The following is a 484,033-nucleotide window of genomic DNA, read 5'->3' as shown; positions in this document are numbered from 1 at the left end:
TCGAACGAATAGCTCTCTACGCTACGAATAAGAAGAAGAAGAAGAAGAGGCAGTCTACTCTGTCCTATACGCGCACCTCCTCGAAATCCGAATCGAAATCGTATATCCCTTCTCTAGTAGAGACGTTGTTGCCCTCGAAAGGAAGTATACATGCACTTTAAAGAGCTGGAACTCGGTGGAATCCACAACTCTGCGATTAACCTACGTAGCTATATGCGTTTAGAAGCGTTATACAGTTCTACAAAGGCATATTAAGGACAAGAGAAGACAGCGAGTTAGACAGCTGCTTTTGCACTACTTTTGCAAATTTGCAGCGTGTGTGCGAAGCGGAAGGATCCGCTAAAAATTCTGCAAAGCTTAGCGCGAAAATTCTGCAGCCTTAGGCTGCAACACTCGTTTAATTTCCTTTGTCTCGCATTTGTTTAAAGTCCTTTAGCATTGCCTTAGGCACGGGGTCTCCCCTAAGGTTAAAGAATACCGAAAAATCTGATTGTAACTAGATCTACTGCTTTGCCTTTATAGCAAAGCCGTCCTATATAGTCTTAGACTCCGAAAGGACGTAAATGGAACAAACAAACAAAACAAACAAACAAACAAACGTAAGGGGAGTAGTAAGAAATTAATTTTACTTAATATTACACCTAATGTTATAGCTAACCTTATTACTAGCATCGAATCCGAGTTTCTAGTTAAGGCGAAGGCAGAGATAGAGAGTACAAGAAGGGTAGAGATCGTAGCTACTCGTCTAAGGTTATTGCTAAGACTAAGGGTAATATTATCTATAACCTTACCGCCGACTATTTCCTAACCTTATCGCCTAGCCTAATACCGCTAGATCTTTAAAGCTATAGAGAAGGCTAGCGGCAAGCCTAGTAATCTTGTTAGTATAGTATATAATACCTAATCCTACGCCTAATATTATTGCTAACCTTATTATAGCTCTACTGCTCCGAAGAAACGCGGCCGGGAGGAAGATATTAATAAAACGCCGGTTATTCTAATAGGAGAGCAGACTGTCGGGCAGTATGTTATCTATAAGCTTATAGGTAATCTTATAGCTAACATTATTATAGAGCTAAAAACCCCTTTAGACATCCGAGAACTAGTAGCAAATTAGCGCGTACGCTAGCGGAAATTGCAGGATCTAAGTATATTACACCTAACACTACGGATAATATTATAGCTAACCTTATAATAGGCCTAGATTCCCTATATATAAGGGTAATATTAAGTCGAAGAAGAAGAGGGGCAACAAAGGAGGAGAGGTTATTTATAGGAAGGGAGACGTAAGTTTATTACTAATATTACTAGTAATATTATTACTAACCTTATTAAAGGTAAAATACTCCGAGGCTATAGCGCACTATAAGACTATCTAGAATAAAGCCTTCCCGTACGCGATCTATAAGGATCTTAGGAATAGTAAAGTTATTTATATTATCCTCCGTAATATTATCGCTAACCTTATTACAGCCGAATGCTTCGAAATTAAGGAGTGCCTAGGCTAGGACTTGTTCTTAGATAGTCCGAAGCTAAGGGACTAGATTAATTAGGGTGTCTAATAAGGTTAAGCATAACCTTACGAATAACCTTATAAGCGAGCGTATAGCGTAGGAGGAGTCTATAGTTTTATTATACCCCGGCACGTAGCGCCCGAATCTAATTATACGATAAGATCGTCTATAACCTTACTCCTAATGTTAAGTAATTAACTTATCTCTGTCTTTATCTTCGAAGGTTAGTTTATAATAAATATAGATCCGTAGTATTAGCGATAATGTTAGCTATAGGGTCGCGAATAACATTATGTTGTCCTTCTTCTTATAATCGCTCGACATATATAACTAATAGCTCTTAGACCGCGATATATACTAGAATAGCGTTTATATATATGCTCTATACGCGTTAATTATCTATATCTATTTTATATATATAGATAATAGTTATTAAACTATGCTCGTAGCCTAATATATACTAGAATAGTGTTTATATATATACTACTATATGCGGGTTAATCTAGTATGTCTATCTTATAGACGAGAGATACTTATTAAGCTAGCTCGTAGCCTATTATATATTAGGGTCGCGTGTATACATATAGTTATATACGCGTTAGTCTAGTATATCTATCTCGTAGACGATAAATAGTCTTAAAACTAAGCGTATAGCCTAACATATTATATATACTAGGATAGCGTTTATATATAACGGTATATAGTCCCTAAACTACGCTCGTAGCCTAATATATACTAGGATAGTGATTAAAGTCCTTCGATACTAGCTGGCTACTATCCCAGGCACGGGTCTTTCCCTAAGGTCAAGAGATACGAGAGAACAACGATTGTACATAGATAGACTGCTGTCGCAAGACAGCCGTCCTACATAGTCATAGACTCCTATAGGACGTAAATGGAACAAACAAACAAACAAACAAACAAACAAACTAGGATAGTGCTTATATATATACTATATACGCGTTAATCTAGTATATCTATCTCGTAGACGTTAAATAATGCTTAAACTACGCTTATAGCCTAATCTATTATTATATATACTAGAGTAGCGTTTATATACTATACAGCTATTAATATACTAGATATATCGCTCGACATATATAATAAATAGCTCTTATACTACAATATTAACTAGAATAGCGTTTTTATCCCTAATAACCCTAACCCTATTAGTCGACATAGGAAAGGGGAACCGGACTAAGGAGTCTAACATCGCGGGTAATCTTAACGATAATGTTATCTATGTTGCTATAGATAACATTATAGACGTAGTAGTCCTAGATCTAGCCCTCCTTCTAGAAGTACCCGAATCCGCGATTTATTTACCGCATTGCGTGCACGCTTATAAGCTAGTATGTTGTCCCTATATTCGGTGTCTACAGAAGTACTAGAGACCTAATGTTAGCTATAGTAATATCCGTAATATTACTGGTAATAACATACCTTAGTTAGGGAGGATTAGGGCCGATAGAGGTAGGAGTCTGCCTTATAGAAGCCAAAGGAATCGATGCTAATGTCCGACTAGACCGTAGTATCGACTATAGTGTCCGTAATAAGCTCGCGCTCGATGCTTTCCCTCGTCTACGACCCCGCGAACGACCCCGTCTACGGCCCTCTTTATAGACTCGCGAACTGTTTTAAACATTCTCTAACTACCTTATAGCTACATTATTAGGATTAGGGGGTAGGGGGTTATCTATATTATTACCGCTGTTATTATCGCTAATATTATCTAGATGTCTAACTTTAGGGTTGTCTCTTCGTCGTTGCGCCCGCGTACGTTATTGTTCTGCACGGTCGTCCGTATTATCGCCGCTGTCGTTATCGTCGTTATTACTACCGTTCCTCTGTACGGCGTTTCGAAGGCGACGACGTTCGGCCTACTCTTGTTCCTACTTCTTTTCGCGTTTTAACGCTAGCTATATTAGCGATGTTGTTACCCTTAACATTAGCGATAACCTTACTAAGACGTTGTAGGTTTTTCTCTACCCGCTTCTGTGCCGAGGGATCCTTTTAGTACGTCTATTGTCTATACTTAGCTCGCCCTCCCTATTAGCTAACAGCCCGAGCATTAATTAACTTCCTATTCTCATAAGCAAGGACGAGGTTACATCCTAGGAAGGAGTTAGTATAAGATTACGCATGTTATTACCGCTAACATTAGGCATAACGTTACCTTTCCCTAAGGACTAGCCTACCTACCCCGATTGCTTATTAGAGTTCGTATTAGGGCGTTCGCTAAGCTATACCTCCCTCGGAATACGGGTAAAGTAGCTAGAGATACTATACGCAACGTACTTATTGTCCTTATTCTGTGCCTAATTTGCGACTTTAGGATCCGGGTGTGCTGCTTAATATTAGCTACGAGGTTATCGGTAAGGCTATTAGTAACGTTACCTACCCCGCAAAGTATGTACTAATCCCTAATACTGTTAGGATTGCCTCGTAATAAGGCAGGGAAAGACTAAAGTAGGGAAGTATCGAACAATAGGTTTCAGAATGTAACGACTCGATTCGTTAAAGGAGGGAATGGAGGAGGAGAGCCTCCTTCGCTATATATACAGCTACTACTAGGTTCTATTCCCCTATCCTTCACTTCTCTCGTTATAAGCGGGATCGTCTGTCCCTTCGTAGCCCTTCGATCCTTATCGTTAGGCATTAAGAGGCAAGCTAGATCGGACTGCCTTAATCCGTACGCTGTTGCGCTCTTCGTAACTAGGATAGCTCGTTGTTATGTTCTTCGAAACTAGGTTAGCCTAGCTTAGGGGAGATAAGGCTAGACTGCGCTTACGTAAGGGGATCCTTACATTGCCCCCCTCCCCCTAGTGTAACTGACCTTAGTTGCGTACGCGAATCTTTAGCAGCGTTTAGCTGCAGGTTTAATTTACTAACTGCTAACGTTACTAGGCTAGCTGCTCGGTGTCCCGATTAGGAAATAAAAGTAGGTCCCTCGCGTATATACTATTCTTTCTCGCCCTCGAATTCTTCTCTTCTTACAAACACCTACTAAAAGTAAGTACTAGCAGCTAGCTCTAGAACGGTCTAGATTAGCGCTAGATTAGCTAACATTGCGACTAGACTAACATAATATCCGGCGCACTCTACTATCTTCGCGATAAGTACTATAAGAAAGTCCGAGCTAGTAGATAGAACGAGAATCCGTGCTCGTTATGCCTCTCTAGCGTTAAGGAGGGCTAGGACCTGTCTAAGATCTGCTAGATTGCGGCAGAGAAGCCCTTACCCGGCAATATCTTAGCTAAGTGTTCCGGATGCCTAACTAGTAAGAATGCGGACTATCTTTAGGTAGGTCGGTTTAGTTAATTCTAGTGTGTTCTGTTGCTAACTGTCCTACTTAGATGCCGGTCGACTAGGAGCCCGCCTAGAAGGCTATTAAGTAGGATATCGACACTATCTATAGCCGTACTACCTAGTCTAAGGCTAAGAAGGAAGACTTACTAAATCGTATTCTATGTTTTACGGGCTCTATAGAGGCGTAAGTGTCCCTTTCTGGCGTGTTCTAGACTAGCAGCTAATTAGGATAGTTAAACAGGAAGTTAGATAGTAGTTTCTATAGCGAGGACGGTCTCTCCTAGTACCCTAGCACTACTACCTAGGAGGATACTAAACAGAAGGTACCTAAGAGGGACCGCTCGGCTAGTACGATCTTAGCGAAGGCTGTATGTACTATCCCTAGCTTAATCTAGCCCTTACTAACATTCTTTATAGCAGTCTAGTAGCACCCCTAGCAAGAAGCGCTGCTTAATAGACGTGCGCGGCCGTAAGTCGGACTATAAGCGTACTAAGGAGGCCAAGGATCGCCTAATCGCGGTTAGCACTGCCTTAGAGGCGTTTAACCACATTATTATAAGCGACTAGGCTCTAAAGAAGGGACAGTTACGCAAGATAGTCTTTCCGACGACCGCTAAGGACTATAGTAAGGTAGAGGACCCGAACTAGGGCGACTCCGACTTTAATTAAGCTATTCTAGACTAGAATAGCGGGCGTAGGTCTTCCGGGACTAGGGGTATAACAGATAACGTCGATATAGCATATTAAGACTATAGCGGGGCCTAGATAGTTGTTAAATAGCGCAGAGTTAGTTAACTTAGACTAGATTAGACTAGAATAAAGCCGATTCCGCCCTTTGAATTTTTAAATTTAAATAATTTTGTCTAAGTCCCTTAGAAATCCTCGGGATTTTTCTTATATCTTCCTACACCTTTTTAGCTCCTTCTAGCCTATCTTGCGGCAGAATGCTCTTATTACCGCCGGGCTTATATTATATCTAGGCTCCTAGGAGTTCTCGTGCTTCCCGAAGCCCTTCTACTTAATTAGGTAACTAAAGTTATGTAGGTCGTCCTCTTTTTTATCTAAGATGTCTTCTACCTCCTATTTGTCCTTATCCCCTACGTCGTATTGCTTTATTTTGTCCTATTTGCGGCTAGAGTAGTCCGGGATAGACTTCTTAAGGAGCGAGACGTAGAAGGTAGGGTAGATACTTAGCGAGCTAGGGAGGTCGAGTATATATATTACGCAGTTAACTATTGCCTTAACCTTATATAGTCCGATGTACTTGTAGTCGAGCTTAGGTAACGGCCGTATAGACTTAATATTCTTCGTGTTTAGGTAGACTTCGTTACCTACGTTAAAGGAGACGTCCTTCCTATATTTGTTCGCCTACTTAGCTATCTATTTCTTCGTCTTAGCTAGTCTTTCGCGCATCTTCTTCTAGTTAGTAATTATCTACTCTACGAGTTAGACAGCCTTTAGCGCCTTGCTATCTTCCTAGCGCATTCTAGGCTAGTAGGACCTTCGTAGGTCCCTTGTTGTATATACTTAGAACGGCGTTAGCCCGGTTGCCGTATATATACTGTTATTATAGGCGAATTCCGCTGTCGATAGCAGAGAGGCCTAGTTATCCTGCTTATAGTTACAGTACGTCCGTAAATACTACTCTAGTATCTAGTTCTACCTTTCCGTCTAACTATCTGTCTACGGATAGAACGCCGTACTTAGCTTCCGGCGTACCCCGAGGCAGTAGTAGAAGGTATTCTAGAATTTAGAGGTAAGGATTAGCCCGCGGTCGGACGTAATCGTAGCTAGCTAGCTATAGAGGCGGACAACCTCTCTTATTATAAGTTTAGCGAGGTTAGCTAACGTAATCGTTTTCCGGCATAGCACGTAATAGACTATCTTAGTATAGCGGTCTACTACTACTAGTATGCAGTCGTAAGACTAGCTTAGGAACTTGCTCGGCAGGAGGTTAGTAATAAAATCTAGCGTAATGTCGGCCTAGGGAGTTAGCGAGGGGGGTTCGGGGTGTAGTAGGCTGTGCGGTTTGTGCCTTCGTAGCTTCGCTCTTTCGTACGCCTAGCAGGTCCTTACGAACTCCTTAATATACTTCCGCATCCTAGGCTAGTAGAAACTACGCTAAAGCAACTCTAGGGTCCTTATAAAGCCGAAATATCCGGAGAGGGGGTCGTCGTAGTATTCCTAAAGTAGCTAGAGCCTTATAGCGCCTTCTAGTATATATACCTTGCTATTTATATACGTAACGCCCTCTTCTAGGGACTACCTCTCCGCCTAGAAGGCAGGCTCGGCGACAGCCTTCTCCTAGACTATCCTCTTATAAGTAGGGTCCTTATTAAGGGCTTTCTTAAGCCGCTCTAGAAGGTTCGGGGCCCTTACCGCTGCCCCGACGTACTAGACTAGGCTATCCTGCCCTATCGGCGGTGCAAATACCTTTCGGAAGAGGCGGACGCTAGCGTCTGCTTCCTCCTCGGTAGCCTATCGGCCTAAATGCGACTCCTTAGTAAGGTCTAGTCTCCTACTAAGTGCGTCGGCGGCGCTATTCGCCTTACCTAGCCTATACGTAGTCCTAAAATCGATCTGCGATAGCTATTTAGCCTATCTAACTTGCCTCCTCGAGAGGGTCTTCGTCGTTATAAGGGTCTAAAGGTTCGCATAGTCGGTTAGCAACTCTACTTAGTAGCGGGCGCCCTCGAGGTAGTGCCTAAAGTATTTAAAGGAGTCTACTATAGCAAGGAGCTCGCTATCTTCTGTTCCGTAGTTCCTCTCTGCTGCAATTATCTTCCTTAAGAAGTAGGCAACTAGGAACTACTACAGTTTGCCCCCCTCGTTATAAGGCTAGGATAGGATGCCCGATATTACTTCCCCTAATGCGTTAGTCTCTACCCGATAGGGGAGCTCTAAGTTATAGTAGCGCAGAACGGGCTCTTCTACGAACTTGCGGCGTAGCTTATAGAAGGACTAGATCGCCCTATCGTCTAATTCGAGATAAGTACGCTCTCTTCGGCGCTAGTTCGCCGCCTTCTTGCCTTTAGTATAGCGGTTTAGGGCGGCCGCTAGCCGCGAGAAGCCCTTAATAAAGCGTCGGTAGTAGTTAGCAAAACTAATAAAGACCCTTATGTCGTAGATAGACGTAGGGACTAGCTACTCCTAGACCGATTTAATGCGTTCTAGGTCGATCCGCAGCCTATCCTAGGTAACTACGTAGCCTAGGTATTCGACCTAGCTTTTGTAGAACTCGCATTTAGCTAGGTTAGCGTACAGCTTGTGCCGTCGCAGCCGTTCTAAGACCTGCTAGACGTAATCCTTATGCTCTTTAAGCGTTCTAGAGTAAATTAGGATGTCGTTAAGGTATACAACGTAGAAGACATTAACTAGTCCTACTAGGACGCTATTAATAAAGTTCTGGAACACTGCCGGGGTATTATAAAGCCTAAATAGCATTACCGTATATTCAAAATAGCCGTACCTAGTCCGGAATGCCGTCTTCTACTTGTCGCCTTCCCTAATACGTACCTAATAGTACGTATAGCGTAGGTCGACCTTGGTAAAGTACCTAGCACTAGCTAGCTAGTCGAGGGACTTGCTAATAAGAGGTAGACCCCCCCTGTTCTTAACTGTTACCGCGTTCAGACTGCGGTAGTCGACATATAGGCGGAGGGTACTATCCTTCTTCCGTGCGAAGAGGACTAGAGCGCTAGCCGACGACGTCGACCGCTTAATAAACCCGTTCTTCAGGTGTTCGGGTAGCTAGGTCCGTATAGCCTCTATCTCTGCCTCGGATAGGGCGTATATTAGACTAAAGGGGACCTTTCCTCCTTCTACTAGCTCGATCTTTAGATTATATAGACCGTAGGGAGCTAACTCGCCTGCGAGTTCCTCTAAGAAGACATCCGCGAAGTTAGAGTAGGCGCTCGGAACGCCCCCCTAACCCGGACTAGCTTCTTCCGACGCGTCCTAGATCGTTATAATATAAAGTGCCGCGTTTACTTCGCTAAGGTACTCCCTGTAGAACCTCTCTAGCCTAACGACGGCTATCGCCTGTCGTTTTCGGGGCTTCGTTCTCTAGTTAACCCTTTTTAGGGTAAAATCTATATTTAGATTGTATTTCTCGAGCTAAGGTATCCCTAAGACGACCTTATAGCTATAGATGCGCCCTACTCTAAAGGTGTCGACGCATCCGTATATTCGTCCTAAGTCGTCCCGGGCCTTATATAAGCTCTGCGTTTCGCTAAGGACCTAAAGGCTTTGCCCGTTTAGCGTCTTGTACGCAACCCTAGCAGGCGGCTCCTAGATAACCTAGTCTATATCCTTTGCTAATAAGGAGTTATAGAAGTTATCCTACGCGCCGCTATCGATTAGTCCCGCAACTGTTCTAGTCCTCCCTGGACTATTTAAGGTTAGCGTAACTTCGATAAGGCGCCTACGCTTATAGCGGCGCCGACCCGGCTCCGCTATCCTACGCTACTCCTTAGTATAGAGAACCTAGCCTACTAAGATAGCAGCGTCTACTTAGGGGGCGCCTCTTTTTCCGAGTCCTTCTAGAGGGAAGGGTTAGGGTAATCGCGCTTAATATGCCTAACCTAGCGGCAACTGTAGTAAGTAGCCTTAGATAGGCTCCTCTAGTCCGATCCGTCCTCCGACTTAGACTTCTTAGAGTCCTAGTTGTCGACACTATTGCTTCTGCGTCTCTTTTAGTTGCCCTTGCCTCTTCTACAGCCCGGGTTGTCCCTTAACTCCTGCTTCTAACTCTCGATAATCCTATAGGTTTTATTAACCCTCTCTTAGGCCTTAATAAGCGTAGTAGCTAGAGCTAGGTAGTTAGAGAGGCGGGAGCGGTAGTTCTATAGTAAGGAGGCCTTAAAGTTAAGGATCTTGCGCCCCTCGTTCTCTTCTTCTAACTCCTTCTAAAGGATCTTTAGCTCTTCGAGGAGCTAGTCGGGGATGCGGTCTCCGAGGAAGGCCTTCCGCAATTGTTCGTAGGCCTTCTCGCGGCGTTCCGCCTTTGTCCCTATAGAGTTAAGCATAACTCCCTTTATTATAGTCTAGGTTAGCGTAGTCTAGCTGTCGAGCTAATCTACGTAGCGCTCCTAGTAGTCTTGCTAGAGCTTGCCTATATAGTCGGTAGCGTAGTCGACCTTTCGGTCCTCCCGGTTAGAAAATCTATAGTATCTGCGGAAGTTACGTTCTACCGCGCGGAGCTAGTCTTTATAATTAGTATAGGTCTTCCCTTCGAATACGGGTAGTTCCTTAGACTTAGGGAGGCTGTCCTTATTCTTATCGAAATAGTCCGTTTCTACGAAGAGTTTAGTAAGTTTCTCCCTCCTTAGGGTAATTAGGCTATATAAGGCTAGTTCGCTCCGGAGCTCCTTAATCTTTTGCTAGAGTTCGAGGAATTCGTATTCCGCCTAGGCTTCCTAGTTCCGTTTCTTACGGGTTAGTACGTCCCCTTAAACTAGGTTAGCCTAAGTAGTCGAGTCGGTGCCTTCCTAGGTCGTTCCGGCATCGTCTACGGTTTCCGCGATAGAGGTAGCGCTTAGCTAGCGGGCGGCAGCGTCCGCGTCGGACTTAGCGGCTAGTATAGCACCCTACTAGCGAGCAGAGGTGTCGGAAGGAGATTCCTCGCGTCTGCGAGTAGCCTTAGGTACTATATCGATCGGGGGTTCGATACCGTAGTACGTAAGTTTAAACGAATCGCGTATTAGGATTACCTCGTAATAAGGTAGGGAAAGACTAAAGTAGGGAAGTATCGAACAATAGGTTTTAGAATGTAAAGACTCGATTCGTTAAAGGAGGGAATAGAGGAGGAGAGCCTCCTTCGCTATATACATAGCTACTACTAGGTTCTATTCCCCTATCCTTTACTTCTCTCGTTATAAGCAGGATCGTCTGTCCCTTCGTAGCCCTTCGATCCTTATCGTTAGGCATTAAGAGGCAAGCTAGATCGGACTGCCTTAATCCGTACGCTATTACGCTCTTCGTAACCAGGATAGCTCGTTGTTGTGTTCTTCGAAACCAGGTTAGCCTAGCTTAGGGGAGATGAGGCCAGACTGCGCTCACGTGAGGGGATCCTCACAAATACTCTTCCTATGTTACTACTGTCGTAAGTAACTTTATCTAGCTAATAGCTTCCCGAAGGGCTAGGTTCTTACCGAACTTCTCGTCGATATTGCGAAAGAAGTAAATACGGCATATTATAAGAACATCTTGTAGATGTTCTCGCTAGTCTCTAGTAAGGTTTTAACTAGGGAGTTTAATATCCTCGAGGTATTAACTAAGTCCTACTATTATATTAGGACGGTACTAAAGGATAAGCTTACGGCTAAGGTTATAGATAGGATTATAGAAAGGATTATTAGCGAGGGTATCCTTAATATTACCTACCTAAATGTTGCTCTCCGGACTAGTCGCTCTTAATATACGCAAAGCCCCGGCCGTAGATATGCTGCTAATAAATCCGCTCCTTACTAAGGACCCGGGTAAGTATATCGAAGACATAATAGAATAGCCGTCGCTAGAATTAGTCCCTACGGAAGTTTCTATATACGCGACAAAGAGGGAAAACTAGAAAAGAATTAGTAACCTTACGAGTAACATTATTACCGAGGTTATGCATAAGGCTATAGGTTATCTTACTATAGTTGCTTTCGCCTTCGTATATAAAGAGCACCTCGTTATCTTAGGTAATACGATGTTCGAGACGTTTAAACGTTATATCGATCTCGAAAGCGGTTAAACTAGCCTAGATCTAAGCTTAATCGTCGAACATGCACATAACGATCTATTACTCGAGGTTATCGCTATACTAGATGTTGCGGAGGTATTGCTAAGGTTACCCGTAAGCTAGGCGATAAGGTTATGCATAATATTACGGTTAATCTTACCTTATCGGCTAGCTTTTCCTACTCTGCTATTTAAACCTAGTATAGGGTTTGCACCGACTAGCTACCCGGCTATATAAGGACCTTTATCTTACGGATTATGCTACCTACGATATTATTGTAGTTTAAAGCATTATAAACATCCTCTAGTGTTTCGACATTATATAACTTAATCTACGCCTTTACGAGAGGGTTAACTCTAAATTTGTCTAATAATATTAGCTATAATGCTATACATAATCTCGCCGATAATGCTATACTTGTTGTTAAGGTTAGGTCCCTTGTCCTAAGCAAAACGTTCTAGATCTCGTTCCGGATCTACGTAGGCAGCTTGTTTAGGCTATTTAAAGGATAGTTATATATCCCTTCCGCAACGAGAACTATCGTTAGAGTTCTATTAAAGTCGAGTAGCACTAGCTATATAAATTTTGCTTAATATAGCACTCGTTATTAAACAAATTAGCTAACACCGGTAGGATAATACTTTCCTATAATCTTATTAGCGAGGTCGCTACTAAGGTCGGCGGTATTATTATAAGTAACGCTATTAGTAATAACAGCGATGTTCTTACACATAATGTAATCGATAACCTAGTTAATAAGCTTACCGCATATAAATCTCCGGCACTAGTTGCCCTTATAGGTATAGCACTCGTCTACCGGTAGTATAACGGCATAAGGATTATTAAAGAGCTCGTCGAATCGATTAAGACTAAAGTAACTATTCGGCGTAAACTACTTATACATATATAGAGGTGCTGTATAGTAGTCGTAGTAGATACACTAGATAGAAGCGCTAAAGTAGTTAAGAACGTTCTATAATAACATCTAGGTGCTTAGCTATAATATTAGCCGGGACAGTATAGATAATCTTACCGGTATTATATCCTATCGGAAAATTATCGTACAGGTCGCTAGATAAGGCGTACATGCACAGGAGTTTTAAAAACGGTTATAAATCGTAGTAAATTCGATGTTAGTACGTACGCGGTTATCTATAGCCTTATATACGGTAGTACCCTGTTAGTTACGGATAGCTCGGTACTACATCTACTCTTGCTCGTCTACATTCGAGTAGAATCGATTAATAACCTCTAGCACGATATGCTCGTAGTGTTTAATACTACTACACTATTTTATAAGTCGAAGGACACGAGCGTTTCTAAGGAAAGGGCTTGTCGACATATGCGGACCTTTAATCCGCTTGTTCGCATATTAGATCTAGCGATGTTAGTAATAGCATTAACTGTAAGGTTACCCCTAACCCTATTGCTAATCTTATCGATAATGTCTATACCGCGCCCTAGATCTCCTTTAGGATAATCTTGTCTATAGCTAGTCGGATGTCCGGGATTGCTCGTATATCGATAATATAGCCGATGCTATATAGTGCGGTTCTTAGATATTCGGGAATTAGAACGTAATGTTTAATCTTAAAGGTACGTATACGTTCGGAGAGGTAGTATAGGATTCGACGTCCCTATTTATCGAAATTAGCTATAATATCGCGCGTAACCTTATAGATAATGTCTAGAGTAACATTAGCTATAACGTTAAGTTACATTTACGACCCCTTCTACCTACCTGCCGAAGTCTTATAATGCCGCGGCTTGTTGTTACTCGATAACCTAATAGGCCGTAGGGTTCTATAGGTTTCGAGAGACAAGAAATAGATTATAAGGACACTATGCCGCTATATTATAATGTAGGTAATAGAATGTGCGATGTCGGTAATAATGTTAATGTAACAGTAAGGGGGAGGATCTCGGGAAGCTCGGCTTATAGTGAATTTTTTTGCATCCAAGTACGGATGTTACCCGCGTTTAGCGCGGATTTACCGAGATTTTAGCGCTGTGAGGTCAGCTACACCCACCGAGTGCGAGTGGACTGCGTCAGTACTCGATTCCGTCGGCCGCACGCGTCTTAGGGCCAGTCCGGTAGACGAGTGGAGTGAAGATAAGTGAAGTGGACGCTTTGGCCTACGAAAATGCGCTATTGCCTCGCGTGAGTGAACTTTGAATCCTGCTCCGGAGCAGAAGTAAGATTTCGTGAGATCTTACTCGCTTTTCAAGCCCGCTTTACCCAAAACAGAGCGTTAAGCGAGACGGGAGCTAGATAAAACCTAAGTACTTAGCGCAACAGGCCTGTCAAATTTATAGAAAGTTATGCTGCTGTCCGTGCCCGTTACTGCCCGTACGCAGCGCAGAATAGAGACAACCTAGTAGGCCCAAGCGTTCACTTCACTTATCTTCACTCCACTCGTCTACCGGACTGGCCCTTACTGTATGTTCTCGGATCAGCCGGACGGAACTAGTTCTCTCGCCCCAAATACGTGCATCATCATTCTGCATTCTTGTCACCGCGCCGCCTGCTTCAGCTGCTAAAGTTGTCGGGGAATGCGAAAATGTTGAAGTTAATACACTGTGGGACGATGCCCTGACAGTCGCTGTCGGGTATCTCTATTTCCTAAACTCCATCAACGCCCGTATGTCATCATCACTGCACCATATGTTCGATACCACCTTGCTCCCGTAATATGCCACATGTGAATAACACCAGCTCATCGTCCGCCCATACTTGTTAACGCCTGCTCTGACGCGCCGTGTAGTTAACACGCTGCGAAGGGTCATGCGTCACGCCGAAAAGGTATGCCAGCTCTTGCACACCCAGCCGAGCAACGTTTGCTCCAGACTGCTCATCGAGCGCCTCGGAAATCAGAGCGCGCTTCTTCTCTTGCAGTGCGATGATCCGATCCTCCACGGTCTCCTCGATCAAGACTCGATGAACGACGACCTCCCGCAATTGCCCGATGCGGTGCGCACGGTCGATGGCCTGCTCTTCGATGTAGGGATTCCAGAAGGGATCGAGGATGATGACTTGACTGGCGACGTTCAAGTTAAGACCAGCGTTGCCGGCCTTGAGGGAGACGAGCATGATGCGAACGTCCTTCTTGGCGTCTTTGAAGTCGTCGACGGCGTCACCACGCATTGGAGCGCTCATGCTGCCATCGTAGCGACGATAGCCCCAGCCGGCGTCGTCGATCGGAATTTCCAGCAGATCGAGCAGCGAGGTCCACTGGCTGAAAATGAGGACCTTTTCGCCTTCCGGATCATCCATGATTCCCTTGAGGAGTTCCACGGTCTTGTCAATCTTGGCGGAGCCAACATAGCTCTTGCGAAGCTTCTTCAGATACTTCTTCTTGTGCTCCTTGCTGCGCGAAGACAGCTTCTTGAGCTCCGCCAGCGTCTTGGTAGACTTCACCTTCTTCTTCGGCATCTTGCCTTTCCCTTCGCCTTTCCCCTTGTCTCGGCCCTTGCCTTTCTTGCTCTTGTTCCTCTTGCTCTTCGCCTTTCGCCCGGACGCAGTGGAAGGACCGGCGACGCCTTCGCCGCGATCTTCAGCTTTCACTCCGTTACGGTGCATCATATCATCATCGTTCTCGTCATTCTCGTCCTCTTCGTCATCCTCGACATCGTCATTAACGATGAAGCCACCCAGGCTTCCGTCGTCATCACTATCAGACTCGCTCTCCGAGCTGCTGTCATCGCTGTCATCAGAGTCAGAGTCGTTCTGCTCGGTGACAGCATCGCCGTTCGCGGCGTCCTCCGCGGCAATCTCAGGCAGATGAACCTTCTTGAAGCTGTTGTAGTCAGTCAGACGTTTCGGATCGATATTGCCTCGACAATTCGGGCAGCGGACATGCGTCGCTTCTTCGCCGTTTTGGAGTGCGTTGGCAGGGTCGGCGATCCGAGTGAAGCACTCGGAGCAAGTATCGTGCCCGCATGGGATGAAGATCGCCGGGTTTGGAGTCACATCGTAGCACACTGGACATTCGAAATTACCGTTGGTCTCTTTGATGCGTGCCACGACCGCGTCGGAAAGCTCTCTTGCGAATTCGACCATTTGCTCTTCGCTCATGTCAGCCGCGGCCTCGACGCCAAAGTCCTTGATCAGATGGGGATGGCAGCAGGCTTGACGCAAGCGAAGCAGGAGAACCAGGATTGCAGAGTACTGGGTGCCGACTGTGCCCTTTCGCAGGTACTTATTGAACGTAATCTGCGATTGCGTTTCAAGTGCTTGGTAGAAGCCCTTCTCGTCGTCATTAAACTCGGGATTGACGACCTCGGTCTTGCGGTCCGGCAGGACCAGGATCGGTTTGTCTTCGAACGTGCTCTTCTTCGTGCGGCGTAGCATGATGGCTTTGCAAAGCGCTTGCAGTCTCCGCATGGCCTGACCCTTGGTATCTTCCCCGGACGACTTCAGCGGCGTCACAAAGTCGAGGCGAAACTTCTCCCAAGTGCAGTATGGCTTGATGCGGAGGAAGTGCACCAAAGAGAACAACTCTTCCACGTTGTTCATCATTGGTGTGCCGGTGACGCAAAAGCGGTACTTCGCTCGTAGCATACAAGCGCCTTTCGCAGCCTGGGTACCTTTGTTCTTGATGCACTGAACAACTGTTAGCTCGTGAGTCACAAGATGGATGGATCAATGGAGAGCAGGTGCTGAAAAGCAGAGCATCTCACAACGTACCTGAGCCTCATCCAGAACGACTCGATACCAATTCGCATCTGGATCGAGAAAGACGCACTGCTCCTTTGGATATGGGCGCGCGGAAGGATATTGCACCTTTCGCAAGTGGAACTTCTCCATCTTCTTCAGCTCGGAAGCAAGACTACCGTACGTCGTCAACACCACATCGTAAGTCCGAAGCTCTTGAAAACTCTTCGCCTTTTTGGTGCCGTGGTGGGTGAAGACAGTCAGGGCGGCGCGGCCTGGCTTCAGTTTGTCCTGGATCTCTTGTTTCCACTGTCTCATGAGCGCCACCGGCGCAACGATGAGTGTCGTCTTGCAGCGCGGATCCTCTGACTTGTGCGTAACCATGAGAGAAAGCATTTGAATCGTCTTGCCCAAGCCCATGTCATCTGCCAGAATACCACCCTGGTTCGAGCCTTCTTCGCAATTTGTCAACCACGTCAGTCCCATCTCTTGATACTTGTGAAGGTTCACCGACATGTCAGCCGGAGTTTGGACGCGCAAATGTGCTGGCATGTCCTCATCGGGACGAATGTTGTTCAGCAGGGCCTGAATCTCTTCCTTGGATTGAGTCGGATCGTAAGCTGCCAGCTGGTCGTATCGGGTGTTGTACAGGTGTTCATTGCCAGCATAACCACCCATTCCTGGGATCTGTCGGGCGCCACGGAATAACACCTCATCGTCGTCACTGTCGTCAAGAGCCATCGGTCGCGCGGAACTGCCTCCAAGAATGTCTTGAAGCTGGCGCATGTGGCTCCCGATGCCGCTGACGGCACTTTGCAAACCACTCGTGGCCTGGCCGATGAGACCCTGGCTGTATGGCGCACTGTATCCCGCGCGAGGGTTCTGCGAGCCAAAAACATGGTATCCATTGCTGAGAGGATGGTTAGTCCCACTCGAGGAAGGAAATGCGCCTGGCATTTGCATCGTTGGGAGTGGTCTGCCGGACCACTGACTCGCTGGAGCGAAGGACGAGCGCTGTTGTGGGTTGAGAATGTTTTGTCGGACTTCAGCAACGTCCTCATCACTGTCACTACCAGTGAGGTCCACAACAGCGGTCGGCTGGCGAGGTCTTTGAGCAACGTGCTGAGTCTGCAGAATGCCTGGTTCGGGCTTGATGGATTGCGAGGGACTGGGGCGGGCCACGCTTTGGTGACGATACAATGGCTGAGAGGGTTGCCCATAGACGTATTGCGGATCTGGCATCGCAGATGATTCTTGTTTGACAGACGATTCTTGTTTGACAGGACCTGGCCGATGATAACCACCGCCGCCGTGTTTGAGCGTCGTCTGAAACGCAGATCTCGATGATGATGATGAAGGACCAAAGGCCGACGGTTTCGAGGCGCTCAGTTCACGTGAAAGATCAGCAGCCAATTTCGCATCTGCTGCCTCAGCCTCTCGCCGTCTTCTTGCTGCTGCTTCCGCGGCGGCTTGCTGAGCGCGGAACTTGTCGAATTGTGATGCACTTGCGTCTCGTGAAAGATTAAGCTCGGATGAGCCACTTGATGATGCTGGTGTGCCCGCGTTGGACGGGTCTGGAGTGGGTCGCTTCGTGGCGTGCTCTGTGTTCAGATACGACGAATTTGGCATGGGCCTCTTCATCAGATTGGATGGTGTGCCGAATTGAATGCCGTGCGAAGGTGTTGTATGCGAGTTCGAAGCGGCGTTGAAGGAAGTGCCGGCGTTGCCGTCAGCCCGAGATTCCATCGCGGATCGCCACCAATTATCGCGGTCTGGCGGCTGATTGTCGTTGCCGGCCGAGTGAAGTGAAGCTTGGGTGCCGTTCTGACTCTTCGCACTGTGCCCCTCACCAGAACTCTCCACATTCGCCTGCAGACGTTCTATCATTCGCTCGTAGTGCCTCCTGCAGAATTCGTGCTCGCGACGTTTCTCGTCGTAATCGTCGGCGCCGGGGTCCAGACTGTCCTCAAGTACCGAGATGAAGGCGAGTTCTTCGTCGATGTCTTCCAGACTCGCCGAATCCGGCAGCAGTGCTATGGACGTCTCCATCGTGACTGAGCGCAATTAGCACGCAGCCGGGCGGATAGCTGCACGGCGGCTTCGGGTGGCAAACAATTCGACCTCAGCGGTCATGCGCAGCAATCTGCAGCATCGGAGAGTCCGTTTGCTGTTCATGCGGGTGAAGTATTGTCAGGCGAAAGTGGAATTAAGAAGAGAAGCTGGAGCACTTGAAGAGTTGAAGTGAAGTGCACTACACGACCCACGTCAGGCAAACGCGACCGTGTCGGCTTGGCAGCCTTAGTCTACGAGAACTTTAATCACATTTTTGAAGATATGACAGCGATCAGGATGACAATGATGGCAGCCAATGGATTTCATTTGCTACAGCAGCCTCCAGTCTACGCCGACGGTACAGTCAACCCCGCCGATCAGTATCTGCCATGTGGGAGCGCGCACACCAACGGTACTTCCAGCCGAGACGCTTCCTGGCTTTCTGCTACCCATCACAAGTAACAGCCTGATCTGGTAGAAATAGACAAATATGATTAGTGGATGGGCGCGAATGTCGTATCGAACCGTGGCGGGCGAGAACTCACCTCGGTACCATCTACCTGCTTGCCGCGTGCGAGAAGAGGCGAGCCGGCGGTACTCACAGACACAATCGTGGCTCTCAACACGTATTCCTCACCCCGCAGATAGCCAAAGCCTTTTCGACTTTGCATGGCAGCCTGACCGGCCTCGACGACCCATTGCTGAAGAGAGGCCGCCATGCCTCCCGGAACAAATTTCTCTCCACGTCTGTGTGGCGAGAATGCATCAGGCAGTGGTTCCTGCTCGGATGGTGCGACTGATGATCGAAGGAACGCAGGACGACGAATTGCGGTGCCATCTCCAGCTGCCGAGCTAGCTATACTTTGAGGCCGTACAAAGTGAGGGGTGGCAGCAGTCAAGCGAGCTGCGTGAGTTGTTGGGTGCTGAAATGTCGGCCTCCCAGGAGACATGCGTGCTGCTTCACCGGTACTGCGGACCTCGTCCACTCTCCTGCGTTTGGGTGAGAAAGGCAAGTCGAGTCGCTCGTCCGTATCGCGATGGAGAAGTTCGGTAGTAGGAATGGCGAACGCTTGCTCATGATCAAGCATCTCCTCGTCTTCGCCGTTGCGAGCATCGTCGACATCTTCAGCCGGCTTGTTCGAAGTCCGAAGAGCCTGGACGGGATTCAATTTAAGGGGTGACGGTGGTCGCACTCCTTGAGTTGACTGTGGTGTTCTCCCGAACGTGAAGTGTGGCGTGCGAGCGAAATGGTTTGCACTCGGTCCTGGTGTCGACTGCAGCACTGCAGCTGGCCGTGTCGGTGCGATGGGCGGCCGTCGAGGCGTTGAAGGAGGGGCATTTTCACGAGGGACCTGCTTTGGCTGACCCTTCACAAATCGAGGAGCCATGAGGAGCGTGTGTGTTTGTCATCATTGTCGTATTCTCGAGCGCAGTATCAGATCGTGGGTGACGTTGATGCGATGTGTGTATGCAGTGGTAAGTAAAGGTAGGATCAAGAGCAGACTCCATCTCGGTTACTTTCTCGTGTAAATTTCGCGTCGACGCTTGTGACGTCACCTTCAACTTTTGGCCGACGAAAGGTTCCATTCTTGCGTTGTCGATTTCTATGATATATCACTTTCGACGACGAGTTCCAAATCTCTTCTTCCCAAAATTATTGTAGCTCGGCTGATCATTCAGTTCATGAGAGAGCACATCAGTACATCGCGATCGTAGCGTTGTTCCCAAAATCACCCGTCTGAGTCTACACTCACAGTCAGCAAATGTTGTCACCCACCATAGCTGCGATGGCACTGACCGTAAAATCCGAAACCACCGAGAGGTCTTCAATGCGGCCCAGCAGAAACTCGAGCTGTCTATACGCTGCAGATGGAGCGTACTGGGGGACCTGGGAAGGGAACATGGACGTGTCAGCAAAGTCTCGGACGAGGTGTGCTCTTGCAGAGCCCTTTGCCCGCCGGCCAACTTACCATGTGTCCTGAAAGTACCACTGTAGAGAAGGTCAGGCCTCGCTCAGTGTGCCTGGACCATACGTGAGTAACACTGTCGTCCGATCGCAGAACCAACCAAGATGCTTACCACTTTCCAAAATTGCCAGCTCCGGCGAGCGACCCTTGATTCAATTCCCTGCCACAGGTCAGTGCTCGTATTATTCCTGATCAACACCATGTTCAACCTACTCATGGTATGGCACATAAAAGTCCTCCCAGTCACACGGTGGCTTAGAAAATCCCTGAGCGCCATTCCAGGTCATGTTCTGAATTGCCATGATCGTGCCGTTCAAGATCAACTTAAAGTCGAGCTCCGCGTGGACGATGATGCTTCGTTTGTTCTTCTCAATCACTCTCGGAAGCACACTCAGGCCCGACGCAGGGCTGTCGTTGTCGACATCCAGTACGCCATCAATACATTCCTGCCACTCTTGCAAAGGAGCATTGATGACCTTCTGCACGTCTGTCCGGTTGAAGTAGATGTCTGCGCCCTCTGGCTGATAGCCGATTGTACCGGGATAGCCGAGCACGTCCCAGAGAAGGGGACAAGTCGTGGCAACTTGGTACATGTCCCAGCAAGGGTTTACCAGGATGGCGGCGCTATAAATCTCGTTGAATAGTCTGCAGCTGTCATCCTGTCCCAAGTAGTCGGGTGGCGTTGGAAGCGTGCCGTTGGGTGGGAACGTCATGGCCAGGTCCATGAAATCTTTGTAGCCGCAGGACTCGTACTTCTCATGGAGATGGTCCATGAAGGTATTGTTCAGATTGAACAGCTTAGCCCAGTAGTCTACAAATGGCACGGCCGGAATGTCGTTCATCACAACATCGTATGTGATATATGGATCGTAGATCATGATCGAATCGACATTGAAATACGTCGTATTAGTGGCGTTGTGCATGGCGTCCGCGATGTAGGGAACACTAAACAGGTCAGTGAATTGTAGCAGCAAGCACAGCGAGGCAAGCATACTATTGTCCAGCGTAGGACTCTCCAGTAAGAAAGACCTTGCGGTTGTGCAGCTGAAATGTGTCGACGAAATTCTTCCAAAAGCCGAGAAATTGCTCGGCAGCCTCGACCTCGTTCGTAGCGTTCGGCGTATTGCCTCTCGGACTGAACCCAGTGCCTGCAGGTTGCTCGATCCAGACGATGTTGGTCAAGTTCGCCCAGTTGTATGGATTTTCGACCGGCTTGTACGTTCCATACTGCCAGATGAACTTGCCATTCTCTTGAAGCAATCCTTCCAGACTGCTGCAACCCGGTCCACCGTTCAGCCAGATCAAGATTTCGTCGTCCGCTTGTTCGTTGGCCGAAGGATGGAACCAGAAATACAGCTCTCCTGCACCTTCGTCCTGTGATATAGGGAGCAGTCCGGCGTACGTTTCACCAATATCAAAGTCCACGTTCGGGATCGCTGAGCCATTGACCTTGAACTTGTCGGTCTGGGCCGTTTGTGGAATGATGTACGTCGTTTCCGCCGCAGAATTCGAAGTCGACACATCCCTGGGCACTGAGCGTGCTGCCCGTTTCCTCCGTTCCATATTTGGTGAAGTTATCTTGCGTACATGTCTTGCATCTCCGCCTGCGAGAGCAACGTCTGCAAGCGCACAGCTCGCGGCAACGAAAGAGAGAAATCGCATGATTGCGAGTAGCTGCACAAAGCAGAATGCAGGAAGCGAGAGTGCCAGAGAGGGACGCACGCGATCAAGCAATGAGCGAGACCCAAGCTTTTGATCAAGCGACGATAAGAAGCAGAACACCAAGAGATCGGTGCAGCTAGCAAAGCAAACAAAACGGACTTGCCTTTGTGAGATGTCGCGATCATCACGGCGGTCGTGGCTATAATAACCCATCAGCCATGTCGGTGCACAGCCCTCCGGAATTAGTCATGTTCATAGCGTCAACCTTGGCAATGGTGTTGTTGTTGTTGTTCACACGCGTCTTACTATCGCGTTCACACCTTACTGTCGCTTACCCTCGCTGTCGCCGTCGCCGTCGCCGCCGCTGCCGCCGCCGCCCCCCTTAAGCTATAGACGCTTAGGCTATAGATATTACGGATATCGCGCTTCTATAAGAGTTTAACGCTACGTTGCTAGAGCAGCTACTATTGCTAGAGGCTATAATACACGCCGCTCCGCCGCGCACCGGCACTAAGGTAGAGGTTAAGGTTAAGTCTAGTACTAACGAGAACGAGCATATTATACGGCGCCGTCGGCGTATAAAGCGGCGTCTTATTAATAGCGTCGTAGCCGGCTATAGTATATTAGCATTGCCCTCCGGCATAGACGCTAATAGTCTTAGTACTCTACGTCGGTAGTTTATTATACTCGAGGCTCTAATTACTATATCGCTATAGCGATAGTAAGAGACGGAGCTATTTATCGACAACCTTATTATACGTAAGGATTAGCGCTATAAAGAAGACGGAACCCTAGTGCATACGTATAAGTGTAGCTTTACTAATGTATAGCGTACAACGTAGGGTAAGGGTAAGAAGAAGAATCCGAAGAGCATTAAGGCTAGATATAGTTGTCCGGTTCGTATAAAGGCGTCGTTCGAAGAGTACGTCGTCGACGGCGTAACTAGTATTAGTATATACTTCTAACGCACTTAAAGGAATAGCCGTATTAAGCATACCGAGAGCTGTACTATACGCTAATTCGACCTATTCCGGCGGTGCTTAGCGCTTATAAAGTTAGCTAGCTATTAGTGTTGTAAGGGCTATAAACCTACTATAGTATAGAACAGCATTTAAGCATAGAACAATAACGAGGCTCGCGTAGTCTTTAAGGCGGCTAGTAGGCTCTATATAAAGCGGAAGTGCGTCTAGAACGTAGGTGCGATATACCGGAAGATGTTCCCTAATACGTAACTCGGTAGTACTATTACGGACTAGCCGGCGCAATAGTAGGAGCTAAAGGAGTAGTGTTAATAAGGTAAGTTTTTACGGACGAGAAAACGAGAAGTTAAGAAGTTAAAGATTAGTATCGAATCTAGATTACTTAGCACCGGGAGCTCCTAGTAGTGCCCTAATATAGAAGGAGACCTACCTAATTCGGCTATTATAACTCTCGACGTTACCTTACGACTACTAATATTTAAACGCGCTCGAATTCGAGTCGTTTAGAAGAGGATTCCGAGCTTTAATTTTAAAGCTAGCAATTTATAGAAGTTTTAAGGTGTCGCTAAGAGGACCCTAGAATTTCGGCTCGGAGGCGGGCCGCGCGCGGACCGCGAATTTAAGCTAATTATAAAATCGACAATACTCTAGAATTCTACGCTAGTTTACGCTAGTAGAACTTCGACTATTTCTTAAAACTTCCGAGAAATTCGAGCTTTAAATAACATTTACTAACTTCTCTCGCTTCGTAGAGGGTATAAAATGCTCTAAAAGGATAGCCGTTCGCTTAACAGACGGTAATACGGCTTATAGCATCGTATAGGCTCGTCCGGAACGAATACGTCTCCTTATACGCCGTAGATACCTTACCCTTATAGACTCTACGCACAAAACTAACTACTATAGCTAGTTCCTATTTATACTAATAGTTCGCGATAAATTCGGCTACTAGCGACTATACGCTTAGTTCCTTACGAAGTTAGAAGACGGCAACATTATCGCTACGTACTTAAAGCGAATTATCCGATAGTTAGGTAGCCGTAGAGGCTAGCGTCCGCGTTACTTTATAATAGACGATTCTACTACTAAACGCCGAGCCGCAAAGCTAGTATTTAGCGACGAGGACGGGCCTACTAGTAATTCCGAGGACGATAGTAATTATAGCCTCTACGTTGTCGTCTATCTACTCTGCTATGTCTATATATAGCGTACAATTAAGCGGAAGTTTAGCGGTACGGACTATTAGAAGGTGCGTTAATGTCTCTTCTTAGCTATCGTTACTCGAAGGTTAGTTGCCGGCTACCTCTAGTCGCTTTAATAGGCGCTTAACCTCTTGCTAATAGACGACAAGGATAGCCGAGAATACATTAAGAAGGAGCTTAAGGACAATATTAGACTCTAGGCCCTATGCTTCCGTATACATTTACTACTCCTTCTTTAAGTACTATTAACAAACCCCCTTAAGGGCGTATATAACTCCTATAAGGACGGCACTAAGCTCTAAATAGCCGCTAACTTTACACTCGTTAGAGCCGCTATATATTACGAGCAGAAGTACGTTTAATTCGATTAAAGGACTAAGAACGAGCGAGAGCGTAAAGGATACTATATATACCCTATTATAACTAAAGATCCTAAGTACTAGTTAACCGAGTAGCTACCTTAATTTCTATAGCGAATTTAGTAGTAGATTAGTAAACAGATATAGCTCTTAAGGTAGCCTTATTTTAAGCCTTAACCGCTTACGGATAACTTAAGTTGCACCTATAAGATCTACCGTAAGAGCAACCTTCCGTATACCTATATATAGTAGTACTATAAGTAAGTAAACTATATTAAAGTAGAGCATAGAGAGCGGTAGCTATTTATATTTATAAGCGGCGGTAAGTTCGAGGGCATAGCGGCGTTCGACATAGCGATAATATACTATATTGTACGCGATATTAAGTATAACATCGTACCTCCGTTAGCTTACCGCCTTACGGTACGTTTAGCGACCGACGACATTAAGTAGGCTATATATAAGATTAAGGTAGGGCTCGAGCGACGTAACGCTTCTTATAATAAGAAGGAACGTACATAGCAACAATAGATTAAGACGCTTTATCGTATAGCCGGTAATATGCGCTAAGAGGCTATAAGACTCGTAGTATAAGAGCACTTTAATATCGCACTTCCTAATAAACCGCTTCTACTATAGCCCTCGTAATAACTACTCGCTAAGGGCTTCCCCTTAAGCTAGTATTATATTAAATTAGAGCCGGTTAAGGGTAGGCCTTATATTAACCTTACCGTCGAATCTACCGAAGCGATAGTAATACTAGCTCTACTACCGCCGATAACGAAGTAGAAGCGACGATTAAAGAAGTAGAAGGAAGCGGCGGCGGCGGCGGTTACGACAACTATAACTACGACTATAAAGAAGACGACTAAGAAGACGGCGATAGTAGACGGCGTAGTAACCGAGATAATAATAACTACTAAGAACGGTATAGTTATAGTCGAAGAAATAGTAACTATAATAGTCGATCTATACCGACCTCTACCGTCGGCGTAAGGAGGGCAACACAACCCGGAGGCTAGCCCTTCTATAGTAAAGGGCCTACTAAAGAAACGACGGAAGGTAGGAGCAACGGCGGCGACGGCGCCGGCTAGTAAGGGCATTATAGATATACCGTAATAAACAAAACGGACAGTAATGTTAATAAACGAACGATAGTTATAGTCTAAAGGTAGATATTTACTAGTACGCTCTACGTATATCTCTTACTTACGCAAACGACTCGTACGGAAGCTAGAAACACTAAATCCGGTATTAAACGCTCGGCTAATTAGAGCGCTAAGAACTCCTTTAGTTTTAACGCTCTTAGCTATATATAGTATTACTATTTCCTTCCTTTTATTAAGGAGCTACCCTCTTCCGGCGTGTTAGTAAGGTAGTATATAATAGTTACTCCTCTATTTACTAGCCCTTATAGTAACGTTTAGTTCGAGCCCGGCGCGACCTACCTCTTATATAATAGGGGAGGGATAGGTTAGGTTATTAAGGAGGGAGGGGGTGTAGATGTTTTTTTGTAGTTGCCTAATTAGGCAGCTACAACCCTTTTTAGAGTAGAAAACCTCTCGATTAGGCTTAGCGTAAACGTATGGCTAATAAGAGCGCGAGAGACTCCTTCAATTTTGCATCTACTACCCTTAAAACAACAGCGACGGCGACGGCGACGGCGACGGTAAGGTATCCTGTAGTAGGGACGCGACGGAGGGAGCGAGTCGCGATGCACACTAATGATTAGCTAGGGGCACGGACTGGGGCCCTCCGGAGGGTCTTGAGTTAGGGCTGGTGCACACACATGTCTGATGGGTTATTATAGCCATAACCGTCACGGCTGGCGGCGCGGACTTGCCCGGGGTAACAGCGGACCTTGCGACAAGGTTGCGGAATGAAGGCCATGCTTGAGCATGTTGAATGCTGGAAGTAGGTTCGGCCGGCTCGTCATGGAGTGAGGTCGGCAAGCAAATGGGGATCTGACATGCTTCCAGGTTGCTGAGGCAAGCCAATCACACGCCATTGCAGTCTGTAGCTCATCACACATACAAGCTGTCTGTAGTCTGGAAGATAGATCGGTCAAACAACGGAACTTTCCAAGCATCTCTCGCAGTACTGAATAGGAGGTAAGGGCACTGTCGTATAGCTTCTCTTCACGCGACCCAGTATTCCCTCGCTCAAAGCTCAAACACCTCCTGCACTCCACTCCAGTCCGACTTCTCCCGCTTCGCCCAATACCCATCGTCCTTCTTCAATACCCAAACCTCCTCCTCCACCCCAGAAACATCCCCGTCGACCTTTTCAAAGAACTGCGGCGTCCAGCTGTGGCCATGCGTCTCCAATACCTTTCTCCTCGCCCTCTGCCGCTCCTCCAGCCGCGCCTTCAGAGCCTCCGCTTTGTCCGAGTCGCCCATCTCCAGCGCGCGTTGATCCGGACGGAGTCGAGAGTCAGTCGGCGGGAGGTGGTTCTCTTCGACTTCAGTGACTTCGTTTAGAGCGGCGGCGAAAGAGGTCAACCCGTAGACTTTCGCTGCGTCAGGTACCAGCGATCCTACCGTCCAGATTGTCTCGCCAGTATCTGTGCGCTTCAAGCTTTCGGTCCATTTGCCTGCAAGGCCGAGCGGCAGCACAGAAGTCAGAGCGGGACTGCCGAAGAGCTGGACTGAGACTTCCTCGCTACGGCCGGAGAACATGCCTCCTGCTTTGAAGGTAGCGACTGCTCGCATGCCGTTCGTCTCGTTTTGAACAGTCATGGTCTGCACCGGCTCGACATACTTCTCGCCTGCGATGACGTTTCGCAGAAAACATGTCGCCTGACTCCACGAGTAGTGTTCGCCCACTGCGTGCAGCACAGCTCGGGCGCGGCCTTCGTTGTTAACCTCGACTGATTTACCCCAGAACTTTTGTGTAGGCAAAGGAGACTGAGCGTAGCACCAACCGCCATTGTTGAGACTCTCGGCTTGACACGCCATGCGAACCGGGTGATGAGAGACTTTCTCCGCCAAGAATCTGAAACCCAGATCCTCTCTCACGAGTTCGAAAGTCTCCCCCAGCATCGGGTTGAACGGCTTCCGCACTGCGCGTTCTTTGACGCGGCTGTTCGCAAAATATGAAACTGCAAAAGCCGTCACGTACATCAAGCGCTCTTCTTCGGAGCGAGCTGCAGCAGCTTCATCGAGTAGGTTCGCGTATTCCATGGACTCGGCGAGTCGCTGGAGGAGTGAAGTAGGCTCGTTCGCGGTCACTGGCATTGAGACAGTCGACAAGTCTTTGCCGGCGTTCTTTCGCAAGAAGCCGATGATGCTCGGCGGCGCTTGCTTAGGGGGCTTGATGGTGGCACGGCGCTTCACTCCAGGAAGAGGAAGAGGGGTGAGCTTGTCGGGTTTGGCAGGAAATATGGGCGACTTTGCAGATGCCGAGTTCGTTGTAAAGAGGATTGAGTCGGAGGGTGCATCACCACTGTCGCTGCTGCTGTCCGAGTCTGCCTCTCTCGCATCGTCAAACAGTTTCTCTTCCTGTAACTCATCGAATTCGCTCGAACGGCGGATCGATAGCAGCTGCGACAGTCCCCTGCCATCGTCAGCATCGAAGAACTCCTGAGTGTCGATGGAATCCATAGAAAGCCGCGAGCCAGTCGTGAGCTGGGGCGGGTTGCGCCGTGCTTTGCTTTCGGCGATCAGCGTGGAAAAGTCTTGCACCACGCTGTCAAGATCATTCAACAATGCCATGCATCTCTCATGCACTTCGTTCTGCATCAGAGCTTGCGGCGCCTGGCCGCTAGGGCGTCGTCGAAACATCGGATTACCTCCGCTCGAAGGCGAGCTGGGAACGGCAGAGGTTGTCGGAACCGTGAGCTGCGCAGAGACACTTCTGCGGAAGAGACCTGAAGGACTTCTCTCTGCACTTGCAGTCCGCTTCCAGAACGGCCTGCGCTGGCTGCCACGCTCGTCCACGTCGGGGAAATACTGTGATGGCGCTTCGTTCGACGTCGGACTGGGTGTATTGCTACCTCCTTCAGGCAAAGACAAGCCCAGACCCGTACTGAGCGAGCCCTTTCTATCCGTATCTTTGGCCAGTCCACGTACGGCGTCCCTAGTCCCAGATACCTTGCTGACCAGCTGCTCGATTCTCGCCCATTCGTGCTGCTCCTGCGGGCCGACCCAGCTGCCTTGTTGTGTTCTGAAAGCCTGAATGGCAGTCCCCGGGGTGCCAGGCGCAGATGCATTCACCGTAGTAGACGCACGTTCGAACGCTTCTCTCCAGCTCTGGAAGTCCTTCCTGTTGGTTGCTTTCAGATGCCACACCTCTGCCCCAGAGTCGACGGAGAACTCTCGCGTCTTCTCATTCGCGCCGATCGCTGCCAGAGACAGGGGCACGGCGCCTCGCAACGCGGACGAGTGTCGGTTCCGGTAATAGGATAGTGTCGATGACGTGAAATCCAACGAGAAGAATCGCTTTGCAAAACCTTGTCCCTTTTTTCTCCTCTTCTTGTACAAGATCCCAGTGTAGAATGTTGAACCTTCAATGCCCTTACTCTCAACCCCATGACCCCCTTTTGAATGCGGTCGTGGGTCTTCCAACACTCCGCGATGTTGGCCTAAGCTGTGCGGCAAGGACTCGTTCGAGTCCGTTACTGGTTCAAGCGAAGGTGTATACCCAGATCCTACGGCACTGCTAGGATTGCTCGTGAATGCTTGGGCATAGTGGAGGTGGTGTCCAGACTTTGGCGGCGTGTCCGTTGGATGTGTCATCAAGACGAATGTCACATTCTTGGAAATGGTCTTGGAGAACGTGTTGTCGAACACCAGGCCGTAGGTACCTCCTTCGCCCTTCGGAACATCGTATCGACCCATAGCCACTTTGTCCGCTTCACATCTGCCTGTCCATGCGACAGACTTCATGCCAATTCCCTCTAGCTTTTCCACCACTGTGCCAGCGATCACCGAACTCCGTCGCGACTGCAAAGCAGGTCGCGCGACATGATCGAGCGCCGGCGTCGAGGGTATGTGTCCTTGAGTATTCTCAACAGTCTCTTGCGATGGTAGATTTGGCGCGAGGTCGGTCTTCGTCCCTGGGTGTTTGAAGATGCCAAAGTTGATGCCTTTTCTTTTCACCTGCAGTGACCAGCTGATGGAGTGTTGGTCCGGCACCTGGATCCAGCGGACCAGGTAACTCTTGGAGTGAACGATGATTTGTTCAATCCCTGCCATGGTGGGAGTGGTATTGATGCGCAGACGCGTTCAGTGTAGGAAGCTCGGTGGTCCGCTGCGATTCCCTTTTATCGTCCTCGCATCGTCATGCGCTCGGGGTATACGGACACGGCTGGAACGCTGGCCGAGATAATGTTGGTACAGTACAAGTAAGCGGCCAGCGCGTTCCGTCGGAGAATGGACAATTGGAACTTCCGCGTTTGCTGAAATGATGTAATTCGGTCGAACTACCCTGCGAATGGTCTGGACTCCTCACAAAAGGTTATTTGGTAAGGATGCAAGTGTTTGCAGGACAACAGAACAACAGTGTCAAGCTACTTAGGTATAGACAGACTGCCCAGTAGGGCGCGTCAACAATGCAGGTGCTCCGCGTGTCTCAGCTCAGGGACGAGGACTTCTAAGGAGAACTACGTGGCCTCAAAACGGCAAACAGGAGGCCGATCCCAACTCCCCGAATCTCCTGATGAAATGGGCGTACTGGAACAGCACGTAACAAGGGCGTTTGGGAAGGCGTGTGTGCAACTTATGTGGATGGAGTAGAAGGCACGCAGGGAGGCGTATAGATAGATGAGCAGACATGCTATATTGGTCGTACAGGCAATTTTCGCAGATATGCCTGCAAGTTAGCGAGCCGCGACAAGTGAATATCTTACCAGGTCATGCGAGGTAGGCGTGTAGGTAACCGTCGTAGTACCGCGCATGTTATCATCAAAGAAGCAGACCACAGGAGAGAGGCCCTTCGTGGCGCAAGAATGATTGTTGAGACAGGACAGGGGGACACCGGATTTGGCTTCGAATGCCATTGTGAGAGTTCGATGGGTAACATTGATCTCCATAATATATAGTGATACAGACGTTTGAATCTGCTATCGAGCCGCGCAGGCTGCCCTCTCCACGAGGCGCTGGGTATAAAACGTCCTCGCCGGTTGTCGAACTCGCTAACAAAAATACACGAGACATCTTTGCTCTCGTGTCGCTCAAGTAAAATCAAACAGCAAAACTTTTTGATAGGCTCTTCGCCTCCATGCATTCCCAGAAAACAATGACAACGCCATAGCAGGTTCCCAAGAACATGCCGCTTTTCTCCAGAAAATGCAAAAAATGATTATTTTGGTGTCGAATTCACCGCCAGCGCCAACGCTTGGTTTTTGGGGATGCGAGAATCAGGCCAGCTCGCTAATGTTGGAACAAGGAAGCAAATCGCAAAAGGTCGTATAGTCGAACGGGTGCAAGCGCGAGCCGCTCTATGATGAGCGACGGCTGAAGATGCTGAGAACACCGCCGCTCATTTGGCGTGTGAGAACGTTTCGGATGCTCGCGCGCTCGGAGTCGGATGATGCGCCGGAGTCGGTGCTGTCCTTGCGAAGGCTGGAGGTCTTGCGTTCCGAGTAGAAGTTGCCGGCGCCACCACGGCCAACGCGGTAGACGGGTGCTTGCTGAGCGTCGCGGCTCTTCATCATCTCCTCGTCGAATTGGAAGATGCCTTCCTCATGGCGGCTGAACATGTTGCCTGCGCCTCCACGGCCGGACGGAACGTATTTCTTAGGTTGCTTCTGGAGAGGAACGCGGGATGCTGGGCCGGTGGCATCTGAGCCTTGAGTGACTTCTTCGGCCTTGTATCGTCTGAAGTTGCCAGCGCCGCCAATGCCTCCGCTGATGTAGGCTGTCTTGGACACGGATGGGTGTGGCTCGATGACCGAGAAGAGTGACGGCATTGTTGTGGCTGTGTGTGACTTTGTTGGTTAATGAGGTGTTGTCGTGGTGTGTATGAGATGTTGGTCGAGTAATGGCCAGGCAAGGAGGTATATGGAACCGCAGTAGATATGTTGGTAATCGATCGTGGAGTGGCGAGGACAATGGAAAGTTCTTTCTTTGTCGCGTGCTTGATGAAACAGAGAAGGGAAATGGTGGCAAGCCCGCCTACCTTTGTAGTTCACATTGCGGTTGGCATCGGTCTGGTCTGTGCCTTGCAGAGTCTTCTGTCATGAAAATGGAACACATCACGCGGCCCATACTCCTTGGCTGGAAACGTCTGCAAAGACCAAGGGCTCTAACCGTTAACTGCAGGTGAACCCACGCCTTGGTCTTTTTGACTTTGAAATTTTGCACCCCGGCTTAGCAAAGCCCGGCACGATCACCTTTGTCCATCACAAGGCCTCTTCTCACTTTTCATCCAATGTCTGCCACGCTGTATCTCGAGGTCAGGGCGGCATTCTCTGTGATCTGGCGATCATGTTCCAACTGTTTTCACGTTCGTCTCACTTTCTAATGCCTGCCATTGCTCGTTCAAAATCTCGACAGTGTTGGCTGTTCCGTCGCTCGTCTCCGTTGTCCGCTCAAGCCAAGGGCACATGACTTCGACTGGAGCTCGGCACTTGCGGGCCGCTACCCAAAAGCATTTTGAAGGGGTAATGAGAACTCATGCTTTGACACGATTGTTCCTCATTTTGACGCCACGCAACAAGGACTCGTTCATCGTGGTCTGATCGACTCCGCTCGTGACCCAAGCCTCCTGGCCTCGACTGAATAAGACGGCAAGGAACACGTGGGTCGTTTAATGGCGTGCTCCGTATTGTTGAATCATTCATCACATTGCTGGTCGATGGCGTTTACTGTTGATGATATCGTTCGCTGTGTGACTTGTGACTCGTGATGTGTGAATTGTGACCGTCGCAACCAAGATTGAGCCGAATCTGCTGACTGCTGAAACGACGAAGAGAGGCCCGCAGACTTTGCGATCGTCTTCACGAACGGGAGCCCAGATTTACCGTCGGGAACGGTCGCCCCCCCCCGCAAACATCTCGGCGCCGCAGGTACCGCGTGCCCTAATCAATCTAGCGTCTGTCTGGGGTTCATCAGTCTGTCAGTCGAGGAGAAGGACTAGACTTCATAGACCGCCCCTCCGCCCCTTGTCATAGCAGGCACTTCTGGGCAGCACTCCTCCATGCCTTTCGAGCGCAGCTGGTGTTCTGAGTCAACGACTACGATATCGTTTCGAAGAAGTCTCACTGCTGACAAGGTCCGCGGTACCTTGTTGGACACACCCCTTCCGCAAATTACGTACACCCGGCGTCTATTACGAAATCGCATCGTAATGGGTCGTCAGCAAATGCCGCAGAGCGCAGTACAACAGAGGTTTCGAGGGAGTAGACACGAAGCCACTTGGGTGCAGTCCAATATGCTGGAAAAGCCGCTGTGGGGTATCTCTTTCACTCTATGTGAACTTTTGATGGATGATGTCCGGATCTGCAAGTTGTTAGTCACAACCATGTCCATGCCGATCGTCAGACCCATGGGCTTCATCGAATCATCACTTACTCTCGTGCCAATCGTCAATCGTTACATACATCTTCCTGAACGTGCTCAAGCCCGCCAGGATACTGCCGCCAATCCAGGTGCTGTATAATCGCTCAGGGGGAGCGAAGATCTTGATGCGCATATCCTTGACGGCCAGTCGTTGCACTTCGTGCAGCAATCGGTCTCCGAACCCCTTGATCATGGTGGAGCCGCCGGACAGGACAATGTTGCCAAAGAGCGCTTTCCGCAGATCCATGTCGGTTCGATTTATGGAGTCGACGACGATTTGGTGGAGTCCCGGCCATTCCAGTCCGATCAGCTCAGGATCGAAGAGGATCTCTGCCGCTCGGAAGCGCTCAGGCCCAATTTTGAGCTTCCTCCCATCTGGCAAGACGTATTCCGCTACCTTGCTTTCTCCACCTCGGTTGCTCGCACTTTGCCATTCCTTCTCTTCCTTCTTCGGATCCAGAGCCACGTATGAGTGCTTCTCCTTGATCGCTTTCACAATCTCCTTCTCTGCGCTGGTGTGGAAGACACTCCCACTCTTTCGCAGCAGCCGTTGCAGCTCTTCTGTTACATCTCTTCCTGCCACGTCTATCCGCCGGATACTGCTAGGGACTGCGAAGCCCTCGTATACAGGCACCGCGTGTGAGACCCCGTCTCCCGCGTCTAGAACAATTCCGGTTGTGCGTCCAGATGCGTACAAGGAGAGCACTGCTTGGATGGAGGTATAGAGCGCGGGTACGTTGAAGGTTTCGAAGAGAATTTGTGCGGCGGTGTCTCGATTTGTGCGTGGGTTGAGAGGTGCCTCCGTGAGCAGGACCGGGTGCTTCAGCATGTTATCAATTCATGTCCATTGTGACAGCATAGCCATCGGCGACTGACCTCAGCCTCGACATACCTCTTCGCTCAGTGACTTCAACTCGTCGGTGTAGATGTGCTGCCAGATCTTCTCCATGTCATCCCAGTCCGTGACAATGCCGTGTTCGAGAGGGTACCGGATCTTCAGGAGGCCTCGATGCTCTTGCGCGCGGTTTCCGATGAACACGTCGCCTTCTAATCCACCCGCGAGTACACGCATGTGCTTTGGCCGGCCGACATATGAAGGGAAGAAGCATCGCGGTGAGTCCTCGCCTGCGTATCCAGCTCTGATGGTGCCGCTGCCATTGTCGATGACGATCGGAGTGTTGTGAAGATCGCTCATGATTTCGAGCTCCCTATCGCGTCCACGAACGCTCGACTATCGCGTTCTTCGGGACATTCAGGCTGGTCGATCGGTGGAATGGTGCTGTGTTTTGTTGGAGATTGTTGTATCATACGCGGTCTGGGACGGGACCTTAAAGTTCAGGGTTGAATCCGACTGCACTCTCCACGACCCAGTTTGGCCCCCAACAATCAGGTACCACTGCTCAAGCACAAAACATCTGGTCATGAGCAGCCAACACCGCGAGGAAATGTCACCACGAGCTGCTGCGGTGTCTGAAGAGCCAATCTATGCCTTGCGATCCTGATCACTGTACTCTGATCATCTCCAACTACAAAGTACATGTACCTAGCTTCCAAGTCTCGTAACATCTCTGGCCGCCCATTTGCTGGCAGTCTTGATGTCAGATACCATATGCGACCGGGTGTTCGCTCCCTTGCTCCAATCCGCCGGGTGCCGTTTTGCACCATCTGAAAGAAATGCATGAGATTCACAATGTCAGGTCAATAGATCATGTACCAGACTGGGAGGATGCCGGTCGTGGACGAATTTCTTAGGCCGATAGAGCACCTCGGCTGTCTCCCACATCTACAGTCTACAATCTCGAGTCAGCACATCTAGAATACAAAACCCATCAGAGAGAAGACCAAGGAGACAAGAGCAGTCCAAGGTAGTTCACATCGATCACACAGCATGTCGGCCTCCTCCTTGAAGTACGACTTCTTCAACGTCTCCATACCCGTGGAGTACGTTGCCGTCGTCGAAGTGGACCGGGTCAAGAAGCTAAATGCCTTCACGCAACAAATGTTCACGGATCTTGGAGCCATATTCAGAAGACTGTCTGTGGATCCAGATGTCCGCGTGATAATTCTCACCGGAGCTGGAGAGAAAGCATTCACAGCTGGTCTGGACATCACCGCCGCCTCGCAGGGGGCACTTACCGGCGGAGGTATGCCAGGTGCCGAGAAGGACACCGCGAGGAAGGCGTGGGATCTTCGAAGACATATCAAGGAGATCCAGGAACCCGTCTCGGATGTGGAGAAGTGCGAAAAACCCGTCATCTCGGTCATGCATGGGATCAGCTACGGAGCCGCTATCGATATCTCAACATGTTGCGACATCCGAATTTGCTCCAAGGACACCATCTTTTCCGTCCGAGAAGTTGCGATTGGTCTTGCAGCCGATGTTGGAACTTTGACCAGACTTCCGCATACCCAAGTCCCCATGTCATGGATCAAGGACATATGTCTGACGGCGAGAGATTTCGGAGCTCAAGAGGCTTTGACCATGGGCTTTGTGTCTGGCGTATATGACAGCAAGCAAGCGGCGTTGGATCGGGCGATGGTGCTGGCGAAGGACATCGCGGCGGCGAGTCCAATTGCTGTGCAGTCGACCAAGGCGGTGATCAACTATTCTAGGGATCACTCCGTGGCAGACGGTAAGGAAATTGCTCGCGCAACAGACCAGCAGCACGACTGACATCTTCACAGGACTGGACTATGTCGCTGTTTGGAATGCAGCAATGCTACAAACGCAAGACGTGAAGGACGCATTATTCTCGAAGAAAGAGAAGAGGACGCCGAAATTCGCAAAGCTATGATACAGATGTCAAGAATACACACTATCTAAGGTATTTATAGATAGTCAACAACCATGTGCTCGCCCAATGGCAGACGCATTCATCTTTTCCTCCTCATCAGTCCGCCTGCTGGCCGGTGCCACTCCATCCGACCATACTTGTCCTGCGTGACTACCGCGTCAGAGGGAGCAAGAATTCTGTGAGGATCCCATTTTAGCTTTCATTTCGGCAGCAAAGCATATGACATAGACTCACCTTCCATCCCTCTTTCGCTCGATCTCGAAGCCATCGGGATAGATCTTCTCCATCTCCAAACGATGCTTGCTCTTCTTCCTGTCTTCCTTGATCCGAAGCTTCTCAAAGAACACATAGGCCGCGTAGAAGACAATGTTCGTGTTTCCAATGGTTGGTCCACTCAAGGAACGGAAATTCTGCACTTGTCCGAGGGTGATCTTGCGTCCATCGGACTGCTCCATGAGATCTCGACAGAACTGTGCTTGCGATGTGCCAGTCTTGGTGAAATGAGTGCTGATTTTTTTCCTTATCTCGCCGCAAGTATCGTACACGGCTACGCGACGACCCTGCTCCTCTTCCGGAAGGCGGATGTCGCTCAGATCAATCTTTTCGCTTGCCTTGCTTGCTGCATCATTGGACTTCCGCTTCTTCGAGGACACTGTCGGCTCTTTGACGCCGGCCAGCTCGCGTTTCTTGAAGAACTCCCATGCTTGCATGTACGTCTTGCTTCCCGCACCTTTCATGGCTCCATTCTGACCGAGGAACGTGTTGAGGCTGTGGTTGGTGACGCTGATCTTGTCGCAGAACTCTCCGACCTTCTCTCCGCTATCAAGATAGCGGCGAATCTTCTTTCGGACTTGATCGCAACTAGCATCTACGATTGCTCCGTCCAAGTCAATGGCATCGACGTCTACTGCTGCCGGTTCTTCGGCGTCTGGTCCATCGGCGGCAGGGCGCTTTCTTGAAGTCAAGTAGGTACCGGGCTTCTTCTGTTCGACGAGAGCCATCAGCCCTGACATTGGTAGACCTTTGTCGAAGAGAGCAGGCTCGGGCCGTTGATTCGCTCGATTGGCGGCATCAGCGAGCGCTGGACGACTCTGAGACTTGGCGGGCATGGTGTATGGCAGGATGTGTTAGTGTGCAGTCCAATGCGGCACGTATACGTTCGAGAACCGCTCCCGACCAGAGGCTCGTCCGTTTTTCATACGTCTGCCTTCGTCTCACAAGAAAGAATTGATCGACGCAGCGATGATGTCGACGCGTCGGTCTGTTATGAATTGTAAACAGACGTCACAGGGGTCGCGTCGAGAAGCCGCTGCGAACGTGTATTTTCGACAGGTCGCAAAACGATAGAACAGTGACATCATATCAGAAGGAGCATTGCTCTGCGATCACGATCTTCCCGATGATCGTGCAAACAGTGAGAGAAAAGCAGATCGAGATGTCGAGACCTTTGTCTTGGCAAGGATGCTGGAGAGGGGACTGGCATCGACGAATCTTGATAAGGCGTACATGTTTCTGTTGTGGATTATTAGACTAACTATTAGTAAAGTGCACGTAACTAGTGCTAAGGCATTCCTATATATAGATAGCTAAAGTAAGAATCTTATACTTAAGATTCTTTCTGCATAATAATATATACCTGCTAATTAGAGGTCTTCTTCTACTTAGCTTAAGTCTAATTATAATAGGTTATAAGCCCGGCATAACTACTACATACTTAAGGAAGAATTGTCTGTTCTAAGCGCAGCTACTAGAACTTTACTATACACTATTTAGATAGTTAACTAGCGAGCTAAGAAAGAGCTAGTTATAATAATAGCCGTAATACAAGCTAATAAGTTTAAGATTGCGAAGGAGAATAAAGTCCTAAGAAAGGGAAGTAACTTCTTAGACTAGTTAAGAATACTTAAAACAGCCCTTATAAATAAGGAGGTATTAGGCTATATCTTTTATAATATTCCCTAATGCCCTGCCTAACTAAAGCTAGGAATTAAAGTTAGATATCCCTCTCTACTAATTAAGAAGAGTACTACTTTATCCTCCTAGGCTCTAACTCCTTCCTAAAAAGAAGGAGGGGACACTTTAGTAACAGAACCTATTTTAACTAATAGACTAAGACTAACTCCTCTCTAAGTCTAGTATAAGTATAACCTAATTATATATAGGATTATTAGCAAAAGGATTAACTAATCTCTAAGGCTTAACTTTAGGGATATAGAGAAGATAGCTAAGGAACTATATAATACTATTATAGCTACTTACAGGCCTATTATAACTATAAACATTTATAATAGCCTAAGGATTCTTAGAATTAGTAATATTAAGATCTAAGAAATAAATACTTAGAAGTATTATAAGAACTTCTAGAAGTAGTATTATAAGTACATCTCTATAATAGAATAATACTCTAGGTCTAAGAACATTCTAGTCTTAAAGCTTACCTTTAGTAATAAGCAGATTAGGCTATTCTTTATCTAGGGCCTCTACTATCTAAAATACCTAAGAAGCTAGAGACAATCCTATTATATTAAGAATATAACTCTTAAAAAGCTAATTACCTTATTAATTAAGAAACCTCCTTTACAAATATAGAGGACAGCAGGAGGATTTAAAAGTATTATAATAGATAATAATTAGTATACTAAGTATATCTATTATATCTATATAAATACAGATTGCTTTAAGAAGTACCCTAATAAAGCCCTAAAGTCCTAAGTATATAGAGGAAAAGGAGGATTTAATAAGGATAAGAAGAAGTCCTAAGATAAGAGCAAGAGATATAATAAGAAGGAAGGAAAGGGTACTATAGCAATTAAGCCTATCTCCTCTTCTAATATAAGCTTAAGCTCTAATTTAGATAGCTTATTTGCAGGAGTAGTAATTACTACCGCTAAAATATAAAGGAGTAATACTATTATTTAGGATTCTAGTATATTATACTACTTCTTTAATAATAAGTCCTAGTTCTTAGACCTTAAACCCCTAGAAACCCTAATTAGGTTCTCTTAAGCTATTAGACAAAGTATAATTATATACTTAGGAAGTATAAGGATTATAATAAAGTATAAGGGGAATAAGTTAAATATTACCTTATAAGATATGTTATATTCTCCTAACTCTAATTATAACCTTATCTTAGTAGAGACTCTTTAGCTAAAGTACAAGGTCTACCTAGATAAGCTATCTTTATACATTCTAAGGAATAATAAGAAAATAGGCAAGGTTTAGTCTACTTATAATATTCTAATCCTTTAGAATATAACTATCTCTCTCCCTAAAGGGAGTACTAAAGTTACTTTTACAACTAATAGGAATATATCCTATCTAGCCTTTGCTATACCTAAGGCTAATATAATAAGATAGTACTAGAGACTAGGCTATATAGGGAATAAGATTCTTAATATAATAAAGGCTTAAGTCTAAGGACTTAAGTAGATTAATATATCTACACTTAAGTACTATAAGCTATATAAGCTTACAAGGTTATAAAAAGTAGTATTAAGAACTTTAAGACTAATACCTTAATCCTTATTAGATAAGGTCTATATTAATATTATAGGACTAATCTTTCTACTAGATATCTTTAGATATAAGTACATTCTTATAATTACTAATACAAAGTTAAGAAGAAGATAGGCTATCTTTTACAAGCTTAAATTACAAGCTGCACAAATTATTAAGAAATAGACTACTAAGATATTTAACTAGTACAAAAAGATAGTTAAGATCTAGTTCTTAGATAAAGGAGAAGAGTTTAATAATAATAATCTAATTACATTTATAAAGAATAAGGGACTAAGATAGGATTTCTTAGCTCCCTATACTCCTAAGTAGAATAGAATTGCAGAATTATCTAATAAGGTTATCCTTAATAAGGTAAGAGTAATAATAATTAACTTTAGCCTACCTTTCCCTCTCTAGAGTTTTATAGTTATATATATAATCTTCCTTACTAATAGGCTAGTATACTTATTAACTAATAAGATTCCTCTTTAGGAATTTAATTAAGATCTTAATACTAGAACTCTATATATTAATCTAATAAAGGTTAGGAGATTTAGATATAGAGCATATTTGCATAATTAGGGGAGACCTAATTTATAGAAGTTCTATCCTAGAGTAGAGAAATACTAAAATCTAGGATTCTAGGAGAATACTTTAACTAACTATATAATTTAGAAGTTTAAACTATCTGCCCTTATTAGGTTTTAGTATAAGATTATAACCTCTCCTTATATAATATATAATAAGGATAAGGTATATAGTATAATACCTACTACCCTAGACTTCTAGGGGGAGAGTTTCCTATAATTAATATAACTTATTACTATAGAATAGGAAGTCTATACTATTTATATTAAGGATTAAGATTAGGGCTAGGATGCCTAAGGGCAAGATGCCTAACCTCTTACTACTTCTTATCTTTAAGAAGTAGAGAATATATTTAATACTATATAAAGAGAGAGAAACTAAGCCTCCCTTTTAATATCTTAGGGGGAGTAAATATTAGGTTAGGATATATAGTCCTAGGATAACTAATATAAGCAGTCTAAGCCTAATTAGCTAGAGGCTACTAAGTATAAAGAAGCCTCTTAGCTAGCTTAGAGGGAGTATATTTCTAAGGAAATAAGAAGTCCTAAGGGATTCTAAGGAAGTCCTAAGGGATTCTAGGAGTAGGCTAATACCTTATTAATATAGCTATAATATTAAGCATTAATAGAGAATTGCCCTAAAAGGGAAGACCTCTAAGATTATACTATAACTCCCTTCCTAGATATTTATATTATAGGAAAGAGGAAAGTAGGGAGAAGCCTTAAGAGACTTAAGAAATTAGGTAATAAAGTAAGTCTTAAAAGCTTAAGCATATTTAGACTCTTAAGAAGTAGAAGATTAATTATAAAAAAAGACTATAGCAAGATCTAGAAGATAGGACTTAAAATAACAAATTCTAATCTATCTAATCCTAAGATAGTTAAGGAAGCTCTCTCTAGATCTAACTATAAGGAATAGGAGAAAGCTATTATTAAGGAAGCTAAGTTACTTAAGTTTATAAGATACCTTAAATAGAAACTTATTAGTACCCTTCTTAAGGGGAGAGTCCCTCTTATAGGGAAATAGGTCTTTAAGATTAAGGTACTCCTAGATAGAACTATAAAAAAGTATAAGGCTAGATAGACAGCTAAGGGATTTATATAAAGGAAGGGACTTAACTATATTAATACCTTTGCTCCTACCCTAAGAGCTGCAATAGGGAGAATACTTCTGTCCCTCTTAGTTAACTTTAGCTAGAAGAGGAGACAAGTTAATATTAAGACTATATTCCTAAATCTAAACCTAAATAAGCAGATCTTTATTAAGCTACTAGAAGGAGCTTATCTCTTTAAGAAAGATGCCTATAAGTATATTATATATATTAAGAAAGGACTATATAAGCTTAAGTAGGCAGCTACTCTCTAGTACTATAATACTATAGACACTTTCTAAAAGCTTAGTCTAATAAGAACTATTAGCGATACTTGCCTCTTTTAAGGGAAAGGCATCCTTATTCTCCTTTATATAGATAACTTCTAGATCTTTAGATAGTTAGACTATAAGATTAATAAGCTAATTAAGGGATTAGAGCAGAAGTACATAATTAAGGTTATTAATACTAATATCTTTCTTAGACTTTACCTAAAGAAAGAGAAAGATAGCTCTATATCTGTCTCTTAGGAATATTATTCTAGAGACAAACTTTAAGGATATAGTCTTAGTAATGCAAAGAGTGTTAAGTATCCCCTTAACACCCTCCTTAAACCCCTCTAGGATAAGGGAATAAAGGAGGACTATAATCTCTTTAATAAGATTATTAGGGAACTGTAATATCTATTAAACTATATTAGACTAGATATTAGTTTTACTATTAACTACTATATAAGGTTCCTTTAGAACCTAGGACCTTTGCATATTTAAGTAGCTAAACATATCTAAAGATATATTACAGGCACAATTAATAAGTACCTTATATATAGGAAAATTAAGGAGCAAATTTAGATTAAAGCATTCTTAGACTTTAACTTTGCTAGTAATCCTAGTATATTTAGGTCTACTTTAGGAATACTCTTTAAAATTGTAGGAGGCCTAGTTATTTAGAGATCTTAACTATAGAAAGAAGTAGTACTATCTAGTACTAAGGCAGAGTACCTCTCTCTTACTAAGGTAATAAGAGAAGTAAATTAGGTAAGGAATCTTATTAATAAGCTCTAGCCCTTTACCTAGGCTAAAAGCATTTCTACTATCCTTATTAAAGTAGACAATTAATTAGCTATTAGCCTTATAGAAAACTATACTAACTCTAAAAGATTAAGATATATCTCTCTTAGGAATTATTACTACAGAGAATAACATAATAAGGGGAGTATTAAGGTAGAGTTTATAAGGACAGATATGCAGCTTACAGACTGTCTAATAAAACTAAAATCCCTAAATACTATCCTCTAATATATAGATCTATAAATCTAGCAAAAAGATACTTATATATCTATATTAAGCAGCTAATATAGATATATAAGAGAGGCTAATATAGGAATTAAACTTATAACCTTCTAATTTGTAGTTAGAAATTATACTACTAGACTAACTAGCCCTTAATAAGAAGAGGGAAATTACTCTTAAATTTATGCCTTAATACCTATATTCCTACTTAAGAAGGATTCCCTTCCTAAAATTATACTATTTTATTTATTATAAAACTAAGAAGTATAATACTTAGAATACTTATTTTATTCTTATTTATATAAAAGAAAGGAGGCAACTATATACCTCTACAAAAGCATCTAAGAAACTATAAGAAAAACACCTAGCTAAAGAAAAACTTTTTTATAAAAACCTAAAAGTATTAGAGTATATCCTAGAACCTATAGCCTACCCTTTTAAAACTACTACTAAAAGACTAAGCTAATTCCCCTAGAATCTTAACTTAAAGCCTAAGAGAATATTAGTTTTTATTAAGGAAGAAGGGATTTTAAGGAGAACATATATAGGATACTATACTACTAACTACTACTTTATCTTTACCTTATTAGAGCTTAATATTTAGCTAAGAGGAGTCTAATTATAGTATAATACAAATCCCTAAGGATTAGGAGTTGTTAGACTAAGGTAGTTTTCTATTAGGAAGGCCTACTCCCTTAGGTTATATAGCTCCTCTATTACTATATTAATAAGGTCTATAGTAAGGAGATCCTTATTAAGCTTAGCTATAAACCTATTAAAGTAAGCTATAAAAGAGAAGGGACCCTAAGCCCTAATATTTACTTTATTATAGTATCTATTTATCTCTCCTCTAATAAGTTAATATATAGTCTAATATACTACAGAACTATCTTTATAGATCTATAGGAGATCTCTACTACTAATAGCTCTTACTTTATTAATAACTTACTAAAAGGTTTTCCTAAGGATAGAAAAAGCTACTCTTCTTTTAGAAGCTATAACTAGTAATATAGATTATATTATTAATAGCTATAAAGGATAGATAATAGATTAGCTAATAAATTAGCTAAATAGATAAAAGGTATAGATTATAAAGTAGAGGAATAAAAAAGCTAGAAAAAGATGCTTTTTAACAAGCTAAAGCCGAGCATTAGCTACGTAGTAGGTAAATACCTACTATATTTAGGTAATAGACAGCTCGTAATAATATAGCTGCTAATAAGGGAGTGTTATAGATTATTAGACTAACTATTAGTAAAGTGCACGTAATTAGTACTAAGGCATTCCTACATACAGATAGCTAAAGTAAGAATCTTATACTTAAGATTCTCTCTACATAACAATATATACCTGCTAATTAGAGGTCTTCTTCCACTCAGCTTAAGTCCAATTACAATAGTTTCTCCCTGTTGTGGTTTGCTGACTTCCCGGCTGTTGGTCCATAGCATTGTTCGTATTATCAAATGTTGTGTACAAGCCATCTGAGAGGAGTGTCGTTATGAACTCATGCGAAGGGATTGAAGAAGGCCTAGAAAAGGTAGTGCGGTGAGCCTGTTGAAGTTCTTCGAACCGGCCCAAATCATCCTCTTGCCCCATTTCCGCGACGGCGGTTCCTTTCATGCTCATCCTGGCGCCGCATGGGTTCCTGCTCGTGGGTGGGAGATGAGGCGGGTGGGTACTGCGTTGGTTGAGCGGCGACAGCATGTTTGCAACAGTCGTGGTCTGTACGACATCCTTGGTGTGAGTAATGCAGCTTCGTTGGCGTGAGGAAGTCGGGGTAGAACTATCAGCCGACTAGGGTAAAATTTCAGATTTTGGGGAAAAGTGACGGCAAGGTGAGGAAAGGTTTGGGAGCAGAGGGAAGGGAAGATGTAAGCTAATAAGCAGGACACGCTGTAAGAAGAAGGGGTAAATTGTCATCTCTCGTTGATAGAAGGTCTCGCCAGAGTACTGTCCAATTTCTATGGCGGCCGGCTATGCTTCATGTCCGTTTTGCATCCCAGCCAATTTTCGCGACTCGGCTTGCAAGCAGGAAGATGCCACCCAACAGCAAAGATACAGCCGCGAAGAGTTGAGCCCCCAAGTACGGCGATGTCATGTTCCGCGACGTTCGAAAGGAGATCAATGCACCGCCGATGGGAGTCCCGACCAGCGTTGCGAGCCCCATGCATGTGAAGATTCCCCCAGCTCTCAATCCCAATCGCTCGGAGTCCACTGTGTCCTGTCGAATATCACTCTGTGCACCCTCGACGTCGAATCTTCTACTTGTGCGTGTTATGCACAAGGAGTTGATAGCAGCTGCATAGAGCACTTGAACGCCCTATGATAGAGCAGTCAGCGAGATGTCCGAAAGGCTGAGGCATTGTGGCAAGAACTGGCCAGACATGCTGGAGCCATGCCTGCGAGAGCTTCTGCGCTTGGATCGTACTTACCGCACTCATGAAGCCATAATAGACTGCTATGACCGTCAAACTGGCTTTGGTTTGCTCGCTGGCGGCCCAAAGGAAGAGCACGGCGCTGCTGAGGAACAGGCTGGGAATCATCGTATTGAGAGGCCCAATACACTTGTCGCTGATCAAAGCCGGCACGAATCGTCCAGGTAGGTTCGCGGTCAGCATGTATATGAGGAGGTTCGTCGATGCCGTTGGGGAAAGGCGAAGTACTGTGGCTCCGTAAGAAACAATGTAAACGAAGCCGAAGTATACTCCCATGAAGGCGAAGAACATGCCAAATGCGGCGAGCACGTAGGCAGGGTCGGTAAATATAGTCCAGGACATCGGAACCTTTTCGGTCGCTGTCTTGCGCGTGCTGTCACCCTTCTTTGCTTGACCGCGAATTTTGAAGACGAGGTTTGCAGGAATCATCGTTCCCACGACCACAGCTCCAAAGACGCACATTGTCGTCGCAAAGCCACTTGACGCCAACAGGGTTCGAGCAAGAACAACGTACACAATCCCACCAACGCAGCTTCCTGCTGCTGCCAAGGCCATGGCGGACCCCATGGTGGTGTGGTCGAACCAGGTCATCACTGCGATAATGCCTGCGCAGAGCACCATTCCCATGCCCGTGCCAGTGATGAGGCCTTGCGTAAGCCACAGAGTTGCCAGTTGATTGCACCACGCCGTGCTGAAGACGCCAAGCACCATCAGAAAGGTGCCAATCCGGAAGACGGAGTGAAAATAGCCTTTGTCGACAAGCCTCCCTACAGGCAAGCCGAGTCCAAAGACCAGTGCAATCTGAGTACTCCCAATCCATGCAATGGACGAGGGATTGGCGTCTGGAAGAAGAATTTCGTAAAAGTTTTGAAAGATTCCCCAAGAATTTCCTATGCCCCAACAGTTGAAGACAACCAGGAATCCGGTGATTGCATGGAGCCATGCTGTTCGACCGTTGATTGGGTCCTCTTTGTCGATTGATAATTGATCGCCCGGGGAAGGTCCTGTGTCGTTGCTCAGGTCCCGTGGGACAATCGGAACGTTGGTCGGCTGTGCGATCGAGCCATTTGCAGGAGCTTGTGGTGCGTTGTCTGATCTGCGCTTGTTGTGACCCGAGAAAGACAGGTCGTCGGCGAGTCGTAATGATGTCTTGTCGTCTTGTATCCCGTCGAACAGAGCGCTGATCCAAGCCGTACTGTCCTCGTTGGCATTGGGCGAATTACGTTCTGCCATTGTCTTGTATCTGATGATGGCCCAATCGTCTCGTTCGTTGGAGTTGGATCGGCTGTATATTGGTCAACACACCTCGCGCGATGTTCTTTGGGCCAATGCTGAGACAGTGGAAGATGCAGAGATGATGGCTTCACAAGACGAAGCATCTTGTTTTTACAATGTGTGGCTATACCACGAGGACACAGCCATCGCTTGCAAGCCTCCTGGACTAGGTCAGCGGCAGATAACGCATGACTTTGCGAATGTGCATCCGGTCATGCCATGATCGTGGCTCAGCTCAACGAGGGTTGACTCCGATAAAGTTAAGCACCTATCGATCTCCTTCTGTTCATGAAAAGCGTTGTACAGAGACAGGCTTGCTTGGTAGACGTGCATCTATTCGAGGCGGATTGAACCCAATCCTGCGCGATCAGGATGTGAATTCTTCAATGCATTCGAACATCCAAATGGCACACAACGGATGTTAGAGCATATCTGGAGGGTCCTGCCTTGAGCTGGGTCCGGCATTCCCGGTCATTGCTGAATTTTGCACTCGTCGAACGTCGGAGGATTTGCCCAATTAATAGGCCTGCAAGACGGGCAGTGCAATTAGCGGTATACACAGGTCATGTACAACTCTTGTCGCGAGGAAGGAGTAGACGAATGGGAAGAGGAAGAGAAGTGAGATCTACCAGGTATCGTACCTCCGATCCATCGCCATGTCGCCCAAACTGAACGCCGATCGTGATCAATGCTGCGCATAGCCGCACGCGTTATGATAAGGACCGCATGCAGATGCCTCCACGCGCAAACATCAATGTCTGTGACACCTTGGATTTGCTCGCGATGCCTGCGCAGCCTTGCACGGCCTATCAAGGGCCAGTTGCGGCTGCGCAGGCGGTATCAAAGTACAGGTATGCACTCATTGATCACCAAGTCCGCCATCAGACCGACAATTTGACAGCAGCAGCCTCAACAGCGAACGATAATTTATCCTCAGCACTTCTCTCGAGAGCGCGAAATGTTGCTTCAGAACATGCGACTCTTACACAAAAGCTTGCTACCGATTTCGATGCCTCGGCCGCCAAAAGGTTAGGAGAGCTTACACGGACAGCCAATGCAATCCAGGAATACGACAAGGCCAAATCGGCGCTTGAGGAATTGCACGGCTTACTCAAGTCTTCCGATCTGGAGCTGAAAGAGTTGGCGGAGGAAGACATACAGCCGACGCAGGAGAAGATACAGCAGGCTTCCGCAGCGCTCAAGCACAGTCTGATACCTGTGCATCCTTTTGCCCATCTGCCATGTCTGATCGAGATTAGGCCAGGCGCTGGTGGTGATGAAGCCGCATTGTTTGCAGGCGATCTATTGCGGATGTACACGAACTACTGTGCTCGGAACGAGCTGAATACAACTTTGCTCAAGCTTGAAACAGCCGACTACTCTGCCGCCGGCGGAACGAGCTCCAGCGGAAGTACGCACGTCCAAGAAGCGGTGCTGGAAGTGCATACTCCTGGAGCATATGGCATTCTACGATGCGAGGCAGGTGTGCATCGCGTGCAGCGGGTACCAGCAACGGAAAAGCAAGGTCGCACGCACACGTCCGCTGCGAGCGTATTGGTATTGCCGTCGCTAGGAGAGGACCCGGGTGGAGACATGGGCGAGGACAGCTTCAACGATCCCAAGAGCGATTACTACGTGGACCCAAAAGAAGTGAGAATGGATGTCATGCGTGCCAGCGGAGCTGGCGGGCAGCACGTCAATAAGACCGAATCAGCCGTGAGACTCACGCACGAGCCGTCCGGAATCGTGGTTGCGATTCAGGAGACTCGAAGTCAAATCAAAAATAGAGAGAAAGCGTGGCGGCTACTGCGAAGTCGCATCGCACAGATTCGACGGGAAGAGCGCGAAGCAGAGCTAGTCCGACTGCGACGAGGCGCTGGTGCTGGCAAGGTTGGGAGGGAGAATAAAGTACGGACATACAACTGGGGCCAGCAACGTGTGAGCGACCATCGAAGCGGAATCGACTCCCGGCATCTTGACGATGTTATCGAAGGTGGCGAAGCCTTGGAGACCGTCATGGACAGTGTTCGGGCGTGGATGACCGAAGAGGAAGTTCTCGGGCTGATAGCAGAAGAGGAGGCCAGTATGAAGAGCAAGACGAATTGAAGAAAATGTCGTGGAAGTTGAGCAGCATATGTGTGCAATGCGATCTACCAAGCATCGGGACAGAAGGGGCATTTCAATGCTGGACTTCGCATTGGCCGTGGTAGCGCCCTGCCCTGCCCACCCGATCCTTTGCTATCTTGGTCCATCGCTTTTGCCAGGAGTCGCAGCTTTAGTGTCGCAAGGTGACGGTACCCATCGAATCAGGTCTTCGGCGATCTGAGTTGCATCTGTACGAATGCCTCCGTGAGCGTCATAACACCAATGCTTCTGCCTGATATGCATTCAAACATCAAGTTGACCAGTATATGCTCGCCGTGGCCATTGAGCTGGCCAGATGACCTACAGGCACGGCTAAAGTGATGAGTGTCTTCCTGCGAATATCCTGTCCACACTGCCAACAAGGCGTGCAGATAGCTTACTTGCACAGGTATCGAGTCGTCTCGGGAATTCTACCACACAGATAATGACGTGTCCCGGTAACATGCCTGGGTCTCGAGAGCACAGCAAGGGATGCATGAGAAGCAGCTGGCTCCCCACTACCGAGCTCTTGACCTCTGTGCTACGGACTTGGCCATCGACCAACAGTCTTACGCTTTGCTTGCAAGTCAAGCTCCTATTCGACATTGGAGCCACGTCCAGCCGTCACCAAACCTGCGACATGACGACTCAAACGATTTCGCTCAGCATGCCTGCGTCCAATCCTGAAACGCAGGAACACAAGTGGCGTTTTCCGCAAGTGCAACAACACACCGGCTTCAAGGTGGGCTCCTGTAGCAGAGACAAAGGATCGCCTCGAAGTCGATGTTTCCTTCCGTTGCTTCCATTATATCAGACACTAATCCGGCCTGCGATGCAGCTGCTCACTCCACACTGGCTGCTGGCTGTGGCTTTGGCATCATCTTCTCAGATCGGTAAGTACAGAAGCCGCCGTATCCACACAGCGACCAAGGTCTGGCCAGCGCACAAAGAGCTCTACGACTGACAAAGGATGCCACAAATCAGACGTCCTCTGCACCGCCAAGAGCGGAGCAACGCGCGTTCACAGGATCGTGACCCTGTATATTCTGCAAGCCTTCGCCAGCAGACGTACCGAGTCGCAGCCCGAATGAAACTGCTTGTGGTATCTGCTACGAGTACATTTTCCGGCCACTGGTCTTCGCACGAGCCGCCAAGCTTGACTCTTTGAAACATTTCTCAAAGCGTACCTGCATGCACAAAAGACAAATAGCAGCGGAAGCCGACCGTGCATGAACGATTCCGCCGCTTAAACCGTCGGAGGAGAAACGGCCAGGAAAAAGACCTTATCTTGCTTGCCATGCTGCCCGAAGTCCGCAATGCATCATGATCTTCGCATTCTTCAAGACAAGACAAAAAGCTTCGCACAAACGACAACGTGACCGCCTTCGGACCCGTTCCGGCAGCTGAGGAGCCCGCTAACGATAAGCGTTCTCGTGTGAGCGATTTCAAGATTCGACTGCTTTGTCCCGCTCGAGGATGTGCATCGAGTAGTAGATACTGCTGAGAATGACAGTAGACCGGTGGGTGGGACAGTGGGACTTATATGTGATCGCCCTATCCCAGCTCGTCGGTGTACAGTGTCTGTCTTCAGACAGCATTCTCTCTTTCATTTTTCGACCTTTGTTTTCTCTTCTCCCGCTCCATCTGAAATGTCTCACTCTTCCGGGGAGGCTTCTCCCGCTGTACAGGCCGCCGAACATGCCAGAGAAGTGCTCTTTGCAGAATGGCAGATCAAGGATGAAAACACCGCCAAGTTCTTTGGGTTTGCCATGGCTGGGCTTGTTGCCGTCTTCACCATTACACATCAAGTGGATGTCCTTTTCACCAAGGAGTTTGCAAGGTCAAGCGGTTCAAGTACAGTCGCCCGATCCATGAGACGAACCTTGCAGCTCTTCAGCAGAAGTAAGATTGTCGCCGGAGTGGTATTGCTGCCTGGAAAGATCGTCCTTGCGTTACTATATTTTGGCATCAACGCTGGCCTGACCTTTCATGATCGACCTGATCGAGTCGGCTTCAACGTTCTGGCGAAGCGATTTGGCTGGTACGACGGTTCGTCTCCAAGCTCATGAGAGCCACGCTGAACGATTCGTGTAGGCTAGCGCTATGCAATCTATGCCTTGTCATGTTTCTCGGTCTGAAGAACACGCCACTGTCGCCACTTGCAGGCCGGAGCTTCGACCAAGTCAATGTGCTGCACCGCTTCTGCGGCTACACTACGGTTGCCCTATCGATCATACATTCGGTGTACGTCGAATAGCGTCTCTCATTGATCCAATGCTGATTCATAACAGGATGTATGTCGACGGTCTGTCCAAGTACGGAGTCCTTGAACAGATCCTCCAGGAACCGGCGCAATATGCGGGCATTGTGGCCGGTCTGAGTATGTTGATGATCGCTGTCACTGCGATGGGCTTCGTGAGGAGACGGCAGTACGAGGTCTTCTATGCAGCTCACATCGTCCTCGTTGCCATCGTCTTGGTTGCCGGTGAGTGTTTACACATATGTTCAAGGAGAAGTATGACACTAATGACCAATAGTCGGCCTGCACCGCCCAGACATAGGACTCAAGGCACTCATCATCACAATCGTAGCAGCAGCCATGTGGTTCATCGATAAATCTCTACGCCTGTCTCGATGGCTCTACTACGGAGTCGGCAACTACTGTACCCTCACGCCACTCCCAGGCCGAGCGACCAGAATCACAATGCACCGATCAATGCGAGCCCAGCCAGGCTCCATGGCCTTCGTCTGGATCCCAGGAGTTCGAATGTTCCAGCGCCACCCCTTCACACTCGTGTCGACCGAGCCCGCCGAGTTCGTCGTCCAAGCACGAGACGGCTTCACCAAGGAACTCTACCACACAGCCTGCCGCAATCCTGGAGTGAAATTCCGAGCTGCACTCGAAGGGCCCTATGGCGTCGTGCCTAACACCCATGAGTTCGACAAGATCGTGCTGGTGGCGGGAGGTAGCGGTGCTACATTCACCCTGGCTCTGGCTTTGGACTGGGCACGAAGACGACGCACGCCGAAAGATCTCAGCTCGCTGGACTTTATTTGGACCGTCAGGGACAAGACGAGTCTGGATTGGTTAGAGACCGAGATTGCGGAGCTGCATACTCGGTCGAGAGTCAATGTGTTTCTGCATGTCTCTGGAAACGGCGAAAGAGATCGTGGTTCCAGCTCGAACGAGGTGGATCCAAGATTCATCATCGAGGACGAGAAGATCGAAAGATCAAAGACGATCGATGCAGAAAAGAGCACAATAAGACATACGAAGAACTCGAAGTCCACTTCATCATCGATCACTATCAGTTACGATATCGGACGACCAAACCTTGCGAGCGCAGTTCGAATGGCAATGTTCGGTCTGAAAGCAGAAGACAGAGTCTTGGTTGCGGGTGAGTCGAGCTTTCAAACAGCCTCCTCGTAGCGCCATCACTAACAATGTGTCCTAGGCTGCGGTCCAGAAGCTCTGCTGCGTGATACGAGCAAGGCTGCCGACGACTGCCGGGTCACAGGCGCCCCGAGCATAACGACTTACCTCGAGCATTATTCTTTGTAGAAATGATAGATAGCACGACATAACGCATACACATCACTAATTCTGTCGTATGTCGTTGCGCAAACGTTCAGTCGTGGGCACGTTAATTCCTGTGATACATCCCTAGCTGTTCCTGGTATCATGATTCCGACTCTTGAGTTCCCACTTCCAACTCCTGCTGCTGTTGATATTCCGGAGCAGGCAGCGGCTCCTCCTCACCCTTGACCCAAACTTTATTCAGTTCCGTGTCGATTTCCCGCCGCCGCTCTTTCCACGACTCCACCTGTGCTAGCTTCTCCTTGAGTTCCTGGATCTCCTTTTCCACGCTGTCCTTCTCGCTTGCTGTACCGATGCGCACAAATTCATACTCGCTTGCTTCCTCGCCCAAGCCGAGTGTGAGAGTGTATGAGTGATAACGCTTGAGTGAAGCGCGAGTGGAGATGGTTATGAGAGCTGCGATGTATGTTAGCGCGGCCGCTGATGGAACAAACGATAGAACTTACTGATCCCCTTTGCCTTTGCCGTCTCGTACAGGATCCCTTCCACATCTGAACTCACTGCCGACGTTCCCTCGTCGATGAAGGCGTACCGTGGCTCATGATACAGGAGGCGAGCAATGGCCATGCGCTGCTTTTCTCCTCCACTCAGCACATCTTGCCACATCTTCCGCGTGTCCCATCCGCCCTCGCGTTCGGGTATGTAGCCAAGTCGACACTCTTCGAGAATATGCTGGAGGTCGTGCTCACGTCGTCCTGAGTCTCGCATATCCGCCGCGGTGTCCGGGTAAATGACCTGATCTCGGAGCGTGCCAGGGCTGAGATAGACTCGCTGTGGCAGGAACATAATGCCATCTTGACCGGTCTTGCGTGGTCGGGAGGTGAGACCTCTGTATGTGGGCCAGAGACCGGCAACGATTCGTGCGACTGCCGATTTGCCGGCGCCGTTCGGACCTGTGATGAGGAGATGTTCGCCGGGCCCAACGATGAATGAAAGATTGTCGATCAATTCTTCGCCTCCGAGAGGGAAAGGTGAAGGTGCAACGACTGGAACATTCTCTAATCGCACACCGTCGAAGCCTTTGTGAAGTGTCCCGCTAACATCGGCGAGGTTGTACAATTCGTAGTTGGCATTTCGCGGAATGTGGTATGCGTTCGCGTGGACGCGGTGGAGAGTGCTGATGAGCATAAATACTCGACTTGTTTGGCCAGCGAGCTCCGAAAGGTCCTTGATGGAGTACATCATCCGGCTGCCAGCATCGGCCAAATTCAGCATGAGGCGCTTGTTGGTGATAAACTGCTTGGTCCGCGATCCGGTCTGGTCGACGGTTTCGCCGACTCCGAGAAGCGATGGGTCCGATATCTTCGAAGGTTCAGGCTCTGGAACCAGTCCCATGGTTGGTAGGAAAATTGGCAGACTTGTGACAAGGTATCCGAGTGCAGACCATGTGTACTTTAGTACAAAATCCTCAAGCATGTTGTAGCCGACCTTGACTCGGTAAATGCTCTCCATCCATTTCCTCAGCTCCTTGAAGCCTTGATCCAGTAGCACGTGCTCAGTTGGTCCTCCCGCGTAGAATGCAATTTCTTCGGCATTTGCAATCAGTCGAGAGTGCATCCCTCGGAAGTCGCCCTCTTTTCGCCCTTCAGCAGCCTTGAGCTTCGCAAATGGCGGGCTCAGCTTCTTGAGCAGAATAGCAGTCGCGGCGTAGTTGCTGAGAAGGCCGCTCAGTGCCAGCGGCCCTAACGATTTGTAAAGCTGGTAGTTGAATGTGACCAAGTCCACAAGCGGTTTGCCTAGACTTGAGTACAGGTTGGCGGCATTGTCGCAGAACAGCGTCAGATCATGACAGATGAATTGATCAGCGCCGTGCTCGATGCCTCCGTCCAGATCATGCATCTTGTAGTACGCCATGGACGGACTAAGATACAGGTCGTGGATATACCTCGTCAATCGTGTGCGGAACGCGATACTGATCTTGGCCTGGAGAAACTTGATCATAGAGTTCGTGTAGGAGCCAACCACACCAAACGCTAGCCATTTTGTAAGGCCTATGAGGAATGGACGTCCTGCTCCGGCCACAAGATCGCGTACAATCTCACCGTCCAGTCTCGCGACGACGAGAGAGAGATATGTCCGCAGAAGTAGGAAGAACGCATGGGTTGTCAACAGACCGGACTCCTTAGATCCTATCCTTGGAACCGCGATTTGCATCAGAGCCATGAACTGATGTAGGAATGCAACGTTCAGACCAGGCTTGACGTTCGGTGGCGGGACACCCAGCGAGTATTCCTTTCCTGAGCTACGCTGCCTCGTCGGATTGAGGAAAAATCTCCTGTGCGCATCAAAGGTCGTAGGCTTGATGGTATGTATAACAACTTTGCTGATCTGCTCATTGTCCGGCACGAACAGTGTCCGGGTTCCATCCTTGCTCTTGATGCCGCTGTTGCGACGAATGTGATGTCTCCCTACTGCCTGCTCTTTCTTCCGATTCTGATACCGTCGATAGCCTCCATATCCTCCGATGATGGCCAGAGACAAAGCGAGCGTCGCGATGAGCCGGGTCGTTCGAGGGCTGAGCGCACTTCGAGTCCGGATTTTGTCTGCGCGGGCCAGAACTTGGGCATAAAAGCTGTCGAACCACTGCGCGATACGTTCCGCCGGACGCTGGCGGAGCGTTGACTGGGCCGCCATGGTCGGATCTGAGGTTGTGTTCGTCCGCAAGAATCGAATCCAAGGACGTCTACCGACGCATGATCCAGGCCTCGCGCATGCACATTTGCATGGTCCTCTTCGGTCGGACGTATTCTTTGCTCAGCCGTGTTCAGTGTCGGGTATGGCCAGTCGTCCGGGTTGAAGTCTGTGCATATGCTGCAGCAAGCATCGAGGTTGACGTGAAGCTATTGCGGAAGCTTGGACTGGCTTTGTTCTAGCATGTGACGCTGCCTCGGTATAAGCAGTGCATAAATAGTGCACAACAAATGTCTACAGAACATATCGTACGGGCAAGTTATTGCGATGGATCGCCCGATGTTTGAAACAAGTTTGATATATAGGCAAGTCAGAGTGATTGATGCACGAAAATCTTCATAAATCTTCATAAATGCTACAATAGATTGTCATACAATACGGCCGTGAACACTCCTTCTTCCTCTAAGCCTTGTACGAGTGCATAACGTGAGCGTTGCAGTAAGCCTTGAGGCCGTCCTTGCCCCACTCGCCACCGATACCAGACTCCTTGTGACCACCGAAGAAAGCCTGAGGAGTGGGCTTTTCAAACGAGTTGATGAAGACGGAGCCCGACTCCAGACGCTTTCCGATGCGCTCGGCACGCTCGATATCCTTACCCCACACGCAGGCTCCGAGGCCGGCGTTGGAGTTGTTCGCGCGCTTGATGACCTCCTCTTCGTCAGACCAGGGCTGGGTGGGCACGATGGGGCCGAAAGGCTCTTCTTGGATGATGCGGGAGTCGGTGGGCGGGTTGTCGATGATGGTGGGCTGGACGAAGAAGCCCTTGCCAGACTCGACGTCTGGGGCGCCGACTGCGAATTTGTAGCCCTTGTCCTAGATTTTGCGTTAGTTGAAGTTCAGTGTGTAGGGATGTTGGTACTACGAACCTTGCTGTCCTGGAAGTAGGTCTTGACCTTCTCGTACTGCATCTGGTTCTGAATTGGTCCGAGGTGAGAGCCGGTCTTTGGGTCGCCGACAGTCAAAGACTTGGTGAACTCGACCATGGCAGCGAGCATCTCGTCGTAGATGTCCTGGTGGATAAAGATACGCTTTGTGGCGACACAGACCTGAACATCAAAGGGTACAAGGATCAGCGATGTTCGGAAAACACAACGATACAGACTGAGACCTGCAACAGGCCGAAACAGTCTCAGGTGCCGCAAGCCTTGCACCCTTCAGAGACTTACCTGGCCAGTGTTCTGGAATGCACCGAGGACGAGCTCGGGAGCGACCTTCTTGATATCGACATCGGGAAGGACGATCGAGGCATCGTTTCCACCAAGCTCAAGTGTGACACGCTTGAGGGTCTGGGCGCAGGCAGCCATGATCTTCTTGCCGGTGGCGATGGAGCCGGTGAAGGAGATCTTGGCGATGCCGGGGTGAGCGGTGAGCATTGGTCCGAGGTAGTCATCTCCGCCGACGGCCTGAATCACACCAGGGGGGAAGATGTCCTGTGCGATCTCGACCACCTTGAGGGTGGTGTATGGCGTGAATGGAGAGGGCTTGACGATAATGGTGTTGCCCTGGAGCACGTCAGTACATGTTTACCGCTCCTCAGGGGCAGGACGTGGATAAAGCTCGTGCTGATATCGCGTCAACACCTCTTGCTTTTGCAGCAGAACTTACGGTCAAGACAGCAGGGATGATCTTGCCAATGGCGAGGAGGATGGGGAAGTTCCATGGGCAGATGGCACCAATGACACCGAGTGGAGTGTAGCGGGTGGTGATGACCTTCTCGCCGTCGTCCATCTTCTCCTCTGGAATCTCGAGGGAGTTGTGCCAGTCGATCCAGCCGGAAACACCTCCCGTGGTCTCCAGTTCGGCAACGCCTTTCTGCCGACTGTCAGCATGCAGTCATCTTATTAGGATTCCTGTCAGGAGCTCACCGGCTTGCCAGTCTCAGCGCAGAGCAGCTCGGTCATCTCGTCTGACACTGCGAGGAGAGCATCCTTCCACTTGGCGAGGAGCTCCTTGCGGTGCTCCAGTGTGGTCTCGCGGAACGACTCAAAAGCCTTCTGTGCGACCTCGACGGCCTCATCGACTTCCTTCTGGCCGGCGATTGGGACGGCCCATAGCTTCTCGCCGGTGGATGGGTTGGTACCGTAGTGGTGGTCCTTGGAGTCTCGCAGCTGGCCGTTGATGACATTGCTGAACGAGTCCCACTGGAGGGACGACACCTTGCTGGGAGACATGATGTGTGTGAGCGATGTGGAAGAAGGAATGTGGTCGAGAATGGGTAGAAATGTCCTCGGAACAATGTCAGGTGGAAGAGAGAAGGAGAAGGCCTGTGAAAGTAGGCAGGAGCTATGGTCTTATAGCCGATCGCCCTTGGTAATGCAAATATGTGGACGTTCGGGTATCAGAGGCAGGCTTCGAGCTAACAATGCACCATGACCCTTGGAGTGTTATTGAAAGAGATATCACTAGCGAGCACTTTATCACATGTGAGCCCATTCAAGTGGTGCAACCAAGGTGTAGTCTTACCACATGAAGATAACGTGGTTTGTAAGAAACGGACATCAGCCGCATGGTTCCAAGGAGGTACCATTATTTCGAAGCAACCGAACGTGGTGAGGTCAGGGAAAGTCCACTTCAGTGTGAGGTGGGGTCTAGGACTAGAACTCCCGAATTACCCCACTTCACCTTGCTCGGCCATGCGATGCCTGTCTCGTGGTTGGCGTGTCGACGTCTAGGGCTCAAGCTAAGGAACGTGGTACGCGGAGTAGACTTCTGCCAACGGGAGGCAAAGGCGGCAATTCGCCGTGCTCCATTTCCGTGCTGCTGCTCTTCCCTCGATACCACCTGCGAACCCGACAATTGCTGAGCTCCGATTCGACATGGACAAGCCACTGCTTGAGGCTCGAATGTAGACGAACTACCTATCTTAGGGTGTCGAGTGGAGAGCGGCTCCGCAGTGGGTGCTTTAGCGGAACGAGCAGTCAAGCACTGCGGACCTTTTCCTGGAATCATGCCGAAGGGAACATACAGTATCGGTCAATTATCCGCTTATTGATGCAGTACTGGCTTGTAAGGATGAGAATTCAGTTCTTGAATTCTTCGCATAGAGCTCCGAGGTAAGGCGCTGCATAGATATCGAGCGACGATGCATCAAAGGAGAAGTTGTCGTTGTCACGGTACAGCGACACAACGACATAAGCCGGGTGTATCGAAATATTGGTGTCAAGTCGAAAGGCTTCAGACCGGAACAACACTCGGAAAGGGCTCAAAAGCAGCCAACTCCAAAGCACGATCAACTTCGTGCCTCCTATACCCAGGACTCCGACTGAGACAGCGTCCTGTTACGATCAAAGCTGCGGTACTGTCAGTTTCGAGCATACAAAGACTAGCCTGAACCACAGCAGGAAGAACTCACCTTTGACGAACTTGGCGACGTCGATGATCATAGTCTTTTTCTGTCGATCTTTGAGTGGGATGCTGTGCACTCCCATATCCAAAGGCTGGTGCTGTTTCACGACATCCATGTCTGATAAATGCAACGGCGTCCGTGGCTCTGCGTGTGCCCATCCAGACCCAGCCATGTCTAGATCTTCAAGCGACAAGCCGAAAATATCATCTGGTGCCGCGTAGTCGTTGAGATACTTCAATTGCTCGTGATCATACGGCAGCACTGATTCCGATGACCTCGAAAATTCGTCTCCCGGAACAGAAACGGGAGATTCAGATCCGTCCGGCAGCTCGATCACGGCGTACGGCGAGGCTGGGTCAAGGTTGATGCCCTTCTCAGCAAGGTACCCTTCCACATCATACGGATCGAACCACTCTCCTTCGAAACCGGCAATCTCGACGGTCATGTCGACCGAGAGACCACTCTGCGCCGCATCGTCGAGCATCGCAAGGGCCTGTGGACCAACAATTCCCAGGTTCCAGGTCTTCTTCCGAGGTCGCATAGTTCCAAAGCGATCTCTCCGCGGGTAGTGAGTGCCTGCACCACCGACGTGAACCAAAGGCGAATCGTCCGAATCAAGATCATCGAGCGAAGTGCGGGACAAGGCCCGGCGCATTCCTGCCAACAGTCTGTTGCGATCTCGGCTCATCAGGCTGAGTTTGAAGACGCGCTCATACGACGTAGGCCAGCGGTCGGGTTCGAGGAGGAGCTGGTAGCCTTTCTCGATCGCAGCTCGATGGAGGTATCGACCGAAGGTGAGTTCTTTCGTGGCGTATGATCTTGCCGCACGTAGTGATGGCATGATCTGAGGTTCTGGAGGGACTTCTACTCGAAATGTAGTATATGAGTCCGGCATTCGTTGATCCTGGTCACTGGAGTCGTGAGTGGGAGGAAGATCGCTCCGATCTTGCATCTGGTAACCTATCCCGATGTGGTCTGTCGCTTGGGCAGGCTCATATCCGAGCGTGGACTTGTCCAGCCAATACGGGACGTAGCTTCGTTCAGTCAGTCCCATTGAAGACTCTTCGCCGGGCTGTGATCCTGCTGATGAAGCATGACTGGAATCTGTCAGCGCTGGCGGGCTGCCTCCGTCAGATTGCGCATCTGTAGCTCCAACAATGCTATCAAACTGCTGAGCAGTCGCTCGCAGTAACTGCGCTTGATCTCCTCGAAGGCCAGAAAGGGTGAGCTGTTCCCGACATCTGCCAAATGCCTTGTTCAAGAGTGCCAGTTTCGACGTCAAATCGGAGACCTGATTACGGAGCTCGTCCATCGTGGACTCCTTCCGCTGTCGGTACGCCCTCTGTGCCATTCGAATTTGTGTGCGACGACGCTGATTGATTGATCAGTAATCATACGTGTCTGGCACATGTGAACGTACGAACATCAGCTGCCAACCCATCAGGCCTCTCCACTCGTGGTCTTCCTCGCTTCTTGCTCTCATCGCCGCTAACATCTTCTGAATCATCCGACTTCGAGCGTCGTTTTCTCTTGGATGTTACGGCAGGACTCATGGTCGAATGAACGAAGTCCGAGAAGCGTCCAGCCAAATGGAAGGAGACAGAATGCTGTTAAGTGTTGCGATTGATCCAATTCGTGTTGTAGCAACGAATGAGCTGCGGGCAGTGGCGGTTGGTGCGGTCGATACACGGTGAAACAGTGCTTCGCTTGTCAGCTCTTGAACAACGCAAATGGATCTGGGGACGGAGGTGGGGATGTGGAACAGGACGAGGCGAGGTGGGAAGAGTGTTCACTAATCAAGTGAGGAGCTTCGAGTGTTCACTAATCATCGGAAGTCCAGATCGTCGACTCCTCTCCATCAGTAAGCAGCTGTCGGACTAGACCGAAACTGGTCAAATGGCGATGTTAGCTTTCAGGCGCGAACAGATCCCAGCATTTCGAGGTGAATTCGACCACTACAATAGGGTACGTAAATGTTTTATCGTCAGAATCACAATAACGCAGCAATCAATGCTGCCAGTCGTCATGCGTTCAGGAGCTTCCGGTCCACCACTCCAGCGGAGTGCCGAACATGAGCTGTAAAGATATTCCGATGTATCCAACAACGACCTCGTTCACAAAAAGTCTCAGCAGGCTGTAGGGTGTAAATAAGTCCAGTCCCAGTCTCTGCAATCGTGTGTCCCCAATCTTCTTGTCCAAGGATGAGCCGGTTCTCATAAGCATCCTGATCAGCGCCGAATGCCCGTACCCGACGATGAATGCCTCTTCTCTTGGAGCACATGCTGCGCAGGAAACCTCTTCAAAGAAGCATGCTATGCAACCGCGGGAAAGCTGACCTTGTTCCGGCGTTGAGATCAGTATGGTGACAGTTCCACTTCCTGGTCTTCTCAGCTGCTATGGGCACGAACAAGACTCTCCTGCAAGGTCAATGTCAGCTGTGCTCTCTCAATTCGACACCATCGTCAACGTACTCTGATCATCGGATCATCCTGGTCGTCGGTTACTATCGCCGGACTTTCCAAACCGGGCGGTCCATTCTCCGTGTACCCACGATCGACACCCGGTCGTTTCGGGGGCGTGAGCAACCGATTGTGATCTGCAGGAAGACTCGAATTATCAGAAACGGGTTTGTCCTCTTCCATGAGCAAACCGCGCCCATCGTTCCTCCGGTCAAGTAACGCACCGCCTAGGGTCGCACATTTCAGGATCGTCTGAATGAGCTGATTGGGCTTGAGGGGTTTGGAGAGGTACTCGTCCATTTGCGCTTGGATACACTTCTCGCGGTCGCCAAGCATGGCGTGTGCGGTGAGGGCGATAATGGGCGAACGTGCTAGCTCGTGAGTTCGTTCGTATTCGCGAATCTTGGCCGTCGCTTCGAACCCTCCCATGACGGGCATTTGCACGTCCATGAGAACGACATCGAAGCGCTTCTTGCGAATCGCTTCAAAGGCTTCAAGGCCGTTGTTGGCGACTGTCACTGTGTGGTTGTGCTTGGTCAGGATCTTGACGGCGAGTTTTTGATTCACCGCGTTGTCTTCTGCGAGGAGGATATCGAATGTCCGACTGTGGTCGGCTGACATGGGTGCTGCGCGGCCCTCGAGTGCGGGCACCAGAGCATTGCCCAGGTCGATTGGAAGGCATGGCGTAGTCATGTAGCTTGAGATTCCGTTCTCCAACGCGGTCTTGAAGTTCACCGAGATGGCCGGCGCCACCATGACGATGGGAATGTACTTGAAACGTTCCAAGCTGCGCAACTTCTGAGCCGTCTCGCTGTTATCGATGATCACGCAGTCGTACTGGTCGTCTGGGCTGATTTCGGAGTGAGGAACCTTTCCCTTGCCCACCACACAAGGGACCAGATCCAAAGCTCGGATGCCAGCCGCGATCTCCTCCGAACTGTCCGTATTACCGTTGTCGACAAAGAGCACGTTGTGCTTTCGATACTGCTGTAGTTGTGGCATGATTTTTGCAACATCCGGATTGCCCAGCCGTACAACACAGGTGAAGAAGAATGTGCTGCCTGAGCCATAATTTGATTCGACCCACATCTTGCCACGCATCAAAGTCACCAGTCTCCGAGAGATCGACAGGCCCAATCCAGTACCTCCGAACTTCCGTGTGGTCGACCCGTCAGCCTGCTGAAACGTGTCGAAGATCAAATCCAACTTGTTGGAGTGGATGCCAATACCAGTATCGGAGACGGCGAATTTGACGACAACCTCACTATCGGTGCATCGTGTACTGTGGTCAGAGAATATCTTAACACGCACTTCCCCGTGCTCGGTGAATTTGATGGCGTTGCCGGCGAGATTGAGAATGATCTGTCGAAGTCGGAAGGAGTCGCCCACGATGTAGTCGGGCACTGAGCTGTCGGTATCATACACCAAGCTGATGTCCTTCTCGTTGGCTCGGACTGCAAGTGACTTTAAGCTGTTGAAGACGAGACCTCGCAGTGAGAACGGCTCTTCCTCTAGGATCATGCGATTTGCTTCAATCTTGGAAATGTCCAAGATGTCATCAATAATCGTCAGTAAGCTGTTGGCGAGCGAGAAGACGATGTTGAGCATGTCCCGTTGGTTCTGCTCAAGCTCGGTGTCCAAGGTAAGCTGTGTCATTCCGATGATTCCGTTCATAGGTGTTCGAATCTCGTGGGACATGTTTGCCAGGAACTCCGATTTCGTCTTGTTGGCCAACTCGGCGGCCTCTCTTGCTTGATTGTTCTTCTGGATACTTTCGCGCAAGTTGAGGACCATCTTGTTGATCTTGTTCTTCAGCTCGTTCATTTCGCCAGACGCTTCGACATTGATCATCTTGGTGAAATCTCCTTTCATGGCCGCGTGGGTAATGTCGGCAAAAGCTCTCACTTGCGAGGTCAAATTTTGAGCCATAATGTTCACATCGGTCGTGATCTCCTTCCAGCGACCAGTGATGCCTTCGACTTCTGCCTGTCCACCCATCTTGCCGTCGACACCGACGTCACGAGCCACCCGCTTCACCGCGAGTGACCAAGCGTCCAGTCGCGTCACCATGTCGTTGATCGTGTCCTTCAATGTCTGAATCTCTCCCTGAGCGTGCACCTTGATTCGCTGGCTCATGTCACCGCGTGCAATGGCCTGTGTGACGTCTGAAATGCTCCGCACCTGACCAGTCAAGTTGTTGGCCATGGTGTTGACATTGTCGGTAAGATCTTTCCATTTTCCTTCGACATTGGCAACCTCTGCTTGTCCGCCCAAAACTCCTTCGGTTCCGACTTCTCTCGCGACCTTGCTAACCTCGAAAGCAAACGTACCCAGACGGTCAACCATGGAATTGATGGTGCTCTTCAAGGCCAAAATTTCACCCTTGACTTCGGCCTCGACCTTTTTGCTGAGATCTCCTTGCGCGACGGCGGTTGTGACTTCTGCGATCTCGCGCACTTGGGTGGTCAGATTCATGGCCATGCCATTTACGTTCTCCGTCAAGTCTTTCCATGTGCCCTCGACTCCGTGAACTGTTGCTTGTCCACCTAGGCGACCTTCTGTCCCGACCTCACGCGCGATCTTGGTGACTTCATGCGCGAATTGCCGTAGCTGGTGCACCATGGAGTTGATGGTGGTTTTCAAGGCCAGGATCTCCCCCTTACATTGCGCTTTAACCTGCTGCGTGAGGTCGCCTCGGGCCACGGCTGTTGTCACCTCCGCAATATCTCGCACCTGGGCAGTGAGATTGTTTGCCATAGCATTCACGTTCACAGTAAGGTCGCTCCACATGCCCTGTACGCCTTCGATTTGAGCTTGACCTCCAAGAACACCCTCCGTGCCGACATCGCGCGACACTCTCGTAACTTCCGTTGCGAAGGTCCGGAGCTGTCCCACCATGGAGTTGATAGTCTGTTGAAGTTGGAGAATCTCGCCTCTGGCTGGTCGTTGAATCTTGCGGCTCAGATCACCTTGTGCAACGGCGGTGGTTACAACTGCGATTTCTCGCACCTGGTCGGTCAAATTTTGGGCCATGACGTTCACTGCGAAAAGTCAGTATGTCCGTAGTTCCTGTATATCTCGACTTCCACATACCGTTTTGCGTAAGCTCCGCCCAAATACCGTCGACGCCAGGCACGACGGCTTGTCCTCCGAGGCGTCCTTCTGTTCCCACCTCTTTCGCCAAATGTGTTACTTGACTAGCAAACTCTTGCAACTGGTCCACCATCTTGTTGATCGTGTGCTTGAACCTCGCAATCTCCGGATCTTTCTCCGTGGCATGAATGAGCACTTTCTTGCTGAGATCTCCATTGGCGACAGCTGTAATGATGGTGCCGATCTCTCGCAGCACTTTTTGGTATGTAGCATTGATTTGCGCATTTTTCTCAATCTCCCGCTTCAGCTGCTCGATTGACTGCGAGTTGCCCAAGGTATCGAGTGCAGCTTTTGTAGCGGTTTGCTGGTGCGTCAGCTGCGATTTGATACCGTCGATAAATTCCTTCTGAGTCCGAATCTCTTGCGCTTGTTGGTCGATGTGCTCACGTAGAAATGAAAATTGTTCTTCAGTGAGTTGTCGAGGATGAGGCTCGCCCTCGCTCTTAGCCAGGAGGTTGTTGACCCATGACGATGAGCGCTGGCGGTGCTGGTTCGCTGCGGACCTTGGCGACGAGGTGTCCTCCGAGAATGCCGAAGAAAGTGGCTCGTTGGGAGTGATGGGTAACGAACTGGTTCCGCTTGTAGCGCGAGCCTCGAGAAACTGGATCCGCGTCGCAAGGCTAGTCAGCTCGCGCTCTAGAGTACGCTTCTCCACTGAATCATCGCCCGGTAGAGCAATTTTGGTGTTCTTAATTCCATTCGCGATGGCCTTTGCAGGGAATGAATCCGCTTCCAGAGGAGCATACTGCTTGGCGAAGTTGGAGAGGATGCTGGCCACAGCTGCCGAAGTCTCTTCTTGCAGCATCGCGGAGGGTAGGAAGACCGAATCGGATCGCGAGGGCTCAGGCGGGCATGGCAATCGGCTTTGCTGCCCGTCGTCGCGAAAGGGACAATGACGCTTCGTCTTAGCGGAGAGAACGGTGCGACTGGCGAGCTTTTGCTCGGACAGTCTCGGCGAAGCTCAGCGGAGCGGGTCGTAGGTCATGTACAGATCTGCGTCGTAGGGAGAGTCGGGCTAGCGATGTTGGTGGCTGCGGCGGTCGGCGCGAGGGTCGAGGATCGAGGGCGATCGAGGAGAGATTGTGGTGGTGTGGTGGAGGTAGCTGTGAGACCGCCAGAAGGGAAGGAGAGATACCGTAGCGCGATGGGCTCCGGCAGGGAAACGGATCAGCGGCTGACGATCAACCCTGGGCATCCACAGCGACATGTACATTCCCCTCAACCACGTTGTTGCAACTACGGTCGTTGGTCGTTGAATACCGTTATGCTATCGTCCTCTTTACGCGAATGCGGTGCAGCTCGACGACGTGCTTCACGGTCCAGCGCTGTCAGCGAATGCAGGGCCGCCGGCGGATTTCATCAGAGGCTGAACTTTAGGCGATGAAACAAAGGTTAAAATGCCACAGTACGAGTATATAATTATCTCCTCCTCATGGCTGCTTTCCTTTGGCTTCGCAGTTTCTGGTTCCCCTGGTTGGGCTTGTGTCCTAATTACTCTCGCGCCGCCCACGAGCTGTTATAAAACAAGCGAGACAGGAGACCAGACATCCTCACAATAACGTGCTTGTCCCACGTCATACTGGCATGGATTCTTTTCTGCTCTTCAACTCCTCAACGATAGCCAGGATACCTCGCCCACACAAGAGGGGTGGTCGACTGACCGACTCCTGAGAACGATAGCGCATCCTGCGTGCAGCTTGTGCTCCCTCGTTTCATGGATCCGTTGGTTGTCGCTGTGGCGGCGTACCGCCGAGAACTTGTCAAGTACTCCCGTACAGTGCAGTCACAATGACTCCACAATGGACGGACTATCCCCGATCTTCCCACAACGACAGGGCATTCGTACGGTCCGTGAGAGTTCTTTTGATCAGGCGGGATAGATCTACCTGGTCTATTCGTACAGCTAGTCTACGGCATCCCTCGTCGACCGCAATCTTGAGAGCCTTGTTCATCAAATGCACCAGCGTGTCCCCTTCTTTAGGTCAGGGTCTCCCAAGTTCCAACGGCCCGCGTGCATACTTTTGGCGCTCTCCACATGTGCGTACGTCATGCTAATTTGGGCTCGCATCGGGCATCGGGGATTCGGCAGAGCAAATTCCCAATGCAAACACCGGGTTTGCCTCGAACGATAGCCAAGTCTGTACAACAACGACACCAATAAAGTAACCAAGCAGCAAGCTCGACAGATCGACGGACAAGTTCTTCGTCCACACAGCATCGATGACCATATTCGCACGATGGTCGCTGATCCAGCTGTAACGATGCGCACCTCCATTGACCTGCCATCCACGAGACTCTCCGGATACGCCCATCTCCCTGTCTGGATACAAAGGTCTTCCATGCGAAGGCAAGGCCGGCATCGGCCAGCATTGCTCATTCTGCGGCCTTTGTTGCGCTGATAGTGGTGGATGGTTCTTTTCCTGGTGCCCGCTGCTGGTGGCATGTCTAAACTCAGAAATTGTCGGGCTGGGTCTCCTCTGGAAGATATCGGGCTGAAAGTCGCAGAACCACGGTCAACACGCCCAGCAGATGCTTGCTGTTGAGTCGCCCACGCTCATATTCTTGCTGTTTGTTCGCAGTCTCCCGCTCAAGATGTCTAGCCAGACCATCCCGCATAGCCAGACATTGCTTATTCGAGCGTTCTTCCGTATGCGGGCGCACGTCGACACGGAATTGCGCTTCGTCTCCAGAGCAAGACACTCGGAGTTGGTACCAGTCGTTGCTGCACTTCGACATGGTGCCTGATATAACAATGGCCGAAGACATGTAGGACGAATCGCCCCAGGCTTTCGCCCACTTCATTGCGCGGTCAATGTTTCGTCGACAGTGAAAACTGATGACGACTTCTCGATTGCGGTAGAATACTGCCAGCGCCTCCTTGCGTGTGGTTCTTGATAGCTGCGCGATGCTGGGAATGTGTACTCGATTCGGCGTGTTGTTGATGGCGTTGGTTTCGATTGGTGGGAACGGACAGCATGCGTGAAAGTAGACGAGCTCACGCAGTTCAGGCGCCAAGTCCATGAAGCGGAACACTCCATGTTCGCTCGATAGCGCCGGCGGGTTGTCGTCTGTCATTTCTGGTGATTGTAGCATGGTTGCGATCCTGACCTCCAGCAAGCAGCTATGAATTGCGTCGGCGGATGTGGTGTTGGCGATGCTTCTTGTGTCGTTGGACTGCAGCTTTGTCTGACTCGATCTTCAAGAAGTCCAAGAGGGTGAAGAGCTAACGTGTGAGTCGAAAGCTTGGTTTGTTGCGGTGTCTGCGTAAAGGCAGCAGCGAGAGGCTCAAAGGCTGAGCACCTTGCAGCCAGAAAGAAAGTTTGCCCCGCCTCCACTAGCGCGATATTCACATGCATGCGTTGTCTGTTTTAGGGTGGACGAACGTGGTGGGATGCGAAGCAGCCGTGGACTCGTGTAGACAATTCAGGAAGATTGGCAAGACATGCAGGTACCTATTACAGCAGGATATGCTGATCAGGCGAGTAGGCACCGCGTAAGGCATGCTAACTCATCTACTCCAAGACAGCAAGTTGGGCCCTCCCAGGCCAGGCTCAAGCAGGACTGACCACTCGAAATTCGTTCAACACCGCTGTCCCGTTCTGAAGCGCAGCGTATTGCTCAGTTGTGCAAGACGAGCTCACAGCATACAGATTGCAGTCAACACCTGGCGGCTCCGGCAACACGTTCTTCCACCCAAATACGCTCGAAGGTCCGGCCGTAGCATATCGACCACCATCTGAACCAGACGTATCTTGCGTCCCACTCGCAACATCCTGATCCCGCATGACGCGGTCGAAGATTTGGTGAACCAGCTGCGGTTGATAAGCCGCTGCGTCATGACCGGCGTCAAATACTCGCGAGAACGAGAGATTGCCATGTTGGCGAACGACGCCACCACTGTCGCACGAAGTGGTGCGAATAGAAGCATAGCCTGCTCCGCGGAAGATCTCAGCTCCAGTCCAGTTCGCTTGCAAGCTGAGCTGCTCGCCTCCGTTCCAGGGGCAAGTGTAATCGCGATCGCCGTAGATCATGGCCACTTTGACGCCGATTGAGAGGAGATATTCAATGCTTTTCATGCCTGCGGTACGGAAAGGGTCGCCGCTGGCATAGAAGGCGCTGAAAACATTGTTCGCATTGGCGGTGAAGTTGAGCGGCACTCCGAGTTCTCGCTGGACCCAGGCACGATTGAAGAATCCGATGTGATATTGCGAAGGTGAGGGATCAGGCTGGAAGTGGGCAATGTCGTATCGACTTCGACCTGAGTCAATGTAAGGTTGTATGACAGCCGTCGCACAGTAGATCGTGGCTTGGGCACAAACAGCGTTCACCGTGGGGTCGATGGACAGGTGATGCGGATCACTCAGGTCGCCGAGCCCCCGACATTTCAACATGAGGTCGCGGCATCCACCAGGCTTGCTGTAGTCGGACTTTGCAGCGTTGAAGGTGTCCCGAGAGATGGCTTCCAGACCGTATGTGTTGTTGTAAGCCATGTCCGGGAACCACTCCGCTTGGTACAGCATATCGGTACAGCCGTTCGTCCATCCGACAGCATCGATGTCCAACACAGTGCCCTTGAACTCTCCGCTTTGTATCTTCTTATTTTGCCGCGCGAAATGTTCAGCACTGACCGGAGCAGAATAGGCCCCGTATGAATTGCCCCAGATGGAAATGCTTTTGTCTTGTGTTTTGTATTCCGGGAAGGAGGAGAACCAGACTTGTGCAAAGTGCCAAAGCGTGCGAGCTGCGACCGCTGTGGTGGGTGCGGTACGGCTCAGATTCTGACTCGAAAATGTTCCGTATAGGAAGGTCGTACTTTCGGCGGGTACTGGCTCGCTGTCGTAATCCTCGATCGCAATGATTGAGCCCTGTTCTGCGAGGAGGTCCTGAGTGCTGTTGACCAACTTGTCGTAAGAGAATCCAGCTCCGACCGGTTGATCAACGTAGAGGACATTGACGTGTTCGTTCCATGCGTGCGGGTTGTACTTAGTATCATTCGAGTTCGGAAGGACAGTGCAAGGCCCTCCACCAGACGTGGCTCCGTATAGTGACGATTGGCCGGGCCCTCCAGCAAGATAGATGGCTGTCTTCGCATTTTCGGGATGTTGTCGCGCCTCGAAGCTAGTGGGCTGTCAATATCATTCCTTTATGCCGGAGGCCTTCGGAGCAAACTTACTACCAGAAGAACATGGACACATTGTATTGCTCGAGAGGCTGGATCTCACCAAGTGCAGATGCAGGTAGATGCACGTAGCCAGCAAAGCCGCGAGCTTTGGTCTCACATATCGTTGTCTGCCCAAGGTCAGCGATCGTAGTCTAGTGGTCGGACGGAAAACGCACCTGCTTGTAGGAGACGCTGGAGTCACCCGCTTGAATTTTAATCAGATCGTCCGGTGCTGATGGGAAGCCAGCAAGAGCAACAGTGAACAAGCTCCCAATGATATGTAATGACTGTGGCCGCATCTTTGAGCAGGTAGAACGACGCAAACGCGCGATGGAAGAGATACCGAGAAGGGAAATGTTGCCTCATACTTGACAGGAATGATGCCCTACCGGTCGGATATCCTATTGTGGTACACTTTGGGAAGGTATTGCATGCACTGTCTCTGAGACTCACAAGCTGCGGAATCATCCTCTTCTTCTCCGAACATAACTCCTCACGCTTGGGCAGTCTCACGCAACCTCTTTGGAGGGTACAGGTATCAAGGCCATGCTGGTCCTAACGTTCAGAGGCGTTGCGAGACTGGTCCAGGCATCCTTCTCGATTTGGGTCTGAATAGAAATTTTCTTGTCCACGAGATCTAAGAATTCCTTGCTTGCGTTCAGCCTGCCGTCTTGGCTCTTGAAACTGATCTCGCCGATGATCTACGGGTCGATGCTGAGGTAAAGGGGATGTCTTCTCGATCATCAGGGGCGGAGCCTGGTAGCGAACGACTCGCCAGATGACTCCATCAATCTTCGAAGAGTCCCGGAACTAGCATCGTATGATACATGTATCTGCATTGGTAAAAGCCTGCTTGAGAGTCGACACATCATGTTCGCTGGCGTCTCGTCCCATTGCTGACAACGTTCTCGCAGCGCCTTCTCGAATGCCTGATGTCAGCGGAGTAGTTGGTGATGGAATATGGAAAAGATGTGAACATTCCGTTGTCAAAAGACAGATTCTCGCGTCGATGTCCTTGCTCTAGGTTCTATACCGCTGCTGACGTAGTTGCCATAAATAGACGGAACGCGGGCTGCACCAAGCTGTTGGAGCTTCGAAACGCTTGCTCCAGCGATGGGAGAAACGAATTTCACCTTCTCTCCTCTCACCTCCTTCTCGAATACACCCCTTTCTCTTCAACCACGAACAAAGCCTCCACCGACCTCTCCTTGACCTCAATCGTAACATCTTCCCCCTCGACCTCGACAATCCAAACATGGACGCAGTCAAGGGCACCATGAACAAGATGGCTTCCGCGCTCCACATCGGTGGTAATCAGAGCTCGGAGCCAACAGCAGAGCCACCGACAGACTCTGAATACGCCGAGCTCAAGAGCAAGTACGAACAGGCTGGTCAAGGCCAAGTCCTGTCCTTTTGGGATGATCTCAAGCCTGGAGAGAAGGGTGCATTGTATCAACAACTACAGCCAATCGATCCAGAGCACATCAACAAGATTACCGACCGAGCACTGAATCCCCCAAAGGCGGAGAATGAGGACGAGAAGCCGAAGCTTGAAGTGCTGCCCGATACGGTCACCACATCAACCATTGACAGCAACGAGGAGGATCTGAAGAAGTGGTACAGCTCGGGTCTGAAGATGATTGCGGACAACAAAGTCGGTGTCGTACTCATGGCTGGTGGTCAGGGAACAAGACTGGGTAGCTCAGCGCCCAAAGGATGCTACGACATTGAGTTGCCGAGCCATAAATCTCTCTTCCAGCTGCAAGCAGAACGCATCTGGAAACTGCAACACCTCGCCAGCAAGGAGCACAATAAGGAGGAAGTGGTTATTCCGTGGTACATCATGACTTCAGGACCAACTCGCAAGCCTACCCAAGACTTCTTCGAGGAGAACAAATACTTTGGTCTCAGCCGTCACAACGTCATCTTCTTTGAGCAGGGCGTTCTGCCGTGCATTACCATGGAGGGCAAGATTTTGCTCGAGAGCAAGCACAAGGTTGCCGTGGCGCCGGACGGAAATGGAGGGTTGTACTCTGCACTCATTGGCTCGGGCATTGTTGGAGATATGGAGAAGCGCGGCGTTCAGCATATCCACGCCTATTGCGTCGACAACTGCCTCGTGCGTGTCGCGGATCCAACTTTCATTGGCTTTAGTGCTGAGAAGGGCGTCTCCATCGCCACCAAGGTCGTGCGGAAGCGCAACGCAAAGGAGAGCGTCGGTCTGATTGTGCAGAAGAATGGGAAACCTGATGTCGTCGAATACTCGGAGATCGATGAGGAGACCGCCGAGGCCAAAGATGCGAAGAACAGTGAATTGCTCAAATTCCGCGCTGCCAACATTGTCAACCACTACTACAGCTTTGAGTTCCTGAACTCGATCCCAGCGTGGATGCACAAGCTCCCACATCACGTCGCGAAGAAGAAGATCCCTACTGTCGACGAGAAGGGTGCTCCAGTCAAGCCGGAGAAGCCCAATGGTATCAAGCTGGAGCAGTTCGTCTTTGACTGCTTCCCATTCTTGGAGATGGACAAGTTTGCATGCATGGAGGTCAAGCGTGAGGATGAGTTCTCGCCACTCAAGAACGCAAAGGGCACTGGTGAAGACGACCAAGACACATCGCGAAAGGATATCCTCCAGCAAGGTACCCGGTTCTTGAAGGCTGTTGGAGCGATAGTGACCAGCGAGAATCCAGACGAGGGGGTTGAGGTCAGCCCACTTATCAGCTACGGCGGCGAAGGCTTGGAATTCCTCAACGAGAGGACAGTCAAGGCGCCGGCTGTGATTGAGAAGGAGGACTAGGAATGTGAATTGACGACAGATCTGACTTATGATGAAACAACGCGGGCATGTTTTGGAGCATGAAGATATCTAGACACGACAGCATAAACCCAGCAGTGAAGCAAAGCCTTCTACCCCAATGTAGCAAATGCCTCATCAAGGTGGCCAACCGGCGCGTAACACACACCTCACTCGTATCGCGCGACGCTGTCGAGCTTGCCTCTGACAAGACATAAGTGCATCTCTTGGCGCTCGGAAATGCCTTTCCCTTGCGTGTGACAGTACCATCATCTGAAACGTTCCTGCAGGACATCTAGATCGCACGTGATGCATCTACGGACCGCCCAACCGCCCAACCGCGGGGGCAAAGAATTGGAAGTCGTGCATGTCGATCTTCGCACAATCCTCAATCTTCTTTCCATACCACAACAAGACTTTTCTGCTTCCTTTCAAGCATACACAGCTTTAGTCGAGGGCAGAGGAGTTGTGAGAACGGAGTCAGAAAATCGCAGAGGTCAGTCAGCCATTGTGTGCCATGAGATCGCATCGGCGCAACCGACATGCGCATTGTCGGCACGCTGCATCGAAGCCGAGGACAATGCGACATGGTTCGAGATGGAGATGGACGCACATGCTGGAGCATTTGAATCAATTGGAGTTAACGGTTAAATAGCAGGAAGAACAAGACCAGTACTACCTTACTAGGTACGCCATCGACGCATTCACCACCGCCAACCGAACATCCCTTCATCGCTTGAAAAGTCCTTCGACCCATCACAACCGTCCACCATCGCAGCAGAAAAATGGATATGAACATCCCAGTCATGATGCAGGGTCCTGACGAAGGCTCGCGGCAGAATTTCGAAGGAAACAACAGAATGTCGTCCCTTGCGCGCCGTGCCTGCTACAAGTGCGGCAACGTCGGTCACTACGCCGAGGTGTGCTCTAGCAGTGAGCGGTTGTGCTACAACTGCAAGCAGCCGGGTAAGAGCATCGTCGGGACATCGAGGGTCGGATATGGAATATGCGCTGATCGCTTCATACAGGCCATGAGAGCAACAACTGCCCCTTGCCAAGGACAACTGAGAGTAAAGATGGACCCCTCGACCCAGAGATACCAGCCATTTGCTGATCATCCCCAGCCAAGCAATGCTACCATTGCCAGGGCCTCGGCCACGTCCAGGCTGACTGCCCAACGCTCCGTTTGAGCGGTGGTGCTCGTGGCGGAAGCTGCTACTCGTGTGGCCAACCAGGTCACCTTGCGGTATGAATGCAGACTTGTGCGCGACTGCAACTTGACTGACTTTTGCAGCGCAACTGCCCAACTCCAAACGCTGGGGGAGCCCCAATAGGCCGCGGAATCGGTGGACCACCAATGCGTGGCGGATTCGGTGCTGGAATTGGTCGCGGTGGCTTCCCAGGTGCCAACCGTGCGGCCACTTGCTACAAGTGCGGAGGACCAAACCACTTTGCTCGCGATTGTCAGGCTCAGGCCATGAAGTGCTACGCCTGCGGCAAGCTTGGTCACATCTCTCGCGACTGCACTGCTCCCAACGGTGGTCCGTTGAACAGCGCTGGCAAGACTTGCTACCGCTGTGGCGAGCCTGGCCACATCAGCCGTGACTGCGTCCAGGCCGGTCCTGAAGGCGGCTTGATCAACGGTGACGCGAACGGCCTCCCCCCTGTTGGCATGCAGCCAGAGCTTGCGCCGGTCGCCCCGTCCCAGGTCGCTATCTAGGCCTCTTGCAACCGAGAAGCGCGGTTCAGTGGCCGCGAAGCCGTGCAATAGACTCTCCACTTCTGGCCGATCACATTTGGTTTTCTGCGCATTCTAAGCATACAAACAGTCCAGCGTTCAACGATCTCACGACCGGCGGCACAAAAGTTTCCTTAACGACCACAACAACCCAGACACATACCTTGTAACCCAGACCAGACGGAGCGCAGCGGACGATGGACGCCGGTGACGGAGGGCGGAAGCGAGGAGGAAGGTATTCAAGAAAGAATTGGGGGAGGGAGGCGGAGAGCGGAGCGAGCGGTGTCGATGTGAGACCCCAGGACATGCAATCTAACAGGTACTCGATGCCGCACTGGAAGATACTATAGGCATATGCCAACATATGTTTATGGTGATTCTTGCGACAACAGTATCTCATTTGTCTCGAGTGTTGTTCATCTCCCAGTTCCCTCGTTTCCAGAGATGTCACTGATGTAGGTCAAGATCGCGGATCACCTTCACTTCCTCGATGGGATGAGGTTGAGATTTGCCAAGACCTGGCTTCGAGGTCGGAAAGCACGACTGTCGCTCCTGCCTTCTGCACGACAAGATGAGCGGACTTAGCGGACGCGCTTCTTCCCATCGCGAGCATGGCGGCCGCCTTGACGCACGGAGCATGTTCGCTCAGGTCTCTCAACTCTTCTCCCATCTGCTTCATTCCCAACCCGACCTGCTATACCACTCACTTCACCATCTCACAGATTACATTGCTGCACACTCATTGTCGTCCCATCACGCATCCACCACTCCGACGCTCGCACTTTCAACAAGATGCCTGCCTCCGTCGCCAGTTCGGAGCCCGAAGAGGAGCAGCAGAACTTCATCATCGACATTGACACGCTGCAGTCTCACGGTCAGCTTCAGACTGCATCAATGCCACTCCTCAGAGCTCAATGCTGACTTCACCCAGGAATCAATGCCGCCGACATTGCGAAGCTGAAGCTGGCGATGTACTTCACCGTCGGCGTGAGCCTCACCTGCAACGGACACCTCCATGGAGTCTCACCTGCTCACATCCTCGTTCACAGTCCGTCCAGAGTACTCCCACCAAGCGTCTGCTCCTCATCAAAGGCTTCTCCGACATCAAAGTCGAAAAGGTCAAGGAAGCATGCAAGAAATGCCAGGTGAGCATCGTTATAGCAAGAGCACGTTGGGTGACACCTTTGCTGATACATCGATAGGCCGCCGGCTCGAGGTTCATGACAGCTGCCGAACTGCTCCTCAAACGCAAGACCTGCTTCCGCCTGTCGACTGGGAGTGCATCATTCGACAAAATGCTCGGTGGTAATCATAGCACCTCCTCACGTACTTGTACAATGGCTACTGACGTACACTCCAGGTGGCTTCGAGTCACGCAGCGTGAATGAAGTGTTCGGCGAGTTCCGATGCGGCAAGACCCAACTCTCACACACACTGGCGGTCGTCGCTCAGCTACCAGTATCTCGAGGCGGCGGCAACGGTAAGGTGGTCATCCTTGGTACGTCAGCATCTGTCGCTCACCTCCACACCTTCGCTGACGACTAGCATAGACACCGAGGGCACCTTCCGTCCAGAGCGCATCATCCAGATCGCGGAGCGTTTCGACAGTAAGTGCACCTTCCGTGCATCACTTCTACATGCTGACATATTCCAGTTGACCCAGAAGCGGCGAACGAAAATATCATCGTTCATCGCGCGAACAACAGCGAAGATCAGCAGGAAACGCTCTGTGCTCTGGGAGAGCTGTTTGTCGGAGGGGAGTATCGGCTGTTGATCGTCGACAGCATTCTCAACCTCTTCCGCAGCGACTATCAAGGCCGTGGAGAGTTGAACGAGCGCCAGCAGAAACTCAACGTCCACCTCCGCAAGCTGGCCGACTTCGCGGAGGAATTCAACATCTGTGTCTTCATGACCAAGTACGTCTGCACTTGCGACTCGCATGTCGTGGAGGGAGAGATCGCTGACCTTCCCTCCTCCACCATCTAGCCAAGTCCAGTCCGATCCGGGAGCGATGTCCTTCGCCGGTGCCGATGGACGAAAGCCAGTCGGTGGACACGTCCTTGCCCATGCCTCGGCCACGCGAGTTCTGCTTCGAAAAGGTCGTGCCGATGAGCGAGTTGCAAAGCTGATGGATTCACCTGGTTTGTGGATATGACTACCGGTGCCCTAGAGTCTTGACTAACCTCCTCAACAGACTGCCCCGAATCCGAGGCCACCTATGTCATCACCCAAGGCGGCATCAACGACCCTGACAAGGCATGATCAACGCCGTCCGTCTCCTGCCCACCTTTGCCATTGCCAGCGATTTGCTGTGTACGACTTCATGTTCAATATCACTATGCACGTTCGGAGGAGTTGTTTGAGTGTGATACCCCATGGCGGCGACCATTTTACGACATCATTAACGAGCTGCTATTTGGAAGCATTTACAAGGGTGTTCGGTTGTGTTCGGAGGCATATTATGATACTGCATGAGACACACGAGTTATGATTACCAAAAGACATGTACAGCTTTACGATCACAATTCCCTTCTCTCTCGCTCTAACTCTCACTCTCCCTGACGTTGTACCTATCGGATGTAGCCCTCAGGGTCTGGGATATCTGCTGCTGCTGGGCCAAGCGCCGATCTTTTGGTCGATCCTTCTGCTCGAAGACAGAATTGTTCTTGATGACTTCAACAACCACCACGCTCTCATATCGCCGACATGGCTCGCTCACCGCCCACACGAGTCGCCAAAACAGTCAATGATTTCTCTGTCCTCCCGATTCGAATTCCGGCACAACCAGTATTCCCTAAAGAAGCGACTCACTACCTCTATGTCCGCGCAAATGCACCGAAAGTGCCCACGGAGAACACTCCACGAGAAGTCTTTCTCGTCAACGTCCCGATCGATGCGACCGAGAAACACATTCGAAATCTCTTTGCGATTCAACTAGGCGGCGCGCGCGTGGAAAGTGTAGCATTTGAAGGTGCCAGAGTCGGAAAAGCGATCAATGCGCCGGTAGCGCCAGTACAGCAAGGCAAGAAGCGGAAACGTGGAGCAGATGGAGAGGACGGTGCACAACTACCAGAAGAAGTCGGAGCGTTGCCGGAGGTCTGGGATCGAGAATTGCACCGCAGTGGAGGAACGGCCATTGTGACGTTCGTGGACAGAGTCAGCGCGGAAATGGCTTTGAAGGAGGTCAAGAGAGCTATCAAGAACAAGAGCGTTATCGTATGGACAAGTGAGAAAGGTGTTGCGCCATCTCTTGGCTCAGCAAGATACCGCACACATCATACTCTGCGATACCCGGATCATGCGGTTTTGCAGGCATCAGTGGACAACTTCATGGCAGCGTTCACAGCGCAGGAGGAGGCGAAAGCGAAGGCACTGGCGAAATTACGAGCAGAGCCGGACGAAGATGGGTTCATCACTGTTACCCGCGGAGGACGGGTCGGAGCAGGCAGAGAAGACGAGGCGAAAGCGAAAGAGGCAGAGTTGGCGAAGAGGGACAAGAATCGAATCAAGGAGGACTTCTACCGATTCCAGGTGCGAGAGAAGAAGAAAGAGCAGGCGCAGGATCTGGTCAAGGGCTTCCAGGAGGATCAAAGGAGGGTAGAGGAGATGAAGCGGAGAAGAGGGAAGTTCAGGCCGGAGTAAGAATGTATGTTTGGCGACGACGAGATATCCTTCCGCCCCATGCTGGAACGGACCTTGATAGCTATGGCAATGCACGCTCCACGACCCCTTTGTGTCGTGAGTACGGCTCCAACGAAACGAGATGCTCTGTTGAACAGACAAAGAGATTGGGATCTTTTGTCTCCGAATCCGGTCGCGTTTGTCAACTTGGTTCTCTTTGTCGTGTCAGGACAATCAGTGGAGCAGAGACTCGATACGACACCCGACTTTGAGCCGAGAGCAGTACAGCACGTATTCGAATATGACAGCCCAACAGCAGTTCGATCTCTGGGGAGGCCTCGAAGAGGATGCCTGGGAAGCATCCGTTGGCACATCAGGAAGAGTCCGTGTGTAACTCCAAGAAAATCTCTATGCTGACATTTCTAACGCATTGATGGACACAGCTCGAATAAGATTCATGAGACTCTGGGGCTTGATCACCAATGAGGCTAACAGAGATTATATCTGTACCGAGATTGAAAGCTTCAGATCAGCCCAACGTACGAATAGAGACCGCGAACGATTGGGTCAGGAACCAAGCGTTGAGGATACTGCAGCCGTGGTAGCATGGGTAGCACGAGCTGAATCTACTATCGCTGCGAAACAAAACCTGTCCAATTGCGCTGAAAACTTAAGCCTTGCAAGGACGCTCGTCGTCCCGGGCGAGGACAGCGACCGAACAGTGGCCTGGCTAAACGGAATCTCGATATCGGCCATGAATATCGCTCGAGACGTGCAAGGTCGTATCAATGATCTGGAAGGACGAAGAGACTCGCCGGATATGCAAGGCGGTGAAGTATTTGGAGATCGCATGGATATTGACCAAGAGAATGGCCACGCTATGCCCGCGGACGATGCCCATATGATGGAAGACGGCGATTCGAGCAACCTGGAACGTGACAGACGTGACAGGAGCGGCTTGAGTGCAAGATGGTACAAGGCCAAAGTTGATCTTGGAGCAGTCAACGACATTTGGGCGCCCGACCTTTGGGTGAAGCAGAACTCCTCTGGAACCATAACAGATGTAAGGCTCTGACACTGATCAGAATCCGCATGCATTTGCTAATCTGTGCTAGCGAGTCGTGATTAAGCATGAGGTGCTGCCTAAGGTCGTAGGAGCTTCTTACGGCAAACAAAACTACAACAGAACTCGCTTCGATCCAATGACGTCTCCTCCGATGCCTGGCGAGTATGTTAACGGATTCATTGTGCTTGGTGTTCTCGTCCACTTGCTAATGTTTACAGGATTTCGACAATGCTGCGCCTGCGGCCACTGAAGGAATCGAACGTCATCGTGAAGCTCCGAAGCTGGAAACTGAACCACACAGATCCTGCATTGGCAAGGTATACTTTGCTTCTGGAGTACTGCGGTCTCAGCAACCTACGCACATTTGCCGAACGATACAAGTCACACTCGCCGAGGCCTGCTCAACGTGTCGACTGGATCCCTGAACCGTTCGCATGGAGCGTCTTCGAGGATCTTGCCGTGGCCGGACTACTCATGGAACGTGGCGACGTGGACCCTGGAGGCTCGCAGTGGGACACTATTGTGCATCGAGATCTCAAAGGTTCCAACGGTAGGCGCATTTAGGACGTATGCATTACCAGTACTAGACTGATCAGGACATTAGTGTTCTTGAGCGAGGAAAGGAAGACATCCAGATATCGTGGCTATCCTACCGCGAAGGTAGGTCCGACCTTGCAGTTGTGGATGTATGTGGACTAATGCTTCATAGCTCGGAGACTTTGGACTGGCCTGCAGCAAAATTTCCGGACCAGCAGCGGACTTTTGCGGCTGCGGAACGAGGGGATTTCTTGCGCCCGTAGGTTATATCCCTGAAGGGAGACCGACTTGAGCTTACCCTCTGCGCAGGATCAACTCAACCCCAACGTAGGTCGTTTATCAACGAAGACAAATGTAAGTCTACTAATGCTCAGATCATCAGTGAACACAAGAACGCTAACGACTAGCAGGTGTGGGGAGTCGGTGAGTCTCGAGCATTCAGTGATGCTAGTGACTTGCGTTCAACTAACACCGTCAGGAATGGTTATGCAAAGTCTCTTGGCGTCGATCAAAGGTACACGTCTGACCTCAGACGCTGCCAAAGCGGACCCTGTCGAGAGCGGCAAAGCGCCAGAATTCGAAGACGATGTCAAGAGGCAGTACAGTCCGCAGCTCATTGGCTTGATCCAGAAGTGCACCGCCTACCGACCCAGCAAGCGACCAAGTTTCGCAGAAGTCTTGCCTGAAATCCGGCAACTGGTCTCGAATGGGAATCTTGCAAATGGACTTCGAGAAGCCCCAGACAATGGCACGAACTTCGTATTGAACGTTCCTGACAACACTTACGCCTTGGGACTTGCTCTACAAAACATAGCCGGAGAGTCGGCCGCACCAGAACCAATCCCGGATGACGATGACCGATCAGCCTCCGAAGGAACAGACGAGCTCGGAGGTACTGCAGGCGAATATCATAGCGATCACTTCCCTGAGGAGGAAAGCGAAGATGATGTTGCGGGTTGAAATCACGCAGAACATGGTCTTTACCACGTTGTGCGACCATCAATTGCGGGACAAGTGTGGAGGACACTGTGTTTCTACGAACTTTACGTACTAATCTATTTGCAGTCGAACAACTCGTAAAGCCAAAAGTCCATTGTAAGCTGTTCTTCCAGCTCAATGATACAAATGCGCTCTCATTGTTGCCAATCTCGATGTCCAACAAAGGAACTACCGCATGCGGTATGAGTGTCCGGAAGCGCAGCTAGAGCAAGACTTATACAGCCGCCTTGTATGACCTGCGGCTGGTCTCACAGCACTACCTCCATCGCTCTAAGTCCTGCTAGAGTCTACCGATCATGGCCGCAAAGCTCTTCGCAGACTTTGAGGTTTTAGCCCAAGTTGCTGCATCTGACGCGAGAACGAGGAAGTTTGGTGAGCAGATCACACTACCCGATTGGAAGCTGTAATGCTAAAGCAGATGTACAGAGATCAACGCCAGAAAAGTTGCCACGACTGAATGGAACGCAATAGCTCCGGTCGATCAGAATGGACTCCGGCCAAAGCTCACTTTGTTCCATGAATTACATGCACAGATGGAGGCCGAGACCACGACAGTACTCGGCGATGAGCCGCTGTCTAACGTCAGAGACATAACGAACTACATTGAGAAATTGAGAGTCCGTGTGGACCGTCGCGGCGACCACGTCCTCAATATCAATCGTCTCATGGATCTCAGGAGTGCCGGCCCCGAGAGGAACAGGGTGGACGCGCTGGCATACCTGCGGCGACTTCGTATCAAGCAGGGGGAAAGACGCCAGGATGATAGAGCTACCATTACCAAGCTACTTCGCCTATTGGCTGCGGCAGAGCAGAGAAACCTCGAAGGTCGGTTGAACGATCGATGGGTCGGCGTCGGGGGAACGATCGCAGGCGGATTTTCAATTCCGCAAATCTGGGTGAAAAGAAGCACGGCGAATGTGATCACCGATGTAAGCCATGGAGGTTTCGATGAACCGACTCGACCCAGCTAATTTCGCTTAGCGACTGGTGCGCAAGCACATCAATCCTGAACTATCCGACAGCTATCCGAGTATATGGGACGCGGATGACATGCCAATTGAGTAATTGCCAGGTGCCTCAGTGTGCCCTAGGCATGACTGCTAACGATGGCAGGGCGACTGCGATGCTTAAATTGAAGGGCAAAACTGGATCGGATCGAATTGTAAGAAAGTGAAGTGCAGAAGGCCTCATCATCTGAGACAGTCTCGGACGCCGGACCTTCGTCCTTTTCACCCTGTCTACGATATCCGCTGACCTTGTACGCTTTGCTTTGCAGGTCGATCTTCGCAACTGGCGACTCGGACCCGAGGGCCTCTGGGGAGGGGCGATGGTCAGGCATGCATGGCTGTACATGGAATACTGTAAGGCGATCCTGATGGTTCTCAACGGCCGGATAAAAGCGTATACTGACAGCATGATTCTTGAGGTGGCCTTGGAGATCTCATGGGACTGCTCAAGTCACAGCAAAGGAGTAATGAGTGGCACCCAGAAGTACGTGTTGCGTATAAATATTCGCATCATTGGTCGCTGACTTCTCATCTTAGCCGTTCCTATGGAGCATTTTCGAAGATCTCGTGATCGCAGGCCTGCTGTTGGAGAGAGGGAGTCTCGGTCCGGCTGCCCCAGCTCCAGGGTGGGATCTAATCGTGCACAGAGACATCAAGTTGGGGAACAGTGAGTACACTAATGTGACGACTAGCGAAGCGAACGGCGAGTCCTGACACCGTTTTGTCGTAGTCTTCCTGGGCACAAACACCAGCGATACTTTCCAAGGCTACCCAACTGCCAAGGTTAGTGGTTTCTGCCCAATCACGTTTGCGATGCACCATGTTGACAATACCCTCAGCTAGGTGATTTCGGGGCTGCGTGCTTCGTCCCTGCAAACGATCAGAGAAGGTTCGGGGAGTTCGACCATGAGGACTTTGGCACTGAAACCGACAAAGCACCGGTGAGCTGCACGATGAACGATATATTCATTATTCTCTTTGCTAATGCCGGCAGGAACAACTCGACGAAGTGCTGTTCGGTAGACCAAACAGAAGGTACAAGATCGGGACCAAGACCAACGTGAGCAAACTCTGATTCCACCCCCCTCTGGCAACCTTCTACTCCGTTGGAGCTGACAACAGTATAGATCTGGGCCATAGGTAATGCGATGTGGGGATTGGTGAATTACGAAGAGGGAGACGTTCAGTTAGAGGACGGATTTCGCGAGGACTACAAAGTGCCCGCCGCCTTCTCCGACACCCACCGGGGAATGTACAGCTCGACGCTATTGAGATTGATCACACGCTGTATTCAATACCTGCCGGAAAACCGGCCGAATTTGAGCACTATACTGTTCGAAATCCAAAGGGCCACCGGACCTGGGGCCAACGATCGCGCGAATGGCCTACGAAACGCGCCCAAAAACGATCCAGGCTTCATGACTCGTCGTGGACCGCATTTGAAGGCGGAACAGTACAAGCTGAGAACGCTTCTTACCGAATGGACGGAAGAGATATTTCCGCTCCCAGCATCGAGAAAGCGGAAGTCGGAGGACTTCTCTATCGACGACCGCCTTGTTGATACCAGGGATCCCGATGCTGCCTCGATTGCGAGCGACGACGATCTTGGAGGCGAGCAGGGCTCCAATATGGTCCCTACGCAGCAGGACCTGGCTGCTGGGTTGGTCTTTGACAGCGATGGCCGCGAAGACGGAGGTGTTGGGTATGGGCGAGGGACCTGATGATGGCGATGGGGACTGAAGTGGAGAAAGCTAGTGAAAGAACCTGTTCCGTATGGCAGATGCGAAAGGCATTGATGGCCGCGGCGACGAGTGAGATCATCATGAACCCGTGCGGACAATAGTTAATTCAGAAGAAGCATGTACCTCCGGCGGTATAGGCGCAGAATGGGAATGCATTGGGTTTTGTGTCAAAAGTAACACGCTCCAACCGACGGATCCACGGCAAGGGGGCTTGCCCAAAGTGTCTACTGCGCCCTGCCGTATATATCCACCAAGAGCCGATCCATCTGCTCAGAACTCAGAATAAGATCGAATGTCTCCTGAGATCTACTCCAGAATCGTGCCCTTCTCGTCCGCGCAGTAACATTTGCTAAAGATTGTCAGTAAGCTGTTCGAAAACCACACCTTCGATCATACGCACTTATTCGGAGCGCACTGCCCATCCGTGTCGGTGAAAAGCTTGCATTGAGGCGAGCAGAGCGGTGTGCCGAGTAGCGGGCACAAGAGCACGTTGAGTTGTCGGCTCTCGATCGCTTCTGAGGCAGCGATAGGAGATGCTAGTGTGAAGGTGACCAAGGTCAGGAGACTGGCCAGGAGTGTGGTGTATTGCATGTTCGTTGTTGGCTTGAGAACGGATGTAGCTCGAGGTGACTTGTCTCGGTGGCACAGAAGTAAGTCAAGTCGGGAGATGAGGTGGCAGACCATACCTTATACGATCCAGGGGAGAGTGATCGGCATAGTTTGTCCAAAACCGAACTCCTCGTGTCCAAACGACCTTCACCTCGAGTCGACGGAACCTTAATCGTGAGCGAAGGATTCGAGATCGGATGATCTGTACGAGTCCCCATGGGCACATGAGTTTCGTGGAAAGTGGAGATGCACGATCGAATGGCGTGCCATGCCGCGGTTCTTTACGCCGTGCGGTGCAGACAGTCAGAGGTCCTGCCTAGATAGGCAGTATTCGCAAGTCGCGTCGAGTTCGAAAGCGCCCCCAAGCAGCGGCACGACTTCGCACGGAACGATGGAATCATGCATGGCCGCGGCGATGCTGCTCTGAATTATGCTCGACGGCCACGATCTGCTTTCTCAATGGACCAACGAGTGGTGTCTGCCGTGCGTCCTTTCGATTCCCGGTCGGGAATCGCTGTGAGAGCCAATCCGCTTGAGCACGGCACTGGGAGGAAACCACGACCTCATACTGCAAAGAGTGTCGTTTGATCAGGTCTGAAGAACTGTGTCTGGCCTCTGCGACGATTGCTTATGTCAGCTGCGCGGCCATCCAATGCTTTTGTGCAGATCTCACGACCATGGCGCTATGTTCGTGCGGAATCCGTGCACGACCATTCTCCCCACTCGTATTATTATTACCTTTCGTCTCGCTGACGAAGCGACATGAGCAAGAAGTCCACGCTGAGTGAGATCTTGTTAGGTGAGGAGCATCCCGGCCTCCTCCCTCGTGCACTCCACGCGTTCTTGCCGATGGAACCACTGTTTCATCACATCCTTGGGAAAGTTAGCTCTCGACTCGTTTCATTCAACCCTTCCATCAACATTTCCAGTCCTCTCATTTCTCGTCAAGAGGTCCAAATTGATACTGATCATCCCGCCGTGCGACTGATCATCTCAGCATGGCTTCAACGCAGCGCTCAGAGGGAACTGCGATTCCCAATGGCAACAACAACGGCTACAACCCATTGAGCAACCCCTCGCTTCGACGACCCATGGCACAAACCGGCGCCGCGCCACGACCTATGAGCCAGGTATCTTACCGACCATCATATATGAGCCACGTGCCAACAACATCACGAACGGACAGCGTTGCCATTGAGGTCCCAAAATCCTCGCTTCGACCAGAAACACCTGCAAAACATGCGATTACTCCACGTGGACTGCTCCTGGTGCTCGTCGCCGGGTCAATCCCTGCATCGATGATGGACTACTTGGAGATGCTACTCGGCAGACAGAACTTCTCCGGACTCATCATCGCCGCCACCCAAGAGCAAGAAGTATTGGTCAAGAAGTTGAAGATGGACATATATGGCTTGATCGGGAGAATGGAGAAAGAGCTTGGTGTCAGCATACATCTGAAAGATGGCTGGAGTCAGGCTGGTGTGGAAGCCACCTTGCAAGAGATCACAAGAACGGGGGAGAGTGTTCAAGGAGTTCTGTGCTGTCCAGAATTTGGCAAGGCTGAGGGTGCAGATATACTGGACTTGGACGAAGACGACCTGGAGAAGTCTTGGAAGAAGAGCATGGGTTTCTTGCATGCTGCGAGCAGAGCTTCGATAAGACCACTGATCGAACAATGCAAGAAGAGCCGCCAACTACCACAGGAGACTTCCGGACGAGGTCCGCACGGACCGTTCTTTCTGGTCACAGGCTCCGCCACGCACACTGCGGTATCGCAGATCACAAAGTCTGCATGCGACAATCTGTTAAATCAGGTGGCGCGAGCCACAGATTCGGACCATCTCATCGTTGGCTACGCCGAGGATTTACTCCTTCCAGACCCAGTGGAGGTGAATGAACCAGCAGATGAGATCGACCTGCCACGTCGTTCGCGAAATGGGAATGGCATTCACCACAATGCAGACGACGAGCCCTTCATCGCATCGGAGAGTCCAACGAAGCTGTGGAATATGTGGTCAAACATGCAGCACGAGGTTTGAGGAGCGCATTTGGGTATTGTTAGACTTGATAGACGCTAATAATGACAACAATACATTGGCTGCTTGTATGCTTCATCCTTCCCAGCCCCAACGCTTTTTACACGCTTTGATGACATATACCAGCGCTATTAGTACCGGCACCTCGATCAACGGACCGACAGTCGCCGCGAGGGCCTCTTGACTTCCGGCGCCATACCTGTCAGAAACTGTTAGCTAAAGCCCCTTGAGGAAAGATTCGGAGCGTGCTTACACCGCAACCACTACCGCGATTGCAAGTTCGAAGTTGTTGCTTGCGGCAGTGAAAGATTGTACGCAGCTGACCTTGTAGCCAAACCCGAACTTCCACATCATGTAGGCCGTAAACGTAAACACGACCAGGAAGTAGACGACGAGTGGTGCGCAAACTCTCAAGACACTCGTGATCTGAGTCACGACTTGCAAGCCCTGCGAGCCGAAGAGCACGACGATGGTGTACAGCAATCCCTAATGATATTAGTTGATGTCCAAAGCTGATGGTGGGTATGTCAGAAACTCACTATCAGCGACCACGGCGCAATGAACCGGATGAAATAAAACTGGTAGTTGTGCTCTCCCATCAGTCGTCGGAGAATCAATCGTGTCAACACCGCAGCTGCGAGCGGAATACCCAAAAATACTGCAACGGACGTTGCAGCTTTCGAGTACAGATCATCGTCCACAGCCGCACTTCGATCCCTGGACACCACCCGAACGTAGAAGATGGCCATAGGCGCGAACAGCACGATCTGCAGCAGACTGTTGAACGCCACGAGAACAGCACAATAGTCGCCATCTCCTCCCGCTAAGTCCGTCCAGATGAGAACCATGGCAATACATCTCGCCACTCCCACGAAAATAAGTCCATTCCTCAACTCTGTCCGATCAGGCAGGAAAGCCCATGCCAATCCCGTCATGAACAACGGCGCAAGAATCCAGTTCAACACGAATGAAATCGCAATCTGCTTCCAGATCTCCCGCGACTTGAAGAGAAGATGTAAAGTCTCGAATCGCACTTTGCAAAGGATGGGATACATCATGACGAGCAGACCGATGGCGATGGGCACGCTGACGTCGAAGAATGTTCCGCGTTGGAGGGCGGGTCCGGTGGAGGGGACGACGTTGGCGAGGATGATTCCGAGGGCCATGGCGAGGAGGATCCAGAGGACGAGGAACTTGTCGAGGAAGGAGAGGGCTTTGAAGGGGGGTGCTTCGCCTTTTTTGTTGTCCAGGCCGGAGCCGAGGGCTGTGAAGATGAGGTTAGATTGTGGGAACAGGAAATAATGGCTCGACGGCTGGGAATAATGCTTACGTTCTTCTTTTGACCCGGCTTCGATGTCGCTATTGATATCCATCGTGTTCTTGGAGTGCTTTGTTGTTCGATCCGTTACCGAGTCGTCGATATGTCCTAAGCCGGCGTCCCGTCTAGGGTCGTTCGCCACACCCTTCTCGACTGTGTCCATGTCGACGATGTTGGTAATTTGAGAGATACTTCTTGAATGTAAGTTTGGGCCTGGTTGTGCATTGCAAACACATAGGGTGCAAGGCGATGGTTGATATGTCGTTGACCGACTGGTCTCTGAGCCAATCAGAACGCAAGAGTGACAGCAATTCACTCAGCGAGGGCCCTGATGATAAACCTTTCTGATAGTCGTCAAATCTTGGCAATAAGAGGATACTACGCTTGCTCGAATGCCGATAGCCAGTGAGAGTACGGCAATGACAGCTTCACAGAATTGGAGGTCGTTCAAGCGTAGCAAGTTGTCGTCGAGACGAACATTGCCGCCGAGATGATCACGTTCGGACCAATGCTCGTCCTGCTGCATCATCGTAACTCTTCACGTGAAGACTCGCCGCTGTATGCTCACTGCATCGTGGTCTCTTCGCGCATTGTTCGCGATCTGACATCAAAGTAAGGTAAAGGGAAGGAGAGGTTGCCAGCGGAGGTGGAGGCCCGTCGGAGACAGGTCCGCTCTTATCTTAGCGTCAAGCATCTCGATCGAAAAGTTCAAAGTCCCCGGCAGCTTTCACGAAAGCACTTCCTCTCCAATTCACACTCACGTGCGCGATGGATGCGAACGCCTACCTGAAACGCCATGGCTGGCGCGGAGATGGTCACTCCCTGGATACGACAAATCGCGGCATTCGGAAACCACTCCTGGTCAGCAAGAAAATCGATGTCCTCGGCGTCGGCCTCAATAAGCATGCTGCTGTGTCCGACCAGTGGTGGATGCGTGCTTTCGACGAAGGGTTGAAGAATCTGGGAACCGATAAGAAAAGTACTTTGAGCACGGTGAGGGAACATGGCATCCATCTCGGTGGTCTGTACGGACGATTCGTTAAGGGCGAGACCGTGGAAGGCACGATTGGAAGTGGGAGCACCAGTGAGGATGATAAGGTCAAGGCTATGGGTGGGGAGGTGCTGGGACAGAAGAGGAAGCGCGACGATACCATGGAGGAGAAGAGGTCAAAGAGGAAGGTCGACGACTCGTCTGAGAGAGCGAAGAAGCTGAGAAAGGATATCGATCGGAAGATCAAGATCGTGCTCAGAAAGGCGTGCGAATGCGGATTGATCCCGAGTTCTGCCTCGACAAAGAAGTCGTCAAGCAAGTCCTGCACGAATGTTGACGCGGCGACACTGGTCCATATTTTCGAACGAACAGGGTTACCTGCATCGACAATGCCAGAGGAAGAAACCGAGACGAAGTCAAGCAAGAGCCAGAAGTACACACGCGAAAAGTCACAACGTGATCTGAAACGTGCGGCACAAGCATACTTCGAGAGTGAGCTTTCCGAATCGGATCTGACAACGCTGCGGGACGACGATCAGGCGGAAGAGAAGCGTCGAGCAGCGAAAGGGCAGGAGAAGGAAGTGGATAAATACAAGAGGAAAGCAGAGAAGTTAATGGCACGGGCAGCGAAGGCCGAGAAGACGAAGAAGACGAAGACGACAACGAAGCAGGCCAAAAGTGTGGACGAACCGGTGCCTGAGACTGAAAGCCTCGGATTCGTCGTAGACACCACCGGCAATCCGAGCCTTCTCAAATCCGCAGACCTTCCCTCAGCAGGAAAGAAAGGTCTGCACGTCTACGAGCCGGACGGCAGTATTCGTTACACTGTCACTCCAGACGCACCTGTTCCTCTCGATCCCACCATCTGGGAAGGTGTCGATATCAAGACGTTGCCCAAAGCTGTTCGGGAAGCACGGAGGACTTGGATGGCGGAGAAACGAGGAGTGAGAAAGACGGCCAAGCCAGGGCATAAAGCATCCAGGAATGCGGACAAGGGCAAGGACAAGGACAAGGCGCAGCGGAGAGATGAGGAGAGGAAGGAGCATGAGCGGAAACTCCTAAGGGAGAGCAGGAAGGCAGCGAAACATGGCGGGTCGGCCGGTGAGGACGCTCCTCGATTCCCACTCATCGAGATTACGACGACCTCCGGGCCCTTCACCAAGGAGGAGTCGGCGATCGCGAGACGGACGGTGAGGAGCACGCTGAAGAAGGAGAAGAGAGCTGCGAAGGAGGAGGCCGGAAGATCGAAGAAGTCGAAGAAAAGCAAAGCCTCGAAATAGGCTGCTATGGTTGAGAGGCATCTAGCTACATCCAGGTAGAGTCACGAGAGGTCTGATGATACCCGAACATCAATTGAGAGTGGATATCGAGTTGCTGCTTTGGACAACAGAGTGTATCCACATGTATATCATCATTCGTGGGTATCAACTTATCATGGAAAGCATGCCTATGTAGAGCTCAAACCGTTCAATCATTTCTCATGCTAATTGATGCATCCCGTCAACAAAGTATTGGTCAACGCCTGTCTGCCTACCGTGGTTTGTATTTCTGTAAAGAAAGGGTTAGCGAAAGCACTCCATCAAAAAACCAGGGCAAGAACTTACATCGTCCATCCTCCTCAAATTATCCCGGTCGATCTGGTTTCCTACTCCGAGCAGAGTCGTGCCCACCGCTCTCGTTGCACCGATGACTGGTCTCAACAAGACTGTAGGTGCGTGTCTCGCCACAGCCGTAGCCACACCACCTGGGCCGCGAGATTCGAGGAACTCGCCTCGCACCGCAATCAGTGCATCCTTCGCAGTCAGAAGGTCGTGCTCGAGATATCTTCTCGCTGATCGTAGCCCCGCGAAGACGCCAAGCGGTTGATTCGCGTACGCCGAGATGGCGCGCTGTTCGGGCTCGTCGTCTTCGGAGGCGGCGTCGTGCCAGGAGGAAATGCGGGCAGTGCCCGGTCGGGTAGATGATGGAGAAGACATGTCAGGTGATAGGAATTGCTCCGCGTTCGTGAGGATGGTCTGCGTGCCCAGTGCAACCTTGGCTCCTAGTCGGGCTAATTCGCTGGCTGTCGTCTTGCCGAATTGAAAAGCGCCTTTCTGTATGCTGCGGACGATGCGGCCGTCTTTCTTGTATTCGCGCACGGGAATGGCGACAACGTCACGCACGCCGCTGCCGAGATTGACGAGGCTCCGGACTGGTGCCAAACCGGCGAGGATGCCAGGGAGTTGGTTAGATTGAATGTCGGGCATCCAGACATCGTTGAGGGTCTGGTGCAGGGTGTCGAAACCTCGGAGACCGTAGACGATGGCGTGTTTGAGGCGAATCATGGATGCATCGAGCGTGATGAAGTTCATGAACTCGGTGGTGCGGCCAGAGCGAAGGCCGACATAATCGACGTTCTTTGGCTTGTAGTCGAGGCACATGTCCACGGTGTCGATCTCCACTCGCTGCAAGAAGGGCTGCTCGCCTGCCGGCTCGTTGGAAACAGTCGACTCGTCCTTGAATTCGAAGAAGCGAGTGATGAAGTCGAGGGCATCCTGGTCGACGTGCAGTCGGAGTGGAAGCACAGTAACCTTGAGGACGACCTCCGACGCGGAGTGGCTTTCCAAAGTCTTGACATTGTCCAACTGGATGTGAAACATCGGCTTGGCCATCTCCCGTGTGCTTGGATCGTTGTCCATATGGGTCAAGAATTTGCGCCATGTTGATGTCGGTACCTTGTCAAAGATCTCAAAGTCCTTCACTCGCAAGTCGACAGAACTCACAACTTCCCCGCTGTTTAGTGGAAACATCAGGACATCGGCGGATACGCCCTTGAGCTCGAACGCAATCTTGTGGTTCTTACTGCGCCCGAGCTTGAGTCGTCTTCGCTGACGCTGTCTGCGAGGCTGTCCAGACGTCGAGTAGACTGTCGGTCTGGACATCCCAGACACTGGAATGCTCTCCGTCTCGCTGATCTGCTCGTCGATGTTCCGGTTGATCTGCCGCCGCAGTTCCTGCGCATCGTGGTCGGCGGGCACTCCGATGTATATCGAGTTGAAAAGGAAGTCGCCGATGACCGAGTCATCGTCCTCTCGATCATTAAGCGACTGCCGTCTTCGAGCACGACGCTCTTCAGCCTTCATCTCCACTTGCTCGACAGCTTCCATAATCCCATCACGTGTACGTTGCCAATCGTAGCCATCATAAATGTGCCATATGATATGGAAATCACGAAGCTTCAAGGTGAAAGGCAGCTCGACTTGCTGCTGCTTGGCTTTAGGACGTCCGGCATAGGGCGCATTGAATCGATGATGTGTTCCCAAGGCTTGCTGACCGCTACCAAGGGCATCATATCCCAGATCCTCAATCTCGTAGAGTCCAAGGTCGACCGGCTCATCGCGAAGAGCAGGTTTGCATTGCCGCGCAAGATCTCTCATCAAAGCTGCATCGCCAAGATTCGTGTCCAATGGCGAAGAGGGCATCTCGAATGGATCTTCTTCCTCAAGCAAGCTTTCAACTGTCGCAGGGTAGTCTTCTCCAATCATACTCTCATCCTCATCAGGACCGTCAATGTCGCCTCCCATCGGAAGGTATACGCTGGCGGTCATGTCCGATGCGGCAAGCAGATCGTCCGCGACGCTGAGACCTGACGCGCCCATCAGCATGTCTAGCTCGTCTTCCTGATCGGCTTCCGCATCGAAGAGCGTTTCGGTTGCAAGTCCTGGCTTCGCACAGGGGTCGCCAGTGAAAGAAGCCATCATATCCTCAATGGTAATGGGCTCAACGTTGTATTTCGGCTGCTTGTCAGGTGGTGTCGGCGGAGCGAGAGCGCTCAGTGTCGCTATCAGTGTCTGCGTTGAGTCTGCGCACGTTTCCAGCAAGCACAACTCGTTGTTGACGTTCACCTGCACAAGCTTCGAGTCAAGACTACCTGGTCTCACACGCACAGCTACTTTGGCAGACATGATTGATCCCATTGAGACGAAACCTTGCTTGCTCAGTGTACTTGCGAGTCGTTGCGTGGTGTCCGTATGGTTTACTGCATTAGCAGTCTGAGGCACAGTGTCGCTCGGTTCGCCAAGAATGCGGTCTGTCAGGAATAGCGATGCCTTGCGCAGCTCCAGCTTCACAGACAAAGTGTCTTCGGGCGGCACAAGCGTTGAGACGTAAGCATCAGTAAGCACGAAGTAGGCTTTGCTTAAGAGCCTCTGAGGTGTCAGCCCAATAGCCGAGTCGTGCACCAAGAGCTTGATGTTTGTCCTCTTGGCTGGTGGAACGGAGAGATCGCTCGAGAGACGCTCAAGCTTCGGGCCTTTGACGTCCATCGTCAGGTCCGCCACTGACTGTGCGATCACATTGACAATCTCGTTGGCGTCCAGATTCTCGGCCATGTCGGTGAGATCGAGTAGGACTGGCACGCTATACTCCACGCCAACATTGAACAGCTTGATCTTGACTGTCGGCTCTTCCTCGTCTCCAAGAATGCGTGCCATTACCATCGGAAGCCCATCGACCTCAGCCGATGGTACCAGTGCATGCAAAAGGCTGGTTCCGTCCATTTGATCGGCCGCCATGTCACCAATCGCAAACGCAAGCAGAGCAGGTAGACCAACATGCGCGAGATGAAGATCTTGAAGAGTACATCGAAGCAGACCAAAGCGTCCGTTGACTGGAAATCGAGCTTCACCAGATTTGATGCGAAGTAGCGTGAGCAGACCAGGTCTATCGTCTTCTGGCAGGTATTTCGTGACAGCACTGAGCTTGACCAGCTCATCACTCAGAGCAACGAGAGTTGGGAGGCATCCCCAGCTCTCGACCTTGAACTTCACGTCGCCGACTGCTGCGCGCAGGAGCGAGCCCTTCCTTCTCTGTCTCAATAGCGTGTCGATCAGGATGTCATCATCGTTATCGTATTTGTCTTTCGATGGCGTCAGCAATGAAAGCAATCGCTCGAGATCTTTGTCCTGTGGTTGCTGATGGAACTCGACCCGCACTGTAGCCAAATCTGCCACGATAGGCACAGGCTGGGCTGGGTCTTGTACGATGGGTCCTTTGAGCGAGACGCGATCGACAGTGGCGATCATCCCAACTTCGCGATAGACGAGCCTCGTCGTGCTTGTCTGTAGGTGCACGGAACAAGGCGCTCCTCGCAAGGCCACGCTAATAGCATTGATGCGACCATTGAGTTTCACTTCCGGTCCAAGGTCTTTACTACCCTCCGAATCGCCTGCGAAGCGCACACCTTTGGGCGCTTTTGCTGACATCGGCGAACTGGCGGCACTCTCTGACAACATCGAGCTACCAAGCTCCAGCACACCGCTGAGACCGCCGAAAGAGTCAAACGTCTCGTCAATGACTGTCAGATCGACGGAGAGATTCAGAGAGGCGGTGTGCAGCGTGACATCGGTGACAGGTCTCTTGTTGACGAGGACCCTGTTCCGAACAACGTCCATGGCGATCGCTGGCGAGTCCTTCAGCATGATCTGAGACGCCGACGACGAATTCCTATTGTCGTGATCGAAGGTGAGAAGATCCTTTCCGCCAAGTCGTATGGTCAGGTCTCCTATTCGGAAGGTGGTGTGAGGAGACGTTCCGAGCCTGACTTGCTCGGCGATGACATCGATGAGACCGTCATTATCATTGGGCGCGGCTAGGCTTTGATTATCACCAGTCTCCCTCAATGAGCAGATGAGGCGTTCAATGCGCACTGAGATGGTCGGACTGGGCCGGTCGACCGGACTTTGTGCATGCTTGGTATCAGACTTTTCGGTTCTGGCGTCATTCAGAGAGGATTCTATCTTGGCTGATAGAGTATGGAGCACACGCCCGGTCGGAATGTCGACCTGCGTCTGGACTGTACCAAACGCCACATCGATGGTATTTCCTTGTGCTGCGCTGGACTGCAAAAGTTCGGGCAGATATGCGCTGTTTGACTGGTCATTCCCAGTAGGTGCTCCCCTCATTCTTGAGCTGGTAAGTTCTGAGTACACGGAAAATGTCCCAGGCATGCCACGAGTCCCGTATACCGATTTGGCGAGATGCTGCGATTGTAGAGACCGCGTCTCTGCGCCATCACTTGGTGTTGCTCGAGAGCTCGGAATTGATATTGACAAGGTGTCAATGTGAACAAGCTGTCGTGTCTCCATTTCGTGGTGTGCATCTGGAGTTCGAGTGGCATCCGCAGATGGTTTGGGAGTCTGAGCTCGCGGTGTGGCATATCCTGAGGCATTCCCATCGATGGAAAGGCCAGAGTCAGGGACATTTGGTTCTGCTTCATTTCCCGCATGCTGGCTTGCAGGCAATCTTTCGTCGGCGAGAAGCTCCGATATCTCGCTCTGAGTATCAACACCCCAGCCACCTGGAATCGCCATTTTCGGACTGTCCATCACAGCACTCATGTAGATGCTTTGCGCTTCCTCATGACTGAACATCCGAGACTCAAGCAGCTCGCTGGATCCAGCTTCGTCATGGTCATCGTCCGAACCAGTCGGCGTCTGCAGCTCAGTATCATCGGTCTCGCCTTGTTGAGAGATGGCTCCTGCTTTGTACGTGGTGCTTGCTGTTGCCGCCGTCAGCACTTGAGCAAGCGGTTTGGTAGCACTGTGCTGCATCTGATCGAGTGCGGGCCAAGAGCCAGGTCCTTGTTGCAGGCGATGGCGCTGCGGACTTCCGTCCAAACGCGGCCAAGAGCCGGGACCTCTGATCGAACCATCGCGGACAGATGTCAAGTCACCTCGCCTCACAACCGGAGGACTGTCACTCCGTGATGACTGAGAGTTCGCAGACGGCTGTTCTTCCAAGATAAGCGATTCGGGAAGATCGTCGTCGCTTGCCATCGACTTCCACAGATCATGCGTAGGAGGGCTTGCGTTTCTTCGACGATTTCCCCAGCTGATGTTGTCGTCTCCGGGATATATGTCGAAGTCTGACGGCCTCTCCGTTCCTTCACCTTGTCTATCACCTATCGCATCGGCAAAGCTTTCTGAGCCAACGGAAGCCATTGAAGCGTGAAGGTCGCGGTGGTGTGAAGCTTGTAAGACCTTAGATGATGCTACCACTGACTCTTTGGGGCGATGGCCAACAAGAGATCCAGTCGCAAAGTCGTTGAGCTGAGCCTGCGAACGCTGTAGCACGGAGGCTTTCGACGTTTCGGCCGATGCGCGCTGGTGCTGCATACTTCGCGGCTGAGTATTGCTGCTGGCGATAGATCTGCCCGATGTCGATCTTTCGTCGTGTCTCGGAATCGCCGCAATGGGAGCCAGAAGATCCACGCTGATATCACTGAGCTGAACTACTCGCTGCCGCTCAGCGTTGGGAAGCAGGTCATTTTCCAGAGTGTCCATACGGTCCACCTTCACTCCACCTACTTTGAGCCTCAAAGTGACAGGCATCCTTTCGTTCAACTCGCCTGGCATGACTGTTTCGACTCTGATATGTACGTTCTTCACTTCGAGCCGAAATCGGTCACCCAGTCCGCGGAGAAAGCCTGCCAGAAATCCTGGAACTCCAATTCCCATTCCCGTACCGGTATCACCTCCATCACTACTCTCACTCACGATCGACTCTTCAACTCCCTTGCCGTTGCCTGTCAGAGTAGCTTCAAGCTCTCTGCGCTCGTCTGACGGCTGCCTCAACAAGAATGACTGTGCCACTTCCTCAGCGGTCGGTATGTGCAACTCTTCCTCAGGTTCTCGAAAGTCTCCAGGATCGTACGCAGGAGGAGAGTTTAACCGTCGATTTATCTTCCTATGCTGTGGCGTTCGCGCTGTGGCCGGCGACCTATATCTCGATTTGTTTGATTCTTGAGGTGGTGGCCGCTCGGACGCATCGTCTAGCTGGAGCAGTAGTTCCACTCCATCGATCTCAGCGACGATGCTTGACTGGTAGAAGTCCGCAGGGATTGTCAGGCGTAACGATAGCACGCGAGCGGTTTCGAGACGAACACACGGAGGCAGCTGTGCCAATTTGGCGATTCTCTTGATGTTGAGACCGACATCTTTGAGCTCGATCACATTCTGCTTTCCGAATGTAATGTCGAGATTATCCAGATCGATGGCGGTATCTTCCAGTAGGCCTGTCTGCGAAAGTCCATAACGCAGGCCGTAGCGAAGGAGCTTCGTGTGCCACCACGACATGACTGCTCGCAGAGGAGGTTTATACGAGTACGGTCGGAATACTGTTGACTCTCTCTCAAGGTCGGGGCAAAGTCCTGTGGTGATTTATCCGGCTCTTGCTTGCTGAGTTGAATCGGTCGGCGGGCCCGCGTGCCTTGGGCCGCTGTCTATGCTGTTGAGCATCTTCGTAGGTCACTTAGGACATGGCGAGGTCTGGAAGCCGAGAGTTGGCATATCGAGGCTCAGGTGAGTTTCGAGAGGCTGCGGGAGATGTGTCCACGATAGGAGGAATATTATGTGCGGTCTGGTGTTGAAGTGGGCCACATGAAGCACACAGCTCGCCAGTCACATGCGTGATCTCGCGCGAACGGCGGATGACGCTGCCGATCAGGGTCCGGCTATCAGAAAGCCCGAAGCTGGCCCGTTACATTCAACTTCCAGCAACTTCCCGATGTGGACGAGCTATCAGGTTCATTGTTGTCATAATTTTCAATGTTGACAGACGCGGTCTACAGCTAGAAGATCATGGACCGACTTTTCTCGACAAGCCTCAGACAATGCTGTGTAAATCGCCCAACTCACCTCGTCTCCATACACCAGCTGCGGCCGACAACACAGCACGCATTCTAGCGACTTTCCTTGAGCCACTTCAATACCTCATTCGCACTCTCGTTCGGTGGGAAGACCGGGTAGAAGACCTTGATAATCTTGCCATCCTCGATCGCCATCGATAGCCGTTTGATCAGCTTCGTCCCCTTCCATTCAAACGTAGGCAAGTTCAAAGCTTTTATCATTTCCGTCTTCTCGTCGCTGAGCAAGTCGTACGGAAGATGATTCCTGTCCTTGGCTTCCTGCTGGTACGGAGTGTCTTGAGTGCTGGCGCCGAAGATGTTGCTCACTCCAAGACTCCTGAACTCGTCGCAGGCATCGCGGAAGGAACAAGCTTGTGGCGTACAGCCTCGCGCTCCGGGGATTGCGTTCCAGTCATCGGTGATTGTCTCATTGGGAGCTCCAGTTCGCGGGTAGCAGAATAGGATGGATAGGCCAGAAAGCGTAGATGGGTCGACTGTAGATCCCGAAGTAGCGGGCAGAGCAACGGAAGGAAAGCGCGATCCAGTCAGATGGTTGCAAGTTCCATCGTCCTCGGGTTTTGGCAAGTCAGAGGGAAATGTAGTGTCTGCTTTTGGGTCAGTCTTCAGATCCACATTGACGAGCGTAGCTTCGACTCACGGGCCATATTGACTCGGCGATTGCCAGTGACTGGTACTGGAACACTGAACGATGTTCGCAGGATGCCGGCCAGCGTGCTCGGTCGACAGATACGAAACATGTATAAGATCGTGGACGAATGCTGTCTGAGCTGTACTTACGCAGGGGGTGGAGGCGGCTATTGCGGAAGGACGCCATCAACAACGACGACCTCAATGCCCGGACCGGTACCTACTGAGTCCATACCAGGTTTTACGCCTGAAGTCGTATAAATGGCGACCTTGCTTCAGCGAGCGGTCAAGTCTCGTCCAAATCATAATTCACGTAGCTGTTGCCCCTTTCTGTCGATATTTCATCACTGTTGTCTTCGTTCACAGTCCTGATGTCCGGCGATTTGTCCCATACCTTGCCCTCCACACCACTAAGCCTCCGTAACCTTGAAATTCACAAACATCGTGCAATGTGTCTCCCTGCCCTTCAGATCCAACATTCTGATGAAAGTCCATCCGCCTTCGACATACAGCAACCTCACTGTCGCGACCGCAAAGACCGGATTGCGTGCCCAAGAGTCGTCGCTCTTGATCAGAATCCTCAAGAAAGTCAACTCGTTCTCTTCATAGGTCCACTCGAGCGTCTCGTTCCAGACGGGATCGGTATTGGCTGGATTCTCGCCTTTGTGCAGTAGACCAAGCTTGTGTTGGTGGTATCCGGACGTCTTGCGCTTCGGAGGCTCGTTGTCCGTGTCATCAGGGTGGACCAAAGTGCAGGTCACGTAGGGCTTGATGTCATCAGCCTCACGACCCTTTGGTAATGACAAGTTCGAAGCTCCTGCGATGCGGAGTTGTAGCTTTTGCTTCTTGCCGCTGTTGAGGATGCCTGATCCGCCTGCTCGGAGTGCAACGGGCTTGAGGACATAACCGTCAGTGCCCGCGAAGAGAGCTTCGTTGAGCTGCATGCTTGCATCGAATGTCTGCCAGTTGAGGGCACAGATCTGTGCGCCAATACCCCAGAACGGAACAGGATTCAGGTTTTTGGAGGAAATGCGGATGCCCTTCGGATAGACACGCATGAGATGCTGAGAATTGTGCTTGCTGATCTTAGGGCTGGAATGCGCCATCAAAGGCGCAAGACCAGATTCCGAGACATTGATGAGATGATTATGCGGGCGGTCTTGCAACTCCGACTCGAACCATGAGTTGTTAGAAGGCTTTACGGACTGCGCGTATACTCCCAGCTCAGCCAGCTCCGGGATGATGACGCCTTTGGGGCTCTCCTTCTTCTGCTGCTGGTAGGCATGGCGCTGGTCCTTGACGTCTTGTGGCTCGTCGTCCTCCGTTTCATCATCCGAGTCGGCTTCGCCAGGCAGATGGTACTCGACAATCACAGCGATTTTGGAGCCCAATTCAGCAAGGTTGACGTGCTCCCCACTGTGCTCTGTCTCCCGTGTGCCTTCATCTCGGATTCGCTTACTCAACAATCGATCGGCCCAGACTTCTTTCATGATCGCTGCAAGTCTCGCTTGCCCGTGAGCACCACAGTGATTTTCGAGCGATAGCATGATGGGAGCAGCTGCATAGCCGGATTGCAGCTTGCCCTCTGCTTGCTCAGAATCATACACATCGCGAATTGTTTCGCATACCTTTCGGAACGCAATATTGGAGGTCAGGGTGTAACCGTGAGTGACCTTTGGCTCGTCTTTGTCGTCGTCATTGTCCCAAGCATCGATTTCAACACACCGGGCTCCTGCCTTCAGAGAGATCTCGTAGGCCACAGCGGAGGATGTCCCATACAGTTGGTGGGCGAGCAGATAGGTGTTGTGGCTGGAGCTGATGAAGTACTCCGTGAGCGGATGAGATCTGTCCGTCAATTCTCGGGGCACATGCACATGAGGCTTGTCCAGAAGCTCCTTCATGGCGCCAGTGGTCTCGACCTCGTGTAGATTGACATCATGCTCGCCCAGAATCTTCTCCTCGATAATGAACTTCTTGAGCGCCCGACTGACGTAGAGCTCCTCCTTGGTAATCTTGCTCACACGAGAAGCATGACCGCCTCCTGCGACAGAATCGCTTCCGACTTCTTCTCCATAGTCGTCCTCATCTCGGCTGGACTTGACGAATGGGTTGAGCTTGGAGAGCGTGGAGGCTAATCCAGAGGTCATGTTTGTAGCGTTGTTCATGTCTGGGATGGTTACTCAGACTGTGGACTGGATTTCAATCAGGTCTTGTAGCTTTGATCCTGTACAATGGTGAAACTCCTAACGTGTCAATGGCGACCAACAGCAGCCAAGACGACTACGTCAGTTTGAGCTTGGCTGCATTTGCATGATGGAGCAGCTGAAGAAGTATTGTCGCCGGCGAAGGCTGGAGATAACAGCATCCAGTGCGACATTCCAAACAGTGCAGTTCTGTGTCCAACGATGATCGATGTCTCTGCAGTGGAAGAAAATAGCCATTTGTCCTTGGGGAGAAGCACTCCTTGACTTCTGCCGCTCGAGATCGAATTGGCCACAAGTCGTTGTAGGCGATCTGCGAACTCGTCGAACACTTCAAGAAGGGACACCGATGTTCAACCTGTGATTGCTGGACATTTCGAACAGTTTCTTTTCTCGTTTCGTGAGCCCGTTGAGTTGATCTCATTTTCCGTTCGTTCCTCACTTGAACATGGCCGACCCCCAGAACGACATCGACAGCGAGGAAGCCTTCGCACAGAAGGAAGGCGTGCCCAGTATTGACCAGCCCTTCATTCAAAAGTATCTAGATGGACGAGACGCTCTTGTGACCCAGGAGAAGCTTCAGCGCAGTGATCATGCCTTCCGAGAGACACTGTCTCCCATGGCAAGGGAAGCCGCTGCTATTGTCTCCGCCATCCGCTTCGAAGAACAGCAAACACTATGGCTTCCAAGCCTTGAGGACGATCTGGCCAAAGAAGGCAAGGGAGCCGTCTATCCAGGAATGATGTTCTCCCTCGCGAAGGAGCGAATGGAGCAGAGCAAACTCTGGAAGATCATCAGAAAGATGCCAAAAGGAGCTCTTTTGCACTGCCATCTCGATGCCATGGGAGACATGGACTGGTTCATCGAGACTGCTTTCTCCACGCCAGGAATATGCATCACGTCAGAGCAGCCACTGCACACGTCAGAAGCTCTGGAAGAACAGCCGTTTGTGTTCCGCTTTGCTCAACAGAAATCGATGTCCACCGGTGCTGCCCTGTGGTCAGAATCGTACAAGGCCAACGACCTCATCCCAATCGCGACCGCGGCGGAAAGCTTCCCCAATGGAGGTACAGACGGCTTCAAGAAGTGGATCAAATCTCGCGTGACAATCACACCAGAAGAGTCCATCTCGCATCACATGGGCCCGCACGCGGTCTGGAAGAAGTTCATCTCAACGTTCCGTATCCTCGCCAGCTTGCATCGTTACGAGCCAGTCTTCAAAGCTTTCATTCGACTCATGCTTCGCAAACTCAACGAAGACGGCGTACGATGGGTGGACATTCGGACAGATTTCTTGGGACCATACTGGCGCGAAGGCCAAGAACAGCCGGACGACGACCATTTCAACATGCTGGACGCACTGGAGGTTGAGATTGACAGCTTCAAAAAGTCCGAGGAAGGCAAGGATTTCTGGGGAGGTAGGGTAATCTGGACTACTATTCGACACGGCTCTACGAGAGAAATCATCACAGACATGAAGAAGTGCATCGAGATGAAGCTTGAATTTCCAGATCTCATTGGCGGCTACGACTTGGTAGGACAGGAAGATATAGGAAGACCTCTTGCCGATCTTGTTCCCGAACTATTTTGGTTCAAAAAGGCATGCGCACAAGAAGCAATCGACATTCCATTCTTCTTGCACGCTGGCGAGACACTCGGCGACGGCGATTCCGTGGACGAGAATCTATTCGACGCGGTTTTGCTCGGCACAAGACGATTGGGCCATGGCTTCTCACTCTACAAACACCCCTTACTCATCGACATGGTGAAGGAGAAGAAGATTCTCATCGAAAGTTGTCCCGTCAGCAACGAAGTGCTCCGCTTCGCCAGCAGTATCATGGCCAACCCTCTACCAGCTCTGATTGCCCGCGGTGTACCATGTGCGCTCTCCAATGACGACCCTGCGATTCTTGGAACAGGCGACAACGGCATGACACACGACTTCTGGCAGGCGCTGCAAGGATGGGAGAATCTGGGGTTGGAAGGACTGGCAAGTTTGGCGGAGAATAGTGTGAGATGGGCGAATTATGAAGATTGTACGGCCAAAGATTGGACCCAGTCAGTCAAGGATGGTGCGTACGGGAAAGGGGTGCGAGCGGAGAGGATGAAGATATGGGCGAAGGAGTTTGAGAAGTTTTGCTCGGACGTTGTGTTGGAATATGGACCGGAGCATGATATCAACACTTTGGACTGATGTGGTTCGAAATGAGGAGCATACGCTGCGCGGATCTTGTTGCAGCGTGAGGACGCATGTTCTTCTGATGGCAAACAGCTTCGACCAGACACTTCATGCGAATCATCCTGGAAATGCAGCAGGGATCGGCTGAAGTGCAACTCAAGTGCGAGCACAGAGAAACTCTGATAATATCTCTCCAACCGAGCATCCTAGCAGCAGCGACAATCGTCGATTCCCGGTCAGCTGGAAGATACAGACAAGCCTCAACATATCGAAGCCTGCTCTCGCTGACACTTTGTGAGACTTTGTGACTCGGAACCTTGTAATTCTATCCGCCCATTCCCGATGACACCGGCCAGACCGAGCTTTGGCCTCTGGTTCGTTTCCCCTCCCACCCGGAAGTCTTCCATCCTTCTTCGAACATCTGGAAAACGTCCTGAGAGAGTCGACTTTCCGTCCTTGGCCCACATGACAATGCAGATCTTCCAGCTCTCCGTCATTCTCGCACTGGCCTCCTTGGCCATGGCTTACGCAAGTCCTCCCGCTCCAAGTCGCCCCTCCCATTCCACATAATGACAAACGTCCAGGACTGCGACAAATGCTCCGACAAGAACAGTTGCGACCGTTTCCCACACGGAGTTTGCGGACCCTCTGATCCAGAACAAACGGGACAAACAGGCATATTTACATGCACCAACGTACGGCACTGACTCTCCTCTTGACTACTTCTCGATTCCTCAGCTGACGTTGCGATGTTTGCCCGCTCAGCAATGCCCCGCGAACGGACACACCTGCCGCCCCAATCCCGGTCCAGGCCAAACTGCGAACTGCGATCCGTGAGCGCCGCCGGAGAGCCACGAACAATGGTGGTTGGAGAATGGTGGCGGATTTTGCGAGTTCGGAAGAGATCAGGGCTTCATGTTGGACATGGAGCTGCAAGGTACTGCGAAGAACGTTGACGTTGGTAATTGGGCATGCGGTTCGTCTCACATGCAAGTCTAGCTTAACGACAATGATCCGATCTCCTTCACGTACCGATCCAGGCCCCCTCATTCCGCTCGTGATTTGATTCCCTGGAGTCTTGTATGGGATTGTGTCTTTAACACAGCTCAGTTGTAAGGTCATCTTGTGGAAGAGCATCTGAACTGAAGCAAGATTAGTGTCTTCGTCGAATCGCCAAAGTTAGGTTCTTGTGGTGCACACCGCATCGTCGCTGTACAACCCGGGTGAAGGTCTCACTGAAGCGGCTCGGACGTCTTGCGCGGAATGGCTTCCATCAGCTCTCGTGTGCACCTTGTAACGGCCGTTACTCCACCTTCTGCATGAATACTCACTGCTTGCAATCGTTCGAGCTTCGCCACAGCCCTTTTGAGTGAAGGCATATGCTTATTGAGCGCTTCTGGATGATATTCCGGCAGGAGAAAGTGCAGCTCTCTCAATCTCTTCATAGCCGCGGCGTCGTGGTCGAAGTCCCTGAGTTCGTTGAAGTCCGAAATAGTGATCGACATTCGAGTGATGTGTCCCACCGTGCAGCGCCGATGCGTTCAAGAATCGCACCAAATCCCGCGATCCATCTTCGCTTGCTGGATGCTAAGAGTCCACGTACTTGAAATCGTAGAAGGTTTCGCGCGTAGCAAAGAGCGAGAGCCTCGGAGTGGATGGCACGGCAAGTGGAGAGCAGCGAAAGCACAGAGGGCGTCTTTTCCCACTCCCTGCTGAGAGGAAAGGTACCACAATAGCAGATGGGCACTGTGAATCCCATAGCCGAGTAACGCTGGCCATCGAGTACCATCTGAGATGCTGAGATCGACGGCGGGTATCGTAACAACATACTCGAAGATGATGGTTCGAAGCTCAGGTGGTAAGGCCATGAGGACGCTTTGGCTCTGGTCGCTCGCAGCCGTAGCTTTAGCTGGATCAGCAGTCGTCCAGCCAGCCTGTGCAAGAGAAATGCCCTTGATTGTGAAGCTCTTACCCTTGGCGGCGTTGGTGGTGACGATCGCGGCATCGATGGTACTGGTGTCGCTGTCGGTGGCCATGTCCACGGACGTGAAGTGGACTTTATCGGGACTCGGTGTATTCACCGCAGCGGAGTTGGAGGTGTTGCCCTTCATGTCGATGCCTTGTGGTGCTGTAGTAATCCGATGCTTGGGAGACATGGCGTAGGCGGTATTTTCACACCCGATGGCGTGTGCGACCGCGGTGATGATGTACAACGGCCGTGGAGATTTGCTGGAGCGAGCAAGTAAAGTAACTTGCCGTCGATGCGACCGAGACGACAAACGCTGAGCTCAGACTGCTCAATGCATCCAAGCGGTGACGTAAGACGACAGTTGACATTTCACATGCGCGGTTGATGGATTGGGTAAGGTAGCAGAAGGAAAGGACATACCCGATACATTACACGCAGACGATTGAGACATCAACAGCCAAGAGCCTTGAGCCCGGTGTTCACTTTCTCTCGACTCCACCTCAGTTCGCCTCCGTTCTTCAGACCCAGAGGATCACAATTGCTCGCTTGCTGCTCGAACCACTTCATCTTGTCCTTCTGCTCCTGACTTGGGCGGGCAGCACGGTAAGCCTCGAGGACCTCTTTCCAGCCTCGTCTGCTCCCCGCATCCTCCGCAACAGGATGGCCATGACCGTCAGTGCAGATGACATGATCGGAGCTAGGAGCAGAGCCCACGATCTCGATTCTGTGGCACCAAGAGTCGCCCAAGTCGTACGTGTATGAGAGTGCATGACCTGAACCGAAGTTAGGTCAATAGATACGAGCGCCGTGGATGCACTCACCTCGGTACTGCGCATTCTCCAAGATGTCGCAGAGTTTTGTGCGGCTTGCTTTCTTCGCTGGAGTCCTAGGATGCTTCCTCCTGGGAGCATGCATCTTGTCCACTTTGTAGCCGAAGATCGTTGGTTCGTCATCTTCGATTCTCACCAGATACTCCCTCTGCTCGTTCGGATCCCCCTCCCACCCGCCGCTGAACTGAGCCTTATCCATAGCCGCGGACTTTTTGATAATGTCCAAGAGACCGACGTTCTGCGCAACCTCGGGGTCGAATGTGGGGTCCTCCACGCCGAAGTCGTAAGAATGCGTATTGGCCCAGCCAAAAGCGGTCTGAAGGGCCAGGTGGAATTTGGCGAAGTTCATGGTCGCGGGTACGGAGAGTGTACGCCAGACAGGCGGGTTCGTGAAGTCGTCCGGCTCCAGAGACACCTTGAACACGTAGTTGAGACGTTTGCAAGCTGACTTGTGGGCTGTCCAGTGGGCAGCTTGGCATTCTCGAGAGCAGTATTTTGCAGCCTTGCAGCGCGCACAAGTCTGGAGACCCGCCGCAATCTGCGAGCACGAAAGGCATTGACTCTGGAATGGGGTGGTAGATGCCATTGCGTCGTCAGACAATGTAATGAGAGGGGTGGGAAGAGGGGAGGACATGTAGGAAAGGAGAATAATAAGCACGAAAGAGGAGGGCAGCTCTGACGAGAAACCTTCACGGAATTGCTAGAATCTCGTGCTGATCCGTGCGTTTGTTCTATGCGAGGCATCTGTCCAAGTCGTTGTCGAATTAGTTGTAGAGATAAATGCAGAATTAGTTGCAAGACTCTGCATGGCCAGACGTGCAATAGAATGGTTCGGGCAGGCGACGAAGTTCAGGGAACCAGGAGAGGAGTGGGCTTGATACTCACAGCGGCATGTTAGACTTCATTCCGTCTCAACTTCGATGCCTCGATGGAGTCCGGCCGTGAGTTGTTGAATCCGCTCTGAACGGATTCAGAGTCGTTATATGTTGATAGAACGGTCTAACCCGATAAGTAGCATGCAAGGGCCAGGGCCGCTCTCAGCCCTTGGCAGATAATGCGGGGCAGCAACGATCAGGAACGCGAATGGAAGTCAATGCCTCTGACCGCGTGCTCTGGTCGACCTTGATGTCTCCCGTCAGCTTTGCGTAATTAGGTATCAGCTGAAAGACTGCTAGTGTATTCCAAGTGCATATTCCAAGTGAATGATTCTCGAACATCATCAGCTCGCTTCCACCATGAACGCTACCTCAATATCAAGTATGACGTGTTCAGGGTCACAAGAGATGATTGGACACGAGGCGCTGGGTGGGCTGAAGCTGAAGCAAACACGAGCGAAGGGCGGTGGGGTAAAAACAGGCACAACTTTCTGTCTTGCGCAATCTTTCCTCCTTCCAACATCCATCAGACCAACATCGCCCTGATTGAACACATCCATCATGGCGCTCCCCAAACACAGCAGCTGGCTGCCTCTGCTGGCCCTTGTGGTCATTCTCTACGCGGCCCCAGCCCACGCTTTCGGCGCTGGCAACATCGCTTCCACCTCCAAGATCGAGGGGGGGAACTGGAGGCACGGCGATATCGAGGATACTCTGCTCACTCTTCTCACGGCTCGCGCTATGGGAGGCAAGAAGTTTAGCAAGCTCGATGTCAAGCGCGTGTACTTCGGGAACTGGCTTCGTGATTACTCGCAGGCCGTTGACGTCGGAACGGTCAAGTATGTGTCTGCGGAAGCAATACGCATACTCCTCTGGGTCCTTGGATTCATGAGCTTCGGCTACGGCACCGGTCAGTTATGAAAGATCGCGAGGTCTGGAGCTTCAAGCATTGCTAATACTCGTCAGGCGAATTCGAGGTGACTCGAGACAGACTAGGCTGCTACCGACCGGAGGAGCACATCGACAACCCGAAGGACTACGCCGATAATCTCGATGCTCGACAATATGACACTCGCCTGAGAGGGCCAATCGATGAGCGCCGCGAGCTCAGCATCGACGAACGCACCGGTTTGAAGCACTATATCGCCAGCGAGGATCAGCGAATCACAACCAGCGCAGGGCTTGTTCGCGATTTGTTCAGCAAGAGCATTGAGCTAGGCAGGAGATACGCTAGATCGCGGGATACTCGGGACTTCTATGAGGCGTTGCGCCTTATGGGAACTGCTTGTCACTGCTTGGAAGATTACTCCGCCCACAGCAACTACACCGAGTTGGCATTGATTGAGATGGGCGAGCGCAACGTCTTCCCTCACGTCGGTCGCCAGACTCAAGTCCAGATCCAGGGTGCTCGCCAGCCTGTCTATCCGATCGTGACCGGAACTTTCGGTGGGGTGGACTTTTTACACAGGTATATTCAGCTCGTGGCTCTAGGGACAAACAGGTGTAGATTCTTGCTGACACATATGCCTTTCACAGTGTCATGGGCGAGGTATCCGACAAGGCCACACAGTCTGAGTTGCAAGAGTTGGAAGGCACAATCGATCAGTCTCAGCGCGCCGATACCAGCATGCTCAAGGAGCTTCTCGATAAGCTGCCACCAGGACTCCTTGGCGACACGGACCAGAAGGGCAAGGCCGATCAGCTACAGGCCAACGCCAATGCCGCTAAGATGCAGAACATGCATATCTCGCCCAAAGAGCCCGAAGCTTTCACCCAGCAGGTTGGCGAGATCACCCAGCAGATCTACCCGATCATGGAATTCCACGACAACATCATGAAAAGCATTTCCACGGCGATCGACGACATCCCGGTCCTTCCTGATCTTATAGAAGAAGTTCAGAACCAGATCAGCATCTTCGTCTTCTCCCTGCTGGCTCCGTTCGTCCTTCCTATTATTTCTCAGCTCAAAGAGGAGCTCTCGACGGGATCAAGTGAAATCATTCAAAGCAGCATGGACAAGCAGCATATTGTCTTCAATGACGACGACTGCTCGGATCCAACCCACTCCATGCTCTCCAAAGATCATTTCAGCAATATCCTTAATGAGCCAGCCGGCAAAGTTGCCAGCGCGGTCCTGAAGTGGGTCGTACCACAGATTGTCGCGTGCTGGGATGATGACAACATCGATGTTGGTCGCACTTGTGACCGCATCATCAACGGCGTCTTCCATCACCCAGCTCAGCGTCAATATGGCGAAGACGGAGCGGTCGATGGTCGACATGCGATGTTCAGCGTTGTTGAGAGGTGGTGGTCAGAGAAGGATGAACGCGAAAAGGATGATCTTCGGGATAAGCTGAGTCGCGAGGGAGTTGAGCAGGGCAGGAATCATAAGGAAGGCGTTCACGACACTGGTCACGGCTGCTGCAAGCCCTTGGGTATGCCAAACATGAAGACCCAGAACAGCTCTGGTGCCATTGGCGGTGTTATGAGCGGCTTAAATCAGGCCATGTCATCCGGGACTTTGGGCGGTCGGCAGAAGAATCCAGCGGCAAACAAGATCGGCGACCAAGTCGGTGAAGCGGTCGGCGGTGGTGTGCTCGGATCTGTCGTTGGTGGATTTGCCGGCGCTGTGGGTGCAGGACTCCTTGGCGGGGCGTTTGGCGGAGACAAGGCCGAGAAGACCACCTATAAGCGCGACAGCTACGAGGGCGACGGCTCGCACACTTCTCGCATCACCGAAACTGGACATCGTCCGGGAGGTCGCAACGAAGACGAGCGCTACGGCCAAGCTGCTGTGAGTCAGACCCAGTTCGCCTCAGGCGGCTATCGCGAAGACATTCAACGCTACGAGCAAGATGGACGACAAGGTAGCACAGGGTACGGATTCCAGCAGACCACGGAAGTTCGACCAACTCACGACGGTGGGTATGAGCAGCGTACGGAGCGTCGCTACGAGCATCCAGGTGGACGGTATGAAGAGGAAGTTCACGAGAAGCGTGTTACCAGCTCTGGTCGGGAGTATGTCAATGAGGACAGCCGCCATGGCTACAAGAAGGATAAGAAGAAGAACGACAGCGACGACGATGATGATGACGATGACGACAGCAACGATGATGACGACTGGGAGAAGAAGGAGAAGAAGCGTCGCAAGAAGGAGGCGAAGAAGCTCAAGAAGCAGCGTGAGGAAGAAGAGAGAGGTTATGGCGGTGGTGGTCGCCGCGAGAAGTCTCGCTCTAGATCCAAGTCTCGCGATCGCCGCCGCGGGTCTAATGACGAAAACCGTCGCAGTGGAGGCTACGAGCGCCAACAGCAACCCAGCTATGGTCGGCAAGAAGAGTCCGGGTACGGCCGCCAGGAGCAATCGAGCTATGGTCATCAAGAGCAGTCCTATGGCCATGAAGAGCAGTCATACGGTCGCCCGGAGGAACAAAGCTACGGCCGCCAAGAAGAATCAAGCTATGGCCGTCAAGAGCAGTCCAGCCACGGCGGAGGTGGACGCAGCGAGTACCAGCAGCAATCGTCATACGGTGGCGACAGCTACGGCGGCGGAGGCTACGGCCAGCGCCAAGAACAGAGCGAGTATGGTCGCCCAGCCCAGCGTGAGGAGTACGGCGGTGGAAATGGAGGTGGCTATGGTCGTGGAGAGCAGGAAGAGCATGGTCGTCGCGGTGGCGATGAGATGCCGGGCTCTTTCGGTGGCAGCGATGAGACTGGCGGATACGGCAACCAGGGAGACGATCAGAGTGGAGGATATGGCGGTGGATATGAGAGGCGCTATTGAGCCGGGTGTCGTGGCTCTGTGTCGGTGACAGCTTTGGTCGCTCATGTGAACGAGCGATCCGACATCAACTTCAGCGTTAGGTAACGATAGATCAAAAGTTTTGCGGCGTATGCAAGCTGGGTGTTCTTACGACCAATGAAACAACAATTGTGAGGCTTCGTAGCCAAGCTTGCAACCAAAAGGGGGTGAGGATGTGACAGGACCGGTGAAGTGTGTTTACACGACCCAATGGCGCCAGAACATCGTGGCAGTGTGAAATGAAACGTGACTCCTACCAACATGTCTTTGCGCACCTACAAGTGAATCACCACTTCACAAACCAGATCTGAGTCATGTTCTAATCTCAGTCGTGTTGGAGATTCTAGGCATCAATGAAGGAACCTCTCAAAACCACCACAAATCTTGTTTACCAACTTCCATAAGGTACCTTACACATCAGAACTCCAACAATTCCAAGCCAACGACCCAAAACCTCAGTCAGCATCAAACATTCAACCCAACCGCCACAATGTCGACTCCACCACGATCTCTGCCCATGGGCTTCCTCCTCGGTCCATCCCCGAACCTGCAAACAACCCGCATCGACTTCGCGCAAACGCCTCTGACCGAATACGCTGGCCTCTACGCAGTCGTTATCGACAACGTCCTCACCCCGACCGAATGCGCCGCCCTCATCGCCGGCGCCGAAGCCAGTAGCAACGGCCAATGGGAGCGTGCGCTCGTCAACGTTGGTGGCGGACGACAGGAACGCATCGACTACATCCGCAGCTGCTCGAGGATCATCTGGGACCAGGCGGAAGTCGCGGAGAGGATATGGAAGAGAGTGGAGGATGTGCCGCAAGTGAAGGAGATTTTGAGACTGGAAAATTGTCCAAAGATTTTTGGGAATGGACCAGTGAAGCGCGGAGAGGTGTGGCGCTTTTCGCGACCCAATGAGAGGATGAGGGTGTTGAAGTATGTGGGTGGGGAGTACTTCAAGGTGAGGTTGAGTGATGAACGACTGAGATGAGGTGGAGAAATTGTTTGCTGACTTGTGTTTGATTACCTAGAGACATACAGATGGCAGCTATGCCACGCCTGATGGGTCTGAGAGGAGCTACTTTACGCTGCATCTGTACCTGAACAGCGGCGGTGTGCCGGGAGAAGAAGAAGTGCCGGAGATTGCGCCCTTTGAGTTCGCTGCAGGATCGGGGGCCACCGCTCCGGCGCAACTCGACGGCAGCGCACTTGTGGGAGGCGCAACGAGCTTCCACTCGCTTTCATTTGAGGACAAGATGGATGTTCATGTGAGGCCGCGCACTGGTCGTGTGCTCATCTTTCAGCATCGCAGTTTGCTGCATTCGGGCCAGGACGTCGAGAAGGGCGAAAAGTACACAATGAGAACGGATCTCATGTACGCGTTGGAGAGCACAAAGTCGAAGACTCGGAGCCACATGGCTGGTCTGGACGATTGAGCGGATCAGAGCGCGAGTCGACTTCGTTGCGGATCGCAGACGTCGTGCAGGCGAATAATATGTCGAATGTCTGAATGGTGCAGTATTTTGCACACGGTCTGGTCAGTAGTATTCTGCTCTCAATTGCTCCAAGATAGAACTCACCTCCAAAAAATGAAGTTGAAGCACCGTCCTCCTGACAAGAATGATCGGAATCGAATGATACCCTGCGCCCCCACCCACCATATCTTTACGACAGGTGCGCAGAAAGCTCAGATACGCCGCGTATTGCACTAAAGTGATCGTACCGTAGTACACACAATCTTCGCACCGGCTCCCATAGCCACAGACCAACCAGACTTGGACCGCCCATTGCTGAGTTGTCCGCCTCTGCCAATCCGGGCTGAGATTTCTGATGCCGAGTGCAACCATGAGTGTCATGGCAGGCCCTCACGGGCAGTTGTCAGAGCCATCGACCGAAGCCGCGGGTGACGTGCAGTTTGAAGATTACTCCGAATTTCTCATTTGCCAGAGGGAGACGTGCTGCGAGCAGCGGTGTCTGTGTGTGAGCAAAGATACACGGCATTCGTCAGGAAGACAGTGCTTGAAGAAGAAAGAGAAGGGAAAGAAGTTCGAGCTGGACGGACGAAGTGAAGGACTCATAAAATGCTAGTGCGAGGGACGGGCCGCAAAGAGATGCCTTAGCCGATGAGGCTGCAATCTCAACCACACCTATTTCTTGCGGATTCATCATGCGTGATTCGACTTCTCCTCGGAGTCTTGCTCTCGGGACAAGGTCAAACAAAGATGGCTCGCCCGATCTGCCTGGGTCACGAATCGTCTCCTTCGACTCTCATGCGTGCATGGTCTTGGGACAATCTTCCGACCAACCGGGCACATCCCTCAATACAGGCAAGTCGACCACTAGGAGAGCACGCGATATGCCAGGATGAATGGCGTGAGGGGTAAGCATCCACTCCTTTCTCAACCCATGCTGCAAAGTATGAAATCAAGGTAGTCAATATAAGAAATGTAGCATCCTGGAGAGCGACTGTGGTTGCACATCGCTTTCACCATGGTTCGAGGAACGGTGCTCGGAGCCTACAGTCTCTTCACTTATGCTTTGTCATTCCAGAGCGTGCTAGCATCGTCTTCGGCCGACTCTTGGAGCCTGGGAGGAGGGTTTGTGCTTCACAGGAACGAAGACCTTTTGGAGATCACAGATTCAGGGAACAACATTTGGAAGACCGTTCCTAGGAAGCCGTTCATCAGTGCCAGTGCGGGCAATGATTCAGTCACCGGACGCGATGGAGCATTCAACATCACGCAGGTCGATTTAGACACATGCCAGGATCAAGACATCAAAACCATCAAGGAGATTGCTTGGGACGGCACGATCTCTGGCAAAGCTGCCCAAATCAGCGGTCTTCTCTCAAATTGCGGCAACGCAACAGCGCCATACCAGCTCACCTTCTGGGTTCCAGCGAGCTTGAGTGATCGAGTGGCATTCTACCTCAACATCAGCGCTTCCACAAACGCGGCTCGGCCATTGAAGAAGCTCTACTTCAGCTTTGCTTCTTCAGCAAGTGAGGACTTCTACGGACTTGGCGGACAGGGTTCCTTCGCCTCTCTCAAGAACAACAGCTTTCCGATCCTCACTCGCGAGCAGGGCGTGGGAAAGGGCGATGAGCCAATCACGTCCCTCCTGAATGCCAATGGTGCCATCACCGGTGGAAGCAAGTTCACTTCGTACACTGCTGTATCGTCGTATATATCCACCGACGGCAATTTATTTCACCTCACTGACGAGAGTACCGGCTACGCAAACTTCGACTTCACCAAACCAGACGAGGTCACCATTCGGTACGACTCTTTGAGCGTTGGCGGGGCCTTTACGCAGAAAATAGATCTTCTGCAGGCCATCGAAGCGCTCACCGCTTATACCGGACGCATGCCCGCTCTGCCAAAATGGGTTGATGAAGGCGCTATTCTAGGTAGGTGATCCGACATGACATGCATAGAACCTCAACCACAGTTCCACCACCGGGAGGAACGTCAGAAGGCATGTGCTGACTTCTTCATGCAACTTCCAGGCATCCAAGGAGGTCAAGACAAAGTCAATAAAATTATCGAGCAAGGCTTGAGCAAGGATGTCAAAGCACCAATCGCCGGTGTGTGGTTGCAGGACTGGTGCGGCACTCACAGCCAGGTCGGTAACTACGTCAACATCTCTCGACTTTGGTGGAACTGGGAGAACGACGAGGTGCTGTACCCAGATTGGCCCAAATTCGTGGACAGTCTGCGAGACAATCACAAGATTCGGACGCTGTCATACATGAACGTGTTTCTGGCGAATGTGTCCACCAAGGTATGAATGTCCGATGTTCCAATCACTGAACTCACACTGACTGCAGTTGCAGTCCACTGGCTACCGCAGAAACTTGTACGAAGAAGCCGACGCAGCCCACTACTTCGTACAGAACACCACGACCAAATCGACAGCCACCATCTCCAGCGGACCAGGTCTTATCGCAGGGGTCATTGACTTGACCAACCCGGATCTGCGCAAGTGGTTCAAAGATGTGCTTCTCAAGCAAGTCTGGAATGCGAAGATCAGTGGATTCATGTCCGACTTTGGCGAGTACACTCCTCTCTCGGGAGATGTCGCCGAGTACAAAATGGTCTCCGACGCCTTCTTCTCTCATAACGCATATCCTGCAAGATGGGCAGAGTTCCAGCGTTCAATCGTGGAGGAGCTCGGACTCCAAGGCGAAGCACTTCTTTTTCACCGCAGTGCTTCGACCGGATCTAATCGTAACATGAATCTCTTCTGGGTGGGCGATCAGAACGTCGACTGGGGCGTCAACGACGGCATCAAATCTGTGGTCACGTTGATGGTCCACATGGGCATGTCAGGCTACTCCCAGCAACATTCAGATGTCGGTGGCTACACGACGGTCCTGACGAACGCCAACTTCAACATTACACGCTCACCTGAGCTTCTGGGTCGCTGGGGCGAGCTCGCAGCCGTCAGCAGTGTCGTGTTCCGCTCTCACGAAGGCAACATTCCGTCCGTTAACGCCCAGTTCTACAGCAACATCACTACATACAGCTACTACGCATACAACGCCCGAATGTTCGTCTCCCTCGGCAAGTACAGACGCCACATTCTCGAGAAGGAGAGCGAGCCCAAAGGCTGGCCAGTACTTCGACCTCCGGTCATCTACCACCCGCAAGACCTCCGCGCGCGGAACATCAGCTACCAAAGCTTCTACCTTGGGAGGGACTTGTATGTCGCGCCCGTGCTGGATCCTCAGACATTTGAGGTGGATGTATATCTGCCGGGCACTGGAACCTTCATGCATGTATGGACTGGAGTGACGTACAAAGGAGGGCAGGATGTCAAGGTCCCAGCGCCATACGGCAAGCCGGCGGTGTTTGTGGTGAACGGCGCCAAAACGGCGGAATTGCAGCCATTCCTCGACTTTGTGAAGAAGGAGAACAATACTGCACTTTCGATAGAGTAGAATCAAGCTTGCATGAGAGTCACTCGAGCATTGCGGAAGCAAGAGGCGGGACACGCCCGGGTATCATAATCAATGCAGCGCTACGTAGACTCATCAGATATATCATTAAGACTGCGTGATCCGATCGTCAGATCTATGATACCGCAATATGGGTTCTCCTGTCCCTACACGCGAGACTGTCCATTCACTTCGACTTCCCTCCGATGTTTGCTGGGTATAACTCGATGCCATGGTAGTATTTCTCGATCTGTAGACTTCGTCGTCCGGTAAGGAGGCAGGCGTTGGCTCGGGCTGGTGACTTCCCAGGTCGAAGTCGAATTCCTTCAATCCCATCCACAGCTCTTGAGATCTCAAAGACATACGCTGCGTACTGCTCCTCGAGTCCGCTTTTGATTGCCGATCGCCCTTTGCTCGCTCGGGTCGGGCGATGATTGTTGCCGCAGGCTGGCTTTGCTCCTTGTTGCTCAGTCGTTCTTCATGCTCCGTTACGTCCACCCAACGCTGTCTTTCGGGGTCTCCTTGCATCGAGGGTCTCCTGAGGACATCGCTACCGAACGTGAAGTTCGTTCGGTACGTCTCGCATGGGTCTAGGCTATGCGTCTGTGACGAAGTCAGTCATCGTGTACAGCCGGACGATCTTTCCGTCTGTACGCACCTCTGGCGGCGGAGGAGGGCCATTCAAGATCAGACTCCGCCTGGTCAGGGTATAAAGCACTGCGTCAACCCAGCCGTTCGAGCACATGGCAACTCCCATAGTTGCAAACTCTGTATATCCGACATGTTGCCCGGCCATCAGCTTCAGACGAGCAACAACGGACGGCAGTGTACACATGACGTAGACGATAGGGTATATGAGAATCGTCCGTATCGCAAAATTCGCTCGTTGCTGCAGTTGATCGTCGTAATCGGATTCCGTGAAGATACGTCGGACGCGGCGTAGCATCGCGATGAAGAGCAGCTAAAGGAGGAGTCAGTGTTGATTTGGTGCGATCAGCCGATCAAACGATCAGAGTCGAACACTCACTGTGTACAATAGAACAACTATGAGCTCCGCAAGAATAATCCAGAGGTAATGAAACCTAAAGTCAGTCAGCATTGTCCCATCTTGGCTTGTATTACAAGACATACCAGAGACGGTCATCCATATAGCGATGGCTGATGAAGCACCACATGCCAGCGCGCGCGTAGAAGTCAGGGTGCATGGCAAACCCCATGGAAGCGCATGCCATGACCCAGATCCATGTCAACGCAGTCGCGCTGCGGAACATGATCAGGTTGGGACGCCAGTCAAAGACGATGTCCGCGAAGAGATGCGCGGCCATGAAGATGGTGAACATAGCAACACCGACATCGCCGGCTGTGTAGAACCATCCTACGCATCAGAAACGATGTCAGCTTGTGACACACTCGGAGTTCGCGAAGGATAGGATTGGCGGTCTGAACTTTCGGCTTACCTTGACTCAAGCAAGCGGCACTTCCGTCAATTATTGCATCGTATCGTAGCCAGTGGATGTTGAAAGCGAAGCCGACGGCTTGTATGAAGTCCGCGAAGATAAGGTTGAGAAGTAGCACGCTGTATCGACTGACGCGCGAGTTTGCGCTCGTCTTGACCGTTACGATTCGGTATATCAGGTAGAGAGATAGCGCTGCAGTTGTAGTCAATGAGAGCGCAGCGGTCGCTGAGACTGCCCACAGTCCCCGTTGAATGATGGGCGGTAGAGGCGATAGCGAGTCGGGTGCGTCTGACATCTCTCGATCTCAGGCGGCACAGTCAAGTTGAGACAACGAGGAGTCGAAAAGTGCGGAGCGAGATCATCAGTGGTGCGCGTCAGGCGAGTATTGGCATGTGGCGGTGGGCTCGGGAACAGGCTAGATGTATGCCTGTAATCTGGTGTCAATGGATGGGTTCCCAGTCTTTACAGTTGACCAGAAGCGTTCGCCGCCGTCCGGGGCCAGCAATTCTTCCTATACTTACACCACTGCGCTGGGATGGACCCGTCCACAACTCAAGCCAAGATCACTTGTAGACAGGGCTATAGACGCTCCTAGCGAGCTGTTGGAGCTCAGGCGTGGGAATAATTTGTAGCGATCACATCAACAACCTCCGCTAGACGCGGCAGCACACATTGCTCGGCCGGAATCACACACAATTGCGTTAGGCTCTCTTGATGAACCCATGCAGGTGTAGGTTCTAAACGAGTCCGCATTTTCTCTGACAGGGTTGATCGTGGGAGAATTTCCGGAAACAACCACCGAACAGCCTTTCTTGCCAGGATCACCTTCTCTCATCGTATAGGAACCGTGGTCGCTGCACCGTTACGATGTGATCGCGGTCGGCACTTGCTCAGATGACAACGAGGACGGTGCGGTCCGCGAGATTGACAATGGATCTACGCAGGAGACCCCAAGGTTACATTATCGCCAATTGACTTTGAGAGGTGCCCACAACAGCCCAGGTAGGCATGCAGTACACGGCTGGCCGAGACACTAGAGACCGGCTGGTCCTATGAAAGGTCAACGAAGGGTGATCGCAGTCTGGAGGAGCAACATGGAATGTACGTTATCGGCCGGGATCCAGACGTGCTCACTGGCTGCACGCTGTGATATCGCTCAATCCTCATGGGCGAGAATAAGCTGGACGTGGTTTCTACCCTTACGTCAACCAATAAACCGAGGCGCAAAAATGTCGCGATGACCGAACGACATGGTTGCTGTTCCGGTCGGGCTGAATTGGGCTGTGCTCGTGAGGAGAATCCTTGCATCCCGAAGTCGTCGGGGGCGGTCTACCTCGTAGAAGAGTCATGGTTTCTCCAGATCGGTGGTCGGGAGGCATGGTGATCCGTGAAAGAGAGCACTGTTCGTCCTTTAGTGAACAGATTCTTCGCAACACAACCCCAAAGCCGTCATCCAGGCCATCATCGACCTACCTTCCTTGGTTGTTTCACTGGCACGAGCCGAAGTGGAATCCTGGCGACTTCGCTGGCATCAACTTCCGACTCGATGAGCATCGCGAGGCGCACTCCACCGGAACGTGTGCTGTCCGATGTGCCTCCTGGAAGGCATGGTCAAAAAGAGGCCGAACATTGCGGACGGCCTTCAGCTGTACCTTCTCAGGGCTGCAAGCAGGGTCGAGATCGAGGGAGCCTTACACACGCCGAAGCCTTCAGCGAGTCCATACAAGTAGAAGAGCCAGCCTTCTGGTCATGGAGGATCACTCTCGAAAGGGTTTGAGATGCTGGCCTCCGTGTCGCCTCGCTAGTCAACTGAAAGAGAATAGGCAGCACGGCCAGCACGCCAAAGCCCGATACGGCATCATACTCATGTGCTGCCAAATTCCACGACGGTAGCGTTGATGAGAGCAACACATGCGTGTAGAAGAAGTTGTTGATCAGATGGAAAGAGTCGTGTCGAAAGTGAGTCTTTCGAGGAATGGCTAAAGCGAATTCTGACTAGCGCGGTATCGGGTTTAGTATAAATTACCTTGGCTGTGAGACTCAAGCCAGTACAATCACCACCGCGAGAGCGCTCGAGTCGGCAACACATTCGCGCCGACGTACAAAAGCACATGCGCGTTGTTGCATATGATAGCAGAAGACAATTAGCAAGCATTTGAACGATCAAACCCCTCCCAGCTCCGCGCGCCGCGGCCGCCGAACACCGACTTCCTGAACCGTCACACGAGCATCTGTAACCGACCAACGCCTCTTCCTCCAAGACTGCCTCGCCTCATCTCCTCGCAACGATTGCCGTTGCCACGATCGCTCGCACGGCCACGTAGACAAAATGACAAACGCACTGGTGGTACGTGGCGGAGCAAGAGCGGCGCTGCATCGCCAGCGCAAGGAGAAAGACCGGAGCGCATGCTGATATGGTGACAACAGGGCGACGTCTACGAGAAGATCATCAACGATGTAGTCCAGACATCGACGACCGACTTTGAGGAGAGCGGTGTGAGCTCGGCGACGCTCCAGGAATTGCAACAGGTGCGTTCAACTGGCGATGTGGCATCCTGTCCTTTGTCATGATCTCCCTTTTGCTTTCCATACCCTCTCATCCTGCATCACACGCAGTCCGTGGATGCGACAGGAGAAAAACAAAAGGACAGAGTCCAAGAGCAGCGCGGGCGTGGTCATCGTCGTTGATTGCAGCCTGTGGGCGCAGCCAGCAAAAGCGAGCGCAGGCACTGAGAGGGCAGATGCGGGGGCTTTGGGATCTCAAGTCCGGCGGGCCCCACGCTCTTTTGACCTGGCATTTTATACATCACCAATCCCGCTAAGCCACACAATTCGGCGCTTGCCCATTTCGTCGATCACGTGGATCAACATCATGTGATGTCGAGAAGATCAACGGACAAATGCTGACTGCTGCTACAGGAATGGCAAGCGAAGCTCTCTCAGCGTGGCGTTGCCCAGATGCCTTGGGATCCCAAGCCACAGCCTCCACCAGTTCCCCAACAGCAACCCGTCAACCAACAGCCTCTTCCTCCGTCCAACAACGGCGTGTCGCAGCAGTCGTATCAGCAATACGGCGGCCACCCGGCTCACCCCTCGAATGGAGGTTCGAGAATCAAGGCTGAGCCAGGAACCGAACAGCAATACAACGGGCTGCCCAATGGAGGATATCCGCCAAACCCGGCCGATACTCAGGGAGGTCTTGCTCGTGCCCAGCATCTGGTTCAGCAGCAGTACGGAAATGCTGCCAGTGCCTCTCTCAATGCGATGCAGCAGCGCGGCGGTCTTGCTCTTCCGGGACAGCCCAAACCACCACAAGGTCTACAGCTGCCCGCAGGGACTCCACAAGCCGCACAGCAGCAATTCCAACAGCAGCAGCAGGCCGCGATGGCTCGCCAGCAGCAACAATTACATCAACAGCAGGCACAGCCACGCATCAAGGTTGAAGGCGACGGTTCGGGTCAACAGCAGAACAACTACAATCATCAACAACAACAGCAGCAGCAGCAGCAGCAGCAGCCTCGTCCATCGTATGGTCAGACTGACGGCGCCGACGATGCCTTGGAAGAATGGCGCGCACAGCTGGCCGCGAGACGTGCTGTCAGCGCCGAGCAAACCCAAGAAGCAGATCGTATGATGCACGAGTATGTCATGCGGGTTTCGGACAACCTCGAGAACGGCCTCATGGTCACTCTGGAGGAGCAACCTTCACACCCAAAAAACAAGAAGCGTCGTGGTGCTTCCAATAAATCCACGAACACTATCACACCATCTTCCTCCACCGCAATCCCCTCAATACCTCAACTTGACGGAGCCGAGGACGAAGAGAACAAACTCGACATCAAAGACGAAGATGACGCAGATGCCATCAACTCAGACCTGGACGACTCGGACGAAGATGCCGGCGGTCCAATGGGTGATGACGACGACGATCTTGGCGACTCCATCCTCTGTACATATGACAAGGTGCAGCGGGTCAAGAACAAGTGGAAGTGCACCCTCAAAGACGGCGTTATGAGCGTCGGCGGCAAGGAGTGGGTCTTTCACAAGGGCATGGGGGAGTTCGAATGGTAATGGCAACGGGAGGGATAATGAGTGGCGAAGCGCATGATGATCGCTGCTTCCCTACCGGCGCAACGACTTGGGTACGAAAAGTGGTGCAATACCACGCAGAATGACACGACGAAAAGACTTATTACTTTACTACAACGGCGTTTGATCTTCCGGAACTCTCTCTAGCATGGAAAGCAGGGAGATAGCAGGCGCATGCATGCAAGGGGGTGCTTTTTCAATACTGCTTCAAGACTGAGACAGGGCTCAAGCCAGGAAGCATGGCAGCAATGGGATTTCTGTACAGATAGAGCGAAAGCGGAGTTCCAGACCCAAAAATTCGATCGAGATGATGGCAGACCCTTACACCATTTCGCTCATATAATATCTTGAGTTTGTCCTGTTTGATGCTAAGAACGATAGCATCGATTAATCAAGTGATGCTTCCCACTATCGCAGCCCACCGCGGTGGTTTGACTGCTATCCTCCACGAGGCTAATGACGCCTCGCAGAATCTGCCATCCATATTCCTCGCCTGTTGGCTTGTGCTTGCCCGCTGCAACGCGACAACGCTGTCGAGTTCTTTCGCTTTAGCACCATCGTCGTTGAGTGGTTCATCTGGCTCCGAGCAGGGAATGGAGCATCTCGAATCGAAGGAGTCAAAGGACGATCGGGGTGATGATGCGAGTTCGGCGCCGGAGAGAACCCATTGCGGTACGGGTTTCGAGGGAACGGATGAGTTCGTGTACCAGCTGTTGAATGTCAGATTATGGCTCGTGAAACCCGAGCGGATGGTCGCGAACCTTTGCGATAGTACAGCGAAGGGCTGAAGGAGGCAGGTCGCCTCGGCTTTGTAGCTGGGCCAGCGACGTAAGATGGAAGACGGTCTGCGTGCGCTAGCTACAGAGCTAGTTTCGCTACTCGATGAGGGTGTTGAGCGGCCGAGGATCTGAGGCGCATAGGCGGACATGTCGGAGGGCAAAGAACGATTGCGCGAAGGTCGAATGCGAGCAGGCGCGTATTGTTCATCAAGGTCTTGTGGATGGCTGTTTGGAGATGAAGACATGACGAAATGTGCTTGATGATATGTCTATCTTGCGGTTCAAGACAAATGGAGGGTAGATCGAGAGTACACTTACGCAGCAGCGCCTTCATGAGACCGTCCATCCATGCATTCATGTACCAGCCGTGCTGAGCCCACTTCTCATCGAACACGAAGTCGCGGAAGCGCGTCAAATTTCGGCTGACGGTAGGCTGCGGTTGAGCAACAAGGACCAGGATGCTCACAACCTGACCTGCCATATCTTGTTCTCGAACCACGTGGGGCAATGTAGACGTGCTGCGTCTCTTGTTTGAAGTTCTTCAAACCAGACCGCGACAGATAATTGCATCTTTGACACTTGATCCGAGGCGTTTCGCCATGGCTTGTTCAGACGTGCGACAGCTGGGCTTGAACAGGTGGGACGATTATTATAGTCGATAATCGGTATCATACACGAAGAGCTCCCTGCTGGCATCCGAGGCTGACAGGATGATGACGGCCCGGCGACTCCTTGTCGTGTCATCACCTGGTCATGATACTTGAATGTAAGTTGTGCTGTTGGACAGAGGTATATTCGGAGCTTTGTGGAAGCAACCACCTCGTAAATCGGCAGATAGATGCGAGAGACAGTATGGACGTGGAGTCGAAAAGTCCTTGAGCTCTCCCTATAGCATTGGATGTAAGGATGTCCCTCTTGCGTCAACGGTGCCGTGACAAGTACGAGTGTAAGCCTGGCAGGTACTGCCGTGCTGGGAGATCCGGGCCGGCGTAGGCAGTTGAAAGAAAGGAAACCTGTGGCGAAAAGCACACCTTAGGTTTCATTGTTCATCAGCCGTTGACAGTTGTGCAAGAAATGGGAAGAATGGAAGTTCAAACTGGGCCGGAGCGGTGTTTGGCAAGGGCCGACGTCCGATCGATCTTCTTGGCTTAAGCTCATTCTCATACTCATGGGAAGACGAGACGAATTTGCCCACGAACACAACAACAACATCATCTCGCAACAAGACATCAACACACACACACACACACGCAGATCACCCACGACCTCACCGCTGTGCGACGAGAAAGAATTCCTCGCAAGAAAGTGTCCAACTCCTGCAGAAACCTTCTTCCATCGGCCAGGCCGACGAGACCGCACTAAATTCATGCAAGCCGTCATCACACGGACATCGCGTTTTCACGGAAGGCCGGACAGAAAAAGACTTCTCACGCGACATCTTTCTACTTCAAGTCGCCCCCGTTCCTGATCTGCGGTCTCCTACTCTTCATCTTCTCCTTCCTGCCATTGTCACCCTCGACCACAGGCGTTTCAATCCATCTGCCTCCTCTTCTACATACATCTTCCACCTTCATACATTGATCCGAGGACCTTTGCGACACTCGAGACTCTTTCTCGTCGCAGAAGCCGAACAGCGAACGCCCAGAGCGCTGACGTGTTCAATACTTCGAGCGCGAAGGCCGAGTCTGCCAGGAAAACCATTCGTAGCATTCCGTAGCATCCCAACCGCCATGGCGTCTTTCTTCTCCAGCTGGAATCCAGTCGTATCATTCCCACCATATCACGGCCCTTATGATGTAGGCACCGTCGACGTCGAGATCCCGGCCGCCGACCTCCCGACCCCATCGACCGCGCCCGAGCGAGCACAGCCGACCGTCGCGTTCCGGATCTTCTACCCATGCGCCAAACCGACAGCGTCCGACCCTTCACGACCAGTGCGATGGATCCCACAGCCGCAGCGACAGACAATCAGCGCATTCGCACAATTCATCGGTGTGAAATCCCAGCGATGGGCAAACTTGATCTCATATTTCCCACAGCAACTATACTACATCTCTCTCCCTGCGCATCGCAACGCGAAGCTACTGGATCCTCCAACGAGCAATGGACGATGGCCAGTGACAGTATTCAGCCACGGTCTGGCAGGCAGCCGGAACGCGTACAGTTATGTGTGTGGAGATTTGGCGTCAAATGGAACGATTGTCATTGCGATGGATCACAGAGACGGCAGCAGTCCCATTCAATACGTCCGAGCGACAGCAACAACCGAGCCGCACATTCTGAATCCAGTCAAGATCAGCCACGAACCGAGTCCGGAGGTGTACGAGGGAAGAGATGCACAGCTCAGGATACGATTGTGGGAAATCAGCGTGGCATACGAGGCTTTGATGAAGATCGATGGTGGACAAAGATTGGAGAACTTGGACATCAATGCGAGCACAAACCGAAAAGAGCGCGTTGAAGTGCTGGATCAATTCGACAGCCAATTGGACATACATCGCGCGGGCAAGGTCACTTTCGCCGGACACTCTTTCGGCGCGGCGACGACAGTGCAATTGCTCAAGAGCATTTTCTACCATATGGAGAGACCCGCGGACGCGGGCAAACCTCTGATTGCGCCGACCTCAGACGCAGCTATCATGCATCAGATCACGGAAGAGTCTCCCGCACTCCTTCTTGACATGTGGTGTCTACCTCTGCAATCCCCTGACCAAGCTTACCTCTGGGACCGACCTCTTCCATCCTATGCAGTCGGTGGACCCGCTGGAAGCAACGTCCTTTCCGTCCTGTCCGAGTCCTTCTGGAACTGGAAAGACAACCTCAATCTCAACAAGCATACCGTGGCTTCACCCTCGCGCTCCCGCCGTCCGTCTCAAGCTCCTCGACTAGCTCGGGAACAAGGCCGACTCCTCCCGGACTGGGCACGTCTCCGCGATGACTCTCCCAATTCCTCCTCCAAAGACTCAGGCTACGCATCTGAATTGTCTCGCTCCCGCATGCTCAGCCGACAACGCAGCAAGACAAGCGGCCAAACCACACCTTCCGACACCCAGCGTGGTCGCCAATCTGCAACTCCAGCACATGACTGCACCGTTAAAGCCGACAGCCCTGCACGAACAGAAGGCCCACACATGTTCGTCGTACAAAAGAGCCAGCACTTCAACCAATCCGACTTCGGCCTCCTTTTCCCCTGGATCGCGAAACGTGTCACCAAAGCTGAGGAGCCCGAGCGAATCCTCGAGCTCAATGTCCGCGCTATGGTGCAAGTCCTGCGGTCGAGTGGGATCGAAGTCGCCGGAGCTGACGACCCGGAGGTTCTGGACAAGGACGGCGAGATTCGACGGTGGACGCATGTGCCGATTGAGAATGAAGATGATGATCGAGTTTTGGAAGGCGAAGAGGATGTCAAGAAGGTGCAGAGGAAGTTGTCGGTCATATCGCAGAGTGGGAGGAGTTCGCTGGTGGGCAGCCCGAAAGTTAGAGACGGTATGACCATGGGGAGTAAGATGGAGAAGAGCTTGGAGCCTTTGTCGATCTAGACGAGGCTGGATGTATAGGATGGGTGGATGAGATGATACAGGATATATTGAAAAGGAGGTGGAAAAACTGCATTGCATGGAACGGCGCACGGATGGGCCTTGTTGGGATTGAATTTCGAGTTGGAATACCCCTTTCTTTTGTTCTTCTTGCGGCATTAGCATAGCGCATATTGCACAGAACTTTGACTACTTCATCTGAGCCTTTTCACCTGCTTCTCCGAATACCCACGCGGTACGCTGCGAGCACGCAAGTGCTGTTTCCACGACAGGCTCTGCTCCATGACATTGATACGTGCCATGGCAGCAGCTGTGTATCTCAAGGCGTTTGTTCTTCGCCGTCGAACACATGACCACGCCGTTGAGATCCGCTGCTTTCACTTAGATGCCTGTAGCTCTCCGACAGCTGTCGGACGCAGACCTGCAGCCCGGGTGAATCACATGCAAGTCATGCCGAGTGAAAGGCTCGTCGTCAATGTCTCACGTGTTTGTCCCACGGTCTTCAAAACCAAGCATAGCATCTCACCTTCACTCGCATCTCAGCTTCACAACACCACATTCCCAACATCAATCTCTTCCAACAACTTCATCACACAACACAACGATGGCCATTCCGGGCTTCAACTGGACTTTCTTCAATGTCGCCGCGGACGACGTACCTAGGGTCCTCACCCCAGCTGAAGAGGCGGCTCGCAAATTGCAGCAAGAGCAGGACGACTACGCCGTTGCTCTTCGAATACAGAACGGCTTTGACGAGGGCGACGTAGCCCTCGCGGAGCGGCTGTACGAAGAAGAGGTGCAGACGCTGATCGAGGCGTCCAAGACTCCTGTCGGTGCGGATGAAGTCGAACCAGGAGACGCAAACGCTACACATTACGTCGAGCCCCCTCGCTTGTGCGTGGCCTGCAGTGACGATCCAGGTGTTGCAATTCTGCCATGCGGACATCCCTACTGCGCCGATTGCCTCACGGGTGTCCTCCGGAACTCCATGACCGACGGCACGGCTTTCCCACCGCGGTGCTGTCGGCAGGATATCGAGATCGAAGAAGTGCGGAGACACCTCGAGCCAGCGTTTGCAGTGGAGTTCGACGCCAAAGCTATTGAGCTCAGTACGGTCAACCCGGTGTACTGTTCGAATGCGGCATGCTCAGTGTTCATTCCTCCTGCTGTGGTGCGAGGCGGCGATGTGGCTCTATGCCCTTCTTGTTTCACGAGGACTTGTACGCACTGCAAAGCTGGGTCTCATCCGGGCGATTGTCAAGAGGACCAGGGGCTCCAGCAGCTTCTGCAAATGGCCGAAGGCGAGGGCTGGAGGAGATGTGAATGCGGGCGGGTTATCGAGCTGAATTTTGGCTGCAACCACATGACTGTGAGTGCGAAATGGACCCGTTTGGACATACCTTACTGACCGAAGCACAGTGTCAATGCAGGAGAGAGTTCTGCTATCTCTGCGGCAATCGCTGGAAGACTTGTGCTTGCGCGCAGTGGCAGGAGGAGCGACTCATACGTCGTGCCGCGCAGCTCGTTGATCGTGGTCCGGCACGACCAGTTGTACCGCATCCTAATCGACAGGGGCCTCAATTCAGAGCGCCCGCGATACATGCAGAGCCTCTTCGCCGAGTCTTTGCATTCGGCCAGCCAGGTTTTGGCGAACGCGTGCCAGCAGCCCCTCCGGTTCCGGCACCCGTCAACCGCGAGGAGCGCATCCAAGATGCTGCCGAGCAGCTACAAGCGAATATAAATTGCGATCATCCTCTGAACTGGCGTCGGGCTCCTCTCCATGGGGTAGACTGCGAGTTCTGCCACAGACACAAAGCAAGGATATACAGTTGCAAGCACTGCGGTCTGACGGCTTGCTATCCGTGCCGGAGGAACAGGCTTTGACTGAGCTCATTGAGGTTAGAAAAGCGAGGGCTGATTCATACGGGATACGAGTGTGAACATGAAGGCCGATGCATGCTTTGAGATGGAGCAGGTCAAAATTGCAAAGCGTGTTGTTGAAGTAAAGACCGTTACATCTGGGAAGGAAGGGAGTGGAGGAAGCTAGTGTGCTTTAGACCTAAACCCTAAACTTTACGCCTCGCTATCTTATCGTGTGACACGTGCACCTCCATTCCATATATTCACCGCATCGAAAGCCTCATTCGAAGTCAGTGTGATTGAGTGACCGCCGCTTCCTCGCATACTCCCAATACCAGGCCTACTATCGGCCATGCCACGAGCCCGCCACGACTCCAACGCCTCATCCACAACCTCCACAGCCCGCGACAACTATGCCTTTTCCTCCGCGCCGCAGGAAATGGGGTCGATGTACGACTATCTCGCGAAGATCATCTTGCTCGGACCAAGCGGATGCGGAAAGTCATGTCTACTACATCGCTTTGTGAAGAACGAGTGGAGGGTCGTCTCGTCACAGACGATCGGCGTGGAGTTCGCTTCGAAGATCCTGAAGATTGGCGACGGCACAGGGAGGAGGAAGAGGATCAAGTTTCAGCTATGGGATACAGCAGGTACAGAGAGGTTCCGGAGTGTGAGCCGAAGTTACTACAGAGGTGCGGCTGGTGCGATCCTGGTCTACGATGTGTGCGATCGGAAGAGCTTCGCGGAGTTGGGAACATTCCTTGGAGATGCCAGAGCGTTGGCAAGTCCGATGATGAGCGCGATTGTGGTTGGAAATAAGTCGGATCTGGTGGATGGCGGAGCACCTGGACAGCAGGCGAGGGAGGTGCAAACTGGAGGCCTGCTCGATTTGGACGATGGTGACGTGGGTATGGGAAGTCTACCTCGTGGACCTTCACTAGGGACACAACTACGAGCAACGGTTTCGAATAACGGCAGGGAGGTTGGATCCCAGATGGTGGCGAGTTGGGCGAGTCAAAACCGGATACCGGCGACTATGGAAGTGTCCGCGCTCTCTGGCGAGGGAGTGGAGGAGGTATTCGACCGGCTGGCACGCATCATCCTGACCAAGATTGAGCTTGGCGAGATTGATCCTGACGATCCCATGAGTGGCATTCAATACGGCGATGCTGACTACTATCGATACAACGATGACGGGAGCAGCATCAGGAGTGGCGGGCTGACAAGTGACGGCCATGGAGGTTCGGTTAGGAGGAGGAGGACGAAGGGTGGATGGAGCGATGTTTTCAGACTTGGAGGACGACCCGGGAGTAGTGCTGGCGGTGGAAGAGCGGGTTGCTGCTGAGGGTGATCAGACCCAGATTTCGACAGTTTTGCTTTTTTCCCCTTTTGCTTTGCGTTCAGCGAGCGAGTGAGCGATGTTTTAAGCCTTTGCATTTCCTGCTCATACGCCTTGAGATACCCAATGAGAGATAAAACTTGCGCCTGCGAATACGACATCTATGAGATTCAATTGCTGCAGTCTCCAGCGCATTGTCGATCACCCGCTCGATCTTTCTCGCTACCAAAGGCTGCACACTGTGCGAGCCAGTGAGTCAAAGCTAATACCATGAGTACATCATCATCTCTCGACTGAGGCGGCAGCGCCACGATACCATCCTACTGGTTACCGCGCACGGGCATCTCGGTGCCGATGCCGACAATGTGGTCAGCCTCGAGCACCTTCCATTGGCCAAACTCAGGATCCGGCTCACATTCAGCTACCGGAGTTTTGCGACACTGAGCAGCCAACGACAGATGTTACTCACCTCGCCGCCACGATCCGCATGCCCGCGAACCGGTCCTACTAACGGATGGTCCGATAGCCGGGCTTGCGAAGAGATCTCCGACATGGTATACGAGATATCATACTGGCCATAACGAAGCAAAGGGGAGAATTCATCTGTCAAGGGCCAACAGAGGAGTGTGCGTCGCTTCTGTTGGTGGCGGGCTCAGCGCTCCAATCAGGACCTCGCGGGATCGTAGGCTGGTTCCGTGAGACGGGATTGAGACCATGCCATGGCATCACGAAGGACGAAACACCGACATGTCTAATGATGAGCTCGACTTCGAGGCTCCAGTCGGGACGGGACCGGATCGTAGGCACATTCTCAAGGAACCACGAGGGCAGCTGGAAGTGCATGCAAAGGCTTCGACCAAGGACTAACCACATGTCAAGCGAATTTGTGCAGAGATGCGGGTTGCTGGAGACGGACGTGGCCGACGTGGAGCGCTGTATGTGAGAGCCTGAGCTGTGAGTGGTGATTCGCTGCTGCTGCTAGCAAAGAACGCACGCATCGTAACCTTGCAGTATCCATGGTCTGAGGCGCAGTAGGTCCGCGTTTCCGAGCGCCTACTAGTGCTGCTGCGGTCGAATACCGAACCCGATGATGGGGCTCCCTCGTGGAAAGTTCACCGCGGAGTGTGACATTCTGAGCTCTATACAGGAGCCGCCAACCACGACTTATCGCCAGTTCCCGAAGTCACCCACGTTTCGGACGAGAGTAAATTCCCAGCGATGAGATATGGACCGGTCAGGATTGCGTGCAGATTTGCTGTGCATATGCACTCAACGAGGGCAGCTCGTCTCATGCAGACTGGAGTCTGTCCCTGGCGTTGCCGGCTCTCGATTAGTGCCATTCCACGTGCGTTCACAGTCCTCCGGGCCTGTACAACTCACTGAAGGATGCGATTCCCATTGGCTTTGGTCGGGACAACCCCGTTCGTTCGGTTTTTTTCGTGCTATTGGACTTCTTTCGCGGCTGCGAGCTTCAACAACATGTCCTGACAGCGTACGTCTACAAGGCAGTGATCTTGAGCACTCTCCACGGGGTCACGGGACTGAGGCCGCCTTCCCTGTATCGCCAGCCTTGGAGCTGTGCCCAAGCGGCGTCGTCACATTTGAGCTTGGAAGAAGAGAGGTGGACTGAGCCACGCCATGCCTAGTGGAGTAAAGGCCGATCCGAGCTTGGCTTTACTAGCCCAACGCCTCGGCGGTTAAAATGACCACTTGTACCTCCGTACTCATCCATGGGTATGCACAATAGCAGCTTCATGATCTGGCACCTGCACGCTGTGTCTGCCGAAAGCGAGGTTGCAAGATGAGATACGCGACATCGTATGGAAGATATTCTAGCTGCGAACACCGACGGCAGTTGAAAGTCCGCACGACCCAAGCATAAAGATGCTGTGTATTGTCAAAGTCGACAACGCGTACAGGACTGGGGAAGGACGCTGCCACTGGCTTGCTTGTCCGGTACGGGCAACGCGCCTCTTTCTGCATACCGTGCATAGTGTCCGACGAGGGGCCATAGCTCCCGCTCTGCGTCCGCGAGATCAGACTACACATGTTGGTTCCGGTGAATGCAACTGACCCATAGCTAGACTGTGCCGCGAGAAATCCTGGCAAGCTGAAGGCAACGAAGCCTTTTCTCTCTGACTTCTACCCATGAGTCCGAGCGTATGCCTTGACAAACTTGACCCGCGAACCTCCCAACCAAGATTCGGAACGCGAACCGGTTCTCATCTATCCACCTTATCCCGACCGTAGCTGCTTGTCCTGTCCCACCAGTCGAGTCGACCTGCCGGCGAGCAGATTCAACATCGCGACTCGCTGCTCTTACCTCGCACAAGGCACTGCTGGCATGCAGCACCTCTATCTTGCATACGCATGTTGAGGCTGCTAGACATACCACTCGGCCACTGGCCGGCTTGGTCCAGTCCCTCATAGTCGTGCCGCTGTTATGGCACTGAAGAGTCCAATGATGCCTTCACCAACAGGCGGCGGGCTTGCATCCGCCTTCAGCCCATACACTGATTCCCCCGGCACACCGGCGCGATTCAATGGCCAATTTCCAAGTTCCGACAATACGCGCAGCAACAGGTGAGCAAGGACAGAATCGGCGTGAAGCTATCCGACCTTGACCTGAGGGCTGACTTATTCCTACACAGATCGTCCGGACCAACAGACTCTCTAGCACCGCCGGCTAGCCCATATCCACCAGGCATCGAACCGTCGCCCGTAGACTCGAATGGCACCGAGAGTACAGAAATAGAAGAGGAGGCGCAGGATGAGGACATTAAGTCGCAAGATTCCACCAAGCGACGCGAATCGTTCGAGGTGCAATCGCCGGACATTGAGATAACAAGTCCAGAGAGCGCAAAGAGTGTATGGCCAATCAGAATGTTAACTGATGGAGGCTGCGTGCTGATATGAGTAGGAGAATCCACCAAGGCTTGATACCAAACTGCCCGCTCGGTTCCGGACGGACGACGGTCCACAATCCGTGATTCATGTTCCCTCTGGCTTCAAGAAATTCGACGGAGGGCAGCAGTCGACGCCAAGTGAGAAGTCCGAGCAAACCACTAGACTCGTCTCTCCCACAACGCCGGAGGCATCTGTTCTCGAGCCAGCAGATATGGTGAGTTGCGTGACCGGCCAATTTGAGTGTGCAAAGAGCTCACACGTTGTCGTCCTCAGCAATTGCCGAGTTCTCCACCGCCCGTGAACACCGATGTGCCGAAGTTCACGGATCGTTCCACGCCTCGTGCACAATCAAGGCAGGAGCTTGATGAAGACTATAAGCGTCGGAGCCGACGCACATCGAGCCTAGAAGGTCGGATGCACTCGTCCAGTTCGAGGCTACCTTACTGACAGCAGTGACAGATATCCCCGAAGCTTTGGACAAGGACGTTGACGAATCGCATCGCAAGAATGATGCTTCCGACGCGAAGAATGACAGTGGACCAAGCACCGCTGGTTTGGTCGGTGATGGGACGATGGAAGAAGCCATGCAGACGCTGGACCAGACCGACACGGAAGTTGCTGCGCTGCAGACCGCGCTGAGCGAATGCTGGACCCTTTGCAACACATTAGCAGGACTATCTTCGAGCCATCGACAACGAACATTCCGATTTGCGGGTAAGACAGAGGTTCAAGAACAGGCGTGGCGGAGCTGTTGGCGATTGTGCCAACAACTGTATGATCATCGTGACGAAGATCACACCTCTCAAGTCATGCCTACCTTGGAACTCTGTCGAGACTTTTGCCAGTCGTTGTTCGATGCTCGGGAGAAGATGGACGAAGCTTCGGATTCGGTCTTGCGAGTGAGTTTCGAGCTCAACAATCATCTTTACAATACCCACGATCGAAGCCTGCCGGATGCTTTCAACGAAAGAACCTTGGACTTCTACATCACCCTTTGCCACAGACTGATGAAGCTGCCGACAGCCCTGCCTCAAGAAACGGATTCTCTCCTTCGGGCATGCTGGTCCTTGGCCGAGATGCTCTTCAACATTCGACAAAGCAGCCGAGAAGGCAAGCGAGCAGACGAAGAGCTCCTCGGATCTGCCGTGCAAGCATGTTGGGAACTTTGCGACCTGTTCCGAGAAGGTTGGACGCAGATTCGACCCGATCGAGGCACCCCACGACCCAGCCAAACCACTTTCAACTCTCAGTCCTCTTACAAAGCCTCTTCAGCCTCCGTCCGCTCCGAAGGTCGATCTACATCGAGCACCATCTCCAGCCGCAAATTCCACGATGCACAGTCCGCTCCGCCCGAAACACCTGTCACTGTGTTCGACGACACATCTACCGCGGATTCCTCCCCCGACTCTGTCACAGTACCCAATATCCTCGTCCTCGGACCCGCGAGTACCGGCTCTAGAGACTCCCTCCGCGGTGCAACTCACCACCACGATCGCTGGACCTCGAATGCTAGCGTGCTGAGCGACTATTCCGAGTCCGCAGGCTCGCAACGCACATCCTCCACCGCCACGGCATCGGCAGAAGAGACGGCACTCTCCCGATTGCGATGCCTCTTGCTGAAAGCAGGCATGGATACGGGCTATGTTCGGACTTCTGGTCAGCCGCTGCCGAACTATGTGAAGGCTTTGTCGGACAATGCGTTTGGCACTTTACCTTGGCAGATGAAAGTGTTGAGCTTTTACAAGAAGTTGGTCACGAATGATAAGTCGATGATGACCGTGCATAATTATCCGGCAAGACGACTGAGCGCGAACGACATTGCGAAAGCGGTGCGGTGGTTAGGCAACTCGGAGCAGTGGGCTTGGATGCGTAAGTCAACCCCTTTCGAGATGATAAAATCGGCGAGAATGCTAACGCCCTGCGTTCAGGAGATCTCTTCCGGCTAGTATTTGGCTTTGGAGTTGATGAAGCGGATCGCAGATCGGGCTCTTTTCAAATATGAGATGTCCTCGCATGTTTGACATGATCAGAGTTTCTGCGTCCACGGCCTTGAAAAGTGCAGCTCCTGGCCGATTCCCGACCGCTAAGGATGTACTGCGCCCGATGGCTTGTCAAAAAGGAATCCCACGCCTTCAAGTTGCAAAAGCGAAACCCGACCAAAAGGGCAAAACAAAGCGCCCAATACATTGGAGCTCGAGAAACCCACTCAGCCACGTCGACTCGATAACCCGACTCAGACATGGCAAGGAAATTCGTGGTACTCGGCCCCTTCGAAATGGGGTCAAGCTGGTTTCATACACAGAACCCCTTGAACGCAAGCGCCCTAACCGCTGAGCTAAGGAAGCTCCGGCCCGGTTATGATCATCGGGATCTCCTTGGAATGCGCAGAGTTGGCGGGGTATAAGTACGCATGAAAGGGATGGCGGTGGGGCGCGGCGGCGGGCTGTGCGGGAGTAGCTCCGGCGGCGGCAGAGGCGATCTCGAACGGGAGAGGAAGCATGCGGCGGCGAGATGGCTTCCGGCTTCTCCTTGATAAGTGCGTAGAGACTTGTCTGGAATAGAGCTACATGAAGTTCGACACGACTCCGATGCGTTCGTGCTCGTATTGGACTCTGAACAGCCACGGCCATGAAGTCCTGCTGCTGGTCATCGAGCTGGGAGTTCGAAGCAGGTAGCAGGAAGTTCACAGTGCAAGGAAAAGCACGTTCAGGCAAGCTTATCAAGAGGAATCGGGCAAGGAATGAACCAGTTTCAGGATATCTCGAGGGGAGACATCAAGATGAGAGACGAAGAACCATCACTTACGTGCGTTCAAGGGCGAGGGTACACGCGCTGCGACACAGGCACATATAAGAAGGGGTGAGTTTCATCATTCATTTCGTTACTTTTAACTAAAGTGCGCTACAGGCTCATACCGCCCTGTACTGTCATCCAAGCCGGACCCAAGCCGATACTATTCCGTCGTAAAATCATTCTGCATCGTTTCGGTCCTTCGTGCTTTCCTTTAGAGAGGCCTGATTGACTCCAACTCAGATCGCGTCGATCTATCCAACTGCTTGTTCCCTCGTCTCAATGCCCTGATTGCTCTCATTGCACCCTCCTATCAAGCAAATCCTCCAGCAACAGCAACCGTCTCATCAACCTTCTCCGAGCCGACCTTGCCTCCCAACCAAGCCTTCGCCTTCTTCACCACCATCTCCCAAACCTCCTTATCGTCCGCCAAATGAGCCTGCAGAAATGCCACCACCAGGGCCGTCGCAGCAAGATCCTTGACATCGCCGAATCGCGCAAGGATTTCCTCCTCGGGAGCGTTCAGCTTCAGTAAAGCGAGCAGCTCATCAGACCAGGTCCACGCTCCGGAGAACATCTGGAGGGAGATGAGCTTGTGTAGAAGGCTGAGGGGTTTCTCTGGATCCACGGGAGGGACCTCCTCGTCAGCCAAGAACGAATTACCTGCCGGGGCAGCAACACGTTTCCTCCGACGGCTGGATGCACCGAAGAGACCACCTGCAGTAGAAGGGCTTGGCTGGCCAACGAGACCGGCTTGAGACGGTTGCCGCATCATGCTGGCTTGAGGCGCTGCACTGAACACGCTGCCTGCGCCAGGAGCGGCAGCGGCAGCTGCGTTAGAGTGACTGACACCGAACATACTTCCTCCACTTCCGCCTCGTCCACTCCCTAGCGAAGACGAGAACAGTGCTCCTTGACTTCCTCCCGGTGCGTGGGCTCCGCCGAGTGGCGATAGTCCTATCGAAGCTGAAAAGAGGTTTCCTCCACCTGAACGCATGCAGGAAACACCGCCGAAGCCCTTACGACCTCCGGAGCCCGCAGGTTGAGCTTCGGATCGAACTTGGTCGTTGGTATCTTGTTCGCGCTCTCCATCGGCCTGCACAGCGACAAAAGAAGTGTGCTTCGCAGCGACTCCGTACGTGACACCCAGGCGCACATCTTCGCGCTCGACCATCTCATCGAAGCGAGAGGGGTATCGATCTTTCACAGGCATCGTAATCTTGGTCGAGCCGGCGGTCTCAGCAGTATCGAGCACAGAGGCAGACACGGTAGCAGACTGCAGCCAGCCTCGTCCCTCTTCGAGGTCCTGGATGGCCTTTCGAGCGGCGAGGACATGGATGCCACTATCTAGCTCGGTCTCTTTGCCAGCCGCGAGTTGATGGACAGGGATATCGAGCTGCAATGGTCCAGCTGCGGAGGTTGCCTTCAGCGTGAGGCTTTTGACTGGGCGCTGGCGTGATTCAGGTCCGAGAAGGAGGTAGACGGTGGAGCGGTTGGCCGGGAAAAGAGGAGGAATGAATGTCGGCGCCTGCAAGACCTTCGGAGTTGGGATCTTCGGAAGGTGAGAGTAGCGTGGTACCGGAGCCGGGTTCTCGTCGATGTTCGTCGAGGTGTCAAACAACGAGATCGGAGCTGCAGGCGCAGGAGTAGTGGCACTGGATTCTCGATCGTCGCTCCCAGTTGTGCGAATCGCAAGTCCATCACTCGGCTTGTCCACGAGCTCAAAGTCGTCTTCCTCAAGGATCGTGCCCTCTTCTTCGTAATGCACGTCCAGTGAGTAGTCCTGCGTATGCGCACATAGCGCACCCTTCAACATCCTCATGACCTTTCGATCCGTCTCCTCGGTCTGAGTGACAAACTGCGCGAAGCCTCGACCAGCCCTCGCCACTCCCTCCACCAACGTGTGAGAGACATCGTTTCCGATTCCGAGCGCGAATACCCGCGCATCAACCTTCTTCTCTTGAATCTGTTCATTCAAGAACTCGAACAGAGTCTTCTCTTCCCAGATCTCTCCATCCGTCAACAACATGACTTCCATCGGTAAGTCAGCACGCTTGCGAAGGAATGCCTCCTTGACCGGCTCGAGCATTTGAGTACCTCCGTAGTCAGCGCGGAGCAATTCAACGAAAGTGACCGCAGTGTTGAGGTTTTCTTCGTTGTAGGCTTCGGACTCCGGCCAAAGGAACTTGTACGAGTTGCCAAAAGCGCAGATGTTGAAGCGCACGCCGAATGGCAGCGACTTCAGGAAGACTTTGAGCGCAGCAACGAGTGAGTCGTTCTTTGCGCCAGACATGCTACCGGATTGATCTGCGATGAAGACGATCTCGGGGTTGCCGGATGGAAGAGAGAATTGTGGAACGAGAGTAGCCATGATAGCACGGTGGTTGGGAAGAGTCGGGTGAACTTCAAGGACTGCTTGCGGTTTGTTGAGATCATCGACGATAATTTGGAAGATGAAGTCCTCCCCAAGCTCAGCGGTACCTTGGGTCAGCGTGGCGTAGGATTGAGAGGCGTTGAAGGGCGCTTTGGTTCTCTGAGCTGCAGTGGAGAGTTCGCCCATGGAGACGGCGATCGGGTGCGATGGTGACTGAACACGACGGATGGCAGACTTGCCCATGTCGACGTCGATGGTGATCTTGATGCCACCAGTGTTGCGAGTATTGGATGCGAGAACAGTACCAGGATAGGAGCCATACCGAGGAGCGATCGAGGTTGGGAGGTTGAAGCGGAGTCCATCAATCGCGGAATCGTGCTTCAGCTCGCCGCAGTAAGTGATGTCCACGATGATTTCCGTCTTGGCTGGCACGTTACCGAGCCTCACGCCAAAGACGCCAGCGGGAAGGGCTTGCAGAAGACCAGCAGTCTCTCCACGATCAACGGCAGCCTGATAGGTCTTCTTGGCGTCGTCCTTTTGCTTGACGATGCCCTTGAGAGTCTTGTCGCCATACTTGATGGTGTAGCCACAGACCGCGACACCGTCGTATAGAGGGAATGTGTAGCGCACTTGATCGAGCTTGTCCTCCTGCGGATTGCTGAAGGTCTGAGTCAGATGCGTGGTGAAGCTGACCGGGTTGATGATGGTATGTGACTGTATTTCGACTTGAGGAAGGTAATTGCGCTGATGCTGGTGAATGAAGTAGCATCCGCAGATGTCGGATGTTCTCCTGAACCCACCGAACATTTCGTCGACTGTCTCGCTGAAGTCGCACGGTGAGGGTTGTGATGTTGTCGATGGTGTATTCTGTTCGTGGGATGTTCTCGGACCTTTGTCAGTAATGCAACAGATTCGAGTCTTGTTGCGCAAATCTTGGGTGTCGAATGAAAGATGTCGTGAGTAGGATAGGAAAAGTTGATGAAGAGATTGAAGAGACAAAGCATGCATGTGCCACGAGCAAACAAAGATATAGCCCCGCTAAAGTTCCCAAAGAGGAAGGAACCTGTGCTGCCTAGCTCAAACTTCAGCTGCCTACTAGGGAGCGAATGACGAAGGCTTGCTGAATCAAATTGTGTTCGGATGCAATTCATGGGAATTGCTTTGAAGATTCTTCCAAACGATGGAATGGAGTGTGCGAGTATGCGCTTTGTAGTTGTGACTGTGGCTATGAAATGAGTCAGAGCATTCGAGCCTGAGTGAACAGGCGATGGGCAAACTGACGACTGGGTAAAGGACGATGTCGACTGCAGACTGCGCACCCTTGAGTATCTCATGTTTTCTTTCTCTAACTTGAATGTCGCTGCCATATCATACTTCGTAACCTCGTATAGAACCTCATTTCCACTCCCGTAATTTCTGCTATGCAACACCACACGCCCGTCTAGCAGTCTCTTGGAATTGTAGGAGAACTTCGTGTTCCACGATGGCATCTCCCGTTGAAACTCAGCAATCGATCGATCACCCCCTTCAGCCATGCTTCTCCCTGGGATACGCCCCAGGCTGCCCGAACTCTTGATATTTGGGAGGCGCACCTGCTCCAAAGCCCACGGGGTGGTACGGCTCTGTGCTCGGCTTGAATCCACCTTGAACACTCGAACTTCCACTTCCGCTTGGCTTCTCGTTCCCGCCCTTCAAATCCTCCGCCGTCACCACGCCTCCGTCTCCACCTCCAACGACGACCTCTCCCCCACCTCTCACCTTCCCGATCACCATTCCTTTCGCCACACTTTTGATGACCGCTCGTCGACTCACGCCCGTAACGTCAATATACACCAGTCCGACATTCTTGACTCCGCCGGCCAAATTCCTAGTGATGGTACCAGCTTCGTCGCCATATTTGTGTCCGACAACCGTACTCGCCGCGCTGCCCGATGTTTCCAACAACGTCTTCCCGCTCGTCGCGATACCGTCCATGACCGTACTGAATGCAATGAGCGACTTGTTGAGGAAGCCGGGTTTGTAGTCGTTCTTGTCCAGCGGATTGCCCTGCTCATCGTAGCCCTTGTGTGGTCGTTCCTTCTTCTTGCCAGCCGCGCGAGCCGCGAAGTTCTGTACGGTATCGCTCAGTTGACCGACTGTTTTGTTCGATACGCCGGCGACGGAGGTGGTGAAGGTGTTTATTTTCCGGACGCGTTCGTGGGTCGAGGGTGCGAACTCCATGGGTTTGGCGGCGGGTTTGGAGGTCTTGGTGAAAGAGTCTGCCCGGCTAACGAGCATGTTGCCGAGGGAGGAAGTGGTAGTGACGAGCAAGCGAGAGGCAGTCGCAGCGTTTTGCACGATCGACGAGTCTTTGTACGCCGGATGCCGGGCCATGCGAAGATAGTCTTCGGACACTGGGCGGACAGAGATGTGTTTCCCATCAGGGGAGAGTTCAAGTTCGACGGGTTCTTTGGAGCCAGGCTTGAGCGAGGAGGATTCGACAATTTGCGTGCCTTGGCCTAGCTCGCCAACCACAGAGCCGTTGTCCTCGTCCACGAGTACGATCTCTCCGTGTTGATGCGACGACTTCTCGTCTCGGTATTGTCCACCTGCTGCGTAGTCGGAGGGGTTGTATGAGGACTTCTCGCCCGGACGAGAGGGCATAGGTGGCTTCGCACGTTCGAGGAAGGCGGTGCATTGGGCGAGGATAGTCTCGAATGTGTCGACATCGTCTTGGGTCACACCGTAGCCGATTCGAGGGAACTCGATGCGAGTGAATGCGCCAGAGCCATGACCGAGATCCCAGCGCGGGATGAGGTAGCTGGTGGGCGGTTGATGGTAGACCTGGGTCGTCGCGGGGAGAGGTAGTTCGAGCTCGGGAGGAAGGTTGAGGTGGAGGTAGAAGTCCTCATCGGGAATCTCGTTTTGTGGGATGGTCGTGCTCAGGTCGGCGAAGGGAGAGCTGGTCGGAACCATAAGGAGAGAGAGTGTTTGCGGCCCAGACGGCGTGAGGTCGTGTTCCTCTCCATCTTGAATGTGGTACGCTTTGATACCCTTGATTGAGTAGAGCAGCTTAGGATCGTTGTGCCCAGCCATGTTGATCAGAGGAGTTGAGGAAGCGGAGGATTAAGGAATGGAGGATTGAGAATCTGCAGGATCGAGAGAAGGGATGAAGCTCCTTCCCATTAATGCACAGCGGCAGCAAGTTTTATCTTCACTCCATCACTCAACTGTTCATCCCACCTACCAAGAACAACTGTGCCGCGACCGCCACCAACAAAGCGACGTCAGCGGAGGGCTATGCATGCTTGGCGGCCATTCAGCCACATGTTCGAGCGGTCGAGATCGAGCTCGCTTGTGGCGCAGGCGGATGGAAAGCATTGGAATATGCTGTGAAGTGCATTCGAGTTCTCTTTGCTGAACAGGTGCACGAACAAGTCAACGGTCGGTGGATTGGCGCACAGGTCGTTCGCGGATCTGAACGACTGCGGCCGATCATGTGACAACCAAGCAACCAAGTCGAACGAACGGCCAACACACCTAGCATAGGCGCAGAGCAACGAACGTAAGACCAAGACCACCACGTCAACCCGACAAGGGCCACAAGAGGCTGGAGAGTAGTAGTTTCATTTCCCTTGCTGCGGGTATCTATATCAACGAATCTCCGACATGAGACGATCATACTGCACGGCTCGTCTAGCAGTTCGACATCCTTTCCTGCCCGTACCCTGCCATGCCTTCTGGTATTCTCTACTGTACAGCCTTTTCCCATCAGCCAGACGCCAGTCGCAATGCCTTTTGAACGTCGAAGAAGTATGCTCAAATCTCGTACAATCGAAGTGAACAGCCATCTTCCTCCTCGATCATTTGCAGTCCATACCGTGCCCCTATGCTTTTTCAATTGAACGCGTTGCTCCTCGGCGCGCGATCTCCATACCTGGCGCCACTACCGAATCCGCCGTCGCGTCCACCGTCACGGTCTCCACCTCCTCGTCCAAAGGGATCATCTCTCCTCTCGCGGGGTGGACCACGATCTCCAAACCCTCCGCGCCCTCCTCCCCGACCGCCTCCGAAGTCACCGCCACGTCCACCATCTCTATCTCCATATCCACGTCCACCACCAAAGCCGCCACTCCGACCGCCGTCTCTATCGCCATATCCACCACCACCACCACCACCTCGTCCACTGTAACCTCCACCTCCACGACCTCCGAATCCACCGCCTCTGCCACCATCATCGCCGTATGCTCCACTCTGGCCAATGTTCACACCCTCGATCCGGTTAATCCTCAACTTCGACGCCAGTCCAGCAGGGACCTTCGGCATCTCCGACAATCCCCACCCAAATCTCGCTAGATTGTTCATCGCCGCCACGAGTTCCTGCTTGCGACTCACCCACTGATACACACCGAGCTGCGCGAGGTAGACCTTCTCCTTCTCCGACATGTGTACGCGCTTGATGGCCGCCTGGTACATGCTCAGAATGCGTCCAGCCGTCGCGGGAACGTCTGCAGCCTTGGTAAGGTCAAGATGGGGAATCTCAAGGATCTGATCTTGTTTCAGAGGCAGACCGCGGAGTCGTGAGCGTGCTTCCTGCGCTTCGATTTGGTTCATGATCAACCAGCCCTCGCCTTCCTTGCCCGCACGAGCGGTTCGACCGATGCGGTGAACGTACTGCTCTCGAGAGGTCGGCATGCCGACTTGAATGACATGAGTGACGTTGGGGAAGTCCATACCGCGAGCTGTGACGTCTGAGGAGAGGAGAATGCCAGATGTGGCGCGACGAAAGTCATCGGCGGCGCGTGTGCGTTGGCCTTGACTCAGTTTGGCGTGGATCTCGGTGATGCGCGCGGGCCACCAGGGGTGGTCACGGCCGTTGGGAGTGCTGAGAGCGTTGAGGGCGGAGGAGGCGAGGGAGACTTCGGCGGTCGAATTGAAGTAGACGATTGCCTTGAATGGACGGGCGCCGGGCTCCTTGGCAGCATCGAGCCCGCGTTGGCAGAGTTCGACCAGGGTTGGCATCGAATTCTCGAGGCCGGCCACCGTGGTAACGTTCTGCGGGACGCGAGTATGTGTGGGTTCCTCGTCGTCGCGCACGCACTTGACGAACTGAAAGCCGGGTTTGAGAGTCTGACGGACGAGGTTCACGACCTCTTTAGGAAGGGTGGCGGAGAACATCATCGTCTGACGGTCTTTCTCTGCAGGGGTAGGCAGCATGCGGAGGATCTCTTGGATCTCTACCCAGAAGCCTGAGTCGAGCAGACGGTCGGCTTCGTCAAGGACAAGCGCAGAGAGATCGGGAGCCTCGACTCGCGAGTATGGGTCCGAGAGGATGTCCTTTAGTCGACCAGGGGTGCCGACCAAAAGGTGGCATCCCTCTCGCTGAATTGCCCTCAGACCGGCGCTCTTTTGTGTGCCACCAACAGCAGTTTGTACAATGACACCCGTATTCCTCGTCAGCCTCTTCGCCTCTGCTGCAATCTGCTCTGCCAATTCTCTCGTCGGTGAAATGATCAATCCACGAATGTCATCCGCTGTTGTCCGAGGCCCACGACGTCCATGATGTCTTTCCGCCAGATGTGGGTCTAAGTTGAGGATGTTTTGAAGGATAGGTAGAAGAAAAGCCATCGTCTTGCCAGTTCCCGTCTTTGCTTGCGCCACCACATCTGTACCCTTGAGCGCTTCGTTGATGGTCGCTGCTTGCACTTCCGTCATCGTCTCGAGATCCATCTCTTTGGTGATTGTTCGCACGACATTTGGATGGATCACTCCGCGGGTCTCGAGCTCGGCGAATTTTGTGATGGGCGCATTGCGATCCGCATCGGTGCTTTCGTATGTGGCGGAGGCTGTTTGATCGCGCAGAACGGACGATTGGTGGATGCTGCGAGTGGCAGGGAACGCTCTTAGTATAGGCGTCCGTGTGAGATGTGATAGTCGATGGAAGGATTGTGTGGGTTGAGAGGAGATGGCGAAGGAGAGAGATCGAGAGCAAGTCGTCAATGCTCGGCGCATCATGGCGACGGCGTGCGTGAAGAATCACGCGAGATCTGGAATGAAATCTTCTGAATGTAGTCTACAGTCAAATTGAAATGAGAAACGATAGTATAGGAGTCGGGAAAGGTTGTCGTGGATGATGGAGTGGACGCTGGTCTCCCTCATCATCAAAAAAGTTCAAGGGAAGGCGCGCTGCTAGCGCGCTTCTCGGACTGGGCCCCGAGAAGAAACGACCCAATCAGCGGCGAGGTGGCATGTGACAATGGCAGCGATGGAACAAGATAAGACCACTTTGACTGATCAACGAAGGCAGATACTCGAGACACGTATCATTTCGCGCTTTCGCTTCACATGTACAGATTAATTAGTCCCTAATGTGTCTTCTCTATTTTTCACAGCTGGCTGCTCACTCCAGAGACCCAATGTCTCGCTCCACTCATCAAGAAAACAATCGCTTCCACTTTGCAATACCACTTCTGTCCTTTTTGCTCGCCATCAAAGTGCTAGTCGTGGACTCTCGTCTCGTCTGCTGGAACGACTCTCTAGTCGAATTGGTGCCGCTTCCGCTTCCACTTCCCGAGACACTGCCGCTCACATTTTCTCCAAGACCCATGGCCCCGAAACTCACTGGCGGTGGAGCAAAGTACTTGACATCACGCTGAGAGGCAATGGAGTCCTTTCTGACGAACGTCGTCTTGTTTGCGGCGGAAGTCGTCGGTCTGATCTGCGCTAGAGAGAAGGGAGAAGGTGCTGTCACTGCTTGAGGCGAATCGGCGGCGGATGTTGAAGGTCGTGCGGACAGGCATGGCGGATTTGATAGCGGTGGTATAGACATGGCTGGGAATGCGGATAGTGGAGGGATCTGGGCGAGCGGCGGGATCTGTGGTGTTGAAGGCGTTGGCTTGTGGTGTGACGTGGCTGTTGATGGCCGGACTGAGTCGAGTCTCGGATCCGTGGATGCCTTCCTGTTCTGTGCGGACAGAGCCGGAGAAAAGCTACGTGGAGGAGTTCCTTTCACTTCGCGAGGAGCCGGATGTAATGAACCCGGCGACAGTGGAGTAGAGGTGAGCCGTGTCGGTGTTGGCGGCGGCGGCGGGAGTAATGTCGGCGGTGGACCTGGCGGTGGAGGTGGCAATTCAGTCTCGGATGGAGCCTGAGTAGTTGAAGTTTTCAAGCAAAGCTGTGGTGAGATTAATGGGGGAGGGCTCATCATCCTCGAGGTCGGAGTCGCCGGAGGACTGAACGTTGTGGTTGTCGTTGCTGGCGTAGCGGGAGGAGAGTAAGCGGTGTCGAGACGCTGGAGGATCGACATGTCCATATCATGAGCACTCGCGGATGTGTTACTGAGTGCCGATGAGGGCCTCGAGAATTTGCCCATCTTCTCCTTCTTCTCTTTCTTGACCTTTGGCGCTGCGCTTTTCTTTTCCTTCTTGGCCTTGGCGTCCTTTGCTCCCATATCCTGTGCTGCAAAACTCCCACTCCGATCCCCACTACCTCTGGCACGTCCGATATCCGCTTCGACCTCCTCTGAGACCTCCCAGCCTCTTCCCCAACAACACAGTCTGTCGCCACGAACTCCGCACTCTTCCAAAACTTCCTCGATGACTTCTCTGACACCAATGGCTGTAGGTCGCAACGTCGCATTTTGCGCTATCATCGAACGAACAAGATTCAATAGGCGAGGAATGCCTCGGGCGAGGACGAGATTCGGACCGATACCAGACGTAGAGGACGATGTATTCGAAGATGCGGAGGCTTCGGTAGACAGCATATTCAACCACGTGGAGAGTTGATCCGGATGAGCGTGGAAAGAGGAATCGGCCTTCGAAGGTGGAGGCGCCATGGTGGTCCCAGTCTTGGAAGAAGATGTAACGTTTGCCGCTTTGAATTCTTGCTGTCGTTGATGAGAGATACGAGTTGTTCGGAACTTCGCAAAGTCGGTGGTTTTGCCGCGGATGAGGAAAGTGAGGAGGTCAAGGTAGACACAGCCAAGGGAATAGATGTCAGACATCTCGGGAGTCGCGGTGGGCAGGTCCCGGAGAGTCGCAGGACTCATGCTGCCCGAAGGTGGCGAATGTCGTTCGATCAAAGGGGAGGTGATGGAAGAAAACTCGCTGGATGCCGCGGAGGACGCGAACGATTTAGTGGGATTCACCAAACGACGAGAGAAGTTGCGAATGCCTCTCGGTGAGCGAGCGGCGCCAGGCGTCGGGGAGAGAGCAGTCGAAGCCGCGGAGAAACTGCTCGACCGGGCAGAGGTGGAAGGCGGAGTAATGGGGCTGGTGCCAGCAAGATTGACGAATGAGTTACTCCGAGTGCTGCTTCCACCAGTCGATGACGATGCTGAGGACGATGCACCACTGATAGAGCCATGGTCGGAGGTGCTGAGCTTGCGGAGTTTGGAGAAAGCGTTCATGCTGCTGATGGGCGGCGATGAAGGTGACGCGCTGGTTTTGACGACGACGGCGGACTTGCTCAGTTGCGATTCTGGAGCAGCGTAATCGTAGATTTCGTTCTTGGGTACCTTCTTATTCCGTTGATAAGTCGGAATGGCTCCCACGTCTGCAAGAGCGATGTGATTGTGGGAATCGATCCATATGTTCGAAGGGCGTATGGCGGTATGTGCGATACCACGATGGTGAAGAGAGGCGAGTGCGTCTGACAGACAATGCATCCACTCGCAGATGAGGAGTGGCCGCTCTGTAGCGCGCACTTTGACATAGGAGGCTGGCGTGCGATGCTCGATGAAAGTCGCGAGAGTATGCTCTGGCACAAAGTCTGACAGGAGATAAGCCGCATTCTCGCTGGTGTATGTCGCCCAAGTTGACGCAACATGCTCATGCGCCAAAGCTCGGGCTCTACGAACGTCCTTAGTGAAGGTGTCTCCCGTGAAGTGACCGTTGTCCTTGTCCGTCATCGAGTACTTCCTCCTCATGAACACTTCCTCTGGGCGACCTGGAAAGTGCACGCGATCGTACGGCTGCAATGTTGCTGCTGGTGGTAAAGTATTGACATGCTCCATGGGGATGTGTTCCTTCGGTCCATAGTCGATATGCGAACCCTTCTTCAACTCGCGCAAGAGATAGATGAACTGCATGTCATAAAATCTCTTGTTCAATGCCTCGTTGTTGTCGCAGGACAATTCCAAACTTTTGACATTATCAAATGGTATCGGTAAGTCGTCGTCGTCCCATGAGTCGTCGATGCATCCAAAGATCTGATCCGGTACGCCAATCTGTGTGAGGATGAGAAATAATCTTTTCGCGCGCTCGAGTATCCATTCCATGTAGGTGTCGTCTGTGAGGCCTTCGCCAAAAGCCAGGGCGCGATCGAGAAATTCTCTCTCTTCGCCGCGCAGCTTCGAGATGACAAATGCGCGGGTGACGCGATTGTCGATACGCTCGTCCGTCCACCATTGTCGTTTCAGAGCCTGATGAGGAGTGACGAGCGAGTGGCCTCCATATCCGTAAATGTATGCGTTCAGAGCCATGGTGGCCGCGGTGGGCGGCACCTCCGCAAAATTGCGTGAACTCATGGTCGCAGCTCGAGGATTGAGAAATGAAGTGCGGAAGCGGTATGTCGTCGTGAGAAGGCCGTTCGATAGCGATGGTCGTCGGTGCGATGGATATCAAGCTGGTGATGAAAGAATGTCGGGTTGGAATCGTCAGATAGAGCATGTCGTGGATGAAGATGTTGCTGCCATGGTGATTGATGTTTCAGACATGACGGAAAGGCGACGGCAAGAGAGTGAAGGAGAAGAGGAGAGATACTCAGATGCGGGCAAGTGAAGTTGAACAAGCCATCAGTACTACGGGAGGACTTTTTGCGAGATGCACGCCGACGGAAGGGATGCGACACGAGCAGACGGTGAAGAGAAACCATTGGTCTTGTGGAGCTGTGGCATACAAGGATCGATCCAGGGTGATTGAGGCGCGGTCACCAAGCTATTTCCTGTGTAACCTCGTTGGCATCCCGAAGGAAAGCCAGCTGTGAGAGTGGAGTGGATGAGATTCAAACAAGGGAGAAAATGATATCGAGGACGGGAGCCGACGGGCGGGCCGTCGGGGCTGAACTCTGATGGAGCATTTCACACTGAGTCGCGCTGACGCGCTCCCTCCACCAAATCCCATTGATCCATCAATCGACGCCTCTGGCATGGGGCGCGACGGCGCAGTGCGAATGAGATGCATCCAGACATTCACACGTCTCCCATTTGTCAACTGTCGCCAGGCCGGTAGGACCGCAGAGAAGCTCACCCGAACGGAGTACAAGGCGCACAAGAGCGTCAGCTTCGAGGGAACTCTCCGCGCTCTATCCGAAGCCATGCGCCCTCGTGTTTCCGCGCGCGAGAAGTCGGGGTCCGTGGCACGGGAAGCACAACGTTGTCGGGAGCGCTGTGGTGACACCAGATCTGCCGTTGAGGGTGGGGTGGAGTGAAGTGGGTTGGCGGGGGCAGGGAGAAAGGGAGAGAGACATCACTGGGGTAAGGCATGGCGATTTCCTCTCTAGTTCAGTGATGGACCTTGACGATGTGGCGCTGCTTGTGATGAATCGGAAGACAACCTCCCACGTCCATCTACCGCTGTCGGACCGCTCGCCTATTTGCGTTACCGGAGGTGACGCAGGATGAATGTTCGCGTCTTCCTTGTCAGCAATCACATTTCGTGGAGGATCCAGTCGATCAACGAGAGCCCACAGTCCCGGCTGTAGCATCCGCAATTGATGGTTTCAATCTAAATGACAGCTAATGGGGAACTCCCAGCGCTGACCGCTGTCTGTCGGACCGCTGTCTGTCGGCAATCACATCGCGTCGAGAGTGGGCCCGATGTGGAGTAAACATCGCATGCTGCAATGCACTGCAACGGAGACGATATTCCGCACGATTGATGCCGATCGAAAGGGAATGTGACGAGATGTTTGATCTAACAATCCAAATCACTACCAGTCAGTCGAATCAATGCTTCATCATAAATGTCATCTCTTCATATACACAAGTCATACAACACATGCACGAGCACACCGAAGCACAACATGCTCCATGCCGGACCACTCTCGTGCTTCACGGATGACAGCCAGCCATTAGCGATCATCGGGCTTTTCGGTGATCTTCGGTCGACACACGACGTCCTGCATCCGTCATCTCACATCCTGTGACTTGTACCTGCTGCCAGCTGCAGCGAAGGGGCGTCGAGGCATCTCTCGTCCTGCTCGCTTCTCTTCCTCCCTGGCAAGTTCGCTCATCGTGCGGCTGTCGGACATCGGGACAGGAGCCTCGACTGCCATCATGCATATGGACCTTTGGTACCATATTTGATCTGCATATTCGGTGAGATGCAAGGTACAGCGCAGCGCCATCTTCAAAATGTTTGCGGCCGCGTGTCGCTCTTGCAAAGCTGTACAGGTTCTGCAGTCACACACTTGCTTTCTGCCTGAGGATCCTGGAAAAAAAAAAGCTCGATCTCTTCTCGATCGCCGGAAGGATTGCTCCGCATTCCAGCTCGACGATATCAGACCCCATTCATGGACTGATCTTTGACATCGGCGCCAACAAGCAAGGCAGAGCAGATACGAAAGATCGATCCACCATGTGGCTGGCAGGACCCCTTGAATGAGCCTCGTGGCCTTTTCTGACCGTGTTCATCCGGAGTGAAACTAGCGCCGCCCGGAGACTGGAGTCGCCCAGACAGAATTGGAAGCCGGTGACAGATTGACACCATTACGTTACGGTCGGCTGTAGCGCATGTTCGAAACGATTCACACTGAGACCGATGAGCAAGACTCATCACATCGTTTCGGCAGCTCCTCCGCAAGACTTTTTTCCAGCACAGATGAGGAGGCTTGGCTTTCCAGCTCCAGATACGTTGTCTCGGACCGTGAATCGCACGAGACCTCCGGGTGCGAAGGGTGGGATGCTCCAGAGCGTGCGTTGTAAGAGTCCCCGTGTCGGGAAAAGTATCGCTGATGCACTCTTTGGGACATCCTCGATCCGACGATCACTCGGTAGAGCACTCGCGTAGAAGGCAAGCAAGCGCAGATAATGGCCACCTGGACCTCCACGGTCGCCCAGACAATGGTCTGCACAAGGTCATCTGGAATGTGTGTGCCGCCCTGGTACACGGAGTAAAGATAGTACGTCCTCACGCCGCTGCCAACCGTGACGATCAAGCTGTGGTTTGTCAGTGCTTGAACGATACATCGGAAAGCGATCTTGAACTTACCCGAGCGTGAACACGAGATTCAGCGCCAATGTTTGTCGCTTGTTCAAGCCAAAAGACCGACTAATTGCCCATGGGATCGCAATGGTGTATAAGTCCTGGATGATCACAGCAGTGCCAGCTACGATTGCGACCGCGCCCTTGTCAACGCATTGATAGTCGTGGGTGGCGACGTAGCTCGCGTCCAGAGTCCTCCAAAATGCCTCGAGAGGGCGGCAAACTAGGAGTGAAACCGTGAGAAATACGACCGGGGCCGCAGCGGTGAATGCAGCGGCGCCGTAGATTGCATATCGGATGCGCGTGTTGGAGGTAGCTTTTACGAAGCGGTTCAGGATCGCTAATACTGCGAGTTTGATGCATGCCTGGCTGGTACTGAAGGCAATCTGTATCGACCATAACATAAGAGCGATGAACTCGAATTTGTGAGGCTGAACCGGCAGTCCGTAGTCCAGCGAGTTTATTGCCAGGGTGCCCTCGACGAAGAAAGCGGTTGCGGCCAGCCATGAGGCAAAGATGAGGGCATCATCACATCCTAGCGGACTGCCGAATTTGAAGATTCGAAGGAGGAGTCGTTGCGCGACCACGAGAGTTGCAGCAGCATAGAATGTGCCGGTAAAGACATTGATCCAAGCCGCTGCGCTCGGCCATGGCTGTGTGTGGTTGAGGTCGATATTCCAAACGGGATTGCCTCCCATCCTCCGGCCTGATAATCTGCACAGCTGCAGGTGGTGAATGAATTCAGTTGCTCGTCTTTGGTTTTCGTGCCGGCAGGTTGCTCGAGAACACCTGGGCAGGGGTCTCCGCATGCAATAAGTATCTTACATCTGATTAATATTATTGATTCCACGGAATGCAATATGAGCTACACGACGCTTGGGGCCGCTTGGGGGCGCTTGGGGGCGTTGAATGAAAGCGGCACGTTCATCACGAGGTGATCGAAGTGGACACGAGGAGTCGAGACCCTGCAGCGTGCGAACGAAACGACGATGCGGAAATCGTCCCGCCGTTGGTCGCCTCGGACCACGGCGTACACTCTGAGCTCCTACTCCATCGTGAGTGCACTCTTTCCCGGCTGAAGTGATTGCTTCGAAATGGAACGCAAATGCACTAAGGTACCTTACCGTCTTACCTTCACGGCGGCGACTTCCAGACAGATGAGGCAGATCGAGATTGCTAGGTCTAGAAGCCGAGCAGCAATTTACAGTAGGGGATACCCGCGAGCTTATTCGTTTACCCTACGCAATAAGTTCTGTGCAAATAACGCGACAGGAACACGTTTCCATAGCATGCGCAAACCATTCGATATCTGCTCTGCAGTTGATCTTACTCGAACAAAGAGCGAGAAGTTCTCGTTCGTTTTCTACAACGACAACCTGCCGAAGCTGCACATTTCAGGAACCGCCTCCAATGCTCCATGAATGATGCCGCGCCGTCCGGCTCTTGAGGCCTGGAATGTGACGTGCCGGTGTCAGGCGATCGTGGACGCCGCGCACCCGAACCATCCGGCACACATACCAGACTCGCCAACGCGTTCGTCGATCGACCTCACCCTCTACGACCTGGGCAATTGCTGCCTAGAGAGGCGAGATCGTGGGTCTCTACTTTCATCAATCGCGGCCTTCTGCACGGTGAGAGTAGACGGCGAGATCTCTGTATCCACGATTGTCAACGACAATGGCATTGACAAAGTCTAGATTAAGCAAATATATCCTTCAACTCGACGGGAGAGCTAACGGCTACTCCTTCCGGCGCCGATGCAAATGCAAATTTGCGTTTTCGGGTCCAGGCGCCAGAGGGTTCCAACTTCCAACAATAATAATGGCGGTACTCGGGCTGCCCGGTTCGAGAGCGATGCCTCGCTCAAACGACAAGCAAAAACCATAAACCAACCATGCCGCGTCAACAGCAAAGCGACTCCTGTGTTCCCATGCCGTGCAAGACGACACGCTCAAAATTCCGCATCCTCACACGAGCACGTCCTTCGTGCTCGAGAGCACAGAGGCACAACATGCACGCGTGCACGACCGTCAGCGGGAACAAAATTGCCTCGAATGAGCAACAAGGCCGCGAGGATCGAGCTGCTCCAGCTAAAGCCGAGATGAGCATCGAAGGATAGAGAGGGGCGAGGAGGAGCGCCTATTCGAGACTGACTTTTGACGACAGCACGGCAAAGTAACTTTCCGGAATCTCATTTCAGAGCTAGCTTCAGGTGGACCATGAAAAATGGCGTACCTCACGGGCTGTGGGGAGAGGGGCCAAAGACCATGAAAGTGTCCGAACGACCTCTCTGCCTACGTGAACCATCGTTCTCGACTTCAGCGGGAGTGTTACCTCAGCGCCTCGCATCCAGGGCGTTCCTCAGCATAGGCGATGACCCGTGTGCATTGCCCGAACGTAGCCGACGGGCCAGGAGATCACCATACGAAGGAGTTAGTTTTAGTGATGCATAGGCGTACCCCGAATCCCGCCCAGCGTATATGCATCATGAAAAATTAACTCCTTCGTAAGATGTGTCTGGAGGTGTGAGGTTTCGGTAGCCTTTCTCCTGGGTTTGAAGCTTGCAGGTACGTTGGGAGCCTGGCGCTAGACTATCACAACCGTTTGCACCGCATGAGAACGTCCTCGGCGGCCTCGGCGTAGCCAAGCTTTTATCCGGAATTCATTCACGCAAGGTGAACAAAGATACCGGTTCCAGCCAGGAGAACCAGAATGACACAGTAACTCAGCCGTTCATCAGTTATCAGCCCTTGGGCTCTGTCGATCAAGAGCGCACTCGCTACGCTAACAGCACCACCGCTCTCAAGCAATACCTTTTACTCATCTTCTCTTCTCACACCATCCAGTCCCACACCATGCAAACCTTCGTCGAACGCACAGCATCCTACTAAAACACCGCCGCCAACCCACTCTTGCTATGCCGCTTACTGAATCTTCTCCGCCCCTTCAAACTCTCCCCGCCTGCACCTGTCCCATCGTCCGTATTCTTCCTCAACGTATGCCGCAAATTATGCCTATCGCCAACACTCGGTCCTCCCAGCGGCATCGCTGCGTCACGGTCTCCGCCTGCGCCGTCCATCATGCCGGAAGTACCCGCCCCACCATCATTGAGCATCGAGTCGGAAGAGTAGGAATTCGTGAGGGACGTGGCGATGGCGACTTCCCGTGCGAGATCTACGGCGTCGAGCCATTCTTGCGTGCTGTATTTGGAGCCTTGTGGGTCCGAGGTGGTAGCGCGGGGGTCTTCAAAGGTGTAATGTTTGTCGCGCTGGAAGGTTACATGTCAGCATGGGGGAGACACAACAACGCTCGAGGACACATACCGTATCAAAAGTCCAATACGTCAACCCCTTGCCATCGACAAAGCTCTTTGCTCCCGAAGTGACCCCACCAGCAAGGTTGATCTCCAGCTTGGCCTTCTTCTCATTACCTCCCATCGCAGCAACGACTAGCCTTGCGGCACTCGTGATCAGCACCAATCTCTCCCGTTTCTTGGTGGTATTACTGCTGAAAAAGCGTGAGAATTTGGGCTTGTCGGCTGCGGGAGACGGGTCGCCGCCTTTACCCGTCGGACTATTAGCTTGTGCTGGGGCTGTGGTAACGATGAGGTTTCCGAGTTTGAGAATCCGCTCGTTGTTGCGGGTGAGGACGGGGGACCAGTCGATGTCGAGTTGGCTGGGTGGAGCAAGCTCAGTGACGTTGAGTAGCTGCGGTCGCCGTGTCTGTTGTGGAGGAGCATTCGATGGGGCCTCTCTTTGACTTTGGCTCTGGCCTTGATTCTGACTCTGACTCTGACCTTGCATCGCTGCGGCTGCGGCCATGTTCGCCAAGTGGCCACTGGTCGGCGTTTGGTTGCTGCTGCCATTCCTCCTGCTCGCTCCATTGAGCTTGATGGGCGGTGCGACGGGTGGGACATATGGTCGTAACGTGGGCACCTCTTGTCTCCACAAATTCTTGCCCCAAGTGATGCCATCGAAGAATTCATGGTTCCTGATATGTTCAACGGGCAGTCTGCGTGCCGGTTCCAACACCAGGAGTCGCTCGACCAAGTCCCTCGCCAGGTCGGGAAATCCATCTGGAAAATGGTATTCCAGGCTCATAATCTTCTGAAATGTGAGGTACTCGTTTGCAGCCTTGAAGGGAGGTCGACCAGCAAGAAGCTGGTATATCATGCACCCAAATGCCCATAGATCCGATGCCTTGCACGCACTCTTTTCTCGCAATAGCTCCGGACTGACATATTCTGCTGTACCCACGAAAGAGCCTGCTCGATCCGAGCCTGAAGCATCAGTGGCATCTCCCGAAGTGATTCCGTCTCGCCTTGGATCGGCCAGAATTTTCGCTGTACCAAAATCGGTGATTTTCACATGTCCTTTGTCGTCCAATAGTACATTCTCTGGTTTGAGATCGCGGTGAATCACTCCCCGACTGTGCATGTACGCGATGCTGTCCAAAATCTCGGCGCCGTAAAATCGTGTACACTCCACGTTGAACGATCCCAGCTTTTTCAGTGATGTCAAGAGCTCCCCTCCTGCTGCCACGTCCAAGACGAAATACAGCGATCGCTCATCCTGAAAGGTATAGTATAGTCGAACAATCCCCGGGTGCTCTGTGAGCCTGTTCAGCGTGTCTCGCTCAATGTTGACATACTTGACCTTCTTCTCCTTGATAATATGTCGTTTATCCAGCACTTTGATCGCGTACTCTTTCAGATTTGTCCGGTCTGTGGCCGCCAGTACCGTCGAATAAGAACCCTCTCCCAATGTCCTCCCGAATTTGAAATCCTTGACCCCCTTCTTGATCTGCTGTGTTCGGACCTGTCCTGAAGCGTCCGTCTCTCTCACTGTGCCAGTAGCTGCTCCTCGGTCTCGCCATTCTTCCGCTGAGCTGGGTAGCTGAGCGCCTCCTGCATATGGTCCATCTCCTCCGTCATATCCTCCGGCTGATGAGCCACTTGGTCGCATTTTCTGTGAGCTTCTTCGCTGTGGAAGACCGCCTGGAACCGGGTTCCCTCCTGTCGGTCCGTAGCTCCTGCTATTCTCTCTTTGCGGTACTGATCCCATGACCTGCCGTGCAGATCTCGACCCACTCCTTGCCAAAGCAGCCTGCCGGGCATCAGGTGGACCTACATTGTCTCTGTAGCGATATGACGCCGTATTGGAAATTGCCGAGCTGACGGAGGAATTATTTGGCTGCGAATACATGGCACTGGGTGGCCGTGCTGCTTCGCCTGGTTGCCTGTATCCTGCTGGATGGCTTGTGTACTGCCCAGCTTGCTGCTCTTGCTGCACCAAAGGTAGACTCCTCTGATGAGCAAGCCGAGGTGTGAACGAATCTTGTGGCTGCGGAGAGGCAGAATACTCGCTCGTGGGTGATGGGATGTGCGTGGACTGTAAATTGTATGCGTCTGGGTTGAATCCGAGGCCTGAGTCGTTGTTCACGGTATCGTGGGAGAGGGTCGGGAGCGTAGGTCGTCCTGTCACCGTGCTCGCAGAGGAGTGTGACGAATGCGGAGGGCGGGATGCGGGCTCATGGGTGGTGCTCGGTACGTTTGTGTCGTCGTCGTCCGGATTTGCAATGCGCAAGCCGCCCAATGATTGGGACAAGCTGAGATCGCCGTTCATGATGAAGCTGGAAGCGGTGGAGAGCGGAGAGGTGGTGGAGGCTCCAGGCGCGCAGGTGTGCGGTTTCGAGGGAGAGGAGCTGCGTGTCTTGTCGGCATTACTTTGGAGGCGCAGGCGGATGGGGTCGGAGCAGCACCACACGAGAGGCTGCCTGGCTGCACTCGCTGCGCTGCGTCGTTGGTGTCAAGCTCCGGTTCAAGCCACGCGGACTCGCATCAATTCGGGCCTGAGGTGAGTGAGTGATATTGTTGCGCCGGCGGTGACGAGGCCAGTCGCGGGAGGGTAAAGTCGAGGGTGCCAGACGGTGTATTGTCTATGCAAGTCGTGAATAAATCAGTATGCTGCACAGTGGTCCAGCGAGGGTGTGGTGGAGAGCAATCACGGGTTATGGAGATCACTACTACTGAGGTCTAGTTCGAGCCGCTAAAGAAGATGCGATCTTCGAGATGACGTTTCTTCTCGAAATACCCTCAGAGGGTGCGGAAGTCTGGCCCGTGCGTTAAATTCAACACACTAATTCCTCTACCTCTTATACTAATTTAGCTGTAACATAGAAAATTCTTAATAATATAGCATATAAATTAGTTTATGTTGTAGCTGCTGCTCTAAAGAAGGTGTAGTTAATTTAGTATAAGATTCCACCGGCGCTAGCCCTTATAATTACGCTCTTAGTAGTCCTTATATAAGTTCTTATATCTAACACTTAACGACCTCTCGAGCAGTGTTTTAAAGGCTAAGACACTCGCACGCTTCTTTACTATAGTATCTATACGTCGTCCTTACTATATAGTCTTAAGTTTTAGATCTGCGCGGTGTTGTATAGCCTATAAGGCCGAAGACACGGAGTAGATAAAGCGCTCGAGGATCTTAATAGTATCGCTAAACAGAGTCTTAATCGGTGCGTAATCTAGTAAGTTTAGTAGATAGCTAGTAAACATAATGTTACGCTCTTTAATCTTAGTAGCGAGTAACTCGCGAGCCTTTAGATAAGCGCCGTCGTTGTCCTCTTAAACGAGGACTGTCTTACTAGGGTTATTAAGCCTTAACTGCTCTACGTATAGAAACAGGTGCTTACGATAGATTACGAATACTATAAAGACGAAGTTAAGGCCTAGCTTGTTACTTATACGTCGTAGATCCGGTTTAAACGGATATATGCGTATAATAGTAAGTCGTTATTTTAAGGCTAGCTTAGAAACCTTACGAGCTAACTTGCTAGTCTCTCTACGAATACGACGCCTCTCTTAATTAGCCTATATGTTGTATTTAATAATATCCTCGTTCTTCTTATCGAGGAGCTGCTTCTTAGTTATACTATATATCTCTACCTTACGTCGCTACTCTTAAACTACCTCTCTTACTGCCTTGTTAGCTTTATTAAGTTGTCGCTATAGACCTTCGTAGTCTATAAATTTAATGTCCTACGATATAATAGGCCTTTTAATTAAGGTGTTAAATGTATACGTAGATGCCTAGACCTCTCGTCTAAAGTGAATCGGTTGTTTAGTCATATAGGGTGTTGTGCCTCGTAGAACGGTCTTCCTCTTATCTATAGAGCTACCGAAGTAGAAGGTCTTCTCGTCGTAGACGATAATAATTGTATCCTCCTCTTTCTACGCCTTTACCTCTATATAGTAGCCCTTGCGGAGGTCGAGGTATCGGTCTATTAGCGCGTTCTTAACGATTGCCTTGTTTCTCGAAAGGTCGTATTAAAACTCCGGCCGCGGGTCTGTATCGTAGTATGCTTTATCGTAAACGATATAAAAGATCTACTTCTTCGTCGGTGTCCTTAAGTTAGTATCTAGCTTACCGAGAGCCTTACGCTTCCTAATCTCTCGTAGCACCGCTTTATACTAGCTCTCTTTATCGAACATCGTAGCCGCATAGCGCGTCGCGATGCTAAGCGCGTCGCCTAGGTCTAAGAGCCGTAGACGACCTGTCCTTTCGTAATTCTCGAGGTGCTAAAGAAGATCCGCTAGGTTATTAGTCGGTAAACGCGATTAAACACGTAGGATTAGCTTCTTAATAGTTCGTAGATCTTAAGTAAGCTAAACACTAATAACCTTAAAACTGGCCCCTTGCACGCACGACAAGAACATAGCAATTGCCCTTAAGGGAACAGACAGCTCTAAGAATAGCATAGGAACAAAAATGGAGTTATTTAGTTAAGTAGTTGTTAAGAAATTAATTGTTAAAGTAGTGCACATAGAATTAAGAACGCGTTGTTTTGAAGCTTGGGCCACACTTCGGCACTATCTTAGGACCATTATTCAAGAAGCAGATGATGATGAACTCCTACAAACCTCGACATGGAAGACGACGGGCAATCGCTTCCGGCCCTGCTATTCCTCTCACGCCTCGTCATGGTGCTCACTTTCTACGAATTTAACTCCGCGACGCCCACCAGCGCACCTATATTTCCACTACACTTTCCACTACCTGAGATGCTCGCACCACTGGATACACACATCGGGGAAACAATGGCAGCATTGACATGATCCCCACTGACCCGCCGTCAAACACGCCTGTTCCTGCAGCATGTGGCGGCGGAGGGTCTGGCTGAGTCACGTCAAAATCGCACGACCCCTATTCGCAAAATAGCACGCACGAGGGATCATGCATGCATGTTCGAGACTGAAATCTCACACGGCTGCGACATCACTTCTTCGGAGAGGGCGGGCGACTTCATCCTGCTGAAAGCCCGGACAGCAATGTCTTGGTGCCTCTCTCACGGCATCCCATCGACTGTGTCAACAAAGGCCAAGCTGTTGCTTCGAAAGACATACCCAATCGAGAGCAAGCTGGGCGAGATTCGTGCTCTGAGAAAGGTCGAGGCAGGCGAAGAAATCCTCATCAACTACGCAGCACCGGCGAAGAGTTCGTTCCAGAAAAGCCTTGCCCGCAATGTCCAATTTGAAAGCCGCTGGAACTTCAAGTGCAATTGCATAGCATGTGCCAGTTACAATCAAGACTCTGCTCGTGTTCGACTGCTTTATCTCTACGACACTGCGAAAGCAGCATTTTTTCCGGCACAATGAGAAACCGACTCAGTTTCACCTTCGAATGGTCAACATACTGGATGAGTACACACGGGCCTGCATGTCGCTGAACATCACCGACACTAAGCTCGCAGAAGGCTACGAGCGTCTGGCCAACCATCACGAGAATCTCGCAGTCCTCGCCAGTAAGCACTACATGACGAATCCGAGACGCCAACACTGCGCGGTGTGCGCAGCGGATATGCATCAGAAGCCACATCTCAACGCTGCCCTAGCTGCGGCCATTGCGAGCGCTGAAATTATGACAAAATGCTGCGGCCGAGACAACGCAGCTGTCAAAACCGCGAATGATCGTATCCTGGAGCTTGTACAACACGCTGCGACCTCCTAGTAGATCTGCGCACTGTACTCGCACCCGTAACCAGCTCTTGCATGCCACTGCAATATCCAAGCTGTGTCCGACTAGCTCGACCTTGCAGTATTTGCACGTATGGAAAAGATCCGAAGCTATCACGAGGATGTCTAACCGTGGTTGCTGGTGTTCCAGGGATGGAAGAGAATGAGACATTGTAGGTTAGTATAGACTGTTTCTTTATGGCAAGCATGCATCTCTTGCCTCAGCATTGTCAAAACTCTTTCCTTACAGCACTCACTATCACTGCCTCTGCTGACCGATTGCAACAGCGTGCTTGCGAACTCTTGCCATGTTGATACTTCCTGTCACCTCCATGCCTTTGTCGTGTCTTTTCGAAATCCGTCCAATCATCCAGCTTTTCCGCCTTCCTCACGCAACAACAATATGCTTCGGTGCACAGCATCGCACATCGAGCTCACGACTTCTGACGTGGTAGCCTTTGAACGAGGTTTCGCTGCGAGAAAGGCCTCCAGAGCGCTGCAGCTCTCACAAGCTCAAGCTCACCTTCGAACCGAACCCACTTGCTTGAGCACGCTCGGCATCACCGCCGCGAACGACACTGGGGGACGAAACCGAGCAGACTCGTGCATATCGAAATCGAACTTTTGCAACAAGCCCGATCAGGCCGAAGAACCAGAATCATTACAGGATCGAAGCACACACTTTACAGAACAGATGAATGTTGGCAATTGGGACAATCGGGCAGTTCCACACAATGGCAATTCGTTCTCGCCCGCATCCTCATCGCCTGGAATGACTGTTGCGAGAAAGCCAGTACCTCTACCATCGGTGCTTTCATCCCCGGACAAGGTCACCGTGCGAGCGCTCCAGCAGATCCAGTCTTCGCCTCGCTCAACGACAAAGGGCCTTGACTTCACGATATACGAGACTTCTGCCGAAGAACAATCCCTCATCGAAGCTCAACATCTCGACAGCGTCGCCCAGGCTCAGCATACAGTCAATTCACAAAGGGCGATCACTGGATCATATCGCCCTCCAGTATCCGCAAGTCGACCTGCCCTGGTTCCGGTACATGCAAACGACCAGACACTAGCAACGAGCCCAGCCTTCGACCCAGGCGCCCAAGTCTTCGTTCCAAGAACCCGATTTGGCTCAGCAGATAGTCTTAGTCCTCAAGGCGGCGTCCGATTGTCTCCCCAACAGGTCAATCTTGACAGTGTTCACAACCGACCAAACCTCCGGATCCGCTCCTCGTTCGAGCGCAACGCCCAGCCAGCCCAGCACCACAGAGCGGACCAGTCCAACCCGATCATCGATCCGATTCGAACGCAGCAGTTCCGTCGCCGCAGTCGCACATCGGACAACGCATCCTTCAATCCACGCATCGTCTCTAATGGCGAGCGATATCCTTCGCTTCGTCCACAATCGACAGTACCTACTGTTCGGCGCAACAGCGGTTCTCACCACCGCCAGGTCATATTCCCTCGCCGTCAGAGCTCTCGTCAGCATCTCGTTGAATATGAGCGAGCTTTGCGGAACGGGAGTCGCGCTGCACATGCAGCCGTCCCAGCCAGGAAACCCGTCGGTCAGAGCCTCACAGTCCCTGGTGATCATGGACGGGAGGAAAGAGATTCGACACAAAGATACCGGTCGCCCAGACCACATTCCAGTTCTCGATCAACGCCGAACCTACTCGCTGAACCGTCTCCTGTGCCACGCTTGAATCACACTCGAAGCTCGTCCCTATCTTGGATGCCTCAAACGGTCGAACCAAACGATGTGGCACAACTTGCTCGCATGGTCAGCGGAGAGCGCGCAACCAGCTACCTACCTTCTGATCTTGGCTCTGTACCGTCAAGTATAGGGAAGACGGTTATGGAATCCTTACTGAGTGGAAGTTCTTCGCCGCTGGATGAGTTATCATTACATTTTGGTCGACTGTCAGCGATGGGCGATGGAAACGAGCGAGCGAGAAGCGTTGAACTGTCCTTGGAGGGAAGGTCACGAAGAACGAAATTGTTGACGGGCGATCTGTTCGACGGACCAGACGAGCTGCATGACGAGGACTTTGACGCTGTGCAGGGTGAATTGGTCGACGAAGACTATCGCTACGGACAGGTGGTCCACAAGACCATCTGTGAACGACCGTCGCAGTCAATTACTGACAACGACCGTTCCGAAGACCCAGTCGCTCTCTCCCTCGCACTCCCTTCACCACTTCGATCGAACCGATCCTCCTTCTCACCACCGATCCATCACAGCCCCTCTTCTTCGATATACCAGAATAGCAGCCTCCCGGACGCAACCGCTACCATTCGGCCAGTACCTCAGTCGCCTTCAATTGCATATCTTCGCCCGGCGCCCGTAACGCCGAAGTTTCCGATCTACAATGATTCGCTGACGCCTACTCATCAACCGCAGACGCCGGCGGATGTGATCGTTGGGTGGGGCATGAGTACGGCTAAGAGGACTGTGAGGCAAGAGGAAGGACGAATTGTCATCGCGACTGGTATGACTGCGGAGGTGGAATTTGTGTCTGAGGAAATGCATGCGACTTCCACTTCGATGTCGACTTCAACTCCGACGCCTGTACCGACTGAAATGCGGCATTCGAGTCTCAGTCCGCCTGTGGCTGGGCAGAACTCGAGGCCGATTGTTAATTATTCTCGTCCTTCGCCGACTCGACTTGCTCCACCTCAAAGTCAGCCTCAACCACTGCAGGCATCGACTCAGCCTCCAAGTTCTTCTGTTCGCCGTATGCATCGCAACGAAAATTCAGAAGGCATTGAAATTGAAGCCATGCTGGCGCGCGGACTGGAAGACGAGAGGAGGACTGGATGGCGAGGAGTGAGACTGCTGGAGGTGCTGGAGGGGCCGGGTTAGATGTCACGCCGGAGAGGGAGGGGAGATTTGAGCGATTTCTTTGAGCGAGGGATGCAGTATGATTGAACCCGGGCGGCGAGAATGGAGCACTGGCATCATGGTCAAGAGGGCAATCTTGGAAGATTGGGTAAAGAGTAATGGGTAATGGCTTTAGGCTCGTGATGCATTGAGGCCCAGCAAAGGATTTTGGACACTTTTGTATGCGATAGAGCTTGTTGTTGGACGAGTTTGGAAAGCAGAAGGCGGTCGACTGTGTTCGGGGAATCGTAATTGCTCGAGGGATGGAGGATTGGCAGCTCATATGTTCATTCATATCTACATCTCAGTATCCACATGCTCAAGCATCATACCTTCATCCACCCCTTTCAGCCCAATATTGCCCTCGACCTCACGCCTTCTCAAAAGCCATCGTGTTCACCACCTTTCCGATCCCCTCAATCTCCACCTCCACCTCATCTCCATCCTTCAAATATATGCTGTTCGGCTTCTGTCCCCACCCCACACCGCCAGGCGTGCCAGTCATAATCAGACTCCCTCTCTTCAACGTCTGTCCCGTGCTCAGAAAGCTGACCAACTTCCTCACTCCAAAACACAAGTCTCCCGTGCTGCTCTTCTGCCTCTCCTCGCCGTTCACCCGTGTGATCAACTGAAGCCCACCCGCATCACCCAGTACTTCAGGCGACACGATCGCTGGCCCAAGAGGAGCGTACTCGTCAAACGACTTGGAGAAACACCACTGCGGCATCATTCCCGCTTTATCCTTTTCCATCTGCCAGTCGCGGCACGAAACGTCGTTGGAAGAAACGTAGCCCGCTACGTAGGACAATGCGTCGGCTTCGGAGATGTTGCGGCCATCCCGCCCGATGACGATGGTCAATTCGCCTTCGTAGTCGCATTGGGGTTGGCCGAGAGGAGGGATTGGGATGGGTTTACGGGTCGAGGTGACGGTTTGAGAGGACTTGATGAACAGGGTGGGATTCGCGGGAAGGTCGAAGCCGGTTTCGAGGACTGTGGATGAGGAAGACATGTCAGTGATTCCTCTCATGCAGCCGCACAGCTTAATTGCAGTAAGCTTCTCGTTGTGTGCACTCACTATGCGTCTTGTAGTTCAATCCCACGCACCGCACGATCGGTACGTCCTCCGGCCTCAACGGACCCAATAACGTCTTGACCGCATCCTCTTTGCCCGTCGGTTTCGCTTCCCATAGTGTCGGTCCCTCAAGGACTTGCACTTTCAACTCGCCGGACAGAGCCAAGGCGTCGATGTCGGGGTTCGTGCCGGATGCGATGGGTTCGCCGTAGCGTGTGGTGCCGTCGGTGGACACATAGCGGATGAGACGCTTCCAGGCGGTGAGAGGGGTGGATTGGGTCGCCATGGTGCGGTGGAAGAGTGAGGTCCGCCCGGGAGGTGTGGAAAGGTGAAGTCGAAGGGCAGTCTTGGTGAGGGTGGTTGTGGTGGTGATGCGGACGGCGGCGGCGAGGAAGTTGCTTCGGACCAAGGTGGTGCGAAGGAACATGTAGATGTGTCTATATATATATGGCGATGAGGCTCATACACGATTATTCAGAGCTCTTCGCAGCTGCCGAACAGGTGAGGTCCACATGGGATGGGTATTGCGGGGCGGGAGAGGGTCATTTTGCGGGGCAGCCATTGGGGACGGCAGTTGTTCGATAGTTCTACTCTTCTTTCTTTCGCTCGCAGAGAAGAGCAACATCTCTCGATACATGGTTCACGATGGTCGCCCGCAGGACGTCGGCCGACGAACGCTCTGTTGGACAGACAATAGTTGAACAAAATCGATGATGACCACCATCTACTTCTACCGCGCCGCGAAGGAAGGTCAGGATCAACGTGAGGCTCGCGGACGCATGCGAAGAACGCGTGCATGGCACTCCCCGGGCCTTGGATCCATCTTCACGATGAATTCTACGGAACTCCTTCGCGGAGCCGCACAAGGATGAAAGAGATGGCAACTTCCCCATCCTGCTGAGGGACTTTGAGGCACCAGAACACGGCGATCGGCTGCCAGTCGCCTCCAGAAAGCCAGGAAGCGAACGGAATCACGGAAAGCCTGGCAAGGATTGTGATTGTCCGATTGCTGCTCCAGGTATAGTTCTACCCTTGTCGTGCCACCGGATCACATGGAAGATCGATGTCGTTGACCTGAGGGCATGGACATACAACCCGTAGACCGAACGCAAGAAGCAGTGCCCGCACCACGAAGTAGAATTAGGTCTACTTCCCAGCCAATGCGACTTCGCAAAACTGTCGACACCTGCCGCGAAAGGGCGTCGACTGAGTTGTCCGCGTAAGCACTGCTTCTTGTATGCACGACAGGGTTTTAACATGGACCACGGCCTTGTACTTCTAGTGCTGACACCGAGACATTATTGTCGGTGCTCCATGATAATTGTCCGCTCGTCAGTCCTCGCAGTCTCTTGCCCGCTCCCTTCTACAACCTCTCGACGCCGGTTCCGAGCATTCCCTGCCTCGACTTCACCACCACCGCCAACCTCAACACCAGGCCCAACTTCAACTCCAGGTCCACTTCGACCACCAAGTGCACGATCTCTTGACATCATGAACACCGTGCAGCTCCTTCAGCTCTCCTTGCTTCTAATCACGACTTCGACGGCGTTCGCTCCGATTACCATTGTAGGAAACACCCTACCCCCTGTCAGTGTCATTTTAACGCGCTAACAAGCGTTCCAAAAGTATTGCTTTCCGCCTCAGTCGAGTGACCCTTCTTGGGTCAAGCATGGACTTTGCTACAAGGACTTTCCAGATGGAACATTCCTGGTATACACCTGCAACCAGGTCTGTCTCGATTTCGGTCGACTTCTAAACTTGAGCCAGCACTGACATGACCGACTGCTTATAGGACTGCAAGGGCGACGTTCACGGCTGCACCCCGCATGAGGACTTCACGGCTACCTGCTATTGAGCGCGGATCTTGGGAGCCTTGTCTATGTGCAACATGGACGTCCAGATGGTACGCTTCTGTGTACAAGGACGATCCGTCGATATCGGGGGATTTAGGGGCACTGCTTTATGCTTTTGGTTCAGCATCTGTGCGTGACCATGGATCTTGCAATCGTGAGGCTTGAGCACGGTGACTGACATTGCCGTATGGGATAGTGCTCGTCTACATATCCACGACCACCCGCTGCCCTCTTCCTCTACCTCTCGCTTCACTATCTTCTCGCCTTTGAAAGCATTCAAACAATGTCCAGTTCCAACGGAACCAACACACTCCAAGCCTAGGCCCTGGCGTCACGAACACCATGCAGGTCTTCAAGCTCTCTCTACTTCTCGGCATGGTAGCGATCGCGTCGGCCGATGAAACGGTATCCTCACCCTGATTCCTCTCCATCATCCTCATGTGCTAGCAAAATTCCAACAGTACTGCACGTCCCACCATGAGCTGGACAAGAAGGCCTGCCGCGGAATTTGCTACAAGGTTGACGCATAAGGGAAACACTTACAACTGCAAGCAGGTCGATTTACCGAGGTCTTACACTTGAACATGCACTGTTATAGTTGCTTTGTAGCCATGCAGCGGCACTCACCAGCCCTGTGAGCCGATCGAAGGCTCTGACCCTCCAGTCGCTGTATGCCACTGAGAAGATGTGTTGAGGGTGAATGGAGGACATTTGGGAGGTGGTGTTGCTCAGATGTCGAGCATGTGGCACGTCGTCTGACCCTGTCCTCCCATGTCGTTTGAACTTTGTTGGATGAACCCCCCAGCACCTCTTTGTCTGAAAGTTGTTTGGCTTCTGATATTGTGTTGATGTTGTTGGGTATTCTTTTGTTGTAGCGCGGCAGAGCTCAGTGGTGGTGTTGGGCAACGTCTGTATTCGTAATCCCTCCGCTGCACGGGGAACCGCTCCTCTTCATCGAGCTTCTTCCATTGCTTACCCTACCTCAAACCTTGATGACCCTCAGCAACAACCTCATCTCCTTGACCTCTGCCTCCTCCTCCACAGCACCCTCTGCCCCACCATCCACACTACCCTTGACAACGCCCTTACTAGCCGCTTTGCCAAACATTACCTCCTGCCCCTTGAACATCTCCTCAACGACCCTCTCCTGCTCTTTCCTCGCCGCCTCCCCATCACCATTCATCTTCTCCTCAGTCGAGGGAGGCAGAACGACATACTCCACTCGCACATCATCGGTCGGCACTAGTCCGCCGCTCTTCCTCAATCTCTGGATGCGGTTCAATACCTCCCTCGCCAATCCCTCCTGCGCCAACTCCGGGTACGCGAATGCATCCAGCAAGACCATACAATCGCCTTCCACGGCTGGTTCCAAATTCTTGGTCGCCTCCGAGGGTTTCAAGTTGCGTTGCACGCGGAGGTCTTCGGCGGACAGCGCGTGGCCTTCGACGGTGATAGAGCCGGCGTCGAGGAACGACCGGATTTCTTTAGGCGAGAGTTTGGGCAGCGCAGCCTTGATCTTCGCGGCATCTTTCTTGAATTTTTGGCCTAGGTTCTTGACGTCGGCTTTGACGTCGTATTCCACGCCGTAGGCACTCTCGTCGGAGGTAAGGACGAGTTCGTTGACGTTCAGTTCTTCCGTCACGTAGCGTTCAAGGGTACGGACATCATCGAGGAATTCTTGGTCTTGGTGTAAGACGACAAGAGTCTTGAGTGGGGTCTTGAGGGAGACAGTTCGGCGATCGCGACATACGCGGCCCAGCTCGATGACTTTTTGCATGCGGCTCACGCGGCGTTCAACGATCGGGTCGAAGAGCTCCTCCCGCACGGTGGGGAAGCGAAGGAAGTGCACGCTGCGGACGTCTTTCTCCGCGGTGGTGATGGACTTAGGAAGGTGGGGTGCGAGGCGTTGGAAGATGTTGTCGGAGAGGAAGGGGATGAAAGGTGCAAGAGCGCGTACCAGGGTGTAGAGAACTTCGTAGAGGGTGTTGAGCGCGTGGAGAGTGTCGGTGTTGGTGGTTGTGGCGTCTTCATCTCCGGAACCTTGACCCTTCAGCCGATTGCGGTTGAAGCGAATGTACCAATTCGTCACATCGTCGACCATCTTGAGGAGACGAGGGACAACAGTGTACAGGCGGTAGGCTTCCATCTCTTTGTTGACGTATTGGAGGAGGGATTGAATGGAGGCGAGAACCCAGCGATCCATGACGTTCTCATTGGACTTTTGCATTTCCGGGTCGAAGGTGAAGTCTTGGGATGAGTTCTTCTTGTAGAGGGCTGCTTGTTGGGCGAAGAAATTGTACGAGTTCCATAGTGGGAGCAGCACACCGGAGACGATCTGCTTGACGCCCTGCTCGGCGAATCGAAGAGGCTCACCACGGACGACTGGAGAGTCGATGAGGTAAAGTCTCAGTGCGTCGGATCCGTACCGGTCAATGACAAGCATGGGATCTGGGAAGTTCTTGAGCGATTTTGACATCTTCTTGCCATCCTCGGCCAAGACAATGCCATTGACGACACAGTTCTGGTAAGGGAATGTCTTGAAGAGATGTGTTCCCAGCACAGACAGAGTGTAGAACCACCCACGAGTTTGATCCAGACCTTCCGCGATGAAGTCACCCGGGAACTTGGTGAAGAGCTCTTTTCCAGGACCCTCCGTTGAAGAGACACCAGATTCCGGATCCGCAGCATCGTAACCAGGGTATGCAAAGGGATAATGCGAAGAAGCGTACGGCATAGAACCCGACTCGAACCAGCAGTCGAAAACCTCATCCACACGCTTCAACGTGCCCTTTCCTTGTTGTGAAGGAATGGTGATGTGATCAATCGAGTCCCTGTGCAAATCCTTGATCTCACCCTCAATTCCCGACAGCTTCTTCAACTCGGCCACTGAAGAAACACACACCACCTCCTTCATGTCATCAGAGACCCACAATGGCAACGGCGTGCCCCAGTATCGATTCCTGCTGACGTTCCAATCTCTCGCCGAACCCAACCATTGATTGAACCGACCTGTCTTGACCGATGAAGGAACCCAGTGCGTCTTCTCCAGGTTCCCAACCAGCTCCGGCACGATCTGCTCGACTTTGATGAACCAACTCGGTACGGCGCGCTGAATTAGGGGTGTCTTCGATCGAGGGCAGAAAGGGTATCTATGGGTGATCTGTGACTTGCGGACCAATCGGCCTGCCCCTTCCAAGTGCTTGATGATGTTCTTGTCCGCGGCTTTGACATGCTGGCCCTCAAAGTCGGGCACTTCGCTGGTGTACTCTCCACCTGCATTGAGAGGGTTTGGAGGCGGTCGTTCCGCAGCGATGATACCCTCTCGCCATCCGATAGTGTAATCGTCTTCACCGAAAGCCGGGGCTTGGTGAACGATACCCACACCATCGTCCTGCTTGACGTACGTATCTAGGATCATCCTGTAACCATGCGTCTTGAAGTCTTCGTAGAAGTAGTTGAACAGCGGCTTGTACTTCAAACCAGCCAATTGCTTCCCCTTCAACTTCAATGGCAACAACTTGAACTTGTCCTTTGCCTTCTTCGGATCCTTATAAAGCACCTTCAACCCCGCCTCCAGCATGATGTAGGTATTCCCCGTCTCCACATCTTTGACCACAAGGTACTCATAATCCGGATGCGCGCACAACGCAACATTGCTAGGCAGCGTCCACGGTGTCGTTGTCCACGCCACAAAGCTGACCTCCCCACCCACCACCTTCAAGATCTCCTCCAATGTTCCCCTCGCCTCCTCGGGCTGCTCTTCCAGCCCCAAAACGGGAAAGGAAACCGTCACCGCCGGATCTTGCACCTCTCTATACTCCTCTTGCGCCTCGCTCTTCGACAAGGGCGTGTTCAACGCCGTCGAATACGGCAACACCCTCGCACCGTGATACACCAAACCCCTTCGATGCAGCTGCGCAAACACCCACCAACAACTCTCCATAAACGTCGCATCCATCGTCTTGTAATCCCGATCGAAATCAATCCATCGTCCAACCCGACCCACCACTTTCCTCCACTCTTCCGCATACGTGAGCACCACCTCGCGACACCGACGGTTGTATTCTTTGATGCCAATCTTCTCCACCGCAGCTTTCCCTCTCACGCCGAGTTCTTCTTGCAGTTGCTTGTCGATGATCTGCTCGATTGGCACGCCGTGCGTGTCCCAGCCGAATCGGCGTTCCACGAAACGCCCGCGCATAGACCAGTAGCGGGGGATGATGTCTTTGATGGTGGAGGCGAGGAGGTGGCCGTAGTGAGGGGTACCAGTGGCGAAGGGCGGGCCATCGTAGAAGACGTAGGGAGGGTCGTCTTTTGTCAATTCGAGCTGGCGGTGGAAGGCATTGGTTTCGTTCCAGTGGGAGAGGATGCGCTCCTCTTCGGCGGGGAAGTTGATGGAGCCCATGGTGGGCGTTGAGATGGAGGTGAGCGCTATATGAAGGAGTGAGATGTTTGAGCAGATGTCAGTGCTCGAATTGTCGTGCGAAAAGGTAGCGAGAGATTGTGTAAGGTAAGGTAAATGTGTGATTCACGAATTCATGTAGCAACTTTTTGAGCTTGGGGAGTCACTTGGTGGTGGGGGTTGCATTCAGCCGAAGATTGACCGGTTTACTGCAATTGACAGAGCACGATCGTTACAACTACATTCTGTGAGATGCCGAGCGAAAACATACACATCGTGTTCTTGAAAGATGCAGATCCCATCACAGCTCCTCCTCCTTCGCCTGATGGCCCCGCACACTGATCAGCTCGATATCCGACCACTGCCTTCCATTCGACCCCATGGAAGCTTCGTAAGCCTCCTTACGCATGGCATTGCTCCACTGCGGCGATCCGACTGCTAAAGCACGTGTCGATCCACCGCGTCCCTCAGGAGTTAACGGTCGCCCCGATCTCAAAGATGTGGCCCTCGAGCTTGATGATGCTATCCTGCTTGAGATCATCCCGTCCCCCGACTCTTGCATGCTGGACTGTATGGCGGATATATCGACACCTGGTCGATCCTTGGTGGACGTCGAGCGTGGAGCAATTGTCGGAGAGGGAGTCTCTGAGACATGCACTGGCGAGTCGGACGCTTCCACGATATGATCGCTGAGGATCGGCAGGTCAACTCTTGCCTGGCTATGATTGAGCTCTGGTGAGGGCACAACCGTAGGCGAAGATGAGTAAGGCTCGATAGTCTGCACTGGAAATGATCGCTTGGGCGTCTGGAGTGGTCTTGCTTCTTCAGTCATTCTGCGCTTGGAAGACGGGCGCTCCGTGCTGTCCATTTCATCCACAGCAGCGCGCCGACGAGTCGCAGAAGTGACATGCACTTCCGGGCTCGGGGTGGAGTCATTCTCGATTGGATCGGATATGTGCTGCTCTGGAGTCGTTTGTCGTGAAGAAAAGACGAAGTCTTTTTGCAGCGCCACAGTCTTAGCTTGCATTTCGTTCATCTTCTGCAGCATAATCTGATCATGGCTAAAGAGCGGCGGCTCCGCGTAGATATGACCGAAGAGATGGCCCATTGAATGCACTGGCTGCCAATGTTTCTGTGGCACCACTGTACACGGATAGATGTCCTTTGGTTTGAATGCTTCGATGAGCAGGCAAAGCTCGCCGTATGAAGCGTGTCTCGAGAAGGGAAACAAGATTTGCTTTGGCAATTCTCCACCTTTGATCAGTGCCGCCTCAGCGATGCTTGGATCGACCTTTGGCTTTTCGGCCCGCCTTACCAGCGCCATGACGACCTTCTCGGGCGTCAGATCCTCCATTTCTGGTTCTTCCTGTGAGACGTGTTGATCGTCGGCTTCTGGCCAGATGTCCAGCAAGTCGAGCGATATCGTTCCTCGTGCCTTCAGATCATCGTTGACCATCTTCAACACTTTCTGACATCGCTCCGGATCATTCTTCAAATTCGCAATCAGTAGTTCCATCAATTGTCCGAATTCGACGGCATCTTGGAACTCCAGCTCGTGGCGCAGAGTCAAATCACCATCACCACCGCCAGCTCCTGGCTCGCGCATCGACTGACCATTGTGTCGAGAAATGATCGGAGTAATGCGAACAAATTGTTTGCTCCATATGCTGCAGCCAGTTCCTTGCTCGCAAGAGTGAAGCTGGTGCTTGTCGTCATCTCCAGTAGCCAGGCAGCCTTTCTGTTCGTGGTTTCCATAATGCGAAGTAATCAGCTTGAAGTACTCGGGCGCGATCGTACCGTTCGCGCTGCCACCAAGAGATCGGTACACCCCATATTTGAACTGGTCAACGTGGATCTGAGTGTTGAAGTGAGCAGACAGTGCTTGCCAGACGTCCTCGTATCCGAACGTCCACGAGTCGAAGTAGAAGCGAGTGTTTCTCGGGTACATTGACACCTTCTCGAGCAGCTCCGATATACCCTCTGCTTTGGACGGGAAATGCTGGTACCGGTCCGTCTTGTTTGCGAACGTCGTGTCAAGGTAAATCATGTCGAGACGCTTTCGTGGCTCTTTGCCGAAGTGAGAGAGGTATCGATTGAGAACTGGATATCGAGAAAGGGAATCCACCCACCATCTTTCTGACCGAATATCACCGGTGTACAGGACGGCTTTGGCATCCAGACCCTCACCTTCGATCAGGAACATCACAGCACCGACGCAATGATTGGCGTCGAACAGTGTCACGCGGATCTTTCGACCGGGTTCCAATTCGATCCATGTCGGAGTCTCGAGCGGTACTGGCTTGAGAAGCCTCTTCAGGTGCTTGAATGTTTGCTTGCGAGACTCGAGAATGCCATTGGCAAAGTTCATTCGATGTGGATATTTCTCAAGTCGAAGCAGAACTTCTCTAGTAGCCGGCGAGCAGTAGATGAAAGGTCCCTGGTACGACAGCGACTCCAAGCCGACGAGATGGTCAGTATGCACATGACTGAGGAAACACGCCCGGACCGCGCGTCCAGAGATGGCGTTGGTCCGGAAGTGATCAATCTGAATATCGGGGAATTCGGCCACGCGGCCATCGAATGTCGACATGTCGTGTGATGCGCATTGCTGACTTCTTGTGGTATGTCGTGTCGACGATGGAGTTGGAGATGGATCTGAAAGTGGTGTCGAGATGATGAAGTGAGAAGGGATGGCGTGAGAGAGGTTCAGGCACCAGACAAAAGTGGGGCTATCCAGATCGCGCTAGCAAAACCTACTTGATGCGAACCTCTTTGCATCCATCACTCTTCCAACGTTCGTACTACTCTCTCCATTGAGCTGTGAGCTGCCTCCTAGAAAGTCAGACATGCGACGACTCTTGATTGCCGGGCAGTGAGCCAACCTACCAAGCAGGACACGACCTCCCATCAAGCGATGATCCAAGAGTTCACGTTGCATTTCCATCACCGGATGATCTGGAGTGGCATTGCTCCAAACCTGGCTTCCGAGGATTCCGCTGCGAGATCGTACACCCGATTGGCGCATCGGAGTGATCACCGTCCAAACCTTGCCGCGAGACTAATGGCTTGATGAACAGAAAGTACCCCTGCGAGCCTGCAAATGGCGACGACCTCGATATGCCAACCACTTGAGTTCTAGCATGAAGCTCAACATCTTCGAATCAAAAACTTTCGTTGACACGAAGGTAAGCTGTGAACCGAGCGGCGCCATTCTTGTCTAGGCTTCAATAGAGGTCGAGGCCCTTCGAAGCGTGCATCGACCCTCGCACCCTCATCCGGCTAGCAACTGTCCAAGCCAGCGAGGTCACATGTACCCGCTTACATCACGGCTTGCTCTGGGACATGGCATTGCAAGGCTCAATTCCTACCGCTGAGTCCTGATGGAAACCGCTGCAAAGTGTCCGTCAGTTGCCGATCAACCCATGCCGCCTCCCAAAGTATAACAGCGACCCCTCTCGATGCCCTCCTCCCGGTGATGAGGCTTCAATCTAATCTGCCACATCAATCTCACTAACCGTCACAACTCGAATCCCCTCCCGGCGGCGCCGGCCGCTGTTGAGTCTACGCACCACAAGGAGGGCGCCATCACAGTCACCCGCCCGGCACGAAGTACTGGACTGCTGCCCAGTCCACCCCGTCTCCCATCACTGTGTTTATATTCGAAGCTGCACATGCTGCTGCTAAGAATACCATTGTCTCTCGCACCGATGGTGAATGGTAAGCCTGTTACGTCCCACGCCTGTGCCGACCTTTGCGCCCTCATCCGGCAGGCAGTGCGCCAGGTTGTACATGAGCTTGCATCAGGAGATGCTCTGAAATTGACTTTGCACAGCCATTCCGTTGCTGACGTTCAGGGGATGATGCTTCTGTTTCCGCGCCATTCGCTCATCCGCAGTTTCCCTCCTCGCAGCACAAAAGGGCACCCGATGCCCGGCTCCATTCCAGTCTTTTCCTCAACACAAGTTGCAACCTCTATTCGAATAATTCCACCGACCATCACCCTTGGAAAGACCAAGACCCAAATCCAACACCGACACAACGACACAACAACACAACACAACGACAATGAAGGTCTCCGTCATCTTCACCACCCTCTTCGCCGCCACGGCCGTCGCCGCCCCTGCCGCGGTCCAACTCAATGAGAACGCCGTCGAGCAGTCCCTCGAGGCCCGGGCTGCTGGCCGAGGCAACTGCTGCCCTCTCGTCTATTACGGTCCCGGCATGACCGGCTGTCCTAGGCACCCGACAAACTGCAGATGCTGTTAAGAAATGGTCAACGACCTCATGTATCGATGGTAAGCTTGTTCCGTTCCGATGTTCTTGTTTTTGCACTTGCTGACCTCGTCGGCAGCGCAAATCACGCTCTCTGGATCTACCTCTTTCGTCTTGGACCTCCACTCGGCGGCAGCTGCGATGGAGTCTTGATACTCGCCGGACGTACCGACAAGAGAGCTGGCTTTAGGGTGATGGATGGTTGTGAGGAACATTTCTTTGTTCCGTGTGCAAGGCCGGATCGCCGGGATTGTGCATTGCATCCTTTGTTCATTCGCTCAGTCAATCACGATATCGACATATATAAAACACGATATGGCTGCTGCATGTCCGCTCATGCACATTCATGCACAGTCGGCCTCGCGTGCAATCTCCCTTTCCTTCCCGGCTCATACTGGAACATCCACGAGCCAGGCTCTCGGGTCAAGAGTCTGACATTGCGCCCTCGTTCACGTCCATGCTTGACATTGCGTGACATTGCAGACATGCTTCTTCCCGTAGGTTGTCTCCAGGAGTGACGTGAGTGTGCGAGCAAACAGCGCTGGACCTCAATCCGGACATGGGTTTTGATAGGGTTTGATGGGTGATAAGAGCACAATGGAGAAACGTACCAAGAAGATGGAGAGACCGAATCGCAGCAGACGTCCGTAGACATGACAATTGAATCACCATCACATTCACTCCTTTGTCTTCATGAATTGCATACGAGCCCACGTGCAACGGTACAAGACAAGGTCGATCGAAGAAGCTCCGCCAGCAAACAAGCTTTACGCCGCCACCAAGTCCAGCCGAAGTGGCGGCGGCTCGAAACCAGGATGTCTCGACTTGAAATCCCACTTTCTCCTCTCCATCACCCTCATCCTGCAGTGTTCCGCCCTTTGACGGACGGGCGACTGCAGTGTCCTGCCAGATCTACTGCAGCCCTCCGTGATGAGCATCTCAATGGCGGCCGGTCTCAGCGCCTCTTGTCTGGGAAATGTCGCACGGGTCGCACATGTCGCACGGAACTTTGTTTGCACGTTCACTGCTTTCGACGTAAGGTGCATATCGGCAAGGACGGGAAGGAAGGAACTAAGGATTGCGCGAGTGCCTATGAAAGATCAGGCCGGGTGGGCAGGTGGGCAGGAACTCTGATATCGAGTGCAGCCAAAACAGGGCAGCGGTGGATTGCGATTGCGGCGTTTGTTGCTCTTGGGCGGGATTTTTACTTGTGCAATGCAGGAAAGACGCATTGGATTGCGTTGCATGTGAGTGTGTGTTGATGAGGTAGGCACACTTGGATCGTCTGTCCTCCTTCTCACTTCATCTTCGTCTTCGTCTTCCTCTTTCTTCTCATCGTCTCCATACCAACAACGTCGTCATTCGCTTCGACGTCTCCATCTGCAGCACGCACCTTGCAACACATCACCTCGCATCCCCACTTCGGGTCTGCCTTGCCTTGCCTTGACAACCACGCTCGACTTCTTCACGACGTCGTTGGTTTGCCAATTTCTTCAACTTCGTCGGGCCTCCCAAAAACACACTCCCACCAATTGCATATCTCTTCCTCCGCCGCCATGTTGTCCCGACTCATCCTCTTGCTGGCTACGCTGCTCGTCTCAGCATTTGCTCTTCCCACCATCGAGGCAAAGGGCGCCAAATTCTTCACCAGCGAGGGAAAACAATGGTTCATCAAAGGTATGGAAACCACGATTCCACCACATCTCATCAATACTAACAACATCACAGGCATCGCTTACCAACTCACACCCGACGATCCTCTTGCCACGCCCGACCAATGCAAACTCGATGCCTCCTTGATGAAGACTCTCGGCGCCAATGCCATCCGTGTTTACCACGTCGACCCATCTGCGAACCACGATGAGTGCATGTCCGCCTTCTCCGACGCCGGTGTGTACGTCTTCCTCGATCTCGATACCTTCGACACCTACATTCTTCCCACCGCCGGTCAGCCACAATGGAACCAAACCCAATATGATCGCTACGCCGAAGTCATGGACGCCTTCCACACTTACGACAACACGGCCGGCTTCTTCGTTGGCAACGAGGTCCTCAACGTCGGCGCTGATAGTGTCGCTGCTCCGTACGTCAAGGCTGCCGCGCGGGACATGAAAGCCTACCGTGACAGCAAGGGATACCGAAAAATTCCTGTCGGCTACTCTGCCACTGACTCTGGTGAACTGCGTCCCAACTTGCAAAACTACCTGGCTTGCGGCGACGACGTTTCCAATTCCATCGACTTCTTCAGCTTGAACGCGTACGAGTGGTGCGGGGATTCAACCTTTGAGGTCAGCGGATATCAGTTCCTCCAGAAGAATGCTAGCGAGTACAACATTCCCATCTTCTTCTCCGAGACGGGTTGCAACACGATCAAGCCGCGCACGTTCCAAGATCAGTCTGCCATTCTGGGCAAGGACATGGACGATACTTGGTCTGGCGCTATCATCTATGAGTGGATTGAGGAGGCCAACAACTACGGTCTGATTCAGTACGGCGCACCAGTGGATCCGACTGCCACTGGCGACAACATCGAAGGCGGCTTCGTTCGAGCTGGCACCCCAACTCCCATCGTGCCGGACTTTGAGAACCTCAGCAAGCAATGGGCTACGCTCTCCCCGACTGGCGTCTCCCAGAACGCCTACTCGCCATCTCTAAAGCCGCCTGCGTGTCCATCAGTGACGAAAGGCTTGTGGGACATCGCACCCGATGCTCCACTACCAACCATTGGTCAGAAGGTGGCCAACCCTCAATCCGGCGGTCAGACAGGCACATCAACCGCCAAGTCGACCGGCGGCGGAAGTGGAACGGCTTCCAGCGACTCGGCGTCATCCAGCGAGACGAAGACATCCTCCGGAGTGAAAGCGAACAGAGATGTACAGAACATCAAGACCGGCTTTCTCTTCCCCATGCTGCTCTGTCTCGTGGCGTTTGCGGTGTTCATTTGCTTTTGGTGAGGATGGATTGCGATCCCTCACAATATGATTGCATTTTTGCGCATGCATGACATGTATAGATTTTAGAGGGCGATGGGCTAAAGTGGGTGTCAAATAGTGGCGTCCTCGTCTAGGCGAAAGGAAAAGGATGGATGGGTCCCAGCACGTAAGTCCATGTAATAATGACATCTCACGAGCAACATCGAATCATCCCTCTCATCGCCCAGATCTCCACAACCTAAGTACTGACTGGCATCTCTCAGCCTCGACATTGGTCAAGATGTCTCCAACAAAATCTCCGACCAAGCCCTCATCCTCGACAACGAAAGCGACTCGCGTGTACCACCCAACTTCGCCTCCAACCCTTTTCATCAGGCCTCGTCCTCGTCATCGATAACTCATCTCAGCCCTCTCCCTCACCCGGTCTATCCATCTCTACCATCTTCTCCACATCATGCCCTCAATCCCTCCCGTCCAAACTCACCGACCTCAGGCGACGGCTCTTCACATTACACTTTCGCCAGCCCGACTCTTGGACCCGTCAACACCTTTCCCATACCTGGCGGCTCCACTTTCCCTCCTCCGATAGCATCACCACCTGCAGCGGTTCCTGCGAACCACCAGTCACCCTCTCCGCATACCGTCCTCCCTCTGCCACCGAACCGCACAGCAACATCCCTCACGTCCTTTCGTTCCGTCCCAGCGTATCGTCTCCCATTGGACTCAATCCGGGAGTCGCCGAGTGGAGGATTCTCAGCACAGATGCCGGCTCCGGGAACGGCGTATCGACAACGAGTGAGCGTCGCTAGCCCGGAGGGACGGTCGAGTTTCTTGGGGAGTCCGGTTCCGTATACAGGGAGTTTCGTCAGTCCGCCGAGGATTGGAAGCTTTGTGATGTCAAGAGAAGCGATTTCACGGCCCAGTCCTGTGGTCGGGTGTGGATATGCATATGATAGAGCGAGACAAAGTGCAGTGAGGCTTGAGAGAGAGGCGATTCCCGCACTTTTGCCATTGCACTCTTCCCCTGCCATGGCTACGCCGGTTTTACCGACATCTCCGCCTCGAACAACGCTTGGCCCGCCGCCAATGTCTCCACCTCGACCCACACCCGCTTCTCCGACCATCATCGCACCGACCCCAATCGGCTCACCCGCTCAAACGGAACAGACCCAGTCAGCATCAGCACCCGCGGACCGAACGAGGAGTTTGGCGATGCTGAATCTCGTGAGTGGAATGCCGGTTTCAACGACGAGGGGGAGGTTGAGTACCATCCCGAGTGTGAGTTCGAGGAGTTTGGAAGAAGGACGGGCTGGGGTTGTGGAAAGGAGGATGGGCAGTGAGGTGGAAGACACGGGAAGGAGGAGGATGAGGGCGAGGGTTAGTTGTGCGGGGAGGAATCTGAGTCGGTGGTTGGAGGGTGGGCTCGGAGGAGGTGGTGTCGGTAGTGGAACGGGAGCTGGATAGGGATACGGTTGAGTTGAGGAGTTGAGAGCGACTTTGACCAGAGGTTTCCTGGGAGTATTAATCGTAATGACCTACTGGCGTTGAGTTGACTGTGATGAGCTCTGCTGAGTGATATGTGAAGATGCCCTGTTGTGAGTCTGCTCCTGATTTGTGACAGTTCTCGGGTAAGCGCGATTCGTGCGAACAGCAGGAAGTAGTCCCTCCGCGGATTATGAGTGCCCCTTCGTAACTTGTGACTGCTCAGGCCTAAGCCTTCCCGTCACAACAACACAAATCTTCCAAGCCCAGCACCTCACGATACCACACAACGACCCTCCAACGTCTGATCAAACCCACGCAACCTCACTCATTTCGAAGACGACAACAATAACCACCACACTCGAATCCGATCAACCAGCCAACCGCTCTCACCCCAAGAGACACAGACCGACAATAAAACCGTCCGCAACCCGATCTCGCTCACAACTGGACGCAACTCAATCCAACCCTCACATCAACGACAACGCCCCCCATCACCACCACCACCACCGAAAATGCGAATCCTCACCCCCCTCCTCGTGGCCCTCCTCCACCTCCTCTTCACCCTCCAACTCCTCACCATCAAATTCCTCCTGGTCTGCACCTACCAGCTCATCTGGGACCTCCACACCCTTCCCCCAAAGACCACACAGCAACAACAACAACAACAACCCTCGCCACACCTCCATCGCGACATCCCATCCCATCTCTACGCTTTGCCGACAATCTTCACCCTACTGCTCATCCTCACCGTCTCGAGTCACCTGGTTCTCACATTCCGGCATCATTCGGATCCCTTCTGGCCCGGCTTTCGCTTCCTCATGCTCGAAACCGGCAAGGCTATAATCTGGGGCTGGGGACTTTTCATCTTTTGGATGTTGTATCTCGGAGCGAGGGAGGTGGAGGAAGAGGCGAATGGGAGGGAGGCGTGGCCGAAGGGACATGGGATGGTTTTCGCGGGGGTCGTGACGTGAGTTTCTTCTCCATCCCTCATCTGTCTTGTTTGCTTTTTGCTGCGATGGGACGACGTTTTGACTGACCCTTTGCAGGGCGCCGTTTTGGATGGCTGTTTTGCCGGTGGGGATTGCGTTGATGCCGCGGATGGGGATATTTCCGTCGGAAGAAGGGAAAACAGCTTTGTCCAGCTGATGAGGTCGGAAAACTTGACGGTCGATATTTTGTGTTACATGCAACCTCGCTATCTTCCAAGTTTCCTCCACAAATACCCAATATCCCTCTTTCTCTTCCATCAAAAAATTCTACTTGAACTGATCCTCCGTAACACCCGCTCCCATGGCGCTCGTCGAACTCATACCACCCTGCACCATCTGCAACAAACCATCCACATAATTCGCACCACTCCACTTCTGGTGCGTGACGACTTCACAACCCTCCTCAATCTCCGGCTCTTGCACAATGGCGCCGTAGGCACGCATGCCGTTCTGGGCGTACTGCTTCGCGAAGCGGTCGGAGATGAGGGCCGTGCTGTGCAGACCGGCGAGGGTGATGAATTGCCAGCAGTAGCCGAGGGAGGCGAGGCGCTTGATGTAGGTTTCTTGCTCGGCGGCGGGCATGGCGGCTTTCCAGTTGAAGGAGGGGGAGAGGTTGTAGGCGAGTCTGTGCGATCGTTAGTTAAAGATGAGGGGGACTTTTGGGAAGATGCAGTGAGAGGAGACATACTTCTGCTCGGGCCACACGGCGTGCACACCCTCAGCGAACTCCTTCGCCTGCGCGAAATCGGGCAGCTTGCTCTCCATCCAAATCATGTCGGCGTACGGAGCGTAAGCGTTCGCGCGCATGACGGCGCACTGGCAACCTCCGCGGTAGCGGTAGTATCCCTCACGGGTTCTGGGGGAATCCCAGTCGAAGTGGACGTCCACACCAGTGAGACCTTTGGCGAGAGCGCGCTGCTCGGCGTTGGACTTGCCCTTGGACTGCGCGTTGAAAGCGTCAATCAGACCCTGCTTGTCGACGTGCACGCCCGCGTTGACGGTGTCGGCCACGGCTTCGTGGAAGAGCTTGATCCCCGCCTGAGCGTTCCAGGCGTCTTCGACCGCTTGGAGTTCGGCTCCGTACTTGCCTGCGGCCTCGGCGGCGAGCATGAGGTCGTTGAGAGGCTGGAGAGCTGGGTTGGTGGCGCCGAGGATGTAGGAGTGATCGCGGGGGTCGATGGTGGAGGTGAGGAGGGTGGCGGCTTCGGAGTCGGTGCGGGCCACGGCGAGGAGGTCCACGCCCATGATGTCGGCTTGGGCGCGAATGGCGACGAGACGGTTGATGTGCTCGCTGACGGGGACGAGGACTTTACCCGCCATGTGGCCGCACTTCTTTGTGCCGGGCATTTGGTCCTCAATGTGGATCCCTGCCGCACCCTTCTCGACGAAGAGCTTGGTGAGCTTCATCACGGCGGTGAGACCTCCGTGACCGGTGTCGGCGTCGGCCACGATGGGGCGGAGAAAGTCGGTGTTGGCCACCTTGGAGCGTTGCGAAGGTGGTGTGCTGAGGCGCTCCTCGCGCTGCTTGCGGTCGTGGAAGAGCTGGGCCATGAACAGGTGCTCGACCTTGTTGGGGACGGTGGTGTATGGGTAGTCGGCAAGATCGGGACCGGGCTCGTTGGAGGCCGAGGCCGTGCTGGAGGATTGCCATCCGGAGACGTAGACGGTGTCGAGGTACTTGGCCATTTGAGTGACCATTACTGGGTCGAGACATCCGTAGGTGGCGCTGGCGGTTTTGTTCTGGTTTGATGTGTTAGAGTGTGATGCTCAGTTTCTGGCTGGTATGAATCCTCAATCTCACCTTGAAGCGTGTCTCGACCAAATCCCAGAGCTTCTTGGACATCTGGTTGCTGGGGTATTCAATGGCAATGGTTCCACGCTTGGAGACAATTGACTCGGCGGTGTAGGGACGGCGAGTGTAACGCCATCTTGGGTCCTGCCACCATTGCTTCAACTCTTTCACCTCGGCCTCGAACTTGGCCTGTTCTGCGTCGGAGCCGGACATGCTGGGCGTGTGTTGATGGACGGCGTTGGAGATGGAGGAGACAATGGACTTTAATCGTTCCGCCAGCGTGTAGGATTGGCCTTCTGCGGTCTTCCTGGTGGTGGTTGTGGTGAGGGATGAATGTGGTGTGAGGAGGAAGAAAGGTAGAGCGGTCAGGAAGAAGAAAGAAAGATGGTTGTTTTAGTTTGCAGACGGTAACCTAGGTGAGGTCTGGTCTTGGTGGAGAGAGGGGAATGATCGAGACTCGCGTCACGTCACATGCAAATAAACGGGCGGTGGCTTTGACTATATACCTCGTTGACAGTGGGAGCAGACAATCGTCGGCACAGTCATGCACCGTCTGCGGCTATGGGAATGCTCCGATGTCGTCCGACTTGTGACTGTGACTGGGCCGACATGGTCGTTTCTGTGAGTCTTGCAGTGGAATTCCTTCGCTCGACCGAGGAAGCACATGCGTTGATGCGGCGCAGAAGAGCCTCGGATGAGCGGACGTCTGGAAGCTGACTGGGTATCGCTGGAATAGACTCGGCGGACAGGCCCGATCCGTCTCCAGAGACAATGAGAGCTTCGGTTGTTTGGAAGTGTTGCCCGAGGTCTAGAAAGAAATGCTGAGTAAGACGGTAATGAATGTCCAGTGATGGCAGATGAGAATGAACCGTCGCAGCCATGTTCCCTCGCTGAATATGTCGTGCAATGGAGTTGTGCTTCTGTCAGTCCCAGCAGACGCTCTTTTGCATGTGAGTTTCTTCTCCGCATTGTCCTGCAACGGCCGAGAGGGAGCATCCGAAACATTCCACCCAGTTGCCCGGCCATTCTCCGTTCTGCTCCGCTGTCGCTTGAGGTGATCTGAGAGAGAGGACCTGACTCCGGTGTATATATCAACTAGAAGTACTCCGCCGTAGAACAGATCAGTCACAGCTCTCCAGCGGGAGAATCTGCCAATCTTGCTCTGCGTGTATTGCTGGTTGGACATCTTGCTGTCCCAAGGTTTAGCTGTCATCGCAAACAGGTCCCAAGACATTGTCTCTTGTGACCACATCCGGGCTGTCGATGGCATTGTCGCAACATGAACGTTGAAGAAATCCGTGACTTTCGATGAGAACAAATGTCCATTGTGAGGAAAGAAGAAGAGTGGTCGATGGCGGGCTCGAAGCACAGCAGTGCATTTCTCAGAATACCAGGATCTGATTCGGTCTTCTGGATGAGACTTCTTGTCTCCATCTTCCTGTCGTGTCCACTCACCCAAATCTCTACCATGAACACAGCATGTGACCGACCAGTATTCTCAGCAGCTTACGAATCACGCGAGCGTTCCGCATGGCAGGGGGCTGTCAAGATCGAGGTTGAATCTTCCCCCATCGCCATCCCAGCTCTTGCCATGCAGCACTAGCATGGCAGATCGGTTACAACGGCACGTCCTTCCCGATCACTGCTCCACTACCACCGATGCTCTGGGCGCGCGCCTGTCTCGTCTATCGCGCCGCCTCGACTCGAGGCTTGCAAGACTTTATCCGGATGGGAGTTTTGCACTGATCGTGTGACAGGAGACTGACATGCAGCGAAATGGCTCCAATGGACATTCGACATCGCAAGACGGGACTGGCAGATCAACAATGTCTTCAAGATATCCCTGTCTTCGAGGCGACATCGCATGCAGGCAGTCCATCCCACTGTGCTGGACATACAAGAGTGTCCCACTTTAAGCACGCCCAGCAAACTCCTCCACTCCATCTGCCGGCGGATATGCGATGCGAAGAAAAGCGCCTCCACTCTTCGGGGCAGGCGTGGGGAAAGAATGTGGAAAGGGTCTTTCCTCTACCTCTCTTTCTCTGCTTCACCGCAGCTGCATCGACTGCACTCATGAGACCTATCACTGAACATCCTCATCCTCCTCTGTAAGGGAATTCTTGCACACTCTTCCTCTCTCATTCCACACCTTTACCTGTGCATTTCTCGTCTCCTACTATCCCTCGCCCACATCTCCTACATTGGCATATCCACACTGGGCGTACATCATCAAGCATCTTCGACTTCACTTGCAGTCCTACGAACATCTAATCCCGCTGTGGATCCCGCGAGTTCATTCATGACCTGAGCAGAACCTACGACTATCAACCTGACAGACATATCTGGATCCTGGTGTTGAGCATACACACACTGTCCCTCGATATCTCAACTCAATGGACCCCGACAAGCCACCCACCTCCGCCATGGATCCTGAAAAGTCCACCACCTCCACCACCAAGGTCGACCGACGCTCCTCCGTCATGACCGTCGAAGACTCCCTCTCCAGAACGTCCACCCACTCCGACGCTCTCTCCATCGCCTCTGCCAGGACCCACCACTCTCACCACTCCCGCTACAGCCGCGACTACGCCGGATCCGCCAACGACCTCTCTCGTACACACTCCAACGCCATCGGTGGCGTCGTCCCCACAACCACCATGATGAACCGCACCCAAACCAACAACACAACCAACACGACCGCCACAATGGATCTCGCCTACGAAGTCGATTTTTCCGACTCGGACCCTCAAAACGCCCAAGCCTGGCCACTATGGAAGAAATCCGTCGTCGTCGCCATCTTCTCCTACGCCACCACCTGCGTGGTTCTGTACTCGACCTCCTACACCGCTGCCATACCAGGCATGCTGCAGGAGTTCCACGTCTCCGAATCCACGGGTATCCTGGGAGTGACGACGTACCTCCTCGGCATGGCGTGCGGGTCGGTGGTGCTCGCTCCTCTGTCGGAGATGTATGGTCGACGACCCATCTACCTCATCGTCATGGCGCTGTTCATCCTCTTTGTGATCCCTTGTGCCGTGGCGACAAACATGGCAACAATCCTGGTGAATCGATTCATCGGTGCATTCTGTGCGGCGGCGATGATTTCCAACGCTCCCGGAACGGTGAATGACATCGTCGACGACCAACATCGTGCGCTGGCATTCTCGATCTGGAGTATAGGTCCGATGAACGGACCGGTGATTGGGCCCGTTGTTGGAGGGTTCGTGTATCAGTACATGGGATGGAGGTGGACGAATTGGGTTGTGGTGATTGTGAGTGCGGTGGCGTGGTGTTTGGTCGCGGCGGTGCCGGAGACGTATGCGCCTGCGATTTTGAGGGGGCGGGCGAAGAGGAAGAGGAAGGAGGAGGATTGTGAGAAGTGGTGGAGTCGGTATGACGACAAGGAGAAGTTTTTGCCGTTGTTGAAGGTGAATCTGAGTCGACCTTTTGTGTTGACGGTGACGGAGCCGATTTGGTGAGTTCTCCTGCGGAACCTCGATTGATGCAGAGCATTTGCTAACGAAAAGTGCACAGTCTTTTCTGGGACCTCTACATCGCATTAGTCTACGGCGTCCTCTACGTTCGTCCCCCTGCCTCCCCCTCCCTCCACCAACTCACTAACCCCATCCCTCCCAGCTCTGCTTCGTAGCCTACCCCATAGTCTTCTCCCAACTCCGCCACTGGTCCCCCGGCATCTCCGGCCTCGCCTTCTCCGGCATCGGCCTAGGAAGCATGCTCACCATCCTCTCCGAGCCCCTCCTCCGCCGCATGATCAACGCCCACGCCCACGACCCGCTCACCAACCGCCCCTACCCCGAAGCCATGGTCAGCGTAGTCTGCATCGCCGCGATCCTCATCCCCGTCGGACAAATCTGGTTTTCGTGGACCTGCACCCCAGACGTCCATTGGATCTGGCCCATCCTCGCCGGTATCCCTTTCGGCGCGGGTAACGCGGGAGTCTTCATCTACGCGTCCAATTACCTCGTTCAATCGTATGGGATCTACGCGGCGTCCGCGCTCGCTGGGAACGCGGTGTTGAGGAGCGTGATGGGCGCTACGTTGCCGTTGGCGGGTCCGGCGCTTTATGCTGCGTTGGGGGCGAACTGGGCGGGTACACTGTTGGGGCTGATTGAGGCGGTGTGTATTCCGATTCCTTTTATTTTTTATAAATACGGGCATAAGATTAGGGAACGGTCGGGGTTGATTAGGAGGATGGCGGAGGATCAGAGGAGGAGGGAGGGGAGGGTTGAGAAGGCGAGGAGGAGGGCGGAGAGGGTTAATATTGAGGAGGGGGAGGGAGATGAGGGGGATGAGAAGAGGGGTGGGGTTGAGGAGGTGGAGAAGGAGGGGGGGAGGATGGGGGTTAGGGAGGTTTAAGGGGTGGTATCATTGAGGAGGGGGGGATGGGGTTTATTGGTAATGTTTTTCTGGCGGCATAGCGATGGGATTGGGATTGAGGTTGGAGAGAACCGACATCATGAATTGGCACTGGTACACTGGGGTTTGCATGGGAACTTGCATGGAAAAGCAGAATGAATGCATGATGATTATTTTCTGGGACGAGACGGAACGTTTTTGTTCCTGAATACTCTGGATACGACCAAAGCTAGACTCGACACAGGCGACAGACGGTATATGAAGAACATGATTGAAAACTGGGTTCCTGACACTGGCACTCCTTTTCTCGACACTCTTTTTCTCCTTTCAAATACTAGTTTTTCATCGCTGCACAAGTTCACACCCTCCTCCAAACACTGACATAATCCTTCCCCTTCCCCGCCTCATGCGTCCGTTCCGGCATCCACCTCTCCACCCTCTCGAACCCTCCCTCCTTCCCCTTCCCATTCCCACGATTACTCCCCACAACCACCACCCCGTCGAGGTCATACTCCACCTCCCCACCCGGCTTACCAAGTAACTCCCCATACAACTCCCCCGTCAACCCATGCGGCGGCCCACCCTCGCTGGGAGCTTTATGCAACGGCCACTCCAGACACACCAGCCGCCCTGTCTCGGGAGTGAGGAGGGAGTGTAAACGTGCCGACCAGGCAGGGCGGAGAGAAGGCGGGAGAGCGCAGAGGAAGGTGTAGTCGAAGATGAGGTCGAAAGTTTCTTCCTCTCCCTCAGCATTCTTTGGCAACAAGGGTAATGTTTTGAAGAAATCTGCTTCGAGAAAAGTCGCTGTTCCCGGTGTAATGTCTGACTCCGCGGGAGGGGCGTAAGCTGGGTCTGGCTGGGAAGTGAGGGTGTTCTTGAGGGACTCGGCGGCGGCGATGGCGGTTTTACTCGCGTCCAAGCCCACGGTGTCGTATCCCAAGGAGGCGAGGAGGAGGACGTCGTAGCCTCTTCCGCAACCTGGTACGAGGGCTCGTTTTCTGCACGTGGTGGATTGGTCTTTGCTGGATGGGGTGGGGCCGAAGATGGAGGGTTTGGAGAGGATGGCGTCTTTGAGGGCGAGGGAGGGGCCGGAACGGTCCCACGGTGTCGTGGATTTGGACCAGAGGGATTCCCAGTGGGAGGTGTGGGTGGAGGGGTCGGTGTTGGCGAAGGTTTCTTTGAGGATTTGTCGGTCGGTGGAGTGGAGGTCGGCGGAGGCGGAGGCGGACATGTTTGTGGGGATGATGGGGATGGGGCGGTTGTGTGAGGAGGATGCTCGTGCTGTCGAGGAGAAAGGCTGGAGTCTGGCTGTGGTCGACGAGGGAAGGAAGGTTGTGGATCGTGTCAGGGCTCGCAAGGCTTTGTTCATGGGTTTGTGCGTAATGAACCGAGTTTACGTTGATGAGGGGATCAAAGTCTCAGGAGTCCTTTGTTGGTGAAGTAAGGTACTCTTGTCCAGCACAAGTGAGGTCGTGGTTCTGCTGCCGGGCTTGAGTCCGTGATGGTTCTTGTCAAGGGATCATGGATGTTTTGGCCGGGATGATGATGTAGTTCCAGAGATCCAGGGACAAGAGGTGAAGGTTTACTGGGGTGTGCACGTGTGTAACTGTCACTCAATCACGACGACAACTTCTTCTTGAATATACACCATCAAACAAAGATATCATTCACAATTGATTTAATGTCCATCAATACTTCAATCCACCTCACCGCCATGCAGTCTAGCCCTGTCTTCATCCCTCCCCCGAGTGGTAGCCGACTTAAGCGACCACTGACCAGTCCTCCCCACTCCGACCTCGGAACAAGCAATCGCAAAAGGCCAGACGGTTATATCGGCATGTCCACTCTGGCCTATCATCACTAAATCCGCCGCGATGCGTGCGATACATCGATCTAGCTCACACAATGTGCCGCGTGCCGGACATGTGGCTGTCGCTGTCGTTGTCGTTCTTCCTGCTCGACATGCATGCGTGAGAGGCAGGTGCAGGTCAAGGGTGTTTTTCATGTCTTCTTTCCTCTTATCGTTCCGCTAAAATGCTATGATTCATCTCTTCTCACTTTCAATCCTGCTGTATTGACGACCTATGCTCTTGACTCCTACGCACCTGTGTTGTCATCTCATCATTCACGGCAAACATCAGTCTAGGACGATCGATCGATGACGACGAAGTTTTGATATCACGAAATCCACCAGGATAACGAAACAGCCGCCAAGTGCTGCATCAAGAACACATCTCAACCGCCATGGCACAAGACTCCGAGAAAGACTCAGCAAAACACCCCGAAGACATCGAGCCCTCCAGATCAGCATCCACCTCCGAAGATGACACCAAACTCCAACATCCACCACCAACCGTCCTCTCAAGAAAAGAATCCCCTGAACCACTCCCCGGTCTCGAAGATGTCGACGACGAACAACCTCGCCGCAGCCGTCAACACTCGACAACATCAACCCACTCATCAACATCCACCCGATCCGACCACTCCCACCATGACCCTCAACTGCCACCCCACCGCACCCGTTCCCGCGCCCAATCCTCCACCCGCTCGACTCGCCCTCAACCGACCATCGTCCCTCGCTCCTCCCGCCGCGGTCTCTTCGCCCGCTTCTGCCTCATCAACGAAATCACCAATGCCTTCGACTACTCCCGGCGGATGAAATGGACCATCACCTTCATCGTAGCGGTAGCAGGGTCCGCCGCACCGATGGGTTCGTCCATCGTCCTCCCCGCTCTGGTCGACATCGCCCGCGACTTCAACTCCACCGCGACAGTCGTAAATCTCAGCGTGGCATTCTACATGCTCAGCATGTCCATCTTCCCACTATGGTGGAGTTCCTTCTCGGAAACCCTCGGCCGGAGAACAATCTACGTCGTCTCATTCGGCCTCTTCCTCGTCTTCAACGTCCTCTCCGCAGTCAGCACGAGTATCGGCATGTTCATCGCCATGCGCGTCCTCTCCGGCGGAGCAGCAGCAAGTGTTCAAGCCGTGGGAGCAGGGACCATCGCAGACGTATGGGAAGTCAAAGAACGCGGCCGAGCAATGGGAATCTTCTATCTCGGACCACTATGCGGTCCACTCCTCTCCCCCATCCTCGGAGGTGTCCTCGCTCAAACCCTCGGCTGGCGATCAGCACAATGGTTCCTCGCCATCTTCGCCGTGCTCCTCTTCATCCTCATTGTCCTCCTCCTCCCCGAAACTCTCCGTCAACGAAAATCTCTCTCCGCCGCCGCCGAGCAGGAAGCAAGCGAACCCAACCCCGACTCTACCCTCAGACCCACCCTCACCCGCATAACAACCCAACGCTCCGTCGCTCTCAAAGCGAAAAAATACACCCTCATCCTCCGCCGCGTCTTCCTCGACCCCCTCCGAATCATCCTCTACCTCCAACTCCCCGCCGTCGCCATCCTAGTCGCCTACGCCGCCGTGACCTTTGGTTCCCTCTACGTGCTCAACATCTCCATCCAACAAACGTTTTCCTCCGCACCCTACTCCTACGGCAGCATCATCGTCGGCTGTCTCTACATCCCCAACTCCGCGGGATACTTCATCTCCTCCATCTTCGGCGGACGATGGGTGGACAAAATCATGCAACGGGAAGCGGTCAAAGCAGGACGCTACGATGAAAAGGGGCGTTTACAATTCATTCCCGAAGATCGCATGAAAGAAAATGCCTGGCTGGGTATGCTGATCTACCCTCTCTCCCTGATCGCCTACGGCTGGTGCGCGGAATACAAAGTCAACGTCGCCGCGCCGATGGTGGCGAATTTCTTCTTCGGCGTGGGGAGTATGCTCATCTTCGCGCTCGTCACGACCATGTTGACGGAGTTCATGCCGAGGAAGAGTTCACACGGCATCGCGCTGAATAATTTCGTGAGGAATATTTTCAGCTGTGTGGGGACGATTGTCACCGAGCCGTTGATTGTGGCGATTGGGAATGGCTGGTTGTTTTTGGGACTGGGGGTGATTAGTTTGGTGTCAGGGGGGTTGACCATCTGGGCGATGAAGAGGTTTGGGCCGAGGTGGAGGGAGGGGATGGAGAGGGGATTGGAGAGGGTGGCGGGAGGGGAGAAGGGGTGATTTTTTAGATATCGACAGACTTGAATGAGAATTATGACAGACATTGAAGTCACCAGCTTGGATTTTTTTTTTTTTTTTTGGAACTTGTGAGTTCTGTGATGCGTATTTTCTGTTCTTCTGTGCTGTGTTGGACTTTCGTGCTTGAACCTGCCCTCGATAGAATGCACGCGACAAATCCACGCTGTCTTGACCTTTCTTCTCTTCAGCTTGAGGTGGACCTCTCCCGTCGCAGCCGACGGAAGTCTCTCTCTGATGGGGGGACACTCTGGCTGCAGCTGGAGAGAACCCCCTTCTCTCTTGCTGTCATGACCATCTCGTAACCCATCCCAACCTCTCATACGCCGAGCTAACGTCTCTCCCGTCGACCTCGTCCAGACCACAACACCTCCTCAATCATCTCAACACGCAAAAATTCCATGCCCCCCAAACAACCGTCCCACTCCCTCTCACTCCCTAATCCTCCTCCTCCTCCCCCTCCTCATAAGGCAACTCCTCCAAAGTAAACCTGGGCTCCCTCTCCCTCAACCCCCTCCACAAATCCTCCTCATCCAACATCAAAACCACAACCCACCTCCCCTCCCTCTGACCCAGACCCATCACCGTGAACCACGCCATCTCCAAAATCGCTCCGATCCCCTCCGGATGATCTCTCCACAATTTCCCCGTCTCTCCCGCGGACACACCCGCCGGTCCGACGAAGACGACTAAGCGCATGGAATTCACGACGCGCACGATCGTTCGCTGTGGACGGGCGCGCTGCGTGGGCGTCTGCCAGTCGATGCAGTGCCGGGCTAGGGTGAGGGATTCGGCGCTTAGGGTGGGGGAGAGGGTGAGGAAGGGGACTCCGACGCTGTGGCGGAGGGTTTGGAGGATGGAGAGGAGGGCTAGGGTTTGGGTGTTGTGGTGGTGGAGGAGGATGGCGGCTGGGGTGGGGTTTGGGGGGGAGATGGCGAGGGTGGTGATGGAGGTGCGGTCGATTGGAAGGCGTCGTGGGGGAGTTGTCGTGGTGGTGGAGCGGCGGGGGAAGGATGCGCGCTGGGCGTCGGAGTGGAGTTCGGACATGCTCATCAGTTCACGGTGGGGGGAGGTGGTGATGCTGGTTGAGCGGGTCGTCGTGGAACGGTTCTGGCTGCGGAGGTAGGCTTTTTGGCAGGGTCGGAGGTCTTGCTCTTCTTCTTGGATGGATTTCATGGGATTGAGACCGAGGCCGACGAATTTCTCGCGGAGTCCTTCGAAGGAAGTCGAGTTTCGGAAGCGCTGGCCCGTGGCTTTGAGTGTGCTCGTAGCATCTTTGACGAGTTGTCGCTGGCCCAGTCCCTCGAAGGAAGTCGAATGTCGCATCTTCTCGCCCGCGGTCTTCGCTTTGGCGGTGACATCTTTGATCAGCTTGACGCTCAGACTGGGAAGAGAGTTGGAGCGTGCGAGGGGTGGGCTCGAAGAAGGGAAGCGGTTGGTTGCGGCCGCTCTTGGCTGAGTCTTCTCTTCGACCATGAGGGCGGTGATCGGTCGGACGAAGGTCTTGATGGCATGGCCGGCGATGGTCGCGGTGGAGCGGAGCTTGGCTCTAGCTTCTTTGATGGTGGTGAAACTAAGCTTCCTGGGCGAATCGTTAGCACCTGTCAATTGACGGAGTGACCGCTCTCTGGCGGACGGCATGGTGGTCGTATGGCTGGCTGGCGGCGTGGTGGCAGAGTCTGGAATTGGTGGAAGGGAAGAGGCTGATATAAGTAGTATTGGAAATCGAAGTGAGAGGTCGATGTCAGCTGTCAAATCGAGTGAATGGCGGCGCTGTCACATGACAGATCTCCAATGACACTTTGTCATGTGAAAGTGAAAGAGTGAAGTATACCAGGCTTCAGGCGTTGGAAATGAGGTCACGAGTGAGGTAATGCTACATCAGCATGTGAAAGCTCATAGGTCGGTGAGGGAATCGTTCAAGAGTACCAATCGATCATTGCCAGAACCAACGACTCAGCGTAGAGTAGAATCTCCAGCACTTCTTCCGGCACTCCTTCGGTCGATCGCCAATCCCCATGGCCGCGACAGGCCCTTATCACACCTCGCGCCAGCTTCACAGCACCGAAGGCGATTTTGTAGCCTTGCGCGCTGGGATTTGCCCAGGTCTGGCAAGTTTGCCGAGCTTCGGAGACGCATGAGGCGTATGTCTGGTCGAGGTTGTGGCATTATGCGAGAGGCCGTGCTCTTTTTAGAAGGATGTCTCCCGCAGCTTTCAATGGCCTGTGACGCAAACGCGACTCGTTCATTCTTCGGCCAGTGCCTTGGAACGAATGTTCAATGAGGCGATTTGAACTCTTGACGTCCAGTATTTGGTCTGCCGTCATCCCTCATGATGCGCCTTGCCTCTTGCGCTCCAAGATCTCCATCCTCAATCTCTCACCCGCCGCCTGTGTCTCGACCATTCGTCCGACACCAGTCTTCCAGCCTTCTTCCAGACCTTGCATCTCTCCTGCGGCGTTGGCCTGCACAGTGCGCCTCGACTGCTGGATCTGCTCTCCTTCGATTTTCGCAGCCTCCACCTCTTTCTCCAAAGCCCTCAACTCGTCTTCCAATGCACTGTTGCCGATCAACCACGCATTCTTGCCATACGTCTCCAACAAGCTGAGGTTGATCTCCCTCCCTCGCAAGTATTCCGCGCTCGCGTACGCTTTTTGCAATGCGACTTTCCACGCTTCGAGGTCTCCTTTAGCTGGCGCATCCAACAGCTCGTATCGACTCAGATCCAATCCACCGCTTTTGGGTTGGCCTGCTGCAATGCGCGCATGCTCTGCCTCGATCAGATCCGAGTATTTCGACTCGCGCATAGCTGGGATAGACGGGTGTGAAGTGTTCATGTGTTCGGGGTCCAGTTCAGCCTCTATCAAGGCATTGGCAGCTGCGAGCGCATCTACTGATGGCGCCGCATCAATGTATGGGAGCGCATCACTGGAGCTGAGGATAAGGGGCATCGTCGTTGTGTATAATAGCAGGAGAGTGAGCATACCTACATTTCTGTCGAAGTGAAGAAAGAGGTCCACGGGTGAACCCGCACAAATCCACGCTAGCGAGGATCGTTGGCCGGAACGACTCAAGGCGGCAGCAAACAGGCATACCTTAACCATGTCTCGACTTTCAACCGACATGCCCTGTAAATATTGTATACGAAGCTGACGGGCTCATTAAACTTACCAACACCCACATACGGTGCCCACTGCATCCCACATTTTCTTTTTCGCGAGGTTTCTCGACCTGTTGCCACCACCCAAATGCAATTCGACAGCAGCAGCGTCCATTCTCACGTAGCATGAGAGCATTGAACACCTCCTAACCCACAAGCTCCCCAAAGCACAATCATGGCGCGCTCGCCTTTCCCTGTCATCGTGCTGGCCGCGGTGACACTCATGCTTCTGGCCGTTTTGAACATTTACCACGGCGTCGACACGCCAGTTTTCGATTTTCTAGACGAAAAGGTGCGGCCTCGAGTCTTGTCTGGACACGACCTTCCAAACGACGATGGAGATGAATACCTTGTTGGTGTTGGTAAAGCCGACATTACAGGGCCCGTTGTCGAGATCGGCTTCATGGGCTACGCCGACGTCAATCAGGCTGGAACTGGTCTGAGGCAGCGTCTGTATTCCAGAGCTTTCATCGTCGGAGACAAAGTCCAGCCAAAGGATCGCTTTGTGTATCTGGTCCTCGACACTCAATCTGGAGATACAGCCGTCCGGTATGGCATTCTGCAAGCTCTCGAGGAGCTCGGAGGAGAATTCGCATTGTATGGTCAGCACAATGTTGCCGTGACCGGAACCCACTCCCACAGTGGACCCGGTGCCTGGTTGAACTACCTCCTGCCCCAACTGTCCACCAAGGGCTTCCATAAGCCTTCCTATCAAGCCATCGTTGATGGTGCTGTTGCTTCCATCAAACAGGCACACCATCAACTCGCTCCTGGCTACCTGCACGTTGGAACGATCGATGTCAAAGATGCAAACATCAACCGAAGTCCGTATGCATATCTCGCCAACCCAGCGGAGGAGCGGGAAAAATACCAGGACGATGTCGACAAGACGATGAGTGCGCTTCGTCTTTCTCACGCAACATCCGCCGGCAAGAAAGACATCGGCGTCTTCACCTGGTTTGCTGTTCACGGCACGAGCATGCTTGCCAACAACACTTTGGTCACTGGCGACAACAAAGGAGTAGCCGCCATTCTTTTCGAGCACTCCCTCGAGGATCCAGCTTTCGTCGCGGGCTTCAGCCAGGCAAATGTTGGTGACACGACGCCAAATGTTCTTGGGGCGTACTGTGAGTCTGGTGATCAGGAAGGCCAGATGTGCGACTTTGAAACAAGTCTATGCGGGAACCAGAACGAGCCGTGTCATGGTCGCGGACCATACTTTGGACGTGACGATGCCGGAACGGCGTCGGCGTTCGAGATTGGTCGTCGTCAATTCGCGGCCGCTCGGACATTGTTTGATGACAAGAGTGCATTCAAACCTGTTCGAGGCAAAGTTGTCAAAAGCCTGCATCAATTCGCAGATCTCAGCTTTTATGAATTCAACCTTCCGAACGGCACTGCTGTGAAGACTTGCCCTGCCGCACTTGGCTACTCCTTTGCTGCTGGAACGTCCGACGGCCCAGGCGCTTTCGACTTCAAGCAAGCTCAGCCAAACGATCCGAACGCGAATCCTTTATGGAAGGTAATTGGCGGTGCTTTAGCCATTCCAAACGAGGAGCAGAAGGAATGCCAACGAGAAAAGCCGATCCTACTCGATGTCGGCGAAACTCACGTCCCGTACGATTGGGCTCCGAACATCGTCGATGTGCAACTTCTCCGTGTCGGTCAATTCTTCCTTGTGGTATCCCCCGGCGAGGCAACAACCATGTCCGGACGCCGATGGAGGGCTGCAATCCATGATTCCGCCAAGTCCTCATTCAATGACCTTGAGTCCGAGGAACCTTTCGTGGTCCTTGGAGGGCCGGCCAACACCTATACACACTATATTGTCACACCGGAAGAGTACTCCGTCCAGCGATACGAGGGTGCGTCGACACTCTACGGACCCTGGACGTTGGATGCCCACATCAACTTGACGTTGACCGCCCTTCCATACCTCTCTTCATCGTCCGCTAGACTGCCAGCCCTCGCAGCTGGGCCAGATCCACCAAACAATGTTGACAGAAGCTTGAGCTTCATCACTCCAGTCGTAGTCGACACTCCTGGTCTGCTCAGTAACTTTGGCGATTGCACCACGGATGTCGAAGAGAGCTACGCCCCTGGCGACACCATCTCCGCAACCTTCATCGGCGCCAACCCCCGCAACAATCTCCGCCTGGGTGGGACTTTCGCTGCCGTCGAGAAATGGCAAGAGGACTATGGGTCGTGGCAGCAAGTCCGAGACGATGCAGATTGGAGTCTCGTCTACGAATGGAGCCGTGGGCTGACCGTAGCTGGCACGAGTTCAGTGACCATTAGTTGGGAGACGAAGTGGGAGACTGGAGCATGGCGTGGAGAGGGCGCCAAGCAGGATGGCGATCGCTCCGAGTTGTTCTTGAGAGACCCTGATCTTCGTGGAAAGTACAGACTGCGATACTATGGTGACGCGCAGTCGTTGCTTGGCTCGATTGATGCTTTTGAAGGCACGAGTGGGGAGTTCACCATCACATAATATGCTGTACAGCACACATACGATATGCTCGGATAGCGGGCATTACATACTAATCGGGGTAGAGCCGGACTTGAGCTTCTTTCTTTATGTCTTCTCCGATTCCGCGCTTTCGGCGTAGATATCGATGAAAAAATAGGTTACTTCCAATCCGAGTCTCAAGCACAACCAGTTGTCCTCGAAGTTGAGTATCGTACTCCACGATGTCACTAATCCAAGTTCTGTTCAGCTTTTTTCGGGTGTTTGGAACGACTTACCTGGCTGACGATTTGCTCGCCTCTCCTGAGCTCAACAAGATTGCCTATGGTAGTCAGCGCATATGGATGAGAGTCTGGACTTACCTGGAGAGAGATGGTTGTGCTTGCTCTGGAGGTTGGAGGAGTGGTGCTGCGAGTTGAAGAGTCTGAGTGCTGGAGAGCGTTGCTTTATGTACTGATGAGGAGAGAGTCTTTGTCCGAACATAGAGACAAGAGCCTTGTCATGAACAAAGAATCTGAGGTGGTGGACTCAGACTATTCTCGTACACAAAGAGAGTCTTGACATTGGTCTGCCACAAAGCATACAACAATGTCGAAACCAACTCATCTCGCTGAACTACAGTTCCCATTATGTAGTGCTCCTTACAAAGGGCATGGTAATGTCACCACGAGCGTACATGTACGTCTAACTCCTGTGTCTCAGGAGAAAGCAACTACGAAACACGCCTTCACCTCCAATCATCACTATCAGCAAGATCGAAAATGGCTCCAACAACCCGTGCCTCAACTCGCTCCCAGACAGCGGCAAGCGTAGCAGCGAACCAGGCCAGGTTCCTTGCTGCTCATCCTGATTATGCATCGTTCTACAATCCTCAGCTAAGTGGTTTAGAAGATTCCGACTTTGAACGTCCGGGAACGAGAGCTCAGGACGCTACGAAGCGGTTGCGGTCAGCGCCGTCACTCGAATGCGATGTGGAGAATACCTACAGCCTGACGAAAATGCCGAAGATGTCCATGCTGGACATGCACTTTTCAAATATTGTTCTGCATTCGATGGTGGAGGAAGAACATGGCGCTGCTAAGTCTCAGTGAATTGGCTGTAAGCGCGGGGCATTTGCATAGCCGCCCATGCGGCACAGTATGTTATCTCAGCGCCTGCAAGGGCTCTCAAAGTGGAGCATGCTGCATCATCCGTCATGACTGTAGCCGGCAGAAGCACTGCTCGCGCTATTCTGGGTAATAAGGGCCCTTTCTCTTTTCAACCCAATGCTCCAACAGTCTCACCATGGCCTGACTTCTTTCTCTCATTGCACGGGAACCCTTTCGCCTGATTTCCACGTCCTGCTCGAGAGCCTCTCTCAATCCGGTGACCGGATCCGCACCACATTGCAGCAAAAGCTTTGCTGGCTCTAAGCGTAGCACAATGATAGCGTGCTCCATGGCATATGAAGCATCGACACCGGCCGCTATCAGTGGTCTGATGACAGGTAGAAGGCATCCGTTCTCCAGATCCCGTGTTTCGCCGATGGCTTTCTTCACCGGCTCGCAGCCACGGCCTCCGAATTTGTGCACGTTGGCGCCGCGAGCAATGAGCTCTAGTGCGACGGGAAGGTTCCTCTCGTAGATCGCTAGGCACAAAGGCGTGCCGATGTCTTTCTCGTGGTTGTTGTTGAGGTATCGAAACTCGTCGTTGTCGGTATCTATGTCAAGGTGTTGCTCGTCGAGGAGGTAAGAGAGCATCGGAAGTGAAGCTGCAAGATCGTGGCATCTCGACACAGCGTGCAATGCCACACTCTTTGTTAGGTCGGCACCTCTGGCCACCAGGTACCTTAGGAGTATGATATCTCCGTTGGCTGCAACCTGGTTCAGGACATGGAGCGAGTCGTCGTATTCATCCTCTGCGAGGTGAGATCCGCAGTCGAGCCTGCGGCAATCGGTTCTATTGATGTCGACTCCTTGATCGAGAAGCCAGTCAAGCACGATTCGGTCGGATGCGAAGTTCCTGGGTGGTGTTAGGGCGACGAAAGATAGCATGAACGCAATGAAGAAAAAACTCACTGAAGGACCACATGACCAAGTGCTTTCATGTCGCAGCCAACATTGGCCAGAACCTGTAGACCCTCGAAGGAGCGCGTGATGTGAATGTCAACGTCTTCCGCACGGGCGCCATTTTCGAGTAATGCACGAAGCACGTCAGACTGGGAGTCGTGCCTTCCTGACCTCACTCCGCCCTTCGACTTGAGCCATCCTAGGTCAGTACATTGCAATAGGTATTTCAAACATATGAGTGAGAGTCCAAGAGAAGTGCCATCCAGCTGCGTGAAGTGGAGGCTTTCTCGTGGAGACACTCATGTTCGTTACTATTACCTACGATCGCGTTCGAGCATCGCAACCAAGCCCATGCACGCTCGACGTAGCGCTCATCTACAGAGTCTTGCGACTCTGCTCGATGCTCTGAATCGGAGTGTGAGGTAGTGAAGTGAACGAGGAATGTCTCTCACGCTGACGCGAGAGGGTCGCGCTAGTTCTACTGCTGACATTCGGACTCCGGAGGAGCACAGCCCGCGACATCAACACGAGAACAACCACGACCAACTCGTCCAGTGGTCGATGAAACAATTTAAGCACTTCTGATGCTTCATGATGCCATTGCAGTTGCACCGAAGAGTGACCAAAGAATCAGTGGAGCTCAAGTAGACAATTTTCCTTCTCCTGGTCGTTCTGACCGCTCATGACATCACGCACGTAATGACGGGATCAATGCCATTGCACGACGCCATGAGAAGTACCAAATATATAACAGAGGTACCTCGCATCAAACCTTCCTCTGGAGAAACCATTGACCGTTCTCGAACACATCTCGTGACATCCATTGAACATCTGAAGACCAAAACCATACCACATTATCCACTCCACGACTCTCCAACATACAACATGTCGACCGACCAAAGAGACCCTCTGGAGATCGCCAAGCAGGCTGAGCGTGACCTGAACACACAAGAGGCCAAGGGCAACAAGAAGACGCAGCAAAGCGATACCGGTAAGTGAATAGCTCTCGGATCGCCTGCAACCTTCCACTAACTTCCTCAACAGCCACAGAGTCCGGCATCGATGCCTCCGCAACCACAAAATTCCCCGGCAGCACCGTGACTATTGGCTCCGCAGCCTCAGGTGCTGGCGACAACCGCGACATGCCAGAGGGTGGCATTAACCCAAAGACCGGACAGACCGCCAAGGCAAGAGACTTTGAGGGTGTCGGAGGACCAGAGGATAAGGAGCGCGTCGCGGCGGATGTGAGAGGTGGAGACGAGGACGTCAAGGCGAATGAGAAGTAAGAGTTGTCCCATATCCAGTCTTGACAGCTGCTCAATGAGAACAATTTCTCCATGACCGAAGAAACGATATTCACACCTCCCTCGTCTTCTTGAAACCAATATTACCCTCCTCTTTCAACCCCCATTGATTCACCTCTTGTCCAGTGATTACCCGTCTCCTCAACATCACGTCCTCCTTCCTCCTACCCTTGCCCACCTTGCCTTGCAAACCACTATCTGCCCAATCGTAGAACACCGCCCACACGCCCTCCTCTTCCTCCACGGCCACCCATCCCTCCCATCCATCGAGCGTCACCCGTGAGTCCTCGTTCTCCTCGGTCGTCCAGTCGTATGAGCCGACATGATGTGCGATACTGCCTGTCCGAGTAGCACAGCAGGCACGATGCGAATCCTTATCGATGTAGATCCAGTTCAGTACCGGCGGATCGACGGAAATGGTGCTCACCAGCCCACGGGTGTAGCATCGATCGTTATCTGGGTATGCAATATAGAATCCCGTGAACGGATGCCATCCATTCGCTGGTAGATTCGTCTCCGGGTTCTTTCTCACGATGTAAAGCTTGCTATCGTGTATCGTGAGGATGGAGCTGTGCAGAGGATGTGAGGAAGGCAAGGGAGGGTCGGTCTCGACGTCTAGGTGGAACTTCAGCATTCGGGTTTGGTTCGCGGCGTCGGCATTTTGCTTGTGTTGTTCGGAGACGCCTTGGGCTACGCCTGTTACGACGGAGATACCGGTTGGCATTACTGTGGCCAGGGACAGGGCCAGGCCAAGGATTGCGTCGACCATGGTGGGCGGTCCTGAGGAGTGGAGCTGCTGCTGGAAGTCGTAGGTATGTTTGCGAACGGTGGCTTGATGACAAGCAAGAAAGAATCGAAATGGACTTAGCTGTGGCATATACTGAGGACAGTTCCTGTCTTTAGCAGTTCGTTGAAACCGCAGAAGTTGGTTGCATGCTCTGCGCGACAAGGATGTCTTCGTTCCTCGTCATGCTTGCATGGATCGGAATTGGACTCCGGAGAGGGGTGAGAGGCGAAATGTCGTTCATGTTGCCCACGTGGTCGTCATGAAATCGCCAGTTTCGTTCATTCTTCTGCAGGTTCTCCCTCCAAGGACGACGCAGGAGGACGTTCGGTCAGTCCCTCGTCGTTGTCAGAAAGACGGTCTGCAATGCCCCGACAAGGTCGATTCATGTGATGCGATCGACTCGAGCTTTGCCCAGAATGGGCTAAAGGTAAACAAGCGAGAAACGGCTTTGAGCTCCACTCTGCCGGAGGACTGGCGATGATGTCGTCGCCCTTCATTGATGCCATTCCTGTATCTCGCATTGAAAAGGATCAATCGTGTAAAGAATAGAGAGTTTTTGAAACGAGATGAGAAGACAAATGAATGTCCAAAAGTGGTGCAGGGTGAGACCAAGCAGGAACAAATCCCAGCACGACGCGCCATCTCGATTCCCAGCCTCGCGGTGCCAAGCTCAAGTTCACCTCTTTCACTTCCTTCGATCTACTGCGCCTTGACATTGACACATGCTGTGTTCTCGATCCACCCTTCGCTTCGAGTCTTGATTGACTTCATTCGTTGATCCATTACTTTCTTCTCCTGCGAGCGGAGAAACAATCGACAATGCCACATCGGTAACCTTGCTTCAGATTCTATGTATACAACCCAGCAACAACACGACAGCATCCGTCTGGTTCTCCTCTCTCTCCGAGCACCTCGATAGACCTTTCTGCCACGACGGCAAATCCCCCTGCGGCTGATAATGGCATCCAAAATGGCCACCAATGGTCCTCACTCCGCGGGTATCTTCGCCGACATGACTGTGGACGGGCCCGAAATAGGTACTCTTGTGCTGGTGGTGGATCGTGCAAAGAACTTGCCCAACCGGAAGACTATGGGCAAACAAAATCCATACTGTGCGGCGAGGTTGGGCAAAGAAGCGCGAAAGACAGAGACGGATCGTCGAGGTGGACAAACGCCGAAGTGGTGAGGCAGCAACAGAGAAGAATGGGAATTGGAACACAATGCTGACAGGCACATTACACAGGGACCAGGAACTTCGCTTCACCGTTCACGACTCGCCCGACTACTACAACCTCAAAATTTCCTGCTTCAGCGAGGATAAGCGAACGGACCTCATTGGAGAAGCTTGGGTTGGTCTGAACGATGTCATTGTACCCGGAGGAGGAAAGGCGGATCTGTGGCAATCGCTCAACTGCAAAGGAAAATACGCTGGCGACTTGCGGATAGAGTTGACGTACTACGATTCACGAGAGAAGCCGGTCAAGGGAGAAGAGATTGTGTCTGTGGCGGATGAGTTGAAGCAACAATATGGTGGCCTGCAGCCGAAGGTGAAGAGGAGGCCACTGCCGAGCAACCCAAATGCTCCCGTCACGACACCTGTGGTTATACCCGAGCGTCCGCAACCCGGAAGGGCGAAACATGGACCACGAGATCTGCAAATGCATGCTCGTACGAGCTCGATGCCGCCGCAGACTTTCAACTATCCTCACTCGGCAGCGACGCTGACAGGACATGGCCCACTCCACCAGGATAGTCCTGTGTCGGCGCACGACCAGAGTCAGCAATTCGGAGAATACGATGCCAACCCAGATCCGGAGGTCTACGACCCTTACGCCAACCAAGCAATGCAACAACCAGACTTCCTGCCTCAACTGGCGCCGAGCAGTCGTCAGCGTGGTCTGCCTGCTCAGCCTCGATTTGCGCAGAGACAGCAGAGTCATCCTATTCCGCAACCTCAGCCGCCACATCAACATCCACAATCGTTGCGTCCGGCGAGCCACATTGGTCTGCCGCATTCGCACTCCGCACCAGCTGCGCCTACATTGCATGCGGAAAACCACGAATATGAGAATGCGGGCTTCCCGCCTCAGTCGAACTGGCCGCAGCAGATTCCGGATGTCGAATATCAATACCAGCACCTTCGGCAGCAGAGGAGGAATGATGTGCCTCCGGGTTGGGAGCAGGAATATGGTTCTGCACATCCTAGTGTGCAGCCATACGTCGAGAATGACATAGCATCGTCTCCGCCACCACCGCCACCTCCGATGCACTCCAACAGCTCTCCAGCTGTGCCGAATTATGCGTCCACGCATGCTCATCCGTATCAGACTCCCACCGCGAGATACGGAGCTACACCGCCAAGTGTGAGACAGCAACACATGCATGGTTCTTCTCCTGTACAGAGCATTGAGCGCGGCTACACGCCGCCTCGGACAGCTCCCCTACGCGCGCCTCCTGCTAGAGCTGGCTCCATGGATGAATACGGCAACTCGCCGTATGTCCGGAGCTACGAATCAACGCCAAATCTCACTCCACAGCATCAAGCATCTTCACCTATCGGACAAGGTCTTGCGGGTCGTCGCAGTTTTGTCGATTCCAGCACGCCGACTCGACCTCATCCTCTTTCGCAGCAAGTTCCTCGAGCGAGAAGCCCAATGCCGTATCACCGCGGCGCTTCCGAACCACCACAAGAGTATCACGGCCGTGAACAGAATCCACCTGTCAAACCTCGGGCTAGCTCACCGCAACCGCCGGCTGCCCGATCATCCGCCGCCAGCAAGCCCACCAAATCAAGCTTTTCGATCCAATTCCCGGTCCGCGCCTTTGAGTCGGCGGATGGTTCTCCTCTCTCTACCTCTCAAGCTTCACCGACTCGCGTCCTTCCAACCCGCATGGCTCCAACTCCCGTTCGCAAGTCTGTCTCTCCACGCCCGTCCTTCTCGGAGTCTCCCGCCATCCCATTCTCGCCCGACTCTTTCGACGTCCACCGTCCCACTTCGGACCTCGGACAGGCCTCCAATGGACCCATCGTCGGCTGGCACGGCCAAGAGATAGATCCTTCGGACCATCTGCCTGTCGAAGCCTGGGCTCCGGAGCCGACACCAAAGGGCACGAGTAACGTCGGACCAAAGACGTATGGCTTAGGACGGGACCGGGACTTCGGTCCGAGAACGGCAATTCCGAGCACGGGAGGCAGAGTGGGTAAAGACACAGTGATCAACGTACGTCTGAAGGCAGCGAGCCAACCCCCTCCGGAGCCAGCACAGCAAGGCAGGAATCGATTGCAGAAGAAGAATTCCCCGGGTCCCGCGCAGAGCCCAGGAGGGCAGGACTTCCGCAGTCATGAAGGATTCAGCCCGGTGCCGAATCCGTATGAGAGGTCGTATGGCTCGCCATCACAGCCTCAATATCAGCAGCAACACCCGTTCTCTCGATCCCTTGGAGGTGGAAGGGAGAGCAGTGCGCCACCAAGCGTGCCGCCGAAAGTCCCGCTTGGCTCGTCGTATGGTCAGCAGCCAGTCGATGATTACTATGGGACTGATGCGTTGACTCGCGAGATTTCGAGTATTGACCTTGGAGCGAGGAGGAGAGAGAGATTGGGAAGTGCGCCGCCGCCTGAGACTGGCGCAGGAATGGGGAGAGACCCGACGAGGGAGGCGAGGTTTGTACCTGTTAGGAGTCATCGGGAGAGGGGGAGTTTGTGGTGAATGGGCAACGATAAATGGGAATTCGGGGCGGAGTTTTGAGGTTACGATCAATGGCCCGGCATGGCATGGCAAGGCGTTTACATGGGAGGCAAGGCTGATCTTCATTGTAGTCATGGTGCGCGATGTATCAAAGGAAGACATGTACCACTATAAGACCTCTTCCGGTGCCCTCGTGGTCCTCACCCTCTTCAAACCCCCAAAGACTGGCTCTACTACTACGTACATCCATTGTACTGATACGTGCCTTGTTTGCCGGGTAGCTGCATGCCTTTCACTTCTTCTCGAGACTCTTCTCAGTGACCCCAAGCTTTTCCATCTCGACCTTCAGGTCCTCAGGAGGATCTGGACCATGTACCGCCCGCAAATCAGCAATCATATTGCCCAGCTCCACTAGCGAAGCTGTATGCGTTCTTCTCCTCCAGAAGCCTTTGGCGCTGAGCTGCCACTGCCAGCTTACACTGCGCATAGACCTCGTCATGATTCTCTATCTCTTGTTGCTTGTTGTGTAGCTCGATGTCTCGATGCACAACAGTTTGCCAAGCTGCATTCCTTGAACGCTTGGCTTCACGACCGCTGGGCGGAGCATTCTCGCTGAGATCACGCTTCGCCGGCCTGTGGTTCTGAGCTGGCGGCATTTGCTCCGTCGTTGGAAGCCGATAGTGCGGAGGTGCTGCGATCGGAGTCTGCAAATATTTCGTACTGGCGTCTGTTTGGATAGGCGATGACTTCGGTACAGCTACTGATGGCTTCTTTGGAGTTGATGGGACTGAGGATTCTCCAGACTGTCTCCTTTTGATGCGATCCTGCTTCAGGTCTTCTGTTGCTTGCCATGTATCTGGATTGTCCAGCTCGTAGCACTCGAACCAGCGGTCGCGCAATTTGCGGAAGTATCGCCGTAACAAATCTGCCGTCTCTTGGTGCTCGACTGGGACCAGACTGTAGAGCTCTTGATTCGTTCTGTACAAAGTGGACGCCAGTTTGCTGAAGTAGCCTTCTCTGATCTTGTCCTCGATGTCATTGTGGAACACGCCGTTCCGCTGGCCGTATGTGTGGATGCAAAGACAGACCTCGTCAAAGTCTAGTTGAGCATAGCGCGCCGCTTCGTAAACTTGGCGGTATGTCTTCGTCTGATCTTTTCGCGCATCTCCATACTTCTCATGAATCAATTTTTCTTCCTTGAGCTTAGCGCTGATCTCTGTCCATTGGTACCTTCCTGACAATAGATTCACGCCCTCTCGTTGCATGTTCCGCGCCGCCTCTCGAATCTTAGCGCAATCCATCTTCACGAAATCTCCTACTAACGCTAGGACTTGGAGCCATCTCAAAGCAATAACCTCTTGAGTCATTGCATACATGTCGTCGGGAAGCGCTGCCTTCAGCCAGCTCTCGGTGTCCATTGTCGATTCAAAATCTTGAATCTCCCTTTGCAAGTCATCAGTCACGCCGTGTCTCAGAGCTTTGAGGCATCGAAGCTGGTGCATTTGCAAAGCCCATCCAGTCCTAGGCGTGATGTTGCGCTTGTCAAGTCTGTCGCATGTCCATTTGTAAGAGACTTCAATGCGGTCTGCGTCATACAGTCTGTGATCGGGTTCGGCGTCGAGCGTCACAGGTTCATCGCTGGTTGTGGTGTCATCTTGAGGCTTCGACGTGGCGGGCGCAGTTTCCTTGAATGTGATTTTGGCCGGCGCGGTTAGAGCTCGAGCTCTTCTCACAACAATTGATGAGGGTTCGACCGTGGGGCTTTCCGATCGCCTGCCATCGTCCTCCATTGCTCTTGTGTTTGTTGTTGGTGTTGGTGTTGTGCTGTGTCAAAGTGTCAGCTGAAATGTTATAATCCTAGAATTGGCGTCTTGCGAATATGGCGCGCTAGACCCGATGTGGTTAGACCAACCATTCAATACGCACCGCATGTGATAAACCACGCCATCATGAAGCTCATTATGCATTACCCAAATCTTCCACGAAGCGTACAGTACAGATAGACCTTGCCACTGTTCTTCACAAGGTCTTGATCTGGTATGATCTGCTGTCCAGTGGTCCAGCTTCAACTTCCCATCTTTCTTCCACTTCCAAACCTTCCTCCACCACCCACAAATCTCACACTCTTCCCCGTACCAGTTGCTCCTCCAAAAGACCTTCCGAGTCCAGTGCCGGCGCCTCGTAAAGCCGAAAGCGGCGGAACCTTCATAGCCGATGCAATGCCACCCTGTCGTAGTTTCCTTGCGAAAGGCGTGATCTGCGCAGGGGAGGATCGCTCGAAGACATCAGTATCATCTCCCGCTCCCTGGTCATCGTTCGGTTCTTCTGCCGGTCTCTGCGGCGGCTGTCTGAACCTTGACGCGGATGCTGACGCTGGCGTTCTGATGACAAGGTTCCTGTCAAATGTCATGGGCGCAAGGGGAGCAGGCGTAGGGAGAAGTTGTGGTCGAAAGCGATTGGCTCGACGGGAGCGAGATCGGGACGGCGTACGCATATATGCTGGGGTCGCGGCTGCGGAAAGCGGCATTGTAGAGGACTGAAGATTGATGCCGGCCGAGGGTGGCGTGGCGCGGGCGGGCAGAGGCTGTTGGCGCGAGAGGGGCCGCTCAGCAGAGCGCGCGGCAACTCGACTGGCAGGACGAAGGGACGGACTTGCATCTGGATCTGGCTCTGGCCGGCCATTGCTGTCTTGCTCCTCAATCTCTGCTAGCCTGGCGGCTTTCCTGGCTGCGGCTTGCGCAGCCCAGTGCCGTAGCATGTGCTTGATGTGCTGGTCGCGATTTCTCGCCCACAGTGCATCTGCCGTCTCCGTGCGTCGAGCAGCGGTAAACGTAGACCATTGAATGCGCTTAACCGCACTACGGAGCAACTCCTGATCAGTCTCCCCACGGAAGCGTTGGGCCTGGCTTTCAAGGTCCTCGAGGTCCTCGCGATTACGAAACAGTGCAGCCAAAGCTGAGGTGAGAAGCTTCTGCTGGTCAGACGCTTGGGCCTGAATAGCCAGAGAGGAAAGAGCAGCAGTCTTTTCTCGCCATGAGTCGAAGGCTTGAACGCCAACAGCGAACGTGCGGGCTTGTGCAACTTGAACTGCTTGCTCACGCTGAGTACCAATCGCGGCCGCGCGCTCGTGCAGACTGGTAAGGCATTCCCGAGCAAGTCTTATCTTGACCCGGGCACGAATGTGAGCGTATGCTTCCTTTCGGCGATCCTGCTTGTGCTGTTCAGTCCGGTCGCCCCAAATCTTCAGCGTGCGAGTGGCGAGGCAGTAGAAGCGAGCATCGACAGCCCACTGACCGAGCTTATTCACGTGTTCAGCACGAACTCTCCAAATATCAAGCACGTCTGGTAGTGTTCGACTATTGGAGAACTCTGTCGCAGCGCGAGCGGCGTCCTCATGATTGCGAACGGCGATATTCAACCGCAGCATGCCGTACTTCAGAGTGCGCCAGCGCTGACTTGCGTCAAAATTGGCTGTTGACTGCGTCAGCGCCGCGGTAGTAGTGCGAAGCTTGTCCCTCCACGAGGCAAAAGTCCGCTGCAGAAGTCTGGTGCCACGCACACGCTCGAATATCCTGGCTCTCGTGTGGATAGCCCATTTGTACAGGCTTTCCAGCAGTATGCGCTGATCGATATGTTGACCGATGGCTCGGGTCCGGAGCTTATCGTTCCAGACTGTCCAGGCTGAGTGCAGCACTCGCTTACGGTCAATGTCTGCTGCCTGCCGAGTCAAGGTAAATTGCAGATGCAATATGCTTAAGGCTTTCCTCTTGAGATCGAGGTCGACCTTGATTGACAATGTCGTTGCCAATGGCGAGAGCTTGGCCCGAATGCTAAGGGCCCGGTAGCAGCTGGCCATGAGCTTTTTGTCTTGATGATCCTGAGCGACCACAACTGACTCTCGCCGCTGTGTGAGACCCTGCCCCAACGCCCGCAAGCTCGAGGTCACCAATTTCGTCTCATTCTGGTCGTAGGCTTGATCTTCTTGGTCGTTGTGTAGCTGCAGACGAGCTTTCCAGGAGGTGAATGCCTTTCGCTTGACTGTATTCTCGTGCCAAACCTCGACCCTTCGCTCCCTGCAGAGCCACATCCACTGCCGCAGGTGTCTCTTGGCCAGAGATTCCTTGAAATAAGCTTTTGCCTGCTCATCCAACAGCTGTCGTCGTGCAGTCTTCTGGCGCCATATTGACACGCATTTCCGCATAACCATACTCCGCGCCTTGAGTGCGTTCTCAACAGCAAGCTTCCGCCAGCGGAGGAAGTACCTCACTTTGAGCAATCTCATTCGACATTCCTCGACCACCTCCCGCTGATAGCGAGTAGACTCGAGCCAGTGTGTGAAAGCGTCTCTGAGAGTTTTTTGATCCTTCTTACGCAAATGATAGTCCAAGACAGCATCCAGGACTGCCTCCCTCTCCAGCTCCGCTCGGCGTTCCTGTGCGGCTCGTCTCCGCGCGAGGAAATTCTCGTGCCATTCGTCAAAGGCATCTTTGAGCAAATGTCTGCGATCCTTCGCCACAGCAACTGCGTACAATTGCGATTCAAGCTGTAGACGCTCTCCGCCGAGTCGCATGGCCCGCTCGCGCCAGACCTGAAAGCAGCGTCTTGCCAGCCTGATGTCAGATATTTCCCAAAAGGCCTCGCACCTGTTCATGAGCTCCGCCTCTGGATCCTTAAGCTGCACGACCAGGCTCCTCTCTTCCTCAGACCCGTACTCAGAAGGTGGGGATGCATGTTGTGAAGGTCGTGGAGCTGGTTCTTGGGAAGGGATGTATCCATGACTGCTCGCAGACCGAGCTCGCGGCCGGTACGGAGTATCCCTTCGTACTCGCGACGCTTGTCCTAATTCTTCCTCACAAGCCCGTCCTGGCGACGGCTCTAGCTCATCACTGCGCCATGTCTCCTCTAGATAGACATTGTCAAAGGACACTCTCCGCGAAGGTCGTGATGTCCTTGGCTGCAACGGCGTGGAAAGGATGGACTGCTCAAACTCTTCCAGACCCTCTATCTGAGTATTATGCGCCTCAAACAAGCTCTTCACGAAAGGCCGAAAGTCCGTAGGTTGGCCATCCCGGTAGTATCTCCGCGCTTGCTCGCCCACTTCTGTGGCCCATCGGAAGATCTTATTGTCGCGCTGTTTGTCGAGCCCTTCGAGGTCGAATTGCTCCACGTATGCATCGTATAGCGCTTGAAATGGTGGGATAGTCGATTGGGACGCGGCGAGGCAAATGGCGTAGAGAGTGTTGATTTCTGTAAGTGTGTAAGCTGCTGCGATTCAACCATCCTCCGTGACGTTTCAGCGACCTACCAGCATCGCTCAGTACTGGCAGCTCGCGGCTTTCCCCATTGCCATTCATGTGCGGAATGGGCTGAGGTGTTTTCTGCGCACGCGCTTCGAGAAGTGTCGGGTCATCGGGCGTGAAGAAGCAATAGCATGTGTTGGGCTGTTCTAATTAGATGCGCCTGTGATATGCTTGTTGTATCGTATGGTGGAAACAATTGTTGATGAAGCCGAGAGTTGCGACGCGGCGGGGATTCCATGTTACGCGCCGGAGCGTTGTCATGAATTCACCAGATCGAACTTCCGCTAGCGCGAAGGAGGAATCGACCAATGAGAGATATCCTTGGTCGATGACTTCACGAGTTGGAATTGGTTCAATGCTCATCCATCAGCTTCACCATCGCCATCACACTCCAGAAATGCCCGGACGGACACGACCAATCGAAAAGTTTGCAACGGCGACAGCCAAGTGCACTACTGAGGTTCAACAACTCTAAACTCGGATCGATATACAGTCAACTGAACATTTGCTAGGGAGCTGTCTATGGCAAGTGCGTGGCGGCCAGCTACCAGAACGTCAAGAAGGACATGTGCGCGAGAGAGTTCATGATGCTGAAGGATTGCTATCTCGTATGTCGCTGTCTCTTCTACAATTCCCAGTTTAATGCTAAATTGCATTTTCAGAAGGCCGCTGCGAGGAAGTCCTGAACCAATGACACCCACTTCGCTTCGATCGGAATCACATCAATGACCGACGTGGCCTACTCCATCACAACTTCCATTGAGCGTCCTCGAGATTCTTTCGACACTCGATGCTGGGGATCAAGCCAGCTTCTGTGAAACTCTCATCAAGCTTAGGGTTCTATGCTCTGTAGAGTGTGTCAGCCGTGCCCAACCATGTAAACTAGCATGAATGGCATAGAATATGTCGACATATAGCTTCAACTCTTGAATGTTCACGTTCCGCGTTGTCTGTGCAAGAGTCACTCACCCAGAAGATCAGCGGCGTCGGTAGTTCGAAGCCGTTGCCAGGCCGGCTGGTGTCCGTCTAGTGTGCCTGATTCACATGTCACATGTCACGCGCGCGTGTTTTGAGGGACGCATTGTTCATGATGCAGTCATTCGGAGCGCATGTCGCCATCAGAATCTCAACACGATAACAGTATGACCACTCGATGAGAAGAACAATCCTCCCTGAAGTCAATGTGTTGAAGCAGTGGCGTCGAGTAAGTCGGGATAGGAGCTGTCAAAGGACAAACGCGAAAGAAACTCTGCCCCTGAACTGAAGATCACCGCCCTGAAAAGCTTAAATGCTCGAACAGTGGACGACTAGGATGTGTATACTGGCCCAGAACTTAGAAGCGAGTCTGCCTCTCCCGCGTCTCCGTACTCTCACCTCCTCCTCGTCCATCCTATTCCCTGTCCCTGGTTCAGCAACCTTCACTCCTTTGATTGCTGTTCCGACCCGGTCGTTCTGCTGTCTTTATCCGTTACTGCGACGTTCCCTTTGTTCGCGATCAGAGAGCTTGTGTGAGAGGCGCCCCGCCGAGCACGATCCTTTGCACCGTTCCCCACGGACCACGACAATACTAATAATTTTGCTGCGTATACCTTGCATACTTTGGCTTGGGTCTGCCGGTTCAGACCACGGCCATTGCAGGAGAAATTCGGTTCTAGAGGAGAGGACTACTGAGCTCCCTTTCACCGCAACAATGGCCGCCCACGAGTCAAGAGACCCTTCAGGCTCGCCGGCCTTTGCCAACCCACCAAGTCCGACAATTTCCATTCGATCAATTGCGACCGACAGAAAGAGCGTGGATGGGAAGAACATGGAAACGACACGTGCAGACACGCCGACCTCACACGTGGATAACCCCACAGCCACGAACACAACACCTGCTGTAGACGAGGAGGACAACGAGACACACAAACCTACCGACACTCCTGAGCAAATGCATTCCGATCTTGACAAAAAGCTCGATACACCCATCGTCGATCAACAAACACATCCCGTCTTCAAGACGACGACCACCCTCCACGATCCATCTCTCGACCACCTAGCATCTCCACCTTCGCAGCCGGTGACTCCCAAAGCCTCCGTCTCATCTGCATCTTCCAAGGCGGGCCAGCGTCGCTCAATGGACAGCATAGAGTCAATCACATTATCAGAGCAAAACGAAGCATGCGAAGCCTCGACCCCTGAGCAGGAAGCCGAGCAAAGCGAAGACACACTTGACACACCACGCGTGAGGACGTCACGACGGCACTTGCGAAAAGTAAGCAGTCTGGACATTTTACACAACAAGTGGTCAGCTGTCGTTGGAAATGAGATCGACGGACAAAACCGATCGACCCTGTTTGACACATCCTCCGACTCCCCACAATTGCCCATGTCCGCGTTTCAAGTCCAGGAACATCAAGGGGAGGCCTGGACAAGACAAAGCACCGATCTCGATGCAGAGGATTCCCAATCATGGAGAAGGCCGTCAACCTCCACTCTAGACACTATCGACTTACTTGAGCCAGGCCTCGACACGCCCGTAACAGAAACGAGCCGCAGTTCTACCGACGCGATCTACAGGGGTTCTAGCAGTTCATCAGAAGAGGAGCTACAAGTGGACTGGTCTGCACTGGACAAGACAGAAGAGCAGGAGAAAGAGGACAAATCGATACCAGAAGGTGCTGAGGACGAGTCGACTGCATTTCTACTCGCGAGACTGGAACAGGAGAACGCGAAGTTTGCATCGGACCCGAAGGCTTCGTCAAGTAAGAAGGGCGCGCTAGCGAGGGCTCGAGCAGGCAGTCGTCCACCCAGCATGGCACATTTGAAGAAGCTGGTGGCAGAGCGCGATAGTCCTGCTATTCGACACAGTCTGTCAGCGGATGTGCAAGTCCCAGCAGAGCTTCCGCCCATGACTGAGCTAGAATTCTGGGCAGCCTTGGTGCAAGATTATCCTTCGACCGCGGTTCGGCTGCCAACGTTGACAACGACAAAGATTCGCTCTGGAATTCCGCTGCCACTGAGAGGAGTGGTGTGGAGTTCCATGGCGGGTGCGCGAGAGAAGGTGTTGGAAGATGCGTTTGACAAGCTTGTGCACGAGAAGAGCTCGTACGAAGGTATCATCAACAAGGACGTTGGTCGCAGCTTCCCAGGGGTTGAGCTTTTCCGAGATGCGGAAGGCGAAGGCCAGAAGATGCTTGGAAGAGTGTTGAAGTGCTTTTCTCTGCAGGACAAGGACATCGGATACTGCCAGGGTTTGGGCTTCTTGGTTGGACCACTCCTAATGAACATGGGCGAGCGTGAGGCTTTCTGCGTTCTTGTTCGGTGAGTACTGCGAGCGATGGAGAGTTGTGACACCTGCTGACCTATTTGACAGCCTCATGGATCACTACTCTCTTCGACCATCTTTCCTGCCATCCCTCTCGGGATTACACATGCGGATATATCAATTCTCCTCGCTTCTACAACAGCACCACTCCAAGCTCCACAACCACCTCACGGAATTGGGCATCGAGCCTGCTTACCTATCCCAATGGTTCCTGTCATGTTTCGCCGTCACCTGCCCTCTACCGATGCTTTTCCGTATCTACGACGTCATCTTTGCGGAGGGCGCGAACGAAACAGTGATGCGAGTAGCATTGGCTTTGATGAGACAGCACGAAGAGAGGATGTTGGCCACGACCGAATTTGAGGAAGTAATGCAACTTCTGCTTGGGCGGGAGCTGTGGGATTGCTATGGAGGCGACGCGGATGCCCTTGTGGACGACTTTACCTCTTTAGGGGACATTGTCACATTCGCTCGCCTGTCTGAGCTGGAGAAGGACTTCAACAATCAATCCTCCGAAACCGTTGGTCGAAGTGCCGGATTCTTGCCCGACGTGCAGGCGGCCGCAGGGAGATTTTTGGGACGAATTTGGGCGCCCGGTCACAACTCCACTCCCAGCAAGCCTGTGGTGCCGACCCATGGAGTGTCGCCAAGTGTCTCAAGCCTTTCGCCTCAATCAGCAGAGAAGGAGGTGCAACCTTCTGCCGGCATCAGCATATTTGGTCGCCCTACCAACTTCTTGCGCCGGAGCCCGAGCAAGCAGAGCATCACCATGGCTGCCGATAGCAGCAGTAGCGAGGACAGTACATCAACCGCCGGGTCAGGAGCTGTCAGCATAGCCTCGACTGCTGCGACGGAAATGGACGCACGTTCTGCAGCAATGCGGGAGAGCATTGCAGATTCCGCGAGTCTGCGATCAAAGCCGGAATCGATCATGCCCAGCCACGCCCGAGAACAGCAAGAGCTCAACGCACAAATCGAAGACTTGCTGGTAGCCATCAGCGAGACCCAAAGAGAGCAGTCGCAGCTTGCGGCGATGCTGCAACGGGAAAGGGAGGACCGTAGCGAGGATCATAAGGCAATGAAAGAGCTCATCAGCAAGTTGCGCAAGACGGACTTGGAGCACCGACGGAAGACTATGCCACCACCTCAAAAGAAGCAGGATGTCGACAGCCCGCAAAAGTCTCGGCCGAACAGCGTCTACACTCATGCTGGCAAGGCTAAATCGACCGCATCAGACGACGAGATCTCAGAACTGGTGGAGAAGATGCAAGAGCGACTGCAGGTCAATGTGCGGTTCTCGGCGAATCTGGAAACGAAGGCTCAGCTGCGGACAACGCTAGCCCGCACGCGAGAACAGCTTGTAGCAGCAGAGGCCCAATCGAGAGATTTGATGGCTCGCCTGGACGCAGCAGAAGCTTCCATGTCTTTAGTCCAGTCCGAGAGCGAGGATCTTCAAGCAGAAATCAGGGAGCTTCGCCTCCGCGTTGCGGATGACTTCAAAGCACGTCAGAAGACCGAGTACCACCTGCGAGAACTCAAAGCGCAGGCCCGTACTGTCGAGCGCAATGAGCTCCAGAGCTCGCAGCAAGCACCTACGGTCAATCGCAATTCCAATCCGGCACCGGGCGGTCTCCGCGAACTCCGACTCGGTCGACGAGAATCGTCATCGTCCGTACAGAGTCTACGCTCTCTTCGTTCCCCTCCAGCTCTCACCACCGAATTTGCGAGCTCCGCCGTCCGCGTTGGCGACTCTCCCTGGTCCGGCACGCCTCGCACTTATTCTCCACCTGACGTTATCGCCACTCCGCCCTCTGCCACCGAGCAGCCATTCGGCTCCGCTCTCCCCAAAGAACGCCGCGGCTTCTCCAAGCGCACATCTTCTCTTGCTACACAAGAAGTCTTCGCCACTCCTGAACACGAATCCGTTTCCGAAGAAGCTCTCCTTCTCGAGCTCGTCAACGCCAAAACTTCCGAAGCCCAAGCCAGACAGGAAGTCGACGAGCTCCGCAAGGCACTCTCCGTTGGTAAGAGACAGCAGGAGGCCGCAATGGTACAGATGAGGGCCGAAATGGAGGCTTTGAAGGTTGAGGCTGCGAAAGCCAACGCCGCCGCGGCCGCATGTGCGAAGAGTGGTGACGCCGAGACGACTGCCCGGCCGGAGCCCTCCAGGATGGGCTCGATCTTCAGTCTGCAATCGACGCCATTCTCGAGTGCAAATTCGGATGAAGGAGCGGGTAGTGGCAAAACGACGCCTGCTGCGGAGGACAAGTCCAACGGAAAGAAGGGCTCTGCCACGACCGAGACACCACCTGCTGCTGGCGGCGTTGGAGGCTGGTTTTGGGGGAGGAGAACGGCGAGCCAGTCTGTCAATACTGCGACCCCTGCAGCAGAGTGAGAGAAAGAAGACGAGGACATGAGAGAGGACACAGCGTAAGAGGTGGCTGTAAGAAGCAGGGGGACAAGCACGCTGTGCGAAATGAGAAGGGCAATGTGGCTTCGACAGCGATTTATTCGTTTCACATGATGGATCGTATCGTTCTATGGGTTGTACTTTTGACATCGCGACACAGCGACTATGCATGGGCAATGGGCATGGCGCGTTTGACAGGCATATCGGCGTCTGCTGGAGAATCGAGAGGCACGACCGCCTGGTCTTCCATCTTTTGAAGGCTTCGTAATTTGAATTGTACATATCTTGAGAGGGAAAATAAGAAGAGATGAGTGCTGGACCCAATATGGTATCAAACGCGGCCCTGAAGCACATTGCTGTATGTCACATCCTTCCCAATGCTATCGTCATGGAAAGACTTCTGCGAACCTCCACAGAATAATGAATGCCACATGCCACCACGACTCCGACTGGCGCCTCCGAAAGAGGCATGTGTGGGGTGAATCTTTTTGCCTGCACTTTGATCCTCTGCTTCCGTTGACTTCTCATATTCCACATGTGTCATTGACTCATTTTTCCTCACTATTGTTGCCCTTTTCTCTGTCCTCCAACAGCACTCCTCAAGCTTCTTCAGAATGGCCGACCTCTCGACCTGTCCTCCCCTGACCCGCTCCTCCGTCCAAATCGCTCACAAGCGCATCCAAAGCTACATCCACCTCACGCCAACGTCAACATGCGAGACGATCAATCACATCGCTAGCACGGCCCAAGCATCCCGCACTGACAGTCAGCCCGCTGGCGACGTATCCTCATGTACAGCGAATCCGAAAGTGAAGCTATTCTTCAAATGCGAGAATCAACAGCGGATTGGAGCCTTCAAGGCGAGAGGCGCATTTTATGCGCTGGGACGGTTGATTGAAGAGGAGGGATTGGAGGAAGTCAAGAAGAAGGGAGTTGTGACGCATAGTAGTGGTAGGTACCAATCTTTAATACAAAGCACGTATCTACAAGACACCTTCGTCTGACTCTGCTCGATGATTGTAGGTAACCACGCCCAAGCCCTCGCCCTCGCCGCCAGAACCCACGGCGTACCCGCCCACATCGTCATGCCAGGCATATCCACTCCGTCCAAGATTGCCGGCACGCAAGCTCAAGGCGCGAATGTGATCTTTTCGGGTTCGACAAGTGATGAGCGGGAAGCTGTGGTCGCGGAGCTAATTGAGAAGACTGGAGCACGGTTGGTTCCGCCGTATGATCACCCGGATATCATGCTTGGGCAAGGGACCCAGGCATTGGAGTTGGAGAGTCAGGCGGAGGAGTTGATTGCACAAAATCCAGGACTGGGAGTAAAGGGGAAGAGGAGGTTAGATGCGGTCATTGCGCCGATTGGAGGTGGAGGCATGTTGAGTGGCATTTGCACTGCGTTGCAAGGCACGGGAATCAAAGTATTTGGAGCGGAGCCAAATTTTGAGGGAGCGAACGATGCAGAGATTGGACTGAAAGAGGGCAAGAGGGTGGAGAAGGTCAAGACGTTGACGATAGCGGACGGGCTAAGGACGCCGGTCGGAGTTCATCCATGGGGTGTCATCACAGACAAGAAGCAATTGGAGGGGATCTACAGTGTCAGCGAGGAGCAGATCAAAGCGGCGTTGAAGCTGGCAATGGAGAGGGCGAAGCTGTTCATTGAGCCGAGTGCTGCGGTGCCGCTGGCGGTGATGCTGTACAATGAGGAGTTCCGCAAGCTGGTGGAGAAGGAAGCTGGAGAGGAAGGATGGAATGTTGGTATCATATTGAGCGGAGGCAACACAACAGTGGAAGCTATCGCAAAGCTGTTCGCTGCTCCGGCCAAGGTCGAAGAAAGGGCAGAGGGCAAAGTGGGTATCAATGGCGAGAGAACAGCGGAGAATGTCGCAGGCTAGGTCCTCTTCTTCCATCTGTATTAAAGCCATAGAGAAAGAGTAGATATGCTTGTACAGCTTCGGAGCATGATGCACCCAGCGATGATCGTATCATACATAAGATATCTTTGTACAAGGCCTAGTACGCGGCTGCTCAGGCAAGCCGCCGTCTAGTCCTTCACTGTCACAGCCACAGCGCTCGGCCACGTATTGTTTGTCCGTCGATGGCCATCTCTTTGACATCATTGACTCCTGGGTCGCAAGATGTCTCCTGCTGTGTTGTGGGTGGCCATCCGATCCTCTCCCAGCTGGTCCAAGCATGACTTCGGCGCACCTCTCATTGGCGGGGTTCCTTCTGACTCGCCGATTGATCTCCAGTCGACATGATACACAGCTATCTCAAGCATCTTGTCCCCAAAGCTTCTTTCTCTCCTGCCTCGCCTCGCGCGCCTCCGTCTTCCTGCGTCCCCACCGAGCCTTTAATCTCGCCAGCTCCTCGTCCTGCTCATCCTTGATCTCCGGTGCTGAACAACACAGACTGACGAAGAACTGAGAACATTCGAACTTCTCCGCCAATCGTACTCGCGTCCATTGCCGCGGGTCTTCCTTCCGTAATCTGCGGATCTCTTCGATTTGTTCTTGTGTGAGGTGATACTTCTTCTCGTATCGAGGTCGAACAGGAGGTAGCGATTGGACGGGAGGACCATTCATTCCCAAGCGTTTCGCTGCTATTGATGCAAGTATTGATGTCGGTGCGGCGGGAGAGGCGGGAGTCGTTGTCGACGCGGCAGGTGTTGATGCGGCGGCGCTGTACATTGCCCATCGAGGATCGGACTTGGGAAGGAACTTCGGAGGGGTATCGTATGGACTCGGCGCGCTCGATGGAGGGTTGAAGATAATGTGGTCTTGTGCCTCCGTCTTGGATGGAGCAAATGATGGGTCGACTTTTACGCGGAGCAGTTTTCTCGTCCGGCGATAAGTGGCGGCGTTACGTTGACAGGTGCGGCATACAAAGGAAAAGGCATCGGGAGATTGGAGCGCAGGTCGGACACTCTGCGAAAGGAGTGAGGTCGCCATTGGGAGTGGTCGCGTGTACTGTTGCTGATTCTCGTGATGTTTGAAAGGAGCGAGATGGAAGTGCTTCCTAGATTGAGTTCGAGCATTGGCACAGTGTCAAAAGTCTTTGCATGAGTCCAGAAGTCTTGGACTTTCACTTTCACTCTCACATGGAGCTAGCCCGACTTGGCAGGTGCAAGTCTACTCTGATCTTACCAGAGAAGGGCGACTGGAGATCAATTCTTTGCAGCGTTGCAGTAGAATGTGCTCACCAATCTCATAACGCCATTGAAAATTGTAACGTCAGATCAAAAGATGTCCGCAATGGCTCATCGTCGTGCATTCCCATGGTACGGCCGATCGCATGCTGCTGCATTGCGATTGAAGTGGCAGAAACCTCAGAAATATAAGACTGTTGTCAGTAGACTGCTCAAATCATTCATGCGTTATTACTATCGATCATGTGAACAGGAGAGGTGTTGTCGGAGAAATGGTTTCCGGGACGACAACGTTGCTAGTTGCACAAGAGCAGCCATCTGCTCATGTGCAACAGTCTGGAAGTTAGCTATATATTGAGCGAGTTCGAGCTGGTATCTCATCAACACGTCGCTTAGATACTTTAGAGCTCCTCTCGTTAAGATTAGCGCGTGTCCAATTAAGCCCTCACGGATCCCGACCCCTCAAAGGTCAGGATACAACCCATACGCAGCGATCACCGGATCACCGAAATGCTTGAATTGGGCGAGCGAGTTTATTCCTCGAGCTAAGCTCGTGGTCTTTTGCACTTTTGTTGGTTGTTCGGATGTCTCTTTTTGGTGGTGTATGGTGGTGATATTGGCGTTGAAGGAGGGCAGTGATCTGCTGCTCTTCTGAGAACGTGGGATGTCGCCGGGAGAGAATGGACGAGCGTGCTCCGCCAGGATGAAGAAAGTCTAGGCCGATGCGGGGGTACAAGTGGCATTGCTGGCGTAGGGGCTAGCTTTGACATACGGCGTTTGTCATGTGAAAGGGGATGATCACAGGGTCCAGGGTTCGATCGTAGCGTCCAATTCTTCAGCTGTCTTGGGAAAAATGGTCATCGCGTGTACTGTGGTTGTGGTTTGAGCCATGATCGTCTTCTCAAAACCAACACCGTCCATCATATCGATGACGAGACCACACATCCTCCGACAGGCCAAAGGCTTATGCATGAAACCGCTGGTGTAGTTACACCCGTAGTACCCGGGCGCATGTACGAGACTGCGAAGTCACAGCGGCCAACGTAACAACGACGGCAAGGTTTCGATGTGAGAAGGAGCGTTCTGTTTCAAAGCTTTCGTAGAAATCAAATTACATAGGAAACATATCGGATTGTTGTCGGAGAGGACCATGCAAGAGGACGAGCTGACTTGATTCCTTCAGTTTCGTCGTCCATCATGCTACCCCTGACCCGTTGAAACACATCATACGCTGAAACATAACGCCCGCTGAAACTCCCGGAACGCTGCCATTATGCCACGCCGCCTCCGCTTTCTCCAGCTTGAACCCGCAAAGTAGACGTACGGGACCCGAGCTCATTCCTAGGCCGCCGTCTCCGCCGCCTTCTCCGCCGCCGCCTTCTCCTCCGCCTTCTTCAACTTCTCAGCCAGAGCCTTCCTCTTCTCCTCCTCCCTCTTCGCCCTCTTCGTTTCCGCACTCCCGTCCGCCTTCGCCCTCTTCTCTTGCACAAGAGCCGGACTCGTCTTCATCGCTCCGAACAGCGCTTTGGTACCCAATTTGAACTCCGCAAGGGCTGTCTTGAAGTGCGCCTTGGATGACTTGAAGTCCTCGCGGGCACGGCCGGCGTTCTTGTTGGCCCGGTAGGATCGTTCGGCTTTGGATGCACGCTTGTATGCCGATGCGGACTTTTCGCGCTCGCCAATAAGTGCGAGCTCGGTGGTTGATGGAGCTGGTGGCAATTTTGGGGCGGGTGCCTCGGCTGCGGCGGCATCTTCACCCTCGTCCTTCTTTTTCTTGAAGATGGCCATTTTCAGTCGTCAGGTGCCGAGATCGTCAATTGAAAGTCGTTTGCTGAAGGTGAAGGTAGTCTGTGAAGTTTTCCTGTGAGGAGAAGAGGAAAAAGGCAATCATGCCATGGAAGAGACTTATCTGTGAATCTTGTGAAATGACTCATTTCTAAAGATGTCTGCTTTACGGAGAGCGCTGTCCGACTAGAGGTCTTTCCTGTTGCATGAGCTTGGATTGTTGTTGGATGTCCCGGATAGACGGTAGGTGAGCTAGGGTCTTCCCAAAAGTGAATACCTTGAATCTTAAATCCACGAGTCAGTGCAACGAAAGTCCAAGTTAAGGAAAGCTTTGATGATGTCCAAGCGTCCTGTCGCTGGACAATGTATTAATGGGGCGCACCGCCATCTGCGCAAGCGCAGAATAGGTTCCAGACTTACGACAAGCAGGCCAACGTTCGACCTTGTTCAACTCGGCCCTCATCAAACACCCTTCCCGAGCGCCGCCAGAACCTCCTGCGCCCCTCTTTCTCCCGACCTAACTGCACCCTCCATGTACCCCTTCCACTCATACGACGTCTCGGTCCCCACAAAATGCAACCTATCCACTGGCTCTCTCAGGGTCTGTTCCCATTTTGTCAACCCGCCAGGTCCCATAATAGGACACGGACAGCCTTGACTCCACTGCTCATTTCTCCAAATCTGTTCAACAATCTCGATTGGCTCTTCAACATCGGCGAATGGGCTGAAGAGCTGGTGGATTTGATCGATCACAGCTTTACGCCGTCCTTCCACGGAGAGAGCCATCCAATCTCGGGCAGGCTGACCGACGATGAAGTTGGTCAGACTGTAGTGGCCGTCGGCGTCGACACTGCTGTCGCGAGTGACGCCAGCAGGGCCATGAGGTGACTGTGACATGCCGCAAAGGTTCGCGGTGCGCCACCAAGGTCGAGCGTAGAAAGTGATGGATTTGCAGTAATCTCCGAGCATGGTCGATTGCGACATGGCGAGCTTCTCAGCTGGGAGAGGAGGGTCAATGGTGATTTCCTTGTAGAGCGGAGTGGGTACTGAAACGATGACACGAGATGCGTCGTAGATGCCACGAGCAGAGACGACGTGAACGCCATCGGAAGTCTGCGTTATCTGGCGGACTGGCGACATCAACGCTACAGTCCCGGGTGCCAATTCGTTTGCCAATCCATGGCTGAAAGACTGCGTTCCCGTGGCGATCCGGAGATATTGTCCGCCATGCTTCAGATCAGAGCGCATTTGCATATAGCCACCGCCGGACTTACAGTAGTCGAGGAAGTACAAAGCGCTGACCTCGGACGGCTCAACCCCGAGCATAGCGCGAGCTCCAATCTTGAACGAGTTCAGAGCGTGCTCGCCGGCGTTATGATCGAGCAGCCATTGCTCCAATGTGATGTCGTCAAGGTCTTTGCGGATGAGCTGACCAGATGCGACTACATTGGTGATATCGATCTTCTGGCAGGTCTCCTCGACAAGCGTTCGTATCCGGATCACATCTTCGATTTCAGCTCGATCGGTGTCGTCGGCATTCAGCTGGCCGTACGGATGAGTCTTATGGCTGCCTATCCCAGTATCGCAGACGATACTGCCATTCACATTCTGCGAGACCAGCTCAAGCTTGAACTTTTGTGCCAGAGCGAACATCTTGGACTGGTTCGTGTCATTGATCCATGCGGCACCGACATCGCAGACGCTCCCTTGAGCTGGTTGAGACCATGTCTTGCCGCCCACTCTATCTCTCGCTTCGAGAACCTTAACGCTAAGACCCGCTTTCTGGAGGTCCACTGCCGCTTGTAGGCCGCTCAACCCGCCCCCGACCACGACCACATCGACCGTTTCGGGACCATGCTGAGGAATAGCGGCTGTGGCTTCAATCTCGAACAGGAACTGAGGTGCAGCCAGCTGCTGGATGGGAATTAGCGTAGATGCAGGACGGTGGTCGCCCAGAAACTCTAACAAAGGCTGGCGATGTCTCGGATTCTTGTGGTCGTAGTCGACGATGTAGTAAGTAAGTCGGAGGATGTCTTCAACTCCAGCACCCGCTGCTTCCAGGCATCGCTTCAAGTTGCGAAGCGCTTGCTCGACTTGCTCGACCGGGTCCCCTGGTACGCTGCCATCTGGACGAGCGCCAATCTGTCCGGCGACGGTGATGATCGAGGCGGGTCCTGTTGTGTGAGTGACAAGGCAATAGAACGGAGAACTGCGGGTGTTGTAGGGGTTCAGTGTTGAAGCTCCGCCTTTCGGCTTCGGCAAAGGCTTGATCATCTCGGATTTGAAGCGTTGAAATGCTGAGGCCTCTGACGAAGTAGATGGAAGGCCGATCTATATACTCAGCCGATAAAATGAGCGAATGCGTTATCGTATTGCGGCGAAGTCGACCCACATGTCGTTCTACTTTGCTATGCGAACACGTTGCACAGCTTGAAAGATAGGCTGCGGGACATGGTCTTGGCATTGATAGCTGCAGCCTGCCACCTTCTCAAGAAACTCGTCCACGAGGTCAGAATCTGTGAGTACCGTCGGAGTGTATTCCTCCGCAGCCATCGCTCGTGGATCTGATATTTTGTCCTGGAGCTGATGACTTGGGATGACGACGTGGTCTTCGAAGCAGGCACCGCTTATGAAGAGCAGGCAAGATGCCGGTCGAGTAATTGTTAGGCCCATCGCATGGCTGCATCGATCGAGAATACAGGGTGCGTGAAGGGCGTCGGACGTCGTCAAAGTTTGTGGAGACCACCTTGACCTGGCCAGATCTTGAGGTAGCGTGGCTCTTACAGGCGTGCATGGACAAAACTACCTGGTTGTCCAGGAGAACATGAGCGAACCTTTGCAAGACGGCAGCGATGTCCTGGACAGGACTACCGTTGTGACGCAGTACGCATTCAGGTGACCTCCAGCCGCTGTGTGCTGAGCGTGTATGAACAGACCTGTACAGCCTGGCTCGGAAATGCAAGTCCTTCAACTTCAGCGACTCGTTCCAACCTCAAACACCTGATCCACTTTCGAAGAACTTCAGCTCTACAAAGCCTTCTGGACCCAAACTCCAAACGAACCTCAACACCAGGCCATCATGCTCGGACTCGAGCTCGCCGCTCTCTTCTTCGGCACCATGGCCTTCGCAGGCAAAAATCCCCAATGATGTAAGCTCATCTTCCAGTGGAACAACAAGGACAACCGACTGACCTTGTCAATCAGGGGACCCGAACAACTGTACCCCAAACGGCGGTAAGCTCGTCCGACTGCTCGTTCCAAAGCCGGAGGTTCCAGCTAACATGATGGCCGAAAGCCGTGTGCGGTGGAGGATGCGAGTGCTGCGGTGGTGACTGTCGTCCAGGACCGGCCGTCCCATTCTGCGTTGCTGGTGAGGGCGACGATCCGAACTTCTACGACGTCCCGGCCGACAGGTGAGTATTTCGAAAGGCAAAAGGCCTGCAGCGGTTCGAGATTGTCTCTCGGCCTATGCCTGCAGGTCTTAGACTCTCATATACCTTTTGCGCCCGAGCCCTCGCTAACTCCTCCGCCCGTCTTTTAGGTACACGACGCCGCCAGGCCATGATCCTGGCAATGGACCTCCCAAGGCATAGAGGCGAGGACCTCCCCAGGAGATGGAGGAGGGGCACGCCCGATGCAGCACGGGAGGGATTGCGGGTGCTCATGTCTTCTGTCTGAGAAGTTTGGGGTACTGCGAATGGAAAGGCGGACCTCGATTCAACATCGAGGGAGGCCTCAACGAGTGGGCGAGACGATCGTTGCGGATTCATCGCGCGGCAGCAACGTCTTGAGATGGTGAAGAGAGAATTGGTGGTAGTACTGTCCTTAATGTCAATTCACCACCGTTGTCGAGCTCACTCGGTCCGATTGCCTGTTGTATTGATGTCGCCTGATGATCAGGTGTTGCAACAGCCAAGAATTGTAGAATGTGGTTTCGAAGCGATCGACTGAGTGCTGCTGCAACTATTATCTTCTCTGTAAAATAAGATACGCGAGCGGTCCGACAAAGCGGTAGATGGAAGTGAGACCATCTTCCTCGTCAGATTCATCAGCAACGTCACCATCATGAAGGCTCATCGCTGGTTGAGAGGAGTGATCCCCTCTTGCTAACGCGTGTGCTTCTTCCGTTCCGACTACTGCTCTGCGTCCGGCTGCCAGATGGCTTCCGCTACAGTGAACGAATTCCCGCTCGTGGCCTTGTGCTCAGCGAGAAACTTGAACCGAGCGTCTGCAGCGTGGAACAAGGCCTTCTTCTCCGACAACGTTCTCTCGCGCCCATTCAACAGCGTCTTCATAGCCAGAGAGGTACCCAAGGTGGCCTGCAGTTCTACTCGAGAGAGATCGCTGCATCCAATCTGCTCCGGCACGTAGCGATCACACCACAGCACCCTCGCGCCGGGTTTGAGCGCTGCTGTGAGCTGCTGCAGGGTAATTTTAACGTACTTGTCCGACTGATCGTGGAATATCATGCTGAAGAAGTATGCGTCTGCATCTTTGACCGGCTGAGGATCCAGGTAGCTGTGGGGCATGAACGTGATGCGGTCTTGGAGGTCCTTTGGTAGCGCCTGGCTCGCCTGGTGACAGACCTCCGGCAGGTCTTGCACGACGAATCTGATGCCAGGCTGCTTTCTTGCGATCGCCATGCAGATATGCCCATTGCCTCCTCCCACATCGACCACTTTGCAATTATCGCCCAGCTGATCCCAAGGATAGCTTACAGCAGCAGTGCCCGCGGTATCGCTCACGCCGCAGCTCCGCTCGACCATTGCTCCTCCAAAAGTCTGTGGCCATGTTGGATGGCCCTCAATCCACTGGAACATTGGCTTGTCTGTCCCCATGGCCAGATTGAACGCCGTCTCATTGAGCTCTTGGGATCCTGGCCATTTTTGACACGCATCGACGTACCGAACGTTGGCTACCGCGTGAAATCCGGTCATAAGACTGATGTAATCGCACATGGACGGCGTCGTCGCAAGGTTGCGAGAATCAGCGCTGTGGCTCACGTGCCCAGCGCTGGGCTCGTCGAAGAGATGTATGGTCGTTGCATATCGCAGGATCTGCGTCAGGTCGTCGACGTGAAGTCCAGTCTTCTCAGCCAACTCTGCGTACGATATCTGGCTTCCGGCTTCCAATGGCACGGCTTGTGGCATCCGAAAGTGGTTGACAAAGTGCCAAGCCAGCCTGCCAGCGAGTGCAGTATTTCCGGAGTACTTGTCCATTCTCGAATCGTTCCCACGAGATCCACGGACCAGATCGTTGAATTCGTCGCTGGCAGATATCGCCGCGGTGCGAATTGCCCTGAGATCCAAAGGCAGATCCAGCATAGTGTCCTTGGTGAAGGTCGGTGATGGAATTGCAGCTTCGATCTGTTTTGCATAGTCGAGCATGCGCTGGGCTAGCTCAACCAGGGTCGTGGGATGTGGAGCTGACATTTTGATCTTGATGCAAATGATGCGGCGAAATCAATTCGGAAAGGCACTCATCCTCCTCGGGGCATGCCCTTTTATTATGGTGACCAGAAGACAACGGCGGTGTGATGACACCCAAAGTCAAATTCTGGGAGCATCCTAGCAAAATAGCTTCTCAACTGCCGTACGACGCCGGATCCGGGGTGTACGAGCTTCCGTCGCACGAGCTTCTGTCGCGACAGCTTCCGGTGCACCCGTGCAGGGTCATTTGCCTGGCTACTCCTGGTGTGTCGTCTTCAAGTCAGATTTCGCAGGTTCTGCAGAAATCCGTATCCACTCCCAGCTTCGGGCTGAAGGCGGGTAGAATCTGCACTCCCATAACGAAGATCATGACCACGAACAGGGAGTGCAGCAGCCTTTCTTCCACCGTCGCCATTCGGTTTATCCAAAGACTTTCTCTTGTCATCGACCAGCTTTTGGAGTGCATCGACCTGCTTGAGACGAGCTTTTTCCTCTGCTGTACCTCTCCACACTTCTGCCAAGTCACGTAGCTCAGCAATACGTGCATCAGCGGCTTCCAATCCTTCCGTGCCGGTCGTCAGCAGATCGTTGATTTCTTGACGTAGTCGTTCTGCAAACTGCTGACCAACCTCCTCGCGACTTCGGGATTCGTCATTGCTGTCCGGCGCGGAGACGGAGATCAGGGAGGAGGTTAACGAGAGCTCTGACGGAGCAATAGGCCATTGCATGGCGGAGCCGAAAGTTTTGATCACTGCGTCCAGACGTTCCCGAATCGTGGTCAGAGTTCGCAGGCGCTCGAGGTATTCGGGCTCCGTCTCTGGGGACTTGTTGGGCTCCTCTGCCGTTGTGTCTTGGACTGTATCCGCTCCTCCATTGTCATTTGTACTTTGTATTGCAAAGACATCAATGTCCTTCTTCAGATCATTCTCTAGAGTGTCCTTCAGCCCCAAGGTCTCTCCTCTCAGCACTTCCACCTCGTACGCCAATCGACTTCCACTCCTTATGATCTCGTCAGTCAACTGGGTCAAGGTATTGGAGAGCCTCGAGGTTTGGGCATTGAGCTGCGAGAGCAAAGTCTGCAGCGGTGATGTGAGCTCGGCAAGTGGCACGGTCTTGATTCCCCTCGCGCTCGTGGTCGAAGTCGCCAGCGAAGGAAGGGTTCGATTCAAATAGTCGACCGGGTCGAAGTCTGGCTCAAGGAATGGCTGGATGCTGCTGTCTCCGGCTGCTGGCACCGCGGCATGAGGTCTGGGCTGCTGCGGATCCGACGAAGGAATCGCCATGCTTGATCTACCGGCTGTCCATGCAGGGTTGGGGAACAAAAAAGTCACTGCAGTGAGGTGACGGTCCAGGAGCAACAGCTGCCATTTAATGGAGGAATTGAGTTTCGCGTCAATTGGGGCCGCAAAAGTTTAGATCGGGGGCCGAGCCCGAGCAGCTGAGCCACTTGCTGCCTGCCTTGCCGTTCCACTTGGTTTGCTACACCTTTCATGATCGCTACCTTGGGAGTGTTCACAACGGAGCTATAAGACAACACGGTACTGCCAATCCCAAGCGCGCACTTGTCGCATATCGTAGGTTCCGTTTCCAACTCTTCCGTTCACTTTTCCGTCGTGCCTCACGTCACGTCCAAAGACCAACCCCGCGCCTGCTCTCTTCACTTCAACATGAACAACTCGGCAGCACTGCAAAAGCAACTGCGCTAAGCATCAGGCTGCATCTATCTTGTGGAGTCAATGTCCAGCCGACCCTTCACGTGCAAACGCATTCACTTCACTCATCGACCTCTTCCACCTTCATCAATTCCATTTCTCCCAGCAAACTCGCTTCAACGCTGCGTCCATCCTCTCATCACCACCAACAACCACACGTCGAGGTTCGCCGCGCTCGCTACATGTTGCACAAGACATCGAAGAAGTCCTCACTCGACAGCATCTCAAAATCCCAAGCTTGATTGATATCTGCACGGAGCCTGGCCGTGTCATCCACCACGAACGCCCACACCGCCTGCCCGCCATGCCACGGCGAGACTTCATCGCCGACCTGGCAGAGGCGCAAGGGCTTCCGCTTCCACTCGGAATCTCTGATCTAAAGGCGGGTGATGATGATGGACAGATCGCGTTCATCTATACCGCTGTCGACACGCCAGCAGTCTCCATCACGGCCATGATCCCAGAGCTTTCAGACTACCCAAAATCGCACACATATATGATGTTCTGCGGCGAGAACGCACCGCAAAGTGTCTCAAGCGCACTCCAGGACATCCGCGGAACTGATCGAAAGTCGGTCGTCGAGCTGCTCGAGATCGTTTCGTCTACACTTGCGAGGATGAAGCCGGATCGCGATGGAGATTCGCAGATGATCGACTCGCACATGGACTCGGATGAAGAGGCCGACGACGACCTCGGAGACCTCGAAGACGACGAAGACATCTATGACTCTGATCACGAAGCCTTTGGTATGGATTTAGCCGACAGAAGCGCATCCACTGGACCAAGTACGTCAAACGACTTCGGGGGTGCGCTGGACCGGTCTGCTCGACAGCGGATCCGATCAGATCTGCGCAAGGCTAAGGACGCCGGATTCAAGGTGGGAAAGCTAGGCAGTCTGCTCGATGGATACAACTCCTATGTCACCATCTCCATCCGCATTGCCAAGCTGGGCATCTCGGAAGAAGCGATGCAGGCGTGGCAGGTGGAGCCGGACGAATACCTCACATTGATTATTCAGTATCCGAATGGATACCGCACAAACGAGCAACTACAATCTTACAACTCCAAGCACCTCTCCGCCAACCTGTGTATGAGAGTGGTTGCCGGTAAGAGATACAAGCCGTCATTGCAGGAAGCCATCACAGCCTTCAACGTCCGCCAGAAGAAACCAGAAGGGCCGAGCCAGCCTCAAGAGGAGAACAAATGCTCGATTCGGGACACCTTCATCTCCAAACCCCTCATGAGCCTGCTCCAAGAACGATTGGTCCCTGTGCTTCGCAATCGCAGCATGGGCATGGGTTGGCAGGGTGCGGAGGACTGGTACTATCATCTGGCTACGAGTGGCAGCAACGTCAATCCTGATGCCGTCCCGGACAAATTCTTCGGGCCAGATATCAGTCACGCTGTCGACGATGCGCATCCGAGCATCGTACGAGCCGATCACTACGCCCAGAGAAGCCTACTACAGTACTCGTTTCCTCTGATCGCGATGCAATTTCTCGTTCGACATTTCGTCCGCTGCACAGACTTTTGCCTGGTCTGTCATCGGAAGCTTGAAACCGATGTTGAGGCCATCAAGCCCTACGTTTGTGATGCTGGATTGTGTCTCTACCAGCTTCTTCAGCTTGGCTTTGGTCCAAGCATCGAACATGAAGTCACGGCTCAGCCCTACGTTGTTGATCTACTGGTTTCCTTTTGCTATAATAGCGCCTCGGCAGGTCGGCTCAAAGACCACCCCGATGGGCTTGCTCTTGTCGTGCCGCCTATTGATGCTGCATCGTACACCGAGCTGGGAAGATTGGTGCCCCCGACCCGCTACAAGCCGGGTGCTGTGCCCAAGACGGAAACACCCATCACGGATGTTGAGCAATCCACATACAACGTTGGATTTGAACAAGCCAGACGAGAGATCATCTTCCACGATGCAGGTTCAGGATGTCCTGTGCGGAGAGGTGCATGGATATTGATGAAGGTGGAGACCATTCCCGGATACGACTTCCACTGTCGTGTCAACGAAACGGCGTTCTATCCTACTATCAATATCGACGAGCCGATCGTTGTTCAGCAGAGGGCAACATCGAATGGCACACAGACTCCAGCGACAACGCGGCCCGTCACTCCCGTGGCAGCTCCTAACGGCGTTCCGGTCTGGACACCAGCAACGTTCCAGATCTACAACCAAGACTTCAGCGAGCTCAGCAACGATGGCAAGTGCATTTCAATCTGCACGCTGCTTGATACCCTCCCCTCGGTGACGGAAATGCGCGATTACCTCGCCAAGAGACACCCTTCGGAGCTGACGAACTGGACTCAGCGGATTTCGCCTTCGGCACTCGCACTCCTTCGCTGGATCATCGCCAGCAACCGAGCCTGCATCATGCAGGTCGACAGTGAGGCCGACGAGATCGTCGAAGAGAACATCACGGGTACTCCAAGCAAGGTCAAAGTTGTCGCGAAGCCGCGCGAGCGATGCTATGGTATGGCGGGCTTCATGCAATTCCGGTTCGCCATGGGAGCGCCTGACAAAGAGCAGCGTTTCGTGACTGAAGTGCGGAAGACAGCCGACCGTCTGAAGCTCAAGTATCCGACCATCTTTGCTTTCCATGGCTCGCCTCTTCACAACTGGCACAACATCATCCGTCAGGGCCTGCACTTCAAAAACGCCGATCACGGTAGAGCATATGGAGATGGCGTTTACCATGCAAAGGATGCCAACACGTCGATAGGCTACTCGGGCATGAACTATGCCGGTCTAGTCAACAGCCGTGGTCGCTGGAGAAGCACCGTTCTGAACATCTCGACGGCCATCGCATTGAACGAGATTGTCAACGCACCGGCCGAGTTCCAGAGCAGTAATCCATACTACGTTGTTAAGCAGCTAGACTGGATCCAGACTCGATATCTCTTCGTTCAGGTCACATCGGACAAGCTGAAGTTCGCGGAGACCAGGCCTCTCAACGCGCACGAGCAGGATCCGTCACGCACACCGCACGGAACGGCCTCCCAGGTGATTGTTATTCCGGCTGCCGCCATCAAGTCCGGCAAGCCCACTCAAGTCCCCCAACCTGAGCACAAGAATCCCAATCCGCTCAAGAAGCTCAAGCTGTTCGGCGGCGCTAGCCATCCCATTGTTATCAACGATGAGGATAGCGGGAGTGAAGCAACAGACACGGAGGATCGCAAACTCCTCCTGGACGAGCCACCGTCGCCTGTCGCAGCACCGAAGAAGCTACCAGTCGTTGTCAAGGTGAACAGGTCACCACCAACAGACTTCGTTCCTGGCTCCCTCGACTTCAGTACCCTCCCGATCATGCCTCTGCCCACCTACGCCAGCTCCGGTACCACCAAGCGACTCATGAAAGAGCTTCAATCTCTTGCGAAGATCCAATCGACCACTCCCGCAGCTGAGCTAGGATGGTATATTGATGTTGAACAGATCGAGAACGTCTACCAGTGGATCGTCGAGCTCCACTCCTTTCACACATTCGAAGTCAAAGGCCAACCTCTTCCGCTTTCCGTCGACATGAAGAACCAAAAGGTCACCTCTCTTGTCCTGGAGATCCGCTTCAACAAGGACTTTCCGTTCACTCCACCCTACGTGCGGGTCATCCGTCCGCGCTGCCTCAGCCTCATGCAAGGCGGTGGTGGACATATCGTGATGGGCGGAGCGATGTGCATGGAGTTGCTGACCAATACGGGCTGGTCGAGTGTGTCGTCTATGGAGTCGGTGCTGATGCAGATCCGTTTAGCCATCGCTTCCGAGCCATTCGCGAGGTTGGACAGCCGGAACAAGGGTGACTATGGCACTGGTGAGGCGGCGGACGGGTATGTTCGTGCTTGCAATACGCATGGCTGGCAGGTGCCTGAGGGGTTCAAGGAGATGGCTTATGGTATGCCTGGACATGCTGGACAGGATGCCATGGCGGGATCTTCGTGATGAGATGGCGAAGGGAGAAGCCGGTATTTTGGGCATGAGGTATGATTACGATGTCATGACAGGGCGTTGCTGGGATACGAGTATGGCTACGGCGCGACTTCGCATGATGTCGCCACGAGCTGCTCACAAGAGGTCGGCGGATTTGTCTTTCGTTGAAGCAGTGCTGGTGAACAGCACAGCTCTGGCGTTTGTGAGACTTCGAGAAATGGTCCGGGGTGGACAAAAGCGACATGAAGTTAATGACGTATGAATTAGAACAATAAGGTAATCACAGCTATCTCTCACGACGTTCCTCCTCGCTCGCTCGTGGTATATCTGTCAGTGCTGTTGAGATCAGCTTCTGATTGGTCAAATGAAATAGGGAGATTATTTGTGGGAGATTCGTAGCACAGGCAGCACAGCCACGCCTGGCCAAAAATATCAAGCAGCAGGGCAAGATCTGAAACGTGAAGACTCACGATCGTTGCGAGAAAAAAGCTGCTGAATGACCATGGAACAGACTATGCTCATGTACCTGGACTTTGAATGAGTAAGTTGTGTATCTCGTGACGAACAAAGATCTCGAATGGAAAGAATGTTGCAAGACTGAGGACGACAGGAGGCTCTCGACTCTATCGCTCTTTTTCCCCACGTGACGGGATTTCCTAGATGACGAGAACCCTGAGAGGGCCGCTAATCAACACTCGCCATTCTGAACTAAACGTTACTGCATCTCCCGCACCGACGACTACCTCCTTGACCATCCACCACACATCACTCCCGTTTTACCACACACAAAAACCAAAGTGAGTACTCCTGCCTGTCCGACACCCCACCAGCGCATCCAGCGACTGCCAAGCCTCCTCGCCTGCCCGCAATCGCTGTGGTCGGCGCGCGCATGTACGAAGTCGAGATTGGAGCGACGGGAAGGCGCGGACACACGGCGCGGCGAAGGCAGTCGCGGCACGGTGAAGAGCATGCAATGGATCAAGAGCTTGTTCAGCAATGGACGGCAATGCACAATCGACAGCAAGCTACTCCTGCCTGATTCGGCTGTCGACCGTCGTGGCTGTTGCATTCGGAGCAGCTGCGAGTGCGGCAGACCTGTCTGTGTCAGACTTGCCCTCCAATTGCAATACGCTTCCTGCCCTGCCGGTAGCCTCTGTCACGCGCGATGCTTCCCGACCACCCACAGCGCATGCGTCGTCTTCGTCGTACTTTTTCCCGCCGATCAACAACCGAGCGCAACTTTCTGTGAATCATCCCACTGACGAACGACCTCATCCAGAAAATCCACCACCTGCAAACGACACGATGGGTTACGAAGACTCCGTCTACCTCGCGAAGCTCGCCGAGCAAGCCGAGCGCTATGAGGGTACGCCGACTCACCATCACCGCACTCGACACGTCACGCTGACCACTCACCAGAAATGGTCGAGAACATGAAGGCCGTCGCCTCCGCCGACCAGGAGCTGTCCGTCGAGGAGCGAAATCTGCTCTCGGTCGCCTACAAGAACGTCATCGGTGCCCGCCGTGCCTCGTGGCGCATTGTGACATCCATCGAGCAGAAGGAGGAGAGCAAGGGCAACGAGCAGCAGGTCACTCTCATCAAGGAGTACCGCCAGAAGATTGAGGCCGAGCTCGCGAAGATCTGCGAGGACATCCTCGAGGTTTTGGACAAGCACTTGATTCCTTCGGCCCAGACCGGCGAGTCCAAGGTCTTCTACCACAAGATGTATGTCGGAGGAGGACATCTTTGACATCATGCATGAGAGCGTGACTAATATTTGTCGCTTTACAGGAAGGGTGACTACCACCGCTACCTCGCCGAGTTTGCCATGGGCGACAAGCGCAAGGAGTCCGCCGACAAGTCCCTCGAAGCGTACCAGGCTGCCACCGAGGTTGCCGGCACCGATCTCGCACCAACCCACCCCATCCGTCTTGGACTCGCATTGAACTTCTCGGTCTTCTACTACGAGATCTTGAACTCCCCTGACAAGGCCTGCCAGATGGCCAAGACCTCTTTCGACGAGGCTATTGCTGGTGAGCCGAAGGAGCGAGGAAACATGAGACGAACAATACTGATCAATGTGCAGAGCTCGACACCCTCTCCGAGGAGAGCTACAAGGATTCCACCCTCATCATGCAGTTGCTCCGTGACAACCTGGTAAGCATTGCCCGTCAGAAGTGCCGTCGAACACTCACTAACCTCATCACCAGACCCTCTGGACTTCCTCCGAGGCCGAGCCATCCGGTGAGCCAGCCGCTGCCGCCGCCGAGGGAGAGAGCAAGGACACCAGCGACGCACCAGCTGGCGAGGACGCCAAGCCCGCCCAGTAGATTGGTTCATGACATCTTCCGATACACACATCTACGGCCTACGGTGGAAAGTGATTAGCGAGGAGCAGGAGCTGGCGGGGCATTCTCTTTTCATTTTGGTCCGTAGAGGTTTGGGAAGGGCAGCGATGATGGAGATGCTGCGACGGTAGTACCCCTTATGCCGAACAGGCCAACACACCACACAACAACAAAAAATTCCCCGAAAAAAAAATTCGTCGTCGTCGTATTTGGTCGACGTCCATTAACCTACAACGCTTACATTTACATCTATATGGTATTGGATTGTGATTGTATATCTTGCATTTGAGCAATCTCTTGTTCAACATCGCCGGTCTCATGCCAGCCCGGACATGGTCAGAACAAGATGAAGCCAGGGGCAGGTGGTGATACATCATACCGGATGGTGCGGCATGGCCATTCCGGCGCAGGCATATGACGATTTTAGAACGCCGGCCCCTCTTTTGAGCAGTCAATCAGACGGGAGTTGACAGACGCCATTTGAAGGAAATGCTCGACTTCATTGGGCTCTTGATTTTTATGCAGGCGAGTCGTGGCGTTTGACGCATTTGGGCAGTCACAGCGGATGCGGATTCGCGATCCGGGTCTATATTACCTACACACGCAGTTATACTTGGTTTTAATGCCTCAGATAAGGTACACGGAGTGGTGGCGGAGAGAGGGCATACCTTACCTAGGTAGTTGGAGTAGGTAGAGTTTGGAGAACCCCACCAACGGCCCAGCAGCACACGCAATTCCAGCCCAGGCAAAGCTCCCTCTCTCGGTCTGGCCGTTCCAAGGGACCAAAGTCTGCGGCAGAGCGTGTCCGGTCCTGTCCTGTCCGGTCCTGTCTTCTACCTTCTCAGCCCGCAGCCTGGAATCGTTCTCCAGTTCATCAACCTTCACAGCTCTTCCTCTTCCTCTTCCAGTTTCGCGCGCGGTTCTCTCAGCAGGCGTTTGTCCTTTGCGCTGTTACTGCCCATCCTCTTCCTTCCATCAACGCGCGCTCGTTGTTACTTGTAAGTCTTCGCCACACAACCCCCAAATCATCCCAGACCATGCGCGGGACAGAGACACCTCTCATCGCTGCCCCTCCCTCTCTGCACACGACCTCTGCCCTCGACCGATAGCAGCACAATGGCCTGCGCCCGGGATCGCGGCTCATCCATGCTCGCTCCCGTGCAGAACAAGATCGCACATGCACGGCGCCTATTCACTTGCCCCATCCCTCCGCCTTATCCCGATTCGTGCATACGCACGATGACAGGACCTTGTCGCGCCTATCTTTGACGATTCACCTGCGACCTGGTTGCTGGGAATCTGGAGAAGAGGCAAGACATGCGCATACTCCATCTCAATCCCTCCCCTCAATACTCCGTAACCCATCCTGCACCTTGCCGTCCTCGCATCACCGTCTCCCTGCGGCCTCTCATTCACTTACATATTCACCTACCATCAACGCCGTCCGCTGACTTATCCCTCTCTTCTTGCTCAGGTAGCACTTCTGTCACACGGCGCTTCTCTATATCACATCCCTACGCTCGAACGACGACCACGATCAGTCTTTAGCGAGCTTCACGTGCGACTGCGAACTTCACGAGCCTCCGGCACAGCCTTCCTTCCTCTCGCTCTCACGAGTCACGGCCGGCACCAGCATATTTATCACTGAGCCCATTGTCTTTCGAGTCAGTCTTCTTACACCTTCTCCACTTCATCAACTTCATCCACAACCACCACCACCACCTCTATCATCACTTCTTCCAGCAAAGCTCTCCTTCCCGCCGCCCTTCATCAACTAACTCGTCATACCGCGGACTTCAGGCAGTCCGAGTCCAATTTGGTTACGTAAGCACACACGCGACATACCTCACCTCGAACGACCATACTTTTGCGAGTCCTCGGCGCACATCTCCACAACCATCACGATGAGCTTCCCGACTTTCGAAGGTGGCGCGCAGGCCCCACAGCAGGGCGGTGAAGAGCAAGGTGGATTCGGTGGAGCGCCCGGCGCAAACCAGCAGCCCTCGCCAATGGGTCAGCAGCAGATGGATCCTTCGCAGCAGCAAGGCCAGTTCCAGGGTGGTCCGCAGGGTGCGCCACCTGGTCCGGGAGGTCCTCAGCCAGGCGGCGACCAGAAGACAACCCTCTGGTGAGTTCCACATGTGGGATGGAATGCGCGCGAGGCGCATGCGACAATGAGAGTCAGAGGTCACGGAGACTGACATGGTGACAACAGGATGGGTGAGCTTGAGCCATGGATCGACGAGAACTTCGTGCGCAGCGTGTGGTTCGGCATGGGATACCAAGTCAACGTCAAGATGATCCGCGACAAATTCTCTGGGTAAGTCTGGCCATTTCACGCGCGACCCGAATCCAGTTTTAACTTTTACAGAAGCAATGCCGGATACTGCTTCGTTGATTTTGAAAACCCCGACCAAGCTACTCGCGCCTTGCAACTCAATGGCCAAGTCATCCCCAACTCCAACCGCCAGTTCAAGCTCAACTGGGCTTCCGGTGGCGGTCTGGCCGATCGCAGCCGTGACGACCGCGGTCCCGAATTCTCCATCTTTGTCGGCGATCTCGGCCCTGAGGTCAACGAGTACGTCCTCATGTCGCTCTTCCAGGGCAAATACACTTCCTGCAAGTCGGCCAAGATCATGTCGGATCCCATCAGCGGTATGTCTCGCGGATACGGATTTGTGCGTTTCGCCGATGAGCAGGACCAGCAGAAGGCTCTCCACGAGATGCAGGGTGTGTACTGCGGCAACCGTCCCATGCGCATCTCCACTGCCACTCCCAAGAACAAGTCCGGAGCCGGCGGTCCAGGCGGCATGCCAGGCATGGGCCCACCAGGTGGGCCCGGCGGCAACCCTAACATGGGCATGTACTCAATGGGCGCACCTCCTATGGGCTACTACGGCGCTCCTCAGCCGATGAACCAATTCACCGACCCGAACAATACCACTGTCTTCGTCGGCGGGCTTTCGGGATACGTCACTGAGGACGAGCTCCGTTCCTTCTTCCAGGGCTTCGGCGAGATCACCTACGTCAAGATCCCACCCGGCAAGGGCTGCGGCTTCGTCCAGTTCGTTCAGCGTCACGCCGCCGAAATGGCCATCAACCAGATGCAGGGATACCCGATCGGCAACTCGCGCGTTCGTCTCAGCTGGGGTCGTTCGCAGAACAACTCTGGCCCTGCCGGCACTCCTTACCGTCCTGCTCCTCCTCCACCGGTCTACCCGTCCATGGGCATGCCACCTCAGCACCCTTACGGCAACTTCGCTCCGATGAAGGTAGGTTATTATCCAAAGATCTGGCTTCCGATGATGAAAGCTGACGAGTCACGCAGTAAACGACTTTTTCGTCCTTATGCATGAAGTGAAATGCGCTTTAGCGGGAGTTGGGGCGTGAAAACAATCAAAAAGGAGACCGAAGAAGATCCCCTTTTTGAACCACGATACGACAAAACGGAGAACGAGAGTGAGAAGAGATTCAAAGCTTACACTACTACCCTTTGCTTTTGATTTTGCGTTCTTTTTCTTGTCATTTCACGACTACCCACGAGCGAAAAGAAAGGACGGATGCACTGAACTACCTTGCCTTTTTACTGCTACTGCTGCTGCTGCTTTTTGCTGCTGCTGCTAGTTTACTGCTGCTGTTTTTTGAGTTGCGGCGTACTTTACTGCAGAACAGTGGAGTGCTACTGAGGTAGTACTTGCACTGTCGACCCCAGGATACAATACGAGAAAAGTACCTCTTCGAACGTTTCATTTGTCACACGCATGTTCCATCTCATAAGGAAGAGTCTTGAAGAGGTGCATCAATGAGCGAGCATGACCTTCTAGACATCAGATTCGTCTCTGTGTCATTGTGGTCTGGTGCTCTCCAGCTTTCATCCTACTGCTCTTCATTGCTCTTCCTAAAGCGAAAAGAAGAGGAGACGTGGCTCATCAGCCGATTCATCCACAACAGCATCCCGAGCAGCCGCAACAAGCAATCCGCAACATCTATCCACCGCGTCCAACACAATCCTCAACTCCCCGCCTCAAACCCTCTCTCAACTCCACCAACGGCCGATACCCAAGTCTCCGCTTCGCCTTCGCAATCGAGTACCACCGCGTCATACAACTCAACCGCACCTTCTGCCTCGACAACGGCGGATCACCCAATCGCAATGCCCAAAAAGTCCACTCAAGCATTCCCGCGATCACCATCGCCCACGTCCTCGGAATCCGCCAGATTTGCTCCGCTTTCGTCTGATCGCCCGCGTACGCCCACGCTAGGCGCGTGAAGGTCCAGAAAGGAAGGGGTTGATCGTTGGTGATGAAGAAGGCTTCGCCGTCGACTCTGGTTTCTTCATCCTCGGCCTCCTCACCGACGAGATTCTCGGTACGACTGGACTTTATCAGTGCTGCAGCGGCCAAGTGGTGCGCGTGCGCCACGTTGGTGTTTTCCGTGAAGTCGAAGAGGTTTTCATTGTCGCCGAGTTGGAAATTCGTGCGGCCGGCGCGGTAGGCGGCTATGATGCCGGGGAGAACATAGGAGTCGCCGCAGCCGAAGATTCCAGAGGGACGAATCGCGGTGGTGAGGAAGTCTGGGTGTGTAGCGGGACGGTTTTGAGAGAGGACGTGGGTTTCTGCTTGGGCCTTTTGAGGGTGTCGTTAGTACGACGAGGAAGAGCTTGCGAAGAATGCCGTCCGCCGTACCTTGGTGTGAGTGTAAAACTCGGGCTGCTGATCTCCCATCACCAATGGATACGACTCGTCCGCACCTCGTAAATCAGTCCAAGCGTCGCTGATGACGCTGGCAGAGCTCGTGTATACGAAAGCCTTGGTGCCGGAGTCCTTCGCAGCACTGATCAGGATCCTGGTCCCGTCGACATTGACCTTGTGCATGACGTGTTTCGGTGCATCGAAGCGTGGGCTTGCGCAGTGGATGACTACGTCGGGGTGGATGTTGTCGAAGAGCTGGCGGACGGCGGCTTCGTCGGTGAGGTCTGCGGAGTGGTAGTGCACGCCATTGATGGGCTCTGGCGGCGCTCGGAGGTCGAGGGAGTGGAGATGGGAACAGACGCGGCGGGATGTGAGGAGGAGGAGGATTTGGTTGGCCAGGCCGCCGCTGCCGCCGGTTACGAGGACTGTGCCGAGGGGAACGAGGAGGAGATCGCGCTCGAGGTTGAGATTGCAGTCATCAGCAGCGTCGCAAGGTTCCGTAGACTTCGCCATCTCGAGTTCTACATGGGCAGTTGTGGGGAGTCGGAGGATGTGTCAAACAGGGTCGATCGGTTTTGTCCGTCGATATCACTTCTCCAGCGAGTATGTCTCAGGGTATGAGGGAGGTGAGGATCAGTGTACAGGGATGGAGTGTATGCTAGGTTCAAGTAGTTCCAGGCCCTGGTATGGCAAGGGTGTGAGAGGTGGAGAAGACTGCAAGGAGCAGTGGACATGTTCAACGATGCATGGCGAAATGCAGAGTCTTTGTCTACTTAGACACAAAAGGCCGAACACAGTGCCTTCAGCAAGCCCAAAAGATCGGGCAGTCCATTGCGGAGATTCGAAACTCACGTGGTAAGCAGCACATGAACTTCTCTACGCCTCCACCGCCGTCTCCAGACTCACCGACGCTGGCACATCCATCGGAATGCCTGTGAGTATATCGTCAGCATTTGCGCCCAACAAGGAGCACGACAGGACTTGAACTCACCGGACGCCTGCTCGGCCAACTCCTCCTCCTTGGCCAACTTCTCCCTCCCACTCGCAAACACCTCCTCGAAGTTATACTCCGTCCAGCGGATCTCCGGATTCAAGCCCGCAAACTTCCAAACGCCCTCGACTCTCTTATACCAATGCGTGTTAAAACTGTGCGCATGTCCCTTCACCGCCACAACCGTGCACGACGCATCCGTATACTTCTGATGCGGCACGCGCAGCTGATGGTAGCCGATAATGTCGTCGTCGGAGACCTTCTCCCACTTGGTGCCGCCGATGAAGTGCTGGGTTTTCAGGGATGGGTCGCCGAGCACGTGCGGGTCGGACGCCATGGTGATGAAGTCGGCGGCCGGCATGGCTTCCCAAATTTTGTTGAGGAAGGAGCGGTAATCGATGCGGAGGGTCGGGGCGATGCATTTGGAGAGACGGGTCCAGTCTTTGCTGTCGTAGCTGTCGGCCCATTCGTAGACGGCGGCCATGCAGCCTTGGAGTTCTGGGGGTGGGAGGAGAGTGGTTAGTAGGCTGAGATGTGGGTGTATTGGCAGTCGATCGAGGAAAGTGAGAAATGGCATTGAAGAGTGCCAATGTATCAGTAGGTCTCCAAGATTTCCGATGTCTTCAAACACAGTGCATGTGTCGTATGAATCCAATATTGATTTCATCTTTCTGAGTATTTGCTTCGTGGACTTCAAGAAATGTAGTACACTCACCCTCGAGAGTGAGGAGCTTCACAGGCTCCAATTGAGTCGGAGACATGCTTGCGAGCGGATTAGGACGGTTCTAGGAGAGTGCTGAGAGATATCGATTGAGGCAATACGTCGAGGGCGATGCCAGGTATAGAACAGCGACAGCGTGCTCCGACGCAGGTCCAAAGGTCCATCTTATATGTGCCTTGCTCTCCGAACCCGAGTGCAATAATCCTAGTCCGACCGACATATCGGCCGGCATGCGTCGCGGCGATACCGGTTCATTCTTTTTCAAGGATGTTCTTCGGCCTTCGTGGTGTGCCATTCTCTTTCCGTTGCTCTCCTTGCCAGCAGCATGACGGCCAACATAATAAGCGTACCACTGTCGCCACATTATTCTGCCTCTTGTCGTGCTCTGAGCAAAGGTGTCGCAAGTGTTGGTCTCACACGTTCGGATCGTGGGGCCGTCGCGCTGTGGTTCTGCTCACTTGCTCCATAGCTCGCTGTAATTCTCCAGGCCGAGACCTAAAGATAGAGAGCTTGGTATCGACATGGCGATGGAATCGCTTGCTATATCAGGTGTGGTGGGACAAAGTATTGCTGCCGCTCGGACTCGCGGTGTGGTGAAAGAGCGGTGGAGAGGAGACGTCGTGCAGCTGCGGAGTGAAAGCATCCTTGGCGAACGGAACAACTCTCTCCCAATGCAATGTATTATATACAAGAAATATGCGTCTATGTCTAATGCGATAAATTATGTCTGTGATGGGTGTCTACATCCAAGTCTTTCTGCCTCTGTTCGAGCTGCGTGTAATGCCTCACAATGCCCAGATGATACCCATAAATGCGAAAACTCCCATGCAAATAATCGATGAAGGACCTGTACGACCGGCGGAACCAGACGCAAGCTGAGGGGAGCTAGAAGCTGCAGAAACCTGCGGACTGCTCTCCCCGCTCGATGATCCGGCCTCTGAACTGGTCTCGGCCGTCGAACTGGACTCTGGCGACAAAGCCGGGACGGTCGATTGATCAGGCGACGGAGAAGTGCTTGCCTTCAAAGTTGGCGCCGGTATGTTGGCCTCCAGTACAGTGCCTGGAGCAGCCAGTGGAGGGGCGATCGTCACTGGTTGCGCTGTGTATGAAGGCGAGGCTGGCTCGTAACCCGGAGGAGCCGTGATTGAGTCTGCGACTTGAGCCTGCGTGAGAGCAATGGGAGGATCGTAAACACCGTAGATGGCCGGATTACAGGTCGCCCAGGCATCTTGCAAGAGCGAGGCTTCTGACGGCAATGAGATGATGGCCCGATAGTCTGCCTCGAATATTGTCGCGCATCTCGGCTCCTGAACTACCTTCCCGCATCCAGGAGCTCCTCCAGCTCGGAGATAATAGGCGCGAGGTGGTGGATGTGCGATGTCTTCGATACGCAGACGCTCTGGTGTCAAAGACTCCGCAATCACAGCTCCAAGGGCGACTTTAGGGGCCACATCACCATATCCTGGTAGATTGCCCGCAAGAGTGTGAATGAGGGCGGTTGCTACAGAGTCATTAAGCTTCAAGACCATTGAGGATACGTCTTGCGGAGCCATGGCTAGTCTATGTCAGTGCATGCTCATCACTCCGTATTCGGAATACTCACTCAGAATCCGCCCGGCGATGGTAGTGCCTTCTGAGGCTGTTTGATCCCCACCACCAACACCAGCAGTCCGACATCCTCTCTCGTCACAGGTCGTACAGTAAGGATTAACAGTGTTCGGAATGAACCTCAGACCGCTGAGATAGTCGAATGAGAGGTAGATCGAAGGCGAAGTGAAAGTTACGCCTGGAGCATATGAATACGTCGGCGGTGCGGTCGGCTCGGGTCCATCATCGGTCCTGCTAGGGAAGTAGAATAGCTCCACGCTATTACCATACAGCTTGCAGTCTGCTGTTATTCCGGTCAATGTCGACGCAGAGCAGGTGCTGAATGGCTTGTAGTAGTACTCCGGGCATGGCGGCGAGTTTGCAGGCGCCGGTGTTATCTTCGGGACACTGGCGTTTGACGGCAGACCCAGACTGGAGATATACGAGACATACAGTTTGCTGCAGTCTGCAGGTGAAAAGGAACAGCTCGGCGTGTTTGTGGTTTGTGGTTGTGAGTTCGTAACGTAAGAGGATGTTTTGGTAACGACAGTGACCACTGTATGTGTTGTGAGGGTGGGTGTGAAAACGCCTCTCGCTACTGGGATATTATCGATCGTGGTGTAGACATCTCCAGTCCCGTATACGAGGGTCGTGTTGATTAATCCGGTGGTGGCGAACGTTGTGTATTGGCCGAAGTTGGTTGTTCTCGTTGGAAGCGTGGCGCTGTACGACGACCACGACGAAGCACAAGTGAGGAGATCCTGAATGGAACCCGTGTCGTTCGACGAGGGCGTATAAGCGCTCAAGCCTGCACGAATGTAGCCTCCTAGATCCACTGGCGGAGCACCCTCGTTGGCCGTGGCAATGGCCGAGAGATACAGCAGGCCTACTCGATGAGGTATTAGTGGGAGTTCATCGTCACATTGGAGCGTTCGCCTCACCGATGCGAGCCGCCCAGGAGGACTGAGGCATGAGCTATGGATTGCAAAGAAGCGCCCACCAGAAAAATGTGTGCACCGGTAGTGGAGCACTTTGAAGCCGCAGATGCAGAAGGACCTTGTTGGTACGGTGCAGACCGACGAGCCCCTAGCTTCACGAATCGAACGCTAAAAATATCCCAAACCTGGTACAGTCTCTCGTAGCGTTTCTTGACCCACAACCGACAAACCACGTCGTTCAAAGAAGCATTGCCTCAATTCGACATCTTTGCACTTCACACAATAACGATCCCTACTGACGACCAGCTGTCGATATGCTATCTAACGACTCCCTGAAGCGGAAGGCCGCACGGAATCTCAGGCCACCGTCATCATCTCCCTGCGACCCGTTCTTGGCAAGACAGGCCCGAGAGCCAACCGGATTATGGTTAAATGTCGGTAGTATGCAGAACTTGGCCAACGCTTTCAACCTGGTCCTCTGTGCCAAGTCCCTTCTTCGAACTTTCGGATCGCCGGACCGACTCCTTCATCAGTGGCACGGCTGTCCATCATTCGACCGGCCCTCGTCTCTGCCACTGTCTGACTCTGCTCGCCGCCATAATCCAAGCATGACGAAGCACAGTCAAGGCAGACTGGACCAACTGTCGTGGAATCAGAGCACGCTCCGAGCTCCCCGGCTTGACCATCAGACCGCGATCCGCGAAGCTATCTGACGAATTTGCAAGTATGACAATTCGATAGTGCTCAGGAACCGTCTTTCCGGGCTGCAAAAAAGCGCCGAAGCATCTCGTTCGGAGGGACTCAATCTGCTCCATCGGAATTGGGAGGCACGCTACCAGACGTTCGCGCTCCGCTGTGCTGTGACGAGTCTACCAGTTGTGCTGCAGAACAGAACAACAGTACAGCCTCCTAGACCGCATATGGAGCATACTTCCGCATCAGCAAACCCGTCGGGTCTGGTTCGTCCACATGCGCCCATGCGCCGGCGAAGTGAATGACGAAGAAACCTGGCTGCCATGGTATGTGGTCCTGGTGGCACTTTATCTCTGGCGGGAATGCGTTCAATTGCCATTGCTTGACGAACGTTGATTTCTTGTCGAGGCCCATCGTACCAGTCGCGACCATATCCTGTCGCTTGTCAGTATGTGACCCAAACTGCTGTCAAGAAGTCAAGATTCCAGGACTTACTCGCAAGCAGTCTTGCAGACTCCTCGGGTCGCCCTCTTCACCTGGGATCTCTTTTTGTCTCCACCATTCCTTTATCACTTCCAGTATGTAAGGCGTAGTGCGGACCATTAGACTCCCGCTGTTGACTGGGAAGCAGTCCGGCGTGATGATCATGTCGATCTGGTCCCTCTCCGCCGCGGAATATGGTTCAAGAGCCAGCTCGACCATACTCTCCAACGTGATGCTCGAGTTGGTAACGATCAAGTCAAAGTCAGTCCACCAAATCCATTCGTAAGCATTCTCGCCACGATGCTTCGCTTTGATCGCTCTCTCCATCTCGTTCAGCCGATCCCAGTCCTTTGGATAGCTGCCTTCAGCCTTTTCGAAAGACCAGATCATGTCGTAGCCGTGTTTCTGTGTGTATCGCATTTTGTTACTGATGGCTAAATGGTCGTAGCTCGTCTCACGATCGCTCATGCTTCCTACGGCAAACTTGGTACCGATGATCTTGCGCGCTTTCGGATTTGAGGCTGCCGAAGGATTGTACGCGGATGAAATGGTTCTACCTTGCGCTTTGGCTTTGGTTTTGTCGATGATTGAAACCTTGTCGATGAGTTCGCCTTCGCCTTCGCCTTCGCCTTCGCCTTTGTCTTTGCTTTGGTACGCATTGCGAAAGAAGACCACGGCTTGCAGTAAGAATATGAGAATCAGCAGAAGGCGCCAGAAGTCTTGCTTCCGCCGTGGTGGAATCATGGTGAGCTGAGTTGACGAGGAAGGGGAGGAGAACGGAAATCGCGCATATCTGCGTCAGACATCTTGCAATACTTATATGCGAAATTGCAGTGATCATGCGACACGCGCGTGAGGACTCGGTGGAACGCTAGACGAGAATCTGGAGGTACGGGTTACCAGCAATCTCTGTGGCGTCCCGCGGTTCCTGTCCAGATCTTCCGCTCTTTCGGCATGGACGAGATGGCCCCACTTCGTTGCAGGTGCCTGATAGGAAGACCCCTCCGAACAATGGATACAACTAATGCTGTCCCGCTCTGCGTTGTCATGCGCTCAGCCGCCTGTACCGAGGCCGCTGATGTTGTTGACGACTCCGGAGATGAAATGGTGCCGCTGAGTAATGGACGAGGGAGTGGACGAGGTCACGAGGGTCTGTCTGGTCGGCGAAAAGCTTCGTCGGCAGCTGCCCTGTGAACGCGCCCAACAACATTATTCGCGATCAGCTGTGAGATGATCGCCCGAGGACGTCGGCGCAAGTAAGGAGAAAATGAGAAAGTGGCCGTGAGCCAAAGTCGGCGCGAAAATGCCATGCTCATAGGATAGCTTTCCAGATAAGTACTCGGACCTGGCTGTAATTGCAGAAGCAATGGCAAGCGCCGGCAAAATATGCGAAGCGTATACCTTATTCGAGGAGCCAAGCAGAGGCAACTTACAACCTCAGCAAGATGAATGACCGCCATGGCCGAAACCAGTCAACCTTCAAGCTTCAGAAGGAAGTAAGCGTAATTCGGTGTCGAAAGTTGAGAAGGTCTTTCAAAAAGTGGCGAACGGAGCTACAAACTACAACACTTCCGACTCGCAGAACTACCTCCACCTTTGGTAATAACGGACTCCATGCAGTTGTCGATGACGCCTTGCAGCCATTTACTGCGAATCTCATTTCCGATGTGCCAATTTCACTTGCATCTGTCCCGTCTCAGATCTGAGGCGTTGCTCCCGGGGAATAGAACTCGTGGTGTGAACCACCAACCGCATTATAGCAACCTGATTTTCCAAACTGGTCCTTGCAGTAATACTACGTCTGTGGAGGGTCAATTAGCTCGCACCAATTGCCGCCCTTCACACACGGCCAGCGACGACACCAATTGCCATCGCAATCGAATGGATAGTAGCATCGACCACCGAAGGCAGAACCTTTGCCGCACCATGCTGGCCGAGTTGTTAGTATGGATCTTGGGAGCTCTTGGCAAGTAAGTGCGATGTACAATTGAACCCTCGTATGCACTGGCCCGCGGCTGGACTGGCGGCACTGACTTGAGCGACGGCGATGGCGAAGGTAAGGAATACATATGTGTGTAGCTTCATCCTGGATAGGCACAGGAGTAAGGCTGTTGGCGATGTTGGCGGTGTTGGCGGGTTATTTTCAGAAGTCGATTCCAGAGCCAGCGTTGGGAAGAGCGAGAATGCAATAGAAAAAGACGAAGAAGAGACTTGACGTTACGAGGCGAGCACAGTGCTGCACAGCAACACGAGCAGCGATGTCTTGACAAGGACGGCTGGAACGTGGACATCCCGTGTCGATTGTCGCCGTAGACTTCCGCCGAATTAGGAGGGCGTAGTCACGAAGGTCGAAGCGCGCTCCAAATGCTTTTCCCGCAAGCTGTCACCTGGCGCACCTGTGTTGCATTTGCAGTGATGAGCAACATTGTCATTGCTACGAAGCATGATCAATACGAGCACACACGGTATGCCGCAGCAGGAGAGCGTGAGATGAGAGGGATGGGGAATGATGGGGGCCGTGGCATGGTCTGCTCTTCTCGAGTCACTCGATCATGGGAGCGCTGTCATAATTCTCCATCTCATGAACCGAGACGATCGTATTGTGTCTTTTGCGAGGCACTCCTCCTTGCAAATAGGCGCTTGACCTGAGGCCGGGTTCGGACGCTCAGCAATCCGATGCTCCCTTCTGCTGTAAAGCCCGTCTGCGCACCGCCGGATGCCAACTGAGCAGACCTCCATCGATAGTAAGAGCATCGCGACTCCGGGAAGGGATGGTAGGAGAGATAATGGTGATGCAGAGTGGTGAGGTGTAGGCAATGGTTTCAGGCGAGTTGACGTCGCGCTACCACGAATCGCGCTAGCTGTAAAATACCCACTATCTTGGCATTACCGTCATTCAAATGTCAACAAACACTCGAGCCAGTGCAACACTTCATATGAAAAGAATCTCGAATCTTTGCTGGACTATCTCGGCTCGCCACGATGGACCATGAGAGCCTGAGAACGGCGTCGACATATTTGAACAATCTTCTGCTGGCCCGGGGACTGCTACGCAATGGCGACCCAATCGACTTCGTCAAGCCCTCAAAGGAGAGTCGCGCCCAGATCATCAACCTCGTTCACGACCTCATACTACGCGAAGATCGCGACAAAGAGCAGCGAGAACAGGTGGCCACCACAATCCGATCTCTACGATCCGAAGATGCGCGCAAAACCCACGACATCGAACGACTCACGACGAAAGGCGAGGAATCGGCAAGAGCAGCAGTACAAGCACAAGCTGCGGAGAGACATGCACTCGGGGAGGTGAAAAGGGTCGAGAAGGCAATGAAGCTGTTGCAAGATCAGACTGCGAAGCTCAAGACGACGCTGGCGCAAGTCAAAACACAGTGTACCAACGATGTCAGGAAGCGGGACCTTGAGTTGGCGCGTCTCAAAACACATCTGCAAGGGCAGCAGAGAGGAACAAGAGTTGGCACGGCAGCTCCGAGCATGTCTGTCCGGAAGGCATCAGCGGAGCAAGCGGCGCACGATCTGACAGATCCGGAATATAGCCTTAAGCAGGAGACGACCGAGTTCCTGACACAGCTCAGTCAGAGCCTCAGTGACGAAAATGACAGCTTGATTGGCTTGATCAGAACTTCATTGAAAACGCTGAAAGATGTGCTCGGACTGCCGGTGAATGTGGCCAAACATCCCGATAGCGCGGTGGGTAGTATGGGCAGCGATGCCGAAGCAGGAAAGTCCAAAGGCGGCAACAACCTACTGCTCGCGCTGCCCACATCGTACGAGGCATTGGCGGCGGATGTGGATGGCACACTTTCGCATCTCAAGACGGTTCTGACAAATCCGAACTTCGTCTCGGTTGAGGAGGTGGAAATAAGAGAGGAAGAGATCGCCAGGTTACGGGAAGGATGGGAGCATATGGAACGACGATGGAGGGATGTGTTGAACATGATGGAAGGCTGGCTGAGACGAATGGACACCGGCGACACCATCAACATCGATGATCTGAGAAGGGGCATGGGCCTGGTCTCCCCGACCGCTGGCCGTATGCGAGGACCTCGGCCTGCTGAGATGGAAATCGACCAAAGCCTCGTGGACAGCGAAACCAGCGAGGTCTCGCTGCCTGACATTCAGGAAGAGAGCTTTGTCTCGTCTTCTCATCGGCCGTCTAATCGACCAATGAGCAGTCCGAAGAGGAAAAGGGACGCGCTTGAGCCGCCGGAGTTTTTCGACTTGAGGCCGTCAACAAGTAGGAACAAGGCCGTTCCAGGTTCACCGGCGAAGTCGATCTCGGACAATGCACACCTTTTGCTCGAAAACGACGAGAGCGAGGAGCTGGAAGTGCCCCAGATGACGATCGCAGAGAAGCTAAGCGCCGCTCAAGAAGAGGCAGAACAAGCAGCCGCAGATGCACGATCAAAACCATCCAGCCGTGTGTCTGCAGGTGTGCCCGCAACAAGTGGGATAAACGGCAGCGTGGACGAGGAGAAAGACGATGATACTTTGGGCAAGTTGCCGGGCGATGCCACTTTGGGCAAGATCTTCAGTCCGATAGCGAAGAAGACAAGGATCAAAGGCCGTCCGCGGAAGAGGAAGAGCACGCTGAGCCCGGACGAACTTGAGGCGCTCATTGGTGCGAATGAAGAGTAGGCTGAGCGTACACGGGAGAAGAATTGGATACATGTGCTCGAGGGTACGGAATGGTAGGATCCTGCTGGCGGTGAGGCGACGAGGGTGTGAAGCTTCGATTGTGTGGGAGGTGCTATGGTAGATCTGTGCCTTGAGCCTGGCAGGTAACGCAACATCGCCAGCAAAGCTACTCGAGGCCTGCACAATCTAGGACGAGATGCGTCCACCATTGCAACCACCGCTCTTTCCCGCCGCCGTGAACGTGGATGAACAATTCCACTTTCGCTCCGTATTCATGCCGTGAACATGTTTCGTTCTACGGTGTCGCACAGCCGTAGCGATGCCGTTCACAGCCCCGACTCGCTCGCGGTACGGACGTGATCACAAGCCTCACCACATCCTTCCCTGTACTTGCTCCTGGTAGCCCAGCCATCTCCCGTTCGAGAATCACAATCTCGATTTGAAGTCGCGTCTTACGACGGAGAGTTGCATGACTTGACTGCATCATCCTTGAGGTCGAGGCTAATCATCAGCAGCAGCAACCATGCGTCAATGCAGCAAATGACCGAAAACAGCCATCGGGATGCACGCAATGCACAAGCATCGTGCAGCAGCAATCCACGAGTCCTGTTCACTCGCATGAGATGGGGTCAAAGTTGGGACCGATGTGGGCGATGTGATTGAAGGGAAGGAGCGAGGGGCGGGACCACCCTAGTGCGAATGCGGGTGAATGTGGATGGCAGCTTCGCCCGAATCCAATCACAGCGGGCGTCGAACCGCTCACTCTTTTCTCTCCTTCACTCTCTTCCACACGATCAACGTCTCTTCGCGCTGGGCTGCACCTTTCCAATAGTCGTGTTCCCCTGCCGATGTGCGGACCACGCCCTCTTGCAGCTTTGTTGCATGCTCGATTCTGCAGTGAGAGAGGAGGAGAGGTCCCACGGCAGTATCTCCGTCCTCTGCGACATATAGTGGCCGTGCCGCGCCCTTAGGCAAGTCTTTCTCTTCTTCTTCTTCTTCCTTCAGCAAGCGTGTCAATCCTCAGAGTTGTGTCTTAGTTTTCTTCCTCCTCTTTTTGTTCTTTGTCTGTTAATCAGGGCCCGGTGCTCTTTGCGAATCATATACTCACTCACTCACTAATAATTCAACCCTTCCGCCAACGTAACATCCAGAAAAATCCAACACATCCAGCATATTCACAGTCGCCGGTCGACTTGCCCTACCACGCCAATACCAACTATAATCAACTCTTGCTTGCTCAGCACGACCTTCGAAATATCACCATTTCACAACCACGAAACCATTTCCAAACAACGAAGATAATCAATTCATAATGGCCGCTATCCAGCTCAACTTCACTCTCCGCACCTCCGCCAACTGCAAGACCGTCCACTTGCTCGGTTCCTGGGACAACTACAAGGGTCAACTCCCGCTCTCCAAGGACTCCTCCAAGACTGGCGGCTGGAAGGGCACCTTCCGCTTCCAGGGACAGACCCTCAAGCAAGGCCAACGCTACTGGTACTACTACATCATCGATGGCTACCACGTCTCCCACGACCCCGCTCGCGAGTCCGTCACCGAGCCCACCACCGGCCGCAAGCTGAACACCCTCGACATCCCCGCCGGCAAGGCTGCTGAGCCCACCTCGACCTCCAAGTCCACGCGCCACTCCCGCCGCGTCAGCACCAACGGTGGAGTCCCCAAGGGTCGCCCGCTCGACAAGTCTCAGATCGTCTCCCCAAAGCCCTACAAGCCACAGGAGACCCGCAAGGTCCGCACCGAAGCGTTCGCGCACCCAACCCTCGAGCAGCTCACCGCCAAGTTCGCCGCGACCCAGGTCAACGACGACGACGACTCTGAATCCGAATCCGACTCTGACGACGACTCTGACGTCCCATCCCTCAGCTCTCGCAGCTCCCGCAGCTCCGGCTCCAGCACCCCAAGCTCCGTCTCCAGCACTTCCTCGTGTTGCACTTGCGAACGCTACGGTATCACCCGCTCCGGCGGCCGCGTCAAGCTTGACTGTGGTGGGTCTCGCTGCGGATACTCTGACGGATCCGACTGCTCTTCCGAGTCCGACGACGACTACAAGCGTGGCACTACCCGCCGCCACGGAATCGTCGTTCGCGGACGCTAGATGTCGACACTTCTGTGGGATGCTCGTCAAGAGCTTCTTGCATACAGTACTGCCCATGGCTAGGAGAGCTGTGAACCTTTTACATTCACTGGATATTTTCTTCCATTCCATTTCACGATCGTTTTGGTTTCCACCGGAAGGATCCTTGACCATAGGTCGTTGCCGCGCCGTCGATTCAGCTGGCCTGTATTGACGCCGCGCCGATGCCGATGCGTCGTTCTTCCACGCGGTTGCTATCCGTCCGACGACCTCGTGCGCCGCTTCGCGACGACGGTCTGAGAAGGACAGCGACTGCTAATTCGACAAGTCTGTTCCCGCACGTTGCAGCACGGCGCAACGACCGGCGGCGAACCAGAGGAGAGGAAAAGGTCGATCGCGGTTTGGTCGACTATGGATTCGGGACTTTTGGAGACGGAGATGGAGCCCGAACCGGCGCTGCTTGCGAAACTTGCAATACTTGCTCGTGAGTGGTAGATCCGGAGATGTTGTGGCGATGGGCGGATTGATGGAGCAATGAAGGCCAGCTTTCGAACGCCTTCTTGCCATAGTTAAGAATCAACTGTCTGATCATCCTGCTCTCTGTCGTTACTCTCACCGTCGTCTCGGAAATGTTGAGCTCCAAAGCTTTGGCGCATCGGAAGGACTAGAGCCCATGTTGTAGGCGTGATCCGAAGTCGACTGACTAGTCCAGAATGCTGCACTCGTGATGCTTGTCGTGCGTCTTTCCTCAGTGTGTCCGGGAGCGCGTCCTCGTGTGCTAGAGACACTCCAATGCAGCTGGCTGGTGAAGAATCAGACAACGCCTCCGTGGGCGTCATATGCCTATGCTTCAAAAGGCATCAGCCCACGCGAATTCAGTGCAAATGCGTTCAATCCCACTGCATTTGTCGTCAAACACTCCGTCGCTTCTGAGTGTGTCCTCGTCTTTCGTTGGCCTGGCTTGCGTCAGGAACCGCTCTGGGCTGCGACTGTCGCCTTGCGTGTAATCCACAAGTATACCCCACGAGAATGATCCTCTCTTGTACGACATGTCCTCGTTGATTTCTTGCTGCGCAGGGATCGATGGCATGGCGGTGATAGAGACAACGGCATACTGCGTATCTTTCCACGATTTGAATGCACATCGGGAGGAGTCATGAGGTTGAAGAGGAGATATGAGAGGTGCTTGGGTCGCTTGATAGGATAAATGAGAGGAGAGAGGGCTGATTGAGGAAAGAGAAGGGATAATGCAGGGCACAGCATGAGGGGATGATCAGGCCTCTCAGCCTGGTTCCCGTAGCCGTAGTCGTCGATACATCGAAGCCACGCTCATCATTAGGCTGAGAAGTCTGCTCAAAGCAGCATTGGTCGAACGCCCCGATCGTGGCGGCTTTCTTTTTTATTCTCCGGCCATGTGAGGAGTTTAGGTTCTGTCAGCTACATCTTACGATGCGGATGGCTTCGGCAGATGGGCCGTCTCATCTCAGCTTTTGCAGGGCACGTCGTCGGTTGAGAATCTTGAGAAGTCTCGGCAGATCGTGGCATGGCGTGAGCGCAGAGAGACGCGGTCGAGGTTCGGAGAGTCGTGTCCGTGGGCCGCCGATTACCGCGAGGCAACCGTCACGACGCGGGCATCTTTGACAGGAGTCGATCTCCGTACGTACACATCTTCATCACGAGGATGAAGCATCAGCCGCACGCAGCGAGTGAGCGTGATGTGTGAAGAGGAGCTGAGAGATGACGATCTCGATGAAGCCGTGAGGTGGCTGCGATCGAGGCATTCGAGGCTGATCCTGCGTGGGATCGCCAGATGTCGAATATTGGGGCCAAAAGTCCGCCAAACCTTCAATGCGCCTCAGCCTTACGATGACAACTTCGATCATCAATATTTTGAGCGTGCTCACGGGGTCTATCGGCGCCGTTGAATATTTGTTAGTCGTCGGAAGACTATCGTCGAGCGCCTTTCAGGGAAATGCGTGGATGGACTTCGTTTTCTCATTCGAATTTTGACGTCATGTTCATGCGAAAAGGTGTTGCCGGATGCTGGTCGGTATTCTACGGCACATGCACGGCTCGGTGTACGCGAGAAGATGTATTCTCATGGACCGGTGACTTATTCTTCTTTTTCAAAGCCTATTCCAGAAGCACCGACGCCCAAGTTCATGACACTCTGGCATTGATGGTCATTATTCAGTCGCTATGAGTCTCACGCCTTTGCGTCCTCCTCCTGCTGCATCGGTGGCGGCAAAGACCTAGCTGGAGCTGGGTTCAAGATGCCAGCAGCATCAATCAGCGGCGCAGAAGGATTCAGCTCCAACCCGAAACCTGGCTTGTCCAGCACGGAGACGTCGAGATATCCCTTTGTTGGAATTGGCTCATTGATGAACAGATTGCCAAACACCGGAAGCACACTCTTGCCATCAGGCGAATTGGCCAGATATTCCTGGAACGGACTGTTCGCTTGAGAGACCACGAAATGGTAGCTGTACGGACCAGAGGCGTGGGGAACCACAGGCAAGTCGTACGCTGCTGCCATCGCGCTGACCTTCAACAGCTCAGTCATACCACCCACCCACATCACATCAGGCTGGAGAATATCCACATTCCGGCCCTCGATGAGTTTGCGGAAACCATATCTGGAGTACTCGTGCTCGCCAGTTGTGAACTTGAGCGTGGGATGCGCACGCTTGATCAACGCCTGGCCATCAAAGTCGTCCGGCGACAGGCACTCCTCCCACCAGTCGATGTTCAGATCCTTGCACTTCTCCGCCAGCTCGATCGTGTACTGGACGTTCAGACTCATGTAGCAGTCTACCCGCAGAGGAAAGTCTGGTCCGACCTCTGCTCTCCTCGCTCGGAGGTATTCCACGTTCTTTCTCATTCCTTCTGGTCCTTCGCCGGGACTGTATGGCAACGGCACTTTTGCTCCGCTGAAGCCCATCTCTTTCGCAGCACCGGGAGCTGGGCCCGTGCAGTAGAACTCGAGTCGTTCACGGGTCGCCCCACCGATCATCTTGTATACTGGCTCATTCCGAATCTTGCCCAGCAGATCCCAGATTGCAAGATCGATCACGGATATGACTGCTACTGGAAGTCCTTTTCGGCCATAAAACATTGAGGCTCGGTACATTTGCTCGAAGAGGTGGTTCGTATCTCTCGGGTCTGCATATAACGTCAGTCAAGCTGGCACTCGCATGTACTGTGTATACATACCAGCTCCAATGAGGAATCTCCGGAAGTGCTCAGCAACCAGCCAACATGCTGGCGGGCCACCGAACCCAGTAGCGAAGCCCGTGGTCCCGTCACTCGCTTCGATCTCCACGCAGAACGATCCGAGCACATTGATGCCCCAGCTTGTCCTTGAAGCTCTGTAAGCTTCATATCCTGACATGGGCGTGGAGATTTTCGAGTCAATCAGCCAGTGTCCGCCTTTGACATTGTGGTAGTCACCGCCGGAGCCAACGCCTTGGATGATGAAAGTCTTGATCTCCTTGATCTTTGGGAAAGCCTTGACTTTCTCCTGTGATCCTGCCATATTGCAGTCGTGGTCGAGCTTGTGAATATACAGATCAAATTGAGATGAACCTATGCTCCAGGTCGTTGAACAATGTAGAGCGATGGGGAGAGGAAAGTGTGATGACAAGGCCTGAACAACGAGGAGGGACTGACTTACGCTTTATTGCTATTTTACCTTCCCATGGAGTGATGCAGTGGCTCGACAGTACGCCAGCGCTGCAACAATGTACCGACGTGAAGAGTGTCAGCAGCGAAAGCAAGATGACTGTCGCTCCAAAACGTGCTATCCACCCTCGGTGAGGGGTAAGTCTGGGTTAAAAGCCTGCCGAGCTGCCTCGATCCTCGCACCTCTTTTCACCGACCCCCGAAGATGACGGACTCATCGCCGAAAGACATCTCGCCGAGCCACAGACACGGCACCGAGCAGCGAGACGATGATGGATGGAGCGGTGAGGAAGAGGACGAGGGCGTTGGCGTTGGCGTTGAGGGCTCGAGAAAGCGGAAGCGACCGATGAGCGTGAGCTGTGAGATGTGCAAGACGAGAAAGGTATGGTTACACGAATGACCCACGTCGCGTTCACATGCAAAAACCCTTGCTGATAGATTATAATGTAGGTGAAATGCGATCGTGGTCATCCATCTTGTGGATGGTGCGTCCGAAATCAACAAATATGCGAGTACAAGGAAAGAAAGAAACCTGGCTTGCGAGCAGGTATGAACCCGATCGAGACATCCTCGAGCAATAGCTGATCCTCGTGTGTATGTAGGTTATGGCCGAGAACTCGAGTCTAGACTTGGTGAGTGCGAGCCTTTAGACTATATCCAGGCGTATAGTCGAAGCTAGCATCGAGACATACTGATCGTTCCAAGACAAACTCGAAGATGTCCTGAGCAGCCAGCAACAGGTTCTACAGCAACTTGCTAGCCATCTGCCTGGATTTCAAGCGACCGCATCTCCAGTCAGCCAACATGGCCAACATAGCCATGTCCAGAATGCTCCGATGACGCAGGCAGCAACGTTCATCCAGACTCCCGAAGCATACCATTCCGCCGGCCCAGTATATCAAAATCGATACACGTCCCAGTCGGACGACGTCAATCGAGAGCGGCACCAGAGTCACGCCTCGCAACAATCCATACACTTGCCGAGTGCCTCTACCGCGGAACTCTATACGCCAAACAATCCGCCTCTCGAGTCTCCCAGCTTGAACATTGCTGCTCCATCTCACGATGCTGCTTTGAAGGTCGTCTCGCAGGACCAGGATTTTCCGCCGTACGACCTGTTGTATGCTTTGACAGATCTCTTCTTCAAGCACATCAACACGTGGTGTCCGATACTCCATCGACGAAGCACATTGGACTCGCTCTTCGGTGCAAATGCGTTGGAAGAAGCAGATCGTATATTGCTGCACGCAATTGTGGCAACGACTCTGCGATTCTCCTCTGACGCTCGTCTCACCGATTCAGTCCGTGAACGGTATCATGCCACTTCGAAGCAGAAAGTTCTCCTTTATGGGTTGGAGAACAGCTCTGTCAAAGCACTTCAGGCTCTTGTCATTCTTGCCCTCGAATGTAAAAATGGTCCACCTGGCTGGAATTTGCTTGCCTTGATCACAAGAAGCGTGGTCCAGCTTGGGCTGGCGGTAGAGACTACATCAGCATCCATTGCTCCACTCTATCCGTCGATCTACACTTTGCGGGCGAACGTCCTTCCCGAACCGAAATCATTCATCGAAGACGAAAGTCGAAGAAGGCTGTTCTGGATGGTCTTCCTTCTCGATCGTTATGCAACCATTGCCACCGCTTTCGAATTCGCTCTGCGAGATGAAGAGATCGATCGCAAATTGCCTTGCAGAGACGATCTTTTCGCTCGCGACCAAGCTGTGGAGACTCGCTGGTTCCAGACCACGGAAGGAGAACAGCACACACTCATCGAGATGAACCATCCCGAGAATCTGGGTTCTTTCAGCTACTACATCGAGATTGTCGGCATTCTGTCCCAGATTCATCGCTTTCTCAAGAAGCCAGTCGACATCAGCGCTCTCTCCGACGTCGAGAAATGGCAACAGGAGTACCGTCACCTCCACGCCAAGCTCAATCAGTGGAAACACGGGCTTCCAAGCGAGTACGGCAACATGTCACGCCTGTTCAATCCAAACGGAGGCAACGTCAATTGCATTTGGATCATGCTTCATATCACATACCATACGTGAGTTCATGCATGCTCACCTTATCTTGCAGGCTAACCATCCATCTCCCAGCACCGTAATCCGCCTGCACTCCTCCGCCGCCTATCCCACCACTCGCTCTCCAATCTTCACCCCCTCCTACTCCGCCGCGCAACGCTGCCAGACTGCCGTTGAAGACATCTGCTCGCTCTGCTCCTACGTTCGTACCAACAGCCTGCTAACCAAGCTCGGCCCGCCCTTCGCCTTCTCACTCTGGGTCGCCGCACGCCTCCTCCTCGTGCACGGCTCGACCATCGACCACGCTTTCAATGTCTCCCTCCTCCCACTCGTCGACACGCTCCGCGAAATGGGCGCACAGTGGAAAGTCGCAGAGCGGTACGCCACACTGCTACAGCGTGTCATCGACGAGTTTCACGAAAGCGAGCGGGCTCCTGTCGGAGCGAATGGAGTGAGAGAGACGCCGTCGACTGTCAGAATCCTGGCGGATATGAGACGGTGCGCGTATGATCTTGATTTCCTCATCAGTCGGCAGCCTCGACAGCAATTCGGCAGCAAACAGGTGAGCGCCACGCCGAGGACGAGGACGCCGGCGCCGAACGAATTGGAGTATCTAGATGTGTTTGACTTTTTCAACATGCCACGGTTACCGGATGTGAACTCCAACGGGGTCGCAGCGGGTGCGAATGGCGATGGGAGTGGTCTTGTGCCGGAGTATCAGTCGTTTATGGATTATCAGCCGATGGTGGATGGCGGTGTTGGGACAGATTGGCTTGTACAGTGAAGAGTCGCAGTCTCAGATGTGGTATCGAAAGGAATGGCGTCGATGCGTTGTATTCATGTACATATCGATCAAAGCAGGCCACCAGCAAGCCAGTCATTCACGGCCGGATCGCCCGGCTCTGGGAAGACGCCTCTATCCTGCTGCTGAGCCTCTTGCTGCTGCTGCTGCTCTTCACCTGCATTGCCTGGCTGCTGTTGCTGGTCAACCCAACGCCCATTCTCCAATTGACGCTGTTGGCGCCCTCGGTAATAAAACAGGAAACCCAGCGTGGCGATCAAGCCGCCGATCAGTAATGTCTCCAGCACACCGTCCTCAAATTCCAGATCGTCATAGTATGCATCTCCGCCAGGCATGTGATCGTCTTCCCAATCGTCAGCTTCGTACTGGTCGTAATACGCAGCGTCTGCTTCAAGGAAGTCGTTCAGCCACTCAGCGAAACTCCTTCGCTTCTTCTCCTTGTCTTCGTCTTCGATGCCGTGTACGCCACCTCGTGTAACGCCATTCCACCAACTTCGCCAGCGAAGTTTGAACAAGCTGATCTTGACAGGGAAGTACGCTTCGCGAGGATTCGTCTCAAGAGCTTGGTCGTAGAATCGCTTCGCAAGGTGAAAGTCCTGGTTGATACCAACGCCATTCTCGTGCATCCATCCGAGATTCCACATGGCTTGCGCGGACTGCAGAGTGTTAACAGCAGCCTGATAGCAAGCCGCAGCGTGCTCGGGAGAGGCCGGCGCGCCGATGCCGTTGAGGTAGTAGTCGCCCATTTTCACCAGGCTGTCAATGTTTTGTTGTTTGGCAGACCGTGTCCAGTGGATGAGCGCCAGAGCTGCGTCGCCTATGGTGTTGGTGGCATTTTGCTGCACAGATTTGAACCAAGACAGAGGCGACCATGTCGGTTTTGTCTGGTCCAGAAGCCATGCGACGTTGGCCTGCGCATTCTCACTGCCTTGCTCTGCGGCCATGAGGTACCCAATGATAGCTCGCTGGTAATCACCGGCGTCGTATGCGTCCACGGCCTCCGCAAGCGAACTCCAGACAGGCTCTGCTTTCTCGGCGACAATCTTGTAGTACACAGCTGCCTGGCCACACGACCGATCTCGTCCAATTGCTTTCTCTGCCATCTCCGCGAGATAGTAGTACGCTTCGATGTGACTATTCCGTGCGGCGAGTTCGAAGTATTTGGTTGCGGTCGCGGTATCACCCTGATCGAGGAACAAGATGCCGAGCTTCGTCTGAGCGACTGCGAGATCTTGATCCGCTGCTGCTGCGAGGTACTCTGCGGACTTCATCGTGTTTTGCTCCACGCCAAGCCCATCAAGATACATCAATCCCAAGCTGTACTGAGACAGTGCATCTCCATTCTTCAGTCCACGCTCGAACCACGTCTTAGCCAGCTTAAAACTTTGTTGCGTGCCCTCGCCTCGCAGGAACATGCGTCCCAGGTACCCAGCAGCTTTCGAGGCGTATTTCTCCGTCACTCCAGGCACGTCCTTCCTGATCTTGTTCGCCGAAGTCCAGTACTGCCGTGCAATATCCATGAAATACTTCTTAGCAAGTTGAAAGTCGACCGGAAGATCTTTGGCTCCGTCGTAGTGAAGTCGTGCGAGGCTGAATGTCGCCTTAATGTCGCCTTTCGAAGACTGCAGCTCAAGATATTCAAGAACATCCTCTATGCTCGCGTACGCATCGCTTGTCGGACCACCATATTTGGCATTAGGACCCGCAGAAGCTACGCTAGCCCCCTCGCCGTACACACCTCCGTCCTCGTCGGCGATTCTAAAGGCGTCGCGAACCAAGCTGTGTCCTCCGGGAGGGCCAGAACGATAGTAAAGCACAGCCTTGTCTGCAACTTGCTTGTACCAATGAACCGCCTCGTCGCAATTCCTCGGCGCTGCCACACCTGCCAAATTTCGATATGCCAGAGTCATCTGCGAGCGGGTGTTGCCGGTCTCAGCAGCATATGTGTGATAAAGCATGCTCTTCGCTTGGTTTGAGGGTACAGAGGGTGCCAACCCAGTCGCATACATGAATCCGATCATGTACTGAGCAGTGCTGTTCCCATCAATGTCCGCCAATTGCTTGTATCGTTTGAACGCTTCGTCGTAATCCACAGGGTGGGTATGGTTGCCGTGGAAGTTCATCTCCGCGAGGAGGAAAATGGCATCTCGATCTTCCTCATCTGTAGCAGCCTGTTCGAGCAAATTGACAGCCTTCGATAACGGTTGACCAAGCTTCCGTGGTTGTGTGTTGGCAGAAGTCGTCGCGAGGTTGCCAGCATTTGGCGCGTTCATGAAGAGGAGCACAAATGCCTCTTTGGCATAGTATACGGTCGTTCCTATCACTCCCGTGGGCTTCTTCACCAGATCTGCAAGCTTGGACGTCGTCGGAGGCTTGATCTTGCGCAACAGCGCTGTAGCCTCAATGACTGCAACCGATGGTCCCTCATGGCTGTCATCCTCCTCTTCGACCTTGTTTTCTGACGAATGTTCCAACGGGGTTGTACCTGATGACAGAGGACTCTCCTGCAGTTTCGCAGGTTCTGTCGTGATGTGATCGAGGTCGTCTCGCGCGAACGTGAAGGCTAGAAAGATGCAGAGAACTGGCACAATAGAGCGTTAGCCTGAGGGTCTGTCTTTGTGGCCAGACAGTACAGAGCTTACCCAAAAGCAGTGGCAGTATCGGTCGCTTCATGATGGGCACGATGAAAGCAAGCCTTCTGTCGATGAGCAACAGAGCATGATACCGGACCGTTGATCCTCACAAAAGAAGAAGTGTTGATGTCAAGACAAGTGAGTGGCCAGCTTGCGTTGTTGCTTGACCGCGAAACGACATCGTCAGCGCTCGCGTGGAGCATTTCGGTCCGAGCTCCGGCAGCAATGCCCCTTCATGGTTGTCACCAAATCTACATCCTCTTCCCTCTCTTCTTCACTCGAATGCCCATTTGATATCTCCTCTGAGGTATTCGTGAATTGCAGTGCCACTCGCGCTCTAACATCATATCGATAGGCAGGACGCCACCGTAAGTACCTTTTCTTGTGTGATGTAAGGTTGATCAAGACGTTCTCTCCTTCTCTTCACATCCTGAAGTGAGCATCAGCAGATCACACGCCAAAATGGTGGCAGGTGAATCAGACACAAACCAGTCTTGCATGTGGCAGTGCAAATTCGAGGACAGTTCCACTTCGCGCTTCAACTTCTCAGATTCTCTTCTACACTTTCATCACATCGTGGCGCCAAAACATCGCTATCACCAAGTTCCACTGAGCAAACAAATCGGATACATTTGCGAGTACTTCGTGCTCTGATAGAGCATCCCAGGACCATCACGAATTAGCGCCAGGTCGAGATGGGCAGAGGGACTGGGCGAGAGACCATACAGTTACAGCTTCTTGGGAGTAGTCGTGCGGCTTGGGAGTAGTCGTGCGGGATCTTTCCGACCCATGCCCGAGAAGTCTGGCCCGCAGCTCACACAGACTTTCAATGATATAGGATCGAAATCATGCTGCTCTCTGGGTTGCCTTCCGAGTCACCAGAACGATGGCCGTCCATAAACCTCCCGCCAGCATACCCGGTGGTCCTCGCAATACACAGCGTCCCTTCCGAAAAGGATATGCCAAGTATACTCCATGACCCTGCCCAAGACATAGTCTTCCAGTTCAGACCGCTCCAGCACCGCAAGAATCCACTCATAATCCGACTTTGGCCTCTTCAAAATTTCCGCCCTCGTCACAGCAAATTGCGCACAACAAGGACTCCCGACCTCAGGAACCTGCTCACGCACCGCATCAACAGTCATATTGAACATTTCCGCATACACATGCGGATATGCATCCTCGACTTGATTCGCAGGGCCGGGAGGATTCATGTCCAGTTCCCGTGGACAACCAGGGTCATGAATACAGCGAAGATTCACGTAGCCTCTCTTCTCCACGGTAGCGAGCTGTAATTCTTTCAGCATTACCACGGCGTCGTGGCCATTGGCATCGTTGTGCCAGGCCGCCGGCCATCCATTGCGGTGCGCGTGCAGGAACACCGCGATGTCGGGCAAGTTGTCGTAGTTCTCGATGATGAATGTAAGATATGGGTTGGCCTCTCTGGCTTTGTTCAGCTTGGTTCTCAGGCCTGTAGGGGATGTTGCGTTGGAAGGGAGATCCACGACGTAAATTGCTCGGTCCCAGTCTGGCAGCTCGGTAGCTACCCAATCTGTGTCTTCAGAAGACACCTTGCCCATCACGATTGTCTTGCTGTAGTTCGTGGCCGGCTGCTGCAACACAGGTGTCTCGTTTGCCTTCGGCGCTATATCTGCCGTGCCGTCCTTATCGTCTCCTGCGTCTTTGGAGGACGGTGGCATGAGCGCATGCTTTTCAACAAGTTTTTCGGTGAGTGGAACCTGGTCCACGTATAATTCCGTGTCACTGTGCAGGTCTCGCGTATCATGGTAAGCGTGATATGGGTTCGGGCTGATCAGATCGGCGATTCTGAACAGCAATAGTACAATTGTCGCCGCAATGGCTATCGCTGTAATCCGGGCCCGCCGCCGATGCCAATATCTTGCTTCCATCTGATGTGGTTCTGCCCAAACAAATCTTGAGCTCTTGGATCTGCTCGTTATGGCCGGAGGACGACAGTGAGATCCATCGTAGGCGGGTAGCAAGTCACTAACGTAAAGAGGAAGGAAATGAACAATCACGAATAGTAATACTTGTCCTGGTCAGCCTGGCCCATGAGCGCTTCTTCTCCCGGTCCCTGTCGAATCGAGGGCTGAAGATGCCAGACGACATCGTGATGGATTCTGCCGGTAGAAGTCGACACCAGCCATCCACCAATATGCGTGGCTGTGGCTTGATGGATAAATGCACTGAAAGAAGTTGGAAGGAGAGTGAAGTAGACGAGAAGTATTCCGCGTCCACCTGCATGAAACCGACAACCGGTTAATGCTCGGATTTGTCCGTCCTCGGCAAATGACCCTCTTCTTCCGAGCTCTGGAGTCTGGAGCTGGAGCTGCAGCAATAATGCGGTTTGGAATACCCGAAAGATCAACCTCATATGATGTAACTAGTGGCCTCAGTGACCTCTCAGTATATACCAGAAACGCAGCTATATAAAGCTCTCAGTCCACAATCCCTTCACAGAATCACCTCGATCACACAGAAAGAACAACAAGATGGGACTGATCGTCCACCACCTCGGCCACTCACAATCCGACCGGGTAGTCTGGCTCTGCGAGGAACTCGGCTTGACCTACGAGCTGAAGAAGTACGACCGCTCACCAGTCCTCTCACCTCCAGAGCTCAAAGCCCTGCACCCGATCGGAGCTTCTCCAGTCATTGAGGACGATGGCGGCGTCAAGCTCGCAGAGACGGAGGCGTGCGTGGAGTACATCTGCAACATCCATGCTGGCGGCAAGTTGCTTGTACAGCCGGGTGCGAAGAACTATGCCGATTACCTCTACTGGTGTGTCGTGTGTTTGGGACGAGAGACGGATGACCTTTGAGCTGATCGTTTCCGTAGGTACCATGTCACAAATGGCACTCTCCAGCCGGCTGTTGGTCGAGTGATGGCTCTGTCGATGGCGGGCCTGAAGGAGGACAATCCGACGCTGGCTCGCTACCAGGCGAAGGTTCACCAGGTCCTTGGATACATGAATGAGCGTCTCGGGTCTGTGCCGTTCTTTGCAGGAGAGGAGTTCTCGGGTAAGGCTGTTTTGGCCACTTCCGACGATGCGTACTGAATCGAAAATGCAGCGGCGGACATCATGGCCATCTTCTCACTGACCGGCATGCGCGAGGTAAGTTTGATCATGGTAGATGAGCAAGGTCACCACTGATGATTCTTAGTTCTGCCCCGTCGACCTGAGCGAGTACAAGAACCTTCTATCATACATGCAGAAGATCGTCAAGAGACCCGCATACAAGGCATACCTGAGCAAAGGCGATCCAGGCATTGACATCGAGCAATTCATTCAGGGTCCTCCACCACCGCTCTTCAAGGGCTTTGCCGGCCATAAGTAGAGAGACTAGTTCAGCTTATGAAGCACCTCCTCTCCTTTGAGCCACCTCTCCACGTTCTCCGCTTGCTCCTCATACCATCTGTTCATGGTACCCGCATTGACGTAGCCCATGTGTGGACTCAACACAGTCAAGCTCCTGAAGTCATCCGCCTCCCTCCAAGGACTGTCTTTGGGTAGAGGTTCCACATCGTAGACATCCAACGCCGCACCGGCAATCCTTCCTTCCTTTAGCACTTCCACCAAAGCCTTCTCGTCGATCAGCGGCCCTCGAGAAGTATTGAGCAACATCGCGCTCCTCTTCATCCATCCTAATTCCCTTTGCCCTACCACACCTCGACTCCTCTCCGACAGCACCAAATGCAAACTAACCACATCCGCACTCCTAAACAGCTCCTCCTTACCCACAGCCTTGAACGTCCCCTTCTCCAATCCCACCCCTTCCGCCGCAGCATCCGCCTTCTCCTGTGTCAAATTCTCACTCCACGCAATAACTTTCATCCCAAACGCCAGCACCCCAACTTTCGCCATAGCCGTACCCAGCTTTCCCAACCCCACCAACCCAAGCGTCTTCCCTGCAAGTGCAACATTCGTGCCATTCTGCCACGCCGTAGAGCTAGTCTTCAACGCCCGGTCATCCTGCGGAATGCGGCCGGCGAGACTGAGAAGAAGAGCCCAAGCATGCTGATTGACAGCCGAGTGCGGCGGAGGCGGAGGCAGATCGTACTCATTCTCGCTAGCTGCATTAGCGGGTCGTTCACCTTTCGCTCCAGCGACAATGACATTGTGCTTGGAGAACGCTGGTAAATCCAAAGCAGCGTTGCGGAGTCCTGTGGTCAGGAGGAGTTTAAGATTCGGAAGGTCCTGGATGAGTTCGGCCGGGAAAGCGGTGCGTTCTCGCATGGTGGAGATAATGGGGTATGGTTCGAGACGCTTGATGAGGGCTTCGAGACCATCTTTGTGGTTTGGACTTAGTGTTTCTGGGAAAGACTCGATCTGGAGGCCGGCGATGTGTTGGAAATGTTTGGGAGCGATGCCAGGGTAGTCGTCTAGTATGGCCAGGCGAACCGCTTCGTTGGTAGACATGCTGAAAGCTCGCTTTGTGGGAGAAGGTCGTGAGGTGTGAGCAGATATGTTCTGGATTCTCGCTAGCACCCGTCTGAAGAGGACTTGACCGATGCTAGGTTTGATGTGTTGATGAAACGCATTGTTCTCTTGGTGCAAGATGTCAGCTTGGAAGAATGTTCATCCGCAGGTATAAACTTGGACGACCGGTATCGGTCTCATCAGGAGCCAGATCCGTGAGGAACTGTTTCGCTATCGAGCACATTTGGCTTTTGTCGCATCATGTTCGGAAAACCGGTCAATCACCTATCAATGCAATAGCAAGTTCGGAGGCAAAGGTTCATTTTCAATGAGTTTATCGGCAATGTGAGCCAAGCGGACATCCCAACAATCAATCAATCATCCCACATCACTCATCAAACTCCCTCAAACTCGCCGCCTTGATCTCCTTCTTCATCTGCTCCAATCTACGATGCATCTTCCACAATCGCTGCCGTTCCTCCCTCGGCACTCTCTCGCCTTTCGCCTCCATCGCAACTTGCTCGTCGTATAGCTTCGTGTACTTCGGGTAGTAATAGTCGCGGAACTCCTGCGCGAGATTAACGCCCTGGGTGAAAGTGATGGTGTCTGTTATGCTGGCGGTACTGTCGGTGCTGGCGCTCCGCTCGCGGGTGTTGACGCTGCTGCTAGCGATTGTAGACCCGGAGTGGGACTTTTGAGATTGCGAGGAGTTGGACTCGGTTTTGCGGTGTTTCGTAACGTGGCGTTCATCGTGATCGCTGTTAGGTGAATCGACGGCCTTCCGCTTGACGCCGTTCTCTGGCTTGAGGGTGACACCGTTGGTGCCGTTGGTGCCGTTAGTGACAGGTTTGGAAGATGCTGTACCATTCGTCGTGGCTTTGCGAGCAGTCTCGGTTGTGGGCAGCTTCTTGCCGGCGACACTCATCCTGTCCGAGGATGTTGAACTTGCGCTCATGGTCGTATCGCCGCGCTTCCGTGCGACGCCGTTGCTAGTGATGCCAAGTCCTTTGGGGGTTTCCGCGCCCTGCCGTACTCGCTGCACACCTACTGCAGCACGCTCGGACACATTCGATGCATTACGAGGTCGTGCAGCTCCCAGAGGTGAAGGCACGGTCGGTCTGCTCGAACGATTCTGTGGACTGAGTTGAGGTCGGGCCTGTGAAGATGTCGGACGTCCGTTGGGCGTGGCCTTACCTGCAGTAGCAGGTTTGGCCGCTTTGCTGGTGGTAGAGGCTTTCGTGATTGTCGATACGATTGTCTTCGTGCCATTGCCTGGTCCTGCCTTCTTCGCAGTCGTAGATGGGGCTGTGTCTTTTGGCACTGGCCGCACGAGCTTTCCAGTTGTGGCTTTGCTGCTTGGTGATGCCTCAATGCTTGCCTTCGGGGTAGCTTTGGCAACTGCACCCTGGACAGGCCTCCGGTCTGTAGGAGGGACCTTCGACTGGCTGCTGCCAGGGCCAGCCGCTTTCTTGTTCTCCTCCAGGGAGTCGCTGTCTTCGTCTGAACTGCTGTGGACGATCTCGGCAGATTTTACTTTCGGGTTGTTCGTCTTCGTCGCAACCTTCTTCCGCGCTGGCTTCCCTCCCTCCTTGTCACTGGCTGTCGCGGCCACTTCTCTCTCCTTCCGTTTCTTGTCTTTCGCCTCTTCAGCCGCCCTCGCCTTCTTTGGATCCTTCGCAAACAATCGTTTCATGCCCCCACCCGTACCTGCCGCCGACGAAATCTTCGGTGTGGATGCGGGACCAAGCCGCGGCGTGGTGGCAGCACTGATGCCAGCCTTTTCACCATCGCCGCCAGGTATCGGACTTGCTCCATGGCTCGGTGTCAATCCATTCCTATTGGCCGCGGACAGGTGTAGCTTGGACAGCACTGTGCCTTTATTCCTCTCCTCCTTGGGTAAAAGCATCTGCCATTCCTTGTCGTCTTTGCCCAATCTCAGCCGATCGTACGCCCGAATTGCATTGTCAATGGCAGCCTGCCTATCAGCCTGCGACAGGTATCCAAATTTGTACACATCCAATTCTTTGTATGTCCGATCAGTCAACTGCCACTTTCCATCTTCCTGTTTGCCAATCTTTTTCAACATGTCGTCCAGATCATCTTTCGGTATCCTCGTCTTCCGAACGATTTCGTCTCGCGAAAGTGGCTTTATGGCGATGAGGTGCACGAGCGGCGTACGCATTGCTCGAAGTCGGACAGCGGAGTCGGTCGTCGGGGCCGATGTGGGAGGCAGACCTGATCGCGAGACACCAACAGCATTTCTCGACGGACTTGCAGGCTGAGAGCCAAGCAGACCACGGCGTTGAGCTTGCTTGTGCTCTTTGGCGGCTTGAAAGCGATTCTCGGGTGTAGCAATGACGGAAGTCGTAATGTTGACGGATTTGGCCTGCTTCTCCTGCTGGTAGGAAGCCAGTGTGTTCTGCAACGCTGCCAGTGCCGCATCGCTTCCCTCACTGTGCTTCCTCTCCGGCAGCTTCAGCTCAGCTCTGTGACTGACAACGCCAGCGAAGGCGAGGCCTCCGAATGACTCCTTCGATGCCGAATACAGCTCATGGCGAAAGGCTTCCGAGGATATACTGAGGTCGATCGTTCGCTTGCCGAGCCGGATTTTCTAGATTCGAGATTCAGTAAGATTGGGACTTCTGGCGGAGCTTCGACCTTAACCCGTACTGGAGCGTTCCCTGTGAGGAATTGCAGACCATCTTGCCCAGCAGAAGCCTTCCTCACGTCACGGAGCAGGTCGTCGCTCAGCCTGAACGATACGGCGGAGTCGTTGTTGAATTGTGTCTCATCATCTGCCGGTACATCGTGCAAGACGAGGCCAGCAGGCGGTATCGTCGTCGTCGACATGGTTGGACTCGTTTCGTGTGCTATGGAAAGCGTCCGGGAGGAAGGCAGGTCAAAGCAGCCATGTGCTGTGCTTCGCTTTGAACCACAAACCTAGGCACAATGAGTGAACGATTCCGGCAGTGGTCAATTGTTCCATGACGTTCAGCTGAGGGACTTACCCATGGGACGCTTGCTAGATGATCATGGGGCTGAGGAATGATGTTTGCTGGGGGAAGACATGCTCGGGACGATGGATGTAGCGACAGAAGATGCAACAAGCCGACGGGAAAGGGTACTGGGGGAGCGAGAGACAATGCAGGGCGTGGGTTGCAAGACAAAGGTGGGAGAGTCGAGAGGACGAGGTAGTACAGCGCGCAGTAGAACTAGTGAGGACTGCTCCCGCACTGGGGGGCGCCAGCGCCAGAGCCGACGCCAGTCCACAGCCCCCGGTGGATCCCTGACCAAGCCAACATCCTCGCCGTTGACCATATGCATATGCATATACGACGCGAATTCCGCAGTACTTTTCTACATCTCCGAGCACTTGATTAAGAGAGCGCAGTACCTTACCGAGTCTTGGATCGTCCTCCTTGACCGAAAGTACCTCCTCCCTGTACTGTCCAACTCTCCCGATGACAAGACAGCTTGAAAGGCGTCTGTTTCACAAGGCGTTCACCAGTGTCTCGTCTCGTCACTCCGCACACAAACTATGGCGGTGCGGCTGCACTTTGATGGCAATCCACAGAGCCACTTGGGGTCGCACATGCGAGTGCAACCATCAGCATCAGACGCCGACATCACGGTACCTGTGGGTGGAACGATCGTGAAGCTCGGCAGCGATCGAAATGCGCCCAATAATTGATGACGGGGCAGTTGTGCATGACTGCCAATTCTGAGAAGCTCGTCTGACATCGTGCGGAATCGTCAATGAGAATGACAAAGACATGAATCGCTCCTGCTCGTGTTCAGAAGCAATTCAGTTGTTCATATACTACAATACTGCACCACTACACGGTTCGCGTTCCATCAGACTGAAGTCACTAAGGTAAACCATGGTTCAGCGACTCCACGAGCCGATGCGATTCCACCACCGGCACGAATCCTTGTCCAAGCCAGACTCCACTGTAGTGGCAGCGAATCACCGAATTGAGCCCAGACGGAGCTCGCGGACGATTCCGCTTCTGCAGAAATACGACCGCCCTTGCATTCCGTATATTTATTACGCGGTTCGCTCGACTACTACGTGGAATGCATGGCGAGCGCTGGTGTCGAGATGGCGGTGAACGAGTGGGAAGCGCATAAATAGCGGGCCGGCCGTGTCGCTCCTGTGAGATCAAGGAAAGCGATCATGTCTCAGCCTCTGAGGCCTGCCGCCCTGAATTGCCACGAGGATAGCCGAATACAGGTCTGGGCACCTTTCCCGATTGGAGTACTGGCTTCGGCCGCCCGCATATATCGAACATCCATGATGATCAGGTCTTCCGCGACGGACGATGCCACCCTGGTGCAGAGACACCTACCATCAAGACAGGCAGACCATTGCACGGGAACTCACTGAGGACCTCGGACCTTTCCTCACGAATGGCTTCAATCGTCCAGCTGCTGAGTCGGAGAAATGCGATCGAGAAGTGACGGAGCAAGGATGACGACAAGGACGTTTGCCAATCAGGTCCGTCGATGGCTTAAAAAAGGTCACCGGCCACTCGCGCCTGAGTTAAGTTCGGACGATCCCTTGGGCTTCACTCGCCAACCCTTGTCGCTGCCCGCCTTGTCTGGTGAGAATTCGAACTGCTGCATTGTTGCCGACGATGAGAGCGATTGAACTCGACAACTCTCCGTGTGATTCGTAATAGCAGGATGGCGAATTGTGTCCGAGCTCTTTGCCAGCTCAACGGAAACGCGCCGCACGCACGAGCGTTATTTCAACCGGGTCTCGACTCCGAGCTTCCGGAGGCACGGTACCGAAAGTTTCCCCTTAGGGTTTACTTGCTGCTCCTCCAAAGATACCTTACCCAATCTGGAATACAGTGATGAATACACACACTCGGCCGGTGCCATGTCAGCAATACGACGTCGGTCAGATTGATGCGTCGTTCTCAAGGTGGTTGATGACACGAACGACAGCACGTTGAATGCCACCATGAAACAACGTCGGCGGCTAGGAGGGTGGGAAGGTTACACTGATCCATGCTCGTGGCATCTGTCGCTTCCACCACGGCCCGGCACCTCTTCACTCTCTTGGCTTGGGTCCCCTCTCTTCTGTGTCAAAGTTACGACCATGCCCACGTTCAAGAAGACCACCGTATTCCAGGGCGCAATCAGCTGAACAGGCATCAGTGACCTTTTACAACCGCACGTCGACACCGCTTTACAAGGCTGAACACCGGGAGTTATTCTCAGACACTCGATGAACCTTGCAACACTAATCCAGACCAGGGCATAGTTTTCTCAAATACCGAAGGCGTAGACACAGTTCACCCCAAGGTAAGCCCGACATCTCCTTCGCTCCAACACACCATGATGCTCTTCCACGGCATTTCACTGCTCGCCCTCGCCGGCACAGCGCTATCTGCAGCTCGCTGGGAAACTCTGCCGCCAACTCCAGCCCTGCCCGCTCCTATCAGCAATGTCCGCGTCCCAATCAATGGCGCACAGCTCTGGTACCAGGAATACAACAGAGCCGCCGGCGGAACACCCATTGTCATGATCCACGGCGGCCTAGGCTACTCCGCCTACTTCGGCGACGTGATCACTCAGCTCGCCAAATCACACTACGTGATCGCAGTCGACCGCCGCGGCCATGGACGCTCCACATATCTGGAATCGGACGTCTTCACTTTCGACAAGTTCGCCAAGGACACATACACCCTCCTCCACGGCCTGAACGTCGTACAGGCCATCTGGGTGGGATGGTCGGATGGAGCAAACACCGCCCTTGCAGGCCTGTTGAACCCTCTCATCAACGCCGCCATCTCCAAAGCCTTCATCTTCGCTGCATCTCAGACCGTTCAGTCTGCAAATCCCAACTTCGGCAATACGGCCATCTACGCAGAGTTCGTGTCCCGTTGCAAGAAGGAATATGCCCAACTACAGCCAAACGCCGACTTCAGCGATTTCGGGAAGAAAGTCGCCACGCTGGAGGCCACACTGCCGAACTACAAGGATGCGGATTTCGCACCGATTTATGGGCCGAAGGTGATGATAGTGGGAGCGGAGCACGATGAGGCTGTCAATCTTGATGTCGCTCCGCATTTGCACAGCGTCATCAAAGGAAGTAAACTGAAGATTCTGAAGGGCGTGAGCCATTTCGCGCCGGTTCAAGACCCTACTCAGTTTGCGGCGGCGATCATGGAGCTTGTCTGAACGGCTCGTGAGGCTCGACGTGGATAACGTTGAGTATATATGTATTGGGCACCAGTTCACAGCGTAGTGTCTGAAGGATACCATATGTTGTGTACTCATCTACAATCGCAACCATTATATTCAATTCAGTTCCTCCCTTTCCCTTTCTGGTATTGTGCCTTTCTTCCTGGATATCCAACTCCTTCAACAACACTCGCAGTAAATCGCCGAGCCGGACCAAGCCTCGCCCCTTTCAGCTCACTTTGTCAACGGCCTAGGACATCCCAAATTCTCAAACAAAGGATCCACATGCTTCGCAGCAAACGAAAGCGCATCCACAGCCGGCGTGATGATGCCATTCAAAGTAGACGGAACCTGGCCCATCGCCATTTGGTATAAAAGACAAACGGTCTCCGCAGGAGTTATGTTCGGCGAGATCTTGCCGTTCTGGATCGCGCCGTAGTTCAAGCCGCCATTGAAGGATCCGTCGGCCGTGTTGCCGCCTAAACACAAGAGGGTAGAAGGATTAGCAATGCTCGGACAATAAGGCGAGAAGGACGAAGACAGTCGGCGCCGCAAGCCTTGTGCCATTGAGAAACTTACCGAACTCGACTGGATGTAGGAGGTACATCCTCAGGATCTGATCGGTCACTTTCTGGTTGTTGTAGGGGTCGACGCGGTTGTACCAGTTTGGAGGGATTTGCTCGTGAACGAAGAAGTAGGTCATGGTGTAGAGGTCGGGCTGATGGCTGGCTCCGGGAAAGCCGGCGTACGAGAATGAAGCGGCTCCGAATAGGAGGAGAGAGAGGACGCCAAAGTAAAAGTTCGGATTGTTGGCACGGCATTCATAGTACCGCTCCTCGCGATATTTAGCGAGCCTGGGTTTGAGGGTCAGCTGGTGTGTAAGATGCAGGACAGCATGTATCAAGGCTTACCCTTTGAGGTCGAACTTGCCGCCGGTGGAGCGAGTCATCTGGTCGAAGAGCGTGCGGTTAAAGCTGTAGTTGTCGCCAGTTGGGAAGTAGTCGCCGCGAGTGAGAGAAGAGCTGTGATCGCAGTCAATATACTTGCCGTCCAAGTTGGGAATTCGGAGGTACCTACTCTCCCTCGAACTTGTTGTGTCCGACGAGACCTGGCTGGTTGCCAGTGAGCAGTGGGTTGATCGAGGTGCGAGGTGTAGCACTGCAACCGATGGAGAGCTTCGTGGTGACAAAGTCGCCGTCAGCCTGAAGACCGAGGAAGGCCAGGAGGTTGGCCAGGTCGTAGCCGACATTGTACACGTTCTGTTGCATGTCCACGAGCTCCGCATAAGTCGTGATACCATCCCTCGCGAGGAAGCCATGGTTGGCAGCCGTGTTTAGTCCTGGAACACTACATGTCAGCGACTCGCTCGGTTGTGGTTGGTAGCGTTTGCGCTCTTCATACCTGGACAGGGTCCGCGAATGTCCTTTGCAGTCGGTGCGATGTAGCGATGGGCGTGATCGCCCTCAGCCGGCACTCGGTAACCTCCCTTCTCGTTGCCCTTGATGCCATTTCTCGCATTGTTGTATGGGTATTTAGGATTGAAAGGTACAGCGGGTTCGTGATTCGGGTTGAAAGGACATTGAGCCTCGCTGCCAGGACCCACGCCCTTTTGTTGGCGAGGTTCAAGTATGGACGAGTCCACGCCTGCAGCTTTCGGAACCCATGGAAAGGCGAGAGCGGCGTCGGTCAGGAATAAGGTCGTGAGCAGTGCCTTCATGTCGATGTCGACGAAGAACTTCGGTCAAGGACGAGTGCGCTGAAGACAGATGACAGCAGTGAGAGCCGCAAAGGCTTGCGGGAGCGTCTGACATTTGTGCCTTCAATGCCCTGTAATTGCGCAAGGGTATGCTTGTCCGGCTCGGGACATTCTGCCAGCACGTGTGCAGTAGTTCCCTGTCAAAGCCATTTTGGCCGAGGCATCTGCGGAGTCGACCAGACTTCCTGCTTTTTTTAATGAGGGGGAATTGCTCATATCCCAGAGTCTCAGGTAGAACCTGGCATGACAGATGATCAATTCGATCGGCGCAAAGCGTCGGCAACACGTCGCCTGAAGATATATCAGAAGCAAGCCGACGCGGAGTCTGGCGACTCCGCCCTGCTCAGAGTCTGCCGCGTCAATTGCTTGACTTCGCGAGAGCTCGTAGGTCAACGTCGAGATGATAGCAGCGGCAGCCACACACAGGCCTTCAAGATTGCAGTGCCCGCGAGACACGAGGGCGATGGCGGAAGTGTAAACCGGCATTGACGCCACTCTCTGGGGCCGATTCGGCATTCAATCGCAGCGACCTCCACAGCGCCGGATGATCTCATGCCAGCATCAAAAAGGACCGACCAACAAGGCGAAAGGGATGACCTGGTATGGAGGTCTTCGCAAACTGACTTGAGAAGCAAAAGACAACGGGTGCCGATCGCTACAACGCCGCATTGGGCACGACAGGCCACATGTGTGTGTTTAGCGAAGGATGATTATTCCTAGCGGAGCGCAGATTGTGGACATCGTCCAGGAACTCCAGCGAGAAAGAGAATCTCAACAGTCCCGATTCTTCCAGCCAGGAACAGGGTCAAAAGCCCCAGATTTGAAGGTGTATACAGCCCGGCCGACCAGTCGCACATGCCAAGCCGACTAGTCAAATTCCGACATTTTCGCGTTTAGGGTCGGCCGAGGAAGTAAGGGGTAGGCTTGGCATTAGTAAAAAATCTTTATACGCAGCATCGCGACGCTGTTTTGTAAAATATTACGTAAAATTACACCTTTCTTTACTATAGATTTACTTAAGGCTTTGTGTACTAATAGGCTCTATAACGAGGACGATCTTTTTGAGGCTACTTATATAATTACCCTACTAGACGAGAAGGTAGCCTAATATATTATGTAAAAGAAAGAGAAACATATTGCTTAACGTGTTACTAAACGTGTTCGGGAATACGTTTAGTAACACGTTAAAGCGCTGCTTACCGAATGCCCCGATTTCTCTAGCTTCGCCTTAAGGTTAGGCGTTATTCGAGCGTCGATAATATACGCGTAGCCGGCCGTATACGTCTTAGGATATTCTAGTATTATAGATACTACCTCGATATCTGCTACTATTATTGCGATACCTCGATACTCTACGATAATAGTATCGGGCAGCGGAACGTCCTATAGGGATCGATATATTAGTTAATACTAGAATAAACACGTTTTCGAACGTGTTTATTCCCCTATAGACCGAGTATTATATAATAAGAGACTATCTACCTAAGGACTCTCGGTATCGATTCCTCGATAACGCTCCGTATATACGTATTATTAGTACTTATAGCGGAATACGGGCTTACGAATATATTAAGCCGTAGTATCTAATATAGAGCTATACCGAGGTTCCTATCGATTACTAGGAGAATTAGGATACCAAGTAGCTACTAATATCCTTATTCGAGAGAGATAAGTGGAAGATCGACGCGAACGGGTAAGTTATATCTATAATATGTTTTTTAACATGTTTGTTAACGTGTTCGGGAACACGTTAAACTACCGGTTCGGACATACTCGAACCTTAACATAATCGAAAATACGATCTGGGCCTCCGCAACGCCTAAACATGTTCGCGAACATGTTTAGGCGTTGCGGAAATTATCGAGAACACGATTTTAATAATCTTCTTAAAGCACAACATGTTTGTTAACGTGTTCGACATTATGTTGCCTAACATGTTCGGCAACACGTTGCGTAATGTGTTAAGCAATATATTACCGAACACGTTCACGAACATGTTATGCTTTAAGAAGATTATTAAAATCGTATTCTCGATAATTTCCGCAACGCCTAAATATGTTCGCGAACATATTTAGATTCGCTAACGCCTAACGCTAAAGGGGATAGGCCTAATATAAGAAACCGGACTAAGGAGTCTAATATAGCCGAACGTGTTCGCGAACATGTTCTGGTTTTGCGAACATGTTCGAGCTTATGTTTTACCTCGACTAATAATTTAATAGGTACTATTACTTAATTAAGAGGTCCTTCGAGAGGCGGAGCGCGTATAGTAATAAGAAGGCGGGTATCTCGTAATAACTAAGCTACTAGCCGGTATTCGTACATAATATACGAACAGTAAGGGCAATATGTTCCTAAACGTGTTGCGGAACGTGTTCGCTAATGTGTTAAGTAGACTGTTTTAGGGCAACCTAAGGTTTATGTTTAATGCCGACACTATATACCCTACACCCGGTAGTATTATATTCGGTCGTTTAATCCTTACGGGGAAACCGATATTAACTATTTAGAGCTACGGTTCGAGGATTCCTATACCCCCTAAATAGAGGCTTACGAGATTGTCGAGACTATTATATTAAGGCGGCGCCTATATAGTAAGTAAATACGTTCCTAAACATATTTATAAGTATGTTACTTAATATGTCCCTTAATACTTTTCTAGGTAAGGTCTATATATAGGGCGAGGGCGAGCTTATTATATATCTGTATCCTATAAGGTTCGTCGTTTAGATTCCGAAGAATCTTATCTAAACGCCGTATACTATTCTTATCTCTTAAGGCGTTTATAATTACGTTCCGCCGCCGCTAAATAAGATGCCGATAGAAGTTTAAAAAGAGCTAGAGGAAATTATCGAGCGAATGTACGATTCGGAGCTAACGACGGGTAAGCTATCTCGAAAGGCCCTTTAAAGATATTATATAAGATGTTTATAAACATATTACGTAATACGTTGTCGAACATATTAGGCCGCTACTAACTAGCAATAGCTCGGTTCCTTATTAGCCGATAAGTAAAGGACTACTAGGAGTTAAAGGGGAAGCCCTCCCTTAGCTAGGTTTATAACTCGTTAAATAATACAGCTAAGATTATAGCTTTAATCGACAAATAGAAGGCCCTATACTACCCGGACGGCCGTAATTTCCGTACTATGCTCCTAGACTACGAGTAGGAGAAGAGGAATCCCGAGATAGTAAGACCTATTTACCCGAACGTGTTCGTTAATACGTTCTAGAATATATTAACGAACATATTGCTTATTACATCTCCCGCTATATTAGCTAATATAATAAGTAATATATCTAAGGCGTCTTTAACAACTATCTCGGCCCTATAGTACTCCTTTTTTACCGAGCATAGGCCTTTATCTTCTAGGAACAAGAATTGTTCGAATACGATATATCTTTTAAAAGGCTATAGGGCGAGAATCTAAACGAGATCCTCTTTACTATTTTTAAGAAGGAGATAGGCAAAAGTAAGTTTAAGGCATTAATAAATATGTTCTAGAACATGTTATATAATATGTTTCCCCTTTTTTAGCGGAGCTAGACGCCCTAGTCCGATCTTAGATACCTAGGCGTCTAGCTTCGCTTAAAGGGGAAACCTAATATGTTTATAGACATATTTACGAACGTGTTTTCTAGCGTGTTCGTACTAACTTCGTAGTTATAATAATAGCTCGGGTTATTATTAGAACTAAGAATGCGACGACCTACGAAGTTACCTTTCGACGTCTTTTTAAACGTATTTAGGAGGTAATAAAGCGGCCTATCGTATAGAAGTATATATCCGGGCCGGATACGAAGGCCTTCTACGTAGTTATTATAGACTAGAGCGGGACTTAGTATTATAGTAAGGGGAACGGATCCTTTAATACGTTACCGAACGCGTTTGCGGATACGTTAACGAACATATTTACTAATTTATTAAATAGGGTTTAGGAACTACCTAGCCTCTATCGATTCCTAGAATCGCCCTTAGTACAAGCACCTCCTCTATACCCTCGTACTCTGTCGCGTATACTTTAAACGGAAGATCGAAGAACGGATAGGAAAGTATTAGCCCGAGGACGGTATCTAGTACCGGATACTAGCTCTTACCAATATTTAGTTAAAGGAGGAGTACTAGGCGCTAGTAAACATCCTAAAGAGTATGTTTCGAGACATATTACTTAATATGTTTAATAATATATTTATTAATGCTTTCGCTAATCTATTATTAGACTTCGAGTAAGACGAGCGCGTCTAGAACTAGGCCCGGAATAAGAGTAACCCTATTATTACGGCTACGATTAACCGAAACTATACGAAGATAGACAAAGATCTATACGATCGCGTTCGTAAACATACGAATTCTAACGAGTAGACCGGGTATAAGAGTAACGTAATAGGGCGACGGTAGAAAATAAAGCTAGCAATTAAGAAGTAAGGTTCTACTTAATACATTTACGAAGATGTTTACGAATATGTTTACTAACGTATCTAGATCCCGGATTCTTAACTTAAGGGACTATAACTAGTACTTTACCCGGAAGAAGTAGGGCACTCTCTATTTATTCCGGAATCTATCTATAGCGTCGCGGTATGCCGATGTTAATATAAGGGCGCGTAAGTATTAGACTATAAGGGTAAGAATTACGTCGTAGAAGACGTTTATTAATATATTAAGTAATATGTTACCTAATATATTCGCTAACGCCTATTAGGGAATAGGCGAAATAAAAAGATTACGGCGATCTAGTAGGCAATTAACGAGCGGCACGACGACGATCCTAACTAGAGGAGCTCCCTAGACTTTAATAATGCCCCTAAATACGATACTAAACGCGAACGGGAGGCTACCTACTTTCTAGGCGAGGAGACCGAGTCCGGCCGGCGTAGGAGTACTCTATCCGAAGGGGCTATATAGGGCGGGAGTACACTAAAGCGCGTAAGGAGGGGGTCTTCCCCTCGAACGCGTTCGTTATTACGTTCGGCATCGCGTTTAGTATCGCGTTTAGTAGCGCCTCTATCTAGTTAGATACGGCTAAGCCTACTATAAAGGGCTATATCGGAGAATGTTCTACGGGATACTAGCGGAGGAGTAATGTAACCGCCGTCTTTAATGCGGGACGACTCCCCTTTAGCGGAATTGTCTATCTCGTTTATAACGGCTACTAATACGTACGTAAATACGTTCGCGAATATATTATATAATATATTAATATACTTTTTAGGGCCGTACCTTCGCGTAAGGCCGAGAGCTAGGATCCTAATTACTAGGAAAGGTAGAGGGCTATATACGAGGTTTAAATACTTTAGGTAAGGGTTCGGGAGGTATAGGCTAATGCCCGGGCGAAGGAAATTAAGAATAAGCGTAAGGAACGAGAGGGTGTACCGTAACATATTACTAAACGTATTTACGAACGTATTCCTCGATATATTCGTTGCCCTACGCCTGCCCCCTTTTATTCTAACCGGACGAAGGAGTCTAGTATAGGGCCGGCTAACCCTAACGAACATGTTAGGTAATATATTAGGTCTATTAGCTATACCGAATGCCTACGCTATAAGGTCTTTTAATTTATAGAGCCTCTATAGGATAAATAGATACTCTTTTATATTATATCTCGCTCTATCGAGCCGTAGTTAAATACATACTAGGTATTTATATAGAGGGGACTATTACAAGTAGCAAAAGTTATAAAGCTTACTTTCGAGTACAACAACTAGATATATTTAATAACTATATATAATTAGGCCCTATATATAAGATATATGCTCTTACTTAGTCTAGGAGCTCGAAATATATATAGTAAGGCGTATAATCTACTTAGGAGACCTTTAGAGGTATATACGCCGGATATAAGTAATTAACATGTTGCTTAACATGTTTAAGGGCATATTACCGAATACGTTTCCCCGACCGTTAGACTCCTTAGTCCGGTTCTCTTTTTTCGGGCCTTTTTTTAGGCAAGGATTAGGCCTAGATTTATAGATAAAACATGTTATAGATTACGTTAACGAACATATTGTTAAATATATTATATAGTTAAACATTAGTATTAGTATTTAGTTTTTTCTAAAACTATTAAACGGAGTTTTCTCGCCCTAAAACCTAAGGGAGAAGTCGAACATGTTCTCTAACATAATAGCGGAGGTAATGCTATTATACGGCGGAAGAAAAAGAACATATTCTAGGGTATAGTAAACGTATTAGCGAACGTGTTGCGTAACACGTCTACGAACATATTACTCGCGAAGGCTATCGTCCTTAAAGAAGGTCTAGCTTAGGTAGGTCTTACTAACTAGATCGTTAAAGTAGGCTAAAACATATTAGTAAACATATTCCTTAATATATTAGTAATGTCTTACTCCTCTAACTATATTCCTTATAGCTAGTGCATAGTATATTATAACCCTAGCTCTTTACTATCTTCTTTATCTCTAAGAAGTTAATCTAAACATATTAGCGAATGTATTGCTAAACATATTACGGAATATACTTATAGTGTTCTTATTAGGACTACGAGTAATTATTAGAACTTCTAGGCGTAGATCCGGGGCGGTAGGAGGAGTAGGGGCCGGAGCGGCGAACGGCTAAACACGTTTGCGAACACGTTTGCGAACGTCTTTATTAATATATTTAAAACTTACTTTAGTAAACTTAGCCTTAGTAGGGGTCTTAGTCTTAGGAAGGGCTACACTACTACCCTAGCGCTTCTTACTACTAGTTAGAGCCTTATCTATACTAAAATCCTAAACATGTTAGCGAATGCGTTACGGAAGATATTCGTAAATATATTACCTTACTAGACTAAGAGTCCTTAGACTTATTACTTAGCTCTACTAAGGTCTTAGACTTCTTTGCCTACTTCTTAGGGGTACTACAAACATATTAGGGAATATAATAGCGAACGTGTTAGAGAACATATTATACTAGGCACTCTACTTTCCTTAGTCCTCGTTACGCCTTAACTTTATATACGCCTTAATTATGCCCTTATAGAAGGCTATAGTAAACGTGTTAGTTAACGTGTTCCTAAATATAATAAAGAACATATTACCCTTAGATTTATCTACTATATTTGCCGCCTAACGTCTAGTACTAGAACCCGCCTAGTTAATAACTTCGAACTTATACTAGAATATGTTAGTAAATATATTATAGGACATATTAGAAGTGCTAACTTATATAGGTCTTATAGTAGTTGCGAAGAGCCCTAGTAGTCTCGTACACCTTCTATAACATGTTAGCTAACATGTTGCCTAATAGGTTTAATGTTAATATACGCGGCACTAGAGTATAGTCTTCTCCTCCGACTTAGACTTAGAGAGCTCGAGGTCCGACTCTCTATCTAGCGGCTAGGCACCCTTCTACGAACGTATTAGAGAACGCGTTCTATAACGTATTGCCTAATATGTTGTTTCTTACCTTAAGACGACATATAATCTCGCCTACCTATAAGGGACTAGCGCCCTTTCTATAACACGTAGCGCAACCCCGTACTTTGTCTTAGTAGCCTACATCCTTTTCTACGCTTACCGCGAGGTTTTAGGCTACTTCCTTATCGAACTTGCTATATCTAACATAGACTCTAAACTCTCGTATATATATTGTTTACCCGTAACATTAAGTTCGATCTACTCGATATAACTCCTACTATAAACGATATAACGGATAACGGCGTAAATCCTTCGGGATCCGGTAACGTTAATCCGGAGGAGCCGAGTATACCCGATCTATAAACGTTCCTCTAGCAACTGCATACACGTTAATATATAATATAGGTAGAGCTAGAACATTAGCGGAACGCTATTAATTAGGCGGAAGCCGAGCGGAATGTACCGTAGCTAGTAGCCGAGACTAGAGGAGCCCTAGTAGATCTAGCGGCCCCTTCTATAAACGACCTAATTCGAGCACTAACTTAGGCGATCTCCGGTCGACCGGCCGCGGGCGACGACTTAAAACCCTCGGGCCCTAAGGGTTAGAAGCCGGTAGCCTAGGACAGGAAGTCGAGTACTTTCCGAGACTATCTACTACGGCTAAGAAGCTCTTTTCGAGTGCGTGCCGGCCTTAAACTAACGCTCCCCGACCCGTACTACTAGGACGCTATCTACGACACCCTCCCTTATAAGGAGAGATCTCGTATATGTTATTTCTAGGAGTCGGGAGGAGCGAACGAAGTACGGGACCCCGAGGCCTTCTTTACGCGACTCGAAGAGGTCTTCGGCAATAGTAGAGAGGCCTTAAACGCACTAGAAGAGCTTACAAACCTCCGGCATAAACTTAGTTAGCTATAGTACGACTACTAGCTAAGATTTAACGATCTCCTACTTAGTGCCGGCGGAGCGAGCTAGAAAGACGAGGTCTAGATTAGATACTTAAAACATACCTTTTCGAACCCCGCAAAGATATATACTACCTCTATCGCAAACATTAAGGACTATAACAACTATACGGAGGAGGTCGAGCGGGTAATAACTAATCTAAAGGCTACTAACTAGTTTAAGGCTACTAATAAAAAGTAGAAAGAGAAGAATAAGGATACCGTTTCTTCTATACTAGTAACCGCGTGCCCTTAGGGTAGGAGCACCTCGAGAGTATAGGTAGACGCTAATAGAGATACTATTATAACCCCGGCCTAGACGAGCGGGAATTGCTTAAGAAGCTAAGGAAGTCGGAACAGTTACGCTAGAGGGAAGTAGAGAGTAAAGTAGGTCGACAACGTAGAAAGAGAGCGACGCCGATAGAAGAGACTCTACTTCCGCTATAGAGCGGACAGACACTATATACGCGAATGTCCCTACGCCGTAGCAACGCTACCCGCTAGAATAAACGCGGTCCGCGCGGGACCGGTTCTAGAGGACGATAAAGAGGAGTCGGATTCCGTAGAGACAGGAAAAGACTAACTCCTTCCCGAAGTACTAGGGTAGGAGACAGTATAGCCGTAGCAATAATAATAGGCTAGGAGGCGTTTAAGAGTAAGATAAACGGTACCCTAATCTATAGCGACGTAGTCCTAGAAGAAACCTTCGGGACCTTCGCCCTAATCGACGAAGGATGTTAATGCTACGCTACTATTAACGGAGACCTAGCTAAAGGCCTCGGGCTTAGCTTAGTTAGCAATAAGAAGAGAGGTGTTAAGGGCGCTACTACGTCTATGCGTAACTCGCAGATTAAGGAAGTCGTTACGTTCCGGATAAGAGTAAGCGAATATACCTAGTTAGTATATGCTTACGTCGTGCCTAACTTAGCCTTCCCTCTAATCCTTAGGAACCCCTAGAAGGCGCATAATAGGATCCGGACTATACTAGAGGAACACTAGTTCTACTATAGTATTACTAACAAATAGGTAGAAGAAGGGAGGAACTACGAGGGGATTAAGGACTCCGGCAGCTTTATAGCGGCTGCTATAGCTTTAGTCGAGGACGTTAAGAAGACCTTTTAGGATACTAAGAGGTTTATAACCCTCGCTATAGCAACGGTTTAGGATATTTAGAAGTCCTTAGAAGTAAAGGAGCCCCTAACAGACAAGCAGCTTAAGAGTAGGCTCCCCCCGGAGCTTTACGACATACTACCGCTATTTAGGACGTAGGAGGCCGATAAGCTCGCTTCTTATAGAGGGGATCTAGACTATAAGATCGCTCTCCGGCCGAATTCTGATAGTTTACTACCCTAATTGCCTTAGGGCCCCTTATACGGCATGTCTAAGGACGAACTCCTAGTCCTAAGAAAGGTTATCGATACCCTACTACAAAAGGGATATATTCGGCTAAGTTCCTCGGAGGCTATAGCACCGGTGCTTTTCGCTCGCAAACCGGGAGGGGGACTACGTTTCTGCTATAACTATCGAGCGCTAAACGCTCTAACGAAGTATAATAGGTACCTACTCCTGTTAGTTCCGGAGACCCTAAGGAACCTTACGGGCTTATAATAGCTTACGAAGGTCGACGTTATAGCCGCCTTCTATTATATTCGTATAGCGGCCGGCGAAGAGTATAAGATAGCCTTCCGCACTAGATTTAGTCTGTTCGAGTAGTTAGTATGCCTGTTCGGTCTGTCCGGGGCACTAGCTACTTTCTAGCAGTTTATTAACAATTTATTACGGGAATATCTAGACGACTTTGCATTAGTATATAGTAATAATGTAATTATCTACTCCGATAGTGTAAGGGTCTAAACCGAAGTTGCTCACAAAGGGCCAGATCCGAATGTATGAAATTCTAAAGCTACCGAAAAGAAGATCTATCTAGAACAACGGAACGTCGAGTATAAGCTGTGTGTGCGCGTAGCGTCGCTTGGCGCATACGTGGCCTTCTAGTCGGCTAAAAGGAAGCTTGTTCCCGATTCGGCCTAGTGGATTTCTGAACCGGCGTTCGTCCGTTGGGCGTTAGCCCAAGCATCGGCACAGCCGATGCAGCCTTAGGCACCAGCCTCTGACAATACCCCCCCCCCCCCCCCCCATCCCTACCCCTAATCGCAAAACCGGTGTGACTATTAAATCCGCCTTAAAATTCCACCCTATTCCTGTCCTAGAAATCCAGCTCCGTTACCTCCTAACCTGCTAATCTTATGCTCTGCAGCTTATAAAAAGCCGGAGGTAAAGGGTCTACTCTACTTAGCTATTTAACCTCTAGGAAATTGTTAGGTATATATTTTTCAGGAATCTGCATATGCTTAGATTTACACGTTCTTAAGACGCCTTATATAACCTACTAGTCGATAACGTCTAGGCCGATAACGAAGCGGCTAACAGATATAGTAGCCTAACGGCTAGCTATTCAGGGCGCGCACAGAAGCAGTTCGGCTAACCCTGTGTGCTAGCAGGGTTGTGCTCTATATGTTACTATATGCGCTATCGCAACATATAGGTCCTCTATTCTGTAATGCTCCTCTTAAACTTGTAGGTTTTACCCGATCAGGAAGTCGTAGACTTCTAAGTGCTTCGTTGTACCGCGTCGATACGGTTTACCACAAGTTTAAGAGGGGGAAGACTTAAATCTTTTGCGAGATTCTTATCTTTTGTCGAAGGAAGAGGGTCGAGTCTAGCATACTGCGAGCGCGGTATCGTAGTTTTATATCGTACGATAGATAAACAGGTATCCAGTAGTCGTATCTAGTATCTAGTATCTAGTAGTCGTATCTAGTATCCGGTAAAGGTAAGGGCCCGTAACAAAGAACCGGACTAAGGAGTCTAACGTCGCGCAGTTTTAAGGTTATGTAGGACCGTCTGCCGTATTCGCGTCGCCGTAGAGCGTTTCGAAACGCTCGAGAGCTACTGTATCCTTAAACTCGCGCAAAGGTTCCTAAGTAGGTCGGTCGTAACCTACCTACTAAACAAGAGCCTCTTAGCGATAGCCGCGGCCGACGCGCCTCGTACGACAGCGTAGAAGAGCCTCTACACTATATTCTTCGTCTCCCGCATCGTTAAGAATCGCAGCGGGCTACGAATCCGTAATAACCTAGGACGGAAGCGCATCGTTATATACTAATCGTAAGAGCGACGTATAAAACCTCGGATAAATACCGCGAGGAACATCGAGCTCGACGAAGTAGGGCATACTCTCGAAAGTATAGATAACTATATACTTCGCGTAAATCTAGTCGAGCTTTTTTATAAGCCGGTCCGTCTTAATGTTCCGAAGTAAGAGCCAGACCTTATCCCCGACCTTGTACTTAGTAGCGACGTTCCGGGACCGGTTCGTATAGTACTCCTACTACTGCTAGGCTACGGCTATTGCTAAAGCGGCGAACTCGCGAGCCTGTTATAGCTTAGTAACGATATACGTACCTTCCTCGCGAGGGTTCTAAGGCGACTTAACAGTGTCGGAAATAGTCTTAATCGTACGCGGGTAGTACCTGTATATAAGGAAGAAGGGAGAGACCTACGCCGTAGAGAGTACGCGCGAATCTAAGGCGATCTATACGAGCGAGAGCTACTTGCCCTAATCGCCTTAATTATAGCTAACAAATGCCCGTAAGTAGGTCTCGACTTCCTAGTTTCGTCGTTCGGTAGAACCGTCGGTCTCCGGGTAGTACGCGGTAGATAGTTAGCGAACGATACCTAACCGCTCGCATACTTCTTTCTAGAGGGCGTTTATAAATTAAACACCTCGATCCGACGTAATACCGGTAGGTAGCTAGTATATGCTAACGTAGCGTTCGATAAGGAGCTCTACGACGCCCTTAGCGTCGAACTAGCCGGGAGGGACTCGTAAGAGCATAGTACCTTTCCCGAGGCGATCCGTAATAATAAGGAGGATAGTAGCGCCGTCCTCTTCGTTAGGCGCTAGGTCTATAATAAAGTCTATCGATATCTCTGTCTAAATGCGCTCCGGGATCGGCAAGGGACGTAATAGCCTGCGTTGCTTCTCTCTCTAGATAGTAGTCTACCTATATATAGCATAGTTTCGTACGAACTTACGTACTTCGGCGTTTATTCCTAGCTAGAAGAACTATCGAGATAGAAAGTTAATAGTAGCATTACGTCCGGTATGTCTACCGAGGACCGAGTCGTGCGTCGTTTGGATAACTCTTGTCGTTAGCGGTTCGAAGAGAGGTAGCCAGATCCGTTCTCGAAAGCGAAGTAGGCCGTCCCGTATATCGCATTCCCTAATAGAGAGCTTAAGGTTAAGATCTATAGGGAACGCCCGTTAACCTTGTTCGACGGCCTCGAGTGCGCGTAAGTAACTGTTTCCGCATAGTAGCGAAAAAGCGTCTATCTAAAGCTACGATAACTCGGTATCGTCCGGGAAGGGAGAAGTAGGTGTAGATAGCTCGGCGGGGAAGGCCTTTAGGCTAGAGTCGAGTAAGATTCCCTCTCGACTACGTAGCCTATTGTTAGATTCGTCTCGCGGCATATCCTACTCCCGTCGAGATAACGTATCCGGGACGGTAGCTTATTTTCTAGGGCGATAAACTAACAATATACGGAAGGGCGCGAGGAACTCGCTCTATCGGATTTAGCGTTCGTTAAGAGACTTCTTAATAAAGAAAGGCTCGAGGTTCTTGTAATCCGTAAGGACCTTAAATTCGTACTTTAGTCTGCGTAGTTCCGAATTCTATTCCTTTAAATACTTAACGATAGCTAAGAGTTCTTTATCGTAGATGTCGTAGTTAATCTCGGCAATAGCGTGTCGCTACGAGAAGAACGCTACTAGTTGCTAAGTCTATAGTGCCGTATCGAATTAATATAGTACACCGCCTATCGCCTAGCCTAAAGAGTCGGGCTCGACTCGCGTCTTCCTATCTAGGTCGTAGCTCGCTAGGACAGGCCTGTAGATAAAAGCGTCCTTAATATCCTCGAAAGCCTTGTCCTGTTCGTCTCCCTAATAAAAGCCTATTATCTTCTTCGTAAGATCGGTAAGAGGGCGAACAAGATTGCTATACTTGCGGATAAATATCCTATAGTAATTAGCGAACCCGAGGAACGAGCGGACTCCGCGAACAGTTAGGGGTCTATCCTAGTCCCGGATAGCCTATACCTTCGCGGGGTCTATTTGTATGCCGATACCTACTTCGACGATATATCCTAGGTACTTCGTAGTACGAGTCTCGAACTTGCACTTCGATATATCTAGGACAAGCTCGCTATCCTTAATGCGTTGTAAAACCTTCGTTACCTTCTCCTAGTAGTCGGCAAGGGTACCGGAAGAGAAGATAAGGATATTGTCGATATAGGCTATACAAAAGTTATTAAGTAAGTCGCGTAGGATCTAGTTTAGATACTATTAGAAGGTAGCCGGCGCACTAGTAAGACTAAAGGGGCAAACGTTCTACTCGAACAAGCCGTAGCGGGTACGGAAAGCAGTCTTCTATTCCTCGCCTTTAGCAATACGGATCCGATAAAATGCGGTAGAGACGTCGAGCTTCGTAAGCTACTTAGCTTTACTAAGAGACGCAAGCGTCTCTTAGATAAGCGGGAGGGGAAAACGGTCCTTTAAAGTAATAGCGTTTAGTCTACGGTAGTCGACATAGAAACGAAGGCCGCTGCCGGGTTTCTTAGCGAAAAGAACTAGCGCAGCGGCAGGGGACTTGCTATACCGAATATAGCCCTTCTCGAGGAGCGAGTATAGTTCCTTCTAGAGGACTAAAAGCTCGTCCCGGGTTATATTGTAGAGAGGGCCCTAGGGAGGTTCGCTAGGTTTCCTATTGCTATCGGTAGTAAGTAGGATCTCGTAATTAAATCCGGGTCGATACGGAGGTAGCTACTCTCCTTCCCGGATAAAGGCACGTATCCGGGGGCGGTAGTGTTCAGGAAGCTTCTCGATAATGTCCTTACGAGTAAGGGCTTTCTTTATATATAACGCCTTCTCGATGTCTTCGAGGGAGGCGGCAAAGACAGTAATATCTCGTTTCCGAGATAACTAAGCGAGGTATCTAAAGGCAGCTCTACTAACGGCCTTAGCCTTCGTAGAACCTATCGGCCGTATCTTATAAGGTATCGAAAAACTGTTAAGAAGGAACTCGAGACAGTTTATCGACTTAATAACTTATATACTCTCGTAAAAGAGATAGGGCCTTCCGAGAATAAGGTCCTCTTATAGGTCGGGTACGGCGTAAGCAAACGCTATAGACTTGTGCCCGCCGACATTAAGAGAGAACTTAGTAATAAAAGAGATTCCCTTCTTCTGCGAGGGGGATCCTTGCGCGCCGATAACCTTTCGTCTCGGAATAGGAATCTACGGGAGCCGGAGTCTCTTAGCTAACTGTTTATTTATTAGACAATACGATTAGCTGCCGTTGTCGATAAGAGAGAATTAAAGTGCGTTGTCGTTAATAATAGCGGAAGCATAGAAAAGAGATCGTTCTATTTTTGTATCTCGAAAGATATTCTACTCTACTTCTACTTATATCTAACTCTGCCTCTACAGACGACTTGTCGTAGAGGCTACTCGTTTTCCGAAACCGAGTCGTTGTCTTCTTCTAGAAAGACTTCCCGTATCTCGCGCTCGGCCTTACTAACCGTAGCTTGTATAGCGTTTAGGTTTTAGGCGGCAAGATAGGTACAGTCGGCGATAAGGTGCCCTTTTATCCTGCAACAGAGACAAAGGCCTTATTCCCTTCGAGCCTGTATTGTCTCTCTCGTAACCTACTTTGCTCTCTTCTTATTGCTTAACTCGACTTAGTTAGATCGAGTCGGTTCCTAATCTATTTCATCTTTCGATTCTCGCGGCAGGGTCGCCTGTAACCCTGTCGATAGTAGGGTCGCCTGTAACCCTATTGATAGTAGGGTCGCCCGTAACCCTATCGATAGTAGGGTCGCCTAAGGAGCGGAGGGTCTAGACATGTTCGACCGAAAACGAAGGTTTGTAAGCAATCCGCCGATAGTAAGAAGGTTTCTTGTAAAGGTTAAGTACTTGTCCGGCGGGTTTAAGGCAAACAGGAGCAATGCCTTACGCATCTCTTCGTTAAGAGAGTTCTCGAGAAGGGTAATCCGAATACCTTCGAGCTTCAGGTCCGATTCCGTGTCTAGCAAGAGGGTCTCGGCTATTCCTACATTAGCGAGAACTACCTCGAATCGAGGTAGGTAGGTCGCGATAGGTTCGTTGTCGCCCTATTATATCCTCGAGAGGGTTTATAGCGCTCGTCGTTACTAGTTTATATCGCCGTAGATACCGTTTAGGTACTTAAGGAAATCGTTCGCGTTACCTTGCCTAAGTCGGAGAGCGTTCTCGATAGTTGTTCTTACTATTCTCGCTGCACTCTCTTCGAGCCTACTTGTTAAGTAAAGGAATTAGTCGAAGTCCCTACTAATAGCTACTTTGTCGACAGCGAGCTTCGATAAGGCAGCGAAGTACTAGTCTTCCTATTCTGATCTTTTGCCGCTAAAGGTCCGTAGCGTCGGGAGACGCTCTTTCGGGCGTCTCGGTGCATAGTTATTGTTCGTGTTTGTTATGTTCGTCGTATTTATGTCCGTCGTTGTTGTTTCGATTGTTTCCGGGGCGAGTCTAGAGCTACTCGCTTCTAGCGTCTATTATACCGGTCGTTTTCTAGCTCGTTTAAGACATGTCTCGAGTTCGCGTTGTGCTACCTCGAGTTCGTGTCGTACTATCTCGAGTTCGCGTTGTACGAGCTCGTTAGCTTAATATCGTTCGTTATATATAGCTTCGGTCTCTACAATAGCAGCGCGATATTCGTTTCGAATCCGCTCTATCTCTATAGCGAGCTACGCCTAAAGTTTAGGCGGTATTTCTGTCGAGGGATCTATTCGATAGCGAGCTTTAGAAAATGTAAGGGTCTAAACCGAAGTTGCTTATAAAGGGCTAGATCCGAATATATAAAATTCTAAAGCTACCGAAAAGAAGATCTATCTAGAACAACGGAACGTTAAGTATAAGCTATATATGCGCGTAGCGTCGCTTAGCGCATATGTGGCCTTCCAGTCGGCCGAAAGGAAGCTTGTTCCCGATTCGGCCTAGTGGATTTCTAAACCGGCGTTCGTCCGTTGGGCGTTGGCCCAGGCATCGGCACAGCCGATGCAGCCTCAGGCACCAGCCTCTGACAGATAGTACACTTAAGGATTACTACTAGAAGGTTCGTATAGTCCTCTAGGCCCTTTAGGATAGGGGCCTATACCTAGACCTAGGAAAGTGCGCTTTCGTATAGAAGACCGTTAAGTACCTAGGGTTTATCGTTTATACCGACGGAAAAGGCGTAGGACCTAACCCTAAGAAGATTTAAGTAGTAGAAGACTAGAAGGCACTACGAACATAGAAGGAGGTTCGAAGGTTCCTAGGTTTTGCTAACTACTATAGGATATTTATCCCTAACTACTCTAAGATCGCCGCTCCCTTAACCGCGCTTACCGGGAAGGGAACGCCGTTCTCCTAGGGAGAGCTTAAGGAGGAGGCATTCGAGAGGTTAAAAGGGAAGTATTATAGGGCTCTAGTATTTATATACTAGGACTTAGGGCTTCCTACGTTCCTAGAGACGGATTATAGCGGGTTCGCAATTAGAGGCGCGCTCCTATAGGAAGCGAACAGGGTCCTAAAGCTAGTAGGCTTCTTTTTATAGAAGCTTAATAAGGCTAAGATTAACTACGACATTTACGATAAGGAGATATTAGTAGTAGTGTCCTACCTAAAGTTCTAGGCACCTAAGCTAAAGACGTATAGTCCCTTTACTATTTAGACGGACTATAAGAACCTAGAGTACTTTATAACGAAGAGGCAGCTAAGTAAGAGGCAGATTCGATAGTTTAAGACCGTTACTTTGTTCTAGTTTAAACTCGTATACCGACCGGGGACCGAAGCGATTATGCTAGACGCACTTTCTCGTAGGGAGTAGGACACTCTAGGCGAGGACGACAAGATATTACGGTTTAGGAGGTTCCTAGAACCTAATCTAGCCCCGGATTAGCCGGCGGCCGGAGGGGAAAGGGAGGTAGTAGCTAATAACCTGTCGGCTACGTCTATCTAACTCTGCTACTTATAAGCTATACTAATGTAGCTAGTAGCTTTAGAGCCGAATTCCGATAGTAAGGACGCGGCTATAGCGGGACCCTTTTAGGACAGCGAGTTAAATAAACTATAGGGTCCGACTTTAAAAAAGGACACCTAGTATTAGATAGTAATCCGCGCTATTAAGGACGGATCCCGGGCTATTCTACCGGATCTAAAGGTTAAAATCTAGATTAGGGATTATAGTATCGACGAGAAGGGCCGCTTAAGGCATCGCGGTAGGTTGTAGGTTCCTAGAGCGGCGGTTACGTCGGAGGCCGAATATAAGTCGGCGGATACTAAGATTCTACAAAACAATAAACTCCGCACTAAGATTATTTAGTCCGTACATAACTCCCCGGTCTACGGCTACCCCGGGCGGGACTCTACGGCCTTTATACTAGGGAGAAACTTCTACTAGCCCCTATAGTTACGTTATATTAGGAGGTTTTTAAGAAACTACGATTACTACGGAAGGAACAAGGTATAGAGAGAGTACAAACACGGACTCCTACGCCCTCTACCGGTTCCCGATCGCTTCTTCTAGGAGATCTCTATAGATTTTATAACCGACCTCCCTAAGTCTAAGGGGAACCGTTACCTATAGGTTATTAAAGACTGTTTAAGCAAGTCCGTCGTTTTAGAGGCGATACCTAGTATAAAAGCGGAGGAGTGCGCCGAGAGATTCCTAGACTACTAGGTAAGATATTATAGGCTGCTGAGTGCGATTACGAGCGATAGGGGGACGAACTAGACGAGCACATTCTAGAAAACACTCTACCGGTTAGTCGGAGTATAGTAGTAACTAAGCTTAGGTCGGCGACGAGGAACACCTGTACGTGGTGCCGGCTACGAACCTGCGACGATACCGTCGTTGCAGAGCCAAGTTTCCTCCGGAGGATTGGAGAGGCCGTCGATCCCTCTTCCCTTATAACAACAACAACAACACGACCTGGAGGCACGCCTCCTATTAAAACACAAGCTATAGAATAACAGTACGATTCGAACGCCCTCTACGCTATAAACGCTACAAACAAGAAGAAGAAGAAGAAGCAATCCACTCTGCCCTATACGCGCACCTCCTCGAAATCCGAACCGAAACACTTTAAAGAGCTAGAACAGTTAGTAGAATCTATAACTCTGCGATTAACCTGCGTAGCTGTATACGTTTAGAAGCGGCATACAGTTCTACAAAGGCATATTAAGGATAAGAGAAGGCAGCGAGTTAGATAGCTGCTTCTGCTTTTGCACTGCTTTTGCACTGCGTTTCGAATTTGCAGCATACGTGCGTGCGAAGCGGAAGGATCTGCTGAAAATTCTGCAAAAAGCTTAGCACGAAAATTCTGCAGCCCCGGCTATACGACACTCGTTGGATTTCCTTTGTTTTGCGCTGCTTTTAAAGTCCTTTAGCATTTTGCCTTAGGCACGGGGTTTCCCCTAAGGTTAAAGAATACCGAAAGAATTTAATTGTAAATAGATCTACTGCCTTGCTTACAAGGCCGTCCTACATAGTCTTGGACTCCGAAAGGACGTAAATGGAACAAACAAACAACAAACAAACAAACAAACTAAGCTTAGCTTACTACCCTTAAACCGACAGAGGCCTAGAAAGACTAAACTAGGACGTCTAAGCCTATCTAAGGAACTATATTAATTACGAGTAGTCCGACTAGAAACGCTAGCTCTCTACGGCCTAATTAGCGCTAAACGCCCGTTACTATTCGGGGTTAGGAATAAGCCCCTTCTTCGTAGTTTACAGATACGAAGCCCCGTCTCCCGTACCCTTAGAGCCGGATAGCGAGGAGCCCTCTATACTAGCTGTAGCCTAGAGAGCCTTAAAGTTCGTAGAGAAAATAAAGGGAATTATAGACCTATGCTAGGCAAGTATAGCGGACGCTACCTAAAAGTAGGAGGAGGCCGCTAATAGGAAGCGCACCGCGGTACTAATATACCGGAAGGGCGACAAGGTATAGCTAGATTTAAGGAATTATCGCACTAATTACCCTAAGGAAAGCCTAGATTATAAGAATGCGAAGTATACAGTTAACAAGGTCTTATCGCCGGTTTCTATCCGTTTAGCTAGGATCCCCGGCAATATTTATCGAGTCTTCTATTTAGATCTACTAAGACTAGCGAGCGACGACCCTCTCCTAGGCTAGGTCTCTAACGATTACTAGCCGGATCTAGTATTAATTAAGTCGCACGAGGAATAGGATATAGAAGAACTACTATATACGAGGATAGCACTAAAGAATAAAGGAGGGGGAAGGGAGGTCCTAGTTAAATAGACCGGCTACTATAATCTAACGTAGGAGCCCTTAGACAACCTAGCAGATACCGTCGCTATAGATAACTTCGAGCAAAAATTTAGAAATGCTAAAGTTAATAATAGGCTAAAAGAGAAGTACATTAAGAAGAGGAAAAAGAGAGCGGTTACCGAGAAGAAGTAACTAGATATACGAGGAGAACGAGAGGTTACATAAGAATTTTTATTTTATAAATTGCTTTTTAGAGTAGCAATCGCACTACTATATTCTATACTAGGAACCGACTAAGAACGAGCGGAAGTAGCTATCTATAAGGAGCAACGCCTACCTAATACAAGAGTAGTAGGAATGCTACTAGGACTAATAAGTAGTTAGCGGGTTGTACTAAACGGAGACTAGCGAAGTACTTACGTTTGTCCTTACTACGCGATAACCTCCTCTATAGAACGAGTAATCTCTAAGGCTACCGGACTATTTCGAGCGGTTAGCAGGGCTTTTCGATCGGAGATAATAAGAGAACCTACGTAGAGAGCAAACCTACTACTTATAGTAGCTTTAGGGCTTTCTAAGCCTTAAGAGCAGTACCTAAACTATTATAAGTATTATTACTATAGTCTAATTAGCCGACGGGTTTCGAGCGGAGGCCGGCGATACTTACGCTACCTACTAAGTTCCTACGCGGGTCTAAAGGGCGTAGGCGATATAGGCGAATTAAGGACTAGTCGGTTAGCAGCGACTTTCGAGCGGAGCCCGGTTATAACTTATAGTTTAGCGCAATTCTTACGCTTAGAGTAATAGCTCCTATACGCGCGAGATCGGCCTATCTAGGTTTGTTAGCGGGGTCCGGCGGAAAATAGGCGGGATATATTTTATACTACTGGTAGGACGTAGTCGATTCCGCTTTTAGCGTATAGCTCGTAATAGATAATAGCACGCGGCTAGTTCTAAGTAGGAGCTACTAGAGGAGGAGCGGGGGCGGGCGCCGGCGGGTTATTAGCGGCTAGCAGGAAGGTAAGGGCAGGACCTAGGTTGTTATTCTAAGGATTATTATTATTGCCGAAAATAGACATTATCTACGACTCCGTTAGAAAAGCACCGGGGTCCTAGATAAAAGCGAAGGACTCGAACCCTTAACCTTTAGGTTAAAAACTTACCTTAACGATTTAGTAATACTAGTAGTAGAAAAGAGGGGGGGGCAGGGTATTTATATATAGCCCTAGGCTCTAAGGGCGTGTTTTCCGCGTATTGTTACTTTCTCGATAATACTAGAAAGGTAAAGAGATAGAGTAAAGTATAGCGGGCTTATTATGTCGGGATCTAATAGTTTTCGCCCGGACATGCGACAATACTAGGAAAAGAGCGGATAATAAGAGTAAATTTTAGCTAATTAGACGATTGTAGTAGGTCTAAGAAGGAGGGTAAATAGTCCGCTACTTTTATATCGGTTGCCGACGACTTTTCCGCGCTCCGAGAGGAGGGGGGTATTATAAGGGACTAGCGCCCTTTCTATAATACGTAGCGTAACCCCGTACTTTGTCTTAGTAGCCTACATCCTTTTCTGCGCTTACCGCGAGGTTTTAGGCTACTTCCTTATCGAACTTGCTATATCTAACATAGACTCTAAACTCTTGTATATACATTGTTTACCCGTAATACTACCTAAATGTTCTAGCTTAAGATAGACTTCCTATTCTTCTCCTATAGTATATTAATATATTGTTTAACATGTTGCTAAATATAATATATCTCTTATAATTAGTATCTCCTCGAAGCCTAGAATCGGTATGCTATTAGAGTAGTACTTCTTATATTACTCGTATATAGCCTAAACATGTTAGCTAATATATTTGTTTTCTTATTTAAAATGTCCCTTCTCTTATATAATTCTCTAGCTACTTTCTAGACATATTAGCGATCGTGTTAGGTATCGTGTTCGGTATTATGTTCGGTTATGTTCGTATACGGTTTAGGATAGGAGGGGGGGGCTATAGGCTCTAATCTTAACGTGTTAGTAAACATGTTCCTAAACATATCTAGCCTTACTTTACTTTTAGCATATGCCTATATACAAAATTGCTTTTATAGTGCATACACGATAAAAGGGAAGTAATAATAGTGCTAGAATAGTGTAGAATAGTAGTAGATAGTCGTTACTTACATATTAGTATAGGGTGTTAAAGAGAGAAAGAATTTAAGTAGTGTGCCGAACTTTTGAGTAGTAGGCTTGGCACTTAACTAGTCGGCTTGGCGATAACTAATAGTCGGCCGAACTGAATCCTCGATTTGAAGTCTCCAGGATCGGAGCGCTGGACAGCACAGCCAACCCTAGCGCAAAGTTTAACGAGTGATCTCATGCACAATCACACCCTTCTTGCTCGCCGGCCAATCTACGGGTTGCAAAAGGTCAGCAACGACGCTTCGTAGAGCTCGGTTGATGATCGGAGTGCGGCCGGGAGGCAAGGTCCGCGTTGCTTCTCGCAGTGGTCGATGATGAGTTCAACGATGTCGCCCTCGACGGCGAGGTTATGCGGTATGCACGAGCTTGCCCTTCATCAGATCTTGGCTTTCGGCCGCCATTTTGCGTATGGGTGCTCCGACGTCGATGGCACGAGGTGGTCGACGTCAGAAGTATTCACCAAACCAGGATGGACCTCTGACAAGTCCTTGATCCCTAACAGCTTCATCGCAGATTCCATCTCATCCTTGAGGACTAGCACCGGACTCGTCAGCAGGCACGCACTCAAGCACAGGATATACAGCAATGACGTTGCTGGAACTTACTCTCCACCAAATGTTCTGCGCCTTCCGTACCATAGTTCAGTGCGAAGAGGAACGGCCTTCCCATTCCAACTGCCTTGGCACCGAGACACAGTGCTTTGAGGATGTCTCCGCCGCGCCGGAAGCCGCCGTCGACGTAGACCTCCATCTGATCGAAGATCTCCGGGCACTGTTTGTGCAATTCGAGGAGGACCAGGATGGAAGGTGGGCTAAAGTCAAGATTGCGGCCTGATTCAGTTAGAAAGTTAGTGCGGCTGTCGATCCGAGCGTGAGGACTTACCACCGTGGTTAGAAACCAGTATGCCATCGACTTTGTGCTTCATGGCCAACTTTGCATCTTCAGCGGTCATGATTCCCTTCAGCAGAATTGGCAATTTCGTCAGACTCCTCAGCCACTTCAAGTCCTCCCAAGTGAGACCTTGATCGATGAACTGCCCAACAATCTTCGTCAAGCCACCGCCCTTCTTCCCTGTTTTAGACTTCTCTCCAGTGAGTGGGTTGATAGCCACTTCGTCCACTCTGAGCCGCTCGTCAGACTCCCGTTTGCCTCGTCCAGCGGCATCGACAGTGACGAATATCGCTTTGACGCCGAGCTGTTCTACGTGCTTGACTAGTTCCTCCGATTTCTTCCTGTCCTTGTTGACGTACAGCTGGAACATGAATGGATGGTCGGGAGCTTGCTCGATGATTTCGGCCGCTGGGTAGCTTGCATTTGTTGAAATCTGGCGATGATCCATCAGCAAGAGACTCTAGGTATTGAAGCTCGACTCACAATCTCTACGATGCCCGATGACTTCGCCGCTCTCGCGAGGGCCTTTTCGCCCTCGGGATTGATCATCTTCGCCAATCCGGACGGGCATATGAACACAGGCACTCGAAGCGGTATACTCAGCATCGAGCTGGAAGTATCAACTTCGGCGACATTCTTCAGGACTCGCGGTCGAAACCATATCCGCTTGAGCATAGAACTGTTCATGTCCCGTGTCCAGCAGTCCGTGGCAGCGGTAGAATAGAACGCATGAGTCTTAGCGGAAGTACTTCTAGCGGAGGCTTCTTCGAAGTCATTTCTGAATATCTGTCAGATGGTGAGGTAACGGGTATGATTATGCTTGACTTCGTACAAATTGATAATGGTATGAAGAGGCGGTTTCTCATGTTCCGGCACTGCTTGGGCTGGATTTGATGGCAAAGGTTCTTTCGTCCACGCTTTATCGATTGTTGATCGGTCGAGATTGCCTTTAAAGTACTCCGGCGATAGGCTTTCTCGCACGATTGATGGCGAGTGAACTTCGGAATATGCTTTCGTGGCATCGCGGCCGGCGTAGTTGAGGATTACTGTTCTGATCGTGAGTTGAAGAGCAGAGCGATGAACATTCATGGACCGAAAGCATTACACGATGAACCTCCAGGATGACTGTTGGCGAAGGCCGTACAATCCCATACTGCCTCATCGATGACCAGCCAGCAGTCTTGTGCTGAGTCGTGCTTGGAGATCTCTTGTGTCGACAGTAGCCTGATTTCTTCCATCGTTGATTGCGATGAGATCAGTGTCGCGGCCGAAATGAAGCTGCTACCACACGAAGTTTGATGATGGTCCCGTCTATCTTGCACTTACCGACAAAGCGATGTAGATGTGATGCAGCTCGTTTCACGAGACAACCGATGTTCGGCTGCAGATCGAAGACATTCCGGTAAAAGGTTCTAGCGGTGAGTTCGCGCGTGAGACCGTTCGAGGACGTGCGCGAAAGTCCCTAGACATCAAGCAATCTTTGTGTCACAGAGCCGGGTTGCTAGTCTGAACATCTCAAAATGAGAAACACGGAGGAACCACTGATGATGTATTGCAGTGAAAATTCATTCTTTTGGAAGGCAATCGGTGTGCTATGCAACTAAATGAGATGCTGTCCTGTAGTTCCCATGTCTGTACACAAATCTCCGCGCAACTCTCGGCGTAACCCGTACGACCTCATGAGCGCATTCAATAGTCCGTCGTAGAATCTTGACCATCATCACATTCGAGCGATGAATGGACTAGTCGAGCGAATGCTCAATTTTCCCCCCAATCTTTCAATACCTCTAAAGAGGAGCACCAAGGGGTCCAGCAGGAGCACCGGCGGCGTTGAGAAGCACGCCAACAATGGCTGGGCCGTAGTTTTCCAGGTTGCCTGGGTCGAGGATGGTGTTGAAGGAGTCGCGAGTCGTGCAACCACTCACGGGCTTCCCGGCAAAGCGATCCTTCAAGAATTTGAGCTCGTCGCCCACGCTGGAGGTAGCCAGGGTGAAGTGCTCGCCGAGCTGCTCGCGGACGTATTCGACGGAAACGCCGGCGTCACAGAACTGCTTCAGAAGTGCGTCGGTGTCGGCGATGGGGGAGATCTCGTCGTTGATGGACTTGTAGGCGAAAATTGGCATTCTTGGGGTGCCGGTGAGACCCATGGTGGCTCCCTTGCGGATGGTGCTAATGGCGAGTGGGTCTGGATATGTCAACGTTAGGCTCATTGTTTACACTTCGCTACAAGGTATGGAACACTAGTTCCCAGCCCTTTACGAATGGGATGGTGGATTGCTTACCGTTGAAAATTTCGGTGCCCTGCTTGAAGTAGGTGAAGATGTCCTGGCCAGCATAGTCCACAACATCGGCGTAGAAGCATTGTGCACCAGCCTCGTTGAACTTGTCCTTCTTCTCCGGGACCAAGCTGTCCTGGACAAATTGGCCGAAATCGGGGTATGCGTTGCCGAGACCCAAGAAACCCGCGGCGGATAGACCAGCGAAAGGACCGTTGTTGATTCTGCTGAACACGTTCTTGACGTCGGGAGTCAAGCCCCCGATGGCCATTCCAACGAACGGAATCTCGGTAGCATAGCCAGAATCCTGAAGCTCGGCAGCCCACTCGGAGGCGAGAGCACCACCGCTGTATCCCCACATCTGGACCTTTGCCTTGGAAGACACACCAGTGATCTTCCCGGATGCGAGAGTCGAGCGAACGCCGTCAAGAGTCGCGTAGCCTGCCTGCTTGCCGGCGACGAAGGTGGACAAAGGTCCCTCCCAGTCGGGCGAGGTGACGACCCATCCGTTGTTGAGAGCGGCAGCGATCAAGGCGGCTTCGATACCTCCGGTTCCTGCGTAGGTGGTGTTGGACCCAGTCTGGAGCGTGTAAGATGGCGCACAGTTGATCTCACCGCCAGAGTCCTCGGCGACTTGGTACGAGACCACCTTGGTGTAGTCGGCGTTCTTCGGCACCATAATGGTGTTTACAGTGGCGATCGGGTTACCGAGAGAGTCGGTAGTCCTGTAGAGTGTCTGCCATGCGCCCTGGAGCTGGATAGGGATGGCCTGGAACAGAGAAAGGGCGCTGGGCACTTTTCGGCTTCTCAATATCGTTCCAGGAGCCGCAGACTCGAAGCCAGCTGGTGGAGTGTAGAAAGGATCGTCCGAAGGAGGAATGGGCTTGGCACCACCCGCTCCAAGCAGGGCACCGAGCACGCCGCCCTGGGGAGCGGCCGACACCAGACCAGCCAGCGCAAAGAGCGCGACCTTGACAGTAGAAGTCTTCATTTCGAGGTTGATGAAGAGAATGAAAAGAATGAAGGTAGTGACTGATTGAGCAATCCAGGGTGGCATCTGTTCCTCTTATATATGCACACACGATTGCGGAATTGCAGTTCTGGTCGTGATCGTCTGAGCCGTGTGCCGCATCCGCCCCCACACAACAGTAAACATCAGATCAAATGAGCCATCGACTCCGAAGCAAGAGCCAGCCGTCCGTGTGGGTACCAGATCGATCCATGGAGGATGCATCTCCAGGGAGCCCGAGTCGACGGTCTGCCGAGGCGTTCCAGGGTATTCTTGGTCGACGAGAGCCGAAAGAGTGCAGACAGAGAGGACGCATGTGAAAGGACTTTCATGTGCGCGGACTGTAGGACTATATGGCAGGTCGAATCGGCCTCGGTCGGTGGCACGGCCGCGGCACGGATAGATGGATTTGACAGAGTCAGACAAGGTTGAAGCCTTGGGGGCACATGAAGTTGCCCGGGCTAGAGCTTAATGTCAGTCCAAGAGCGATCGACAAAAGCCAAAAGTTTAATCTGATGGAACGAGAGGCACGCTAAGCAGCCCTCGGCCCCTGGTCATTTCAAAGGAGATTCACGAGGTCTGCCGTGTCGCACATTCAAGTATATCAGCCGTGGTGTCCTCGGAAATCTCGCAATGACGACAGGACGAGTCCAACGTTTACTCAGGACCCTCGGCCGAGTGCTCGCGCAGAGATTTAACGAGTTCCAGTCGGCCTATTCGTTCAAATCCATTCTGGAGCAGACTTTGTAGCAATTCGAGACCGTGGACTGTTGTATCTAGGTCTCTGTATGGCCCCAAACGTAGCGCGGTCCAAGCAGAGTGACAATGGGACGTCCGAACGTACCCCGACAGAGATCAGCGGAAGTCCGGAGGCTCTACAAATGTTCCAGACGCTCGTTCCGGGCTGTGAGCACTGAGGTCCGCGTCGCCGGCAAGAATCACCTCCTCTGGGCTAGTTGAACGCAACTAGGAAGACAGGTGCCGGAGCTTTCATCAACAATCCGATCGATCTTTGCGATGACACGAAGTGCAGGTCGGTTTTATTGTCAAAGTTGCATCCCGACAGCCTGCACCCCACGCTCATCTCCTCGTGCTGATCCGCGGCAGTGTGGCTAATGCAGGTACGCTCTTCCGGCGGCATGAATCTTCGCCGAGACATCTCTAACAGGAGAGCAGTATTTCTTGAATCATCGCATTCGTTTTGCAATCGCATGCTAGCGCGTGGCTGCACGGGTCGTTTGGTTGTGCTCCATCGTGGTCAAGGCACCACACACGGTTCGAACTGTCGATGCAGTCGGCGGTTGTCGTCTTCCAAATTGTGTCTGGGTCGTCGATGCCACTCCGACCCTGCCCTAGTCCATCCCGGGGAAGCCGCTGCCAATAAGTGCTTAAGCTACCCTATGCTAGTTGCCGACACAACCGCTCCAAGAAACGAGGCTTGCCTGAGGCGTTGAAACTGTTTCTCTCTCCGCGCGGGGTCTGCATATGGTGGATTGGTGGCGCACTGCAGAAGTTAATGGGAACAATTCGTGGTTGGCTGTGGTAGTCTGTAGTAAATAATGGTTCGAGAGGTCGACGACACCTCGCATGCAGTCTCGACATGTCACATGGCCGCCGTCAAGCCACATGCCCAATAGTGCGAGCGAGTCAACAAGGCGAATCATATTGCGAATGCGACTCTGACTTGTTCGCCCGCATGCGCATGAATACTGCAAAACGTGGCAATAATACCAACGTAGGCTCGTACATCTCGCTCCTCGGTGTCAGCTGGGTCCGGGACTAACGATCTGTGGCTCGTTCTCTTGATGGCACAAGCATGAAGGTTCGAAGACCCGCCCTGGCCGAACGTCCGTCACGGCATCTTCGCGGTCGCGCAAGGAAGCATCTTTACTCGATAGAAAGTGCAAACGGGACTCGCTGTGGTCGGCCGTGGTCAAGTCTCCATCGACGATCAGACCATCGCATCATTCCCTCGAAGAGAACGAGCTTGATGTTGTCGCAAGGAAACAACAACAGTGGTCAATCGCTGAGAGCACAATCACATCGCCAGAAGTGACGCACCAGATAATCGCCTCTTATGCAAGCCTCTTGTGGTCTGTCCAGAGTAGTCCCGACGGACTCAGGTCTATACTTGCTCATGCCACATGCATCCATCTCGTCCGGACAATACACTGCCCGGGGCCGAAGCTGATCTTGTTTCTCTCTGAGGGTCTCGGCTTGAAAAGGCGCAGCCAGTAACATGCTCGAGGACCTTGCATAGTTGCATTGCATCAAGACCTGTCGGGCCCACCGACCGAGGATCAAGATCAAGAAGATGTTCTCATCATCAGTTCTGGACTCGTATGATCGTCATGTCGTACATCGGTCTCGTCGGCTTGGCGATGAGCTAGTATTTGTTGGGGTCTGATGATCGCCGGAAGCTTGGATCAACCAAGCTGTGGTCCAACCATTAGTCTTCGCCCCATCAGGCTCCACTTGCGACTAAGGTATTGTCTCTTGCGCCCGGTACACTACGCGGTACGAGACCGGCCTCCCCCCCACAAAGCTTCGCACAACGACTTGGCTGCCAGATCACGGAATTGTGGTATGAGCATGATTACGACTTCTTCTGTTCGTACGATTGTGGTCCTCGTCGGAATTCATGCGGCATGCGGCACTTTCAACAGAGGGACGATCTCGCTCTCCTTCGGCATCACATGTTGATCGTAGTCATCCACTGTCACTCGTCGTTCATTCGGCTTGCGAAGTTCATGCAGCAAGTGTAGATCAGCTGTGGTCCTCGTCAAGTGTAGCGGATGGCGCGGACCCCAGGCGGCATGCGGCAGTTCTAACACAGGATGTCGCTTTCTTCGGCATCACATGTTGATTGTAGTCATCGACCGTCACGCATCATTACTTTCGGCGGCCAAAGTTCATGCAGCAAGTGTGGATCAGCAACGCGCAGCATCCAAGCTGCATTCGGGTTCCTGCTCCTCCGATCGACGCAATGTTTGGAGCAGGCGTGCGAAAGACGCGAAAGCCAAAGCCTTGGACGCAATCCTCAGGCGATCTTTGACGACTGGCGAGCGCGGCGGCGAGCCTTTTCAGTATCGAGTTGAGATGTGGCCCACACCGCCGTGTCTGCTCACGAAATCACGGTCGTTGTTATGAGAGGTTGTTGAGGCGAAGCCGCAACTCGAGATCGCCAGCTCGAAACCGCCTCGACCCCATCCACGAGACCACGGGCTGCATGCACTCCGCCATGCACCATCGACGCACCCCGCATGACAGACCGTCAACCGGAACAGGAAGGTCTCGTCCTCAAAAGGAATCCTCCGCACCGACCTCGTGGAGAAATACGAGCGGTGACAGGAAACGGCCACTGCATGCCACCCGAGTCCGCGGTCCAGCGCTAAGCACGTGAAAGCCCAAAAAGCCGAGCAACGTGGGCGACTGGGTGTCCGATCCTTCTCGACATGCCGAGTTCTGGACTCATGCGGGGAACTTTTTCCGGGGAAAGATGCGGAAGACAGGCCTGTGGGTATCGCACGGGAGGATTATAAATATTTGAGGGTTGCGGAGAAGAGGACGTTGTTGCGAGGTGTCACATGCACGGCCCATCGTTCAAATCGTGAGCGTCGTGCCACTGCCGAAGGCATACTCGGCTGGGCATGTGGGTGGCCGAAAAGCTGAGATGAGTGAGAGTTTTGCTGCTGATCTGGATTGAAAGATGCTTCGTGATGGATCCGCTGCTGAGTACATGCTCGGCCTGTAAGTGGACGGAAAGCTGAGAAGGGTGACTTTTGCTGCATGATGCATTCACTGCCGAGCACATACTCGGCCGGGGCTGTGTGTGGTCGAGAAGCTGGGATAGGTGAGTTTTTGCTGCTGATGTTGAATTGACACGTGCTTCGCGATGGGTCTGGAAGTTGTTGTGCGATCGAGAAACTTGTCGTGAATTCGTCCAGACCGCCGTGTTTCTCGTGAGACGCGCTGGCGGTGCTCCGATGTCCTGTGTGCCTTCGTGTCTTCAGTTCCCCATCCGTCCCCTCAACCACTCCACCCAAACCCCAACATCACCACACCTCTCTAGTGCCTTCGCAGCCTTCACCTTCTCCTCGCCCAGGCTTCCTTTTGCACCCTCCTCCTCATCACCACTCCCCTTCGCCAAGACCTCGCAACCGCCGATTTCCAAATTCCCGTTGATGCCGACCTGTACCTCCACGACTGCCGTCTTCTCCCGGTCGTGGAGAGGAAAAGCAAAGGAGATGGAAGGATGTGGAGAAGTCGCGAGCTCGACGCTTACTGTGGTGCAGTCTACCTTGGCGCTTCGCTCGTCTGGTCTGGTCGCCGTTGCGGGCGTGGGATCGGGTGTTGGGGAGGGAGGGGCGGGAGAGTTGAGCAGATCATCGAGATCCATTGCATCTGGATCGGGTTCAAGCCCGACGCCTGAGTCTGTCAGGCTCATTGCTGAACTGAACGTGGCAGCGTTCAAGCCCGCTGTTGCGGAGGCGCTATTTCCACCAAAACACCCGTTCATCAAGTCCGCTACTCTAGCCCACTGACGGAAAGTAGGCAACAGATCGACCAGCTGCCTAGGGTGACTGAACGGCAACTCCTCCAGTTTCAGACCCCACTCAGGTTTCGCTACGTCGAGCAGATACTGATGTCGTGTCTCGTCCTCGCCGTCTTCGCCGTCTTCGCCGTTCGGGACAAAAATACTTTGCTCCGCCTCGATGGTCTCTGCGAACCCAGCTTGTAGAGCATTGGTGGGGAGGTCGAGGAGCAGCGCGTGGAAGTGCTGGAATAGAAGAGTCTGTGGAGGGGAGAGACCCAGCGATGCAAGGATATTAGTGGCGGTCTGGTAAGGAACGATCAGCGGTGGGTCGAGTCTGGCAACGAAGCGGAGGTCGGGAAGTTTCTGGCTGCCGTCGAGAGCCATGCTGTCGGCGGCTTGTGAGTCGGCGTTGGGCTTGACGGTGATGTAAGTAGGCGGAGGATCCTGCCATGGCAAGGACTGATCAAGATCGGAGGGCGAGGGAAGCGAGAGGTCGGAGGGCAGCCAGTCTTCTGACACTCGTAGGCTGGGAAACATGGCAGCGGAGCAGATTCCGGCGTCGATGCGGAGGGACCATAGTTTCGGTTTGGGTCCCTCAGAGTCAGAGTCGGAACCTTCTTGTCCATCAACGTCCATGCGAGAGTCGTCGTTCTCCGCAGCAGAAGGTGGGAGCGGGCTGCTGGTCCAGTAGTCCAGGCTCATCCCAATCCTCCCGTTCTCGTGCAAAGCAGGTCTGCCACTCCGCTTGCACATTGTGTCCCTCTCCGCTTTTCTCCCTTCTCCACCCACTGCCTCCTTCTCCTTCTCAAACAGCTTGCTTAGACACACATGCACGCCATCGATCGCCTCGAAGCAATTGATCCCTTGTCCTGTACCGTCCGAGATCTGATCAATCCTCGCCAGTCGCACCAGGTTCGCCGCAAATGCGTCCAGTCTCGACCTGATCAAGGCCCCATCATCGTCGTCTCCAGCCCTCAGATCCTCCAGCAGCACTTTCCCGACCCGCTTCGCTCCTCGTGTCTCCCACTCTTTCTCTCCCATTGCAAACGTAACCTCCACACCCTCAGCTCTGTGATTCTTCATTTTGACCTCAATAATCGACGTCGCTCCGGCCAACGCGATCGTGCGATTCCCCACCACCCTGACCCTCTCCTCAGCCGTCAACGGCGCCTTATCAATATCATTATCCAGCCCAATCCGCTTCGCAATCCGCACAATCCCATCTTCACTCACCCTCCCCTTCGCCCGTCCGATCGACCTCAACACCCTCCTCATGCGCTCCCTCCTCTCTTCATCTTCATTCCTCTTCCCTCCACTAATCGTCAAACCCAACTCGCTCATCGTAGGAATCATACCCACTCCTCCAACAGGCGTCTGCCCGCTCATTCCATGTCCAGGCGTGCCACCCATCTCCAATCCAAGTCCCAGTCCTCCCAGTCCGCCCATATTCGGTGTGCCGCCAAAACTTCCCATCGAAAGTCCCGTGCCAATGCCTCCTTGTCCGCCTGGTGCGGGCCCTGTGCCTCCCGCTGGCGACGAGAAACTCATGCCGCTTTGCGATAGCCCGGCGACCATTGGCGTGCCTCCGGTGGCATTCTTACTCGTGGGCGTTTTCGCGGTGTGTCGAGTCGCGGCGGGAGAGGGGACGCTGCGCGGGGCGGGAGAGACGCCTAGGGTGGAGGGTGTGGTTACTGCTGCGTTGGTGGAATGCGCGGACTTCTTGGAGGCGGAGGTGGGTTGTGGGAGGGCGGAGGTGGAGGTTGGTGTCGACATGGCGGCAGTGACGTTGTGAGGTAGGAGCGGAGTGGTGGGTTAGCGCATGGAAGGTGCGATGTTCTTGTCTGAGGCGCTCAGGCCGATGTAAGGATGTTTTGGAGAAGCATGCTTGTGGTGAACAACGTTGAAGCGCGTGCAAGAGTCGCGTTTTGTAAGGTAGAACGATGGTATTCTTGGCAGCCGGATTGGAGCTCTCTCCGGAGCTGTCAGCTCAAGTCCGAAATATGCCACCAGCTGCAATTGACACTCGTGGAAGCGTCTGATAGGAGAAAGATTGTCGACATGCGTGGTCTAACGGTGAAGCGGCAGAGTCAGGTAGTCACACCAGCCATGTATCTTAAGATCTTCGGGAAAAACGTGTTGATCGCTCTAATTACACCACTCTAGTGAAAACAGGTCAGGTATAGGCAAATAGCAGTCGGCCGCTCCGCCAGCTCCTCTGCCATGTCCGACCACTCAAACGCACTTCACCAAGTGAAGAGGATATCATCAAGTTGCCCGGAGCCCTCGATCTATGCATCGCACCGCAGTCGTGTCGAGAGCGGTCGTGGTGTGTCTCTCTCAATCTCATCGTTCGCGTCATACTCGTTTCTCGTCCGTCCGTTGCATGCATCGCTGCATTTATGGCTTGCTGATGGGCACAACCATCTCAAGCTCTTTCTGCTCAGATTGCTAAAACAGAAGGACACAAAGGGTCAGCAGTGGTTCGGACTCAAATAGTAAAAGGGCAGTCTGAGACCCGCTAGCATAGCCCGAGAGACAATCGGGCAGCTGCAGGTCTTCTGTCCTTCGTGTTAAAGTTCACTTACCATGACCGTCTTGTAGACATCGGCGCCCTCGACCTTACCGCAGAGCTATAACAGACAATTAGTACAAAATTCAAGCATAATCAATGTCGCGGGCAGAACTCACAGTCTCGACGATCATGCCGGTGATCTGGTATGGGTCACCATTGGACGCAGGGCGACGGTCCTCGAAGTAACCCTTGCCCTCCTCAGCAACAGCGCGGTTGACACGAACGGAAGTACCACGGTTCGCAATGCCCCAGCTGAACTTGTCGTAGGAAGCAGTCTCGTGACCGCCAGTCATGCGAGCCTCGTTGCCTTCTCCGTAGACGGCCATGTGCTCCTTGTGTCGGGTAGCAAGGGCCTCCATTGCCTTCTCAATCGCCTTCATGCCGCCGTCCTCACGCATCGCCTTGGTGCTGACGTTGGTGTGGAGACCGGCACCGTTCCAGTCGCCGGGGATTGGCTTTGGTGCGAAGGTGATCTTGACACCGAACTCCTCGGCCACGCGGTGGAGGAGGAAGCGAGACATCCAGAGCTGGTCACCAACTGAGAGGAATTGTTAGCTTGCGAAGTCGAGATTCGAACGCTGTCCAAACTCACGCTCAATGCCGGAACACGGGCCGACCTGGTACTCCCACTGCGCGGGCATCACCTCGGCGTTGGTGCCAGAGATGTTGATCTCGGCGTACAGGCAAGCTTTGTAATGCGCTTCTACTATGTCACGGCAGAAAACCTTGCCGGTACCGACACCGCAGTAGTATGGACCCTGAGGAGCTGGGAACCCGTTCTTTGGCCAGCCGTATGGCCAACCGTTGAAGTCGAGCATGGTGTATTCCTGTTCAAGACCGAACCAGAACTCCTCTCCTGCGTGCTTTTCCATGACAAGGGCGGCGTCGTGGCGGTAGTTGTAGGCGTTTGGCTTGCCATCGGACATGTATGTCTCGCACATGACGAGAATGTTGTCTCCAAGTCTGAATGGATCGGGGTACATGGCTACGGGGCGGAGGTAGACGTCGGAGTTGTCACCCGGTGCTTGGGCGGTGGAGGAACCGTCGAAGTTCCATTCTGGGAGGTCCTTGATGCTATCGGGCTTCTTGGGGAGGGTCTGTGAAGGGGAGTGATTAGCTGTGGTTCACGCTCTCGCATTCGGCGTGCTGTGCTGTGAGAACATGGTCGCTTGTAGCTGGTCGCAATCGTCGGGCAGGCTCGCGAAGATGCAGCACAGCACATTGACCGAGCTTAGCGTGTCCGATCGCGGCGGATGGCTCGCCAAAGCCAAGCCACCACATCCTCATGGTTGAGGTCTGACTGTGATATCGAGGGCGTGCGCGATATTCAACTGCAAAAGTGCTGCTCTTCTCGCGCACCTCATCGCTCGTAACTCCTCCGCGGGTGAACAAAGGAAACGTGTTATGAGCTTACCTTGCACTTGGAGCGGACACCGCTGGAGGCATCGATCCAGACATACTCGGCAATGACATTGCCTTTTTGCGAGAGCTTGTTGTACTTCTCGAGCTGGTGGAGAATGACCGTCAGCAGTCTGTCGCCGCGTTCAGGCAAGTTTTGCGACTTGGAGAAAGCTCACCGTGGCCGTGTTGGAGATAATGGTTGGTTCCGCCTAGCATTGTGGATTAGCAGGATGGCCATGATCCGGCAAGAGCGATCCGCGCATACCATGGTGAAGGTGTGTGTGGGTGTTGTTGGGAGGAAGGAGGAGGATTGTTTGTCAGAGGAGGTGGATGTCGGTGGTGAGACGAGCTTCAAGTATTGGGGTTTCGCGGGAAAGTTGTCCAGGAAGCAATCAATCGTGTGCCGGCCAGGATGTCTTTATTAGGTGGAACCCTGCGATTCTACCCGAGCTTTCACGGCGTGTGTGAAAGGTGGTGTGGCTGAGGGCCTGGACGGAGCCGAGAATGGGCGTCGGCGGGCGCTGGGCAAGATAGCGGCTACGTCAATCGACTGGTTCACTTTTCGCCGGCTATCTCAAGAGTTACTAAGGTATACCCACGACTCCTATTGGAGAATGTGTAAGAAGCAAACAGGCCACGCGCGGGTGAATGGATATACTCGATCTCTCGGCGTGGTGCGGTCGAAGTTGGACGGTACGGTATAGAACGATCTCCACGTTCGGACTCTTTTTGGGGATTGGGGATGGCTATACTCTCCGAAACGAGGCATCGAATATGCCTCATTCTTTGACACATATGCGGCTCTTTGTCTCTCGCTATTGCGGCTGCTGACACACTTATGCAACTGTTGTGCCGGGTTCTTTGTTTCGGCTCGTTGCATTCGATGTCAAGCTGCATGTAAGATTTCCTAGGATAGCAGCTGCTGCGGCCGCCCAACGACCGCAGCAAAGTCATGCCTGTTCTAGCATATTCACATGTTTGTGCTCGTTTTGATCGGAAGCATAGTGCTCGTGCTACTCCACCGATTCCCCATAGAACTAGCAAGCAGAAAGTAAGTCCTCTCGCAATGCCCATCATTGGTGAGTTCTCGTCAGGGCAGACCCACGTCACAACTAGCTGGTACCTTGAATCGACCGGTCTCGGACCAGGACCGCGGTGGCAGCGCGAGTCTGCCAGACACAACGCCGTCGTGGTGGCCGAGGGCGGACAAAACGTAATAGCACTACTTGCAGGCCTCGGTGCCATGTGTAGTGAGCGAGTTCGATCCAGAATGCTGTCTTGATGAAGTCAGCACACGCGACAGCAGCATGGGAACGGGAGCTTTCTCCAGATTTTTGACACCTCGTTATCTTCTCCGTCATCCTCCCACCACACCTCAATTCATCCAAAGTTCATCGTCCCTGCGGGGTGACATGTGCGGACATGAGCAAGAGTGTGGACATGAGCAAGAGTGTGGCTCGCAGAACTTTTGGAAGTTCCACAGTCGCTGCAGGGTCGTTCTCGTCTAACTCGATATAGCAGCATCCTTATCTGTGACCAACGAGAGATTACCGACCCGGCAGTTCGGAGTGGTCATCGGCGAGACAGGTGTGGCGGTGCAGCTCTTATCGATTGTTGCTGTCACTGTTGGTTTGAATTGATCTGAGCATTGCTTATCAGTGACTGAGCGAATTGGTATATGTATCCCGTGTCGATTGGCAATGTCCTGCTTTCTACTTCCTCTTGGGGAGTTACCATTTGTCAAAGTCCTTCCTTGTCGTCCTTTCCGAATGCTCTTGCCGTGACGGCCAGACTGATCCCTACGACCGTCTCGAAAATTGGACGATACACTGCTACTTTGCTTTGGTCACAATCGCGTTTCCTAGGACATCTGGCCTCCAGAGCTGGAAAGCTCGTCCCGAGATCATGCCACGAATACGATCGAGACTCCGCTGAAAACATTGGTTCTCACCCGATGTTGCACACCCAACAAACCACTAGCCACGAGCTCCAAGACACAGCCCGGATCACTCGTTCTCGCGTACCCTTGGCAGACGTTACTGTTACCTCCGGCCGACACGACTAGTGGCGAGAGTCCGACTGGCATCTATGGAACCACAGCGTACGGCCGATTTGGCACAGCGCTTTATTCGAATGGAAACGCGCCAGACGCTCAACACAACACAGCCACGAGGATGTGACTTTCGCCGCATCAATCTCTGACTTGCATGACATGCCTCACGCGGGCCGAACATGCTGCCAGCCCGGGAGACAAGCCCGATCGCCGCGACGGCCGCAGCATGGAACCTGACACCCGTGACATGGAACTTGACATCCGCGACGTGCCTCCAGGACCTCGAACGGGACATCAGTCACATACCATGCCAATGCGCTGCGCCTTTCCGCGAGGCTGTGCACACTATCCGCGGGATTTATTCGAGACGAGGAGAACTGAAAATGTCGCAAGTCAAATTTCTTGCTGCAGCGAAATCGTCATCGCAGCTCGTCATTTCTGCAGGAACGAGACGTATAGTTCAGGTAAGGGTCCAAAGAGCTGAGATCTGGGACACAGAGATATGAAGACAAGACGCAGACCGGGCGGGACACACACAACCACACCACATGTACAGTGCACGCTGCATTTACCGATCGGCGAGAGTCTGGTACGTTGTGCATCGGACGTGCTAGACGAATCCTGGCGATCGAAGTTCCCAAGCCGTATGGCCGGTCGGGCGGCCGCTGATCGCTGTGCAACCGAGAGACTTCAGCTTGTGCCTCACGATCCTGCGGAAGATGACAGTCTGGCCACGCTATGCTTTTGATTTGCAGACACGGGATGCTCGCTGTGACGCAGCGATGATCTGAAGAGGAGTGAAAACACGGCAAATCTGTTAGGTTCTCAGGAATGGCACAGCTGGAGCTGTCGCTTGTAGAAGCGTCAGGCGACAACCCCTCCGAGGTAGGTCGGGTGAGGTCATTCCTTCTCATTCTTCTTCATATCATGATATCTCCCTACGAGCCTGATGTGAACGCGAAGGCTCCAATTCAGGGCACATAGAGTCGTAAGTAGGCCGTCGATTCGATGGTTACTGTGAACATTTCCATGCCGCCTTGGCCGAGTTCGGAGCCAGCGATCCAGCTTCTGCCGAGACTTAACCGAGCGATACGACATCTTCCGAGCAATATGATTAGGTTACGTCCTCTCACAACGCAGGCCCATTTCAACTCTGGAAGGAACACAAAGAATAAACTGATCGCGCTGCCTGCTGAAACAACTCGCGGCAAGCAGGACTGCATTGCGCACGCATCGGAAAGGTCGGTAAGAAAGCAAACAACACAGCGTGAATCTCTTGCTATGTAGCAAAGACCATGCTTCTTCCGAGCGAGCCAGCTCGAAAAGCCCTTCGAAACCCACGCCAAAAACATCAGCTCCTCTCACCAAAGCAGAACCTTTCCAATCTCCAAATCCCTCTCCACACAACTCCCTCCAATCCCGGCAACCCGCTCTCCTTTAACCCGCGAGAAGCGCAGGCGGCTTCTTCTTATTTGGCTTGCAAGGAGCTTCACATCCCTTCGGATCGCCTCCATTGCTGCTCGGTGCCACGCAATAGCACGTATCCTCATGTTCCTCGTCGAATGGTAGTATCCGTTCTTCACGTGGCTCTGAGAGTAGTGGATTAGTATAGACATGCAACTCGCAAGGCTTGCAAGGCTTGCAAGTCTGGACGCAGGTGACGGAGGTGATGACTTACTTCTCCAGCACAGCAGCATTCGCAATGGTGGGGACACTTCGGCGGCGACTCTTTCGATTTTCGGTGATGACTTAGGAGGTCCACCGTCCGAGTCACCAGCGAAGGCGGGTGGGAGAAAGAGAGGGAAGAGCAAGAGTAGGGTGGAGAGTGGAAGAGCGCAATTTGTGTGGGAGAGGGTGTTCTGGTGGTGGAGATGGTTCGGGTCGGAGGTGAGTTGTTCACGTTGAAAGTGCTTTCGTGATTTCGTATCTCGCATTGGGAGAGGAAGGGAAGAGAACAGCGAGGGAAAGGCGGGCAATACACACGTTTGATAGCAGGTGGCTACACTGGAAGAGGTGGACTGGAACACCCTGTGTACAGTTCATGGTTCGAGGTATTTTTCGCCATCATCTCGGAGCCTGGTCTAAGATGAAAAAGTGAGGCTGAGCGAACTCTTCCAACGCATGTAGGTGAGGATCTTGAGAAAGACTCGTGCAATGGCCGTTTCGAGGTCGGCAAAAAACAGCGATTACCAGTCTGCAAGTCACAAGCGACACCAACCCAATGCTGCGACAAAGGCGAGCAGTACTAGCTCAGTGCTTCCGCTCAAACTGCACCGTCAAAGTCAACTGACCGAAACATGTACGGTTCAAGTTGCGCAGGAAGTTGGAGAGATATGCATTAGGATCGTTGCTCTTACGGTGTTGTCGGCAATGTGTCTCTACACTATCGTGTGCCATGCACCGCACGAGGTAGTGCTGATTAGTTTAGTCTGAAGTGTTGCAGTTTGAGCGGAAAGATGGACGTAGAGCACAAGATTACCGCTCGTCACCCGCTCAGACGAGCAAAACCTCTTCAAACACCTCATGCACACGACTTCGGTCCCCTCCAGCAGCAGCAATGACAGCCTCGCCATCCATGACCCCTATTCGAGCTGATTAGTCAAGCCTAGCGACGCCGCACACCGGAGCCACTTGACTTACCATGTAGATAACACACCGCGATCTTCTCCCAAGCTGCTGGATGCCCATCTGCCTTATCGGTCTTCCTCAGGATCAGGGGCATGCCAAGTCCAGCGATTGCGAAGATGCAATCTCCCACCTGCGGACCTGTATGCGTCATTCCCGCTCGTCCATCCTGCGTTACGAAAAAGGTCTTCAGACCAACGGATGCAAAGGGATACTCTGCATACGCATCGGCCCTGCACTCCGCGACATCGTCATCCGTCAGACGGAAGTTTCGTTTTCCCGAATACACACCCGCATGGCTCGCGGCCATGCCAGACAGCCGGTCGCGGTAGTAAATACGGAATAAGTCGTTCTCGATACCCTCGGCGTTCAACTCAGGGTCATTTTGCTGGCAATGAGCGCTGTATAAAGCCCACCAGTCTGATGGTAGGTTTCCCTGGACCTGATTGGGACTTGACAGCTTGAAATTGGGGTGCTTAGTGCCGATCGCTGCGATGCTGTCGAGTTGAAAGCCCAGAACGCACAGCATGTTTCGCTCCAGCTGGAGGAAAGGGGCTGCGAAGTGTCCTGCTGCGCATTGGTACAACGCATGACCCAGCAAGTCCCTGATCAGACGCTCCGAAGAACGTAGTCGCTTAAGTACTTCAGGGCGCATCTCAGGAACCCAGGAGGGCAGCGTCGAATCTGAGCTGCGTAGCCGATAGAGGATGTTGAGTTGGTCTGACTCGGTCATCAGCCGGTAGACGTAGTCTGTCAGTACCGTGGCTAGGGGTGCAGAGTAGTCTGGAATGATATCCGTGTTCGGAAGGATGCCTAGTAGGGCATAGACAATGTCGTGAGGTCGTAGACACTCGTGGGTTGCGACATCGTCCAGGAAAGTATCGAGACGCCAAGGCCAATCGGGCAGGTCCTCACCTCTTGACTGGGCGGAATAGATGGATTTTACAGGGTCAATGGCGTCGATGATGTCGACTATGCTTTTCCAGAAGCCTGGAATACCGAGACGTTTTGGAAATGAAGCGGAGTTCGTGAAAAAGCGGTAGTGGTATTCGGAGACGGCTTTCCGCTCAGAAACGGACCACGAGACGCTACACTGGCCGCAGTACAATCTCATGTTTTTCGCGAGCAGTTGCTCTTGCAGTATCCATCTTCTTGTCCAGTATCGACGTCGGAAAAGAGAAGCCACTGCTATCATCTCGCTTTTGAAGATCGCCAGGTCAGTCCGAGCGAAATCCCGGCCGTCCAATTCTCCAGTGATGATCCGACGCAGGCAATGGATGGCAAACTCCGTATCGTCGTCAGCATCTCCAAGCCAGACTTTGACTTCCGCTGCCTGACTGTACACCTCTCGCATAAGCAATACCTGCTGCGAGCGTTCTTCCACGTCCTCTTGGCTGATGCACAGTGCATCGACCCACAACGGCATTACCACCAATGCATCATTCACATCATTTGTGCGCAGCTGCCGGAGGCCGGACTCCAAGTTTGCGGTGATCAACGTGACGTTGCCGTGCAATAGGACTGGTCTGCTTGGGGGGTCCGTACCACAGCAATACGACAGAGCGTTGAAACGGGGCGGGTCGAGCAATGACACGGTCTGGAGCGTCATATGGAGTACAGCATCGGGGTCAGGGTCTGGCTGGATTAGCAGGACTCGTATCTCCTTGCGGCTGGCGTTCAAGGGAGTGTACGTATAAGGTGCAGTTGATATTCGTCCAGCACCATGACGCTTGGATCTCCGAATCTTTGGGAGAGCGAAAACATTCCCCATCGGACAACACAAAGACAAGTGATGCTGATCAAGTCAGATCGAACGAGGCTCAACGAGAGGAGAAGCGCAGGCAGTCTGGAGGAGCTCGGCGGGATTAGGCGAGAGTCTCGAGAGCTTCATGACTGGCCTGGTCTGTCCTGGGTTATCCGCCCGTTTATGCGGCTTACCTACCACACCACATTCTGCCCGTCACAGAGCCCATTTGGCTAGCGCATCGTGCCGGAAGGTGGTCTATAATTCGACTCCGTAAGCCTTTCAGAGTTCCGCGGCATGGTTGAGTGTGCTGCGTCTCGCTCCATCGCTCAAGAGCTTCACGCCAAAGTGGAAGCTCCATCGATCTCTCATTCTCTGGCCACATTGGTCTATCGAAGGGATCTGTAGAGGTGTGAATACTGTGGAATCGCCGTAAAGCTCGATCCTCAGTAACCTGTTGATGTCTCTGGGGCCAGGAGTAAGTTTGTGTCTTCAGGCACTGGGTCGAAGCTCAGTCAATCGACATAGCCGCCTGATAGCTCCTCGCCGCAGAGTGATAGTCATCCACCTTGACCGCACCAGCCGGCCAGATCATCAAAACTTCCACTCTCGGGACATCCTCCTTCCCTTTTCCAGCCCTAATATAACCTATGACATTGACCCATGCTCCTGTCTGCAGCATTTCGTGATCGACGTCTTCCAGGACATTGTCGATACTCGCCAGTACGGTCGGAACAGCAGATGGAGCCGCAGCATACTTCTCTTGAATGACCAGCGTGCCAGTCGAGATCCGATAGGAATGCACGCAGCCTAGGAAGCGAATTTTGCTGCCTGGGGCGTGGAGATGAACCTGGGAGAGGAGGAGAAGTCGGGACGGCTCCGGCTTGCGGTTTTGCGGATCAGTAGATGCCATCGCGACATCTCATGTCTTGTCAATGTCGCTCGGTAGCCTTGATTCAGGCGGAGAGTGTTGTGAAGAGAAGATGTCTTGGATATTGTCACATGGTAAACAGTAAGGAGAGATCGGCGGTTCTGCTTGCCGAATAAAGAAGCGGCGGGGACGCCCGCAGAATGGTCGCCGACGTCAGTTCTCGTGCTTCCAGGTCTTTTCCACCATCACAATCATCCATCCTCAAGGCAGCAGAAAAGCTCTCAGACACAGACTGCATTCTCCGGCCATAGAACGATCATCCCGCTTTCAGGCTCCCGAACATCGCTGCTAGATAACCTGAGGCACCGTCCGCTCATCGTCGGGCGCACTTCTGGTCACAAGATCGCCCGCTCGTGGCTCGTCCGCTATCTCCCCACGTCTGCTAGACCCCTCACAACCGCAGGCAACTCCCCCGAAGACCGCAACACCCCCAAAGGACACACCGAAGCCCTTGTCTTCTCTGGATCAACTCCCTGAGCCGTCACGATGTCTGGCTGGGGTTTCGCCAACCTGTTCGGCGGCGGCGCGGCCACCAAGAAGGATGCACCAAAGAACGCGATCCTGAGGCTGAGGAGTACGCTGGAGATGCTGTCGAAGAGAGAGAAGCATCTGGAGAATCAGATGGCGGAGCAAGATGCGATAGCGAGGAAGAACGTGAGCGCAAATAAAGGAGGTAAGACTTCGATGAGGCACACATTCAGTCTGGAGGATGGCCGGATAGATCGTGGTGGGAAGCAATAGCTGACATGAAAACCATTCATAGTCGCGAAAGCCGCCCTCCGACGAAAGAAGGCTTTTGAACACCAACTCGAACAGACGTCCGCGCAAATGATGACCGTTGAGCGCGAAATCTCCTCAATTGAGACGGCCAACATCAACAAGGAGACGCTCGACGCGATGAAGGGGGCGCAGGTCGCGATGAAGGGCATTCATGCGGGTCTCACGATCGACAAGGTTGATCAGACGATGGAGGATCTACGGGAACAGCACGCTATTGGCGAGGAGATTGCAGATGCTTTGACACAGGGCAACACGATGCAAGGTGTAGATGAAGACGAGCTGGAGGATGAGTTGGCGGAGCTGCAACAGGAGGAGCTGGACAACAAGATGCTGAAGACAGGCACAGTGCCGGTCAGCGATCAAGGGCTGAGATTACCGAGTCAACCGGTTGGAGAGCGTGAGTACACACTGCGGATGACAATGGATAAGGGCGGATGTGCTAACAAACCTTTCCAGTGCAAGGCAGACAGCAAGTGGAGGACGACGAGGAAGAGGAGCTACGGAAGCTCCAGGCCGAGATGGCCATGTGAGGTTGCATTGCATCGAAGTAAGCTTTATATCCGAGTGAGTGAGCGGCGTTCTGTGGAGGCTACAGATTCCAATTCATTTGATTATATTTTGTGGCGTGGACTTCATGACATGGGCAATACCTTTTGATGAGATTCGATTGACAAACTCAGCTTGCAGCACGCGACTACCACTAACTCCGGCAAGTGATGCCTTGCTTTCGTTGAGGTCGGCCGGAGACGTTTGTAATAGTCTCAGGCGTATGAGCCTCACTTTCCTATCCAGCTTCACTTCATTCTCAACCAGTCTTAGAATTAGCATGTGACAGTCGGTCTGCCAAGCCTCACTTTCCACTTCACTTCCTCTTTCGACGTCATTTCAACCTGCATTGTCGCCCGGAAGAGAGACAAGACGGCTATAAGAGGCGACCTGCCCCACCTTAAAAGCTCCCCTCCTTTTCCTTCAACTTTCGACACAATAGCAGCAAGATTTCGGCTTTCCTCGCTGCGCCCTGCGCTGCTCAAGCGACATTATCATACAACGACAGAGCTATCTACACTAGCCATCCACTCCGACAATGCTACCGCCCAAGGTTGCACTCCTGGTTCTCGTCTACCTCCTCAACGCGGCTACAGCATTCAACTCTTACATCGGCTGCAATGACACTGAGATCGCCGCGCTCGACTCCGCCATCGACGGCGCCATGGAATTCGCCAAGAACATCACCAAGACCGGCAATTCTCTCGCAACTCTCAATCCTGCAGCAACTGTGGTTCCTGATCTCAGCGACGACAACGTGTCTGCGCTCCAGGGCCTCCTCAAGGAGATTCCGAACCTGATGCTAGTCTGCGACGAAGACTCCGTTATGGTACAGGACAAATGCTCCGTCGGCGGCTTCGGACCGCGCGCGAACCGCGAAGTCGTCCCGAAATTCGTGTGGCTCGCGGCGACGATGATTGGAGTTTGCCCTGCTCCTACCTTTACTTCGATCGAGGTGGGAGGCGGTCAGGAGGCCGGGAAGCAGATTGAGGGTAAAGAGGTGGGACTTGCCGAGACGAGCGAACTTGAGGCAAAGGAGATGCTTTTGGCGATTAAGGAAGTGAGGTCCTACCTGGGAAGGGTCGAGGAGGATAGGCGCAGGGGAACGGTCATGCTAGGATGACAGTTCAGTTGACGTGGGACTTGGTGAGAAGGCTGGCGATTGATGAGAAAGAGATTGGGAAGACGAACGCAAGATACGGACACGACACAGACCAGGGGCAGGAACGAAGCGGTAAGCGAATACAATTCCCTAGAACAAGTGAGAGCAGAAACTGATCAACCTACAGGGCAAATGAATTGAACCCATCGAGTCGGACAGGAGATACGAACGAACGCGAGACACAGGAATAGGGCGATCGAGCAAGAGAAAGCATCAGGCGGAGTCAAACATGCATGCGGTTAAGGATTGACAACGAAATCAAATACTACACATGCGTATTCTTTCTGACCTGCGGTGAGGTGTTCCTTTCGATAGGTTACAAACTTGCTTTCCGTCTTGGATGGCTCGTTCATATGCACATATCCGTCTTGGCCAGCATGGACAAACAGACGCCTTCGCAACTGGAATTTTCTAGTCCTGTTTACATCGCTCATCTGTAGGTCAAACACGACATTGCATCATTCCTTTCTTTGAAAACGCCGTCAGCCTTTGCCATCACGTTCGAGCTGTCTCGAAGAGGCTTGCGACAAGCAGCAAACGAGGCGTGAGACAACGAAATCGCCAGACACGAAAGCAAGACATACCGCCAGTGCTACCTTCATCATTCGTCCACGGCCAGAAACTGCTTCCTTTCCTTGCATCTGGTACAAGCAAGAATCTCGCCGCTCGCACCATCTTCCACGAACATTTCGACATGGCAAAATTCGCAGCGTTCCTCTTACTTCTCCTCGGCTCAATCAGCCTCGTTACAGCCTCGTTGCCCATAACGATTGCACCGCAATGTGACTGGGCGGATTCCGCCATCTTCTACTTCTCGATCGAACTCGCCCACACCCGGTTGACAAACCCGAACCACTTCAAGCGTCGAACAGTGGACGGTCTTCAAGACACACGTGTCGAAGATCCCATCATCTCCCGCTCGTGGGATCCGAGCCTCGAAGTCTTCCTTTGCAATATAGTCCTCACCAAGCCGGACGAATCGCCGTGGAAATCGCGGAAGAAGATCAATCTCTTATGTGGGCACAACAGCCCAATTCTGGAACAGAAGTGCCTCATGGCAGGACGGCCGCCATTTGTATGGCTGGGCGGGCGCGACATAGGATTGTGTCGCGACAGCGTGTGGTCTTCGTACCCGGGGACAGGCCAATATGTTAGTCCAGAGGAAGAGAGGAAGGCGGTCGACACAATGCTGGATATCCTCGCCAAGATTGCAGTGTGGGTGCGGAAGGAGGACGCACGAGAGAGAGCAGATCGTGCGTGGAAAGGGGTGACCGAGCGGATCGAGAGGGTCTTGTACAGAGCACGAGAGAGAGCACGAGAGAGAGCAGATCGTGCGTGGAAAGAGAAGCCGGTGACAGAGCGAATGGAGAGGGTTCTGTACAGGCAAGCTCAAGAGCTGATGGAGAAGATACGTCTTTTGCCTGTACAGTTCGAGGACTGGCTGAGCGTCAGAAAGCAAAGGTGGGAGGAAGCCAAAGTGACTTGACGAATGAGATGGGCGAAGACTTGATAGGTTTCGGAAAGCAGAGATGGGAGGAAGCAAAGCAGGTTGACGAACGTGATGGGCATACCAAACCAGTGTCAGAAGCAGAAATGGGAGGAAGGCGGACGTCACTGAAATAGCATGGACTGAATATTTTGCGGTCTCGCTTCCTTGGAGGAGTTGATCATGGGCAGCATCGGCGGTAGGACAGGGCCGGGGAGATTTTACTGTCACCCGCTGACGCGAAGAGCTTCTTTTGTCGCGAAAGTCTTTATTCTGAGACTTGACATTCTATTCGGTAAGGCAAATCCGAAGACGTACTACCTTATCGTAGGCTCCTTCCTGTGTCCGATCGTCCCTTTTCGCTCAATCCCAGGCGCCGAGAACGCCGTGCTATGCCGTGTCATCTCATCACCTTCACCAGACAGTCGATCATGACCTCGCCTCCTCGCCTTCGTCTCCCATTGCCTCCCCAGAGTCGGCCGCGCTGGATATCATCCCGAATCTCCACCTCTTCACATCCGTCCCTCCCGCTCGCTCTCCTTCTCCACCTCAAACTTGAACGAAAAGTACGGGCTATCAAAGTGATGCACACGCACATATCCGTCCTCTCCACCACTGCAGTAGCACGTGCCCGTAGGTGCTACAGCGACGTAGTTCAACGGTCCGAAATGTCCACGCACACGACCAATCTCCTCTTCAAACACCTTGTGGTAGAATCGAGCTTCGAACTTTCCTTGTCTTGCTGAGGTGGTAGTCACATCCATGGCGGCTTGTCCACCTCCAAGAATGACATAGTTGGTGGGTTCGGGGGTGATGGCGGCGCTGTTGAGGGGTGTGTCGGCGACGTAGGTCTTCAGCACGTCAAGGGTCTTGGCGTCGATGAGTTTGGCCGTCTTGTCCTTGGAGGAGGTGATGAAGTATGTGCGGTCGGAACTCCACTGCAGATCGGTGACTTGCATGCCGTCGTCATGGGGGAAGGTGTGGAAGATTTCCTCGCCGGATTTGGCATCGTATTGCGTCACGCTGCCGTCTTCATGGCCGGAGATGATGAATTGGCTGAGGTAGGAGAAGCCGGCGACGGTGACTTTGGGGACGTCGTCGACGATGATGCGCAGGGATTGTTCGTCGGGTTGCTCGCCGTCGACGTCCTGGTTGATGTCGTAGACCACGATCGAGCTGAGTTGTCCCTGGCGCTTTTCCGTCACGCCGAGCAGTTGTCGTCCGTCTTCAGAGAATTCCACCCGTTTGATGGCTGTGCCGAATTCCCATGTCTTCAGGAGTTTGCCCGTCTTCACTTCCCATAGTCGGATTGTGTTGTCGGCGCCGCCGGTCGCGAGGAGGGTGGTGGTCGGGTCGACGTCGACGGTCCAGAGAGCTCCCTGGTGTCCCTTGTATGTGCCGAATCGTTCGCCGTTGGCCGAGTACCAGGCGCATACCATGTGATCTTTGCTGACGGAGAAGATGAGGTCGCCTTCTTTCGAGAATCTGCGCGGGGTGTTAGTGTGGGTTGAGGGAGGACTTCCGCGGGCGCATAGGTACTCACTTGACTTGTGTGAGCGCACGCTCGTGTCCTTGGAGAAGAATCGGTCTCATGTTGGCGGTTGTGGGGTGTGTAGGAACGAAGCGAACTTTCCGGTGGCTGATGAGAAGTGGTGTTCGCTCTGGGGGACCCTCACGCCAAGAGTTCGAGTTGGAATTTGGAGAAGAAGAGGATTTGCTGTATGAGTCAAAGAACCAAGGACAGAGCAACGATATACACGAGGTCAAGTAAATTAGTGCTATGCTATGCGCCTGGCATGTCTTCAGATATATGCGTCTGTACACAGTTCGATATAGCATACACAAATACAGCCCATGGCGGGACAAAAGTCTCAGCATTTCATCATCCCAGCTGTAACATTTTCGAGCGTCTCCACGAGCATTGGTAACGTAATTCGAACATGGCCGTGCTGGAAAATGTTACCTATTGCAGGGCGTGACATGTACAGACACTCTACGTCCTCCAGACATGTATACTTGCATCGACACTCTTGTACATTCTACACTCGATACACTGGGATAGAGGAGAGCGAGCGGGATATTGCGGAGGAGATCCCTCGGAGCGAAAAAGTGCCCCTCACTTTCACTCACATACATTTATTCGCTTCGCTGCCTTCCTGCATACCAATAATGCTCCTCAGCAGCACTCGAGCGACGATCGGCCTGCTGAAAGTCGTGCCCCGCCTCACTACCTCGACCTCCTTCTACTCTCGCCGATTACTCCATCGCTCTGCCTCTACTCTCCCACTTCGGCCTCGAGGAGCTCTCATTCCGACCCCGGCCACAGGTCCTCCTCCGACAGACGTCCGTTCCTTTACCTCTTCATCCCGTCACACCGCAGCAGCCTCCTCCACCGCCTCCACCAAAATGCCCGCCACCAAAATCGACGGTAATGCCATTGCCAAGTCTATCCGTGAGAACATCTCTCGCGATGTCGCCGACAAGCAGGCCAAGAACTCCCGCTACAAGCCCAGCCTGGTCATCCTCCAGGTCGGCGACCGAACCGACTCCTCCACCTATGTTCGCATGAAGCTCAAGGCATGCGAAGAGGCCAACATCACCTGCCGATTGGAGACATTCCCAGAGTCCATCACCGAGTACGAACTGCTCGAGAAGATTGACCAATTCAACAATGACGAGTCTGTCCACGGCATGCTCGTGCAGCTGCCCCTTCCGAAACACCTCAACGAGTACGAAATCACCTCCGCCGTGGCCGACGAGAAAGATGTGGACGGATTCGGAGCTACAAACATCGGTGAGCTCGCCAAGAAGGGTGGGAAGCCATTGTTCGTGCCTTGCACGCCCAAGGGTGTCATGGTGTTGCTGAAAGAGTCGGGTGTTGATCTCAAGGGCAAGAATGCGGTTGTCATTGGCAGATCAGACATTGTCGGTGCTCCCGTGAGCTACTTGCTGAGGAACGCCGATGCCACCGTCACAGTATGCCACTCCAAGACACAAAACTTGAAAGAGGTCGTCAAGCAGGGTGATGTCGTGGTGGCAGCCATTGGAAGCCCAGGTTTCGTCAAGGGAGACTGGTTGAAGCCCGGTGCTGTTGTGATCGATGTCGGCACGAACGGTGTTCCAGACTCCACCAAGAAGTCGGGCCAGCGACTAGTTGGAGACGTCGACTACGAATCTGCTTTCGAAGTCGCCAGCCAGATCACTCCCGTTCCAGGTGGTGTTGGCCCAATGACAGTCGCTTCTCTCCTCTCCAATGTGGTCACTGCAGCGGACGTGCAGTTCGAGCGTGCAAAGGCCCGTCACATTGTCCCTCTGCCATTGAAGCTGCTATCGCCCGTCCCCTCCGACATCGCAGTGTCTCGCGCACAGCACCCCAAGCTGATCAACAAGGTCGCCTCTGAGATTGGCATTCGCACCCACGAGCTCGAGCCGTACGGTGCATACAAGGCCAAGGTCGCTCTCGATGTGCTGAAGCGTCTTGAACACCGCAAGAACGGTCGCTACATCCTCGTTGCTGGTATCACGCCAACTCCTCTTGGAGAGGGCAAGTCCACAACCACGATCGGTCTCACACAAGCTCTGGCCGGCCAGCTCGGTCGCGTCGCTTTTGCCAACGTTCGCCAGCCTTCCCAAGGTCCCACATTTGGCATCAAGGGAGGCGCTGCAGGAGGTGGCTACAGTCAGGTCATTCCCATGGACGAGTTCAACTTGCACTTGACAGGAGACATCCACGCGATCACCGCCGCCAACAACTTGCTCGCTGCTGCCATCGATACCCGCATGTTCCACGAAGCTACTCAGAAGAACCAAGCACTTTACAACCGTCTTGTACCTGCGAAGAAGGGCAAGCGGGAGTTCCCCAAGGTCATGTTCACCCGCCTGCACAAGTTGGGAATCAACAAGACGGATCCCAATGAGCTTACCGAGGATGAGATTGCCAAATTTGCGAGACTCGACATTGACCCAGAGACCATCACCTGGCGCCGTGTACTGGACGTCAACGATCGTCACCTTCGTGGAATCACCATCGGACAGGCCCCTACCGAGAGCAAGGTGGAGCCGAGACAGACTGGTTTCGACATTTCCGTTGCCTCGGAGTGTATGGCTGTGCTCGCTCTTTCCACTGATCTCAGTGATATGCGAGCTCGTCTCGGCCGCATGGTCGTTGCCTCATCGCGTGCTGGCGACCCAGTCACTTGTGACGATCTCGGCTGTGGCGGCGCACTCGCTACCTTGATGAAGGACGCCGTCAAGCCCAACTTGATGCAAACCCTCGAAGGCACACCCGTCTTCGTCCACGCCGGTCCATTCGCCAACATCAGTATTGGCAACAGCTCCGTCATCGCTGATCGTGTGGCCCTCAAACTCGCTGGCACGGAACCTGATGAGGAAGCCGAGCGCAATGACAAGGTTGGCTTTGTCGTCACCGAAGCTGGCTTCGACTTCACCATGGGCGGAGAACGCTTCATGAACATCAAGTGCCGCAACTCAGGCCTCGTCCCTGACGTCGTCGTCATTGTCGCCACCGTCCGCGCCCTCAAGGTTCACGGCGGCGGCCCCGAGATCAAAGCCGGCGCCCAGCTTGACAAGGTCTACCGCGAGGAGAACGTTGACATCCTCCGCAAGGGATGCATCAACTTGGCCAAACACATCGCGAACGCCAAATCCTACGGCGTCAACGTCGTCGTCGCCATCAACCGCTTCGACACCGACACCGACGCGGAGATGCAAGTCATCCGCGAGGAAGCCGTCGCCGCCGGCGCCGAAGACGCCATCACAGCCAACCACTATGCCGAAGGTGGCAAGGGTGCCATCGACCTCGCCAAGGGCGTCATCGCCGCAGCGGAGAAGTCTCAGCCGGAGAACTTCCACTTCCTTTACGATCTGGAGGGCTCCGCCAACGAACGCATCGAAGCCATCGCGAAGAAAATGTACGGCGCTGGCAGCGTGTCGTTCTCCGAGGTCGCGCAAAAGAAGATCGATACGTACACAAGACAAGGATTCGGAAACTTGCCCATCTGTATCGCCAAGACGCAGTACTCGCTGTCTCACGATGCCGCTTTGAAGGGCGCACCCGAGGGCTTCGAGGTGCCGATTCGCGATGTACGCATGGCGGCTGGTGCTGGGTATTTGTATGCTTTGGCGGCGGATATTCAGACGATTCCGGGATTGCCGACCGCGCCGGGATACCTCAATGTTGAGATTGATGGTGAGACCGGCGAGATTGACGGTCTCTTCTAGGCGGATGCAATATGCATGGCATGGAGGGCAGGATTTTCTTTTCGGGTGTGTTTTATGATACCATGCTGGCCCTCAACTTGGCCAGGCAAAACTTTCTTGCATCCACGCGACGCGTGAGGGCGTCGATTGCTTTTCGACGGGAATACAACTGGGAGGGATAGAAAAAGGCCGGCGTTTTTTGGTTCACTCAACGTGGATTTATAAAAGCGCGGCGTTGGTGGTTCGAACTTCTTGGGTATCTAGTGATCTAGGTGATAGTTGGTAACGAAGAGAGGTTGCCTTCGCCCCTTTCCTTTTTTCTTCTCTTTTCGGATGCGCCATCACTACCTAAGTACTGCTGACAATCTTCAGGCTTTATCGCGTCGCCGGACGCCAATCTCCCCACTCGCCGGGTCAATGCCCTATGGTCCTCACTCCCTCAAACCGACAAAAAGAAAAACCCCTGCATTTCTGCGTTCAGTGGGGAACAACTCAAACCATTCAACCGCAGCACCAAACTCGAAAGCCGGCTGGTTTTAACAATTGATCAGAAAATCCGCGAATCCATCCAGTTTGAGAACTAATCCCAACTCCATGCTGTAACCCATTGGGCCATTGGAGATCTGAACCGCGGAAGTCTTGAGAAAGAAGGACGGTGAGGCGGTTATGTAGGTGGGGATGCCCGTGTCGGCGTCGGTATGCCGAGTGGTGAGCGATGAGCCGCGCGGGCTTTTCGCGGGACGAGACTCGTCGGGTGGACGATGAAGAGGCAGCGGAAGGAAATATGACACTGACTTGGGAGGAAGAAGACGGATAGGAGGTCTGGAACAGACTTAGGTGCGTTATTGACTCTGGGTGGACCTGAAAGTGGACGGAGATAGGATACTGGCGTTGGCAGACCCAGCATGGCGGACTGCAAGCAATCATTGCTGTCAGAAGGATCGCTCAACGCAGGAACAACACATCCCTCGACTTTGAAAACTTGAAGACCTTGAACCTTGCACTTACAACTTCTGGCACGAAAGCAGGATCAGGTGCTAGGATGCTGTTCCACCTCGCTAGATGTCAATACGGTGGAAGGCTAGCTGCGTACCTCCTCTCGAGGAGATTGCCCAGCGCAGACAGGAAGTTCCACGACTTCTCGACTTTGGAACTTCAAGACTTCTTTAAACCGCGAGAACACACATCATAAAAGGGTATATGCCTACACTACCTGCTCCACTAAAGCATCAGCTCCTCTCCTCCTGCTGCTCTTCCGGCTCTGCTCCTCCACGGCGTGTTCGTCCACTCCGTCGCGGCTCCGTCGCGGGCTCCCCGTCGTCTTTCTTGCTTCTGTTCTTGCGGTCCCTCTTCTTCACGTCAGCGCTCTTGCCAAGGTCGAGGTCGTCGGAGTTCCTTTTCTTGGTTTTCTGGTTCCGCTTTGGTGGATCGAGATCATCATCTGCGATGATCGGCGGCTCTACGAAGGGAGGAGTTTTTCCGATTGAGCGTGTGTTGCGGCTTGGAGATCCTGCTGGAGGCTGAGGGTTAGAGGTGGGTTCGCCTTCTGAGGTGGCTGGTGGTTTCTTCGCGTTGTTCAACTTGAGAGTTCTCGGTTTCTTCTGAGGTGAGGCGGGTTTCTTTGGCGAGGCGGGTTTCTTCGGCGAGGCGGGTTCCTTCGGCGATACAGGCTTCTCGACACGGCCACCGGTAGCTCCGTCTGCCGCCGGTGATGTCCTGGCTCCTGGGCGAGAGGTCCTAGTGCCGCTACCCCTGGTCGCACCTCTGCCACCCCTCAAACCGCCCCTACCTCTAGAAGCCGGTTCTACAGGTCCGAACAACCCAGGCGCGATCCTTTCGTAAGCTATGCGTTCTGCTTCGGCGAATGGTAAGGAGGCGAGCGTATCGGCTGCCTGTTGACCTGCTGGACTCAAGGGCATCCTCGTTAGATCGGCGAGCTCATCTTCTTCGTCGCCTGGCACATCGAATGGGTCGGGGAGATCTGCTTCTTCCGATCCATCTGCAGCTGCAGGCCGGTTCAGACCATAGCCCGCCGCGCCATCAACCTCACCCAGTCCATTCGGTCCTGCCGAGTATCCATTTGGAGCCCGGCCCTTTCCCTTAGGTCTCTTCTTCGGCGCGTCATCTTCCTCGTCGTCGTTGTCGTCACCATCATCTCGCCCGTCAGGTGCCTTCTCGACATCTCGCTGCTTTCCCTTTCCATCCTTGTTTCCCTGCGGCGTATCCGGTTCATCAGGATTGTCCGGACTCCTCGGTCCTCCACCTCCACTTCCGGGCAATACACCCTCCAAGTGGGTGATAGTCTGATTCAGAAATCCGACAGCAGGTCCCAGGACTCTCTCGCCAACTTCGCCTTCTCCAACAGCGTCCAGATCGAGTAGGTTTCTCATGGCCCTCATTTGGAAGAGGATCTGGCGCGAGCGCTGTTCAGCTCCGTAGGGGAGTTCCGATCGCGCAGGGGGCGGAGACTGGATAGGACGTGGTCGGCGAAAATCATCGGGGGGAGCAGACGAAGCACGGTTGGGGTTTGGACCGGAGGTGAGTTTCGTCTTCGCTGTCTTCCGGGGAGGTTCCTCTGCTTCACCTGTGGCTTTGGGACCTCTCTTCCTCTTGCCTGCGGCTGTTGGTGCCTTTGAGGGACCAGCTGTTGCCTTGGTCGCTGTTGCGGTCGATGGTCCAGCTTTCGTTGTCCTGGTTTTGGGTGGAGGCGGCGGGCTGGGCGACAAGCGCTCAGGGGCTTTGGTAACCCTTTTCTCGCGAGTGCTCGCCTGGGTTGTTTCGACGGGTGGTGGATCTCCACCTTTGCCGGATCCTTTGGGGCCCATATTGGATGTTGAGAAGATTCAGTACGCTTGCAAATGCTTCAATCGATCAAAATATGGCTGAACGGCTGAGAATCGACAGAGAAGCTTGGTCGGTACAACGGGAGAAAGGAAGCGAAAGACAAGATGAGACGAACAAGCTTTTCGTCTTCCCTTTTGCAGTTCCAGACGAACAATGAAGGTTTCCTTCGTCGTTGATGCCCCCTTGACTGCTATTGTGGCTGTCAAGACGGTATTGTGGTGGAAAATCGCCGGAAACAGCCGAATTACCGGATTCGGAAGGAGCGACGACTTTCATTGTGTGGCTAGCGTCGATACCGGAGATTCGAGAAGACTTTGTTCTGGACCTTGACGAGAGCACAATGAAGCACAATCGCAATAGTGTTCCCGCTGTGCGACGTACTGGCAATACGACGAAGGCGCGGTACATACATGAATTACGCACAGTTTCCGGTATGCATTCTCAAGCTTCCGCAAGAAAAGAAAGAATCGTACCCAGCACACCCCTACTACATACCGTCTCTTAAATCCTGCCTGACCGCACCCTCAGACTCTGCCTGAGTTGCCTATATACAGCCACAGCGGCCTCCGCCGCATGTCTCAAGTCCTTATCCTGGCGCCTCCCCGCGGACGCGAGCGCGATTTCCTCGGCGAGTTCGACCGCACGGCGATAGAGCTCGGTATTGGTGACTAGTTCATCGTCGTCGTCACCTTCGTCATCGCCGTTGTCGTTGTCGCTGTCCTCGCCGCCGGACTCCATCTCTGCATCCTCGAGATCCTCAAGATCCTCGTCGGCATCCTTGAAGCCGCGCGAATACTCCTCAATGTCCTTCTTCCGAGCCGCGTCGGTACGTCTGACGACGAACTGCGGAGCCGGACCCTCGGACAAGCGCGCCTCGGCGTGAGCAGCCTCCATCATCTCGTCGGCTTCGGCGTCGGTATACTTGAAGTAAGACTCCCAGTCCTCCGCTGGGCCCTTGTAAGCAAGGGGCGCTTGCTCTTCATATCTCGTCCTTTTGCCTCCAGCCGACGCTAGCTTCGTCGCGCTCTTGGACGGCTGAGTTCCTGGTTCCGCTGTGGACTTCTTCCTCTTCGTCACAGCGTCCTTTGCCTTTTGCTCGCTGGCTTTTGCGGCCTCCTTTCTCTTTTTCTCCCTGGCTGCGGAGCTGAGTTTCTTTGTTGCCGTGCTGGCCTTGGGAGATGAGAGTTTCCCCATGATCGCTTTCTTTCTCTCAAGCTCGGGATTTAATCGTTGTATAGTGCGGTGGCAGATGGCTGCAGACTGTGTGTTCGAGTAGAGTAATGCAAACTCATATTCTTCGCTCATTCTAAGAAACCGGATGGGCGATTCCCCATGGCAGAGACAAAGACCAGCCCTCTCAATGTCTGCTTGGAGTTAGCGCTCCGAGTCCGTCTCATCGTGCCCAACAACAAGGACAAAGACCCAAGGTCGGTACCGATGCACACAGCTCGATCCGTCAACGACGAGTCCGTTCGACAAAGCGGATTTTCACTCCCCTCGACCTGGTCCTGTTTTGAATAGCTTTACTAGAAGAGAGCAGCAGGAGACAAGTAGGCAGACACCGCAAAGCGGGCGGCAACAAAGCCAGGCATTCGCTGAAAACTTCGATACCGAGCGACCGCTATCTTCTTTGTCGGAGTTCTGACATCCTGACCGACCTGTGGTATGGCGGCTCTTCGAAAGCCCAGCCTCACTCCCCACCACGTTCCCACCCCTTCCGCTGACTCCGAACAATCAACCTACACGTAACCCCCTGATACTCCGCCGCAAGCCTCAAATCCCCATCTTCGGGCTGACTCGCCTCAAGGTGCGTGATATCCCACATGAGTTGAAGCGCGCGGTCGCGGAGCTCGTTGATCTCCGGCGTTGGACCCAAGTCGACTCGTGAAGCCTGCTGGTGGGCTTCGTCCTCGTCGTCATCGCTGGGCTCGGGCTCGAGTTCACGATTGAAGACTTCTTCATCCGTGTCGGAACAATAGTCCAGATATTGTTCCGCAGGGGCAGCTTCGTCGGCTTCCTTCGCACCGTCATCTCCTGGGGGATCTTGCTCTTCTTCATCGCTGTCGTCTTTATTTGCTATATCGTCGTCCTGTCCCTTAGCCCTCCTTATCGTTCGCCCCGCCGGCACCGAATTCTTGGGTCCCTTCTTTCTCTTCGTCACGGCGGCTTTCAGACTTCGCTCACTCTTCTCCGCCTTCTCCTCTTTTGCTTTCTCCCTCGATGCCGAACGGGGACTTTTCCTCGCCATGAGTTCTCGCGCGATCGGTTCGTATCGTATAATGTAATAGGTGTGCGTAAGATGAGTGATGCATGTTCTCACACATTGCTCTCGCCAGAAGAGAGAAGTAAGCGACTCGACGGGCAGAGACAAAGGACCACACACCCCGTCTGCTTCGAGGTGGCGATTCCGTTCCGGTCGCTTTGTCCTCGAAAAATCGAAAAAGGCGAAGCTGAGATCGGTCAATGAGTACAGCCTGATCCGGCACAGCTTGGAGATCGCAACAAAGACATCCGTTCGGACCTACCGAGTACAGTCAATCACAATCGACGATGCGCCGTCGGCGGAAAGATGGAGAATAGCAGACGGTCCAGACCTCTTCTAGAAGATGCCGAACCATCAAGTCCATACACCACTACCCTCTCCTTTCCCGCTCCTCCCTCTCCCTCTTCTCCCTCTCCCTCCTAACTCCAATCGCCCTCCTCTCCACCGCTCTCTCCTCTCTCTCCCTCTCCTCCCTCTCCCCCCCTCACCCTCTGCTCCCTCTTCCTCCTCTCCCTCTGCACCCTCTCCGCCTCTTCCTGCTCCCTCTCCCGTAATCGTCTGTCCTCCGTCTCCCGCTGACTGCGTTCAATTGTCAGCAACGCGGATCCCACATACTGCCCTGCTCTCCGCAAGTCCGCATCCGTGCGCGGACCTGACGCCACGTGTAGCAGATCGCGGGAGAGGGTGCGTGCCTGCTGGCGGACGGGTTCGGTGAGTTCTGCGTGGTCGTCGGGAACGGGTGGGAGGCGCTGGTCGGGATTGAAGGGTGAGGGGTCGGTGGGTGGGTCTGGAGGATTTGGGTTGTCTTCTTCTTGGTCCTCTTCGATGTCGTGGGGGCATGTAGCTTGCGCGATGGTGTTGGACATGGTAATATCTGCGTCTTCATCTTCAGGGTCGTCGGCCTCATAGTTGAAGGCCCTCAGACCCGGACCCTCGTAAGTAAAACCCGCCTCGTCCTTTCCATCCTCTTCACCCTCATCCTCAACATCCATCCTCATCGTTCCCCCCGGCGGCGCCGACTTCCTCGGGCCCATGGGCCGCTTCACGCCCCTCTCTTCTCGACTCTTCGTCCTTGAGATCTTGCGGTCCTCCAACTTCCGCCTCTTCTTATCATCCTGTTCGTCCTGCTCCCTCTACTCAGACCTCGACCGAGTATTCCCAGCGGCGCCCGTGCTAGGAGCAGACATCGAAGGTCTCGCCATATTTCCTCCGCAAACACAATTCAGAATACTTTAGAGATGGGTCATAATAGCAGTATGAACCAGTACCATGTGCAGCGACGTGTCCGCGGCGTGTGTCAGTCGCCAGCAGGGACAATTGAAACATCATCATGTCCGCTTTGAGTCAAGTTCTTCCGAGTCCGCTTCATTGTTACTCGATCGAGGACGAAGGCGAGCTCAGGTGCCAAAAGTGGACACTCAGACTGCGGATGCCTCTGCTTCGGTCATGAGCGTTCGTTGCTTCGGTTATTGGCCCAAGAGCCTCGGTCATGAGCATTGCTTCCCTCATTAGCAGAGCCAACAAGGTGGTGTTGCGCAGCGTCGACATCGCGGCGAATGGTGTTGCTGTGGTGTCAAGACTGTCCTTGATCCGGTCCGACTCATGTACTTGGGATTTGCCGTGTATTCCGTGGTGAGAGATTCGGCTCAACACCACATAACGGATCATCCATTTCAGTCACTGCCAAACCGTAGATTTTCTTTCACCCGGCGGTGCCAGTTCGTGATCTTGGGGTGGTCCAGCTTTGCGCGTAAGCCTTGCGTGCAAAGCAGCGACAAGCTCGTCGCTGACTGGTAGAACATTCGTCCATGGCTCCTCCGTGATATCACCTGCTGTCCTTGCGCTTGCATTGATGGAGGGAGTGCGGTCGTCTGCGCATAGCGCTCATGACTGCGTTCGAGGAGGAAGTCCAGAGATGGCTCCACTTACTCAGCACCCTCCTCTTCCCACGGCAAAGCTTTAGGAAAGATCTCTCTCCCCGTGCTCCCACCTTTCCACTCCAGCAGCTCCCTCACTTCGTCCGACAACTCATCCATCCATCCATCTTTGACCCTCTCATCGTCCCACCCTCTCTCCCTCCTCTTCCGGCCCAGCACCTCTCCAACACCATACAAATCCTCCTTCCAAGGCGCATAGCCTCTCTCCCTTTCCCCGATCTCCGTCTCCTCTGCTTCTTGTGCAGTGAAAGGTGGATTGATACCCAGCACTCGCAGGCGATGAGCGGGAAATTTGATCGCTGGGCCGTGGAGATGTAGGAACCGGGGAGTTTTGAAAGCGTGGGTGATCACCGTTACGTGCGCAGGGTATGCGTGTGTCAGGTGATGAAAGAGAAGAATAGAGAAGAGGAGATTTTGGTACGAATCCGTCGCCGAGTTCTCAGAGGCGTAGGTGAGGTTTTCCTGAGATGAAGCAGGGAGAGTGGAGATGTGCATTTGAAGTAGTCTTGCGTGTGACTGAGCTTCGGTCAATTCATCAGGGTTAGATGGTTCGGTGGGCGTGGTCTGCCCACCGGAGAAGATGAGCAGGGAGGACGGCGTTGAAGCAGCGAGAGAGGCGGCGGAGTGGATATGAGATAGGAATGTATGGTGCTCGCCGGGTTTGTGAGTTGTAGGATTGGAGCGCTGGAAGGATTGAAGAGACCAGTTCTGTTCATCGAGGGACGCGGAGGAGGGAGTTGTGGCACCAATGTAGGTCGCGTGGCCGCATACTAGGATGAGATGGGTGAAGGTGGGAGAGGCGGAGGAGGGGAGCGGGATCGTGAGTTCCGTCATGGTCGGTGTGGTGTTGCTGGTGCTGGTGGTTGACTGGCTGGAGAGGTTATGGCGGGATTGAGGGTAGTCCAATTTCCAGCTATGAGATTGACGTTGGTTGACGAGACCTGATGCAGGTGAGGTGTCAAGATGCTGCTTGTAGGGACCACGCTATCCACACGTGGAGGGACATGAGATGTTACACGGTCGGTTGCGTTCAGCATGCCTTGGTTCGTACAGTGCAAGATCACTTCAATTCTCGTCTCGTGCGTTGTCGATCAGCCTGAGGCCACCATGAGGCGGTTGAGTTGAGATGCACTCCCGCCGACACGAGGCAAATTAGAGAGGATCCCTGTTGCCACTCGACACTTGCTCCCTTTGATTGTCGGCGTTCCCGATGCGACGTCTCGAAGTGTTCGGAGGTTTGGTTTGGGCGTATGAAGGAAGTCTCTTGGGTGGCAGTGCGAAGTGGAGAGCCCCAGCTAAATTTAGAGCAGGGATTGCTTTAGCACATGCGACACGACAGCTCGACACGCGGAAACTGTCTGTGGGATTTTTAAGGTCTTGGAATTCTTGTGGAGGAGGAATGTGACCCGCTCTGGAGGGCGGCATAGTTACCACAAGGCTGTGTTTTTGCCGTGCATGTTCCAGGGGAGATCAGCAGAAGAGTCTTCTCATGTACAGTAGTATAGCAGTATTTCACGACGAGGATTCAGCCTCGGGAGTAGTTCATCCTTCTCCTATTCCTCCACTCTGATCTCTTTCCAACTCTGGCGTTTCAGTTTGTCCAGGCGGGTGTCGATCTTGAAACAGTCCTTTTGGACCCACGTCATTCGCTGGCCACGAAACACCAGCACAGCTTCAACGCACGAGAAAGCCGAGAGACGCCAGCAGCTCCACTCTGCTGTGCATCAGTGCATCTAAACGACTGGACACCCTTTGTCCAGAACCTTTTTCTCCCACATCTTCTCCTTTGTTCCACCATCCTTCACCACGCCTTCTCTCTCCTCCTAACCCTCCTCATTCATCGACGCATTCATCCATCCCAGATTCCTCATTGTCGCAGAGCCGTTGGATCGTCACGCCTATTCTCCCTAACAACCAGAATTCCTGTGCCGTACCGCTACACCGCCTGAGCTCATTTTGACCGCCATCACATCTCTTCTTTCCCTCTCTCACACACACCGTCATGGCTTACCAGGGAGCTGGAGGCTACGATGGTCACCTTCCACCGAACGTGAGTCCGCCAACAAACACTCACCATCAACCACCACAAGATCTCAGCCTGATCCATCCTTCACAGCAACAATCTTTCCACAATTCTCCTCTTCACGACAGCAGACACGACAGCGACGACGAGGTCGAGCGTTCCCTCTTGCACAACAATCCGACCGGTCCTTTCCAAGGTCCCTTTGACGAACCCCACAGCCGTTCTGGCACTCCCGGCGGTCACGATCCTCATGGATACTCGCTAGAAGAGACGTACGCGGGCCATCCTCCCGCAGGAGCGCCTCCATACAATGGGTATGAGGAGTACGGCGGCCACCATCTCGACGATCCAGGTTATGGCCACCCAGAAATGGGAATGCCAGAAAGCCCGTACGATCGAAGCGACACCGGCAGTACAGAAGCATGGCGTCAACGACAACAGCCAGGAGGTGGAGCAGCCGCACCAGGTGGTTTGAAGAGAAATGCAACACGTAAGGTCAAGCTTGTGCAGGGTGCTGTTTTAAGCGCAGACTACCCTGTCCCTTCGGCGATTCAAAATGCCGTGCAGGCCAAATACCGCAACGACTTGGAGAGCGGCAGCGAGGAGTTCACACATCTGAGATACACCGCTGCCACTTGCGATCCCAATGACTTCACCCTCAAAAATGGATACAATCTTCGTCCTGCCATGTATAACAGACATACCGAGCTGTTGATCGCTGTGACATACTACAACGAGGACAAGACGCTGACATCACGCACACTCCACGGTGTCATGCAAAACATCCGCGATATCGTCAACATCAAAAAGTCGGAATTCTGGAACAAAGGTGGCCCAGCATGGCAGAAGATTGTGGTCTGCTTGGTTTTCGACGGTATCGACCCCTGCGACAAGGGTACGCTCGATGTGCTAGCCACGATTGGTATCTACCAGGATGGTATCATGAAGAGGGACATTGACGGAAAGGAGACGGTCGCCCACATTTTCGAATACACCACACAGCTTTCGGTCACTTCCAACCAGCAGCTCATTCGTCCGCTCGATGATGGTCCCTCCACTCTGCCACCCGTGCAGATGATGTTCTGTCTGAAGCAAAAGAACAGCAAGAAGATCAATTCTCACAGATGGCTCTTCACTGCTTTTGGACGCATTCTCAACCCGGAAGTGTGCATTCTACTCGATGCTGGTACGAAACCCGGCCACAAAGCTCTTCTCGCTCTGTGGGAGGCCTTCTACAATGACAAGGATTTGGGTGGTGCCTGTGGTGAGATTCACGCTCTGCTGGGTAAAGGCTGGAAGAATCTCCTCAACCCACTGGTCGCCATTCAGAACTTCGAGTACAAAATCTCCAACATTTTGGACAAGCCGCTCGAATCTTCATTTGGATACGTCTCCGTCTTACCTGGTGCTTTCTCCGCCTACCGCTTCCGCGCCATCATGGGACGTCCTCTCGAGCAGTATTTCCACGGTGATCACACTCTTTCGAAACAACTCGGACCCAAGGGTATCGAGGGCATGAACATTTTCAAGAAGAACATGTTTTTGGCAGAAGATCGTATTCTCTGTTTCGAGTTGGTCGCCAAGGCTGGCAGCAAGTGGCATCTCACCTACGTCAAAGCCTCCAAGGGTGAGACGGATGTGCCTGAAGGTGCTGCCGAATTCATCGGTCAGCGTCGACGTTGGTTGAACGGATCCTTCGCCGCCACTCTCTATTCTCTGATGCATTTCGGCCGCATGTACCGCTCTGGACACAACATCATCCGCATGTTCTTCTTCCATATTCAGCTGATCTACAACTTGGCGACGGTCATCATGGCTTGGTTCTCATTGGGTGAGTCGAGTTGATATCTCATCATGGCCTTCACTAACCTCTGCTAGCATCCTACTACCTCACAACAACAGTCATCATCGACCTCGTGGGTAGCCCCGGCTCAAGCAACGACCAACATGCCTTTCCCTTTGGCAACACCGTCACTCCCTATGTCAACACGGTCGTAAAATACATCTACCTCGCCTTCCTCCTCCTCCAATTCATCCTCGCTCTCGGTAACCGACCCAAGGGATCTCGCTGGACCTATATCATCTCCTTTGCCGTCTACGCCATCATCCAACTCTACATCATCGTCGACTCCTTCTACCTCGTCGTCCGTGCTTTCACCGGCGGGCCAGGATTTGACACCGATGGCACCGCGGTCGACTTCATCAAATCCTTCTTCGGTTCCACAGGACCAGGTATCATCATCATCGCTCTCGCCGCCACTTTCGGTCTTTACTTCATCGCCTCCTTCCTGTACCTCGACCCTTGGCACATGTTCACCTCTTTCGGGCAGTACCTTCTCATGATGACCTCGTACATCAACATCCTCATGGTCTACGCCTTTTCCAACTGGCACGACGTCTCCTGGGGCACCAAGGGATCCGACAAATCCGACGCTCTGCCATCCGCCACCACCCAGAAAGCTGCCGACGGGAAAGGGGCCGTGATCGAAGAAGTGGATCTCCCACAGGCCGACATCGACTCGCAATTCGAACAGACCGTCAAGCGCGCGCTGACACCTTACGACGCTCCGAAGGAAGACACGAAGAAAAGCTTGGAAGACTCGTATAAATCTTTCCGTACGAGATTGGTCACATTCTGGATCTTCTCCAATGCTTTGCTGGCGGTGGCAATTACGAGTGATAGCTTCGATAAGTTTGGATTCACCACTGGAGCGAGTAGCAGGACGTCGAACTTCTTCCGCGCGTTGCTGTGGGCTACTGCGGCGCTGAGTTTCGTGAGGTTCCTTGGGTGCGTGTGGTTCTTGTTCAAGAGTGGATTGCTGGGATGCTGTAATAAGAGGTAGAGGAGTGAAGACGACAGTGGGAAGACGACAGTGGAAAGACGACAGTGGTAGGGAGAGAAAGGAAGTGGTCTCAGCACGGATAAAACAAAATCAGCATGGCACAGCGCGACACAATCGGGTCCGTTCTTGCCGGACAGAATGCAGTGGCTCGATACAGTTGGCATGGGAAATCTTACAGGATTGGAGTTGCTCCGGGAGGTGTTTCATTTTTGGGCGAGTCTACAGCATGTGCTCTATCAACGAAACAAGTAGCTTTTAATGACACCATATCACGATTGTTCCTTCTTACAGCAGCATCGCACGATGAATTGTAGTATTGGTCGTCGTGTCCTGGATTTGAGTGTCTGCTATATATCTGCTCGTGTTGATGTCGCCTTCTGTCACATGCCAGTCACATTGTCCTCGCCCGGACTTGGCTCCGCTCGCGAGCTCTTTCTGACGTCGCTGAGCTTGCTTCAGACCAAAAACTTCGACAGAATACCAACACCCACCTCAGCATTGATCCTGCCGCCGCACGCCACGACCACGATCCTCTTTATATGCGACAGAGACGACGTGTTGTACCTGACGAAGGACCGAGTCTGACTTTCAGAGCATTGAAGAGCTTCTACTCAAAGCCTTAGCAAACGGCACACCCGCCATTGAGCGCTCGGACAGCTTGTCGCGCACCTCGTCCGAACATACGGCTCCTCATCTCGCCCTCGACATCGCGAACGAACGATCAACTCTATCCAGCTACCTCACGTCTCATCATACCCGCGCCAAAATGGCCATCACAATCCTCGCACCCACACCCTACGCCCCACCACCCACCCACTCCCACCAGACCTCCAACCTCGACACCTACGCCTCCTCCAATGCCTCCGATGACGACGACGACGAAATGGACATCGACTCCGGCGCCCCACCCACAATAAAACCCTCCTCCACAACCCTCCTCACCCCCGGCCAACCCATCACCTCCGACCCCCAATACATGCGCGGCCACGGCACCTACCTCCCCCCTCTCTCCCAACAAACCATAACCTCCACCCTCGCCGGCACCCTCCTCAAAACCAACAAACTGCTCTCCATCCTCCCCCTTCGCGCACGGTATACCCCCGAAATCGGCGACCTGGTCATCGGAAGAATCTATGAAGTGCAGAGCAGGAGGTGGAAAGTGGACATCAACGCCCCACTGCTGGCGAATTTATTGCTGTCCAGTATTAATTTACCTGGAGGTGCACTGAGGAGACGGACGAGCGTGGATGAATTGAATGTGAGGAGTTTTTTTCAAGAGGGGGAGTTGCTGGTTGCGGAGGTGCAGAGTTTGTTTGGAGATGGGAGTGCGTCGTTACATACGCGGAGTTTGAAGTATGGGAAGTTGCGGAATGGGAATTTCGTGAGTGTGAGCGGAATGGGCGGTACAGGCGTGGTACGCAGCAAACGGCAGATCTTCAGCATCCAGACCGCGCGAGGCGGGGAGGTGGGCGTCATCCTCGGCGTGAATGGCTTCGTGTGGGTGTACTCCGACGCTTCCTCGGATGCACAGAAGGAGGAAGCAGTCGGTGTGAATCGACTGGAAGAAGTGGCGAGTTTGAGTATGTACTCGAGTCAAAACGGGGTGATTGGACCGGAGACGAGGAAGGCGATCGCGGTGGTGGTGGGGGTTGTTAAGGCCTTGGTGGAGGCGAGGGTTAGGGTGGAGGAGGAGAGTGTTAGGAGGGGGTATGAGGTTGTTTTGGAGGTGGAGGAGGAGACGGGGGAGGAGGTTGTGCGGGTGGATGGGGAGTTGGGGAGGGTGGTGGGGGAGAGGGTTGCGGGGGGGATGGCGAGGTAAAGGGAGGAGATGTTGAAGAGCGAGCTGGAGCGTTGTATGACGGCGACATGTGGGTGATAGTTCGAGAGAATGCGGAGTTCGCTGAACAGCGGCCGGCACAGGACGCAGAAAACGTCTCCAGCGCGAGCGGACTTCACGCCACGATGCTGCTGTTCTTCCAGCTCCTACACGCTTTACGTTGTACACCAATGAAAAGCACAGCAGCCTATGGGGCCGAAGAAATGGGATGGATTGAGCGGCTGGCACAGGACGTCGAGAAAGTCTTCAATGCGAACGACCTCCACGCCACGATTCCGCTCTTCTTCGCAGGCTCTTCCACGCCCTTCAGTGCAGAGCAAAGCAGCCAAGCCTATACTACGAGTCTGCACAATCGACTGCCGATGGCACCATTCCCATGCCATTCTTGCCAACAAATTCCGGAACACCTCTGCTGATTCGATCTGAGAGGAGATCGTGTGAGAGCTTGCATCAGTCGAGCGTCTTCGCAGCCTACTACGGGACCTTCAACTGACTCTACGCATCTACAGGCGGCTTTGTCGCTAGCTGACGTTGCTCGTTCGTCTGCAATCGGCTGTGGTGGGAGAATCTACATTGACTGGGAATGTGCGTTCACATCGTTGCCACGTGCCTGGCTTTTATCATGCTAGCTCCTCGCGGCATGTCGCGCCGTGCAGAAGGTTTTTTCGAGTCAGGGACGATCTCCTTGATTCTCGGAATACTGAAACACCCGGTGGGATTTTTCCAACCCGCAGCTTTATTACGACTCGCCAACACACCGACCTCGACGTTGAGCTCTTGTATACACGTGGGCTCCATGAGGTGATCAAGACCTCCGAACGACGATGGCTGCAGAACAGACAAGAACACGCTCTCATCCTCTAACTGGACTTTACGAGCTCCGACGTCGATGCGACTCTCACAGTGTGCCGAATAATGTCATCGTTGGAAATGTATGTCGTGGTTGTGATGAAGATCCCGCACGGCAGCGTGGACCTGCAGTAGCGTTGGCGATACGGCGGGTCGATGATTCGGATGCACTTGGGGTCGGCCACTTTGATATAAGTCTACGTGAGTGCCCATCCAGCTCGACGTCGAGCTTTTCCTCGACGAGCGAGCTGTTTTCGCTGTTTATTCTTTATTTCTTTCTCTTTTTCTCTTCTCAAAATGAAGTCCAGTCTTGGAGACCGCGGCAACGAAAAGCCGCTGTTCTGGAATTTGGCCTATGGCTCTGCGATTTTGTTTTCAATTGCGTTGGTTTATTCATTGCTGTACTTCCTCTTCACGATCTCCTCGTCTTTCCTGTGGTCTTGCTGATGGGTGCTGTAGACCTCACACTTTGCTCGCGTCCGAATTCATCCCGACAAGCTCTCTCGACACGCCTACCCAAATACCATCGACCGAGACGACCAACCCGATACCATCGAATACCCCACTCTGCGACGTCTGGTCCAACTACGACCCAACATGGCGGCGCCAAATCCCTCTCGCCCTCCCAGCCAACGACTCCGCCCTGCCTCCCACGCGACTCGGCGATCCCGAAGTCATGAACCGCGATGCAGCTCACGGCTGCGTTCCAGCCGCCGAACGCCTCGGTCCCTTTGGCCATGCCGTCGGAAGGTCCGACTTCCGCGATCGGCCGTGGAGTACGCTGCGGTGGGGCGAGTTGCAGAGTAAATGTGCCTATGAACAGCAGGTTGAAGGGAAGGGCAAGCCGTATCGACCTATGAAGTCGAGGCTGCAGCGGTTTCACGGCGGCGTGGATGAGAATTTGAAGAATGCGTGGTTGGATGGGAAGGTCACGGGACGGACGGCGGTGGTATTGAGGACTTGGAATCAGTTTGAGTATACGGGGAATCAGAAGGTGCGGCTTTGAGGAATCCGAGCGGTGGGCGCTGCTGACGAGTGATAGGCGTGGCTAAGGACACTCGCGACTGAGCTGGCGTTGGATACTGGAGGGAAATATCAGCTCTTCTTGCTGGTAGACGTCAAAGATGGAGAACTTGATCTCAACGACGATAAGACGCACGCGGAGGTATTGGAGAAGTCCGTCCCGGAGGAGTTCCGAGATATGACGCTCCTTTGGAATGAGAAGATGGTGAAGGAGTGGTTTCCGAAAGTCGACCAGCATCGCGCTATGCATCAGATGTATCAGGCGTTGCAGATCTTCAGCTGTACGCACCCTTCATCGCAGCATGCACAAACTTGTGCTTTTGCGCGAAGTCAATACCTCGATTGAAGCATGCTGACTTCGTCCCATCTCCAGACACATTCCCCGAGTTCGACCACATCTGGCAATTCGAAATGGACGCCCGTCTCACAGGCAACGCAGCCCGCACCCTCGACGACGTAACCACCTGGTCCACTTCCCAACCGCGAAAAAACCTCTGGGAGCGCAACGCCCGCTTCTACGTGCCCGGCTTGTGGTCCGACTACTCCGCCTTCTCTCGCGCGCTCGACGCCGAACTCGCCAACCACACCGACTCAACGACTTGGGGACCTCCACCCACCGCGCAGAATTACATCACCCTCGGCGGCCCTCCTCCGCCATCACGATCCAATACAACCTGGGGCATAGGCGAAGCCCCGGACCTCATCACGTTCTCACCCATGATCGACCCCATCGGCTCCGACTGGGCGTACGAGGAAGGTGGCGTACACGGCTTTGATCCTCCCGCGTCCCTACCGCGACGCATGGCAATCGTCTCCATGACCCGCACATCACGGCGTCTCCTCCGCCTCATATCTCTCGAACAGCGAGAAACAGGAAACTGGCTCGTAAGCGAGAGCACACCCGAGACGTTCACATTCCTCCACGGTTTGAAGGGTGTGTACGCACCTCACGTTGTGTCTTTCTCCTTCGATGACGGAAAGGGGAAGGGACTGGAAACAGAGGAGATGGAGGAGATGGTGCACAAGGGACCTTGGTGGAGTCGGGCTGGGGGTAGTAGGACGGGGTTTTTGTGGACTCATGGAGGGTTGCCGGAGGAGAGGTGGAAGGGTGCGAGTTATTTTTTCTGGGAGGGGACGGCGGGGAATGTGTGGAAGGGGTATGTGGGAGGGGAGTGTGGGGAGGCGATGTTGTTGCATCCTGTTAAGGGGGATGATTGAAGGGGAACGAATTCGTCATCAGCAGCGTCCAAAGTTGCGGGTCCGTGACCCATACCCCTTGCCAATTCCAGTCCGTACTATGTTCTTCGCTGGTAATTGATGGAACGTGAGCGATGCTCAGGTCATTCACTTCGGATTTCTTTCCGGAATGGGCCGAACTGCTTCTCGCTCCGTTCCGTCCCGCTCCTCCGGCTGCCACGTCACTTGCAAGGGCAAGCTACAACCCTTGTCTGTTTCCCACCGCTGAGATCCATCACTGTTGTTGCTATTGAACACAAACCCACGATCAGCGGCTTCGCTGTCACGTTCATGCATCCACGATCGACTCCTTTTAGACGATCCCAAACACACATGCTCGCCAAGTCCTCACAGTGGGCACAAGGCATGCACAAGCAACGCACGCAACCCATGTCGGACGAATCTCGAAGCCCACGACAGCGAACAAGATGCAAGCCTGCCCAATGGCCGCGGCTGAAAGATCACACACGATCGCCATTCCTGTCTTACCTCCGTCTCTGCACAGAATGCATCCGATGCTTCCACGCATCCGCCTAAGACGGCCCGACCAGCACACTCTAATAAGCAAGGCCAGCACAGTGCTATTTACCTTACCTAGCCTCCTGTCGCTGTACCAATCGCTCCGTGAGCTCAGCCACCATCATACAGCCCGGCTTTAAATTCACGGCGATTGACCCACCCACGTGGATCCAGTCATTCTGACTTTGTTAAATCACGTCGTACATCCTGGTCTTGTCCTCAGTATCACAAGTCCGTGAGTGGCGGTCCGCCCGTTCCCCGAGCTCGGCGACAGCATCTTTTCATGAACATAGATGCAGTGTCGAACCATCAGCGCGCCCTGCTATTCAAGAAAGTCGTCGGCATCCTGGTTCAACCACCGCGATATGCGTTGTCGGTCCACTGCTCGCTCCAATCAAGGCTTGAGACGCCCAAACGCACCTACGCGAGCTTAAAGTCCACGATACCGGCACTTCCTCTGTTTTACCCTCTATGGTTCGGCTTCCTGTCAAACTAGTTCATGTCTCTCGCCAAGGTTCGGAACCCCCACGTCGGACTATGCCAGCGCAACAATCAAAGCAACCACGTATGAATTTAGCTCTGCAGGCTCTGGATGGTTCGGCGTTGACTTCCTATCGAGCAGTGTCGCTTCTCCACTGATATGTGTTGTCTTTGGAAGAAGTTTGACCAGCGTCAACACCATCGAGATATTTTGATTTTCATCACTTCCTCTCAGGTGGACTTTTCAAACTCACCACGAATCTTGAGACATATGGTCACAAACTCAGCCGTCAACAGCAACGGACACGACCAGCAACATGTCTCAATGGGGTCCGATCAAGCAGAGGAGATATGGCGTTCCAGAAGTTAGTACCGCCAACTGGCAGCCCGAAGTTCGAGTCGCTGCTTGGCGAGACCCACGACAAAGTGTTCATCCAGCTCGAGGAGGACCTTCATCGACGGCGACTGCGATGGTATCGGCGGATGCCGCGGGGAGGCCGTTCATACCTTACAGGGTAAGAGTTCGGCCAATACCTATTCTGCCGGAGAAGGAAGACACGGATGAGGAGAGCGAGGCTCCCGATAAGAGTGATGAGCCCGCGGAGAGTGAAGCGGGTAAAGATGGCGATGAGGGAGAGGGAGAGGCAAAAGGTGAGCGTTTTGTGTCATGACGATGTCGATTGCTGTACTGATGGGTTCGAGAATCTACTGAAGCGCCGGAAGCCGAATCTGCACCGGCAGAAGAGAAGGCTGTTGAAGAACCCGCCGTTGAAGCTGCGGGATCAGATCCCGTTGCCGGCGCCAAGGTGGAAGCGGTACAAGATGCAGCACCACCAGAAGCTACCAAAGAAGCACCTGAAGCAACGGGTGAAGTTGAGCCATCAGCACCACCAATTAAAGAAGTACCACCGGGCGAACAGCCAGCTGCCGATGAAGCTGGACCGAAGGACGCCGTGGACGAAGTCGTTGAAGATGTGGTTTCTCCCGCGGATCCACCGCACGCCGAAGACGAAGCGCCGCCTGACACAGAAGCGTCAAGCGAGGCCAACGAGCCAGCAGCAGCTACCGAATCGGACCCGATACCGGCACCTGAAGCAGAGCAGTCAGCAGAGCCTGAACAGCCTGAAGTACCACAAGCAGTCATCGAGGAACCCGCTTCACCGCCAGACGACGCGCCACAGCCTGAAAACGTTCCACCTCCTGCACCTGACCCACCAAGGACGCCAGAACCGCCCGAAGGTGACGGCGAAGATGCTGAGTCAATCGAGAAGAAGGTACAATTCGCACCTGGCACTCCTGACGGCAAGACTACCCAACGGAAGAAGAAGACTGGCAAGACATCGTCAAAGAAGGACAAGAAGAGGAAGTCATCTTCCACGTCAGCGAATATGAAAGAGGCTGCTCGATATCCGACGGAGAGCCCTGATGATATCGTCGCGATTGAGGAAGGCGGGAAAGCTGATGGTGCTGGTCCTGAGCCTGAGATTGCGCAGGTCGACGACGCTGCTCCACCTGAGGCAGAAGCTGAGCCCGCTAAGGAGTTGGACCGTGTCGAAGATTCAGCGCCTGCAGACCCCGTGGAGGTAGTCGATGAGCCGGCGCCAATTCCAGAACCACCGGTAGTCGAGGAGACCAGCAAGGCAAAGAAGAGCAAAGGCAAGAAGGACAAGAAGAAAAAGTCGTCCTCTTCTTCAAAGTCCAAGCCGGAGCCGTTTGATGACTTTGCCATTCCACCTCCTCCTGCCGGGCTGGGCATCGAAGGCCTCACTGTGGACGATAGCACTCCTGCTACTGTTGAGGTTGCGGAGCCACTGGGTGAGCATGAGGCAGATAAGTCTGTCGAAGAGACACAGGCTGTACCCGAGGTCGTGGAGGAGGCTCAGGCCGAGGCCGAACCATCGGCCGCTGCAGCATCGACGGACGAGGCTGTGGCCGATGGGCAGGCCTCTGATCCCGCAGGCCACAATGATGGCGAGATTGAAGCAAAGACTGCTGAACCGGAGACTGCCGAAGTGGAGACGGAAGCAATGAAAGAGCCTGTGGTGGAGACAGCGGAGGAACCAGTCGAAGCAGAAAGCATATCGACTCCAGCTGAAACACCTGCTGAAGTCGCCAACGCGGCGTGCGACGAGGCAAAGGAGGGAGAGGACGAACCTCCCAATACGGACCCGGCTGACGACCACGATACGTCCGGTGATGGTGGGTCCCAAGCCGAAGAGGCTACACAACCCCTCGACGCCGACTCGAAAGACTCTACGGCCGATGACTCGGGAGATCACACCCAACACCAAGACTCGGAAGACAAGCCAGACGCTAGTGCTGTTCCCGAGGTAGCCAAGGAAAGTGAGGAGAGCCCTCCTGATAGTGCGATCGACTTGAGCGCAGATGCAGCTTGGGAAGATAAAGAAGTGGAGGGCGAAAGCACTCATCAGTCCGAGGAGCAGAGCGACGAGGCAGCGAGTGAGACGGAGGGTGAAGAAGAGGCAGGAGAAGAAAGTGCGGCGGTTACTGCCGACGATGATGCTGCAAGTGTCGAAGATGTCGGCGATGATGCGATACCTGACGCGAAGGAAGCCGTCGTGGAAGCCATAGTGGAAGCAGTCGTCATTGAAGAAGCTGTCGCCGAAGAAGCCGCCATTGAAGAAGCTGCCGTTGAAGAAGCTGCCGTTGAAGAAGCCGCCGTTGAAGAAGCCGCCGTTGAAGAAGCCGCCGTTGAAGAAGCCGCCGTTGAAGAAGCCGCCGTTGAAGAAGCCGCCGTTGAAGAAGTCGCCGTGGAAGAAGTCGCTGTTGAAGAAGCTGTTGCCGAAGAGGCTGTCGTGGAAGAAGCGGTCGTTAAAGAAGCGGACGTTAAAGAAGCGGACGTTAAGGAAGCTGTCGCCGAAGAAGCTGTGCCCAAAGAGGCCGCGGTCGAAGATGCCATCGTCGAAGAGGCCGCGGTCGAAGAAGTCAAAACTGAGGAAAATGTCGAGGAAGAAGCCGTCGCTGAAAAGGCTGCCGTCGATGGCGATAGTGACAAGGTCGACAAAGCGCCGGACGCCGCGGCTACAGAGGTCGAGGAACAAGTGCCTCCGACCGATACTGTGGAGGATGGAAAGGATCCCGTTCAGGAAACTCCTCCTGAGGTACAAGAGGATTCAGCTGCTCCTGAGCCGCCTGTAGCTCCCGATCCTGGTCCGACGGACGAGGTCCTTGCCCAAGAAGCTCCTCTGGATACTGCTGCCGAGCCAGAACCGGAGCCATCAGTCGAAGAACCACCGATTCCTGAGACTAGCCAGGTTGACCCTGAGCCAGTGGTGGACAACACTGAACAAGACGAACCCGCCGCCGATCCGCCTGCCATTGACGGCGGAGAGTCACCACCCGCCGCTGTGGAAGAAGTGCTTGTAGAAGAGCCACCTCCCGAACCCGCTGAGCCTGTTGTTGTAGAAGAGCCCCCTCCCGAACCCGCTGAGCCTGTAGTCGAGGAAGAGCCCCCTCCCGAACCCGCTGAGCCTGTAGTCGAGGAAGAGCCCCCTCCCGAACCCGCTGAGCCTGTAGTCGAGGAAGAACCTACCGCACCGCCTGAAGATCCGCCAGCCGCGCCAGACGTACCGGATCCCGAGCCTTTGATCCCGCCGCCACCTGTCGTTGCTCCCGATGCCACTCCACCATCTCCGACTCTCAGTCGCAAAGGCGCCAGCGTCAGAAAATCAAAACGCAGCAAAAACAGCAGTGATCCCAAATCATCCAGAAGCGACAAACCTCACAAGTCCTCCAGCAGCAAACGCCACTCATCATCGAGCGCGAAAGAGACGGATCAGCATACCAAGTCCCTGCGTGACTACGCCACCAAAGCCCGTCTCGTCGAGCAAGAGCGGAAACTGCTAGAGGAAGAAGAGTTGCGGAGAATCAGGCATGAAGTCAAACGAGCGGCGAGGAAAGCAGCGGCTGAAGAAATGGAGAGATTCGCCAGGGAAGAAGCCATTCGCATCGCGGAAGAGGAGAAGGAGAGACGTAGGAGGAGGAGGGAGAGGGCCAAATTGAAGGAGCGGGAGGAAGAAGAGATGAGGGTGAGGGAGGAAGAGAGATTGAGGCAGAAGCGAAGATCGAGGAAAGAGGAAGAATATCGGAGGCGGAGTGAAAAGGAGCGACCGCCGCCGCCAAAAAGACCGCTGAGCTTCCTTGGCTTCGGCGGCTCTGCTCGACCAACATCATCCTCTTCGAGACGCGACAGCGGGACGAGAACACGAGACAGCATCGACCTCGACCGCTCGGCGAGTACGCGGACAGATGAGACCAGGAGACGGAGACGCAGAACGACCTCGAGCTCCAAGAGAGAGTACCCGCCGTCGTCCGAATTGCCCGAAGATCTACCTCCGCCGGTAGCCGAAGAGGAAGTCATTTTGGAAGACCCGATGGAAGCACAAGATAGTGCACCACTACCTCCGAGATCTCGCGAGGATGAAAGACCAAGAGCCGTGAGCGGCTCACATGATGGCTCGAGCCGGAAGAGAAGGCATCGTCGTGATGATGATGAACGTCGACATCGTGAGCATCGTTCTCACCGGGTCGAGGGCCAGGAGCGGCACGAAGAGGACAAAGGAAGGAAGAAGTCAAAGGAAGCGGCGCCGAAGAAAGGGTTCTTGAGTTCGCTTTTGGGTAGGTAGATCAAGGTTCTTGTTCTCACTTCTGTGTGTCATCGGTTGGAGTCCTCCTGGAGTAGCATAGCTTGAGACACTATCTTGAGACGGTGCTGAGAAGAAACGTTTCCTAAGCCAGGATCTACACCAAGCCACACACTCTTGCTCACTTACGCACACGTTGATTTTTGTGATTTCATTCATTCATTTTTCCAGGGCTTCACGCTCTTCCTGTCGTATCTTGTCATCTGGTGACCACTTGGGCATCGGCTCATAAGGCCGAGATCATCATATGTTCCACCCAAAAAAGGCTCCGATCCAAATGCACAATCCCACTTTTCCGCCTTGCCAAAAACGCCTGAAAACTCCACCAACACCTCAGAATTCCCAGAACTCCCAGAATCCCGGATCATGCTCAAACTTCATGCTCCTCTCAGTCATTCGCCTCCGCCAACTGGATAATCAACCGACTGGCAACGTCCAGAAAGGGGAAGGGACTAGTAATCTCCTTGTCGTCCTGCGGCCTGCCGGCGCCAATCAGCGCATGACCCTCTTCGTCCTCCTCCATGTCACCCTCCCCATAGTCCTCTCCCTCCGCCAGATCTCTCGTGATGATGTCGCTCTCGTTCGATCCGGTGACTTCCCGCGCAAACCGGCGCACGAGGCGTTCGTACCCGGCGCACTTGAAGTCGACAAGGAAGAAGTCGGCTTCGATGGCATAGAGCTGAATGGTGACGTACACCCAGACGGACTCTTGCGGTTTTGGAGTGGTGCTGTTCATGGAGTTGACACGGGAATTGATCGAGCCAGGACCAGTATGCGCGACGTTCTCGGTACTTGTATGCGCACTATTGACCTGACTGTAGTAGGCGGAACCGCCGTTATTGGCCATAGTCATGGTAGCAACGCTGGCGCGGCGGTCGTGGAGGCTGACCATTGAGCCGTGCGCGGAGGCAGGGTGAGGGACGCCGGGTGCGAACATGCCATCCTTCTTGAAGCGCGCGTGAATGACCCACGGATCGTCGGGGATGTTGTAGCCCCAGCCGTTCCACTTGCCAGGACGCTTGCGGCCACGGGCTTCGCCGGAGTCGTGGCTGCCGTTGCGGCGGCTGGCGCGGCGGCGTTCTTGTTCTTCGTGGGTGGCGTACTCTGGATCAGTGCCAGAGCCCGGGTCAGAGTCGCTGTATTCGGGACTGTTGCTGCGGGTACTGGGAGCACTCTCTGGATTGTCCATCTCCTTTGGCTTTGACACCTCCCATTGAGCACCCATTTTGACCAGTGCGCGGTAAATCGCAAGCATCGCCTCGGCAGGTGAGTTACGGCTGCGAATACCAAATTGCCATTTGGTAGGGCGAACTTTCTTCGCAGGCTTACCACCGTGACCATCCGCTATGTTGGTCATTGGTTCGGGCTTGTCGGTGGCTGAACGACTGAGATTGGCGGAGCTCTTGCTGTGAGGCTTGAGGCGACGAGCTGTCGCATCCTGCTCTTCCTTGGTCCGTGGACGCTGTGGGTCATCTTCGACTGTCGCTTCCGAGTATGATCTGTCAATGTGACCTTTCATGAAGGCAGCGTGATAACCTGGAAGGGACGAGGGTAGGATGGCGACCGTCGTAGCAGGCGAGCGAGTCTCCGCCGAGAACGAAGTGTGACGAGGAGGCGCTTGTTCGTTTGGTTTTGCGGATTCCTTGGCAGTAACATTGGTTGCGGTCCGGGTTGGCGGAGTCGCCATGTGCGTGAGGAAGGGTGGCGGTGAGTTAGGGAATTCCGGCTGAGCGTCAATGACAGACGGGTTCGTCTTCATCAGGTGATTCTCCCGCACAATCAGGTACGCATCCTTGATGGCGCTTGGCTCGTCCTTTGAAAGCGCTTCTTGGACATCGCCCGGAGCATATCCCATAGTCTTGCCGAGCTTTCCGACAACACTTTCGTGAATCTGCTCCTGGACTGCCACGGGCTTGCCCTTTGCTAGCTCGGCTGGGTCAATAGCCTTAGTCGGGTCGACACCAGTGTCTAGGAAGTCCTCAACTGCAGGCTGCAGATACTCGGCCAGATCCTCCTTGAACCATGGATCCATGCGTATCTCCTGGATCGTGATGCGGTTGACAGGATTGATTTGAAGCATGCGCTTGACCAGATGCACGGCGCCGGGACTGAGGTAGCTCGGTACATTGTATGCGCCTTGGGCGATTTTCTTGAACAGAGCGGGAATGTATTCGTCGTCGAATGGAAGACGGCCGACCAGTAGGACGTAGAGGATGACACCACAACTCCATACATCGACTTCTGGACCAGCATAAAGCTTGCCGCTGATGACCTCTGGAGCGGCATAGTTGGGACTTCCACAGCTAGTTTTGAGAAAGTTGCCGTCCGTCATGATGTTGCTGAGACCAAAGTCGGCGATCTTGACGTTGAGGTTCTCGTCCAAGAGGAGATTCTCCGGCTTGAGATCGCGATGCACAATCTTGTGACGATGACAGTATTCCACCGCGCACACAATCTGTTGAAAGAATTTCCTCGCCTTGTTCTCCTGCATCTTTCCGTTCTGCACGATGTAGTCGAACAGCTCTCCGCCAGCGTATTCCAACACCATGATGATATCATTCGGAGTCGTAATGACCGTGTAGAGCTTGATGATGTGCGGGTGTCGAAGCAATTGCAAGTACTGAATCTCACGCTCAATGCGACCAGCCATATCTCTGGTAATGAGTTTGCGGCGGGAGATTATCTTGAGAGCCACCTGCTGATTGCTCACCGAGTGAACCGCCAGCTTGACCTTGCCGAAGGATCCCTCGCCCAAAGTGCGCAACACATTGTACTGTCCCAAACGAGCCATTGCCTTCTTGTTACGATCGGATTGTGGCGTGCGTTGTGCGGGACCGGGAAGCTGTGGTGTGATGGGGTTGGACTGTTGGCGGGGAGTGTCGCGTGACGGACGGCGAGCGCCGGGCATGGACAAGGAGAGATCCTCATCGTCGAGGGTGGAGGTCATCGTGTCGCGGCGAGGAGGGCGGAACCCTGAGATGTCGAATCGTGATGGGTAGGGTGAGGGTGGCCGTGGGGAGGGACGGCGACGACGCTGCTTCTCATCTGGCACTCGCGATGATATCGTAAGTGATGGTGAGGCTGCGTGCCACGTCGAAAGCAAAAGTGAATGGATGGGTCTGTCTGTCAGGTGTCAGTATCGCAATATAAGGTAGGTCGTCTGTGAAGGAGTGGTGTGGTCGGAGGCAGTGAGGTGACAGCCTGGAGAAAGAGACTGGAGACGTTCAATGGGAGGGGAACCCAAGGTGAATGTGGGGTCTGGGGTGTCTTGGTTTCATCTGACTTCACTCTTCCATCATCAACATCATCACCATCATCGAGACGTCCGATATCGAGCCAAGTACTGGCCAGGCCTTGCAATCGAAGCCGACGACGACCATGGAACATTGGTCGAGCCGGTGTCGTTCTGACTCGCCTGTCCGTTGCCTGCATCTTTAGACGGCGACCACGCCGCCGATCGAGGCAGTAAGCACAAACGCTGCGGGTCGGCGGCAATACCTTCAAAGGTACAGGTGACACGTTGGAAAGATGGAGAAGGCCAGGGACACGTGCATCTGCCATGCGTGAGAGATGCTTTGGGCGACGCGCAGGTACAAGCTGTGGAAGTCTCAATCGCCCAAAAGCGCTTCTCGGACCTCGTTTCGATGACTGCAGCAGAACGCCAGCCGTAGAATCCAGATCGTGCTCACGGTCAATCTCGATGGGCCGTCTCGTTGTCGACGTCTGCTGGATCTGTCACAGCTTTACGAGATTATTCTTCGGCCGGATTTCACCAACCTACGGCTGCTGTATGCACGTAAGCGAACACATGCCTCGACGATGTACATGCCACACGAGCATCACTGTCTGGTGATTCGTGAATCACACAAGCAGGTTTTGCGAGCAATGCGGCAGTCCTACGAAGCCGATGATCCTACGAGCCTGCGAGAAGGAATGTCACTGATAGGACGATGTGGTAGTCAAGACGCCATACTTGATGACTAGCCGCCGTGTCTTCCTGCTGGGCGCTCCAGATACTACGAGGACGCCAAAGAAGCGCGCTTCATCTCGTGGACCCTCATGTATGCGGCAGAACTATCACATTCACACGTCATCCTCGAGAACATCAAGCCGCTCCCATGGAGCGGTAGTGGTAAGACGACACCGACCTGCACAATGTACGATGGTTCGCCCCTTGACCATCTATTCCTTCTCTTTGTTTCCTGTCACCAACTCGAACAAAGCCGATCGAATATACAAGGGCATTGTGAGTGACTTGCAAAATCTGAAAGAAACACTCAACTGCTATATACATCTTCGAACAGCGCAACAATGCTGGCAGTCTCCTTTCCAAACCTCGCACCTCAACCTGCCAGTTCAAACCAACCATCATGCCGTCTCAAACCGTCCCCGAATGTCCTACTGGACCACTCCCGACATCGTACTTGCAGGACAACTACATGATCAAGAAGCTGACCAATGGATGCTTCGGCGACGTGTACGCCTCCATTCCCAAAGCTCGCGCTGACCGCATCCTCACAGCCTACAAGCGTGCTCTCGCAACGAAACGCAAGACCCTCGTCGACCTCCGCGAAGCGCTGCAAGTCGTCAAAATTTCCGACATTCCCTGCGACAACGGCTATCGCTCAGATTCCGGCGATGATCTCAATCTGGAAGTCGACATTCTGCAGCGTTTCGCTCCCGCCTCATCTTCTAACATCGTGAGTGTTCTCTCCTGTGATCCTCTGCGCGAAGGTAAGAACTGGTACACCCTCGAACTGCTGACCGCCGGCTCCCTCGAGGATCTGCTCGAAGCATACACCGAGCCCAGCTCTACCATGCCTTTCTGCCCGGAAGCGTTCATCTGGCACATTCTACACCAACTCACCTCCGCGCTACTGCTCATCCACTTCGGCATCGTCGGTGATCAACGCCTCCGCAACCTCCCAGCAAGCCGCCACGGAGACGTGCATCTTGGCAACCTACTCATGCGCAAGCCCGACCCGAACAGCCCCTCTTCCTTCCGCGACTACCCAGACATCGTCCTCGCAGACTTCGGCCAAGCTCGTCCTCTCCCGACTAATTCCGCAGCGCGCTCCCGCGCAATGAGCTTCCATCGACAAGTCCGCGATGCCAAAGATGGTATTGCAGCGGTGGAACGCGTTGCGCGCACAGGTACGTTTTACGGAGCGAACTTGGCCACAATTTGGGATGACTTTTCGAGTCTACTGAGGAGCGAAAATAATGAGTCCGGAGAGAATGAGGATCTGATGCACAAGATGTTGGCTTTGAGACGGGCGGCGGCTCAAAGGAGGGAGTCGAGGTATGAGCCGCTGCCGGAGAGGGTGAGTGCGTGGATGGCACGGGAGACGGTGAGTTGGGAAGAGTTGGAGGAGGTCTTTGCGGTATTGAAGTCTTCGTGAGATGATCGTTCTTGTGGAGACTCGTTATGGCGATGAGGCTGGACCTTGGAAAGTATACGGTAGTCATCCTCGCACCAGTGAGTGCGGACGTTCGTCCGGCGCTCCGGTACTAGTACAGCCAACAATGCACGTCGATTGAACGACTTCGAGTCATGTTTCCTTTATTTCCTCCCACTGTACAATTCACATGCCACCTGTAACTCGATACATCGTGTATCTCAGCTCCGGTCCAGCCAAAACCCTCATGTTCATCAATCAATGTATCAACGCCGAAACCCGCATAAAATGATCGACACTTTCGGTCCCCACCCGAGTCAAGCATCGATCTCAAATCTAAAGGCCGCGTCACAGTTCAGGAGACTGGTCACGCGACCATCGCCTCTTCATCAACTTTGACATTCTTCATTACCTTACAGCTCAGAGTGGCCGGACCAGCAGGTGTTGTTACTGTTACGAGCTTTGCCAATGCTCCGGAAAGTGAAAGCCGGCGCCATACGATGGTAGCATCCTTACGATTCTGGTTCCGCCTGCGAATGTAACATCTTCCTCCTCACGACATTGCTATCCCAGCAGTCATTGGAATGCGCATCTGGACTTGGATCCGGCCATAAAATTGCATAGCAACATATTCAGATTCAGCATAGCTCGTCCACTACAACCAATTTCCAATCCTCCCAAATTCACATGAAACATCTCTACAAAGCAACCACAATGCTACTACCACTCTCCACCTTCACCTTCCTCCTCACCCTCCTCACCCTCCCTCCATCCGCCACCGCCCGTCCGCCCGGAATCCGCTACAAAGATCCCGACCCTGCCAACAAATACTTCCACGAATCCGTCTTCTCCGGACATTACTCAGACCACTTCTCCAGCACCCGCCTCCCACTGGATCAACAATCAGCCCACCTCTCCGCCCTCATAGGCGCATACCTCCACACCACCACCCACCTCATCAACGTCACGACCTGGCTCGCCCACGGCACCCTTCTAGGCTGGTACTGGAACGGCTTCATCCTCCCCTGGGACTCGGACGTGGACGTCATGGTCGATGAGGATACCATGGGTATATTCGCGACGAAGTGGAATATGTCGACTTGGGAATTCGACGATGGGGAAGGGAAAGGTGGAGTGAAGAAGTACGTGTTGGATGTCAACCCGCATTGGGTCGATCGGAGTAAGGATGAGGACAATAAAATCGACGCGAGATTCTTGGATATGGAGAGTGGGTTGTTTATTGACATTACGACATTGCGAGGCAATGGCTTTAAAATGAATGGTGGGGATGTGGAGGTCATGACGGTGAAAGATGGACACCATTATGCTTACGATGATGTGTTTCCGTTGAGAGAGAGTCGATTCGAGGGCGCGCCGGCGTGGGTGCCGTTTGCGTATCCGGAAATTTTGGCCGAGGAGTATGGCGAGGATGCGTTGGTGGATGTGTATCACAAGAAGCATTTGTTTGATGGAAAGGTGGGCAAGTGGGTGCCGCATATGGCGCCTTGGTTGGGAGGGGAGATTCAGATTGAAATTGAGGGAGGAAGTTGACACGGTCGAGGCCGGAGAAAGGACGTGGATGAGGGTTGGTCTCTTGATTGCAACGGAGTGCTGCTTGTCGTTACATTCAGGACGTCGTGCAAGGACCAATTTGCTCGCCACACGCATCGACTCACTTGTCGACACGCCCGGTCCATCTCTGGTACACTCATCTCGCGCCCGGAAGCAAACCCCGATGTCCGAACAAACAAGTTGATGCGTGCGACGTTACTCCGGAGGAGCATAGCAACCGCAATGGTTCGCCTCACTATACACGATGCAAGGTCAGTACACTCCCGGCACATCGACTGTACTTCAGCGGGAAGAGCGGATATGGATGTCAGCAGGCGACAAATGGAAAGCAAACATGGAGCATACCGTGCGAGGCGGTCCCGCGAGCACGGGACTGGCGAGGCCGATGAAGACGGCGGCGTACAGCACCTTCGCACATCGGAGTGCTCACCTTTCGAACATTGTCTAAGGTTAATGACCTGATTAGAGCTGGCCAGATTAAATCCGCAAGATCCATATCAGCGGGTGGACTAGGTTGGCCACGCGGACGTATCTTTCGACCACTACGGACTAGATCAAGCCAGCTATATAGAGCAGGCGCTAACCCGAACGAAGACCCTTTGCGACAGGCAACCTACCGGCATCTTACTTCTCGATTCTGTCGACAGCGACAGCGAAGGCGAACAACATCGTACGAAGATTCCGAGTGCGAGGATCGGCTGCTACTCTACGTCTCTATCAATGCATGGAAGTATTCCGACTTGCACCGGAAGTCGCGTATTGCTATGCTAGACAGGGTAATATCGTCCACAGAACGGTCCATTTAGTCCGTACGGTAGCCCACGCGGACAAACCTATGTTCCACTATGGATGGCCACCCCTAGACCTAATTACAAGGAAGTGGGCTAGCTCGGTCCCAGACATGGCCCCTTGAGCCTGTAAGTGCCCACCAAGGTGAGCACTCCGATGTGCGAAGGTGCTGTACTGTGAGCAGCTTCATTGTTTTGGTTTGGTGTCTTCGTTGCGGCCTGTTGGGTCTATGTTGTCGGGCAAGAGTTTCGTGCCTCTTCGTTGTCGGTCCTGAGTTCGGGTCCTGAGTTCGGGACAAGTGGACGACGAGGGAGCGAGTCAGCCGTCTTCTGTGCTCTTCTCCATCTCGCGAATGGCGGAAGTTGTCGGTATGGCTCACAGGGTTGAACGACATGGACTTGAAAGACGTGATCAGGTATCCATGTCGATCAGCTGGACCGCAACGATCGGACCAATCCCATCGAGTGTGAACCACGCCGTCGGTCTGACTGTTTGAACACTTTGTGGTCCATTCCATGCATGTAACGCTACCGCGAGGCCAGACCACAAGGATCGAGCCAGTCTCAGCATAGTCCAACCCTGCGATATACGAGGTCGACTCCGTATGAGCTGCTATAAAAAAATCCCTGATTGCGCAGACCGCCCTTTTACAACGAAGATGCCTGGTCAGTACACCGGCACCGCCGGCGCACTTCGATACTTCTTATGGGCAGCTCGCCCACTCTCTGTCGCACCCTCCGTCTCGACTGTCTTCCCACACATCGAAGATCTTTTTGGCCCACGCGCTCTCCGCAAAATCAACAAACAAACATGAAGCTCCAAATCTACGGACTCCTCGCAACCGCCGTCGCTCTGGCGGTCGCCGAATGGCAACCTTGTGCGCACGGAGAAGGAGGTACATCGTCCGTTCAACCCGAGCTTGGAGGTCTATACTAACGATCTCAACAGAGTCCTGCGCGATCTGGACCACATGCTGCGATGGAAGAGTCTGCGTTCAGGAAGGCTCTGGCAAAGTTTGTCGACGTATGCTGATTCCCTACCTTGATCAACGGCCGACAAAATATACTGACCAATTGACAGATACGTGCGAGAAAGGAGGGAGCTGGTGCCCACCTCCGAAGTACTGTGCAGGGGATCCCTTCTACGGGCTTGGTGGGTCGTGTGTCTCGCCTCCAGCATGAGGTGGTGCTCCAGCAAAGTCGTCTTCAGGAGGTCGTACAGGAAAGCCTCCTTCAGGGAGAGGTCGTCCAGGAAAGCCTCCAGGAGGAGAGGCTCGTCCATGAGGAGATGGTGAGGGGCAGCTCGCTCCCACTGTACTCTACAGAGGCATGCGGGTTCTGAAGAGCGCGATTTTGGGATCGGGTGGACTGGATCGGGGCATTGAAGGGCGAACATATGTACATTCTTCGGCGTGCAATCGCGCTCTCGGGCAAGGTCGGATCTTCTCGTCATACGTATCGCCGGTATTGCAGTATGTCCATCCCGTATCGCGAGTCATGTCTGCGTCGGCATAGCTGAGACAGCGCCCGATGATGTAAAGGATCTGTCAACATGGAGATATTGACCGAGGAGAGAAGATTGGCCGGCCTTGTTTTAACAGGAGTGCCATGCGATATGCCTGGCTGGCCGAGGAAGCTGCTATAAGGATGTACCATCCATGACCTCGCAATTCGCCCTGTTGGTTCTTGAAGAATAGGGCTATTCATCGCCGTTAGTGGCTCGCCCGCTCTTTCCGTCCGGTCCTCCTGTTGCCGAACTGTCCACATCTCCAAGATTCCTCTTCCCAACATGCCCACCGCTGGCACCATATCTCGCATCCGAAGCCAGTACCCGACGTTCGAGGAAAGAAATGAAGCTCTACATCTACGCAATCCTCGCCATCGCTGTCGAAGCCGCTCGGAAACATGGCCATCGAACAGATGTCCCAGACGACTGGTCACGCTGCGTAAACGGAGACGCAAACGGAGAAGAAGGCGGTATGTCGCCATGCAACGACAGAATTTAGGTCCAAACTGGGTCTTTTGACAGCGGACTGCAGCATCTGGACGACATGCTGTGGTTTTTACGGTTGCGGAGATGATAAGAAATGTCATCATATGTGGAGTTACCTTGTCAACCACCACCTGTTTTTGTGCGATTCCGACCAGATGTACTGACTATGGCTGGCTGCTAGTGAAATGTGAAGTGGGCGGAAAGTGGTGTCCGACATTCCACTTATGCACGATCAGTGGGCCGGATAGTTTTTGTTACTGAAGGAGGTGCCTGGGAGCAGCACCTATCCACTGTCTGCTGCCGGAGGAATGGGGTACGTTGTCGGGGTTGCGTGCCTTGGATTGGGTGGAATTGGGCCGTTGTGTTATCGAGAAGATTGATGAGGAGGAGGAGAGAAGGAAGAGGAAGAGGAAGAGTAGGAGAAGCGGAAGAGGAAGAAAGACGTCTTTCAGCAGGCACAGTCTGCTTCTACTCACCTCTCTCTGATCTCTCCGTGTGGTTGTTGTACATCTGTTTTGCGAGGGCGACCTGTCATTTATCAAACATGCACGACATATTCTCCGCGTGGGATCTTCCTTGGAACGTGTCTGCCGATCTCAATCGGGCTTGCGAACGGTAGCGGAACGGGATGCACGGATGTTGATTGAACTTTGCTGAGTTTCCTGTGCGAGGCGCATGGTGATGGTTATTTGTAAGAGTGTAGGAGAAGGAAGAGACTCGAAGTCTGCAGGATCGCATCGCAGCGATTCGTTCACAGTCGCAACCAGCACACAGCGTGAATGCAAGGACAGGGCACCCTGGTATTCGGGCCTGTGGAATGCGGCCTACAACCCGGTCACACGCCTCACTCGGTGCGGAGAAGCATCACGACTGTGGCTCTTGATTTTCGAAAACGTCGCCATCCAATGATCCGAACAAAGCCACATTTTCACGCTCGGATCATCCAAAGAGAAACGCGCAGAGAGGGCCAGACCTCCGCGAGGGAATTCACAATAGCAGAGCCGCAAGAATGACCGCATGCACACACAAATGTCGGTCAAGCTCACATCGTCGAGTGCATGACCAATTCTCTACATGATGATGAGGTAAATACGGGCAATACTTTGGACGAGTCAATGATGATGATGATGCAGATGATGAGAGTTGGGTGGTCGAGAAAAGTCAAAGTTGTGACTGGCAGCGAGCTTGTTCCTCCCCGCTACGTCAACGGCCGTCCGATCCTCTGCTTCCGGTCTTTTAGAGTACCTTGGATCCGCTCCCTTTCCTTCTTCTCACCTTTGCATTCCACTCCCAGATCCTCTCTCTCGTCCTCTACGCCACACTTCCTCCTTCGACACCACCGTCGTCTCATCTCGCAACACCCTCACTACCACCATCGCAATGGCAAACATCATTAACTTGGCCCTTCGTGGCTTCCAGGTACGCGCTTCCTCGATCTTCCGACCCGCGCAAAGCTCTCAAAACATGCCAACTAACACGTCTCCGCGACACAGTTCTTCTGCACGCTCATCGTCATGGCTCTCGTCGGTAACATGATCGCCATGGGCGCCGACCCTGCCGTCGTCAACTACACCATGTTCTGCGCCGTCATCGCCATGCTCGCGCTCATTTTCCTGATCCCTGCGACCATCAAGGAGGAGTGGTCCATCATGCCCGCGATCCCATTCGCTCTTGACGCCATCATTGTCCTCTTCTGGTTCTGCGCGGCCGTCGCTCTCGCCGCTAGACTCGGTGCGCACAGCTGCAGCAACAATGTGAGTCGCTTGTGCAAAATACCACTGCGAACATCGTGCAACGACTGACGCTTCAATCGCAGGACTACCTCCGAAGCAACTCTGTCATTCGCGGCGCTTCTCAGCGTGGATCCGCCTGCCGCGAAGGCCAGGCCGCCACCGCATTCCTCTGGTTCGGCTGGGCCGCGTTCGTTGGCTCCCTCGTCTTCACCGGACTCGGCCTCAAGGGCGGCTCCCCAGCTCGTGGTGGCATCCGTCGCGGACCGGCTATGAGCCAGGTTTAAGAATGGACTCGAACAGCTCGAGAGTACCACTGTGTCAGGATACCATAAACAGCACGTCGCGATGGGAGGCATTGAAGGATGAACTGTCGCGGTCGGAGAACCAAGAAAACACGAAAACAACGAAACCTATACCAAAACAACAGCACCTCGACCGATGTTGGACTTTCCGAACGAAGACCGGACCGCAGTTATCTCTTGTAACGACTCTCGTATCTATCTTCTGTCGCGAGGTGCATCCACGGCGATGCTATCGACAGAAAGAGTTGTTCGCCGCGCGTTCGATCTCTCATTTTCTCACTGGACGGAACGAAGTTTGGATGATGTGTGAGCGCTCGGGAGAAGAGGGAGAGGACGCATGCGTGCAACGACGACGAAAATTAATTAATGTGTAACTTCCTCCTTGCTCTGTTTTCCGCGAATACCAATGAAGCAATGTTGACTTGCATCGCTCGCGTCTTCCGCTAATCAAATATTCCAGCGAGCACACTACAATCAGCTTGTTGACTTCGCCGTTGAAGAGAAGGACGCCTTGAACAACATGCTAGCACGTGCCCGTTGGGCTGTCATCCAATTACATCATGATCGCAATATTGCGATGGATCGGGTGGCGCGCGTGTAATTTCCAAAGCGCAGCGGATGGCTTATCGGTAGACGGTAGACGGCGCATGCCGAGGACCGGTCGATCATGCAAATGATGTCGATGTTACTCGATGATCCTCGTACATCTCAGACATCAGCTGTAAAACCTGTGAACGGTATAGATGAACATGTTCTGTACGCGTGGAAACGGAAACCATAGCATTCCGCAGCCCGGATATCCATGCCATGCTTGTTGGCGTTCGGTGCAACTCGAAACGCAGGTCCCGAACGGCCGCTGTTCTTTTTTGAAAGCTGCTTCGCGAGTGTGATGTCATGTTCAATGTTCCTTCCGAAGACAACCACAGCCAAAGCGCTTTTGTGAAAGAGGAAGACGAGACGACATGCAGTCAGTCCAGACTGGACCTGCAGACGTCGTCCATGTCGTCGTCATCCTGACTCCGTCCTTCGCACCGAGTTCCGTCCACACTGAAACTTTTCTTCCCTCCTGTTTCCGATGACTGCCGGCCGAGTCGCCTTTTGCTTCTTGGGTGCGCCGAGACGGGATCCCGCGGAGTGGAGTGGTATGCTAGTACTTTTCTGCTTGCGGTGACGCCTTCTGACGCGAGGGAACGTAACGTGAGCCGCGAGCTTCCATTGCGGGTCTCTGCTTTGTTCGATACCACGTTCTGGAAGGAGAAGCTTCATAGTCTTGCATGCGCGAAGCGTGACGGCGTGATCGCGAGGACAGGAAGGGTTGTTTATCCTTCGGTAGCACTACGATCAGATACACCCTTGAGCCTTGCGACTTGAAGATATGGCGACCTCACCTGAACAGCCAGCGCGCGGACCCTCAGAACCAACCCTCCTCCGCGCCAACACCGGCGAGTCAATTCTCCCGACCCAAGGCCTCACGGGCGTCGACTTCGGAGCGCATCTCGAAAACGATGCCTCCAATGACCCAACGACCCAACAGTCAGCGCCGAAGCAGCACCCTCCCGCGGAAGCCGAAGGAGAAGGGTCCTACTTTCCGTCGCGATCCGGAGCCGGCACAGTATCCACTTCACAAGAAGACGTCAAGCGTACTTCTACGACGAACCGCCGCAATGATCCTCCCGAAGAAGTGGACTTTGATCCTCCCACGCCGAAGTTGAAGACGCATCGCACTGCGCCGATCGGGTCGACACCACGGCCGGGAGTGCTGAAGAAGAGCAGTACGTTTCTCAGGTCGAATGCTATGGCGAGGAAGAGGACGAATACGGCTGGTGGGATGCAGTATGATTTTGGGCCGTTGGAGTTTGATTCGGATTCGAGTTCGGAGGATGAGAATGCGGGTGGGAGGCAGAGGGTGAAGAAGGAGGATGATCCGGCGTCAGGACAGAAGGGAGGTGAGAAGGAGCAAGAGGAGACGGATGGAAAGACGAAGCCGAAGAGACCACGGGCACGATGGGGTCAGTACACGCACTTCAATTTGGGGAACGAACACTTCCAGAGCAAAGGCAAGGTGTCGAAGCGGGATGGCAGACTTAATATTTCGGTCAACGAGACGAAAGATACGGGATGCATCGCCAAAGCTTTGGGACACACGGTCAAGCACCACCTGGATATTCCAGGACGCAGCAAAGCCAAAATACGACGGCATAACGCCGATCATCCTGTTGCAGACGTCGACGCAGACGCTGCGTCCGTTGCTTCTTCCTTGCACACGACCGCGACTCGCCCTCGGCTGAATATTGTCATCATGATCATTGGCAGTCGTGGAGACATTCAGCCGTTCCTCGAGATCGGCCAGATCCTGAGCAGAGACTATGGACACCGCGTACGCTTCGCTACACATCCGAATTTCCGAGAATTTGTGCAGAAAGAAACGGATCTGGAGTTCTTCTCGATCGGAGGCGATCCTAGCGAACTGATGGCGTTCATGGTCAAGAATCCAGGTCTCATACCGAACTTGCAGACAATTCGTGAAGGCGAAATCCAACGAAGAAGGACGGCGATGGGAGAAATGTTTGAGGGTATGTGGCGGAGTTGTACGAATGTCACGGATGACGAGAGAGACGCGATGAATCTCAAGATGATGGGTGATAAGCATCCGTTCATTGCGGATGCAATTATTGCCAATCCGCCTTCGATGGCACACGTCGTAAGTTGCAAGAGCTCAAAACCACTGGCAGGGGATCACAGCTAACACATCATGTAGCACATCGCCGAACGCCTTGGTATCCCCCTTCACATCATGTTCACCTTCCCCTACTCCCCGACCATGGCCTTCCCGCATCCACTCGCCAACATCAAAAAGGGCAAATCCAATGTCGACGCCAACTACGTCAACTTCATGTCCTATCCTCTGGTCGAAATGATGACCTGGCAAGGCCTCGGCGACATTGTCAATCGCTTCCGCGTCCGCACATTAGGTCTTGAGCCCGTCTCCTCCCTCTGGGCGCCCGGTGCGCTGTACCGCATGCAAGTGCCGTACACGTACATGTGGTCGCCGTCGCTGTGTCCCAAACCGGCGGACTGGGGTCCGGAAATTGATATCGCCGGGTTCGTATTTATGGATCTAGCGAAGGATTTTAAACCGCCGGACGATCTTGCGAAGTTCTTGGAGGCTGGCGAGGAGCCGGTGTATATTGGTTTCGGCTCGATCGTCGTGGACGACCCGAATGCATTTACGGAGATGATCTTCAAGGCGACGAAAATGGCGGGTGTGCGGGCGTTGGTGAATAAAGGCTGGGGAGGCCTGGGTCAGTCGAACGAGGACACGCCGGAGAACATTTTCATGTTGGATAATACGCCGCACGACTGGTTGTTCCCGCGCGTGAAAGCGGTCGTGCATCACGGCGGAGCAGGCACCACGGCGATTGGCCTGAAGTGTGCGAAACCGACAATGATCGTGCCGTTCTTTGGCGATCAGCCATTTTGGGGCGCGAGAGTCGCGGAAGCGAAAGCTGGTGCGCACGAGTGTATACCATGGAAGAACCTGACGGCGGAGAAGTTGGCGGAGGGCATCAAGCAGTGTCTGACCGAGGAAGCGCAGCAGAACGTGCAGAAATTGGCGGATGGGATGAAAGAGGAAGGCAGCGGAGCGCACAACGCCGTCAAGTCCTTCCATCGCAGTCTGCCGTTGGCGGGATGGCATAATATGCGGTGTTCCATCCTCGACGACCGAGTCGCGGTGTGGGAACTCAAAGGCTCCTCGATGAGGCTTTCGGCTCTAGCGGCGGAGATCTTGATCGAAAAGGGCAGGGTCGAGTCGAAGGACTTGAGGTTGTTGAGGCATATGGCTTGGAATGATTTTGATGGGCCAGGGGAGCCGCTTAGTGGCGTGGGAGGTGCGGTTATGAATTCGTTGACGGGGATTGGGAGTGGAGTTGGGATGGTCCCTGTGAGGGTTGCGAAGCATATGAGGAAAAGGGCGGAGCATGAGAAGAAGAAACAGGATAGGGAGAGGAGGAAGGAGGAGAGGAGGATGAGGAAGGAGGGGAAGAGGGCTGATAAGGCGGAGGAGCGGGAGGAGAAGAAGGGCGAGGAGAAGAAGGATATCGAGGATAAGAAACAGGATGAGAGTAAACAGGACGATAAGAAACAGGACGACAAGGAACAGGACGACAAGGAACAGGACCAACGGCCGGGCAACGATCGCACGCAAACCGAGCAAACCACGGGCTCCGCCCTCTCCGCCGACCCAGCCGAGCCTCTCGCACAGGAAGTCGCCGGAGACTTCCGCACTGGAATCATAAGTTCTGGAGCCGCCCTCCTCACCATGCCCTTAAACATCCACGTCGCTGTAGCTCAAGGTTTCCACAACGCTCCTCGACTCTGGGGCGACTCGACCGTTCGCAAACCTGTGCGAATCACAGGCTTCAAATCCGGCGTGGTTGCGGCGCGTAAAGAGCTCACCTACGGCATTTACGATGCATGGACTGGTGTGGTCATGCAACCTGTTCACGGCTGGAAAGATGGCGACACGGCAACAGCGAAATTCTCCGGAGCTGGAACGGGAGTCGGCAAGGGCCTCGGTGGTTTCGTGTTGAAGAATATCGCAGCCGTCATCGCTCCACCGGCGTACATTGGCAAAGGCGTGGTCGTCTATCTCCAAAAGCGCAACGAAAATGACGGCCCAGGAAGCAAATCTTGGATCCGCCGCGCTCATCTCACGCAGGGTTCTCGGGATGTTTACCGACTCCGGAATCAAAACGACTCTAAGCAACTCGAGGATATCGAGACCCGCGTGCTCGACGGCTGGCAGGTCTACGAAGATATCTGGAATGAAGCCGAGCACACTCTCGGTAAGGACCTCTCGGGTAAATGGAAGTTCCGCCAAGAGAGAAAGAAGTGGCACGACGCCGGCGCGTTGGAGAATGTGCACACCGCTCAGCGTGCATTGAAAGTTCGCAGGGCAGACGGGGATTTGGAGAAGCACTTCTCGAAGAGAAAGCAAGAAATGGAACTCGCAGAGGAGCCGAGAGCTCCCGCTATGGAGCAGCCGGAGGACTTTGAAGAAACGGAGGACGTGCTTCCGAATGGAAGAAAAGAAAACGAGACGAGTTTCGCGACGGGCGCGGAGAAGAACAAGGGCGCAAAGCAAGGTGGTAGAGGTCAGGGCCGGCAAGTCAGTGTCGTGCCTGAGGGCGAGCAGAAGAGTGAGTCGGATGAGACGGTTGTCGCGACGCCAGATGTCGAGGAGAAGGGATCGAAGGATCCGACGCATCCGATGCCGCGTGTGGATTTGTTTAAGACTTTGTCGGGAGACAGGCCGGCGATTGGGAGGTTGACTACTGCTTGATGAGGATGTTTCATCGTGTGGAGCGTGGCATGAGCGAGGGGCGTTCCAGTGGTTGTTTCATGGCATAGCGTGGCATGGTGGAAGTGTACATATGGCATTTCCCGTTACGAGATACCCTGTGTAGATATGAATTGTGATGCTTTGATTGAACCAACTTGCTGAGGAGCAAGTCAAGTTCCTCTCCTGCCGCAGAAATCCTCACAAACTGCTCTCATCTTGAGAGAGACATGGCTAGCGACGGCATTGTGCCACGTCCATGTACCGCTTAGTAAGTCAGCCATTGGGTTTCAGACTTTCCCACCGAAGTCGCAGCTTCAACGACAGATACTCCTCAGAAGAACATTACGACGTGCACTACCTTACGAAACGAAGAGAATACTGCAAACTCACCATAAAGGTCACCCAGGAACTTCCTAAGATGTCGTCCGATCTCTTCTCCCAGAAGATCTCCTTCATTGGTAAAGCCCTCGACGTCTCACCCCCAACATACACCAGCTAACTTCCCCTCCCAGGCGGCGGCAACATGGCCGCAGCCATCATCTCCGGCCTGATCTCCAAGAACTTCTCCAAGTCTCAAATCACCGTCTCCGAGCCCTGGGAAGTCAACCGCCAAAAGATGGCCGATCTCGGCGTGCAGACGACGACCAACAACCTCGAAGCCGCCACGGGCGCCAACATTATCATTTTAGCGGTCAAGCCTCAGGTCGCGAAGGCCGTGTGTGAGGAATTGGGCTCTTCCGATTGGACGGGTGCTGAGAGACCGGTCTTGGTTTCGATCGCGGCGGGGATTACGAGGAAGTCTCTTGCGGAGTGGAGTACGGGCAAGGATGGCAAGGCATTGCCGATCGTGCGGGTGATGCCCAATACGCCTGCGTTGTTGGGTGAGGGAGCGAGTGGACTGTACGCTGGAGATGAAGTCAGCGAGACGCAGCGAAAGCAAGTCGATGCTCTGCTGCAAAGCGTGTCACGAGCGACAGAGTGGGTGGAGAAGGAGGAACTGCTCGATGTCGTGACCGGTCTATCTGGCAGCGGACCGGCGTATTTCTTCGCGTTTGTGGAGCATTTGATCGAGAGTGCCACGGCGTTGGGTTTGGGAAGGGAGCAGGCGACGAGATTGGCGGCGCAGACTTGTTTGGGAGCGGGGAAGATGTTGGTCGAGTCGAGTGAGACGCCGACGCAGTTGAGGAAGAATGTTACGAGTCCGAATGGGACGACGCAGGCGGCGTTGGAGACGTTGGAGAAGGAGGGGTTGAAGGAGATTGTTGATAAGGCGGTTAAGGCGGCGACGAGTAGGAGTGAGGAGTTGGGGAAGGCGTGAGGTGAGTTCGTCGTGAGGGGAGAGCTGGATGTTTGAGGTTATGAGGGCCTTGTAGATGGTTTTCTGTGAGCATCTGAACGAAGGTGGTCAGATTATGACTACTTCTCCATAACAGAAAATCGTCTATAGCGCCTATACAGAACTACCGTACCCTCGCATCAAGCCTCACACTCCCGTCGTAGCCGTCGCCTATTCGAAATGTCCACCAAGTGGGTCTCTCTGCATGCTTCCAGCTTCCAAGTCCCTTTACGCGAGCGCCTCATGCTCACCAAAACCCACTCGCTCAACAGCCGTCCTCTTGTCTTCACCAAAGTTGGTATTCCTACTTGGACTCTTGAAAAGCCGATTGGAGTCGCACTACTGGGTGTCGACGTTAGTTGTGCTTTAGTGCTGCCGCTGCTGGGACGAAGGAATGATTTTGCTTGGAGTATTGGCTTCTTGGGTATACTGGAATTGACGCCGCGGCCACGACATTTCAGCGGTATACACATAGACGTATCGACATGCCGGAACGGTGAGAGGAGGTGGTTTGGGGTGGTGAACAGAAGTGATTCAAGACTTGACATTCATCTGCATTTCGAGCAGACTGTTTCGCTAATCTATTACATCCCTCGATCCTCTTGACAACAACTAGTGCGCCAGACTCTGGGATCACCTCAGTATTCTATGCCGTTCTGAATAGCAACGCTGGCAAGAGAAAAGCCCGAGTCCAAAGTCCACTTCAGCTTCTCCTCACCATGTCGCATACCATCCGAACAGTCCGTATCATCAATCTCCTCGCCATTGACCGGCCACTGCTCTCCTCGACGTAATGAGTCCCTGTATATCTCTCTTTTGGTTCACTGGTATTGTCGGTCGGGCAGCTTGCGGGGGGAAAAAGCACTCCATGGTTCCCTCTCCCGTAAAGTCTGCTCACACCTGTGCCTCGTGGTCCTCCTCGTCGTTTGGCTTGTTGCATTGTAGACTCGCCTGCATTGCCCTGGGCTCCATTATTTCCAGCTTCTCTTTCACGGCGTTCATCTGTTGAGATTTCTCCATAAACTCTTCATGGCTCTTCAGAAACGCTTCGTTTGATTTATCCGACGCTTCCTTCTCCTTCTCCTGCAACTCTATCATTGCCTCCAGCTTCTTCTCCCACGCCTCTTTCCGAATCTTCTCTGCCTCTTTCCGAACCGTCTCCACCTCCATCCGTTTCTGGTTCAGCCTCCAGCCGTTTCTGTTCAGCTACTAGACGCCGGTCTACGTACTGCTGAAGATGGTCCGCGGCAGCTTGCGATGCCGCTAGTGGCGGTCCTCGATGCGGCGCGCATGTTGAGCCGTACCCAGCGATGGTGATCTTCACCTTTCCCTGCACCAATCCAGCGCGAGCGAGCGCAAAGCACAGGTTACGGAAAGACTTGGTGCGACGAATTCGCGGGACGGCAGTGGGGTTATACGAGTGCACCCAGCCGAGAAGTTCGATCTCGAGGTGTGGTCCGTTGTTGGCTGGTTTCCCTCTCACGCGAGGTAGACGGCCGATCATGTCGACCCAGGCGCGCAGGCGCACGTATCCGCGATCTGCGACCACATATCGAAAAGTGTTCGATCTGTAGTACATGGCCGCAGCTTCGTTGTTTATCTGTTGGTTGGATTGCGTGAAATGGAAGGCAGTGCGCTTGTCTGTTGGTGGCGCATCACGGAGGTCGACCTCAGTGTGGAGGGTGCCCATATGTGGTTCGAAGTGGGTGATGGGAATCGGATCTGCTTCGTGGACGGCGAATCCCCAGATCATGTTGCGCAGTTCAGGGGCGATCTCGAGGAGAGAGGGTGCCATCTTGAGCCTTGACTTGAGCGTCCGGCTGCGTCGCTGAGAAGACGAGGAGGACGAAGGCTTCGTTGCTGCTTGACGATACCACAAAGAATTTTCTGATGGATGTCCTGCAGAGGTCGAGATCTCCGAGAAACAGTCGACAAGGAGCAAAATCTGGATTGTGTCGTTTTGACAACCGGCTAGCCGCTTTAGGAAGGAGCTGCGGGTAACTTGCAGGCACAAGACGCATCGGACTAGTCGAAGACGTGACCATTTGTCCGTTGGAGGCTGTCGTGCAGCTTCAACTGTCCAGGGAAGAGTACCTAGGTGACCAGGCTGCATCCAGCGGGACAGAGGAATACCTCCGTCGAGCATTATGGCATGGGGAATCCTCGAGACCACTTCACTTGCCCAGGAGTGTGACGTAACACAACACCTCGAGGAAAGGCGGCCACTGCCGCAAGAATTTCGTTCCCTCCCAATTTCGTTCCTCTTCTTCTCAACTTCCTCTCATCGTTCCAATGTCGACCTTCAGACTCTGGCCACCCCAGGTCCCCAAACATGGCGCCCGTGAAAGTAAGAGGCTACCTCTCCTGCGCATCCTATTCGATGTGGCTTGGGCTAATACTCGACTAGCCGCACGCCCGCTCAGCGCCAGCGCGCAAAGCTGGCATCGTGGCGAAGCAAAAGTTGACTGAAGTCTCGAAGGTCGGACGCAAGAAGAACCCAGCCGTGCCGAAGCCAAAAGCCAGACCAGAAGCGACGCTCAACGCCCTACCAGACGAGATTCTGCTGAACATCCTCAACGAGATCCATCCAGAAAAGCACTTGTACCAGATCGAGAACGCTGGCATCTACCTCGTCAACCACAGAATTCATGACGCAGCCATGGACGAGATTCCCCCTACCAATCGATTCTTCGTCCGCATCGACGGGTGGGGCAAGAGACACCACGACCTTGAGCGCTTCCTCCAAGGCAACGACCTCGGCCGCGGGCCACACAGGCTTGCGGATAGGTTCGCGAAGATCACATCGCTGCGCGTGATTCAGCACGTTGGCAAGACCGAGACGACCGAAGCACACGTGCAGTATGCCCTGCATGTGCACCAGAAACTCAAAGAGGCCTGCATTCCCATGGGTGTGATTCACTGGGAGAAGACCGAGGCCAGGTTCTATAAGCAATATGAGAAGTCGTTGACTTGATCGTATTGATCAATACTGGCCCAGCTAGATGACGGTCTTTGGTAGCATGGATCGAGATGAAAGTGTCGGACGAGGGAACCAGATGAGTGGCGAAGGCGGCTTTGTTCTCGAGTGTGTGGTGTAGATCCATGTAGCCAGCTCAATTGAAGGTCTCGGATCAGTTTTGACGTATCTCGCGGTCATCATCCTTGTCGTGGGTACCGTATTCATCGTGTTGTTTAAGTGAATGAGTGAATGTGTAGCGGGAGGGCGGCGGCTGCCGCAAGTCTTCCTCTTTTCCGCGACTTCGTTCCGTTCAGCAACCTGCTTCTTAATCCCACTCCCATCCTCCGCCTTCCGCCTTGCGCAGGCTTCCGATCGTGTCCTCAACGCACCTCTTGCAGCAAGACACTCGCAGACGCCTTATCGAAGTCGGCAGCGACGATAAAGCATCGTGAACATCCTCCGCCATCTTGATCAAGGTAAGGCGCACCCCCTAGCTCGTGTGCACTTCCATCTCGACTCAGCACCCACTGATTGTCAGTGCCTCAAGCCAGCGCCTCAAGCCAGCATCATGGCTAAGAAGAAGTCGAAGAGTGCCTCACAGCCTGTGCGCGCCAGGGTGGAGAAGAAGAATCCCTCAAAGCCGATGCCGTTAGCGAGACCAGAAGCAACGCTGATGGGTCTGCCAGCGGAGTTACTGTTGGACATTCTCGACAAGACGCTGTATGAGAAGCACTTGTACAAGATCGCGGAGCCCGGCATCTACCTCACCAACAGCGAGCTTCACGCAACCGCCAAGTCCGAGTGTTCCGCGACCACACGTTTCTTCATTCGTCGGCGGCGACCTCCCAACGGACGACTTCACTTTTGACAGACTGTGGGATTTCCTCGCTGAGCCCAGCCTCACGAATACCTTAGCCAGAATCACGTCGCTGCGCGTCATCCTGCACGAAAGCAAGCACTGTGGAGGTGACACGCTGGTTGCCACAACCATGCGGCGCCGGGAAATTTTTAAAACCGAGTTGCGCCAGAAATTGGTGTGCGCTGGCATTCCAGAGGGCGCAATTCACTTTGAAGAGACTGAGATCAAACTCTTCAAGAAGTATGAGAAGTCGCTGAATTGAGCGTGTCGACGCTGGGCAGGGATGGTGATTGTCGATGGCATGGTGGTACGAGTGTCGAGAGATGAATGAAAAGGCTTGGAGCGGGCGAGGCAGCTTTGTGCTGCTTTGTTCTCCGGTGTATCGTAGATGACCAGGCTAGCACAATGCCGGCACAATGAGAAGTTTTCGCATCCAATCCCGCACACTTCGCCGTGATCGCCATCGTCCGATTGTCGTGGGTGTACGTCGTGTAATGTTCAATGAATGTGTATAGTCTGTGTCGTCATGATGAGACTTCTGTCAGGGCTTGGGTGGAATCTCTCGATGGCGAGGGCTTCGCCTTGGAAGCTAGGATGTGCGTGTTGAGCTCAGGTATCATCAACGACGAGTAGCGGCCAGCCTCTGCTGCTTCGCCAGTGGTAGCATCGCAACGGCAGCGCTCAAGTCCGACGGCGCGGTTGAGGAGGAGGGGCGACCACGCCGACTTTGGCAGACTGTAAGAAGTTCTCTGCAGAGAGCAGCAGAAATCTTACTGCTGTCACCCCGTCCCTTCCATGGTATGCTCTTTGACAGGTTCGAGCTGCGTAACAGGGGCAAGACCGCATGGTCCCGTCATGAAAAGTCTCGGTATTCGACTCGCAGCCTCGATGTACAAGATTTGGTCGAAGGGAAGGAACCTGAAATCTGTTCGTTCGTATAAGCATGACCGGGTGAGGCCTGGGCATTAGTTCGAGATTGAGACCTTGTTCCTGCTGCTGTGTTGAACGGAGTGGTATTTAGTTCGTCTTGCAGCAGTATGGTACCATGCGATCTGAGTTCGAACTTCGCGGTCTTCGATGCGAACTACAAGTGGATGCAGGGCGTGAGATGTGAATGATTTCTTTTTGCCATTCATAGTCCAAGGCAGACAGGCAAAGATCATCAGTCTGAAACATGGCGGAAGATATGATCGATTGCCGCTTCAGCAAACTGTCGTCTTAGGTCGGCACAAAGATGGAGTCCGCCCAGCAAACCAGACCTCAATGGAGAGCAATTGATGTGCGACCAGGCCAGAATTTTCCGTATGGCGGGAAGAGCATAGCAAACTTGCACTCTCTCGAGTCAATGCCAGGTATAGTCTGCTTCAAACCTCGAGTCCGCATTGACTCCGTATGTGAGAGTCGGCAGGAAGTGCGAAACGGACATATGTCTCCTCTAGCACTACTCAAGATCTGAACAATCTAGCAATAGAAGGAGAAGGTATTGTGCCGGACGATCGTCTTCGGGTCCAGGTCCAGCTGCAGGAAGTTCTCGAGAGAGGATAAGAACACGAGTGATGCAATCGGAGACCTAGGCCATCGTCTCTCCGCTCGCGTGGATGTGCCGGAAAGATGAGCGAACCAGCAGCATTCGAAGAGAAAAAGAAGATGGGTGCCCGAGGGCTACATTTCAACGTCCTCTTCATTTCAACACTACACATGCCTTTATCTAGCAAGCGTTTCATTTCGCATCCCGTCTTTACACATAGCCTTTCGCATACACCTGACGCCGACCACCTTCCATACCATACCTCTAATCCTTGTCCAACCGCACCGCCGCATTGTTCTCAATGAAGCCCAGATCCACCTTATGCCCCAGCAGTTCCCGAATATTGCTCACACCGTACTTAATCATCGTGGGCCGCTCCAAACTCAATCCAAATCCATACACTCTCAGATCCGCCGGCAGACCCATTGGCAGTAACATTTCCGGCCGGAACATACCACTGTTACCGATCTCCACCCACTTGTCCAGCCCGCGATGGAAGCCGAAAACCTCCATACTCGGCTCGGTGTACGGGTTGTAAGCGGGCTTGAAGCGGAGATTCGTGATGCCGAGCTGCTCGAAGAACTTGCCCAGGAAAGCTTGCAGGCCACCGAGTGTGAGGCCGTAGTCGGCGATGACACCTTCGATTTGGTGGAATTCTGCGAGATGTGTGGCGTCGACGGTCTCGTTGCGGAAGACGCGGTCGATAGAGAAGTAGCGGGCGGGTCGGGGATTGGCGGCCAGGCGGTGGAGGCAGTAGGTTGAGACGGCGGTGGTGTGGGTGCGGAGGACGAGTTTGCGGGTTTCTGAGTCGGTGTAGGGGTAGCGGTAGCCGACGGAGCCGAACTTGCCGTCTTGATGCACGGCTTTGATGTCGGCGTAGTATTGCTCGTAGTCAAGTTTGCTGGTGGAGGGTGTGTCGTCTTTGTTCGAGGAGAAGAGTTGGCTTTCGGCTTCCATCTTCGAAAGGGCAGCGTCTGCCAGCGGGTCTGGACCTGGTGGACCAGCCTCGGCAGGATCAGAGACGTAGAAAGTGTCTTGCATGTCGCGGGCGGGATGCTGTTGGGGCACAAAAAGAGCATCGAAATTCCAGAAGCCGGTATCAACGAATCTGGCGGGATAGTCAGTATGAGTTTCGATTCAGTCCACGAATATGCGACAACATACCTCCCCGTGGGCATCTCGATGAAGTCCCAGTTGAAGAAGATCTTGCGGAACTCTTCTCGGACCTTGTTCAACGGATGCAGTGTACCGGCGTTTTGCTGAGCACCAAGGGCACTGAAGTTGTACGGCTTAAAAGCGGCGGACTTCCATGTACCATCCTCCAGCATGTCCGCAGTGAGATCAGTCACCTCGACCGGAATCTCCAGACCCCATTTCGGACCTTTTCGCACTTCGTACGTGATGATCTTCTGGGTGGTTACGAGTTTCCGCTTTTGAAAGTCCTTCAATTGCCTTTGGTCTGGCACAGTGTGGTACTCGTGCACATATTGGAGTGTCTCGCGTGTCGCATCCACCACGGTATCCTTTAAGGGTATCAGAGCATCACCGTCCTTCTTCACCCATTGCTGCTTGAAGGCATTGCCCTGGCCGATCTTCGCAGAAGCCGTGGACAATGCCGGATCCTTCAACCCAAGCCGGCCAGCCTTCTTGACCGCTTCCCACACCTTGTATTCATGACTCCCCTCGTCGCATATTTGCTGGCCTTCTCCCGTCAGGATGACTTGCTCCGTGTCATTTGTGTCGTATTCCACCATAGCTCTGCTTGCCAGTCGATCCAATGCTGCCTTTAGCTCAGCTTGGCTTTTTTGAGGGTACACATCCTCAGTCTTGAACGGGTCGGTGGATTCGAGTTGGTGAAGAATGTCTAATGTGAGGTCTCTGCCTTCGCCATTGGAGCCATTGGTCTGATTCATTGGCACCGGCACTGGGCCCCGTGTGCCAGGCATTTCGAGTCGATTGGTACTTTTTACAGATGTCGCGCGTGAGTGAGACTCTGCCTGTGTATCTGTCCTTTGGATGTTTCCTGGCGGAATCGGTGGTGGTCTGGTGGAGTGAGGAGTGCTGTCGCGACTGTACAGAAATGTGTCGCAAGTGAGGTATGACTTGCTCTCCAAAAGTTTGACGGAACCGGAGTGCGGACCGGCCCCTCATTTTTGGCCCTCGTCGACGATCGATTCGCAACCAACTGCGCAGAGGATCGCAAAGAAACAGATGCAAGACTACGACCTGCGCACTTCTCGCTGACCTCTGTTCAGCCAAGTTGTCTTCCTAAGGTGCAAAGCTTGTAAGATTCACCTCAGGGCAGCCTCTATACTGCCCTCTCTCTCTCTACATCGCAACAACAGCTCAAGCGTGACCGGGACTCGCAACACCATCGGCCCTTGTGATACCGACCTCCGACCGTGACATGCGACGATGAGCTCGCACCAACATCCTGCACCGCTGGATCCACGTCTCGGCGCTCCACAAGACGATCGTAGTCCGCCGATAACATCATACGGACAGCAGCATCCTCCTCGCCCACTACAGCCTCATGGCCTGCCTTACGACCAACCGCCCCCACAACCATATTACAACCAGTATCCCGATATCCAAGCGCGCGACCAGGCCGCGTACGGCGCAACGAGCACTGGCATTCAGAGCACACACAACAGTCCACATCCGATAGGCTACCGGCCCCCCCGGGAAGCTAGCGAGCATAGCGGAGATGATGGCAACGAAGAGACGCAACATGTCGACGATCCCAAGCGGCCTCGGGCCTGCGAGGCATGTCGTGGACTGAAAGTACGATGTGATCAAGACCCAGCACGCCCAGAAGTGCCGTGTCGGAGATGCCAAAAAGCAGGGCGACCGTGTGTCATCACGGCTCCAACCCGCAAGAGGATGAAGAAGTCAGACAGCAGAGTGGCCGAGCTGGAAAGGAAACTTGATGCTCTCACTTCTGTGTTGCAGCAGCAGAATGGACAGATCCCGCTTGGCCAGCAGTTCCAAAGCTTCGATCATAACAGGACAAACTCGGCTTCGGCCCAGTCTGATCAATCTCCTTCGGCATCCAGCTCGATGCAGCCGCCGCAGAAACGTCAGCGTGTGGATGACAGCTCTCGCCAGTCAAGCATCGCTGCCTATGGTCCATCCGCGAATAGTCAACGACATCAGTCTACGAGCAGTCCGGCAGAAGTGGAAGTGTGGCCGAGGCTCGAGATGCCTTCGAGCGGTGAGAGACGCTCGCAGGAGGATTTCCTCGCACGCATCCATTCTCTGATCAGCCCAGACGTGGCTGCAACAGTCTTTGACCGCTACGTCAACAAAATGTCGCCGAACATGCCGGCTGTCATCTTCCCGCCAACCACCACGGCTAAGGAGCTGGCTAGGGAGAAGCCAATTCTCTACGTCTGCGTCCTATCAGCTGCGTCGTTTTCCATGCTAGGTTCAGAAATATGCCGAGGATTGGCGCGGGAAGCAGTGCGGGCCATTGCTGATTGTGTGGTCGTCAATGGTGCCAAGTCGTTAGAGCTCATCCAGGCGATGCAGGTGATGGTTTTGTTTTACAGACCGCCGGATAAGTCGGAGCAGAGCAACTACTACCAAATCACTCACATGGCGGCCGTCATGGCCATGGATATCGGCTTGGGAAAGCGGTATAACGCTCCCAAAACAAAGCGTGGTTTGTGTCCTCCTGGTCAGCCGCTTGTATCAGTGGCTCAGAATTCGGACACCATCGAGGCGAGGAGGGCGTGGCTCTGTTGTTACTACATGTCCGCGAGGTGAGATTCGACAATTCGCACCGTCTAGAATTCCGTACTAACACCATCAAGTACGTCTATGGTTCTTCGCCGGCCCAACTTGATCCATTGGAGCAACTACATGAAAGAGTGCGTCGAGATTCTGGAAACGAGTCCAGAGGCATTCCCTTCTGATCGGCTGCTGTGTCAACACATCAAGATTCAGCACATTTGTGAAGAAATCGGCGTGCAGTTCCTCATGGACGACAATACCGCCACCATCAGCATCACAGATCCAAAGGTTGCCTACACCTTGAAGGTCCTTGAAAACGACCTCAAAGCATGGAAGGACAACATCCCAGCCGAACTGAAAGGACATCCGACTTTGACCTTCTTCGAGCACGTGGCCAATTTATACCTGCACGAAATCGCACTCCACTTCAACCACAACGTCGAAGACTTCCGACTTCCCTTTACGGAAGAGTCTCTCCGCAACGTCAACAACAGCTCCGAGACCCTCACCTCCCACCAAGTGGCCGCGCTAATCGCCTGCAAAAAGGCCGCACACGGCATTCTCGACACCTTCCTTGCCATCGACCGCGACACGGTCAAAGCTCTTCCCATCCTCCTCTACTTCGTCCGCTGCACCTACTCCATGGTCATCCTCATCAAGATGCATGTTGCCACCACCACGCCTGGCAGTGAGATCTCGAAGATGATGTCTCCGGACGACCTCAAGGTTGACACCTATCTTACAAATCTCACGGACATGTTCATCCGCATCGCGAATGATCACAACATTCGTCCGAAGCCAAAGATTCTGCGAATTCTTGATCTGCTGATGACCTGGTTTCGCAAACACCAGGCGAACGTTGAAGCGCAAGCGAGGGGTGAACAAGTTCCGCCGGCTCAGCAATCTGAGCAGACGCAGCGGGAGGACGCAGCACAGCGGCCGCAATACACCCAATCTCCACTCGATCTACTGTCGCAAGTCGCGACAGGGAACCGCCAGTCCCACACTCAGCCTCCTCCGCTTACCCACGAGAACAGTAACACCAGCAGTAGCCGCTCCTGGACTTTCAACTCCTCTTCCTACCCAATGGATCAAACCACTCGTCCATCTCTTACCAATGCGGAAGCTCAGTTCTCGCCTTACGCGCAACAACAAATCTCAAACCCATACGCAAATGACGCATATCCTGGTATGGACGCAGATCTGTACGGCATGGTTGATTCGTATGTATGGGGTTCTGGCTTCCAACAGGCGATGGATCTGAATCTGGATGGGTTCGGCGGTGGAGGGATTGATGGATTGTTCATGGGAGACGGGATGTTGCCTTTTGGAGGAAACGGCGAGATGGGTTGAGACAGAGGCACGGGCAAGGAGCTGATCATGGCTATGTAGCCCGCTTGAAGTCTGACAATGATGGCCAAGACGTGCCGCCAGCCGACAGCCTTTGCATGGCACAAGCCGGTATGGGCTCCGAGAAGCCTTGCTTGGCTCCGAGAGAGGCATTTGGGCGCTTCGTGAGAATTGTCGGAGAGTATCGCGAAACGACAGACGCATGACTGTTTCATAGATACGCCTCAGATCTCAGCCTAGTCCACCAAGCTATGTCTCACTTTGTGCCTCTCGTGCCCATACGAGATCCCTCCTTCTGTCTTTCCCCCACTTCACAGCGCTCACTCCTCCAACAACTTCGTCGCATCCTCCACAGCCTTGATGATGATCCCTGTCCACTTCTCCACCGCCTTCTTGTCCTTCTCATTGTAAGCCTCCACAATACCCGGAAACGTAGCCCCTGCATATCCAGTCCACAAACCTGGAGCGAACACGACATGCTTGAACCACGTTCGACTGTCCAGGCCCGGTTGATACAAGAACTGCCGCTCGAGGAGCTTGTACTTCGTGTTCAACGCGCGAACTTTCCTGTACAGCTTGTGCTTGCGTCTTGCGGACGAGGAGTGTGAACGAAGTTGAGACGAGAGCTTAGCGGCGTGGGCGTCGAAAGCGATGGACGTCTTGAGGAAGGCGTCGATCGACTTTTCAAGTTTCCTGAGGGGCGACTTGGACATGGAAGTTGTGGAGATGGACTTTTCCAGGCTGGAGAGGTACTTGTTCAAGCCCAGCGCATAGTCTGTGGCATTGAACTGCACGACGGGCTCCTCGACCAGCTTCGCCGCGAGCAGAGCGATGATCTTGGCCATTGTCATGTGGTATTGGAAGCCCGGGTCGCCGTATTTATCCATCCAGTGGAACGAGTCGTAGTTGGAGTGATAGTGGTATACAGGGTCAGAACGACTAGAGGCGAACCCGACATCAATGGACGGGATGCCGGCAAAGTCCTGGAAGGCGGTGAAGTCGCTGCCGGAACCCATGGTATCAATGTGTCCGTTCCAGGTATCGCGGACAGTCTGGCCCTCGACGGTCTGGTTTGGAGACTGTACTTGGCTGGTGACCTCGTAGATAGCCTTGTTCAAAACCGGAGCCGCGGCGGTGGCGAAGTGAGGGCCGCGAGCGCCGACGTCAACGTTGATGTAGGCGATGGTGGACGCCGAGAGCCAGGGAAGGTACTCCTCCACCCACTCGGTGCTGCCAATGAGGCCGTACTCTTCACCATCCCAGCTTGCGAAGACGATCGTTCGGTGGGGTTTCCAGCCTGCTTTGAGGGCTACGCCGAAAGAGCGGATGACTTCGTTGAGAGCCGCTGAGCCGGAGTTGGGATCTCCTGCGCCTCCTGCGATCCAGGCATCTCGATGGTTGCCAATGACAATCACCTCGTCAGAAACAGTGCCATTGATGACGCCGATGGCGTTCCAAAGAGGAGTGGTCACGTACTCCTGCTTGTTCATCATGTTGATCGTGATCGAGTCTGGAGTTGGTCCGATGTTGTATTCCACGCCTTTGTAGCCAAGGCCGCCCTTGTGCCAGTACTTGTTGAAAGAAGATGCTTTTGGCCCGTGGCCGTTCAGTGCTTTGAGCAATGGCAGAGCTTCAGCGTAACTGATTGGCAGTGATGGAATGTCTGGAATCTTGCCGTCCGTAGACTGACGAGGAGTTCCCGGTTTCGATGGGTAGCCAATGGTAGTTGGGTCTCCAGGAGCGACGGCTGAGCGTACTGTCAATGAGCATCCGGCACCCTTGATGGGGGAAGGACTTACACAGATACTCCACACTACCTCTCTGAACAGAACTTGGATTTCTTGCTGGTCCATCGGGGTATGGCTTCAAGCCTTTTTCTTCAGTGATCTCGCCATCTTCGCCAGGATCGTCGTAGATAATAACACCAATAGCACCAAGCTCCGATGCTCGCTTGACTTTCAAGCCTCTGAAGATACCGCCATACTTGACCAGGATTATCTTGCCCTTAATGTCGATGCCAGCGTCGACCAGGTCTTCGTAGTCTTGATACGTTCCGTAGTTGGCGAAGACGTATGGTGCCGTGACATCTCCACTCGCGGAATAGCCGTGAAAAGTTGGAACTCTGTCGGTTAGGTTCGTCGTGGGGTCTTCCTCGAGTACATCTTCCTCCAAGGTCGCCTCAAACTCGACCTTTCCATCTTTCAACAACGCAAGCCGATGATCGAGCGGATAGTTGATATAGACGTCGTACGACACGACCTCAGCATGGTGTACGCCAAACTCGACCCATTTGTCCCTCGTCCATCTGATGTCTGTCAGCCCCCCACTCAATCGTCTCTTGGTGTGCAGTCCTTACTCTGCCTGACTCAAGTTCTTGCCCGCCAAATGCGGGCCAGAACTATAGTACTGATTCCATTCCCTTGCCCTCTCTCCGTCAGGTGTGTCCAATAATGTCTTCTTCAAATCCTCGTAGTCGATGCCTTCCGACTCGGGCCAGCCAGAGTGTGGCACCTGCCCACCATGGTTTGGTGACTTGGAGTCGTCGCCGATTGGGAAGACTGTCTTGCCCGCAATAGCGAATCCAACGAAAACAATCGCGGCAATGGAGAGAGCGGAGGTCAAGGCGATAGTGCAAATTCGGCGAACCTGGTCAGTGCCATGTCAGCTAGGCTGCGATTGCTCAGTGGTAGGAAACTTTACATACTCTCGTGTTAGGATATCTTTCCCTCCTCTCCTCGACAGGCACGCTCTGGATGAGCGGGGTCTGCTCACTGGGCATGTTGTTGCCGTAGACGTCGCGCTTCTCGTTCATCGTTAGCTCGCTCGATTGCGCGTGTCGGAGCGGGAAACAGCTCACAGCGGACAGAAGTCAGTAGTTCTAGTGGTTCCTGAACCATTGATCGATCGGCCACGGCCGGGCAAGGTGGCATGGCCCGCTATCTCGACCATTTTCGCCATACCAGGATTCGCTGACGTCGAGGAGCTGTCACCTTCCAGTTTGAGCTCGAGCGATCTCGGTGCTTCGGGGAAGTCCTGGCCGAGAGCGGAGGAGTGGAGACCACTTCACTTGAAGTGAGTTCACCTTGATCTGCTTTACATCGATCTACATGATCAATATTGTAGAGACATGGGAGAGTATGCGACATTCGACACTGCTGGCCTTTGCACCGTCCAATCGAACATCGCGATCGTTTGATCGATCCGGCAAAACATCACACATCTCAAGATAACAAGCCGGCGGATGGACACGCAAGGCGATCAAGGCTTCAATGCATCTTACAGCACACGGACAATTTTGCAAGCTCAGTCTTCACATTGACTCGCCCAAGGTCAACGAGGCTCAACAGCAACAATCGCGCGTTGCCTATTGTTTACGTTGCCCCTTTCGACTCAAGAGAAGACTGCTCGTGGGCGGCTACCAACCATGGGACATCCAACGTTGCTTACCGATCATTCGCTCTTCAATCACAACCATCTGATGCATTAGCATACGCTGATCTACGAGCATAAGTGAGCACGCGGGAGCTCCCACTAGCCCCAGCCATTCGAGGCATAAAGATTTCTCCTTCTTCTCCAGACCCCTTCTTCTCCTTCTTTTCTTCTTCATATTCCTAACCTATTCTTAAGCAGCCTCATTGGTCTCCTTCGCTGGCAGCACTGATGAGGCGATCCACGACGAGGTTTGAAAGGCGTAAACTACGCTGCCACCGGTTCGGATACCTGGTGGTCTTATTGGAAACCGTGGCTTAACTCTTCGAGCGTCGGTTCGCCGGCGGCCACACACACACTTTTTCATCATGCTCTTTGCCATTGGCATGGGCCTGGAGAGGAGGGATCGTTCATCGAGAGGTTGCTAATGTTGTCGTTGTGGTTGTTGCAGGTCCCTGGTTCGACTGCGTCGCTGCGAGGCTTTTCGTCGCGTGAAGCAGTGAGGACTTGCAAAGCGGCGTCCATAGGTCGCCAGTGATGAACTCGTGATGTTCATAGCAGTTGTGGGCATCGTTAAGGGATGCTAGAAGCCGTTGTAGTGTCGTCCATGCAGTTGAGCGAGGGTATCTCTCTGCTCCGCTGTCAAGAATCTCGCGAGATCTCGTCTGACCATTTCCTAGGTCAGGCCATCGATCACCCCTCGTCCGCAGACGTTGGTCCACCCTACGATCGTTGCAGACGGTACATGACTTCGTATGATCGGTGAGCAGAAGGCACATCACGTTGTGGCCGCTCGGCTGGGACCTCAATTCGAGGCGACACCATTAGGCAAGTACCAACTCGCGGCTCCAACTCGTTCCCTAGCCCAGGGCTTCCACGACCCAACACCCTCTTGCACGATAACAGAGACCCCACCAAGCTAGAACATCCACGAGATGACGATGCCCTCGATGCTCACGAACGCTGCCCGGGACCATGCCATATCCAACGAGCAACCGACAGCTTCACAGTCCCGCGCGATGTCAGATTGGGTCATGTTCAGAAGACGAACGTACGATCCAGCGAGAAGCTTCGTCGAGACCGCGTAGCATGAGCAGCAAAGAGCATGGACATAACAAGAGATTGTGAAGAACAGTCACTTCGACCGCCGTGAGCATGCATGTTTGCTGAACAGCAACAAGGAGCGGACACTTACAAGGAACGAACGGACGGCTCTCAGCGACTACAGCAGAGTCGTAGCATCCGCAGCATTGTCAAGAGATGGATGAAGAGGCACAATGAGGAGAAGATTTGCAGCTGACTGTCCAGGACGGCCCTGGCGACTGCCTCGTTGGCACCGTCAGCACGAGACAAAGGACAATCTCGATGGATAGCTGCGGAAGTTGTGGACTCACACTGCGGGATCACCGCGGTCGTGCCACCAACATGCTGAAGTACTTCGTGTCACCAAGCTGGTGCCGATCACGCTTGTGCTCTGGTACCAGATGGAGGAACATCTGCAAAGAAGCATTCGTTGTGCGGCTTTCCATGTATAGCACGCAACAGATTGCATAGCTCCGTGTATGCTTTTGCTGCCGACAGTTCATGAGGCCGACGGCAAGACGGCTCGACAAAAATGGCAGAGGGAGGCATGCGAAGGTTTATTGACGGCATATTAGAGACCAGGCACAGCGTACAGGTCAGGTTCCATCAGTGCGTAGCCAGTATACGAAGGGAGCGTTCGTCGCGCATCGACGATAGGTGTCCATTCCGATGCGTCCAGGTACATTCTTCTCCATGGACCGGCCTCAGGGCCAGGGAATGATGAAAAGCTGAAGACAGCAGCCAGAGCCGGTGAAATATGGCGTCAGGTACTGCGCTGGGTAGCCAGCGAGCGATGGCTTGAATTCTGGAGACAACATTGTCAGCTTTCAAACCATATCGATGTTCTGAGTGTGTCAAATGGGGCATTGAGGGTGTCGTTCAGAGGATTGGCTTTGTTGTTTCTGAAATCACGGTAACAGCTTGCGCTGCACTTAGATCATAAATAAAAGGAAAATAAACGTTCATCATTGTGCGTGGTGAAGAAGCTGAAGAAATATGTCGAAGGCTTACCGAAGATCTGTCCAGCTTCAGAGCCAGGATGCTCAACTTGCACAGATGTGCGTCCTTCATGGTCTCCGGAGACCGCAGTCGGCTGACACAGGCCAGTCTCGCGTCTTTGCTTTGGTCTGAAGGCTTTTTCGAGTGTGATGGGAGACTGTTGTCCTTGTGCCGGCATCTCAGCCCGCGCTGACAGGCGGGATGATCGCAACCTCATCGCCCTCTTTTATGATCAGGCCAGCGTCACCCTTGCCAGTCTCCTCTTCAACGTCGACGTAGTCCAGATTCACGGTAACAGCGCTACTGTCGAGTACCCTTGACTTGATGCCTGGGTACTGATTGTCGAGCATGTCGAAGAGCTTCGCGATTGGTAGAGGTGCTTGGAAGAAGTCGTGCTCTTTGCGGCTGTATGAGGTCGAAGCGGCGAAATAGAGGAGCGTGAAATGCCCAGCGGGCGGCTTCGTGGCGGTCATGGCGTATGTATACTATGGACTGTTAGCACAGTTCACTCGTTCGAGCCACGCAGAAGTGCGGTTTTGTCCAAAAGTCAGAAATGTTAGATTGTAGCTACAGATCGCCCCAAAGGAGCTTGTCAGGTAATACATGCTATCTTTTGAAGCATCATACGAAGATATAAAGCAGGAGTTGTAGACTTACTGTAAAGTACCCGCTGATGTTGAAAGTGGAAAGTGAGGTTGATGGGTGAGGTTGATGAGTGAGTGAAAAGCTGCAATTTCGGCGGGAGGTGAGAAGTGAGGCACGTCGGAGCTCAGTCCGCTTCTATTGCTCGCATTGACTTTCACATGGGAGGCATCCATCACCATTGACACAGACATTCGTTCACGCACTTCCTCTTTCTGCCCTGACTAGAAAGCACCCACCGCTCATTGCGAGCAGCAAATACCGACACGATGGTCTCCACAAAGCCAACTCCACACACCTGGACATTACGGTTCAAGCACAACCGCAGCACGATACTTCTGGAAGTCGACCCTCTACAGACATTGCTTTCCGTCCGCGCCGATCTCCTGCAAGCCCTCCAAGAGAGCAACCCGAATGGCGAGCTCAACAAGCAAAAGATCCCGTCGAATCCCGAAGCTATCGTTCTCGGCCGTGCGGTCGATCGCAACAACCTCAAGCTAGGCTTTGAAACCATCAAAAAGGACACGAGTGAGCCAGATCCGAAGGGTAAGGGCAAGGCTGCAGTCACGGGCGGCGGGAAGAGCAGAACTGTGGGTGCCGATGTGATGGACTGTCCGCAGGGTGCCGGGTTGAAGAATGCAGATGTGGTAGTGTTCAAATTCAAGACTGGCAACGAGGACCACGATGTGGACGAGCTTCAGGCGGAAGAATGGGATGTCGTCATACCTACGATGGAAGACACTTACGGAGATGACGAGGTGCAGGATGAGGGCGTGAGCTTGGAGCAAGGTTGAGAAGTTGACGGAGGCAACCACCCTCTCGCCAGAAGCACGAGGTGAAGCTGCATATTCGAGCCGTCACGGCAAACAGGCGAGTCGTGAGTATCCGCGCCAAGCGAACGTTGTTCAAGGAATTGGGAGGAGTGAGCTGATGGTTCAATAGTGTCTACTTGACAGACCGGCTTGATGTGCGTTCTTTGACATGCGAGACGTTGCAGTCCTACCATGTCATCGCGAACGATTGAAGATCGAAAGTCACGAAGGAGCCTCCCTCCCATTGTCAAAGGACTCATTACGATCCGAGGGACTTGGACTCCAATGACTTCGATCAGCCTCATTCCCTGGTCCTGCTCTTTCACGCAAACGATCCACGGACTTACGATGTATGCAGCTCTACTAGCATCAATCCAAGCAACTTAACGAAAACCCCTCCTCTTATGCCCTGTCATGATTCCGAGGCGTCAATGATTCATGGCTCGTATTGGTGCGTACAAAGCGGTCGAGCTACTTCTCTTGTCTGGTGAGACATCCATTGCAGCAAATATCTGTCTTCCTTCCGAGCCAAATGTCTTGACGAGCAATTGTCTCAGGCAAAACAGTTGCTTTAGACGACTCTGAAGCTATCTGAACATGAGACACCCCGTTGTCTCTGGTTGCCATGCCGGCTGGCTTTCCTGGAAACGAAATGATATATGAAGGCGGGAAGAGTCCGCTGATCCGACCACGACGCCGAACGACCATTACCTGTCTTCGAACATCCGCGTTGACATCCGATCGAGAGGCGTCCAACACAACCACACACGACCCGCATCGCAGCCTACCCGGTACCACGTACTCACACTCAACATGCCGACAACAATCTACCGATACACCTGCGGACATGCCCGCACCACAATCGAGCGTACCTGCTCCTGTTTCTACGAACGAACACTCCACATCGACTACCCTTACGAGTCTTACTATTCGCAATCTCGCGCCTATCCAGGGACCCCCGCCGCAATGCTCGAGAGCATGGACAGAGCGAGGCATGCCCGACTTGCAGGAAGATCGTATGTGCCGGTCAATCCCTCTACTTGTCGCCATGTCCTTATCGTCAACCGCAGCTACGAGTATAGCGACTGTCGCCGGGAAATTGCGAGACGAATTGAGATGCAGATTCTGGCAAGGAGGTATGGTCGCGATCGGTTCCGAGGTGGATCGTGGTGGATTGGGAGTGGGGGATGGGCGAGAAGGTACTGACAGTGTCTGTTCCACGATCGTGCGTTGCTTGACAAGCCTCATACACCGGAGCGTCCAAGCCAAACACGCATCCAATGCTTGGCAGTCCAGGAAGTGCGCTTTGTCTTCCAGGGCGACTGCTCCGGGTGAACATGATAAAGGGGCATGCATGATGCTCGAAGACAACGCCGCATGGATTTGTCTCTCTACAGAATATTACGACACAATACAGGTTGTGCAAGGAAAGAGAAGGGTGTCATCATGTGAAGACCCGGCTGGTGACTTCCGTACATTCACCTACCATTTAACGGGTATGAGTCCGTGCGCTTCATGAGCCCCGTTGGCTTTCCTAGCTGCTAATTCAATTCGATCTTTCGCGACAGAGCATCAACTCTTCTTGAACCACCCGACAATCACCTCTCTGCACTTTGACTCCGGAACTCATCATCGACCCTGCGCACCGCCGGAAGCGCATCATGGCATCTCGAGCTTCGATGCGCCTACGCGCACTCGCGAAACCAACATCCAGATTTTCATCCTCAAAAACCACTGGCGGCAAGACAGTGTCGCTCGAATGCGAACGCAAATTCATCCCATCCCACAGTGTCCGCGATTTCCTCGAATCCAATGCAAAGACCTCATCGCCAAACGTAGTCATCCACGACAAGGTACCATCCGTTCTCACATCCGTCATCTCGCTGCGCCGCTTACCTTGAGATCTGCAGTACTTTGACTACCAAGACCTGATGAAGAAGCAAAGCCTCTACATCCGTCTGCGCAGCGAGTACACTCCATCCACCAGTGACTCAAAGACGCAGTGGGAGGCGAAGGTTCGTGTTGGAGGCAGTCAAATCAACTCACAGTCCGAGGAAGTTGTTGGCGCAGTCGAGGTTGTCAAGGCTGTTCAAGCGCACCACAGCGAATTCAGCATGGAGATCTTGCGCAAGCTTCCTGTCAAGGCGGATCTGACTACGCATCGCGAGGCCTGGAACATGCAGTCGAAGTCCATTCCCGAGGGTGCAAAAATGCAGATCGTTCTCGACACCTGCAGCTTCAACTACCGTCCATCTTCGCTCAAGGATGGCATCGACTCGACCCACGTTGTCGCCGAGATTGAGCTCACCAAAGATCTCTGCTTCGCTGAAGGCATGGAGGAGAGCGAGATTGAAGCTGAGAAGAAGCAAGAGATGGCGGCTCTGAGCACGGCTCTCGAAGACTACAGTTGGGCACATTGGGCACATGCTCGGCAGTATCAAGGGAATCAAAAGCCGATTGGCAAGTTGACTGCCTACTTTACGTGGAAGTCCAAGATCGAGGAGAAGGAGAAGGCCAGCAATCCTGAACAACTCGGCACTCCAAACAATGCTCCTAGCAACATGACCGACATGAATCCACCACTTCGCAAAGAACGAGACTGGAAGCACGAGAGCGAGCTCAAGGAGATCGAGCGCGACGTCGAGGCCTCCCTGCAGAAAATGAAGGTGCTCAAAAGAATGATAGCGTCAACGCGAGTCCATTCCTGGCTCAACCGGCGTGCTTTGAAACCGAAGCAGTCCTAGCAGTACGATGATGAGATTTGATGATCACTAGAACTAAGGACTGCAGTGAGGATGCTGTCGTGCAAAATTGGTGCCAATGGTTGTAACGGCACGGGAAAACTTCACTTTGAAAAGGAGACTTGGCGTTGTGCAAAGCATCAGAACGACGCCGTGTACCACCGCGGGTTTGACGTGAGGTTGTGCGTCTGGGCATTGTAAGCGTCATTTTGTCTTCCTATTCATGCTAGAGACAATTGCGAATCGAAAAGGGTTTCCTTGAATACATTTCATTTGCGTCTCGTCCAGCAAGTGCACAGTGTCATAAAGCGCCCGGTCCACCCGGCTCTTTGATCGACTCTGGGTGTTGTGTCTCCTGCGCAAGATCGAGCTCGCTCGATGAGGTGGCCCAGCGAGCGAACATGCTGCCCATCTCTTTCTTCAAACTTATGCTTTCGCTCTCCAACTTTTGGGAAAGCGAAGCAGTCCCGACTTCATTCTCGAGGCCCTCGAAGTGCCAGGCTTCTGAGGCTGGTCGTCTGGGTCTTTCATGACCACATCTCCTGCCCTTGATCGACCAGTAAAGTCGCCATAGAAGAAATCGACGAGTCTCCAAGAGCCGAGCACAATCTTCCAGCCAGAGCAGAAAGCGAGAACGTGACAGTGTGGACCATGCCCGGCGGCGCATCTATACGAAGTGAACTTCATGCACCATTCCTTGCACCATTCCTTGCATCTCCCGCCCTCATTGCTGCGTCGATTCCTGAGGAAGTCGATGCTAACGATGAAGTCACTACAACAGTCGCCAGGACGGAGAAATGCTGCCCATGACCACATCAGTCCTCAACCAATACTATCACATCACAAGGAGCAAAGCTAACTACATTCACGACGTGGGCACAATGCGGCTCAGTATGGTATGTGAACTTTGAAGACTTTCATATCGTTCAGGTATCATTCACGGCAGCCTTCGCAGTGTCATTCTCGTCAGTTGAAACATCAGATACTTTATTTCCGAACCATACACATCTTTCTCCACAAACAGCATGGCGTTTCCCAGAGACGTTCGATTCCACGCCATGCCGGGGCAGAGACTTGGCCAAATACCTCCGCCTGTCAGAGCCAACACAGCAAGGCAGGAGTATCAAGGCAGGAGCGCGCGTAATTCTCGTGTTGAGAAGGACTATGCAACCGTCAAGGACCTCGCGGCAGGTGGTATGTCCATGGCTATCACCTTGGTCGAGAGAAAGACCACCAAGACGCTCTACGTTCGGAAGACGATCGAGATAGTCAAGGATTACGAAAGTAGAGTCCGTGCCGAGATTCGTACGTATAATCAAAATTTGTCGCTCACGGGAACCATCTTTGCTCTCCTGCAGTCTCTTGCTGTCCGTGCGTCGCCTATTGTGGCGGAAACATGCTGATGTTGTCGTGTTTTTAGGGGTCCTTGAACGGATCAGCAAGGACAGGACCAGGACCAATATCAACAAGATGGTCGAATATGACCTCCATCACAAGGAGGGCTTCTGCCACTTAGTCCTCGACTACTGCGATGGAGGCAACCTGCACCAGAAGATCAACGAGACCCACGCTCAGGGCCACGTATTCACAGAAAGTTACGTATGGAACGTGTTGGCTGCCGGCTGCAGCGCCCTCATGTTCCTACATGTCGGTCTCACAGACCCCAGCCAAAGGCGAGATCCAAGCTGGGACTCGATCCTGCACCTAGACATCAAACCCGCCAATGTTTTCTTGGACAGCCATGGTGGTCGTGGTCATCTGCCCCGAGTCGTTCTCGGCGACTTCGGATGCGCAGTGCAAGCCAGTGACATCCTCCGCAAGATCGAGCCGAGCATGACACGGCCAGGCTCCACTCCCGGCTGGTGTCCACCAGAAGAGAGCTTTGTAACGTACGGGGTTCATACAGATCTCTGGCTTCTCGGTGCCTTGATTCAGGTCACTTGCATGCTGGACATGGCGCCACACCCGGCTCGCCTTGAGGGTGACTCGCCTTGCACTTCAGCATACAGCCGAGACCTCAATAGCCTTGTGAGTGGACTGGTAGTGCCAGAGCCGAGGCGCCGAACGATGGCGCATCGTATCGTTGGTCAGGCCGAACAAGGGCTTCGGGATGCTTTGTCTCGGAAAGAATGACAATGCGAGTCTGGGTGGTGGGATGCCTCTGGTACTGTCCGCGACGGTTTGTTAGCGAAATATAGCTCCTTTGTTTTGGATCCCATTCAAGGCATTGCAAACATTTCCCAAGTTCGCTTTACTCATATCAGTGAACTTCCGCTGGGTTCAAGCTCCTTGTCCCTCTCCTTCCTACGATTTGCTGTATATCCTCTCGATTGCAATAGTTGAATAGACCGTTGCCACACCGGGTTACCATGATAGCGCATATCGCAGAAGGCCGCGCCTTATATCCAGAATGCTAATGAGGCAGCGGACCTGTCTACCTCAGGTTCTTCGAAGGCGCTAAGGAGTGCAAGTGAATGTACGCCTCAATTCACGACACATTCGGCTTCCTTGATTGTGGGAGTTAGCATGCCTTCTTATACCCTTAACTTACCTCGCACTTTCTCATTTACCTTCCTTCAATCTTCCCCTCCCATTTCTTTTAGCCAAGCATACCATCAACACCTTCGAGGCAACCAACCTCTGCGCCTTACCCCTATCGTCCTCTTCGGCAGTGTTCATCCAGCTGGGAAGCGTAAGCAGCCATGCCTTGGGGCAGACGATTCGGCCCTGATGATGGGCTGCAAATGTCAGGAGGTCCACGAGATCCGCATTCATTCCTCCGAGCACCACGTCAAGCTTTCGACTCGCTGTTCAACCGTCAATCTCGGCGCCCATCTGCGCGAGCATCACATATCCCCGCCAACGATCGCGAGCGACTCCACCATCTCGAACACGAAACCCACCATCCTCATCAACCGGGTTGGCGCGAGCGGAACGCGCAGCCAGGATATGCGCAAGAGGCTCGTCAATCTGGCCGCGGGCGCTCAACACACGCAGCCTTCGATCACACCCCTCAACATACTCGCCGCGATCAGTCGCTGCATCCTGGTTTTGACCGTGGCGATCGGCAATCTCGTCGCGACGAGAGCTTTCACCCTAGATTTGGAGGCGAGTCCAGCCGCCCTCATTCGCACCGGCAGCAGAGTTCGAGTCGCCCACCATCCGAAGGATCTGTAAGACGGCTCAGACGTGGTTCCAATGGACACATCCGCTTCGAGACACCCTCGGAGACCGCCCGTTACTTTCGTCGACGTTCTACACACGTCCACTTCGAGGAGCCCTTGGAGCGCACCCAGCCGTTCCGCCCTCGGAGCCACTCTGAAGCACCAGATATTGGACGCGGTGGCCTGAACGCAGAAGGTTTTGCTGAAGAGCCGCAACGCCGCCAGTCCATGCGCAATGCCCACACTGACGCGCGCTTCAACGCAAACTTCGCACGTCAACCAGAGCCTCAGGCCATGCCCCGTCGTCGTCAGAGCTTTGGCGGAGAAGGCACGGGGTTCGGTCGCCGGCACCAGTCTGAGTTCACTCCGCGACAAGCCCCGGCTCAAAGCTTTCGTGATCCGGGCGCATTCAACACTCCAAGAGGATTCTCCCGATCCGAGGGACCTCGCAGAAACACGACGCGCGGCCAGGGCATCATGAGCAAGTACAGCAAGGTGAAGTCGCTTGCCCATGGCGGGATGTCAACAGCGGTCAACGTGGTGCAGGACCGATCTACCGGAAAAGTCTTCGTTCAGAAGTGTATACGAGTCCGCCAACCTAAGCAGATGAAGCGGTTCCGAGCCGAGCTCAACACCTTGCAGCGCATCCAGAAGTACGGAGGATCCATCAATCTCAACAACCTCATCGAATTCGAAGCCTCTTCGCGGTCGCCAGAAGCCATTCTAATTCTGGAATACTGCGATCGTGGCTCCTTGGAGGACATGATGAACTCTGCTGCGACCATGGGCAGGCCTCTGCCGGAAGCTCAGGCATGGAACATCCTGCTAGGCGTCGGCATGGCGCTCGGATTTCTTCACAAGGGAGTCAGCAGGCAAGGTCAAATTCCGAATTGGGACATGACCTTCCATCTAGATCTCAGACCCTGCAACATCTTTCTATCATCAAGAGGCGGCCAGTATGGATTTCCTCGAGTCGTCTTGGCAGACTTTGGCTGTGCTGTCAAGGCTTCCGAAGTCATTCGTGGAAAAGAGGATTCCTTCTTTCAGCCATGCGGATCATCCTTCTGGTACCCTCCGGAAGGCCTTGGACAGACACTGATCCCGCATTACGGCGTCAAGACCGATGTCTGGATGCTCGGCGCCACCGTTCACACCTTCTGTGGACTTCTGAAGATTCCCAACAGACTAGTGCTCAACTCGGCAGTTCCGTGCGGTCTGCTCTACAGCGCGAGCTTGAATCGGTCCGTTGCGCACCTATCGCACCGTGTCTCGGCATACAGACCTGCACCAGAGGCCATTGTCGCCACTGCGAGTGTGGAGTTCCGGAGAGCTGTGATGAGGGGATGAGCGTGTGAGACCTACGATTTGGGCATACGGCAGGCAAGATCATGTTGTCACGACATGGCGGTCCGGGATCCGGGTATTCAGTGAGCTGTGGGTGCTCTTTGAGTCTTTTTTTGTGGTGATTTTGGCCAGTCCTTGCTTACGGTGTCTTGCGGTTTGTTGGAGCGTCTGCAGATATGTTGTAGCATTATTGTTAGACTCACAATGTCAGCACAGCATCATAACGGACGTAGTACCTCTCACGGATGGAGCTTGATATCGAAGTCGGAGGTCTGTCGGGAAGTGAGGTTGAAGAGATCTGCTTTGATGTGTGAATTGATGACTGTTCCATGAATGTCACATCGGCGAGCTCCGCACTGCTTCAAATATCAACTCGACGCTTCGTGCCGACGTTATCAGCTCGCCAGACCTCGCAAGGCCGTCGTCCTAACTCTGCGTTCAATCCATGACCGTCAACAGAGAGACGGTAGTACGCTCATCACCAGCAGCAAGACTCACCTCCGTATCCGCGCACCTCAAACCAACCATGTCCTCCCGACCCTTCATCACATGCCACGTCCTCGACACGATCACAGGCAAACCCGGGCCCAACATCGCAGTCAAGCTCAAGCTCGTATCGCCAGCGCACCTCACAACCGCTCACTGGAATGCCACGACCAACAGCGACGGCCGAGTCACGGGCTGGACATCCCCCGCAGACATTAATGAAGTGGTCAAGAGCGCGAAAGGGACCTTGGCCGATGGAGAGCAGATGGTCTGGAGCTTGACCTTCGAGACGGAGGCGTACTTTGGGAAGGGCAATACGTTCTGGCCGGAGGTCGAGCTGCGATTCGCGGCGAAGAAGGAGGAAGAGCATTATCATGTGCCGCTTTTGCTGGGACCGTGGAGTTATACTACGTATCGGGGATCGTGAGTGGTCAGAAGCAGGCCTGACAGACGAGCGGAGTGAGACCCCGCTGCTGCTCGTCCACGGCTGTAGACTTGCTTCAATGCTCGGAACGCTCATCGCAGCTGTTGCGAGCCCGGAGCTTTTTCCGTCGTTCGTCGCGGCTCAAGCACGGCAATCGCTTTCGGGGTCTGAGTGCGAGACGTCCAAGCGCTAGCTCTCACTGGATCACAACACAACTGTGATTTTTGCTGAGCAGGCGCAAATGTGAGCCTCTTCGGGCGACCTCCGTTCGAGCAGGCCTTTGACCTGGGGCCCGGTCTGGGCACTCTAATGGGCTCTATGCCACGCGGTGTGGATTGAAGATACCACTGGTCATCACCTAGCGGGATCGTTTGTACGAAGCGCTCTGCAGTTCGTACGGCCGGAAGATGTCTCACTAAAAGATGGAAGATCTACGGCCCGCTGGGACCCGATGTCTCTGAAGATTGACTGATTGTGGTGGATTGAATACATAGTTCTTCCATTTTCCTCTTCACTGTCACCATTCGCATCCTCTTTGAACGTCCAAAACGACATCCTAGAACGGCATCAGAGCACTTAGTACCGCAAAACAGGAGCCATGCAATCGTCGCAGTTGTCCGCCATCCTCTCGTTAGCTTCGGCTGCGCTCGCGGCTGTGAGTGCTTCTTTGCTAGAATCATCTCTATTCTCATCCTAACAATGTATAGTTCTGCAACCAAGAGGCAGGCGGAGGCTACTGTCAATTCGGGCCAGGAACACGCATCGGCACAACGCTTCCGTGCTACAATGTAGGCAACTTCACCACCTTTCACATGATACGATACGTGTCGACGCTCACACTACTGACTTTTGAACGTAGCCCTACGTGTGCACCGAGAATGGCAATCCCTGCTTTTTGAATACTGATATCAAGGCCGGAAAACGTACTGCGAAGTGCACGTAGAGTTGTTGCGAGGCGGCCGGTTGCAATGCAATGCCTGGAGCAGGCACAGGATCGAGCAGCATTGTCGAGCAGTGTTTTGACACATTCGTGGGCGCGGCCATGCCGACATTGGAGAGACAATTCCTCCGACCGACGGGGGTAGGTAGTGATCAGGCAGCTCCCAGCTTGCAAGGTGGGCACAACAAGGTTGTCAATACGAACTGATGGTGCTCTGGAGAAATTGAAGGCGGTGGAACAGAAATAGAATATGGCGATAACCTTGATGGCACGACCAAGACTCCACGCCTCGATTTTCAGACCTGCACATTCGCTTCTCTCCAATAGCACACGATCGATTTCGACAATCCAAGAATGATCTACATGGACTTCTAGTTGCACAGCGAGATTCTGTACCTCGCCTTACCCTCCTCCATATCCACAATCGCCTTGTTCGCATCCTTCATTGGGTACTTGTTGATCCTAAAAAACATGGTCAGCTGTGCTTGCACAACGAGGCGTCGATACACAAGAAGACCTGGCGTAGCCTGAGAGCCGGTCTCGGACCACGCTGCAGGCCATTCACGCTTCAGGACTTACCATGGCTTGATCTGCTTGTCCGCCGCCAACTGCAACATCTCCTCAATCTGCGCCGGGGACCCAATCATGGAACCACCAAACTTGACGCCCTTGGCAATGAACGCGAAAGCAGTCATGTCAGGCAGCTTATCCTCCGGTGCACCGACCATGATAAAAGTCCCCTTCACCTTCAACAACTGCAAATAACGCATCAACGGCATCTTCGGCGACGAAACCGTGCAGACGATCAAGTCCAGAGATCGAGCGTTCTTCTTGTGCCAATCCTTGTCCTCCTCGGTGGCGATGTACTGGTCCGCTCCCATCTTGAGCACATCCTCGCGCTTGTCGCCCCTGCGAGAGATGCCGACGACACGGTCTGCGCCAAGGGCCTTTGCGAAGAGCACTCCGAAGTGGCCTAAGCCTCCTACGCCGACGATGCCGACTTTCTTGCCGGGTCCGCAGTTGTTGTTCTTCAGGGGGCTGTAGACTGTGATTCCACCGCAGAGCATGGGAGCGGCGTCTGAGCTGGAGATCGAGTCGGGGATCTTGGAGAGTCAGTACGATACTCCTCCTGTTGTGAGAACACTTAATACTCACCTTGAAGACGAAGTGTGATGGACAGCGATGGTAGTTCGCATATCCGCCATACGACATGGAGCCATCGGGATACTTGTCCGCGAACTGAGGACGATGTTAGCAAGCCGCTCTCGGCCACTGAAGGGAGACTTCTGACCCACAGTGTTGACACTCTTGGTACAGTGCTGCTCCAGACCAGAAGAGCATTCCTCGCAGTCAGGCTTCAAGCAAGAGCTGTTCTGAGCACCGACACCCACACGATCACCAACTTTGATGCCCTTCTCGGCTTTGGAGCCCACGCGGACGGCCTTGCCGACGATCTCGTGGCCAACGCAGACAGGATATGGAGTTGCTCCCCATCCAGATCTCAAGGTGTGGATGTCTGAGCCGCAGATACCGCTGTCAGAGGTCAGTCATTATCGAACGAGCAGACGACGATACGTGAACAACTCGGGCTGTGCTTCGGACGTTCTCACCAGCATTCAATCTCGATGTCGACGTCTGCGTCTTCGAAAGGCTTCGGCTAATGATCGAAGGGTACGGTGTCAGCTACGATCGAGGAGAGCATCGATGTAGACTGAGATGTGCGAGGTTACCTGGAAGCCCTGCCAGACCATCTTGCCTTGCGCCGATTCTTTGTCAAGGCCCATCCATCCTTCGAACTTGTAGTCTTGTTGTGCCGCCATTGTGAGAGTCGTTGTGTCTGTCAATCGAACGGAGCCGACTTGAGAGACAGCAGTAGGACAACAAAGGACAAAGGTGTCAATTTGTCTTCTTTCTGGCAAACAGTGCAGTCAAGGTAAAGGTCTAGGCGTGTGGTTGATCGATGATGTTCGCTGCTCTATCAGCCTGATAACGCCGTTTATCGCCGTGCTGAGTCGTGGGGTGAAAGTCGTCCAGCCGAAGTCGCCTCGGCTTGCACGGCGCAGGACGTATATGGACTCAGCTCCGTTCATGACGTGGTTCTCCGGTTGTTGATGTGGCGCGAATGATATTGGTCTGGTTGGGAGGTCTGGTTGGGACGATTCATGAGGAGAGTGAACGAATATTTTCCACCCCATTGTGAACAGAAAGTGAACAACAATCGATCGTTTCATTAGCATTCATGACTTCAAGTGTACTCATGAACCGCAAGACACTGCTTCCGACCGTTCTCGTGTGTTCCCTCTCAGGCATGCACATGGACTAGCCTAGGAGCTTCATTCGAGATACTCAGAGACGCCAAAGCCCCATCCAATGCCACACGTTCCGCAGAGCCTTCGCTGGCCTCTCTTTCCCTCAAGCACCTTCCCCAAACAAGTCGCTTGTTGGCCTCCTCGACCTTTCGTCTGAGAGCCGTAACAAGGGGCATGTCCTTCTTGACCCACGCATCAATCTCGATGGTCTCAAGACTGGGCACTTGCTCCAATATGCCCGAGAGCAGGTCGATGCAGAACCACTTGTATGTGTCCTCCGTAGCTCCTCTTCCACGAAAGCCGTTGAACACGGTGTCGCTCGGATCTGTCTGGACCAGTATCTTCATGTTACGAAGGTTCGTGCAGTCCATCAGACCCAGTGCAGGCTTCACATTTTGACATTTTGGAGGCCGACTCCATCCTGGCCCGAGTCGCAGCTCGATCGTATTGACGACTTGTCTGTACCTCGCGGGCAGACGTGTAAGCAATGGCTTCTTCGTCTCGAAGAATCGACCGTGGAATGGGAAGAGGCGGAGTGGCTGGGCGTAGAAGACTCGGTAGGCTTCTTCGTGCATTCGGCGACTGACGAGGAATAGGGCGAGGCGAGGGTGGATCACGCGATAGTTCATGGGGTCTGTATTGGTTTGGTCAGTTATGTGTTCAAGAGCACGCATGTGAGAAAGGAGCTTACCCAGATCCACCGGCTCCGGCATTAGCAGAAGATCCTCATATATGCGCACTCTGAGCTCCGCAGGTAGATCGAAGAACCGGAATCGCTGCCGTGGAGCAGATGGCGAAGCCGCTCTGGACGGAAGACGCGAGGACATGGCCGAGGAGACCACACTCGTGGCGCCTGACGCTGATTTGCGTGCCTTTGGCATGCTTGCTGTGGAAGTGTTCGCAGAGGACGTTCGTATGGGTAGTAGTGTTGCTCGTTTTCACTGCAGCACTATCCGCTCAGTGTTGTGGTACGTCAATGGTATCCGTGAAGGAGGCCATCATGCTCGCGTGACCCGCGGGGCGTCTATGCAGCCATCGTGCGGACGATGGATGCGACGGCGGGGAATGAGTGGTGGTTGGTAGGCCTGAATGAGGAGATGCTGGCGAAGAGGCACATGGAGTAGCTGTAGTGGAAGATGGTCGTTGGCGAGGTGTGTGGCAAGCACTGGGGTGAGGTAAGCTTGCGTGTGCCGGAAGCAGCGAGGAAAGCGGAGTAAGTCGACGTCGAGGTAGAGGTACTTTCGAGGTGAGTATGAGAGTGGTGGAGTGGAGGGGAAGAGGACAATGGAAACAAGGTTACGGACTATGTACGGGGTCACCTGATTCTCCTCCATCACATGCAATCGTGGTCTGCGTGGATTGTTGCAGTCTTACGGGAGGCAATTGGTCAACGCAACTTGTGCTATAATCGCTTCTTGGAGACTGAGTCTTCGCTCTGCCCAGCAATTTCAAGATGCCCTTCACCGCCTGGATGGACATCTCATAATATTTCTGCTACTGGGGGTAACTTTCATGGTTGAGAGAAGAAGAAAGAGAAGATCAGCTCGTCGTCGAATTCAAGTGTAGGCCAGAAATGCACGGGCCTTTCGAGGGTTGCCCCTGTCCTTCGGAATTCGTGAGCACGGCATGAGTTGGCCAAACATTTACTACTTCACTTCACCAACAAACGACGACACTTCTTCTTCGTCGAAGCTCACAGCGAACAGATGCGCCCGGACCATGGCCTCATTCGCGATCGAGGTTCCTGGTGAGGCGAATCCTTTGACCGAGAGCAGCATCGTCCGCACGCTGCAATCCGCTTCGTCTTCCAATCAGAACCAAATACAGTCCGGAACGAAGCAACTCCAACAATGGGAAAAGTCGCAAAAGTACTACTGTCACCTACAAAGCGCATATCTTGATCCGAGACTGCCCGCCGAGGTCCGATATTTGGCCATCATCCAATTGAAGAACGGCATCGACAAGTACTGGCGGAAGACTGCAACAAAGTAAGGACTGCAATCGATCTCATTTCTTGGTCTCTCCAAAATCTTTAAGCTTGAGCTGATCTTGTGCTCATAGCGCTGTGTCGAAAGATGACAAAAACGTCATTCGATCCCGCTTGGCGGAAGGAGTGCTGAACGAACATGACCAACGTCTGGCCCTCCAAAATGCTCTGGTTATCGCTAAGATCGCACGCTACGAGTATCCTCAGGAGTGGCCAGATGCGCTCTCAGGCTTCGTTGGGATTATAAGATCACCGAACACGCAGCCTTTGCAGCTCAGTCGTGCGCTGCTCACCTTGCTTCACATCACGAAAGAACTCTCGACCGCCAGACTACAGCAGAGCCGTCGATATCTCCAAGCAGCCACACCTGAGATCGTTGCGGTGGTTGGAGAACGCTATGCTGCAATCGTGGAGAGGTGGCGGAATGGACCCAATCACGATGATATGACCCAAAGTCTCCTTGCCATCAAATTACTTCGACGGCTGCTCATATCTGGATACGAGAACCCCAATCGAGACAGCACTGTGGCTTCTTTTTGGACGCTGTCGTTGGAACATCTTGGCTCGTTCATCCCACTTCTCGCCGATACGACGCTGCAGAGCTCCCAGGACATGCACCAGCTTTTGGGCAAGCACATTGTTCAGCTCGCAAAATTGCATCACGAAATGTCAAAAACACATCCTGCAGCACTGGTCCTCCTTCCGGGCTCCCTTGAGCTAATCTCGTCTTACTGGAGCTTTGTCAAGGACTTTGCAAGTTTATTTGGTTCGAAGGAAGCCGCTTTGGCCGCGATTGCCAATCCTGACGGACAGCACTCTCTGGAGGAGGAGAAGACATTCCAGGAGAAGATTGCCCTCAAAGGTCTACTCATCGTACGAGCATGTGTCAAGATGGTTCACAATCCCACACAGACATTCAAATACCGCACTGCGGAAGACAAAGAAGAGAAAGCTCGAGCGACTGAAATCATTCGACAGACCATGCTCACTGACGACTTTGTCCGCGAAGCAATGGATGTGCTTGTTACCAGGTTTTTCATTTTCCGAGCTCGCGACCTACACGAATGGCACGAGGAGCCCGAAGAGTGGGAAAAGCGCGAAGACGGTGATGGCGAAGATTGGGAGTTCTCCGTTCGATCATGCTCTGAGAAGCTCTTTCTCGACCTTGCAATCAACTACAAAGAAGTCATCACACAACCATTGCTCGGCGTGTTCTACTCGGTTGCCAGCCCCGACAACGAGGACCTCATCTTCAAGGACTCGGTATATACAGCCATTGGATTGGCCGCATCGGTAATTCACCAACAGCTTGACTTCGATGCCTTCATTCGGGACGTTCTTGTGGCTGAAGTGCAGAAAAGCACAAAAGGGTACTACATCATTCGACGCCGTGCCGCGATCCTCCTCGGCCAGTGGATCACTGTGAAGGTCGCACAGGAAAGCAGACCACTGGTGTATCAGATCTTCCAGCATCTGCTGAATGCTGATGATCCTCTCAACGACCAAGTGGTGAGGGTGTCTGCCGGCAGGCAATTACTCAACATCGCCAACGACTGGGATTTTCAGGTCGAACAATTCTTACCATATGCACAAACAATCCTCACGCAGCTCATGCAACTCATCGAGCAAGTCGAGCTGACCGAGACGAAGATGGCCCTACTCTCCACCATAAGTGTATTAGTGGAGCGGCTGGACTCAAATATCACTCCATTCGCCGAGCGGATCGTCGCACTCTTGCCGCCGCTCTGGGAACAAGCTGGTGACGAGCATCTCATGCAGCAGTCAATCTTGACAATACTTGCTCGTCTTGTCAACGCAATGCGCGCGGATTCTCTGCCAATGCACTCGATGGTGTTCCCCATCATCGAAGGCGCTGTTCAACCTGGATCAGAGTCCTTCGTCTACCTCCTCGAGGATGCCATGGACTTGTGGGGCGCCATCGTAGTGCAGACGCCTGTCGAATCGGTCTCACCACAACTAATCAACCTCGTACAGCACCTCTTCCCGATTTATGAGATCGGCTCCGAGAGTCTGCGTAGGACGTTGGAGATCACCGAATCATACCTCATTCTCGCACCGCAATACATGCTCTCGGAACCTGTCCGGAGCAGACTAATCGTTGCACTCGCAGATCTGCTCGGATCACTCAAGCCCGATGCCAACGGCCTGGTATGCAATCTCGTCGAGATGATGCTGCGCATTTCTCAGAAATCCGACGTCGCCTCCACACTGCCACTCGGGGACTTCAATGACGCCTCCGCAGCTCTTGTTGTCGACCTTGCCCGCACACCTGACTCTGCCGGTGACGTTGGCTTCATGTCCAAACTCTTGCGCGCTCTCCGCGGCTCATGGCAAGCTCACTGTATTACCGGACCGCTCGCCAAAGACGCTCCCGTGGACGGCATTGTTGAAACAGACTACTTCGCCATCTTCGCCCGCGCCATCCTCGGCTCTCTCGACGCATTCCTGTACGTATGCAGAGAATCGTCAAATGGAGAGGACCTCGGCGCAACAATGAAGTGGCTGCTTGAAGAATGGTTCTCTCACTTCGAAAACATTGGCGATCCGTCGCGGCGGAAATTGATGTGCATGGCCTTGACCAAACTTCTCGAAACGAATCAGCCTTTCATCCTCCTCAGCTTGCAGTCGCTGATGTCGATGTGGACGGACGTCATCAGCGAGCTCCGCGAAGACGCAGCGGACGTCACGGGCGACTCGCTGGTGTACACGAGCAACGGCGCAGGGGAAGCGGCTGAGTCGCCGGAAGATGCCAGGAGGCGAGTGTTGACGGAGGTGGATGTCGTGCACTCGGTCAATCTGCCGGAGTTCATTAAGCATTACTTGCAGGGTGCAATTGCCGCGAGTGGTGGGCATGAGCAGTTCCAGGCGGGATGGTTGGTCAACGTCGATAAGGAGGTTGTGAAGGGCTTTTCGGAGCTGGGGATTATTTGATCGGGTGGTGATGGAGAATGCATGCAGCTGGCTGAGGTACGTCTACTTGAGAGAAGATGACAGTGCTGCTGATTGGCTTTACGTAGGCTTTACGTAGGCTGCACACACACCACCTGGCAGGTGAATGTGCACCATCTAGAGTTGATGGGAACTTCATCCGAGTCTCCTCCCCAGCATGTCCCAATTCAAAACGTCTTCCAGCGCTGTCTCCGCCTTCAGACCGTAATCAGCTCGTTGTGCGTATTGCTGTAGAATTGTGGAATATACTAAAGTGAATACACAGGAAAGAACAGATGAGGAAGTCAAGACATGATCTGGAACTGCTGCTTTCTGTGCTTCCATGTGGCGCTTGCAACTCAGCCGACACTTACAGCGATCGAAGTCCCTCTTGCTAACGATACGTACGAGGCCTACAGTGCAGTGGTTGCTCTGATCGAGGCGGTCCAGCTGTCGTGAAGGAGATGGCTGCACCATCGCGGATGTTGGGTCATTTGCAGTATGCGCCGTGGCGAAGATCCTCAGTACCAGCCGAGGAGAAGTCACAGAGTTTGCTCTCTGGCTGGTGAGGAACCAAGGCCGGCGAGGGAACGGCGCAGTGAGGGATGCTGAAATGACTGCCCCTGTCACGGACTGTTCCCGAAGTGTGAAAAGCTGGATCTTGGTCCAGCTGGCATGTGAATACGCACGCACCTATACAACACATCGAAAACTTCCACCTCCTTCTTGCTGCGCACTCCGATTCAAAACATCTTCCACAACATCATATCAGATTCGTCAGCGGGCAACGGACGACGACCAGGTGTCCGGCAGCCATCCGGCACACACAGCAATACGCCCAAGACCTCAATGCACCGTACCAAACAGGCCAACCCAGCGGGCGGAGTTCAGCATCTTCAGAGCGCGCTTCTGACTCCAGACACTCATGAAGCGCATTCAGACCTTGATTTGGCCTCTGAGAGCTGCCAGCTGCCACCGACATGGCATTTGACACCAACGTCGGAGACGACAAGCCAGAAGTGACCGAGGAAAGAACGGTCAAGCAGCCAGTCGACAAGAATTTGGGAGCGCCACTCCGACAGTACTCGAACGAGGCAAGGGTATACCATTGCAGGTACGCTGCAGTAAGTTAAAGTAGACATGGAAACTTGCGCTACTAAGTGTATCCACTAACCATACGCCAGCTGTCAGAGGCCCACGACTTGGGCCAATACAATATCTGCCGCGAAGGCAACCTCGATCTCCTTACCGAGCTAAATCTACCTCTGTACACCCGTGTGCAAGTTCTTCAGATGGTCTCGAATCTGATGCATCCTTTGATGGCGGAGTGTTTCTTAGATGATGCGGCTCCTATACTGGCGAACATAGACAATACACTGTACCCGGTACAGTTACTTACTCAAGACCCCGAGATGATGCTGGCGGATATCCGAACCTGGCGTAGGGAAAGGGGGCTTATCGGGGAGGACCTCGAGGCGGTCGAGGCGGAAGGACTGGATGCGGGAGACGACAAGCAGCTATCAGCTGTTAAGTAGCATTTGAACCGTACGATTTTGGGGCATGATCTGTCAAGGGCTCGCGCAAGAGTTGAAAAATATGTTGGTGCTCCCAAAAGGTCGTCGTGAGCGAAGAGCAGGTTGAAGAGATAGAGTCTGCACATCAACGTGGTCATTAATTAGTAGCGCTCATCGCCGACAGAATGGGAAGACTGCTTTCAGGCACGATCGAGGACGAAACGAGGGAGATACGTATTTTGGAATCCGAATAGGCTGCCCCCAGCGCCAAATCCCTCGACTCGGGGACTAATTTGAATAGATTTGAGCACAGTATCAAACGGGACATTAAACGGGACATTAAACGGGACATTAAACGGGACATTGAACGGGACATTGAACGGAATCTTGTAGGGTAACCCTGACGTTCTGACCCTGCCGTTCTAGCTTGTGACCCTGCCGTTGCTGCTTGTGTAAAAGTAAGATACGCCCGGCGGTATACAGTGTACGCGTGAATGCAGCACCAAGCCGCTTGTAAATTTGAGCGACCAATTAGACGCGAGTAGCGGCCAAACCAGTTTTTGGCTGACCACCTGCAACTTTATATTGCGCTGCGCGCAATTATTGGACAGGCCACATGCTAAAAACACCTCAGGTCGGAGGTGAAAGCACTTAGTCAGCGGCGCTGGGCAAATGTCGAGTACGTCTAAGGTAGTTGCTCGTCAAGCATCCTCATCCCCCTTTCCATCAGCCCTCGAAACCCGTCAAGAGCACTCTGCACCTTTTCAAGTATTCTCTTATCTTACCTTCGTGTCTCCGCTCGAACTGCACGATCAGGCCAACGAAGCGAAACCTGTGGAATGAAAATTGCGCGGAACCATGGGGAATTAGCCGCCAGAACTCGTACTGAAACGACGAGAAAGGCTCTATCGGTATGCATTTCCCTCCTCTCGCTTGCATTTATCTAGACGAAGTGCGCTCCAGTAGCTTGGTTTGTGCAGTTTAAGCGGAAGAAACAAAGTATCAATAGGTGAGATCCGACTACTCTCCAGCGAGCTCATGCAACCCGCTGCTACTGCTTCAAATGTCTCGCCGAGCGCACATGTACGATCTCCTGCTTTAGATACATAGTCCAAGCTATTCGGGTGAAAGACGCGCGGTGCACTTCGAGCGGTACCACGGAGAGAGAACTACGAATCGTCAAGGGAAGAGAGAGTTGTAAGCCTCAGGCAAGTCAGAAGAATAATAATAATACCTCCGTTCTCCCGCTCGAATGGCTCGACCCCGGCCATCGAGCGAGACTTGTACGGTGGAAGTTGCACGAAGAGTCGGGGAGTTGAAACCCTGTTGGGGGTTTGACTCCCAGCTGTCGTCGCTTTAGATGGGATCGTCTGAGCCGGAGCACGGAGGTGACAGGACGCAGACACAAGCACGGGCCGGCGTAGTATATGGAACGGAGGGCGAGTTTGATTAGAACACTTGGCACCAGCGGTATATATTCTCGCTTTTCGGCAGCCCGATTCTTCTTCCTTTTCTTCTCCTCTTTTTTCCTTCTTATACTTGCATGCCTCCCCCAAAACCCCCCTCACACTTTGCCTTTACTAACATCTTCTCAGACCTTCTCAAGAACCACTGAGCTCATGAATTCGGGGGTTCCAAGAGAAAGTCCTGCATTGCACAGCGCGGAGACGGTCTCTTGTCATTCTCCTTCGGGTAAGCTGAAGAAACATTCCCCGTTTGAGCCTCGCTAACTTGTCCACAGGGGCGTGTTTGGGGGAATTTTTGATACCCACAATGCCATTTGGCACATCCTTTTCATCAGTTTCTGAGTCCTTGAGGCTTGGAGTTGGAGAAGAGTTTTCATCGAAGATATTGATTGTGTGTGTCGATGCATGTTCAGATGGTCGCGTGCCTGGTCGTTACTCCCCATCGGTTTCTAGTGTATCTGAGTGGAGATGGTGGTGGTGGTGGTGGTGATTTTGTGTTGTCTTCTCAAGTGAAGCCAGACCTGTACTTCCAGATTCAAGGAGCCACACCGTCGCACGCTTGTCTACCTGTAGGATCATTATCCATGTGAGATAGTGTGTGCTACGACGGGTGCCGCACGAGCTATCGTCAGCCGCGATCTCGCTATCCACCGAAGTGGTAGGCGAGACAGCATTTCCATCAAGCATCATCCGATTGCCATCAAGCCACGTCCATTCCAACGACCTGCATCGACAATTTCATCATCATTGACAATGGCACATATCATAATCACAGGCGCCACAGGAACAAGCGGTTCCGCCGTGCTCGTGCACGCTCTCGCCTCACCAGCAGTTCAGCGCATCACAATTCTATCCCGCCGACCTGTCGCTCTGGCAGCTTCACAGCCAAAGGCAAAGGTCATCATCCACAAAGACTATGCGCAGTATCCGCCTGAGCTACTCGCACAACTCGGTGGAGCGACGGCCTGCATCTGGGCACAAGGCATATCGAGTCGTGGCATGCAGGAGAAAGAATACAGCGAGATCACGGTTGACTACCCTCTGGCGGCGGCGAAGACTTTTGCAGGACTGGGAGAGAAGATGAACTTTGTTCATGTTTCTGGTGAAGGAGCCAATATGTCTGGAACGGGACCTTTCATGTTCGGGAGGGTGAAAGGTGAGTACCGTAGGGAAAGGATGGGCAAGTGAATGACATAGCTGACTATCGACTACCAGGTCGAGCAGAGTCCGCATTGCTAGAAGAGCAGAAGTCGTCACAGTCGCTGCGAGTCTACAACGTGCGACCGGCGACCATTGCTCCTCAAGGAAAGTACACAGCAGATCGAGACCTCAGCATGCAGGACAGGGTTGTGGCTCCCGTCGCTTGGGCACTGGACAAGGTGTGGAAGAACGCAGTGATACCGGCTGACAAGCTGGCGGCTGTGCTGGTAGATTTAGCACTTAGTGATGGCGAGCCTCTGCCTGCCGGCGGTGGTATTGAGGCTGAAGGGCGCCTGGTCAGGAACAGCGCTGTCAGAAGACTTGCTGGCATGTGATGAGGGTGCGGGACGAGAATGGCCACAGCGTTGAGTCCGACGACAATGTGGTCATCGTCTGAACATAATATCTCAACTCAATGGACGTGGCAGATCCATGGCCATACATCGCTCAATTCGAATGATCCAAATTATACTCGATAGGATATTTCAGATGCATGTTCCAGCTAAATACAACTCAAACTATGTAGCCAATCATTCAGGCGTAGACCAGAGTATCACGTCCTCGCCGTTTGATCCAATAATGCTGCGATTCTGCCTTGATCAATGACCAAAGCGACAGTCCGCCGCCCCAATGAAAAGCTTGCTTGCGCCCGAGCTCTGATGATGGAGCAGCGTTTCAACCTGCCGATGCCCGTCCATGTTCCTTCATATAATCAATCATCAATCTACCCCAAATGAGACCATACGCTCAATGAAGTATCCATCAATCGTGCAAATCATACAAACCTCCAAGTGCCAGGTGCAAAGAGCATTCAGTCGTCCCAATAAATCCTCCATTCAGAAGTCTCGTACCATCATCCACCACCTTACAAGAACGTAGTCGTCTCCCTGCTCTGCATCAAACCTGGCATGCCATCGTCCATCGGCCAGCTACCCTCAGTCATGAGTGATGGCGTCGGTGTGTTCGGATCGAGATGTCCTCCAAGCTCCGGATCGGAAGTGCCAAAGAATCCACCATGAGAGTAGTCGATAGGGAGGAACTCATAACTCTGCATCGGCGCTGGAGCCTTCGACTGGTTATCGTACATGACTTGCATCTGCGTCGGCGGCGTCTGACCAACAGACATCGCAACAGGGTATGAAGCCGGCTCGTCCAGACCGACAAAGTATGGTGAGGAGGTGTGCGGACTGGAAGACTGCATCGCCGGCGAGGCAGAGTTGGAGTGCGCCGAGTACGGACTGTATGTCTGGCCATTGTAATTGCGCTCGGAGCGACGGTAGGGAGCTGGGACGCTGTGGGCGTTGCGGTGCTGCTGTCGCATACGAGTTGCATCACGGGTGGCACGACCTCCTTTCCGACCTGACTCTTGACGCTTCGGAGCTGGAGTGGCAGAGCGGCGCTCGATCTTGCGCTTCGGGTCTTTGCGGTAGCGGGTAGTGGAGATGACGCCGCGTTTGAGAGCGTCGTCGGTGAGACGCCAGAGGCTACCTTTCTTGACGCCGGGGACTTTTTGGAAGGCCTGGAGATGTGTTAGTAGTGAGTTAAGCTGAGCCGGAGATGGAATACTTACGGCGTTCATGGAGAGATTGTGTCGAACGCTGTTCTGCCATCCACGGTCCTTGTTCCTCGCCTTTTGACTGTGTTGCAACACCCACTCATACACTTCTTTGAGTGACAAAGTGTGGTCAGGAGCTTCTTTCAGGCAGCGATGAAGGAGTTGCGCATAGCACGGGTCGGTTGTCTCCTCGCCGGTATCAAAGCTTTCACTGTCGTTGTCGTAGAATTGCTGCTGGTTGTGGTGGAAAATGTTGCTCTGATTCAAGTAATCGTTGAAGTCGCCGCATGGATGCGAGGGTCCTTCGATCGATTCTTGCTGGTACTGGCCGTCAACACTCAGCTGCATGGGATCGGCCGTGTAAACAGGGTGGGATGTAGGTGCCATTCGATCGGCCGGGACATCTTGGTAGTAGAATGGGCGTTGGTCGTAGTAGTCTTCTGTCGTGTTGGGGATGAAGAGGCTCATGTGATCTTCGGATGGCTGTGTCGGCTGATCGTACATTTGCTGCGGCTGTTGATGTTGTTGATACCCCTGGCTCGGCATCCAGGAGCCTAGCGTTGCTTGCGGTTGTTGATCGTAGCTGATCATGGGAGGAGGTGAGCTTGACACCACGGGCCAGCTCTGGTGCACGAATGGGAGGCCGTTTGTGCTGTGGTCGGATGAAGGGTGGCCACTGCTCGTTGTTGAAGGGGGGTTTGCTTGTAACACATCATCAATGTCGCCGAATTGTGTCGCCATGTTGCTCTCGAGACCTAGCAAGCCAAGCGTGTTGTTGATGCTCAAGTCGAGGCTGTTGTGAGGATACGATTTGATGAAGTTGTCCCAATCGTGGTCGTTCGAACGAGAAGCGTGGCGCAGACCGTTGGATGACTCCGTGACGTCCGGGTCACTAGCCACGTTGGTCATGTCCCCATGATCCATCAGCGGCCATGAGGTTGTCTGCATTTTTATGGCCACGCGAACGCTTTGTTTTCGAGGTGAAGTTCGTTTACCAAAAGAGTGGGAAAGCGAAGTGAATATGTCTCGGTAGGGCCCTTGCAAGCAATGCAGGTTGTATGCAGAACGGAGAATGACAGGTGGGGTTGAGTAGGCAGAGCGGTGTAGTACCGAAAGAGGGACGGGATACTTTGTATCGAAGATGAGGCTGTTCGTGACGATGCAAGTGCGAGCTGCACGTGAGGGAGTACTCAGATGGTCGATCAACCACAGAGATGAATGGAGTGCTCAAGTAGGAGATGAAATCGACAAGGCCTACTATGATGCACTTATTTGAGAAATGCCCCGGTCGCATCTGGCGCGCATGTAGCCCGAGAAGCATTGTCCGCGGATGCACGCTCTGCTTTGATAAAGCTCGGCCAACGCATGCACGCTCACATGGCCGTATTCTCGGCTCTTCTGTGCAGAGTCCTAGGCACGCGGCATTCATTGTGAGCCTGGTCGGCCAATTTGCTGCGGACCTATCCGCGCTGCCCGGCATACAAACAGCAACTGGCGATGTGTTCCTGGCGGGAGAGCGGACAGCGGTGTCTTTGTCAGTGTGCGCAGGCGCGCCAGGTACCCTTGCCCATGCGGCGTACCGGGAACAAGACATCTCTCTGAGCGGCAGTGGGAAGCCGCAGTGCGCACGACCCGCAACTGATAGGTCTCTGCTGGCGTTACACATGGCCAAAGCCCAGAAGCGGACCAAGCATTGCTCTTTCATGGAGAACAGGGGTCCCATCTAGGTAGTCTGCGTGACACTCTGGCCGGATACGTGCAGATAGCCTAGGCTGTTAGAATCTTTCGGACAGGATGGACATGATCACGGGCCGCAGGGCCCGATCGCCATGCCTAGGCAGTAAGGCTTTCTAGAATGAGGTTCGCGCGGAAGCGGCGCATCGCAGGCTGGGATCCCTCCACCGCCTTTTGTCATTGCTTGCCATATGGCTCGGTAGTGATATCGCTGGCAATGTTTGGCGTTTGCTTTCGCTCATATCCGTTGTTGTCTTTGCTTCATCAATCGATCAATCGCTGGCAGCGGCGATTTGTCGTACATCGAGCTCACTCTTTGCGTTGGCGGCTGCGTTCCGTGATGCGTGCATCCAGGTAAAGGGAGGCATCGATGATGCAGGAGAGATGTGAGTCTCATGCCGCACCATGCAGGTAGCCGGCGGGCACAAGTGAGCACCCGCTTTGGGCTTCGCCGAGACGTTGCGAGAGATCTGTCGCACGCTGACAATGTTTCAGATTGGCTGCCATTGTTGATGGCATCTCGACTGAAGTGCGGTAATTGGGAGCACAACTGCTTCACCGCATACTTTGACAGCTGCGGTGCGGTGCATTACGCGTCACCTGTGTGGAAGCAACCAACGTGAGATCCAGGTACGCGTGAGAGTTAGGCGGAGAGGTTCAAGCTGTGTCAATGTATTTCCTTGATTTGATAGGCCAAGCTGCCTGAATATCAAGCCGTACGACGGTCGTCCTAGGATCATTGGCTGCAATCGTAGCATTCGTGCATCTTGCTCGAGATACTGGTGCGATGTTGGCTGACTTCGCCCAGCAGCGAGTTGTCGGTGAGAGCTTGGCTGAATGTCTCCCATGCGATGCTACTTTCGGTAGTAGATCTGAAAATTGTTAATTCGCGGGCTCTGATTGTAATGGCTCTGGACATTGACGTACCTTTTTAAATTGGAAATGGAGTTGAAGGATGCCCTGTGTGAAACGTTAGTGTCAAAATCTGCGACTGTGGCACATGCAGTGCTTGTGCTTGCAAGGCGATGGTACAAGAACACTGAGCGACATTGCTAGTGGTGTACAGGGGAGATCTCAGAAACGTACCTTATCAAAGCTGCTCTTGAATCCACGCTCCCGTTTGGCGCTATAGTCCCACTCCTTGTCGACGATGCGGAATGCAATGTCCTCGTACGGCGGACCGGCAACGAAGCGTATAAGGCAGGTGTCGTCTTCACCTGCGGGCGCGAGAGTCTGCCCTCGCTTCCTGCCGTTCTCTCGCTCGATGCGGTAGGTCGGTGCTTTCGTCTTGTCGACCAAATCAGGATAAAACACATTGAACTTGTACCCTTGAACGACCTTGGGAGGCGGGTTGTCGTGGTCATAGTGAGTCTGGTTGTACTTGTTCCACTCGTAGCCCAACTGTACTCTCCCAAAATACTTCGGCTTGCGTGAACGGTGTTGACCAGCCCATTGTGCTTTGTTCTTTGTAGTGACTTCTTCCTCTTGTGTGAAGAGTTCTTCATTCTCGCCAAGACCTCGAGCAACCTCACGATCGAAGACGTTGGAACTTGAGCCACTCACATCTCCACCATCTGTTCGTTGGCGCTTCGAGCTTGGCGCTGCAGTCAGTGCGCCAGCGCGCTGTCTGCTGGGAATGTATCCGAGCTTGGACACTCTGCGTCTATCATCCGCCAGCTTCTCCACAAATTCTCTCTCGCTCAGCGCTTCCAGAGATTTGTCCTCCTGGCGCAATCGCAATAGCGGCTCCGGATCTTGAGAATGTCGTTGTCCATCACTCCCGCCGATGTCTTTGACAGTCTCGACGCCCTCGGCATCACTCATCGATGTTGAGGCACGATCTTCCAACTGTGACTTCAGTGCCTCAGCTTCCCCCGCTTGCTGTTTGCGCAAACCACTCATCCGAGCGTCCAAAATGGACAGGGAGATGTTCCGTAGCTTCGCCCTTGCCTTGTAGGAGAGCAAACTCTTGAGCAGATGCTCCCAGTAGTCTGTGTCGATCGGCTCGTTGGACGAGAGCTTTGTTCTGATTTGTTTCTCCAGCTTCTCCAATTCGGGCAGGGTTTTGGGGCCGAGAAGTTTGTCCAAGTCCGAGGCCACGGATCCGACGCCACGCGCAGACGGCTGTGAGCCTTGCACATTTTTCCGGCGATCTTGACATATCGTCTTCATCATCTGTGTATCTGTCAGCATCAGTAGGCGCACAGCGCAGACTCAGACTGCCGACTCACATTCCAATACTCTTGATTGCTTCGACTGCTCTCCAAGACCAGGTATGTGTCGATTCCCTTCTCAAGCTCTTCCAATCGCGCATCGCTCAATCCCTCAAAGACACCTTCCGGATCCACAAGTTCCAGATCCCCGTCGTCGACCTCATCGTCCAATGGGTTTCGCTCCGGGTCCAGAACAACGAGCGTGACAGCGAGCCAATCCACCGGCTGAGCCCGGCCACCTTTCACTCGGATCGCTGCTTTCTTCTTCGCTTGCTGTAGCACGAATCGATCCTCATCTGCCACCCATCTGTCTTCATCTGCGTCCGCCGCACGCTTGCTAGGCACTGTCGAGCGTGACATCTTGGAGAGAGAGGCGAATGCTGTGTAACAGCGGCCGCAAGTCGGTCGCTTTTCTTGCCTAGTCGCGCGGGCGTTGTCGTAGTGATGAGCACGAGAAATCGGCGTGAGTGATGCTCACAAACAATCTCGAAGTGTCGCTGGCGGAGGAAGTCGAAACGGAGTCGAGTCCGGCAGCCGCAATCCGGGCCGCTCCGCTAGATCTACGCCTCCTGCCATGTGCATGCGAATGAACATTCACTTCGCCCATCTCTTCCCATCCCACAGATGTCACCGGAACATTTCGAAAGCTCATACAGCTACGAGGATGTCATCCAGCAGTGCATGGAAAACTGCAAGTCTGGGGACTGGGACGCCACGCCTGTTGATGAAGACACAGTTCGATCAAAGAGGATATCATGTTCAGCTCACAGATCTGGGCAGGGTGTGGGAAGAGGTCGCAGACCGAGATGCGATTGTCAAATACGCCAAAGACAGCGACTGCAGCTTCGATCCCGGAGCGGATGAAGATAACTATGCTGCGCTATTGAAGTACATCCAGAGTGCTCTCAATGGCGAACCAAAAACCACAGTCAATATGCAGTCCGGCGATTCAGGAAACCTTGAACTTCACATCACAGCATCTCTTCCGGGTAATCTTCCTGCACTGAAATGGGAGTTTTACCTCACTCGTCGCCCGGACTCGGCTGTGGCTGAGGAGCTTGTCGGCCCTCTTCTTTCCCACGTGAACAGCCTTCAGATCCAGGTCCAGCAGCTGGTCGATGAAATTACCGCAAAAGATCATGTCATTCAAAAGATCACCGACAAGTTCGAGACCGGCGGAAACGACTTGACTGCGGTGTTCCCTGGGGCCTCGAACGTCAAGATGTCTCGCAAGAAATCACAGCGTTCTCAACTTGCTGGTCATGTCAAAGGTCTGGCGGACTTTGATGAGGCTACTTGGAGGGCGTCACTAATAGGTGCCGAGAGCGGAGTCGAGATCACTGATAACAAGCTAGATTCGCTGCTTCATGATTTGTCGCCGTCTAATGCTATCAGGCCGCCGGATGATTGGTGGGAAAGCCTGGATGGCAGAACGAGCAGCCGTCATGGGCCAGACAGAAGTAAGGAGCGCGCATTCGGCTCAGGCACTGCAAAGAAACAAGACCATACACAGAAAGCAGAGATGACTTCGCAAGCCAGCATGTCCGACGAAGAATTTCAGCGTCAAGATACGCCACCTCACATAGCAGGTCGATCTGGTACTTCTAAGTCTGGCAATCACATTTCGCCATCAATCTCTCATGGTGGGAACCACGATCGTGCGGCCTCAATCGTTGGAAACGGCGATGATGACGAGACCGAGGATGAGGATGATCTCGATGGCCCCTCCGGTCATAACGTGGCTCACATTTCGGACCGTCTCAGGCAACACGAGAAATACACCATATCATCGATCGAGAAAGATGACAGCACATCGGGGGCCGCATCTTCACGGAAACTGGGAGCTTTTGGTGGCAAGAAGGCTACCACTCCGCAACCGGCAGCAGAAGAGTACATCAAAGCTGAGTCTCCACCATCAGCTCGCGGTAACCGGAATTTTGCTCATGCATCAGTATCTCCAGTGAAGCCCAGGCCGAAGTTGGGTGCTTTCGGCGGCAAAGCAGCATCCAAGACTGTGACACCAGAACCTGTTCCACCTGCAGCATCAAGTGCCAGGCCGAAGTCGAAGCTGGGTGCCTTTGGTGGTAAGGCGATGAAGCATTCTCCACCGCCAACAACCACAGTAGAGCCACAGAATACTGCAAGTCCAGAACCCAGCAGACTCGGCAAGTTTGGGGGAAGAAGTGTCACCAGGACCGTAAGTCCCGCAAAAGTGAAAGCAGAGGAGGAGAAGCAAAGTACAGAGCCGGACGAGAGGACCGAAGAGCAGCGCGCGAATGAAAACCGGGAGAGACTTAAAAGAGAGCTGGAAGAGAAGGCGAAGCAGCCTGTCAAGAAAAAGCGCAAGTTTTGATGTGTTTTGAGGCGCAAGGCAGACAGTCCGAGGCATGGGATCTTAGCGACATATGTGAGTACCACCGCAGATCGAGCGCGCAATGTGGGGTAAACTTTGCGAAGTGAATCTAAATATCGTATCAGCTGCCAGTGTATGTCGCGTCTCCATCGGACCGCACTATAAAGAACTACCGCAAGCGCGAAGCTTCGACTCGAGATGGAAGACATTTCTCGCATGCACACGAGACACTTTATGTGAATCATTGCGGAGTAATGCAGGTAGCCGTCCGGTTGCCGCCAAGACGTCCAACACCTCCGCTCCTTCCCACTCTGCCATCGCGACTTGCCCCGCGTACAAACAAGGTCAACTTTTCGATCTGCGTTTCCCTTGCGCACTTCACCAACGAATCCACACCGGAGAAGGCGCGGTCGAGCAGTGAAGCGCAAAGTCGGCGAAAGAAAAACATCGCACTCCTGGCTACTCCTTCGTCCAACATGCGAACTTCACCATAGCCATGTGTCAATATCGATACTATTACTACGGAGGCTGCCAGCACCAAGAAACGGTCTTGTACGACTTTTGCGCAAAGGCGGTGCCGACAGTCCCAGACTCAGAATCAGATGCTGCGCCAGCGACTGCTTCCACCCATCCATCTTGCCAGGAGGAAGGTAGCGCCAACGACAATGGAAACAGAGCAACCAGCACTGCTGCACCTTCAGCAAGTGACCTCGCACTCCTACGACATCCTTCCTCCAACCTTGCAGTTCCTCTGCATCCTCGAGCGACATCCTCGCCAGCTTCACCATCGCCGACATCACCGTCATCATTACTACCTTACAGCTCCACATCGTCTCGGAAGCATACATCAAACAGCAGCACATTCATCATCACCCGAGATTCTCACGGAAATTCACCACCCGAGGCGGCCATGGCTGGCCTTGCCCCATTCTCGAACTCCAATCTTCGCCAGCTTATGACTGGAAAGTCAATAAAGATGGCAACTCCTGCGACAGCTCTCGGTGACCAAGAGCTTGACAGCGGCAAGGTATGCTCAACAAACCCATGCACACTCACGCTGTTCACTGACCTCACCACGTCCAGCCTCGCAGTACTCCGAGCTCGGGCTACCAACTACCACGCAGCGCTTTGCAGCCCTTTGAGAGTGCCGAGAACGCCTCACGCATGCCGCTCAACCCTGGCTACCCGCTGATCGTGCCCAGTCATGTCCCAACTCATGCTGCGCTTCCCAGCGGCCAGTCTAGACGCGACCATTCGGAGGCTGTCATCGAGACGTTCGAAACCCTCGCGGCAGACATCGATGCTATGAAAAGCGAGGTCGAGAAGTTGAGACAGGAGGCTTCGCGCGAGCTGGAGCAAAATCAGCAGGAAGAGACAGGCCTGGACGCTGGACGGTCATCTACACAATCCTCAACCACCAAGAGCAGGATCCCAGCGCCCGTGTCGAGGTCTGCCGCCGCGATTCTGCAGATGGAGCATGAACAAAGTCAGGATAAGAGAAGGGCAAGCCCGCTGCACAGAGACCATTCGAAGGTACCTCCGCCGACTCCGACGGAATTTCCTGAGCTTGGTAAGGCGGCATCTGAGGGTTACCCGAGGAGTGAGCCTGCCACGCGTAAACTTTCCTACGCCAACATGGCGACAACTGGCATGATGGAAGCTATCAGCCAGAGATACTCCACGCCGACCAGTGCCTATGCCAGCACGAGTGCATCAGAATGTCCTAACCGTGGTAACTTGCCGAGATCTATTACCACCGCGTCGGAGACATCTGTGACACCAGCAAGCACAGATTCTGATGTCTTCACATCTGCTGCTCAGAACACTTCGGATCTCAGCGACATCATATCTCCGCGTACTTTGGCGACTAAAGGACTTTCAAGCCCAACTCTCGCCAAATCCACACCCGCCAGTCCCACTGGACAAACGCTCAAGAATTCTCCCCGCTTTGCTCAACCCACAATGGCATCCAATCTTCGGACAGGAGAGACGTTACGAAAGGATTCTATCGTTGGCGTGACTGAAGATGGGTCTCCGACTAAATCGATGAGAACAATCACGCAGCGTAACGTCAAACGACCAACTTTGCCGGGAGGATGGATGGACTCTCCGAGACAACCTCACTCGCATGCAGCTGCTCCTACTGAGGTCGGCTCGAGTGGTAACAGCCCGTCGTATCAATCTGGAAGCAAAATTGGCTTGAGCTCGTCAGCGCCTACTCAACCTCCGCTGGACCAACCACTCCGGAAGAAGACGAGCACTTACATGTCGCCCACAAAAGCCACAGCGCAGCGGAGCATGGCGACGCTTGGCCAAGAGAGCGCAAAGCGGACATCGCCTCGCAAAGCTCTACCACGGCTCACCACCACGGTGTCGCCCGCCAAGAATGTGGCGAGTTCCGAGTCTGCTCTGTTCTCTGCTAGAAGCACCATGTCATCGGCGTCCGAGAAGATTAGCACGGAAGTGAACTCAAAGCGTGTGCTTGCTGGTCGTGGCATTCAGTTAGTCAACAAGACCACTGAACCCACACCGATCCAGATGAGAAATCCAGGCGCTGCCTACAGTCGTAGCTCGGCTGACATCCGGCGCCGCATGACTCTGCAACACTTCGTAGCAGATGCACTTGCTGGTCACGCTCAAGCAGCAAATCGCCCGTCTGTGACAAATACCACAAAGGTCAGACGAGAGTCTACCGGGAGCGTGCTCAACCCCATCAAAGCTAGACTGAATAAGGTCGGACTTCTCAATGGACAGGCAAACGGCTACGCTGCAGATGACGAGCGCAGTGAATCGAAAGCGCGCACTGCAGCCTTGCAGCCTGCTCTCTCGATGTCTCCACGAGCAGCACTTCACCTCCCTCGCAACGACTCCATGTCATCGGAGCAGCGGCGGGCAGCCATTGTGCCTCCTCATCTCCGGCATCGGACAGACGATTCGACCGTGATGAGCGACACTTCCCGATCTTCGAGTGTGGTTGTAATCACTACGAACAAAGCTTTGCCGGCACAGGCTCAAACACCATCTCTTCGCGCCACCGCCCAGGTGTTCACGCCAATGTCGACGTCGAGCATCACAGCGACGGCAGGAAAATTTACCGGCGTCAGAGGCTCTTTCAACGACTCGAGCAATGCTTCAGCACAAGTGCATCGCCATCAATGGACAAGCCCGGCTTTGGAGCGAAGTAGCTCTGCGATGTCTGCTCAGGGCTTCAGCTCAAGCAGCTACGCAGGCTCTCCAATGGCGCACCATCGTCCATGGACGGGAGCCATGTTTCCCCCTCCCGGTCTGACTGCGCCATCCTACGTGCCAACTATCGCCACCTCCAGCCCGGTGCCCACCAATGTGCAAGCTGGACAAGTCCTTCGCCCAAATTTCATACCCGAAATCAATAGTCTGCAGTGGACAATGCAAGACATCAACGGCCACGAGTCTCTTGTCAACTTCGGTCGAGCAGCCGCACCTCCAGTCACGACTCCTCAAACTCCAACTTTCTCCGCCCGGTCGGACGACACTTCCCCCCGCCGCACGCCAGGCATGTCGCCCTGGACCATCGGCGCGTCCGCTCAAGCCCGCGCGCGCTATGGCTGGAGAGGTGGCGACGGCCGTGAGATCAGATTCGTTAGATACGGACCCGACGCCGAGCGCGAGTCGAACCCACAGCTGGACCCCAAGTACATCAAGTACCCGATGTCCGGTGGCAGTCGCGAGCGTGGACCGAGGATGGTTGGCCAAGAGAACGAGGATGGATCGAATGACCTTCCGCTGGCGCCACGGTCGAGGCAGCAGTGGGCCGCGTTGATGGGCTATCCCAAGGTGCCGTGTGGAGACGTGGAGGTCGTCCATGCCGTTGAGCAGTTGCCGATGTTGAGTAAGACGAAGGGTGCGGGGTACTGTGGTGAGTGTGGGGAGGAGGAGAGGATTTGAGCGTGGTTGTGGATGGCATGATGGACTTGAGTGGGTGGGCTTGAGGAGCTGGATACTGGATACCTCTGCATGGATGATGGCAATCGGTGTGCTGCACGGCGGTTTCTGCTGTTATTGCTTTTTGCTACTGCATTTCTGATGATTGTTCTGTTGGCTGAGCAGATGATTCGGCCGTCCTCATCGTTTGGTGGATACAGAAGGACTTGGTGTACATGATACCCCGTCGGTAGAGCTTCAATGCCACCGCGCACAGGCGCATTTGCTTTTTATTGTCGTCGTCCTCGTGCAAGCGTGACCGTCCAAATTGCATCGCAGACATTCGTGTCAAATGGGGTATATGAATGCTTCAATATGTCAATCCTCACTTCTTCAACTGATTCCTCGCTCCGACTACCGCCCGACTCTCCTTGGCCTTCCATTCATCCCTCTTCACTTCCACCTTCTTCCCTTCCTCTTTCTGCTTCTCGCCGAAAGCCAGTTTCTCCTCCCTCCAAGTCCCGCCAACGCAGTCACACAGACAACCCTCTGTCGGACAGCCCACACCTCCCACAGCCAGGAACCACTCCTCCAAGCAGCCCGCATGCCCACCATGACCACAGAGCAAACACGCCGACAAGATCCTCGACGGACCGAATGGACTGCTCGGCATGCAACAATACACGCAGGGATTCTGTTTCCGACTGCAAGACTCACATTTAAGTAAAGCCACGTCGCCGGTCATAGGTTTGCCGCAGTGTCCGCATTTGACGTGCACGGTGTTGTCTTTGAGGAAGTCTTCGTATACTGCTGGATAGGCCGGGTATGCGATGCGACGGAGAGAAGCCGCGGCGTCGAAGAGTCGGTGGGAGAGGAGTTGGTCGTGGTAGGCGGAGAGTATGGCTTCGACTTGTAAGGGTTGAAGGCCGGATTTGAGGGTGTGGGAGAAGGAGGTTTGGATCAGGTCTGGGAGGGCGTCGGGCTCGGTATTGAGGGATGCGAGGAAGTGGTCGGCGTAGTGGGTTATGGTCTGATTGATCTCGGGAGTGGGGAGAGGGTGCGTGCGTGGCAAGAGTGGTCCCAGAAGGAGGACGAGGTGTGAGGCGACTTGTGGGTAGGGTTGGCTGATTGTGTAGTGTTCGAGGAGCTTGTGGAGCATTTCTATGAGAGTGAACACGGCGTGGCCTTCTTCGATTTCAATGTCGGCCTCGGTAAAAGTCGGCTCGTGTACTTGAGTTTGTAGTTCAGTGTGCTCCATGGACGAGAACGGTATACTGGAATGGGGTCTCTGGATTTCTTGTGGGATTGGCGGACGTAGTCCGTTGCTTGTAGGCGACACACTCTCTTCCAGTCGCGAAGAGCTGAACGGTGTCTTTCGTATGGGGATTGGAGCTGCCGGAGGAGCAGAGCTCGAGGGGGGCAAATCAATCGCAGGGGCGTTGAGGAATGGAAATCCAGCCGTCTTCTGCTCCTCTGCTGGGACATCTTCCGTCTCGTCATTCATCGGAGACATGTCGAGGTGCATGGAGCTCTCCATCGTTGCTACGCCGCTATATCCCAGCGTACCCGAACCTTCGAAGAACATAGACTGGTTGGCCGTCGACGGAACATCAATTTGAGCGTAAGATGTGGGCGGCGGCTTTCTCCGACTTGGCCGTTCAGCGACCATTCGAAAGTCGCCAGATCGAGAGCTCTCTAAAGATGCTGGAAATGACGGCTCTCTGGATCCAGCCGAGTCCTCGAGGAATTTAAAGCTCTCGGCGCTGTCGTGCTTCTCCAGTCTGGCAATGGGAATTCTCATCCCGTGCTTGTCCACGGGATCAAGACTTAGCGGTTCTTTCGATTGCGTACTCCACCGACTCAGTCTATCCCGGCGATGTGAGGCCTCGCCGCCAAGTTGGTTCTTGACATGATCAGTGAGATTGCCGACAGTCAGTCTGCGCTCTGCCGTGCCGCCCGCTTTCGGCGGAGAGTGTGTCCTGGTCAATGAAGGAGGCAAGGCAAGCTTGTCGTCCTTTTCGAACTCAGGCAGCTGCACACGGTGGTGAGAACCAGGATCCTGGCTAGGGCTCGAGGCTCTCGCAAGCGGTGTAGGTACATTGGATGTACTTTCAGGGACCGCAAGCTGTTGTGCAATCGTCGAGACTGGACGCAGACTGTTCGGAGATGCTGCCTCAGACTTCGCGTGCTGCGCTGCGATCGTCCTTGCGAGCCTGTCCATTGACGTCGATAGGTTCATCAGCGCCTCGTCGATCTGTTGCGGCGCCTTTGCAGAAGCCCGTTTTCGCTTCAGCGCGGCGCGATCTCGAAGATGGTTGTCGGTCATCAAGCCAACAATTTTCCACGTCTGAGACAAGGACCAGAAGCCAGCAGATAACGCATGACCTGCGTTTGCCTGGAAAGTTTCGCGAGCTGCTCGCCGTACATCTTCGTCGTTGGAAGCTGCTTCGATGGATGTTTTGCACCGCTCGGCCATCCAAGCAACATACTGATGACTGTTATGGCCGGGCAGCAGTCCACGACAAGCGACTTGCTGAGGCCGATATGACTTGCGATTGAGCAGGATCTCATCGAGTTTGAGCGTTGCGGTCTGACTCTGGCTTGACGTTGAAGTATTGCTTGCGGCGTGAGCGCGGCTTGTACTGCTTGATCGGTTTTGACCTTTAAGTGGTAGTATGCTGAGAAACGCATGATCAATGCTGTCATCCGCCCAGCTCCTACTCAGACCATAGTTCTTCTCCGGACTGCTTCCGAGACTGCCATTTGTGAACGAAGGAATCTGCTTGGGCACACGACGCACTTTCCTTCCTTGCGTCACGATAGAGACCTCGCCCAACGGCGAGACATCAAAGGCCTGCAGGTTGTACCTGTCGATGACTTTTGCGCTGTGCTGTATGTCGGTCTGCAGTAACGTGCCTTCACGCCCAACAGTCCAGAGCAGATCCTGCGAATGCCACAGCATATCTGTGGGTGCTGATGCGTAGGGCTGTATCTCTCGGAATGGCAGTAGTGGTCGGCGAAAGTCCCAGATGTGCATTACGGGATGCTCACGATCGTACGCGGTGACAATCTGTGTGCAGAGTCGTGCACCATTATCGTGCTGCATGGCAGAGCGGCAAGAGGGTCGCCACCTGGCGTTCATCGCTGGATACGGAGTCTTAATCTCCCACGCAGCTTTCCGCGGTCGATTGGCTGAAACATCAAACACTCGCAAAATCTTGTCCGAGCCGGCACTGACGATATGCTTTCCATCCGGGTGCCAATCAATCGTGTTGCAAGACAGGCTATGCGCTGGGATCCTCACTTTAGCGGACTTGAGATTCCTCATATCCCATCGCTGGATCTCGCCATTATCAGTGCCGAAGGCAAAGTCGACACCATCAGTGGGCGACCATTTTACATCTCGAACACCATCACTCTGACCGGAAAATTTCCGCTTGCTTTGAATAGCATTCGCCTGAGTCCGTACATCTCGCACGTCCCATAGCCTGACTGTACCGTCCAAACTTCCCGAGAGCAGCAGACTTCCCTTGTGTGGATTGAAAGTGATGTTGTGCACCTGCCGGAAGTGCTCGTGAAGTTGGGCCGCCTGCAACCCAGCATGGCCAAGATCATAGAGGATGATCTTCCCGCTCGACGTCGCCGCCGCGATATAGTTACCGCTATCGCCTTTTGCCCAGGCCACATCGGCAATGTCAATCGAGTAAATCTGCCGCGGCTTTCCCGAAGCATGATTCGGAGTACTACGAATGGCTGTCCTCAGGTTGAAGTCTTCGGCACAAGTTCCATCCTCGATCTTGACAGTCTTGAAGATCTCCTTGCCAGCAATGAGTGCATGAGTTCCAGTGTCATTGATGCTGATGGTCCGGATCTCCAGTCCCGTCCTGTGACTGGCAGTCGCATTCTGTGTCGCTCCGAGTGAAGCAGATCGAGTGAACTGAATGCTGTTGAGCGAGAGTCTATCATCGACATTGTCATGATGCGGACTCGTGGATCTCGACGAGTATCCTAGGAACCTGGATGCGGCATCTCTCGCTCTCTGCAGCGGTCTTGGAGGCGGGAGTGGTGGAGGTCGTGGGATCGACGCGGCGGTCGAAGGATGGCCTATGTAAATATGCTTGCTGTGCTTGGAGTCCTTGCTACTCATGGTGGCGACTTGACCACTGGCCTGCTCCACTCCATTGCAGATGAGATGGAGACTTCACGCATGCTATCGCAGCATATTTCGATGTTTTTGATGGAAGTGTTCAGGTCTAGATTGGTTCAATCGCGAACCCTTGACCGCGGCTTCGCCAAAAAGCTTGGCGGCGATGTGTCCTACTTTGGCCACTTGCGACCGACTCTTCTCCACCATCATCGCCTTCCATCGACATACCAGGCCGCGAGCCGTGGTCCGGCGGGCATGCCCGGCTCGAGCGCGCGGGATATCACTCCTGCTCCGAGCACTGATGAGGATGCCAACGACGATCTGGGGCTGGTGTTGGCGAAGAAGAGGACAACCGCCGCGTATCTGGAAGATCTCTCTACGAAAATCATGGAAAACATGACGACCGGCGATGGTATTCTCGAGTACCTCTCAGAAGACTTTGAAGTGGTCCACGAGGTTGAGAGAGTAAGTGCGAGACAATCTGGAGTCGCGATGTACTTCCACTGATCTGTGAATGTAGAACACAAGACCGACTCACTTTCAGACAAATAGCTCCAATCTTCAACAGCATCTGGAGACAATGCGCGCTCTCAAGAAGCGATGGCCAAATTGGGTCACGAAAGTCAACGATGCTTCCGCCTCGCTTGTGAAGGGTTCTAACACAGCAGATGTGTGGTGCTTCAGCGAGGGCGTAGGCACTCCTGATAATCAATGGTTTATCCGAGAGTATGTTACAGTTCTCAACTGGCGGCGGAGCACTGCGGATGGATCTTGGTCCTGCTATCGCATTCGTGGGATAGGCAGCGGTGGCGATTTGTTTTGATGTCGTTGGTTTTCTTTGATTTCATTTTTCGCTTCCACTTTCTTACATCGACATCAATTCATACGTCTCAGCAATCCTCTTGATCGAGATCAGACAGTCTCACTTCAACAAAGACCAGGCAGCGATCAGATCCATACTGAGAGATCCATCTCAGCGCCAGCGGAAGACGATGCAAAACATCCGCAGACGCTTACAGCCCCGGCCGAAAGAACGAACATACCACGCACGAACCCGAAATGGCCTGGCAACCCTTGCGAATCTGTCGCTATAGGCGAGTATACTCTCGATCGCCAGATTCCGAAGCATTCTGGCTGCCCGTGCGCTTCCGCTGCTGTAGGCGCTGAAGTCTTCCCCGTTAACCGCCCACCACCATTGGCCGAGATGCACTCGCAGATGAAACATCGAGACTGCGCCAACCACGACTTGATGGTCTGCACGCAAGACAGAAATAAAGTGCAACATATTTGGTGGAATTGTGTTGGCGTGGTCGGTATAAGTGAACGCATTTTTCCGGCTGGAGAGCAATTCTGTGCGACTTTTCATTCATATCATTTCTCCGACTTTTCCTTGGCTGCATTTCTTTTCAGTACTTCTCACGATAACTTTGGCATCTGCTGTTGGATTTGCTGCATTTGCAATACACCATCGGAGTCGATCACCCGCTGGCAGGGATCACAACGCTCACACACATACACACACTCCACACATCGTACGACCAACGACTCCGACCACGTCAACCACAAATACAACCACGAACATTCTACCACAACCGCAACTACATCACCACCACCACCGCCACATCTCCCAAAATGACGATCCCAGAATACAACGCCCCACCCTTAGCCCGGACCTTCGTCCTAATCCGCACCCTCTCCATCCTGGTCCTCCTCGCAATAGTCGGCATAACCGCCAACTTCGTCTCCCAAATCGTGGCCTCCAACATCTCTCCACCTCGAGAAATCGTCGCGACCCTCACAATCGTACGTCCTGCCCTTCAAACCCCATCCACTCAGCCCCAAACCAACTCAACTAACCCTTCCACCCTCCCAGACCAGCCTAGCAACCCTCTACACCCTCCTCACCCTCCCCCTCTTCCTCTCCCCCGCCTCCCGCTCCCTCCTCACCATGACCGTCCTCGACGCCCTCCTGCTCCTCGCCTTCATAGCCCTCTCCGTACTCCTCGGCAGACCTCTTTCCTTCCTCTCCTGCTACTCCATCTCCTCCAGCCGGTCGTCCATGGCTTCCGCGGCGGCGTTCGCCCAGGCTTTGGCGGCGGATAAGCCGTTGGATTTTGGAGTTTGGGCCGAGGGGAGTCGAGCGACGTGTTGGGAAGTGAAGATTATTTGGGGATTGGGGATTGCGGAGAGTGTGCTTTTTGCGGGGAGTGTGGTTTTGTTGCCGGTGCTTTGGGGGAAGCAGAGGAGGGGTGGGGGGAAGGGGAAGGGGGGTGTTTGAGAGGATTGTGCTGGAGAAGAGGAGTAGGAGGATGAAATCAAGGCGCAGGTTATGATGTCTTTGGGAAATGGTTGGAGTTCGATCGGGGTTGGATTTGCATTGCGTCGGGAGGGATTGGGAATATGAGCATCGCAAGATGATAATGGGTTGGTCTCGGCGTTGGCCCAGAGACATCATAATCACTAAAAGCTTACTGTCTTTGGGTTTTGCTTACTTCCTTTTCTGCTTTCTCTGTCCCTCGCAGCCTTTGGACATACCGTGCGGGACAGGCAGGACCAGCGTGGTGTCTTCCACGAAAACATGCAGCCATGAACGCACTGCATGCTGCAATCCCACATCTCAAATCGTACTGCAGTGGTTCGTCCGACCCTCCATGTTGGCTCGAGCGTGCCATTCCGGAGCAATGCTTGATCAGGCGAACGCCACATCCTTACCCTCAAAATCTCACGATCATACACTAACCTCTGTCCTCCGCCTGAGACCTACACAGCGCCACTCACATTCTCTCGCCAGCAAAGCGTCTCAGAATGACAGCAACCTCATCCGGCCTCGACAGAAACGGACTATGTCCGCCATCTGTCTCCAAGATCTCCCACCCAGCTTGATCCTGCTCGCTCATCTTCGAGAACATTTGCCACGAGATTGTCCTGTCGTCTCGACACTTAATCAACGTCCTCGGGAATTTTGTCCAGGCGGCGAACTGTACGGGATCAGTCATCGCGGATCTGGCCTGTGGTCTGAGATGGTCCACGGCTTGCTGAGCAAGATCCGGGTCGAGGTCGTTGTAGAATTTGATGAGAGGTTGGAAGGGAGTGAGGAGGTGGCTCTGTTATGGCGGGCTGTGGTCAGTCGTTTGGGTGAGGAGAATACGTGCGTTTGCCGAGCTATCGTGAAACTCCCGCTGCTATCGATATACTCACACTCGAGCCCGTACCAATTGGCAATTTGATGCCCATCAGTTCTTCTACACAGGAGCCTGGCAGGACCACAAAGGATGCGAGGAATACCAGTCGTGGGATCTTCTTTGCTGCAGCTGGGCTGAGCTGAGCTATGGCCTCGGAGCCAGCAACGCCGCCGTAGCTGTGGAACACGGGGAGAATGGACACCGAGTCAATGGCAGCTTCTTCCATGAAACCACGAATGTATTCGGCATCCAAGGCTAGAGCGCCAAATTCCGGTGTGTCGCCGCCGGTGGAAGGTAAATCCAAGGCCGATACCTTGTAGCCGGCTTTCTCCAGGCAGTCTTGAAGGAGATGGAAGTGCCAGGCTCTATGAAAGGCGCCGTGGATGAGAATGATGTGTGGTTTGGACATGTCAGGATGTTGGTCGAGTCGGTTTAGATTGACTGATGGAGGTGGAGTAAATGTGTCGAGTGAGCAGGGCACCCTGGTATGGCGCGAAAGTAAATCGTTCTTCGTCGTCCGGCACTTACTGCATTCGGCAGGCGACTAGGATGCCCTGGAGGATGCTTACTTGATTTCCATGGATGATGGCGACGACCGAGCAGGGATGTTTCTCGACCACATATGTTGTTTCGCAGTAAGTCATGCTCGAGACAGACATATGTTGTGCGATATGGCATTTGAGTAAGACATCAGCTGGTGGCCTCGTTGCCGTGGCATTGCGGTTGCAGACAGAGACAGATCCGACGAGAGCACAGCAGTGTTCAATCTCATCGCAGCATCACTCACACCATCATATCGACCTCGATCGATACCTCAAAGTACATTGTCAAGTCTCCACACTTCCCAGCAGGCCGCGTCGTCGTCGTCTTGTCTTCCCCAACGTGAATTGGTCATGCACGCTCAGAATAGAAGTCCGCCACTGGGAATTGAATCCTCCGGGCCGCGTGGACGAATGACAGCTGCGAGGTGATCGTGTGTGACCCTTCTTTGTTCGCTTCTACTCCGATCCGCCCGTCGCCAAGCAGCCCCAGAACTCTTTGGCAGTAGCGGCGCCCGCTATTCCACGTTCCATCCCCCTGGCCGACCGACCTCGAAATCTCCTTCGTTTATACCTACTACGATCTCTTGCTGCACCTCTTCTTGGACCTCACTCTTCATCCCGGTATTTCTTATCCATCTCCTTGTCGTACGCCTTGCGTTCGATCCGACTATCGTTAAACACTTCAATCACCTCAACTCACGATCGTTGCAACACCAATCGTCGGTGGCGAGAAACAACCGTTCGCATTCCAATCCACGGCGCGCTACCGAACGGTTCCAGCCTGTTTCGACAGCAACACCACCGCTCGCTATATCCTTGAACACAACCCCACGAACCTTGAAACCCGCAGAACCTCACCAACCATGAAGCACACATTCAGCGCTGCTGCTGCGTTGATCGCAACCTTCTCCCTCGTCGCCGCTCAGAGCGCTCCCAAGTGCGGTCCCGGAAACAACTGCCCTTCAGACGCACCATGTTGTTCACAATACGGTCAATGTGGTGCTGGTGCATACTGCTTGGGAGGATGTGATCCCGAACACTCTTTCTCACTCAAGTCTTGTATGGCTGCACCCACTTGCAAGAGCGCCGATTACAAAATGGATTCGATCGACGATATCGCGAAGAACACAGTATACCTGGGTGACGCGTCCAAGGCGAACTGGGTCAGCTCGGGAACGGTGGTGGAATACAACGACGATTCGGTGCTGCTCACAATGGCTCCATCGACTGTCGGCACCTTGCTTTCGAGCACTCATTACGTTTGGTATGGAAAGATCAGTGCGACCATGACCACATCACAAGGTCAAGGTGTTGTCACTGCGTTCATCTTGATGAGTGATGTCAAGGATGAAATCGATTTCGAGTGGGTTGGAGATGATGTGACCTCTGCACAGTCCAACTACTATTACCAGGGTATCACCAACTGTAAGTTGTTCTGCCAGTCGCCGCAACGAACAATCACTAACACATGACAGACCAAAACATGGTGCCACTCAAGGTTTCCGACACTCGCCAGAACACGCACACCTACGAGATCGACTGGACTCCAGACAAGGTCACTTGGTCCATTGACGGAAATGTCATGCGCACACTCAACAGGGATGATACCTACAACGAGACCACCAAGGGTTACAACTTCCCTCAGACACCCGCTCGTGTTCAACTTTCCCTCTGGCCAGCTGGGCTGCCGTCCAACGGTGAGGGCACCATCGAGTGGGCTGGAGGATTGGTCAACTGGGACAGCAACTACATGCAGAACGGTTACTACTACGCCATGATTAAGGATGTTACCGTCGAATGCTACAAACCACCAAGCGGCTCCGGCAACGGCGATGCTTACTACTACACCAGCGTGGCCGGTACGGAGGGTGATGTACAGATTGGTAACAACGACACCGTCCTGTCCTCTTTCTTGGCCACTGGTGAGAACCCGAAGTTTGGAGGATCCAGCGATACATCCAGTGCCAGTGCCCAGCCCACCCAGCAGGTCGAGACTGTGCCTGGTATCTCCGGTGGCGGCAATGTCGCGAGCAGCGGGCGTGCTCCCGTCGACACTGGCGGCGACAACTCTGGAACCTCCGCTGGCGATGGTAACACTGCCCTGTCCTCCGGCAGCGGCGGCAACACTTTCTCGCAGGGCATGTCCAGCGATGGCACCAACACCAGCGAAGCACCCAAACTTGCTGCTGGCAGCGTGGTGGCTCTTCTCGGATTCTTCGTCGCAGCTTTGACGCTGTAGGACGGGTTTCCTCAATTATTACGACAGATGTGACTATATGGAGATTAATGCCTCAGATGGCTTCCGGTCCTTTATGAAACAGACAAGAGAGACAGCAAAGAGAGACAGCAAGTAGAGACAGCAAAGCGAGACAGCAGAGAGAGACAGCAAAGAGAGACAGCAGAGAGAGACAGAAGATGATGGAGGATGTATTGACGGACAGTGTCGATTTGGAAAAAGTGAGGTTTTGGTTCCAGTACCTCTTTGTGGATGACCATTGGGATTTTGGATTATTGCATAGCGTAGTACAGTAATGGTCCAACGAATGAGTGTGTTCAAACCTCTGGTGTGCGAAGTGAATCACATGCTGAAAGCCGCGTAGACGGTGATCCATGTTCAAAAATCTGTCAGATTGCAGCCTGAGGCAGGAACAAAGGGCTTCGCCAAGCCCCACGAGAAATCGACGCTTCCCTTCGAAACGTCAATCTCGAATTCGATGGTCAGCCGCGAACCAGAACACCACACCTCACCCCAAACTCCACCAACACACACAAAAACCCGTCAACATGGAGAACGAACGCGGCGAGCTCGTCGACCTGTACGTACCCTCCCCATCCACCTCCTCACTCCCACACCCCGTCTGACATTCCTCTCCCGACAGCTACGTCCCCCGCAAGTGCAGCGCAACCAACCGCATCATCAAAGCCAAAGACCACGCTTCCGTGCAAATCTCCGTCGGCAAAGTCGACGAGAACGGCCGCTACACCGGCGAGAACCAGGTCTACGCCCTCTCTGGGTTCGTGCGCGCCATGGGCGAGAGCGACGATTCGATCAACCGATTGGCGCAGAGGGATGGGTTCTTGAAGGGGGTTTGGAGTGGGAGCCGATAAGCGGGTCGTCATGAGGAGGAATGGGAAGGTGGGAGAGGGAGGGAGGGATGCGATGGAAGGATGAGATGGTGAGGATACCACCTGCCTGATTTCAAGAGATGTGGGTGTGGATGGGATGGAATGGGATGTCATGGCTGATGAGAGGATTGTCGAATGCAGATTCTCGTTCAGCAAGTCCTTTCATACGGAACATACCGGACAACATACTCGACGCCTTTCTGCTCTCCTCGGACATCTGTTTCTCGTAGCTTTGTCGGAGGCTGTGTGCAGCACTTGACTGTGTGGGCGCACGGCGGAAGCTGAATGTCAACTTTTCGGAATCATCTTTTGCTCACGGCGATTTCTGCAATTTTGTTCCCAGCGATATCACACCTCACCTTTAGCGCAAGTTCACCCTTTCCTCCATATCGAGTCTTTGAGCCTTTGCACATTCCTTCTTCCCGTCAGATCTCTGCTTCGTGTCCCTCCTATCTCCCTCGTCCTCCACTGCCCTCCCAACTCCCATTCCCATCCCTCACAAAAGCAAAACACCAACAGGCCGACAAACGGCCTTCTCCCTCGCCCGCTCTGCCTCCCTCGGGACTACAGGTAGTGCAGGCTCCCATGAGAGAAGAAGGAAAGGCGCAACTCCCCCCATCGAAGTCGAGGAACCACACAGTCCCACGGAGAAGCCAAAGCCGTCGGGGTCCCTCGGGAAACCACGGCTTCGGGGAATCCGGAAAGACTGTCCTTGTTTTACTGCGTTGGGGTGGTTGCACGGCCGAGATTGATTTGACTTATCGAAGTCGCCTTGAATGGCTGCAATCTGGGAGATTATGGGTTGCGGTACAGATACGGGCGGGACATTTCGCTTTGGGTGAGGTGGGAGAGAGGAGCTGCTTGGACGTCGTTGACTCAAAGGATTCGAGAAGGAAAAGCACTGCAGAGTGCTTTGGAAAGAGGGGGACATTACAAAAGAACCGTGGACAAACGTCTGGCAGTGATTGAAAACGGCGACTCACACGACCCTCGGCAGTGAGCCGAATCTCTCGCCATCGTCTGCGTGGCAAGCCCGAGTCCTTGAGCCGGACCATATGTTGTCCAAGAGAGTTACCCGGTGTAGACGCTATCAGCTGGCCGAGCCTCTGTCTTTCAAGATGCCACCGCTACCAATGAGGGAAGCAATGCTCATGACCGAGGCCTTCAAGCCAATGACCGAAGCAATGCTAATGACCGGGGCAGTGACACTGCTCTTGTTGTCGCCGGAGCTCCGCCCTTGAGGAGGGGGGTCACTGTTACGGAATGTTGCACAGTCGCCTATCGATAAGCTGGAAGCTCACCTTCCAGCTTCACGCTCACATTCATAGACATCGTTGCAACTACAAGTCTATTTCATCACATCAGTCCCTTTTACGATCTCCCGTGTGGCAGACAACGGCATCGCCCACTTCTGCAAGGACTCGTTCGCAACATTCTGCGTATGCTTACCTCCCCGACCACGTCTCGCATGTCCTATCGAATCATGATAGATCGACCCGAATTCCGCCGGCAGCAAACACCACATCAGCTGTCACAATGGGTTTGTCGTGAGGAGCTATTTCGCATATTGGCTCGCAGACGATCAAGGGGAATTTGATCAAGTGTCCGAATAATCCGGATGGACGGTGAGCTTGTAAGAGAGGTGTGGATGATCATGGGCCTTATTGTTGAACTATGCGGTCTTGTCGACGACGAGGTAGGAGGAGAGTAGGGTGGTGTAAGAAGGGCAGGATCGCGCTGGGTATTGAAAGAATTGAGGCGGGTGGATAATAAAAGGGCTAACAAACGCTCGTGGTCGACGCTCTGCTTTGTCTTGTTTCAATTCTTTAGCTGTGGCGAACATCTCAACGATCATAGCTACTGCATGTATGCGAATGACCAACATCTACTTAATGACACCCCGGGTGTGCACGGATCGTGACGAGGTTGTCCGGTGCCGTCCGTCTTCGCGCAAAGTGGCAGTGTTCGGCCACGGGATGATTCAGGGCGAGCATGTTCCACAGAGGTTGCTTTGTGAGCGAGGTGGCTAGGTCGAGGGCGGTCTATGGTGAAAGGGGTGGACGGACGGTGAGGCCGAGAGGATCAAGACCCCACAGCTTGTTCATATTCAGTTCGTAGCCCATGTCTCAACTATTATTGCTTCAGCTACCATCATCGCCACCAACCCGCTGCCGCTCGCGGCACAGGGAGAAGGCTGCAGACCCGAGGTCGGACATGTCGAGTGCTCAGGCAGACTGTCCCGCTCCAGAATCTCCAGAACACCGTTCCGCTGCTTCGCTTCTCCGCGGACCGGCCGTAAAGCAGCACCGCCGAAGCGCGAGACCGAGCAGACCCGATGGAGCCGCATGATCGTATCGAGCGGGCGTATGCAAACCCTGCATCTCCACTTCTGCGCTGCTGCAGACATCGAAGGTGTCGTGCGACTTGGTGCATGATTACAGTGCAGTACAGGATGCAGTGTCGTTCTAGACCACCAGCAACGGCTTCTGGCGGGGATTGAAGGCTTCTTCCGCGCAGGGTGGTTGTCGAGGTGGTACAATCTCCCGAAGCCAAGGGGCGGTGAAGTGACTGAAGATCCAACGTTTGTGTGCGACAAAAGTGTACGCACGACCTCGGGGCATTTGAGCCGATTGCCCGGTCCCAGTCTCGCACTCCGCTGCAAAAAGCTCCCCGAGTTCACTTCGACTTCTTTGACTGTGCTTGTTTTCCAAGACTGGGTTCTGGACTCGGCGCGGCACTCCTCATGAATGTTCGTGGGTTTTTGCAACTCGCGGTGTTGGATTTGGTGCAGCAAAGTCGACCTCGCTCGGGTGGGTCCGACTTCTCAATTGACAGCGCGACGTCTTCTTCCACCCATTTTCCGTCCTTCTTGATGGTCATTTTGCGGAGAGATGTCGCTAGGAGGAGGACCTTGACTTTTTGCATCTTTTCTTCTTGTCTCTATTTTTGGTGTGTTTTGGTGGACGGGAAGCGGTAAAAAGGTGTTGGGCATCACACCACGGCTCTTCAGTGAAGTTGAACGCATCTCTGGCATTGTTGCGATCGATCTCGGCGATCAATGTGCTTTGTTTGTCTTTTGAGACGTGCGCATGTCTTGGAGCTGTGGTCTTTGTTCGCAAGCGGATTGAAAGCGTGAGATGCGGTCGGTTTGGAAGGAATTGAGGGCTGGAATGTGAAGACGGCTTCGGGACTCTGGAAGTGAGCGCCATCGATGATGACCTACCTTGACTCTCTACCTACATGATAAGGGAAAGAGCCCTCGCTGCCGTTTCTAGCATATCTCTGTGTGCTCGATTGAAGGCATCAACATGGCTCGTTGAGATTCTGCTGATCGAAAGTCAACGAGCGGTAAGCAGTAGCATTTCTTTGGCTGCATGCAGTGTCATGACTTGCTGATCCGAGAAAGACTATGCATATAAGCGAAGCAGGAGTGCAGATGTAGCTGCAGTAGTAGAGACAGAGCTGCAAGGTAAGGATATAGGGTATAGGATCCCATGCCGGTAGAGCTCAACCCCTGCAGCTTGTGTGCACACGACACACTGCTCGCGGAGAATTTTGTCAAATTGATGAGAATGCAGTGTGCCGTCGGAGCCTTTGTCGCTGCTGCATAATCACACAAGAGATGGATGCTGTTTCCAGCGGTGGCGAGTGCGCCATGATGGAGGCTGAGGCCACGAGGCGGTGGGTCGAGAGTGGAGTGGATTGTGCATGGTGGGGTGGTGGCGGCGGCGGTGATGCCTGCTACCGCTTTGCAGTGAGAAGTTCTAGACACTGAAAGATGCAGTACAGTACCGTCTTGGGTAACGTGGGTCAGGTGTCTCCTTTGTCGTACGCACACATGCTGCCGCCTGTAGACTGTGGGTATATTCTATTGCACTGCTGTGCCACGGAATGAAAGCAGCAGCGCCGAGAAGAGAAAGCAACGAAGGCGGGCGGAGTTCTACGGAGGTTCAAATGGCCAGACCGCAATGGGCTTCTGAGGGATTGTGGATTGTGCATGGTCAGTGCAAGGATGTGTCTGAGCTGGTGCGACGTGAACCCATCTCTCTCTGTGCAGCAGCGACATGCTCCCCTTCTCTCCCCGTCACACCCCAACCTGGAACGTCTCTGGTCCTCTTGGATCGCCTTCCGTCCGCTAGCTCCGAACTTAATCGTCCTAGGTGCATGTGCAGCACTGCGCATGATCGAGGTTCTTTTGCTGTGAGTGTGTGGTGTTCTCTTGTACCGGCACGAGGTGAGAAGAGTTCCTTTTAGTGAGTATCGCCGTCGTCTATTCGCACCACCGTGACCACCAGAACCTGACCCGATCTGACATTGATTTCTCACTAGCCACGGAAAGGCAAGTGCACTGCTTTTGCTACTACTTCCCAGGGTAGCACGCGGTCATCCTTCTCCTCCTCATCCTCCTCCTCTTTCGACATTCACTATTGCCATGATCGCCGGATCACCCCTCTGAGAACCACCACCACCCACCGTCGATCATCACAAACCTCCCCTCCTCTGCCGACCTACCCCTCCTCCAACTTCAACAACTCTCCGCCACCACCACACGGTCGCTACATATCTCGAAGCCAACGCATGCAGTGGCGTGCCTGTCCACGCAGGAACGCTGCCCTGCGCATACCTCGAGCCCTCACCAGCCGCAGCCCTCCCTCGGCTTGAAGAGCACCTCCATCCTTCAATCATGGCGGAAGCCAACCAACAATGGGTGTCCAATCCTGTAGCACAGCGTGTGTTGAGCTACCTGCAGATCGCCTACCCGATCATCCTCCTGATCCTCTATCTCCTCGCCTTCACGGCTCGCAGCATCGTCGCAGCCGGAAAGGAAGAGCCAGTCGTGCAAGAGTCGGAGCAATTGGGTCCAGGAGGCAAACCACTGCCTCCGAGGAAGAACAACCAGCCAAAGAAACACAGCACACACGATCTTGATTTTAGCCGGCCGAGGAAGTTGCTGTTCGAATGGCTGTCAGTGGGCGTCATACTCAGTTTGGGGGCCAATGTCGCGGTGATCATAGTCCATGCCCTGCTTGAGAGGAAAGAGGGCTGGTGGTGTGGAGAAGCACCCACGGTGAGTCTGAAAGAGCATGCAAGTTGGATTGACATATACTGATGGCGTAGATTTACCTGGTGGGAGCCTTCATGGTGTACACCCTGATGGTGATCCACATGATTGAATCCATACCATCTCCCACGGCAGCGCACTACGTGTCATGGATTGTGGCGGCATTGATGGAGATTATCCTGCTAGGAGCCTCATTCGCGCTGTACACTTCTGTGCACCGGGAATCCAAGGTCGGAAAGCCACATGGAGGGGAGATACGCCGAGAAATGACCACATGGGAAATCACCGAAGTCGTCATCGACATTGTGCGGCTCTTCCTCATCCTTGCTCTCGTGAGCTTCTACACGCTGTTTGTCTACCTGCTGGGTTTCGGCAAGAGACAGGAGACGAGCCACGAGGAGGAGAGAACAGCATTGCTCGCGAACGGAACGCATGAGAATGGAAGTGCCAATGGCAATGGATCAGCCGTGGGATACGGAACGCAGAATGGCAAACCAGCCGCACCACAATCACGCCAGGAGGAGGTCCCAGCGGGGTGGGAAAAGCCGAAGCAGACGCCCTCTCGAAGTTGGTGGGAATACCTGCGAGCATACACTGTGTTCCTGCCATACATATGGCCAGCAAAGGACCGCAAGCTCCAGATCAACTTCATCACTTGCATTGGCATTGTGATCATACAGCGCGCCATTCAACTAGCTGTTCCCATCCAAGCAGGCAATATCACCAACATTCTGGCCGGCAAAGATCCCTCCGGCATTTACATGCCCTGGTTCGCCATCGGTCTGTACATCCTCTACCGGATCTTCCAAGGAGGCAACGGGCTTCTTGGAGCTGCCAGGCAGGTATTATGGATTCCGATCGAGCAGTACTCGTACCGGGAATTATCTGTAGCAGCCTTTGAGCACGTGCACATGCTCAGCTTGGAATTCCATCTGGGCAAAAAGACTGGCGAGGTGCTTTCTGCGTTGGGCAAAGGCGCATCGCTCAACACCTTCCTGGAATCAGTCACTTTCAACGTGTTGCCCATGCTCGTTGATCTTGGCGTGGCCATGGTCTACTTCCTCATTTACTTTGACGCCTACTATGCTCTGGTGATCGCCGTGGTCACATTCTGGTACATCTACATCACCATCCGTATGGCCTCATGGCGTGCAGACATCCGCAGACAAGCTACAAATGCCAGCAGAGAGGAGGACGCCGTCAAAAACGACTCGATGATGTCGTACGAGACGGTCAAGTACTTCAATGCCGAGGCATACGAGTTCAACCGCTACCGGGATGCGGTGAACAAATATCAGAAAGCCGAATACCTGGTCACGTTGTCTTTGGCGTTGATGAATACCATCCAGAACTTGGTGTTCATGGTAGGCTTGATCGTGGCGTGCTTCATCGCGGCATATCAAGTCACCAGCGGACTGATTCCGGTCGGTGATTTTGTCATTATGCTGACCTACATGACCCAACTCCAAGGACCGCTGAACTTCTTCGGTACCTTTTACCGAATGATTCAAAACAACATGATCAATTCGGAGCGAATGCTGGAACTGTTCAAGGAACAGCCGACAGTGATTGACAAACCTGATGTCACGACATTACCCAGCTGCGAAGGAGAGATTCGCTACAATGAGGTGAAGTTTTCATACGACACCAGGAAGCCAGCATTGCAAGGACTGTCTTTCACATGCGCTCCAGGCACCGCAACAGCGCTCGTCGGTGAGTCAGGGGGAGGCAAATCGACCGTCTTCCGACTGCTCTTCCGCTTCTACAACGCCGAAGCCGGCAACATCCAACTCGACGGTCACGATGTGGAGAGCATCACCATCGACAGCTTGAGGAAACACATCGGTGTTGTGCCACAAGATACCATCCTCTTCAACGAGACGCTCATGTACAATTTGAAGTACGCCCGACAAGACGCCACGGACGAAGAAGTCTACGCAGCTTGCCGTGCCGCCTCCATCCACGACAAAATCCTCGGCTTTCCCGATGGATACGAGACCAAAGTCGGCGAGCGTGGGCTTCGCCTCTCCGGTGGTGAGAAGCAACGAGTCGCCATCGCCCGAACCATCATCAAAGACCCGCGCATCATCCTCCTCGACGAAGCCACCGCAGCCCTCGACACTGAGACAGAAGAGCACATCCAAGAAGCCCTCCAAACCCTCGCTCAGGGTCGCACCATGCTCGTCATCGCCCACCGCCTCAGCACTATCACCATGTGCGACCAAATCCTCGTCCTCCACGAAGGCAAAGTCGCCGAAAGCGGCACCCACCAAGAACTACTCGAGAAAAAGGGCCGCTACGCAAGCATGTGGAAGAAACAAGTCCGCGCCCAGCGCGCCGCGGAAGAAGCCAAAGTGCTGAAGGATAAGGCTGACAGACTACGGCGGGAAAGCATGGACAGCAGCGCCGCACGAGGTCGAGGCGGGATTCTGGAGGAAGACACACCGCCTTCCAGCGACGAGGACGATCACCTCCATCGTGCGTCTGCCGCGGGAGGTAGTCGCAGCGCGAGTGCCGGCAAACAACGCGAACAGACGGAATTTCAACGCACGTTATCTCTACCGGCGGATTCGGCGGTTCCGAACGCGCAGATTTCGTCCGCACTGACGAGTGGGCGAGATACGGGCACGGATATGGCGGGTCCGAGGGAGGCGTTAAGGAGTGGGACGGTGAGGAGTCCGAGTCCCGTGCAGGAGGAACCGTTTGGACGACCACCTGGCCATCCTTAGCAGGGACGGTCGGATGGTGGTACCAGCGGGGGTCCCAGTCTACTAAGAGCCCCTCAGGAGATGGCGCGGCCGTTCAAGTTGAGGTGTAGTGTGGCGAGGAGTGAGCAGATGAAGATGTTTCCGGATTCGCTTTGAGGGGATGGCATTGGACTGAGAAGGGCATACTGTTGAAGGGAATTGTGGAATGATAATTGCGCTGGGATGAGTGCGGCGTTGGTCACCTGGACAAGGATATTAGAGAGGCATAGATTGGGCACAACGCATTCGCCAAGAGTCGATGGCGAGGCAGGGAGTGAGGAAGACGGGAAACAAAAAGCGATGTTTTGTTTGGGGAGGCCATGAGTAGGTTCTGGGAAAGCAGCATTCTGCACGGCCAGCTCATGGGCTTGAGAAACCTGAGTTGCATGATCTGGTTGTGCGAGGAAGTGGGTTGGATTGGGTGGGATAGGTTATAGATCGGAGGAAATCGAAGGAATGGAAATGGAAATGGAAAGGCAATTGCCTATCTCATCGACTCTCGTACATGTACCTCGTCTCTGCACGTCAAAAGGAATGCGTTGGCCCAGGTCCACGGCATTGGTTCCACCGCTGGCTGCACCGGTGCTGCACGTCGTCGATCCGGGCAGCAAGCCCACACGGAGCTTATCATCGTTCACTCACACACACGCCAGAGCCCAGACTCGAACAACTTCCATCAAATGTCTCGCCAACATGATACTCTCCCTCCTGCTAACATGCGGTAGCGGGGTATCTTGTCCAACTCGAGGTCTTTCTTCTCCACACTGCACGTCACTCGGAACGTCGAACGGCGTGCCGGACAGGTGCAATTGACTTTGCCTCTCTCGACGGCGGTTCGAGACCACGCAGGCGGAGGTGTCTGCTTCGACTTCATCTTTGTCTTTCACACACGTGAAACTCGCCGTGGAGAAGCCTCGGATAAGTCTTCACACAGGTTGAGGTTCTTCTGGACGCCTTTTCTACTCGCTTGTGCCAGTCGTTGCAGCCTCTTCTCTTTTCGACCTTCTGCTGCGGACTCCACACACGACTCCGTATATCACCTCGAAGGGCACAAACAGCCATCGAACAGCCATCAGCGGTGTGCCGTGCAACACGACAGTCACAATCTCAAGATACACAAGGCCCGCCATTTGGATCCACTTCTCCTCCTCCACGGATCATCAAGCTCATCGATTTGCATCATTCAATCATCAGCCTGTCATCTGTTCTCGCACTTCTCTCCGTCGACGAAACCTGCTGTCGGGAAACCCGAGACTGTCAAAGATCTGCATTGGTATCACCGTCCGGTTCACGGAATTGCTGGGATTGACAGCTGTGCCGTCTGCGGTGCCCAAAACCGGGGTGAAAAACTGACAGGTTTCTGAGGTATCCACCTTGCATCCTCCTCGAACGAAGGCAAAGAAATCGTGAGAAAGCAATTCGCAGTGTCAAGTAGATTGATTCCTTGCTTGCACAACAGGTTATACTGTCGAGAAGCGAGCATCATTACAGCCATTAATCCCGATCGGCTGTCATCTGGAAACCCATCCTTCAAATACAAAACCGCCCCGCTGCACTGGGACGAATCTACCGTCTCCTCCCACTCGGACCGCGCTTTTGGCTGATAAGTGTGGCTTTATTCGGACCTACATTCAAACCACCGAAGACTTCAAACATCGCACGATTTATCAGCACTTCGACCGACCTTCTTTCTTGAGCCGCCTCTCCAAGGCGAAACGCTCGGAAACGACCTCCTCCAATATGAGTAACTCCTCCGCTGAGATTCCTGTGGTATGTTTCGAGGCGTTGTTCCCCTGCTGAATTGAGTGCATGATCCCAAGCCACTGTTTGGTGATGGTGATGAACATGGATCGTACGCTGACGCTCGCAGGACGACACATATTCTACATATGAGAATGGAGATGTCTACCCTGATGATGATGGGAGCTATTCGTCGTGAGTGACATTCTCTCACATTCTCAGTCATTATTGGCATCATGCCTCGTGTTGATGCATCTATACCTAGCGGACGGACATTGGCGACGACGACGACCATGTACCGGCATGAGAATGGAAGGACATATCATGCGTATCGTTAGTGTATCCTATCCAACGAGTATTTTGACTATGCTGATGTCGCTGTTCTAGGAGATGGAGAGTACTGGCAACCCAACGATGAGAAGCAGAACAACCATGAGGCTATCGTGTATGTCCTCGAATCCTACGGCTTGCGACCCAAGCTGTCAAGATCCAAGCTGACGGATCCGACAGCCACCATCTGTGCATCATGACACTGCAGGACAAGCTCTTCCTCGCACCTATCGAAGATCCAAAAGTCATCCTCGATCTCGGTACGTCTATCCACCTCACCCTCGACATCACCCACTGACAAACTCTCCAGGCACCGGCACCGGCATCTGGGCAGCGTAATTATCCTCCCTCCTCCTTTCAACCCCAAACTAACCCTGCTTTCCCAGCGACATCGCCGACAAATTCCCCACCGCAGAAGTAATCGGCACCGACCTCTCCCCGGTAGCACCAGGCATGCACCCCTCCAACTGCCGCTTCGAAATCGACGACATGGCCTCCGAATGGGTCGCCTTCCCCCCCTCCTCCATCTCCTTCATCCACATCCGGGGCCTCTTCGGCTCCATCGCCGACTGGCCCTCGCTCTACGCTCAATGTTACACGCACCTCGAACCCGGTGGGTGGATCGAGCAGGTGGAGTTTAGTATCCACAATCGATCCGCGGATGGACGGCTTGATGGAGGGAGTACGTTGGGTAGGTGGAGTGGGAACGCGATGAGTATTGCCGAGGGGACGGGCAAGACGTTTGAGATTGCGGAGAATATGGCGGGATTGATTGGGGAGGCGGGGTTCGAGGGGGTGGTGGAGAGGGTTTTTAAGTGGCCGATTGGGCCGTGGAGTAGTGATAAGCGGTTGAAGGAGTTGGGTGAGTTTTTCGTGGTGTCGATGTGTTTGCTGGTCCCGTGGGTCGTGGCACGTGTGCTGATTGATGGTTGACAGGACGTTGGAATCTCCTCAACTGGGAAGAGGGCATGGAAGGGTGGTGTATGGCTCCGTATACACGGGTTCTTGGGGTATGTCTCGACTCTCCTCCTCTCGAATGCTGTTGCAATTGCTGACTCTATCGCGCGCCAGTGGTCCCCAGCCGAAGTCCAAGAATGGCTCGTCAACATTCGCAAAGCTCTTCGTGATCGAAAAGCACACGTCTACCACGAAGTGTAAGCAATCTCCACCTTGTTGATCCAACGAAGACGTCTTACTGACTTGACTTTTCCCGGGTCGCAGACGAGTGGTGTACGCCCGCAAACCCTTCGAGGCCACCTGAGTTTCATACCCTGTCGGATCGGACTCCGAAAGCAGCAGTCCGAGCACATCTGCCATCTCCTTAGCAACCTCCACCGGGCTTGTGAGCGGGACACCCCTGGGCGCCACGGTGAGGAGAGTGTATTTCGAGACTCAAACGCAGGTTTGTCATCAAGCGCTGAGGCATGGGAGTTTTGGAGATTTGATCGGATGCGCAGAGCCCACGCCTATTCCGCCGCTTGAAAGATGTTCGAGTGTCATCGCAACTACGAAAATACTTGCAGTCGACAGTCGGCGAGTCGTCAACGAGCCAGCTTAGATCTATACCATTGTGAACTGTCGTACGTGGCAACGGTCACCATGTCCAGATCGAAGGTCTCCAGATTCGTCGGCGTGATTCCTAATCGCGAATCGAATTCTCCCTGGGGATATTCGAAAAAGTCCGGAACATCGTCCAGGGCCCATGCCGTGCCGCCTGCTTGGAAATGTGGTGGCGTTCTCCCTTTGTCATCCGGAAGCGTATTCTCCGCAGGTTCCGTCGCCCACGAAGCAGTCGCCAGATCCTCCCACGCCGAGCCTTTCTCGTCAGGGTAACGCTCGAAAAATTCCTCTGTGCCATGGTCGTGTTCTCCGCGGCAGAGCAGGGCGGCAGCAGCAGCAGTGCTGACGAGTCCCTGCTGCTGCTGCTGCGTGGGTTCGGAGAAATTTGTCGACGTATTGTTGACGATGTTCTGAGTACAGTCGAGGGTGGATAGCGTCTTGTCGTACTGATTCAAGAGATCTGTCATGGCCTTGCGATTCGCGTCCAAGACTTTCTGGCTCTTTGGGATCATGGCCCTCGCTCGCTGGTCGACGTCCGCGCCGTTTTCGAGGAGGAACGATATGCATTGCAGGCAACCCTCGTGTATAGCGGTCTGCAATACGGTTCCGCAAGTCTCGTGCTCGGTGATAAGGTTGATGTCCAGACCGTGTTGAAGCAGGGCCTTCAGTGTCGGGATTGGATTTCCTCGCCGAGGAGTGTTTGTCATCGCGAGTTGGAGGAGCGACATGCCGTTACGCATCGGCAGCAAAGTATTCATATATGGTCTCGAGTAATATGGGTCGTTTTTGAGGTCGACAGGACCCCACAGGTCGTCAGATACTGGCATAAGGTACCCCGAATCGGCGCCGTGCTGGAACGCAAGCTCGATGAATGAATGCAATTCCCAGCCTGGATCCAGAACGAGCAGGCCAACAGCCAAGGTCCAGTTCGGGTCGGCTCCATGTTCCATCGCTGACTTTGATATTTGCACGCAGTGGGCATCGTGCTGGGGTATGGTGTCTCTGTGGGCGGTCGCGAAGGTCGTTTCCATTTCTGGTGAGAACGTGTGACATCCGGTGCTTCTCGAAATCATGAGCTCGATGTGGTCACAGCGTAATCTTCCAACAGAAAAGTCGAGCGCTTCTTTGATGTCGGCACCCGAGTCGATCAGTAGCTGCATCACGCGAGGGTGATCTCTCTGAACCGCGACGACGAGGGGCAGTAGAGAGAGCCGAGAGTCGTCGGTAAACCCGTAAATCCTGGGACCAATGTTTGTGGCAGCAATATTGGGGTTGAAGCCCATGTCGAGCATAGCCGCCACGACAGCCTCGAGGCCGTCAGCCGCTGCCTGACAGAACTCCATCTGATGCGAGGATACCATTTCGGGCAACTGTACCAGATCCAGTCGAATGAGAAGACGCAATATGTTCGGATAGTTGTGCAGGATGGCCCACCGAAATAGCTCGGAAGCGAGCCAGGAGTTCAAATGAAGGAGCATGACGTGCGATTCCGGACTTCGCCATGCGCTGGCTCGAGGAACATGATTGCCATCAATTGGTCGTCCATGCCGCTCGAATCTTGGAGCGGCGAGTTGAAGGCTTTCGGTATAAAGCGTACCAGAGGTTGGTGCGTCCACACAAAATGGCTCCACGAAGAAGTGCACATCACGCTTGGCTATAGGTCGCGGTTCTCCTTCTTCCTTCGAACCAGTGACACCCGCCCAATGTCGCCATGTCTCCATGTCTGCGTGGCGGCTGTGGCAGCCCCGCCGCGTTTGTCCGCTCCTGGACGTCTTGTCATACACCATAACGACGACCGTCGCTAGTCCTGGAGCGGCGGCAGCGATATCTAGAACTTCTCGACGGGTCGATCTGGGCATGGGCGCTAGGTACTGCAGGACGTCCTGATACACTTGATGTGCAGGCTTTGCGTAATTCACCTCCACGGAATCGCGGTCCTGAGCTTGTTCCGACATGCCTAGTAATGCGAATATCTTGTCTCTTGGATCTGTGGCTTGGCTTTCCATGGTCTTGGAAAGGAGGGTGTACAAATCCGGAGCGCGCATCCACGTCAGGGAGTGCTTTGCCGGAGCAGACATCAGATCGATGACGGGTCGCCAGAATGACATCTTGCTATGATGATTTGGGTTCAGGAGGGCCGGAGCAAGTGCAAATACAGCCGCGGGCACAGTCGATGGGCCGGCACAGACTACTCCTCTTCGCGCTCTGGCCACTTCCTGCAGTATCCAGACCCTGCTGAACCACGGGCGTTTCAGCAACGTGTGGAGACCGACCTGAGCCGCATCTCGGACGTCGTTCTGAGCATGGATGTCTGACCACAGAGCCTTCGCGTCGTCGAAGGAGTACGATTTTTGATCCAACAGCGGGCCGAGCTGATTCAAACACTCCATGAGGGTCCGCACTTCGGCTGTCGCTTTCCCCAGCCAGAAGACAACCTGATCGGCTTGGCTGTAAATCGAAGCCATATGTCGCACCTGTTCTGATTTCTCGGCATCGTTGCTCTGGTCGATACAAATGCCGTCTATCCAGAGTACCCGTGCTCGATCGGGAAGAAGCAGATGCTGCAGGGCGGTGTGCAGATTGTCCGTGATCCAGAGCGTTTTGTTGTTAAGCGTAATGGGCTCGACTTTCTCGTCGCAACCCCAGGTGTAGGATAAAGCTTCATAGGGTCCAGGGTGTGATAAAGTACTGTCTATGAGCTCGCAGTGAATTCGTGGTCCTCGTTCTGGGAGCAAGCATAGTAGTCGAAAGCTGTTCGGTCCATCCAGAGCATCGTATCGGAAAGGCTGCATTTCCGACATCGCGGATCCTGGGAGCCCAGCTCAGAGACGCACGCCTTCACAAACTGCGGGCGAAAGAAGCATGAGCTGGAAAGAAAGTGGATGGGCAATCGTTCGGCCGCGAACGTCCAGTCTCAGTCCAGAAGGCCCTTGACCATAGTGCGGGATGAGATAGCGTGGGTGCAAATCCGGTCAGAGCTATGAAGGGACGATACTGCTCCGAAAATTAAATCAGAATCTGTGGCCGAAGATGGTGGGGATCGAGGCATGGCTGAAAGAAGGTGGACTTCCGACCTGCATGCGCCTAGGCACAGCCTCCAAGCTGCGCTGTGGACCCGGCCATGATGTTCCACTGCATCGACACAGCCACTTCGCCTGCCTTATTAGATGTGCTGGCGGCTCTCATAGTGAGTACGCTCACCTCGATGTGGGACCTCGTCGATGCCTGTCTTGTCTTGACCAGCTCCAGCCCCGGTCACCCGACGGCCGACTTGGTGCATAACGACAAACCTGGCGCGAAACTCTTGGTATTGCAGAAATCGATAGACCATATCTATGTCTACGGACTCTTCCAAGCGCATGAGTTTCGCGCCAGGTTTGCCAAAGTGCAGCACGTCCGGGCGTGGCAGCCAGCTTTCTGTAGTCGGCTTGATGATAAGATAATGCAAAAGAGAACGCCTGGCGCGAAACTCACAACATCAGATGTATTGGTACACCAGGTCAATCTCTGCATCTTTCTCTCCCAAACTCGAGTTTCGCGCCACGTATCGTGTTTTGCACCGGATTCGAAGTAAGTCGGCCTGGGATTTTGAGCCCGCTGAGGAGCTGTCCACAGCTGGAAATGGGCTTCGCAGTAAATGCCGGCGCTTCTTTCAACACCTGGCGCCTTTTTAAGATTTGGGAGGACGAAGTGTAGAGCGAGAGATTATCTCCATCTCGCACCACGCGAAAAGAGAAAAAGAGTTTCGCGTTCGATGTTGTCGGCGAAGTTGGTCTTCAAGAACGTACCCGAGCTTCGAGCTGTCAACCATCGCGAAAGGTCCTCCGCGACCAAATACTGGCGCCACTTTGAACACCTGGCGCGACGTGGAAGATTTTTTGTTCCCTGTGTAGAGAATGTTCAGATCTCTATCTTGCACCAGCGACAATTGTAGAAAGGCGAGTGCGTGGTAGTTTGGTCGCCGGATAACTTTTGACAGCCTCTTGGTTGAGTCCGAACTCCAAGCCGAGGAGGGACTCGAGATCGGTGCTTCGGCGTCGCAAAACACGGCGCCACTTTGATCATCTGGCGCGAAATGGAAGATTTTTGGTTTATCGTGTAGAGAATGGTTAGATCTCTATCTTGCACCAGCGACATTTGCGAAAAGGTGACTGCATGGTGGTGTGGTCCTGCGTGACTTTCAACGCCAGCCGAGAAGCGGTGCTTCGGCGTCGCAAAACACGGCGCTTTTTACAACCCCTGGCGCCAAATGGAAGATTTTTAGTTCCTCGTGTAGGGAATGATTAGGTCTCTGTCTTGCACCAGCGGTATTTCTGTAAAGCAGAGGTTGTGATGGTTGTTTTGATGATTTTAGGTGCCAGCGTCGGATTTGGTGCAAGCAGCTCCATCAGGCGCCAAACACGGCGCCATTTTGAACCACTGGCGCCAAATGGACGATTTTTGGTTCCTCGTGTAGACAATAGTCAGATGTCTGTCTTGCACCAGCGATATTCCTGTAAAGAAGGGTTGTTGGTCGTTGTTTTGACGATTTCAGCTGGCAGCGTCGGATTTGGTACCTGCAGCGCCAAACACGGCGCCATTCTGAACAACTGGCGCCAAATGGACGATTTTTGGTTCCACGTGTAGGCAATGAGTAGATCTCTGTCTTGCACCAAGAGAATCGAAATTGGCGCCAGGCGTTGTTGGTGGAGATGAGTTTCAAGAACATGCCCAAGCCAAAGCTGCAAGGTGGCATGTAGTCAGCTGCGAGACATTGCGAAAAACCCTCCACGACCAAACAGCGGCGCCATTCTCAACACCTGGCGCGAATTTCAAGTTTGGGAGAGAGAATTGTAGAGCGAGAGAAGAGCTTCATGTCGCACCAGCGAATATTAATTTCGCGCAAAGTGTTGTTGGGACATATGATTTCTCCCGTGACGGTCGTAAAGCTGGAGTCGGCGTTGAAGCCGAGGCCGAACTTCACTTCTCCCTCGCGACCGCCCACACCTTTTCCATGCCATCACATCATGTTTTCACACATTGCGCTGGTGCTAAACAAAGATCTGGTACTCCTCTACCATTCACCCTCACAAAGTCGTCGAAAGCGCAACATTTCGTGAAAAGCGCGGTGTTCTGCGCCGCGCTGTCTGGGAACGCCAAATCCGACTTGGCTTCACGAACTCACCATGACCAGCTTCACGGGAATATCAGGAATACAACCACCACATGACATGACCCTTGGTGTCAATGGTGCTAAACACTCATTCGCTGATTCTCTACAACTTCGTCTCCCAAACTCCTCAAAAGCGCAAGGTGCGGCCGAAAGCGCAGAGTTTGGCGCCGACGCCTCCAGCTGCAGCCAAATCCCACCAAAACCGCCGTGTCACACCCACCACACCAGATACTGTTATATATCGATGGTGCTAAACGTGAATCCAGGCGTCCTCTACAACTTTCCCCAACAAAGTCCCCGACAACGCAAGATGTGGCCGAAAGCGCCGAGTTGCGCGCCGCTACACCCAGCTGCACGCCAAAGCCAGCGAGCGACACCCTCGACGCACGACTCCACGCCTGCACCACCCTACACATTTTCACACCGCCATGGCGCCAAGTGCAGGTCCTCTGCATCCGACTACTATCCATGCATACCGTCCAAAGCAGCCAAAAGACGCAAGGGTGTTGTGCTCTACTACGCCCCCCGAGTAAGAAAGATTCCAGCCGCCCTCGGACTCGAGCACTCCACCTCGTCAGCGAGCAGACCCCGTCGTCCCTGAACCCTCCCTGTGCGATTGAACAAGCGTATGACTTGCCGAACAGCTACACTCGACCACCACGAGGAGGAAGGTAGGCAGTGGAGGAGAGTCACACAAGACTGTGCAGACTGTACTCCTCCTCCCCACCCCTCTGCAGCCCACCCACTACCCAGACTCCTCGTCTGCTCAGTCAGCGCAGCACAGCAGAGCGAGTGATCGAGTCGAACATCGAGGTCGCCGAAACTGGCTTTCAGTGTGGACTTTCTGGCGCGCAAGTGGTCCCGCCACATCCAGCACCGACGACACGAGGAGGAGCTGGGTGAAACTAGAGTCGAGCTTCGCAGTCCAACTGCTTCGTTTGGCTCGAAAACTTCGCCTCGGTCGGATCTGGGTTCGGAAAGCAGAAAGTCCCTTAATCTGATCCTTTGCTCCATCTGGCGAGCCAAGCATGGCTCCAATGCGAACCAGCATGTGTCCGGGAAGCAAACGCAGATGATCACTCTTGAGTGAGATTGACGGCCAGGAGAAAGGAAGCGTCGGGTTCGTGGTATGGTCTCTGCAGGTAGCAGCTACCGAGGCGAGGATGCTCTAAAGACCAGTTATCATCCCTTTCAAGAAGGTCCTTAGTTTCGAACGAATATCTCTGTGGTCCGAACTCGCGCCAGGTATGAATGCAATGCAACGCTCCAACACAAGATCCCAAAATCCAGGTCCCATCCAAATACCACAAAACGCCACTCCAACTCCATCTGCTACGCATCAGCAACAACCGCCTCCTCAACCCCATCCACCGCCACAACCCACACGCCCTTCAAAAACCCCCTCATCAAAGCCCACTAAACTCCACAAACTGCACACACTCTCTTCTCCGCCCTCGTCCGATGTTCCCCATGATACCCATCTTCCCGATGACTCTGTCCATCCAACCTCTCGCCCTCCTCGGGTACACTCCCCAACCACACCTCCTCTTCCGCCTTCCCTTTCGCATGCTCCCTCAACAGCCGCGTGACCTTCTCCACCTCCTCGCCCAAGCCCAAGTAGTCCCGCAAGAACCCGCCGACTTCAGTGTTCTCATGATTCCCCTGCAACGCCGCAGCGGCGTCGGGCGAGGAAGAGTAAATGTTCACGTCCGCGCCGGAGTGTCCGTGTGTCGACCAACCTGTTTGTGCGCGGCGGGAGAGGACGTCGGCGAAAATGTATGGTGCCAGGTTTGGGGTGTCTTGGAGGGACTTGACCTCGTCGGAGGAGAGGTCGGAAATGCCGAGATCGCGGGAGACGAGATCTTTGACGAACGCCGCGAATTGTTCCGGCTTCTCGTTGGGTGCCGCTGAGTGGTGAGCGGAGAATTCATGCGAGGTGTAGGATGCTGAGTGGTTGGCGGCCGCGAGCACAGAGGGGTACCAGAGGTACTCGGGGTAAGTGGGAGAGTGCAGTTGACGGGCAGCGGCGAGACCGCCTGTCTCGTGGTCGGAGGTGCTCACCATCACAGTCGGCACGTCAGAGTGTTCGATGAAGTCTAGCACGGCCGAGATGGCGTGGTCGTAGGCTAGCACCTCGTGGACTTGAGCCGCCGGGTCGTTGGCGTGGCCGGCGTGGTCGATGCGGGAGCCTTCGATCATGATGAAGAAGCCTTGGTCGGAGTGTTTTGTGGCGTCGGCGAGAGCACGGAGGGCGGTGCGGGTCATGTTCTCCAGGGATGGGTAGATATCCTGTTGAAAGCGGCGGTCGACTTCGTAGGGGATATCGCCTGGTGCGAAGAGTGCGAGGAGTGGAAGTTCCACTTTTTTCCCGCCATCCAGACGATCGAATCCAGCCTTGTCATCAATATACTTCCACCCTCCCTTCTCCTTCGCCGCTTTCACCACATCCACCTCATCCTCTCTGCAACTCCCCTCGTTCCCCTGCGGCAAGAAATGGCACCTCCCTCCACCCATCATGAGATCCACCATCCTTCCCAACGGATGCGTCTCCCCAACCATCTGCAACGCAATCTCATCTTCCATCTCTCTCCTCCTCACATGGCTCGCAAACACCGCAGGCGTGGCATCCGTGATCCTAGTCGTGACCACCAAACCCGTCGTATACCCCATCCTCTTCGCGGCTTCCATGACGCTTCCACAGGGACTGAAGTCTGGGAGCACGGAGATGGCGCCATTGAAGGATTTTGCGCCGCAGGAGAAAGCTGTGGCTCCCGCCGCGGAGTCGGTGACCAGCGAGCTTGAACTCCGTGTCCGCGACTGTCCGATAAGGTGTTTATCCAGTTCGAGCGTCTCGTTCCAGGGTAAATGATCCGTATATTGTCTCCAACTCCGCGTGAGCTCGAGGCTTGTGGGTCCCATTCCATCGCTGACCATGAAGATTAGATTCCTCTTCCCGGCGACGATAGGAGCCTTTCCAGCATGACCTCCATGACCTCCATGTCCCCCATGTCCACTCCGTCCATCCGTATCCCCTCCCTGCGCATTATGTTGGTAGAAAACCGCCAACACAATCACAACAGCACTCGCCACAACCGCCCAAACAAAGAGTCCTATCTCCCGCCATTTGTTCCTGTTATGTGTCGTCGGGCTGGGCTCACTCTTCCCCGTTCGCTGGCCTGTGAGCAGGGCGTCTTCTTCTTCGATGTTGGAGGAGTTCGAAGGGCTGGTTGGACGGTGAAGGACGGGAGCGTCTTGCCCTGTGGAGGGCATGCTCACGGAGGAGGTTGGAGGTCTAAGAGACTCGCGCGGGTCGGTGGTGGTGTGTGTCGGTTCCGGGATAAGCTGTAAGGGCGGAGGTCAGGTCGCAGGCTAGAAAGGACGGTGGTCGAGGTTGTGTTATGAGATTTGAGTAGGCGATGGGGATTCCCTCAGATCAGACAAAGGAATGAATAGGGTGAGAGTTGTAAGATGAGGTTGAGAGCGGAGGTTGTTGTAGAACGGATCACCCAGGGTCCTTGGGTATCACATGAAGGTCGACGATCCCTCGCTAGGACAGCTAAGAGCTTCCACGCGCCAATCTGTCTTAGCTTGTGAAGGATGTAAAGTGCAACGTACAGCGCAATACAAGATGAGAAGCTGGAGCAGGCACGATTTTTTGGCCAACAGAACAAAGCAACTTGGATTTGGTACTGCGCTGAGAAGAGGATAAGTCAGTCACTCCAAAGCCTCATTTCTTCCTTTGATTCCCATTCCCAAAATGCATGCCCATCATAAGATCTATTTTGCCATAATCTTCATTACCACCGCGCTGTCGTTTCGTATCATGTCGTAAACGCTCGTCCCAATGATCATTCGAACCTCCCAAGAAATCAGCAGCCACGCCTCAGGCCTCGCTCCCTTAGACCACTTCATCACCGCCCATTATGCGACCGACTCCGCCCATCATACGCCCTCTCCTCGCGCTTCTCCTTCTGCTCCTGATATTTGCCCGCAGCCACATTCGCGCCCAAACCACCCACAATCGCACCGATGATGATATCTCTCTGGCGATGCTGCTTGCCAAATTGCCTTCCCGCCAAACCTCCAATCACTGCGCCCGCCAGACCAGCTCCCAATCCAGTCTGCGTGGTGCTGAAGGTATCTTCGATCTTACCGCGGATCTTATCGCCCCTATCGTTGGAACGGCTGCGTGAGCGAGAGCGCGAGCGGGATCTAGAACGGGAGTCGTCGCGATCACGGCCGCGAGATTTGGAGCGCCGGCTGACGTATGAATTGTCGCGGTCGAGATTGGTTTCTGAGCGACGGGAGTATTTGGAGACTGCGCCGGCAGCGTAAGGGCCGTCGCGGGCATTGTCTCTTCTCTCGAGGTCCCAGGGACGGTCGGCGACCTGTGAGGAATGGTTAGTGATGCTGTATGCGCGGAATTGTCGCTCTGGAAGATGACGAACGACGAGTGGCCCTGAACTTACAGGTCCGCGATAACGTGTCGTCTCTTCAATCACGCGGTCATATCCGTCGTCGCGATCGCGGTCGTCGTAGCCGCGACCTCCGCCTCGAGACCGTCGGCCGGAACGCTCATCATAGTCGGAATCGTCGTCATCGTAGTAGCCTCCTCTCGGCGGCTGTGAGCGCGGACGAGCGCGATCGTTGCCGTACGGCTGGTAGTTGTCGTTGTATCCTGACGCCATACCGCTATCTCTTCGCGGTGCTTCTAACAGCTGAAGATCTCTCTTCGAAAGGACGGACTCGGGCTTCCGCTTAGGATCGTCGGGTTCTTGTTCGTATGCGCGGAGCACGGTGTCGCTTGTGTCGCTTTCTTGTCTCAAGCTGCGGAGAGATTCGAGTTTGTATCCGCGATCGGGATCTGGTTCGGGGCTGGGGAGGGTATTGCGTTGCCTTCGTCGCTCACCGGAAATCTGCAGGGCGGTAGGGGGATTGCGTGTGCGAGGGCGGCCTTCGTCCGAGTAGTCAGATGACGCAGGCTGAGATTGTGCAGCTCTTCTGCGGCTGTGGGATGACCGATGCTTCCGTCGCGATCGTGAGCTGCGGCGGTCGTCCTCTGTCTCCGCGAGTGTACGTGGCTTTCCGATGACTTTGTCGTATGCGGAGTCGAAGTGTTTGTTGGTGTGGTGGCCTAGGAATTCGAGTCCGTTCTCAACTATTTGGTCGCGGCGTTCGGGTCAGTCGATCTTCCGTGAAAGTACCGTTTGTGAAGTGAGACAGGGGAGAAAAGTATAAGGCAGCGAGGTGTTGTCGCAAAACAAGACAAGGCTATGGAAGAAACTCACCAAAGTCCTCAGCCATGATGATCGGAAAGTGAGAGTGGCGGGGTGCAAGGATTCCGTCGGGCGGAGCAATGGTATGACGTCGAGCTGCACCGGACTGGTCCTCACCTCGAAAAGGTGAAGCGAACAGGGAGTCTCCCTCCTCGTGATGAGACCAAATTGGGCCGCCTTGGTCCGTGGATCTGGCCTGGTTGCCTGAAAGAGTCGCTGCAGTGGGGCAGCGCAATCTGCAATGCTCGCTTTTGCTTGTCGCTGCTTGTCTCTGGAGACTCGAGATTGTCGGGTTGTCCTTGGTGTGTGGGAAAGTGAGTGTCTCAAGTCTCAGGCACCGTCCAAATCTCCTCTCTCGCGTGGCCGGTGTCGATCTTCTCCAAGTATTGCCGACCTCTGATGGCAGACTGCCTCACTCGAGACCGGTCAATGTGGTCTCGGATGAGGGCGGAGTGAGTGAAGTGAGCGAGTGCTGGCGGCGACGAGGTCTGATTCCGGTGAGTGAAGCGAACTCCAGCGCGAAGACGGACGGAAGCCTCTTGTAGGACAAACGGACGTCGCAGTGCAGCGATGACGACTCTGCTTCGCTGCGGTGACCGTCGACGTGGACTGAGCAGCAAGCAAAGCGACACTCCTAAGTCGAGGCGCAATTACGGCTGCACTCGTCTGCGGCGTTTGCTTCAACGTGGACAATTTTGGATCGTTTGCTGTGCTGGCGCCAGTCGCGGCGAATGGAGCGAAATTCCGGTGGGGACGAGCTTCAATTCGTGGTTTGTTCGGCATGTGATTGGAGCTTCAGTGAAGCGGAGAGGAAATGCGGCGGCTTGTGCGAGTGGAGGAGAACGTGGAGGACGAGACCCTGCATTCGAATTGACAAGGATCAAGGCTGAGTCCAAGGGCCTGGAAGCGGTGAAGCGAACAAGTTCGTGCCTGGGACTGATCACTTCGAAGTGGCAGCAGACTCAGGAGAGAGCTTCTGCCACTTCGACACGACACATCCCGTTCGTTGTGAGGTCGACCTTGAACGAGAATCGGACCTTGCAGACCTTGACGACTTCCTGGTCTTAGCCGTGAGCCTGGAAGCGGTGAGGTGGAACAAGTTCGTGCCTTGATCAGTACAGCGCAGTAGGGGTATATGCGCTACGAAACAAATTGTGCCTGTCTATGCGCAGGCTCTCCCGTCGATATGTCGTGGTATCTTCCAATTCCAAACAAATCGCCATCCAAGGCTCCAATGCCATCGCATATCGGCCAACGTCTCGCTAAATGTCTCTTCCACCATAGATCCGCCCGATATATGTCCTGCTTCGCCGTCCGGTGCGGAAGCGTGATCAGCCCTCCAACATCCATCACGACTTCCCACCACCCCCTCTCCAACTCCCATCCGCCACAGTCTCAAACCTCACCCTCCTCCCCTTCCCATTATTCACCCTCCCCACCCCACCCCTCTCCAACCAAGGCCTCAAATTCTTACACTGACTCACATCCAACACCTCCAGAAACCGACACCCCTCCACCACGCTCTCGACTCCATGTCCTGTGACTCTCACACAGCCTCTCACACTCAAATATCTCAGTTCCAGCAAATGCAGTCCCAGACAGCGGAGCGAGTTGTCCGATACTGCGGACCCACAAAACGCCATGTCGAGTTTCCGAAGCGCCGGCAATCCGAGGGAGAGGACTTCCGTAGCGGTATCCGACAATGCACAACAGAATGAGAGGTCTAATTCTCTCAGTCCGCGACATCCGCCTACTACGCCGACGATAGCTTGGTCGGAGAGGTAGGTGCAATCCGCGAGGACCAATTTTTTCAGGTTCCGGAAGTCGTACACGCTCCAGGAATGGAAGCCCGCGTCGGAAATGGAGGTACACCGCGTGAGGTCGAGGGACTCCAGGCGTTCGGCGGCGTGTACGGCAATGTGCGCCATGCTGCGGTCTTGCACGTGTTTGCAGTAGGAGAGGGTGAGGCGTTTGAGTTTCGGGGCACCGATTACTGTGCCGGGGGGTGGGGAGGGTTGGTTGTATTGCCCTGCTAATGACAATGCGTTGTTGTGGCGTTTCGAGTGAGGTCTCCTCCCGCCGTTTGGAGGGTTGATGGGTGTTAGGGATTGCTGCTGCTGCCCGGGTTTGGTTTCAGGGACGATCCAGCCGACCACGCGGGCGAGCAGGGTATCGCTCACTTTGCGGCAGTTGGAGAGGTCGATTTCTTCGAGTTCCTTGGCTTTTTCCACGAGCGCGAGGACGGCGGATCCGGTCACGTCCCAGACGGATTTCATCTTCCACACGCGGGCGACGTCTCCGCAGGCTTCGGTGAGGGTGCGGAAGCCTTCGTCGGTGACGTGGAAGCAGTTCGAAAGATCAACTTCGCGAGGGCGTGAGCCGGCGAAGGGGACGATGATGTCGCGGAGAGTGTCATCGGTGACGTAGCGGTTGTATTGGGAGAGGTTGAGGGTCGTGACGAGGTCTGGCGAGGAGGAGATGAGGGAGTGCCAGTGGACAGATACACGGCGGCAGCGCATGAGTTGGAGGAGGTCCATGTGTTGGAGCACGAGGATTAGTAAAGAGTCCGGGAGACGGCCGGGAGAGGATTTGGATTGCCGCCTGTTGTCTAGACTTGGTCGTCTTGTTGAGACTGGACTTAGTCGGAGTGGAGATGTGGGTGATGCTGCTGAAGGACTTGTCGATATGTGGTGTGGTAATGGCTTCAGTGGTGAGGAGTAATGCGATCGGGTTGCGGGTGGACTGGGTGTGCGGTTCTCACCAAGTGCCGTATGTTGACCATCCGGAGATGGCAATGGCGGTGCGAGTGATGATCTTCTTGATTTCGCCCGCATATTCTCGAAGCCCTCGTTGAAGAATGGATCCGGATCGATGGGCTCCATCTGTGGTGTCATCACCGGCGAGCTCTGCGAAGGTCCTTCATCCAGGTCTATCGGCTCGTCGAATGTCACTGTCGGCAGATCTTTCCGCCAGTCATCGTCCTCGCCGTCTCGCGTCTGATCATTCGTTGTATTGACACCACCGACAGGTCCTCCCGCATCCGCCATCTCAGTATCGTCGTCCCTCCTCGCGGCTTTCATCCTTCTCTTCGCCTCGCTCTCGACTTGCTGCCTCAAATCGGAGCTGCATCTCCTCCACAGATCATCTAGAACTTCCGCATTGATCAGCAGACACTCCACCGAATTGACGCTTCGTACTGTCGCCGTCCTCCGCGGAGCAAGACTCAGACTTGTGACCTCGCCGAAGTACTGTCCTGATGTCAATCGTGCCCGAACGACCAGTTCTGTGTTGTGTGAGTTGCCATTCGTCTCTGCCACGCCATCTGCCGCTATTGAGTTTGGACTCTGCCCTAGAGCGTCTGTCAAAACCTCCACATCGCCCTTGATGATGAAGTAGACATCACGTCCACTACTCCCCTGCTTGACGATCTCTGTGAACGGCGGATATGACACCGGCTGCGCATTGACTCCTAGAAAATGCAGAATATCGGAAGGCAGTCCTGTGAACAGCGGGAGCTCCTTCAACACCGATCGAATGGTCAAAGGAGACGAGCCAAAAGCACTCGAAGCAGCCACCTCAGCGATTCCCGGAGACGGCGACTTTCGCTTCTTATTGCTCGTGACCTCTCCATCCGCGAACGAGCCCGCTTCACCCATCTCCACATCCCCAGCACTCCAATCGCGCGATCTCTTCCGAGGTGCCGCAGGAGGTCGCATACTCCCGTCTTCGCCTGTATGAGGATTTACACCACGCTCTTGCTTCTTCCTCTCCAAGATCGACAACCTCTCCATCGCCTCATCTCGTATCGCCCTCTCCACCTCCGGGTATGAAGGCAGCTCTTTTTGTAGATCCTCCTTATTCAGCCTCACCACCAAACAGCGTATGCTCGCCACGATCGTCGCGGTCCGCGGCATGTCCATCAGAATCCCAATCTCCCCAAAGAACGACCCAGGCTTCAACTCAGCGTATGTGCTTTCGCCATCCCTGCTGGTGACTCGCACAGAGCCGCGGACGACCCAGTACATGGCTTTCGCATCTTCGCCTTCTCGGATGATCTCTGCCGCCGGCTGATATACACTAGGACGCAAGCTCTTGCCAATGGATAGGAGGAAGGATTCAGGAGCGCTTTGGAAGAGTGGAAAGGCTTTGAGGCGATCGAGAAGCTCGAGAGGAAGGCCGGTGTCGGTGGAGGAACCCAAGGGGGAGGATTTCACCGGTCGGGAAGGGTTGGTGTCGGAGTCGTAGCTTTGGATCAGGCTCAATGTGTCGGAAGTTTGGCCTGAGCGGGACGAGTTGATCGCTCGCGAAGGATGGCGGCGCATCCTGGCGGCTGTGGTGTTGGAACGCGGAAATCACAATCGACGTGCGTGGTTGTGTAGACCATGAGAGATATGGATGAATTGGTGTTGTCGGTGTTTACTTGCGAACCGCGGGCGGTGAACGTGAGTAGTAGCCCGTCCAGCAGGCAAGGTAGATTCTGCTGCAGCGAACCGTGGTGTCTACTGGGGGATGTCGCGTCGCATTGGAGTCGCGTGGAGGATCGTGGTCCAAGGCAATGATTTCCTCTCGTTGGTATGAATAGTATAAGAATGGTGCGCTAATATTTGGGCGGGCCGGTCGCGAACGATTTCTTCGTGATGTGCTGCCGGCTTGTGTTCGGCGTGTGGAGGGGTTGCTGGTTGTATGTGGTTCGGTGGATGTGAGAGTGTACGGGGTGAAGAGGTCAACTCTGGGTATAGGAGTGTCTTGCAATGTCTCGAACAGTGGAGTGATATTTGAGAAGACAACGGCGGGGCAATCTTCAGGAACGAGCAGACCAAAGTGCCAACCAGCACCATCAAGTCAGTTCAGTGGAGAGGATCGACCGGCCCACACGATAGTTTCGGCAGACGAAGCTCTCACGCACTGTCCGTCATGCCGGGCGCCTCCCAATCGTTCTAGAAGCAGGGATCCACCCTATTCACTTTGCGCCTCATCCGTCCATCCATCGCCTCGTTATCCATCGAAGTAGAAGCCTCGGACGTCAACTTCCCTGTGGTCTGCCTTCTCTCCTCATCCATGCTGGACACCACTTGAAAGCAGCACGCCCTACCCCTGCGACTGCCGAAGCCGCGCCATCTCCATGCGTGACAGGCTTGTGGGTCCGATGAAGACAACATGGCCTTTCCCGGATGTCCGGGAGGGTAGTTCGCAGCACTTGGGCAAGAGGGCTGTAGCCTGCTCCGGGACATCAATCTCCAGGAGGTCCATGGCAGAGGAAGCAGTTTGAGGAAGAATGGCGGTATCGATGCGTTGAAAACTCCACCCGTGCCGCCATGACTCTATTTTGACTTCATTGCTACCGGGAGTCATCTTCTTTGTCAAGCGACCTCATCTCGTTCGGCATTCGATTCTGCTGCATGTGCAGAGTCAACCAGTTGGAAGTGAGCGCTCGTGTGCGTGGCCCTCGCCGCACATTCGCCAGTGGTCGAGCCTTCGCAGAAGTGGTTGACGCAGTCTCGCAATGGCAGGTGTTCACCATGAATACCAGGCAAGAGCCTCTACTCCGAGCGTGACTAACAATCGGGCAATCGCTGTTTCCATCGAAAGATGTAGCCTTCAGCAAGGCGCAGCCGTGAGTCATTTTGAGGCTCTCGACCTCGAACACACACTGCCATCTGAAAGTGTCCTCCGCAACATCACACAAGCATTCTTTACCCGAATAACTCCAGGTCGCCCATCAAGAGCTTGCTAACATGTCAGAACGCCCGGAACTCTTCATTGAAAGAGCTTACAACGACGCAGAAGCCATGGCTTGGTCCGACAAGGATATGTGTTTCACCTCAGAAAACTACTACCGTTACTTTGCGCTTCTCGCAACGATCCGCAAGATCTCGGCCGTGCTCGATTTCCAGTATGTCACGCCAAAGAACGTCTTCCATGTCAAGGACCCACGCGATCAAGACCTACGCGACGACTTGCAACGACCCAGAGGACAGTTCCCAAGATACCTGTTCCCCACTGCACCTTTTGCCATTGGAATCTGTCCTGCGGACGAGGTTGTCGAGCTCATCTGCGTTGCAGACATGTCGGCTCGCACTTTCTCGGAAAGGGTTACTGAAAGACTTCTAGCGGAGGGCCTGGTACCGTTGATGAGGGACTACAACGATCATCTTGGTCGCATAGCTCTGATAGGACCACAAGAATTGGCCATTCGATTCGAAATCTGCTCGCCTGGTCCGCGTGGTAACGTTCCCAGATGCGTCCTCGTATTGAGATATCAGCGCAAACCCGCAGAATTTGACAATCAGATCACAAGAGAGCGCCGTATCACGGAAGCGATGGCAAAAGAGAGTCCTTCTCTAGCTCGCGTGTACACTCAGCAGATATGGAATCAGCGGATCCTCGACCTGTGGGACGCACTTTACCACCCGAAGCCACCTGCAGGAATACTTCCAACCCCAGATGACGCCGGCCCCTCGGAGAACGAAGCACCACCGCCAACAGTATTGCTCCACCACAAATTTCTGCGTCTGCACCGCTTGACTCGTAATCTGGGTCTCATGTCGCCACGATTAGGACTGCTGTCCACCGAAATCTTGCTACAAGCGTGGACGGTGGCCATGTGTATTGACGTCCAAGAATCCCTCAATGGAGGGCCCAGCAGATCGTTTCAAAATTGCCTGTGGGTATGCATTTTCCGCTGTCTACATACCGCTTGTGCCGAGGACTCCAATACTGACTGTCGCTGCCAGCATCTTGACCGCATCCTGAAAAGGAGCAGGTACACACCAAGTGGCAATTGGCTTTGCCCCAGCGCAGGCCACGAAGTCTTCTTACTCAACACGGAAGGCATCGACGCAGCTTCGATCTGTTTGACCGACCTCATGGACCAGACCAATCTTGCCAATCTCAATGCAAATGGTTCATCGCCAGCGAGCGGACTTCGTTACTTCGCATCGACGTACCCGCTATACATCAAGATAGACGCCAATTGCTGGGCAGCACGACAGCGTCTACGATTCGCCGACACATTTTTTGATGTCCTCGCCGCACTGCAGCAGTCTGTCCGCACAGACACGCGTGGGCAGACTAGAGCTCGACCATGGCCCTTCCGTCTTACAAGGCGGGAGGAATACGGTGAAGGCTCGTCAATCTACTTACTTGGTCTCTACACCAGGCCCTCTGGGGATATGTAAGTGCCACTTTGCGTCTGTTCATCGAACCCTGCATATGCTGATCGCCATTTGATAGCCTGGTCCTTCCCTCGCATTTGCAGGATGGGAGTCTCAACGCCCACGTCAATACCCTCTTCGATATTGCGTTCCAAGACAGCGACTTCGACCAGACTAAGTGCTTTATCGAGAGCGAGCTTTTGACCCCGGAAACTCTGATCTCATTCCTCGAGTCCATCGATGTGGTCCAGAGCCATATCGCTGAGTGCAGAGGACTTTCGGACCCCCTCCTGCCCGAAAGTGACTTCTCGCCGACCACCACGGCGCCAATGACCGATACGCCTATGGACGCTCCGCTTGCGATTGGCGACTCCGATCCCGGGAACACAAACGCCGTGCCCGACAGACCCTCAAATACTAGCGTCGACTCTTCCAGACGTTTCCGCCCAGACACCTCGGTCATCAGTCGTCTACGCTATGATCCGGCCCACCAAGATATCGAGTACGAAGTCGGATACAAGGATAGATTCCTTGACGATCTGGTATGGAAACCGCTCAATGACTGGCAGCGTGCTACAGAGGAGGAAGATTTTGTGCCGTCACATCGCATCAGGCAGATTCGGAGGCTGTGGGATGGGGTTGTGGTGTGGGATCGGGAGGCGAGGTTTGATATGACGTGAACGTGAAGGTGGGTTGTAAGATTGTTTGTCATCCTATCGTTCATACTACCGACTATCATTCACAGCACGTGCCAAAAACCATGCTTGAAAGCATTTGGTGAGCCAGCGACCGCGGGTGACTTCAGTAAGGCACACGCGAGAAGGCAATTGGGTGACGTCCGCAGCAATCGCCGAAGACGTGAACGAAGTGTCGAGTCAAAAAGGTCCGAAACCGGCACCGTGGTCTATTCACGGCAGAAGGTCCCGAGGAACTGTCCCGAGGAACTGGTCCGCATTGATGTCGCTAATCATAACAGCTCCCGAGACTCCATTCGAGCCGGACCACATGCTCCGAAAGTCCGAAATTGACTTGCCTCCTGCGAAGGGGCTTGTCTGATATTGAATGGCCAAGGCTACTGCAAGATATCAGGGCGCTACAACGACGAGGATTTGTACGGTACCTGAGCGTCTGAGCAGATTCAACGGATCACGGTCTTGACGGTGCTTGGGGGCCAGGTTTGGGGGCGGATTGATTACAGCACCTGGCGCACTGAGCAGATTCGACGGATCACGGTCTCGAGGGTGCTTGGGGGCCTTTTCTGGGGGCGGATGGATCCACACTCTGGTACTCGGGTCACCGAACTTGGTGAAACCTGGACGGTAAACCTTCCGATACGTCTAGAAGCTGGAAGCGTGGGACTCGCTGACACATGTACATCTACACAGCGTCAAGACAGTCGGGATTTCTGCAGCACGATCAAATGCTCAAAGACAAAGCCGTGTCCAGTCACGAGCTGCGTCGGCTGTGGTCCCAATGACCGTTGCATGAGTACCACCGACGGGCAATGCAATCAGCATGCGTGTCACGACCCGTCCGACTGCGCGCCTCCTTGTAAAGCATGCGTGAAGGCCACAAAGGGAATCTTCAAGGGTGACTTCATTTGTAACTAAAGATCTGCTCCGCTGGAGTGGGCGGATTATTCTGTGTCAAGCGTTGAGCACTCGTTCGATCGACGTCTTCTTCGATACATGGCCGCGAAGATGTTTGCGAGGAGGAAGTTGGTGACGGACCGGAGAGTTGTATTTTGAGTCAATCATTCAATTCAAGCTTGCCATTCAAATACCACGCTTATTTGCTAGGCTGCTCCACTTCCTTTCCAGCTTCCGCATCTGGCAATCGGTCGGAGCTAACATTCATGCGCTGACCAATCAAATGATTCTGAATTAGCAAGACCCTGAACCAAGTGCGCCCTGAAAGTGTGTTTCCCCGAACCTCGGCTGCCTCCACGCGTGTTCTCTGCCACAACCCCGAGATATGGCCTCCTTCGAGAGGCAAATCGTTCAGTTTCCTGTTCGACATCCTCCTTGCTCCGATAAAATCACTAAATACCGCCCACCATGAGTGCCCCGTTGACCAGACAAGAAGTGCAGAAGGTTCGTCTCATCACGCCTCTAGACCTCCACCATGTTTACCTGACTCCACTCCTCAGCACACCTCCGAAGAGGACTTGTGGGTGATCGTGGATCACGTCGTATACGACCTTTCCGACTTTGTGGACGCCCACCCCGGCGGTTCAGTCGTCCTCCGCCAAGTCGCCGGTCAAGATGCCACCGAAGCCTTCTACAACCTCCACCGACAAGAGGTCCTGCAGCAATACAAGTCCCTCGCAATCGGCGTACTCGAAGGCGAGAAGCCCGAAGTCATCTCTCCTCAACCCGGCGATCTCTCCCAAGTCCCATACGGCGAGCCGCTATGGCTGAACTCGCAATTCAAGAGCCCGTACTACAATGAGTCCCATCGACGACTGCAAAAGGCGTGTCGCGCGTTCTGCGAGAAGGAGATCATGCCCGAGGCGAAAGAGAAGGAGATGTCCGGCGAATACATCAGCCAGGAGTTGATCAACAAGATGGCGGAGACGAATTTGCTCGCTTGCCGTCTTGGACCAGGCAAGCATCTTCACGGCCGCAATATCTTTGACGGTGCGGTCAAGGGTGACGAGTACGATTACTTCCACGATATGATCGTCAGCCAAGAGATTGCTCGTGTGTCGCAGCGTGGGTTTCAGGATGGTAATATGGCGGGTATGACAATCTCTCTGACTGCTGTTCACCAATGGTTGAAAGATGACGAGTTGAGGGAGAGAGTTTCGAAGGAAGTATTGAGCGGACAGAAGAAGATCTGTCTCGCTGTGACGGAAGCTTTCGCCGGAAGTGATGTTGCGGGTCTGAGGACAACCTGTGAGGAGAGCGAGGATGGACAGCACTACATTGTGAACGGCACAAAGAAGTGGATTACCAACGGTGAGTTCTTGCTCATTATTCTCCTGGTGTCTCGCTTAGGCTGACAAAATCGATCAGGCATGTGGTGCGACTACTTCGTCACCGGGTGCAAGACCGACAAGGGCTTTACTGTCCTGCTCATCCCTCGCGGCGAAGGCGTCGAGACCAAGCCCATCAAGACATCTTACTCTCCCGCCGCCGCGACCTCGTACATCGAGTTCGACAACGTAAAGGTGCCGAAGCGCAACATCCTCGGACCAGAGCACAAGGGTTTCGTCGTGATCATGTCCAACTTCAACCATGTAAGTCATCCACGCATCTTTCTCTCCTCCCTCGCCAACTGACATGATCTCAGGAACGCTACATGATGTGCGCAATGGTCGCTCGCTGGTCCCGCACTGTCGTCGAAGAATGCCTCAAGTGGTCCCACCAACGCATGGTCTTTGGCCAACCACTCATCTCGCAGCCCGTCATCCGTCAAAAGCTCGCCAAGATGATATCCCATGTCGAAGCGAACCAAGCCTGGATCGAGAACATCACCTACCAAATGTGCAACATGTCGTACGACGAGCAGTCCAAGAACCTCAGCGGTCCGATCGGTTTGCTCAAGGTCTTCTGCACGAGGTCTGCGCATGAGGTCGCGGACGACGCGGTTGGCGTGTTTGGAGGACGCGCCTTGACCCAGACGGGGATGGGCAGGGTCATTGAGATGTTCAACCGGACAAATAAGTTTGATGCTGTGCTTGGAGGTACGGAAGAGATTCTGGCGGATCTGGGCGTGAGGCAGGCGATGAAGTTTATGCCCAAGGGAGCGAAGTTGTAGAGCCGTTCGGAAGGACTGAGCTGGGAGTGTAGATATCGAGAATACAGCATCGCGGTTTGGATCAAGGTGGCCTTGTCGAAGAGGCTTAAGCAGAACACATCGTCTCAAGGTGCGACTGGAGAGAGCAGATTTGCTGACCTGGCCGATGAGAAGCTGCCCGAACATTCAGGGCTGCAGTCATGCCGCGATCACGCACCTGGCAATGGCTTCTTCCTCGTCGACTTGATCGCAACGGATGCAGCCTTGCTCCCAATCTATAGGTCACCTTCCTGGCGTTGATCAGGTTCAGCCTCTGCGAGCATGATTGCCCCAAGGAAGAGTCGGGTTCACCTCGTTTGGCATCAGCGGTCTGATCTGCCGGGGGTGCGGAGATGCAGCCTCCAGAAGTGGGCAACCAATCCTATTTGGTCGTTGGCACTCTCGCCTGGCCTTGTCCGGACCTCTGGGGTTCGAAGGCTATCGGCGATTCCCATCGACTGTTCGAACCTTGGGCAGGGCGCACCAGCCTCCGGGAGCCCAGGAACCGATTTCCACAACATGACAGAGCATTGCCTTTCATCGCCGAGTGACGCTACAGACTGTATAGTGCATACAGGAGTAGTGCCCCAATCGATGCTCTTTTCACCCAGGTTTCGACAGATTTCGAGAGATGTTGGGGCGGAACTCTTCCACAGGGCGGGCCCTAACTCCTGTATACACATGGCCTGTATTTGCTAGGATGAAGCCTCAACTTTACTGCTGGAGTGCTGATGTGTCGATCTGTTAGCGTTGATTCATAAAACAGGGTAAGACCAGGGATATTAACTCCAACAGCCTGATTACGTAGTTAGTGTCCTATATGATATTATAGGATATTGGCGATAAGACCCTAACCCCTTTTGGGTATTTGGAATTACAGCGTCTATATAGTCTTTAGGTCGATAACCTTAAGAAACATATAGTTTTTCTTAATCTTGAAGTTTACCCCTACATTATACTACTTAATTAACAGTTATAAGCCCGGTTTCGACTTAAACAACAAGATTAAAGACAAATTCGCATTAACAAGTAATAATAGAAGGTCTTAAGCTAGACTCGTTAGGTTTTCTAACCGCAATAGGACTAAAGCGTCGAGAAATCGTCTACACCGATTAAACTAAGTACGACGAATAATACCTAAACACTAAGTCGGCGGCAATTAACAACTATATATAGCAATATATGCGAGAGACAACCCTAATAGTTATAGACGGTATAGCCGTAGACCGAACTCTAGAACTAAAGGTCCTAAATATGCCGAACAAGACGGAATTAGACCTTACAGACACTTAACTTCTAGAAAGCGAGAACTTTATAAAGTAGCAACAAAATAAAGCTATTTTCGACTCTAAAATAAAGAACTATACTAGAGAATCCGTTATCTACGAGACGTTTAGGAAGAAGAAAGAAGATTTTAAAAAATACTTTAGCCGGACTATTCCGTTAACGTACCTAGACGACCTTAACAATTAATCTAGGACACTAGCAAGCTAGATAGACTTCGTAACTAAGACATTCGCGCCGGACGACGTAACGAGGCGCAGAATGCTTTCTAAACAACATAACGACCTATTATCTAGACCTAAGTCGTCTAACATCTTTATACACCTATAGAAGTAGATTAAGCTTAAAAAGAAGATAGTTAGAGGACACTATCCGGCCGCTAGCATCCTAAAAGACGACTTCGTGCGGATAGTAGAAGACAAGATTAATGTTACTACAGGAAGGCTATTAGCGAGTAAGAATAATCTTAGTTAATGCGTTTACGACGTAACTACGTTTATTAACAGAGACCCTAGCAACTTAGCTAAGTAGTTCCGTACAAACGCTACGTTTAGGTCTAAAGAGGCTCAAATTACCGGAATAGGTTAGGTAACATTTAACGCAACGACTAATTTAGGTAATTAAAACAGAGGGAATAGGCCTAACAACAAGGATAGGACCTATCGACCGTATATAGGTAAAGACGCCGACAAAGCGTATCTAAAACTAGGAGATTGTCCTATTATTAATTATCGTCTTCGACCTAATAAAGCCGATATAACAAAAGAGGATAAGAAATTCCTTAACAACTACCGGAACGTCCTTAAGAAGGACAAGGCTAAGTGCCTCTAGTAGATAAAGTTTAGAGACCCTATTACTATAGGACTAAAGGATTACTACAAGATTACTAAGGTACTAAAGGAATAGACTAGGTCCGGAATACCTAGTTTAAATAGGACAATCGTCTCTAACGAACTAAAGACGTAGTATAGCAGTTACGCTATTAGAGCGGTAACTTAGTTTAGAGTAATATCGACCGAAGCTTATAATAAGAAGAATCGATAGCTTCTAGATAGTAGCTCGAACGTTTACATTATAAACAACCTAACTATAGCGGGATTCGAGGTCGTTAATATACTATATAACGTATCGATTTACACCGGGAACTAGCAGATAAAGGCTACTGTAAGAGGCACGGCAAAAGTGTAGTTCCTATTACCCTTAGGCAAGCCGATTACGCTATTACTAAGGGACGTCCTATATATACCCGGATTTTACGTTAATATCGTGTCGACTAGGCTGTATAGAGACTTCGGCCTGTTCTTAGACAAGAGGACCGACAACTAGATAGATAAGTCCGGAGTAGTTATTACTAAGATTAAGCGATATAGCGGCTTACTATACCTAAACCTAGCGACTACGCCGAAAGTAAGGATTAAAATTATTAACTAGCTACTTAACGAGAATAGTTAACCCCTAAGCGTCGAGATAGCGTTAAAAAGGGATTAACTAGCCGATAGACAGCTCGTCGCATTCGCGACGGACAGTAGGGCTACGAGACGACCTAGAGTCCTCTCTTAGGCCTAATAGCACCGAGTTATAGGCTATATCGGGGGTAATCGTATATTAGAACTCTATCGAGCCGCTAAAGGCATAGAGTATCTAAAAGATAGAGATGCGGCCCCTAAAATGCACGAATACTACTTATATACCTAGAGTAAGTCGAAAAGAGTCGTTTCTCGAAGAAAACCGGTTAAGATTAGGATACTAGCACCTTTTTCCGACGTTGCGGCCGATATTATAGAATTTAATATAGCAAAGAACAGAGATAAATACATATTTTACGCCGTAGATTTAACAACACACCTACACTTCGTTTAGACGATGCCGAACGCTAATTAAGCGAGCCTAGTACGATACTTCGAGGAACTTTAGACCTTTATAAAGAGTATAGGTCGTAAAATATTCGCCCTTAGATCGGACGCAGACCCCAAGTACGGATTAACGTTTTAATCCGCACTCCGCAAGGGATTAGTAATGTAGAAGCCCTTAGTACTATATACGCAAGCATAGGACCTAGCAGAACGAGCCGGCGGCGTTATCGTCGAGATAGCAAGGACACTAATTATCGAATCGAGGCTCCTAAAGGATCTCTAGAATAAAGCCTACATAATAGCAGCCTATATTATAAATAGGGCCCTAACGTAAGTATTAGGTTATAAATCTCTATAGGAAATAGCGACAAATTAGAAGCTAGATATCGCCTACATCTATAAGTTCGGGTCGAGAGCGTATGCACACAAAACTAATCTAAAAGACGTCCCTAAAAGGGAGAAGATAATAGAGCGAGCAAGAATCGGATACCTAGTCGGCTTCGAGGGATATAACATCTTTCGAATCTGGATTCTAAGCCTAGATAGGGTAATTAGGACAAGAGATATAGTATTTAACGAGAAGATAAAGTACGAAGGACTCTACGACTTTAATCTAAACATAGTAGTACCACTTAATCTTGCGATTAATATCGAACTAGACTACGCTGCAGAAGCACATTAATTTTATAACCTACAAGAGGCTATATACATAAGCTACATCGCTAGACAAGGTAATAAGGTCGAAATTCCGGAATCCTTCCGAAGAGGTGCTCTAATTTAAAACGACAGTAATATCGAATATACAATCCCCTACGACAGACCTAAAGAGATGCGAGAGGACATCGTAGAAACGTTTGTTAGTATCTAAGGCATCGAATATATAGACAATTAACTCTTCCCTTTCTATTAAGCTTAGAAGCAGGGACCGGAACAGATAGATCCGGACGATAAGCTCGATAAACTAACGTTATTAACTTAACAGCAGAGAATAATCGACTACTAGCTACCTCTAAGCTTTAACTGCGAGGTTATAGACTTTAACTTCGGCGAAATAACCTTATTCGATACTACGGGAATGTTCGCGACTTATACGACGATAGCTAAAGTCTACGCTATTACTACGATAAAGGCGGTTATAGAGGAAGGAGCATCCGTAAAAGACGCACTAGTCCTTATCGGAGATTTACCGCTAGAACTAAAACGCTAGAAAGATCTTATTATGCATAAGTACTTAGAGGAGTTTAAGAAAGTAGTAAGAGCTAAATTCTAAAAGGCCTTAGATACTAGAACGTTCTATTAGATCCCTAAAAGTTAAGCGGAAAACAACCCTACCGTCCTATTAACGTAGGTATTTAAATACAAGCAAGACTTAAAAGGGCACTTAGAGAAGTTTAAGGCTCGAATCTGTGCAAGAGGTAATTTGCAATTAACCGAACTTAATACATACGCTACTACCCTCGCAGCGAGGCTGTTTAGGTTATTAATAGCAATTATAGTACACTTCGACCTCGAGATAATATAGATAGACGCAGTAAACGCCTTTCTAAACTCCGAGTTACTAACGCTAATCTACCTACAACCCCTAGACGGTTTTCGAGACCCGAACAAGCTATTAAAGTATATTCGCGCCCTATACGGGTTTAAGGAGTCCCTAGCATTATAGTAGGGAGATCTAAGCGAAGGTATAGAAGAACTTGGACTTCGACAAGTCGTTAACTACCTATATACTAATAGAAAGGTTATAATCTTCTTCTTTGTAGATAATATTATATTAGCATTTTATTGTGTTTACAGAGTTTACGCCGAAGATATATAAAAGAGGCTTATAGCTAAATACGAGATAAGGGTTATAGGACCTATCGACTACTTCTATAGAATTAAGATTATCCGGAACAGAGAGACTAGGGACATATAGCTTAACTAAGATACCTATATTAAGAAGGTAGCTAGAAGATATAATATCTTATTAACGGAAAAGAGGGCAGATACACCTCTACTAGTAAACTTTAATTAAGAACCGGCTAACAAGAAGGCAAAACCCTACATAATTAAGGAGATGCAGTCCAAAGTTGGATTACTTAACTTCGCAGCATCCTACATAAGACCGGATATTACCTTTGCAGTATTATTACTAGCATGTTATCTAGTAAATCTAGCCGAGTACTATCTAAAAGCAGTAGACTACTATATTAGATATCTACTATAGAGCTCTTAATTAAGCGTTTAGTATAGCAAAGACGACGGCAGGCTAATATACCTATTACAACTACTAGAGTTCTTCGGAGCCTTAGATGCTTCGTTCGCAAACAATCTAGAGACGCGAAGAAGCTTAGAGGGTATAGTTTTCTTTTTGTTTAGAGGAATTGTCGACTAGAAGTCTACGAAGCAGACTATAGTTACTAAATTATCTACGGAGTTAGAGCTATATATACTTAGCTATACTAGAACGGAGATAATCTAGTAGGAACGAGTATTTAAAAGCATAGACCTAAGCCTTAACAGCAAGGGCAGGTTATTATATAACAACAAGCAAACTATTCGAGTTGTTACTATATAAGGCCAAAAGCTAGACACTAAGATAAGGCATGTAGATATATAGTAGTGCTAGCTACGTAAGAGGTACTAAGCCGGAGACCTTAAGGTCGAATAGGTCGAAACTACCTTAATGCCCGCAGACGGGATAACAAAACTGCTATTAGTATAACGGCATCGCGCCTTTCTAGACTAGCTCCGAATAATAATACTACTAGATCTAGGGGGTAAGGACTACGCTAACAGTAAAACTTTACTACCGGATCTCGGGGGTAAGGGCTAGGCAAATACCTAGCCTAACTTTACTATTAGAAAGAAGTCTGCATAACGATTAGGGGCTATTATATAGCCTTATATGCACATTACATACGGACTTAAATTATTACGTTTACTACCTTAACAAGTAGTCTAGGACGTATACATCTAGGGATCTATCGACCGGATTACCCTTTTAAAGCTAAATTTACTTTACTTTTTGCGCTAAACTAAAATTAGCAGCTATTAAAGGCCTAAATAGCTATTACATACCGAACTACGCGTACTTCTAAACCCGTAACGCATTCCTTAGCACTAGTCTATACTTATTCTTAGAGCTTATATCTTTTCCGTTTGCACTTCCACTTTCTCTTCTTTTCTTCAATTACCTCATTTTGCATTAGCAGAGGTGTTAACATTAGCACCATGCGCCAGATGGTAAAAGAACATGATCGCAAGTCTAAGGCCTCTAAGGAACGTAAAAAGAGGAGACAGGTCGCTTAGGCTGCCCTAGACGCCCTCGACGAAGAGTCTAAAGGAGATAACGATCTAGAAAACTACCTTACTCCGTACTACTCCGGACTACTAGCTCGCCTACGACGTAATTAGCCTATTAACGACTCTTCCGACGAAGAGGAGAAGGAGCTTATACCTGTGCCTAAGCCGACTAAGAGGAAGGCACTAGCAAAGAAGCAACCTACTAAGGCCGTTACTATTAAGGTCGAGAAGCCCGCGAAACGCAAACGCTAAGATAAGGACGAAGACGAAAACGTAATAGGCGTTAATACTAAGTCTAAGCAATCGAAGACTAGAAAGATAAACCGTAACGCTAGGAAGGTCGCTTCCTTACCTTTACCTAAAGGACCTCGATCGAGCAACGTTACTACTCCCGACTAGATAATAAGAGACGCCTACGCCGAGGAGGACGCTATAACCGCGATAGCGGGGAACTAACGTAGAAGAGGCTAAGGAGCCGCCGTCTTTAACGCTATAGCCAGCGGATCCAGCGAGTTCGAGCCAGAATCTCTCAAACTTCAACGCCGTCGTTAAGCCGCCGCCCTAGCGCTTATTAACATTCTACTACCCGGCCCCGAAATCGAAGGTCCGGACGACGACTCTAACAGCAAGGAAAGCGAGGATTAAGATCGTTTAGTATAACATAAACAGATCTCGGGGGTATATCGATCTATTAGCGTTAATTCATAAAATAGGGTAAGACTAGGGATATTAACTCTAACAGCCTAATTACGTAGTTAGTGTCCTATATAATATTATAGGATATTAGCGATAAGACCCCAACCCCTTTTAGGTATTTGGAATTACGGCGTCTATATAGTCTTTAGGTCGATAACCTTAAGAAACACATGGTTTTTCTCAATCTTGAAGTTCACCCCTGCATTGCACTACTCAATTAACATGATGCTACTGCAGACTTTTGGAAAATCCTGGAGGGGCTGGACAGGCATGCTTGCGTGGGGAGTGCGACACCTCGACGAGGCGCAACTCTGCTGCGATGAGATCCAGATCGCAGCAGTCCACGAGAATGACCTCGCCAGTGCTAGATTCTTGATATTTGCGTTTCCAAAGCTATGCAGTGGGGTTGATGCTTGCGTTCGTCGCGGCGTTTCGGCCAACTGGAAAACGCTCTGACCCTAGTTCAAACATGTTTGACTTCCACTATCCTGGGGTCACCTGGGTGCTGTGACGGCACCTCAATCACGGCACAGATCTCACCCGGCGGGGATCTGGCATTTTGAAAGGTCGGCATCAGCGAAGGACTTCCAGTGAGATTTGAGACATCCTCGATGTCCTTCCTCAAATATGCACCCTCATACAGGACCTCACTCTGAGACCACACGGCGGACGAGGCATCCGTGAAGTCCTGATACCATGGACACCACACTCTTTCCACGACAAGATTCTTCGCTCGCTCCCCTTCCTCCACTGGATCCGGCCTATTGCGCGGAGAACAACAATGGGCAAATCCTCGGCGTCACAGGTGCTGTGCTCGGCATGGCAGTCTTCGCCGTCGTACTACGAATGTTCGTCCGCATCACCATGGTCAGAAAGGTCGGCGCCGACGACTATGTCATCCTCCTCTCACTATTGCTCGCGGTTGGAACCATGATTTGCTTCGCTGCTGAGAGCTTCACTCTGGGCGGTCGTCATATCATGTGCATGTCCCAGCATGACTTTTACATCTTCGCCAAGTGGCAGTTTTACCACTCAATTTGGGTCATGGCTGGTGTCGTCCTCGTCAAGGTCTCGATCGCGCTCTTCCTGATGCGACTGGTGCCGCCGAAGAGGAGCTGGAAGGCGTTCCTCTGGGGTTCAATCGGTATGCTGATGGATCGAAAGTGCTGTGATGGCGAACCACTGACATCGATGCAGTCTTCTTGATCTGCTTCATGCTCGTCTGCGCCCTGACACTCGTTTTCCAATGCAAACCGATCTCTGCAGCGTGGGACTACAAACTCAAGAAACAGCCGGGCACGAGGTGTTTCAACACAAAAGCCTTCATCGATCTCGGCCTATTTAACAGCATCGTTAACTGCGTCACGGATGCCATGTTCGCAACTTTGCCGGTCCCGATCATCCTGGGACTGCAGGTCAACACGAGGACGAAGATCACATTGGCTGGCATTCTCGGTCTTGGATACACTGCCTGCGCCGCTGGAATCGTGAAGGCGATTACGCAGTATACTTTCTTCAGCAAGAAGGATCCCTTCTGGCACAACGCTTTCAGTGTGTGGAATATGATTGAGCTGTGTGTGGGAATCACGGCCGCTTCCCTTCCAGCGCTGAAGCCACTCATCGTTCGGTGGCTCAGCGCAACCAAAGCACTGGTCGACAAGAACTCGAAGCACCACAGGCGGGTGCAGTCGGATCAATACGGCCATGTCAGTGACCTGCAAAACGCTCGGCGCCACGCAGAAGCGATCAGGCTCGAGGACAGGAAGATCACCGTGCATCACGAAATAGTGCAAGTGCAGGATGTCGTGGACACTTCGTCCGACGTGTCGGCCAATGGTCGAAAGAAATCCGCGGCATACACCGAGTTCTCAGCCAAGACGGGAGCCTCGCTGAGTCCGCATGCAATGACTTATGATGACCACGCTTTCCCACGTACGCAGAGTGAGGAGAGGTTGACCGAGCCCAAGATCCACGTCTGACTAAGGAAAGAAGTCTTCTCAAGATGAGGAATGTGGTAGAAGGAATGGAGAATGGGGCTTGATCGGAGGTTTCGTTCGGAAATGTATGATGCATGATGTAGACATTGGAGGTCGGACAGCCTGCTGGTCCGCTACGACCAAGTGCGAGTATGCAAAAACTGCAAGCTGGCTTGTTCCATAGTCTCTTAAGTCCAGGAATTCTTCTGCAATTGATGATCGCTTGACATGAACAGGTGATGCGCGAAGCACGCGTCAGACGCTGCCCATTGCAGCAGTTCGGCCGAGAGATATTCGGTGAATGTCTCGTTGAGCGCTCCTCGTTCACCACACGAGCGCCACTACTTGCCCAGTCTCCGGGCTAGGCACAATCCTGCGTGCTTTCTTGCTTTCTTGCGCTCGATACCGGCTCTCCGCATTCAACTCCTCCTCAAGTTCCAGGCTTGCTGGCAGCTTGAGCCTGGCCCGCAGGTCGGACTCGCATGTTGGCCAGTCTCAGCTTCACAGTGACCTGCTCTTCCACGACAACATCCTTGCGCATCAACCATTGTCCATGATCGAGTGGAGTGGTGGAGCTGGTATGGTGTTCTCCGACTTCTTTTGCTTCATCTCTTCAGCATCTCTCGCTCACTTCTTCGCCTTCGCAGCCTTTGCTGCCTCTGCTGCCTGCCTGTCCTTCTTGCCTCCTCTCAGAAGCTCTAGATGTCCAGCTTTCGTCGCGAGTGTCTTTTCGGTCAATGTGGAGAGGCCGCTCGAGTGCTTCTACTCCATAATTAGTGTGTGCTTGCTCCATCTGAACCAAAGCTGCGCACCTTCTTCATCGTGTTCTGCTTGATCAGAGCTGCTTTCTTCGGCTTGATCACTCGGTTGCCAGTCTGCTTGCGCTGCGTGCTAGACCGAGATCAGCGGGCGCTTTGCAGTGTATACTAGGAAGCTTTCTTACGCTTTAGGCGCCGCCGCCTTTGCTTTCTTTGCTGGACCTTGAGCCATGGCAATATGTCGGGAGTAATGGGATGGTTGATGTCGACGATCAGGAAAAGTTTACGGCTAAAGTCCTCGACCGTCGCTGCCAAGTCTGGGGAAAACAAGGCTCAGAAGGCTCCACTGTGCACCTCACCTCCTAGTCTCAGGCGCACAGACCCTCTTGGCGAGCACTAACCTCTTCGAGCGCCTCGCCTGAGAGGGTCTGAGGGCCTAAGCCGGATTTTAGGAGATGTAGTGCAGCACGCGACAGCGCAACAACAACGACCTTTTTCAAAAATCCGGCACTGTAACTTTGTAGAGCCGAGTCTTGCAATTCGAACGGCGTATCGTATAGAAAATTTAAGTGTGTTTTGCGTGCCCTAATAGAGCTCGCATTTTCCTGTTTTTCGCCTAATAAATTAGAATTCCGAAGAATTTGCGCGAGCTCTATTACAGCTTTCGTTTAGCGTCGGATTTAAATAATTAATACACCGTTTAAATCGCAAGACTCGGCTCTACAAAGTTATAGTCTCGGATTTTTAATAACTAGTTTCGTTGTTGCGTTGTAGCAATTAGGGCCGAAACGATACTGCGCTTTATTAAGGTGTAAATTCTATACTAATGCTGCGCTCTATCTCCCAAATTCGGCGTTCGGACCCTCAGACTACGAACAGTAGGCGTCGAATCCGCGCTAACTGGGCGTGGACTGAGGCACTGAGACTACTCACCTCCTCTTTGTGATCTCCACTCCTTCGGAACCAGCAGCATCATCCTGCATTCTTCTCGGATGCGCTCCACCAAAATGTCTTGTGGATCTCCGGCGTACAGCGATCGTTTTCCTTCGACCTGGTCTCACAGCAAGCAGCATCGCAGTTCGTCTGCCTTCTCCTCTCCTCTTCCCCTCCTCGTCTCATCAGGCCATACATGGCGCCCATTCGCTTGCACGGCAATTCAACGGTCAACTCTGCGTCGAAGATACCATTACATAACGTATATTCGGTCTCTTCTGTGCCGCTGCCACCGCAAACGGCTGGTCTCGTGATGCGTCTGCAACATGCACACCGTCGTCACACAGGACCTGCATGGCTTTTATCCGGAGCAGCTTGGCCTCATGAAGTCCAGTCTGAAATTGGCGAGCTCTCGAGGAACAGGCTATTTGTTGCCTTTGGGCAATGCTATAAGGCGATGTAGTGTCACCGATATGACCAGGTTCGTGTACTCTCAATTCCTCTTACCGTCCCTAAAGACATGTCTTTTCTTCGAGCCATTGCGTTTTTAGCCTCGGGTGCGCTGGCTATCGGTCAGCGCTCCACTGTCAACTTCGATGGATCTGGCATTCTTCTCGCAAGCAATACTTCCTTCGTCAATATCTATGCCGATCCGAACGACTGGCCAGCAGTCTTGCGGGTTTGCGATGATCTTGCAATGGACTTTGGGCGAATCACAGGCACGAACGGGTCTGTGATACACAATGGCAATGGCACAGGTGCGAGCCTGAATGCGAGTATGATCTTCAACGTCACCGGGCGGCCGTCCTTTGGTGTCATCAGCAGTGGAAGTGCCAGTGGAGGTGTGATCATTGCAGGAACACTTGGCAGGTCGTCAGTCATCGATCGACTGGTCGCTGAGGGGAAGCTCGATGTGACTGGTATCGAAGGCTCGTGGGAGGCATACGTGTCTGCAATAGTTCATGATCCACTCCTGGGCGTTGAAGAGGCGATGGTCATAGCAGGTTTGTATCTTCAAGTCCTCGTCCATACATCACTAACGAACGACCAGGCTCCGACCGACGTGGATCCGTCTTTGGACTTTACAGCGTTTCGGAGCAGATCGGCGTCTCTCCGTGGTACTACTGGGCCGACTCTCCTCCGCAGAAGCATTCCTCGATACATGCGGATAACACTACAGTTATACAAGCCTCGCCATCGGTGAAGTATCGAGGTTTCTTTGTACGTTCAGATGCTTCTCCCACCTCAAATTGGGCCAGCTGAAAGCTGATATACCACAGATCAATGATGAAGCTCCTGCTCTCACTGGTTGGATCGACGCTAAATTCCCTCCCTCGCCATGGGGACCGGGATACGGAGCAGATTTCTACGCTTCTGTGTTTGAACTTCTACTCCGACTGCGAGCCAACTACCTCTGGCCTGCCTCGTGGAATAGCATGATGAATGTCGACGATCCTCGCACCCAAGCACTTGCCGATGAGTACGGCATCGTGATGGGAAGCTCTCACACAGAGCCAATGATGCGAGCAACGAAAGAGTGGAGTGTCTTCGGCGATGGGCCTTGGGACTGGACCGCCAACAACGAGTCCATCTATCCCTTCTTTGTAGAAGGTGCCGAGAGAGCAAAGCCGTATGAAGGTGTCCTTACGATGGGTATGCGTGGATCTGGCGACACTGCTCTTGCCCCCGGCATTCAGACCGAGCTCCTCGAAGATGTTGTGGCCACTCAGTCCGAAATATTGACCGCTCTCTGGGGAAACGACTCCGTTCAAAATCCAGATGTGGTACCGCAGATGTGGTGCTTGTACAAAGAAGTTCAGGGATACTACGAAGCCGGGATGAGCGTTCCAGAATACATGGTAAGTGATCAATCATGCGGGCAAGGGGTCATGATTCACAGCCCTCATCTCCTCATGTGTGCGCTCCTGACTTCTATATAGACTCTTCTCTGGACGGACGACAATTGGGGAAACATTCGTCGTCTGCCACTCAAAAATGAGACCAGCAGGAGCGGCAATGCGGGCGTTTACTACCATTTTGTAAGTCGTCCTCGCAATCGATACCGACCGGCAAGTATTGACACGCTGCAGGACTACGTAGGCGATCCTCGGAATTACAAGTGGATCAACACAATCCCGCTGCAGAAGACGTGGCAGCAGATGAACCTCGCTTACGAACGAGATGCGCGACGTATCTGGGTCGTCAACGTTGGAGACATTAAGCCTCTGGTATGCCGCTTGATCCATTTGGAGCCTCTTGCAATCAGCTAATCATCCCCAGGAACTGCCCATTAGCCACTTCATGGACCTGGCATACGATATCAAGCTCTGGAATGAGAGGAGTGTGCCATCTTACCTCGAGATGTGGGCTGCGAGAGAATTTGGGCTCGAAGTTGCTCACAATACCGCCGTTCTGTTGAATAACTACTCTATCGCAGCGGGTCGCAGAAAGTTCGAATTGGTCGACACAGCGACATTCAGCCTGATCAACTACGACGAAGCAGACAAAAACCTCGACGAATGGAAAGCCATGCAGACTACGGCGCAGTCGATCATGGACTCGCTTCCCGCTGAGACGCAGCCAGCTTTCTTCGAGATGGTGTATCATCCAGTCACCGCTGGCTACGTTTACTACGACATCATGATCTCCAGCGCGAGGAACAATCTTTACGCAAGACAAGGACGAAACAGTGCCAATAGCATTGCGGAACATACTCAAAGCCAGTTCAAGAAAGATCGCGAGCTCACCGAGCAATACAATGGTCTATTGGATGGCAAGTGGGACCACATGATGGACCAGACGCACATCGGTTATGAGTATTGGCAACAGCCGATGCGTCAGCGTCTCCCCGGCTTGCGATACAACATGCCGGGAGAGAGCAGTCTGGCGGGAGGAATGGGCGTCAGCGTCGAAGGCAACAATGCCACCGTACCGGGCGACGACGCCTTTCATCAACTGTCATCGCAGTCACTCACGATGGCGACATTCAACCCATACGGCGCTACATCCCAGTGGATCGAGATCTACAGCATGGGTGCAGATGCTTTCGACTTTAACATCTCTGCAAATGGTTCTTTCGTGCAGTTCTCTGAGACGACTGGACACATTACCCCAGATGGAGCCTCAGACAAGCGAATCTATGCCAGTTTCGATTGGAACTCCTGCCCGGAAGGAAGTGGTATAGTCCTGGTCAATATCTCCTCGATCATCGCCAACACTAGTCAATACCGCGAGGAGACTCAATACGGAACTCAGTATGGCATGCCACAAATCATGCTGCCATACGAGAACATCAAGGTGCCCAACAATTTTACCAATGGATTTGTCGAGTCCGATGGGCATATTTCCATCGAGCTGGAGCACTATAGTGCTGTAACGTCCGAATCCAGCGAAGTCCAGTACAAAGTGATTCCCGGGCTCAGCCGTACCCTTTCAGGAGTCTCGCTCTTCCCTGTCACAGCCGACTCGCAGTCTGCACCGGACTCGCCAGGCTTGGAGTACAAATTGTACACATTCACCGATCTGAGTGGCGGCATCGAAGCGACTCCCGATCTCATCACGGGTGCAGGGACCGGCATGTCCTCGCCTGCGGACCTGGTCAACATCACTATTGTCACCACGCCTTCCCTGAACACGATTCCTGAGCGGCCGCTCAAGTATGCTATTCAGTTTGATGAGGAAGATATCAAGACTGTGCAATACGTGGTGGATCAGCCAAAGGGAGCGAATCCCGTCGGCTGGCTGGCTGCGGTCGCCAACAACGCATGGATGACCACTTCGAACTTCACTTATTCCGGCCATGGAGAGCATACATTGAGGATCTGGGCGCTGGAGCCTAACGTCGTTCTGAACACTGCTTGGATTGATCTTGGTGGCTTGAGACCGAGTTATCTAGGACCGCCCGAGAGTACGAGGATCATGTGAGCTGAAAGTGCTCGAGGACAGCGGCAATCTCGTTCAGACGACAATTGAACCCTCATCATGCAGAAGTCATCCATGTCTTTCACCAATCAAGTCCAGTATTCGCACCACTCATTCCACAGGTCTGAACATTAGCCTCCCGATCTTTGCTCCAATCATACACCGCGCCCCGCTTCTCATACGCCTCCTTATCCCATTTCACCTCTGCAAAAGCCTTCTCCACCCCTACATCCAAGATGCTTGCCGACGCCTTCTCTTCCCCATTGCCCTTGTCCAAGAAGCGCAAGTACTCATCGACGATAACGTAGCTTGAAGCCATGAGATCGTTTGACTCAGGCACAAAGCACTCCAAGTGATCGTGGCGCTTGCAGAACGATTCGAACTGCTCATCGGTAATGAGAACGTCTTTTACGCTCCGCTTACGCTTGTCCAGCTCCGTCTCTGTGGCAGTGGCATCATTTTCTCCTCCGACTGGCAGCACTTGAAAGACCTTCCAACGAAACGGATCGAGCTGTTTGATCGTCTCGACCATGTCTTCCTCCCAGTTCCAGCGCAACACGACGGTGTTCAGCTTGAACTTGATTCCCAATTCGCGGCACCACTCTCTGATCTTGAAGAGCGTCTTGACGTTCTCTCCAGTTCCTCTCCCAATCTTAAGGTTCGTTGCTTCATCGAACGAGTCGCAACTCACACCCAAAACATCGACGAACTTTCCATACCGTCTCAACCAGTTCTCTGTAATTTTTGTGCCATTCGAAATGATCGACACCGACTCCATGCTCAAATCTTCCTTGCAGAATTGACACAGCATTGCGAGCTTCGAGGGATAGAGGAAGGGTTCGCCGCCGGCGAAATTGATTTTGACCATTCCGGCTTGTTGGAGAAGGCGTAGGCCATTCTTCATTTCGTCGTCGGAGGCGATGTGGGAGGTTTTCTCGGTGTGGAAGCAAAAGACGCATGTTTTGTTGCATTTGCGGGTGAAGTGGAAGTTGACGGAGCGGAGCGACTTCGTTGGTGGTAATGGTGGTGGACAGCTGACGATCAAGTAGGAGATGAAGAGAACTATGAGGCTAACGATGACGACGACCTTGCTGGTAGCGACGAGGTGTGGAGAGTCCATGTTGACCATGTTGAAGATGTCGTTGTTGCGGTATCTGTTTCTGATTCCGTTTTTTTATCAGGATTGGCGGCATGCTCGTTTGCTGCTTCGTTTACCGTTTGACAAGCTCAGACTTGTTGACAAGAGTCTTGATTCTTCTTTGTCATGCTAAACGTTGCTCTTCTCTTCCTGAGATCGTCCAGCGCACCCTGGGCTACCCAAAACACTCCGTGGAAACTGCCTTTCTCATCCGAGCAAACTTGCTTCGGCAATTTAGGCGTCGCGCGCAAATACCACTCCAGATTGTTTGCATGACTTCGACATTGGCAGAATGGACGGTCTTAAACCTTCGTTCGAGGCCAGGTCATTTGTGCGTTCATCCCTGCTTCTGAATCCATGGCCAGTGATGGGGACTCCGAGAGGCCCACCTCTAAGTACGGATTCCTACCACTCCGATGAAGTGACGCATGATGTATTTGACTCCGACTTGTCACGATCTTAGTAGCAAACGAGGCTTTGGCAGAGACAATGCTTACCGAGCCGTTGACTACGTCTCATCCAGCTCCACAAACGCCTCCGCTAACCCACACATGCGGCGAACAGTCAAAAGTGAAGTTTTGCCAGGATTTCCAGCCAAATTTGCTCTCAAACACCATAATCTCTCACGCACCATACTCCGGCGGCTTCAGACCCGCCTGATCTCTCGACAACGTCCTCAATGGCACAGCTGGCGGCGCATTGCCAATATCCTCCCCTCTCTGCATCGGTGGTGGCGGCACATACGGCGGCGGAGCCTCTCCGTGCTCATTCAGGCCTTCCTCACGCGTGTACTCGTTCGAGCGACGATGTCCGAAGCGGGAGTGTCGATTAGCACGATTCTGCTCCCAGGAATTCAGATCGTTCCAAGGGCCCGCGGCGGGATCGTGGCGCGGAGGTCTTTCGCGAAGGAGGTCCACACGTTGCTTGCGGGTCCAGGTCACGACGGCGGCAATGGTGACCGTGACTATGGCAAGGCCGATGAAGACGAAGTAGTAGTTCACCATGCTGTGTGTCTCGCTGCTGGGATCGTCTTTCGGCCAGTCGGAGGGTGTGCTGGTGGTAGAGGGAAATGATGATGATGGAGAGACGTTGGCCATTCAGTAGATCGGCCTGCTGCGGATCTTGGGGTTTTGTGCCGAGTGCGAGGCCGCCAATTGGTGGCGTAGATGAGCAGTATGCAAGATGACGAGTGCTCGATGCTGAGCGTGGGCAAAGCTGTTGTCGAGCAGCACAATCCTTCACGAAGCACGCCAAATTGAAAAGGTCGTGGCGTCGAGAGTCGTCCTGCGTTCCAAGTGAGGAGTCTTGGGTATCGCGCGAGGACGAGTACGGCTCTCTGCTTGAGCTTGTGGGTTGGTCAATACAGTCAATGAAGCTGTGATGCTGTGCTGCTGCCTCAATGAGTGTCTTGGAGTGCTTTGAAGTGATTGGCGCTCCCTGTTGAGAGACGCGAATTTGATCCTTGCAATTTGGCCCCGCTCACTTCGATTTTGCCGGAGATTACGCGCATTGTCAATACCTTGGTTCGCATGACCTTGCCAATCTTCGTTGGATGAGGCACAGCATCTTTCGAACGCAAGAAGCGTCTCTCGGCATCATCCAACATCACCGAGCGAGATCTCACCCCATGGACCGAGCTGCACTAGGTGACGCGCTCGCGATGAAGCTTAAGTCTGATACATCGAGGCCATTCGAGCGTTGTGAGAGATCGAGACCACGGACAGCTTCTTCTCAGTGATCGAGTCTTGTGATCAAGGTATGGTTTGTGCATATGCAGCAGATGTCGTCTCCTTTCAGTTCCACTGGTGTGTCGGCACGGACCAAGCCAGGTAAACCTTCTTAGTCATGCCTGAGGAAGCCGCACTCTTGCTCGACAAGGGCCATCATCCAAGCTTCTCCCTCTTACTCCTTCGCATCCATCGAAGATGCCGAAAGCAATCGCAGGTAAATATCCTCACCGAGAACAATGGCGGACGATGAAGCTGACGAAGGCATCAAAGGTGTGCTCGTTGAGTGCGATCCATCAATCAAAGCCATCATTCTCAAGATCGACAAAGAACACAACCACGATATCATCATCGAAGATATTGACGATGAGCATTTGCTCATCAAAACTGCGCAGCAAGAGAACCTGAAGGGGTGGCTGAAAGATGTATACATTGAGCGCATGTTTGAACGGAAAATTGTGCTAATCCTGCTTTACAGGCGCTTAAGGACACCGTGAAGGAGGCCGAGGAGAGCTCCGAAGAAGACTGAGACGAATGTCACTCGACGAACGACCACCAAGTTCCCAGTCACAGGCCAACTGTCCTCGAATGGCCCGCGGGCAAGGCCTCCAGTACGAAGAAGCTTGCATTTCATCTGGAAGCCGATCGTGGAGACCACCCACGCGCCAGCACTACCCGATACCACCGCAACAACCGCCGACTCCGTGTCATTGGCTTTATCCGCACGTTTGACGACTCGGGTGTCGATCCAGAAGAGCTTCCTCTGCGGCGTATTCTAGCCACCAATCCCCAGACCAGGACATGGACGGGCTCACGAAAAGGATCGAGACAGGACCTGATGCATAGCTGGCCGAAGCGAAAGTCACATATAAGACGATATTCATATTGGACTTCGTCTCACTATGCGACCGATCTCTCTAGCCCAGTCTACGTTCACCCTGTCTTCATCTAAGACATAGCCTGCTTCTGCTCAGCTCCCTCAGCAGCGCCAACCCAACTAACCCGATCCTTAGCAAACAACTCCACCGCAGGCTTCGCATCCGCAAACGCCTTCTCCGCATTGTCCATCACGCCGACCTTGATGATCTTCGCATCGCCGAAGCTCGGCGTCGAGCGGAACAGAGTCGTACCGCAATCGCCGCAGAAGTAGGACGTAATCTCGCTGCCGCTGTCGGCTTTCTTGGCGTAGGTCTTGGGAGTGCCTTGCGTGACGGAGAAGCCGTCGCCTGGCACGACGATGTTGGTGCTGTAGGTTGAGCCGGTGATCTGAGGGATGTTAGTGGGTAAAAGGGTATGCATCGAGGTGGTGATGGTATGCCTTCTTGCAATCGGCGCAATGACAAAGTGCTAGACCATTGTCAGTCACATGCTCGTGAATGAGAGGCGGAAATTTTGCAAGCTCACCCTTCACCTGCACATCACCAGTTGACTTGATGCGTACAGCACCGCAGAAGCATCCTCCTTCAGACATGACGTAAGATTCTCTTCGACTCGGTCACTTGATAAACCAGGTATAGATCGGTGTGATTGGTCGAAAGCGAATATAAAACAACCTTGATGGACAACTGAAGAAGTGAATGACTTTTCACAGCGGGAACGAAGTTATACTTACCGAATAGCCCGCCCACTTGTCCCTTTCTGTGCCTATCTCGGCTCCATTCATTCTGCCGATGTCATTGTTGCGCTCGGCGTTTTGCTGGCCGGACGACCACCGGAGGATGAGCCTCCCTGCGGGGTTGAGGGCCTGGTCTGGACGCTAAACGAGACGATTCCGCTGGAGCGAAAGCCGCTGTAGTGGGGTTGTGAGGCTCTAGTGGAAGGGTCGCTGTGGCATTGAGGGCATATCTCGGCCGAACCATGTGCTAGGCTTGCAGGCCGACGAGTGCAATTGGGCTTTGTTGTAAAATGGATAAGATACTGTTTACTCGATGCCCTCGTCAGCTATACCTATGTGCTGTTTCTACCAAGGCACAGCAGCACCGTCACCACGCGGATCACTGCCAGCACTCCATACGCCCCGTCCTTCAACAGGATCCATATGCCATCGAATAACTTGGCCTCTTCCAAACAGTCCTCGATCCATGCCCTTGACAACCTTGATCTGATGACCCAGCTTCTTCATTCCTTCAACCGTCTCCTCGCTCATACCCTCCTCGAGGTACACTGTCCGATCCATGACATCTCCAGCATCCGGCATGCCAGCGCCAATGCACACCCTCGGTGCGTCCAGTGCTGCTTGAGGCGTGTGGCCGAAGACGAGCTGGTTCATCAATACTTGCACGTGGCCTTGAGGTTGCATGAAACCTCCCATGACGCCGTAGACGCTGTGTAAGCTCTGGTCGCTGACGTTCGTGATCAGAGCCGGGATGATGGTGTGGTAAGGTCTCTTGTTCGGCTCGAGGATATTCGGATGGTTGGCAGGTTGGAGAGCGAAGTTGGCCGCTCGGTTTTGCAATGTGAAGCCACAGCCTTTAGGAATGATGCATGTGCCGAACCCGCCGTAGTTGCTGTTGATGAAGGAGATGCCGTTGCCTTCGCTGTCGCTGCAGGCGAAGTAGACAGTATCGGAATGTTGGTGAGCTGGAGAGCCGTGTTCGAGGTTGAGATTCGCTGCGTCTGGGCTGAAGAGCTTCGCTCGCTCGGCGAGGTACTCCGGGCTGATCATTTGCTTTGTGGGCACCTTTGACACATTTGGATCTGCGACGAACCAATTGGCGTCGGCGAAAGCGATTCGCAGAGCTTCGACGACAGCGTGGAGGTACGTTGCGGAGTTGTGATCTTCGCGACCGAATTTTGGGATCTTTCCGTTCTTCTCGAGCTCTTGAATGATTCCCAATGCCATGAGAGCCACGATTCCCTGGCCGTTTGGAGGGTGTTCCCAAAGCTCAACGCCTTCCTCACTGCCATCGTGCATGTGTTGACCATGCGACTTGCCAATGTCTTGCGACTTGAACTTCAGACTGATCGGCTCGGTCTCCTCAGTTCCTAGATCCATGTGGTTCTTCAAGTCCTCGATCGTGATGTGTCCTCCCAGATCTTGAACGACCTTTGCCAGCTCTTCCGCTATCCGACCAGTGTAGAATCCAGCCTTCTTGTTCTTGCCCACCTCGCGAAAGGTCTTTGCCAACGTCGGGTTCTTCATGATCTCACCAGACTTTGGTGCTCTGCATCCGTCCTGAGCGTTCGGATCTTTCTTGAGCATTTCTGACCCATTCGGCGAGGCTCGTTTGATCTGGGCTTCTGAGTGATTCCACTGCCAACGGTCAGCGGTCTGTCAACTGTTCGACGCATATCCAGACTTACGTAGTAGCTCATTAACTCGCTGACGGGGAATCCTTCCTCGCCCAGTCTCGCCGCCGGCTCTAGGATCTCCTCCATGCTGACCTTCCCACTACCAAACTTCTCCACAGTATCGACCCAACCAGCCGCAGCTCCTGGCACAGACACAGCATGTACACTATCCATGGGAATCTTGCCGACCTCTCCATCCTTGATGCCCAAGCTTTTCCTAACATTCTCCAACGTCATGTTCTTTCCTGATCGACCAGATCCATTGAGCGAATGCACCTTCTTCGTCTTGGCGTCGTAGAACAAGCAGAACATATCTCCGCCAATCCCCGTGCTGCCTGGCTCAGTCATGTTGAGACCGGCCGCAACCGCAACGGCTGCATCGGCGCAGTTGCCGCCCTTCTGCAGGATCTCGATACCGCATTGCGATGCCAATGGTTGCGTGGAGGACACGATGCCTTTTGTGCTGTGGACGACGGAGCGGCGAGACGGGAAGGCGACGAACTTGGGATTGGCGGCCGGGTAAAGGGCGGACGTGTTGAGAGGCATGGCGGCGGCGGCGTATGAGTATGGTACAGCGAGAAGTGTACACAGAGCGTGGTAAGTAACCTTTATCGAAGACTGTATCGGAAGCTGCGGCTACGTCGGCCTTTCACGGTTGAACGTATTGGCAGTTCGCTTGCAACAGAATCAACGGTAGAACGTAGCGTCTTGGTGCTTGAATGGGCGAGATTGCTGGGAGAATCATTACGTAGCTGCAATCGCTTTCACTCACACGTTTTGCCCACATGGCACCGACCCCTCCAGGAACAGCTCGGCCGTCGGCCACGCCAGCGAAGAACTATACACCGAGCCACCGAGGTCTGGAGCTGTAGAGGTTGGAAGCGAAATTCAAAGACCTCGTCGATGATCAAGCATCGGACAGTGCTAGGCTTGATGACTTCGAGCATGATCATAGAGTGAGTCCAAGTTGGAAAATGATGCATTGATGAGAGTGAAGTCGTCCCGTCGGACTTCCATTCCGCAAGGCACGTCATTGAATTCTGCGTTGCCACGCAGACGGGAAAGACAAGACATCACACAGCCTCATCCCTCGCAGTTGTTCACCCTTTACCATACCCAGCTACACCGATTCATCGTTCATTTCACACAGCCCGAGGTCTCACAGTACTCATCTCACATTCCATCCACCATGTCCGATTCTCCAGCACGAACACAACAAAACTCCGGCACAGCAAAGTTCATGCGAGATGCCGGCAAAGTCTACGACCCGGATCACAAGCTATGGGCGCCTGCGAAATGGGTAGTGGGCATATTGCAATACCTCGTCGCGATCGTCCTCGTCAGTGAGTATCCTCGATCAAATCGTATCAAACCAACCAACAGACTCTGACAAAAGCATCGCAGCAATTGCGGAGGGTTTCAAATCAATCGTCAGTGGCAAGAAGCCGCAAGGGAGGAGGCGAGCGCATGCCCGGTAATCACTTCTGGTTTGGGAAAGAAGCTGGAAAGGAAGCCCACGCTCCTCGATGCTGCAGGCGGCTGTTGCGTACGACGAGGCATGAAAGATGAGTGCCGCTGAACCCGCACCACGCCCATGAAGTCGCGGCAGAGGACTCTCGCAAAAGCATGGGGATGGCATGATGCATCGGCTGCAACTTGACGTAACGAAGTCGTAAAGCTGACAAGGAGTCGAATGTTGCTGACCACGATGGTCTCGCATCTGAATTTTGATTTCGGCCACAAAGGCTAGATTCTCCTCTGGATCGCTCGTGGGATGAGTTGCCAACCCATGCAGAGACCCACCTCTCAAGCTGTGAGAGAAAGCGAACAGCCTATGCCGTCAGCAAGGGACCATCCTCAATACAAGATGCATCCACCCCGTTCCTCCCTTTCACCACAACCCTGACACCTTTGCTGTCTAACCTCCCATGCGCCACCTGATAATCGTGCAAGAAAGCCACATCCCGTTCATCTGTATCCCACGCCTTCATGTCCCACTCAGCCACCGCCGCGACAATCAAGCACATCCCAGCGTTCGCGACGTTGATGCCTAAACACCTGCGATGCCCTTTGCCCAGCGCCATCATACACCTCTTGCGCTTCGCCACTTCGTCGCCCTCCCCAAGGAAACGCTCAGGCAGAAATTTCAGCGGGTCGGGGAAGAGCGACGGGTTCGTGTGCGTGCAGTAAGTGCAGCAGGACATCTTGGTTCGTGGTGGGAAGACATAGTTTGTGCCTTTGTGCGGACCGGAGGAGGCGGTGTAGCTGAGAGTTTCGGTTGGAGAATAGCGAACTATGCGGTTGGTGACGCCGAAGGAGAGGCGGTTGGCTTCCGTGATGACGGCGTTGAGGTAGGGAAGGGTGAGGAGGGTAGTCAATGGAACAGGTTGATCAGGGTGCTGAGAGGTTTGACGAGCGGAGCTGAGTTCTGCGCGGAGAGTAGAGAGGGTGGACGGGTTGGAGATGAGGTGGAAAGATGCAATAGCGAGCGATTTGGCGAGCGACTCGGTTCCGGCCATGACGAGGAGTTGGGCTTCATCTTGAAGCCGGCGGACGGTCTTCTCTTCGGGCGGGAGGGATGGCGAATCGCGGAGCTCATAGAAAATGGAGTGACGGCCTTTATTGTCGTTCTTGCGATCTTTGAACACAGCTTCAATGTCGGCGCGGCAACGTGCGCGGAAACGCATGAGGTCCATGACGGCTGGTGGAATGGCTCCGTTACCGAGGAACACCGGAAGAATGTTAGCAAGGAGACGTGGTACGAAAGGGAAATGCTTGTTGACTTTCACGCCCGTGAGCATTCGAGTGAGGTTCTTGCGTTGGATCTGAGCCTCGGGAAGGTTGTGGAGGAGGTCACTGTCAGAGCCGAAGCAGAAATTGCGGACGAGGTCGTTGGAAAAAGCAAAGTAGACGTCGGAGAGGTTGAAGGGTTGGCCGGACCGAGACGCTGTGAAGAATTGCTCGATGACTTGGTCGCGTTTCTGGAGCATGAGGTCTTGCATGGAAAGGGTAAACTTTTGGCTGAAGTATGGATTCAGAGCATCTCTCCTCATCTTGTGAACGTGCCAGTCCTCAGCTCCGCCAACGCTCTGATCAACGAGCAGCCCGCGGATCGTTGGGTTGTTTCTGTTGCGTATAGCGTAGATGGTGTCCAGGAAGTCCGGGTCGTTGATGTGGACCTCGTCGGGAACGGGACGTAGGATCGGGCCATACTTCTCGTGCAGTTCCTTGAGCTTGAAGGGATACTTTCCAGGCTGCCAGATCTCATACCAGCATTCGTACCATCTCGTCAATGCCGGAAGCGTGGGACCCGGAACGCTGGCAAGATCATGCAGAACAAGGCGTTGAAGCACAGTCCATAGTAGCCAAGCGGCAAGAGTGCCCAGACCAAGCAAGGTGAGCTGTAAGGAGATCATTGTAAGTGTCTAGACAGTACTCGCTCGGCCGCAGGATGAATGGATGGCTGTGTATATATGAGTTCGGATGGCCGGTCTGACCGGCATGCCTGACCGGGGTTGTTGTCTCATGTTACTCCTCATGTCTCATGATAAATGTGCCGAGAGAAGGTCGCTTGTCGTAAGCCAATCGATACACGTATGACGGTCAAACTCATCGGCCGTAAGAGCTCTCGTAATCGGGCAAGTCTGACATGCTTGGACGCTAAGCCACGAGATGCATGGTCCAATGCATGATTGTTGGATGGCTGTGTAGAAGAGAGATCAAGGGACGAAGAACGTAAGGATGCCGGACACGGCGGGGCCTAGTAGAGCTGTGACTAAGCATACTAGTCTCAGAAGCACAGACCCTCTTGGCGAGCACTAACCTCTTCGAGCGCCTCGCCTGAGAGGGTCTGAGGGCCTAGCAGCGTTTTTGGGTGATGCTGTGCAGCGCCGCGACATCGAAAATTTAAAACTACTTTTATCGTATAATTAAGGTATGTATAAGAAGCTGCATGTCGATCTAATTGCACTACTATAAAAATTATACTATAATTCTATCGCTGTCGTGCGTAGTAGGGGTATTAGTTCCTAACTAGTATCGTAGCTAGATTCTTATGCTAAAAGCTTAAAATTACTATACCTATGTCTATTACGCCCCTATATCCGTCGCTAGTACTATATTATTTGTCCGCTATAGTAAGACGCTGCTGCGCGCGTTCCTCCTTAGCCTTAATCGCTGCCGCCCTACTCTTGTAATCCGCCAGGTTCTACTTCGTTAATAGTAGTTAATAAGCTCTTAGTCGTTAGCTAGAGCGACTACGTACACTTAACTAAGTTGCTATAGTCTCGATACGGGGATGCTGTCCTATGTTGCGATAAGTCGACGGCGCTATGCTACGAGGCGCTAGCCGCGTTATAAACGGGTTGTTAACTTAAGCGGGCTATAGATTCCGGGTCGTCCGCCTAGTATCTCTAGTATTACGTCCGTTATCTAGCCTTATCCCTAGCCTCCCCTCTATGCGCTATCCTAAATATAATTCTTATGTCTTATCTATATAGTAGTAGTTAGAGCTTCCTATATAGTATCCTAAGCCTCCGTATCGCGACTAATCGCGGTTGTCGGATAGGCGCCGTACTAGAAGATCGTATGCGGATTCGAAGTCTTATTCTTACGCTATACGTAAGTCCTACCGCTACGCCTAGCGCTCTTCTTCTAAGTAGTTCCGGAAGGCGCGCAACTTTCGCAGACCTTGCTTCGGGTAGCGGTTAACACTACGATAGACTAACTAGTCGTCTAAGGAGAAGCACATAGTGTCTAGCAAATGTTAGTACAGTTTAGATATTTGCCTAGGCAGCTAAGGCATACTTACTAGTCTCGCTTAATAGTTGTTAATATTAGTGTTCGAGAGAAGTCTTAGGGGCTCTTACGGGGTTATTTTGTATGCTATTTAGTCGCCTAGCTACGCAGCGTAACGTTAGCATCTCGTTAGTAAATTCTATTAGCTACTAATTGCTATTCGTACGTAGCTATCGACTTATCTACGTTACCGGCCTTTATCTAATAAATAGTTATGCTAAAGTGCTATAAGAATAGCAATCGCCTCGCGTATTCTATAATCTTACAGCGAACTCTATTGTTATATAGCAATGTTTAATAAAAGGGAGCCTTACGTTTGCTAGAGCACTAGTAAATAAGACGGTTCGGGTTATAAAGGCACTAGGGTTGTATTAAAAAGGACTTAACTATAAGTATGCTTTTAACCTATAGGGCTATCCTGTCGATAGGTAGAATTAAATAGCGATATTAGGACTTATAGTCTACCGCCGTCTACGTTATGTCTCGTCTCTACTCCTATCTTATATAGGAGTCGCGATGCGTAAAATCTAATGCTCGCTTAGTAATCGCTCTACCCGCAGGGCTATCCTAACGACAGGCTAAGTTCGATGCTACTCTACTAAAGTCGTAGCGCGATACTAGTAAATGTAATAAAAGTACTAAAATCTAAGTTAAAACATCTGTATACTCTATAGTGCCCTCCTATTATCCGCACCTGTCGCTCCGTTTCTTAGTAGTCGCGGTAGCAACCGCCCTAGCTAGACTCGCGGCGCTTCTACTTTCCTACCTTAGTAGACGTATTAGTAAGGTCCTAGGTCGTGTTGTCCTTACCGAGATCCTTTATGCGCGTATCCTAATCCTAAGGCTTGTATGCTCGACGAGCTAGTGCCTCCGCCGTACGAGGCTTTACTACACTTAATAGCGCAACTAAGTAGCTACTACGGCTATAGAACCTATCGAACATCCCTATCGCTCTAGTCCGGGGTTCCGGTTCTACGCTAGGATCCAGGCTAAAACCTAAGCCTAAGTTTATATTCGAGAAAACACTACCCTTCTTCTTCTTGCTAGGTGTCTTATCTACCTTTAAACTAACTATCCTGCCGTCCTTAAAGGGGGGACGGCTAGACGTCTAGATCCCCTCGAGATCCTTATCTAAGTCCTCCTATACAAACTCTAGCAAGAGTTAGGAAGTCTTCTTAGAGCGGTAACGACGTCGGCGGCTTACTAGCTAATCGTCTACCTCTATCTCGTCCGCCTAGGGCTGCTAGGTAGTGCTCTGCGAGCGGGTAATACAGCGCTAATTGCGCGCGAAGTCTTTAGGCTCCCTCCTTAGTTCCTCTAGCTCTTCCTCTATCCTACCGGTTATCCTCTAAGGCGTCTTCTTCTTCGGACTCGTAGTCTTTATTCTTAGCCTCGAAATGCCCGATCCTATCGACTAAGTATCTCTAGCATTGGACTTAGATAAGTTCCGGAGCTCTTAATTATGTAGTGTCGACCGACACTCCTCTACTCCGTCCTTTAATACACTCTTAATCCGTCTAACGTATATAGCAGTATCGTCGTTCCGGCTAAAGGTAAAGGGAACGCTTAGCATACCTATTATACGGTTAGTTACCCGGATAGAGTTGTCTAAGGTAGGATAGGTAATAGAGTCTAGGATACTAGCACTATCGTCGAAGATCTCGCTAATACGCACTTGCTAGGTAACTCTGTTTAGTAATAATAATAGCTAAGTTTCTTCTCGCTTGCTACCTTTGCTTATACGCGATACGCGCTTCTTTACCGGGACTATGCTAATGCTGTATAAGTAGTAACTACTATTAAGCAGGCAGTTTGTATAGGCACTGCCGAAGAGGAGAGATTTGCCGTCTAGCGCGGGAAACATAAAGCAGCCGTTAACTAGGCCTTTCGCGTCTAAAGATAGTCCGCATTAGTTATAGCTACGTTAACCTACCTTATCGTCTAGCTCGCCTATTTCATTTGTACCCTTTATAAAGCTAGCTAGGATAGCGCTAAGCTTCGTAGCGCTTCCCTATAGGTTAACGTTTATGTCGCTACGCAGACGGTCCTTAATTTCCTGCGGGCTAATAAGCCTCGCCTAGCTTACTAAAGAATCTAGGATAGACTCTAGTTTACTATAAGGGCGACTATTTGTATAAGTCGATAGGATAAACTCTCTACATTTTTGCACTACTGCTCTATCCTCCTATAATAGAGCCTAGTAAAGCTTTCTAATAAACTCCGCGATGCTCTCCTTCGTATGCTCGACTCGCTTACAGCCGAACTAATACTTCTACAGCTACCTTATAACGGCCTCGTACTCCTCCTAGTCTGTTCCGGATAGTATATTGCCCTAGCTCGCTAAGCGCTCGAGACTGTCGCGGATAATCTTCGCGCGTTTTCCTAGAGTCTTGGATATTTCGGTAGTGCTATAGTCTCGTTAGTCTTTAGATTGTAAATCGCGGTAAATGTTAGGAAGTTATAAGCTTATAATAGCTGCTTCTAATAAGGCAGCGCAGTTACGAATAGTAGCCTACTCGACGCAAGCGGACGATAGCGGATAGTATAGCGGATAGTATAATAGATAGTGTAATAGATAGTGTAGTAGATAATGTAGTAGATAATGTAAGGAAGGCAGAAGGGGAAGGAGGTTAATAAAGGATAGAGAAAGAAGATTAAGAAACGAGGTTAGTAGGGCTGTAGATATACTTAGGTTGCCCTCTATGCAGCTAGCATAATTACCGCTTTTAAGTCGGCTAGTTAGTGCGTTAGCTAGCTCGTGAATTTACTATGCGGCCCCTCCTGCGCGTATAATAGCGCGTAATAGGTTTGCTGTCGCGCCTTGCATATAGGTGTTTAGGGAGCATAATATTACTTATCGTCGCGGTTAGGTTATATAGTTTACTAGGCTTACTTTAGCAGTAAGATCTTAGCCGTAAAGTCGGTTATATAGCTTATTAGCCTCGCTCCGGTAGTAAGGACTTAGTAGTAACTTTAGCTATTCTAGTAGTACTAGGAATTATAAGGTATGCGGTATAGCCGGATCTAAGATTCATTCCGGTCTACGGTTCAGACCTCGTCTTATAGCTCCTCTTATGTTTACGAGCCTTAAGGCTATGTTAGACTCCTTAGTCCGTATATATGTACTAGGCCCGCCTACTTTAGCGTAGGCATAATGTAAGTCCTGGACTCCGGCGTTATAGTAGCTTAGATAATAAGTATAATACGGATAAAGAAGCTGCGCTCCTGTTTATAATACTACTAGGTTTACGCAACACCTAAGTAATATAAGGCGATAGCTAATAGGGATACTAAGGTTTAATTCGAAGAATATATCTAGCAACTTGCTATCGACCTGTAGGGCTATCCTAACGATAGGTACGAACAGACCTTTAATAACGGGCTTGTAGTCTATTGCTAATTAGTATGTCGTGTTAGAGCAACTGCTGTTCGTAAAATCTAAGGCGCAATGCGCTAAACAAATACTAAGAAGCGGTCGCTAGTCCTGTAGGGCTATCCTAACGACAGGACGGCAGTATAGCAGCTACGTAGGTAATAAAGTAAAACGCGAATCTAAAATAGCAGTGCAGGTACTATAAATTAAGCAAGCTCTAGTGTCTTAGTGTAGCTATCTAACTACCGCTTACGGCGGCGATTACTCTTGTCTACTTTGTTGCTCCTACTAGGCCTTATAGTGCCTATAGGCACAGACTCTATAGTAACGTCTCGGTCCCCTCCGGCGTCGACTATCTCCTCGTCTGAAATTTGTTACGGCTTGTAGACCCTCCGCCTAGGCGGCTGCGAGGTGCGAGGCTAGGAAGGCTAGGTTACTATACGACTCTTATTACGACTACTTAGCAAGCTGCTAAAGATGTTGCTTATTATTAAAGCTTGCTTCTTCGCTAGCGTAGTCTCCGGCTCGGGGCTGCTAAACAGGTCGGTAAGTGCTAGTTTCTTCCTTCCGGATTTCTAGGCCGAAGGGACAACTAGATCGTCTTTATCTTCGACGTCTATTTCTCTAAAGCTACTAGGCAAATTCTTTCGATCCGAGCGGCGCCTAGAATAGTCCTCATCGATAGGAACCCTCCTACCTTAAGTTAGTCGCTCTAATCTCGTGCTCCTATACTACTTACGCTCTCGGACCTTAGCCTTCGGCATGCTAAACACTAGCATAGAGTCTTTAGATCCGGGTAAGGACACCTATCTCTCCTCGGCCGCAGCTATCTTAGTTTGGTCTCGAGCTATAGCGGCATTCCTAATAGCAGTCCGACATGCTTCTACAGTCTTAGCCGCTACGCTTTCTATCCGACCGACATAAGCCTCCGCAGTATCGTACTAGCTAAAGACGAATAGAATGTTAAGTATACCTACTATATAGTCTTCTCGTAGGATAGAGTTGTTCGAAGTAGGATAGCTAACAGCATCTAGGATACTATCTCTATCGAAGATATCTGTAATGTTAACTTTAGCTATAACGCGTCTAAGTAATGCTAATAGCGGATCGTTGCGCTGTCTAGTCGACGTATTAGCCGTATTTTTAGATGCTAGCCTGTCGTAAACTCGCGATAACTTCCTTCTGCTAATGCTATATCCCTTCTTATTACCGTCTAGTAGGCAGTTAGTACACGCGCCCGACTAGAGCTTGGACAAACTATCCGGCGCCGGGAATGTATAGCAGCCTTTAACGAAGCCTTTCTAGTTATCGTATAGACCGCATTAGTCGCAGCCGCGTTAACTATCCTTCTCCTCCGGCTCGCCTATACACTCGGCACCTACTATAAAGCTAGCTAGGATCGTAGAAAGCGAAGTAGTGCTTGTATACAGGTAGAAATCGTTGCGGCCGCGCATACGCGTAGCGATCTTGTCCCGGGGAATAAGCTTCGCCTAGTCGGCTCGGCTGTCGAGGAGAAGTATAAGTTCGGTGTGCGGTCTGCTAGAGGTGTATAACCTAGGTATAAATCTCTTAAGTAGATCTAGTATAGCACTATCCTCTTATGTAAGGACGCTATAAAGCTTAACGATAAACGTTGTTACCTCGAGCTCCGATATCCGTATTTTTAGCTAGCTAAACTAGTTCGCCTATATCTAGATACATGCCGCGTCGTACTAGTCTTAATTAGTGCCTAGTAGGGCTTCGCTAAAGTCGGCTAGTCGCTAGAGACCCGAGAGGTTTCTACCGCTCGTAGGAGTGCTTATAGTAAGCTAGTATTCGAGTTCGCGTACGTTCGCGAAGGTAGGTAATAGAAGAGATAGTTAATTAGTAGATAAAGTAGACAAGAGAGTAGATAAGGAAGTAGATAATAAAGTAGAGTCGAGATGTTGTTAGTAGATAGAAGAGTTCCGAGTAATAATGTCGATAGGGCGGTAGATATACTAGGAGGCACCTGTGTAGTTAACACAATTAATGCGTATAAATTTTAGTAAATTAGCTAACGATAGTAGGCGCATAATAGCGCCCTACTACGCCCGGTTTGCTCCCGTGTAGTACGTAGCGACTAGCGAAGTAACTAACATTACTCTACCTCGCCTTATTGTAAAAGCTCTAATTCGTATCCGTCTATCGGATCCTAGGATAACATAATAAGTCTAGGTGTTAGGTCGGTCGCTACCGCTCGTTGCAAGTAAGGGTCTGTCCTTAGGTCCGGAAGCTCTATACTAATAGACAATAAGGGCTAGTCGGCCTATACAATCTGTTGTCCTTTAACTACTACGTTCTTATTAAAGTGTTCTAGACGGCTAACATTCTTAACTAGAGTTACTAGGTTCTTAATACCTATAGCATATAGGTCTATAGCGTAAAACTAGGCTACTATATTAAGATCCGGATCGACTTCTTTAGTCTTTAACGTCTCGTCCTAGCATGCCGCTGCGACGGCATGTACCTCTTTAACTAATTTTAGGGACGTGTGCTTTATATTTGTAGACTCCCCGAAGCTAGCTTCTATAACCTCTCGCAGATAGCTAGTATACGTTGCTAAGAGGGTTGCCTCTTCTAGTTAATTCTCGACGTCGAATGTCCTATTACGGCGGCTGCTAATAAGAGTCTTTAGGTATCGATTAAGGAACTCGTTTGCCCGGTTAATCTCGAACTAACTATCCTCGGCACCCGCTATATTTACGAACCTATTCGCTAGTATCGCTCTTTGTAGCA

At 52.7% G+C, this 484,033-nt stretch overlaps 146 protein-coding genes across 146 annotated transcripts; 66 read left to right on the top strand and 80 right to left on the bottom strand.

Annotated features, from left to right (window-relative positions):
* Positions 1-14,284: 14,284 nt before the first annotated feature.
* Positions 14,285-16,879, bottom strand: MYCGRDRAFT_34542 (uncharacterized protein; the record flags this gene model as incomplete). Its single annotated transcript, XM_003855944.1, has 3 exons — positions 14,285-15,031; positions 15,176-16,150; positions 16,235-16,879. 3 exons carry the CDS (start codon positions 16,877-16,879, stop codon positions 14,285-14,287), a joined length of 2,367 nt encoding a protein of 788 aa, XP_003855992.1.
* A 3,070-nt stretch (positions 16,880-19,949) lies between these two features.
* Positions 19,950-22,017, bottom strand: MYCGRDRAFT_106874 (uncharacterized protein; the record flags this gene model as incomplete). The annotated part of the gene is made up of 6 exons (XM_003855943.1): positions 19,950-19,997; positions 20,052-20,141; positions 20,224-20,275; positions 20,333-20,380; positions 20,434-21,165; positions 21,215-22,017. The coding sequence occupies 6 exons, from the start codon at positions 21,880-21,882 to the stop codon at positions 19,950-19,952; spliced, it is 1,638 nt and encodes a 545-aa protein (XP_003855991.1).
* Positions 22,018-26,585: 4,568 nt separating this feature from the next.
* MYCGRDRAFT_98235 (uncharacterized protein) lies at positions 26,586-29,618 on the bottom strand (the record flags this gene model as incomplete). Its single annotated transcript, XM_003855942.1, has 2 exons — positions 26,586-29,522; positions 29,574-29,618. The coding sequence occupies 2 exons, from the start codon at positions 29,616-29,618 to the stop codon at positions 26,586-26,588; spliced, it is 2,982 nt and encodes a 993-aa protein (XP_003855990.1).
* An 823-nt stretch (positions 29,619-30,441) lies between these two features.
* On the bottom strand, positions 30,442-31,489 carry MYCGRDRAFT_102108 (uncharacterized protein; the record flags this gene model as incomplete). The annotated part of the gene is made up of 1 exon (XM_003855941.1): positions 30,442-31,489. One exon carries the CDS (start codon positions 31,331-31,333, stop codon positions 30,863-30,865), a length of 471 nt encoding a protein of 156 aa, XP_003855989.1.
* Positions 31,490-32,832: 1,343 nt separating this feature from the next.
* Positions 32,833-34,211, bottom strand: ARP2409 (actin-related protein, ARP1 class; the record flags this gene model as incomplete). Its single annotated transcript, XM_003855940.1, has 3 exons — positions 32,833-32,864; positions 32,937-33,744; positions 33,817-34,211. The coding sequence occupies 3 exons, from the start codon at positions 34,117-34,119 to the stop codon at positions 32,833-32,835; spliced, it is 1,143 nt and encodes a 380-aa protein (XP_003855988.1).
* A 555-nt stretch (positions 34,212-34,766) lies between these two features.
* MYCGRDRAFT_106870 (uncharacterized protein) lies at positions 34,767-35,719 on the top strand (the record flags this gene model as incomplete). Its single annotated transcript, XM_003857615.1, has 2 exons — positions 34,767-35,557; positions 35,610-35,719. The coding sequence occupies 2 exons, from the start codon at positions 34,813-34,815 to the stop codon at positions 35,717-35,719; spliced, it is 855 nt and encodes a 284-aa protein (XP_003857663.1).
* Positions 35,720-35,949: 230 nt separating this feature from the next.
* MYCGRDRAFT_31350 (uncharacterized protein) lies at positions 35,950-36,720 on the bottom strand (the record flags this gene model as incomplete). Its single annotated transcript, XM_003855939.1, has 1 exon — positions 35,950-36,720. The coding sequence occupies one exon, from the start codon at positions 36,718-36,720 to the stop codon at positions 35,950-35,952; it is 771 nt and encodes a 256-aa protein (XP_003855987.1).
* A 7,469-nt stretch (positions 36,721-44,189) lies between these two features.
* MYCGRDRAFT_14611 (uncharacterized protein) lies at positions 44,190-45,588 on the bottom strand (the record flags this gene model as incomplete). Its single annotated transcript, XM_003855938.1, has 2 exons — positions 44,190-44,435; positions 44,623-45,588. Coding segments are annotated over 2 exons (1,212 nt in total), but the record flags the coding sequence as incomplete, so codon positions are not given.
* Positions 45,589-46,654: 1,066 nt separating this feature from the next.
* Positions 46,655-48,006, top strand: MYCGRDRAFT_98231 (uncharacterized protein; the record flags this gene model as incomplete). Its single annotated transcript, XM_003857616.1, has 2 exons — positions 46,655-46,751; positions 46,802-48,006. The coding sequence occupies 2 exons, from the start codon at positions 46,655-46,657 to the stop codon at positions 48,004-48,006; spliced, it is 1,302 nt and encodes a 433-aa protein (XP_003857664.1).
* A 1,667-nt stretch (positions 48,007-49,673) lies between these two features.
* Positions 49,674-51,116, top strand: MYCGRDRAFT_88868 (ferric reductase-like transmembrane component; the record flags this gene model as incomplete). The annotated part of the gene is made up of 5 exons (XM_003857617.1): positions 49,674-50,065; positions 50,119-50,268; positions 50,406-50,509; positions 50,562-50,990; positions 51,091-51,116. 5 exons carry the CDS (start codon positions 49,674-49,676, stop codon positions 51,114-51,116), a joined length of 1,101 nt encoding a protein of 366 aa, XP_003857665.1.
* Positions 51,117-51,704: 588 nt separating this feature from the next.
* MYCGRDRAFT_106868 (putative ABC transporter) lies at positions 51,705-54,420 on the bottom strand (the record flags this gene model as incomplete). The annotated part of the gene is made up of 2 exons (XM_003855937.1): positions 51,705-52,018; positions 52,069-54,420. The coding sequence occupies 2 exons, from the start codon at positions 54,254-54,256 to the stop codon at positions 51,705-51,707; spliced, it is 2,502 nt and encodes an 833-aa protein (XP_003855985.1).
* Positions 54,421-54,715: 295 nt separating this feature from the next.
* MYCGRDRAFT_65205 (uncharacterized protein) lies at positions 54,716-56,540 on the bottom strand (the record flags this gene model as incomplete). The annotated part of the gene is made up of 5 exons (XM_003855936.1): positions 54,716-55,126; positions 55,180-55,359; positions 55,480-55,815; positions 55,919-56,125; positions 56,179-56,540. The coding sequence occupies 5 exons, from the start codon at positions 56,482-56,484 to the stop codon at positions 54,716-54,718; spliced, it is 1,440 nt and encodes a 479-aa protein (XP_003855984.1).
* Positions 56,541-57,487: 947 nt separating this feature from the next.
* On the bottom strand, positions 57,488-59,255 carry MYCGRDRAFT_106866 (uncharacterized protein; the record flags this gene model as incomplete). The annotated part of the gene is made up of 3 exons (XM_003855935.1): positions 57,488-57,603; positions 57,666-59,031; positions 59,084-59,255. The coding sequence occupies 3 exons, from the start codon at positions 59,210-59,212 to the stop codon at positions 57,488-57,490; spliced, it is 1,611 nt and encodes a 536-aa protein (XP_003855983.1).
* Positions 59,256-60,121: 866 nt separating this feature from the next.
* On the bottom strand, positions 60,122-64,076 carry MYCGRDRAFT_35302 (uncharacterized protein; the record flags this gene model as incomplete). The annotated part of the gene is made up of 2 exons (XM_003855934.1): positions 60,122-63,159; positions 63,212-64,076. The coding sequence occupies 2 exons, from the start codon at positions 64,074-64,076 to the stop codon at positions 60,122-60,124; spliced, it is 3,903 nt and encodes a 1,300-aa protein (XP_003855982.1).
* A 2,746-nt stretch (positions 64,077-66,822) lies between these two features.
* On the bottom strand, positions 66,823-68,554 carry MYCGRDRAFT_33626 (uncharacterized protein; the record flags this gene model as incomplete). Its single annotated transcript, XM_003855933.1, has 2 exons — positions 66,823-68,389; positions 68,445-68,554. Coding segments are annotated over 2 exons (1,677 nt in total), but the record flags the coding sequence as incomplete, so codon positions are not given.
* Positions 68,555-69,608: 1,054 nt separating this feature from the next.
* MYCGRDRAFT_106864 (uncharacterized protein) lies at positions 69,609-71,232 on the top strand (the record flags this gene model as incomplete). Its single annotated transcript, XM_003857618.1, has 1 exon — positions 69,609-71,232. The coding sequence occupies one exon, from the start codon at positions 69,688-69,690 to the stop codon at positions 71,230-71,232; it is 1,545 nt and encodes a 514-aa protein (XP_003857666.1).
* Positions 71,233-75,655: 4,423 nt separating this feature from the next.
* Positions 75,656-76,609, top strand: MYCGRDRAFT_65192 (uncharacterized protein; the record flags this gene model as incomplete). The annotated part of the gene is made up of 1 exon (XM_003857619.1): positions 75,656-76,609. The coding sequence occupies one exon, from the start codon at positions 75,674-75,676 to the stop codon at positions 76,607-76,609; it is 936 nt and encodes a 311-aa protein (XP_003857667.1).
* Positions 76,610-79,486: 2,877 nt separating this feature from the next.
* MYCGRDRAFT_88859 (uncharacterized protein) lies at positions 79,487-81,918 on the top strand (the record flags this gene model as incomplete). The annotated part of the gene is made up of 8 exons (XM_003857620.1): positions 79,487-79,562; positions 79,617-80,119; positions 80,655-80,681; positions 80,735-80,864; positions 80,928-80,980; positions 81,037-81,138; positions 81,192-81,257; positions 81,325-81,918. 8 exons carry the CDS (start codon positions 79,487-79,489, stop codon positions 81,916-81,918), a joined length of 1,551 nt encoding a protein of 516 aa, XP_003857668.1.
* Positions 81,919-83,546: 1,628 nt separating this feature from the next.
* Positions 83,547-84,587, top strand: MYCGRDRAFT_88858 (uncharacterized protein; the record flags this gene model as incomplete). The annotated part of the gene is made up of 1 exon (XM_003857621.1): positions 83,547-84,587. The coding sequence occupies one exon, from the start codon at positions 83,547-83,549 to the stop codon at positions 84,585-84,587; it is 1,041 nt and encodes a 346-aa protein (XP_003857669.1).
* Positions 84,588-84,659: 72 nt separating this feature from the next.
* On the bottom strand, positions 84,660-85,750 carry MYCGRDRAFT_83424 (uncharacterized protein; the record flags this gene model as incomplete). Its single annotated transcript, XM_003855932.1, has 3 exons — positions 84,660-84,783; positions 84,838-85,070; positions 85,124-85,750. 3 exons carry the CDS (start codon positions 85,748-85,750, stop codon positions 84,660-84,662), a joined length of 984 nt encoding a protein of 327 aa, XP_003855980.1.
* A 920-nt stretch (positions 85,751-86,670) lies between these two features.
* Positions 86,671-88,173, top strand: MYCGRDRAFT_65191 (uncharacterized protein; the record flags this gene model as incomplete). Its single annotated transcript, XM_003857622.1, has 2 exons — positions 86,671-87,068; positions 88,077-88,173. The coding sequence occupies 2 exons, from the start codon at positions 86,671-86,673 to the stop codon at positions 88,171-88,173; spliced, it is 495 nt and encodes a 164-aa protein (XP_003857670.1).
* A 250-nt stretch (positions 88,174-88,423) lies between these two features.
* Positions 88,424-95,007, bottom strand: MYCGRDRAFT_83423 (uncharacterized protein; the record flags this gene model as incomplete). Its single annotated transcript, XM_003855931.1, has 10 exons — positions 88,424-88,441; positions 88,498-90,146; positions 90,420-92,406; positions 92,476-92,579; positions 92,733-93,159; positions 93,220-93,366; positions 93,616-93,660; positions 93,865-94,170; positions 94,240-94,501; positions 94,586-95,007. The coding sequence occupies 10 exons, from the start codon at positions 95,005-95,007 to the stop codon at positions 88,424-88,426; spliced, it is 5,367 nt and encodes a 1,788-aa protein (XP_003855979.1).
* A 605-nt stretch (positions 95,008-95,612) lies between these two features.
* On the bottom strand, positions 95,613-96,128 carry MYCGRDRAFT_34048 (uncharacterized protein; the record flags this gene model as incomplete). Its single annotated transcript, XM_003855930.1, has 1 exon — positions 95,613-96,128. A coding segment is annotated over one exon (516 nt), but the record flags the coding sequence as incomplete, so codon positions are not given.
* Positions 96,129-96,616: 488 nt separating this feature from the next.
* MYCGRDRAFT_32625 (phosphoinositide-specific phospholipase C) lies at positions 96,617-98,353 on the bottom strand (the record flags this gene model as incomplete). The annotated part of the gene is made up of 1 exon (XM_003855929.1): positions 96,617-98,353. One exon carries the CDS (start codon positions 98,351-98,353, stop codon positions 96,617-96,619), a length of 1,737 nt encoding a protein of 578 aa, XP_003855977.1.
* A 107-nt stretch (positions 98,354-98,460) lies between these two features.
* Positions 98,461-100,601, top strand: MYCGRDRAFT_98225 (uncharacterized protein; the record flags this gene model as incomplete). Its single annotated transcript, XM_003857623.1, has 2 exons — positions 98,461-98,490; positions 98,871-100,601. 2 exons carry the CDS (start codon positions 98,461-98,463, stop codon positions 100,599-100,601), a joined length of 1,761 nt encoding a protein of 586 aa, XP_003857671.1.
* A 3,184-nt stretch (positions 100,602-103,785) lies between these two features.
* On the bottom strand, positions 103,786-103,968 carry MYCGRDRAFT_29456 (uncharacterized protein; the record flags this gene model as incomplete). Its single annotated transcript, XM_003855928.1, has 1 exon — positions 103,786-103,968. A coding segment is annotated over one exon (183 nt), but the record flags the coding sequence as incomplete, so codon positions are not given.
* Positions 103,969-104,798: 830 nt separating this feature from the next.
* Positions 104,799-108,041, top strand: MYCGRDRAFT_98224 (uncharacterized protein; the record flags this gene model as incomplete). Its single annotated transcript, XM_003857624.1, has 6 exons — positions 104,799-105,170; positions 105,227-105,728; positions 105,797-107,010; positions 107,060-107,137; positions 107,224-107,439; positions 107,710-108,041. The coding sequence occupies 6 exons, from the start codon at positions 104,822-104,824 to the stop codon at positions 108,039-108,041; spliced, it is 2,691 nt and encodes an 896-aa protein (XP_003857672.1).
* Positions 108,042-108,576: 535 nt separating this feature from the next.
* Positions 108,577-109,495, top strand: MYCGRDRAFT_32234 (uncharacterized protein; the record flags this gene model as incomplete). Its single annotated transcript, XM_003857625.1, has 2 exons — positions 108,577-109,020; positions 109,091-109,495. 2 exons carry the CDS (start codon positions 108,577-108,579, stop codon positions 109,493-109,495), a joined length of 849 nt encoding a protein of 282 aa, XP_003857673.1.
* Positions 109,496-110,549: 1,054 nt separating this feature from the next.
* Positions 110,550-113,001, top strand: MYCGRDRAFT_31465 (putative alpha-glucosidase; the record flags this gene model as incomplete). Its single annotated transcript, XM_003857626.1, has 3 exons — positions 110,550-111,468; positions 111,568-111,842; positions 111,895-113,001. The coding sequence occupies 3 exons, from the start codon at positions 110,550-110,552 to the stop codon at positions 112,999-113,001; spliced, it is 2,301 nt and encodes a 766-aa protein (XP_003857674.1).
* Positions 113,002-113,668: 667 nt separating this feature from the next.
* On the bottom strand, positions 113,669-114,729 carry MYCGRDRAFT_24616 (uncharacterized protein; the record flags this gene model as incomplete). The annotated part of the gene is made up of 4 exons (XM_003855927.1): positions 113,669-113,959; positions 114,026-114,080; positions 114,130-114,373; positions 114,456-114,729. Coding segments are annotated over 4 exons (864 nt in total), but the record flags the coding sequence as incomplete, so codon positions are not given.
* A 3,578-nt stretch (positions 114,730-118,307) lies between these two features.
* Positions 118,308-118,526, top strand: MYCGRDRAFT_29663 (uncharacterized protein; the record flags this gene model as incomplete). The annotated part of the gene is made up of 1 exon (XM_003857627.2): positions 118,308-118,526. A coding segment is annotated over one exon (219 nt), but the record flags the coding sequence as incomplete, so codon positions are not given.
* Positions 118,527-119,402: 876 nt separating this feature from the next.
* Positions 119,403-119,804, bottom strand: MYCGRDRAFT_88845 (uncharacterized protein; the record flags this gene model as incomplete). Its single annotated transcript, XM_003855926.1, has 2 exons — positions 119,403-119,548; positions 119,642-119,804. 2 exons carry the CDS (start codon positions 119,802-119,804, stop codon positions 119,403-119,405), a joined length of 309 nt encoding a protein of 102 aa, XP_003855974.1.
* A 1,249-nt stretch (positions 119,805-121,053) lies between these two features.
* Positions 121,054-122,862, top strand: MYCGRDRAFT_65177 (uncharacterized protein; the record flags this gene model as incomplete). Its single annotated transcript, XM_003857628.1, has 2 exons — positions 121,054-122,188; positions 122,423-122,862. The coding sequence occupies 2 exons, from the start codon at positions 121,054-121,056 to the stop codon at positions 122,860-122,862; spliced, it is 1,575 nt and encodes a 524-aa protein (XP_003857676.1).
* A 922-nt stretch (positions 122,863-123,784) lies between these two features.
* MYCGRDRAFT_17411 (uncharacterized protein) lies at positions 123,785-124,314 on the top strand (the record flags this gene model as incomplete). Its single annotated transcript, XM_003857629.1, has 2 exons — positions 123,785-124,228; positions 124,279-124,314. Coding segments are annotated over 2 exons (480 nt in total), but the record flags the coding sequence as incomplete, so codon positions are not given.
* A 748-nt stretch (positions 124,315-125,062) lies between these two features.
* On the top strand, positions 125,063-126,022 carry MYCGRDRAFT_52122 (uncharacterized protein; the record flags this gene model as incomplete). The annotated part of the gene is made up of 1 exon (XM_003857630.1): positions 125,063-126,022. A coding segment is annotated over one exon (951 nt), but the record flags the coding sequence as incomplete, so codon positions are not given.
* Positions 126,023-128,522: 2,500 nt separating this feature from the next.
* Positions 128,523-130,967, top strand: MYCGRDRAFT_88841 (uncharacterized protein; the record flags this gene model as incomplete). Its single annotated transcript, XM_003857631.1, has 6 exons — positions 128,523-128,641; positions 128,710-128,926; positions 128,982-129,179; positions 129,239-129,374; positions 129,425-130,834; positions 130,894-130,967. The coding sequence occupies 6 exons, from the start codon at positions 128,523-128,525 to the stop codon at positions 130,965-130,967; spliced, it is 2,154 nt and encodes a 717-aa protein (XP_003857679.1).
* A 1,164-nt stretch (positions 130,968-132,131) lies between these two features.
* On the bottom strand, positions 132,132-134,906 carry MYCGRDRAFT_29785 (uncharacterized protein; the record flags this gene model as incomplete). The annotated part of the gene is made up of 2 exons (XM_003855925.1): positions 132,132-132,562; positions 132,641-134,906. Coding segments are annotated over 2 exons (2,697 nt in total), but the record flags the coding sequence as incomplete, so codon positions are not given.
* Positions 134,907-135,442: 536 nt separating this feature from the next.
* Positions 135,443-137,255, bottom strand: MYCGRDRAFT_52118 (uncharacterized protein; the record flags this gene model as incomplete). Its single annotated transcript, XM_003855924.1, has 1 exon — positions 135,443-137,255. The coding sequence occupies one exon, from the start codon at positions 137,202-137,204 to the stop codon at positions 135,657-135,659; it is 1,548 nt and encodes a 515-aa protein (XP_003855972.1).
* Positions 137,256-138,005: 750 nt separating this feature from the next.
* MYCGRDRAFT_106853 (uncharacterized protein) lies at positions 138,006-140,189 on the bottom strand (the record flags this gene model as incomplete). Its single annotated transcript, XM_003855923.1, has 1 exon — positions 138,006-140,189. The coding sequence occupies one exon, from the start codon at positions 140,121-140,123 to the stop codon at positions 138,006-138,008; it is 2,118 nt and encodes a 705-aa protein (XP_003855971.1).
* A 1,483-nt stretch (positions 140,190-141,672) lies between these two features.
* On the bottom strand, positions 141,673-143,592 carry MYCGRDRAFT_31681 (uncharacterized protein; the record flags this gene model as incomplete). Its single annotated transcript, XM_003855922.1, has 2 exons — positions 141,673-142,212; positions 142,564-143,592. Coding segments are annotated over 2 exons (1,569 nt in total), but the record flags the coding sequence as incomplete, so codon positions are not given.
* A 5,609-nt stretch (positions 143,593-149,201) lies between these two features.
* On the bottom strand, positions 149,202-151,938 carry MYCGRDRAFT_65163 (uncharacterized protein; the record flags this gene model as incomplete). The annotated part of the gene is made up of 4 exons (XM_003855921.1): positions 149,202-149,582; positions 149,638-150,065; positions 150,153-151,599; positions 151,756-151,938. 4 exons carry the CDS (start codon positions 151,936-151,938, stop codon positions 149,202-149,204), a joined length of 2,439 nt encoding a protein of 812 aa, XP_003855969.1.
* A 2,329-nt stretch (positions 151,939-154,267) lies between these two features.
* On the top strand, positions 154,268-158,196 carry MYCGRDRAFT_106850 (uncharacterized protein; the record flags this gene model as incomplete). Its single annotated transcript, XM_003857632.1, has 3 exons — positions 154,268-154,815; positions 154,898-155,122; positions 155,753-158,196. The coding sequence occupies 3 exons, from the start codon at positions 154,563-154,565 to the stop codon at positions 158,194-158,196; spliced, it is 2,922 nt and encodes a 973-aa protein (XP_003857680.1).
* A 388-nt stretch (positions 158,197-158,584) lies between these two features.
* Positions 158,585-159,572, bottom strand: MYCGRDRAFT_32651 (uncharacterized protein; the record flags this gene model as incomplete). Its single annotated transcript, XM_003855920.1, has 2 exons — positions 158,585-159,204; positions 159,290-159,572. The coding sequence occupies 2 exons, from the start codon at positions 159,570-159,572 to the stop codon at positions 158,585-158,587; spliced, it is 903 nt and encodes a 300-aa protein (XP_003855968.1).
* A 2,549-nt stretch (positions 159,573-162,121) lies between these two features.
* On the bottom strand, positions 162,122-165,544 carry MYCGRDRAFT_32217 (isoleucine--tRNA ligase; the record flags this gene model as incomplete). The annotated part of the gene is made up of 3 exons (XM_003855919.1): positions 162,122-163,776; positions 163,834-164,854; positions 164,915-165,544. The coding sequence occupies 3 exons, from the start codon at positions 165,542-165,544 to the stop codon at positions 162,122-162,124; spliced, it is 3,306 nt and encodes a 1,101-aa protein (XP_003855967.1).
* Positions 165,545-166,586: 1,042 nt separating this feature from the next.
* On the bottom strand, positions 166,587-168,131 carry MYCGRDRAFT_65158 (uncharacterized protein; the record flags this gene model as incomplete). Its single annotated transcript, XM_003855918.1, has 1 exon — positions 166,587-168,131. A coding segment is annotated over one exon (1,545 nt), but the record flags the coding sequence as incomplete, so codon positions are not given.
* Positions 168,132-169,541: 1,410 nt separating this feature from the next.
* Positions 169,542-170,128, top strand: MYCGRDRAFT_102085 (uncharacterized protein; the record flags this gene model as incomplete). Its single annotated transcript, XM_003857633.1, has 2 exons — positions 169,542-169,836; positions 169,893-170,128. Coding segments are annotated over 2 exons (261 nt in total), but the record flags the coding sequence as incomplete, so codon positions are not given.
* A 1,262-nt stretch (positions 170,129-171,390) lies between these two features.
* On the top strand, positions 171,391-171,753 carry MYCGRDRAFT_19433 (uncharacterized protein; the record flags this gene model as incomplete). Its single annotated transcript, XM_003857634.1, has 2 exons — positions 171,391-171,490; positions 171,542-171,753. Coding segments are annotated over 2 exons (312 nt in total), but the record flags the coding sequence as incomplete, so codon positions are not given.
* Positions 171,754-175,383: 3,630 nt separating this feature from the next.
* Positions 175,384-177,441, bottom strand: MYCGRDRAFT_102083 (uncharacterized protein; the record flags this gene model as incomplete). The annotated part of the gene is made up of 3 exons (XM_003855917.1): positions 175,384-175,845; positions 175,909-176,960; positions 177,022-177,441. 3 exons carry the CDS (start codon positions 177,223-177,225, stop codon positions 175,488-175,490), a joined length of 1,614 nt encoding a protein of 537 aa, XP_003855965.1.
* A 2,231-nt stretch (positions 177,442-179,672) lies between these two features.
* Positions 179,673-181,389, top strand: MYCGRDRAFT_33142 (uncharacterized protein; the record flags this gene model as incomplete). Its single annotated transcript, XM_003857635.1, has 3 exons — positions 179,673-180,487; positions 180,547-180,592; positions 180,649-181,389. The coding sequence occupies 3 exons, from the start codon at positions 179,673-179,675 to the stop codon at positions 181,387-181,389; spliced, it is 1,602 nt and encodes a 533-aa protein (XP_003857683.1).
* A 358-nt stretch (positions 181,390-181,747) lies between these two features.
* Positions 181,748-182,620, bottom strand: MYCGRDRAFT_83409 (uncharacterized protein; the record flags this gene model as incomplete). The annotated part of the gene is made up of 1 exon (XM_003855916.1): positions 181,748-182,620. One exon carries the CDS (start codon positions 182,618-182,620, stop codon positions 181,748-181,750), a length of 873 nt encoding a protein of 290 aa, XP_003855964.1.
* Positions 182,621-183,924: 1,304 nt separating this feature from the next.
* MYCGRDRAFT_22912 (uncharacterized protein) lies at positions 183,925-185,430 on the top strand (the record flags this gene model as incomplete). Its single annotated transcript, XM_003857636.1, has 1 exon — positions 183,925-185,430. A coding segment is annotated over one exon (1,506 nt), but the record flags the coding sequence as incomplete, so codon positions are not given.
* A 492-nt stretch (positions 185,431-185,922) lies between these two features.
* Positions 185,923-187,125, bottom strand: MYCGRDRAFT_88827 (uncharacterized protein; the record flags this gene model as incomplete). Its single annotated transcript, XM_003855915.1, has 1 exon — positions 185,923-187,125. The coding sequence occupies one exon, from the start codon at positions 187,123-187,125 to the stop codon at positions 185,923-185,925; it is 1,203 nt and encodes a 400-aa protein (XP_003855963.1).
* Positions 187,126-187,814: 689 nt separating this feature from the next.
* MYCGRDRAFT_83408 (uncharacterized protein) lies at positions 187,815-188,435 on the bottom strand (the record flags this gene model as incomplete). Its single annotated transcript, XM_003855914.1, has 1 exon — positions 187,815-188,435. One exon carries the CDS (start codon positions 188,433-188,435, stop codon positions 187,815-187,817), a length of 621 nt encoding a protein of 206 aa, XP_003855962.1.
* Positions 188,436-188,617: 182 nt separating this feature from the next.
* Positions 188,618-191,135, top strand: MYCGRDRAFT_65151 (ceramidase like protein; the record flags this gene model as incomplete). Its single annotated transcript, XM_003857637.1, has 2 exons — positions 188,618-190,954; positions 191,024-191,135. 2 exons carry the CDS (start codon positions 188,820-188,822, stop codon positions 191,133-191,135), a joined length of 2,247 nt encoding a protein of 748 aa, XP_003857685.1.
* Positions 191,136-192,143: 1,008 nt separating this feature from the next.
* On the bottom strand, positions 192,144-193,561 carry MYCGRDRAFT_102079 (uncharacterized protein; the record flags this gene model as incomplete). Its single annotated transcript, XM_003855913.1, has 2 exons — positions 192,144-193,112; positions 193,169-193,561. 2 exons carry the CDS (start codon positions 193,195-193,197, stop codon positions 192,338-192,340), a joined length of 804 nt encoding a protein of 267 aa, XP_003855961.1.
* A 420-nt stretch (positions 193,562-193,981) lies between these two features.
* On the top strand, positions 193,982-194,496 carry MYCGRDRAFT_106843 (uncharacterized protein; the record flags this gene model as incomplete). The annotated part of the gene is made up of 2 exons (XM_003857638.1): positions 193,982-194,150; positions 194,204-194,496. 2 exons carry the CDS (start codon positions 194,045-194,047, stop codon positions 194,443-194,445), a joined length of 348 nt encoding a protein of 115 aa, XP_003857686.1.
* Positions 194,497-194,515: 19 nt separating this feature from the next.
* Positions 194,516-195,187, bottom strand: MYCGRDRAFT_33930 (uncharacterized protein; the record flags this gene model as incomplete). Its single annotated transcript, XM_003855912.1, has 1 exon — positions 194,516-195,187. The coding sequence occupies one exon, from the start codon at positions 195,185-195,187 to the stop codon at positions 194,516-194,518; it is 672 nt and encodes a 223-aa protein (XP_003855960.1).
* An 819-nt stretch (positions 195,188-196,006) lies between these two features.
* On the top strand, positions 196,007-198,957 carry MYCGRDRAFT_106842 (uncharacterized protein; the record flags this gene model as incomplete). The annotated part of the gene is made up of 2 exons (XM_003857639.1): positions 196,007-196,432; positions 196,494-198,957. 2 exons carry the CDS (start codon positions 196,209-196,211, stop codon positions 198,955-198,957), a joined length of 2,688 nt encoding a protein of 895 aa, XP_003857687.1.
* Positions 198,958-202,397: 3,440 nt separating this feature from the next.
* On the top strand, positions 202,398-210,298 carry MYCGRDRAFT_65146 (uncharacterized protein; the record flags this gene model as incomplete). Its single annotated transcript, XM_003857640.1, has 7 exons — positions 202,398-202,447; positions 206,805-207,539; positions 207,592-208,185; positions 208,255-208,359; positions 208,432-208,641; positions 208,738-209,222; positions 209,394-210,298. The coding sequence occupies 6 exons, from the start codon at positions 207,031-207,033 to the stop codon at positions 209,936-209,938; spliced, it is 2,448 nt and encodes an 815-aa protein (XP_003857688.1).
* Positions 210,299-210,567: 269 nt separating this feature from the next.
* MYCGRDRAFT_33257 (uncharacterized protein) lies at positions 210,568-211,851 on the top strand (the record flags this gene model as incomplete). Its single annotated transcript, XM_003857641.1, has 2 exons — positions 210,568-210,904; positions 210,977-211,851. The coding sequence occupies 2 exons, from the start codon at positions 210,568-210,570 to the stop codon at positions 211,849-211,851; spliced, it is 1,212 nt and encodes a 403-aa protein (XP_003857689.1).
* A 378-nt stretch (positions 211,852-212,229) lies between these two features.
* MYCGRDRAFT_32848 (uncharacterized protein) lies at positions 212,230-212,907 on the bottom strand (the record flags this gene model as incomplete). Its single annotated transcript, XM_003855911.1, has 1 exon — positions 212,230-212,907. One exon carries the CDS (start codon positions 212,905-212,907, stop codon positions 212,230-212,232), a length of 678 nt encoding a protein of 225 aa, XP_003855959.1.
* A 1,538-nt stretch (positions 212,908-214,445) lies between these two features.
* MYCGRDRAFT_88817 (uncharacterized protein) lies at positions 214,446-214,892 on the bottom strand (the record flags this gene model as incomplete). Its single annotated transcript, XM_003855910.1, has 1 exon — positions 214,446-214,892. The coding sequence occupies one exon, from the start codon at positions 214,890-214,892 to the stop codon at positions 214,446-214,448; it is 447 nt and encodes a 148-aa protein (XP_003855958.1).
* Positions 214,893-215,351: 459 nt separating this feature from the next.
* Positions 215,352-217,163, bottom strand: MYCGRDRAFT_88816 (uncharacterized protein; the record flags this gene model as incomplete). The annotated part of the gene is made up of 1 exon (XM_003855909.1): positions 215,352-217,163. One exon carries the CDS (start codon positions 217,161-217,163, stop codon positions 215,352-215,354), a length of 1,812 nt encoding a protein of 603 aa, XP_003855957.1.
* Positions 217,164-219,022: 1,859 nt separating this feature from the next.
* Positions 219,023-220,321, bottom strand: MYCGRDRAFT_32957 (uncharacterized protein; the record flags this gene model as incomplete). The annotated part of the gene is made up of 1 exon (XM_003855908.1): positions 219,023-220,321. The coding sequence occupies one exon, from the start codon at positions 220,319-220,321 to the stop codon at positions 219,023-219,025; it is 1,299 nt and encodes a 432-aa protein (XP_003855956.1).
* Positions 220,322-220,743: 422 nt separating this feature from the next.
* MYCGRDRAFT_15337 (uncharacterized protein) lies at positions 220,744-221,550 on the bottom strand (the record flags this gene model as incomplete). The annotated part of the gene is made up of 1 exon (XM_003855907.1): positions 220,744-221,550. A coding segment is annotated over one exon (807 nt), but the record flags the coding sequence as incomplete, so codon positions are not given.
* A 784-nt stretch (positions 221,551-222,334) lies between these two features.
* On the top strand, positions 222,335-225,967 carry MYCGRDRAFT_83400 (uncharacterized protein; the record flags this gene model as incomplete). The annotated part of the gene is made up of 2 exons (XM_003857642.1): positions 222,335-222,815; positions 222,876-225,967. The coding sequence occupies 2 exons, from the start codon at positions 222,335-222,337 to the stop codon at positions 225,965-225,967; spliced, it is 3,573 nt and encodes a 1,190-aa protein (XP_003857690.1).
* A 489-nt stretch (positions 225,968-226,456) lies between these two features.
* Positions 226,457-228,529, top strand: MgBmh1 (uncharacterized protein; the record flags this gene model as incomplete). The annotated part of the gene is made up of 7 exons (XM_003857643.1): positions 226,457-226,496; positions 226,566-226,752; positions 227,235-227,321; positions 227,375-227,681; positions 227,748-227,989; positions 228,043-228,113; positions 228,167-228,529. The coding sequence occupies 5 exons, from the start codon at positions 227,261-227,263 to the stop codon at positions 228,284-228,286; spliced, it is 801 nt and encodes a 266-aa protein (XP_003857691.1).
* A 661-nt stretch (positions 228,530-229,190) lies between these two features.
* Positions 229,191-231,660, top strand: MYCGRDRAFT_65137 (uncharacterized protein; the record flags this gene model as incomplete). Its single annotated transcript, XM_003857644.1, has 5 exons — positions 229,191-229,302; positions 229,779-229,968; positions 230,105-230,432; positions 230,520-230,624; positions 230,676-231,660. 3 exons carry the CDS (start codon positions 230,209-230,211, stop codon positions 231,658-231,660), a joined length of 1,314 nt encoding a protein of 437 aa, XP_003857692.1.
* Positions 231,661-232,290: 630 nt separating this feature from the next.
* Positions 232,291-233,508, bottom strand: ERG26 (ERG26, C-3 sterol dehydrogenase; the record flags this gene model as incomplete). Its single annotated transcript, XM_003855906.1, has 2 exons — positions 232,291-232,929; positions 232,990-233,508. The coding sequence occupies 2 exons, from the start codon at positions 233,506-233,508 to the stop codon at positions 232,291-232,293; spliced, it is 1,158 nt and encodes a 385-aa protein (XP_003855954.1).
* A 512-nt stretch (positions 233,509-234,020) lies between these two features.
* On the bottom strand, positions 234,021-234,485 carry MgSCY1 (Scytalone dehydratase; the record flags this gene model as incomplete). Its single annotated transcript, XM_003855905.1, has 1 exon — positions 234,021-234,485. A coding segment is annotated over one exon (465 nt), but the record flags the coding sequence as incomplete, so codon positions are not given.
* A 3,506-nt stretch (positions 234,486-237,991) lies between these two features.
* Positions 237,992-238,453, bottom strand: MYCGRDRAFT_78154 (uncharacterized protein; the record flags this gene model as incomplete). Its single annotated transcript, XM_003855904.1, has 2 exons — positions 237,992-238,360; positions 238,421-238,453. One exon carries the CDS (start codon positions 238,355-238,357, stop codon positions 238,142-238,144), a length of 216 nt encoding a protein of 71 aa, XP_003855952.1.
* Positions 238,454-241,390: 2,937 nt separating this feature from the next.
* Positions 241,391-243,064, top strand: MYCGRDRAFT_88808 (uncharacterized protein; the record flags this gene model as incomplete). The annotated part of the gene is made up of 1 exon (XM_003857645.1): positions 241,391-243,064. One exon carries the CDS (start codon positions 241,391-241,393, stop codon positions 243,062-243,064), a length of 1,674 nt encoding a protein of 557 aa, XP_003857693.1.
* Positions 243,065-244,073: 1,009 nt separating this feature from the next.
* Positions 244,074-245,046, top strand: MYCGRDRAFT_102068 (uncharacterized protein; the record flags this gene model as incomplete). Its single annotated transcript, XM_003857646.1, has 1 exon — positions 244,074-245,046. A coding segment is annotated over one exon (669 nt), but the record flags the coding sequence as incomplete, so codon positions are not given.
* A 26-nt stretch (positions 245,047-245,072) lies between these two features.
* Positions 245,073-245,755, bottom strand: MYCGRDRAFT_102067 (uncharacterized protein; the record flags this gene model as incomplete). The annotated part of the gene is made up of 1 exon (XM_003855903.1): positions 245,073-245,755. A coding segment is annotated over one exon (261 nt), but the record flags the coding sequence as incomplete, so codon positions are not given.
* A 315-nt stretch (positions 245,756-246,070) lies between these two features.
* Positions 246,071-246,304, bottom strand: MYCGRDRAFT_32232 (uncharacterized protein; the record flags this gene model as incomplete). Its single annotated transcript, XM_003855902.1, has 1 exon — positions 246,071-246,304. One exon carries the CDS (start codon positions 246,302-246,304, stop codon positions 246,071-246,073), a length of 234 nt encoding a protein of 77 aa, XP_003855950.1.
* A 1,061-nt stretch (positions 246,305-247,365) lies between these two features.
* Positions 247,366-248,694, bottom strand: MYCGRDRAFT_32540 (L-rhamnoate dehydratase-like protein; the record flags this gene model as incomplete). Its single annotated transcript, XM_003855901.1, has 2 exons — positions 247,366-248,321; positions 248,373-248,694. 2 exons carry the CDS (start codon positions 248,692-248,694, stop codon positions 247,366-247,368), a joined length of 1,278 nt encoding a protein of 425 aa, XP_003855949.1.
* Positions 248,695-249,047: 353 nt separating this feature from the next.
* On the top strand, positions 249,048-251,645 carry MYCGRDRAFT_65129 (uncharacterized protein; the record flags this gene model as incomplete). The annotated part of the gene is made up of 5 exons (XM_003857647.1): positions 249,048-249,222; positions 249,291-249,387; positions 249,443-249,472; positions 249,546-250,884; positions 250,937-251,645. The coding sequence occupies 5 exons, from the start codon at positions 249,187-249,189 to the stop codon at positions 251,643-251,645; spliced, it is 2,211 nt and encodes a 736-aa protein (XP_003857695.1).
* Positions 251,646-251,713: 68 nt separating this feature from the next.
* On the bottom strand, positions 251,714-254,379 carry MYCGRDRAFT_98210 (uncharacterized protein; the record flags this gene model as incomplete). The annotated part of the gene is made up of 2 exons (XM_003855900.1): positions 251,714-254,244; positions 254,306-254,379. The coding sequence occupies 2 exons, from the start codon at positions 254,334-254,336 to the stop codon at positions 251,714-251,716; spliced, it is 2,562 nt and encodes an 853-aa protein (XP_003855948.1).
* A 792-nt stretch (positions 254,380-255,171) lies between these two features.
* On the bottom strand, positions 255,172-255,996 carry MYCGRDRAFT_33747 (uncharacterized protein; the record flags this gene model as incomplete). The annotated part of the gene is made up of 1 exon (XM_003855899.1): positions 255,172-255,996. The coding sequence occupies one exon, from the start codon at positions 255,994-255,996 to the stop codon at positions 255,172-255,174; it is 825 nt and encodes a 274-aa protein (XP_003855947.1).
* Positions 255,997-256,809: 813 nt separating this feature from the next.
* MYCGRDRAFT_31926 (uncharacterized protein) lies at positions 256,810-257,656 on the top strand (the record flags this gene model as incomplete). Its single annotated transcript, XM_003857648.1, has 4 exons — positions 256,810-257,099; positions 257,157-257,338; positions 257,390-257,433; positions 257,483-257,656. The coding sequence occupies 4 exons, from the start codon at positions 256,810-256,812 to the stop codon at positions 257,654-257,656; spliced, it is 690 nt and encodes a 229-aa protein (XP_003857696.1).
* Positions 257,657-257,661: 5 nt separating this feature from the next.
* MYCGRDRAFT_88803 (uncharacterized protein) lies at positions 257,662-258,738 on the bottom strand (the record flags this gene model as incomplete). The annotated part of the gene is made up of 1 exon (XM_003855898.1): positions 257,662-258,738. The coding sequence occupies one exon, from the start codon at positions 258,736-258,738 to the stop codon at positions 257,662-257,664; it is 1,077 nt and encodes a 358-aa protein (XP_003855946.1).
* Positions 258,739-259,126: 388 nt separating this feature from the next.
* On the bottom strand, positions 259,127-261,588 carry MYCGRDRAFT_106834 (uncharacterized protein; the record flags this gene model as incomplete). The annotated part of the gene is made up of 2 exons (XM_003855897.1): positions 259,127-261,349; positions 261,409-261,588. 2 exons carry the CDS (start codon positions 261,586-261,588, stop codon positions 259,127-259,129), a joined length of 2,403 nt encoding a protein of 800 aa, XP_003855945.1.
* A 2,499-nt stretch (positions 261,589-264,087) lies between these two features.
* On the top strand, positions 264,088-264,930 carry MYCGRDRAFT_35016 (uncharacterized protein; the record flags this gene model as incomplete). Its single annotated transcript, XM_003857649.1, has 1 exon — positions 264,088-264,930. The coding sequence occupies one exon, from the start codon at positions 264,088-264,090 to the stop codon at positions 264,928-264,930; it is 843 nt and encodes a 280-aa protein (XP_003857697.1).
* A 243-nt stretch (positions 264,931-265,173) lies between these two features.
* On the bottom strand, positions 265,174-266,623 carry MYCGRDRAFT_15056 (uncharacterized protein; the record flags this gene model as incomplete). The annotated part of the gene is made up of 5 exons (XM_003855896.1): positions 265,174-265,412; positions 265,513-265,787; positions 265,845-265,955; positions 266,011-266,272; positions 266,335-266,623. Coding segments are annotated over 5 exons (1,176 nt in total), but the record flags the coding sequence as incomplete, so codon positions are not given.
* Positions 266,624-288,929: 22,306 nt separating this feature from the next.
* MYCGRDRAFT_65123 (uncharacterized protein) lies at positions 288,930-290,762 on the bottom strand (the record flags this gene model as incomplete). Its single annotated transcript, XM_003855895.1, has 6 exons — positions 288,930-289,087; positions 289,159-289,383; positions 289,436-289,877; positions 289,928-290,222; positions 290,277-290,490; positions 290,550-290,762. 6 exons carry the CDS (start codon positions 290,680-290,682, stop codon positions 288,930-288,932), a joined length of 1,467 nt encoding a protein of 488 aa, XP_003855943.1.
* A 291-nt stretch (positions 290,763-291,053) lies between these two features.
* Positions 291,054-292,729, bottom strand: MYCGRDRAFT_52069 (uncharacterized protein; the record flags this gene model as incomplete). The annotated part of the gene is made up of 2 exons (XM_003855894.1): positions 291,054-291,629; positions 291,727-292,729. 2 exons carry the CDS (start codon positions 292,709-292,711, stop codon positions 291,232-291,234), a joined length of 1,383 nt encoding a protein of 460 aa, XP_003855942.1.
* A 5,846-nt stretch (positions 292,730-298,575) lies between these two features.
* MYCGRDRAFT_78146 (uncharacterized protein) lies at positions 298,576-299,126 on the bottom strand (the record flags this gene model as incomplete). The annotated part of the gene is made up of 1 exon (XM_003855893.1): positions 298,576-299,126. A coding segment is annotated over one exon (458 nt), but the record flags the coding sequence as incomplete, so codon positions are not given.
* Positions 299,127-299,389: 263 nt separating this feature from the next.
* Positions 299,390-301,613, bottom strand: MYCGRDRAFT_102064 (glutamine synthetase; the record flags this gene model as incomplete). The annotated part of the gene is made up of 7 exons (XM_003855892.1): positions 299,390-299,714; positions 299,852-299,896; positions 299,955-300,376; positions 300,431-300,935; positions 301,253-301,345; positions 301,416-301,448; positions 301,505-301,613. 7 exons carry the CDS (start codon positions 301,505-301,507, stop codon positions 299,664-299,666), a joined length of 1,152 nt encoding a protein of 383 aa, XP_003855940.1.
* Positions 301,614-302,285: 672 nt separating this feature from the next.
* Positions 302,286-302,794, top strand: MYCGRDRAFT_102063 (uncharacterized protein; the record flags this gene model as incomplete). Its single annotated transcript, XM_003857650.1, has 1 exon — positions 302,286-302,794. The coding sequence occupies one exon, from the start codon at positions 302,306-302,308 to the stop codon at positions 302,519-302,521; it is 216 nt and encodes a 71-aa protein (XP_003857698.1).
* Positions 302,795-304,729: 1,935 nt separating this feature from the next.
* Positions 304,730-307,526, bottom strand: MYCGRDRAFT_106831 (uncharacterized protein; the record flags this gene model as incomplete). The annotated part of the gene is made up of 4 exons (XM_003855891.1): positions 304,730-304,881; positions 304,971-305,202; positions 305,276-305,310; positions 305,933-307,526. 4 exons carry the CDS (start codon positions 307,524-307,526, stop codon positions 304,730-304,732), a joined length of 2,013 nt encoding a protein of 670 aa, XP_003855939.1.
* A 646-nt stretch (positions 307,527-308,172) lies between these two features.
* Positions 308,173-308,574, bottom strand: MYCGRDRAFT_33900 (uncharacterized protein; the record flags this gene model as incomplete). The annotated part of the gene is made up of 1 exon (XM_003855890.1): positions 308,173-308,574. One exon carries the CDS (start codon positions 308,572-308,574, stop codon positions 308,173-308,175), a length of 402 nt encoding a protein of 133 aa, XP_003855938.1.
* A 227-nt stretch (positions 308,575-308,801) lies between these two features.
* MYCGRDRAFT_98206 (uncharacterized protein) lies at positions 308,802-309,993 on the top strand (the record flags this gene model as incomplete). The annotated part of the gene is made up of 3 exons (XM_003857651.1): positions 308,802-309,265; positions 309,356-309,769; positions 309,829-309,993. The coding sequence occupies 3 exons, from the start codon at positions 309,079-309,081 to the stop codon at positions 309,900-309,902; spliced, it is 675 nt and encodes a 224-aa protein (XP_003857699.1).
* Positions 309,994-310,456: 463 nt separating this feature from the next.
* On the top strand, positions 310,457-311,041 carry MYCGRDRAFT_88794 (uncharacterized protein; the record flags this gene model as incomplete). The annotated part of the gene is made up of 1 exon (XM_003857652.1): positions 310,457-311,041. The coding sequence occupies one exon, from the start codon at positions 310,457-310,459 to the stop codon at positions 311,039-311,041; it is 585 nt and encodes a 194-aa protein (XP_003857700.1).
* A 2,037-nt stretch (positions 311,042-313,078) lies between these two features.
* MYCGRDRAFT_65114 (uncharacterized protein) lies at positions 313,079-314,159 on the bottom strand (the record flags this gene model as incomplete). Its single annotated transcript, XM_003855889.1, has 2 exons — positions 313,079-314,051; positions 314,110-314,159. The coding sequence occupies 2 exons, from the start codon at positions 314,157-314,159 to the stop codon at positions 313,079-313,081; spliced, it is 1,023 nt and encodes a 340-aa protein (XP_003855937.1).
* An 813-nt stretch (positions 314,160-314,972) lies between these two features.
* MYCGRDRAFT_52059 (trifunctional formate-tetrahydrofolate ligase/methenyltetrahydrofolate cyclohydrolase/methylenetetrahydrofolate dehydrogenase ADE3) lies at positions 314,973-318,091 on the top strand (the record flags this gene model as incomplete). The annotated part of the gene is made up of 1 exon (XM_003857653.1): positions 314,973-318,091. One exon carries the CDS (start codon positions 314,973-314,975, stop codon positions 317,805-317,807), a length of 2,835 nt encoding a protein of 944 aa, XP_003857701.1.
* Positions 318,092-319,015: 924 nt separating this feature from the next.
* MYCGRDRAFT_88791 (uncharacterized protein) lies at positions 319,016-320,611 on the bottom strand (the record flags this gene model as incomplete). Its single annotated transcript, XM_003855888.1, has 1 exon — positions 319,016-320,611. One exon carries the CDS (start codon positions 320,609-320,611, stop codon positions 319,016-319,018), a length of 1,596 nt encoding a protein of 531 aa, XP_003855936.1.
* A 520-nt stretch (positions 320,612-321,131) lies between these two features.
* MYCGRDRAFT_88790 (uncharacterized protein) lies at positions 321,132-323,891 on the bottom strand (the record flags this gene model as incomplete). Its single annotated transcript, XM_003855887.1, has 4 exons — positions 321,132-321,883; positions 322,374-323,151; positions 323,382-323,472; positions 323,551-323,891. The coding sequence occupies 4 exons, from the start codon at positions 323,889-323,891 to the stop codon at positions 321,132-321,134; spliced, it is 1,962 nt and encodes a 653-aa protein (XP_003855935.1).
* Positions 323,892-323,969: 78 nt separating this feature from the next.
* Positions 323,970-325,664, bottom strand: MYCGRDRAFT_65107 (uncharacterized protein; the record flags this gene model as incomplete). Its single annotated transcript, XM_003855886.1, has 1 exon — positions 323,970-325,664. One exon carries the CDS (start codon positions 325,662-325,664, stop codon positions 324,819-324,821), a length of 846 nt encoding a protein of 281 aa, XP_003855934.1.
* A 976-nt stretch (positions 325,665-326,640) lies between these two features.
* Positions 326,641-329,696, top strand: CHS3 (chitin synthase, class; the record flags this gene model as incomplete). The annotated part of the gene is made up of 3 exons (XM_003857654.1): positions 326,641-326,880; positions 326,947-328,684; positions 328,732-329,696. The coding sequence occupies 3 exons, from the start codon at positions 326,833-326,835 to the stop codon at positions 329,694-329,696; spliced, it is 2,751 nt and encodes a 916-aa protein (XP_003857702.1).
* An 883-nt stretch (positions 329,697-330,579) lies between these two features.
* On the top strand, positions 330,580-331,515 carry MYCGRDRAFT_32207 (uncharacterized protein; the record flags this gene model as incomplete). The annotated part of the gene is made up of 1 exon (XM_003857655.1): positions 330,580-331,515. The coding sequence occupies one exon, from the start codon at positions 330,580-330,582 to the stop codon at positions 331,513-331,515; it is 936 nt and encodes a 311-aa protein (XP_003857703.1).
* Positions 331,516-333,238: 1,723 nt separating this feature from the next.
* MYCGRDRAFT_33498 (uncharacterized protein) lies at positions 333,239-334,623 on the top strand (the record flags this gene model as incomplete). Its single annotated transcript, XM_003857656.1, has 4 exons — positions 333,239-333,376; positions 333,425-333,686; positions 333,779-333,924; positions 334,030-334,623. The coding sequence occupies 4 exons, from the start codon at positions 333,239-333,241 to the stop codon at positions 334,621-334,623; spliced, it is 1,140 nt and encodes a 379-aa protein (XP_003857704.1).
* A 2,994-nt stretch (positions 334,624-337,617) lies between these two features.
* On the top strand, positions 337,618-338,211 carry MYCGRDRAFT_78133 (uncharacterized protein; the record flags this gene model as incomplete). Its single annotated transcript, XM_003857657.1, has 1 exon — positions 337,618-338,211. A coding segment is annotated over one exon (437 nt), but the record flags the coding sequence as incomplete, so codon positions are not given.
* Positions 338,212-340,471: 2,260 nt separating this feature from the next.
* Positions 340,472-343,095, bottom strand: MgSNF1 (carbon catabolite derepressing protein kinase; the record flags this gene model as incomplete). Its single annotated transcript, XM_003855885.1, has 2 exons — positions 340,472-341,946; positions 342,046-343,095. The coding sequence occupies 2 exons, from the start codon at positions 343,093-343,095 to the stop codon at positions 340,693-340,695; spliced, it is 2,304 nt and encodes a 767-aa protein (XP_003855933.1).
* Positions 343,096-344,674: 1,579 nt separating this feature from the next.
* Positions 344,675-345,706, top strand: MYCGRDRAFT_88783 (uncharacterized protein; the record flags this gene model as incomplete). Its single annotated transcript, XM_003857658.1, has 1 exon — positions 344,675-345,706. The coding sequence occupies one exon, from the start codon at positions 344,675-344,677 to the stop codon at positions 345,704-345,706; it is 1,032 nt and encodes a 343-aa protein (XP_003857706.1).
* Positions 345,707-346,519: 813 nt separating this feature from the next.
* Positions 346,520-347,194, top strand: MYCGRDRAFT_26233 (uncharacterized protein; the record flags this gene model as incomplete). Its single annotated transcript, XM_003857659.1, has 1 exon — positions 346,520-347,194. A coding segment is annotated over one exon (675 nt), but the record flags the coding sequence as incomplete, so codon positions are not given.
* A 4,145-nt stretch (positions 347,195-351,339) lies between these two features.
* MYCGRDRAFT_102052 (uncharacterized protein) lies at positions 351,340-352,241 on the top strand (the record flags this gene model as incomplete). Its single annotated transcript, XM_003857660.1, has 3 exons — positions 351,340-351,475; positions 351,550-351,810; positions 351,873-352,241. 3 exons carry the CDS (start codon positions 351,437-351,439, stop codon positions 352,071-352,073), a joined length of 501 nt encoding a protein of 166 aa, XP_003857708.1.
* Positions 352,242-354,063: 1,822 nt separating this feature from the next.
* Positions 354,064-356,844, top strand: MYCGRDRAFT_20207 (uncharacterized protein; the record flags this gene model as incomplete). The annotated part of the gene is made up of 3 exons (XM_003857661.1): positions 354,064-354,792; positions 354,850-356,040; positions 356,128-356,844. Coding segments are annotated over 3 exons (2,637 nt in total), but the record flags the coding sequence as incomplete, so codon positions are not given.
* Positions 356,845-357,946: 1,102 nt separating this feature from the next.
* Positions 357,947-358,897, top strand: MYCGRDRAFT_52044 (uncharacterized protein; the record flags this gene model as incomplete). Its single annotated transcript, XM_003857662.1, has 1 exon — positions 357,947-358,897. One exon carries the CDS (start codon positions 357,959-357,961, stop codon positions 358,751-358,753), a length of 795 nt encoding a protein of 264 aa, XP_003857710.1.
* Positions 358,898-359,409: 512 nt separating this feature from the next.
* MYCGRDRAFT_88778 (uncharacterized protein) lies at positions 359,410-360,566 on the bottom strand (the record flags this gene model as incomplete). Its single annotated transcript, XM_003855884.1, has 3 exons — positions 359,410-359,572; positions 359,670-359,969; positions 360,076-360,566. 3 exons carry the CDS (start codon positions 360,564-360,566, stop codon positions 359,410-359,412), a joined length of 954 nt encoding a protein of 317 aa, XP_003855932.1.
* Positions 360,567-361,103: 537 nt separating this feature from the next.
* On the top strand, positions 361,104-361,745 carry MYCGRDRAFT_88777 (uncharacterized protein; the record flags this gene model as incomplete). Its single annotated transcript, XM_003857663.1, has 2 exons — positions 361,104-361,118; positions 361,179-361,745. 2 exons carry the CDS (start codon positions 361,104-361,106, stop codon positions 361,743-361,745), a joined length of 582 nt encoding a protein of 193 aa, XP_003857711.1.
* Positions 361,746-364,381: 2,636 nt separating this feature from the next.
* Positions 364,382-366,154, bottom strand: MYCGRDRAFT_52041 (phenylalanine--tRNA ligase subunit alpha; the record flags this gene model as incomplete). The annotated part of the gene is made up of 2 exons (XM_003855883.2): positions 364,382-365,225; positions 365,282-366,154. The coding sequence occupies 2 exons, from the start codon at positions 366,061-366,063 to the stop codon at positions 364,382-364,384; spliced, it is 1,626 nt and encodes a 541-aa protein (XP_003855931.1).
* A 669-nt stretch (positions 366,155-366,823) lies between these two features.
* MYCGRDRAFT_11191 (uncharacterized protein) lies at positions 366,824-368,932 on the top strand (the record flags this gene model as incomplete). Its single annotated transcript, XM_003857664.1, has 2 exons — positions 366,824-367,881; positions 367,933-368,932. Coding segments are annotated over 2 exons (2,058 nt in total), but the record flags the coding sequence as incomplete, so codon positions are not given.
* Positions 368,933-369,522: 590 nt separating this feature from the next.
* Positions 369,523-372,128, bottom strand: MYCGRDRAFT_65087 (peptidase M28; the record flags this gene model as incomplete). Its single annotated transcript, XM_003855882.1, has 5 exons — positions 369,523-370,949; positions 371,002-371,507; positions 371,559-371,848; positions 371,907-372,005; positions 372,060-372,128. 4 exons carry the CDS (start codon positions 371,979-371,981, stop codon positions 369,523-369,525), a joined length of 2,298 nt encoding a protein of 765 aa, XP_003855930.1.
* Positions 372,129-374,892: 2,764 nt separating this feature from the next.
* On the bottom strand, positions 374,893-375,186 carry MYCGRDRAFT_34938 (uncharacterized protein; the record flags this gene model as incomplete). The annotated part of the gene is made up of 1 exon (XM_003855881.1): positions 374,893-375,186. One exon carries the CDS (start codon positions 375,184-375,186, stop codon positions 374,893-374,895), a length of 294 nt encoding a protein of 97 aa, XP_003855929.1.
* Positions 375,187-375,571: 385 nt separating this feature from the next.
* MYCGRDRAFT_106817 (uncharacterized protein) lies at positions 375,572-376,149 on the top strand (the record flags this gene model as incomplete). Its single annotated transcript, XM_003857665.1, has 1 exon — positions 375,572-376,149. The coding sequence occupies one exon, from the start codon at positions 375,625-375,627 to the stop codon at positions 376,147-376,149; it is 525 nt and encodes a 174-aa protein (XP_003857713.1).
* Positions 376,150-383,873: 7,724 nt separating this feature from the next.
* Positions 383,874-384,329, top strand: MYCGRDRAFT_65081 (uncharacterized protein; the record flags this gene model as incomplete). The annotated part of the gene is made up of 1 exon (XM_003857666.1): positions 383,874-384,329. One exon carries the CDS (start codon positions 383,943-383,945, stop codon positions 384,327-384,329), a length of 387 nt encoding a protein of 128 aa, XP_003857714.1.
* Positions 384,330-385,637: 1,308 nt separating this feature from the next.
* Positions 385,638-387,086, bottom strand: MYCGRDRAFT_31826 (uncharacterized protein; the record flags this gene model as incomplete). Its single annotated transcript, XM_003855880.1, has 6 exons — positions 385,638-385,728; positions 385,846-386,369; positions 386,422-386,505; positions 386,562-386,799; positions 386,877-386,923; positions 386,997-387,086. 6 exons carry the CDS (start codon positions 387,084-387,086, stop codon positions 385,638-385,640), a joined length of 1,074 nt encoding a protein of 357 aa, XP_003855928.1.
* A 482-nt stretch (positions 387,087-387,568) lies between these two features.
* MYCGRDRAFT_106814 (uncharacterized protein) lies at positions 387,569-388,803 on the bottom strand (the record flags this gene model as incomplete). The annotated part of the gene is made up of 2 exons (XM_003855879.1): positions 387,569-388,209; positions 388,267-388,803. 2 exons carry the CDS (start codon positions 388,454-388,456, stop codon positions 387,569-387,571), a joined length of 831 nt encoding a protein of 276 aa, XP_003855927.1.
* A 491-nt stretch (positions 388,804-389,294) lies between these two features.
* MYCGRDRAFT_98194 (uncharacterized protein) lies at positions 389,295-392,514 on the top strand (the record flags this gene model as incomplete). Its single annotated transcript, XM_003857667.1, has 2 exons — positions 389,295-389,563; positions 389,637-392,514. 2 exons carry the CDS (start codon positions 389,295-389,297, stop codon positions 392,512-392,514), a joined length of 3,147 nt encoding a protein of 1,048 aa, XP_003857715.1.
* Positions 392,515-396,244: 3,730 nt separating this feature from the next.
* On the top strand, positions 396,245-397,026 carry MYCGRDRAFT_88767 (uncharacterized protein; the record flags this gene model as incomplete). Its single annotated transcript, XM_003857668.1, has 2 exons — positions 396,245-396,647; positions 396,707-397,026. The coding sequence occupies 2 exons, from the start codon at positions 396,245-396,247 to the stop codon at positions 397,024-397,026; spliced, it is 723 nt and encodes a 240-aa protein (XP_003857716.1).
* Positions 397,027-398,162: 1,136 nt separating this feature from the next.
* MYCGRDRAFT_31038 (uncharacterized protein) lies at positions 398,163-398,417 on the bottom strand (the record flags this gene model as incomplete). Its single annotated transcript, XM_003855878.1, has 2 exons — positions 398,163-398,210; positions 398,262-398,417. Coding segments are annotated over 2 exons (204 nt in total), but the record flags the coding sequence as incomplete, so codon positions are not given.
* Positions 398,418-400,834: 2,417 nt separating this feature from the next.
* Positions 400,835-402,553, bottom strand: MYCGRDRAFT_83371 (uncharacterized protein; the record flags this gene model as incomplete). Its single annotated transcript, XM_003855877.1, has 4 exons — positions 400,835-400,852; positions 400,908-400,940; positions 401,067-402,155; positions 402,212-402,553. The coding sequence occupies 4 exons, from the start codon at positions 402,551-402,553 to the stop codon at positions 400,835-400,837; spliced, it is 1,482 nt and encodes a 493-aa protein (XP_003855925.1).
* A 304-nt stretch (positions 402,554-402,857) lies between these two features.
* Positions 402,858-404,546, top strand: MYCGRDRAFT_34157 (uncharacterized protein; the record flags this gene model as incomplete). The annotated part of the gene is made up of 2 exons (XM_003857669.1): positions 402,858-403,791; positions 404,146-404,546. 2 exons carry the CDS (start codon positions 402,858-402,860, stop codon positions 404,544-404,546), a joined length of 1,335 nt encoding a protein of 444 aa, XP_003857717.1.
* A 2,702-nt stretch (positions 404,547-407,248) lies between these two features.
* On the top strand, positions 407,249-407,711 carry MYCGRDRAFT_102049 (uncharacterized protein; the record flags this gene model as incomplete). The annotated part of the gene is made up of 1 exon (XM_003857670.1): positions 407,249-407,711. A coding segment is annotated over one exon (336 nt), but the record flags the coding sequence as incomplete, so codon positions are not given.
* Positions 407,712-409,187: 1,476 nt separating this feature from the next.
* On the bottom strand, positions 409,188-412,593 carry MYCGRDRAFT_88763 (uncharacterized protein; the record flags this gene model as incomplete). The annotated part of the gene is made up of 2 exons (XM_003855876.1): positions 409,188-409,232; positions 409,357-412,593. The coding sequence occupies 2 exons, from the start codon at positions 412,591-412,593 to the stop codon at positions 409,188-409,190; spliced, it is 3,282 nt and encodes a 1,093-aa protein (XP_003855924.1).
* A 255-nt stretch (positions 412,594-412,848) lies between these two features.
* On the top strand, positions 412,849-413,753 carry MYCGRDRAFT_88762 (uncharacterized protein; the record flags this gene model as incomplete). Its single annotated transcript, XM_003857671.1, has 3 exons — positions 412,849-413,058; positions 413,162-413,319; positions 413,711-413,753. The coding sequence occupies 3 exons, from the start codon at positions 412,849-412,851 to the stop codon at positions 413,751-413,753; spliced, it is 411 nt and encodes a 136-aa protein (XP_003857719.1).
* Positions 413,754-414,225: 472 nt separating this feature from the next.
* On the top strand, positions 414,226-414,871 carry MYCGRDRAFT_32028 (uncharacterized protein; the record flags this gene model as incomplete). Its single annotated transcript, XM_003857672.1, has 2 exons — positions 414,226-414,396; positions 414,467-414,871. 2 exons carry the CDS (start codon positions 414,226-414,228, stop codon positions 414,869-414,871), a joined length of 576 nt encoding a protein of 191 aa, XP_003857720.1.
* A 496-nt stretch (positions 414,872-415,367) lies between these two features.
* Positions 415,368-416,184, bottom strand: MYCGRDRAFT_32167 (uncharacterized protein; the record flags this gene model as incomplete). Its single annotated transcript, XM_003855875.1, has 2 exons — positions 415,368-415,697; positions 415,792-416,184. The coding sequence occupies 2 exons, from the start codon at positions 416,182-416,184 to the stop codon at positions 415,368-415,370; spliced, it is 723 nt and encodes a 240-aa protein (XP_003855923.1).
* Positions 416,185-416,911: 727 nt separating this feature from the next.
* On the top strand, positions 416,912-418,873 carry MYCGRDRAFT_102047 (uncharacterized protein; the record flags this gene model as incomplete). Its single annotated transcript, XM_003857673.1, has 2 exons — positions 416,912-417,742; positions 417,793-418,873. 2 exons carry the CDS (start codon positions 417,181-417,183, stop codon positions 418,554-418,556), a joined length of 1,326 nt encoding a protein of 441 aa, XP_003857721.1.
* Positions 418,874-419,065: 192 nt separating this feature from the next.
* On the top strand, positions 419,066-419,654 carry MYCGRDRAFT_78124 (40S ribosomal protein S21; the record flags this gene model as incomplete). Its single annotated transcript, XM_003857674.1, has 2 exons — positions 419,066-419,133; positions 419,197-419,654. 2 exons carry the CDS (start codon positions 419,102-419,104, stop codon positions 419,423-419,425), a joined length of 261 nt encoding a protein of 86 aa, XP_003857722.1.
* A 4,470-nt stretch (positions 419,655-424,124) lies between these two features.
* Positions 424,125-427,234, top strand: MYCGRDRAFT_65067 (putative ABC transporter; the record flags this gene model as incomplete). The annotated part of the gene is made up of 2 exons (XM_003857675.1): positions 424,125-424,511; positions 424,562-427,234. The coding sequence occupies 2 exons, from the start codon at positions 424,128-424,130 to the stop codon at positions 427,232-427,234; spliced, it is 3,057 nt and encodes a 1,018-aa protein (XP_003857723.1).
* A 1,538-nt stretch (positions 427,235-428,772) lies between these two features.
* MYCGRDRAFT_65063 (uncharacterized protein) lies at positions 428,773-430,583 on the top strand (the record flags this gene model as incomplete). Its single annotated transcript, XM_003857676.1, has 10 exons — positions 428,773-429,022; positions 429,123-429,187; positions 429,258-429,325; positions 429,380-429,437; positions 429,503-429,582; positions 429,633-429,657; positions 429,709-430,184; positions 430,259-430,332; positions 430,394-430,476; positions 430,544-430,583. 10 exons carry the CDS (start codon positions 428,993-428,995, stop codon positions 430,581-430,583), a joined length of 999 nt encoding a protein of 332 aa, XP_003857724.1.
* A 2,686-nt stretch (positions 430,584-433,269) lies between these two features.
* On the bottom strand, positions 433,270-433,674 carry MYCGRDRAFT_34473 (uncharacterized protein; the record flags this gene model as incomplete). Its single annotated transcript, XM_003855874.1, has 1 exon — positions 433,270-433,674. A coding segment is annotated over one exon (405 nt), but the record flags the coding sequence as incomplete, so codon positions are not given.
* Positions 433,675-437,450: 3,776 nt separating this feature from the next.
* Positions 437,451-439,304, bottom strand: MYCGRDRAFT_33425 (uncharacterized protein; the record flags this gene model as incomplete). The annotated part of the gene is made up of 1 exon (XM_003855873.1): positions 437,451-439,304. The coding sequence occupies one exon, from the start codon at positions 439,302-439,304 to the stop codon at positions 437,451-437,453; it is 1,854 nt and encodes a 617-aa protein (XP_003855921.1).
* A 3,114-nt stretch (positions 439,305-442,418) lies between these two features.
* On the bottom strand, positions 442,419-445,632 carry MYCGRDRAFT_65060 (uncharacterized protein; the record flags this gene model as incomplete). Its single annotated transcript, XM_003855872.1, has 1 exon — positions 442,419-445,632. The coding sequence occupies one exon, from the start codon at positions 445,630-445,632 to the stop codon at positions 442,660-442,662; it is 2,973 nt and encodes a 990-aa protein (XP_003855920.1).
* A 1,392-nt stretch (positions 445,633-447,024) lies between these two features.
* On the top strand, positions 447,025-449,492 carry MYCGRDRAFT_106807 (uncharacterized protein; the record flags this gene model as incomplete). The annotated part of the gene is made up of 4 exons (XM_003857677.1): positions 447,025-447,978; positions 448,045-448,484; positions 448,544-449,128; positions 449,210-449,492. 4 exons carry the CDS (start codon positions 447,046-447,048, stop codon positions 449,490-449,492), a joined length of 2,241 nt encoding a protein of 746 aa, XP_003857725.1.
* A 1,006-nt stretch (positions 449,493-450,498) lies between these two features.
* On the top strand, positions 450,499-452,292 carry MYCGRDRAFT_65057 (uncharacterized protein; the record flags this gene model as incomplete). Its single annotated transcript, XM_003857678.1, has 4 exons — positions 450,499-450,557; positions 450,614-451,424; positions 451,482-451,705; positions 451,759-452,292. The coding sequence occupies 4 exons, from the start codon at positions 450,522-450,524 to the stop codon at positions 452,224-452,226; spliced, it is 1,539 nt and encodes a 512-aa protein (XP_003857726.1).
* Positions 452,293-460,136: 7,844 nt separating this feature from the next.
* On the top strand, positions 460,137-461,044 carry MYCGRDRAFT_52003 (uncharacterized protein; the record flags this gene model as incomplete). The annotated part of the gene is made up of 2 exons (XM_003857679.1): positions 460,137-460,506; positions 460,560-461,044. Coding segments are annotated over 2 exons (810 nt in total), but the record flags the coding sequence as incomplete, so codon positions are not given.
* A 921-nt stretch (positions 461,045-461,965) lies between these two features.
* MYCGRDRAFT_33636 (uncharacterized protein) lies at positions 461,966-462,225 on the bottom strand (the record flags this gene model as incomplete). Its single annotated transcript, XM_003855871.1, has 2 exons — positions 461,966-462,100; positions 462,151-462,225. Coding segments are annotated over 2 exons (210 nt in total), but the record flags the coding sequence as incomplete, so codon positions are not given.
* Positions 462,226-463,549: 1,324 nt separating this feature from the next.
* On the top strand, positions 463,550-466,953 carry MYCGRDRAFT_65051 (Hypothetical protein; the record flags this gene model as incomplete). The annotated part of the gene is made up of 7 exons (XM_003857680.1): positions 463,550-464,033; positions 464,081-464,250; positions 464,310-464,888; positions 464,970-465,068; positions 465,120-465,257; positions 465,310-466,555; positions 466,598-466,953. 7 exons carry the CDS (start codon positions 463,550-463,552, stop codon positions 466,951-466,953), a joined length of 3,072 nt encoding a protein of 1,023 aa, XP_003857728.1.
* On the bottom strand, positions 466,912-468,270 carry MYCGRDRAFT_51997 (uncharacterized protein; the record flags this gene model as incomplete). The annotated part of the gene is made up of 1 exon (XM_003855870.1): positions 466,912-468,270. One exon carries the CDS (start codon positions 468,077-468,079, stop codon positions 467,033-467,035), a length of 1,047 nt encoding a protein of 348 aa, XP_003855918.1.
* A 134-nt stretch (positions 468,271-468,404) lies between these two features.
* On the bottom strand, positions 468,405-469,116 carry MYCGRDRAFT_102037 (uncharacterized protein; the record flags this gene model as incomplete). The annotated part of the gene is made up of 2 exons (XM_003855869.1): positions 468,405-468,535; positions 468,586-469,116. One exon carries the CDS (start codon positions 469,090-469,092, stop codon positions 468,712-468,714), a length of 381 nt encoding a protein of 126 aa, XP_003855917.1.
* Positions 469,117-470,763: 1,647 nt separating this feature from the next.
* Positions 470,764-471,286, bottom strand: MYCGRDRAFT_88749 (uncharacterized protein; the record flags this gene model as incomplete). The annotated part of the gene is made up of 2 exons (XM_003855868.1): positions 470,764-471,162; positions 471,257-471,286. The coding sequence occupies 2 exons, from the start codon at positions 471,284-471,286 to the stop codon at positions 470,764-470,766; spliced, it is 429 nt and encodes a 142-aa protein (XP_003855916.1).
* Positions 471,287-471,775: 489 nt separating this feature from the next.
* On the bottom strand, positions 471,776-473,759 carry MYCGRDRAFT_65045 (uncharacterized protein; the record flags this gene model as incomplete). The annotated part of the gene is made up of 2 exons (XM_003855867.1): positions 471,776-473,068; positions 473,119-473,759. The coding sequence occupies 2 exons, from the start codon at positions 473,650-473,652 to the stop codon at positions 471,776-471,778; spliced, it is 1,827 nt and encodes a 608-aa protein (XP_003855915.1).
* A 626-nt stretch (positions 473,760-474,385) lies between these two features.
* MYCGRDRAFT_102033 (uncharacterized protein) lies at positions 474,386-474,887 on the bottom strand (the record flags this gene model as incomplete). The annotated part of the gene is made up of 1 exon (XM_003855866.1): positions 474,386-474,887. The coding sequence occupies one exon, from the start codon at positions 474,824-474,826 to the stop codon at positions 474,464-474,466; it is 363 nt and encodes a 120-aa protein (XP_003855914.1).
* Positions 474,888-474,995: 108 nt separating this feature from the next.
* Positions 474,996-476,794, bottom strand: CYP-61 (putative P450 monooxygenase; the record flags this gene model as incomplete). Its single annotated transcript, XM_003855865.1, has 1 exon — positions 474,996-476,794. A coding segment is annotated over one exon (1,527 nt), but the record flags the coding sequence as incomplete, so codon positions are not given.
* Between the last annotated feature and the right edge of the window lie 7,239 nt (positions 476,795-484,033).

This window comes from Zymoseptoria tritici, chromosome 1 (assembly GCF_000219625.1).
Source record: "Zymoseptoria tritici IPO323 chromosome 1, whole genome shotgun sequence".
NCBI lineage: Eukaryota > Fungi > Ascomycota > Dothideomycetes > Mycosphaerellales > Mycosphaerellaceae > Zymoseptoria > Zymoseptoria tritici.
The sequence above is the reverse complement of the archived record's forward strand: the minus strand, read 5'-3'. Positions and strand labels throughout refer to the sequence as shown.